The following is a 434,539-nucleotide window of genomic DNA, read 5'->3' as shown; positions in this document are numbered from 1 at the left end:
GTGAATCTGGAAAGAATATCAAAACATAAATGATTTTTCTTTTTGGTCAAAGAATTAGACAAGACCCAAAATGTTTGAACAGACTCTTGTCCACAAGAGGACTTCTTGGTTTCTGTGGTTAATGTGTCAGCGAGTTAGTTATCTAGTCTACACGCTACAACGCTTTCAAATGCATAACCTATAGGAGTATAAAGAATGAAACTAATAAAGATATGTGTATGATTTGATACTCTGCATATGTATCCTGTGACTCAGATGTACTTTTATCATACTGTTCTCTGTACGTACAGCTGCATCATCTTCTTAAAAGTAAAGCAAATGAAAGAAATCTTTTAAACTAATAACTTCTAGGATGACAGTCCTGTATGCTATTAGAAATCACTGTTTGGAACAGATTGCACTGTCACACATGGTATTCACTGAATTTAACTGCTTTTATAGAAGTGGGGAGCCTGAAGGTCAACTGACTTGAAAAATCAGCTATTCTATGCAGTAGCCTCGTCTCAGCATAGCAATGGCAGACAATAGCAACAAAGTAATTAGAGTTTTAATACAGTAAATACAAAAAAGCCGTGGTATGAACAAAAATTTTATTTTTATCTTCCAATGGTGAAATGCTGCTCAGTGTGAAATTCACATTGAGTTGAATGATGCACAACTATTGGGACTTCCCTAACTTATTTACACACAAGTCTTCTTTTTGTTGTTTTATACATGTAGATTTGGCAGCCCTTGAATTCTTTAGAGCAAAAAAAAGATACATACATTTTAGTTTCAAAAGTGTTTACATTTTGTGAAACCATGACTGAGCGAGAAATTACTTAAATGGTTGGAAAATATTTCTTTCTAACACCAAACTGTAACATTGTGGTTTAGGTGCCAAGGTCCTGAATTTTTAAGAAGTACATGACTCAGAAATAAGCAAACTATATACCAAGCAAAAAGGGTATTTCCATTGTTAGTCTAGAAACTACTTTTGTTTTAGAAAGGACAATTTTGAAATAGGAAAATACAGTGGTACAGAACTTGTAATAGAATGCAAAAAAATTAAATTAATGTATTTGATAGTTTTTAATATTCCCTCTTCCCATGTAGCTTGCTTTTTCTTGTATCTTTTTTTTTTCCTTAACCTGGATACTTTCTTTCTAAAAATGAAGGTTGTGAAACCCATATTCTCAGGGAGTATAATCATCAAATATCCATGCATAACTTATATATGTTATGCAGATAAATAACAAGACATACATCCCAAAGCTGCTAGCTGCTCTCTTTTTAGATAAACAAAATATTAAGCAGAGTTCTAAAATATATTGATTCAGCATAAAGAATCTTCAAAGTAAAATTCATCTTGAAATTGTATTTTATACTTATAACCCTTAAACTGTTGAGTTTAACAGGAATATTTTCTCAAATTTATCATCAACCCTGGTGTCTGGAGAGCACAGATTGTTGGTTTTATTTATATTTGAGTACTGGTGACCTTAATAATCTTATAACCAATGTTTTTTTTCACATATACATTCATCTGCTGAATCAGAGTGTAAACGATGAAAGATACAAAGTTTTCCTTGGTTTCCTTCTGTTTGTATTTCGCATTGTAATAAGAAAATACTAGATAATCAAAACTCTTATCTAGGTTCAGTAGATACTTTTGCTTGTTTCATGACATGATAAGTAGATTAATATATACTACAGATAGGCCGTGGTATTTCAGGTGCTCATAGTCATGAACAAAAGAACAGTTCTTCTGAGGGTTGCAATGTCTTATTTGAAGCATTTTACTTTGTAATTTGCTTTCATTTTAAATTTACGTACTTAAGGAGTGTAAGATGATTCTGAGTTCTAGTTAGATTTTTTTATAAAACACCAATCAACTCCAACATTTTGGCTACAGGATGGATTATATAGCCATAGTATTTCAAAAACAGTTACCCAAGTTTTCTGTTAAGGTATGTATTAAAAAATACTAGAATCTTCTAAGAGAGCTACTGTCAGTGGTTCATGAAAATTTAAATTCAAACAAAATGGCACTATCACTCTAAACCTTAAAATATTAAGACTAAGACTACTAAAAATATAAATTCCTTTCCAATTTTTATTTTGTTTCTCATAATGTTGCTTGAACATTCCCTCTGCTCTTCATGCTGAGGTAACTGGTGATGTAATTCCCAGCAGATCTGTTGTGTGGCTCATTTCCTCACTAGAAAAACGAGATTGGAAGGAATAAGGTTGTTATTCCATGTATGTCAAAATAATAGGTCTATTAAAAAACTGTGATTTTACATCTCATTCTCTGTGACGGGAATTCCAGATACATAAACTGTAAAAGCAGGAAGAAGCACGAGGGAGTGAAACACACACTGCTCAATTCTTCATATCTAGTGATTATAAAAACTCGTTTCTAGGTCCATGGCAAAAGCCAGTTCTAGATGGCAAAAATAAATTGGATAAATGGGGATTTCTTACTGGATAGATTGATAGAAAGTACAATAGCCTTGTTTTTTTTTTCTTATGAGAGAAAGAAGAAAGTTCAGAAGTGTGCCAAATGCTTCCACCAATGTCTATGTCTGCCAAACGTCTATTGCATATAACCTATCTGCAATATCACCTATGAAACAGCCATGGATTGATTTGCTTTCATAAATGATTTACCTACTTGTCATCTTTTTTTCCCCTGCCCTTACTCTCTTATAGAAACATGTAGATGAACATGATATTTCTGATGTGTTGCCCTTGCGCCTTTACAGAATGGCATCTCACTTTGCAGCTAAATGATACATCTAAATGATACTGGGATGAAGAAAGCTAAGTTGGATATTTCTGTGGCTAAGTAATAGAACAAAAATGTTATTACATCTTTAAAAATAAGTCATAGCATTTGCATTAGTCATCACAAAAAATCCCCTATTATTAGACAGTTTAAAATGCATTGCACAGGATATATCTACAGGGACATTTAAAAGAAAGATAACCTCTTCACTTAGTTTAATTTTATTTGCATTCCCATTTGAATGGAGTGGAATAGTTTCTTTTTTATACCAATAAACAGATGGATCAGCAAGACATACTTTTAATGCACGGACCAAGCCGTCTGCTTTCATACCGAATTGCTTACAGTGGCTTTAAACCAAGAGAGAAATTTACCCTATGTATATATAGAAGATCTGAGACCTTAATGTTGTTTCAGGTATATACCATAGCCAAAGTGAATTGCTTTATTTTATATCTGGGGGAGAGGGAGTTTGTTAAGAACCAACATGACTCTACACAAATTAAAGTTAATGAAAATGACAGCATATTAAAAAATTGTTTGAGATTGGCTAAAATCCACAGCAAATTAAGCAAAAGCTGTGCTATGTGAACTACAAAGCACTTAAAAGCTATAGAGACCTTTCTATAGGCTTTACCATGTAAGCAATCTCATACGGATTCTTGTGTATTTATAAAATTTTTGAAGAAAAACAGTATGGTGCTTTGTTGAAATAGTTCATATCTACTTAAAATTGGATTTCAAAAACTGTGCAGATGTGACTGATTTTGCCAAATAGAACTGTAGCTGAAATACAGAATTAAAAAAAAAAAAAAAAGGGAAAGATTATGGCCACGTGCATTGTTAACATTTGAAATGGTACAATGAGGTTGGATTGCTGTGCAAACAGTCTCTCAGAGATTAAATAAAACTCAGAAGAACAAAATAGAAAACAAACATGCAGAAGATCTGGTTGGCTGCAGATTCACAGACAGCTGGACATGTAAGTACAAAACCCCAATCTGCTAATACAAATTGATTCCATCAGGTTTACTATACAGTACTTTAGTAGTAACAGACAGTTGAAAACAGCTTTTACTTAATAGTGAAATTAATTTTAGAGGGAAGAAAATGGTGAAGTCTCATCCTAGAGAACAGCAAGAGAGGTATCATATTAAGGAGCTAAAATATTCTTTGGCATGGTAAAAGGGGAGAACTGAGTTTGCCAACCTATTTACATAAAGTTTCACCATCCTGTGGCCAGTTGCAAAGATGTTTTGCACAATCTACTTCTTACATAAACTTTTTTGTTGTTTTCTCGTATGCCTTCATAAAAATGTTTTATTCATCATGTTGAATCTGTGTATACAACAAATAAGAATAAACACAAACTGTACAATGCAGACAAACCCTTTGCATATATGTATGTAAATTTACTAATACAGATCAACAGTTCTTTGACAGACACAACCTACTACATGCAGTTCCTCCTTGCCATTCTCTTCCCATGCAACAGATGAGACAAGAGATAAAATTAAAAGGAGGAAACAAAGAATGAAGACCTCTTTACTACGTTTAGACAGACTGTACAAAAAAAAAATTTTTAGGACATCTATTCATTGGATTAAACACATGTATGGATTTAGCCCACAGAAACAAAATCAGGAAAAAAAAAATGCTGTGTTCCCAGAATTTACTAACTGCTTACAAAAATTAAACCTGGCCTTAATCATAGCCTCCCAAACTGGTTTGCAGATCAGAATTACCCAGGATCAAGATTTTAATGTTGAAAACAATACTTAAGTAGCATAAAGCCATGAACTAGAACCTTCTTGCATGGCTCAGCCAGCTCTCCAGCCCTGTGTCTCCCCAAGCTCTTACACCAGGAAAGTAAAAAGATGGCTGGATGAGGCATGAGCACATTTATTTCCTCCTCATGAACTCTCTTATGAGATAATTCTTACTCAAAATATTGTGAAGTTCTCCTGTTATAATTGTAGGAAAGCCTAGGGCCTCCGCTGGGACCCAGCAGATAATATAAAATCAAGGCTGCTGCTCCCAGGAGTCCTCCAGATGCAAAGCAAGCCCCCAGTTCACCATGTGAGTTGCTTTGGTTGGTTTTTTTTTCAGGGATGGTGCATATGTCCCATTGGACCAGATGGGATAAGAAGGATGCACCAAAGTTTGTAATAAAGGATTGTTTTTCCCATGCACACATATTTAGTGCTAGCAGGCAAGGGCACAGTCCAAGTCAAAGTTTCTTTGCATCCTTATCACAGTATTAGAGTAGGTTTGTATTTCATTTTTCTCTACAGGGATAGTGGGCTTCACAGTTAACTCATTCCCTCCCTAGAAAGACCCTACAGCAAGTGTTTGCTGTTCTCCCATTACGTATATAAACAAGGAAGTCTGGCCTCAAAAAAAAAAAGTTCATCTAGAATTTAGCAGCTTTACAGTGGCCTCCTTGAAGAGTGCACTAAATGTTGCTTTATGAAAACAGAACACATTTGAAAACTAGCATGAAGATTTTTATTCAGACTGAATCAGTTGTTCAGCTGAGCAGAGAGTTTGAAGTAACCAGCAGCCTCTGTTAGCGAGTTCAGCAAAAAGATGTGATAAAACAAATGGCCAGAAATACAATGCTAAAAAAAGGAATGGGTTATTTCCTTTTATTTTTATTTTTTTTAAATATGAAGGTTACAGCAAGAGGCCAAGAGAGCACTGCCACACAGTTTTCCAGACTGAGGTACAGTTTGGTCCTTGTTGCCCTTTTTGAGAAAAAAAATACTTTCTTAAGCATACAGATAGTACCCTTATTTTTAATTTTCTGAAAGTCTGTGACTAAGTGTACAGCACTTCAGTGGCATCTCTGTAGCATTCTCTAAACCTCCTCCCACCCTCCACCATTGCTTTCATCATTCACAAGTGACAAACTCAAAGTGTTGATAGTGTTTCTGGTAATATGATCCAAGGCTTCAATTTTATAATGTTTCTGATTTCTTCTAGGTTCATGTAGGAGAAAGTACAGTATACAGAGATCAAGGCAAGGCACCTTCAATCTAGCAATTTGGTGGGCATATTATCCTAGGAAGCTGGGTGGAGGTACGTACTGGGATATCAGTGAGATACATAGGACCAGATTTCGCATGCTTACCTAAAAATAAAAATAAAGTTTCATAATATGTCCAGTTTTAAAACCTTTTTTTTTTTTTGTTTTAAAATACCAGAAATATTAAACTATAATTTGTAACTACCCTTTGCATTGGTGCTGCAAAAAAGAACACAATAACATCCTTGCCCATGCTTTGCTAAGTAGGTGTGAGATTCAGCCAAAAACAACAATGGCACTGAGTTCAGTTCCTTAAAAACAGGAAGGATTATATTTGAAATGGATTTAGGTAGCACAATTCTGGTTAGTCTTTTTTTTTTTATCGGTAGTGGTTGTTTTTCAAACAATGAAGATTTAGTAGATGAAAAATGAGCCTTAATTCAGGCCTACAAGGCCTACAAAATTCTTTGGACCCACTTTCCCAAAAATGAGTGGGTCTTGCTCGCTGGGCAAGGCAAATGTTACCATTACCAGTAAGCCTGTGATATGTATAAAACACACACACAAAAAGAAACTATAGGGGGATGCCAAACACTCGTCTCAGAAAACTTCCTGTTGGTTGTGTTTGACACTCTTCCCTCCACTATAATACCAACCTCAGAAGCACAGTATCTGTTTCTAAAGAGTATTCACATTTAGTCAATATTGTAAGCCAGAGACAACAATCCTATTCTTTATAGATATAATTTGTAATAATAGATTTTTGAAGGCTTCCTGTTTCCCTGATTGCTTTCAAAACTAAGCCACCAGCAACACTTAAGTTTTAGAGAAACACAATCCCTGCAAAAGGTCACAGACAGTGGAGCGAGCAGCCTTATAAAAAAGGGAAGAAGAGAAATCCATAATAGCACAGGTCTACAGCATCTAACTAGAAATTACTTGATTATTTGTGTGCTACAAAATAGAACTTAAACACATGGATTTTGCTGAAACTGGACTCAAAAAGGGATTATGGGCAATTGTCAGCAGGCAAGGTATCAAGTGTACTTGTGAAGTATGTCATTCACATGAAGTGTCACAGTCACAGAAAAGATATTAAAAAGGCATTCCAATATCTGGTAGGGCATTCCATGGTCTGAGTTTAGCTGGTTCATCCAGGTGTCTTCTTGTTGTGGATGGAGCTACATGTTGAGCTTTATCCGCTTGCAACAACTCAGTTCAGAGACAGCAACGGGCAAGTCTGTGACTTGCCGCAAGCTGATCCACAGACACTGCAGAAGGGAAGTCTGGCAAGGATAAATCACTCAACTGTACTCAGAACTCAGTAAGTCACAACACCTGTGAGGATCTGGCTATGTCGTCTTACTCTTGTTAACAACTGGTTTGCCGCCATTCATTATTGCAGATGCACTTGTGCTTTTACTTGGAGTTACCCCAGCCTTTGGCACTGTTTCTCCAATATCATGCAAAGATGGTTCTCGATACATGGCAACTGCAGGGAGAAAAGAGAAAAAGAGAGATGCTTTTAAGAATGTATCTCATTTAAGAGCTCGTGTCTAATGGATTTAATTTTCTACAATAACTGATATTGTAATATAATCCATGTTCCCCTTGCATGCAAGGGAAACTGTGTCGACAGACACTAGTTTTGCACAACTGATAGCTTTGCTTGAAACTCCAAATTCCTCATTTCTGTGTCTGACTTAAAAATAGATTAGGAAACTGTATTCTTGCTTGTCTAATGGAAACTATAGAAACCTCAGAAGTGGAAAAACTATTGTTCTGTCTTTGCATGAGGCAGGCACACAAAAATGTATATATATGTACACACACACGTGTGTATATATATACCACTTAAAAATATTCTATAAGTTTTTGGAAGTAAAATATGACAAGACAGATGGTGTTTAACAAATAGGATCGTACAATACAGTTGTCTAGACTCAAAAGTGTTCTTTTTTAGTCCTACTTTGTAAAACTAGGACTGTGTCCAGTTCTAAAATATTATTTCATAGAACCATAGAATCACTGGGTTGGAAGGGACCCACTGGCTCATCGAGTCCAACCATTCCTAACACTCCCTAAACCATGCCCCTCAGCACCTCGTCCACCTGTCCCTTAAACACCTCCAGGGAAGGTGACTCAATTTGTACATCTGTCTCCCAAATCTGAGGAGCTTGCCCATGTTCTCTTCAGCAGTGTACTGAAGGAATGTGCAGAACAGTGCTGCAGAGAGTACACACACAAGAGGTTTGGCTTTTTTTCTTCCTCTTTTCCAATAATGCATGCTGTAACCACTGATCTTCACTGTATGTTGAAGTGTGGAAAACTCCAAATTGAGCTATTAACTGAATTCTTAGAGGAATTAAAATTTTGCCCCTGGGCTTCGGTCCCTATCTAACCACTTTAAATCCTTGGAGGAAAATACATGTGTTCAATTACACAGTTCCAGCGTTAAGCTGCCTTAATGATTAATGTTCTTGGATAATTCAATTTCATTTTCCATTCCACTGAATCAGGTAATATTTCCACTTTTACCTAACTTCAGTAGCATTTATTTATATCAGAGCAACGTTAAAAGACATGTCAAAGCAGTGAAAGGAAAAAACCATCACATGATGATTTTGGGACTGGCTGTGTGCTGCCGTAGAGAGCAAAATCCCTTCATCCCTTGTCTAATTAGAGCAGGAGGCAGCAGTATCAAGGTACTGACCTTGATCTTCAATGGTGTGAAGTTTCATAATAAACATACAGGGCCCCATAGCATCATTAACTAATCAGATACTTGTTCTAACATTTCTAATAACATAATCTAAATCCTTTTTATGGCTTCTGAAAGTAAATGTCTTCTCCAGAGTATGTAAGGCTTGTTATTATCTAGGTATTCAGAGCTCCTCCCTGTAACTGTGTTTCAGACTTTATTCTGATTAATTAAAAGACTTCAATGAAATAATACCGTAACCTACAAAAATATTAGGTTGAATAGCATGAGATGAACCTATAATGTAAGGAATTATATGGCAGAGCTGTCATATTTAACAATTCTCATGGCCAGTGTAAAACAAATTATTTCTAAGCCTGTCTGAGCTATTCTGACGGAGTCTGACCATCTAAATGTTAATGAAAAAAGTAACTTATTTCCAAATCTATATGAATTGATGTTGTTTTTAAAAATACACTGGCTTTCACTCCCTACAATTCATACAGTTTAATATAAAGGGTTTGCCATATAAAGTGTCAATATTGTTAAGAATTAATGAAATTACTGTAAGCTTTTGCAAGACACAGGAAGCACAAAGGCGTCAACCTGAATTCAAATACAAAGTTAAAATGTAGGATTATTCAGATCCTTTCCTTATGATGAAACTGTAAAAAAAATAACAAACTGATTGTTTAATCAAAAATTTTAAGTTAAAATGTTAAAAGAAACGGGACTGCTAGCTACAACTTTATTCAGGTATGGGTTTCAGATTTCATGTAATGAGGTAATTTTCAGAATGACTGAGGCTATGTGTAGCAATAATACCAGTGACACTTTGAGTGCCATCAGGACAAGAAGCAAAAAGAAGCACAGGTTTATAAAAGGCCTGCAGAATACATAGGATAACCCAAAAGTTCTAGGATATAAATGAATGTATTTTTCAGTGAAAGTGTGACATCATTTAAGTATGTAAGGCTAATATGACTTTTATTTGCTCCTATCTTGGATAAAAGGCCAACTAACACAAGTTATGTGCTTTACATCAACTGGCTAAGTAATACAGTATGATTTATTTTACAGAGACCTTTGTGTTTTCTATTAGAAAGCTTTTACTTTGAAATGCTGACATTTCATCCATTTCCTTTATAACTTCCAATTATCCTACAACACCCATTATTTCATTCTGCTTAATGAAAGGACTATTTTCTCACTGCAAGAATTGTAACATCTTTTGTCCCTAGCAAGACAATATTTTAAAAACAGTGCAATGCAATTTGACAAAAGATTTCTTTTCTTTCAAAATGACCTCTTAATCCATAGAAATTTTTTTTTACATATGCCCTTTTAGCATCATTATGCTGAAGCTAAAAACTGCTTCATGAATCCTGGAGACTGTCATTTGGAATGCCCCTGTGCGGGGCATGCACATCCACAAAGGGTATTTTAGAAACCATTTCCTCTTCTTCTGAGATTTATAAGATGGTCTGCCAGCGATGTCCTGAACCTCACCTTCCAATGGCTTGGGTAGAAAATGAGCTGCTGGTTTTGTTTTCTTCACTCTGTTCCCTTTCATGACCTGCCCTTCTTTGTTCAGCCCCAAGAACCAGGCCCTCCCCGACTCCTGTTGTCTGTAGAGCATGGATGAGTAGATTACATAATAATTTTCAAAAACAGACTCCTTGAATTTGCACTCCGGTGTAAAAAGTTCCTGTGGGAGGAAAAGTAAATGTTAAATGATATCTCTAAAGAGCGGCTTCTGTTTTGTTAACTTACAAAACCCTCTTGATAACTTTAATATATGACTTATTATAAGGTTCTGCTTAGAGACCAGGATATCTGTCTTCCTCTAGAAGATCTCCAGATGAAGCTATTTCACTTCCCACAGATGCCTCTTTTTCTTGTCTGTGCAACACGGGAAGTGTATTTTCAAAATACAGAGGAAGCAACATGGGCATAAAACCAATATTTTAAATACAGGCATAAATGTTATTGTGCTTATTTTTTTAATAGGAAAATCTATGCAATAATAGCATTGATGAGAAAACAGTTGTTCCATTTAATACACTAAATGCAACAAACTCCCTCTATTGTTTCTAACTAATATTTGATGCTTAAAATTTGTTGCTGCTAACATATTAAAATATATGTAATTTCCTGGAGTACACAGACCCTTAAACACCTCTGGAAAACACTGGTTTGAAGTACAAATTTTCGTACAAAGAAATGTAATTCCCATTGACAGCCTTGGTGTTAATCCCAATACTAGTAATGCTTTCAGGAGTCACATTCAGTAACAGAGCAGTTTTACTAAACTCTTTACTAAGGTTAACCTAAGCGCAAACTTCTGGAGCCCAGTAGTCAAACAAATTTTTTTTTTTTTAAATAACACAATTACCAGCAAATAAAATAAACAGTGTGAACATATATTGAGACAGAGTGTACCAAAATCCTTTGGAAAAGAAAACCAGGCAAGTTAGCAAGCAAATAAATCACATTTAAAATATAATGAAAAAAAAACAAGATTCTGTGTTAATGTGATTTTTAGTCTTTGGACCTGTCTGCTGAAACCTATGGAAGATAGTCTCATCATAAAAATAGGCGATAGATATTGGAAAGTTTGAGATGGTTTGCTAAATTTCCATAGCACAAAGTTCTCAGCCCAGAATAATTTTTTTTGCATTTATATTTCTTCCAATTATCTTTCCTAAGAAGTAAGAATCTGGAAATGTAATACATTTTTACTTCTCCATTCACAGTTATTTTTTTCCCCATTACTTTTTGCTCAGGGCCCCATGCAGTACTGCGTTAACACTCAGCAGGTAATGTTCTTTCAAGGTCTCTATGCCATCCTCAGCTGCCTATATATTGTAAGAATTTCACAGCTGTTTCTGTCACAGATTTCCATCCTGGAAATCAAAGTCCTTAAAGACACAGTTCCTCATGCCAGAAAGCATAGATGAAATACTTCTCTGCACTAGATGTCACTTAGTACACAACCAAGCAGTCCTAATGTCATGGGATACACAGTATTTGCATTGTGGTGGCTGAAGTTACCACCGGTAAGCAAAGCTGCCTTGACATACCAAGCATACTGTTTGCTTTCTCAATTATGAAGCAACCTTTAATCTCAAATAACAAGAATCAGGTTATTTTATCCAGCAACAGACTAAAAGCAGTTACTGCAGCAGCTGGGAAGTGATGTGTGAACCTGCCCTGAAGTAGGTCACTTTGTTTCTGTAGGTATGTTAGTGCTATAGGTCATGCTCATTTACAGGATGCAAAAAACCATCCTCTGATGTGTGCAGCAGCCATCTTCTTGCATTACTACTTCTTTACCACCTATGGACTCAGCTGTACTTGTATACCCATACAGGAATGAAAATACAGTCAGAACTAGAGACACCAAAACTACCAAGAGGAAATACTTTAACTGCACCTTCTCCTTTGCTATGGTGCTTTTTCTGTCTCTGTTCTAGGACTTTAAGACGTCTGTTGTTTGTGTTACTCTCCTTTCTCCTCCACTGATTTTAAATCACAGTAGGGCTCAAGGAGACTCAAAATAAAATCAGAAGGCAGAGTGGCATGCTAAAGGGATTGTCTGTTAAAGCCTAGCACAAGCATTTACATGCGAATCGTGTTCCTTGGCTGTTGAAACAGCAGACGCTAATCAGGAAATACCTACAGAACTCTCCTTATTACCTGCTTCGCTGCTAGTGCTACCCCCTGTGTTTCCCACTAAGTTATACTTCCTTGTAAAGCTCAATTACTATAAACACTGTTTCTTAGCCAGTACTCACTTTTTGCTATAAACAAAAGCTGTTTGTCATTCCATGCTCCTCCGTACTAGAGATGATTGGCTGCCTGTAAATGCTATTTTTGTGTTTTCACAAACAACATCCACTAGGACACTGAAACAAGATCCCTTCAAGTCATAACCCACATTTGAATTAAACCTGGCTCTTTCCTTTCTCATTTCTTTGGCATGTACGGTAGTGTTTCTGAGAGTACACAGCATATGAAGCTGTACGTATTTACTGTACTAAGTCAAAAAAATGGATGCTGTCAACACAATTACTTGGCTTCTCCTGGATGCAGACTGATAGACTGGAAACTGTCATCATTCCTATTTCTTAGTTATAAAAAATATAGCAATAGTCTGCTATTTTTTCTTTTTTTTGGCATATGAGGAAGAACCAAACCTGAATGCTGTATTCTGCCCAAAAGTACTGCAGCTATTCCACTCTAGACAGGAGAGGATAGGGTAGTGTAACAGCTTTGCATAGCTCTGTCATCTGCCTCATATAAACTCTCAGTCCAAAAGTCATTTAAGCAGGCCAATAATTCAACTGATGTGGAGAGAATTAGTGAATGAAAATTAGGTATCTCACAATGACTATGCTGAACTGCAACCACCAATTCCTCTGAGGAAAGAATTACCTGAAAAGAGACATGAGGAATAGCCACCTTCCCTGGGACTCAGGTGGAAACGGAATATTTCTAAGGTAAAAGCGACATCTAAAGCTTTGTCTCAGACACCATCTTAGCTGGCTGAAAAGCTGTAAGCACCTATATTTTCTCCAGTAAAGCAGCCGTGACACCTAAAATGCTGTTTCTGCATGTACCTAGGCCAAACCTAGATCTGTATATCTAAGGCTTAACCCAGTAAGAACTCTCAGAAAATGACTAATGTGCTAACAGCACCAACTTCAAAAAACCTCATTCACAGCTGACCTTATTCAAAATCATTGCTGGAAGGAAAGGCAGTACAATGGCTTTTTATAACAGAAATTCAGTGGTAAGGGCACTTCCCTAAGCTACCTGCCTACCTTTATCCAGCTTGAAGGAATCCAAATCTGCATCTAGCTGACATGAACTATTTAGGTCTTCCCTGCAAGAATGACTTTTTGGGGTTTGATGCCAGGACAGTCTTTACATTTTGTACTAGGAAGTGAAAGAATAAATTGCAAAATCAGACATGACTTGCAAGAAGAACTTGTGCTCAGTGTTTCTCTTCCAAGGTCAGTGCCCATATTTAACCCGTCTTATATAAAAGGTGGTTTTCTCCTGTCAAAGAAACACTTGAAAAATAAAGTATATACCAGCTGCCAATTTCCAAAACCCCAGGAGTGGGTTTTGGCTGTAAAGTGCAATCTGATACAGCTTCCTGGGTCCAGGAGAAGTGAAGGATTTATTAAATTGTACCTTGCTGAGAAGAATTTTCACTTGGATATTTTTGTCAGCTTCCCATCCAGCTTTTGCTTGATGCGAGTCCTATTTGGAGATATTTTAATTCTCCCTGTTGCTGTAGCATTTGTAAGTATCACAACACACAGGCTGTGGATTCAACCACTTGGAATAAGAAAGCTCTGTCATGGGGAAATTCTTAGTTTTGGGGTATCAACCAGTGTTGCCAAAACTCAGCATTGTAGTATTACAACATAACAGTGGAGCCTTAGCTCATGGAGTCATGTGGTGAAATCTAGTTTCATCTAAGAACAGAACACAAAGTAAAGAAAAAATAAACACTATCCACCTCTCAAACTTAGTAGTGAAGTGAATGAAGGCACTCAGGTTTACCTGTGTGGTCAATATGGAGATGGAAGGATTGTTAGAAAGCAACTCAGATGACAACTAAGATGAATTCCCTACCAAGTAATATATTTCTGTCCATCAGAAGCTTAAGTCTGACATGATTTATGGTTGGACTTGCTGACCTTAAAGGTCTTTTTCAACCTAGATGATTCCATCATTCTAAAGGTTTCTATGACAAAGCTAGGCCCACATGCCAATCAATAATATGGCAGACTAGGAAAAGTTTACAGTTCAAAACCAAAGTACAGCAAATGTTACTGTCCTGCAAGTCATGGAATAAATGAAAATATTTGAATGCTTTACAGCATAACTTCCAGTTGCTGGGCTTTCACAACTTAGTCTGTTCAATTTAGCTAGCTTTAATGAAGTTGCACATATCTATTTGTAGCCATGGTCATTCACTTAAAACAGATCCCATAAAACATGAAGTTTTTCTACTACAACTCTCAGAAAGAAATAATTGCACAGCTATGGATAAAACACCTACGCTGTCAACCACAGAGCTGCATATTAAAACTAGCATGACAACACAGCTAGCCATATAGGCTAGATATTATTTAAAGATTACACGAACATCTGCAATTTTATACTATACCTCTGTTCAGTAAGTCAATGAAGAATGAATTGTTGGGGCTGAACAGAGAGTAATCTTCCACCACACATGATAAGGGCGGCATAAGACCACAAGTCTACTACAGTCATCTAAACAGGCAGAACCTGGGCTCCTACAAAAGTTGCCTACCTACTCCTGACCCTTCAAGCCTCTATAAATTTGCTTTTTTATACTGAAATATAGGAAAGAAGAGTATCGTTCTAGTTCCAGCTCACAGAAGTGATATAGCCAGCAGTCAGCCTCTTGAACTGTAGCCAGCAGCAAGTAAGGAGACAGTGGATTTCCCTGGAGATGGGCGCAACAGGACTCATTCCTCACAGTAGGCAGCAAAAACACAGCTGCAGGCTGAACTAGCTGCATCTTCTCCTTGGTGCCAGACAGAAAACACAACCACAAGAGAAACTCAAAGAGATTGCCAGACGAGGAACAGGCAGTCTAAGCAAGCACTGTAAAAAAAAAAATCAACCCAATATCATTAATGACGAGTACTTAGAACTCCAGGTCACGGAAAAGGAGCTCAGTGCTTTGGAAGTACAGACCGAGTGGAGTCTGCCTTGGATACCTTTCAATCCAAATGGCAATTGATACAGGACAAAAAAAAGCTCCCAAACATCCAAATAATAGTAGCAGCATACTAGTAGCTGGTTATCAAACTTTATTGATAGGAATGTTGACAAAAGATTTTTCAAGGAGAGACTGGAGAAAGGATAACACTACCTCTGTGGAATTTTATAGGAAACTTCTACAGAGTGAAAGAGAGAGCACAGAATCAACACAAAGGTATTCTGGGGGTTAGAGGCTACAACACTGGAATCAAAAGAAAGAAGTGACATTTTAATAGTGGATAGAAAGGTTGGAAATGACTCATGAAGATTGGCCTTAAAATTGAAAAGAAGGAGTGTAAATTTAATGAGTAGAAGTCACTCAAGAGAGAAGGGAAATGCAGTTAAAATAACGAAGCTGGGAAATGGAAGTCTTTGTGGCAGACTTCTGAACTGAGATGGTGGGGGTGGCACCGTATTTCTCAGTGCAGGAGGGGATGACGCTGGAGTAATTGAGGTGTGAAATGATGAGATACCAGAAAACAGCTGCAGTGCTGTAGAAGGGCAAAAGGCCCTATCATGGATGTATTTATGCAGCAAGACCTGTAAAATCTGGAGGCTTCACCTGCACATAAGAACTGGAAAATACCTAAATATTTCCCCGGCTTGCTGCACGTTGAATTAGGTGAGTTTGACTACCTTCTTACAGTATACCTTTTTTTTTTTTTTTTTGACAAATGCTGGTGTAAGAGAACAAAAAAGAGTTACTCAAGATTCCCCATCCATACCACCAAACTTTTCTAACTCCTAAGCTGGCCAAAAAACATTGTAGAAAAGTTCATATTCAAATGGCAGAAAACCCAGCAACACATGGTTAGATACTCTATGAATTAAAGAGAAATTGCTAATACATCCCCAGTATGTTCAGAATACGTTTAGTTATTTGGGCCTAACTCCCCCCCCCCAATAAAACCACAATTTTTAAACATTAAATAAGAAGAGGAAAAGTTGGCAGAATTTTCTGTGTGCAAACTGGCCAAGTAAGATACTGAGGAACAGGAGGCTTTAGCTGTTACACTACAAACTTGCAGCGACTTTACTAACAAAGCTTCAAAATAAAACACAGCAATAGCTAAGCCTGCCAGTGCTATAGATTCTCTATGAAAGCAGCAAATGCTCAGAAGTCCATTCAAATACTTCCCAAAGTCTTCAGACAAAAAATTTCCTTAATAGTCTACAACAGTCAGACAACACCATTATTGATTCTTCGGAGCTAGGGTCTGTTCTCTGGAAGATATCTAAACACATGTACTTTAAAAAATATTTTTTTTTTTAAATAGGACTTGATGTCATGCAGGTAAAAACCAGGTATGATTCTTGCTGATTGAAGAATCACTGAGAGTGCAGTAAGGATGTCAGGGTGTAAAAGCAAAACTTTTAGCTATAGTTCCTGCCTCATTTTTTCTTTTTAAAAGATATGAAGATGTGAATATCACTTTGTAAATAAGGGAAACACAACTTTTGAATAAATTGAGGCAAAAGTAAATGTAAATCAATGCTCTTTCAAATATTAGCACTTAACCAGTAATTAGCAGTGATACAATGGGAAATATTAATAATGTAGCAAGTCTTTTATTCATGTACATTCATAAGCACCTAAAATAGGGTCATGAATAAAAGCCACATGGCATACATAAAGACAATCTAACAAAAAATATCTTGGACAGATTTCTGTGTCTCTAAGACGGTATTAATCGCAGCCTGAATTTGGCTTCATTTTCTGTCCAGACTGAAACAGAGCATAAACCAGCTTGGATTATAAAAAATTCCTTGTTTCATAACAGAAAGTTTGCTTTGCTAACAACTAGCAGCTACAGTCATATTGGACTATAATTGATTAAGGGCAATAACATTTTGTATGGAAGCCAGTGCACATACTAATCACTTCTATAACCTTACCATTTGCAAGATTAAACAATGATGGTAGCTAAAAGTATATTTTAAATAATAATTTGAAGAATGATCCCAAATTGCTACTTAAATACACTTGCCAGGAGAAGTCTTATGTATCTCCCCATCCACATCAAGTTAGTATTTTATCACAAGCAGTACTTAGGTATTTATGTTCTTTTGATGAATACCTACAATTCAGAGTTATCAGCTCAGTGGGACATGGCTGAAATAGAACAAAATTCCCTTGATATAAGCATTTCTGATATATGTTATTTAAGGGTATACAGTTTGACTGCAAAAGTGAACTAATGTTTTTGAAAGGAAGGCCATCATGCAGATCTGAACCATGATTCTCACATTAGGAATGACTGAATCAAAATCATGTTTAAATTAAAAAACGTGAAAAAAGGCTTGGGGGAGCAGCTTGGAAAACATTACTAATTTTAAAAACTCTCGGTAGGGCATTTATGTGCCAAAACAAGAACACTTCAACAAAAGTTCAAGAGACCTGCTAAAAACCTATTGCCTCGCTGAATAAAAGAAGGAAGATCAATTTTATAAGTATTAGTGATAAACCCAATTCCTAACTATGGGTTTAGGATGGGCTGCAGCCCCCAACAGCCATCATGTTTTACAGCATGTGGTCAAATATAATATCCTCCTTTAATCCCAAAGACATATAAAGGAGGGTGGGGTTATTTTTCTGTTTCAGTCCAGCTCTGAACTTTAACACAGAAACATGCATTTATTTGCTTGAGTACTTGCTTGGCTTTAAAGGAAATGCAGCCAGAATCCTTGTAGCTGTGAAATGAGATACTTTTTTCTTCCCAAGAACACAATCTCCACTCCACTTAATCCTTAGCACCTAGCTTTCCTTAACATTTAAATTTGCAGTAAAAATCTGCTTTAAGACTTCATCTTGAACACCAGCTCCTTGCTGTATCAACACAGAAAGACATCTTTTATCTACTTTATACCATCTGTGATTAAAGAAATCCAGTATCAATAAGCAAAACACATACCCCAAGGCATGACTAGGAGAAATCATGTACATTGTAGGGAATATTTTCTTGTGCTACTGGTATGGGATGTTTTGGAGAAGAACATGAGTAAACCAGCCTATCTTTCCCGGTCAGTCCTACTCAGAACAACAATATTCCTTAGCTTCTAAACAACACCAGCTTCTCAGCTAGAAAAGGTGAGTGCCAAGGGGAAAATGGGGCAGTATTAAATTAAGAGACTGAACGTAAGGTTTTAAAACATAGCTTTAGAAATAAATCTCGATGGGCTGGAGGAGAAATTCTCATCCAGTTGTCCGTTAATCCGTCATTCCATCCCTGGATGAATAATGCAGGAGAAATATAGAGTACTCTCAGGTACAGACTGAAGCTTTCCAAAAGGCAGTCAAATTTTCACATACAATTTTATGCAGACATTTGCAATCATTACTGTAGACAACCTTCTGTAATCCAAATGTCTCAAATAATATAAACTATAATAAAAAGAAGAAAAATAATTATTAAAATGACTGAGTAACTGAAAAGAATCAAGAAGGATGACTTTTTCTTACCATCTACCACTAACAAAATCTCTGCTCTTCTGCAATACACTGAAATGCTTGGTAAAGAAAACTGATTCCAGTTTTTTGCCACAACATGAGTGATGTATTAGAATTAATTAGCTACTATTGAGCAAAGTGAGATGGGATGGTATATTTTCATATAGGTGGTGGTGTTACACAGTATTTGCAGACCTCCTTCAGAATGATAGTATGATGCGTTTGTAACTATCTGCAAATGCAAGAGTAAACAAAAATACATGCAAATTCGGAGGTATTTTGTAAGGTATGCTTTAGACTCTTTTGGTTCTACATGTTCCTTCCAAAAGATGTGTGAATTTATGAAAGTTTTAAATGGGTGTCATTTACAAGCTGAGAGGCTAGAAAAAGTTGCAAGAACATTCAAGTTACAAGAGAAGTGGCCTACTTTAGTGTACTCTTTTTTTATTTCTTTTTTCTTTACAGGGGTGAGATTGTTTTTCCACTTGCAGCCTTCTATGACCTCCCAATGCAGAAATTATGCTGCCTAAAGAATCAACTGTTATAAAAGACAAGGTCTGGAATGAATAAAAGTCAATTAGAGTAGATAAACTATATGAACTTCTTGCTAATGTCTCCGTCATTCTTTTGCTGTTCTATGCTGGGTATCCATAAGAAAAACATGAGAAGAAATTCAGTCTGAGGAGACAAATGCAATCAATTCTATGATAAAATACATTAGCTAAGTCTTCTCTTCGTTTCAGGAGTCAAATAATCTGTAGTTGACCACTGAAGGCTGGGAAGCAAAGAGAACAAAGACTACTGTCAGATATTTCTTACTGAAATCTTGTTATACAGGAAATACATATTTTTGGAGAAAAACAGCATCTTCTTATCTAGCTTTGGCTTTTATCCATGGAGGCACTGTTCTAAGTATTCAGCGGGTTTTCCCCATTTCTTCCCAATGCAGATTTTACATACAAAGACAAAGGCACATAAATCCATTCCCTGTTCTCCTTCCTCTTTCATTTTCAAAAGAGAAGGTAAAAAATGACACATGTCAAGTCTGAAAGATGGCCAAAACCTGACAGGTTGACATGCTCTTAACTATTCTGTACTGTTTTCTGTAGTGCATTTTCATTCTTCGATAAAGGTGGATGTCTACAGCACTTTTTCGCTTAAACATAAAAAGTTAATGCATATGTGATGGGACACCCAACAGAGTGCTCCTCAGCACATAATGTCTGTCCAAACATTATGCAAGAGCAAAGTCGACTGTCCTGAACTTATTCCACTCATGTATTTAAACAAAAATCCTAGATTTCTAAGTAATATTTTTAAATGTAAGTGCAGAAAATATTTTTATATACACATGCCTCATGCAAGTAGTAATTTTCACTTACAGACCTCTTTTCACATTGCAGTTCATCCAGTGATCTAAAAATATTTTTCTGTTATTATTTAATTTTCACAGCATTTACATAAGAATACTTCAAGAACCTTAAAGTACAGAGATTCACACCCAGACATTCAAAAGCTGAATAGTGAATCAATACCAAAGAGAAAAGAGAATCCATTCTGTCTCTTTTAACTAAACAATTAATGGGAAATAAAATGTCAGCCACTAAAAGGTATATTTGGAATGGCATCACACTGTTAACCAGTTAGAAGTGGTGAAAGGAAACAAATTAGACACTTCTATGTATGTCATTATATCTTAAAAAAGCAGAAACTTAATGTATCTAATTAAACAGGAGGTGATTAAATGCAGCTCCTAACATACACTCAGCAGTGATGCTCGTTGTTGTTATGGATGGGTAACAGCAGGATGATTATAGGTACATCCTGATGCTCAGAAAGAATTCCTCTTTTAGCAACAAGCTTATATATGCTGATTATGAAAAATGTGGATATGTAGATGTCTGGCAAAACCCATAAAGGCATAAAAATTAGAGTGGCAGCAAACTATTAGGGATTTTTATTTGTCTTGGTATTACAATATGTATTTCAGTACTAAAAAAAAAAAGTTTTGTCTAATGGCATACATTACCTAACAACAATAAACAAATCAAGACTTTTATCTGTAGCTGCTTGCAACTGAACCATAATCAATGTCACTACTTACTCACGGTGTTAGAAATCTAACAATTTCCCATAAAATCAGTTATCTCCTTCCTCTCGAGCCTCTGCCTAACTTGTTCGTGGTTATAGCACATTTCTATAGCTGTCCTGTGGAAAGTCAAAGCTTAATATTGCATGGATAACAACATACTGATCCTAGAGTAACTTCAATCTATCAATGATCCTGATGAATAATGAGATGTAAAAATATCCAACTTTTAACCTTTTTAATCTGCACCTGAGGAGTGCAGACTGAAAAAAAAAAAAAAAAGAAAATAATAATAATCTTTTTTTCTTATCATCTGTAGTACCTTAATGGGAGTACTAACTCCTCTACATCCTATTGCTTTCCAGCAGAATGCACTATACCATAGCACACACACAACAGTTTTTGTAAAGAGGTTCAGCTGTGGTGAACATGTTTCCAAGAAAGCAATGAGGTTTTACTCAAGATTATGGTTGCTTTTACTGCTGCTTGGAAGTGAGTTTACTTCACCTATGTAGCTGAGAAATGGAGGATCTTCCTCTTTGTAAACATTGCATTAAAATTGCATTATCTATTGATTTGAGTGGCTAATTGCAAAAATAAACAGAGCTAGAAAAATATATCACTATTGAACCGTTTATAAAAGTAATCTGAAGCATAGGACTGGGGTCAGAACTATAGCCTACTCAAACGAGTAAGTCGATCTGTAATACACATTTGACTGACAAAGGAAACACGATCAATACACATATTAAGGTGTTCCCTACTACACCACCTGTAAAGAAGTAAAAGAATGAAAAGACTGTTTTAAGGTCTTACAAACACCCTATTGATTTCTAAAGCAAAAAGCATGGAGGTGAAAACAGCAAGTATTCTTATTTCCAAGTCCATTGGAAACACAACTCTTCCCTGGTTCAGCAAAGCCAAGAACAGTTTTTCAGATCTTTCTTTTGCAAGACAAATAAGCATCAAGCCATACTACACGCAAATGCTGAACTGCAAGGGATAATTCAGAAAGGCTGAAAACAGGCTGAACATCAACCAGTGACTTGGTTACCCCCAGCTGATGCCTGGTGATGCCTCTGAAGTTACTTTGATTGAGATCAAGTTGTATTTTCAAAGAGCAATTATTTTACCTCTGGGTTAGAAGCACTAATTTAGCACTAAGTCATTTGCTCTGTAGACCCCAGTGGTCCTCGATCACTTATGTAACTCTCCTCTTACACCTTTTGTCATTGTTTATAATTTACCTGAAGAGCTTTAGGGTTCTTTGCTATATTAAAACTCCTGTTTTCTCCTCAGCCATGACAGTACGCCTGTGCTCAAGTCTGCGCCTGTGCTGCGGTGCTATTTCTTATGGCTTGAACATCCTCCTCGCTCTTTGTGCTCACCTACTGGTCCAGCTCCAGGCAGGGAGGTTTCCCCAGAAGGGAACTTCAAAGAAGAGGACATGCACACTTACACTCGCATCCTCTCACCCTACAAACTTAATTCTAAACTTCAGCATCATGGCTAAAGGCAAAAGAGGTACATAAGAGAGAATTGCTGCCAACAGATAAAGTTCACTAAATTTTCTGTACTTGGATTTCAGATGATACCCTGTCATTCCTCCTCACTGTTTCTTTTATATTCTTTTGTTGATAACATGTATTTAAATGGCTGGAGGCTATCTTCTCTTCTGACTGTGCCTTTGCCTCAAAGACATTAGAAGAACATACCAAAGCAAAGCAAAGCAAAAAAATAATAATAGAATAAAAAATGGTCTAGCAAGTTTATTTTGAAAGAAGCTTCAAGAAGAAATAATAATTAAAAACTGAATGATTTTTTCAGCAACTAAAAGAAAAATGTCTCCCACCTTTCAATCATGCCTTAATTCCTCCAGCATAAAGTTAACTGTAATTAATTTTCCTAGATATGCAAACTAATTTATTGACTTCTGACATACTGTGAAGCACTGGCCACGCTCTTGTAAGATTGTGCTTCCTTGCTTACAAGATTGTGGAATTTTTATCTCTTTCTATTTATTGATCTACATTCCATTTTTCTTGACAGTTTCCTTCAAGTCTTTCAAGAACTTTTTGAACTCTATTTTTTCTTTTTTTCTCCCACAATAATGAAACCATCAGCATATTAAAAGTGTTGCTGCAGGCCACATGAACTCCTTTTTCCTGAGAGTGTCAGAATGGGTGCATGCTTGTTTCCATGCCAACATACACTGAAGAATTAATCTGTTTACCTTGACCTTAAACTGATACCAAACAGGGCGAAGATTTGACTTCCTGCCTATACTTTCATGTTTTAAGCTACAAACACACAACTCTCTTATTGTCATCTTTATCTGGATTTTGAGTTTTCTTCCACTATGTCCCAAAGGCATTACCTGGCGCGCATTCATAAAACTGCATATATGTTTTGTTCATATCCCTACTGAATTAGTTCACCAAGTTCTTAAAATTAAGGAGAGATGCACACAAATCACCTATGCTTAGACTTAAATTCCTGTGCCTTTTTTACATTTCTTTTAGCTTCTACCTTTTACATTGCTCTAGATAGATATAAGCAGTCCCATGTAAGCCTATGTATGAGTCTATGTTTCAGTACTTTACTCATCACAACTGACTTTGGTCCTCATGCTTGTATAAATAAATAGACATGGATGCTTTTTTTTTTTTTCCCCAAAATTCCCAGTGCTTCTACCTTTGTATTAACAGGTGTTTTTTTCTTGCTGCTCATAACTCCTTACAGAACATGATTTTCAGCTATATCCTTATCAAAAGGAAAGTTAAAACAAGCAGACTTGAAACAGGCAGCCAAAAAAAGAGGCATGAAATTTGCTGGGTTTTTTTAATTTTCCTATTTTTTCTTTTTTTTTCACAAAAGCATTTGCTCCTGTTTAGGGCACAAGGGGCGAAAGTTAAACTGCACACATATGATTCACAGATATATTTCAGCATATGGAAAGAAGGAAGGACCAGAGGAAAGGGGACTTATTTTTCCTGTCCTGCAGTATTTTTTACTTTTTTTTTTCAGTAGAGTAGAAATACATTTCTCATTTGAAAATACACCACCACCACAAGATGGCATTCAATACATACCTTCAATACATACCTTTAATACCTAAACAAAATGTCATACCGGGTAATCAGAATGAAAAAAATCAATTGTGTATATCTGTATAACAAAAAAATACATTTCTTCCATATGGAAACAGAATGCATTAAGTACTGCGCTAGCCTTTAACTTGGAACTTTAGATACACAAGCTCCCCTGAAAAGGCAAGCAAATACAACCTTTCTACAGGGACTCAAGCAACGTCACGGCTGATATCACTTGTGGTATCTTCAATGGTCCAGAGGGATGGCTGGAATTACATATCTCTAACCATGTTCTTTGCTGCACTGACACATCCCTTACAAAAAGGGACAAGCCAAGTTGTTTTTTTTTCCAAGTGGAATAAAGTGTAAATGAGAAACATGCTTCTCTGTACATGATCTCCAAGAGCCAAGGTAAGGACAGAACATAGACACATTTTAAAATGCATAAACCCAATGATTTGTGGAAGAACAAATGAAAGAATGGACAAAGAAAGAGAGTTTCTACTGCACTAAATGGAAGACTTCCAAGATAATTCCCAAGTTATGCTTTCTTTTCCTTTTTTTATTTTTTTTTTCTTTTTAAGAGAAATGTCGCTGTGAGTTTCAGTCTATCACCAGTGATATTTCCTTAGGACTTTGTTCATAGTACTTCCACTCCTTTGCAAGGACTTCAGATAGCTACTGACAAAAGCAGTGAGTTTAGGGACCCATTCTCTTTTTCAACTATATGATTTCTATAACAGGTTAAGCATAGAGATTTGGGAAAGTAACAGTAAGGAGAGAAAGTCTGCTCACAGAATCACAGAATCAGAATCACAGAATCACAGAATCACACAAGGTTGGAAAGGACCCATTGGATCATCGAGTCCAACCGTTCCTAACACTCCCTAAACCATGTCCCTAAGTACTTCATCCACCCGTTCCTTAAACACCTCCAGGGAAGGCGACTCGACCACCTCCCTGGGCAGCCTGTTCCAGTACCCAATGACTCTTACTGTGAAGAATTTTTTTCTGATATCCAACCTGAACCTCCCCTGACGGAGCTTCAGGCCATTCCCTCTAGTCCTGTCCCCTGTCACTTGGGAGAAGAGGCCAGCTCCCTCCTCTCCACAACCTCCTTTCAGGTAGTTGTAGAGAGTAATAAGGTCTCCCCTCAGCCTCCTCTTCTCAAGGCTAAACAACCCCAGCTCTCTCAGCCGCTCCTCATAAGACTTGTTCTCCAGCCCCCTCACCAGCTTTGTTGCTCTTCTCTGGACACGCTCCAGAGCCTCAACATCCTTCTTGTGGTGAGGGGCCCAGAACTGAACACAGTATTCGAGGTGCGGTCTCACCAGTGCCGAGTACAGAGGGAGAATAACCTCCCTGGACCTGCTGGTGACCCCATTTCTGATACAAGCCAAGATGCCATTGGCCTTCTTGGCCACCTGGGCACACTGCTGGCTCATGTTCAGTCGGCTGTCAACCATTACCCCCAGGTCCTTCTCTTCCGTGCAGCTCTCCAGCCATTCTTCCCCCAGTCTGTAGCGCTGCATAGGGTTGTTGTGCCCCAAGTGCAGGACCCGGCATTTGGCCTTGTTAAACCTCATCCCATTGGTCTCGGCCCAGCAGTCCAGCCTGTTCAGATCCCTTTGCAGAGCCTCCCTACCCTCCAGCAGGTCGACACTTCCTCCCAGCTTAGTGTCATCTGCAAACTTGCTGAGGGTGCACTCAATGCCTTCATCCAGGTCATTGATAAAGACATTGAACAGAGCTGGACCCAGTACTGAGCCCTGAGGAACTCCACTTGTGACTGGCCTCCAGCTGGAGTTAACTCCATTGACCACCACTCTCTGGGCCCGGCCATCCAACCAGTTTTCAACCCAGGAGAGTGTGCTCCTGTCCAGGCCAGAGGCTGACAGTTTCTGAAGCAGAATGCTGTGAGAAACTGTGTCAAAGGCTTTACTGAAGTCCAAGAAGACTACATCCACAGCCTTTCCCCCATCCAGTAGTTGAGTGATTTTGTCATAGAAGGTGATCAGGTTAGTTTGGCAAGATCTGCCTTTTGTAAACCCATGTTGACTGGGCCTGATCACCCGGTTCTCTTGCATGTGCTTCATGATAGCACTCAAGATTACCTGTTCCATGACTTTCCCTGGCACTGAGGTGAGACTGACAGGCCTGTAGTTCCCCGGATCCTCTCTGCAACCCTTCTTGTATATGGGCACAACATCAGCCAGCCTCCAGTCTAGTGGAACTTCCCCAGTCAGCCAGGACCTCTGGAAGATGATGGATAGGGGTTTGGAAAGGACATCCGCCAGTTCCTTCAATACTCTTGGGTGGATCCCATCCGGCCCCATAGACTTGTGGACGTCTAGCTGGGCAAGCAAGTCTCTAACCGCCTCCTCTTGGATCACGGGAGCCTCAATCTGCCCCTCTAACTCTTGGATTTGTAAACAGAAGGAACAACTTTCTTTGCTATTAAAGACTGAGGCGAAGAAGGCATTAAGTACCTCAGCCTTGTCCTTATCCCCTGTCACTGTTATTCCTTCTGCATCCACTAGAGACTGGATATTCTCCCTCGTCCTCCTTTTCCTGTTAATGTACTTGTAGAAAGACTTTTTGTTGTCTTTCACAGACTTAGCGAGTTTTAATTCTAGTTGGACCTTGGCCCTCCTGATTTTTTCCCTGCACGATCTCACTTCGTCCCTGTAGTCCACCCAAGATGCCTGTCCTTTCCTCCAGAGCACATAGAGCTTCTTTTTCTTATTGACGCATCTTGAGATCACCCTGCTCCACCAAGCTGGCTTTTCCCCCCGCCGGCTCCTTTTCCGGAACACAGGGATGGCCTGCTCTTGAGCTGATAGGATTTCATTTTTCAAGAGCGCCCAACCCTCATGGGCTCCCTTGCCCTGAAGGACTGTTTCCCACGGGACTTTGCTAATCAACCTTCTGAACAGGCCAAAGTCTGCCCTCTGGAAGTTTAATGTGACTGCTTTGCTAACCCCCTTCTTAATCCCACCTAGAACTGAAAACCCTATCATCTCATGATCACTTAATCCCAGGCGTCCTCCAACCGTCAAATCCCCAACAAGACCTTCTCTATTTGCAAACAGCAGGTCTAGGAAGGCACCCTCCCTTGTTGGTTCGCTAACCAGTTGTGCAAGGAAGTTGTCTTCGATGCACTCCAGGAACCTCCTAGACTGTTTCCTTTCTGCTGTATTGTACTCCCAGCAGACATCTGGAAAGTTAAAGTCTCCCACAAGGACAAGAGGCAGAGATTTAGAGACTGTCCCCAGCTGTTTATAGAAGAGTTCATCAGCAGCTTCTTCTTGGCTGGGTGGTCTGTAACAGACTCCTATCACAAAGTCCCCTTTCTTGTGGGCTCCTCTGATTTTAACCCATAGGCACTCGATCCCGTCCTCACCGTAATCCAGTTCGAGAGTTTCAAAGCACTCTTTGACATAGAGGGCTACCCCGCCTCCTTTCCTACCCTTCCTGTCCCGCCTGAACGGAGGGTTGGAGCTGCTGTGTTTCATCAATTAAAATTGAGATTTGCAGAAACATTATAGAAGAAACCAACCAACAGAACACGCAGCTGAGAGTATCAAACTTACAGCAGGTGACACCCCCTCTTCTGCTTCTTCACTTGACCCATTATTTTTAATTGTTAGGCAAAAAGTGCGAAGTAAAACAAAATAAGCAAAAAAAAAAAAACCCAAACATTTTCTTATTTTGGAAATATGAGTAACTTTCTTTTTCTACTACATAATCTACAATATTTTAATACAGGTGTATCACTTAGCTAGTCCAGGGCTAATTTCTTTGTACACTGAAGGTCTGAAATAGCTGGAAAAAAAAATATTCTTACATGTCCTTGTTGACTACTTAACAATCATCTATCAGAACTATTAGTGCCTAAAACACTATGACAGCACCAATTGTATTGGGGTTTTTTTCCAATCAATCACATATGCTCTTAATATGAAGTAAAAAGTAATCATTCATTTTTAAATCCACATTTGAAAGGATCTTGCTTTGTGCCACAGTTTGTTTGGATTCTTGACAACGTAACATCTCTTTAGCATTTAAGACCCAGTCATCTTTACTGATACATCACCTTGCAGATTCAGTACCTCACCAAGCGTTCAGAGGTGCCATCAGGAAGCACCAAGATATTTAGGGAATCCCAGGGTACAGAGCAGGTAGTTTGGCTGGCAGTAAAAGCCAAGAAATTCCAAATGAGACTGCTTAGAGAAGGAAGAAACCCTCACCTTCAGGCCGTGCACTAATAAGATGCTCTGTCAGTGATTAAAAGACAAGTGCTGCTGCTGGGAGCTGCCTGTGTGCATATGGGTTTATCACTTCTGCTGCTTCTGGAAAACCATAAACGTGTGAATTGAACTCTCCCACGGAAAAAAAGAAAGAAAAAAAAAAGCAGCAGTTAAAACAAGGCTTCCAGCAAATCTAAAATCGGAGGCATTGGACATACCTTCTCACATCACTCACTAATTTTAGAGAATAAGCTTTAATTTGCTTATTTCCCTGCATGAGATAGTAGTTAGAAAACAAGGAGGCATTTTGAATTGCTTTCATGGTTTCTGCCAAGATGCTTAGTCCCCAGCAGTCAGAAGAATAAGCTGTTTACATTGTGCATGATTTACATCGATAACAAAAATATGTCCCTCAGGGTCACATCTTGGGACCTGTGCTGTTTAATGTCTTCATCAATGGCATAGGCAGTGGGATTGAGTGCACTCTCAGCAAATTTGCAGATGATAGTAAGATGAGTGGTGCAGCGACACATCTGGGGGACACGATGACATCTGAGAGACCTGGACAGGCTTGAGAAGAGGGGCCATGTGAGCCTCATGAATTTCAAAAAGGCCAAGTGCAAGATCCTGCACATAGGTTGGGGTAACTCCCAGCATCAATACAGGCTGGGGGACGAAATGGTTGAGAGATGCTGTGCTGAGAAGAACTTGGGGTTACTGGTGGATAAAAAGCTGGACATAAGCCAGTAATGTGCACTTGAAGGCCAGAAAGACAATCATATCCTGGGCTGCATCAAAGGAAGCATGGCCAGCAAGTCGAGGGAGGTGATTCTGCCCTTCTACTCCACTCTGGTAAGAGTCCACCTGGAGTGCTGTGTCCGGTTCTGGAGTCCTCAGCACAGACATGGACCTGTCAGAGCAGGTCCGGAAGAGCGCCACAAAAATGATCAGAGGGATAGAAGAAAGACAGAGAGTTGGAGTTTTCAGCATGTAGAAGAGAAGGGTTCAGGGAGACTTTATAGCAGCCTTGCAGTACTTAGATGGTTTATAAGCATGACGACAACAAACTTTTTAGCAGGGTCTGTTGTGACAGAAAGAGGGTAGATTAAGACTAGGTATAAGGCAGAAATTTTTTACGAAGAAGGTGATGAAAGGAACGGGTCCCCTGGAAGGCTGTAGATGTCTCATCCCTGGAAACATCCAAGGTCAGGTCGGACAGGTTTCCAAGTAACCTGGTCTAGTTGAAGCTATCTTAGCTGATTGCAGTGAGGGCTGGACTAGATCACCTTTAAAAGACACTTCCAAATGAAACAATTCTGTGATTCTATGATTCTTCCAAAGTCCTCCCCCCATATAATCAGTGAAATGCTATGGTTTATTTGCAGAACTTCTTATAAATTCTATCAGTGCAGGATGACGTTCTTCCATATTAAAAAAATCCCTGTGATCAGCTAAACATATAGGGCTGATGGGCCTGAAGGCATCCCGATTCTCACATCTGGACACATTTCTGCCTTATTTCTACAGCAGAAGGGGAATATTTTAGATGCTGAATATACCTGCCGCTCCTCCCTTTTTCAAAATCACTCTCCTGCATGTGCTCTTGGTGATGCCAGCAGAGACACTGACCCTGGAAATATCCCCCAGGATGATATAAATCCCCCGGTTTTGCCTGCCCTCTTCCCAAACTGTGGGCTTTCTGACCCATGCAGGACATGTAGCTAGATCTGGGAAGCCACAGGGTATCTTCATAGGGCAACTAAGTTACCAGAGTTGTTTTGCAACTTGTGATTATGAAAGTAAACAGAATTGTGTATAAAACACTTATTCAGAGCTCCGAAGTGAGCAGCGTATTTGCTCACGATGATATCCAGGGGAGTACCATCCGCACCCGGCCTCAGCTGATCAATTTGTGTTAGCAAAGCTATTTTAGAAACTGAAATTAAGTAAATAGTCATACATACAAAGAAAAGGGAGGGAAAAAAAAATCCTTTTCTCTATTTTTCTAACCTATCCCTGCCTCCAGAACAGTATAGCAGGTATTTCATTATTTGCTGCAATCAATAATAATAAAGAGGGGCAATATTTAAGAAAAAAAATAAAAATCTCTTTGCCACCCACACAGTGTCTGTCTCTTGCCTTACCTTTCTCAGGCTCATGACTTGTACAACACCTACAGTCTGCGTACCTTTTATGGAAGAGTTATCTAGTGCCTCAGATTGTATTATCTATTGAACATAAGACTGACTCAAACTTAATTTACGGTGGGTTGAAAAGTAGCGGTAGAATTCTGAAATTTTAAGAGTGAAGACCTACAGTGTGACACAGGTAGTGAAAATATAAAACTGACTTAAGTCACTTACACTCACCTTCCTGTATTTCAAGGGGTCTCAGAGCAAGGGCTTCAAAGGCCCTTAAGTCAATTAAAGCCCTAAGTTTAAGCAGAAACAGATCATACCATGAGGACTCTACAGGGATGTAATTAAAGATAATTTCTCTGGGACAAGCCTGGCTCCTCCTGGAGATGCAGGTGCCCAGCATGGGGGAAGCAGGGGTCCAGTGCCTGGTACCAGCCCTGGGGGTGCAGAGCCAGACCGCAGCTTTTGGGGGACGCACAGTCAGACCCTGGGTTTCAAGGTCCACTTGGAAGTTGCCACACAGTGTGCCAGCTGTAAGTCATGACCTGAGCCTCTGGGGACATTAAACACAATTTGCTTTTGTATTCTTCCTAGTAACCCACCAGCCAGGGTGGGCGGGCAAAGGAAGCTGCTCCTGACCAGGTCAAACCTCGGTTTATGAATATTAAAATAGACTCTTTCTCCCTTTACTGAAACTCTGTGGAAACTCTGGCTTTCATTATCTTGGCCATTTCTTTATTATGTTTTTATTAGATTCCACTTGTAAAAGCAAGTCAGTGAGCAAGTAATTGTTACATTTTTAACTTATGAGGAATATTTTATATCATGACTTCTAAGGAAAACAGAAATAGTAGAAGGACAAAAAGGGGGAAGATGTTCTTTAATAATATTCTGGTTTGTGTGCTTTTAAATTAAAAAAACTAAACACCACGGAAACACTAAAATATTGGCATAATATTCTCTCTTTTAAGGACATGAAAATATTTCTGACTTGCTGAAATCTCTACGAGGAGTCAATCCTCAGGGCCAACGAGCAGAATGGCAAATAGAGCATATTTCAAAGCTGAGTAAAAGTACCGTTGAATAATTTATCATCATCAATGTTTTATTTGTCTAAATATAATATTTATGACTCTCATTTATGAAATTACTAAATGAAACATAAAATGTTATGAGCTATAATTTATATTATTAAAATGAAAATCAGGAAAATTCAATTACTGGTATGGATAATATCTGAATTGAAACCCTGTTGCTGGGCACTCTCTAATTCTTCCTAAGGCTCAGAAGCTGCAGATACATTACTTACAGAGCAGCTCTTCTCTGTGAATAATAGAGTGGTCCTACAGCACCCACGAGAGCTCTTGTTATATTTATTTTACATGGAATTAAAACAGTAGTCTTAAATACTCTCAGCTGCCTTGGATAGCAAAGACACAACCTGCAAACACACTTCCAAATATTAATAGCCTTACTAAGTATACCTGAAATTAGGAGGACACTCATATATTTAAACTAAAATATATAAATAACTCTAATTAATAACATCATTACTTGAAAATAGGTACTCTGTGAAGCATTCCAGGTATTCATCAATGCAAGTTACTCTAAGCAAATATGGAGATGACCTTATCTATACCTGCCGCTGATAAATTAACAGTTGAAAACTGTCAAAATGTATAAATGTACTATGCAGAAATTTGAAACCTAATCTAAAACAAAATACCTGGATTGGGATACCTTTCTTTCCTATGCTTTCATAGCTGAGATATTGACTCCAAAATGATAACTGCTTTCACAAAAGGCTCCTCTGCATGAGAAATTTAGCTTCATGTAATATGTGTGACAGTGAAGGGAACTAGGTCAGCTGTGTTGTTAAAAAGAAATAGAGATTACAGCAGCTATTCTAAAACCAGAACAAAAAAAAATAAAGGTTAAAAAGGTCTTGGGTTGTTTTACAATTTCAAAAGCCCCTTCCTATTGTTCCATTAAAATTGTATTTTATTTTGTGTTTCTGTCTGCCTCATACTACAAGTTGATGAAACTTTTTTCTCATGAAAAGCCAGACCCCCATTTCCTCAAATTTGTTACAGAGCACGTGTTATAATCTGAGTCAGTAAGTGAATATATTTAAACATCTGTTCTGGCAAAGTAAAGAGCGCTTTTTTTACGCTAAAAGATACACGTCTCTTCAAATACAATCCCTTGCGGAGCATTCCCTTCTACTGCCTCTCCCTCCTCTAAATATCACTGACAGTGGGTTCAGCATCACTGCTCTGACTTTCTGAGCTCATCTGAGATCTGAATCACACAAGATTCTTCCAACAGCGATGTTAACATACTTTGCTTGTTGTGCATCTTCCTTACAAACCCATTGATAGATAATTTGGGTTAGAACACAGCTTATTATGATACAAATCTAAATACACAAGATACTGCATGAGACCAAAACTGCAGGGTACCAGTCAGTAATCTTAAGAAATCATTGATTTTAAGTTCCAGTTCATGGAACTGATTTACAAGCACTCATCCAAAGATCTATAAACCTTCTGAAGTGGAACAGGCAATAACTAACCCACTCAGTCCACAAAACACTTTGCTGTTCCAGCATTCAGTGTTTCCGATCCCTCAAGCGATGCTCTCTTTGGATTTTGAACGTGTCACTGCTTAAACATACAAGTGATATAAAAAAAGACAGTCAAAGATAACATTTTAATGGGAGACAGAGATGCTATTACTTCTAGCTCAGAACATGGCTCTCAACTGTAAAAAGTAAGTCCAGGTTTCACTGAGAAAACTGTAAGCACCTCTCTTATTCGGTCATTTGGTACACCTTCTTCTAAGTGTGAACATTCAAACTCACCTCTGCCTCCAGATGAGGATGAAATAACATTAAAATATCTATTAAAAACATTTGAGATATTTTATATTTTCCCTTTTTGTTTGGTTGTTTTTCTTTTTTTTTAATTTCATTATTAGTTTATAACAGGTTTCAAGTATCTCTCTACAAGTAAAGGGAGAAAATTACAAAATGGATTTATTTATATATATTTTTTTTAATGACAAGGTGTAAAGACAGCATACTAGCCATGCATTCACTCACAGGGTCATTGATTTTTATTTACCCAAATCCTTCATTTATAGTGTCAGGCTGAGCCAGACTGTTGAATTATCCTACATAATTTCCCACAAGAGAGGAACTGGCCTAAGTCTTGCAGCAGAGCAGTTTCATGAACCATTCTGAATCACTTACGGCAGGAATTGTGGAGCAGGAAGAAAGAGGTTGAAGGTATGCCATTAACCCTTCATGCTTACTACAGACACAAGAGTAAGAGTAAAGTAGTAGGTTTCCCCTTCTCTGGACAGGAAGGAGACTCAGCTGTGATGTCCGGAAGTGGAGGCAGTTAAGGGTGGTTTTGTTGCCTGCATCAGGCCACCGTCTGTGTGCTGGGACAGTTCACTGAACCTCGAAGTTGTCAGGCTCTGCGTGGGCTTGTGCTGGTCTGCCTGTGGCTTGTTTAGCTGCAGCAGCAGCCATGAGACACTGACAGAATAACTCCCATTAAAGAGAACTTGGAAGGTCCAACCTCCCGCTCGAAGCAGAGATGGCTATGAGAGGAGGCTGCTCAGAGCTTTTTTGTTTTCTACATTAGCAAAAAGCAATCACTGGAGAATTTTAGCTCTCCTCTAATTAAAAGTTTGAGTTTCCACAGCTGTTAAAAAGACTCTGAAAAGGTGGACACATAGTGCTTGGAAGGCAAGAGAAAATTAAATTAAATTTGATATTTGCTATCTGTTTTCAGCTCTCATAATTTTTAAATCAATGTTTTCCAATGAATTGGAAGAAACAGTGCATTACTGTACCAGCAACAAAGTGATTATGCATTAACAATTACTAAGCCATTTCCAACTCCAGCCATATTTAAATCAGATGATAATTACTGTACGGCCAACTCAAAGTCTTTAAATTCCAAACATTCCCTTTAAAGCATCTGAAATTTCCTCTGAATTCATAAGAATCCCCTCTTAATTGGCTTACCAAGAAAAAAAGAAAAAGCTAGAAAGACCGTCAAGCACAATCTAACAATCACATACTAAATAACATATAATAAAATAATAAATCACATCATTTTAAATAGTAATGAAAGGTAATGATGCTGAGTGAAACCAATGCCAAACAATATGAAAGTTAATTAAGAAATTAAAAATTACTTATTTTAGTGGCAATTCATACACTATATGTCTGTACACCTGTCCTCAGTCTACTGCTAAAAAAAATCAGAAGCCAAATTCTCAGCCAAAAGAAGACATGCCACCACTTTTTGTTCACACTGTTGTCCAGATCAATTTTATAACCTCAGAAAGAAAATATTTTTTTTAAATAATTATCGGAAAGAATAGTAAATAATTAATTGTCTGTACATTGCACTTACTTTTGATTTGCAACAAACTTTTGCAGTATACCAGCCTTAAAACTCCTACTCAACATATTGTTAATACCCTTTATAGTACCATAAGAAATAGAGACAGAATTAACCTACTGTTCCACTTCTAATCACTTTCCACTTTTAAAACAACATATGGCTGAGGTTGAATACATTTTTGAGAACTCTGTTTAGAAAAAAATAATAGCAGCTTAAATTAATCTTTCCTTTAAATTCTATTGAGATTACTCTTAAATATATCAGTAGTAATCTAATGTATTTCAATCAGAAATGCAGAAGACCAAGGTAGATTTTGGTGTTATATGTTATCAGCTGCTCTGCAGAACTGAGCAAATGCCACTGGAACACAAGTACAGGCAGATACCAAGATTAACAATCCCATGACAAGTGAAAGCAAAGGCATATTTGCACCTTCCAAAATACCCGCTCATAAAAAGCTCTCTACGTCTACTCAACACTCCCTGCTCACCTTCTTTTATTTACTCTTTTCCCTACACCACTCTTGCTGCTTTTAAGTGCCTGCACTACTTCCCCTCCTGCACTCATCCAGCTCCTTAAAGTCACTTCCAGCGTTCTGCACTTCTCCAGGTCTGGGTGAGGGCATCAGCTGCTCTGGGGCTAGGGAGAGGCAGGCAGCCTCTAAAAGTGCCTACGCCTGGTGGGTCCTGGTTTCTCCAGCCACCTGCAAACCCTCTTTGCCTCATGGAGGGAGGATTAGCCTTTGCCCACGTTTAGTTAGCGGCATAAACAGAGCCCGAGCCACATTGCAAATCGTACTTCTATTGATCTCAGAAGAAAAAAAATCCTTATTATTAAATAACAGGTTTTTACCCATAGCAATGGGAAAGCACAGACTTCTTCCCAATTCATCTCTTTGTCCAGATGGCAACAAATAAATGGGAACAACAGGACAGAAAGGTGCGTGATCCTTCCTAACATCTGTTCCACAGCCAAACCCCAAAATGTTTACTGTGATAGATTTTGAGCCTGGGATATGAAGCCTGTCAAGGATTTTGCAGCATATGTGCAGCATTTCCAGTACATAGAGAAAGACGGGTTGTAATGACATGCAGTCAGAGACTAGGACTGTTGCCAATCTTTATTATAATTTTTCAGTGCAGAAAAACGGCTGTTTCAGAGACAATCAGCCCACAATGCTTGAGAGCAGTTTTAGCTACCCAAAAAAAACCCCAAAAAACAAAAAAAAACCTCAACAAACCCAAAACAGGATGAAGTGGTAAAGTTGTTTTTCAGTAAGTGTGGGAGGGAGCAAATGAGCATCTTTTTGTGGAGCACATAAGGAGAAAATTCTCATGTCAGAAGCAAACTAGAGTGCAGATGTATACAATTTACAGCTAAGGAAATAAAATAACAGTGGGCTATTGTAGAAACAGAGCCACTCTTCACTGAAGTACATAAACAGCACAGTGAGAATTTTGTCCTGAAAATTTTTGAGCTCTTCCTCTCTAACCTAGAATGAATGTAAGTGGATAATAGGCTGCTAACTCCCTGAAGACATAAAATTGGTCTCTTTCTGGGGCTTTTGAAGAGTTTCAATGTGTGTTCTGCAAGAATAACAATCCTGTGTCTGGTTCACCACGCTAAAGATCACTCAGAGCTCTCTTGGAAGACTAGGCTAAATAACTGAAGTGAAAATTATTGCTCAGACCCTAAGAGCTGCAAACAAACCACTGCACTACCCAGCAGCCTTCCTGCTGGGTTTAGTCTAAACAATTTTAAAGATTCAAAATTTGTACTTTGGAAAGGATCAGCATCTTCTCCCTGCAACTTCCATCACGGTGCAGATGAGCCTGGCCTTCAGACAAAACTTCAGCCTGGCGTCTCTGCCGCTGTGTGCCAAGCATTACTTTCGTGGAACTCCTGGAGCAAAGCATCACACACTACATATTTTACAAGCTGCCCTATATTCTCAACAGCAATGACAAAATAAAAACATCTCGTTGTTTGACTTTTCCCCCTGCTAATCCACACTGCGTGGCCAACTGATGCGAAACAGAATAGCTGATGGCATTTTTTATATGAAAAAAATCCCAAATCTAGAGGTTTGCAGGACTGCAGAATGGCTCCAAGAGGCTTTCTGATGAGTCATTATCCAGCTGTCTGAGGCTTCTGGCAGCAAAGACATCAAAAACACATTACAACTGCACAGCTTTTGCTCTGGGTCTTTGCTCCAAATGATTTTTTTGCCTCTGCGTACTGCTAAATACATTCTTTGCAGGATATTTATTCATGTACTGCTAACTACAATCGTTGCAAGATATTTATTCACTTAGTATTCTACTTATACTACAACGTTAGACTGCTGTTGGGTGGCCTTAGATGGTGCTATTCAACTACAGTGGTTGTAAATGTCAGATTGCCTCAGACTACATCTCCATCAGCCAAATTTTCCTGCTTCTCGCATTTTTCCCCCAATGCCCCGAGGAAGAGTTTCATTCCAGGCAGTGACCTACATTAGGGCAGCTGCGGGGAGCACCTTTTATTGCCGTTTCTGACTCCTGCTGCTGAGCCACAACTCTGAACTCTGTTTCTCATGCAAAGCCTCTCTCACCCTTCCAGTCTTCCAGGAAATAACCCAAGCCTTTAAAAAAGTCCCAAATTCTTGGGAATTATTCAGAAAGGAATTAGTTACATTATATTAGTTGTACCTGAAAAATGCTCTGTTCGTGCCAGAGAGATAAAAAACCAAGCTAGGGTATGCACACTAATATATGTCCATCTGCTTAGGGTGTAACTACTACAAGCACACACTCCTGGAATGCAGGACTCTATGCAACAGCGTGTATATTATATGCTATATATATGCTAGATATATATGCTATGTATGTAGCATATAGCATATATATTATATGCTAGAATACACATACATATATACGTATATATACACACACATATATGCTGGTGTTTACTACCCGGCTTCACTGAGCGCACAGTGCAATGGAGTTAAAAACAGAAGACTGTTTCATGTTTGAATCCTTTTGTTTCCTCATTTTACAAGAAAAAAACCCCATGCAGGAGATTAAAAGTTGGTACTGCCCTGATGTCCCAGAAGGTGCAACGGGACTCACCTCCAGTTTAAATTATGTGGAATAGGAGAACAGGAAGAGTGTTTTTACTTACAAAACAAACTTAAAAGTAACTAAAACCAGCCAAAACCTTACAGATATTCCAACTTGCTTGAACAAGCTGAGGAAAATCTCAGGTAAAATGTGAATTACATGCTGTTCAGAAATTTCAGTGATGTTTACATACTTATTACTAAATCTGATTCTTTAATCATAACTTTCAAGGACATTTTTTAAACTGATATGTCTTATCAAAATGGCATATGCATTTGAGAAAAACTTCTATATGTTGGAATAATATAGTTATAAAAAAAAGTATATTTAACTAACAATCATTGGCTCATGCTCCAAATTGTGTTCCTATAGAAGGACTGTGGTGTCCAGAACTGTAGAGTTTGTGCTCAGACTTCATGGACACAGCCTATGTGACTTCACTTATAGGATCAGGGCTAATACAGTTCGCAAAAGAAACCCAAAAAAACCCCCAAAAACCAAAACAAAATGCAAAGAAACCCAACAAATGACAGGTTTTTTGTTTGTAAAAAAGTGATGTTTAAAAGATGATTGGCTAGTATTACTCAGGCAATCTCTCTACATCTCTATATTACATCTATCACCATAGCAACTGGAGCCTGGGAGATGTTTCCAAGACTGTAAGATCAATTAATTTTCCACAAGATGTAAAACAGTATCCTTTTTCTTTTGTAAAGGATTTAGATGGAGTGCACTAAGTACTCCAAGAGTTAAAATATGATAGCTAATGTGATTTATTTCCTCGGTTTTTACCTCGGTATTTACTCACAGTTAAGATCATTATTCTATAACATGTTACATGCATGCAGTGTTAAATTCAGGAAGGTAAAGAAGTATGTGCTCAGTCCACAGAGAGTGGAAACTTGTGAGCTGATCCAAGGCAAATAAGAAGAGCTGAGCAGCAGCCTGGTCACGGCTTGCAGATGACAGGGAAACCAGACAGTGCCTGCTCCCAATGGGACATGCGGAGGTTCACGAACTGGAAGAAGTCCATGCTAACAAGTCTCTCCTTGCCTTCTGAATATGCAGCAACAGGATATCTAAAGAAGCCACTATCAACATAACCAAAAGCTTGTTCCACTACTGTATGGCATTGTTTTCGCATATGAGCAGCAAACAAACAGGAATTGACACCAGTCTTTCTGCTCTGATAGCTGAAGATTCCTCTTTTGTGTTATGGGTTTAATAATAAAAACTAGGAGCATCCCTGGAAAAAAATCATATTAATAGCACAAAGCTTCCTGTTAATCATTGCCCTCAAGGAAGGATGTTGGGAGAGCTGTAGGATTCTGTGATTCTATTGGAAGAGAGTTTCTTTCCAGATAGAGTTTATCTTCCACATAGAAAGATGAATAACACAATGGACATTAGTGAATTTTAGTAAGTACATTTTAAAGTAAATGTAGTTTTCTAGAGAATGAGATTTAGTGACCAGTCCAAACATTTCATGAAAATCCAAGTGCTAAGGAAACTTACTCCTCAGCAGTTCCCCAGCACTCTAACACTATTGATGCTCTCCATGCCACACCTGAATGTATTTTATGTATTTTATCAAAGAAAAAAAGCGCATGCTCTTCATCTCCACCTTGCTCCTGGCTAACAGCTGGATAACTCAGAAACTAGTGCTATCAGTGAAACTTTAAGCAGAAACAGTACTTCCAGAAACATCCATTTCCTGCAGCAAAATACAGAGAGAAATGGCAACTAACAAGAAGCCAACTCAGGCAACTCCTAAAGGCCATGGCACTGCTCAGTCTTAGTAACATCTGAGCTGGCATCAACACAAAAAACTGCTGCTTTTTCCTCAAACTGCTTAATCCATCTGCAATCTTCCTGCAAGCACTATTACACATGGCATCTCATCATCATTACTAACCTTACTTCACTGCTTTCATTACTTCCCTTCTCCCTTCCTGGCTTGTAGCTTTCAGATCCAACCACTTGAGGAACTTCTGATTATCATCATTTCCTCTTCACAGATCATGGTAATCTGCTCCTAAATTTATCACAGTGTTTTGCTAATGCTAGTCCCTCAGCTGGTATTCACGTATCCTAGTATTCTCTCTGGGCAGGCAATCACCACATTCTTACTACTTTACCACTATTGCAAATCTTTTCTTAAATGTTACTTATAAATGTGAAAATATTGAAAAGGTCACTGTAAGAGCACGCATAAGAAGTAGACTGGTGAGACTACACTGAAGCAGCAATCAAGAAGCCCACTTTAACTGATTACTTATATCAGAAGAATATTCCTGTCCACCTCAACTTTTCATTAAGAAAGCACGAGGTTGGATAAAGTTTTTGAACCTAAACCTATAAAAAAGCATCTGACTCCTGATCCTCCTTCTCAGACTCCTGGTCAGGGCAGCCCAGATGCAATATTCTTTTTGGTCATAGTATAGAACAGTCATAGCTTCACCTGAAATATTCCATGCTAATGTCAGTGTGGGTTTAGCTGGAAACTGCATCTCCCCTCTGAAAATTTAAGGAATGCATCCTCAATTAATCCATTGTAACATATTTGCAAAGGAGCTAAGAACATCCCAGTACACCGGGTGCACTTTACATTGATACTAGACAAATAACATCTGGTTTAGGTTGCTCCCACATCTACTTTCCACGCATCCTAACAATCAGGGGAGAAGAGCCACTTGATGCAGTGGTGGAACATCAATTTACAAAGCCATTTGCCTGAATTTGAACAATTTACAGATTTGGCATATTGGATTTTCTACAGCCAAAATCTTTTCTGCTTCAGAGTGGGCATGCTGGGGCAACACTCCTCAGTCACGTAAACCAAGTGACCTCCAACTGGTTAAGGAGTGGACACAACAGGGAACTTGAGACCCCATTTGCTTTCAGCTTATTCCTATAGCTTAAAGCAAAATCTGAGCAAAAGCTAGGGAAATGTAGATGCAGGGGAGAGGAACTAAATCAACCTGTTTCATCTGTGGGTTATGCATAGGAGGAGGACTGGCAACATTTGCACAAATAGTTACACACATAAATCCATACTGACTCTCTGCCTGCTTACACTGCAAGCCAAACATTTTTTTTGGAACAGTGGAATAAATAACCTACTTCATTTTTAGCCAGCTTTAGCCTAATTGAATGTGAACATTTTTCTCTGTGAAGCTGTTAAGAATCCCTTGATCTAATGTGTTGTTTGGGCATGTTTGATCTAGTTTGATCATGCAATTCCTAGCAAGTCCAAACGTGACCCAATGCTTCCTCTGTTGAAGCAATCTCTCAATCTGTAAAACAGAGTGGACACTAGTAGTTACAAAAGAAGACAGGCTGTGTTAATGCAATCTATTTCTACCTGATAACAATTTTCTTCTTTGAATGATTCACAGACAATACCCCATTTAACTGCCTAAGAAGGATTAATCCATACCAAACAAAGACACCTCGGCTTTCTCTTGACAGAGAAGTAAACTAGCAGATTCCCAAATTACAGTGCCAAAAAGCTCCTTTATCACTCTTTCTGGTGATTTGGGCAGTCAGCAAAGTATGTTCCAGTGATGGAGCTGAAGAACATTGCTTAAAATATATTAGGCATGTACTTCTTGAAGGCATGAATTATAATAAGGATTATTATAAATGCTGGTGAATAATAAAATGATGTATTTAGTGCCATTATAGTGAAGTATTTGAAAAGTAGCCAAGCCACATAGAATTTCAAGCATTTCGTAATTATTTTCCAATGACACTGTTTCTGCATTACACATTATAGTTTATCTGATAGCTAATTGTGTAAAAATAGTCCGTATTTTCACATAGAAAACAGGAAAAAAAGAAAAGGGGGCAATATAATTTTAGGAAATTGTTACAGTGTAAGAGTATATCATTACTGACCTGAACCCTGACCCCTGTATATAGCAATCATTGTGCAGATTGTTTTGGGTAACATGACAGGTTTGGTATCTACCTTTAGCCTGTAGCAGCTCTTGGGCTTCTTCATGGTAGCTTCTTCCAAAATCATTATGGCCTGGTGACAAAAATAAGTGGCAGGTAGCTGACTCCCGGCATGGTGCCAGTAAGGATTGCTCTTTAGGTGAGAAACACCTAGTTAAACATGGATAAACTTCATTTGCAAACGCTGTCTGTCATTAGAGCAGGGCAAAAGAGCTTAAATAGTAGCAAATAATACTTTTTCTATAAGTGAAATATTCTGTAACTATTTGGAATAAATTACATCATAGCAGTGAGAGGTCTAGGATATGTAGTCACTTCCATTCCTTTCATCAGAGGAAGGACTTTGCCCCTGGTCTTATCTTCATTTCTCTTGCAAATTCAATGTAACCCAATTAACACTATAACTAACCCTTATCAGCACCTCCTTCAAATGAGTTCTGAAAAGGAAATGAGAAAATATGTTCAGCTGTGTATAATGAGGAAGTACAAGCAGTACTTACTTTTCAGTTATTAGTGGGAAATAAATAATGCTTTTAGTCTATCAATTATCTCCAGAAACATGCAGGTTTATTCGTTGATGAGAAATATTTGTGTAAACATATATCTGATATCTGCTTATCTGTGCACAAACAGAAAAATGGTTCACATGGCTACTCTGTTAAAAAACATACTATATTTTTAAACATAAGTACTTCCCTCAATATACAGGTGCACTAAAAACATGTCTAGGAAAAAAAATTAGCTTTATATTAGAATTATCAAAAGTATGCTGTCAGAAATGGGGCATTTGAGAGAAAGTTTGATCCCTAGTATCCAAATTTCTGCTGTGCTAAGCCTTAGAAATGAACGAAGTATGCATTGCAGGGGAATAAGAATACCAGTATTTTAACAAAACTATAAATTTTGTGCTTAAGAAATCTCTTAATCATCAGAAATGAAATCCATTGCAGCTACTTCTCAGTACTCTTCTTTGTGCAAACTAAAATTCACCAGGAGCCTACCCACCTCCTTGAAAACTTTCTGTAGACATCTACAAATATTGAGAAGCACCTGTCCTGTAGATTCAGATGTACCCCTCTCTTCCAAACCCTCTGTGCTACAAGGAAACAGGTGGTTCAAAACGCAAGAGACCAAAATGCCATACTCATTCTCGCAGGCAAGCCTTCCAGCCACCTCCCTATATTCAAATGGTGTGGGATACTGGTGACTCTGCCAATGCACTTGTAAAGAAAGAACCGGACTCTGCTAGGCTCCTGTCCTCATACAGGAGACAGAAAAGATCTCAAGAAGATGCAGATATTAAATTTTTAATTATATTTTTGATTTAGTATTAGTGGAGAGAGATGTTTTACTAAAGTGCACTGCATCAGTACTCCAAAGGATTTTTTTTTTTCCTTTCTGAACTAACAGAAACTACTTTAAATCTAGATTTACTCCTTGCCATCCCAGGGTTCACTATCAAGAGTTTAAGCTCATTTACAGTTCTGACAGGCACTACGTATCTCACCCTGTGAATCAAAACCCCTTAACAACAATCAGTTTTAAGTTCTGCTTCATTTCATGAAAATTACTTCTACCCTAATCCTTCCAATGCTTTTTCTTCAAGGGAGATCCTTTTTCATTTTCCACCGTAATGAAAATTTCTAGGCATTTTTCAGGGTCCTTGACTGCCATGTTTGATTGCTTGGGTTTCATCATTTGTTTAGAACGACATCATATTTTTTTAAGGAGTTTTGATTACTTGAACGTATTTGACTGTCAAGAAAATGAGCAGAAACAGGGTCTGACTTGCTTTCTGGGTAAAGAGGAATGCTCCAGGCACCTTGGGTCATCCAGGCTACTACTCAGCCAATACACTCTACAGGGCATCTGCTTACAGTGACAAAAGACGCTGGTAGCAAATATGGTCTGTTGGGAAGGGCTTGAGAAGACTTCAATGCCTTTGTGTAAGTTAGGAAAAAAACATCTTCAGATATTTCCTGAGGCAGAGCTCTAGATGTTATGTAGCTAAACACCTTTCACTTTAAAGTCTCCGTCAACTCACTTTGTATTTTGCAATAACATTTCATAGCTCCCCTTGTTTCCAAGGGTACATTTTCAGGGTAGCATGTCAATTTTACTCTATGCTTTCAGCCATTGTTTTGCTTCAGCAATGGTGGGGTTTAAATATTTAAGATGCATTGCTGTTGTGATCCCAGAACTGCAGCAAGAATTCAAAGGAGGAATTATTTTTTTTCATGGACAAGCGAAGGGGACAAATCTGTAAAACATCTCATTGCCTCCTGGCTGTGCATAAAAAATTGAAAATTGCTGTTATGGGAAATTACAGATTTCTATCTCTAACTTTATGCTGAATGATAACTTTTCTTCTGCTTTGCAAAGTAAAAGCAAAACTGTCAGGTACTGAGAATACTGTTAAAGGAAGCACATATCACTAAGCTAACTGAGTGGTGTGCTGCTATGATGCTTGCTAACAGGAAGAGTGAACACAACACCCAATAAGGAAGAAAGGAAAGACACTTCTTTGTACTTGGAAAAATGCTATCTCCAACTGAATTGAATTGTGAACTGCCTGCCATTCTTTTATTTTATTTGAACTATTCAAACAATTAATTTCTGGAGAATTCTGCTACACCATATTAATGCTAACCTGACAATGTTTTCATCATTACCTGGAAACCATGATGGTTCTCCTTACTTTCAACACTGATTCAAAAGTATCTCAAAAACATTAGAAGAAATCTGAGACACATTTGTCTTGATGAAGTGAGGGGATCTATAGATAAAACTGAAATCTGTGAATAGATGGGATGTGAATTACAAAAATAATTTTAGAAAGGTACAAGCAAACATTAACACGTTCTCCAAAATGACTGCCCAGAGGGCCAGCTTCCAGTCTTGAGTAGGATACACAGAGGTTACAGCTGGAGGAGCTGTAAGACCTCTTAGGTAATTTTACCCTATGCTTACCCTCTCCAGAACACCATGTTCATCATTTGAAGATATGGTGAAGAGAGCAGAAGTCTTCTTCACTTTCAGATACCATGGGCTACTGAAGTGAAGGTGAAATCTCCAGCACGCTTCAAATAGGTCAGTAATTAAAGCCATGGTTGACATCTGAATTTAACTGACACCCATATATATGGCTTCAGGCCAGTCTCCACTGTTTTTGTGGTTTGTATAACATTAATTGAAATGCTTCCCTTGAAGGGAAACTTTCTGACAGTTAAGTGAGTAAACAGCTTGGATTCCAGTTCCCTTCAATCAGTTTACCAATCTGATACAGTAGAAAGTGATTTTAAATCTGAACTGTCACTAAAGATCAAACCTCAAGGTTAAAAATAAGAAAGAAGCAGATATCTGAAGTTCCTCACATGCCAAAAAAAAAAAAAAAAAAGGTTTATGAAGAGCTGTGTTTTAGTTACACCAACTTTGAAACAGTTTGAACCAATAACAGTCTGAACACTGTAGACATGCAAAGAAGTCAGGAAAACCCAGTTACATAGACTGAACAGCCCAAAAAATACCCCTGAAAAATGCTTTTACCACCAAACATGTTTATTAAATTATGACTTTTGCTAGGAATGCTGGTTGAATCTGATGTAGATTTGGACAAGGGAAATCTGATATGACACAGGTTAGCAACAGCTCTTGCTTACCAAATCAGAATTGTATAAACTTATTGAAACCCACTGACTGTTTTCACAATCATTATTAAGTAAGGATCATTCACAAGACAATTTCTTGGCGTATCAACAGCCTTTGCATTTCACTGCTTTCACTTTTTACTAAACAAATAGAGGAAAGAACTGGGTTAAATGTCTGGCTGCATAAAAAAAAATCAGATAAAGTCCCTAGGTTAGGTCACACAAAGCCCCACAGTTCCCTTTCTACCCACAGTAGCCCTAAACTTCCTCAACAGTCAGGGTGCAGTCCTGATTCCACCTGGGAATCCAGTGTCTCTCCAGTCCCTGGAGAAGAGATTATGGACAGGTTTATGTGGACCAGAAAAGAGCTTTTAGGGGTGCTAAGGTTGTACGTTTCAGAAATGTTACAATAGATATCAGCTTGCTCAGTATGTTTTGATGCAATATAACAAGCCATTTTGTACAACATCTCTAAAATGATCACCTTCTTGTGTAAGAACACTGGATGAAATTATTTCCCCGCGTAGTAATTTGTGTTACGCTTTGCCATGTGTAGATCATCGTTCTGGCTTTTGCAAAACTAGAACCATTCTAGCCTTTTGTTAACAAATTGTTCATGGAAAAACTTTATCTAAGACTCCTGTGTTTCAAAATACAAAGCCTTCATTTTACAGATTTGAGGGAAATATGTGACTGTGTCTGCTACAGTAAAGTTATCAGAAACCAGATTATTTCTAGTCAGTTTTTACCTTGTACGTCAGTTTTATTTTATTGGTAAACACACGGCAATTTTTCATTTTTCAAGTATCTAGATGGATTTTCTTTCTACATTACCTAAATAAAATCTTTTTGAAGGAAATACTAGCATTGATCTGTGGCAACTGATTTGCAAATCAGAAGAAAATTAATGATAGTATTTTCAGCAGAAGATAATCTTAACTAGCAGAACATGAAATGCAAGTGGAAAGTGTCTTTTATTCGAAGTACTACTATAACTGTAATTGAGAAAAGTGCTTTTCCAGAATATAACTTTTATGCATTATATGCTTTAGTTTTTAAAGAAACATACATACTTAACGTAAAAAGAATTTAATTAGACAGATCCATCTACAGTACCATAGCAAGCTAACCACCTCTCTTTTTTTTTTCACACATCAGAAATCGGTGCTGAAGTGTATCTCCCTGGAAGCTCACCTGCCTGACTGCACTGAAGGATTTACATCCTAATGACAACCAAAGCCAAGAACAGTGAACACTCTTTTTTTACTTAAATTTTTAATTAAAAGATAGAAACAAAATCAAATTGCAGAAATCGGAGGGCTAAAATAAACTTTCTTTCCTTTTATTTTTATTTTTTAAATCAGCTTGCACACGTACAAAGGCTTAGACACACACAAGATTTGCCCCAAAACAACTCTTGACATGTCTTCTCAGACACTTCCATAGTAAATGCTTCACTGCACACACAGCTGAAACCACTATTCCCAGCCTAGGGGAACTTCAAGTAAATCTTGAAGCTCTCAGCCTTTAACTGAAAATTATTGTTCATATTAACCCTAGAACAGATTGGTGACAAATCACCAGATTTTCAAAGGTTAACAAGAGCTTTCTATATTCAAAGCTTTTCTCCCTGACCTATAATGAGAAATTTCCTCAAGAACCACTAGTACCAGGTTACACTGAGATGCAGGAAAATACACAAAAGAAGAGAGAACAGAACTGTAATGCTGCTTTCTCAAATTGAAATCAATGTTTCATACTTCTTTAACTGGTAATAAAATCCACTGTCTTCTCAGTATTTGGCTTCAAATTATAGGGAAATTGCTTGTTTTGATTTGCAATGTGCTGACATCATCAGTTACATCTCCAAGGGAGACCATAGAGCAACACTTACTTATTACTCTGTAGGCATTGTCATCTATCTTAACTATTTTGAGCACTGTTTCAGGAATGACCACTGCCAATAACTCAGAAGCCATGCACCTGCACTTTGACCTTTCAAAGCTTAGATTCTATCTCAAATTCATTTGCATTTCAGAACAACGATTCGTTGCTGTGTGGACCAAAACTGTTTACTATTCACCAAGGTAGGTGCAGAAAGGTACCTCCACTGTTCTTTCTCCTTACTGACCAGGGAAATCATTATTATTGAAATCTTATGAAAAGGTTACAGAACTTGAGATAAAACTGAAAATAAATGAAAATAAAAGCTATTTAGTTTTACATTGCTAGCTGACCGATCATCTGTTGAGAGTGGACTCTGATAAGCCTATGAGAAAAATTGCACGGTAATATATATACATAATAACAGATCCTTTAGTTTAACAATAATAGAATAAACATATGTCATACCAACAAGAAAAGAAATGAAAACTTCTTCCCATTATCTTTACCCTCTCCCCTATGCAGCTACAAGAATATTAATTGCAGATGGCAAAGGAAAATCCCCTATTCCCTCTCAGCTCTCCTATTCAGCTATAAGAATATTAATTGCAGATGGCAAAGGAAAATGTCTTATTTTATGTGCACAGCTGCATAGTTAAGTGATGAACTTCAGATACAAAGTAAAACTCAAAAAGTCATGATTCAGTAACAACCTTCCACTGCTGCACAAGCAGATTCAAAACCACAGAAAAGAACACAAAATAAAATGGGTTTTGTGCTTAAAAGCATAAAGAATGTTCTTCTATTTCAGCATAACACTTGCTCAAAGTCCCAGAGCAAACCTCTTTTGCTATGAAGTTCATTTGTGTTTCCCCTCACCTCCCACCCAAGAGAACCTTGGGAAGGGCTTTAACCAAAGCACTGGCAGTAGTACCTTCACTGAAATACGGCTTGGTACAGAGAATTATGCATCTGGTTGAAATATCCAACCACTGGATGTCACTGTTACTCCACACAAAGTAAGCAAATATAGCCAAGAGACCACCACTAGCCTAGAGTAGTTGACCACTGCTAACTCCTTCAGAAAAAAAAAGTGAAACTTTGAAAAGTACAGGGAATTTTAAATTTAGGAGGAATGTAAGGGAAAACCATGATTGGAAAACAAAGTTTTAGAGAATCTACAGTGCAAAGGATGGTCAGTCTATGTTACTATGCCAAATTTTGGCTTCAAAAGAAACTAAAGAAAAAGTTGGCTTTTCCTTCAGAATGGGAGAATGGGAGAATAGGTCCTTCTCCAAGCCCTCTACGTTTCTGAGCTTTGGGGCTGCAGATTTTTTTCCAGCTGATGCTCATTGCATATAATGATTGTTTTGCAGGTACTTTTCCAGTTGGAAGAAGGCTGACTGACATTTAGGTAGCACCACAAAGACACACATGCACACACTCAAAAAATTCCCATCAGTCCTCAGCTGCGTATCCTAATAGTGAACAGCTTTCAGTTCTGTTAAATTCTCATTAGTAAATTAGTTATCTAGTGTAAAAGGTTGTAAGCTGCTTTAAGCTTCTTCACATTGCATTTTAAGTGGAAATTTCAACATATGGAAAAAAAAAAGACAGAAAAAAACTTCCAAACAGGAGCCCATCTTCTCCCTAGAACACAATAAATTCCTTCTTGATCCCAAGTGATTTTGTCTGTACCAGCCATGAATATGAAACTTCTTCGATCTACTGGATAAGGCAAAGATCTACTTCCTTTTCCTTTGTGTATCATGCTTCACCAACCGTTTTATCCTTATTTTAAACTCCTCACCTGATTGTCTACTATTTCCAGTGGCCCTTGAAAATATAGAAATCATTCAGCTTCTTAGCTCCAACATCACCTCCAAGAAGCAACATGAGCATTTCCATAAAATCTGAAAAAAGTTATTATTTCAGTGTAATGTATAGCTATCCTTAAATAAAAATGTATGCTCCTGGTAAATGCTAAGACTGTACCTTAAAAGCAAAAGTAGTCCTCATTTGTGAATGATTATGGTTTATTCTCAATAGATTCACCCTACTTCTTTATAATCATTCCAACTCCTGTTTCAAACTTCAGCTGATGATTTCTGAGACTCTCATTTCTTTCAAATTAAAAGTAAGTGTTAGGAATTAAAATAAAACCAGAAGTTCATAATTAGAGCTTGAAAGTTTTCTAAAATACGCAAGCATAAATAACAAAATTCTGTCCCTAATTGTCCTTAATTATAGTGCCTAATTTCACTTTGTTTATGCTGTATAACACAGCATAAAAATAATTTTTTAAAAGGCTTCTACACATTTTTCACTTTTCCTTTGCTGCTAAATATATACAATATTACAGAATTTGTTTACTCTTATTAAAATAGGAGCTCTATTTTATCAACATAAACTACATGGAAACTCTTAACTCTACTGAGATACACATTCAAATTCAGCACAGGGCCTGTAATTCCAGGCAATATGTGAATTTGTTACTATAGTTACATGTTATGTGATGTTATGGTCTTGCTGCTCCTGTGCAATAATTGCTATACTTCTAATTAAACTTAAATCTGTAGAAAAGCTTAGAAATATATTGGTGCTATAATCAGGAAGACAAGAATGCCTGGGACTTATAGATAGCAAAAGCATACAGAATGCCTTAAAGAAGTTCTGTTAATTTATTAAAATGCAATGGAAAATGTCTTTTAAATGATACAACTAGAAGGGTTTCCAGAGAACTATAAAAGCAGAGTCCATACAGATTTTTCACCATAAAATGCAGCACTGATTTCAATTCTTTACATAACTTTAAAAAAAAATAAAATAACAAAGAGGTGTAGGTCGAGAGTCAAATGAGGTTGAAGAATCATGTAAATTCCTTAAAAGTCAGAGATGGGAGAAATAAACAGCTACAGTGAAAATACTTCAACCAAAAAATGGCTTTTCAACCATCTTGCGAACTCCAGATGAGAGGAGATGAAAAATATTCACAGGGTTGACCTTTACTGAATGGCTCATCAAACCTGGCTTGCCCTTGAAACCAGCAGGATGCACAGACACAGCGTTTTATGAGGTTTACATGGAGCCTAACATCCCATGGCCACAAATTCCGCCAGACCGTTTTTGTGACCATGAGAGTTTACAGTTTACTAATGAAATTTAATTGGGTGGAAGCATTCGTAACAATGAAAATCATCCACTGGAATAACAGATCATAAAAGGAAGGCAACAATATGGCACGTCAAATGTACCCTGGCCATTTGATGTTAGATTTTTGTCTAGAGCTTACGCTTATTTGACTTGCCTTTGCACGTATCGACTAGCCAAATAAAATGTGGGTCATTCAAAACTGCAGTCTGCAATACCGATCCTGCCACTGCCAGCACATTTAACTTCAACAGAAAGGCAGAAATCGGTCAAAGTAGTTTCATGAAAGCAAAAATATCACTGAAAAATGTCTTTCTATTGTCTTTAGACTGTTATGATGATGAAGCCTGGGCAGTAAGTAGAGGGGGGCGAGGGTGTTGGCAGAGGAAAAGCCCTGATTACTGGAAGACCTCATACAGTGTATTACCAGACAGTGAAAAACACTGAAATTCTGCAGATGGTACCTCGAGGCGTTTCCTGGGCTTAGATAAGTCCTAGTTTGAAATTTTCTCATTTTAATCTTTTTTGCACTGACTTTAAATGATTCCTTTTTCCACGGTGGGTTGTTAAACAGCTCCTGGTGCTGCCTGCCACAGAGGAGCTCTGACATTGCAAGGATATTTCCTTTGATGAACTGTAACGAAACCCGAGTGAGAGGCTGCATTGTCTTCAGCTTTCATAATGGGATTGCTCATTATATGGAAGGTAAACATATTAAGAATGACAATTTCCATCCAATCATTCAATTTAGAAAAGGACAGACATTCCTTGCAAAGTCAAATAGCACAGCAAGGTTATCTGTAATAGGGATTTTACAGTACAGCTGTCAGCAGTCGCAGATCATCTGTTTACCAACAGGTATTGCTGTCACTGTTGTTGGGCTTCGCCTGAAGCAAAGGAGAAAACTGAGATCATGTACAGTATAGCCAGGTACATTCAACAAATGTTGATACTGCAGAGATGACCACTGTTTTTAGACATACATTTGCAGCTGCATCATTTGTTTACACAAGGGAAAAAAAGAGATAAATTCAGTGGCAAACGTGTTAGAACTACGCAATCATTCAAATACTATAGGGGCTGATCTTGCAAATGTTTCTGAACTAGGTGCTTATTACCATGAATACACTTACTAAAATTAATGGAAGCACTCAAGCAAATAAAGCACTTAATGTCTTAAATTGCCCATCTTGAGGTCCACAGGTGCATAAACATAGAATATTACACCCACATGGAGTCCCCTGACTTCCCCCCAAAACCCTCTATTTAGGTGAAATCATCTGCCCACACTGTTCTTTTCTTTAAAAGATTAGAGATGCAGTTTGTGGAATAACATACCTGATAATTTCTCTGAACTTCAACAAGAAATAATTTGCTTCTTGTTCAAACAGATAAGGAGAAACTGACATAAAGATACAATGTCAGTGCCAAAATATAATTGATTAAGTTTGACAGTAATGTGAATACAGCTGCCTTCCAGAAAAGTTTTTTTGTGACCGTAATGAAACACTATTTTTATGCAGTCATAAGATCCTCAATTACAACGAGCAAATATTTAATTTTCTAAGTGTTTTTCTGTTTCTCTTTTGGAACCTGCACAATCTTTTAGATTTGTTGATGGTCCTTCTCACCAAATATTTCCCTCCCACCTTCAACTTTACACAGAGACCGAGGATACAAAGACTAAAGACCACAAAATTCAAACTGGTGCCTCAGCATGACACTGTTTCACGCACACACCCCTGCCCTTCCTCCAGCTCCCTCTTCCTTCAGGGTTAATACAAAACTTGCAGAAGTTTCCAAATAACTAAACACACAAAAACCCAGAGAGATGGTAAGTTGCTAGATCCAATCTGGCTGTTCTCAGACTTACTAGAAGAAATGCAAGTAAAGATGACCTCAGACATGGTTTCTAAGATTCAGTTACATTATTAAATCATCCCTTAAAATTGACCATATGATACTGTTCTGATTGATTTCAATTAGTATGGATACTGTATTTTGTTCATGGCTTTGTATACATCTATTTTAAGAAATTTTCATTTTATCAATTAGAACTGCTTTGAAGACAGCATGCAATATTGAATCTGGTAACAGTTCTCCACCTGCAAAGCTAATTAACATGTCTATTCCTAGTTGGATATTGAATTCTGCTCTTATATTACACACAATATATGGGTATATCTTAAAAATGATACCGGATTAATTTTGGATTCAAATTTTCCACTGGTTTCCGTAATGTATGCCACACCAATCCTTGTATGAAGTACCCATACTAAATTCCACATAGTACGATTGAAACATATAATTACTGGCAATTACTGAAAGAACTCCTTTTCTCAAAAATCACAACTGAATGAATGGAACCTGTCACACCAAATTAAGCGCATAATAAATGTGTAAGGAGCTTCATTTCATCTAGGCATGAAATATATATGCTCCCAAAGGGCTGCTGACTCTCTGTTGACTTGCAGCTAGGAAGAAAGTGTGTGCCCATCTCAGTCCCAACTCCAGTGGCCCAGAAACCAGCTAACAACTCTGGAAACTAAGCTATACAGTAGATTAAAAAATACAAAAACCCAGGTCAAAGTTCTCAGGCCACTAAGACATGGAGAACATTCCAGGTTTGCTGAAATAGTGCTTATCATACCATTTATTTTAGGGACAGGAAACTCCTGTCATTGGTCCTCTTTTTGTCTCTTGTGAGGGCAAACATAACTACACGGATGACAAAAGTTGTATTTGTTGGTATGACATACAGAGCATGTGTGAATATGCATGACGGACAAGTAATGAATATTCCAAAATCTTTGAGTCCTGAACCACATCTTCTATGTCTGGCATTATTTTACAATACCAAAGTTCTGTAGGCAACAACAATCATGAAAATCTCAACAAACAACTGACCATTTTTTGGTACTGCAGAAAAGAACAGAACACGTATTCTTTTTCTCAAAAGTGAAAAAGCTGCCTAAGAGGAACCTCTAACCACCGTGTCAATTTTCAATACAAAATGGAATTAGTAGGGAAATTCTGGTTCTAACACTGCCAGTGTTTGAAGAGGGCAAATGGACTGACTAAGCATCAATCCCAGGCAACAAACCAACTAACCAGAAAACAAAAGAAAATCTTAAAAGTTTATATTGGATTTAATTAGCAGAGAAATAAAAGTTAGAAATTTAATTAGGCAACTCAACATGATGTTATGGAAAATATATTTTGTCAGAAAAATTCTGTTTGATTCTCTGAGATTGCTTTAAATTTGGTAGCTGACAAAGGAAACTGTTTCTGACAAAGAAAACTGTTTTTATATGCACCATATTTCAACTTGGTAAAGCATCTTACTCGATACTTTACAGCCTGTTGACTGAAAAAAGATAAGACATATCTCAATCACAATCCTTTAACAACTTGTCCTGGACTAGTGCTCTGTCATGTTCATTAATGTTTCCATGAAGTGATAGCTGATGAGAAAGACAGGTACAAGTTGGACTTCTTGATAAAAGGGACAAATTCAAGACAAAAGTCATGTTAAAATGGCCACTTGGAGATTCAGGTTTCTATGTACAAGACAAAAGTAATACTCCTGAAACAAGGAGGAAGAATTATGGAAAATGCTAACTTGAAAAAGGTCAGAACTTAGCATGACTTCTCAGTGCTTGAAGCTTTGGCAAGCAGGGCTTAAAGTAGCCTGGACTCGATTTACCAAAGAGTGGCTGATACTCAGAGAAGGTGGCTTTACCTGTCTTACACATGATCAGGTCAGTGATGGAATAATGGCATTTCTCATGCCAATTCTTTTAAATTTGGACGCATGGGAATAAACAGCAGTGAAGCTGTCCGGTGTTGCGTTTATCTGTTCTTTCATCACAGTTCTTCTTGGAAGATGTATATTATGTATTTTTGAGGACTGATGCAAGTCTCACTGTTCAAAATGATGAGATGCCTGGTCTTAACATGTATAAACCATAAAAGCTGGTAAGCAAACTGGTCATCTTAAACTGGCTACTTTGGTATCTTAGTGTCTACTGGACTGCCTCTGCAAAAATTTCTTTCTGAAATATCTCCTGGTGTATGCATCATTTAAATTACAGAAAGGCTTCCAAGGGAGACTGGAATGAAAATTGAGGTGCATCAAAATGTAGTTTGCATGAATAACATACCAGCACCATATCTGCTGAAGATAGCTGTACAAAAATTCCTTCCTTTGGGAGACTTTGGAATGTCTTCTAATGCAAAGACAAGTAAAGAGACATAATCAAGGCAACTTCTAGCACCAAGTATGCCTCTTCGCTACAGAACAGTCATGCAGGGATAGCTGGCTTTGAAAAGGAGAAAAGCCACATGAGTGTACTCATTCTAATTACCCTCATGAGAAATTAACTAGAATGGTCATAGTGCTAAAATGATGCAGCTACAATGCCGCTAGTTTTGCTAGAGCCAGTTCCTTTGCATAAAGCTTGGGTTTCTGAATGGTTTTATATTACGTGTTGCAGACTGTGCTTACAGCAAATGTTACTGAATTTCCCTTCATCCCTCTGCCAGTATCCATAGTGATTACAGGAGTGTTATCACATTATTACAACATGAGGAACTAATACAAAATTAAACACGATAACTGATGAATGTTAAGGGGATGTCTACATGACAGACTGACTAATTTTGAGCTAGTTTTGCCTTGTCATAAGCTTTGTGATAAAACAGTTGTGAGCTCAGGCTAAAAGGTTTGTTGATGAACACATTATATTGGTTGTACATGTCATAGTGCTAACGCAGATACATTAATTTCACTAGATACAGATCATAATCTAATTTGCCAAGATACAGGTCAAATTTGACTGCTTACCTTCTACCATACAGGCAACACACAGCATACCAGTAGTAACATCAGGAGAAGACATGTATTGTTTGGCATTACATACCCAGATAAAACTAATACTGATTGTACAGAAGAGCTTAGGATTCATTTAGTGCCTCTTTTGGTGAGGATATCTTAGAAAAAAGTATCATCCTTTCAAAGTAAGCTATATAAAATGCAACTTATTGTATGTGGAGAGGGAAATAAACATTCCCAGCAAAGCTTTGACTTAGTGCAAGTGCTACTTAGCAACAACTAAAACATCAGTGTGTTATCAACATTATTCTTATGCTAAATCACAAACACAGCATTATATCAGATACTAAGAAGAAAATTAACTCTATCCAAGTTGAAACCAGGGCAAATATTAATAATAAAAATTATATATTATATTCCATTGTTGTTAAATCTCTGATGCATAGTTATGAAGCCATAAATGTTAACCTCTGGCTTTCAGTGTAAGCCTGTAAAACATTTAGATGTCAAAAAAATATTTTTTGCAACTTAGAGTAACATGACTTATTATATGTTAATGATGAAGTCAAGATACATTTCCACAATTGACTGTATGCCCACTAAAAAATACTCTCTGAATAAAACTCGGCTCAAGCAGGCATGCAGTATCTACAGAAGCAGGAAACCAGTGCACATCATAGCTTTGCAAGAAGTAACCTGATATGACAGAGTATGCTATAACTCTGCAAAAATTCAACAAAATGCTTTAATTTTACTAAATCCTGAAAAGTCACAAAACCACCAGAAATGGGCCATTATTTCTGGCTATCTTATGAGAGGAAAGAGCAAACCACAACTGGGATACAGCCACTGCACTCTGTCAAACAGAGAGAAGCTTTTCAAGACAGGAGACTTTATGCTCCAGAAGGTACAGAAGTCTGAGAGGTGAAAAGAAGGAATGCTATCACAGATCATTTCTAAAGCAAACTGAATTCAGGGGAATAAAACCACCCAAACTTGACAAAGTGAAAAACTTATGCTCCCCAATCTGTTTGCAACCATCGAACTCATCAAATAGTACAATGCCGTTATCATTTGTATTTATCTCCTTTACATTTTTCTATAACTTTTTCATGAATTTTATAGTATTTCAAAATTTGTATCATCATAATTCTAGGTTTTCCCTTACCCTAAGGCCACAAACAAATATTCAATGTAAAAAATGTAAAAAATATTTTGCATATCATTGCTCAAAAGTTTTAAATGAAAAAGCGGTAGTCTAGGACATTTACATAGATTATTCAGGATAGCAAAAATATAACAATATATTTGTTTTTAGTGCTGAGTGATTTCACGTGGTCCTAGTTAGCATTAGTTTTTCAGGGAAGTATAGACAACAGAGCTAATTCCAATTTTAATTAACAATTTCATAAGTAATCTGATGGGATAACAACATTAATTAAATTCACAGAAAATTGAAAGCTGGTGTAAGCACTAATGGGATTGAGGCTATAATAAAAGTGAATGATAACTTACTAAGAGGAACTCTTTCCCGGACCAGAGGATCATCCTGTATCAGTATGCTCTATTAATAGCTACACAAAAGTTGAGGTTTTATGTTCTTGACATCACCCACTATATTTATTAAAATATGCTTATTCTGATGTAAAAAGTGATAAAAATGATAACGCACAAGCATAGAAAGTCTGTCTTATATACAGTAAATGTGAAGGATTTAGAGAAAGCACATTGGAATACACAGTCAAGAGTAGGAGACTTTGATGACACTCTTCCCAATGTAAGTCCCAAAGAGACTTAGCATGTTGAAAGTTAGGTCTTAGAGAGGTGTGTGTAGTGCAACTTTTTATTAAGAATCTAAGATTTTGGTTATATGTTTCTGTATTCACAGAATTGCTTTTTAATTCATATGATTTTGTTGCTACTACACTTGGAATATTGCATGCAGTTTGAAGCTCCTCCATGCTGCTGAATGGGAGCAATTTTGGAGGAAATGCACAGAAGTCGTTGAAAACCTTTATCAATTCATTCATTAAAAAAAAGAATCAGAAAGGTTGTCGAGGAGAGGACAAAAAACCAGAAGTCCATATCCAAATGTGCACGTAGAAACAAGGGTACTTAAGGAGGTAGAACAGACACGATCGAAAATAACAAGGTTCACATTTCTAAAAGTAAAAACAGATTGCTAAACTAGCCAGACTACTGTTCACTCAGACAAGTCTTTTCAATCATTAAATTCCTCTGTATCATGCTACATTTACTTGCACCCATTGTCTAAGAATTAATGTTTGCTAATAGACTTGTTATCTCTTTATTAGTGCTCATTATGCTAAGCTACACTGCTGTATTGGACAGCTGCCATTCCTATTATATTCAAATTTTGTATACTAAATATATTTAATCCATTCACTGCTGCCAAACCCCAACAAAAGGAAATAACTCCAGGAAGGAAAAGTAAGTTTAAATATCTAAATGAACACAATCCATTTAACAAAGTGTTATCAAATAACAAAGAGTAATCCTACTTTGACAAAGGAGAAGACCAGGTGGGATAGATTTTTTTTTATATCATAAATATCTATCAAACTGAGATTATGCTAAATCCATTATTCAAGGATTTATCCTTTAAAGGGCTTTATAGCATAGAGTTTAAAATATGCCTTGTATTTCAGAAGACACTTATATGTTTATGTCAAGAAAGTGTTGTTGCAAAGATGGCAATAGTTATTATAAGGAAGAATTTTGAAATGGGACTATGACAACCTGTACAATGTAGATCTTGCTATTTTAACATAAATTTCCTTGTAAAGCTTTTATTAGTTTCTCAGAAGTCTGCATTGTTAAGCATCACCATATGAGAAACTGAGCAGCACTCCTGAGGAGCTGTATCATCAGCTGGTGGGTACCACTACAATGGGAGGTACTGGAGAGACAGCAACCCATGGCTTCAGGTATTCAGGCGCTTTTGACCCTGTCAAACCAAATGGCACACAAAGGACTGACTGCATTTTTTTCCAGTGCACAAAGAGGAACAAGAATGTCAAAGATGAAGCACTAGAAGCCAAGAGTGTATGTGCTTTGTGTGTAACTAACCGAAACTGAATGACTGAAAAAACCGAAATCGATGTATTAGAAACTTAATGTGATTTTTAAATTATTTTTTTGAAAATAAGTATAATTAATGTGAAATATTTTGTAAAATAAATTGGGTTTTCTGTCAAAATTTTTTTTTTTTAATTTTCGCTAAACAAATCACAGTTTTAGTTTAAAATTAGCAAATGAATCAATAACCATTTCAAGAACATTATTATCCAAACGGATAGTGAAACAGACAAGCTGGTTAAATGTGGACATCTCAACATCCTGGCACTGACAATTTGCTTCAGAAACCAAACTCGGCCTAAGTAAGTGACTTTCTGGTAACTCCTCTATCCCACTGTCTACTAAGGGTTATACGATAGGAGAACTCAACTCATGAGTTAAGCATGTCAACTAGATACCTGAAGTCTGGAACAAACCTGAGCATTATCCTAGCTGTTTCTTGGTGTGCAAGACGCAACAACCATGCTTTGCATAATCACACAAAAGAATAACACTCTTTGCTCCCTACTGGCTTTTATCTGAAATCAGAAGTGATGATAACCAAGCAATCTGGGGCGATAGACTTGAGTTCAGATGATGCTCTACAGAGTATGATCACACAACTAACTCTTCCCTGTCTTTCTCTCCAGTTCCCCCACAAAGGTTTTCGTGTTTTGCTCTTTCACAGTAAGTACATTGCTTTAACATCTTAGCAAATAAACTGATGAAGAGATGTAGATGATTGGCAGTGCCTCTCTACTGCTTTTAGACTGCTGTGTTGGTAAATACAGCTGCTGGTCCTTTCTCAACTGCAAGCTTGTAGAAATGCTTCAGTTTTTCTCTTTAAAGCCACTGTCCGTCCATTGCTCCAGGCTCAAGTAAACTGAACAGTAACACTTTCATAGAACTATGATCAGGAAGCTCATTTAAAGCTCTCCTCAAAAGAACAAGAAATGCAGTCTCCATTTTCCTCCAAGAAGCACAAAAAGACAATCAGAAATGGAGGTAAAGATTCCCTAATTTCATCTGCAGGGTTGGTAAGGAATCAACAAAATGGTAGGGGAAGTTTTTTTAGCAACTTTTTTTTTTTAGTTATTAGAAAATTACTTAAACAGTAAAATGGAAATAATTTGCCTATCATTCCATACTGAGTCATGAGTAACAGCTGAGGACGCTAGGATATTAGACTCTGAATACTCCTGAACAGGCTGCGTTGATTAAACTGTCCAGTTCTTTCACAATCAGTTATGTTTACTTTTAATACTAGCAAAATCATTCACTGATGAAATTCCTGAGACTCCTTCTTCCTAATTTCATCTGCAGTTTTGAAAACCACTGAAGAACCTCCAAATCATAACAACTTTTACTTCCCCTCCAGTGGTGTGAGGGCAGACCTGTCTAGCAGAAATAGCAAAGAAAGAAGGCAGAAGGGGAAAGGAGACCTTTCTGAAATTAATATGTTTGCTTGCTGCTGTTCTCTAATACTTCTTGGATGTACGATAGCCAAATCCCCTCAAATCACCTTCTTTTCGCAGAATTTGCTATTGCTCGAGTAAGCTGAGTTACTCTGAAATATCTCCACTCCCTTCTCAGCTCTGCTGCAAGACCCGTCACAGTAAGAAGCATTCAAGTAAGTAAAACATGACTTCCCAACTGTTTAAATTACGTAAAATGCTAACAATATTCTAAATACAGAAAAACTGTTTCTTTAATGCTCCTCTCTGACAGTTTACCAGAACTGCATTCATTTCAAAGGCTTCTGCTCCCCACACAGAATTAAATAGCTGCTACAAATGTCCTTTGAACAAGAGCTGCCGTCAGTGGGACAGGAACACAAGCAGCCTGGGGGATGGTATCAAACAGTCCCCCAAAAGAAAGATCATAAAGCAACCAAGGACATCTAAAGAGAGAAATCTAGGCTGAGAATTATTTGAGGAATTATCTTGAGAGAGATTTCTTCCCCAAAATATATCAGACATCGTTTACACTATAAAGCATCTTCCACCAGCATGGTCTAGGGCTTAAACGTATTCTAGTCTTGTTTCAGTCTCAAAACCCAAACCTTGACCTTCTGCAAGTAAAGTAATAGCAATCCTTGGAGCTACGTGAGCCTTTGATTGACAATTTTCCACTGTGGCAGTCTGTGTAGGTGCCTGTCAGCACAAACAGCTCTAACGTCAATATGACAGTGCCATTATCTCTGCAACACTGGCTCTGCTGGCCAGATTTTCTACCTCTGCTGCCCAAGAATTACACGACTATACATTCAGAAGCTTTAAGATGTCACTGTGTCTTGAAAATGTCCCTTCTTTGCCAAGTTTATCAGCACAAGTGGACACTAGTGCCTCAGATAAGGAAAAGGATCCTGGATTTTTTTTCAGCCTGAGGGTGAAAAAAAAATAGCACAGAACTCCAGCTGCCAGAAATCAGAGCAAATATAGATATTCCTTTGGACATTTAAAACAAGACACAAAACCCAATGGGTGATGATTTGCAGCACAGCTCTGAAGCAAGAAGACAAAGGACATAAACAAAACACAATGGTGCCACATGTGGACACCGTGTAGAGCTTAATGCCACTTTGCACAGGGACTCAGTACCATTCCAGGAATACAAAAGACACTTGTGATGCTCAGAGGAAAGCTCGCAAATACTACATGGCATAGGGTAGTTCATAGGGAAAGGCAACACAGAGCCCAGAAGACAGAGATGCTCCTTCAGACTCAGCAAAACCGTGGAGAAAGATGGAAAAGGAAACCAGAGATTTGCATCTTTCCGTACCTCAAGCATTCAAAAACAACAGAAGTAAAACCATAATTTTTTATTGTCTCGGCATTTTGCTCCCTATGTCCCATCATAACCTCCAGGCATTTTTCTCCCCTCCGGTGCCACAGAACAAAGACACTATTTCAAGGTAACCAGTTTGTTTCTGGGGTATGTACGTGATAAAAGAAAGTACACAGTGTGACAAATCGTTAATCAATCACAACCTACCATGAGGAGCATGCTGAAAACATTTTGTCTCAGCAAATCTGTCTTCGAAATCTAGTGTGTGTTAGTGTTTGCAGTAGCTATTTTTTTAAAAAATAAAGCAATAAAGTCAACCAAAAAGTCTGGATTCCCAAAGAAAACACTTTACCAGAGGCATCTAATGTAGTTAAAAGTAAAAAACGCTCATAAACAAAGGAAAAAAATGAAAATGTGTATGGAACAGTTCCAATTCAAGTTAATTTAAATGTGAAAATATCAAAGCACACCTGGAAAGAACTCAGCAACTGAATACTTGGACTATGCCACACTGCAAACATACTAATGAGAACTCATCAAAAGCAGTGGTTCTACTCAAAAATACATTTTTTTGTATTCAAGATCAAAAATTCAAGTAAAAAGGAAACTGCTTGCATGCTGCACCTCAGTTCAAAAATCAGGTGGAAATTACTGAATGTCACAAGAAAAAAACAGCAGCAACTGTTCCTCTATTTAGGGACTGGGATTAATTTTAGCTTTTGTATACCAGTGCACATTTATTTAACTTTCCATTAATGACTGTTTAGTTCTCTCAGTTTGTTTGAGGGTTTTTTTAAGAAATTAACTTTTGTCTTAACATTCTGAGGAAGCAAAGCAAAGACCTTCCTCTTGTTCAGATGGCGATAGAGTCGGTGGTGCTGCAAACTTTTGTGCCATGCAATATGCATAGGCTCTAATAATGAGAGACATGTGCCAAAGTCAGTATGTATCTGCCTCGCTTTGTTACTGCTCTCCAGCAGGTCACCTCTGTGAAGAAGCAAGTGGCACAGCTGAACATTGGCAGCTTGCAACAACAGTAGCAATATTTGGTGAGTAAGGATTTGGCTTAGCTTTGTAATATTTCTGCTGCCTGTATAGTTTTATTCAGTGTCTCCAAATCAACTTGTGCATGCTGAAATATTAAATAATTCTTTGTTGTTTCTTTTTCAGTTTTATGAGACAAAGATCAGTTTGGGCCCAAAAGAGTTTCCATTAGCATCATAATGGCATTGAATCCTCCTGATCGTCTTTGCAAGTTGTTGTCGGTGAATGATAAATCTGCTTAGTCTGGATTTTCTCATGCCAAACTGATTATTATTGGCCAGTCCCAGGCAGGACAGCAAATTATATTCCCATGGTCAAACCAGCTCCTGCAGGTCTCACAGCTGACTATATCGCAGGGATAGAAAAAGCACGATGCACTATTGGAGGAATTATATTCCCCCATATGAAAGTTCTGCAACAGCCAACAAGTAACTGCACTTTTCATTGCAGTCTGCTTCCCACACCCACCACCAAATGTTTAATGGGTTCACAATGACTACTCCACTGGTTTGTAAATGTTTGTATCATCTGGTGACTTCCATTTGCTGTCTTCATCATGCATCCCTCACATGATCTCATTTCCAGAGTAGCACATTTGGCTGCTCTGATAGTTTCTTTGAATGAATGAATAGAAAAGGATTGGTTACACATACTCTAAAAAAAAAAGTAGCTCAGCTTATTTTTCCGAAACAGAAGCTTCTGCTGAGGAAATGGTGAAGAGTCTGAAAGTCAGTTTGAGAAACAGTGGTTAGGAAACAAGTTGGAGATAGTGGCTGGATGCTTAAACAAAATACATAACGGAGAAGATGGAACAATCAAATTTTATTGACTTTGATCCTAATCACCTATCACACCCTGAGAGCAGCTCTGTTACAGCATAGCAAAATGCTGTATGCCTGAAGGTAATACTAGGACCATAGGGTGCTACAATTAGTTTCCAGCACTTAAAAATGCTGTTGTGAGAACAGATTGCCTTAGAGAAAGATTAAAATATGAACGAAATCAAGCCTCATAACAAAATTAGAAGTTGTGCACTACCAGAATTTTTACTAGTGCAATACTGTTGTACATTGGTGGGTACTGGCAGGAGGGGGGGGGCTTGGACTTTGTATTCACACTGGATTAAAAATAAATAAGGCAGGATGCATCTTGTGAGATCCTAGAAAAATAAATGTGAGGTATCTAGATATTATGTAACATGATGCAATATATAACCTGAAGTAGCATAAAAAATAGTTATCACAAAATAAAATACTCTTAAAAGGTACATTAACATGTTTGACTCCTACTGATTTCAAAGTCTACTGACTTATTGACTGTTCAGAAATACAACTCGGGACTTTAATATAGCATAATTACTAGGGAATACTATACTATATTCTACTGAGTGCATTAAGATATCACAGTGCCAGTAACACATGAAGGGAAATCCTAGATTTGCAATGGCAGTTAAAGAACACATTCTTGTAATTGTCACTCAAGAGACTGCACTATCCTCAAATTTAAAGCAATCGAGAAATAATTCTGGATAACAGATTTTACCCAGTTATTTCGTGTACAGGGAGCTCACTGGGGTTACAAGATTCCTGTTATAAACATGCATAATAAATAGCACTATATTAAGATGTAGTACAAATATTTGGCTCATCACTTCATAGTTCATGGATAATTTAATGATGGAAAACATACTCCTTTTGTGTTTCATTAACCTCATTGCCCTGGGCGTAAGTCAACTCTACTTGTCTAAAAATTAAGGAATAGAAAACTGTGAGGTAGAAAAATGGAATTTAACAATCACTACAACTTAGACCTATACCTGTATCAAATTCAGAACTGATGAGCAAATGCCGATTATATATGTCACTTTACACAAGTACTAATCAAAATATTTATGCCTTGCAATTTTGTGAGCTGGCATGCATAAATCGTGCTGTGAGGAAAAATATGTACTAGGGATTTTAAATCCAAAATAGTAGAAGTGTGCTGCTTATCCTTCTGATAGGTGCCTAAATTATCATTAGTAAAATGTCTCTAAGCAGGAACTCAAACACTCTTTATCTTTTTTAAAAAAATGATATTGAATGCATTTAAGGGCTAAATTCAGTGCTGCGATCCAGTGAGTACCCGGAAACCCTCAGATTCCACTCCTCAAAGGTAGTGAGATACAATACTTAGCAACGATGACATTTTAACACACAGAAAAGTTGCTATTGACCCTAAAGTGATTGCTGCTTGCCTTAGGGCACAGGCAAACATATCATATTTTGGGATATGAGCAGAAAATACTTCTCTGACAGAATCAAAAAGCAAAATAAAAATGTGCTTGTTCTGCAGCCTCTCAGGGATTCCGAGTAAATCCGCCCAGATCATGGGAACTGAAAATAAGTAATGTGTATCTCTCTAGTCTGCCACAGTTTTGTTCCAGATGGATGGAGAGAGGAAAGAGAAGAGGAGACTCTATTAATCATCATTCCCTACATAGCTTTAGTATCTATGCTATCTTCTTACAGAGTTCATTTCAGAGAGATTTGATGCTAGGAGATCTGTGTATGAGAAAAGTTACGTAAGAAAAATTCATCAAAACTAGGCAACCACACCCAAATCAGCTTACTTTTTTTTGGGTGTTTTTCTTAAAATCTGGATATATTTATGTGTGTTAAAATAATTCTTTCCCAAACTGACCTTAAATTTTTACTTATTTAATCAGCCAAAACTGGCTTCCTAAAAGGAGCATTTCTATATTGCTCGGTCGGTGAAAATACATAGCAAAGTCTGATGACTTAACTACGAAATGATAAGCATCAAGGAACCGTCAAAGAATGATTTGGATGAAACTTCACAGCTGAGAATTTGGATGAGTTTGGAGTAAGCCACATCGTAGCCAGTATCTGTGCATAAGCTGCCACCAAACAGATGCAGCTCTTCTTTGGGGTGACAGAACCAGGAGGCAAGGAAATTCACCGCCTGGCCTCCAACACCACTGACAGGCAGTCCTGCAATAGTGCTGTGGGTCCATGATAGCAAAAAGCAAGACGTGCAGAGAGGTTAAGGAATAAAGATAGAAAGCAGATGGTAGCGTGGAGTATTTCAAGTATTGTTTATGTTTAACTATTAATCTTTTCTTTTTCTTTCCACTTTTGTATTATAAGACTAGATTTTGTCCTACATTACATCTATATACATTTTATAGTGGAGAGTGGGCTTGGCTGCACAGGAGATGGTAAAAGGCATCTGCACTAGGATGCCACAGCACATCCTAGGGAATCTCCCTTCTCACCCTTAAGATCTTGTCACACAGATACAAATCACCTGCGCAGGGGATTTAAGATAGAGCTCACAGGACTTTTCCATTGTAGCAGAGAGGTTGGTTACTGCTGGTTTCAGGGAATTGCTGGGTCCGCTTGACTGCGTGTTACTTCAGGGCATGTCCTGTTCTTGACAGCAATGCTCACAATTAAATACAACTAGAAACAAAGCTATATTTTACACCTTGACCTATTCACTCATCACTTTGCCTTCAAGATATCACTTAGCCCTTTGGCACACCTGCTCCATCTAGCTACTTCTGTACAGAGCAGCATGCGAAGGGATTGAAGTTGGGAATTAATTATGCTGATAAGAAGCTACCAGGGAATATGCGAGTGCAGATTGCTCATTTGTCTCATGGGATAATATGTCAAAAAGAAAGTAGGAACAATATGTCAGGCAAACTAATGTTTCTGAAGCTTGATACAACACATTATGGGAATGAAAGGTATTAAGGTTTAATACAATCACAAAGCAAAGGTAAAATCACGTTGCTTTACAAAGAGAGTTATGTGAAAGTGCAGCTTCATAATGAGCTACTCCTGAAGCTTTATCTTCTGTATCGATTTCTCCTGCACATTTAAAAATCTGTACAGAAGACAGACATGTTTAAACAGCTTTAAGACTGTAAACATCACCTGTGCTGAGCAGGAAAAGTGTAGGTTAGTGGTGACAATCTCAACTTCAAATTGTCTGTTTTGGCCTAAATCTCAACAGAAAAATCTATTTGAAGCTTCTTCAGCACACAGAGAATAGCAGAAACAAGGACCATTTTTAACTTCTTTTTAATTTTGCTCACTTGCCTACTTTGCCTCAGCTTTTTGCCTCTAGTCTTCATTACTGGGTTGTGATAACAGCTTCCAGCCCACCACTTCCCAAACCTATAAAAAGAGCAGTACTTGAAATTATTACAAATGTAAAAGAAGTTTTAAACTGCCAATTAAGCAAACAGACGTGTAACCAGTTTTCCTTTGATACATGTTGTTAGGACAAAATGTGTGTTGGACTGCCCCAGGCTGAGGGACTAAAGAACAGGAAAACTATAAAATTACCTCTCTTTTTTCCCAGCATGAATAAAACGTTCTCTCCTTTGCATTTAGATCATTTACAGGAATTGCTAAGAAAATCAGTTTTAATGGTTTAGTTGCTAAGAAATTGCCAGGTTTTGTTTTTCATAAAAGATCCAAATGTGTTTTCTTTAATCCATGTCATTTATGTGGTCTGTAAAGCAGGAGTTTTTTAAAAAACATAATATCAAAACCAAACTAGAAACCTTAGGGAAGTATCAAAAAGGAAGAAAAATACATGAGAAAAGCACTTTATGCTTTCATATCTCAGAATCATTTCTGGTGATGCTTTTCATTAATGTGTCTGCTGGTATGAAAATGATATAATCAGACATATGGGCTTGAACTGTGTATGCTGACCACCAGATCTGGATGTAGGGGGGAGTGCCTCAGTAAAAAGGGGACAACTGAGAAATGCCAAGACTAAAACAGGTCTGGGGGCTCCTCATAGTCCCAGTAACAAGGGAGTGGAAGAGGCGCACAGCAGCTATGTGTGGTAAACACATCTGCTGATAACCTGAGGCTCTAAATGCCAACAAGCCCATTCTTCTACAAAGGCTATTTTTATACTACCTAGCACCAAAACACCAAGGGTGCAGCATGATAATCAAAAAAAAGGCTACAAAAAAATGTTTTGTGCCAAGAGGTCCCACACCACACCTAGCCTACCACAGCCCCCTCACCACCATGGCTAGACTTTTGCTGCTCATGTTAGTCATGTTGATGTTTCACAGCAGTGTAGTACACTCAACCAGCAGAGCAGCAGCCTGATAGACTCAAGAGATCTGTTATTCTGAAGGGTAAAACCACCAACTAAGACACACATTACAATGTTCCTTAGTGGCAAATTCTAAAAAGATTTATTGATTTTTTTTAGTAGTTGATTACATCTACTGAAGCAAATTGTGTTTTGACATGTACAGTACTGTATGGCATGGGAGATTTTAACCAAACACACGGCAAAAATATATAATTACATTAAGTTCTTGACAGAAAGTTATTTGGTCTCTCCTCATTTCCATTCCTTGAAATTCTTACAGTTTTAAACTTTCTAGTTTACAGGAATGTCATAAGACATGGCTTAAAAACCAGGTTTGAACACATCTGAAGAAGATACAGAAAAGGTAAGGTGAGCTGAGCATTAAATATGAGCAAAGGACACTGTGAGGGAATGATAAATGTGATGTAGGGAAGAAATTTTTCTAATCAGGTATGGCTCTGCTATAAGATGATGTCTGATACCTTTTGCTCTGACTAGGCAATGACTAGGTGAGGCCAACTGGTTTAGGCTTTGGAAGTGCAATCTGCCTATTGTAGCTGCTATGCATTTAAATGCATGAGACCAACTAAACAGAAATTCAAGTCACAAGGTTATAGTTTAACTGATCACTGGGAAAACGTATTTTTTTTCTATTCATATTTCTCTACTCACATTCCATCCTTTCACAAACTATGCAGTGGGCTTAATTCCATGAGCAAGGAGATGAACTGAAGCTTATCCATATCCATGTTTAGCTACAGTGCCCTGAACACTGGTCTCAGTTGAAGTCCTAAGGATGACCACTAGACTACCGATTTGGTGACCTAAAATATCTCAGTGCTGCATTGAACTACCTGAGGCAAAATGTGTCCTTAGGAGCTAAGAAGAAGAATGTTTAAATTAGATTTGAAATACTTATCATGCACAAAAAAGCAATTGTGAAATTCAGTGTACGCTTATACAGACATCTCCAGAATGCAACTGTGCTATGAAGTCTCAGCATATCAGATTCCTTTCCAAATACAGTTCTCTAGAAGGCTTTTCTTGATAAAAAGATGAACAGATGCCCAAATTACTAATAAATAACACACTTAAATATACTACAGAAACTTGCACACCATTAAGTTAATAAAATACTGCCTTATTTACTCCTTGAAGGTGGTGCATGTATAATCTGAACTATTACACACTATCTTCTTATTGCATTGAAGAGACCCCCACACAAAAATACATAGGAAACTTCACTCTAGCTACGACCAAAACTACATAAACTATTAAGGAACATAGTGGTGCAACCATTCCTTGTTTCATCTATTTCTAATTCTTAATTAAAAATGCAACCGTTCTTAGTAGTACGTTAAATTGGGAAGTAAGGCTGAGCTAGGATTATATTTGGCATGGAATAGAGAAGGAGTAAAACTATTAGAGAAATTGTATCTGTTCTACTTTGCCAAGGAGTGGATTAAGATCAAATAGAAAGTCAGAGGTGAAAACTGTAAAACCACACAGGCTGAGACATGTGGAGGCGAAATGCCATGATGTCCGCAGTATTACAAATTACTTAAATTTGGGTCAACTTTAACCACATGAATGAGAACCAACCCCCTTTCTCCTTCAGCCTAAAAGCATCTCCCAGATGAATTTCTTCTGCAGTCTGTTCACAAAGAGGTAATGCCATATTTTGGCCAAATTGAATTTTTTTGAAGAAGCTTGTACAGCTGTGCAATATAGAAGAGCATAGGGCTCTTCTGAGGGCTGTGTGGAGACCTCCGCTTTCTCCAGTGGCTCCAGCGTGACAGCTGTATAATCAAGTGTCTCACCAGCTCTGGAATGTCACACTACAGGGATAATATTTACAGTACTTGTTAAATGATGAAAGCAGTAATACCACTGCTAGAACTGACCAGTTCACGTTTGCAAAGCACTCTGGAGAAGTAAAGAATTAGTTTCATTTTGGATTCTAAAGGATATCCAGTTCACTAAAAGCCATAGTCGATGACAAAACCCGGTTCTTTGAAAACCCATGGATCTGTACATTTATACATTTATAGAGGTCTGAATAATAAGCCAAACCAAAAGAAAAGAACTGCTTTGAACTGTTGGTTTTTTTTTTTTATTTTAAAAGAAGTGTTTCTTCTTGCTTCTTCAAACCTTTAAATTTAGTCGTTTGTAATAAACAAACCATTACAAATGGAATTTGATTTAAATGTCAGTCTGATGCTTTTCAAGAACAAAAGCAAACACTGAAACTTTCTCCTATGTAGACAGAAGTGAAAAAGATCCTATCTGGCAGCTTAGTAAAGCCAAATCTGAACCATCACACAGTCTGTAAAATCAAAAGCTGAAACTTTATCAAAATCGCCAGTCTTCCTTCTGAAAAGGCTATTGGTTATTCATTGCAATGAAAACTCAAGAGGAGAAAAGGAAAAGAAAAAAGGTATCTAACCTTACCATATGTGAAAACAGGATTTTTGATCTAAATCAAAATCCAGGGCAAGGTATGAACATAATGCAAAACAATTGAGTTTGGTGTCCTCGAACACATAAAATAATTCAGGGCATCAATTTTACAGCTACATTCACTTCCAAAACATGTAAAATTTGTTATGTCACTATTGTCTAATAGTAATTGTTATGGAAGTGTCACTTTAATCTGTTGCTTTAGCTTGAGTTAAATCTGTTCTGTCTGAAATAGCAAATCATTAATAAAATCATACCCTCAAAAGCACAGTCTTTCATACATAAAACACAGATGCATCTTTGATGGGTGCTGAAAAGAAATACAGACAAGAAGCGAATAGTAACAACTATCTGTACTTACTATATATCCACTTACATATCATTGCACTATTTGCTATACCTCAGTTTTATAGGCAACAGACACATCAGCTGTTCAACTCAAGCACAACAAATCATTTTTATAGCATTGATTTGCAAATTTTGCTCAATGAATTGCATTGCTTCAGCCATTTGAAATGAATGTGATCACTATCAGTAATAATGATTTCCTTCACAAACACAGCACTCTCATTAAACCACAAGCAAATCAGAAAACCATTCCAGATTCTATAAAATAAACTTGGTTTTTTTTATCAGAAATAATGTATTCCTCAGTCCCATCAAAGTTCAATATATCAGCTTAATAATCAACTTTATCATGGAAATCCCAGACTAAGAACCAGAAGGACTTTTCCTTATCCAGAGGATTCATGTATATTGATATCTGTATGTACAAAAAATCATTTTTTGTAAGTACAAAAGGCAAACATTGATTTCTACTAGTTCCATAATAATAACTGTGCTGTTGCTTGTTCTGTGAGCTAATTACTTCCTTTTATTATTGCTTAAGCCACGTCATCATACATTGTTATATGTAATATACACCTACGGTTTTTCTATTGTGTTTGCCAGTTTAAGATAGAATATTTCATATTAATGAAAGAGAATATATTTTAGGATTATACATTTTACTGCACAGAATTTGCTTCTATTTCTGTATGTAGGGACCAAAAAGTAATGATAATCAAAATTCCACCTTAGTAATTTTATCCCTGTTTTATGTTTTTAGCCAAAGATCCGTGTCAGAAAGCATTACATGAATCAGTGGTTAAGAACTGAACAGAGTTTAACAATACATATTTCACATTTCTCTAGTCTCCTTTATGGTCCAAGTTTTAATAAGTAGCTCTAGTTAAAAAGAAATAAACCCAAAAATCACAGCCACATCTGTAGCACTCTTCAGTCGTATTTTGAGCTAAACCCACCACACTCTTAGAACTAAATTACTGTGTTTCTGTTGCATAAGTGCATGTATAAAACCAGTTACGTCACTCTTAAAATCATGCTAATTAAAATATACACACAAAAACTTGATAATACTAATAGAATTTCCTAAAGCTAGTGCACAGAACTACCATGAAGTATACAACGTGCTTCATCTATGTTAAGGTAGCACCATCAGGCCTAGCATCAGCATAATGACTCTTCCAAAGGGGAGAAGGAAAAAGCAAGATGAGTTGCTTGTAGCTTCTTGTGACTCATGCACCTGTGACCTCAAGGTCCAGCTTTGCAATCCTTGTCTAGGAACCACTGTACCCCACAGGCACACCAAAGGACAGTGCAGAGGCAGCGGTAACCTGCCGACATGATACCCTATGTCTCCTTTCTCGCATTACTTTCTTGGCCCACAATATCAGTAAAATAAATGCTCAACAGAAGTAAGCACAGCTTCTTTGCAGGCTGATTACGTTAACCTTTGTCCCACAGCCAGGCCCCCACACTAACTGTTTTGCAAGAATAATGAGTTTTGGCAAATCCTAATAAGAGGCAGAAATCTCCCAGGTATCCAGCCTCGTCTCCTGGGACCACACTCTGACCAGGAATGATGCCAGGTTCAGAAAGCTCAGGAAACACCCGAGACTGCATCACCGTGACACAGGTGCTCTCAAAATATACACCAATACAATTCTCAGCTAATTATGTAAAATAAATGAATAACAGCAATAATATTTCCCTCCGAGAAGAAAAAGCACAGGCAGCTGCTACATAGTATAGAAACTGAATATTTAAAAACCCTCCTCTTGAAGTTACAGTTTAAGTCTTCATATTGAATTCTGTACCTATAAAATCCGATAATTATCTTTGCACCATCAAGGAGTAATATGTAGCATGATGCCAGCTGCTGGCTGTTACCAAAGATTTATCATCACAAATCTGGAGAAATGCTGCTGTTGCTGAGGATAACAAGTATATGATTGGGAGGAACATAAAAACAGGGAAAAAAAAGTTCTTTGACACAAATCAAAGGGAATGCAGAGAGGTACAGCAGATTCAGACGTGATGTTCAAAAATACTTAAACATTGCCTTTGCCTGCTTCACACTGTGTAGTTAGTAATAGTACAGTACACAGGAGAATTGCAGCAGTAGAAACCCAACGGCAATCCCACTGACTATAAGGCTCCACAGAGATGCGCCACATCAGAACAAAGCCCATCTAGCCCTGTAACCTAGGACAGAGGCCAAAAATAGATTCATACATAAAAAGCAAAAATGAAATAAATAAACATAGAAAGCATCTGATACACGGAGAATCAGAATGACTACTTTTGTTAAAAAAAGGAAAAAATAAAAACCAAACTGCATAAGCCTTATTCAGGTGTGTTCCTAGCGTGCCGGTGGCCTGTATAAAATGCAAGCTGTTACATACACTGTGTCTTTTCCTATCTTAGAAGAGGTACAGCAACAGTCTGCATGGAGAATGTACAAGTGAGATGGAATAGGATGAAGGCCGATGTCTTTCAGTGAGATGAACAATGTCTGAACATGAACATGTTTCTTTACAGATGATTTAAAGGCACCAGGCTCCATGCATATTTGTGACTTGCATAATCTAGAGGAAAAAATCTGTATAAAGGATACAGTGCCATTATAATTTGGTTTTAGACTTTTAATTGTGGAATTCTCATGTTTTCAATTAAACATTTAAATCAATCTGCTATACACCAATGAAGAAGGAGGTTTAGGAATTTAGCATGCTGAACTACATTTAGACAACTACAATCTGAAAATCCAATAATTTCCTTTGTCATTATGGCCGTTTCTGCCAAAAAAAAAATACAACTTCAAAAACTGTAGCTATTGCTATACTATATGGCTTTATTAAAACCTTATCATTATCACTTAATACACTGAATATGCTGACCTCATGAACTGACTTTACAAGCCAATCAAGAAAGCAAGGCCACCATGACACTGCATAATTTCGTGTGCCAAACTTTGTAATATAAGAAGAATTTCTATTCTAAATAGATTTAAAAGATTGCACTAGGTGTATCTACCAATGAAAAATTCAGTTATACTGCAGTAAGAACTATCTGCCCTAGGAGATTTCTTTCAAGCTTAGTGTATTTCAAAGAGTTTGATTATCTGGATGATAGCCTCTGGTGAATTCAGCACTAATTCAGCTTATTTATTTTCAGTAACATATCTCCTAATCTATGTCTGCATCAAAGAACAATCAGGTCAGTAGCCATTTTGCACCCCAAAAATGCAGGGATTCAGAATTTTTCCTTAAGCAAACTGAATTCAGGGAATCTTGTGCTCTGTAATTAAATTGTGTGGGAGCCACACTCATTTATATACTCTTTCAGTCATAAATTCTTGGACCTGTTCCACAAAAAATACTGAAGAATATTCTTATAATTCAAAGGAAGTAAGGTTATTGAAACAAAGGAGGCTGCAGTCTCCTCTTCACTATGGTAGTAGTTACATTTCATGCCAATGCCTACATAATTCTACTTCTTGAATATTTTATACCTATGTTCTACTAAATCAATCTAAAAAATCGAGAGGAATCTAGCAACATTTACTGATCTACTTGTAGCAACTGAGGAAAATGAACAGATTGGTGCAGTAGGTTTATGTGCCTCCAAAACTGAAATGAACACGAAACTTTGATATTTACCTTTTATTACATACATACAGAATTCAAGTACTTTCTTGACACACTAGTATTTTGTTCTGAAACATTTTAGCCAACTTTAAAAAAGGGTAGAAAAATCAAGGTTTTATTTATTGTGTTGTGGAGGCTTTTTAAGTCTTGAATCAATCCGGCAGATTGCTTCACAGTCTCTGTAATAGTTCTAAAGTGTACTTTACCCGTAGAGCAAGCTCAAAGGCTGTGCCCTACTGCACATCCATGTCATGTTAAACTGCCTTCAAGAAGAATTTATTGGCATAAAAACTATTTCTAGTTTTGCTGGAAAGTAAGTAAGAGGAACGGAGAAGTGGTACACGCTAAAAGGTTGAACAGAAGCTTCTTATGAAGGAACATTGTAGAACGCAACAGAAAGTAACATGAAAGTTTACAGAAGAAGTTCCTCAAAGAACATAAACTTCAGTTATTAGTTACATGGAAAGCTAATAGAATCTGCTTAGCTTACTTTTTACTTGTGATAAAATTTCATTACTGACAATTTATGTATGCATCTGGTTTTTGAAGAAGTGGACAAATGAAAGGATATTCAGCATTTATATTTCATCCATGACTTAAGCGAAACATTTCTCTACTCCTAACACAGCTTATCAAAATTGTTTTCCTGTAGTTTCCTAACGTTTCTGCTCTCTCAGTAGCATGAAATACTCTATTAGCAACAGGATTATTATGCCATTTCTGAACTGTCATCTGGTCATCACGTCATTCCCTTCCTAAACAGATTTGCTCCTTACAGTTAAGTGTGCTACTTACAACACAACACAGAGCAAAGGTATCGAAAATCTTGAATAAATATGAACTATCTCTAAACACAGAAGAGTAAATTAAAATATAACTTCTTTTTTGGGGGAAGGGATCCTATCAATCACTTCATTTCAAGACCTCTGGGCAACCTGTTCCAGTGCCTCACCAACCTCACAGTAAAAAATTTCTTCCTAATATCTAATCTAAATCTACTCTTTTTCACCTTAAAACTGTTACCCCTCACCCTATCACTACACTCCCTGATTAAGAGTTCCTCCACAGTTTTCCTGCAGGCTCCCTTCAAGTACCGGTAGGCTACTATAAGGTCTCCCTGAAGCCTTCTTTTCTCTAGGCTAAACAACCCCATCTCTCTTAGCCTGTCATAGCGGAGGTGCTCCAACCCTCTGATCACCTTCACGGCCCTCCTCTGGACTTGCTCCAACAGATCCACGTCCCTCCTGTGCTGAGGACTCTAGAACTGAATGCAGTACTCCTGGTGAGGTCTCACAAGAGCAGAGAATCACTTCCCTTGACCTGCTGGTCTCACTTCTTTTGATGCATCCCAGGATACAGTTGGCTTTCTGGGCTGCAAGCAAACATTGCCAGTTCACGCTGAGCTCCTCATCCACCAGCACACCCAAGTCCTTTATTCTTAAACAACTTGATAAACTAATTAAGAGTTGTTATTATTGTCACTTACATCATAAAAGTATCACCTCTCAAGAATACATCAAAGCTGCTCAGACCTCAAAACGAAACTAATATCAGGAAAACAAATGTAAATCACAGTAATAAATGTATTTTTTTCCAAAGTGGTAGCAGTTCAACTATTTGTGTGTCCTTTTTACATGGTACCTATATTTTCTATAATAATATCATTATATCAGAAAACAGGCAATTGTTTCAACATTCTGTTTAATGAAACAGTGGTGTTTTCAAAAGTATTCAGTCCTATCTAGGTTTTGCTCCAACTGAATTTAGTGTGAGTTTTATGCTAAAATGAACATTTTTATGCTTGGATCATTGGAGCTGCTGAAGAATGTTAGGTGCCAGCTCTGTTATAGCTACAAAACTGTGCTGCTGTTACATAAGATTTCAACTAGGGACAGAGGCCACACATTACTTCTCTAAGCTCTGCTGCAGATCAAATGTAGACTGTTGCGTTGTTTTCTGACCAATAATTTATACTAGATCTTTTTGTTTCACTTTGCTCCCTCAAAAATAAAAATGAAGTTTTAGACTTCAATGCAAAAAAGGACAATGCATTCAATGTCAAATATAAAACACTTGAGAATAAAGATTTGTCCGAGTTCATTTTTAGCTTTTCACACATAAAAACAAACCTCTACTACAACATTAATATTGCACAAGAAACTGGCAAAACAACCAGTAGGAAAAAAACCCCAAATCAAACAAGAAAGGAGTTGGACAAAATACTAATGGAAGGATTTTCTACGCTCGGTGCTGCTAACTGGATTTAATTTCTATTTTGAATCATTCCTAGTTCCCTTCTATATTCTTCTTTTTCTGTATTACCATTCAAAATAAATCTCTAGCTGCGTTTTGTAAGGAAGGATCAGGATATGAAATTTGGGGATTTATATTAGTGCTGTAACTATCTCACTGAATATCTCCAGAGCACTAGGTTTTGTTTATTGACTGCCACTGAATTCAACAGCTTCCCTGTCACGTAACAAAAGACTTCTTTTAAAAAGGAGTGCATAAATATTGGCTTTAAATTATATACGTTAAATCCATATTGTATGTGATGACAGCTACCAATTACAGTGACTGACAATTTTTTCCTGATATAATATCACACAAAGCGACTTCACCTTTCTATCTTAGAGTAAATTTAGCCTCCTAAATATTAATATATGCAGACTATTCCTTAAGGTTGGTTTAAAATGCAAATGAAGAGAACAGATTTAAATTCACAGCTTTCAGAATTCAGGAAAAACACTTCTCTTATTCTACTGGTTAATAAAAAACTTTGTTACATGTCAAACATGAAAAACACACGCAGAAAAGGATATAACCAATAACTTACACAAAGACAGGCTTACAATAAAAAATAACAACATTGCCACATACTTTCTATTTTTTTTGCTAAATGCTAAGGGGACATTACAAATATCCTCTTTCAAGGGAGACTAGATGCAGTGCAGTCCTTGCTCTAACAATTAGCTGAGATTCCCTCAGTACAGAATAGAAATTTCAAAATGGAATAAAGTAAGCTGTTTGCATTTAGAACATGGTTATGAAAACCCAGGGACAGCAGAAGAAGCAAACCCATAACAGTACCTTGTTTTGTGATGACAGTACTTTACAACACTAAAAGTGGTGGAGAGACAGGGAGATAAAAATGAAAGGGGGTAGGGAGGGAGATGGGACTTGCAGATCAGGAGGCCAAGAAGAGTACAGTGGTGGGTTGAGCTACTTTTAAGAGTGTGAGTTAACTTTCCCTTCTGACACATCAGTCCACCAGTAGCCCACGTGTAAAAGTAAGAGAGAAAGTTGTATTATACTCAAAATTGACAACAATCTGCTATTACACTGTACAAGACAGTGCTGTGTAATTACAGCATCACTTCTTTACATTCAGACACAAACACTTTTTCTCTAAAAGCTCTGTCTAGTGAGTCACACACACAGAACTGAGCAGCCCCAGAAATTATCTTAGCTTCTGAAGCACCCCCAGTTAGAAAATTCAACGGTATCCTTTAAGCCTCCTAGAACAAATTTGACATCCATGGGAAATTCTCAAACAAAACCAAATTTCCATGGCACTGCAAGATGTTTCTGACCCTGGAAAAACCATCCCTCGCTAAAAAACCAGGGAATTCTCAATTTTAGTCTTTTCAGTCTGAATCCCATGGTGCTGTCACAGTTTTCAGTTAATCAGGCTTAATTTACTGTAAAGTAAACACTCAAAGCATACTTTTTGATTGCTATTTCTTTATATTTCTAAGTGGCAATTATCCAAGGGACTCCAAAAGAATGATTTAGAACCTGTATCAACCGTACTGAACTAGTCTGAGCATGCATGCCAACTGCAGAAATCTTCTGTAAGATACACACCAAATATTGACTGAAAATCATCAAGCTTGTGAAATTAAACCTAACACTCAGAAGTGTACAGCTCTTAGTGGAACTAAAGGTATACAATTACTACTTTTTCAGATTGAGGCTGGCACGTTTACTAAATGACAATACATTTCTTACATTTAGAATTAACTATGTTTACTAGAAAGGAAAATTGAACTTCAAATCTTCTAATTATTTACCACATTACTGAAATGGGCAGTCCCCTAAGTATTTCTTTTCCAATTCTGACAGCTTGATTAAGTGTTACAATCCAAATGACAATACATACAAGGTGAAGAAGATTGCACTTAGTAATTAATTGCATTATCTCTCAATGGCCATAAACTATGTAAATCAGAGTAATCATGCAAGCATTGGACTGGAAACAGTTTTGGTTAAAGAGTTTACAGACCTTGCCTGCTCCAACTAGAAGCAAGTCTGTCTAGAACATGCTGATAAGGTATCATGGTTTAGGTCCAGCCAGCAGCTAAGTATCACACTGCCACTAGCTCATTCCCTACCTCTGCCGCGGTGGGATGTGCAGGAGAATGGGAAGTGAAGTAAAATACATGGGGTGAGATAAATATAGTTTCATAAGACAACAAAATTATATTATTATTATTATACTAGTGATGCACAATTTAATGCAATTCCTCACCAGCAGATGACTTGCTGGCCAACTGCTCAGCCTTGTTTGAGCAGTTGTTGTGGACCAGCAAGCTCTGCCCCACCCAGCAACTTCCTGTTTATATACTGGGCATGATGTTTTGTGGTATTGAATATCTCTTTGGCCAGCCTGGGTCAGTTACCTGGCTATGCTCCTCCCAGCTTCTTGTGCACCAGTATACTTGCAAAACATGGGAAACTGAAAAACTCCTCAACTTCTTAGCAACAACTGAAAACATCAATATATCATCAACATTCCTCTCCCATTAAATCTAAAAGCCAGCAGCTGTTGGGAAGAAAATTAACTTTATCCCAGCTGAGTATAAACATTATCTGGCAAGAACTAAAACAATACGTGTTATTAACATTATTCTCATACTAAATCCAAAACACAGATCTACTGGGAAGAAAATTAACTGTACCTCAATTGAAAGCAGGACACAAGAGTTTGTCTAACTCATAGTTAGAAACCTGCAGTGAGATGTTTCATAGGTTATTAGACTTTTCCACTACCTCACATAGTTGAAGATATTTTCCTGACATTGCCTTCTCTGACGATTAAACTAACTGCCTCTTATCCTATCCTAGATGAATATAAAATAAATGATTGCTTTCCTCGCTCTACAGTAGAGGTTAATGTAATCCAGTTCCCTCAACATTAAAACCCTACTAAATTGAAGACACAGCATACACAAACCTTTCTACTTGCCACTAGGCAATCTAAACTACCAAAATAAGCAATTAGATCAATTTAATACAGTAGCCTCCCAACAGATACATATCGGCTGCTTCTTACTATTTAGTATTTGTGTATTTGTAAAATGAATACTTTTTTAAAGAATTTATCTATGATATCCAAAAAGATGCTGTTTGCTAGATTCTACCTCTTCCTCCCACTCCATCCCTCCAAGCTAAATACAATGCTTGCCTTGCTTTGGGGTTTTCACTCCTACTTTTTTCTTGCAGCTTTGAGATCCTTTGGCTATTAGAGGTCAGTCACAGCAGGCACTGCTAATCAACTACATCTAATGAGTCCAAAAATCCTCTAGCTTTGAGTGAGTCTTGTTTTGATTCACTCTTCAGTGGGTCCAAGTAGGTTCAGATTAGTTCTGGACTCTTTGGCCTTCTCAGTGCCATATACTGCTCTTCATCCTGTTAAAGATGTACCTACAGGCTTATTTTATCTTCTCTTACTTTTGTCGTGTTTATTCAGGCTCTTCTTATCACCTTTTATGTTTCTCAATATGACTTTTAGAGCTTTATCTTTACCAAATTAAATGTTTCAGTTATTCCTCCATATACATCCTCAGTCCCATATTCTTGTTTCCATTTCTTCTACAATTTGTATGACTAATAGTCAAAGAAGTTTCTTGTTTTCTTTAGTCTTACGATAGTTCAGCTGGTTTTTTTTCCCCCTTAACCTTATCACTTTTAATAGTGGTCTGCTCTCCTGAATACAACAGCCCATTTTTTTTCACTCCATTTTTTGTGACCATTTTTCTCTTGAAAACAGCCTCCAAGTTCAGGTTTTCTCTAAATCCATCAAACTACAATTCCAGCTCACATACTGAAAGAATAGGCCTGAAATATTGGTTTGTTTGGGCATATTTTTACTCCTTTGCAGATTTTTATTGATGCATGATTCTAGACAAAGCACCAACAAAATTAAGGTGGCTCTGCTTATGGTGTGGCAGGACATCTTTATGGATCCATTTATAGGTCTGTCTAAAACAATGACAAAAGGCAACAATTGTTTCAGACAAGGAGGAGAGAAGGAGGGGAGGAAAGCAGAATGACTGCAGTACCAATGACAGGTATATGTTATTACTATCAGCACTAGCAGCTTTCACTCCAGGGGAGGATAATGTGCTCTACCCCACGTATCATATGAAAATAAGCAGTGAATTAACAAAACATGTGGTTTAGCTTCTATCGTAAATATTAATCACCTCTAAAAATGTCTTCCATGCTGTTTGAAAACACTTGTTTCTTTCTATTTCACATATATTTTCTATGTTGAAAATAATTGTACTTTTAAAAGAGAAACACGCTGTAGTCAATATTGACACCTTTGTTGAGAGGTATTTGTGATGAAAAAAATTAAAGAAACAATCCTCTTCCTTGGACTTACCCTATCTTGCCTTTTGGCATAATTAGGAATATTGCAGTTTCTTACTTACTTTATTGGCTCGTGTCACATGAAATGGAACTACTAACAGAAATGAACCCAAACTTTATGCTCCCAGAAATTCTTAAAAATTTTACTAGTTTTTTAGTAGAAAGAAATACAATATGCAAGAGGTTTCAAATATTGATAGTTATATTAATCTTTAAGAATTACTTATCTTCTACTTATTCATTCCTTAATTAACAAAAGAGAATTATTGTTTAATGAAATAAGGTAAGTTATATCCATGTTTTTGAGATTAAAAAGCACATTTTGACCAATTTAGAAGAACCAACGGCAGACAGGAGACAAACACAAATAATATAAATGATGGATGTCATGTCAATGTATCACCTAATACTTAGATAACGACTAATGGGAGACCAAGTAACACATTTTTCCATGTAAAAAGAACCCAAACACTAGAAAAAAATCACAAAACCATACATTCCAAAACCTTCCATCAACAAAAAGATCTCAAAAAATATTTTCTATTTTTGGTAAGAGAAAACTAACACAGCCTCCTGAATGTAATAAATCATAGCAACAGTGTATAAAGGGGAAGGTAGAAACAAAGGAAAAGCTTCATTATATATTAATAAGACTTCTATTTATACTATAGATACCATTCAAGTTTACATCATAAACCTCTATTCTGTAGTTTAAAATCTCAAATTACTTTTATGGTTTCAGTGGTAAAAAGTATGATATATTTCTTCACAGATTTTCACATCATTTACCTCCAGTAACAATTTTGATTCAGTAACCTTTTACCTATGTGGATCTTTCTCATTTCAAAGCAATTTCTGCAATAATTTCTAGTTCATATATATATAGGGTTTCAGGTGCGCTTGTCTGCTTCCTACCTCCTCCTGGTAATAGCCCTCTTGAGCCACTCAGAGATGGGGATTAGAAAACTGCATTCAAATTACCATCTTACATTTCCAAGTTAACTGGAAATTTTTATTACAGTATTTTTTCTTATCATCCCATTCATCATCCTATTCACTACTGGCTATAAGTTAGGGTACATCCTGATGCATTTCCTTTGAAAAGCCTTTTGGTTTTCCTTGACAATTGATACCAAAGACTTCCTCTGAAAAGCAATGCAAATGTTTACATGTGATTGAAAAGAGCAAAAACTTATCAAAATACCTTTCCTTAACAGTTTGCCAAATCCATGTATATACATGGATTTATCTATCTAATTCTATTATAGAAGGATGCATTTATCTTTAGCTCTGCCATTCTTAAGTTTATGTAGAAAAGTATAGCCAACCTTCACATACTCTCCATATCCTTCAGGAAAGGAAGAAGCAGTCTTAATGAAAAAAAATAGAAAATTTGATGCTAGAACCTGTTACACGTGCACTTTTGTGGAAAATCATTCGTAGCTGGGTTTTGTATAAGCTACTTGCATAATACTTATCAATTTTGACCCCTCAGTGATAATGCTTGCAGCCTAATATTCCATTGCACTGAGCACCTGTAATTTTAACCTCAGTAAAACTACAGGGTAGATTTATTCCCATGTCTTCTTCACAGTAAAGGGTGCTGTTAATTAGGCTCTACTGTTGACCTTTTCTGACAAATGCAGGTGATGTTTCTGATGCTTCATTACCTTTTCAGTAATTTTTGAAGCGAAGTAGGGAAGGGAAAATAAAACATAAATGTAAGCAAGGTCCTATACACTCCTTTGAAGGGTTGTTGGGTTTTTTGGCAACAGGCATAACTTGTCATTGAAGTTCTTAGTACTAGTATGAATAGCAGGCCATTTTTAGGACAAATGTTTATCTTGCCTTCTAGACCACTGCATTTCAACATACAATCTACCAAACATCTGAATCTGCTCTTCAAAGTGAAAGGGGTAACAGATGCAAAGTATATTTTCATTTATTCTGTTCTCTGGCATGCAGTGCTCAAAAATATAGAAAGAAGGAAAAATAACCCAAAGAGGTTATATAGGCTTCAAGTAAATAATGCTGAGAAGCATTGTTTAAGCCAAAACTAAATGTAAACATATAATACCATCTGTACATAGTGAGCGACACTTAAGAAAAAAATTGAAGGAGTTGCATTAAGCTCCTTAGGGCTAGAAGCTCTGACAAGTAGGAAGACAGATCTCTTGTGATGTCATGCTACCATCTAGCTTTAGATATGGCTTAATTTTATTTATCAGCACCTTAAAAAATAGTAGCTAATGCTCAGGTAATTTTTTGGCGTCAGATTTATTTTACAGATTGGGTATAAAGCCATTTTAATATAAAGAAATGGAAACAAAGGAGTACTAACAGTTTCAGCCTAAATTTTTTCCTTGTTGTGGTACTTTTAAGGTGAAAGAGAAACTACTAAGTACGTCTCATCAAAAAGAAAGAACCTTTTCCAATTTTATTGACATAACTTTTCAAGCACAAAAACTTTACAAGTGATATAATTTAGGTAGAGAAGTATCTATAAAAATATAGCTATTTTTCTAAGTGATATTTACATTTCAAATCACCTATGATACTATTAAAAAGTAGGGGCCCAATCTAATAGCAGCATTAAAGGGACCATGGATTGCAGTGCTTATCATTTCACTGCATTTCCCTTAATTATTAACTAATAAACACGGATTTCATATTTTCAAATGATGGGATTTTGAAATAAATGGATCATTTAATTTATATGCTCAGTCTGACGACTGTAATGATTATTTACGTTTAATCTGATCAATATTGCTTTTCTTTCACCATTCTCGTCTGCAGAAGTTTAACCCAGAGGACAACGGAGTCACATTTAGCAAAACATTTCCAAGAAATGGTAAAACATACTAAAAGTTGTATCTTGCTTCCTGGTCCTTCTGCTTTGTCTGACTCTAGCACAGCTAGATTTCCACTCTTAGGGCCAAATTAGCCAGATCAGGTTGTGAACGTAAAGTTTTATCTCAGTAGTGATAAGGTGGCTGTATATAAAATTCCCTTGGGAGAAATTACATCTTGGTACCAGTATGCAGGTAATCCAGTTAGCTAACAAAACAAGCTTGAGGCAAGAAACAGTCACCAGAAATAGGAAAAATAAAGAGAAGCTAAAAGGCTCATTTTAGACAGCTACTTTGAACATGAGATTTTAGCCCATAGCAAACAAAGTACATGAAAAAAACATAACTGTTTTCTCCACTGTTCTGCCACTGTGTTCATGATTTTGTTAAAATGATAGAGAGACAGGACTGTTAAAGAATGTACTTAAGATAGATTTCTGGAGACAGTATGTCAATGAACAATGCAATTTTGCCATGGTTTAGTGTCAGAAAATAGGATATTCCACACTGCAATCTACATACAGGCTTCTGGCAAAAATAATTTGAATTCATTCTATCATAAAGTTATCTCAAATCATTTGAACCTAGGGCGATCATTTTAGTAGAGGTTTCCAGGTGACAGACAGCTTTGTGACTACATTCAAAACACACACCATGGCGCTATGATGAATTTATCGTGACTTTTAAATTCATAAAACGCTGAGAAATTCAGCTGCCTTTTTTCTTACCCTGTGAGAGCCTGGCTTAAAAAGAGTGCAGAGAAAGAGATAGGGGCTCTGTGCAGATTGGCTTCTACTGTTAAACCTTCACGTATCTCAAATCTTTGCTAAATACTCAATACTTGACACATACTTCTGTTACCATAGTGAATTAAACTCTAAACAACTTCCTAAATTGGAGGGGGGTTTTAGATTTTTTAAAAGAAGACAAGAATGCTTACTGGCATTTTTGCACAGTACAAATGGGAGTTATAAAGTTACATTCATTCCTGCACATCAAGTTCTTTGAGTTCCCCAGGTGGAGGAAGTTAACAAAATATGAAGTTTCTGTCACCGTATTGGGGGTATTTGTTGGCACTTTGGCTCTGGTTTCACAAAGCTTTTTTCATGGAAGTAGCACACTTCCCACCTCACTGAAAATAACCAAAAGAATGAAACTGCAGATGTGTGTGAGAAATCCTCGGCATATTCTTTTATTAGCATAATATAAGATTATCATTTTAACAACTTGTCCTAGAAAAACCTGCCTTCCTGTTAATGTTTCAACACTGATGTTTGGAATGCATATGGCAAAGAAAACCCTGTTAACAAATTTTTTTGCTTATTTTTGTTTACTTGTTTTACCTATTCATACTATAGAATAAACAAATGAGTCAACTGACGGGTTTTTTTTTTTTAAATTGAAAAATATTTACTTCAGAAAAGGAACAATATGTCACCTTAATAAGGACTTATCCAGCAGAGCTTGCTTTCCAGGTCACTCCAATCACAGAGCAATATCTATTTGACATTAAAAGAAAGATGCTACTAACAATCTTAAGCATGAGCTAGAGAACCCCCCGCTGCCTACCAGTGAGGGGAATTGAGTTGGAAACCTTTAGAAAAAGCAGCAGGCCATGAAATGCCAAGTAAAATTCCTTCCTCCATCCAGAGATAAAGAAAAAGAGTACAGCACTACTTTAACAAATAGGACTTGACAAAAGGGAGAGAAAATAGATGCAGGCATTTTTCTACATTTGTTGCTTTGCTGAATGGTAAAATGTGAAGAAAAAAGGTTTCTCATCTTTTTGCAGAAAAAAAAACATCACATACACACAAACATATTTACTGAACTTCTGAAGACCTTTTCTTTTACAAAAATACCACCCAGTCTGATTAGGAATTACCAACAGATGGTAATAACTAAGAAGGCAAAACAATTTTTCTAATTTTCTCTGATTATTTATAAAGTTACTGTTACATACCTTCAAATGAAATGCTGCCTGATTTGACTACCAACACTTCCCATGCACTCATAGAAGCATAAAAGAAATTCTCTGAATCTGCAAAGTACATTTGTTTACAAGGTTCAGTCCTTGTAAACTGGCTAATAATCTGGATTATTCAGGCTGTATTAAAAGGGAATAAATTTATTCTCAAAACAGTTTTGTGGGTTTTCTTTTACATTAATTTTGGTGATTAAATTATATACTAACATTAGTCATGCAAGGAGGGATACATACTAACACATCTCTTTACATATATAAGCAATACACGCATTACTGAATGAGTTCGTATTTATGTTGTTATTTTCTTGTGATTTTCTAGAATTTTGACAAAAAGTTCCAGGAATATTTCAGCATTCTCCCCAAGCCTAAGTAAGAACACAGTTCGCAATCTTGAAAATTTTTATCGAGTAATTATTTTGGGAAATAAAGTAAACTTCTTACCTAGATGATTTCAAAGTGTCTATTTAAAAATAAATTTAATTCTCAGTTAACATCTTAAATAAAAGTATTTTAATTTTGACTAGTTATAATTTTTACTTTTTGCCCTGCAAAGTCATTAAGCAAGCAACAAGATTTTCATGTATTTATTAATATTTTGCTATATTCTGGTTAAATTCTTTTAATGTAGACAACAGACAATATTTATTAACATAAGTAATGCCTTTCATTTTACCTTGTACTAAGTCCAAAGAGATGTTTTAAAGAAAAACACTTCTATTGTTGATTCATGTGATGTTTGAGCACAATCAACTGTCTCTGCTCCTATTAACACTCAGGAATTCGTGTTGTGAATTGCTGCAGTATCACAACTATTATTCACCATTCCTTTATTGAACAATATCATAAACTAATAGTTACATTTATAGACTTCTTTTGTGACTTTCCAATTAAACTACCCACAAATGTTTTCTTCACATTTCCATGACTAATGTTTCATTTCACAAACCTGTCCAAGAAACTTCTGCCACTGTAGACTCATACAAAAGTATGTCTACTGGCGTCATGAGGATAACAAGGTTATAGTGTATTTTTTAAGACCAGGACCACAGAACTCCATGCCATATTTCCAAGTCTGGTGTTTCTAGAGATGAATGAAAATGAGCACACCTCTTCACAGCTAACAAAATCTTTGATCTACCAGAATAAAAGGACACTTTGCATAAACTTTCATCTTGCCCGCATTTGACACGGTCAGTGAGTGCCTTCACATTTCCCATCAGAGTAATTCCAACAATTTCAAGTGAAGCTATTTTTATCTTGAGCAGTTTCAGGCAAAATTTACTAGTGATACTCTTTTCCTATGATTGGCAGAATTTGAAGTGAGCCTCCCATGATCTACCTGTCAATCACCTAATCCTAATCTTTTCTTCTGCCTCCTTCTTTCACAATGCCTTAGTTACACATCCAAAACTGAGAGTTGGACACAGTAGTTTATCTCACTATTCCTTTATATGCCATCTATAGAGCAGTCACCTCCATACAGTAATCTTTGAAAATCAAAACATGAAATGATCTATCTTCTATTCTAATCATGTCAGTTGAGGAAAAGTGGCTTTCACAGTTCTGAGAAGGATAGCACAGGGCAGGATGTTGTCAAGTGTCAAAAATGTAGTGAAATTTCTATCAGTATTAAGGGAAATATAAATTGTATCTCTTATTGTCTTTTCAAAGGCTATTCTTCAGCCACCTTCAATGCTCAAATGAATGTTAAATGGGTGATAGAATTGCCTCAGCTGATGCTTCTGAAGTTGTCACTTCCAATGCCTGAAAGGCCGATTCCTTCAACTCCTTTGCTTTTGGTGCCAATAGAGACTCAAAAATGAAGAGACAAGGGCACACTCCTGATCTCTGAATGTCAAGAAAAAAATAGTCAACTTAGTCCTTCTCATGAGCAACATAAGTGTTGAAAAAGAATATTAAATGCTGCAGCTTGCCTTCTTACCCTAAGCCTTAAAAAGAAGTTCTCCAGAAAACAGAAAGGGAAAAAAAAAGCAGAAGGTATGCAGGTTAAAATTAAGCACACTTGGTACTAACAGCATTCAGAATTTGAATTAAACAGAGGGATTCTCCCTGCTATATTTTTTTCAAGAAGAAGCTGAATGAAAATGATGCTTAGAATTATCCACATCTTTCTGGTACCTACTGAAGTTTAGCCCAATACATCCAGATCCCACTGGAATGAAAAAATCCTACCAAACCTAAAAAATTATTCTATGCCATTATAAAAGGAAAAGTAATTCTTGTGAAAGTATGAAATTACAACTGTGACTGAGTTCTGAGAAAATACATTTTTCAGTTCTTATCTCCCTAAGAACATCAATAATTTACAGAGATAGTGCTTCCAGAACATTTTTGATTAATTATACTTTACTTTTTTTGTCTGACCAGTCTATTCTCGCATTATCACAGTGACATGCCTCTTGCTCTTCTCTTGGCAGGGAACATTCAAATACCTTCTAGAATAAATTAAAAAAATACCAACAAGGATTGCAGAGTGTGGTTAATCACAGGCCAGTCTACTTATTAATTAGAATTTTATGAAAATGAAAAGTTTAGATTTTTAAAATAAAGCCATACTTAGCCAATAATGTAAAACATTGGTAAAAGATATAGTGGTAATACTTGGCAAATAGATTAAAAAATACATTAAACTTCTACTTATTCTTAACATCTACTAAGCTACTTCTATGAGTAGATCTTTTCATAATATTATTCTCTTTCCTGATGCTCTGGACTGTGCTCAGTTTTGGCCTGTAGCCTGAATGGCAATGTGATAGGTTATAACTGCTTAGGGGACATCAGTCACAACACAGAAGTCAGATGCTGGCCAAGAGGGACATGAAAAAGAGAACATATTATGCTTTTGAAAGATTGGCTATATTTTGGTTTGTGCCTGTGGTATAAAACCCTTCACCTATTTTTTTTTTTAAATTCACCAGCTGTTGGGCAATTCTGCAATAAGTAAACAATTCCATGGTGAATTAGGCAATCACATATCTTTTGTGGAAAACTCTAGATTTTTAGGTGTGTATATCCATGGAACTGCTAAGTATCGGTATTTCATTTTCATGTTGAAACATTTTGTTTTCAGCTTTGCAGCCACTATCACACTAAAGATTAAGTAACATAATGCAAATGCCTGACAGTGCTAATAAGTTTTATAATCCTATTAATAAGACAAAGTTATCTGCAAGGTGAAGTGCTGTTGGAAAAAGAAAACCACAGGTGCACAGAAGGAATTAAGTCTTCAGCTTCTCATTTCACTTACTCAAAGTCCACGGTTTTCCAGCAGAACCTGTATATTAAGTCCAAGGATTCATGTTTTGCCAGGTAGTGGCACTATGTCACTTCTTATTACCAAATGTTTAGTGACAAATATATATAAGAATTAAATGTAGAGGTCACAATTGCATTCAAACATGATGGGTGAGCCTACTCACCCCTATTCCAGTGCTTTTAGTGTAGGATTCAGGTTTGACTGCTGATTTTCTACAGATTTTCTATTACTTTTGAGACACGCTCGGGGAGAGACAGCATGTCCCTAAGGCTGCATTTGTAGTCTGCTAAAAAACAAGAATCCTTGTCAAGTCAACAGGAATCAGTCAAGAGAGCTTCTCATCTGACAGTGGATAGAATATATTCAATAAACATTGCACAATAAACTTTGCAAGTTTAACCCTTGCAAGAGGGACTTTTGCAAGTGCTCAATTATGCCAACCTTGCTACCTATAAGATCAGCAATTGTTACTAGCATCAGAATCAGGCCAACGCTTGGTACTTCTGAAAATTTTAGAGCCCTCCAATAACCAGAAAGTATTTCACAAATTTGAAACTGGAACTTTTATTTGATTGAAAATGCACGCAACTACACTAAAGTGTGGGGCAGAAAAGACCTCACTACTGCTCGATGTTGTTCTGATGCCACACTACAGCTAGTACCTGGGTCAAGTAACAAGACAGGCGAATGTCATACATTACTCCAGTAGGCCTGTATCTGCCCGTCTCCATCTAAAACTGCTTCTCTGGTAACTGGATAGTGTCTCAAATGAAGGAAAGAAGAGAAAGCAGGAAAAAAATTCACACTCTACAAAGAAAAATATCACAAGTAAGTTGTAAGGTCTATTGTGTTTGTCTAAATGAGCACACATGATCATGGACTATCCATGGACATATCCCAGGGATCACTCTTAGGGAAGGTTGCCAGCAGCGTAAGTGGAAGATTAAGGAATTTGACATCAGAAACAAAGAGGGAGACGAAGACAAAGGAGATGCTCACAGAGGCTTATAGTGATAGGATGAGGGGCAAAGGGTATAAGCTGGAGAGGAGCAAATATAGGCTAGACATAAGGAAGAATTTCTTCACCATTAGAGTGGTGAGGCCCTGGCACAGGTTGCCCAGGGAGGTTGTGGATGCCCCATCCCTGGAGGTGTTCAAGGCCAGTTTGGATGGGGCCTTGGGCAGCCTGGTCTAGTGGGATGTCACTGCCCATGGCATGGGGTTTGGAACTGGATGATCTTTAAGGTCCCTTCCAACTCAAAACATTCTATGATTCTAGGGTTCTATGACTCGATTGCTACAACTACGTACAAGAAGTTACTGGATGCTTACTTTCATAGCTAGTTTTGTATAGACACCTAAAAATCAGTCCTAGCACATTCATTTACATTGCAAGTAAATTCTAATCAGCAAATAGTTAACTATAAACTTAGCTAAAGAGGGTAAAAAGAAGTCTCAAGTTCTTCTTTCAGAAAGGTTTATTCCCACAGAAACAAGAAAGCTTCAGAGATGATTCCAGTTGTTTACGTGGACATATTCACGCACAGACTCCCACAATTCTGCAAAGACACACATTGTATCTAGTCCCTGGCCACAGAAAATCCACAGGGAAAAGCTGTTGGAAGCAGCTCTCTGTCCCCTCAACATGCACCGGTAATGCAGGGGGCCATGAACACCCTAGAGGACATCCCAGACTAATAGGCTCCACAGACAAGCGAGAGAACAAGGTAAGGGGGTCATTAGTCAGGACATGCAGAATCAGCAGTTCTATGGGCCTGCCCAGATGGTCGGGTTTCCGTGAAGGATCCACCCCACGGCTAAAGCAGCCTCACCAAGGAGGAAGAAACTGAAACATCCCAAGTTTTTCCACAGGGGTACTTGGCATATGGGAAGATTACAGTGGAAATAAATTTATCACTAATTATCATTCACTAACCTTAGCTACACATGTGCCTATTCAAGTGAAAACATGAATATGCTACAAAAAAAAATCTCAAATGTATATAATAGCAAGGTAAGAAAAAAAAGCATAAAAAATTCAAGAATAACATGAAACCTGTTTTATTCAAAAAATATAATGGATATTATGTATAAATCAGTTACTAACATATGCAACACTAATACAGAAGACATCTATGTCTATTATATTGCAAACAGCACTTTCATTTTACAACAGCGAAGACTGCTGTGGCTTTTTTTCAACATATGGTATTTATAGAAACGTATCTTTTATACAAAACCCTATTGTGTAGGGTTGCACATTCCAATAACATGCTAAATATACTATACTCGTTTTGGAACTGAATCTTAAGGACTACACGTTATACAGAATTGTGTTTTAAAGATACAGTAATAAATTATACTCATATATATGAGCCCACACCATCTTATTATAGGATATGTAGTGTGCCAAGCTCCCTGAAGTTACGGGATGCTTGCATAATTTTCTTTAATTGCACAGGTCAACATTTTCCTGCTTTATGTTAATGTTATGGGATATAAATTGAATACTCTTACCCAGCTAGTTAAATGTTTTAGAAAAAATATTAAAAATTAAAAAAAATATGTATTTGACTATTTCATTTCAGCAAGATAATGCTGAACTTTTCTTGCATAATGAAAGCACATTTTTGCCTTACTAAAGGCATTCTTCAGCCCACCACAATTTTTTTTTAAAATATACTTTATATTTAAAAGCTCATAGTTCATTTCTGTTCATCTGTCTTTGTATCTAACCATATATCTTTTGGAAATAATCCTGAACAAGAGACCATACATTAACTATGCAGCTACATCAATGGTAGACATCCTACCCATAAATCTTGAGGATGCAGTAAGAACTCTTCTTTACATCATACAAACCAAATTTATTCTATTATGAAAGGGATTTAAGTATACTATAAAATCCATCTACAATTTTCTGCAATGTTTTGAATATTCATTAACCAATAATGGAAATAAGTAGTAGACTTTGTTAACAGAAACAGGGGTTTGGTAATTGCCTAAAATTTTAGGTATTTCAAATCTTTTTTTAGCTACTTTTTAGCTACTTTTCATTCTTTGATGCAATGAATAAGATTAAATAGTAATAAATAGAAAATGACAAATTTCGAATTAGAATTTTCCTCCAGCAAATCGACACTTCTACCCAGTTTAGTGTTGTCCGCAAAGTTGCTAAGGGCACACTCAATCCCCTCACCCAGGTCATTGATAAAGATATTGAACAGGACCGCACCCAGCACTGAGCCCTGGGGAACACCACTTCTGACCGGATCACCTTACTTCCTGAAACATGAGATTACATTACCTAATCTCATCATACCTACCTACAGTACTATTCCTTGTCATGCAATTATTAGTCAAAAAATATCCATCTGCAACTGCTGAGTCTGTGATCTTACATGCTTTGACAAGAAATATGAAAAAGCACCTATTTAACCATGATGCATTTATGAACATTTATGTAGTCTTGGGGAAAGAGAACACATATATCAAGAGATTTTTTTTGCATGTGCATGTAAGAGAAAAAATGTGAGAAAATTAAAGAAATGTTTTAATCAAATATGAAAGGTTTTCTTAAAAATAAAAATTTCAGCTAAGCCCTGTCAAGGGTACAGTGGATGTTAATGAACCAAACAGGACCCATATATTTGGTTTAAGTGTCAAGAAACACCACTGCAAGTTTTGAGTCAAATCACGTCATTACCTCCCATATAGCGTAAGTGGCAGGAAGGTGAAACAGTGAAACAGCTGCCACAGATGAAGCCACACTAAAATACTGTATCATTATAGTATGAATTATATTTTTCTATATTCAAAGAAGCATATTTTTTAACCAGTACTGTTTATGAACTGTATTTCAAATACTAGTCATTTCTGCATTTGAAAGACTCAGAGAGGTAGTAATAAATGCAAGCATCGTGATACCATCACAAACATTTCTACAATGTTGATATCATCACAAGGTTTTTTATAATTCTATTCTGCTCAGCTATGCTTTTTCTCTATTTTCTTAAATCCCTCCTTATCACAGTCCCCTCATGTCAGCCTCTTTCCATTCACATCTTTCCTCCTCACTTTTCTCCTTACCTATCAAGCTCTCATGTGTATGTGCATGCCTCCTTTTTCCCTTATCTTGTGTATGAAAACACTGGTTTCAGCACATTCAATCTAAAAAGGTACTGAAACCGTGACCCACTGAAAAAAGTCATGGACTTAGTATTTATTTTATACCCCTTTTCTGCTATAGCAGAACTCTGTAGCAGGGACACCTGGTACTATTTTGTACAATACGGAAGGGCTATGTTATCAGTTGGTTCTTAAGTGTCACCATAGAATAAATAAATACATTAGCAATTTTCTGTATTTATTTTTGGCAGGCAGTTTGAGAGACAAATTATGTACCTCCAAACATAGATATGAATAAGCATAAACCATGCAGATGTTTTCCTCCTCCCTGTCAGTGTATTTCAACTGCTTCTGGAAGATGCTGAACTTGTTTACCTTTTGAGCTACGCAGCTTAACTTAAAGAATATAGCCATGAAATGTGCCGTTTACTCTCCTCTCAAACAAACTTTTGTTTTATGAAGCAAATATAGGACGACTTTCAACTGATATCAATTGAATAAAAGATAACGGGCTATGCAAAGGAAGTATTCATACACAAGAAAACATTTTTGTCGTAAGTCCTTAAAATTAGCTGACGGAGCTTGCATAAGGTCTATACATCTACATTCTTAACAAAAACACTGTTAACATAATTAGTTTTCAAAAGTTTTTATCAGAAGCCTTGATTTTCAGATCATTAAATTCACCCATTTTCTTATCTCCAAACTGTGCCATAGTAGTTTCAAGACACAGATTATGATGAGCGAACTAAAAAGCCTAGTCTTTAAATCACAGACCAAGCTCATATTTGTCCACATCTCTCAAAACAGATATATTCCTAACTATTTCTACAGTACCTTGCAAACTGGAGAACCATCTGCCAAAACCTAGTTCAACTGCTCTTATACTGTGACAACACAAAATCAACAGAAAAATGCTGTCTCAATGTCACGTTAACCTCTTTTTGATTATTCCTGTAAAAAAAAAAAGCAAAAAAAGAATTTGAAAAAATCACACTTCCTCTTTGGTTTTGTCTAGTTTAACAGTCCTTCTGTTCTGTTTATTATAAAGTTTAATGCACCTTTGAACCTTCAAAGTGCTGCATACATGAAATGTTGTTATTCCAAAGCACAAAGAGAGGCTCTATGAAAAGTTACTAGAAACTTATTTTTCATTTGACTTTGATTTAGATTCTAGAAATATAGATTACTTCAGTTCTCTATCTTTTGCAGGTTGCACTGTCTGTGCTCCTACATTCTTTCTTGAGGCTGAATTCTGTTCTCCTCGGATGGATCAATTATGTGAGCTTAAAGAAGCAATGGAAATATCAGCACTGGGAAGTTGCTGAAATGTCAGAAGAAACCCTCCAAGGCTTTTGTTTCAAGTGAGAGTTGCCAAAGTGATATAACAAATACACCTCTCAGTGTACACAGATATTGATGTTTTCTCTCATTCATAAAGGCTATAACACAGACAGACACATTACTGCTGCAGAAACACTATCCAGACAACACCGTTCCAACACCCTCAACATCACGTACTGTAGCAGATCAAACACAAATCCCCATTGTACAGGAAGATTTTACATATTCTGTAAAGTGAGTTGTACGTCATCCGTAATTCTGAAACGCCTTACAAAAAGTTGGTAATACCTCCCAGAAATATGAAATGCAGCCATGACTCTCCATTACTCTCTCTACTCTCCCAGTGGGGTTCCCACTGCACCATACCCAGAAGAGGAGCTCTGGAGCCACGGCACACAAATCTGGCCAAGCACCACACTAGAAGTGGTGACCAGGCAGCTTAGACCTGGTCCTGCAGGCTCAGTCATCTTTTAAAACATCTCCATAGTTAATCAGCCTTACTAAGAAATCACGCAGTGGATTGCTCTGACTTAATACCTTCTGCTGACAATATCACAGATGTACTTTACCCTTTCTGCTTTCATACACATCTCAGGTCTCAGTGAAAACTGGCAGAAGAAATAGTTTAAAAGGAAACACGAAGATGAAAGCACAAGCAGGTAAAGGTGGTTTAGAGTTAGGAATTTTTTCCTTTCTATATTTTAGGTTTTTTCTTTTGTCTCACTCTGGCAACTACCAACCAACACCCTGATAAACTGTCTCTAGGATGAAAAAACACCCCACAGCAGTCCTTCCAAACCCTCCCAGATACATCAAGTAAGACTTGAGAGAAATTAATTTATATAATCCAAGAGGACTTTCACATCATTTCCTTAGGAAAAGTTATCATAACATGGACTAACATATAATTTTTACTTCTGAGTTCATCCTGTTACAATAGCAGAAAATCCTAGAAGCAAAACAAGCTGCGGCCCCCATGAAAATTGAACCAATGAACCTTTTGCAAAGTTAGCTGACCAAAATTAGGTTCAAAATCAACAAAAGCTTCTGCCATGTACTGCACTGCCGTCTTCCTGCTCAGGCAATACCTGGTCCCCACAAAGAATCCCTGTGGCTGTGCTTATTTTTTTCTGTGCATGAAGCCAGTTTCACTTCTTTTGATTTTGACAGGATCAACCATGGAAATAAAACCTTATCTTTCCCCCTTTTTCCAAAGGTGAGATAGCAGTAGGGCATATTTTTGGACTTTAACATATGAAGTCCATAACTATTATAATAAAAATCTTGCTAGAGATCTAGTTGACTCTGCAGAAAAATCCAGCTATCCAATGCTTCGAGAATCTCTCACAGTGATAAAGTCAGTCATAAATACTGAATTAATCACAATTCACGAATGCATCTAAAATAAATTTCAACTCAGTTTTATAATTGCCATTGCTCACTAACACTTACCTAGAATTTGGAAGCTGTAACTAAGGAAATATATCCAGTTATGAGTGGTTATAAATGGATATACATATACAAGTACAGGTATACCTACACATGCAAGGAAATAAAAGTTGGACGCAATAACCAAAACTTAAAAAACAGTGAGCTTAATGGACCTTCTTTAAGTGGGTTAACCCTTAGAAGCGCAAGGAAAAAACCTGAACATGAAAAGGCTTTTGTTCTCATATTTTATATGATATAAAATAATGAATCGTGGTATTACAATAATTACTTTTAAAAGCATTGAAAAATAAGGTTATAATTTTGGAAAAGTATTTTCTCTCAGGAATTCTACAAAGCCATTTCAAACTCCAAAGATTTTGCTTCTCCTTTACTTGACAAGGCTTTGGTGGTGTGTGTTAGGGACAATGACTCGATCAATCCCCAAAGAATAGAACACAAATCTCAACTTCTGCAGTAAGCAAAATAGGTATGAAAAGCTCTTGAGACTGACTACACAATTTGTTGTCCTTCTGTTTCTGTTCAAAGAAAGAAACAATGCCATAACACTCTTCTATGATATTTCTGCATATTTTTCTAGTTCTAATCCTTTGAATTAGTTGAAAAAAATCTTAAATATTGCAGAATAAAATAAGAAAGAAATTAGACTCCCAAAGTGACTCCAACAACCATTAAAAAAGAGGTTTTTTTTTTAAAAAAAAAAGCAAAGCACAGAAACAGTGCAAATCTGCATTTGATAATCTTGTATGTGAAACTGGTCTGCCACTCTAACTTCCATTTTCCTTTTACGCAATACTTCACATCAGAGAAAGCAGGGTGACACATAATAGCTTTCCTGTCACTGCTGTTGCTTAATTAGTCGACATCATGTGAAGATTATGATAAAAATAATTGAGTTGAGGCCTTCAGTCTCTGAAGAGAGGCATCAACATACAGGATACTCTCACAAGCTGTTGGCTTCATATACTGTGAATGGAGAAAGGGACACTGAGGAATTGGGCAGAGAAGGACTATACAAGACTTTGATCTCAGACTATAAATGCTACTTTGTCGATAGTACGTGGTTTTAAAAGAATTTATAAAAAATTGCTAACATATCTAAATATATGTAAATTTTAAATGGCATTCCCATAATGTGGCTCTTTTTTTCAGTTATGTCAGTTGGCACACTAAACTTGGAACACTTTTTTTCTGCCATCTTCCCCTGAATATCCAAAGGGAAAAACATGTATGACATGTAATACACAGCTTTGGCATTTAGGAGCAACAGACACACAATTGTGACAAAAAGTCAAAAAAAATCCACCAACAAGACAGTGATAGAAAGTCATTGGTTAAAAATATCTTTCTACAAATGACAATATTCAAAAAATTCCGCAGGCAGTACTTCTTCATCTTGATCCCCAGGGAGAAGGCAGGCTTCTCTCTGATGCTTTATCTTCTTATTTTCAAATACATTAGTTTCTAAGCTGAAAGCAGGCAATTGCTAGGACAAAAATGTATTGTTAATGTTTTCAATACATGAATATGAAACAATCAAACCTCTATTTGAGCACTGATGTTTTCAAATCACTACCTTTAAATTTGCATTAAATTACCAAATATTACTACTTTTCAACCTGGCAAAAGTGTAAGTTGAGAATCATTTTGCAGACATATCAAAACTAAAGGCTTCCACTGAGTTTTCAGATGTGTCACATCTCTGTGTCACTTAATGGGCCACTCATCTTTCATTCTCCACAAGAGGAAGAGTAAGCAGCTGTGGGAAGATAACAGGAGATTGTGAGGAGGAATTGTAAAATATGCTCAAGTGACCTTGCAGCTGGGATGTAGAAAAACACACAAATCATGTTAATCATCGCCTAGTCTTGTGCGCTTAACAAGTAGAAACCTTTATGCTTAGGTAACACAGACTCGTCATAAGCTCAGGGCCATCCCAAAAAAACTTGCTTGAGATTTCTCCCCTGCTGTGAGAAAGATCAAAGCACAGTGGAAACCTACTCAATTTTTCTCTGATAAATACAGGCAAAGTGGCAGATTTGGCACCCACACACTTTTTAGCAAAGACCTAGCTCTGCAGTGTCGGTGTTCCTGTTCACATTTCCTCTGTCCGGGTGCTTTTTCAGAGTTGTCCCAGATAGTGAGGTAACAAATAAATTTATTCTTTTCATTACATCTGTGTCTTTGTGGCTGTTTCTGCATTCTGCCTGCATTTGGCTCACACATTCCAAAAAGAACACCTTTCCTTACCTCACACAAACTAAAGCGACAGATAGAGACACTCTCCCAATAAATTTTTAAGTGAAATACACTTAAAACATAACAACATTCACAAAGTGAAATTCAGAAGTACTTAACAAGTTGCCAGTATCTACAGGACTATATGAAGTCATCAAGTCCAAAAATCTTGCCTTTAGTGGCAATGAAGAATATGCAATCCTGCCAAACATTAAACACTTGGATTACATTTTCCTTTTACATAATCTTTTATCTATATGCATGAGACTGATCAGAACCTAAGTAATCTCTGTTGTTCAAAAAGAAGACACAGGAACCAAGCAATTCAGATTCTCACTGGCGTGACAGAAATATCTTGTTAGACCTGAGGATGTTCTAAGGGTTGGGTTCACATCTATGTGAAGTTTGGATCCAGAAGAGGATCTCGTCTTCTCTTGCCTTGTACTTTCCACTCCTTTCACTTCCCCAGATGACACCACTGATTGAACTTGGTCCGTTTCCAGAATCATGCATAAACACAGTGGCTGCCAGAATCTGTTCATGTAGAGTCCCTCCTTGTGCAGAATTACCCATCAAAAACCTAGTACATTTTCTGAAACTTACATTTTGTCTGAAGGACTGAAAACTCACTTCAGAAACAGTTCTGGGCAACAATGTACTCTTAACTGTACCGATACATTAAAAAGCACTGTTCATGCCATCACACTGAAATGAATTCCCCAAGTGAAGTGAAGGAACTGGGAAGTCAACAATGTATTTTCTCTGATAGCTCTAAGTTTTTCTTCTAATTAACTTCCATCTAAAAGCAGTTTTTTTATTTTGAACAGAAGAAAATAAATGTTCTGGATCATACTGATGGAGTTTCTAGCAGACATTTTATGAAGAGGAATTTTCTTTGTCTTTACGTTGACATTCAAGATTAGTTCCATTTTTCTTACTAATTAGCTTTTCCAAGACATTTGTGTATTCATAACAAACAGAATACTTTCTCTCAGGGCATCAGAAACTTAATCTGTCCAATTTACTTTCAACAGACATTGAAAACAAAGCAGTGTATTTTAACTCAGTGAGAAATTAAGAACTATGTGATGTAAAAATGGAAAAAAGCACAGTGTAAATAAATTCAAAACAGATGGCAATATTAATGAAAAAATCCTTTAAGCCACCTTGTTAATACCTGACAGAACTGTCTGTTCCTATTAAAGTCTGTCTTTCAAAGGAGGTTAAGACATCACATTTATACTAAACTGATTTCTGTATTTACAATACACCACTGACTGATTAGCATTAAATCATTCAGGATATCCTAAACAATCTGAAGGACTTTCCAATCACTTTAACCAGCAGTCTCGTTTGTCACTCAAAAGATTTTTTTATAAACTTTGATCATTCTACAAAGACACAGTCCCTCACAGAACTCTTTATCTTCCTTTTATCTGAAATAAAAAAAAAATCAGTAATGCTAAGCATACAATTACAACACTATGATGATAAACTGTAAGGCCACTAATAACTTTTTAGACTCAAGTTACGCTTGTAACTCTCATCAATAAAATTAACTGTTGAAGCATCTTTTGGATTCTGATCAAAAAGTCCTTAAGAAAAAAATTTAGGTGTTTATTTAAAAATTTCTGGAGAATGTAATTAAAAATAATAATTGTTGTGGTGTATTGCACACTACCAATATAGCCAATGAGAAAAAGAACTCTACAGAATGCTTTTTTAGGACTGGTAACACACAGACTGTCATACATAGTACACAATCATTTCTACCGTATTCCATTTATAGATATGCTGCATGCATATATGGGTACACATGTGTGTAGTATATGTATAAACACATATAGGCATTATAGAACTTGTTAAAAGTGAATATGCATCTCATTCCCACGTAGATTTCAACTTCAGATGTACCTCTAAAGCAGAGTTCAGAAAGGTACTTACTGATGTGTAGAGGAAACCTTCTCCATTTAGGGCTATATACAAGCCAGTCTTTACACCCTGGATAGCAACAACTCGAAGTCCCACTGGTATAAGGTTGAATAATGCTGTGAAGAAAAAGCAGGACCAGATATGAATATGCTATGGTTATTACAATATTCTAAGAAACATAATTAGTAAAAAAAAAAAAAAAGAAAAACATTCCCCGTATAATTTTTCATGATTTTAAAATTAGACTAATACAAGAAAATTTGACTCTAGTAAAGTTAATCCTTAAAATTAAGGTCTAAATATCTCTCTAGCAATACATCCTGCAATGGTTCAGTATTTGGTACAAATGCTAACTAGCAAATATAAAGCACAGCAGACTGTACTGCAATTATTTATGCAACTCTGCAGACACGGGTATCTCAGCCAATCTGAAAAGAGTTGGAGCCCAAAAGTTCCTTTATCACTGTAGACTTGTCATAAGGGTAATACTTGTGAGATAACCTGAAGAAAATGTCTCTCATTCTAGCAAGTAGCTTTTTATCTTCTTAGATATTGTAATGGTTTTGGATAGGACGTACTCTTATTAAGAATGCTTTCAAGGGATCTGTGATTTGAAAACAAGATTTTTTTTGCTTTTGTGAATTATATACTTGATGCAAGCATGGATGGATTTGATGGATGGATGGTACAGTGGATAGGAAATTGGTTGGATGGTCATATTCAGAGAGCAGTGGTCAATGGCTTGATGTCTAGATGGCAATCAGTGACAGGTGGTGTCACTCAGGGGTCTATACTGGGACCAGTGCTGTTTAATATCTTCATCAACGATATAGACAGTGAGATTGAGTGCACTCTCAGCAAGTTTGCAGATGACACCAAGCTGGGTGGTGCACTTGCCATACTGAAAAGACAGGATGTCATCCAGAGGGACCTGGACAAGCTGGAGAAGTGGGTCTGTGGGAATCTCATGAAGTTCAACAAGGCCAAGTGCAAGGTCCTATACCTAGGTCAGGGCAATCCACAGTTTCAATACAGGATGGAGGATGATGTGAGTAAGACCAGCCCTGCAGAGAAAGACTTGTGAGTGCTGACTGAAGAGAAGTTGGACATGTACCAATAATGTGTGCTTACAGCTCAGAAGACCAACTGCATCCTGGGCTGCATCAAAAGAAGCTTGGCCAGCAGGTCAAGGGAGGTGATTCTGCCCCTCTGTTCGGCTCTTGTGAGACCCTACCTGGAGTATTGTGTCCAGTTCTGGAATCATCAACATAAGAAGGGTATGGGACTGTTGGAATGGGTCCAGAGGAGGGCTACAAGGATGATCAGAGGGCTGGAGCACCTCCCATACGAGGACAGGCTGAGAGAGTTTGGCTTGTTCAGCCTTGAGAAGAGAGGGCTCCGAAAAGACCTTCCAGAAACTGAACGGGTTAAACAAGAAAGCTGGGGAGGGACTTTTTACAAAGGCATGTAGATATAGGACTAAGGGGAATGGCTATAAATTGGAGAGAGGAAGATTTAAACTAGACATCAGGAGGAAATTCTTCACAATGAGGGTAGCGAGGCACTGGCACAGGTTGCCCAGGGAAGTTGTGGATGTCCCATCCCTGGAGGTGTTCAAGGCCAGGTTGGATGTGGCCTTGAGCAGCCTGATCTAGCGGGAGGTGTCTCTGCCCATGGCAGGGGGGCTTGGAGTTAGATGATCTTTAAGATGCCTTTCAAATCAAAACATTTACGATTCTGTCAAAAACCCAGCTAGTAGCACATACCCTAGCGATGGTATACACCTCTGTAACAACAAAAACAGCCACGGTATACACTTCTGTAACAATAACACCAGCCACAGCTTTCATTACTGTCTGAAAAAAGACCAGTGTGAAGAGCAGAAGTTTACCAACCTCACCATAGAACAACAAAAGAAAAAGTGATAGAAGTAGGAGACACAGACCAGTTCTTCTAAAAATTATGCCAGCACACCCCTATGCTAAGTTTACTGACTCATACTAGGAAATCAGATGCAAAGCACACATCAAACAGTCTCAGAAGAAAAGATGTGGATGAGCCAGAGCTCAAGCTAAGCGGTTTTCCACTGTGAATGAGTCACAGATTCACAAGTACCTGGAAGAAAACCAAAAGCTCAACCTGTGTGTTCAACATAGGCAGCGAGAATCATGGTTCCAGGAGCCAGTTTCCAGGAACACAGTAACGCCTTCAGTGAGTTCCTCAAAATTTAGGAAGGGCATCCATAGGTGTGACCAGAAAATGTACCCTATGAGGCTGTCTGCAATCACAGTGCCAGGGTTAAAGCCCAAATCAAGAGAAGAAGGATCATGTAGTTGCAGTGGACAAGCACATTTTCTCAAGGTATGAAAAATCCTGGTTGGTCAAAGGACACAAAACTACAGATGGTTTATGATGAAAATGATCAAATCTTTAAAATGAGAAAAAGCAAAGGCTGACTATTAGAATTTAAAGATAGAATTGGATAGAAAAAAAAAAAGTGGGTTTCCTTCAACATTTTCATGCAGGAAAAGAATATGTAACATATGATCTTTTTAGCACAAAGCTCATATAAAGCTGGGAATTGTAGCAGAGCACTTTCTAGATCTGTAGAAAGAAAAATATATTCAAAGGAGCTCTGGAAGAACAGAAAATAAATTGATGGATTTACCAATAAGGATAAAAGTTATGACATTAGACAAGAATTAGCACAAATATATAGCGTTTTCTTTTATGCCGTGTTCAAAAGTCTTCATCACAATAGGATCTTACTAGGTTGTGAACTAGAAATATGTGTACAGACAAGTTTCCCTCTCTATTCTACAAAAGATAAATTTAAACCAGTGAAATATGGCACTCATGGACAAGACATGCTAAGAGTATAAAAGGTAAACACTGCATGACTTGAGGGCTTTCAAATGTTCGATATAATTTGGAAGTTAAGAAAGCAACCAGCCATTACTCTCAAATGAAACAATGAAAAACCAGCAAAATCACTATTGTGGGTGAGGGAGAGGGAGTCTGTCACAGCAAAGTTAGGTTTCAGATGGCAGCTGTTTGCTTTTTTTCTAAAAGAAAAGAAATTCCAAGTGGAAACCTGAGTATGAACACCATGCTAGATGGAGGATAGCAACAACCAAAGGGACACCAGGAAGGAAAAATAAAAAATACTTGTGAAAAGAAAAGAGGTGAACACAGAAGACAAGTCAGTCATGGAAAACTGTTAATGAAAATAAACTTCAAATCGTAGTGGTTCAGTCAAACTTCTGGAATGCAGCTATAATTTGCTTTACTACTAACAAAAATAAAGCAACAAAGCTAGAAAAAACCAGTCACCACTGAAGGAGAATTAGACGCCTCTAACGTGGTGGTGTTTTATAGGACCTATAAAATTACTAGAGTGCTTTATAGTTGCTGGTACATTTAGAAAGCACTGAGAAGAAGATATAATGTATCTTTTACTGCCACCAAGTTTTAATCAGAGATTGCCAGAGCTTCTGTAATTAGTCTAAGACCATAAAATTTTAGAGTGTGATTTGAAATGTTGTAATTCTGCACATATCGAATATTCAGTAACTTCCACAAAATTGTTCAAGTGAAACTAGGGAGGCCAGTTTACATTCAATTATTGATTGATAAATGTTCAGCGATGTGCTTGATATTGAGATCTGCAAAACACGCACCAGTAAGGCACAGCACATTTTTTTTTTTAACATACTCTGAAGCTGGCCAAAGGAAATTTTATTTTCTCCAGAACCTGGCTGTGCAGAACTCTTCACTGAGCAGGACTTCTGTGCCCAATTACATATTTACAAGCTTTCTAGGATTCACCTGTGCTATCCCCAACTCTAATAAGAACCTGCCTTGAGAAAAGCAGAAAGTACCCCAGAGATTTCTGGCATTTCAGGTCTGCACAAAACTATCCCATATTTGAGGGGGATGTGAAAAAAACCCACAAAACATGCCTCCAACTTCCCTCTGTCTTTAAGATAATTATCAAATTAAAGAAAAAACTAAGTGGGGAGTTAGGTCCCTGAAAATCTTTAGGTACCTAAACCCAGCCCATTGAGTCCATAGATGAGTTGAGACAGGGAGAACTCTGGAATCAGTTAGAAACACACAGGTCTGTGGGGCCAGATGAGATCCACCTGGGTGTACTGCAGGAACTGGCAGAAGTGCTCACCAAGCCATTTTCCGACATTTATCAGCAGTGTTGGTTAACCAGGGAAGTTCAGTAGACTGGAGGTTACTAAATGTGATGCCCATCTACATGAAAGGCCAGAAGGAGGATCTGGGGAAACACAGGTCTGTCAATCTGACCTCTGTGCCGGAGAAGGTGAGGGAGCAGATTATCTGGAGTGCCACCATACAGCAGGCACGGGACAATCAGGTGATCAGGCCCAGTTAGCATTTGTTTAGAAAAGTCAGGTCCTGCTTGACTAATCTAACCTCCTTCTATAATAAGGTGACCTTCCTAGTGAATTACAGAAAGGATGTGGATGTTGCCTACCTACACCTTTTCCTACAGCATTCGTCTAGAGAAAGTGGCTGCTCATGGCTTGGATAGATGTAATCTTCACTGGGTAAAAACTGGATTGGATGGCCAGGCCCAAAGAGTTGTACTGAACAGAATTAAATCCAGTTGGCAGCCAGTCACAAGTGGTGTTCCCCAGGGCTCAGTTCTGGGGCTGGTTCTGTTCAATATCTTTATCAATGCTGTGCAATGATCTGAGGGGATCAAGTGCACCCTCAGTAAACTTGCAGACAACACCATGTTCAGCAGGAGTGATGATCTGCTTTAGGGAAGAAAGGATCTACAGAGGCTGGATAGATGGGTTGAGGTCAGTTGTATGAGGTTCAACAAAGCCAAGTGTCGAGTCCTACACTTGGGTCACAACAACCCCTTGCAATGCTGAAGGTTTGGGGAAGAGTGTCTGGAAAGTTGTCTGCTGGTAAAGGACCTCGGGATCTTTGTTGATAGCTGGCTGAATATAACCCAGCAGTATGCCCAGGTGGCCAAGAAGGCCAATAGGATCCTGGTTTGGATCAGAAATAGTCTGGCCAGTGGGACTACAGTAGTGATTGCTGCCATGTACACAGCACTGGTGAGGCTGCACCTTGAATACTGTGTTCAGTGGTGGGCTCCTTGCTAAATGAAAGACATTGAGGTGCTGGAGCATGTCCAAAGAAGGGCAATGACATCAGTTAAATATTTAGAGTGCAAGGCTTATGAGAAGCCGCTGAGAGAACTGTAGATGTTTAGGCTGATAAAGGGAGGCTCAGGGGAGACCTTATTGCTCTCTACAACTATCTGAAACAAGGCTATATTAAGGTGAGTCTTGTTTTCTTCACCCAAGCAACAGGTGACAGGACAAGAGGAAATGGCCTCAAGTTGCACCAGGGAAGGTTTAGACTGCATATTTCTTCACAAAAAAGTGTTGTCAAGAATTGGAACAGGCTGCCCAGGGGTACCTAGAGGTATGTAAAAGACATGTAGACATGGTGCTTAGGGACATGGCATAGTAGTGGACTTGGCAGTTTTAGGTTAATGATTGGACTGGATGATCTTAAAGGCCTTTTCCAAGCTAAATGATTCTATGATTCTATGAACAGCCCAAGAAATAGAATTCTACCCGAAGCTCAGTACTTTTATGCTGCACGCTCAAGTATAAATCCTCGCAAATCTAACTGCAAATAAAATGTGAGAACATCAGGGAAATAAAGTGAAGCAATCAGCAAAATTATGTGAGTAAAACACTTTCTCCTTTTCAGTGCTGAGCCTGTGTGTGTTCCCTTAGCTCTGCTTTGTATTCTGTCTAAATCACAACTGTAAAGCACACAGTTTCTCTTTCTTCTCCTATGCCTGCAAGCCTACTCCTACTACACACAAGAACAGAAAATGAAGGTGGGCAGTTAACAGCAACTACTGGCATGAAAATAGCTTTTCGTTTAGGTGTTACAGAGGGGATTTGTAGAAATAAATTTGAGTTGGACTCTAATCCTAAGTTTTAGCCAAAGTTATAGTCCACATTTTACTAAGCAATAACTCTTTCCTTAAGTAAAACACAAAACTACAACATTTATTTTTCCTTTTTTTTTCTTGTAATACCATCACAGTATATTAACTGGAAATCTGAAATGCCTGAAATCAGATATTTCCATATCCTTGTGAAAGTCTGTTTAGGTACAATTGACCTGTAGCTACAAGAAAACTGCCATTACAGATCACTGTCTTTCTCAAGAAGCTTGCTAGAGACCAGTTGCTCAAGGCTTATAAACTTGCTGTAAGCTTTGCATGTGCACTGCCCTGGTGTCACCTCACAAAACTTCCCACAAAATCTGCAATCAGACCAAGGCAACAATTTATTTACCTCCACCCATAGGCCTACAGGCAAAAATAATGACTCCATCAGAACATCTTTTAGATTGGCAATGACTGCAGGGAGGTTGTTTCAGGGATCAGTCCATCCATTTCTTATGGAGCAAACCCACCCTACTTGCCTCATCTTACAGAAAACATAATTAAACATACTTTTTAGTGTGGCTGAATGTGGCCTCCATTAATACTGTCACACTAACTAAGATTATACTGATGGGAGAAACAGGCTTACTTAACTCCCAAAGGTGACGTAAGTAGGTGACTGTGTAATTCTTTGAAGACAAACTGCAGTAAAAAAGTGTAAAAATCAGACTACAAATTTCAGTTCAGTAATCCAATTTTAACAGCGCAGGTGTTGTTTTTTAATCTTCATGTGCTTTATTTCAGTCTAATTACCTCCTTTACATTACAAGGGTGCTGTGAAGATTATCTTATTAATATCTTCAAATCAAAATGTGATAGTGGTAGATACTTTAGAAAGACGTTAAAAGTTAATACTTCCGTATTTAACTTGGAAGATATAAATAGAGCACTAGGAACATGTACTAAAAGATGAGAATAAATGACTGTTAAATGGTTACATGATTTTTTGAACACGAGCTCTTTCAGGTATCAAGTGCCATGAAGGAAGTAAAACATGTTGCTGCATAATTAAGCAAGAGATGTGCACAGCACAGACAAACCAATGTTGCTTGGGTAATCTTAACTTTGGCATTTACCAGTTTATAAAACAGGGCTACAAATGAGCAATGCTCTTTTAATCTGTTTTAAACATAATTCTAATTTCACAAGGGGCACAGATAGCAACATTTAAGCATTAAAAATCATGTTTATCACCAGTTAAGGAAAGTATAATTTATGTTGAATTTTATTTCAGTGTTTGTTGGCTGAGATACACTTTTCAGGTGAATCAAAGTCATAGGGCTAAGACATTCTGGATTCCAGTTTCAGAAAGTAAAGAATCAGAATCTCCTGCTTCCCAAATCAGGCTAGTCTTCCAACTAAACCTACCCTTCATTTAAGAGGCAAAATTTTGAAGATAGATCAAAGCCTGAAAATTAGCCATTTCAGGTGGGGAAGGGGACAGAAGTGGAATGTAATGCTTTGTTGCCATGAGTTGAACATAGAAATCTCTTCTGTTTCTTGAATGTTTCTTTGTAGTACCTTGTGTTTCCTAAGCAATAATGGTGAGGTCCATGGAGAACGCTAAATCAAGTTCCATTCACACTAATGCCGAGAACTACTGTAAATTCCAGGAAAATCAGAGCTAGAGGGACAACTATGCTGAGTAGGGCCTCAGTTACTCAGTCTACAGCTTTAACCACAGTCACTCCTGCTTTCACTACAAGCAAGCTGCAAAAATAAACCAGAAACTGTAAAGTATTAAAGGAAGTAAAAAAGAGAGAAACAGCTAAAAAAAGAGAAGCAATTTAATAGAGCCATTTTCCACATGCCACTGAGAGTTTGGCAAAAATACAGACTGTACACAGAAGATGTATTAAGCTATCAGCCTTGGTCTGGTGATGTGACTTAAGGAAACTCAGCACCATTAACCAACAGGTGCATCAATTCATACTCTGTCACAAAACATCACTAACTCAGAAAAGATATAAAAAGAATTACCGTAATGAACTGAAACCCATTACAATATTTAGGCTGGGTCCTAATAGCATGTCCATCAACACAAGCAGCCAAAAGTACATTCAGGGATGCAATTACAAGCAGTCGTATCTTTCTTCCTCTTTCATGCAAGGGTTTGTGCACAGCAATAAACTAAAAATCTTGCCATCTGTCTCTGCAGATCCTAGCCTTTAGTCAAACTGAAGGCAAGTTGGGACAATGGCTTACACTACAGCAGCTGACCAAAACCACTGATAAAACTCATTTTGATTTCAGTTAGAAGCAAAAAGCCACATTAAAGAGACTACCAAGAAGCTTTAAAGACAACAAAAAAATGGATGTGAACAGAAGATCTCAATTTGAAAAGGCTACCTCTTAATCTTACTTTGTGCTACTTCTCTATAACATTGTGACTCCAAGTGTCTAACTTGTGTTTACTGACATACGTATAAAATAAGTAGAAAATTATAGATGCACTTGAGAAAATTTTAACTTCAAGGAGTCCTCTAACTGCTTGATAGAGAATAAATTGCAACAGCACAAAAAGTTCCAGCATGACTAAGCTTCAAAGAGCTTTCCTACTGAAAACACTTCTCTGTCCCTCGCTATTCACTAGTTCCACGACACTCAGCCACTCGGGTGTTCCATTGTGAGGAGGACTGTTTTAAGAGTGACAGTGAATAGTGCAGAAGATGGGTGGAAGGCTGGCAGAGATGCACATCCTTCTTCCTTATTTCCTCCACTTTTATGAAACAAACTTTAAATTTAAGTCATACTCACTATCAAAGTAAATGTACCATCTGTCCTATTGATAGCTAATACATATCCATCTTTTTGCCCACAGGGTGCATTAAATAGGCAGCTTGCAAGCTTCATGGTCAGAAGCAGGATTTTCCCCCTCCCAAGCAGACCCTGGCAGGATGGGACCATGCCTCTTCCTCTGGCAGCTGCCAAAACCTTCTTAACAGACACAAATTATCCTGATAAGGAGCTCACAAAATAAAAGATCAAAGACTAGGACTTCTATCCATGAGATTATTTTTTTTCTAAAGGAAAAAGGAAACCCCAGATATATTACAATTAAGAAAAGCGATAAGAAACACAGAGTTCATCAGGAAATGGAAGGAAACAGGATGGAAAGGGAAAAGAAATGAGGAAAAAGACTGAAAGCACAAAAGAAACAGACACATACTCATATATTCATGAATATACCAAATGGGTCAATCTTCTCAGCTCTCCATACAGTGATGATAGATATGCACTAGCAAAATATAAACTGGTGATTGTATATTTTTCTGGCAATCACATTAATTTTACATTCATGTGTTCTAACCTGTCTTTACTAAACAATATTGTAAGATGGGACTAGTGATGAAACAGTGCATAACTCCAGCTAAAGAGAGGAAAAAAAGAAAGGGAAAATGACATGATAGACAAAAAGAAAAGATGATTTGTAAAGCTGACAAGAGCAAAAAGAAGAAAGGCGCTCTGGTCTAGCTTTGCAAAGATTCAAAATCCATCAAGTTCTAAGATGTTAAAAAAAACAGATTTAGCATTAAAATATTCCAAAGTTGTTGTAGTCATACACACCTCCTCACTGAAGCTGAAAATAAGAGAGAGATTGGCAGAGAGGGAAGGAGAGGGAGAAAGAGATATATGTTCGCACTTTTAAGACACATTTCTCGGACCTCATATAGGCAAACCTTCAATAAAAAGCAATAATGATTTTGTCTGTAGAAAGTCTTAATATCTAGCCTAGTACAGAAGTGGGCATGAGAGATGGACACACTAAGGGAAGAACAAAAGTAAGGAACAGCAGAAAAAAAACACTGGGAAAACAGGCAGGGAGATAAATATACATCAAAATATATTAATCCTTTATTAATCTGAATTCTAAAAAAATCAGACAATAAAAGATGATCATGCTACCTACTGATGAAATGTGTTAAAAATTACAGCCATGCATTAACAGATAAAACAAGGACCTAACCAGGGAAAAGTAGAAACCTCAAATCACTTAATTTCTATAGCCTAATTCCATTATTTCTGAGGAGTCTAAAGGCTTATTTATATATACATAGCAAACAGATCAATCTTTTGTATTAAAAATCCTTAAAATAGACCTCAAGATCACATAGAAATATGTTACTTAAATATTCCATTATCATTAAACTAACAAAATACAAATGTTCTCTGCTAAATTGAAAATCAACTGTTTCTAGAGTAATAATAAGTTTACTTAATTATCATTTGCTGCTGAAGTTATCAAACTTATATATGTTCATTGAATGAAAATATATGGCAGTGTCATAGGAAAAGAGCATGAAAACAGTGACACACGGCCTTTCAAGATAACTTTTGTTTGGAATATTTTTGAAAACTGCCACTGTCACAGTCCATACACTGGCAGAAATTCTCTTTAAACCACTGGAACTCTTGCCAGTTTAAGGACTATAGAATCTTTAGCCCCAGATCAGCAAGCTTTTTCAGTATATGCTTTAAGCAGGACTTTGACAATTAGAGATACACTTATTTGCTTTGCTGAATCAGGGTCTAGATAATCAAATTTTCCAAAGATTTTTTGGTTCCTTTTTTTGTTATTATTTATTTGAAGATAAGAAATGTATGTTAAATATACAGTTAAATATATTTATTAAATATTTTAATATATTTTTACCATTTTTATAAATTACCAGAAGACAACCATTGGCCTATATACCTCACTTCTGAGGTTCATTGGCACTTACACCTTTCCCTTCAGCGGGAATACATTTAGGCCAATGTCCTGCACAAGACGTGCTGGCAGTCATTAGGCTTCAAATGGACAGAACCCTCCTCCTTTTGACAAAACACATTCAGAAACCCTCCAAAGGCATTAACACTGTGTCTCCGCATACACACTCAAGCGATGCAATTTGTGTGTGTAATTAAGACATTCCCTTGGGGCAGTCACTTACTAGAATTACTGCTGTCATCCTTGGTTCCATCGAGACTTCCATCGGGGTGCATTTGCAAGTAGTAGCCTTGCCTGCAATATAACCTGGTCACTATACCCTTGAGCTGGGGATCTGAAAGACAAACATATTTTGTCACTAGCCTCAAAACTTTTTCCAAGAGTTATCCCTACTTCTCTAACTGTAGGAGGAAGTTTGGTGAAGCAGCATTGCCGTCTTAAAAGTACTACAACAAGATGATCTTGATGGAGATGGAGAAAAATCTCACCACAGAGCATTATATTAGGCCAGTTGCATGTCCAGTTCCCTGCCTCCAACATCTTTCATTATAATTAATAGAGGTTAAACACAGAAAAAAAGATCACCTCCCAAACACCCACAGATGAAGTCTTAAACTAGATTAAGCCCTGTAAAAAATTTTAGATGTCAGCAACAAGTGTAGAGCCTTACAGAAACTAACAAATCATTAAAAAAAGCCTACTCATTTCATACACGTAACTTACTATACTACACGTAAGTTTTAAGGGCATCTGCACAAAACTATATGTCTCCTTTCACTTTGTACCAAAATTATAAATGTATCTGGTATGATATTTCATAAAAGTTCCATCTGAAGAGGTCCCAAAATATTTTAACAATCTAAAAGTGGATGCAATTCACCTGCCCTCTCCCAGCCCCCAGGGAATAACACCCACAATACGGGCAAGGCATAACCCTCCTTCATGAGAGGAAAAAAACCTTGGTAAACTAAAGACAAATCGAAAATTCAGGTAGTGGGACAGTTAAGCTACCCTGTTTAATACTCTGCATTTATGAAAATTGCCAAGAATTGGGTAGGGTCTGCCAAGCTACAACTTTATGATTCATCTCAAGGATGGTGCCTTGCCAAAGCATAAATAAAGCTGCTCTAGAACGGGTTCAGGGCTAAGGAAAAGGATATTGCATCTTAAAAAATTCAACAGCACTACCTCTGTGTGATATTGGTATTAATAATGTTAAACACAAACTGTTAGGCCTAACTCCAGGCAGTCAATGTGTAAACTTGTGGGGACATTGAATTAAAAGCCTCTATGTCATGTCATGCTCAGATCCGCAATAATACACTAAAATGATAAAGACTTTGAGAGAGGTATGTAATAAAATACACAGCTGAACTTCTAAGGAAGACATAAATTATTCCTATGTAACCCTGTGGCCAAAATATAAAATCCTCCTTGAATTTGTGTATAATTGCTTTCACAATCGATCATGCTGGGTTAGTGACAGTATCCTAAGGGGAGGTGAAAATAAACACTGATAAACAAACCCATCTCTTAGTGCAATGCTCTGAAGTTTTCTATAAAAGCTCAGTTCCATTAAATGATTATGAAAATGGTAAGTTTTTCTTGTATATCCAAATTAAACAGTCATATTAAATAAACCCATCTAAACTAAAAATAAACTAAATAAATATGCAAATATCATAGCAACTGTTAGTATAATTATTAACACTCTAAGACGTTTGAGACATGGAAATAAATAATATAAACATTTAATGAACAACATGTAAGCACATTACAAGGTCTTCTTCATTTTTACTTCGCACTGCAAAATTTGCTTTCCATGAATTTTTACATGAGCAGAAGTTTCTCTGCCTTCATATAAAAATATTCAGAAACAAAGGTTTTTAAATTTATAAACAGAGTAAACTACTTTCTTTGAATGTATTGCCTCAATCAACTTTATCAGGCCACTCAAAAATATTTTCATAATTTAAAACCAAAAAGTGAGTTCCTCTTACACAGGTACTATTCCTTTCAATGTATCTTTCAGTGTGCACTTCCAAACTGATGATTTTTAACATAATTGTTTTATACATATTAAAAAAGCATCTTAAAAGACTAAAGAAAAATATTAAAACAAAATTATTAAAATTAAAGCTTTAAAAAGCATTTAGAAGAAAAATATCAGTATTTTGACAATTTTGACACCAAAAGAATAATGAAAAAAATTATTCTTTTTCATCACTTCTAGCTCAAAGAAGTATCTCATAGGAAGGCAAAAGTAGCATCGACTTGCTTTCACCAGCTGTTTACACCTATTGCTTGAAGGGAAAAATGCAAAACTTAGAAGTGACTTTTAAAGTTGTTCTTTATCTTCATTCTTTTCATTTTTCTAAATTCACAAATAAAATCTAGTTTCTAAGAAGAAATTGCACAATCATTTGTCTATGTTTTCACCAAAAGTATTATTTAAAGTTAACTCTCCTTTACCAGCTATCCAAAATTATATCTGAATGAAAATAATGTGGTGAATACCTATACATTTCAGCTAGCATTTCAGGCTATGTGTGATGCAACAGGGTACGAATCTCCCATTTATTAGTTCATTCAATTCCAAACACAGCAAAATAATAACTATTATAGCATGAGTCCGAAGGATCCTAGTTTTATATTTTATCTTACTTGTATACATTGTTAATGGTTTCATTTGTCAAAGAACTGAACAAAACTGTCCCAAACATGGCTCTTTCTCTTGAATGTTTCATTGAAAACTGGAATTTACTACAAATAATGTGATACTAATTAATATTTTTATTGGGCAAAGTAGTTCTCTGTAGATTAATATTGGCAAAAAAAAAAATTCTTCTCTCCCACCCCAAAATTGGAATTTTATTTCCAATTTTTCTCTGTGGATTATTAGAATCTTTTTCATTCACTCTCCTAACATCTTTTCTACCTTAAAATCCTACATGTCTTTAGCTAGATTAAAACTTTTATTCCTGACAAGTAATTTTTCATGCATTTTTTATTAGTTCTTGATCATAATATTTAGTAAATATATATCACAACACTTTGGATCTATAAATCAAACAACAACTAAATGCTTTAGCTCAGCGGTGCTCGAAAAACTGAGGGAACTGGACAACAAGACATGGTATTTCTTTGATCTTAGCCAGACAGCAACCCAGATTTAGCGATGGAGTTGTATGAAATGATTCATTAATCTCAATGCACGTCACAATAAGCAATAACAAAAAAAAAAAATCTACTCCATATAACCTCAAGGTAAATATCTCCAACATGAAGCAGACAATCCTGTCAGGCAAGGAATTTATCTCTTCTCCTTACAGAAAGATAAATGATTTCCCAGGTCCCCTTTGAGACACCCAGGCAGCAAGCAGAGAAGAGAAATCCACTACTTCCTGTATTTCTATAGCATTTTATCTACCCATTGTCACTTAATAATATTACAGGAGCAGTCTCAGCTTCAGATGCTTTGCAAACATGTTTCTCGCATCCTTCCAGACCACACTTTTGTTTTAAACTGCATGATAGAAAGCAGAAGTGACCCATAATGTCCAGAAACACCAGCAGAAGACTGATGCTGCCTGTCTGTAGGTGCATTGGACATGTTACATCTTTTTAACTCCCACTGCAGCGATACAGGTAGACAGACCAGCAACTACCCTTATCCTTTACAACCCATGTAGGCCTGTTTCTTCCCACATGAAAGAGAAAGGAAATGGCAAGAAAATACAGGGGGGAAAAAAAAAAAACAAACCAAAAATCCAACAAAAATCAAAACCCCACAAACAAATAGGATGAGAGTAAATGACCTCACCAAAGAGTTCCCAGCTCTCATGATTTTATTACATATTTTTTACTACTAGTTCTCCTAAAGTCCTAGCCACCACGGGCAGATACAATATCTATTTCATTTTAAACACCCTTACTTTGGGGGGCGGAACAAACCAGCAAACTTCAACATGGATTAAAATGAAGGGACAGTTCAAGATCTCTAATGATTTCTATTGATCTCATTTTGCACCTTGACTTCTGATGACAAACAGTTTAGCATGACAAACCTGCAATGACCCACTGTTGAAAGAATTATTCTGACTTGTAGTTACTGGAGGTTGTCACTAACATTTCAAAGATTTTGTACTGAAGGACAAAGCAACAGCTTCTCAAGTCTGTCTTCCAAGCCACCTGCATGGCAGCAGCCACTGGCAGCCCACTTTTATTGCTTTTTTCCCCTTGTCAGTGGCCATGGCAGGATGCATGATTACAGTTAGCATGCACACTCTGTCAGGAATTTTTCTGATGTCCTCAACAAATACAGAGTTTAATTAAGATGTCTCCTCTTCTCCCTAGGATAGCAGCTACAAAAATGGCTTTGACATTAACTCATGACAAGCTGAGTGCAGCTGTTGTTTTGGAACAATTATGACACCTAATGTTTTGAATTAAGAATATTTTATGTTGACAAACAGAATGGTTTTAGCATCTCCTTCCCTACCTTGACAGGCTGCCAGGACAGATATCTTTGAAATTTTATGGGTTTAAAATAAACAAGGGGACAAAACTCATTGAATACAGGTATTAAGGATTTTATATTTGTGTTTAGAGATCGATGAACATACAATGCTAAAAGAACAATGGTGAATATGGCCATTGTATTTTAACACCATGAAAAATGAATCCCTTAGCATCCACTGGAGATTTAATTTTTAGCTTTTACCACAGGAGAGCTTTTTTTGCCTGTTATTGTTTACTTACTCCCTCTTTTCAGAAAGGATGCTAAATAAAAGGCTGTATGAGCTGACAAGAAAATGCTTAATGGTGGGTTAGTCTCATATCAACTCACATTCCGATGGAGAATAAAGTGTTCTATGCAGTCAATTACCAGTCTGTCACAAAACAAGTTGCTCAGTGAGTCAAATGGAAGCCAGTATTTACAGGTACATTCTGCTCGGTTAACGTAGCATGAAACTCATGTTAACAACTGGTACTCCAGGTCCTTCATGTTTTACTTGCCCTTTATTCTTTGCATTTGCCTCCTGTCATTTTTCCTTTTGGATATTTCAATACTCAAAATAGCACTCGTGCCAGTCCAGAATAAATCAGTCACCTTTTTAATACTTTTCGTGCACCGGTAGTTGCCATTACTTGACTGTCATTTCTTGGTCACTCACATTAAAATCAGCATCTGTTAGGAATCTTCTCCCATATCTATTAAACTTGATTTTAAATATCAAACCCAACTATATTCTGTATTTGAATTAACAACACATCAAACCCCTAAAACGCTGCAATGCCCAGATTTCTAGTGAAGCTGGGAAGCAAAATGCCCATCAAAGGCACAGTGTCTCACCCATTCCAGGCCCGTCTTCCAGTTAGTTCATAAGACCTGGGACATGTAAAAGGACATTTTTCCTGACTCCACACAAGAGAGTGCCCTGACAATAGCGTGATGTGGACTTGGACTGGGATTCTTGCAGTCTCTCTAGCTGAAGCCACTCTACTTTTTATAATAATTAACTACTCACCACAGGCAGGATTAGAGCTCGTGCACAAGACCACAGTTCAAGGCAGACTCCAGCCCTTCACTGACTTCTGTACAGAAACTTATTGATGCTTCAGATTAACATTTGAATACTATCCAAAACTTTAAACATGTGTCAGTACTAACTAATATCTTAGAAACATTTTTCACTAAGTGATTCCGATCCAGAAGAAGGTACCAAATCTCATGTAAAAGGACATTCTCTTTTTGCATTCTCATTCCAGTATTTCAGTTCCTGCAGTAATGCTTTACCTAGTTTCCAAAAGCTGTCCTCTTCTCAAGTACACTGTTTACATTTAATTGCAACAGTACTCTAACAGGTACAGTCAGCAGTGATGACTGCATCACACTCCATTTGCCTTGGTTTTGGCAACTTTTGCATCATCATTCCAGCACATAAAAGTGCAGGATTCTCTGGTATGCATTTTAGACAATCACAAAAGCAAGCTTCCTAAAGCAAGTACATAGCCACTGGGGAGTTAAAAATGCAGAATTTTGCAGTCATTTAAAGGTGATAAAATCCTTAATATGCATCTGAAACCATAACATTCCTTTATTACTAAACTCTTCAGCTGTTCTTATGATACAGCTCTTGCATTTGAAAGCTTTATATACTCCTAACTTCTTTATTATTTTGACCATCCTGTCACCTGGTGTCTCAATGTTTTGAAGTTTCTCATCATGTTGTTTTTACTTTCTCTCATTGCTAATAGGAAGTGCTAAAATATAGAAATTTATGTAGTGGTGCACTCTGATTTTAATAATTTTTAATAACATTTCTAATATCTTATAATACACACCAGAAAACTAAAATTTAATTAAAAACTTGAAAGAAAAAATATTGAAAAGAAAGTTTTGCTCTATTCAGGACAGAGGGGAAAAGGCTATAATGTGAACTCTGAAAAGCAATAGCTTCCATTATTCCCTGTTCCCATAAGTAATAATAGTACTTATTCTGAAACACGGTGGCTTTGTGAGCCTGTTTCTCTGTGCTCACTTATTTTTCTGTCCTCACGATGATTACAGGGCACTCAAATTCAGTGTTTATTTTTAACTCTACTTTTTGTCTGTTCATGCCTCACATCATAAGCTTGTCTCCCACAGAACCTCGCTTTGAGAGTACATTTAAGAGAGACAGAGAGTGCTCCTATGTTCCTGCACTGTCATTGTCATCGGCACTTCCACAGCATTTATGAAATTTCTTGGTAAACTATGAAAGTGGGTTGGAGTTCTGCAAAATGGTTGCTTTTCTTGAAAGCACAGCATCGTTCCCTTTGTGCCGGTGTCCTTGCCTTTCTACTGCAAATGCTTTTATGTTAACTGCAAAATGTGCTCCCTTCCGTTTGTGTGTGTTGACATTTTGTCTCTAGGCCTTACAATGCATTTCAAACTACATGAGACTTGCTTCTTGATATGTGGTTTTCCTTGAACTAATTTGATTGTCAATAAAATTACAGCAACTTGGTTTCTAGCTGGGATAATTTATATCTGTTCAGATTCACAAGATGATTGGATTTAATAGACTTGTTTACAGCATAATTGTTAACAGTCTCTTCGACCAGCCATATTATTCCTGGAGGGTATTGGAAGGCAAAGAGGTTTAGGATGATAAGAAAATATGTTGTTCCAAAATCACAACTTTACATGGGTATGGTAGTTTGATTTTAGTAACTTCATTTAATAATTAGTATTTCTCTTCCTACTGGACTATATTGTACATTTCTGATGTTTCTTATCTTGCAACACATGGATTTGTTGGGAGATTTCTCCCTAGATATTGCCTTCCACTGTTGACCCATATTCCTTCTAATGCACGAAAATTTAATAATCTCTAATTTCTCATTATCTAAAATAGCTGGTGTTACACACAGGAATACTGAGAAGTAGCTAAAATCTACTCTCAGGCTTACTTATATAGCTCTAGCTACAGTTTAATGCATTTAACTGTTAACTGACAAGCATCACCTTCTGCTAATATTAAAAAAAAAAACACCTTTGCAACTATATTCACTTTCTCAAAGTTTACCTCAAAATGCTAAAAAAATCTATTGTCTAAAATTGCCTGTTATAGCAGTCTTGCTATTACAGTTTTTATTTGGTTTTTGTCTTACTGGATCTTCTTGACTTAGATAAAATAATTCTCTAGTATTTACTTTAGGACTCCTTCCTATACCTGTACATCTCAGTTCTACCTGGTATTTTCTTGCTTCTGAATTTTGAGAGTAAAACATTAACACCACACAAAATATTGCTTAACATTTCACTTTAAAATAAATACAATAAGAAACAGATCCCAGATTTAAGTCATTCCTGGGTCTTCATTTTTGCAATAGTCTCCACTTTGTTGCCTTCCCATAAAAAGACTCTGTAAAAGACCAAACTTTATTTCAGTCACATTCAAAAAATACAAAGGCACCATAATGTGACAGCTTCTATTGCCATTTAACTTGTGTATAGAATTTGACTAATGCATTGCCCTTTGAATCAGTAAATACATGAGTTTTAAGAATGAGATTTCTCTGAAGATGCCACTGAATGTTGAAAGCACAACATGATGGGTACATAGACGACCTCTCCAAATATAACTGAATATATTTTACATAACATCTAAATTATTGAAGAATAACATTATGTTTATTTTTAGTTTTGACTATTTGTCTTCTTGCACGCTGCATCATAAAGCAATGAAATATTTGAAGTCAGCTTCTATTTCTTTCACAAACTGACTTAGAATTAAATTTAGAAAGCATCTAAAAATATATATAATAATATATATTAATAATATTTATATAGTAATATCTATATTACCATCATGGTAATAGTCAATGGAGAGAGGATAACAGGATAATTTGCAATGCTAAGTATTAAATCTTAAACTACGCTCCATTCTCTATTTTTACTTACAAAAACTTTACATAATACTGAGTCGCAGGGGTCCTTAATCTGTTATTACTTCCCTTAATTCTTGCCAGAATACATAAAAGCTCACAAAATGAAGTAGTATATTCCCTCTGTTTAGATACGCAACAGCATAACTTCTGAAATCTGCACCTCAAGAACATAGTGTATTTGACTTACTTTTACTTTCTTGCCAATGACACAAATAACGGAGGAAACCATTTGTATTACTTTCTAGAAACCTTACATTTTCATTTACTGACTAGCCTCAAAAGTAGAGGTAAACATACTAACTGCACTGCCAATGAACTGGGACAAAGAAGTTTTGACCTAGTTAAGAAATGATAACTAGGAACTGCAATATCATAAAAATCATAGAATCATTTAGGTTGGAAAAGACCTTTAAGATCATTAAGTCCAGCCCATAACCTATCACTGCCAAGTCCATCACTAAACCACGTCCCTAAGCACCATGACCACACATCTTTCAAACGCCTCCAGAGATGGTGACTCAACCACTTACCCGGGCAGCCTATTCCAATCCTCGACAATCCTACCACGAAAAAATTGTTCCTAATATCTAGTCTAAACCTCCCCTGGTGTAACTCAAGGCCATTTCCTTTCATCCTATCGCTTGTTGCTTGGAAAAAGAGACCAACATTGACCTTGCTACAACCTCCTTTCAGGTAGTTGTAGTGAGCAAAAAGCTCTTCCCTCAGGCTCCTCTTTTCCAGATTAAAAAACTCCAGTTCCCTTAACCATTTGTCATAAGACCTGTTCTCATATGGTATGTCACAGACTCATTTCAGGACAAACACTCTTGATTTTCTTTCATAGCTGAACAACATAAAGGCTTTCCTGGTTTCAGGTGCAGCAGATTCCAAGTATCTCCTAATGTAGCAGTCTCAATTTTTACTGCCACCACTACAAACAGATATATTACTACATTTTACAAAATTAAAAAAATAAAATCACAAATTGTCATTTCCACATTAGCTGGGTTGAGCAGACAGATCTGTGATTCCTGCAGGTTTAAGCACATAAATCAGAAAGTCAACAGAAACATGACTTGTTCTTTTTCATCAGTACTGACAATTTAGTCCACAAAATAAAACAATAAAAGCATTAAGTTGTGACCAAAGACACATAAGCCTGCTGATACTTAAAAAAAATCACTCACAAAGAAGTAAAGAAGTACCAAGGATGTTGATCAAATAATCACATTTTAATGTTCGGTGTTGTTCAAAACATTGCATGAACATTATTGCTCCTTTTCTTCATATCTGACAGAAAGCATTTACTATGAAAAATATGGATCAATAAATAGACTTACAAACTTCAAAAAAGTGGAAAAGTCAAATATTTCCTTAGTAGAACATTATGCATTTTTACATATTATTTAATTCTTATGCTTTAACATAAATCCTGTCAAATTGCGTCATTCATCAATATTGTCTGAATAGATTTATTTTCAAAGATATAAAGTCCGAGCAAAATGTGAACTGTAAAATGCAAACCACTTTTCAGTCCTCTTCATGAACACGTAATATTATTGCAGACATAGGACTCCAAAGATATGTGGCCAGGATGAAAGCAAAAATGATTGTGAAATGGATAATCCTATTTTGAAAAGGAAATAAGTGTATTTCCATATTTGTTATTAGTTAGGAACAATCTTTATTGTTTCTGTATAAAGCAAGATTACAGAGGTCCCATCAGACAAGTTGAAGCTTGCACTGTTAATATGAATAAAATTATTTATTTATAAAAATATTTATTTATGTAGCAAAACGTGAATCCACTGGCATTAATTCATACGGAAGATCTACAAAAGATTTTTTAATATCATTATTCATAGCGTACCATTAATAATTATTTAACATTTTCACAAAGGGTTGCTATTTTCAGTTTAATGTGTAAAATCTCTAACATCAACTGAAATAAAAGCAAGGCAATATCACCAAAAAAAAGTATAATTGAGGATATTGTCCAGAGAAGAGCAACGAAGCTGGTGAAGGGGCTGGAGAACAAGTCATACGAGGAGTGGCTGAGAGAGCTGGGTTTGTTTAGCCTGGAGAAGAGGAGGCTGAGGGGAGACCTTATTGCTCTCTACAACTATCTGAAAGGAGGTTGTGGAGAGGAGGGAGCTGGCCTCTTCTCCCAAGTGACAGGGGACAGGACAAGAGGGAATGGCCTGAAGCTCCGTCAGGGGAGGTTCAGGTTGGATATCAGAAAAAAATTCTTCACAGAAAGAGTCATTGGGTACTGGAACAGGCTGCCCAGGGAGGTGGTCGAGTCGCCTTCCCTGGAGGTGTTTAAGGAATGGGTGGATGAAGTGCTGAGGGACGTGGTTTAGGGAGTATTAGGAATGGTTGGACTCGATGATCCAGTGGGTCCTTTCCAACCTTGTGATTCTGTGATTCTGTGATATTTTTTTTTTTTAATCAAATGATACACCCAAGAAATGTCATGAGTTATTGGAAGCAGATTATTAAGAACTACATGAACCAGAAAATAGCAAGACATACTAAGTATTTCCATTGTTCTTCCATTTTCACAGTGTAACTAAGTGCTACTCCACAATGCAATTTAACCAGGGACCCACTGGAGAAATAGCAGACATTTTCCTACACTTCATGCTACCACACGCACAATTTATTTACAAGAATGCAGTGAGATGGAGAGACAGAAAGAAAAGAAAAGCACGGCTGTTTTGGTTGTCTGAGATCACGTTTTCCCTAAATCCTCCTTGTGAGAAAGATGAGAGTTCAGCCTACAGATTGCAAGGCCACATAATCTGTGCTATTAAACACAGTACATAAACCTTAAGAGAAGCAGCTTGGAAAACTGATCTTCAGCCAGTGCAACAAGAAAATAATCCCCCGTACTTGAAGAATACAGTCTGCACCATTTCTTATTCAGAAGTAGAGATTTGATTTTTCTATCATCAGTATGACAAAGCCATGCCTCTTCACTGGTGGTGCTCCCTGCTTTATTTGGAGTTCGAGGTTAACTTGGGCCACAACGTTTTTTTGTTGTCTCCCCTTTGCTGCTGTCCAAGAAAACTTGGAATACATAGAAAATAAGCAAACTCTTATGAAGTTATATGACCCCAGGAACTTTAAGGAAAGCAGTAGACTTTGACATTGACAACATAGGACAGATCACAGAAAACTGTGACAGACAGTCACTCAACAAATTCATTCTGAGGGACCTCAGCACAAACAGCCTTACTTCTCTGGAACTGCTCTTGCTTTGAGACTGAAGCTAGCAAGAAGAAAAAGGCAATAAGTGGCAGATTATTTATCCCACCTAGATTATTCTGGCTCTCTTGGAAAAGCTATTTAGTCCAGATATTTAGTTGCTAAAGAGAAACTAAAGAGAATTATACTCATAGCATCTATGAGAAAACGAGCAGAACCAGTTCAGATCGACTTGATTATTCAGTAAGGAGTGAGTCGAGTCTTTCATGATATAGTGGAGACACAGTCAGTAGACACTACCCCAGCTTCTCATTGGTGCCATGAACTAAACCTACTGTTCACCTACAAAAATCAATCTATTCTGTAAAGTCTCAAAAGATTGCAAATGTCTGCTAGGTATTGGAGGAGTTGAAAGCTGGTTCATCCTTTGGCAGACACCTGCCTGAAAATACATCAAGAAACGCTGACAGGGATTTTAATCTCTAAACCTAAATTTTATTACAACACAAACCAGAACAAATAGCTTTTAAATATGCAACCTGAAAGTGAAGTAAAAACGAGCAAGATTTTTATAAGGAATCTCCGATCCTATCTAATACTTTCTTGCAGTGACTTCATGACCTGTTTTTTCATCCAGCATTGCCTTCCATCCAGCTCACTTACCATGAACCATACATCCACCACCCCTACTTTTTTTAACCTGTTCAAGTGGCAGGCTCTCCTTGCCCTGTTTCTCAAACTCTGTCTTTCACTCACTACCTGCTTTACTCTTCTGTACAGCATTGTTTCCCAGTTGTGTGCTTCTAACTATGCTGAGCAGTCCAGAAGACACAAAAGGACAGCCCTCCTCCCTGCAGCCCAATCACATCTTAACTTTAATAACAAAACATATTTGTAATCTTAAACAAATAAAATAAACATGCCATCAGCCAGACATATCCTCCTTGGCAAATTTATAGAAACACTCAGATTCTCTTCAGGGTAACTATGTGCTTAGCAGAAAATATGAACTCTAACTTGTAGCTAGCAGGAAATAATATACAGTCTGTAATTTCTGGTTCTATACACGGAAGTCTAACAGCACATTGAGCCAAAGCCACCAGCAGCATCATATGCTTTTTGCAGAGTTCTGAGTCATATTGAAGATCAATGGCAGTTCTGAATGTGTATTTTCTTCCAAGACGTGTAACACAAAACTGGTAAAAAAAAAAAAAACCCTAACTAAAACATATTCCTTAAGTCTCTTGAGCTGCACCACTTCCATGATGATGGCTCCTCCTTTCAATGTCAACTTGGCCAAAAACAGTTATATCAGCATCATTCCTTGTGAAGTTTGGTATCATCTCTTAATTTATTACAGACGCCCAATTATGTGTGTGAAGATACTAAATGAAGCCAATCCCAGACCTGTCATCGGAGATCTGCCAATAACATAACAAGTGATATTCCTCTGACCAGGTACGGATATTTGCCCCTGAGCTAGTGATCTTGAACTCCTTCAAGAAGGAGCAGGGAGAAACAGGCAGCTCCGAGTCTGATTTCCTTCATTCTGAAGGACATTGTCAAAAATCCACCTACTGAATTACACCCAAGACAGCTTATCCACTCAAAACATCTAGCATGTGCTCTTCAGACCTGTTCACCCCCTGGAGTCACTAATGCTCTTAACCCTCTGCATAAGACTTTCTTTCCAAGGACTCAGGTCTAGTCCTTGTCAGACTACCCTGTTATATCTAGACTTAGAGTCTGACCCAGGCAGACTCTCATTCACTCTTATATCGTGTTAGGAGACCCACCTATCCTATAAAAATGCATTTATATGGACACAACTAAATTTAAACTGATTTGCTTAGCATCCCGCTGACTTTTCTCACACCAGGGTTTCCACTCTGCCCTTTCATTCAAGGCTTGTGCCAAACACTGCATTACAAAAGATACATGTTCAACTAGTATGTTTTAAACAGAAATCAAAACCAATTTCATACTACAGATCTGTTTGCTTGTACTGCAGCAGTATCTGGTTAGCCCCAGTGAAGAATGAGGTGCTTCTGTGCAAGCCAGAATTCAGAAGAGCCAGCAGGTACGCTCCTAAGGAACAAATTACAACATTTTCTAAGTATTAATATTAAACTCTCTTTAAATCTCTTACATTTCCTGCACATTTATTATACCGACAAGTTAAATGTTATTTCAAGCTGAAAGATTAGAGATTGAAAAGCAGGAAATTTGTCCCCAGGATTTCCACAGCAACTTTTGCTTGCATCTGGTGATGCTGCAGTGAGAGCACTACTATTAGCCCATATTGCCAGGCAACTGCAACTAGTGGCACAACTTCTACTCTGTAATAATGTCCTAATGACAGCCTTTGGCTGAATGTTTCAGCTTTCTTTAGCTTCACAACCCCAGACATGAGCTTTCCACAGCCAGGGCAAGGCTTGTAGTTCAGGGGGGCCCTTTGGCTGCAGGATGGTCAGCAGGCTGGCACACTAATTTCAATTACATTTACATTTACTCAATGTAAAGAAATTGCTGCCTGTCCTGTTTTCCATTTCAACACTCAAGTGCTCTTACTCGGGATGTCCTATGCACAGTCCAAGGGCTGTTCCTCTACACCTTAACCAGAGGTGTTTCTAGTGCTTCATGAGTAATATTGCAGGTGCAATGCTGCACAATTCAGAATCATAATACATCTCCTGAGCATGGTTACATACACTTCAAAAATGACACGGCATAGCAAGAAATACCTAACACTTTTACATTTTATCAGGACATAAATTCAAGCCTAAGTAAAGAGAGGGAAAAAAAAAAAATCCAACCAAAAAAACAAAAAGGACCAAAAGGGATATTACTAATTCAGAAAGTTGTCCAAAATTAATCTACTTCCTTTTCAGCCAAGCTCATATTACAGCGGAAGTCCTTGTTTATTTTTCAGAGGCTTTTGATGTACTTCTCTGTTTCTACATTCAAACATAGCAGAAATCTCTGACATAAATCTTGTTCCAATTTGACACACAAGCCAAACTCCCTTTTCTGCACACAGAGGGGAGGGGTATGTATGGGGCTTGATTAGGCTTTATTAGGTTCTTCAGTAAAATCGGTGTCAGTGTCCTCATCAACCGGGCCTCACTTGATTTTTCTAAGAAATTATTTTTAGCTGAATGCAAAATGTGGGTTTAACAGGGAAGGGAGAGGAGGAAAGTGGGAAGAGAAGTTAAAAGCTCCCATCACCTTGACCAATGCACTGTCAGCTGCGTACTGCCATAAAACTCACCTGCTATCTTTTTTAGCATTTACTTTGCAGACAAACCAGCAATCTGCCACTTTATAATCAAAGTGTCGCTTCAGCTGCTTCTAGAGAACACACACAACAGAGAAGGAAACCCAAGACACTGGAAAGCAGCTGGGCAACATCTTTTCTTTCAATGCAGATCCTGAAGATGCTGGGCCCTTCCCTACCTATGGAAACCATACAGCCCTTGCCACTGTATTGTCAAAGCAACACAGAAGTTTTTCATCAGGTTCTTCCTTGTTGCAACAGGAAGGAGAGGAGTAGTGGCAACTCATGTTACTGAGAACGACTGACAGACATAGCTCAGAATCTATTTACACTGTATGACTTCAGGTTTCTAAGATGAGCAACCTCATTCGCGCTCTGAAAGGTCACAAACTACTCAGGGTGCCTGATGCTGAGGACAGAAGTCTGAAGTTTGATGATGAGACAAAGGAACTATGGTGTCACCCAGGATGTTTGCAACTGAAAAAGGACTTGGATCTGAGTGTTCATAGCACCAGTAACTGCCTGGAAGTAGGAAAGCTGGCCTTTACTTTTACCACCAAAACCAAAACTAGATTAATTAAAAGCTTTTCTGTTCTTTGCCAGTGTACCAAAGGGAGCAATAGTGTATTGCTGGCAGTTGAAGAAAATACTGGGTCACACGAAACCAAACAAAATAATCAACAACGTAGAGTTTAAATACTTAATCACCTGACAAACTAAATACTTAATTCAGCCAAAGAGTAAATAGCTCAAAGATGAGTGCAGTTTTATGATTTTAAAATTAAATTGCCTCACACTTGAAATAAAGACTTGCTTCAAAACTGGAAAAATAACAGTAATAAAAACTGTGAAATTCCTAGCTGAAAATAAAAGGCTTACTCCAGACTGCTTCCATGTTCACCCTTTTCCCCTACAAAGGGCAACATGATTAAACTAACATGTCTGTGAATACTCTTTTGTTGCTTTGAGTTCTACATTTTAGAATCAACAAGCTTACACAGAAAAGTACCTTTAAAAAATAGCCTTGTCCTACCAAATATCCCATCTAAATCAGATGCACACAAATCTTTTCTAATGGGAGCTAATAATGAACTAATAATCTTTCCTAATGAACTAATTGGATCAATATTGTGGCTTCTGGTTTCTACTACCAGAGTAGTTCTGATGTATGTGAAAGGACCGAAAACCTAAAGCCCTTGTCATAGATGTATGTCCTGTTTGGAAATACAGAGACACCAAGGAAGCAGAGTGTTACTACCAGATTCAAATTCTCCCAAGAGCAGAATCTACACCCTTCCCATTGGCAAAGTGTCATGCAATCAGAGAGAACAAATGCGCTCTACTGAATTTTCTTGGCTGCTTCCCGACTCCAGAAATACAGCTCTAATATAAAGACCCCTAAAGTTAGTTTTTAATTTCTGCCTAAAACTGCATCACAAGTTGCTACTGTATTTCTACTTTGCATTTCTTATTTTCAGAACATGGCTACTTTTGAATATTTTGACATATTTTTAAGGCCATACAGTTATCCAATGAAATAATTATTCAAGTTCAAACTAAAGCCAAGCTGCTTCCATTACATCTAGGTTAAAAAACTGCGATATCTACAAGATTTCGTGTGCATCCCGTTGATTACAACATTCTGTAGACTAATGAATAGAATGTTAAGCCAGGACTACAGCAGCACAAAGAAGGTAAGGATAACCCCATGGGCAAAGCCCAGAGGTCTCAGTCAGGAATAGAGTGTGAGTCAGGCTCCACTTCAGAGGGGCTGCGCTAGTCCAGAGCACTGGGGCACATTCCTGGAAGAGCAGTAGCACTGGCCTCATATTGCAGTCAGAGTAAAAAGACCCTCCTGCCAGCAGATCGCCAGGCAGAGTCTAAACACATCATCAACCTCACTTTATAGACAGCAAAACAGAAGCACAAAGTGACAATAAAAATGAGGTTTGCTGCATCCTAGCCAGGATGTAGATGCCCCTACCAGGCTAAACAAAAGAACTTAATATTACTGGAAAAGACAATTAACAACTGGATAGACAGAAACTGCTATTTACAAGCTTGTCAGAAGCCAATTAGTACCTTGAGTTTTACATTAAATTAAGTGTGTTTATTTGTGTAAAACAGTATTAATCCCACTGTTGAGATACATGGAAGGATTTTAATAGAGGAATTTGTGAGGGAAGTGAATGCAAGGGGAAAAGGCTTGCCACTCTTAATAAAATAAACAGATGTCAGTGCAAATAGACATCATTTATTAGAAGCTTTCTGTCCGTGTGGCAGAATGACAGCTTATAAAATCTTTCCCTAGCACTTTAATATGTAGTGATTAATGCAACTGGAAGGGTGGGGGGGGAAAGAAAGCCTTGTCAACACTTTATAAACAATTTAAAATAAAATAATCTGCTTTAAAATTCTGTGTTGGACTATTCATGCTAACTACTGGCTACGTGTTGCTCAGAATAAATAATTTCTCAGTGGAATTACCTCCTTTGAAAACTCACAAAACATTTTAATGGCAATGTTTGTACACTATAAATGGCTCTAAGACTTTTCTTAAACTCCTGAGACATTTAAAGCTGAGTAAACTGGAAATTAGTATGAAGATTACCTTATATAGTGTTGGGACGCCAGCAAAAATCTAAAGTGGTAAATATCTCCTAAATAACTGAACATTAGTAAATGCTTCAGGTTTCTTCCACAGAGATGTCTGTACTCCAGTGTTGTTAAAAGAAGATAAATGTTAGTGACGAGAGCTATAATTAAGATAATCAGAATTGTGGAATGGAGGAAACCACAGGTAAGCATTGGGGAATGCTAGACTTCAAAATCTACTCATCCCACCATAAAATGCTCCTCGTTCTTTAGAAATCCAGTTTCTCTGTGAGAGAAGAACCCGGTTTTCTCCACAGGTCTGCTGAGAACTGGAGACTCTGGGAAGCTGAGCTGCAACTGCAGTGCAATGGAGGGTCTCCGAAGGCTCAGGTACACAGCTCCACCAGGCAGCCTGCTGCCTGTCCAGGCACTGAAGACTGAGAGGCTTTCAAGAGGCAGAAGGTTTTGATTTGGGACCTATAGTACTATGCTGGGTCTCAGCTCTACTCATGCAGCATCTCAGGAACCAGAAGAAACCTACTTCTAGAGTAGACCCTATGACTAAAGTCATTAAGACTTCTAGAGCGTATATCTGATGTAGCCCTCCTAGGCTCCCTTCACAGCTAGGGGAGCCATCTATTTCAGAATGCCATAAATTACCCCCTAGAAATAAATATTTTTCATTAAGTGCATGACAGCCAAAATATGGACCCACAGGTTGCTCAAGCTTTGGCATCTACATAGCAAGAATCTGCATTCGGTCAGGTCAATCCCATCCAAAGAGTCTAGAGAAATGCCATGGCCATGGTCAATTGGTTGGAAAACACACTTTGTTTTTCATGGAGCTTCAGTGGAATGAAAATATCCTAGAAAAATATTCTGATGCAATCGTAAAGAACCACAACAAATAATCAATGATGTAATATGCGATTGCAATGAAGCACCTCTGAGAAATGCTGCAAGTCATCTGAATCCAATCAATATCAAAACCCTTTGACATGCCATCCCGAAGGCAGAATTTTTTCAAAGCTAGCCTTAAAGAGCATTACTTCATACTAAGGAGAATGGGAAAATGCCTGTGCTCAGTAACTCTGGTTCTCTCCAAAGAGCTTACGATTACTACTTTAAAGTTAGAAGTCTAAAGAAACTCATAGTACTAGTTAAAACTTTCCTGAAAGACACATTTGAAGGGAAATACATATGTGATATTCATATTTTAGTGGTTTTGAGCCCCAGCTGGCAATAGAGCCACATGGTACCTAGCCCCAGTGGGTAACAAAGAATCACAGCCACCTCCTCACATCTCCCCCTTCTGACTCCTGCTGGGGAGGCAAATTGAAAGAAACAAAGGCAACATTTGTGGGTTGAGATAAAGACAGGGAGAGATCATTCACCAATTACCACCACGGGCAAAACAGACTGACTTGGGGAAAGAAAACAACAATCTATTCAAACCCAAATACCAGAAAGAATAACTCCTCCCACTTCTCCCTTCTTCTAGAGCTTGAAATCTACTCCCAGTATTCTCTACCTCTTCCCACACTGTGGCACAAGGGGATTTGGAATAGGGTTTGAGGTCAGTTCATCATATATTGTCTCTGCTGCTCTTTCTTTCTTAGTGGAAAGACTTCTCACCCTCTTCCTCTGCTCTACTGCAGGGTGCCTTCCATGAGAGACAGCCCTCCATGAACTTCTCCAACGTGTGAGTCCTTCCTGCAGGCTGCAGTCCTTCTTGACCTGCTCCAGCGTGATTTCCACGGAGTCATAGCCTCCTTTAAGTGCCTCCACCTGAACCAGCATGGGGTCCTCCAAAGGTTGCAGGTGGACGTCCAGCAGGACTACTCATGGGCTGCAAAGGGACACCCTGCTCAACCATGGTCTCCTCCACAGGCTGTAGGGGAAACTCTGCTCATGTGTCTGAAGCACCTTCTCCCTCTCCTTCTTCTCTGACCTTAGTGTTCTCTGCAATACTATTTTTCTCCAGTCTGATGTCTGCATAGTTATTTTTCTTGCATCTGTCTGTAGGGCTGTTTCTCCCACATCTCACTTTGCCCTCTCTGCTGCACTGGGCTGGGCTGTACAGGGCTGACCAACCCAATGGTCCCTTGTTGCCCAGCCACAGGTGGTGGTAGGACAATGCCTCCCACCTTTCTCAGCTGCTGCTGCCCCCTTACTATTTTTTTTCTGCTCTTAAATATGTTATCACAGAGGTGTTACCATCTGCTTTGCCTTGGCCAGAGGTGGGTCCACCCCAGAGCCAGCTAGCCCTGGCTTCTGGCAGCTGCCTACAGAAGCCACCCCTGTGCTACCAAAACCATGTCACACAAACCAAACACATAGCAGAAAATGCTTCTAAGAGACTGAAGTGATCCCTTTTGGTCTGGGTATTTACCTAGCAAATATTCAAAGAACAACTGATGAAATTCAGATTCTTCCGTGCTCTGCACTGATCCTCTCTTAACCTCATCAATAAAGAATGAGCTTGAACCTCTGCAACTGTCCTACAGCTACCATCTCTCCACACTAGCAAACACCCTCTGATAATGTCCTGACATTGTTAACAAACACCAGTCACCTCCTAACTGTCTATGGCTATATATCTTGAAAAAGCTTTCCAGCTAAGATTAAGCAGAAAATAATGTTCCTGTCATGAAATACATTTTCAGGATAAAGCCCAGAGCAAAGCTTCCTTCAAGAAAAAATTAAGAAGAAGGGGAAAACAATACCTGAGATGCTCACACAGGAATAACTAGCAGGCTGACAATCAGTACTCACTGAAGATTCAGGTTAAAAACTTTTTGTCTGAATGAAGGTAAGCAGGAACTCAGACCTGAAATGTCCACATGGTAGGAGAGTGCTTGATCCACAGAGCTGCTTTAGGGAAGAGTATCACTACTGCTACAACAGCAACTGACTACCTCTAATTTAGCATACACAACCATGTGTGCACCATTCCACCCTCTCCAGCGAGGTGAAGCCTACTTATTGCTGTCATCACTCCTTATGTGAAAACACAAAATGGAACAAACCCTTCAAAATGTATATTCAGTAGAGCTACTAAAAATAAACCCTACATAAATGAAGCTATTTAATTTGTTAAAGCATACTCTTAAATAATTTTGCTAAACCATGCACCATATTCATCTCTGCTTCCTTATAACGATGACTAGAACTTTCTAACCCAACCCCTCTTGATGTTAAACCTAATACGTCTGCACCTCCCTATCTGAAGTTCGACGTTTGCTTATATTTGATAGTACAATTCCTCTAAGACTGTAAGCTAGAAGACCAGTTCAATGTACTGAAATCTGTCTGAATGCCAAACATGGCTCATTTCAGTAAGCATCCTATAAAACTTCCATCAACAGAACGATTTTAGTTAAATTTTAAATCAAGTCTGATTCTTTATGAGACAAATAATAACTTGATCATGGTTGTGGGTTTCATTAAAAGCTTCCATTCAAACAAAACCTTTCTGCATTTATTTCTAGTAGGCCAGTTTAATGATTCCATAGGTAACTTTCCTTATATTCAATGTGAATATGAATGTAAAGGCAGCTGTATTTTAGATACAACATTAACGTATAGAAAGAAAAATATTTGCAGAGAGTTTCATCTTTTGGAAAGACAAAATTACCTCTGTCTTTAATTACTGCAGAAAATATTTCTGTTCTTCTTTCAAAACTATGAACTAAGTAGCCTTGTATCTGCAAGATTACTTGGATGGAGGCATTTGTAATAATCTTTTTTCTCTAAAAGTTCATAAAATTAGTATGGGGTTGTTTAGCATGGAGGAGAGGAGGTTGAGGGGAGACCTTATTACTCTCTACAACTACCTGAAAGGAGGTTGTGGAGAGGAGGGAGCTGGCCTCTTCTCCCAAGTGACAGAGGACAGAACAAGAGGGAATGGCCTGAAGCTCCGTCAGGGGAGGTTCAGGTTGGATATCAGAAAAAAATTCTTCACAGTAAGAGTCATAGGGCACTGGAACAGACTGCCCAGGGAGGTGGTCGAGTCACCTTCCCTGGAGGTGTTTAAGGAACGGGTGGATGAAGTGCTTAGGGACATGGTTTAGGGAGTGTTAGGAATGGTTGGACTCGATGATCCAATGGGTCCTTTCCAACCTTGTGATTCTGTGATTCTATGATTCTGTGATTAAGGGCACCTTGCTTTCTCAAACTGAAGTACACAAACATTCTTACAAATAATTTTATTTCCCTTTAAATCTCCTAAGTACAAAGAACATAACCTTTCCTTTAAAATATATGAATTACAGGAAATACATAATACAGCATACAGGTTTCACTGTCCCTCACTACATCTTGCATAGCTTGTGTGGGTCTATCCATCCTTCCTCCATTTCCCCTCCCCTGCAATATCTGATCTCCATGCACCTGGAATGAAATTCCATCAGGAATGAAGTGCAGTATTATTTCATTATCAGTCAGGGATGTTTGGAAAGAAGAAATCAGGGATCAAAAACATCTGGCAAAGGAATGGTGTGATGGAAAAACTAAGGCACCCCATTACAGGTGACTAGGGGATTTTAGGTGGTGTCATGTATCATACCTTATCTAAGATTTCACTTTATATGGCTTAGGCAAACTAAACCCAAATTAACAGCATGGACCATGCTGCAGTTTTTACCCGTTCATTCCTCACTGGTCCATTTCAGCAGCAGTGTAGAAAAGGGTCAGGTGCAAGTATAAAGGACAGGATCATAAAAGCTCTCTGAAGTTTCCATAGTCAAAGCTATGCCATTAAAATTACAAGTGTAAACAAGGCCAGAGGGACATCAGAATCCTCAGTAATTAATGCACAGAAATGTGCTTTTGCATAGCACAAAATGTACTTTTCCCTTATCAAAAGTCTGTTCATATATCTACTGCTGACTTCTAATGTGCTGTAAAGGCTGTTCTCACAGCCTTGCTTGCCAGTGCCAATGGTGAACTCAGAATGAGGAGAAAGTTCTGCAGCTTCATGTGCTAATATTAAATTTCAGTCTTGAAAGACACACGTAACTTCTGGATATACAGAAATTGGCTAAATGCAATCAGTGTCTTTGATTTTGGTTACCAAAACCTGTACAAAAGTTGGTTATGGTTGTCAGCAAGTTCCAAACTTGCAGTCTCAGAACTAATTGGCTATATTTTATTTTCCCTTTGCAGAACTAAAACTAATCCCAACTGTCAGTTTTAGTAGCATAAAGTTGTAAGAAATATAAACTCAGTGAAATACAGTGGGGATGCAGAGACAGACTTGAAGCTCATTTTCTGCTGCATTTCTATATTGTTTATCTTTAAATGTCTCTCTACCCATAGCAAAGCCCGACCGAAATTACACAATTGCTGTCAGGTAGTTGGCTGTCACAAACCAACAGTTATTCCCCTTGGTTGTGTTTTAATGCATGAAACTGCAGGATCATACCAGATAAGAAGCATAACTAACAAAATAAAAGTTAAAGCCTGAATAATTCATATTATAGTACTTCCGGAATAAGTCTTGTATACTTACCATACATTTTTTTAGATGGAAAAAATTATGTATAGCTCATTTGTTTGTTTGAGTTTTTTTCCCCTCGCGTAATGAGGTGTCTTACCAATGTGGCTATACAGTACTGCCCAGGCAGGGTGTGTCTGTCAAAACAGGCTTTGCCTGGAAATGCCGTTCTGACAAAACAGAAAATACAGCACACTTTGCAGTGAAAAACTCCACAAACCTAACAGTCTGTTTGTTTCTCCAGATGCCAGCACAGTCATTTTCTGAACAGCTTTGTTTAATAACTTGTTGGTATTACTACTACTCTGATTTCCAAGCCAAAGCTTTTAAGCACTTCCCATGCACTGCTATGCCCTTCTCTCAGAAGCTCCTTATGAAGACCACAAACCACTTCTGATCTTTGGGTTTTGAGTGGTGTCAAGGTGGAGGCCTTAGGCACCATGCCTTCCACCAGTCTAAGCTTTGTCACAGCATCACCAAGTATAACTATTAGCCTCACCTGCATCAGAGTCATATCCTTCTCCTCAAGAGTCCAGGTGCTTATATAAGCAACATTGCCATCATACATACTTGCCACGGCAGTTACATAAATATCCAGAGCAACTTTAACATCTAATATCATAACTGATCTACACGTGTTATGTATCAATTACTGCATCCCCTTGCTAGGTTAGTCAAAACAATTTCTTCCCTTCATTCTACTGTTTTTTCTAATTTGATTTGCAGGCACACAGTCACCTAAGTGGCATATAAGCACTACGGCATCTGTTTAACCGCTCTCACTGGAGCAAGAGGTAAGATCCAGTTGGATCCTGGTTGATCTTACTGTAACGGCTGAGCAACAGCCTCATGGCCAGCTGTCCTTCAGCCTCACATTCCCAGTGCAGAAGGATGGCAGCATAGATGCCTGTGACTTCAAACAGCAAGACTGAACAACTGCATGTCGGGATAGCTGGAAAACAGTCATGCTTCCTTTCAAAAGCATCTCTGCTGAAGTTTTCAGGCAAAAGTGGTGGCAAAGGGCTTTCAGAGCTACAGAAATTCATATTTCTCCTTCCCCTGTGAGAATGCAAATATGAAAATTTCTGTCTGGCTCCAAATATAAAGTCTGAGCAATCCCAATAAAGAAAATCTATTAAATTTTCTCATCTTTTCCTGAAACAGGAGCTTAGATACAAGGAAATAGACAAAGTAACAATATTCAGAATTAACTCACTGATCAATTGCCTCACAATTGTTTAAAAGACACTGATCCTGTGCCTCCCTACAAAGAGAGAAGAATAAACATAACTAGCCACACACTCAAATTGTGGAAAGCCCACTTGTATCCAGTATCCAGAAAGACCATGGTCCAATTAATCACAAAAATGTTCTTCCAAAGCTCAACAAGGGATACAACACCAAAAATAAATAAAACTGGTATTTCAACAGTTGTCCCCCAAAGACATTTTTCTGTTTCCATGGCAGTACATTGTGGCATCCAAAACTGTAATTTTCATGTTACTGACAAAAGTAAATAAATAAAAAGCCTTCACAGGGATAAAAATTCAAACTGATAACCAAATGGAGGCACTCAGGACTCACTGAGCTGTCAACATATTAGAGCCACTGTGCGAGACATTGCTGATACTATGGCGCAAGTGAAGAAAGATTTTTTCACCTCCTACAGGCTATGACATATCCTTAAAAAAGAACTTGGCATGCCACAATCTATTGGACTCAGGATGAAAGTTGTGTCATTAGTCCTCTGGTGTCACATCTGAACTGCTTTGGGAAATAACTAGCATACACCCCAATTGTTCTTACGTAATAACACACATCTATCTAGAAATCAACTGGAACTAATCCCATTATACATAAACTATTAAACAACCAAAAACTAGCTGCATCTCAACTAAACAGAATAAAACCAAATATCAAATAATTAAAGACTGTTTCTATGTCAGGTCTTATCTGTAGCAGTCTTTGTCATCCTTGATATGGTTAAAAGCAATAAAATATCTAAAAAGAAGCAAAACCATTTTGCTGCTTCAGGTTCCAAATGTGTCTGGTTTCCCTACTGTAATTAGGCACTGAAGTCAACCACACTACTGACACAGGTAAGAAGCCTAAATTCAAAGATGCTGCTCCAAACAACCTCAATTATATCCTAGGTGGACACTCCTATGAGGATAGAAATAATTAAAATATTAAAAACTACGTTGTCTTTACAAATCCATTTAATCTAGAAGTACTTACATCTCTAGTCGGGTTGCTCAGGTGCATTCAACCTATCCTTTTCCACATCTTAACATAAATGAATTTTCTTAAAGTTTAGCCAAAATTTGCAGTGAATGCTTTTTAAATAAGGAATTTACTAGCAATGCATTCCACATTTTACTTATAATCCATACTTATACTGTTTATACCTAATCGCTTGTTAAGCAGACAGTAGAAAACAGGCTTATCTTCCTTACATCCCTCACCATATTTAAAACATATGTCAACAGTGAAAACCAAAATATCAATACTATGTGAAGCTGGTAAAGAGCTGACAAAATTACAGTTAAGAAACCCTAAGCACAAATTCTAAGATTCACCATGTTCCTCATAGTTGTGCCACTCAGGCTTCTTAAACCATGGAAGTTTACATGCTATCACTGAGGCCCTGCAAGTGAAGTTCTACTAAGTCAGATCCTGAATTTTTGCCTGTTTATCCATGATAAATTTCGAATAGGATCTGCCCACTGACATGCAATGACCGAGAAAGCTACCCCAGTATTCATCTGAAATGTTTACTTATGCACCAATTCATTTCAACCACTATGTCTGCAACATAAAACCCTAGTAATCAGGGTGATGGTTGATTGATTGATTGATTGACTTGTACTGAAATTATCATAAGTGGCCCAGAGACAGTTATTAGCTTGATGCAGCCGCTTTGTCATCACGAGATACAACTGTGTGTTCATACCTTAGTTTAACTACAACCAGATTATTCAGGCTTAACCTACATCGATTTTAGTAGCTTTTAACTGCATGGAAGACATGATGAGTTTTTGTTTCTCTGTTGTTAACATGGAAACTCTTTTGAGACAAAAAAACTCCAAGAGTGCTGGTATACCTGTCTGTAAGTAAAGAACTAGTAGCTATGAGTAATGGGAATGGCTTAGTTTTTCTTTCTTTCTTTGGTTTGGAGTCAATTATCTTATTTCTACACTGATATTCACTGTTTCCAAAGAAAGATATCTGCTTACTAGTATCATTAATAGTTTTCTAAATGCCATAATTCGTATAAATCAGAGCCATCTACTAATTTTGATTTTACATGCATAATGGAGGTTTTGCTCATTTTACATAGATGTTATAACAAAATACTGTTTATACAGAGCACTACATAACAGGTCTACAAAGATTTCCAGAATCATGCACATTACATCAAAAGATCTGGTTTTTAGGGTGGTAACATCACAACTTTTCTATTGTTTATCACATATAAGCTACTTAGACAACAAAATGTAATGAATACGTTTATATCTACAAAATGACTAAAATGCTGGATTTCTTTTACACAAATTGCAAATTTGGGGATATCTGACATCTACAGTCAGAATAAAAAAAATTGTCTCTTTTTCCTTACATATTGCCACAAAAATTCATTACTGAGTTTCGGTAGAAGCAAGTCTCTCATTAGCTTTAGCAAAAGTTTATGGATGTGTTAACTAGACTGACAAATATTTCTACTTGCCAGAAAATTAAAATACAACTAGAAGCAATAATGAAGTTGGATTTACCAACCTGATGCTTGGGAGAGTTCAGCCATAAACGAATCTCTGAACAAAACTGGGGGAGGGAAGGGGGGTGAAGGTAAATAAAAAACAAAAATTGGCTCTCAGAATCCAGACTCTTATTTTAACTGACGGTTGGACTGGATGATCTTAGAGGTCTTTTCCAACCATAACAATTCTATGATCCTATGATTTAAGCAAGCCAAAGCTGGTAATGAAGTTAAGACTATGGTCTTGATTTTTAATATCCATTAAAAAGGTATAAATAATCTGTGCACTAGACTCCATTTGGAGTTTGTGATTACTGAAATAAAGCTATTCAGACAAAAAAATAACGTGCTTGGTAGGGAGAAGTGATGAGGATGAATTATATTGTTCACTATAAATAATTTTCCAATGAGTTCCTTAGGAGGAACATGCATATTTTCAAATCCTTAAAACATACATAAATTATGTTCAATAATATTTGCGAGAAACAACAAAGGTTTTCATTTCTTTAGACTACTTGCATCAGCAGGGATCAAACTCTCTCAACTTTTCAACCCCAGGAATAGTTTTCTATTAAAAAATTCTGAAGTATCCTGTGCTATTCTATAATTAGTCCTACTTCTTGGCACAGTCATGACTCAAGATAATTGATAAGATAATGAAAAAGAACAGCAGGGAGAACCCATTACTACTTTTTTGTGGGTCTCTACACAAGAAAAAAGGAAGATTTAGGTCTTCATCCTGTAATCACACCTCTACCTGCTTGAGGGCAAGGATAGGTAATCTTCAGGACTTCAGTGGCAACAGTGTACCTCCAGGTACAAGCGTGACCAGAGTTCTTGTAAGACAAGACTTGCAGTGGACACAAGGAGAGCTCTGCTGAAATCCAAAAGGCTGTGGTAATGCCATCCTGCCATGCAAGTCTCCTTCTAGTGTTGTAGAAAGAGATTTCACAGTTGGTGGAATCTTTCTCTTTGTTGGCTTAAATAACACAGTTTAAAATGGTTTTGGAACAAAACATTTCACATTTCTACAAAGAAGGAACTACTCTGATTAAACAGCAAGAAAAGTGGAGGAAAAAAGAGCAATGAAGTTTAAGAGTTCATTTATTTCATAGTCACTGGTATACACATTACAGTGGCAAATTTTCAACTCATCAAATTTTTATATGAGGATACGAGATACAAACTACTAATTAAGGTCGGAGAATTCAAGTCTCAGTTATACGTTTACTACATAGATGAAAATGAGAGAAGCATCTGTTTAAACTGGGATATTCACAATGCATAAAGCAGTAAGTGTGGAAACAAATAAATACTTAGTAAATGTTGCAAGATTTTGGAATGGTTATGAACTAGAATCCATGAACTACAGAGTTTAGGTTACAAGGGAGAGTGATTGGTGAAAAACTTTACTTTATAAACATTTATAAACATACCAACTTTTTACAAGACCGTTCTTAAAAACAGAATAAAGATGAAATGATCATGGATTAAAATAAAAATTAACAAAATCAAATATCTATTTTATTTATACTCTAGCAAACAGCTTGTTCTTTATGAATTACCAATGAATTTCACACACATTGTTCTAATCACAAAAATTAAATCTACTGTTATATGAAAATTTCTGTTACAGATTTTGAAATAAAATTTAAGTATCATACTGAAATAGGCTTCTTGTTGGTGAAGTATTGTTTCATTAAAATATACTTCATAAAGAAGAGCACTAACATAATCTACACATTATCGATAAATAATGTTTTCGCATAAGAAGGTATATACAAACCATAAATTTAGTACTTATGATCACAGAATTCTGATGTAAATAGTTGCCTTTCAAGGACGTTTCATTCATACTACAGAAACTACTACAATAAAAGCATAATAATTTTAGTAAATAAAACCCATTGCTCCAGTTTTATACGGTAAGCAAAGAAGCAATTCTCTCTATAACACTTAGGGAGTACAAATTATCATCAAAATCAAACTAGAAATACCTATAATGCATCACTTCATTAAGGGAGACCCAGGTTCCAGCTCCCTTCTCTAGGTTCACAAGAATCTCCGCTGTAAAGAAACCTGCTGACCTTTTCTTAAGTCTGACATATCTGTTGTTTGCAGAGTGACTTTGAAATTCAGTAACAAAAATGCCCTGAGGCTTGAAAAGTCCTTTTTCACTGGGACATGAAATTCCACTCAGATTTACCTGTACAATGAACCATTGAAAATAGAGACTAATTTAAAAAATCATTACTTCCTTTCTCTCATTTGCATTTTTTCAAAACACTCTGGAAATAGTCTAGCAACCAAAACTAGATACTTTCTGGAGCTGGGCTTCACAGTACCGAAGCAGGAGCAGCAGCAGCTACAGTTAGTGTATTGGATACATCTTGGAGATTGCAAATTAAAGCCAAAAGGGTAGGCTTTGCAATGGAAATGGTAGTTAACTACGAAGGACTTTTTTACTTTTTTACTTGTTTTAAAAAATTAAATTCTACAGAGAGAAATAAAAAACCAACCCGTGTGCTTGTGTTTCATAACACTGAATTATTCTTACATGAAATGAAATCCTTGATTTACTATTTTAAACAAATGTTGAGTTCCATTATTTATCTATGCTGTTTACTGCCAATCAGCAGGCCAATCTTTGTTCAATTTACAGCAGTTTTATGGCATAGTAACTCCAACGCCTTTCAAAAGTTCTACAACTGGGCAAGGGATTGAAATCAAGACCACAGATTTCATTAAATTGTTTAATTTAGTTACATCCTAAACACATTCCTGTTTCAGTCAACTTCCTTTAGGTTCATTTATGAAAATCTTACTGAACAACAACAATCGTTTATTAGCTAGTATTCACCATTTTACAAAATAGAAACAAAACCAACCTGGGATCCTGAAAACCGTGAGAGGACAAGTTTTCTGTACTTTTTTCCAACATAGTCCTTGTATTTAAATTTGATATCAACCTTTTACTATTTACTTCTTTCAATCTTGTATTAGCTTCCCTTTGAAATACCAGAATTCTCCATCTTCTTTGTTTAACTATTTATTTAGTTACAGAAATGTGAATTTAAGTAATGCCGCCTATTTAAGGACATGCTGAAATCTCCTCTAGTTTGTGGCATTGAATCAGAATGTAAAAGTCCTGCACTCGACTCCTGCCCATTTCTAACTTAATTCAATTTTATACTCCTAAATCCTGGATCCAAAAGCAGCTGGTTTCTTTCTTGGTTCCAGAAAAGGGTATGCTCCCTCATTTTCAGTTCTAAATCTAAATTTGATCAGTCCAGATCTAAATTTGATCTCATCAAGTTATCTGATTTAAATAATTGAAAAGAAAAAAAATCCCTAATGTACAGAAATGTTATGGCCTACAGCACAATGAAAGCAGGTTGCTGATTTTAGATGAGAGCTTTACTAATTTTCTCATTGTCTTTTACCATGGAATGTAGTATCATATATTCTTTCTATTTTCACTCCACTCAGTGCACGGCAGAAAGATCTGAATTAGCACTGATAACCCTTGAGAACAAAAATGTACCAGTGTAAAAGGTTTTCAAGAAAAAGCTGGTGGCACAGTAAGAGTACGTGCCATTGGAGTACATTTTCCTGTCTACTGCTAACTCTAATACTTGCCCAAGGGAGAAAAAAGCTTACATATGACCGAGCAAAATAGGTCTGTGTTTACTCATTACAAAATATGGGTATACAGTCTCATAGTTCTGTGTATCTTCACATTTCTAAATTATTGATGGAATCTAAGTCAAAAGACTTTAATGGTAAGTTGTTCTGTAATAAATTTTTTGAGCAGTAGCTCTTTATTAAAAATAATTACTCCTGTTTATAAGCCAATGACTTGAAAATTCATTATTCAAATTATTTTTAGCACTTTAGTATAATTCAAATTCACAGACTGAAATACCCTGAAAAAATGACATCCACTAATATATTAGATATTGTTAAAAGATAGAATTCTGTCTTTAAATACAGTATAGAAACCTGACCTCACCCATAACATTTCCATTTCTACATCACCATAAGTAATTGTCTATACTGAAATCTCCCTTAATATATCCGTTAACCAGATAATTTTGTTCTATAATGCACTTAATAGTTACAGTACCTGAAATACCTTTAAAAAAAGATCACTGTAAGTGTACAGAAACTGCCTGAACTTTGGAGATCCAGCAAGATCGCTCAATAACAAAAAGTTCATTTGCTATTGAACAGTTAAATCACCACCTACCAAGTGAAGACAGTGAAAAGCAATGTTTGCATATAGGAGAAGTAAAATTTGGATTCCTCTAATTTTGCATATGTTTCCTCCGGATACGCAAATTTCCTGAGGCAAATAAATGTAAACCAATACTTACCAGGAAGAAAGTATTGAGAAAAAAAAATGCAACACCACAGCACTTTATTGACAGGACAAGCAAGGAATTCAAGCCAAAACAACTATGAAGCCTTTGAGAAGTTTCAAAGAAGTCCTACCTACTACCCAACTTAGACAATTTTGAAGACGTAAGTTTAAATATTGAATACTCTCTAAAGTTATCTGATTTCTACTGTTAGCATATTTTTTTAAGATATACAATGGGTATGTTTAAGTTTTTCTACTTGTTTTACATTAAAACAGGAGATATTCTGAAATAACTTTGGTACGGCGTTACATTTACGTTAAATGCCCACTATTCTATCACCCATGTTTAAGAACCAATAGCCTAACATTATATTGCCATTTTAAAGTTATTTTTCCTCATTTCCTCTCAAAAGCATTTCATTCATCACTGTTAGAGACACTAAGACCAGTTCAGAATACAATTACATTCCAGCCATTATTACATTTCTTTTTAAAGCCTCCCTTAGCAGAAAAGCAAGCAAAACTTGAGGTTAAGTCTAGCAAACCACACGTTCAAAAAATATTTTCAATATGTATATGAGGAATTATCTTACATCTGAGATTATGGGCCACTCCCACGTCTGAAACAAAGCATTCGCTGATCTAATGAGCAATTTTCAAAAGAAGTTTTCTTTGGAGAATTAAATTACCTTTGTAGATGCACTAAAATCTAATCAGTCCATTTTCTGAACAAGTTCCCTAGGTCTCTCTTTCTCATAAATATTAATGTACAAAATCAGAGGCCAAGTAATTCAAAAACTCATACATTCTATGTATAAATTTAGAAGTCCTAATGTGGTATTAGCACACGGGAACAGTAAACATCATACTTTGGTTTTAATACATTTAAATGTTGAGTATTTTCCAGTGAATACTCCCAAGGGACCTAATTAACCAAATGACAATTTTTCAGATTAGCAAAGAATCTAGATATGGAGATGAAAATACAGGCTAAGAAGTTTGTATTCGCAACAGTGAAAAGAGTACATTTTTAATCTCTGTGCACTGTAGTTGCACAAGGTTAACAACTGACATTTATATGCTTCTTTTTACTGGGTAGCCCCAAGTTATATAAGGTTATTTCACATCAAGACTCAAAATCTCGTCTGTCGATTCTCCCACTTGTGATTATATTAACATAAATGAAACCATCATAACTGAACAAACTCTAATCCAGGAGAGGATGATTTATAATTGATTGATGTCTGGCATTAGTGTCAGGCAAGATCTTGGCTTCATGGCTATCCAGAATTAATGACAATAATTTCTTCATCAGACAACAGGTGGAATAAAATAAAGATTAAATAAATTTGAAATATGATATTAAAACAACATGAATGAAAGCTGTGCAGTAAATGAAAATGGTTTCGTCCTCTCAGTAGATGATCAGAGAAGTCTCCCACAGAAATTCCTTTGCCAGTTCAATTAATTCATCAAAATTTTAGAAAAGCTGTTTAAAACTACTGTTGCTTCTATTATTTGAGCCAGTATATAAACAAATACAAATACTATTCTTCACCCCAAGTGAGCTCCTGGATGTATCTTTAATGCTATCCTTCCTAAATGTTAGTCTCCCAGAACACACTTCTGTTAATATTTTAGTATTCACCTAAAGGAAGGATTGTGAACAGAAAATTATTCACAATGACAGAAAAAAAATATATTCAATTGGGAATACATATGATTTTATCATGTTATGTATTCATAATAGCTTGCTTGGTTGGATGGGGCTTTGAGCAACCTGATCCAGTGGAAGGTGTCCCTGCTCATGGCAGGAGAGAAGGATGGGTGTGGAACTAGATGATATTTAAGACTCCTTCCAACCCAACCATTCTGTGATTCTATGATATGTTCACAAATAAATCCCACTGAACAAGATCAGTACTAACAGGTATTTCTTAAGAAGAGTTTAAAAATAAAGAATATTTTCAAAAGTTTGACAACATGTTGATAAGTGTGCACATATTGTGTATTTACCCGCATGTGTATGTACAAATATACAAATATATATTTTAATTTAAAAAAATAGGATCACTAGTTTTTGCTGCCTGACTATTTCAAAGATGGGAAGACACTTATTTTTCATATGCAAGTACAAAATGGAGCACTGTTTTATTCTATCAGAAATACAGTCTAGCTTTTACTGCTCTCTATATAACAAATATTTTACATATACTTCTACTGTTCCACGGAATTGTATGAGAATGCTATGGATGATCTGTCACATCTTGATTAGCTCGTTTTTCACAATGTTCTCATGACATTTTGTATATCATTTGCATAAGGCTTATTTGCTAAAATCCCACAGCACCTTTCTGGCAACAGGTGTTTGAAATGCATCCTATTTTGCTTGGCAAAGACTTATTTTAATGGGTTTGACAGTATGATTTCAGTGGAGAATTCAGTGGTCATTTAACTCAGTTTAGGAAAACTAAAATTAGAGACTCTTGTAAATGTTCATTTTGTAATCAGGTACTTTTAAAGCAATCATCAGCCTTATAAAACGCAATTATTTTTTTCCAAATGGTTTTTCATTCTAAATTATTCTGCATAAGATGTTTAAGTAATGACTTCTGCTTGATTGTTTCTTCAGATTCTCTCCAAATACATTGTAACTTTGAATCCACAGGTACTCCATGTATCACTTTATGCATCGTGATCATATACAGTAGAAGGTACAATAGTATTTTTTTCAGCAGGAATTCATACGGATTAGCAGTAATCCTGAGACCTTAACATAAATCAGTGGATAAATATCATCTCGTCTCTATTACAGTTTTTGTAGAGAAAATAAACTTGGAGGTCTGACACTGCAGCCTTTGTTGCAGTTATTCTTACTGACCTCACCTATACCAGTGGTATGGGTGAACGGTTGAGTTATATTCTAATCCAGTTCTCTTTTTCAGGAACGTCACAAAGTGCTTATGAAGCATGAATGAATGAATGAAAAAGGATGAGTTCAGAAGTCTCTTCAAAGCCCCTTCCTACCTAAGAAAATGCTCGACATCTCGGTACCGCGAGACACTTGTCTCTTCCTCAAACCATAATACAGTCAAATACACAGTTTTCCCCCAAATATAACTGCACAGGTGGTTGAGAACAACTGCTCAGCTAGCAAATCCTCCTAAACTCGTTTTCATGAACAAGAACCACATGTACGAATTCACCATCACAAACCAAGTGCTCCAGTCTTCTTTTCAAACACATATGCAGACTGCTGAAAATAAGCCACCACAGACCTTGCCACTGACATTTTCTCACTCATTTTCCCTATATCACTGTACTATCTAAAAACGTCAAGACTCAGCTTTCATTAGGAGTCACAAGAAATAATCCTGAGAGTAATAATGCCGTAAAAAGTATATGCATTTTGTCAATTCATGCTATTTCAAGTATGAAGCACAGAAAAAAAAAAAGCAGGAAGGATCAATCAAGAGAGATGACTGATTATGCTTCTTAAAATTATCTTCTGACCCAACTGTAGTATACATACCAAAATGTAGGAGCTGTAGTATACATACCAAACTACAACACAGGGTGGCATTCTCTAGTGTAACAGAGGGTGTCTTGTATTATATTTTACCATTGATGGGTAGGTATTGGCCACATTTCGAGCGACACTGAACACTTTCGATCTTCCTTTTGTTCTAGCATTACTTGTTTACTGAAGACAAGTACAAAATAAGTCATCACCATTTCTGAACGCTGATGAATATTGAGTTGAATATCACAAGATTTAAAAAAAAAATAGGAAAGCCATCGCAATATCATTTAACTCCTTTTATTTCTAGGGTTCTAATACAAAGAACTGATAAAACGTTATTAGCGTGGTACTAGGATTAGTCATCTTGGTCTCAGTTGACTACCGGCCATCCAATCTAAAGAAGAACTGCCTGCACAACTTGTTGGTCATTGTGAAGTGTCCCTGACCTGGGATGGGCGGCGGGCAGGCAGAGCTGCACTGGGGCACCCACAGGGATACGGAGCATCACTCCCGACTATGCCATGTTCCTCACTTTGGTACCCGGGCAACAGGATGCAGGACCCCTGCCCTGCAGCAGGCATCTCAAGGAAGGGACGAGGGTTCCCAGACACTTCAAAAACGTTCTGCGCTGCGTGCTCTTTGACCTTTAAGCACAGGCGAGGTGAGGACACTCCGTTCTCACGCCACCCCAGCGCAGGCAGCAGGGAGAGGGTCCCGAGAGAGCCGGGAGCATCCCTCGGGCAGGAGCGGCACGGGGCGCTCCGGGCTTCAGGTTTCCCCCTCCCGCTGCCCCCCTCGGGGCATCCCGACCCCCCGGACGCACCTTGGCGCCGCAACCTCCGCTTCTTGAGCCCGAAGATGCGGACCTTGGAGAAAATGTCCACCAGGTTGCCGTTGCAGAGCCCTCGGTTCTTGCTGGGGCTGTTTCGCCTCCTGCTGGCCGAGGGCCGGTCCCAGTGCTGCTCCCTCGCCTGTCGCTTCTGCCGGATCAAGCCGCTGGCGATGGCCGCTGCCATGGCTGTGGGATGGGGCGGTGGGGAGGGCGGCGGCGGGGCTCTCACTCAGCCCCGGCGGGGACCCATGGCCGGGGAACCCGTCCCTCCGCCCCGCGGGTCACCGCATGGGTGCGCGGCGCTCGGGTGCGTGCGGAGCGCCCCGCGGGTCGGGTCCAGCCCGGCGGGGTCCCGCAGCCCCGCTACCGCCGCCTCCTCCAGGCTCCCGCCCGGTGATTGCCGAGTGCTTGAGAAATCAGCATCTGGAGAGAGAGAGAGCAATCTTCTTCTCCGGGGAGAGCTGTAATCACCGCTTCTTCGGTCCCACCCCGCTCCAGCCTCCCCTACACACGCACGCGTGCACACACGCACACACACACACACACACGCACAGAGGCGCGCACCGCTGGAGCTTTTTTTTCTTGTCCTCCCTGAGCCGAGGGGGCGGAGGAGGGACGGAGACGAGGCAGGAGAATAAAGCCAAGGGGACGAGGGGCGGAGGGAAGGGGTGTCGCTGATGCGGTTTTAGGTGGAAGCAGCGGATCCGCCGCCTCTGCTCCCCTTAGCTTTCCGATGGCTTCGTGCAGGGGGAGGAAGGACTCTCCCCACCCTCCTCGGCTCTCCGGTGACAACGGGACCCGGTCCCCCTCCCAGCCCCGGCGGGGAAGCTGCGGGGGCAAAGGAAGGCGGGGAGAGGATACGGGGCACCCGCTTCCCCCTCCCGCATCCCGGGAACGGAGAACAGAGAGGGGTTTGTGTTGCTTGTGAAGGATTTAGGAAGAAAAACGCCCACGAGGGGACCTTCCACCGAAGACGACACGCGTTCTTTGGGAGAAAAGACGATAGCACCACTAGAGTTTTGATTTGGAACACAAAGCGATTTCTCGGTTTTCAGAAATACCAAAGGAATTCCATAGGGCACCCACAAACAGCATCAATAGGTAGATTTGTTGATCACTAGCAACATGTAAATTCATTTTCTATGACCTGAATCATTTGAGCAAGCACCTGCCCAGCTCGCTAGACACAGGGTGCCTAGGAAGTTTCTGCCCCAAGGAGTTCACAGTATGCTGGAGATAATTAATAAATGCCATGTAAAATACAACATCTCATTTCCTTCCTTTCATCTTTCTGTGTTGGGTCTGCTCCCTTTTCAAAGAAAGGCTCAATGGTTTTTGGATTTACTTTCTGCCAGCCTACTGGTGGAACTTCCTGAAGTTGTAACTAACCAGAAGAGAGCAGGAAAAAAAAAAATAAGAAATCCAGTAGCTACACAGAAAAATATGCAGACTTATCCAGTAAGGAAGGGCAGATGCTCACACAGGGAAATATCATGTAATAAGTATCTAATTTTTACACTGGTTTTAGATTACTCTAATTCCTATTAGATGGATCTTCATATAAATAGTCTTTGAAGTGTAAATATCCATCCAGAATAACTCACTGCTTTGCAATACAGAACCACATAGGTGAGAATAGGGTCTTGCTTCAGCAGATGCTTCAGCATCTCAGATATTGACCATTATTTCCCTAAATCCTTTAATCTACAAAATGCTATTTTTATACAGAGGGCAGAAGTGTATGGTGGGAACTCCCTCATATAAAGATTTTATATTATTACTAGACCAACTAGGAGCAGAACATGCACAATCGGATCTGGATAATACATTTTAATTCTATTTAAAAGTGTCTCTAAATAGATTCAGCTAAAACAGTCGCATTGGATTTTCTGTCTGGCAGTTTTTAGAGAGCAGCAATTTCCTTACAACGCTTACAATTACCTTAACTAATGCAATTAGGCAGAGAGGGCTTTTCTGGTTTTGTTTTGTTGTTGGTTTGTCCGGTTTTTTTTAGTTTTAAATTTCACTGTAGTAGTTTTGAAAGCTGCTTTCCATACTTCCCAGCAGCGGACAAGACACGATGTTGCCTTCTGTCTCAGGACAGAATTGCTCCTCGCAATCCCACCCCAATGGGTTTCCCCGTGGCTCGCCCCCTGCCCGGGCTCCGTCCCCGTCCTGGGCGTTCAGTGCTTTCAGCACCATGGACAGCAGACCAGAGACGGGATGCGTGGAGCATCCTCTGCCGCCGGCGGCGGAGGTGACAGGACACGGCCAGACGTCTCCTGCTCGACCTGGCTCCTGACTTCAAACAAAGGAATGAAAGAGAGGGAGCAGAGTGAAATAAAGGCCAAACCTCCACTATCTATGTATTTAACGTACAAATCTAACTTTTGCATAAAAAACTTTCTCCAAAATGATGCCGTTTCCATGTTTCCTTTTGCTGAAAAGATGTCTTTATATTATCCAATGATGCTATTCACTATATGCTATCTACTACTATTGTTCCTTTTCCACAGTTTCCTTCAACCATTGGGCCTTTGCCAAAACACACTGACATTTCTCAATTATATGATGCTTGAGGTGACGGCAAAGAAAGGAAGGAACTAATGTGAAAATGGGCAGCGTGCCTGTAGACAAGAAAAAATGTGTTTCTTACTCCAGAGATCAAAAACAATAGATTTCTACTTGCATGTCAGAAACGCAGAGCAGTTGTTTACAGCTTGAGGTTTTGCAATGAAAACTCAAGAGAGCCATCTGCTGTCTTAACCTGTGATAAAATGTGTGCAATTCTAGTCAAAGTGAAGGTTTTGCTAGCAGACGGATTGTAGAAGTATGAACATACTGGATACCTTAAAGACTAGCAACTGCATAAGATTATGCATTTAGGACAAAAGGAAAAATCTTAGCTATTACATTTGATACATTAATATAGAATTTTATTTCTGATTATCGAAACAATGGGTATGAAAATAAATGATTAAAAGCAAAAAAGGGGAAGAAGGGATTTTTCAATACTTTCTATTTTCCCATCTGTTAATTTCTAGCTACTAATTTATCATGGATTTAAGGAATTGCTGAAACAAAAACATTTTAGAACGTTTAGAAAATTACTTGCTGAATGAATTTTAGAGGAAAGCATTCAACAGAGATAAATTATGCATAAAATACTTGCTTTATTATGTACTAGGTTATGAAGCATTATTATTCTTTTTTTCTGTATTAGTTGGAATAAACTATGTTCTTTTTCATCTAATTTGAAGTGTAAATTATGATGTGCTATTTTCAGACATCGAAGTTCATATATTAAAATATACACAATTATTATTTGTGTACATACATTTACTAGTGACACATAAAATGTTTTTATAAGGGCTTCCATTTGGAAAAATGAGATTTTGTACTTTATATTCTATCCTAGCCTACATCCACAGGCTACTGAATTTAAAAAAATCAAAATTTCATCCTTATGTTTTAAGGGCTGTAATATATTTTTTCTTTTTTTCTTTTTTTCTTTTTCTTTTTTCTTTTTTTCACTTGTACGTTTTGCTTTAAGTTGGATACAGTTGCAAGCTATAGTAATTCTATGCCAGTGCAGACATGAAGACTCTACAGATTTCTTACTTTCATAAACTATTTTAATATAAACAAACATGGTGAAGCTGGTGAAGGGACTGGAGAAAAAGTCTTATGAGAGGCAGCTAAGGGGACTGGGTCTTTTAGCCTAGAGAAAAAGAGGCTGAAGGAAAACCTTATCACTGTCTACAGCTACCTGAAAGGAGGTAGTAGCGAGATGGATGTTGGTCTCTTCTCCTAAGTAACAAGTGATAGGATAAGAAGAACTGGCCTAAAGTTGCACCAGGGGAAGTTCAGATTAGATATCACGAAATATTTCTTCGCTGAAAGGGTTATCAGGTGCTCGCACAGGCTGCTCAGGGAAGTTATGGAGTCACCATCCCTGGAGGAATTTAAAAGATGGGTAGATGAGGTGCTCAGGGATATGGTTTAGTAGTGGACAGGTATGGTTGGACTCAATGATCTCAAAGGTGATTCCCAATCAAGCAATTCTATGAAAAATATCTTTCATAGATCTGTTCCCACATACACACACTTCACCCATATTTTCACTTCCTAGTTATCCTGAAACCATTCCTCATATCAAAACTAAACGAAATCAAATTAAAACCTAGGCAAAATACCTTAAAGTCCTTACAAGCATATGTTTTCTATAAGTGTAAAATGCCAGACTATTACATAGCTACTAAATATGTTTTAGTTCCATGAGCTCTAGTAAAATTTTTATTGCACTTCCTTGCCAACAGTAGGCACAGACACAGCTCACTAGTCCAGTTACATAGTCCAGAATATGATTCTGTAAAGTCATCCTATCTTATATTCTAGAGATCGTTAGTTCAGTATTGTGAATTTAGAAGTTCTTCATTGCAGATCATTTTGTATCACAGAAAAGGGTGTTTTTTTGGTTTTGGGTTTTTTTGGTTTTTTTTAGATGGTGGGTGTTATAGTTGCAAAAAAAAAAAAAAAAAGATTAATACTTTACTCCTTAAACTTCAAACTGGAAAGGATACTGTATTGATAAGACTACCAATTTAGGCACAACAATTTCTAGGTGTGCATGACAGTACATCTGGGCCATTGGGAAAATTTAATGTCATCCCAAGAAAAGATGTCTCAGTACTGAAAAATTACTTGTTTATAAATTCTGATGGAATAATTTAATCAACATTCTAGTGCTTTTGCCAAGACAGCAGACTGATTGCCAGAGTGCTGTTTCCAGCTAACGTTATGATTCTAAACATTTTTTGATATGGATCAAAAATTCAATGAAGGTTGCTGGCAATTTTGGTGGACTGTAATTCGAGCGTCTAAATTCAATTTACATACTACGATCCCTCCCCTCCCATAAAATGATCTCATAAGAAAACATGACACAGTTCTACAAATAGGATTATTCATATAGTTACAAACTGATACCTGCCCAAAGAACACAAAGTGTGTGTCTCTGGTGGGGTGGGTGTTGGTAAGAAATACTAACTTCCAATTCTTGATTTAATTTTCTTGGGGGACAAAGACAGAGCAAGAGATATGGCCTAATGAGTTGAACAAGATGAAAGAAACGTGGTCTCTGGCTTACTCTGTAGTTTGGTAAGTGTTTAATTTTTTTAAAAATTAACAAACTTGAACAATGTTTGTCAACATAGAAGATCATATTTTTCATGAACATACTAAATCATAGACAAGAAATCCCATTTCAGATAGCTTAAGACCATCCCATGCTTATAAGAAGACTGATATAGATGTACAGTGAGCTTTATACAGTTTAAGTTAGACAAGTTGTACATGTTGTTGTATCTTAATCTGGATATATTTTTTTCTTATAAGTTATTGTTAGTTTCTAAGAAGACAATGCACTGTGAAGCATTGCAATTTAAAATCCTTAACACCCTAAACACTTCGAGCTGGTGGATTAGACTTTGAAGATCATTAAGAACAAAGTTTATTAAACATGCTAATATACTTCACAGACTTTGGATACCTATGCTTTTACACTGTTCTATATCAAAAGCACTCAGCATTCGGTCTCAACATTCACAATGCACTCAAGGAACTAAACTCATACCCATTAAAATTTACTGAATACATCGGGTGCAGTATGTAGTAAATTATTTAAATACATTAGATGAATGCTTTCAAATAAGACAGAAGTGAGCTTCCAGTACAGTGGTACAGTGTTTAAAGAACTGCACATATTTCAGCCAGCTTCCTCACAGGCTTTAGACTTACTCAACTTCATGTATCCAAGTTGTTAGAAGAACCGTTAGTACATAATTAATGTGTATTTGTGCAATATTTGTTCTACACTGACTAGTGACTAATTTCTTTCACGCATTATCTGGGATATGACTGCAAGACAAAGGACTGATTACCTTTCTGCTAGTGTGGATTCAAGCTCATTTAGGGGACCGAAAAAAATTGTCTTGGAGATGACCAATATGACAGTGCTGAATAGATATTTTCTTATTCTTTAGAAATTACATAATTCTCAATTTGCTTGCTTGTTTTTTTTTTTCTTTTTTTGACTTTGCTTTCCTCCTTTCTTTAAATTTAGCATTGATTATACTGTAGTAATGGATCTCATGAATAGTGCTGTGTCAAGGAATATACCTACTTTGATTACTGAGAGTTTAATTTTCAATTCTACTGGCTAATTCTTTATTCTTCAACAGGAAAAAGAAAAGTGAATGGAGATTCTTACACCATTCTTAGACAACAGATCTTTCAGCAAAACAAGATATATGATTACAGCTCCTAACTAGCAGCACATCTGTGCTGATCTTTCTTGACTCTTCATAGTTTTCACTCTATCTTCTACTTCCGATACCACTTCTTTTAAGACTAGGTGAACAAAAGAAATCAGCTGGATTGATGGGAAAATCTGAACTGTACACAGATATCTCTCCAGGATAGCTCACTCAAGACCCAAACTTATCTTCAACTAATCTTTTTTAAACAACAGTAAACAACAAATATGACCAAAAAATAATCGAGATCTCTTTCCACAACAAATCCATAAAAATAATTAAATGCATTGTGGCTTCTGCAGAGAAGCATATATATATATATATGTATATGATTTTAACTTTAAATATTAAATAGTACCCTTAAAGAGAGATTCTTAATTAGCAACAACAGAAACACATTGCCATTTATTTTGTTCCCACTGAAGCTACTAGCAGATCTGCCACCAGAGTGCTTCAGACAAGGCACTGGTGACACAAGCCAGAACAACAACTTTCATTGAAGAAAAACACCATCCTCCTCCCCCTCCTCTCTAGTCCACGCAGACGCACAGAGCAGTTTAAGATTTAGAGACCTAAGACCAGCATGGAGAGCTGCTTCATTAATTCCTCATACGCACAGCTTAAAACAACATCTGTTGCATATGCTTATCTAGCCACAGCAGGACTTTTCTGTTTGGCCTGGCTTCTGATACATGCAACAGACTTTGATGTTATTCTTTCAAGTAACTGGAAGTCCCTGTAACATCAGTCTGCTAAATTTTGTTCTCTAGAAGCAAAAGGAACATCGTTCCTGAGAAATTTGGTCTCTACAGTGAACTGACTCTGGAGTCAGTACAGCTGGCAGTGCATGGCAATTTGTAAGCTCTTATACCCGCTTGATAATACTCTCCTGTGAAGGTTTCCTACTACTAAAACAGAGGGAAAAAAGTGGCAATGAGCTTACTTGAAGTCTCTGATTGTAATCATCACAAATATTGTCCTAAACAAACATTGAGTTTTGCTGTGCAGATTCTAGAAAAAAAAGCAAGGCCTATAGAAAACTAGACATCAATATGAAACTTTCTAATTGTAAGGAAAAAAATCAGCTCTGTGGGTAACAGTGATTACCAGCATACACATAGGGGATTGATACTTTCATAGAATTTGACATTACATCACGGTATTTACTGGTTCATTAGATGTTTGCTTTCCAGCTGTTAACTTCATAGAGTCCTTTTGTTAATGAAATAAATAATATCAGAGCATGCACACAACACACAATATATACAATTATATAATGTATGCATATGTAAAACTTTACAAAATTTTTTTACACATATGTACATGAGAGTATTTTCATATTTATGAGAATTTGGGATGATTAGTAAGGACATAGTTTTGTCTTGTCTGAATACCATTTAAAAGTGAATAACTTATTCGCACAAGATCTGACATGTAAATCCCAACTTAGATACTTAATCTATATCTTTGTCTTAAATTATTAAGAAAACCCCAATACAATAAATATATATAGATAAATAGATAAATAAAAAAACCCTATATAGTCCAAGCTAACTGACAGTGTTTTGCTGAAGTCCTCCAAAATATTAATTTTAAATCTTTACATAAGGATTTCTTGCTTTCCTCAGAAAACATATGACAAAGTGAGAAAAAATGTGTTCTATTTCTGGACTTCAAGAACAAGAAAAAGTGTTGGACAGAGACCCAGGAGAAAAAGCAACTTTTATCCGTTATAACAAATAGTGAATGGAAAAGATAGGATGAACCGGGACATATATAAACTGCTATTTTGAGAAGCAGAAGGATGAATTCCCTCCAAAATATATCCAATAACCCTATACGTATAGAAAGTTATTTTCACCAGTGACAGGAAGGATTGGAATGCAGCTGTCTGCGTACTTGCATGCATACATACACACATACACACACAATATCACTTTGTGGTGCAAGAAGGACACTCCCTGGCAAATAGTTCAGAAAAAAAAAAAAAGGTCATCTTTTCTGCTATTGAAACTAAAACTGGCAATGTAATTAGGAAAAGAACTTATTGATAGTCAGCTGTCTTTGTTTACAATTCTTCTACCATTTATTTTCCAATAACTTTTGGTTTGCAACCCATTTGATACTGTTCTGAAGACATTTGCAAGGAAAGTAACAGCCCTGAAACCTAAAACCTGTTCTTTTCTTGGTCCAGAGGCAAAGGAGTGAAGTGTTTTTTCTGAGTACTGCTAACAAGGAGAAGGTAAGTCTCTGATGGGAGACAAAGTAGGTGCAGAACAATGTTGGCTAATGCAGCATTCATCCTTGATCTCTTCTGAGATCTCTTCACACAAGAATGCCCCTTCCTTTGTGGTTCAGACACAACTAATGTTGTCTAAAAAAAGCCACATGCACTGTCTCCCTTTTGCCAAACAAACAAAAAATTCAGTACATCTTTCCATTATTTCTGTTGAATGACGGACATAAATCTCTGAAAGTAAGTATGCCTTGGCTTCCTTTTAGTTAATCTAGATATGCAGAAGTATCTGACATGACAATACAGTTTATGTTAGCAGTGAATGCACCTTAGCTTTTTTCTCCTTAATGATATTTTGACTCTGTATTATTTTCCCTGACTGATTTTCTTTTAATTGACATGCTATCATTAAGCCACAGATGCAAACAAATATGATCTACTACAAAACAATACCAGAAGAATAACTTTTTAGATACCAACTTTTTCTCTTCCTCTCTTTAATAATCAATCTACTTCAGCTCTAGCTTCATCATTGCCAATGGTAATTGCTATATCAAGCTGCATGTTTCCATCTTACTTCTTGCAAAATAGAAACATTATCTATCCTATACTTCATTTATAAATTTAAGAAAAATCTAGAAAAATCAGCAATGAATGATTTGGCCTAAAAAACACCCGCATTTAAGGATTTCTGCTTGCCTTACTTACATAAATTAGTATACCAAGACAAAGTTCTCAGTGTTGGTATCTTTTTCCTTACTTTGAAGATGTGACAACTAGAATATAATGAATACTAGAATTATTTTTAAGTCCTGGAAAAGATATTCCAACATGTGCTCATTTTAGCATGCTGATATTCCTGGCTATTAGTTCTAATATCATAGCGTTTATTATTAACAGTAACAGAATGAATACTCGAACTGATTTTACAACACAGCCCTACAAACCTAAATTACAAAATATCTCACAGTCAAAACTTAACTCATCTAAACCTTTCAACAGAATATTGCTCTAATGTGCAATGCAATTATCTGATTTGCCAGCAGTGGACACTGTTACTCTAGTTATCCACAGATGTATTGCCTGGGGAATAACTTGCAACACATACTGGTAAATTTTTCTTTTATTACTTGCACTGTACTAATAACTTGGAGTTATTTGTACCCAACAAAATCTGGAATAAAAACAGTGTGGTAGGAGTATTTTTTGACATATGTGCGATAGCAGATGGATCATCCCTTTGTTTAAAAAAACTTTTCAGTTACTTTAAGAGAAATAAACATAGACATTCACAGGGGTGTGCTTTTTTATCACAATCATTTAAAGTTGTAGAACGTGTTCTGATGTAAAAATGAAAATTTCTTCATTTGTCTTTTTCACAGAATAATAGTTATAACAATGAAACTGTGCACCTTTTGCATTACTTCTATAAAATTATTGCAAATAATGAAATCAGTAAGCTAAAAATTTCCATGCAGCATGTTTCCTTCAGTATCCTGTAACATTTTTTTAATAATATAATTGTTCAAAACCTGCAAAGAACATGTTTTACCCACTGACATTTTACAGGCACTTTGAAGTTAAGCTGAAGTGTACATTTTTGCTTAGAAAGAAAAAAATAGATATCTATGAGATCAACGCAGAGAGTTGCAGAGGGATTAGCTAGGAATCAGCCTAACTAGTTGGAAGAGACAACCTTAGAGGCAGAAAGAAAATGTAAGCAATTATGGAAAGCAATGCAGAGGTTTAATGACAGATAATAAATATTATCTTCTTAGGCACAGTTACAGGAGTTACACCAATCATCTTTTAATCTCAATATTCAAATGACTTATTAAGTTCCCCCTAAGATTCCCATCAGTCTAACACTATTGTTTAAATATATTTTTCATGTAAGAATACGGATGACCTTAAGAGCATAATGCTTATTGTCTGTCTGATAAAACTTACAAATAGGACGTAATAGTCTGCTGCCAGTATGTATACAGAGGGCATCCAGAAAGTCTAGAAGAACTAGGCTTTTTGTCATATGAAAAGGCAGTTGCAGATCCAGTACTTTTTTGGGTTTTTTTTTTTCACCATTCACACCTCCGTTAGTAAATTGCTATGTCTTACCATGCAGTTTGGTTATGTGGAGCTGGCAAGTATGCATGTGAAGCTAGGAGGGGCATGCCTTTATTAGTGGTAGGATAGTCTCAGATCAGCCTAAGGCTATTGTGAAATTGCCTTCCAGGAAGTCTGGAAGTTCAGAAAAATTGATGTGAGGTCTAGCCTCTAGCTGGATGTATTTCAGTAGTTGAGAACCTTGAGCATCGACTAGGTCAATGACGCTTGTTCACAGCCTCTTATTATCTGGGTAAAAGTCACTTAGAAGCCATTGGTCAGTTCATAAATCCAGTCAAAACAGAATAGCTGAACTAGACTGAGAGACCACAGAAAATTCCCTCCAGTCACGGCAACTCTTAAACCTGCTTAGCCTTGAATGCAGGTAGCAGAGCACCACCTCTTCCCAAAGCCCAGTTTTCCCAATGCATCCACCTTGAAACTGAACTTGCTAAAGGTATACAAAGTTGCTTTTCAGACTCAATCCTTTGGGACTAATTTTATCAGACTTCTCCAAGTATCCCTTGCATTGCCTTCAGTTTTCAGGTAAGCTTCGTTTCAAATAAAAGAAAAGAAAAAATTTTTCACTAAGTCTCAAAGCTTTTTGACTTATATCCAGCCTTACTTTAAGCACTACGGAAACTTGCTTTCACTGCAGATGTAGAGAGGAAGAGCTAAATTAATATCAGGAAACAGCTTGATGAGTGGAAGCTTTCTTTGATGCAATCCCAACTGTGCTCTGTAAATAATAAGTGAGGGGTTCTGGCTATGGTAGGCTGATAAGGAAGAACAGAAATCATTAGAAATGGAACATACTGGCAGCCAAATTGCTGCAAATCATAGCTCCTTGACTAATATTCTCTCCCCAGAGAAAAAGCAATCCTTTTGAGGCCTTAAAGATTCAACTATAAACAATCTAAACATCATAATTCATTGTGAAAGTATTTGCTTACCATTACTGTTTTACACATGTGGAATAGGGTACTATACCATGCTGTAAACGTCACTCATATAAGTAATGTTTTAATGATTTTGTTTATAATTGTGTTATACAAAATAATGTGCATTGATGCCACTCACTTATTTTTTAAATTGACCGCTATACCTTGGATACAGGTAGGACAACTTTCCAGATCAATCATTTTTTATTGTTTTAAATCTCCTAATTTAATGCAAATAGACAAACAAACAGCTGTCTCTCAGCATGTTGTGCAAGTACAATCAATCTTGCATATAATTTCCTTTGAAAAATATCAGCCCCTTGCAGACCAGCTTCCTCATTATTTCAAGATTTGCCCCATACCTAAAGAAATTTGAGTGCTTAACATTGCTTGAAGGCTTAAAGGAAAAAAAAAAAGAAAGAGCATAATGATCTAAAATAATGATGTTTTGTGATAACCATTATCTGTTATCATCATCTGTAAAACACTTTACAGATTTATGCACGGTTTTGAAAAAACTATAAAAAATATAAGCTTAAACGTGTCAAGTGATCAAACCTCTATTTATTGAAAACATAAATTTTCTTAATTAAAAGCATGTAAATTACCAATAAATTTACTGGCTTTCATTTACTATGGAATAGTTTAGGTTAAATCTCTGAAGTTCCTTTAGAAAAGGCTTTGTAAATGAAAAAAAACCTGTCCATGTAGACCCAGATCTGAACAGCATATAGGTATAGATATTTGTTTCCCAAGACAAAATAACAGTTCTGTTTTACATCTTTTAATTGAAAATGTATGCAAAAAAAGATTAAAAATAATTTATTTAATAAGTTCATAGAGCACAATTTATTTATTATCAGACAACAGCATATTTAAACGTGTAGTTGTTGGCAGTTTAAGCCTTGATTGTACCTCAAATGCTTCACATGACACAGGATTTTCTGAAGCACATACAAACTTTACTTCCAGTTGACTTTCAGAAAAATGTTTTCTGATGGCCTTGATTTATTAACAACAAGACTTGAAATTTTACTCTATATGAAAGGAATCGATCAGTGGTCTATATAGGTTTAAATACGAATCTTACTGGTTCCCTGAGAAAGCTTAAGTGAATTCTCCTAAGATTATCATGGGACATAATTTCTTGCACTTTTGCTTAAAAATTATTTATTTAATAATTATGCTTTTTTAAAGGCAGAGATTTATACATGCAACAAATAATTGCATACAGTTTTTCCACTGCTAAAAATGAAATGCAAAACTGGACTCTAGAAAACAAAACTTCATAGTTTATCAAGAGTGGATAAAAAGGAAAAGATAGTTACAAGACAGATAAGCATAAGATAAAATATATCTTTAAAAGCCCTCAGATTTTTTTTTTGTTTTGCTACAAGGATAAAGAAATTACAAGGATATTATATGTATACTCAGACTGAAAACACGCAGACACTAGAAAAATTGAGCAATAATGTAACTGAAGGTGAAGAAAGCAGTGACCAATTTAGAGATCCAACCAAATCTGAAAAGTAGTCAATACCTGAAGAGTCTTGTTTTTTTTCATTCCAAGCATTCATTAAAACAATGAGGCTATATAAAAAAAAAACCTGTTTGAAATGAAAGAGTGAATCTCTTGCAGACTGAAAAATAACTTGCATTTTTTTTTTGTCTATAGAAATAAAAGTATATGGAGAAAAATGCCAGCAAAATCATATTTATCTATTTTTAGAAGGAAAAACATTTTCTAGTAAGCATATCATACTGTTACCAATCAGCAGATTTGAAATGGAACTCTAGATCATAACAGAAGCATATAGTAGAGTTAGAGCAATTATTTAGTGATTTCAGTCATCACTAACAACTTTAAGACTAAACCAGAAGGAATGGTGTCATTTCTAATGAAAAATATGGAAATTGTTCAAGGGGAAGCCTGGCTCTGTGCCTTATTTCACCTGCCCCAAACAAAAATTCAAAGCTTTTGTTTTCAAAAGATCAGTGCATGTGATGGGCAAATCCCATTCATGATGAAGTTGCCTTAACATGAATTATCACACTGTTTGAGCTAACAGGGACCTTCATGGTGGTATGCAACACCCTGAATGTGGAGGCATTTGGCCAACAGGTATTCTAAGTTAAAAAGGAAATGTTCAAACATACTTTTAAAATTTATTAATTCTCAGGAGTTAATAAATCATTGTTAGAACTAGGCTTTCCATCTTGCAGCATCAGCTGAAATATCCTGGATTTTCTTTTTTTCATGTTTATAATGCGCACACTCATCAGAAATCTTTACGCTATTTAAATTTTCTCATGAAAGCCAACAAGGGTACTAATTAAAAGATTATGTAAAACAGTTTTAGTGCGAGGCATTGAAACATTACAAATTATCAAGGATTAGTGACTTTTACACAGCCAGTTATATCTGCTGAAGCTTGAATAATTTTGTGTCGTAGCTCTAATCATTTTTCCTGGTTATTCAGTAGTGTCTGAACACATCCCAGGACAGATTTCCCTCACTCTTCTCACTACAGTTAATCAATACTCTGACATATCATCAAAACCCAGTGTGTTTACTTTGTTACATACAAAGGCTCCCATTGTGGCCTCATCTTTGAAATTGAAAAAAATAAGAGCTTTATTATCTAGCTAACATAAATTAACAGTAGTGTCGGCATCTATTTTCTCCATGCTAATAGCTGGCTATCTCTTCCACTGCAGTTAAGTGGCAAGATATTGTGTTATTGGGGGTGGTGAGGGGGGATGTGGGAGTGAGACAGTTCGATGAAGATCTGAGATTTTTTTTGTTGTAAAGCATTCCTAGATTGCAAAACACTTTCTGAAATGGAAGAAAAACATCAGTTTCCCTCACGTATTCTGAATATAAAGGAAAAGAAGTCTATTTTAAAACTTATTTTCTAGTTAAGATAAATATTTGTATTAAATTGCCATATAGTTCATTGGTCTTTTACATGTGCTTAATGCTAACTTTTTTTGACTGAACTAAGTCAACCACTAATGAAAAAAAACCTACTTGACGCAGTTCTGTCATAAAATTAAACATTATACGATATTTCGTTGAGGCAGAAGACACAAGTTCATTCCTTCTAACCATCAGCACATTTTGTTATTTCCTTGGGAAAATAAATTTTAATTTCATTTGAAGGCAAGCCAAAGCTACTGCCCTGCTGTGGGTTTCTTTGCTCCAGATGAACACTGAAATGCAAGCAAAATAATCCCTCTCTGTTTTTCCAAGACCTTTCTGTGGATACTCAGCTTTCAAATGGATATTAATAACGATAAACTGGCTTTTCCTTTTTGTGTTCTATGTCCCTTTTTTCTGTTTGGTGGACAGTACTATTAATCCTCCTGCTATTCTCTCCATCATTTTGGCTTCATTAACTTTGCTATGCTACTGAAAAAAAAACTCCTGCACATTGTCAAGATCCAGACTGCATTATTTTTGAGTTCTTAATTAATTCTTTTTGGATTCATCACAACCACATCCTATGCTCTGTTTTGTGGCAGGGCTTTCCCTTGTTTACCACTGAAGTCCCACCTCAGCGTTATAATCTATCTGGTGGCTGCGAAGGGAGCTTTTTGGAGGAAGGACTCACACTTTTCTGTGTCTGGTATCTAGTGCTGGGACTGAACCTCTGTGACAGCTATGCCAAGACAAAATGCACTGATAATCCCTGCGTTAAACATTTCTGATTTTATCGCCTATCCATCCCAGTAATAGCTTCCTCCATAATACAAAACAGCAGGAGGAAATCAGGGTTGTTGCCAGCATCAGAGCAATTGGAATGCTCTGACGTGTAGCACAAAACTGTGCTTCCTTTAATATTAATTGGACTGTATAGGCCAGCTAACTTTTATATAAAGAGAGTTCTATTCTCAGTGGTGTCTATGTGTTTTTTTAGTATAGTGGTAACTACAATTCCTAATATAGGAAAGGAAGAGAAATCTGAAGAACAGTAGGTATATTTTAGGAGACAAAATACAGCTTAAACTCATTGAAAACATCTGTACTACAGTTTTCTCATGACACGATAAACAATAGATCCTTTATGCTCTCTGTACCACTGATTCAACTTACGGGCCAAAAAATGTTAATAATACTCACATTTTTAAAAAACCCATAATGTTTATTATAGCCTCTCAAGAAATCTTCAGCTAATCAAAGAAACATGACTAACAAAACACTGCACCAATGTGAAGGGGGAGATCATGCAGGAATGCAAATGTACTATACACAAGTCATGAGAGCTCTATAGGCAAGAGATACAAAGAACTAAATTAAGCTCATCTAAATTTCTTCAACTATGAGTTTGGAATTTTGGCTCCTTCTGTCATGGAGCAACCTGTCCCAAGGAGACTAACACTCACACAGCTTTTGGAAAATGCTTACTATCCTCAATTGATTCCATGCTCTGAAGAATTAGGTGAAACATGAGGAAAGCATTCAATATCTCTGGTACAACAGAAACCTTTTGCACCCAGCTATGTAAATGGCATTCTTACCTGCCCTCCTAGTTTATGGTCAATAGCTGTCTCTTCTTCATAAGTCAGGTCAAGATTTTACAAGCTTATTTTGTAAAACCTGCTGATAGGTCACCATCCTTCTTTCTATCCTGTATTTTGCTGACTATTCCTTGTCTTCATTTTTTTCTTTTTTTTTTTTTTTTTTTTCTCTCTTTCCCTCTGGGTGCAAGAAAGGTACCACAGAAGCTATTCTTGCTCTGCTGAGGGCACATGAAGGCACGTGAAGGCTGAAGGCACAAGGCCATGTGAAGTCACTTTGCCTCTAACTGCCCATGTTGTGCCAAACTGCATTTGGCATAATTGCCATTATTGTGTTGAGGTGAAATGGGAAAGGGAACATCAGTATGTTTAGTACAGTCAACTTGTCTTTATGTTTAAATGGTCACAAATATCATACACTTCCATAGATACATTATTCAAATGAAAAGTGAAGAGAACAATTGAGATTCATTAGCTCCTTCTATTTTAGCTAAATAATTCCTCATGGAAACAATGGCATTCAAGTCTCGTAGGAGTTACTTCCAGTAGAACATCTAGAGATGCTAGATTCATTATAAGAATATCTTGAGGATCAAGGGACAATTCTAATAATTTATTTTTATCTCTTTTTGGTATCCTGAGCAGTAAGAATGATGCATAAACTTTGAGGATTATTATGTACTTGTTTGATTAGGTAACACTTCATTAATCTCCTGAGCTATTAACCTTTGTGACTCACCACATGCCATCAGACATGCTTCCAGTACTTATCTAATGTACTTTCTGTCTCATTACATTTTGCTTCCAACTTTTTGCTCTCTCTTACATCTCCTCTACTCTCAATTCTTGCCTTTTCCTCCAACTTTCTAAATCCTGTAATTATTCACCCATCCTGTAAGATATTTTACTCTAAACAGTCACTGAGCAGGATAAAGAATACCCCCAGTAATAGGACCTGAAAGCCAGGAAATCTCTTTTTTCATAGGAAATTTTTTTGCTACGAGGGAACCAACATGCTTGCTACTCCCTTCTTATTATTTGCTGCACAGGGCTACAACCTGAACAGAAGGAATAGGGTGTCCTCTCTCATTGCCTGTTCTGTAAACTGCAGTTCCCAAATCCCTCCTGTCTGCAAAGGATGTGTTGCTAAGATCTCTCATTATATCTATAGTCCCAAGCAAGTAACTGTGCAACTATGGAAGCTATATAAAAAAATGACCGTCATTTTCTGCTCTGTCAGCTGTGCATTGTGGCAGGAGAAATTATCTAAGCTCTAGTATTTAACATAACAAAGAGTGTTCTGGGCCTAACCTCAGGAAAAGGTTTTGGCTCTAAGTATCAGTTGGACAAAGACAAACAATTGCAGAGTACTTTATAGCACAACTGCTGAAAAGAACTAAAATATCTTTTTGTTAGTAAAGACAAGGAACTAAAGATTAAACAAATTTTATTCACAAAATGCGTGCTACTTCTTGACAAGGAAACTGTCTTTGCAATCATAAAACCTGATAATATGCACTTTCAGAAGTCACGTGAGAAAAACATGAATATTTTCATTCTTGTGAAGAAACAATCACAAGCATTAAGGGGGAAAAAAGAAAAGACTAATGTTTGTGGTTGGCAACAATGGAACATTTTAGTGGTGTAGTCAACACTGCTTGAAAACCCATTTTAAAGTAGTTAAAAATCAACTCATCACATTTGCTGGTCATTTCTGAAAACGTCAACTCTCCATGCTGCATATAAGGGGTTAGCAATACCAGCCATTGTTTTGCATATCATAAAATAACTATCAACAAGATTTTTGGACACAGAAGAAACTGACTTCCAGCATTATTTTGTTGTTGTTAAAAGATGATATTTCTTAGGTTCAAATAAAACTTTGCCTGAATGCAGGATTTAATGTGTTAGCATACAAAAGCCAAGTTATTCTAGTTATCAGAAAAAAAAAGCAAATCTTTTTTTCTGACATAGTCTTAAATTGAAAGGTGTAAATTTAAGTAGTACTGTCAGCTACTTGTGTTACAAGCCATTTCACAGCAAGTTTCTCAGCCATTAACAAACTCAATATCTACAAATTAAACAGTTGACAAGCAATTTGGAAATGTCTAGCCATTGTCTACTTCTTATATATAATGGTGCAGTAGAATGAATAGTAGAAGGAAAATGAATTGCCATGTTGATTTCAGTACGATGCACAAAAGAAATGTCAATAATTACTCAATGAATGCTCCCACCATGACATTTGATATGTGCAGAGAGCATCTCCCCTTTTGTGCAATTTTTCCTGAAATTTGGAAATCTCAGAGGGGTAATAATTACGACCTCGTAGCAAAGGCCAGGAATAGGAATCCACCTGTTTTTTCGAAAGTCATTATAGGTATAGCAATGCAATTTCCTGGTCACAGAAGGCACGATTTCACTTTTTTGCAGACATGAAAAGGCTTCGCTAAGAGAACATTTCTATTTACATTTGGTCTGTGTCTGTTTAGATAGAAGTTCAGGTGCTGAACAAGATGCAGTTTCATTTTATGCTGATCTAACCACTAGTCTCCAGCTCCCTTATTTGAACATCACACCCCTCCTCTAATGAACAGCGGCTTTAGCAGGAGTCAGAGCATCTCACTGATTCAACAGAAAAGATGGTGTTAGTTTTAGCAGATTAATTTGCTGGATTATCATGATGGTCCTGTTTGCCCTGTAGCCACAGTGATAGAAGGCAGAGAAGAATGTGAGCCCACAAAGAACACAATTCGTCCCAGATGAATGGCTTTATAAATGCTTAACATATTTTATTAAAATGTCTGGTGCTCTGTAAAAGATGGTTGTCTTGCATATTTGAACTTTTGAAGTCTGCATAGTAGTCTGGGATCTGTTAACACAGAAGGTGTTGTTGCTACTAGAAGTCTATGACTGCCATATTCTATCATAAGGACTTCATAAATATTCTAAAAAATTAAGTTACCTTTTTTTTTTTTAAATCAAAGGAAACTCACTTTAATGAATGTTCCAGAGCCCCTTTGTGAAATGATAGTATCACATGCAAATAGTGAGGCTATTTCAAAGGCAATGCCATAGGCATGGGATAATTTAAAGACTTTTGCACCGAGAAAGAAGATCCTATGGACTTAGGGAATTTTCAGACTATTGTAAAATGCTAGCAAATGTTTGTCTGTTGTTCAGCACTGTGTACGTTTCTAGTTCAGCTACTATGCTCCCTTCAGAAATCAAAGCTGAAAATCACAAGCTAAATCAAATGATATTGATTCACCCAGTACTTGCTCTCACATTTCTGAGAAGACATAGACTAGTCTCACTCCAGTCTCAGAAGCACAGTCTTCTGAAGCACAAGGTTTGTAACAGTATGACCTTTGCTCTGGAGTTCAGTGATCATCACACCATGAGACAAATCCTATGAAGATCTGTGATACTGTGGTGCTATCTCGGCTCTGCTGTGTTGCAACTATGTGACTTTAATAGCCTAGTAATGCATTCAGACCATTTACAGTTTCCTACATAATGCTTCATAGAATCATAGAATCACCAGGTTGGAAAGGACCCACTGGATCATCGAGTCCAACCATTCCTGACACTCCCTTAATCCCTGTCCCTAAGCACTTCATCAACCCGTTCCTTAAACACCTCCAGGGAAGGTGACTCGACCACCTCCCTGGGCAGCCTGTTCCAGTGCCCAGTGACCCTTTCCGTGAAAAATTTTTTCTGATATCCAGCCTGAACCTCCCCTGGTGGAGCTTCAGGCCATTCCCCCTCATCCTGTCCTCTGTCACTTGGGAGAAGAGGCCAGCTCCCTCCACTCCACAACCTCCTTTCAGGGAGTTGTAGAGAGCAATAAGGTCTCCTCTCAGCCTCCTCTTCTCCAGACTAAACAACCTCAGCTCTCTCAGCCGCTCCTCATAAGACTTGTTCTCCAGCCCCTTCAACATCTTCATTGCTCTTCTCTGGACACGCTCCAGAGCCTCAACATCCTTCTTGTTGTGAGGGGCCCAGAACTGAACACAGTACTCAAGGTGTGGTCTCACCAGTGCTGAGTACAGAGGGAGAATCACCTCCCTGGACCTGCTGGTCACACAGTTTCTGATATAAGCCAAGATGCCATTGGCCTTCTTGGCCACCTGGGCACACTGCTGGCTCATGTTCAGTCGGCTGTCAACCATTACCCCCAGGTCCTTCTCCTCCATGCAGCTCTCCAGCCACTATTCCCCCAGTCTGTAGCACTGCATAGGGTTGTTGTGCCCCAAGTGCAGGACTCAGCATTTGGCCTTGTTGAACCTCATGCCATTGGCCTCAGCCCAGTGGTCCAGCCTGTTCAGATCCCTTTGCAGAGTCTCCCTACTCTCCAGCAGAGCCACACTTCCACACAGCTTAGTGTCATCCGCAAATCTTCTTTTCAGATTATTTTATGACTACTAGTAGCAGGCACCTGTGAAGACCTATCACCTTCTGGAAAGGGAAAAAGACTATGAGCAGTGAATTAAAGTCAGGAAGAACTACAGGGACCATTGATTTCTAGTTCTGATTAGAATAAAAGTCTTCTCCCACTGCCAAAAAGTAATGTCTAGAAGAAGCCACAAAGTACTCAAGAGCTAATTAGTCTTGGAAGCAGAAGCAATAATCAGAACAAGTTATCTTTACACTGTTTCTTAAAAGAAGATGCTATTGGACAGGTATGAATGACAGTCAGTGAAGCCATCTAAACAACTAAGAAGAGAAATTTGTTCATTAATTAGAAAGAATGCTTGCACATGGATATTGTTTTGAGTTGTTCACTGACCTGTTTTACCAATTATTACAAACATATAAATTTAATTATTAGATTGCGGGAGACAAAATAGAAACTGTATATTTATATTTGTTATGTTGAAAACCTCTCTTATGCCAGCCCACTTCACAACAAGTACTTGGCAATGGCACTAATTAAGTGACTTCTCATGGAAAACAATGGCAAAATGTCAATGATTTTGATAGCTCAGACCTCAAATAGCTGCCAATTACAGTACTCCAAATTTATTTTGGATATATGTAAAAATGTTTATCTGTTGGGGCAGTGTGGAGAGAGATGCTTATTATTTCAGCCTGCAAATATATTCGTGCAACAAGATGTATGAGAAAAGCACAATGAAATACTTTATTATACGTAGTTTCTGCTTTTCTGTTGTGACTGGTCAAAGCACACTATATAGCAAGTTTAATGAAAACTGTTAGAAATTTATGTTGAAAAATTACCTATACTGAAATAACTGTCCTGTTTTAGAAACAGCTTCAGTGATGTCACATCTTCCTCCAAAAGAGGGTGTGTATAAACCCTTGGACCCCCAGCCCCAGCTTGGTATGAAGTAATAATACTGACTTTTTCTTAAGTAATATGGAAAAAAGTAGTGGGAAAAGGGAAGGAAGGGGGGGAAGCCTAAGGAAGAACAAAGAGATAAGTAATAGCTACACAAAACCACGAAGAAAATAGTTTCCCAGTGATGGACAAGAAGTATATGTTTGAAAGCTGATGGGTAAAAATTAAAGATGGAAGAATCAACGGCAACCTTGTGGTTGGTGTACACTACAGGCCACCTGATCAAGGAGAGCCAACTGATGAAGCCTTCTTCCTCCAGCTACACGAGGCTTCACGCTCGCAAGCTCTCATCCTACTTGGGGATTTCAACCACCCTGACATACGCTTGAGAAGCAGCACGGCAAGCTGTAGGCAATCCAGGAGACTCATAAAGTCACAGAATCATAGAATGGTTTGGGTTGGAAGGGACCTTAAAGATCATCCAGTTCTACCCCCTGCCATGGGCATGGACACCTCCCACCAGGCCAGGCTGCCCAAGGCTCCATCTAACCTGGCCTTGAACACTTCCAGGGATGGGGCAAACACAGTTTCCCTGGGCAACCTGTGCCAGTGCCTCACCACCCTCATAGTGAAGAAATTCTTCCTTATGTCCAGTCTATCCTTTACTACGAACTGAAAGAAATGTCAGAGACTTTCATTAAACAGTTACATCAAGATTTTATGTTGCACAGGACATAGGCATACACACAGAACATGTGGTTTATTACTTATTGAGAATAACACAAAATAAAGCATAGCAGAAAGATTTTCTTTAAAGCTGTGTGGAGATGGTGTGGAAATAAATTAGGTGATAAGGAGATTAACCCTAAAGATAGCATTTATTATTTCCATGGTGAACCAAAGAGAAATACAGTCACAGTTATACATGTAAAAATTGAGCTTGTAAGAAACGCATTGGTCTTCAAAAGTTTGGCATTAGTGAAAAAGCAATTAGCTAGTACTAGCTATTTCCTATTTTACATGCTGGGTTTTTTTTTTCAATCATTAGAAGTTGAATAGGAGGGTTTAAAATTTTATAATACATCTTTTCAGAACATTTTTAAATGTCTGATAGTTTGATCTTATTATTAGTGGATCGTTCCTATTACACATTGCTTACAAAATAACTGTATTCATGTAAGTTAGTATATTTGTGAGACCATTGCCTAAAGCACACCACAGCGAAATAAAAGTTAGAAGTTGTACAGAGGAAAAAATATTTCATTCTGTAAGAAATGGTAACTAAGAATGCTTTATAACAAGCGTAACATTTAAACATATATAGTAGAAACACAATATTCTGTATTCTATAAGAAATCAGAGAAGGGAAAATAATCTACTCCACTTAATATGCAGAAAACAAATATGCTGGAAAGCTAAATTTTCCTGAAACCTAAAAGCAAATATAATTTAATCCCAAAAAGTAGGAGGAGAAACCTGCATCTACTTGGCAAAAGTCAGTCAGTCAGTATATTCAGTCATCGCATAACACCACTTCATTATTTTGTGAAGCCTTGCATTTGATGGTAACATGCAAAACAACTACACTAGCCCAAACTCCCCTTCCAAGGAAGGACAGTCAAAGAAATCAGAAACAGAAGTAGTTGTATTAAAATTAGTTTGTTTAAGAAGGGGCATAAAACCCAGAAAGTATTGTTTCTTAAAGAAATTTAACCGGCCTGGTGTTTTGCTGAGATGCATTATTTTGGTACACCAAGAAAGTTATGAAAACAGTTATGCCTCATCACAGGAGATGTCATGCCCTTAAAGGAATATCCTACAAGAAGTTTTGTTGCTAGGTCAGTTGTAACAATTCTCATTGACAGAAAAACCAACATATTCTTGCAGCTCAAATACCCTCAGAACTGGCAGCTCCAGTCACTGATGTGTCATAGAAGTTGTACAATGGCAGACACACAGGACCTCATGAAAAGCACTGTTATTTTACATTTAGAGCCAAAGGAAACGGATTATTTGTCTCCTGATCAGCTATAAGAACATCTTGTTCTTACACCGGATGCTTGCAGTTGAATTTCTTCTTAAAAATAATCTGTTGGACAGAAATCATATGCAGCTTGCTCTGGCCAATAGTTTCTAAAGGAAATTTCCAAAGAAGTCCTTTTACTCATCAATTATATGAACAAGAAGCTCACTTTGCTAGCAAATGGTCATCACCCCAAATTTCAGCCTCTTGGACTAGGCTTCCATATGCAGGCTCTTAATTCTAGAGGCAACGCTTTTAGGATTTAAACTTACCCACCCCAAACACTTGCAAAGCCTGATAATCTTCATTTTTGGAACATCAAACCAAAATCCTTGCCCAAGGTTATAATGTCAGGCATGTTACAAGACAGTAAAATCCCTGAACCTTTTTCCATGTGTTGTATCCATATAAATTCCCAATGCTTACTTCAATAAAACATATATTAGTATATTAGTAGTTAGCAGCTTATACATAATTTCTAAAATAACCTTATGTTTTGAAAAGAAAACAAAGAATGGCAAGACATGTATATTGGAACAAGTTTTGAGGAACACCTGATATTGAAAGTATCAGGAACACCTGGTATTGAAAGGAACAGCTGCCTACATAAATCGTCTCAAAAAGCAAGATGTAAACATACCTTTCGAATAACCTAAGCTCAGTAAAAATGTAATGCAATAATATTGAAAACAGCTGTCTTTAAAGAAATACCTCCTCACTCTTCATTGTCCAGCTACTGTACCATAATGCTAGTGCTTGAGAAATGGGAAGTGAAAGAACAAAAAAACTGAAGCAAAAGAGGAAAAAAAAGACAATTTAAATTATTTTTTTGACAGTGGAATACATATGGTGAAAACTAAATTTAGATTGGCTGTGATCCCATACATCCCATTAATTTTGGCTTTCAAACCTAGAAAGGCTGTTTAAAACAGCCTCAGCACAGTAGGGTCCTGGCCCAAGACACTGAGGTATTAGAAAAGAAGAGTAACCATGCGTAAATATTCACACATATACATAAAGCAGACAGAAATGATACAGTAATTCATAGAAAATTCCACATATCTATTCTCCCCTGTCACTCATTTACCTCTCTGAATTATATCAGCATGAAGATCAGATACTAGCCCTTAAACACAATCTACTAGCGTCAAACCAAGCACTAACAAAACTTACACAATCTGCTCTTAACAGAGCAGAGATCTGTAAGACAAGTATTAAGGATAGTATGAATGAAATGAATGGAAATGTGTGTTTGTAGGTAAGAGAGGGAGGGAAAGAGAATGCACAATATGTGAGGCAGCAAGCTTTGATTTACAGGATATAGAATTTAGCTTTGCAGAAAGAATAACTTAAGAGCATCCCTTAATTATAAAGAGCTGCTGGCAGAGAAACAAATCTAAGGGAAGCTACCTGCAAATGGACAGAAATTTGAACTTTTTGAGTCCAGTGGTTGATCAGAAGGCTCTGCCCACAATGCACCTCTTCCTACCTTGCACCATTTCTCTTTGGATCAAAATCATGAGTTTCATGTGATGAACTTTCCATCTAAAAAGAATAAAACGAGCTATTTTCTATTTTCATCCGACACTCCACAATTGTGTCCCCAGTTACTTCTGTAGCCTAATTGGCTACATAGGTGCTGGAGATCCATAGACTGGACAATCCCTGTAAAGAGAAAAGTTCTCAAATAAAGGGAATCTCAGAAACCCAGCACTGCAAGATCCTGCCAGATCCAAAATCCGCTGTCAAAGAGAAACTACTGCACCCCATTCACTTGCTCTGGCATTAGAAAAATGCCTGTACTTCACTGGCTACTAAATACATCCAGATTAAACTCGTAATCCTTCCCAATTTTCTTGTTTGTTCCTAAAAAGTTTGCTAGATGAAGACTGTTACTAGAAGGTGTGTTTATCATTTTCATGAACTTTGGAAAGAGATTCTACCTGGGCAGCTGACAGAAATGAGGAAAGGAGGAATAAAGAAACACAAAAACAGCAGCTAAACTGATTTTATTTATCCCACTCTAGTTGCTTTCTATTTTGAGCTGTTGTGTCCAACAGCTTGATAAATGGTTAAATTAAGGATGGTACTTTAAATTAAACTGTGAATGAATCACTGTGTTAGTGATTGCAGGCTCCATTATAGAGTAAAATTATACAACTGAGGTTGGACATAAAAGTAAACTGCGTTTAGGGTACACTAAGAACCACACTAATATTTCAAGTATAATCTTGCAAACTAATACAAGTCAGCTGAAACACATTAGCTGTTTCTGTCTGTCAGAGTAAAATATTTAGAGAGGTATTTCTCTGGCTAAATTTCAGACATGAGATTGCCATTTTTACGGCTAAAATTCTGCAATTTGCCCTAAGTTACAGGTGATGGCACTATAAGCAAGAATAAAACCTTAGGACAGGCTAAATGCAGATACTTTTGAAGCGAAATATCTTTAGAACGCACAACAAAAATGTGCTTACTGTGAAAAAAATTCCCTAAAAATAAAAATCATGTAAACAAACAGGATTGCATGTGAAAAGTTCAATCTGCTGCCCAGAGCTCTTGAATCAGGGTACAGTCTTAATTATAGCTATAAAACAAGAAGAACTAGCTCAGACTCAGACTTTTTCCTCTATGATTATCAAACCTCACTTGATGTTGATGAGACCTGGTGTTCTAAGGTAGCTCCATTTTTTCTAAGGAAATGCAGCTGTACTTGTTTTCAAATAGGCTTCTGATATAGTAATATACATCACAAACTCAATAAGATTTTACTTTAAGAATTAGAATTACTTTAAGAATTAAAGAAATTAAGAATTAATTACTTCAAGAACTAATTACTTTAAGAATTATAATCAGAATTACTTTAAGCCTAAATAGTTTTCTCTTTTCTCAGTTGTTAAGGTTGCTTAACATTAGAAATTAGTAAATTTTTAATCTTACTTTTATTTTACTAATTTAAAAGTTATTTCAAAAGAGCGCTACCTTGATTTTTCCATAAAATACATCATTCCAGTTCAAAATACTTAATTGAATTGAGCAGGAAAAAAGACAATGTTTAGAGACTGATGTAAGTGAGATGATTTTAAAGAACACTCAGCACCAAACTGCTTCATAATATATTTTTACAGTTTAAGATATGGAATAACAGAATTCTAATGCATTTTTCTAGAGTGACTGTTAGAAAAAAGCCCCAGACTGTTCTCTGAAAACTGTTGTGAGACAATTGAAGATGCTGGCATGGTACATGAACAAGAGAAACATCTTCAGTCTTTTATTTGGCTTCGTCAGACTAAAATTCTTAAAAATAAGCAAATTCAAAATCCTTCCAAACATACAAAGGAAGGAGAAAGAAAAAGAAAAGAACCAAAACAAAACAAAACTACAGTCTATGGGACATAAAAACTCAAGAGATTTCCAACAGTTTGCAACCTTGAGCTGTTACTGCATTACATGACAACTACATTGACTTTAATGAAACTATGCAAGTGGAAAACTGCTGTACTGGAGAACTCCATGCATAGAAGACAACTGGAAATATCTGACTCAGTTACCAGAGGAAGCCTGTCATCCTTCATAAAGCACTACACATTAGGTTCAAAACCCCAGCTATTAAAATTTGCAACTAATCCAAGTCTGCAGGCTTTGTGACACATGCCTAAATATTTGGATCTTGCCTTATACTGAAACCTATCAGAGACAAATCTAAACAAAGTCAGCTTGGCAAACAGAGTGATCCATAGCGGCACTTGCTTCTGAAACTTGTCATATCAGGCCAATATTTTTCCTGGATCCTTCTGCACCCAAACTCAAAGGATAGTAATTCAAAGTCTAGTAGGTCAAAGTCATCTATGAGTAGGGCCAAAGCAATAAAAGAGTTGTCTGAGTAGTTCACTCAATGTCTTATTGCTTCACAGTAAGACTGGGAGACCTGTCTAACCCCAGGAGACCCCCCGGGATGCAAAGACAGGGAGCAAGGGTGTCCGTAAAACACATGGTGAGGTTGAAGAACCAGGAGGATGATGATGATGAAGTCACTTATCCCCAGAATGTCATGAAGATGCATCTTTTCAGGGTATCTGATGATTACCAAAACTCTCCTGAAAGGTCCAAAGCCTACCCCTGTCTTCTAAAAGCAGACAGCTTGCACATCTTTGAAAAAAAGTGGTGGTCCTTTTTCAATTAACAGCTTTCACCGTCAGAGGTAATTCACCTTTGGAGTCACCCAAGCCTACTGCAAGCACGATGCCTCAGAATCGCTCCCCATGGTTTTGGGGCTCATATCTGCCCAGAAGAATTAAAATGGTTTAAAATCGGTTATGCAGTTAACAAAGCTCAGTCTGATTCTTCTCTACCCTTCTTTTTAAGAGAAATCTTTAGGTGCATTTTGGACCGAAGCTCTTCTTGTATGGATCCTATACAGCAAGTCGCTGGTGCAGGAGGTGCTGTCACCCCATGTGCCACCTGCCCTTAGCCATGAGCATGCTACCAGATTGTCTCAAACTATCAAAAAGACAGTGCTTCCTGAAATGTAATTTCAGGTGTTTTGGGTAAGAAAAGGGCCCCTAGAGAATTTAAGTCCCTTCAATGTTAGGTGAAAGCTGGGAACTTCTTTGGACTTCAACTTGGACCCGGTTTCCAAGGAGATAGTTCTAATGAGGCAGTTCTCTCTATGCGTTGCTCTTTCTATGCACTTTCTCTCAGTGAATGAGAATGCACTTTTATAACATTTTGGAAGCATAAGTACATATAATGAGCTTGATGACACAAAAAATATATAACAATGTCAAAGTGAGGCAAATGCAAGTTTTCTTTCAACTCAGCAGCTGGCTATCACCCTACATTTAATGTTTTGAGAGCAAGCAAGTCCTACTTTCCTACATAAACCTTTCAGGTTAAAACTCTAACACTTAGCAAGACTTTGTTTATGTTAAGTGAGAGGTTTGAACAGCTACAGTTACAGCACAACTACAAAACAAACAAACAAACAAACAAACAAAGCAATGGTTTATTTTTACAATAACAAAAAAGAAGGGAATAAAAAAGTCACAAGTTGTCACATAAATTTCCACATTTAACAAAAATATTTTTCTTTCATACTTATTTTGCAATAGAAACAGCTCATCACAAATGTAGACATTTATCTGATCTCTTATGTCTTCCACAAAAGTGGGGGTTTTAATACAAACATGTAAGTTTCACTGAACCTTCCTTGCAAATGAAGATTATATATTTAGCATTTTTCACACCAATGATGAGAATGCTGTCTGGTAAAACACAAAATCTATAGCCTGAATTAAGAATTATTGATAAAAATTATTTTTGGTAACACGTACTTGTATTATTTAAGAATCTAAGTTCCCAGAAAAAAAAGAAAAGAAATATAAGCCTATTTTCCCACCTTCTCTCTTCCTCCACTACCCCTCTTGCTGCCACCAAAGGAGCAAAGTACCTCAAAGATATAGATGCAAGTACCATGCAGATCATATACTTTCAAGGTTACTCAAATATATCCATATATTTCCTATCATTCATATTCCAGTTTCGACATCCCTTTACTCCAAAGTGGTAAAAGTGGGGTTTTTAAGAAACAGTTTTAGATAACGCAATTTAACTCTGACAATTTATAATGGATGAAACTTCATTTTCATTGCAAACTAGTTTAAACATGCATAGAACATCAAAAAGGTCAGTTTCCATCAGAGCAGAACTAATGAAACTCCCTCCAAGTAGATTCACAAATAAGAAGTCTCAGACACTAGATACTGAGCTCTGTGATGAGTAACTCATTTCACAAAGGACACAAAAACATTGTCAGAGGCTTGCTAGCAATGCCTTGCCAACACTGCCTGCAACAAAAGGAGAACCTCAAGGCAGAAGGTTGAGTTCACCTCTGTCAAGAAACCACAGATTTTTGGAGATTATGAGCACACGGAAGGAAGTAATTGGCCTAAGAGCTGACACTGCTTGTGACGTGGATGCCTAAATACCTCATGGTGGACATCTCCTCTACTTCAAGGCTTCAGACAGTAGGAATATTTACTTAACACTAGCACAGATTCACTACCATTGATGAAAAAGAAAATACTATTGTCATTTTCTAGCATGCATTACCAAATTACCAAATATTTTGTTTGGTTCACTCATATTTACTTTACTTAATTTGGGTTTGCAGGCCTGCATGACAAAAAATGCAGAATTAGTTTATTGCCTCTTGCAGTGAAGTAAGTTATACATGTGTAAGGAAAGAATAAACTAAAGCGTTATCTTAGCAGACAGATGACAAATTGTTCCTTCAAGACAACTATGTGGTATAATCACTAAATGCTAACACAATTATAACAGTCAAATACCACATTCTCTCAAGATATGATGCTAATATTCCACAAATGCAAAACAATTAGTAAATTTAATACATATAATTCTATAAAGAAGGCTAGAGGTTGTTTCTAAGACTACCTAATATAATCAAATTAAATTAAATAACAACAAGCTCTTAATAGATGAAATTTATTACATTGAAAGAAAAAGGAAAAGACACATCCAAGAAGATGTAAAAAATTTTCAGATTACTGAGTGAAGAAGTTTCACTGGAATATTCTTTGGTGCTTTTATACTGAAATTTGTGTTTCCTGTTTAATGTGATGCTGGTCTTAACAAGTGATGTCAGCTTTAAAGTATGCCTGAAGAGCAGAATGAAGCATGGTGGTAAAACAATTTATGAAATGATGCATAAATAGCCTGTGCAGTTTCCCTGTGAGACTTGACAAAACATACTGGCTTCTATCCAGACATCAAAATGTAATTAAGTATGATTTGTTATGTATATTCATGGATTATTCACATCTGAATACTTTGCTTGCTTGAACCGCATTAGCGCATTTGGCCCCGATCTACAAAATATTTTAAGTGAAAAATCAAATTAGAGCTACTTTTCCTGGAGGAAATCAGTTTCTCTTTGTCTCTCCTTCTACAGATCTAGAGCAATTAATAGTTTGAGACACTGGATTAGTGTTAGACCATTAATCTAAATATTTAAAATAGTGACAGATGGTTCCAATGCAACACACAGTGTGATCCTGCAGGAAGGAGAGCCCGGCTACGGGAGCAATACCAATATTCCATATGTTCAGGTTGGTAGCGAACACTTTAAAGAGAAAATTATTTGGTTGCAACAGCCACAGAATCACCAAAATACCTACATAAACCAACAAGTTTTCAAACTAGTTCAAGAACCACCTTGTGCCAAATCTCTGCATTTTCAGGCCTGTGTCAGGACACTATTTTCAAACACACAGAAAAGTGACTCCACTGAAGCTCAATTTTCTCTTATTTGCAAAGATGAGAAATCACTCACCTTTAAACTCCTACCAGATTGGCCTTAACCTTTTCTGTGTTGATTTAAGTAAGTGGTAACTGCTGATTACTTCTAGTGAAAGAAGAGAGAAATACCCAAGCAGTAGCATTCTCCCTTGCACGGCTTTTCCCTCTCTTTCCCTGGTCCACGTATGTGTTGGTTTGTAAACGTCAGTATGGGTCAAATAACTTTTACAAGGTGTTAAGAAAAAACACAACCTCCATTGCACAGCCCAAACAATACAGATGTTCTCTTTGATTATATGGCTAACAAACACATTCCTACTGCTTCCTGTATCAAAGTATGCTTGCTTTAACATTTCCATGTACCGCAAACTCCCCCCCTCCTCTAAAACTTCATTTGTCACTTTATGGTGACTAATACCAAATTTGAGACACTTCTAGGCACATTTCCATGAAACTCCCTCTGTGTGGTAACTAACACAGTGGGAGGCCACTCAAGAGCAACACCAACATTAATTTTGCTGCTTGTCATATTCTGCTATCAAAGCATGAAGGATGTTTACAAATCTTATGAACCGTACACTCTGTTCAGTGGTACAGATATGGGGGAAGAATAGAGAAAGAAAAGGAAGAAAGCAGTAGGATTCAATCTAAAATAACAATAAATACAACTGATAAGGGTATTTATGTAGAAAGAAATGCATTTAGTCAGCGAGAGTGTTGTAACAAAATTTTAAGCAAATATAGAAAAAACTCATCCATTTCCAAAACGAGAAGTCATTCAAAATTACTTTCTTTTCGCCACTGAACTATCAAAATAATACAATCTAATTTTATTTATTTACTTATTTGAAAATGCTTAGCATCTTGTAACTATGGTAACATGCCTTGCTAAGTGCATCTTTGTTAACATCCCCTTGCTATGGCAATGCTTCCATCACCATCTGGCAGTGACAATTTTCTTGCTTGAGTGAAAATTCCTCCAAAGTATAAAAATCAGGCCATTTATATTTAGAGGGCTGACCGCCCCAGCTCCTATTGACTTGCAGAGTGCAAGTCACAACCTTCATAAATTCAGTCATGTGATTTTGATATTTTAATGAAAGGGATAAGCAGCAGTGTGGAAAATTGTAAAGTTATAAAGCTAATCAGTTGTCCTCTTGCCTTGGATAAAGAGGGTTATTTTTCAAACTTTTTCAAGGAGTGGTGTCTTAAAAACCACATACTCCATCTCACCTCCTTTGCTTCACATGAAATCAGTGGTATCAAGCAGATGGCAAAATGAACTTCGTTATTAATAAGGCAGTTTCCAAGAATATCACATGAAGACTGGGAAGCCTTTGGTTTCCATGGTAAATCATTTGACTCTGATACACTTAATAAATATGTTTAACATTCGAGACTCAGTGGGTCAAACAGAAATAATGTAATCACAGTTATCATGTCAAATAAATAGGTAAGGACTCAGAAGAAGAGTAAAATACCAAATACATACTAACAATTAATCAGGCTAGACAGATATAGAAGCAAGAGTCCTTTCAATCATGGGCCTCCCTTGTGTCTACATTTTGACAATTCAATAACTCTTCAGAATTCTTATCTAAAGCAGAAAATATAATTGCATCACAAGTATAAAATAAGCATTATTTTTCGGTTAGAAATAATATAGGTGCTGATAAAAATGTAATGAAACTTCTTCACCTATGGTTCTCTTTCACATATCTGGTTATTAAAAGTCAGATGATTGAGAAATTATTTATGTACTAGAAATGTTCTTCAAAATTACAAAAAAAACCCAGTCAAATAATCCTTCTGGTTTTGGGGGAGAATACAGGTAATCTTGTAAGTGATGACAAAGCTTAGAATACATTTTATACATGCTTATATATTTCTTGGGTGTACCTAAAGACTACAGGCCAGACATAATCATAGAACCGCTTTTTTCCAGATTACTCATCCAAACATTGCCCCTATTGATTTTTTCCTTTAGAGGTTCAGAGTATGCGACCCGAGTGTGCTGTTCTGCTCTGTGCCGCAAACATATCACAGGACCTTTTATATGCAAGAATTTACTTTCAATGTGTGTTCATACACAGGCAAATCACTACCTCAGAGTGATTTTGGTTTTTTTTCCTGAAAGTAAATGTTTGTAGAAGAAAAAAAAAGGAATTGAGAGTAGCAGCTTAGGTTGGCATTTGGAAATCATGGAGAGAACAGCACATAGATTGAAAAGAAACATTGTTGGGAAAAATGTATTGATGGTCACAATGGGAGAGCTGAGAAACTGCAGTAACTTAAATTCTAGGATGATTCTGTAGGGTTTGAATGCTTCATAGAACAGATATGTTTAACATATTTAACACACACATTTGACAAAAAATCTGAACATCCCCCTCCCCCCCCCAAATAATGAGTCCTATTCCGTATGGTATCAGATAAGTTATATTTCTCAAAGAGAGCTCCTTAAATTACCTTAGAGAAACAACTAAACATCTGGTTACCTTTAATGATTCAACATCTCTAAGGCCTGATGTCTCAATTCACCTCCTAAACAGCAATTTTCTAATTTATTGTGTGTGTGTGTTTGTTTGTATATTTGTTTAATATTACTGCAAGCTTTCTCTCCTTCACAACAGACTTTTCTTCACATTTTTTTCAAGCTGGTTGAAGAAATATGCTAGAATTTATTAAATATGAGACACATCCTTTTATGAAAGGATTGAAGAGAAGAATGTCCATTAAATACCTAGTATTATTTATTTAAAGGAGGTTAACATGTGTAAAACAACTCTGGAAAGGTTAGATTTTCTCTAAGGAAGACCATTATCAATTTCTGACCAGAAAATACAATGATAACGTGGAGTTCTTTAGGCAAAAGTATAAAGCCCAATGTTTCTGTTTTCTTCTTTACAAGGATAAAAACAATTTAACTTTTATTGAGATAATTAATCCTTCTTTGTGCTATGAACTTTTATAGAGTGCATAGTTCTTTTCACTGGGTAAAAACGTCATCTGTAAAAATGAGAAATGTTGCTTCTTCCAGTCTCTTTTATAGAGAAAATTTCATACATGTGTTTACTGTGTAGAAGGAATTTTCAAAAAGTCACATGAACAAAATCAGCAGAACTCTTAGAGATACAAATTTCTTGAACTGAGATGCGAAAGTAACAATTTACCACACTCCACCATAAGCACAGTATGAAGACAGGTATTGAGCTCTTCTGATGGCAGGGCCAGCCTCTCTACTGACCCTCGATAAATAGTCCATAGTCATTGCCTGTATCTTAGTGAGACAAAAGGGAGATGGGCTGTATCACCCTTAACACTCATCTCCAGCAATGCTGTGGAAGTCAGATATAGGTTCACAAAAGTCAGCAGTACTGTAACACAAAGGACGAAATGGCATGAAGACATGCGTCTTTTTGAGCAGCATTAGACTGGAATTCATTCTATAGATTGAAAGAATCATAGAATGTTTTGCGTATCACTGCATATGCACTACAGGCTTGCCTCACCTCAGCCTCGAGAAAGCTAATATTCTGGTAATTCTCCTTCCCTAGGAAGCAGAGGCATAAGAAGGCTGCTGCTGTTGTTTGGCTGGTGTCTATTTTTTCATACATCAAGTCCACAACTAACAGTTTTCTCTTCACAATACTTCCAGAATCTCCTCTCAGTGTTTAACAAAAGAAATCTCCTCTTTTACTGCTGCTAGTGAGAATTGTAAATAACTCAAAACAGGCAGAGAAAAATGGATGAATATATTTATAAACTTATTATAATAATTATAGGCTAAAAGATCAAAACCAGACGACACCAGAAATTATTTTAAAGGCAACAATCATTCTATTCATGGTAAAATAAACATAATATATTTGTCATAAAACAAGAAAATTATAAGCTATGGGTCAAAGAGAAGCCAACCAAAAGTATAGTGCAGCTGTGCCACAAACAGGCACGAATATAGAGCTGGTCTTAATCTGATTTGTTACACATGAATAGCAGTTTTCAGGTACTGAAACAATTCTAGCCATGACGTCTTTCTAATTTACATTGTAAAAATTCGGTATGACTGAAGAAGCAGAATGTTATTTTTTAAAATATATTAAACTTCATACTCTAAGTATCCATTCTCAAAATCTACCCTGCAGTATTCTGAAGCACTGCCTTTCATTATTTATAACAGAAAAATTACAAAAAATCTAGCAAATGGCAGAAAATATGCCCACATGCCTGCTACTAAGTATCTACTTATGTCCATAGGAAAGCTTTGCTTAAAAAGGTTGATTGTATTGTTAGCAAATTGCCGTACCTATTTCATCACATTAGGAAGGTTGTTGCCAGCTTCTTAGGAAATTGCCATATCTACTTCATCAGATTAAGAGGGTTATTGCCAACTTTGTTTTCAGGAAACCCAGCAAACACAAGACTGACATACTGCAACATATATTTTACATTCACAATTCAGCCAACACAGTTACTGAGGTCTTTGCTGCTAATCAGGATTTCTAGCTGCCGCAGGGATATCAAGGGCTCCCCAGGAGACCCCAGGTTCTACTATTCCTTTCCACTCCAGCTTGTAAGAGTCACTATCCCACACCCATTCCCACTGCATCCACAGCACCGAGACAAAGATAGTATGTACCAGTATGACATGGAGGTGATGGCCACTCCAATATAGGTCAAGAACACCTCTTGCAACCTTCTAGGCTGCATGGGGAGAAGGTGGCTATCACAGCCATAGCTTTTGTGATGGCTATGCAGACAAATCATGATAACATATAAAGAAAATAAAAAAAAAAAAAAAAGGAAAGCAGTCCCCCTCTACACCCATCTCAAGTAAAATTTGTAGTTACATATCACTTGGAAGCATTAAAGTGCCATTTTTCTTAACACCTTAGTAGCCCATGCACTTTCTATCAAATGGACAGCTCAGTTCAATGTGTCATGTCTATGCAACAAAGTTATCATGAAAATGAATGGTAATGTTATAAACCTAAGAATAAAAGCAATTAACTTGTTTTTCCAAATGCCAACAGTACAAAATCTTGACATCTTAATTAGTTCTCTATTATTTTACTCCTTATTTTTCTATAACATGTAGTCATTATCTAAATAAAATACACTTTGGGAACTCGTTTTCCAGCATGATGGAGTAGTTTGCCTCTATGTTGACAATGTGAGTTTACATTTTACTCTAGCCTGGGGAGAGAGGCTGAACTTCCTTTGAAATGGACCAAGCACAGATAGATTATTCAAATCCCTTTTGTTTCTAGTTTCACAGTAGAAAGAAAAGAATTATCCTGACCACAGGCATTGTGTCAGTCCATAAAAAACAAAAGCATACTGAGGATTAAAGTAATGTTATAATGGGTTCTTCTCTTCACAGGAAAAGAAAAAAAAGATTCTATTTTAGCGAGTATCAAATGGAGAAAGTTTGTTCTACATTTTCCATTTACTTTCTTGACACACAATCTGTACAGATCAGTTAATGTACTGGATCTGATTCATAATGTGCTCTTACCAAGAGAAGCGCAGATTCCCTACTCCTCTATTGAGGATTTACTAGGTTTTGTTCTTGTTTTCAGCTGAAATGGAAAAGCTCTCCCATCATCACGGCAAATATAAATGCAGTTTTTGTTTCATAATTATCACAGCTATTCAGAACTTGAATATATGACTTGTTTTTTGCTGTAGCTGTACTATGCAGATCTTAGAGGTGTCATAGAAACTAGCAATGATTCACTGGGCAGACATGTTCCTTCTCAGACAATAGTGAACCAACAACCCAGAACAACACTGAGAAAAAATGGTGTAATGAAGATGGTATCTTTCTTGAAATAAGTTTTTGACACATCATTCATTTTTCTCTGTTGCTCTTGACAATTTATATCCATAATCCTTGTGCTGCTGCTATCGTATTTTATATATCTGCCTAATAAAGACTGCTAATTTGTACCATTTTAATAAGGGAGCAGAATGGCGCCTTACAACAGGAAAAGAAACTCAAACCAAAACTAAATGATGTCTTCCAAATAACGTCTGTGCTTTTGGGTGAAATGTTCAAACACTACACCACATGGTACTTTTTAAAGTGCTGTCCTGGTCTTAGAAATAATACAATTCCTCTATCAGCAATCTTCCCCTTTATTTTATGAGAAAAATCCCTCTACCCTCCAAACAATGCATTTTACACAAGGCTGAGTACCGCCTCCCTATGCCACTTAAACTAATTAAGATTCTGCAACTAGAATTTAAGTTTACATTATTTTGATGAAACGACTCCAAAAAAAACAGGCACTTCTCTATGAGCTCTACAGTATTAGCTTCTCAAAAAGATAGTGTACTTTGTGCATGCAGCCAATTTTATTTTAAATAGAAGGATGATTACCCTTTCCCCATCACAGCTCTTTTCTCCAAAATAACAAATACAGTAAGTAGCCTGTTAAATATTTTAAAGGATAATGGATGACTAGGGGACTTAAGATGTCACAGTGGGATATAGAACTTGCTCAGTTAAAGTTCAGTCACACTGTGGCCAAGAGTGACCCACTACCTATGTGTCATACATCATATTTCATTTGTATTCTCTCTTAAAATGCTTCAGGCAATTAACTAACAAAAAAATGGGAAGATGTGTTTTTATAAAAAGCAGCAAATAGCAGTACAAGGCATCATCATATGATTGAGCATTCTGTGTCAAGACTGGTAAGTAGGGAGAGACAAAGGAGAAAGGGAAAATTACATACCACTATTAGTGTTTGTTGTAGTCGTCCCTCTTCTTCCACCCTACAAAACAAGATCCCATACAGCAAGCGTTATCTACCTACTAGGAAGCAGGAAGCAAAAAGACTGTCAATCACAGGGGCATTACATATAGTAAACTTCCACCCTTTCTCCCCCTTGTAGTCATTAAAAAATAGGAATCAATTTTGTAGAATTAGGACATACACTATTATAGAGAAAGTGAGTAAAATGTAAGATAAGGAAAGAGGGAGGAAGGTAGGATGGGAGAAAACAAGACTGTGACAAACACAATTACTAGCACGTAATTTTACAGTTTTGTATATCCTGTCTCCTCCCACCCTACAAAACAAGATTCCATACAACAAGCAGAAGTGGTAAGAAATTAAATCAGGAGATAGGCTCCTCTTAACTGTCAGTCAAAGGAACTCTTCAACCAAAATCATCCAGATTAAGCAATAATTCATGTTGATAAAGACAGTGGCAAGAACTGTATCAAGGATCAAATCTCAGCTTTGTATGTAGCAGACGTTGCTGCCTCAGTCGTTTGGTCTAGAAGATTAAAATGCTTCCAATGCACTGCTTATGAACAGGGAGCCATCTAAGGTTTTTCTGTACCCAATGGAGTATCTTCACAGCACTAAGCCATGTTTATTTTAAGTATAAATAAAAACTTTCACGGAATAAAACAGACATCTTCTTTATATGAGTGTGGTCTAGGTCAGGGAAGATGCAGGGCAGATCTGATGGCTCTTAAGAAAACCAAGAGGTATAGCAATTCGTATATAACACTGAAAAGTAAAGGAAAGAGACACATGCTACGCAAACAACTTCATCTGGAAGTAGCTGGTTCAGAAAAATAACGAAGTCTGACTTCAGCGAGGGGTTGTGTAAAAGCAAATAAGAGGGCTTAAAGAGACAGAAAATTTTGGAATATCCCGGTTTTGTAATACAGACTATCCTTTCCTTATTGACTGGCAGGTTGTATCTTGAATACACCAGGTACAGAAAGTTCTTGAGAAGAGTTTTTTTGATGATCTTAATGGAATGAGGAATTAACATCAAATACCTTCAGAGGTCACTTGATAACAAAACTATCCTAAAATAAGAAAGCTCAACAGATGTAAACCAGCTTCAATACTTAAAAATATAAAGAGAACTGATGCTGTAGTTATAAGACAAATATGATGAAATTACTACTGAACACGATGAGGTAGATGGGTCAATGCTGGTTGTCAATAAGCTGAAGAAGATTGAAAGAATATCTGCTGAAATACATAACTTGCTGCAAAAGGTTATTTCACTTTTTCTACACACACTTAAATCTAGAAGGCAACTAAGCCAAAAGGAGAGGAAAGGGAGAGTTAGATACTTATGTATGAACTGGTCAAATGTTACAACAGGTTAAGCTTTAGAAATGCAGTTTCCTGATACCTTAAACACATTTCTTGTAACTGGTAGTTCTGGATTATAAAAGAGCCATTCCTGAGAAAAACATAAATCAGTCCTCTATATCAGGTCATACAGGAGATACAGTTTATTCACTAAGTTATAGTAACAGAAATGTAATTAAGCTGTACATTTTGGAATAATTATTGCAGTATCGGGAAGCTTGCAAATTAGAGCGTGGTAATTTTTTTTAAAGAAAATATTTATAAAAAAAAATATCTACACCAGATGCAAAGGTTTGAACACGTGAAGGTTAAAATTCTTTAATTCCTTTGGAACTCTCCTTTAGAACAATATAATCAAGTTACAGAGAGTAGACAGAACAAGAGGGAACATCAGTATGATGGAAGAAGCAAAATCCAAGTAAAGACTGAAAATATTCATCTTCTATAGCCCATTTTTTTTTCAAGAGTAAACCCAACAGAAGTAAACTTTGAAGGCAAGTTGAAGACCAAATAAAAACAATAGATAAAAAAATAAACTCAGAGAAAGACAGTCTGTAAGAAAACAGAGACATTCTGTGAGTCCCAGAACAATTGTAATAGATTAAAAGCAAGATAAATTACCTATTTTCCTTGTTGCAGCTATGAAATAGTATAAAGTTCTGTTCTCAGGTAGCAAAGAAAATATATTTGCAGACAATGACATGTGAAGACAGCTAAGAAAAGCCACAAACCACAAGAGGACGAGAGAATCCATCATCACCAGATGACCCACTAGATAGGTTGGACAAGACAAATTGAATCCGATAGCTACTGTACACAGGCAATTGGTAGAGCTACCACACGCAGTAACCTCTGGCTTCCTAAATATGGCATTCATGGCTAGGTTATCTGAACCAGAGCATCAAACCATCTTAAGGTCAGTAAACACCTCTGCTCTTGTACCTACAGAAATGCTTTCCAGAGGAAAAAAAGATCTCAGGGAGAAATTCCAACAAGGAACATAACCAGGAACTGTGACACAAAGCTGTGTTTCTGGCTTTTTGGCAGTGGAGGTTGTTTTGACCCTATAGACACCTGGAGCTGCAGTCAAGTCTTGCTTACACACATCAGTCACTGAAGAGAGAGGATAGCAGGCTTGGAATTCCCATACACGTTCACACTTCCCTCCATCATGCACATTTGATTCAGTGGGAATATCCTAATATACCTAGAAGTCAGATTACAACATTGTTAAATGCAATTTGCTGTCAGATACTCAGTGCCCGCCCAGATTAATCACAGTAAAGCCTGATAGCACGCATAGTAGAGAATACTAAAGATGCCCAAATCTCACTGCACAGTGCAGGTATACAAGCATAATACTCTTAGGCCCATAAACTCTGCATTCAGTCATCTTCACTTCAAATAATTCATACCATTTTCTTGCCAAAACCGCTCTCATGGCCATGAAACCCAAAGAGAGCACAGTAAGAGATTTCTTTCAATTGTGGTGCCTGGAAGATCCTTTAGAATTAAAAGTTTGCCAAAAATTTATAGAAGCAATTCCTACAGTGCAAAATTTGTTCTTTGGCAAAAGTCACCAAAGCATTGATTTTAGTTAAATCTATTTTTACTGAAAAGAAATACAGAAATTTTTATCATTCATTCTCCTACAGAACAAAAATGTTTGATCCCAATGAGGTCTACTGAAGCTGCAGAAGTTTTCTGGGGAGTGATGAATTCCTTATACAGAAGATATAACGTGTTAGAAATATCTGGTGAAACACTGTACTCAATCAAAACCTAAATTGGCCAGTTTTTGGTGGAAAGTATCATATTTTAAAGGTTCTTGAGAGCTAATCTCAAAATCACTTGAAATATATATTTTTTTTTTCAGAAGAAAGCTCTCTCACTTGGGAGTTATCCTACAGCTCTGCAAAACAATTGTTTTATTGGCAAAGTTTTGTATCCATATAAATGTAATTATTTGAACAATATGTCCCACTGGTCTGAGTGGAAGACAGCCATAACACTGGATCAGAAGCAGGCAGTGCATAAAAAAAAAAAAAAAAAAAAGAAAAGCAACTATTTCTGCAAAAAGGGTCAGCCTTTTCAAGCTGGGACATGTTCTGTTTAGGAAATGGTGAATGTATTCAGAAAAAAAGACTAGGGAGTGAATGAGTATTTTAAAAGGGAATGACTAAATAATAAGACCAGCTACAAGAAGACCAGCTACAAAACCACCAGCTATTTGCAGTGGAGATTAAGGGCAGCTTTATCTATTGTAGAGAACACATCAGCTGCCAGAATACTTGGGCAGAGGTGAGAAGGATTTAAAAAAATGAGCTACCAAGGAATGATTTCATGATTTAACAAGACAAAAGCAGAAGTGAATTTCTTTTGCAGAGTTCAAAAAGAGATATACCCAACTATGTATGCAGTCTGTATTTTAGCATGGGCTGTAGCAGAAGACACCCGCCTAAAAATAACATTCAAATACTAGAACTCCTGGTTTCTCCTTAAGAAAAAATAAAGAGGAAAGAGAACAAAAAAAAGACACCCACTGAACCCTGGGGCACTAAGAAATATTATAAAGTGAGCAAATGAGACAGATACAACTAACTGCTTGTGGTCTTCCAGGATATCAGTGGTACTGGATACTTCTATGACAACACGCAGAGCTCAGAGCTGGTACAATGTAATTTTTCCGCTTCTCCAAGAGACAGAGGCAGTCTGTGACATGTGCGAACAATAACACTGACAAAGGTTTGCATATGTTTCTTTTTTCCCCTCAGCTGCCATTAAGCAATGTACAAAAGCGGATATACCTCATGCCTGAAGAGCCTATTGCCCTTTGGAAACAAAAGGGTTGGGCTCAGAAGCGTTAAGAGCCAGTGAGCTACGGTAGCACACAACAGGATTGTTTATACCTTCCCTTATTACATTTTCTTTGTGGTTCCTCCTTTCAGGTTGGTGGCGCTATATTGCTTATTGTATAGAAAGTTATTTTTGTGGGAGAGGAAGGCATATATGAAAGGAAAATTAAGGTGAAACCTGAAAAATAGCACTGACAATTTATTTGGGTGAGACTCACCTATCTCTGAAACATGAGTGTAAACAGCAGTATTCCAATCACCACACAACAATATCTTAGATGTTGGAGGTGGAAGAAAAGAAGAAAGGAAAGAATAAACTACTATCTATCTACTCTATCTACTCTATCATCATGATACTACTCTATCATCATGAGAGTATAGAGTTCAGTTTTCAGATTTTTTCCTCCTGTACAGATACTGCTCAAAGAAATGAAAAAGTACAAATCTACAATAAAGGTAAAATTCATTACATGAAGTAGACCAGACATTTTTCACACATTTCAGGTACGTATACAAATAACCTTCACAAGGCCACATAATTTTGTTTTTCTGGTCCTATTTTTAACTGTTTCCCTCATAGTGAAATAATGGTGAAAAGATTCCAGGTCAGGGATTTATTGTAATTAGGCTTACATACTAGCTAGCTCACTATAATGCATATACCAGAGCTTACATTGCTCTGAAGATATTTCATAATTGTTTAAGAAAGGTAACTAACCTACTCTGGCCCAACAGCCTTCATAGAATAACTAAAGTTATTAAATACACACTTAACAGCTCACAAATTGCAATATAATTAATAATTACTCTCCAGTCACAACAGTTAATCATTCACTGTACTGTAGACAGGCAACATATCAAGTAAATACCAGTATAAAGATGCAGCAGTAAAATTAAATGAGTTTATTTTCTTTATAAATCAGCACCTTTTGCTATCCCAAGTTTGCTTCATAAACAATTAGAGTTTGACAATAGTATGTTTATTATTTTAAGTCATCAGCATATAAAGAATATTACCTTCAGGGTGCCTTGGGGAAGGGAAGAAGATAACATGTATTCCCTGGGATATAAACACTGTAGTTAAGTGCAGGTCTGATGGGATATGATTATAAGCAACACCAGAAACCCAGGAAAAAAATGTTATTTATATTACTCTACCAGGCTGATTCAAGACCTACTAGAATAATATCATATCAACAACTGACTTCTTTTATATTTGTCTACTTAAAATACTGCTGCATTGACACCTTTGAGAGAGATGTTTCCTTAAGGAAGGATGTCATTCCTCAGTTGTGCGAAAGCTAAAGCATGCAAATCAACTCAGCTCTCAGTTTTTACAACACACAGTGTCTTTCTGGACTATAACGAAGCCTCTGAGGCAGTACTGCAGCATAATTAACAGGTGTAACTATACAATCTGAGCAAAGCTATTCAGTTGTGGCTGATTATCCATCATATCTTTGAAAAGCCTGCTCTCTTCTTTAATTCTCCTCATAATAAAGATAGTTCTTTGTAATATTTTGTGTTGCTGGCCATACAAATATACTTTTTTTTTTTGTTTGAGAATACACAATGAATGATACATTTTCTAATGTAAAGCAGTAATCTGAGTGTGAATTTGATACTAAAAACATCCCAAACCTTAGGGAATAGAATACAATGGCCATCAGGAAAGACACAAGAGAAAATCCCATAGAAAACATATATGCAAATGCTTTTATAAAAGAAAAGAGCAGGAACATGTGATGAGAAGAAAAAGCTCTATATGTAGGTTTTACATAAAAGTCAAGAGTGGCAATGAGAAGATATCTAACCTGGAGGAAGAAGCATAATGCCCTACCGCAAAAGTTGAAGTCCCTATGAACGGAGTGAGGAAATATACTTGGGGGAGAGAGAAAGAACTTTATGAAGGGGTGGAAAAGAATTTGAAGCAGATTGGACAACAGAATAAAAGACAGTGTGTGAGTGTCAGGGAAAGATTGGCATTAAAAGAAATCAAAATAGAAAATAATTAACAGAGGAGGGAAGTAGACATTAAAAAGAGCTGAAAATAGATTTTAAGTGAGTATAATTAGGCTTTAAAAATACATGAAAGAAACATTTACTTACGAAGTAGAGCACAGGTAGATAAATGATATTTCAACAACTTTCTAGAAATCTTGGCATTCCTGTAGGTCTCAACAGCACACTATTCTGGCTGCCTAAAGTAGTTTTTAGAACCTATAAAAATTATACAATACATCTATGTGTTTAGACACAGCATTTAAATGCCTAAGGCTGTACAACCGCGTTTGAGTACTGAGGTCATTTTATGTGCTATGATGATCCCCTCTAAGATGTGACAACTGGGCTGTTTTTACAACTTGTACCCCTCCAAGCATTAGAATAGGAGCCTGAACTAAGTGACTGACATCAGTTGTAGAAGTGTTGATTATATCCCCTCAGTGCATTGCTTTTAACTTTTTCTTTAAAAAATATTATGTGCTACAGCAATAAGAACACATTATGCTGGGCTTTAACAGCTTGAATCCAAGGCTGGCATTTTGTCCAGTCTGCATGTTAGGCAGCTGTCGAGTGGTACCTAACTTGCATCAGCAGTTATTATGGGTCCAGCACATTGTATTGAATGACATATGTCTTGTTTATTTCGTAATCTATTTATTTTTTTAAGTCTTGGTTCTTTTGCTGAAAAAATCTCAAAATAGGCTCAAAAGGTGGAAAAATAAACTGCATGTTCTATGGAAAATGAAGTACCTACCAGTCTCCTATACATTTTAAAGCCCCTTCTTTTTACAGCGAGTGTGACTCACCCTTTGTAAGTTGGAACTTGCTATGTAGGGTCAGTGATTACAGACTACATTTTGTGCATATACACTTGCTCCTACCATAGTACTTCCAATGAGTTAATAAATGAATACTAAGCTATCTCCTCTATATGCTAGCCTCAGAAAGGGCCATTAAGGAATGACTTTAGATAATTTTTCTAATTGCCTGGCTTCAATTCAGGTACCTATGAAAGGCTTTCCAAAATGCTCAGCAACTGACATATTCAGCGTATTCAAAAAAGCTGATGTCTTATTTTGACAGCTAGATAAGACTGGAGTATCTTGCTGGTGGTTTAGAACAAGAAAAAGTCTGATTCAGGAAACCAAATCTTCTTCCACACGAAGTGAAGAATACCTTAATGGTACTGGAGTCAGTTTGAACCTTAAATATACTTTCCAGCAGGATGTCCAGGTCTGCAAACATGTTAAGTGGAAAAAGATAAAGCTTGTCACATGCCTTCTTGACTTTTGTGAAATAATAAGGAAGACCAGTATAAAACATAATAAAATTAAGATACAAGTCAAGAATCTGCTCGCTTCGATGTCCTCTGAGCTATTAACAAAGAAAGTATATTTACAAAGGGAATAAAACACGATAGTTCTTCCTATGTACAACAGAAGGCTCGTCTGGGTTAAACACTTTATTAGCCTAGGCTGACTGAAGATTTTAATTTCCTAACCAGCTGTCTTTCAGAATGAAATAATTTAATCCGGCTTCTCATTCCACTACTGAACTTTTAACAGTTTTCAGGTCCAGTGTTCACAAAAGAATTTGAATGGATTTCCACCTCAAAGAGTCTCAGAGTTTTTATACAGGTAAAGCAAACACAACAAGATTTGATTTCACATCAGTCAACACAGTAATCCTATATATCACAGACTTGCTGCAGCAAAGGTAGGCTATCCATATTCCCACAAATGAACCCCTGCTCTGTAACACTGTTCCCTCAAAACCTGCCCATCATTACACAACAGGTGGTATCTGTAAGCACCCAAGAATAAAAGAGCTCAGCACGTCCACATGTGTGAGTAGGAGACTTCTCTCCTACTTTTCACATATTAACATTGTTTATATACTAGGGAATACTAACAGAGAAACAGAGGACAGGCATTTTTTAGGTATTACAATGAGATTCATTTCTGATGTCTTCAGCGGCTGACAGACAGGGAAATCCCAGGCTATATAACCCATAGCCTCCTTCAGATTTCTGCAGGTGACTGATAGTCAATCAGTCAGGGAAAAATCCACTACTCTGCTCGAAAGTTCAGGTTTCTGATGTTATACCAATAACATTTTGGAATATTCTGACTGTGGCAAGAACTCAAAATTGGATTTAATCTAGCATTATGCAATCACCAGAGGGGAAAATTAACCCCTGAACAATGACAATATCATGCAGTTCAAGAGGAGCAGCACTGGGCACAGCCTGGAGGGAGATACGTGGTTCTTAGTTCAGGGAGTCATATCCTGCAAACTGAAGAGCTCCATGCAAAGATTGAAGGACTCTCATAATTTCCCAAGATAACATGAGTTGTTTAAGTACAATTTAATGAAACCTCTGAGAGCGTTAACTGGTTTAGAATGTAACATCACAAGTTCTGTTTTAACATTTGCATCCAAAACGATGGAAAGTAACCTGGAAAAAAAACTATACCACTCAAAAGGGGAAATGCTTAATTTAATAACATTGACATGTCAGTCACATGAGCTGAAATGTTTTAGCTAAAAAATCAGAAGACAAATGTCTTCCAGTTTATAGGTAATCAAAAACAAAAGATAAGTATTGTGCAAATAAATACAAATGAACACTTTTCTTTGACTGATTTTATTGTAGTCAACCAATTACACACACACCTATAGGAACTAAGGATTTATTTTCGTAGCATGAAGGCACATGACAATCAACACTTCCACTTAGGAGAAGAGTAACATAATCACTGAAGAACAGCTGAGAATTTTAGCTAACATCTTACATGCCAAATCTCACCACCACTCCTGATGATTCAAAGGAACTTCTGTACTTAGACATATGCAAGGATTTATACTAGGATATAGGTTGCTGTAGGTTCACATTACAAATCACTGCATGGATGGATATTCAGTATGTATCATCACGGTTAACATGTAATTATTAAGAAAATCAAAAGGCACAGTTATGAAAAAGACTGCATCCAAATTTTAGGGATTTAATTATACTCAATAGCAAATTTAAGATGATAATTGAACTAGATTTTTTTCCAGCAGCATTTCAGCTTAATCACAACAAGCCACAGCTTCAGCATGTTCTCTTGATTTAAGCGCTTTTCATAAAGTAGTGTAAAATTTTATTAAATTATTCTGTTATAAACAATTATCCTTGGCTCTGGAAAACAGAAAGCTTCCAAATCTTCTACCCAGTTAGTAATTTCTCAGTATGTTCTGTATGAAATTAAAGTTTCCAAATTTGATTGACACTTTCTCACACTGCTGAGAAATTCTTTGATAACTATTAAGGATAAAGAGGCTCACTTAAAAAAAAAATAAAAAAAAGAAAGCAATAAGATATTCCTCTTCCCACAGAAAATGCCCTTTTTATCTGGCAGCAGGAAGACTGACAAATCAGCTGTTTGTGAATTGAGACGAGGAAATCAGCTGTTATTGACATAGATGGACTATGCTGCCACACTTCAAGGAGGCTGTGTCCAAGAACTCCAAACCTTCCGGACACAGTGTCCTCACTTGGGATCAACTCAGCCCACTGTGAAACTACCATGTTAAGTCACTTGAAGCATGTGGATACAACTTCTTCAGCCTTATAAAGCCTCTTGCATGGTATTTCTTATATGGAAGCCAGTAGGATTTCAACAGCTTGTCAGATAGTATTTCTTTTTTTTATATACAATTAGGAGAACTTGTATATGAAGAATTTGACTACTGGCAATGTTTTTCACTGTGATAAGCATTCTTTACAGAGCAATACCAAGAAGTATTCGCAAAATGTTTTCTTCTGTATATACAGCTTAAGCTTTAATAATTGCCTTCTCCATTACTTTTTGGGTTTGAGTTCCTCCTAGCAGGATATTCTCCTTAAGAAAATCTCCTAAAATGAAAACTGGGATCGATACCTGCTTATGTTTTCATTTAAAGTACCTTTCAATCCCACCAGCAAAAAATCCCCACTAAACAAAATCCAAGAGAGTAGCTTACTTTTTTATATAATTATGGAAAGCAAAAATACAAGGTCTCTAATGAAGGTATAAAAATACATATTTTTGCAATAGAATGAAGACTCCAAACCTTGGCACGAACCCACTTCCTTGCAGCTGGGGTGACCACTGTCTAGAACCACCTTCACAGTAAAAAGCACCTGTGTGGGCTGTGTCCCTGTGTCCTCCAGAGCTTCAGTAGTTGCTTGACCATATGTCTAGGGTTTAGCCTACCCTGCATTTTGCCCTGACGCTGCTTAAGGTCATGCAGTGAACCAGCAAATGGCACTTGGACACCAGAAATGGACTCACCAAATCTGGGGACTTGGCCACAGCTGTCCTGCACATCATTATCAGATTTCCCCACTCTACGGGGATGAAGAGTTACCAGAGATGCAGGAATCGTATCTTTGTTAACAAGTATTTGTTGATTGCCAACAAATACAAGACAAAGAACTCATTAAAGCTCTGTACTCAGTTTTCACAGAACTTTTTGTGATAGGGTGAGGATATGACTGTTGTCCTTCTTGCCATTTTCATAATCCCCTTGTCTTTCATCCTTCTGCCTTCTTATAACTTTTCCATCTTATTTTTAAGCTCTAAAACCTACTTCTTGTTCCCCCTTCCCCCCTCTCACAGTTGTGTTTTTTTCAGTCTCTAAATCTCTCACAGAGACTAGAGACGAGAAGGCAAATCTGAAGATGCCCAGCAACCTCAGTCAAAACTGCAGCACTACATTGCCACCTTTTCCAAAGAAAAAAAAAGACTTTGCAGAGGATATACATGTTTAAGCAAAATATGTAAGATACATACCACTGCAGAGACAGCACAAATATTTCAAAACTATAAGATCTTTTAAAGTTTCTTTCAGCATAAAATTAAAACAGAATTTTCTAAAGAAAGTATGAATGCAAATTATAGAGGAGAAAATGAATTGTGGCAGGAAAAAAAAACAGCCTTCAAATATCAGACTAGTGATATTGCATAACATTTTGCTCAGAAGAGCAGTGGTGCAGAAGAAAATATACCAGTTTCTGATGTGGAACAATTTAAAAAATGGATAGCTATGCTGTCTGTAATAATAAGGTCCCTCAGACATTGTATTCTCAAATTCCTTACAGCTATATCCAAACAAAATGATTCTCCATGGTTCTGGTAAAGTCGACATAAAATTACAATTTTGCAAATAATATAGGAAAAATAAAAATGTGAAAGTCGTTCTAAAATTTTTAAGAGGAGTGAGAGGGAAGAGAGTGCAGGAAGATAATTGTAACAAAGCTATTTGTTCCAGTTACTGGTATGCAGCAGGAACATGAAAAGGCAGGAGGTTAATTATACTCTGTAAATAATGTTTTCAAGAGAACAGCTTTGGAAAGTGTAATAGGTTCTCTGGAACTGCAGCCATTATTTATTGCTACCACCTGTCCAGAACTACATTTTAGCTGAAATATCTATGGAGAAAGTGATACGCGCCATATTTAAAACAGGATTCTCAATTCCTAGATAATATCAACAATTCCCATGTGCAATTTTATCTATATTCCAAGTTTCTCCACCTCCAGTTTTGTGACTCAATATTATTATTACTCTTAACATTACAATCTGAAACATTTCAAATGCATTTCAGTATTTCAGAAAACCACCACGACATCCAGCTACTCCCCACAATGAGTGAAAGCACCATCGCGCTGAGCAGTAAATCACCGTTTGTCTTCCACAGTAACCACATAATTTATATGCCATTTATTTGGGGGTTTGTAATATCATTCAGAAGAGCACTATAAGCAATATTATAACTTCAGCATTGGCAGCGTGATGCTTACATTTTCACTTTAACTGATGTTTTTGCCTCTGAGAAGTGGAGATACGGTAACTGATATCAGATAAACTTGGAAACACCAAAATAAAAGCGCTGCTGATAACACAGTTTGGAATAGCTCATTCTTATCTGGACAGGGAAATACCAATGATAAATTCAAGAGAAAAGAAATGATGACAGGCTGCACAACTGCAGAGGTTGTTCTGTGTACTCCTTCAGCCTCTTCTTCAGCTGCAGCTACCCAACTCCGTATGCCCCCCTCATCTGGTGTCTTTGCTCAGGAAATGGGGAAAAGACCACACGCAAGTAACAGAAGACTTGCATGCTATGAGAGTGGAGAAATGCAAACCATACCACAAGTCAAATTTATATATCTAAATATACTCACCTTTTTCCGCTAATCTATGGAATTTAGTGCTTCAGGCTTCTGCCTTGCTGCATATATGGTACAAATTTACATGGAACAGTTTTGATTCATCTAGTTTAACACTGGAACAAAAATTGAGAGATGATGCTCTATTTATTTAAGAGGATTAATCGTCATAAATAAAACTTTGGAACAACCTCAGGGCAAGTTATTAAATAGAAATGATTGAGAAATATAGAAAAACTACAAAAAAAGCTTGTTAAAAATGCGTACATTCTTGTTTTCTTTCATATCACTGAAGAGTTAGCTTGTTAAAAATGTGTATGTTCTTGTTTTCTTTCATGTCACTGAAGTATTATAGAGTTAAACAGATTATTTAAATGCATCTAACGCTGAATGAAGAAAATGTACAGTAATTCCAACTTGCATTTACTCATCTGTGTACAATGATCTGTGAAGTAAATATAAGGAAAAGAAAAATCAGAGGTCAATCTATATGTGGTATAATCATGCAGCTAGTGTGAGAAGGCACAGGAAGACCTTTATCCATTGATCTATGGAATAAAGTCAATTTACTTTTGTGAAAATACGATACTGAATATAAAAACATTCTGAGCAGTTCTATCTGTGAAAAAAATATATCTTTTTAGGTATAAGGAGAACACAGTAAAGGAATGAATGAGATGCTAAGAAAGAACAGTGCTGAAAACCATTAAGGACAAAAACACCAGAAACCAACTGATTAACAAAAAACCCCTCCTTTTTTTAAGCTAGTGGTAAAATGATATTATCTTTATATGTTCTATAAATACATATATACACATATTTTTGTATTCTCTATAAATCCATATATATAAACACCGCAATGAGGAATTGTTCAACAAACTACTCTGTTTTTTCTAAATGCACTAGTAGAACAACAAAATCCAAAAAATACACTAAGGCAATGAATGGCTGCACCTTTCCAATTACATTTACAGAATGTTATGACACACAAGATGACAGCTCAGAGAGAGATTCAATAACCTCGGACACAAGACAAATTATTAATATTATCATAAAGTTGAAGAAATCCTGATCAATACATACCAGGGCTGTTAAAAGAAAGAAATAAAACTTGCTAACACTGTTTTATTTAGTTACAGATGAAGATTAGTCTTCTATGACAACTCTCCATTCCTCATTATTATTTTATTTGAACAATTTTGTCTCCCAATAAGAAATATTAATTGAAATTAGGGATTTTCCCCCAGTTCTTGCATATTTCTTGATGAAATAATATTGCAGTGCAGGGTGAAAGAGTCTTCTTTCAAAAAAAAAAAAAAAAGAGAAGAAGCAGATGTGAAAAGATGTCAAATAATTATTTACTAAATCTAAACACTTGGCTGGAACGCATTTGTCACTTCTGACAAGAATGTATTTTTATTATTATTCTTTTTCAGAGGTGGGAAAAAGGAAAGAAAAAAGGATGGGTAAAAAAAAGCCCAGGAAAGTAATATTTAAATAACATCCCCAGCAAGGACAACACTTGGAATAAGGAGAATCCATTTAAGATCCTAAGATGCACTTGCTGCAAAACTTAACAGGAGGTAATTTTTAACCTTGCTGTCCATACTGCAGTGAACATTGACTTTTTGTCTCTTTTTGGTCCAATGCCTAAATATGTAAAAGAGAAAAAAATTGCAGTTATGTTTTAACTGGAAGATGGATGCACATGCCCATCAGCTCATCTCCAAACGCTCAATCTCACTGCAGAACAGAATGCATTTAAATTGAGACATGTCCTATGGACAAGGAAACTACTTCTCCCAACTCTTCCTACATACCACTTTTACTACCAAGAATTTTCTGTCTTTTCTTTCATTGAGTCACATTAAAAATGCCACATATTGTCCAATAAACTACAAAAATCATCACATTTAAAGTGTATTCAGACTCCACTTAAGCATGCATGCCACTTCTTATCATTTTAATTTGCAACAAATATTTGTAATTAAAATTCCTGTAAAATAAGCAGAATGACGTTACTCAACAAAAGTCAGATTTACCACACAACATTGTTTTCCGTAGCAACTTCTAAACAAAAAAATTATACATGCATAAGCATACATATGTGTACACTGATAAACAGAAAACTAATACTCTATTGTTTCCTAATGGTGTAGCCAAAAATCTAGGCCACATGTGGGGAAAATTAAATTTAAGAAGATCTGCTTAGAATTGATAGCTTATTTTCATTTTTTAATAGAGGTAGTGTTTGTGGGGTTTTTTTTTAAAGAAAATAAAGAAAATCATCCAGCAAACAGCTGACATAAGAAAGGAAAAGGAAAAAAAAAATATCCCCAAACTCAGCTATTGATTGCTTCCATTCCTATAATACATTTCAGATTTTTGGTAAAAGTTCAACTTAAATTCTGTTGAAGTATACTGGAAAGTACTGGGAAATTTTCAGCATTTTAATTAAGATCTACTTCAAGTATTACATAAATTAGGATTCTTCAGCTTTGACAACAATACTACAGTGGCTGGGGAGTATAAGCTTTTTCTGTAAACTCGGAAGTGCCATAGAGAATGTAAAAAGACTGTCAGTGTAAAAGAACTACAGTAGCAAATGAAACAGGGAGAAGGCAGGTATGAAATAAATGAAATTCAGTTTTCAAGCTCTTTGACACCAGATACTGTATATGAATCCAGAGGTCAGCAGGCTGCAAAACTGATTTGACCAGATCTCATGCAGAAATCTTGAGTCATATCGAATCCAAATATACTGCCTCTGACTCTGGAAGACTCTCAAATATCTAACTTTCTGGAAAAAAAGTATCTCTTGCTGCCCACTCTGTTTTTACTGTTCCCCAAATACCTGTTATTGAATGATGGCAAACAGAGCTAGGTGGACCTCTGGTTTGCACAAGCAGAGTAATTTTAAGTTATATATGACTGTCTCCATATCTGCCTTGAGATAACCATAATCAGTCTGAAAGAAGCAAACAGCCAACATACCACCTAAGAATAAAAGTGAATACAGCCTTGGCCTGAGCAGAAGTCACTACTGTGCCGCAAAATATGAGCCTGGGTGCCACATGTAGCAGCAGAGACACAGGGAGGACCACAGCCTGCCTCTCCCTCCTCCTCTCAGCATGATTCTGGACCAGGAAGCCTACAGAGCCCCCATGAAGGACAGAGCTCTCCCAAAGAGTGTCAGTGATAACTGTCCTTCAGTTGTTCATATCTCGATATATTTTTAAGGTCCATTGCAAACCTGTTCACAAGAGCTATTTGCTTCAGAATAGCAAAAGTTAGTATTGCTTTTAGCAATAGAGACAGTCACCTTGATAAAAATAATCAGATACAAATGAACCCGTGACAAAACATATAACTCTATTAAAACATGAGCGGTACTTTGCCATACGCACATACTGTTGGCCAGCACACTGAACCAAAACCTGCCACCTTAGACCTGCCACCTTTAGAACCTTAGAAGGATCTAAACAGCCTGAAATGAGCTTTGGAAGAAGATCTGCATGCAAAGAACTTTGCGGCTTTTCATGAACGATCTGCTGCAGATTTTTCTCTTCTTTCCGAGAACAGCATAACAAACAAACAAAAAAAACCCAACAAAATCATACTAATGATAAAAACTGATCAAAATACTGTAAAACGAGATGCTTGAAATACAGTTTTGTTTAACAAGATTTGATTTGAGTTTGCACACCTGTATAGTAGTAGAAATTCTGATAATCAATATGGCTTGGAAATAATACTCAAAGCACTAAATATGCTCTACATCGATTTGGTTTAAAAAGATGTACAAGTTCCAGGAGGTGAGAGTGCAAACTGTGGAGCACAGCCTAAAATAAAGTAAACAGCAGAAGGAAGAAGAAAATGCCTTCTAACAAAATCACCCTATTTTTAAACCAGTTCCATTTGGGGGTCTTCTACATATTTAATTTTCCTCATTTGGTAAAGAAAATACAACAGTTTCTTATCAATCATTCACATTTCTAGGCTCAATTTCTCTATGGCATATAGCTCATTAGGAAATGTATTAATATTAAATTACCTTTCTTTACAAGTGTATCCTGCCAATAAGTAGGGAGTTATTACTGCCTTATAAATACATACTGCATTATCACCAGAAAGCCTAGAACTGGGGGGTAGGGAGGACACGACGGGACAACCTTACTCATAAAGGAAAACTCTCTTTTTTTCAACAGTCAGTTTACAGTAGAAGCCTTACTGCTGGCAGTCGAACATTTATCCTCATTGCTTACAAATACGCACTCTCCGCTTTTTAAATAAACAGCATGACTGTTCTGTGTCACCACGAGGAAGAGAAATTGGTAGTATTGAAAGCTACAACTTTTGCTATAGTGACCCACATATCAAATGTACCTAGCCAGGTACCCCAGCAGGATTCAACGCTGGTATTTCCTCTCTTTGGCGGAGGTGGTGACCAGTGATGAATACAGTGACCCAAGACCTTTTTCTTAAAGTAAGGGTATTAACTCTGGGAATAAATTGTGTCAAAGAGAAATACTAAACAAGAAAGAGGTCTATATAGATGTCTATTTACAGGATGCCAGCAGTGCAATTGAAGACAGGAGTGTAATAGACAGATTTATTCAGGCCAGTTCCAATGGGGTCATCCGGACAACCAGAACAGTGACATGGGGGAGAGGGGGTTTCAGTGCTGAGCAGATTTTATCATTACCAGTTAAAAAAAAAAACAAGGAAAAAAAAAAACCAAAAAACAAAAAAAACCCTTAACCCTATGCCTTCTTGCTAGAAAAGAGAAAACAACTACATTCTGCTTTTAATTTATTAACAAGCAAGAAAAAAACTCTCTCCCCTTATTCTCCTCTCAAGGAAAAGAAGCTGTGATGCATTGTTTGTCTGTGCTTCAGCTTTGCAATCAAAATAGCTAACTGCCACAGGTATTGGAGAAATTAGCTAATTTATTGTGAAACTTATACAAAACAATGCATAAAGGGCAGTGAAATGCTGTTAATTGTTCTCCGAAGCACTTTCCTATGGGCAGCAGGAGGGAAATAGAAACAGCCTATTAAGAGGAATCTATTAATAGTGTACACAGGAAAGAAGAACCTTCATTTTCTTTCCCCTGTCCTAATTCCTCATTAAGATTACATTAATCATATGGTAACCTCCAATAATTACACATCAGCTAGTATTCAAATTCATAACTTTCAAATACGTTTACTACCAGTTTTATCCCCCCTTAAGATACTTATACTCCTTGAAGCCCATTTTACAGATTGTTACAAATTTAAAATAATTCAGAATATTAAAGCAACTCCCTGTTCCCCTCACACCCTGATCCAAATCTCTGTTTTGAATAGAAGAACAGCATAATTTACAACAGGAACTTCACCATCTATTCAACTCTGATACCAGCAGCAGTGTGCTTTCAGATAGCCTGTCTGGGCAATCACATGTCAAATGCTGCTTTTTCGCTTTTTAAGTGCAACACAGAATGACAAAGTCTTTGGAAGCAACAGAACAGGATTAGACTGTGCACTGCCTCTTAGTACAGTTTAAAATTTTGAATTAAAACCAAGCCTTGCCTCAATAAAGAGGCATCAATACAGCCTTGGAGCCTGCCCTGCTCCAGACATCTCTGGAAACAACCTCCAGTGATTCACTCAGAGCTTTACATGGTTGATGTCGGCATTGCAGAACAACATTGTCAGCAAGACAAAACTGAAAAGCACTTGGCCAAAATACGAGAGCTGCTGGCCCCTCCAGTCAGGCAGGACATTGTCCCCTTGGCCAGTGAAAAAGCAAGAGCAGAAGGAGCAGAGGCTCGGTCTGGCGAAGGCTGCTTTGTGCTGAGGACTGTGAGCAGATTTAATCCTGAACAGTTCAATCACAGAAATTAGCAAAAGCCTGCAGGAGCCAGAGACATCTGTTCACCCTGGTCTTTTCATGATCCCTCCAAAAGAAGGTACTGCGGATGCATTTTCTTCTGACGCTCTCCATATGCCCATGAAACACTTATTAGGCTTCTCCTCTCACCAGCGATTTATTACAGAGCTTTCCTGGCTCTCCAAGGCTGATACCCATCATTCCTCTTCCTTAAATAAAGAAATGGATCACCACACACACAACCCTATGCAGTTGTTTGAGCAAGCAGGCAAAGGTATTATATCTTGCAGAACACAGGTACAAGCGCTGGCTGCTGTAGGGACACAGGAGCTAGCACGGGTCATCCTCACTTCAGATCATCGAACTCTGGATGCTGCAGTGCCAGCCCCACCAAATCACTGAACTTGTGGTCTTGACCCTAGCAAACATCACCTTTTGGAAGAAGCCTTGACATAACAGCATTTTACCACCTGTAATCCACACATGCTACAGCCCAACCTAAAGTAGCTGAGGGATTTTTGGCAATGTGCTGCACTAGAATTAGCTAAAACTCCTTCCAGCTGAGAAAAAAACCTATTTGGTAAGTAACTTTGCCTTTCAGATAGAAAAAATAAAATCGGAATTTCAGAGGACAGATATTGAAATGCAATTACAGAATAAGATGTCTGATCCTTGTTTCTAACAAACATCTAGCATCACTTTAAAAAATAGGCAATGACTGCAAAATACAAAACAGGTACTTAATTTTTTTAAATCCCCTGCATGTGTCTGGGAAAATTAACACACAATTAACTCTTGAGTGGAGAAGAAAGAGGAAAAAAAGCTTAAAAGATGCATTGAAAGATTTCCAGGAGAGAAGCAAGAGAGTGAGAAGCACCTCTGTACTGAATAGAAAACCTGAATTTAGTTAGTATCCCACTGTGACAATAAGCATCATTTAAATGCTGTGATACAGCCACGGCTGCTTTGATCTGTTCCAGTTCTTGTACTTAGAAACTCTGGAGAAGTACAGCACTGTGAAAGAAGGTGAGCTGGGGATGACCCTGTAGAACATTGTGCTCAAAATCATATATATATATATATTTTTATATATGTTCTCATAGCTCGTTTTCAGGGGTGTTGGGGAGACAATATCTTAATACTAGGGACAAATAAACAATAGGGAGATCATTTCAAGTTACAGCAAGCACCTTTCACAGCATACAGAAAAAAACAGTGGAAAAAATAGCACTGCTTGTAGGTTTGTTATTTAAAGATTGAGTAATTGTGGTGAACCATCATATTAGCCCCATCCTCTCTTGCTTGGAGGGGCAGACTTGTATCATTCTGAGTTCATTGGGAAGCTACTGGTCGCAGGTTTTGAATGTCCTCCAAGGGACTTTTGAACATTAAACTAATTTAATGCAGGCATCTCCATTTCATTCCTTCATCATTCTCTTATCATTAACTTTCCATAATGATTGTATAAACTCCCTTAAGTATTGTCCCTGTATCAGAAAGTAACTATGACTCTGACAACTATACCGGTTTTATTTGCCTTATTCAGCTGTTCTGTAGTGAAAATAAGTTAGTCTCTGTGAGACTTAGTGGTCAGCAAATATTATAATTCTTTTTTTTACCAATATTTTTAGCTTTGTACTATTTTTATTTCTGATTACTTACATATTTGTCTCTTGTTTCAAAGCAATTCTGCCTAAATAATTTTGTCTCTAGGTTTTGGAATGAATAAACTTAAAAAAAACCTGATGATCTCATGCAGTGGGGAGAGGGAAGTAGTAAGATTTTCTCCCTGTAATGTAACAAAAGCAGTCAGAGCAACGGGCAGGACAAGGAAGAGCAGGCCAGCAAGCTTTGAAACCCTATGTTTTCAGAATAGATGAATATGTGTAAATAATACATTTGTAAAAACTTAATTCCAAACAGAACCAAACACTGGAGGGGAAACCAAAAGCATCTCATAAAGGTACTGGCAGCTTTGTAAATGATGAACAATCTTTTTAATGTTTTTATGATGTGATTTAAAGAGTTCTTATTACTTTATAAGAAATCCAGGCAACAATGTTCCTGTCTGCAACCACATGATTATTAAACTGAGATATATACACAGTTTCAAAAGCACTGGAAAGCAGACTCCTTCTCTCTCTCAAAAATACGGGCAAACAACAAGAACCCACAATATCTTTTAATCTACAAGCTTTTGTAAAACAGAGAATCAGATAAGAGCTTCAGTGAAGCAGCCAGTTTTGAGGGTAGGCTTTCAGTATGGTATTAATTGGGGTGATCACCAGAGTTCTCCAAAAACATCTGAATTCGCTTTAACTTCACCCAAATGAACAGTTCCACTGAAATCCAAACTTTATGAGAAAGACTCAAATTCCAGTGCATTCATATATGGAGATTATTAGCAGGAGACATGGTATGGGAGAGAAGTGTTTAAAACACATCTACATAAATAAAATTCAAGAATAGCAGCCCTGCTTCTAGCAGCATTCATTACAGCCTGCTGAAAATGAGTCTGTTACCACAGTAACGAAGCTAATATTGGCTTTCCAGCTTGCAGGCATTAAATGCCTTAAACGCAGGTGCAAAGGATGAATTCACAGTTTTGAAGCAGGTGAATTTTCTCTGCCAAAAATGTCAGAAGTGGAAGAAAGAAGGTGCTCTAAATTTTTAAGAAAAAGATGTTGTAAATCAGTTACCCAAGGAAAGCAGTGGAGGAGCTTGTGGTAGTAGTGAAATTCGCACTGGATGGAGCACAAGCTAAAGTACACAATCCCAGTGGTTTTCCTTGAAAATAACAGGCATTATTTGAAGAGTTATTCTGATGATGCCTGATGTGAGCTAGAATTTATTTCATTCCCTTTCAAGTTTAGGAATCATAGGCAAAATATAGATTTTTTTTTTGGTCAAGTGAGCAGCTGAGTTCCTGAATAGAAATATTCCCATGGAAATATTCTAGTTGTTTTCCAAAGGGAAAAAACTTCAGACTTGGAAACACCTGTAATACTATGAGGTAACAGTGCTGTGCTAGCCTGTCCTACCAAACAGGTGGTACAAAAAGGTTATATCAAGGTACAGGTCATAGACATCTAATTTTTCCTAACAATGAATTCCAGGAGAATATTCACAGTTCTTCCTAGAATTATTTTCAAGGTACTTGTTTTAACAGGTTGTTGGTTGGTTGGTTTTTTTTTTTCATTTATGCATATATTCTTTTGTCTTCCGCGTTAATTGCAGCCTACAAAAAAACCAAAAAACCCTTACAAATGAGAAGTTTTGCAAATCATACAAAGAACATACATATTACAAAGAATTTCTAGATTTTATGTTCAATATTTCATGTTCCAAAATGGAATTGAGTTCTGGAATGAAATGGTCGTTACATCATACTTTTAAAATAGATAAATATATGCATGCTCATACAGCTTCTGAGTCTACTAGCAGTACAAGTTCTAGCATGATCCTCTGAGAAATCTTTGCCAATCTAAGAACATGAACTTCTGGGGAACAGAAGTCAAAAGCTGCTTGTCTCAGTCTCAGGGGCTGTGGATGACACCAGGATGCCCTAACCTCTCAAAGGGGCTGCGCTTAAGGTGAGGTTCATGAGTCGCTTTTTTTCTCTCACCCTCTGACTGACTCAAGCATTTTACAAAAGCACGACTGAGGTAGGCAGCCAGCTGGGAGCACTCACCCTCAGAGCAGCTGGGGCAGCCTGGGTCAGCTTAGCAGAGTTCTCTGCCTCTTTCAATGTAAAAATTCACTCAACAAGCTCCATATTGCAAGGCCCACACTTCAGGGCAGCCAAGGTGACATTTCCCAACTAATCTGCAATTTTTTTCAAAATAATGTCATCTAAGTTTGCTAAAAGTAAGAAATAAATAAGAAAATAATGTACGAGGAGGTAAATAACTGTGCTTTCCTTGCCATGAGAATAATCAGAGATTTTACTTAGCAATTCAACGAAATGATTTTAATAAATCTTTCCTCTCTGAAGTTTGACTGTCACAGATGACATTTCAGATTCAAGAAATGTCTGAAGTATTAGATAGTGGTTGAGTATTTTTTTTAACAAGCAAAGGATAAACACAACAGATTCTTATAAAATAAACATTAGTTCAATGCTCTTGCTCAGTTTTAATAACAGGTAGCGTCTTTGCCAATATTTTCCTAGTATTCCTCTTCAGGACCATGATATTTCAAGTGTCAGTGCTGGTCTATGGGGAGTTTCTGAAGTAACTTACATTTTTTTCATTACAAGGGCTATTTAGAATACCAAACATTTAAACAACAGGCATATTACTGAAGGATGACACTACCCTGAAATCTATTTTTTTCTTTCTCATATGATAGTAACACCTTGAAGACTAAGCAGCATGACAGAGTAAAGTAACTGTCTTACAAATCAACACAGAACAGACAGACCTTTTTAAATACTGCCAGCTGGTGTACTACAAACAAGAATTTATAGTAATGGTTTATTATGAAGTACCTAAACATATATAGCATGGATATTTAATAAAAATATTCTAAGATGCTTGATGCATGAGAAAAAGGAATGTAACTTACTAGCATTCAGCAGGAAATGCTCAGAAAAATTGCACTAATCTAAGTTTTACTGATTTTCAGAAAAAATTTACACAGCAGCAGCCTGGAAAATGAACGTCTTAACCTGCTGCTAAGTCTCATGAACTATGTTTCCATTTTATTACCTTTCTTTCAATCTTATACCAGGAAACTTGCAAAGTTTTTGTGAACAGTTCATCATCCTGGTACGGAAGCAGCGGTTCAGTGTGTGGGAAAATGCCAAGATTCAAGCGTTCACTTAAGATTCAAGTATCACTTAATGGACCCTGTGTTTGCTACTAAATAACAGAAAGGCATTTTTTGTAATGCTTTCCCTCCATTCACAGACAAACCATTTCTGGCAACACACCACAGATGTTAAGTGTGTCCCTTTGACAAAGCACATCCAAATATCAATTCCTGCAGTTTGTAATGAAAGATAAGTCAATGTAACAAGTATTTTGGCCAAAAGAAGAAAGTTCCAAATAATTCTTCACTTAAGATATCTGTTTTACATCTTATCTAATAGGATATTTTGGCCAGAATGCAAATAAATATAAAGAGAAACTTTAAAAAAGTTATTCGAGATTCCCATAAAATCTCGAATAACAACTATTATCATTAGATAATATCAATATTATCTGAAATAATGTTGAATTATTTTGCCTTTAGGTAAAAAAGTCCGCATTTTTTCCTTTAATTTTTAATCATTGATTGATTCAAAATATAATACAGCAACTTCAGGCTTTCAAAAATGTTGATTAAATGCAGAAGACTTGGAGTTTTTGAAACTTCAATTTATCTGGACAGAGGCTTCAGTGTCAAACCCTGTTATTAAAGGAAAACTAGCTGAAGTTATAATAATGAGTTTCAGAAAAGTAGAAAATACCCATAGTATATTTAAGAATGCCTGTTAAATTAGAAGTCTTAATAAGGGGATGAAACCGATGAAGCATGGGAATCTTTAGGATCCGAAAGCTAAGCACAGATAATACTGAATTGAGTGCTGTACAGAAATTCAGAAATAGTTGGTAGTCAGAGTTGTCATCTCTGCATGACATGGCATCACTGATGTTTTTGTGACAGGTCCTATTCTTCATAAAATTATACCGACTGACTCAAGTACATGTTCATTATCTGCTATCTTAATGACTGCATCTCCTGTGGTATCTTCAAGCTCTGATGATGAGTTATCCAGGTTGCGTTGTTCTCAATCAGCCTGTATTAACATTTAAAGCAAACAAAAAATACTGACCCTCTATATTTTCCAGCTCTCCTAAATGCATCACTAATATCAGATTTGTTGAACTTTGTCAGTGACTTAGAGATTTATGGTCAATTCTTCCAAACATCTTCAGTATAAGTTATCAAACCTGCAGTTATCTGTCTTCTGCTTAAATAGATAATGTTGCACTAGTGCTTTGACACTTTCCCAGCTTTCCTTAAAGACAAACAATTAATTATTTCTGTTTTTTCTCCGTCATGCTTGATAACTTAATAACACAAACTGATGTCAGTGCACAAATTCTGATATATCAGAGCTTAGATGTTAATTGAACTACTTGCTAAGCACATAATCTTTACTGCATCTAACATAATCTTTACAGTGTCTAACTGCTTCAGTCACTCACTCTTTCCTTCCTAAAGTGATTTATTCTCATGATTTAACTTTCTCTAAGAATCTAGGTAATGCCATTCACCACAACTATCACTTGTATGTAGGATATTTTCCATTAAATTAATGGAACCTGTACTCAAAACTGCATATAAATAAGCACTTTACATTTTAGAACGTTGGCAATTTTCATTTACTTGTAGGAAAATAAAACAGCCTTTCAGCACTTCAGTGCAGTTATGATTTTTTAAAAACTCTAAACCTTAAATATTCTGGAATATTTCACAGTTATATGCTGGTTTAACACTTGTAAGATAAATAAATAGTCTGAACCAGACACTAATTCCTGACTCGCAACTTTATCATTTGAGAAACAGTCACGTAGTATATCAACACAGCATAAAGAGCTAAATCTCGCCATTTTGCAAACTGTCATGCAAGACAGCTAAGGATCCCAACACTGCTTCAACTAAATGTGGTATATTCTTGGTATGAAGAAATAACAAAATAGTAACCTTTGAGTAACACAACAGTTGTTTACCAACAATACCCAAACACAGGCTTAGTTTATCTTCCCGTTTCCTTCATCTGCCTCAAAAAGCCCTGCCTGTTTTGAAGGCTTCCTGCAACATTTCTCCATGGTTATAAATTCCTTCAGCTTCAACAGTCATACAGCATTATGACATATAACGGCATATAAGCTGCATCCATTACAAATGCAATCACACTTTCCTTATTACCTTCACATTTGATTTAATTTCTGCTAATATGGAAAGTCACAGATTCCTTTTTGATGTTATAGGTCGTGATGTTGTGTTATGGAATTAATTTCTTAATCAACAGAAAGCTTGAAAATCCTGTTTGTTTTAAAGGAAAACCTATATTAAAAAATTTCTAGCTAAACTACTTTTATCAGATAGGCTCTTAGCAGGCAAGAATTATAAATTTTATTTTTTTTTTTTGGCAAGAGATTAAGTAAATATACAGCATGGAAGGAAAATATTAAAATGCAAGAATAAACAACATGAAGAGATGAAGCAAAATAAAAAATATTCTCATTTCTACAAAAGTAAGAAGCTTCTTTTCCTGAGGGGGTTGTCACTTAACTGAGCTAAAAACAGACGTGAGGACAGCAGCATGCAGCCTGCAAGCACTACGCCCTCCAAAGCTTGTGTCATATTTGTCTAACCTCCTCCTTCCCATTGAAAAATGTGTGCCAGTCATCTTTCATGCATATTCAGGCCCAGCTGAAGTTAGCAGTTCCCCAATTTCAAGAAGTAAGGTAACAGAAGTGCGAAAACCCACGGACTGCTGTTCCGGGTAGCCGTAATCTGTAAGTAGCTTGAGACATGGTACAGCCCGGAGGAGAAAGATGCTGAATAAATAGGCTATTTGGGCAGGCAAAACCCTCCTCTGTAAGCTATCAAAATATTTTTTTCCCTCCAAGTTTATTATCCTTTCAAAGAGGAGTAATAATTTGTTTGTTTTGGAAGGACTGTTTTATTAGGTATCTAAACACTTTTGGTATAAGCTAAGCAGAAACATATGCTTTTTTATTTATTTACTTTTTGACTAGAAGATAACTGTAGTCAGCACTTTGAATTTTTAATCTAAGTTGTACTGCTCCAACATTATGACCAGACTGCAGCACATCACACATTTACATCATCATTTTAAGGCACAGAGACTTTGTTGCACAAGAAAAGCACTAATGGAGGCTTCCACAAATTGATTTTGGTCTCCACAGTAAAGCAAAGTGAATACTTAAATCCAGTTCCCCAGTGAGACCCCACAAATAATCTTATAAGAGACAAATATTGCAGCGAAATTCTGGTATCATTTGAAATAGCACAGGATTCAGCAGAATACTTTACCACTTCACTATGTAGCTTTCTTTGGGCTGAGGAGTTTGTGAGTAGTTTCATAGTCCCATAATACCAGACAAATCTATAATTTCTATACATTCCCAATGAAAATATTCTCCAGATAGATAGGAATCAAGTAGCAGAGATTATGAATTGCTCAAGAAAAATACCCAAAGATGCAGTTTTCTACTTGCCAAATTAATAAGGGGGATGTCCTGTAGGTTTAGGTCAGGAGTTTATCTTTGGTGCTAATGAGAAAAGAAAAGCCAATACCATCACAGAAAGCTTTGCCCAGGTGATACCAAGTCCCTTCTTGCTGTAGCCTTCTGCACAAGGTGCTCCTTAGGTGCGCACACTCATAGCATTCCTGAAATGTTGCTGTGGGTGTTGTAAACTGCCCTCTGACAACATGCGCAGTGGAAACAGGTATTTCTGCAGATGACACTAAGCTGGGAGGAAGTGTCGATCTGCTGGAGGGTAGGGAGGCTCTGCAAAGGGATCTGAACAGGCTGGACTGCTGGGCCGAGACCAATGGGATGAGGTTTAACAAGGCCAAATGCCGGGTCCTGCACTTGGGGCACAACAACCCTATGCAGCGCTACAGACTGGGGGAAGAATGGCTGGAGAGCTGCACAGAAGAGAAGGACCTGGGGGTGCTGGTTGACAGCCGACTGAATATGAGCCAGCAGTGTGCCCAGGTGGCCAAGAAGGCCAACGGCATCTTGGCTTGTATCAGAAATGGGGTCACCAGCAGGTCCAGGGAGGTGATTCTCCCTCTGTACTCAGCACTGGTGAGACCGCACCTTGAATACTGTGTTCAGTTCTGGGCCCCTCACCACAAGAAGGATGTTGAGGCTCTGGAGCGTGTCCAGAGAAGAGCAACAAAGCTGGTGAGGGGGCTGGAGAACAAGTCTTACGAGGAGCGGCTGAGAGAGCTGGGGTTGTTTAGCCTGGAGAAGAGGAGGCTGAGGGGAGACCTTATTACTCTCTACAACTACCTGAAAGGAGGTTGTGGAGAGGAGGGAGCTGGCCTCTTCTCCCAGGTGACAGGGGACAGGACAAGAGGGAATGGCCTGAAGCTCCGTCAGGGGAGGTTCAGGTTGGATATCAGAAAAAAATTCTTCACAGTAAGAGTCATTGGCTACTGGCACAGGCTGCCCAGGGAGGTGGTCGAGTCGCCTTCCCTGGAGGTGTTTAAGGAACGGGTGGATGAAGTGCTTAGGGACATGGTTTAGGGAGTGTTAGGAATGGTTGGACTCGATGATCCAATGGGTCCTTTCCAACCTTGTTATTCTGTGATTCTGTGATTCTTTTGGCAGATGTCTGTCACCAAACACCCAGATGGATTTTTTCACATGCAATAAAAGCACAATTAAAACTGACACTTTTGTAGTAAATCTGATGATACCGTATTCACTGTACTGATCAGTGTCCATGGCAGAGAGAAATAAAGGCCCTCCAAAACTGTGACATGATAAAATTTCAGCTGTGCTTTGATCTGTTTGCTAAATATTTCCCCCTCCTCTGCTGAGACCCTGTCAGTGAAAGAAACCTTGGGGAAACAAAAGTAGCAATATTGGCAGATCTAGCTGTAGAACCAGAGCACAGTGAAGTGGTTTGTTAATTTAGACTTTTGCAGTTCAGCTAAACATAGTAAACCTGATGTCATCGATCCCAGAAACATGTCTAGAAATACTCACACCACTCCTTTTCAGAGAATGAAATCATCCGAAGGACACAGGCAGAGCTGGATGGAAAAACAAAATTCACAAAAATGTTCTCAAAGTTGTTTTCCTTCTTAAATGTTTTAGAGAGTTTTGACATTTCTTGAAAGAGGAACAATTACCTCTCCACCAAAAGCATGTGAGCCAGAAAGGCACTACGCCAGTGTAGACACAACACAGATATATGCATCTAGGCCTCTCATCTTTCAAAGAAATAACCTAAGGTCTAAAATATCATTTATTCCAAGACAGATATGCCTCATTTTAAAACAGAAATTAAGTCTTAGAAAGCCCTGTCAAAAGTAACATTTGGAGGCATACTTCAGTTTGATAAAATTGGATGATTTTTGCCAGAGGCAAGTGAAATATTGAAAAGCAAGAGCTAATTAACAATAATTCCTATCTCAAATACTTGATCTCAGTACAAGTGTTAGGATAAATATCTGGGGTTTAAACAGTAAGAATGCAGCAAGACTTGGCTGTTTGTGAATAAAACTGCAAACGCACCACAAGCTGTGCTCAGGCAAACTGGCTTCTCTAGGTTTCTGAGTAGGATAGCAGAGAATCTATGCAAATTTTATTGAGGAAAAAAAAAAGAGAGAGGAAAAAAAAAAGAAAAAAAGCCCAGAAGAATTTGGTGTCTGCCTTCTGATTTTTGTAGCAATATTCTTTGGGATTATAATTCACCTCCCACTGAAGGCTCCCAACGTGAACATCAAGCAGTAAACCTGTCTGAAGTAGTGCTGACATACTGAATTATTTAAGCAAGAAAATCTTCATAATAAGGTTTTTTCAAAAGCAGAAGAGAATTATTTTGCTTTAGCTCTGTTGCACGTCTCAGAAGTCAGAAAATAAAAGTGTTCTCAAAGCATGCTGTAGGTGATATCAGCACTGGAGGCCATCAGTGGGAGGTGAACAACTCCTTCCTACCCTCAGAAAATGCTTTTGCAACTTTTAAAAGGAAGAATAGATGCAGAGGGTGGAAAATCACTTTCTCAGTTGCCCTCTCTAAGTTTGGAGTTTACTGTTAATCAGTTTCAGCTCACTGACTAATATCCTCGAAGTTTTCTGTCACCATCCCACTAAACTAGAAGTGTAGAGGTAAGGAGGCACAACATACAACCTAGTGACACAGACCCTATCGCTGCTGGGAAATGCAGTGCCTAATGAACAGTAAATATGCCAAATGCCGATTTATATCAATGCCACCAACCCTATTATCCCTGTCAAATCTCCTTTCTGGTCTTCTCCTTTTAGCCTCACCTCTGAAGCATAGTTGCTGAAACAGCTCTCAGCGTGATGGCTGATGCCCAAGGGAGCAGCAGCAACTGGAGTGTAACCTCCACTGCCAGGATGGAGGCAGCTGGGGCCAGCTGATCTGAGGCTCGGTATGGAAAGCACATGGAAGAAGTCTTTACGCACTGTTAAGTCACCCTTTAACACGTGCAGTCAAGCAAGAGACTCTACCAGCCACCCTCTTGCTGGGATGCAGTACGATTTTCGGCATGGTATCTTTTTCATGTTTAGCTAAGTTTTTTTCCCTAGAGAGGAATAACTCATCTATGCAGTGGGGTACATTATTCTGTGCAGTTCTGCACCCTCCCCTAAGAAGGATGGTACAGAAACACTGCAAGTCACTATGTCCCAAGAGAGAAAAATCTAGTTCCAAGCTTCAGATTCAGCATCTCCCTGTGCAGCTTGGCATCTGCCATCAATACGATAGTTTTCTCTCTAGCTCAGAACATATGCCTCTTTGTGCATGAGACAAGATTGGACAATGAATGACATCATCTTTATCTTTGTTAAACCATTTTCAGGAAACTGAAGTCCCTTGACAGTTGAATTTAGAAAGATAACTAGTTTTTCCATGTGCTAAACCAAGATAATCTCCTGTGTTTTGTTTCTTCTGGCATCTTGCTTAGCACTTATGCAAATAATATAATTTATTTGAGCCATTTGCAACATTAAACATGGAATTCAGCAGACAGCATGCACAACCAAATTGCACAACCATATGAGAATGAGATGGTTTCCAAAGATAGTTACACTAAGCTTACATTTGCAGAATAAATAATTCAATCCTCATGCTCCACATTTAAATATTTATACAAATACACTGCTTGTCACAATTAGTTTGATTAAACTGTTAAGAAAAAGGAACTGTTCCAGAAATGAGACTTCATCCAGGAGGAAAAGCTATTTATGTTGAAGGTAATTATGTGAAATTACAGAAGCAGTAGCAGGTCAGGAAGTGGTCCTCCAAATCCACACAAAGATGTGACCCCCAGCTCATTCAAGGAAGGTTTTCTACTCAGTTTTATTCCATTTAGCAAACAAGACACTGACCTTACTTTCCTTTATGTCTCACAGAAACAAAAGATATGTTTTCATCTTTCTCCTATGAAAAGTCTTATTTATAGACTGAAAGCACACTGTAGTTTACAGACTATTTTCTGTATAATTTTCTTTCACAATATGCTCAGGACAAAATATTTGCTTTCACAGCACACTCAACACAATTTCCTGAAGCAGGAAGAGAATCATTAACGGAAAACCTTTTCCCTTTAATCTCAGAGATATTTTTCTGGACATTTCAAAAATCTCAAACAGCCTCAGAGAAAAGTCTGGATTTGTGATCCTGTTTATAGATCAGAATAGGGTTTATTTCTGATCTAGGCGAGGTTTAGTGCTACAAATTATATGGGAAGAAACTGACACTCCCACTCTTACCCCATCTCACTGGCACTAATTTTCATATGACTCCCAGAGCTCCACACATGACATTTTGTAGTATTACTAGGAATTCATGCTCTGACTGTATGTGCAATATTGGAGCACTAATGTAACAAGACATGAATAGGCAAGTGGGTCACCTTAATGTATGGCATTTTATTGTGTTTTTCAGTAACTGAAGGGGAAAAAAAGGTGTGACAGGGCTCTACTCCATCACTGACCAAGTTCAAACTGAACAGCATGTGTAAGAGCATTTACTGCATCAAACAACTGACCAGTGGGAGGGATTCCGCAGGAAAACCCAGGCTGCCAAACTTGCCTATTATTCAAGCTTGTGAGGGATCTACCCTTGCATCAAAGGGCATTGAGTAGAGACTTTGTCCAGAGGACAAATAAAAATTTTGTCTTGTTATTTTAATATCATTTCTGCGATAAACCTTTGAGAGCCAGATTAGGAATGCTGCAAAATTTCACTAATGCCTATTGTACCTTTCAGTAGTGGCTGGTGATGCAGGAGGACAAAGAGCGTGTAGGAAAGAGTGGGATACTGCCTTTAAGTGTCATGGACCTGCCAAAGAAACCTGCCAAAGAGTTTCGTTTATTGTATGATTCAAATGACTCGAGGAGACCAAAGAATTTAGTTATTGTATCTATGAGTCAAGCTAGATTTCTGAATGTAAGTGAAATTTTTCTAGTTTTATCATATATTTGGTTGACATATTTCCTTATATTCCACTTTCTCTTACCTTCCCCTCGCAAATAAGTGTTTCCCATTTTTTCCTGTTTCTGAGCATGAATACATAATTACATGTGAATGAAAGTGAGACCAAGAACACACTCAAAGAGGTGGTGTTTTCGTTTTCCAATACCAAAAGTGAACACAGGCAGCTTTGTGCAAACTCTCCTTTCACCTGGGTTTATGTTTAGAAGAGCTCTAGTGAGACTGAACCTGGTCTTCTTTATTGCTGGCATTTGGGAGAAGGTTAAACATAATTACAAACATATAAATAAATAAATAAAGGACAGAACTGGTACATGCTTAGAATGAAAAAATAAGTTTGACTATTTCTCCATAGTTTGTAAAGCAAGGGGGAAAAGCAGGTGGATAGTTACAGAAAACCGCTGCTTCCCTCCCATGTAGACAGAAGTTAGATATGCAGCTACAGTCTCTAGGAAATAAAAAATGGATAGTCAGGTAAATTTATACAAGGAATTGATACAGAGTTTATGCTACTGATAAAAGCTTCCACTGCACCACAGACCTTCTCTTCTTCAGTAAAGAAACCAAAAGGAAAGAAATAAAGAGGCATCAAAGGCATGTGGAACAAGTAAAGGGGGAAAAGTAAATACGCATAATACGGGTATTTGTCAGCTTGACCTTTCCAGGAAATTAATTACTAAGACCTTTCATTTCCTCCGCTTTTATTTCTCTGTCACTAAAACAGAGTAAAGAGCAATATTTCTGTGTCAAAGAGGGAAGCCATTAGTAGCTTTATTATTATATTTATTACTATCCAAAGAAAATTCCTCCTCGACAATCCTCAATGCTGGGAATCTGCTGAGAGAAATAAAAGTAGAGTGTACGAGCTGTTCACTGTATTTGCCAACCTGTTCATGACATTGTTACGGGGGCTGGGAAAATACTTCATTTTCACAACAATCATGTAGCAAATCAGTGAAGACAAATTCCAGTTAGGATGTGTAAAAAGGCTCCTATAAACCAGGACTTGTCATAAGACTTGTGTATCAAAAACATTCTTGCATACTTTCTTCTTGACTATTTTAACTCATATTGGTAGCTTAATGAAGTAACTGTAGTAGAGAACACTTTACACTAGCTTAACCTGGACCTGTCACTGAAAGAATATTACTAGGTTGGATTTAAACTGGAGAAACTCTCCAGCATCTTTTACTGCATAAAGGTTTGTGCCAGTCCAAGACTCTGGTTGGCACAGATGTAGGAACAAGGGGTGGGGATGGACCATGCACTGGACTTTTCTTTCAGAAGTAGAGCTGACGTTAAACCTTCAGGGAACTATGACCAAAGATTTGGGGTATGAGAAAGTTTTACAATTATTTTCCAATTATTTCCCACCTAATATAAACTGGTAAAGTTATAAAAACATTACTTCACTCTTCCCTCGTATCCTACATATTTGCAATGTCTCATAAGATTTCAAGTTACAAAAACATACAGACTATTAGGGAGTGTTTGACATATTAACAATGAAAAGCTATTCTTCAAAGAACATGCAGTATCAGAATCTGAGGGACAGTCCTTCCCTTACTTTTCTACTGGTTTTTCCTTTATTTTGGTACTTAGCCACGATCATGCCACTTCCCAACAGTCATGCAGTCAAGGCATAATTTGTTCCATCAGTAGTGCAAGAAATCATTTAGAAAAACATTATTCACTGTCAGGTGAGTTTGACTCAGGGGAAAAAATGTCCAGAGTGTGTAAAAGAAATTGAACTTTCAATATTTTCTCTGATTTCACAATGTGCTACTCTCTAGTCATTGTCCATTGAATATAAGGTTTCAGAAAAAGAAGTTAAAAGAAAATCCACTATAAAGAGAGGAAAGAATGATAATGCTAACCAATATTCCCTTCTCTGCAGCAAAGAAGGAAAAGTAATTGCAATGATAAAACATTTTAGTTTTAACTCTCAAAGTGGCAGTACATCTGTGATATAAATAACTACATCTTATAAATGAATTATAGATAGAATAGATATTTTGCTACATATGCTCAACATCACATGTAAACATAAGTATATGTATATGCTAAGTATAAGAAATATTTGCTTGCTTGTAGATAAGCTATGTGGATTTAAATATTTGCCTTAACAAAAGTGAAAGCAAAATCGGGGCCCATTCCTTTCTCTTTTTTTCTCTTTCTTTCTTTCTTTCTTTCTTTCTTTCTTTCTTTCTTTCTTTCTTTCTTTTGTTCCTTCCTTCCTTCCTTCCTTCCTTCCTTCCTTCCTTCCTTCCTTCCTTCCTTCTTGAAAAAAGAGAAGTGGACTAGAAAGTTGGCAGTGTTTCAAAGTAAATTTCTGTATTATGTGTGTTAGGAAACAATTGCTATTAGGGAATATGTCCATTTTACCTTTCTATGTCATTAGCAATGTAAAGAATTGAAGTTCATGGAACTAATTTGATATATCCTGGAATGATGCAGAATTTTTTCATTTACCATGATCCATTAAAGCAACTCTTCCATGTATCTCACTGGTTGTTTTGACATATCCCATAGGAAGTCAGAACAACAAACCTTGGTTAGAATAATGTACCCCCGAGAGGTTTTATCAAGAAACTTGTCAAAAATATTTTGTTATCTGCAACCATAAAACCTAAGATTAGAAGGGACAAAAAGAACAAGCCATGGCTGTCTCTTATCTTTCTGCTGACTGGTTTTGAAAGTTCTTTCAAATAGTAACTAGGATAAAGACTGTGCTGGAAACATTAGCTTCAGTTAAGATTAAGGACATTACTAATGTGTATTCCATAACTAGTTGAATATTGTCTTGCATAATTGTATCTTGCCGGCATTGAAACCATCTTTAAGATGGAAAAAGAATCAAGTTAAGGCAAATTAAAGTATTATCATGCAAAACATACAGAACTAATTCAGCTGAAGGTGAGAAAACAAGGTGTTCTTATCAGAAGCTGTTCAGTTCTAGGCACTCAGTGAAATCCACATGGTTTTTCAAACCTGGAAACAGGCATAACACAGTAGACTGCAGAGAGCAGTTCTTTCACAGCTGTATGCCATGGGCTCCTACCTATCAGTCAGTGGCTGCTTATGGCTCCTTTGAAAAGCAACACCTCGTGACTCTGTACTGATAGCCTCAAACACAAAACACGTTCTTCAGTCTTCAGAAACTCTTATGCTTCTAATATTAGAATTATTTATTCTGTCAACTTGTTCTGGATGAATAAAGATTTATTATATGAAAGATGTAAATAGGCTTGTTTCTTTTTGACATTCTTAGAATATGCACTAGAAGAAGAGTACTTGGCCTTCACACTTCAGAGAAAACAATTTCAGTACCCACACGGTTAAGGTGTCTGGCTTTCTGCTTTTAGAGAGCAAAATTTTTTGATTTGTATCCTGAACAAAGTTTGTCTCTGATCATTCTGACTCTGATCATTCTAACAAAAAGCAGCTTTCTTCATGTTGCAGTGAAGGAGCCGAATTACTTTTTAATACAGTACAATATGCTTAATTATTCATTGAAACCTTTTCCCTTGATCATCCAATTGGCCTTAGAACACCTTTATTGGATTCAATTACATTTTCTTAGGAAGAAAGTGTTACCCATTTAATATACGTGCTTCCCAGTATTTTAAAGATACTGGCTGGAAGAGGGAAGATCTGAAGGAAGAAATCCTACTGGTTAGAAAGCTCCATTAGTTGCTTCAAAAATAGGTTTGTTACCAGCTTCAAGTTGTTAGCATCAAAGATTAATTTTTGATAGACCATTTGCTAACATTCACAGAAGCATGAGGTAACTCCTGGGTCAAACCATTAGCATAAATTACACATGTAATTCTGCTGTTTTATCAAACTGTCTTAGAAAGCTCCGGCATGACTATGCATAGGAATTCAACATCCATGTTATTTTTGGCTTATGATCTCAACATTAACACTAAATATACACTTTGCAAATCATATAAGACATGGTTCTAAAATTAAAAAAATAAACCAAAGTTAATTCTTAAGGTGTTCAGACATGCAGCGGTTCAGCTGATACACCTTACCTGACAGACACCTGAACAGTCAGCCAGTGAAGCTTTTGTGTTTTTTCCTGTTGCATAATGTTTCCAATCTACACTGTGTTCTGTGGGTAAACTTTGGTACAGAGGAATGCACTTAAAATACTCTGTAAGTCTAAAAAGTACATTGTAGCTTCTGGAAGTATTGCTATACTTCAGCAAATAGGCCATGTAGATCACTTTCTTGCACATTGCAGAAGCTGTCACACTGGAACTGAATCTTGTATTTCAATTTCTTTTATTTTTTATTGGATGATAATAATAAAATTAATCAAAGTCCATGTTTTCAAATGACTTAATAGAAAGCAAAAGGAGAAAAAAAATATCCAGTTGCAACCTCACAAGATACTGAAGGCAAGATATCTGGTGTAAAAACAGAGAAGCTCAACTTCACATTACCAGCACATTGTATGAATAAGAGCCAAGAAGAGCATGTAAAAGAAGGAAGCCAAACTCAAACACGATGTTGAAAACTTATATTTTGTGTTTCTCAAAGAGCTCAAGGAGAAGTTTTACAGATGCATAAAGAATTCATAAAGAAGTGCAAATCAAGTATATGTAGGCTTCTAAGTCTCTGACAGCAGTTTTCAAAAACTCCACCATTACCCATACTTGTAAATAATGATATATCCACTGTACCTGTTTGGGAAATAACAACAGGTATTTTAGGAAATAAGATTAAAGAAAGATAAGTAACTCCTAGTTGAAAACAATGGCTATATGAGGATGCGTTTATTTTTCTGAGAGCAACGTCCAGCTATGTGAATTCTGCAGTGTGATTCCTTTTGGATTTTCTTTCTTAGTTTGTACTCCATACTATACCAGAAATACTACAAATGATTTTGTCCCTGAGCCCTATGTTCAGCTTTGGCTGATGTCTAAGCATTCAAACGCATACAGCAAGCATGCTGGATACTTGACCACATAACTTCAGTTTCTCAGTAGCTATGGTTCACTAAGTACAAGCTTAGCTCTGAGTTATTCAGGATGACACACTTTCTAAGTAGACTTTCTGCTAAAAGTGCCATGAAGGCATACAAGGAAACCTCATATTTTAGAACAAAACCAGTTAGATTTATAGTAGTAAGGCATCCAAGCATTTGGGAAAAAAAAAAAAAAAAAAAAAAAAAAAAAAAAAAAACCAAAACAACCAACCCTGTTTATTTTGATTCAGTAAGAGATTTATATATCATAGAATCATAGAATTGTAGAATCATAGAATGGTTTGGGTTGGAAAGGACCTTAAACATCATCCAGTTCCAACCCCCCTGTGATGGGCAGGGACACCTCCCACTAGCTCAGGCTGCCCAAGGCCCCATCCAACCTGGCCTTGAACACTTCAGGAAGTTGTGGGGCATCCACAACTTCCCTTGGCAACCTGTGCCAGTGCCTCACCAGTCTGATCATGAAGAAATTCCTCCTTATGCCTAGTCTAAATCTGCCCCTCTCCAGTTTATACTCATTGCTCCTAGTCCTATCACTATATGCCTTTGTAAAAAGTCCCTCCCCAGCTCTCTTGAAGGCCCCCTTGAGGTATTGGAAGGTTACTATAAGGTATTCTTGTCTCCAGGCTGAACAACCCCAACTCTCTCAGCCTGTCCACGTATGAGGGTGCTCCAGCCCTCTGATCATCTTTGCAGCCCTCCTCTGGACCCATTCCAACAGTCCCATATCCTTCTTACGTTGAGGATTCCAGAACTTGACACAATACTCTAGATGAGGTCTCACAAGAGAGGAGTAGAGGGGCAGAATCACCTCCCTTGACCTGCTGCCTACACTTCTTTTGATGCATCCCAGGATACAGTTGGCCCTCTGGGCTGTGAGTGCACATTGTCGGCTCACGTCAAGCTTCTCATCAATCAGCACCCCTAAGTCCTTCTCTGCAGGGCTGCTCTCAATCACATCATCCTCCATCCTGTAATGAAACCACTGATTGCTCTGACCCAGGTGTATTTTGCCTCTCTTATGTAAGAAGGTAGGTAGAAAATATAAGCCTCTATCTTGAGATGAAAAATATTGTGTTGTATAAACCCCAATACATGTTCAGGGCCATCTGCTTCATAGCAAGGAGTGGTATCAGCAGGTCAAGAGAGGTCATCCTCCCCTTCTATTTAGCACTGGAGAGACACACATGAGGAGCTGGGTCCAAGTCTGGACTCCCCACTACAAGGGAAACAGGGACATGCTGCAGTCAATCCAGCAAGTATCCATGAAAATGATGAAGGAACACGAGCATCTGTCATATGAGGAGAGACTGAGAGAGCTGGGCCTGTTCAGTCTGGAAAACAGAAGGCTCAGTGGGATCCTATCAATGTGTATAAATTCCTGATGGGGTAATAAAGAAGACGGAGCCAGACTCTTTTCAGTGGTGCCTAGTGACAGCACAAGAGGCAGTGGGCACAAACTGAAATGTGGAAAATTCTCTTTGTCCACAAGAAGACTTTTTTGCTGTGAGAGCGGTCAAACACAGGAACAGGTTGTACAGGTAGGTAGTGGAGATATTCAAAACCTGACTGGATATGGTCCTTGACAACTTGGTCTAGGTGACTCTGCTTCGGGAAGAGGCACTGAACTTGATGATCTCCTGGGGACCCGTCCAACCTCATCCATTCTATGAGTCTGTGATTGTTTCAGCATATGTTACATTATCCCGAGTTGTGTAATTCATAATTTTACTTCAAAATGTTTAAATTATACCATTAGAAATTTTGAACCCATAAAAAATTAAGCATTGTAAAACCCATTTTAACGTGTACTCCAGTCTTAACTCTAAAGGTTTCAGATTGTTCAGAGTATTATGTTCCTTCCTAAATATACAGCACTTGATGTACTGAAACAAGTTAAAGATCAAGATCTTAATTATATTCACTGTTCTGTGCATCTGTCAAAGCCAATCATTATCTAATAAAGATGCCACTAGTCTATAAAAGTTGCCCTAAGTTTACATGGCTAACCAATACATTTTGTTTTCTTATTTAGTTAGAAAGTAATGGCCATCCTTCACTAGCAACCATAAAAAGAAATAATGTTTGAGAGTTGAAAATGATTTAGGATCTTTCTGTAATGACTTAATTTTCCTTCTTCCAAAACAAGGCAGTATATTACAACAGCCAAATCTGCAAGGAAGGTTAGTCAGAAGAGTCTACCAGACGCCATCAGTCACAAATTGTACTCAAATGACAAAATGCCAAGAACGTGTGGAAAAATAATGCCACAAAAGCAAAGGCAGTCCAAAATAATTACAGAAATCATCTAAGATTTATAAAATCTTAGGTAAGTCAGGCTAAAACTCTGTTTTAACTACTTACTCAGGTGTTATTCTCTTTTCTCTCAGCAATCTAACTTTAACAGACAGCTCATGCGGTTATCAACAGTGAATGAAAGACATTTATATTCACTGCTGGCGAATCTTCCTGCTTGTTTCCTCCCAGACTTCTCTAGCACCGGTTATGATCTGTACTCAGCATCATAACACTGCTATGGTGCATGGATCATCTTTCTCTCAGGTGTTTGTGCTATGCTTGCCCTGGTGGGGTAGCACTCTATGAGTGGAGTCTCTAAACGTTACCCTAAAAGTAACACCTAATTTGACTTGATATTATCTGAAAGCAACAATATTACTCAATATTACCTTAACATAAATATTAAATCACTGCCTCCTCTAGCAAAAGATGTAATATGTTACACCCGCCCTAGTCTAATCACATGCTGCTGCCAAAAGCACATTTCCTTTCTGTCTCCTGCCACATCTCATGAACACATGGCTGTAGGGCAAATGGGATAAGCTTGATGAAACCCTGGATCCCATAACTAAACTTTGCTAATTAATTCTCCACAAAAGAAATCAATGTGAGTTATATGCATAATGCAAAAGTGCAAAGGCAGGCTGAATCTGCAGGTCTCTGGAGGTTCAGGTGGGGATTAGACCCTCAGTTAGATTTGAACAGCTTCAAAAAGAAACTACACCCCGAAAGAGCTGAAAATGACTTTGTAAAGGCACTGGTTTATCATTACAAGCATGAAAATAAACTGGGTGATCTTGTACATAAACACTGTAATGTATCTGTTGATTTTTATTTTATCTTAATAGTCACACTACCGATGGAACCAAATTAGCTGTATCAATATCCACAAGTTTCAGAAACATGACAGTAGGAATCATGCTTAATTGCAAAGCAACGTGCTGACACCCATCAGTCAAACAAGCAGAACAACTCAGGAAAACATATGTCACAGGAAAGAGTCTTTGATTAGAGTCCTCGCCTTGTATGCATATTCAATTTCTTGCTCTCCCATAAACCTCTCAAGATAATTTAATGCTACTAAATCTACAGAGTGACTACAGAGTATTATAACATCAAACATCAGAAGTCTGAAGCTTAAAATGTGTTTAGGCTTCTCTGGGCCTAAACACTAGAAGGACTTTAAAACAACATAATATTCACTTTGTCGTTCACTTAGGGATCCATCTTGAGTTAAAATAGGGATCTTCACTAATTTTGCAGGAGATCGTCCATGCTAATTACAAGCATGTGTCTGTACTTGCAAGGAAGCAATGCTGCAGGATCCCAAGGACCAATTGCCTTCACATGGGACTCAAAAGAATTTCTGTGACAAACTTATTTCTATCAGAAAAAAAAGAAGAAATGAATCCACACTCTGGTCTTGTCATAAAGTTTTTCTAAGTGCAAATAATGCAAGTTGGTTAGTTCCTCCATCCTAGATTAAAACCAAACCAAAACAAAACAAAACAAAACCAATAGGTCTTCACTCTAACTGGAGAACTTAGGAAACCTTTTCTTCCAAAGCATTTCTTCACTGCATTTCGTGATACCCTGATAATTTTATTTTTTAAATTCTTCACCAACCTTATATAGGAAAGCTAACTTTTAAAATATGAATTTGCTTCATAGAGTTTGCTTCATTTCCCTTTCACTCTGTTCAGGAGCTAACTAGTTTATTTCACTTCTAAATCCAGCGCAACAGCAGAACAAGAAAATAAGGAAATGCCTTCTCTAACCCCAGACTAGTTTATCATTATCTTTTAAATCCATGTTTAGAGGAGATGCAAAATGAGATGTTCAATGCATTAACAGCATCCCTTTTGAAACAGAAAGCTTTGGTTCTGGGGGAAATACCATCCCCTGGCAGTGCAAAAGCTTTATGCTACAACATTCTCTCTAGAGAAAGGAACACTTCAGGCACAATGACAGTGAGATCTTAAGAGGAAGAACATTACACTTCCATTGGGTATTTTACGTACAAGGATTTTCCTGTGTTTGAAGATAATACAATTTTACCAATTCTTCTAGGTTACCTTCAGACATGTTCATTGTTTACTACCAGAATGGTAAATTCTGTCATATGAACATCATTAATCCTTAGAGTTCTGTCTTTTGTATACATTCCTTTTAGGCATGTTCATAGTAGGCAGAGTTCTGACAGGATGAAATATTTGTTCATTAAAAACAGCTAAATTCAAGCAGTATTATAGTTTGCAACAGTTAATTTTCTTGAAGTATTTTCAATAGCATTACAGAAAGCAGCAGACTTAAGAATTCATAGTATATTGATAGGGAAAGCTCTAATAGAAATTTCAATTAGGCTGTCACCTTAGAAGAATTTCTCTTTATGTATTTTACTTTTTTCCCAGTCTGAATCCTTGGCAACTTTATTATTAATATACACAAAAAACATTGGACTTAACTAATTCCCTTGTTTATAGAATCTGTGGTCTTTATTCATACCCACGTGGATCACAGGAACCAAGAGGCTGTAAGACAAAAAAAAACTACCCACTGAAAAAGGGCGTGGGAAGACCCAACTACCCTGTACACACAGACACACAGCAAAGTCCAGTACTTTCCTTTTCTCTAACTGCAAGATTTAGCTGATTACATGACTGGATTTACAGCACTGATTTTACTTGCCACAAAGAGATTCATTTAGCTGTAACAAATTACAAGAATCCCTGGAAACAGGTTGTTGGTGCTAGTCCTGTGAGATTGTTGAACTTCACTGGCAGGCTGGCTGAGATGAGGGCCTCTGGTCTGCATTCTTACTGTAGCTGCCAGCAGAAACATACTACAGATCTAACACATCAAAGCTGTATGTGTCAGCAAATAACAGTTTCAATCCCAAACTCTCACCCTTCCAAACAATCCCCTTGCCAATTCTGCAAAAGTGCTAGATTATTCTGATTATCCGTGACAATAATGCAAATATGCTCATTACTCAGAAAAATAACACAGATTAGAGCACAAACATTAAATGAAAATGGAGATATAAACCAATTCTACATCAGCCGCTTTAAGACTTCATGAAGGAGTTATGACCATTCAACAGACTTGCTGGTGAAATGCCAAGGAAGAAACATCACAATCCTCCATTTCCAGGACCAGTTAGTTTTGATTCCAAATCAAAACACTGTTCTTTTAATGACTCTCTTCAAAGACAAAATTTCAGCCAATATCAAGTTAATAAAAGCAGTCTAGAATCAGCACACACTGCATAAGGACTGAATTAGCAGCAGTAAGTCCTATCCTTCTGATAGGACTTCTTCCTATTCAAATCAGACTCTGCATTCCTCCTCTATCCCAACAATCTCCAACACAAAGCCCTCAAAACAGCAGCAGGGAGAAAGTTAAGTTCAAATCTAATGAAATTTCCATCAAGAAAAAGAATGCTGTTTTTCAAACTCTGCAGTATAACCAACATTATTTGATATTAACAATCTCATTATTTCCTTTATTCTTTATATTATCTCATGGTCAAACAATATCCACAGTTAATCTATAAAGATACACTTTTAAATAGATTTACACATAAGTGGTTTTTTTCCCTTTAGAATTACTTACCAAGTGTTTGTCAAGACAGGAAGAAGAAATTTTAAAAGGCTGTGGTTTGCTGTACATGCTTTGTATGATCACAGTTATTAGGTCCAATGTGAATACAGTGGTGGTCCCATGTGTCTTGTATTTCCAGTAACAAGTCATTGAGGGAACGTATTCCTGTACGCAAATACTACTTCAACAGTGGTAGTTGTCCAGCATCTTATTAACAATGTTGTATGAGGACAGACTATTAAGGGACCTGAAGCTGTGATCCTGGGGTACCAGATCATCACTCAGACAGGGCCTGGGAATATATAGTTTGCCTTACTGCAAGCGAGACTATGATGGATTTAGAAAAGAGTTTAAAAAGAGGGATTTTTAATGAACATTGATGAGAAAAAAAAATCAGTATGCACAGGGAGAAAGAACAAACTTTTTTATCCCTCATACTGGGCTAAACAAGGGAATGAACCATCCTGCAGGATGCCAGAGAAGAGGAAATCATCTGTGCTTAATGCTGCAGCATCACCTCCTCATAAAAGAGCTTACTATAACCCATCATATCTGGGGGGCAAAAAGCAGTCATCTCAGAAAATGTGCAATAGAGTATCACAGGAGCTACTATATCTTTCTAAAAGTTGTTAGTGTATTCAGTAGAACTGAGAGGAAAAAAAAGCTGAAAGCATTACACAACAGCACTTGTTAGGCCCCACATGGAATACTGTGTTTAGTTTTGATCCCTGTTATACAAAAAAAGGTGTGGAGCGAGTCCAGAGAAGGATTCAAAGATGATCAAAGGACTGAGACGCCTGCCATGTGAGGAAAGGCTGAAGAACTGTGTTTGTTCAGCCTTGAGAACAGAAAGTTTAGGGGAGACCTAATAACCATGTTCCAGTATTAAAGAGGTGGCTACAAAGAAGATGGAGACTCCCTTTTAACCAGGAGTCACATGGAAGAGATGAGGGGTAATTGGTACAAGTTACTTCTGGGAAGATTCTGGTTGGACACAAGAGGAAAATTTTTCACAATGAGAACAACCAACCATCGGAATAATCTCCTCAGAAAAGTGATGGATACTCCAACAATGGGCACTTCAGATTCAGCTGGACAGGGTGCCAGGTAATCTTGTCAAGACCGTGCTTTTACCAAGAAAGGTTGGACCAGGTGATTCTTGAGGTCTCTTCGAACTTGGTATTCTATAATTCTATGAAAATAGCAGGGAAGGAAGTACCCTTTAAAGCAGTTACAGGAACTGGTAAACCAAATGGCTTGTGGAAAATATATTTCACCAGCACAACTAACACAGTTGCTACAGCCAAAATGCAATTTGTTAAAATCAGCTTTCCTTTATTAAACATATATCTAATAATATAGGAGGCAGAGAGACTCAATTCTGCCTAAAACCACACAGCTTCATTCCCAAAGCAAATAAGCCACTGCTACCACAAAAAAAAAGCATGATCTCACCACTCACCACTTGCTTCATTCAGTGTGTTTTGACATTTTACTGAAGAACTCCATTTCTTCAGTACTGCATCTATTCAAGAATATTTATAGGCCCCCCTCTCCTCCTTTTCACTAAAAAGACACATCTCCAAGGATGACTAACTGGAAAGGGGAACACAAGAGTCCTTATGGGTAATTGCAGCTGTGGTATACTGCCAGCTTTGTAGGCTTGCATCATCCTCCAGGGCTCCAGGAATCACAAGTGAGATGATGAAATTGAAGAAAAATACTGAGGGACAATTACCATTTTACCTCAGGTTCCAACATATTATCCAAGGGATTGATGACTAATTTTATTGTGAAAGTAAAAGCTGACACACCCTGGAAGGTTAGAATGGGAGGTAGTTAGACCTGTGTGTAAGATCTCCTCGTCAAAAAGCTGAGAGAGGGTTCTGAGTCTTACACCAAGTTAAAGGCCACCTAACAAGTTTTAAAATACCCAAGAGGAAAACAAGATTACAACTTCTAAGGACACGCTGTTTCCACAGGGAAAATAATTTGTTCCCTTGCTTATCTAAGACAACAACTCATTGACCAATGGAAGACTTTCTGAATTAAAACTAAAGCTAAAACATGTCTTTAAGTATCCTACCATAAATACAGTCTTTGGTGTATACTTAACACACCTCTGTGTATTAGAACCAAGTAAAAACAGAAATGAGCTTTCAGTGATGTGAGACATCCAACTATGCTTCTCTACTCCATGGAGTGTGCACCTTCTATTAAACATTACATTATAGAAATCATTGAACCAGGGATGCAAATAAAAAATAATATATTATTGATTGTGTAGCTTCATATTTCTCAGCTGATTTCTGTTAAGAAGAATTTCCATGTAAAAAAATCATGCAAAAAAAACCCACAGCAAAGATTCAACAACCGCACTTTTTTTTTTTGTTAGTGATAACAATTCAAATGATGAATCGTTTCTCTGTGAGTGTCTCATCTCTGAAGACCTCCTTTGATTTGATTGTCCTCCATACCAGATCAAGAAAATTAAAGCCTACTATAAACCGAGTGGAAGAAAATAAAAGAACTGAAGGCCAACGTTACAAACATTGTATGATTAAACATACAATGAAATCAGAGGATGTGCTGCTTACTTAGAGACAATGCAGAAGCATGATAAATGCCTGTACCAGCAGTTGTATGGGAGCAGCAGGGCCTGCAAAAGCAGCCAGTGGTTATGCCTGTGGTAGCATCCCTGAACACAAATGCAGGGCAAAGCTCTTCAAGAGTTTTCTTTCCTCCCTTCTATTAAGTTCATCTATTGATTCTCTGCCTGGTATGAGATGTTGATAGACATCTGTAGGCAAAGCAGACAGACATCTGTAGTCACAGAGCATCTCTTTCTTGGTTGTTACTTGTAAGTGAATGTTTTGGGGATGAGGGGAGAATCCTCAAAAGCCTCAATGTGTTAAGCTAGAAAAAGATTAATTAAAATACTTGTAATTAGTTGTATACAGACTGAAGAAAAGCTCCAAAGGTGGTATACAACCATGAAAAGATAAGCCTTTCCACTTGAGTTAAAGTACATCTTCAGAAGTGAAACTGTTGACATGGTAAGTTTTTTACAAATAATGCTCTTGACATCCAGTAGAGCACAAATAAGCATAAAAAAAAAAAAACACCAAAATAAAATAAAAGAAAAACTTAAATCCCAACAAAATCTCAGCAAACTTTTAAAACATAAATTTAACCTGACAGCAATCTTGTAAAAAGGTCGGTAATTTCACAGTTCCTTACCAAGACCCAAACAGAAATAAAACCAAATTGGGAATAGAAGCAATGATGCATAGGTAAGCAGGGAGATTTCTGAAGGTTTTTAAAAAATTATTTTGTACACACACAAATGCATTTTATCTGTATAAGAACTTGAGAAAAGTAACTGAAAGCTTAATAAATTATAACTTTTTTAAAGGCAGGGCTGTTCATTCACCTTCTTTTCTTTAAGGCTGAATTACTGACAAATGGATTTCTTAAAAGAAAGGAAGAAAAATATCCAAATTATTTATATTAGTCAAATGATAGAATATGATGGTTCATTAATTCAAACAAATTAGAACTCCTTAATATGAATATCAATACATTAGACAGATCATACGAATTCAGTGTGCTAACTTCTATCTACTTTTGATTCACTATAAGCATTTAGCTAATTTTTTTCTTCTAACAGCCTCGTCTTGCAAAGATTTATAGCTCTTTAATTTTTACGCTGTAATACACTCCCAGATCTCAGTGGAGTTATTCATGTCATTAAATGTACAGAATACGCATACATATTTGCAGAAGTAGGAGCCAATTCTCAAACTAAGCTCCAAATTCAATAAGTCAATATTTAAGTAGGGAGGGAAAGGATCCAATTGTCTTTATCATTAATTCAGTTTTCAGAATGTATGTTCAGGAGGAAACAGGGAAAAAAAACACTCTCCTTTAGCAGAGTATCTAGGCAAACCGCTCAAGGGAAGACGTATTCTGGGTAAAGACTGATAAGTTGCAAGTCTGTGGAAAAATTAAAAATGAATATGTAAAAGGATGTCTGACTTTTTATAGGTAATTCATGTTTTCATCTCAACATCTGAAAATACAGACCTTGTTCTGCTACTATTTTTTCCCTTTTATAGTTATAGGCACATTTTTAATGGAATGAAAGTACAGAGGAACATTAAAAGCAAATATAGTAAAAGCAGAGAAATGAGGGGACCTATATCTTTGAGAAACAAAATCCTGAGCTAGGATAAAAGAAAAAGATAGGCTGTTATTGTTCTTGCAGACCTAAATTCCTTTCATTTGGCCTCAGTAATTTAGAAGTTAGGCATTTGTGCTGGGATGCGGTTCCCGATTCAAGCACCTAACCTTGGGTGACTGCAATCCCTTTGTAATCACTTGAGATCTAGTCAGTATTTTCAAGGGGGCAGAAGGAGTCACCTCACCACAGGTGCTGGTCACCTGAGCAGCAGTCTTTGCTCCACTGGGCATATTAACTGCACCTGTATTGAACCTAAGAGATGCCCAGGCACCTGCTCCAGACACGTTGGCACCTCGGATGTCTCGGTTTGGATCTGAATCGCATGCCTCATCAATGTCAGTATTTCAAACTTCTTTTCTAAGGCCAGGGAGAAAAATAAACATTTCTGAAGGCATGTTTACCCCTTCCAAAATAGGTAAACAATAAATAGGATGAACTATCTTCCAGGGGTACCTGCCCAGCTCCCAGCAACAAAAGGCAAAGTTCACTTGCTGCCTATGGAATAGACACACTGAAGGAGACTCATCACACTTTAGAGATCTAAAGTGCCAGCATTTAAGGATCAGACCAGTGAAATAAATCCCACTACTGGACTGTCTGGAATGGACAGTCCTCGAAAGGAGTTTGCTCTCCTGAGGTGTTACTTCACTTGAACTGGAAATCATTCAGGCTCTAGTGAGCCTGACTGAATGGCAATATGAACAGTGGATATGCCGGCTTGGCTCACTTTGGTAATCCTCAGGAGTCCATTTGTTCTTAGGGAAGCTCAACATTTTTTGCCCACACTCCCATATAAAAGGGATGAGCTCCCTTTCCATTTTCTGGAACTTTTGTTTTACTCCCATTACTATTAATCCCCGCTACTATTTCACCTCTGCAAAACAAAGCTCATTACTGCAATTCAGTTTTGCAAATGCTTTCTCCCCTTGGGTTCACTGTACCCCTGGGTTCCCCATCCTACTCTGGGTCTATGACTAACCTCTCTTTCACCAAATCTGGGTGTTCACCATTCCTTCTTTTATGGGCTTTGATAATAGCTGGTAAACTACTTTTCTTCCCACTGCTAACAGCTGCCCTACCTATACTCTTTTCCTACCCCCCTAGATGTGCTGTCCATATAATAATTCTGTCTGCATGGCCATTTTTCTACCTTCTCTGAAATCTTTTCCCCTGCTCTACCTTTTCATTGGTTTTACAGTTTCACAGGTATGCTCTTTTTTGGTTTTTGTTTTTGGTTTTTTTTTTTAATGTCTCAAATCCCACAGCAATGCTTCACATTACATATCTAGAAACTAGAACCGAATACTGGCTGCAGTCTCCAAGCCACAAAACTAACACACTCTGGGGATCAAAGGTCTTAAAAGCTGAAGTAAAAAACTAATGGAAGCAAACAGCTAGAACTGGTTTTGCTTCTTAGACAAGAAGGCATGCTGAAGACAGGAGGGAGTGATCTGTTTTCTCTGCCTATAAGTCACTTTTTCATCAAATGTATTTACTCTGAAGGGCAGAATAAGGCCCATTGCATTTACAGCCCTTTGATAACTGCACGACATAAACATCCCCTAGGAGGTACTAAGCAGTGCTCATTGCATATTTGAACAGTCAGTAAACCTAGATCTCATCCAACACAACTCACCAAGCTAATCATGCTGGTTTTTTCAATTGTCATGTCACTCTCTCAGTACGTGTGTGTTATATTTTTAGTCGCTGGCCTCTTTCCTGGACCTGCTGTCTCTCGCCCAATGGCACGGATGTGGTCAGTCTCTGAGGGGTGCATGGGTAACCTGTTGGTGACTTCAAAAATGCACTTCTGCAAATTTACACACATGTACTGATCTACAGCGGAAATGCTGCCACCTCCAAAAAAGAGCAATGAAGTTACAGCAGCTCAGAACCAAATTCTTAGCAACTTAGGCAAAGCTGACACTTCCATAGGTATTTTGGTAGTGGATTAAATCTGGTATGTAGTATGCTGTTCCTGAAGCTAAAGAACTTGACAAAACTTGACCCAAACCACAAAGTTAAAGCTCTTAGTCTTACAAAGAGTCCTGCAGGACTGCTGCAACATTGCTAGGAGAAAGACTGTTGGCCTCAGGGTGAGTCGCCAAGGGAGGCTGAGCAAGGCCAGGAACCCCCTTCATGACCTGATGGTGAATTTTCATGGAGGGGTTTCATCACATTTTGGAATGATGAAGCCCTATTTCCAATTACTAAAATCTGAGCAGATTGCAGTTTGAGAGGACACTGCTGTGTTGTGAATCAAGCTGTGCAGAATATCGCATATTCTCATATATTCTCATCTCCACATCTGTGCTTGAAAAGAGAGACTTTGTAATGAACTGTGTACAAAAGGGCACACATCGTCAAATTGAATGGGTGTAGACAGATCCTGCAGTTAAGCCAGCTTAGATATTTATGGCAATACCACTTAAAACATGGCAATCCCCCTTCAAAAAAAAAAAGAGAAAATCTTTCCAAGCAAGCAGCATTTGCAGCTCTTCCACAGCTATCAGTGCTGAAGGCATATTTCAACAGCCTGAAACCCTGCACTGCTGGCAAAGCTGCTGTGATACTGTAAGAGAGAGCTGAAACAAAGCAAATGTTTTTGAAGTTCCAAAGTTAAAAAGAAGCTTTCAAGTTTTGAAAGTCTTCACAGTTTATTATCACTCCTTGATTAATGAACTAACAGTTCTATAAATGATCAGCCAGTGAAGTAGATAAGGTGTTATACATTTAGGAAAGATGAAGATATATCTGTTCTCTGTATATAATCTCTGTGGTTTAAGGTAAAGTCCTGGATCCACTGAGCTCCCAGAAGTTTTATAGCTGATCCCTGTAGTGCAAAATTTCACCAGATATTTCATTTGTTCATACACTATACACATTTGTTCATACACTATATATATTGTGCCTGCCACATCAGGTATCCACAATACTGTGAATTTTAGTAGTGCACATCTGTAATTTCTAGCAATATCGGTAGTTATATCTCATTTCAAACTTGAACAAACAAATAATAAAATGCGCACTTCTGATATAGCTAGAGCACACCCCTGTGTCCTGAAATCTGCTTCCAAGCACAGAAATGTCAGGGGTTTTGTTCTTATTCTTATGATATCTGGCTGTCCCGGTTTAGTTCCAGCCCACCTGATTTCAGCAGCTAAAGCTGAGCAGTTGGACTCCCAATTCCCTTCCCCCTCACTCCCAGGGTAAGGGGAGAGAGAAATGAGAGGAAAACACTTGTGGGCTGGAAACTAAAATTACAGTTTTAATGAAATAATAAAAATAATATAATAATAATAATCTATTATATGAAATTGTGCCCCCACCCCTCAAATGGCTATACGGCACCACAAATGCTGCAGAGTAAGTCAGTGAACTGGACTAAGGAATTGGGTTCAGGGAGCAGGGCCAGACAGATGAGTTCCTCATTGGACTTCAGCCTTCAAAGCAGAGAGAGAGATACTCATGATCTCCCAGGTTTATTCTGAGTATGACATATATGGGAGGGAATACTCTGTTGATCAGTTTGGGGTCACCTGTCCTGTCTATCCCTTCTTGCAGGCACAACTCTTCTTTGTCTTTGAGTTACGGCACTCCAATGGGTCGAGGACGGCCTTGGTTACAATAGGAATAAGTATAAGCATCGGCCTTTTTGCATACCGATGCCTCATGTTAACAGAGAAATACTGTCTGAAAAACACGCAATTAACTTTCAGAAAATGAAGTTATTTAGATGAGACTTAGCTTAATTTAGAAAACTGATTCTACCTTAGGTCAAATCAGAACACTGACAAATACAATATCCCTACAACTGCCACAGTCAAAAGGTAGAAACCCACGTTACAATAACAAGCAGCAGAATCTGCCGGTTTGCAATATCAGACACAGCAAGAATTGATTTAAAAACAAAGGACAAACTGGTATTGTAGATTTATGCATAGCCGTCTTGTAGTGTCTTAATAGTTCAAGTATATATAGCATCCAGAAAAGTTGCTTATAAAAGTAGTTATTTTATTGAATGTCCCATGGATTATTTTAATAAAATTTACACTAACTATAATAAAATTACGCTTGTAACTTTTACCTGGTAAGCTACTGCTGCTTAGTTGGCAGGCAGTAATTTGTTAATCCAAAGTGGTCAAACTATCATGATTTATCATGATGTACTCTTTTCATGTAACCACTGCTGAATACCAATGCTTCACACAAGATACTTAACTTGGGAGAATCAGCCTTTCCCACGTGGAACAATTATAGTCCAAAATGCTTTGATCACTTATTTTTTTACTGATTCCCCGTCTCTTAACTGGGGGCAATCACCATTTCATACAATTTTTATTAAGCAATGTTTGCAACTGTTAGGTGCTTTGAACCTGACGGTGCTAAGTGCTACTAGCACACTGGAACTGCGGCTAAGACAAAGATCTTTCATAAATCTTCATAAATACACTCCTCCTTATCTCACTTAAGATAAAAGTGGTGACTACTTGGATGCAGAAGAGGTTCCATCTACGTTGCTATATAAAAAATAATAAAGGCAGGTATTTGTTGGATGCTTTTTACTACATCCTTGAAAAATTACTGTCATTGTCAAAGATTTACCTCTTCTGCATGGATGAAGACCACCACCTGTAACAAATTCAAAGAATTTTGAAATAGTATTGTGAAAGTAGAGCTGGATTCAGGACGCCAAACCTTAAAATACTTAGTGAGACTTTTGACAGTTTGAGAGGGATTAGCGTATCAATATCCAAAATATCTAATTTGGGCTACAAATAGTCCTATTTAGGAACAATGTTTCTCCTCTGTACATATGCAGCAAAGCAGCAGTTCTGATTCTTTTTTAGCCTACCTTTCCAGTGCTGCCAGCCATGAAAACACAAGTCGGCAAAAGCCGGTTCCTGTTAGTTGCACGCAAACTGCAATGCTGGCTCAGGGACCAGCCAGTGCTCCCCACACTTCCACCTCCCCTTGTCCAAACACCCAGCCTGCTTCCCAGGAGCAGGAAGAGAGGGTCAGCAGCAAAAAAAAAAAAGGACATAAAAGAAGAAGGTAGCTATCCTCTTTGCACCCTGGGGTGCAGCTAGGAGTCCCCCCAGAAGCTTGGAGTTCCCATAGCTTTGATGTACACCACAGTTCAAACATCAGATGCCACATGATCTGTGATAAGCACATCCATTCAAACATGCAGTTTCTGTAAAACTCCACATACTGATGAGGACATAGTTTTGCATGCGACAAGGTTACAGAATTGAGCCCTACAGGGAACTTGGTGCTATTCTCATTATCACTATGAATATTGCAGCAGTGTTACTGGCAGTGACCAGATCAGATCCCTTGCACAGAACTGCATGCAGATACATAAGATGGCAGTTTTCCACCTAGAAAGGTTTTGTGTTCTAAATTTAAATGAGATGCCATTTATAAATAGCAACAGAACAATGTGGTTAAATAGTCTCCTTTGCCAGCATCATAGTGATTCCAAATTGCATCAATGGAAGCAGAGAAAATTAACAGCTTTGCCCTAATCCTTTGTATGTTATGTTGAGGAACTTTTCAATATGACTTCAACCCCAGCATTTCTATTTCTGTAACTTCCTGTAAAGAAAACAAAGTAGAATGTCCCTGAAGACAAATTATTTAAACCAGAAAGGGGGCGAGGATAAAGGTAGAAAGTCTCTGCCCATTTTTCTTCAAAGAAAAGAAAATAAAAAAAAGAAAAGCAAGAACCACTAAGCAAAAGCAAAAATTGACTTTCCGGTTTTCTAGTGGAATTCCCTTACAGATTAATATAGATTCCTTTTCTTTAACAATTGGATCCAGCATGCTGTATAAGTTGGATTCAGTGCGCAATTCAGTAGGAAGTTTTGGTCTCCATTATATTATTGAAGCTTACAGAGGCATAGTTAAACGCCATGTAAATAACAAGCCATAGCACACGTCACCAGAAGGCTATTCAAAGGCTTGTGTAGGCATCCAGAAAACCTACAAAGACAGCATTCATAGTGGAAGAAGTTACTAAGAACACCTCTAGAAGCAGTACAAATATGAACAGTAATGCAGGAAAACAGCTGAAAAAAAAGGAATAGGTCTTATTTATCACCACACTACCTTAGTCTCGCACGATTCTAATTCCAGCAGTTTTCCCAGGAATTAGTTCAATCCAGTTTTGGTGGACAAAGTTAGAGTGGCTTTAACAGAGTAACACAACAATGAATTGGATTTTCTACCAACTGTAACTATAGATTTCTCCCTGTCTAAACTCAGGAGGAAATACGAGATATCTTTGAAAATAACAGCAAAATAATAACTTCATAGTGATAATCACGCATTAAGAAAGAAGCATAAAATATCTACCAAGGCCGACAGAAAGTGGAAAAAGTTACTTTCACTACCAAAGTTCTGACATGTAGTACAAACTTGAGGAGATAAAGCATGGCCTTGCAAAAGAACTATGCGCATGTACTCTGAAAGCCTGATAGCTTAGATGCAGAAGTGGACATATTTTAAATAAAGGAATAATCTGTCCCATTTTAAAAGTAAGTCTTAGTTTTCAGAACAAAACCCCTGCTAGCACCCTTTTCAGTATTTGGGTTTTAGGTAGATGCATAATGAAGGTCATCATTTGTTCTCAGATCAAACAGGAGTACCAGGTATAAACTAATCCAAGCTAGACTTCTTAGTGTCAGTGCTCATTTCTGCATCATGTTTAAAATATCTAGGCTGGGGAGAGGGTGAAAACTATTTCAGTCATGCTGCTAGAAACATGTATGAATGTGTATGTGATAAATCCTAAAAATCTTCAAAGCCACCTTCAAAAATAATCCATGAATGCGAACCATACAATCCACATGATACCCCCTCAAAAATACCATAGAGGATGAATGAAGATAATAATGTAATTTCTCATATTTGTTGTTGTATCTTTGCCTAGTCACAAGGCCCCTTATAACCTTGCAACTTTAACATTTATAAGGAAGTAGAAAGAGGCATTCTGTCTTGAGTAGGCACAGAAAGGAGCACAGGGAACTCACAAGGAATGAGTTATGCTAGTCATTTCTGTCTCTAGTCTTTCTCTCCTCTCTCAAAAGAAAGAGAGAGATTCCAGGTCAATCTACCAAAAGTGCAAGGGAGGTCAGAGAATGTCGACCATTCCAGTTACAGCCTTCTCCAATAGCAATGCTATGTCATTCCTGATCCCAGGAATTTTAAATGGCCAGCCTCACAGATTATCCAGTACTAAACAGTTAAAGAATAAACCATACTCATTTCAATATGTACTATTATTTCACACTGATTTTAACACAATCTCTTTTATCCAAAGAAATTTTTTTTAAACTCTATAGGTGTTGAAGATGATTGACTTATCTGATTTGTACCACTTTCCCTATCCCTTTGGAAGTCCTAAATCAAATGACTGGTAGACTTTGGCTACTGTTAATAAGAAAGCTCTGGTAAACTGGGACATGAATTGCAGTTTCTTCCTCCCACAAAAACCAGTAAGATTCCTGGTGATCCTACAAACCAAACCTGCGAGGAATAATATCTGGTGGGTTATAACCAATCTTTCAGTTGCAAGTGGGAAAGGGGTGTTGAATTAGCATAAGACTATCAGGATTGCACATTTTTCATGAACAGAAAAAAACGAGTGAGACAATGCCAGTTTAGCTGACCAAGCATATGTAAAATACAAAAGAAATGCGGTAAATCCAGTATATATTCCTTGTCAAAACTGACAGTTCTGACAAGAGAACAGGAAACGCTGCCTTAATAATTTTAGGTCTATTAGGAACATCTGAAACCCAGCACATTGCAAAGGATATTTCCTAAGAATAAACCAAGACATTTGTGATGGCAAGTAATAAAAAAACAACACAGATTCCACACATGGTAAATTACGTACACTTCATTCAGTCTGTAGGTTTTCTTGATCTTGATGAAACTGAGTGGGAAACAGAACACGTACAAGAAAAAAACTCAATGACATTTAATTTTGTGTGGCAAGCACTCACAAACAGTCCCCCTGTAAGGACTGGTTGTATCAATCAATAGACAACCTCCCTCTAGATTCACTAAAGAAAACCTCACTGTAAAAGTAAACCCAACTCTTTGCATCTTACTTTGAGCCTTTTTTACTTGTAGTTTCCATACCATGCTTTTCTCTGCTAGAGAAAGAATCTCCTCTCTAATAATTTTAGTGACTTGACAGGTTTGCTCCTCTCTGAAAGATTTAAATGAGGAATGCAATTGTAATTCTCATGATACAGCTGATAAACCCCACTAGCCACTTCAGTTCCATTTAACTTTCCCTACAAGTAGACAATATCCTTTACAGAAAATCCGAGCCATTGCTGCTGATCATGACTATTTCCACCACAGAATGTACCTGCCATGGACTCTCAGAAGCTTAGCAGATTCCTGGAATAAAATATGTTGCAATATGAGTAGGTTGCAAAGTTGCTGCAAATCTACAGATACCTCACAAAAAACCATTTCACTGATACATAATGTAGTTGTGTATGCATGACTATCTGCAAAGTAAATTGCACAAAACCCTCCTTGTTCAGACTACATAAAGAGTATTTGCCTGAAATTGCACTATATAAAGAACAAATAGTACACAGACAAAACAACGACCACCTACCATGCGAGTTTCCAGGCATGGACTCCTTCCCCTTTAATAGGGTCCTCCCTCTGACTTTGTGCATAGTGACACAGATGTAAGTGACCTCAAAAACTGTCTAGCACAACAGAAATTCTAGCAATTATTTGTCTTCTTAAATTTTGTTTAGTAAAACTAGTAAAAAAACGCAAACAGTCCAATTCTCTTTAGTTCACACTGCACCAGGTGGGTCCTGCAAGCAGCAAAAGGCATTGTTTCTCTTGTAACAGGTTGGAGAATGCAGGGAACTCAACAACCAAGGCTATAAGAGCAAGAATGTCAGAGCCTGAGTGAAGCAGAAATAGATATTGTATCATTGTCACGTACAGCAAACAGGAACACTTGAATACCAGGTTGGTGAAAAGGTCATAACCCATGTATGCCAAAGCAGGACAGCGAAGGAGTTTTCAAATCAACGAGCAAGTATAATCATGGTCTTTGAAAGAGAGAGACTACTATGGTTTCTATGGCAAAAACACAGGCAGGAAGGTCAGGTGCTGACCCTTGGACATCTGATGCTTTTAAAGGTCTTTAAGTAAAGTTGCATGAGTTTTTGAGGGCCTTAGGAAGAGTAGATTGTTTATGGAAAAGGAGGTGTTAATAGGGAGGGCAGTCTAGGCTGGAGGAATGTTGGGCAGTAGGCAGCAGCTCCAGAGAGCTGAGAGTGAAGATAAAAGCAGGGCATTAGGAGACAAAAACAAGTGTTGTAGGGATCACACTGGGGATTAGAAAGCTAGGGAATGTTCCTTTGCAGCAGAAGGGCTTAAACAGCTGCTGCTAGGAGACAATGGTGAGGCTGGGAAGAAAGACTGAAGAAAATAATTTCAGATATTAAAAAAACAGAAGGGGGCAAAAAGCAGACTGTGAGTCGGCTTGGACTAAGGCAGCTGTTACAGCAGTGTTGGTGAAAATACAGCAGGGGAGATGGGAAGGTGAGGACCACAACTCTTGCAAGAAGATAACTGATAAGCTTAAACAGAAGTGACTGGGTACAATGGGTAGAGTGGCTGTGGTACAAACCAGAAGACAGATAGAAAAATGGGGTCCTGAGGACTGGCAAAGAGATATTTAGGATTATCTCAGTCCACATGGGACTACACCTTGTGAAAGTAAATTACCCCCATGACCCTGGTGTCCATATGGCCTTTTGCACAATGAGGGACAAGCATATAAATAAATAAGGACAAGCTCTAGTGGTAAAAATAGCAGGGCAGGTAAAACTACAGGAGAGAAGGACCACTGAGAATGGACCATGAAACACAAGCATCTACTACTCAAATTTAAGCTTCGACTAAAGAATTGGGACTTTTGAAGAGCTATGTGAGATGGCTGGTGGCTTAAGCTTAGTTTGGTTTGGCCAAGGTTGCCTGAAATCACCTGGCTTAGACAGCCTGTGTAGCCACTGAATGGGCCATGTGCAATGTGCAATGCTGAACACCAAGAAAAACCAGCTTTGGCAAATTATATGGTTGCAGACAGTGCTGAAGTGTGTTAAGGCAGCTTGCTTGGTGTCTGTAAGGCTTCATTTGAAAGAATAAACTCAAATGGATCCAGAGCCACATACTGTTAAAAGCCGTTACTGCCCGTAGCTGTTAAACTGGTGCTGGAGAGAGGTGGAGTCCAGATATGGTGAGCTGATATTCAAAACCATGGCACTGGAGGATTCACTCATCCATTGCACATGATTATGAGCCTGTGAACCCCTCTAACATAAACCCGGTGAATTTGGAAGAGCACGTTGGCAGGGCTGGGAAACGTCTCCAGGAAGGAGAAGAGCCTAAGGAACCTAATCAAAAAGTAGAAGGCAAATAAATACAATAGTAAAAGAAATATAAGCTGTTGTTATGCTTCCTAAACACAGGCTCTGAGGGCAAACAAGCCAGGCCTCTAGAAGGGAAGGAGAAGTTGAATGCCTATGGCACGGGACTTCCCTGCAGGATGGCACAGTAGGTTTATTTATTTATTATTCTTATTTTTGCAGAATTGCTGGATAAGTGACGAAGATGGCATTTGAAATAGATCAATTATAGGTCCTGGAACAAAAACTGGAGTGTGTGTGAGAAGATACAGCCAAGTGGATTAAGAAACTGCCTACCACCTTCATGCACAGGTGGGCAGAACTGTGTCCTAGAAATGAAAGAGAAGATCCAAGAATTAGGTAGTGAAACCAGTGCAGGTGATCTCTGGTGACAGGAAAGCAACACTTTCAGCCCCACTAGTAGTCAGATTTTAAGACTGGGCAGGTCCCCTTTCTTGAGCCTTTGGGACACGTTACTAGATTAAAATATAATGAGCTGGGAGAAACTTATAAGACCAACCACACAAGGGTAGGTGGAGGGTGTAATGAATGGCCCTACCTTGTCGACAGTCTGATGCTGCTATTGATGTTTTGACATACACTGAGTGCTTGGGAGACACAACATACCAACAACTCCTCAGGGATGAGTGGTCGTATCATATTCAGAAAGACAGGAGAAAAATGGCACTTTAGGAAATGGTCTCGGGTCAGGAAATGGATGCCTCTGGATCCAGGTAATTGTTTGTGTGGGGGTAATACAAAAACAAAGTCTTATAGTAATCTTGATTACACAGTGGTGAACTGCAGTGAAGGCCCAGAAACACTTGAAGCACAGCAAGGGTGAGCTGCAAGCCAAATTTCTACACACGCGTGCTCAAGAGAAGTTAGAGCACGGAAAGACTAATACACTTATATTAATAACAAGATCTGATCCAAAACCAAAGGAAACCATAAGAATGCCTAAGTGAGACTGAGGAATTATTGTGGCCCACTATTATTAGCCCCTTGCATTATGAAGTGGTGGTACAATGACCTGCTTTATATAGTTTACCAATGTATGATAGACTGATGGAAAGATATGGTATCTGGATTTAGGGGCAATAAACACAATAACTTCACAAGCAGCACCTAGAGATCTCAAATTGACAAAACACATGGTCACAGGAATACAAGGACCAAAGCAGTTTTCAGTTATGGACATAGAAAGGTCTTTTTTTGTTGTTGGTTGTGGTTTGTTACGGTTTCTTTTACACATCCACCTCCTCCCCCTCCCACTCCCCTAAGGGAAATGATTGCTGGTACAAGTTTGTTTCTCTGTTTCAAGGGAAATATATATTACTTCACATGAATTCCTCATGAGTTTCACAATGATCCTGCAGTCTGCAAGCACACATCACCTGAATGTGCAATAAGTTAATACATGAGTGAAAGAAAAATAAAATTTCCTAGATGCAGAAGTAAATTACAGTTTTGACCAAAAAAATTACATTTTTTGATAACTAGGGAATTTCATATATCATTCATACACGGAAAATTATGTGTTAGGCTAGAAAGAAATAAGTGATACAGCATTCAGCACTGTCCATAACTCCTTTGAATACTAAAAGAGTTTATCGTATGATATAAACTAGGAATAAAACCTTAACAACATTTGAAAACAAAAAACAGCTGAAATACCATTCAAAATTACTTGTTTGTATGAAAGAACAGAGACAGGTTAAGCTTTTATATATTGAATTGTTTAAAACTCCCTTTCTTAAAGTACATACATCATGAAAAAAATCCATTTTCCAGATCTTTTTGCAGTATAACAGACATCAGCCTTAGATCATTTTTTATCAATAGACGTTGACACCAGCAGACGTATTGTGCAGCAGCCGGTTTTTGAAAATAACAGTTTGGGTTTTTTGTAAAGCAATTGGCACTGCAATTATCTGAATGGTTTGCTCGACAGGAACTGCTTGAAACCTACCCTGGTTTCTGCTTCCCCAGAACTGATTCCTGTGGAGTTCCAACCCAAACTTCCTCTCAGTGGTAAAATTAGATAGGAATATTTTAAGAATAGTAATGTTATTGTAACCGTACAGCTTAAAAATCAGTAATAGCAGCTGTATTTTAGGATTTGGCGTTACTAAGCATTTTAAAAAGGCAGAACAAATACCTGCTTAAATGAAACAAGCTAGAATTATAGTAATATTAGAGTGAAGGTTGAACTGAAATTGCTGATTTACTTCTGTATTTTCATTAAAGTTGACAATCTTTTTCAAAGGCTTTGTAAATTGCTGGCTCACAGAAGGGCAAGGACAGCAGTAAACATCCGAGCCTGCCTGTGGAAAGATGATCCTGCACTGGGCTAATTGTAATCAGTAAGATGTAAAGTGCAGTTTGTCTTCCAGGTCTATCCTGGCCCAGCATTTATGGTTTCTTTTCTTTGACGCTTGCTTCTTCGAGTGAGCAATAGTAGTGCAAAGAATACATCACTGCAGTGAGATGGCATTATGGCATCCCTCTAGCTGTGCCAAGGAAGATGTTTACCAGGTCTAGGGTGGGGAAAGGAGGAGAGGTGGAAGCATTTATGAAAAACATTTGCAGGCAGCCCGGCACTGGCCTTGAGCAGAGAATTTGCCCTTAGCACAGAAGACCTGTATGGGCTGTGTGCAGCTTTCTGAAGCCACCCGTGATATATTAGATTTGCCTCACTTTTCCCTGTCTAGGGGAGCCAGTGATAAAGGAGGCTGACAGATGACTGGCTAAAAAGTTGCTGCTTCACTTCTTTCAAAATCCATATATGAATTTAAGTCAAGCTTTAATGAATGATGTTTCCTTTTTTGCCATTTTTCTTTCTATACTAAGCTGATAGAAAAGGGGGTCTTTGGTAAGAAGTGAATGAAGGTGGGCATGGCTGGGGGGAGAGGAAAGCCAGCCTCAGAACTTCCCAGCATAAGCAGGTAAGAGGATTTTCAAATGTCAGTATTCGCAACAATGATGGCCTCTTTGAAAGAGTAGAAAAGCCTCAGCAACAGCTAATAGTCATAAATCAAAACAACTGCTCGACACAAAGTAAGGGTTAGTTCTTATTCATCCAACACTTTACAGTGTCTCACTTTGTGAAAGCAGAAAATAGTTTTCAGTTATAAAATTATCTTCCTTCCATAGTTTTCCACGACAGTGATAAAGTAACTTCATAAGCTGCATCCATCGCTTTCCTTATTATACAAAGCAAAAAAAAAAAAGACATTGCAATGCAAAGACCATTGCTGATTTCAAGAGTCGATCTAGGGACACGTACAGAATGTTCAGTTTGTGTTTTTTCACCCCTTTTAAATGGAAGTCCTGGTGTAATTTTAAAGCAGTGGCATAATTGTTATTGTTTAATGTTGTCTGGCTAATGACTGAAAGGAGATGCCAGCACCATCAATGCTAGGGACACTTTGTTTCTTCAGTGGTTTTAAGACTCAAAATCAACATGCATTAAGTTTAATCAAATCTGTAAGCCAGAACTTCCAAGAGCAGCATTTGTATTGGAAAACAAAGTGGCGTTTTTTTTTTTCTAAAGACATTAAACTCAAATTATTCTGAAATATTATAACCTAAATAATCTCCCTGCCCAATAAATTTTCTCAAAGACTACCATGCAGAAATTTTCTGGTTGTTACATCTCATTCAAAATACCACTTTAATGTACAAAAGGAGAAAGAACGTTTTAAGTGCATTGAATGTCTATTAAGGCTTATGTTGACACCACCTTCATTTCAATCTTAATTGTTTAAAGTACACTTTATTTTCATTTATTTTGTCTGTTAACCATCATGCATTTTATTATTTAATTTTGTTTCATTTTCTTATTTTGTTTTACGTGTGTATTACTGATTAATTCATACAGATTTTCTTGTGGTGGGCATAGGCTTAGGTGAGCACAAGCTCCACCACAGGATCAGTATCTTACTTGATTCCAGATGTGGTGCTGCTCAACAGGCACCATTTTAACTCTTGCAGGTTGTAATGCTTAGCTATTTAAGCTGTCATAATATCATTTAATTAAATGGTCTCTGAGGCTGCAGTCTTGATTAATAAGCTCTAAAATAATCTCGATTCTTGCATGCACTGTAGACTTGCAACGTAACAGTAGCTTGACTACCAATATCTTCATTCACAAAGAAGAAAGCATTTGATGAACTCAAGATACTTCTACCTGCTCTGCGATCTTGAGCCTTTGCATTGTATGTGTACACAGTGCAGGATTTTATGCCAGAAAATGATAAAGATGTCCTGTTTTAATACAGCTGCAAGTCCTACCTCAGCAGCGGAAGTATAAAGGCTGGTATAATGTTACTGCAAAATCCATTATTTAACCTTAGGATTTCATATACTGCACCACTTGAGCTTTACCCTTGCTGTCTATAAGGTAATAATAGTCATTTCAGTGAAACTGCAGCCTTGCAAAGCTCTGCTGCATACACAGCCTTCTTCACTGTAATACAAGATTTACAAGGCAATACTGGAACATTTTAAAACCTGTTGCAGATATTTGAAGTCACAAAGCACTTTACAAAAGCTAACAGCAGTGGATGGATGTCAAAAAAAGAGTACTATTTTTTTTGTAGAGGTGTGAGCAACACAGATGTTAAGGCTCCTTTTTCTTGATGCTCAAAGAGATCTTTTTTCCCAGTACCTTCTTTAACCTAAGTCATAACTCTTTTCATTATAAATTCCCTTGCTCTTGTAGCTCTCTGCACAGAAGGGCATATGCCAGTCCCTTATTCCCAGCCCACTTGCCACTAAGCAGGCTGGGTTTCTCAGGGTCTTGCAACAGCCTACGGAGTTGGCCAAAACCACATGGCACACTTCTGTGTCCTTTCCTGTTGTCACAGCCTGAACATACAATAGGGGAAAGAAAAGCACTGCCCGGGCCTGCCCAGGAGCCAAGGCCCAAATGGTCAGTGGTGTCACAAGCTCTCACTAGTATCTCGCTCACCATCTCTTTCAGATGCCTTATCTGTCAAACAAGGTCTACTTTCCTTAATCTATAATGTATTCTGCATATTAATACTCACAAGGCACATTTAGATTAGCAACAAAAGGAAACAACTTAAGAATGAAGAAATGGCTGACCCAAATTGTTACACTCTCCATGAGAACAGTGGGTTTTGTTCCCTTAAGGATCATTGTTTTGCCTTGGGAAGCAAAATCTCTGAAATCTGTATTCCGCACGTCTGAAGTGAATAACAGAAACTTGATATGAAGGACATCTTGAAATATTCTGCCTTTGTGAATATGAATGTAGGAATCTGCAGAAACTGTGAATGAACATTTACAACAAACTGTGAGCCTCCTACTGATGCACTCACATACAAAACAGGAGGCGAGAGAGAGAAGGAAAAAGAGACGAATTTGTTTTCCTAGCTAACAGCTGTCTTCTTTAACAGAAGAAACTAAAAAGAAAACAGTGTGCGAAGCTGCATTAATTACAGTATTTTTAGATGCTACAAGCACAATTTTGATAAACACTCTAAACTGTGAAAAAACTGTACTGTCAATGCAATTAAGCCTTTTCTCTTGGTGCAGCCTCATCAATGCATGTGCCTGCTGAGAATATATTGTGGGCTGTGCAGTGCAGTTACCCTTTGATTAATGATTCAAGGCAATCAGTAGGGACCGCACAAACTCCTTGGGGATGCAACAATAAGCAGCACAATGTCATCATTTAATTTATTCTCTTGACCTACATTACAAAGAGTGAAGACACAGTCACTATTAAGGGCCAAATTCCAGCCGCAGTTATAGAAAAAGAACTCCTCCAGAGTTAAAAATAATAGGTACATAGCTTAGAAGCAAAATTTGGGATGGAGAGATTGCTTCTTGGATGTTTGGAGGGATATTATTTGTTTATTTAGGTCGACTGGAGGATGTGGAAGGTGTCAAACTAATTCTTACGTTTAATGGCTGGGCTGCTGTTAGATGTCCATAACAGAAAATACAATCCCTCTAGCTAGAAAAAGCTAGATCTTGCTTCCTAGCCGGTTAGTATTTCTATTTAGCCAGAGGATGGAATTAGAGCTGGTATTTTACCAGGACAGACCTAAAAGTGAGTCTGAAATAATCTTTTTGCTACAGGCACCAACCACTAGTGACATCAGACTGTCAGTTGGATTGCTTTTCTTCACTGACATGAAGTCCTCCATTTCATGCCAATGGGCAGCGAACATATTATCTCATGAAGTATTTAGAGCTGAGTAAGGTAACACAGCATATTTGGTTTTGTAGCCTTCAGCACTTAGAAAACACTAACAAGTTCAAAATACTGTAGCTCCTCCTTCAAACTATGTTGTCTACTGTTCTGATAGCAAATCCGTCCTTTGCTTCCTGAACCAGCTCTCTGTAAGGTATTTATTCTTGCCCAAGGCCTCAGTTATTATCTTTAAGTACGTCATTGTTTCAGCCAAGGTTAACTGAAAGGCCAACATAAGTAATGTTGCCAAAAGCAGTTTCTCTGACATGCTGAAATTTTCTATGGTAAGCATGAAGCTCATCTGCACTAGAGACATCATTTTCTCTGGGGCTAAGTGTTTGGAATGTATTTCCTGAATAATCAAAGGGCATCTATGTGCAAAAGTTATTTTCAGCTTTGACTTCATTTATAAACCCAAAGCATCTCCACTATTCTCATTCTTCCCATGGGGAACAGATGCAAGAATAGATATGATGGATGCTAGTCACGTTGCTTTCTGCACTTCAGAAAGCTGCTCAGACACTGAAGTATGAAAATTTACAGGATATGAAATGGAACAAAAGAATATAAATGCTTATATATATATGAGACTGCTGATAAGGAATAATTCCTGCTGTAGAGGGAGTTGTCAGTTTAAGCAGCTTCACTGGGAACACATATATCAGTGGAAGATTAATATTTTTTCTAAGTAAAGTACTATAAAAGCTTCTACTTATCTTTTTTTCTTATTAAAAAAAAAGGTAATCATTAAACTCGCTATGATGTTGCTCATGAAATATAGTCCACAGGGTCATATACACTAAAAACTGACTTCAAATTTGTGAATTGTCACCCATTAAATACTTCTTCTGAGTATGGTCATAAAAATAATCCAGAACAAAACAGCACACTCTGTGCTTAGGATGACTGCAAGGAGTTGCTTCTAGTCTAGTATAAAAGAATTCCGGTAGTAATACTGCAACCCCTTTGACTGTCTACTAAATTTGAAATTGACTAAAACTTGTAAAGACATTAATTATTTGGGGAATTCACTGAGAATTTGTGGTTTTGCCTTGTAATGCATAAGAAAGTTGTTTTTTAAATTTGGTAAGTCATCACAGCTGCTGAAACCATCCTGTATGTATTTATAGGCAGTTCAGCAGCAGTCATGACCTACCAAACTTTTCCTCACTTTCACACCAAAGATGGTTTAGTGCCTACACCTTTACAACTGGAATGGCACATAAAGCTTGCAGTCTCACATAAATAGTCACAGATTAATCATTTATTAAGCCTTTTATGTTACGCAAAACCAGTTATTTCTATGGCTGAATCAATATAACTGGTATGTACCTCTTAAATTAATAATGTATCTCTTCTGAGCTACTTATGGGGGATTAGGTTCTTTTATATGCATCAGGCATGAAAGCGCAACTTTCATCCTTTTCCAACCCATCTTTGTGTATACCCATCTCTCTTTATGTAAAGAAGTGATCCATTATCCCTGAAAAGAGTAACATTTTTAACCCTTAAAACACAGACTTCAAAATCCTCCAGGTACCTGGAACTATGCTTCCATGCTTAAATACAACTGGCCTAAGACTGAGGGAGTTGAACAGTAAAGTTACTTTATTGACAGACAGTCTCTATTCCAAGGATTTCACTTACCCATTATCTATTTAATATTAAAATAGGTCCTTAGAAGAAGCATGAGAACCAATGTATCCTATTTCTTCTGTCCTCCCCTTGTGAGCCCTACCAGCTAAGGAACTCTGTCCTTAACATTTAAAAGATTTAATTAGACCAATTTCAGCAGGAGGAAGGAGAGTAAATCAATCAGTGTACATCACAGACTTATATTTCCCTGAAGGCACTTAAAACCTTCATCAGCGAGACCCAAAATGTGTGTTTTGTAATTGGAAAAATAGCCTAGAAGCAGCCAATTTAACTTTAAGAATATACTGGCTTGTCTCATTCCAAAGGAGGTAGTATTAATTGCTCTTTAGAGGAGTTCCCCTCAGTCCTTTGACCATGATGAAAACCTGGGTGAACTCCTGGAGCAAGAACCCCTTTCCTGAGCTGTGTTTCTGGTCCCTTCTTGCCTCATGTTCTCATGTCTACACTCATCCTCTCAAAATTCATTAGACCAGAGAAGCCCAATTTGATATGAATCAAAACTGACAAACTACCTACCTGATCAAATACCTCAGTTTCCTTATGGCACCAAAACTCAAGGCCTAAATATGAATGTATTTAAGATATTATCCACCACTCAGATAGGATGGCAGCACCGACTGCTATGCCACAAGATATTAGAGGCAGAAAGGACAGGAAAGAAAAGAATAGCAAGAGCCTTCAATTATCCTTATGAATACTCACACTGGTACAAAACGCAGAAATCATATATTTACAAGGCCATCAGTAACCACATCTTGAAGCAGTTGTGAAGCAGTGCACAATGTGGGACACCTCTCTCAGCTTTGTCCTCACTATCACATAAGGTTTGGCTCAAAAGTGCATATGTGAACCTAAATAAACTCTGTGTTCCTACAGGAGCAACAAAAGCCAAAATGACACAACACAATTTCACTCTATTTCTTGAGGTACTCTAGAGCCACTCAATGGTGAAGAAACTTGTTTAAAATGAGCGGCTAAGAGAATGATAACCTTACAGACAGCATGGAGATTATTGAAAGACCAGTATTGATGAATGCATACAACAAATATTTTTAAAGAGATTTTTAGAAAGGGTGGAAAAGTCATGAGGACTGAGCAGCAAGTAAGGGGGTGGGGGTTTAATTAGAAACAAGAAGGCATCCCTCAGATGGTTGAGGCTGTGTCAAATCTAAGAAAAGGAAATGATCACGAACTCTGGCAGATTAAATGTAGAAACACAATGAGGAGGGTCGAAAAGAGGGCTTGAAGAGTAACTGGCAAAAGGAATTAAAGCTAAATACAAAATATTTCTTCAAACACAACAGTAGCAAGAAGCTTGGCAAAGTCTGTAAGGCCAACTGATGATCAAAGTACACAAGAGAAACTTGAGAGGACAAGATTGCAAAGAATAAAATAAATTCTTTTTGTTAGCATTCTCTGTAAAAGAAACTAGGCAGATTTCCACACTGAAATCCTTATTTTGAGGGGACTCAGTAAAGGAAACCTGACTTACTGTACCATATCTTACAGTTACTTAAAATGACTGTTAATAAACTGGAAAAAAAAATCTGTCATTCAGTAAGGATTTCTAAGAGAAATAATGGATGAAATCAGTAGTTACAAGCAGTGATGAGTAACCTTTCCCTACAAGCTGTCAAAATAGCTGGAAATGATAAATGCAAGCTGAGTTTTTCAAAATTGCTTAGATGATAAGTAGATGTGCAAGTCCAAAGGAGAACAATGAAGCTGGTGAATGGCCTAGAGAAAAAAGACATGTGAGGACCATCTGAGGGAACCGGAGTTGTTTATTCTAGAGAAAGGGAGGCTGAAGCGAGACCGTGTCCTCTACAACTACCTGAAAGAGGGTTGTAGCGTGTTGGGTGTCAGTCTCTTTTCTCAGGTAACAAGCGATAGAACAAGAGGAAAAGGCCTCAAGTTGCACCATGGGAGACTTAGAATGAATATTTGGAAAAAATTCTTCACTGAAAGGGTCATCAAGCACTGGAACAGGTGGCCCAGGGAAGTGGTTGAGTCACCATCGCTGAAAGTATTTTAAAGATGCGTAGACACGATTAGGGAAATAGTTTAGTGTTGGACTTGCAAGGTTAAGTTAACGATTGGACTCTTATCATCTTAAGGGTTTATTCCAACCTACATGATTCTATGGTTTTAGATAAGAAGTATTCATAACGTTTGATGCAAGTACTCTTATAAGTAAAACATAATATAAGATATTTTTTTTTTTTTATCTTCATCAATGAGAAGATGATTGAAATAATAGTTAGGACATGGTGTAAGAACCTCAGCCCCCCATTTTTTTCACAGTACAGTCAGAAGATTGAATACAACAGTTGTGGGGGTTTTTTTTTAAAAAAAGATGCTTTTTGCTTTGGATGAACTATTTTTCAGAGTAAAAATATGTTATTTCTCAAAGACACAAAATAAAAATTGTGTAATATACAACCCAAAAATACCTGCCTGAAAATTGATTACTCACTGTCTTTGAGGCAATTTTAATGTTCTCTTTCATATATCAAAGTGCCCTCCTCTAAACTGCTTGCTTCTTTCATTGGTGTAGATTTACCTAAATGACTTGGTCTTCGAAGAAAATTTACTAGAAAAGACCTAGCAAAGACGATAATTTTATTTTGTGTTATACATTGTTCTTGTTCTCAATGTGTTCAAAGATCTTATTTGTCAATGTTTATATAACATTTTCAAAGCAGTACTTTCAATGTAATCATGTTTTTCACCATTTGTACACAGATATCTGCTTGTATGGACAAAAGTGATGTCAGAGCTGGTGATTTTCCAGAAGGAATATTTGTCCTCTTTCCTCCCCCTGAAAAATGCACTTTGAACTATTTTTCCTACATTTCAGATCTGAGCAAGATCCATCTTATTTAACTCTAGTTATATGTTACATTCTTGTATTTCCTCATTAAAATATCAGTACTGGGCAAGCCCAAGGGTTCATTTGATCTGGTATTCTGTTTCTAACAATGGCTATATTCTCACCTCTGTGCCCAGCAAGATCACGGAGTAGATACTCCTAGAAACTATTCTTAGGCACGTGGAAAATAACGAGGTGATTGGTGACAGCCGACATAGCTTTACTAAGGGCAAATAATGCCTGACAAATCTGTTGGTCTTCTACAGAGGGGCTACAGCACTGGTGGATGAGAGGAGAACTGATGCCATCTATCTGGACCTGTACAAAATGTCATGCACGACATCACTATCTCTAAATTGGTGACAGGAATTTGATGGATGGACCACTAAGTGGATAAGGAATTGTCAGCAGGGTTACACTCAAAGAGTTGCCGTCAACACCTCAGTGTCCAAGTGGAGACCGGTTACAAGTGGCATTCCTCAGAGTTCAGTATCGGGATCGGTGCTATTTAACATCTTTGCGGCTGACATTGATGGTGGGATGGAAAGGATAAGAACAGTACAGTGTTGTAGATACAGGTGAGCCATAGTCTTATAAATGTTCAGCCTGTTCTTTGTTTAGTTTTCTGTGCTTTTCCTAGAAATTCCCAGTACTTGTCATTTTCTGATTATTACTGAGATGGTAGTTCTATGAAAATAACTGTCATAATCAACAATGTCTCTGTGAAATTATTGGTTCCCCAAAATGAAAGGGTTTTCTTCCAGGCTCCTTTGCCAAAATCTCCCATCCTCTAACTTATTCTATCTTTCATTTTGTTTAAAAATATATTTTCTGAATGTGTGGGGAGAAAATGAGTAGTAAAAAAAAGTTGAAAAGAACAAGAATGTTAAAGTCATTTGCATGGTCTTGCTTGAGTAAACAAGCTCTACAAGTAAAGCATTACTTTTTCCTCATGTATTGATTCAGCTTCTGTCTTACATAGTAAAAGGGAGCAAAGGGAGAAATTCTCACAAAGAACGAAAAAACATTGATCTGCCAATGACCAAACTGAATACTTCCCTAACATCCTGATTAGGATGCATTTACTGCTGCCCTAAATGCAGAAGAGGCTCTCGGCAAGCCATGTGATGCTTGGTGTGCCAACCAACAGGGTGTGGGGATGAGTCTCAAGTTTTACTTTTCCCTAGGGAAACATAAATCCTGCATGCACTCAACTGTTGTATTTCAGATACACGTGTTTGCATAAAGATAATGAGATATTTATAAGTGGCATGATACATTACCCCATAAAACTGATGAGCAATCCATGCATCATGCTCTAAGAGAATCAAGAAATTAATCAGTCACAAAGTAACCTTTCTGGCTTCAGAATTTTAATTTTTTAGAGGAATGGTGAAAACAGTAAACTATCAAGAATTCCAAAGTTAACATTCCGCAGTAACATGATTTCTGGATTTGATTTGAAAACTACCTAATAGAAAGATTTAAGTGCTTATTTCTTTCATTAAATAACGTAGGAGGATAATGCAGTGAGTGATGCTGTTGATCTACCAGAAAACAGACAAAGGGAAAGAAAAAATCCACAAAAACAGCATTTTCAGGAGGTTTTGGCAGGGAGAAGTGTTAGCCAAAACCAGGAGAATATACAGCTTCGGGCAGGAAGCCTTTCATAGTGAAGTATATAGGCTACAGGATTATCTTTCAGTGGCTTTCAATAGGTTATAAAGAACTGTTCAAGGGCTGGAATGGATGGATGATTGGAGAGAGCATACTTCCACTGTTACAATATAATAGCCAAAAAGTTGGCACAACTCTTTGGACCTGAGAGTGACTTTCACTTTTAGGCTGCTCAACGGGCCATGTAAGTATTACCTGTTCCTTGCCTTGAGCTGGCTATAATTCAGTCTTAGACAAGATGTACCAGAAATATTTTCAGAACCCTGCAAAGCCCAGAAATATTCATGTCAGAGAGCTACTCCACATTAAGGCAATGTCTTCTTTAAGCTAATCTACAGTTTATCAGCTAAAAATACCTTTGGATAGTTTTTAGCAAGAGCCATGATATTGAAGCAATTGTTCTTCGATTAATTGATTCCACTAGACTTCAGGTTGATGTTTAACCTTTCAACACTAGACTGATATCTCAGATGAAAGAATTAATTCCATCAGGTAAGACTGCTAGTCACTTGTTGTGAAAGAAATGGGACAAAGTAAACGCAAGCCAAACAACATTCAACTGAAACTGCCAAATTAATCTTTTTCTTTTACACCTCTTAGAAAGGCACCTGCTTCCTGTTAATTTAATATCAACCTCTACTTCATACTTTCTTTTGGACTTCACCTAAATGACAGTTTAAAACCATAGCAAATGCCTTTTAAGATTTTTTTAAATGTTTTTTTCCAACTAGGACTTGACCAGTTTATATCAGCTTGAAAAATAAGACTCCTTCAACCTTGTCAAAGCGGGAAATAAAAAATTAAACATTACTTGGAAGTAATGCATGAGCTTTATTAAGGACAAACAGATGATAAAAAATTGAGCAAATTACCGTCTCAACAAAAAGCACAGTGTTAATGTAATTAATGGTAGGCTTTAATCCCTTTAAAGACATTTATTTTTCCCTCCTTACCCCTGAAGTGGAGAAGAAAAAAACAGCACAATACAATTTCCTTCAAACTGCTGAAATCCCCAGCGAATAAAAGAATGGGTTTGATGGAGAAATTCAGAGGCAGAACAAAAAATTAACAAACGGAAAATTAAATTCCTACATATAGCAATCGTTCTATTGCAAGAGTATACCTGTATTCTGCAGCATGTGTTTTCGAACACCTGATGTAGAACACATTTAATTAGCCTTATAAGACTCAAACGGATATGATAGTGATTTTTAAACAATGTTCCTTTTTCCATCTTGAGAGAATCGCTAATCAATGTGCTTCTATATTAATGGTATTAGAAAAGGATGCCTTACATGAATAGGGTTAAATTTGAAGTAATTCTCAATCAGAAATCAGGTGACTGGAAAACAATGAATGATTTGTGGTGGAAACAAGAGAAAGAAAATTAAGCCCATGCATATAGACTACAGGGTAGAAAAAAATAAAATAAGCCAGCTGGGTGACTTTTTAGACATCGTATTTTTAAATCTAAAAATAAATTACAATAGTAATTAATAAGTTGAAGGACTTTTCTGGGAAGTACAAAAATTATATGCTAAAAAACTGAAACAACAAATCTCAGTGCCTTTCTGACCTATCCATTCAAAATTCCTTCTAATTTGCAACAACTATGGCAATGAATAGATTCCTTTCTTTTAATATAAGCTGATTTAATTACCTGCATATTTATGTATACAGCTCAGCAGCTCCTAGGATAGTTCCCCTCAGTTCCAACCTGTCCCCGCATCCCTCATTCATTTCTTATCAGCATTTTTTCCTATTAACTCCCATCATCTCTAACTTGATTGTTACATTTTCCATGTGACGTTATCAAAAACTTCAAAAATAATACTACAAGCTTCTTATTAAAATGGCTCATCTTTTCATAACTAATAATCTGGGGTTGCCTACTAGAAGATGATGTTCAAAGTCATCAATACCACTACTTTTTTCTTAGGAATCTTGGAGTTTCTCAAACTTACCTTCAACTCCATTTCTTTATTGGCAAAGGGTTACAATTCCCTCCCTCAACAAGGTCAAAACTTCACCTTCATTCTCAAAATTGTCTTTTAGTGGACCTCTCCACTGACATTATTGATACATTTGAAGATAGATGCTTTGCAGTATGCTTTTCCAGAGAGGAAAGACTGCCTGTGAAATTTGAATGTCATCACTACTGGCAATGAGAAAGAAACAAATAAGAAAGGTTAACAACAAAATTTCACGTTCAACAAGCATCATCATCTCCTCTTCACCCTGGCCTTTTCAAAAGCAAGATAAAGACTGCTTTAAATGAGGTGTACAAAATTACAAACATCAGCTAGTTACCAAAGTAGTTTCCTTTGGGGAAAGACTCTATTTGAAATAAGTGACTCATTGGTTTCTGTGCTTTCCAAATGACAAAATGCCTTCATTGCACTTCCCTCAAGCACTCCACTTGCCTTCTGCAAGGTTGAAGAGATATTGGCAACAGTAGCTGGTTTTGCTTCAGGTTTGGATTGCCTGGTAAGACCGCTGCTCTCACTGAAAACAGAAATCGGGTTCCATGGAGTAAATACAACACAAATAAACTCATTTCTATAAACCAGAGCAGAATTGCATATTTCCAGGAAGTTCTAAAAGAAGATAACAAAATGAATAAATTAAATTCAGAATCAGTTCTGGTCTTCGTGAAACAACTGTGCATAGCTATGCTCTCTCCTGAAGCTGTAGATGTGCTTAATGTGCACAATGCTTGCTCCTGGGCACACTATCAGATGCTGCGTTCCCTAAACCAACCAGCCCAGACAGGAACAAGTAACTGATATGTTTAGCCTCCCACAGTTAGAGACGGCATAGTGGAGCCCGAAAGGGACTGTAGAGATCAGGAAACCTGAGTTTGGATTCTGGCTCTGAAACGGTACCAGCTCTCACTGAAGCCAACAAAACAGTCCAAGTTTAGGAGTTCAGTGTGAAAACTGGTAAAATTAACAGAAAAAAAGAGCAATAGAGTATACATAACAAGATACACCTCATAGAAATGTAAAAAAGAAAAAAAAATCTTAAAGATTAATTTTAAGGCAGGGAAAAAGAGAAAGAGGCAAAATCTTTGTATTCCCTCTTACACACACTGTTCACACTGTTTTAAGTGCTCTGTAGTTAAATAGGGTGTTTTGGAGTCTGCAGCAAACAGTTGCTACAGTCATGCAGTGCTCAGATACAAAACTCTCAACAACATCAATAGCTCTGTGAATATATATTTAGAGGAGCATTCAAAGACTAAATCTGAGTTGGTGAAGGAGAAGTCAGCAGGAATATAGATTCAGCTTTCTTCAAACAACATTACTTTCAGTGTAGTTCTACTCTGGCCCTTCATCTTGCTCTCTGCAGTTTGCACATGGCTTGTCAGGTACAGCACAAAGGACTGCTGTGTAGTTACTGTATCTGCTCCAACGGTCAGCTACGCTGGTGTTCAACCCAACCTACAGCTACTAACTCAACACCCACGCCTTTATTAGCACAGCAGGTTGGGGGTTTCCTGCACACCAGGAATGATGGCTGCCCACAACTAGACTATCTGTCAAATCAGACACTTTGACAGACTCCCATGGAGTTCTTCCTGCATGAACAGTCCACTTCCCAGGCTACTCATAGGACAGCATGGTAATTCACTGCACCCTTGCCTAAGAACTCAGGATACTGCCATGAAAACAGACACTAAGCCATCTTCATGCCAGGCTGCCCCTAACATTTTTTCCCTTTGAATATTTGTCACAGACTTTGTTCTTTGTTCTGAAGAAACTTCTTTCCAACACTTTCATGCCCTGAATAGAGAATACACAAAGCAGCCTCCTAATGTGTTTCCGCAATGCTTGCACTCAGGTCCTACTTAGAATGTGAGAACAGGGTGCCCTGAGAAAACAACTCCACATCCTGAGACCAAGTGTGGAGTCTGCCACCATAGCTGTTCTGATTAAAATAGAAAGCATTACTGAAGGCAGACAAAAAAAGGCCATGAAGTACAGATTGCTAAGCTCACAGGGATTCTCCAAATGGGTCATCAAGATTTACATTTACAGTAGAGATGCTAAAACCAATGCTCTAACTGAAATATCAGTATGTTTTTCAAAAATTTTTAAAGTTTTCTTCTAAAATGCTCACAAGAAGGCTAATTCTCGGCATTCTCATCTTCAGAAATCTCACTGAAAGGCTTTCTAAACACACAAAGTAATACTTGGTGGCACAGACCTAGTGGAATTTGATGTTGTCCTTGTAATCACAGAATCACAGAATCATAGGATCATAGAATGGTTTGCGTTGGAAAGGATCTTAAAGATCATTCAGTTCCAACCCATCTGCCATGAGTAGGGACACCTTCCACTAGATCAGGTTGCTCAAAGCCCCATCCAACCTGATCTTGAACACCTCCAGGCATGGGGCAGCCACAACTTCTCTGGGCAACCTGTTCCAGCGCCTCACCACCCTCATGGTAAAATTCTTCCTAATATCTAATCTACATCTATCTTCTTTCAGCTTAAATTGTTACCCCTCATTCTATCACTGCACTCCCTAATAACAAGCCCCTCCCCAAGCTTTCCTGTAGAGGGGCTCTTTATCAAGGAGTGCAGTGATGGTTAATAATACATAATTATTCTCATAACTACAGCTTAAATTTCTTTTCAAATTAAAATGAAGAATTTTAATATGAACTGCTTCATGAATACAAAACTTCATTTCATGAATGAAAACCTTGGACTCTTAACTCAGGATTTTCTCAATTTACTTAGAGCATCTACAGTCTTTTGCCCCTGTCCCCTGTGTAAATGTCAGGCTTCTCTGGGGTTTCATAGTGCTTTGCATGAATCCTCCAAACAGGCTTCTCAGTTAAGAAATAATGTATTGCAACAGTTATATCAGTTATATATATATTTTTTTTTTCAAAAGCAGAAGCCTACAAAAATGGACTAAACTTCTAAAGCAATTCATGAAGACAGTAGCTTGACTGATTAGTTTTGCTAGCTGAGAGTAACCTGTTGCCATAAATATGAGAAAGCAGTCTTCCAAGTTCCCAGCATATTTGCACATCACCTAACTTGACATATGGAAATACACAAGCTGCTTCATCTGCTTGCCTTTTAGTAATAGGGTAATTTATTTACAATGCTAAAGTACGTGTGGGAATTTTCTTCCTTAAGTTAACAGCTGTACCTGTAAATGGTGGGATACTGCCTACTGCCTACAAGGTAACACTTCAATGTTTCATCTGACCTATCAATTTTCCTTCAGGATGTGTACTTTCTATCATTACCATTTTCAGAGAGCCCAGGACACTTTTGTCTCAAAGTGAGCAAATGAATAAATATTTTGTACGTATTTAGTTCTTTAAGAAATGCCTACTACATTTGTCCAAATAAAAAGTAATATTATGCACGGACATGCTAACATTAATCTTGATTCCCATATATGAGTTCTATACAAGTACCTCCTAAATTACTAAAATGTATTTGTCATCTTGAAATGAAAACCTGGTTAGCAACAATTTCACATTAATAAAACAGAATACAAATTAGTACCACTAGGGCAGGGCTAGGAACATGGCCAGACAAATATATTTTGACCCAGGAAATGAAATCCAGGCTCAACCCTTATCAGCACTCCTTGGACTCTGTCAGCATCACGAGGGTAATCACAGAGCAGTGCCACAGTGTCAGCACGCTGTCAGCCAGGGCCTTGCCAATGCAGAATAGAACACTTGTCGGTTGGAGGGTAATACATAGAATAGGCTTAGCAAAGTACAAATGAAGGGTTAATAATCACTGTCCTAGAGAGCACACCCTTTGACAGTTTGATGCTGCACTGAAATTCACAAGCACAGCTCTTTAGTTCATGCCAAAACCCTTAAAGAGCCATAAAACTCTGCATAGTCTGTTGTTTCTGCGCATGAAATTGAGAAAGACTCAGTGTTTTAAAAGAAAAGCTACTGACAAAAAGGTAGCAGTGTTGGAGGAATGCAAGTGAACAAGTGCAAGTGTTTTTTTATTATTATCAGTGGAAAATTTCCCATTTCTTCTTTTTTATTTCCCAGTCACCTATTTTTTTTTTTTTTTTAAGATGTTGAAAAGACCTTCATGTCTGTGTTTTGTTTCTTCACCTAATTCGTCCCACTCAGGAACAATGAAGCTGGCAGCATGCTATATAATTTCTGTCTTTTTTCTCCTCCGAGTCCCATAGACTTCCCAATGGTGAATTTTCTGCACCAGAGAAAACATCGTTCATATCAGATTTTGAAAAATAATTCAATATACTTTTAATAAGGCAATTTATTATTTTAATTTGTAGGTTTCTTACGAGGTTTGGATCAATCCATTATCTACCAAACAAAGGAAATCACAGAAAGAAATGTCCTAATGCACTAAGGAACACATTTTTATTACAACACTTGGATGTTTTGGTATAAAGAACCATGATTGGCTCAAAAAATGTTATTCCAATGGGACACATTGGAATAATTTTTGAAATGTTACACACTAACTCATTCTCCAAGCACCCTTGCTTGTTGCTCTCTTCCTGTCCTCTCTGTTCAGGAGGTTCATTGAATCACAGGTTTTTTGCCTGCCAGAGTTTCACCCACTCATTATCAGGAATGAATCACATCTCTGTAGCATCTCCTCTCCACCCAGCCAGAGTCTCCAAACAGAAGAAGCAGCCCACAGATCAGCTCCTGACTTCAGTCAGGCGAGCAGTTCTCCCACCCCAGTAGATGTGGGCGACCACCTGTGGTGTTCGTACAGCTCAGGCACTGGCCGGGTACTGCAGGGCAACGGGGCTGTGTTGCATCAGGGATGCCAGGGGAAATCATTCACTACCAGTGGGAAGTTTATAAACTGACAAAAGCTACCACTGTACCTGTTGCAAAGCCCCTTTCCCCCCCATGCTGTCTTCCCTCACCTATAAAATGCACCTACTACCCCCTTTTCTTCCAGCAGTGTGGCTTTAAGTCAAAGCTTCAAATCCAGACCGTATTGGCACCACCCAGCAGCAGCTCTATTCACCCACGCTGGGATATGCTTTACCCCATTTCTGCAAGTGACTTGGATTATTGACTGATAAATGGTACAGAAAGTAGTTGTTCTACCTTTTTTTTTAATTCCTTTCTTTCTTTCTTTCTCTCTCTCTCTCTTCCTTTCTTTCTTTCTTTTCACAAAACTCTTGTGAGAGGAGCTGGGAATCTGGGGTTCAGATTGTCCAATATTTTAAAAGATAAATAGGTATTATACTTGTATAAGTTACTGATTATTGTAGCTCTGGAATGCTGGAAATGATTCAAGCTTTTACACTGATGATAAAATAAATACATTCACACTAACGGCTTCTTTGACAGTTTGTTTTATATTTTTACTTTAAGTGCATGTTTTTAAAAAGAGGCTTTTTGGCCAGAATTTTCTTTCCAGAGTCTTTTATAATAACTTTCCAGAGGATTTTATAATATCATGTCACATAAAGTAACAGAAAGAACACAGTGGGACAAAAGATGGGAGGGGAAAGAGCAAGTAGAAAGAAAAAAAAAAAAGAGGCTTATGAATGCATTGAAGGCTTCATGTTCAAATCATGGCAATACTGATGGATGCACTTACCCTGAGAAGAGAGGCAGGCACGAGAGCTGTTCACAGATCTGAGCTTAGAAAGAGATGTTAGTGGCAACTAGCTTTAGGGGTTTAACCATCTCCATATGAATATGGCATTTTGGAAGATAATTTTCTTAGGCTTTTTATAGAATCAAAGATAATGCTGAAATCCTCCAGATTCAGAGTACATCTCTCTTGGCCAGAAGGCCAGCCTATGTAAGATGCCTATAACTAGGTAGTATTGCTGTCCCAGCTGAGATAGAACTTTACGATACACCTAGATAATATAAGCATCACCACATTACTGTTTGTAAGAGTATATTCGTATATATAAGAGTGAAGATTCCTAATGTTAATGCATTAAGGCACAAAACGGGAGCAGGATGGCAGATCTAATTTGAAAAAAAAAGACTTAATACGTTTGATGGAATAAAAATTGTGGCAGGTGAACAAAGAAACAATAATAAATTATCCAAAAGAATGAGAAATAAATCTCACCTTATTGTAGATTATTTTATCCCTGTTTTGGGATTAAGAGGAAGGGTAAGAGAGGAGAAGACTTTGGGTGGGAAGAAAAGCAGTGGAAGCAAGGAGTCTCAGAGGATGAACAACCTCGGCTGCTACCCCTGTCACCTTTCCCCAGAGTCACAGACCCATTAGGACAGTGAGGAACCTTTTAGCTTTTTTAATGTTGTCCCAACAAGACCCAGCAGAGTCAGACAGACTTTACTATCACGCCTATTACCTCTGGCTATACCTTGAGCAAGTCCTAAGAGACATCTGTTTTCTACTGTTCCCTATTTCTCTCCTCTCTAAGAGTACTGCTTTGACGTGCAAGGCCATCTTTTTCACAAAGCAATATTTCTGTGAACTTGTGACAAATGAAGTAACTCAATAATATTCTCAGCAGCCTAATCCTGCTACAGGTTTGCCACATCGCAGAGCAGCTGATGAGGCCATGTGTTCTGCCTACGTCTTTCCAGCACCTGAGTCAAGAATGGCTTTTTCTATTTTTGCTACTTTTTTCTAGTACATTTTGTCTTAAGAAAAAAAACGTCAAAGCAGCAGTCCATCTCAACTGACTTTTTCTCCTCCATCCCTTCCCTACCTAGGAGTATCATCATTAGTTCAAAATATAGTAAAAGGCAGTCAAGCAGATTTTTCCCCATTAAAAAACACACACTGCGTCCCCCCCTGAAGAAACAAACCTAGAGCCAAACGAAATAAATCCACACATTTTCTAGAAAAAAATGGAAGTTTAAAATTAAAAAGAAAAATAATAAATTCTGCCAAAAGTCTTCTTCTGGAAGTGTCAGTTTCTTTTTAATATTCACATTGCTTCTGCTTACCTGTTCTCCTCTTTCTCATCCATCCTGCCCAAATAGAGATTTGCTAAAATGAACAGAGTGGCCCACAGTACACATTGGCATCTATATTAGCATGTGGTCTACTGCAACAGGAACAGATCTGTAGAGCAAAGCATCTGATGCTAGGGACCTGGCATCCACTAAGATGCTGATACAGATACACTCCCTGTTACTCGAAACTGTGAATGATCTCTGAATCCATCACCCACAGTGAGAAAGGCACATTAAGCATCTTTCTTTCCCTAGGTTTATTAATAGAAACACAATGCAATTTTGCTCTTCCTTCTTTGAAAAAAAAAAAGATGTTGCACTAATATTAGCAACAACAAACAGATATGATATAGAATTTAGAATCACCTGTTCTAACAGGTGAAAGTACCAGGGTAGTGAAGCAACATTTATGACACTATATAAGCCTTGCCACCAATGCAGGAAATTCAGAGAAGACGCTCTCCTAATACTTCTCCGCTAGAAAGGAAGATCAGCTTAGCCAAAGCTCACATATCCACTCTTTCATTGGGATCAGGGTCAAAATCTCACTACAATTGCTCCTTAGAAATATCTTTGACTAGCACTTGTTGCTAGCTTTGCATTTCACTCCCAAGTTTGCTAGATAAATACCTTTTGTTCAGTCCTCCTTAGGTCCACTAGAAAATATTCATATATTTAAAAAAATCCACATCCTTTAATATACACAGTGAACAACTGAAGAGGAATTCTAATTAAGGTGCCTGTACTGATGTCACTTTGCAACCAGTAAAATCAGCTACTGTAACTAGCATTCCTTTCTGAATGTGCCATACCCTGTTTGGTTTGGAGCTCCATACACAAGCGGTATTGAAGATTCAGGCTTCAAAATGGACTTTAACATTCAGCAGAAAAGAGCAGAGGTTAAAACAAATCTCCTTTCCAAAGGATTTAGATAAGAAAGAAAAAAAACGCAGTCAAGTTAAACGTTTGTGACCAGTCCTTAAATGGACGGAGCTCATGGAAATCGCCTGTCTCTGAGCTTGCTATCACTGGTATGGAACTGTTCTTACAGAAGGAGGTTATGTTTTCTCCAAGCTTTCATGTTGTTTCGCTTAAAGTTCAAGAAGGAAACAAAACAAAGCTGTCTCTAGAGGGAGATCTAGTTTTATTTGCCTTCAATCTGCACTACACATTCATGACCAGCCTACTGGGATGAACAAATGATCAGCCCAAACCACTTACATAAAATTAACACTGCAAATCATTATATCAGAATGTGCTAAAATTGCAAATAAATGTTTCAAAGTCAGAGTGTTCAAAAAGGAAACTTATCTATAAAATCTTATTTCAGTATAGGCAAAATGTATCAGCCATTAATTGCATTTTGATTTCCACACATGAGGGCTGCTGTGTACTATTAGCAAAGTTACAGAGAGGAAAAAAAAAAGAAAAAAAAAAAAAGAAAAATATATGCTGTGCTTATCCATTTCAGATCTAAGATGAGTCACATTTATCTATGGATCATCACAAACCCACCAGAGTACATATGAATTGAAATTCCTCAGAATTGCATGACTTCTGTTTCTCTTCAACATTCCTTGAGGTTTTTTTTTTTAAAAAAAACCCAAAAATCACTAAGCAACCCAAAAACGTTCTGAGTCAAAACCACAGCACCAAAAATTTCACTCCTATGTTTAAATTTAGCAGTTGTAAATCACTCAAAATAGGATCATTCGAAGCAAAGCAAAACAAACAAAAAAATCCCTAGTTTCTTTAAAAAAAAAGAAAAAGTATCATTTACATGATACAACCCATCCTAACTGCTCCAAGAGAAAAATAAATTGAAATGTGCTCTGCAATGCTCTGTTTTAACTTCTTTTACAAGTGCCTGACTGCATTCATAGAACGGTTTGGGTTGGAAGGGAATATAAACATCATCTAGTTCCAATCGCCCTGCCATGGGCAGGGACATTACTCACTAGACTACTCAAGGAACCATCCAACCTGGCCTGTGCACAAAGATTCCACCTAAAACACTTGTGGAGCTGGGGAGTATTCTTGAAGTTCCTAGCAGGTGCCTGTGGGGCTCTGGATGCCTCCTTGAGGCTGCCTTCAAAGTACAGAAGCATCTTCTGTGTGGTAGTATGGAAACCTCATCAGTCCACTCCAGCCCTGATTCCAGAAAAGACTTCCAGGAATATTTAAGCTACTGCAGCTCAAATGGATCTTTTCACTTCTGAAGGAAGAACAATTGGCACACATTGCTAATTTTCCATTTCTTCTCTCCTAGAGGTGAGGTGTGCTACATGATTAATCATAACAAATGCAGGGAAGAAAATAATGAAATAAACCCACTTTACTGTGTATAATGAGTGGTTTATTCATATGGTTATGGAAAACATTTTGAAACAGTTAAGATTAAACACCACAGGAGGCTGCTGAGGCACATTATTTATCAATATGATCTGTACAAGTATGTGGCTCCCTCATCCTGCAAATAATTTCCGCTATGCAGTATGTTACCAGACACTAATTGGTAGCCCCGTAGGTAATCTTACAGTATATTTTTCCTTGCGTTCAGAAGTCAAAGAGTGAAGAATAATGTTCTTAAGCTGATATTTTTGTGCATTTTTATTCCTTAAGGAAAGACTACAGGAACAACTGTTAAAATTTGAAGTATGGCACATGTGGTCCTCACTACTAATTTCAGATTTTACTTCATATTTTTAAAAAAATGGATTTTCACATGAACAAAGACACTCATAGCTTTTGCAAGTATAGCAGAAAATTTGGTTTAGCATTTCACAGAATCATAGAATGGTTTGGAAGGGACCTTTAAAGGTTATCTAGTCCAACCTGTCTGCAGTCAGCAGGGACATCATCATCAACTGGATCAGGTTGCTCAGAGCCCCATCCAACATGAACTTGAATGTTTCCAGGGACGGGACACCTGCCACCTCTCTGGGCTACCTGTTCCAGTCTTTCACCACCCTCACTTTCTTCCTTATATCTAGTCTAAATGTATCGTCTTTAAGTTCAAAGCCACTACACCTTGTTCTGTTGCAACAGGCCCTGCCAAAAAGTCCGTCTCCATCTTTCTTCTAAGCCCCCTTTAAGTACTGAAAGGCCACAATAACGTCTCCCCAGAGCCTTCTCTTCTCCAGGCTGAACAACATCAACTCTCTCAGTCTGTCTTCATAGAACTAGCACTGCATCCCTCTGACCATTTTTGTGGCCTGCCTCTGGATGTGTTCCAACAGGTCATTGTCCTTCTGGTGCTGAAGGCTCCAGAGCTGGATGCAGTACTGCAGGTGGGGTCTCAGCAGACTGCAGCAGAGGGGCAGAAGCACCTCCCTTGACCTGCTGGCCATGCTCCTTTTGATGCAGCCCAGGATACATTTAGCCCTCTGGGCTGTGAGCATACATTGTCAGCTCATATCGAGTTTCTCATCCACCAGTTCTCCAAGTCCTTCACTGCAGGGCTGCTCTCAATTCCTTCATTCCCTCAGACTGTATTGAATCTGAGAGTTGCTCTGACCCATGTGCAGGATCTCGAACTTGGCTTTGTTGAACTTCATGAGGTTCACATGGGCCCACTTCTTAAGCTTGACCAGTGAATATGTTTTTAATTTGATTTTGCGAACACTTTAGTATTCCAGTAACTTCAGGCACATAATGGCACTTGCCTATCAAATTACTCATGCATTTTAATTGTGATTCAGAACCGACAAGTAAAACTCCTTTGTGACACAGTATCTTCTGACAACATTCATTTTCAGATCCAAATTTGCTACTATTCAAACGTAATGGACAATACTAGTGTCATATAAGTGACTACGCTAATAATTTCCATAGCATGAAGGAAGTAAATTTAGTAAAACTCCTTTTAGATTTGCTCAGGTTTCTTTTTCGATCAGATGCATGATCTGTTGCTTACCTGAAGTCTCGGAAACAAAGTAGTATTTAATGACTAAACAATTTAGAAAATGATCATGGGATAATGTCCAGTGATACAAGCATCCAAAGTTATTGCTTTGCTTTGGTGTTTTACTTCTTTTCCAACAGCTCGAGGTCAGTCAAACTATGCAGCTGCCTAAGCATTTGTATAACGTTATATATAGTAGTTTTGTAGTTAGGACTTTAAGTAACTATGACAGAAGGCAGCCGGAAAAAAAAGGAGAAAAGAGCAAGTGAGGCAGAAGTTTGCATACGTGGGAGGGATGCCAACATCACTTCAGACCACAGTATTATACTACAGTTTGGGTAGAGTTCCCCCGAGTCCCATGGACCTGGGTATCCCTCCACCTCATCAAAATCCACGTTGAATGTGATGCTACGCTTTGAAGATGCAAAGCACAGATGTATACACCAGTCACATACACTTCTAGACTTGATGGATCATATTCTGTAGTTACCACTAAGAACTTGATCCTTACGTTTCAAAATCAGATTCATTTCTTCACAAATGACCAAAATCTAAAAGAACTGATAATACAGGATATAGGAAACTACTAACATATACATATAATATAACTAACTCCATATTTTCCAGTTTATCTTGAAACACAATTTCTAGAAGAACAAATTGCAAATACTGATCTGAATCTATTTTCTGCCCATTCATCTGTAAAGAAGTTTTAAGTAGTTGTCCGAGTGCAATTATTTCATAAGATATCACACCCCTCAGCCTTGTTACAACAAAAAGTTTATTTTGATGACATATCCTCCACAAACAAGGCATCAAAGAGCATCTCTTCTACACAAAAGCCTTTTACTTTGCTGAAGAGCTGCCTTCATGACTCATACCTTTCTGCTTACCAGCTGTAAGCAAGGGCAGAGATGGGGACAGAGGAGGTACAGCAGACTGCTTTCTAACTGCCACAAGCTAGCATTTACTTTGAGTGTCAACTCAACATTAATGGCTTTGCCAAATTTTCCTCCTCCCTGTCCAGAGTCTTGTGATATGGTGAGGAACCTGCAGACTGAAGGTATCTTGTTTTCTTACAGTGCGCACCTACATAATTTCTGTTCACTTTTCTATTCAGTCAGTGCTGTAAATGTGCATGCTAATGCCAGCCGTGCTGAGGGTATTTGAAAAGGCGATTCAGCCCCCTGCCCTCATTCCAGAAGATGAGATTCTTGTGCAGGTACGTTGAAGCACAATGCAGTCCTACGCCTGCAGACTGCTGCTATGCTTTAAAATCTCTGTACTTTGCAATGTTTGTAGCAAAACGTTCCCTTCAAGCATTAGCCATCTGGCAAGGTTTGCTTATCAAATCTTTCTGCATGCCTCAAGGGAGAGCTGTGGGCAGATCTAAGGCAGTAACAAATACACCAGATTAGGCCTTTGGTCTTTTTATCTATTTTAATGGAAAGTAGAGAGAAAAGGAATATTCAACATAATACCTTATATTCCCCATAAAATTGTCTTGTATTTTGGTAGCACATACTTTCCCTAGACAAAGAACAGTCTGTGCTTTCAAAGCACTTACATAAATTTAGATTGGTAACTCTAACCAGAAAGGGAACACACAGCCAGGCTAGGCATAATTACCACTCTAATATTCAGATCAACTTGAAATATCTTACATTGTTCATTATATCATAGCGAGTTATAAAACCTTGACACCTGAGAATAAGGTGCTGGTTTACTTGAGGAATATTTGTATGACTAACCAACGATGTGCTTGAATTCAGGTTTCAGAAAAAAGTCAATATTTGATAATTTATTCTATTTCACAGACTCTCATATTTGGAAAACACAGTTGAAATCATCTTTTTGTCACTCTTCAGAAGATACAAATTCAATCAGAACAAAACAATGTCAGGCTTAAGGAAAGACAAAGTAACCCAATTGTGGATTTATGATTTTGTTGTTTAGAAGGCTGCAAATTCAAACTCACTCCCTCCTCTTTTATTTTTATATGAATACATAAGACATTTCTGTCAGAACAATCAGTCAAAGAAGCATTAAACACTGTTCTTGATGGAATATATCCAGTAAATGATCATACTGAAACCAGTTTATCGCCAAGAAATTGAAGGATATGGGCTCCAGCTCTTATATAACATACTTTCTTTTCACTGAAACCAAGTGAAGACACCACCAATTCAGAAGATAAATCTCCTCCTATTCACTATTCTACCCCTGCATACCCAGTTACTTATTAATACTGATATTCAAAATCTGGAAAGAACACACATTACTAATTAGGATACCTCAATCCCTTACTTCCGAATTTAAAAACCTGCCTGAACACACACAAAATTGTATACTACCTGCCATTCTGTGAAAATGAAATATATTTTTATTTCTGTTTAATCACAGAATCCCTCAGGTTGGAAAGGACCTCAGAAGGTACAGAGTCTGACTTCCCGCTCACAAGAGAGTCAGCTCTGAGATAAGACTAGATTGCTCAGGGCTTTCATCTGTTGCATCTTGAAACTCTTCAAGGATGAAACCTGCTCAACCTTCACAGACAACCTGTCCCACAGCCGAAGTGCCCTCCTGAGGTGAGAAATTTCTGCTTTATAAAAGGTTGCAAATCCCCCCAAACACACCTTTTTCAACCCATGACTACTTTCTCTCTTTCAATTGTTCACCTCAGACCCTGCCTCAGACTTCTCAGTTCCTTCCCTGCAGGCTCCATGGGCCCGTTGTTAGGTACTCTGTAGCCACCTCTGTCTCAGACAGAACAAGGTCTTCTTCCTCAGCCTACCCCACTGATTTTGTGGGTCCCTGCTGACCTTGAATTTTTCAGCTTCTTGTCTTCGAGTGCGTTAGAGCCATAGGCAGAACTTCAGATTCTGCATGGAGCAGAGAGGAACAACTACTGGCCCAACGTCTTGGTTGTGTTCCTGCTGATGCAACCATGGATACTGTCGGCCACTTCTGTGACCGCTTCTTGCTGCTCACCCTGTCTGGCTTGCTGTCTGTCAAGAGCTCCAGCTCCTCTCTACAGACCTGGTCCCCAGCCTGCATCATTACCAAGGGATGGTCCATCCCAGCTGCACAATTTCACATTTGCCCTTTTCGGATTTCATGGCTGTTGTGTTGAATCATAGAATCATAGAATCACTAGGTTGGAAGATACCCACTGGGTCATCGAGTCAAACCATTACTAAACCATGCCCCTCAGCACCTCGTCCACCTGTCCTTTAAACTCCAGGGAAGGTGACTCAACTACCTCCCTGGGCAGCCTGTTCCAGTGCCCAATGACCCTTTCCGTGAATTTTTTTTTTTCTGATGTCAAGCCTGAACCTCCCCTGGTGGAGCTTGAGGCCATTTCCCATTGTCCTCTCCCCTGTCACTTGGGAGGAAAGGCCAGCTCCTTCCTCTCCACAACCTCCTTTCAGGTAGTTGTAGAGACCAGTAAGGTCTCCCATCAGCCTCCTCTTCTCCAGGCTAAACAACCCCAGCTCTCTCAGCCGCTCCTCATAAGAGGGTCTCCAGCCCCCTTCACCACCTTTTGTTGCTCTTCTCTGGACACGCTCCAGAGCCTCAACATCCTTCTTGTGGTGAGGGGCCCAGAACTGAACACAGTACTCAAGGTGTGGTCTCACCAGTGCCGAGTACAGAGGGAGAATCACCTCCCTGGACCTGCTGGTCACACGGTTTCTGATACAAGCCAAGATGCCATTGGCCTTCTTGGCCACCTGGGCACACTGCTGGCTCATGTTCAGTAGGCTGTCAATCAGTGTTGTCTCAGTCCTATTGATTGTCTTGGTGCCTCCAATTCAAGCATATTGAGGGTCTCTTTTGAGGTCTTTCCTCCTCCAAGTCATTGATAAAGACACTAAACAGGATAGGAGAAAGGCCTGCAATACTGCACTTGTAACTGACCTCCGGGTAGGGTACAATCAGTGAACTTTAGCCTGACTATCCAACTGGTTTTGTCACCCATCTGGTAGGTCACTGATCATGTCTGCAATATCCTGTCTTGGACAGAAGAATACTGTGGCAGATGGTGTGGAATACTCTGCTAAAGTTGAGGTAAATGACATTCACTGCTTTCTCCTTGTCTACCAATCCAGTAATTTTATAAAAAAAAAATGCAGTCAGGTTTGTCAGACACGATCTATGCTTAGTAAATTAATGCTGGCTGCTCCCAGTCACCTTTTTTATTTCCCCAGAAATATGCTCCTAGAGCACAATACCCCCTGGGGCCACAGTGAGGCTGACTACCTCTAGTTCTCCAGATCATCCTTTTTGTCTTTTACAAAGATGAGTGCAACATTTGCCTTTCTCCACTCATTGGGGACTGACCATAATCTCACTGACTTTCAAAGATGACAAAGAGCGGCCTTGCAAGCATTCCAGCCAGCTCTCTAGGCAGCCTTGAATAAAGTCAATCTGATCCCATGGACTTGTATGGCTTGTGCTCTCAAAACTAATCCCTGGCTTAGTCTTAATCCACTGCTGATCATTCTCCTCCTCCAAACCTTCCATTAAGCACAGAGGCCTGGGAGACCAATGCAAAGAAGATATTGAGTCTATCAGTCTTACCAGTGCCTCTTGTTACTGAATCACCCACCCTACTCACCAATGGGCTCACATTTTCCTTGTTTAGCCTTTACTATTAATGTAGCACTAGAAACTTTCCTTTCCCTGGGTATTCCTTACCACTGTCAATTCCAGTTGAGTTTTGGCTTTCCCAACACCATCTATACAAGGCTGGGCAGCATTTCCATATCTGTCCTTTGTAAGGCATCCTTGTTTCCATGTGCTGTGTACAACCTTTGTGTGCTAGACCTCTTTCATTAGTTCCCTTTTGAGCCCAGCTGGTCTCCTGATACAGTTATCATCTTTCCCAAATATCAAGATGCAGTGTTTTTCGCTTGGAGGATGCTGTCCTTAAGGACCTTTAGAAGCTGTCCTTAAAGACCTGTCAGCAATATTGAGCTACTTTCCCCTTCAGAGCTTCCTCCCTTGGGCTCCCACCTGTTTGTTCCCTGCAGAAGCCTAGGGCTTCCTGAAGCTCAGGATCTGTGCTCTGCTACCCACCTTCCTCACTCCCCTGTGATTTTGAACTCCAGTATTTCATGGCCCCTACACCTAGGGCTGTCACAGATTAATTATCACATTCAGTTAAACAAAATGCTTTTTTGTTTGGCATAGCAGATCCAGCAGACTATCCCCCTTGGCCAGCCAACCTAGCATCCATGTGATATAGCAATATCCAGCATTGGTTCCAAGCCTCCTGGATTGCTAGTATCCCACCTTGTTGCATTTCTAATAGTGCAACTTATAATGGTAACATTTTTTCCCCGGGAAGATTTCTAAGCAAATCAGGTAAATCCTTTTACATTGTTTTTTGTTTTTTTTTTTTTAAATTTCAGCATCACAGTTCAGCATCATTTGAGCCCTCATCGATCTTGCAATAGTCCACTCTGATTTTCATCCTACACACGCCTTCAAGGGTTGCTCAATCTTTTTCACACTAGAATGAAAATTTTATACAGATTTGTGCTTGAATCCACAGAATCATCATTACTTCCTCAAAGTGACCTCTGCTTCACTCTATAATTTATGTAACTCTCTTCAAATGATCCATATGAATAGTTTTCCTTTGGTATATACACTGTTGAAGTTAGTGCTACAAAATACTCAGTATCGTGAACATACATGGACATAAGAAGCACTTTCAAGATTTAAGGATGTCATAGGACCCCTCAGCACCTTAGAAAATAAATGTGGGAAAAATACTGATTCAAACAAAAGTGTTTGCAGAAAAGAGTCATCAGAGAAAATACTGTTTACAGACAAACAAGGCAAGGCACTTATTACTTCAAAAATAAATAAAATTTTGGCTAAGACAAAGAAATGGGGCAAGTACAGAGTATATTTTTTTTTCACTGCTGAGTAATATTCTGATCAACCATGTGCTTTGCCTGAATGTCAGGTCAGATGAATCAGTCACATCTGCGTTTCTTCTTCAAATACCATTATTTTTCCTTCTAGACAATGAAAAACCCTCTTAGAGGTGACTCATATACATGCCTGTAGCTGAGTTTCTGTGATGTGAAACTTACTCATTCCAGGACAACTTGTAGCTTGGTAAGAAATAGCTACAGCGCTCCACTCTGTGAACAGTTTATACCCAGTCCATTTGAGTACAGTACTGAGACAGTCGTCAGTATAAACCAACTCATACAGTGTACAATCACATTAATGCAAGGGTAAGTCTTGAGCCAGCCTTGCCAAGGTATTCAGACCTTAGGGGAGCTGTGGGTGAAGCACTCTAAGAGACCTCCTCAAGCAGAATGGCCTCGATTCAGGCCCTAACATCAGGTAATGCTTTGAAGACCTGCTTGCTTCTCTTATTTAGATGGGTAAGCAAAGAAAACTAAGAGCTACACACACACACACACACACACACACACATAAATATCAGAGTAACCATATTTGTTCCTTCCTGGTCACCACTACATTAAGCTATTCTTGGCTGTTAGGCTTTTAATATTATCATTACTTTGTGTCGTGAACTCAATCCATATATAAATTACTATAAACATTAATTGTATGTTTAGATAGGCTGAAATCTCCAGCTAATTAATTTAATGCTTTGTTGGCTAACAGCAAGAAGGAAGCACCTAAACTCAAACCCAGTCAAAACAGGCTAAACCCCTAAGTAACTTGTTGAAAAAGATATAAAGCACACTTCTAAATAACATCAGTCAGACTGAATTTCAACAACCTTTTTGTCTGCTCACTCTTGGTAGGCACAGAAGGGTCACAGAGCAGGTCTGACCCCCTTCTCCTGCTCCCCAAGGAAATTACTCTTCACACAATTATTTTGGGTGCAGCTGTCTCTCACATAAAGTCCAAAACAGATGTTCCAGCACAGATTGCAAGCACTATAGCACTTTGGCCCGGAGCACAAGGGATGCTGAGGCTGTGTTGGCAGAAGAAATGTGGTCCCGCCTCTCAGCAATTTTGCATCCTTGAGCAACGAGGTAAGGAGGCACTTTAGGCAAGAGAAATGCCAGCACATAAAGTGGCCTGCTTCATCATCCATCACAGGTCGATTATACACATGTTGTTTGGTTGCTCTGGGAATCTTGCAACCTCTAAGGAAAAGAATCTCTTTCTGGATATAAAAGTCCACATCAACATAGCATCCTAAAAAGGTCTTTTTACCCATATCTTGCCTGGGCACAGATTTTCACAATGCTGCAAATCTGAGCCTTCTGCTTCCAGCCATTCTTTGCGTACCTTCCCATCATCCCTTTATTATGGCACTTTCTCTAACCACCTATATTTCAAAAATTTATCTTATTTGCACCTCAAAAGTTTTGATCCATCTCTGATTTTTCCATTACAGGTTTGCTCAAATTTTCCTGGCTGAAAACTCAAATAAAAGGACCCCAAATACCTGAATAGTTCTCAGAATCTGAAGACTCAAAGACTAGTCCAAACTTCAAAGTCAGAAGTGTTAAAAACTTTGTAGTTGTGTGCAGTATTAATTCAGTCAAAATGCAGAAGCCAGTGTTCAGCCCGATTGTTGATTCTGTTTATGTGGAAAAGCAAACCAATTCAAAACACACTCAATTATTTCACTGATTTATTCACATGTACAATTTCACCAATATTAGCTAGAAGCATAGAAGTTCATTAACAAGAGATTAAGCCTCAAAATCCTCTTCCTGAAAAATCTGAAAAGACATCAGTCTCAGAGTGCATCTCCTTGGTACTACAGTTGAATAAAAGAATTGTACACCTATTCAAGTGCCCAGTAATTCAAAAGGGAATCACTAAGCTGCCTTGTTACCTGAACCACTGTCCTTCAAAAGTGTTAGCCACTGCAATATTTTATTTCTGTCTGGAGTTGAGGCAATTAATCTTTCACAGGAATTAAAAGGCCATTTTCCCAAGCACTGGCACCAAAAAGAAGTTTTTAAAAAACAAGCAACCAAACCAAACCAAAAAAACAGAAACAACTGGTGAATGAATGTTTGCGGTTCTTACCGAAGAGAAATAATTGTTTTTCAGTCTCCTAACTGGCCTACTATGTTTTAATGAAAAATTATATGTTTGCTGCATTTTCCATTCCAGAACATTCAAAGCAAATATTCAGAATTATTGGAATGTGGCAAATCATGGGAATTTTCTATCAAAATTCCAGGTTATTGAAGAACAGGTGAAAAAAACATACGAATGTACATGTCTACATCCACTTCCCATTCATTGCAGAACTAATTACATCAATACACATTTAATGAACCTATTTCCAGCAAAAGCAAGAAATGCATGTTTTATAAGGCAGTACCTTATGAGATATTTGGGGCAGATTTGGTAAGCATACCACCATTCTAAAACTCAATTCACTAAAATATCAATACCTCCCCAGCTTGTTAAAAAAAATATATTATAATACAAATTAGATCCTTTTATCTATAGAGAATGTCTATAACAGCAACTTTATTTCATGTTTCACTCAAAAATAAGAATTTAAGCATGATTATTCAATAGATCCACATAAAACAAAAAAAACTTTCTTCAGCTTGGTCCAATATGAAAATATTACTTGGAACCAAAATTCAGTTCTTTAAGGGTATTTCCTTTCCTACTAAAGAAACTGAGAGGTGATACTCCATCCCTTCAAGGCTTCTTCACTGCCGGATCTTCCTTTGCGACATCTGCGCTATGCAAACCCCATTAGTTACAGCTCAGAGATCCTCTGGGAATGCATTGTTTGTGCCTTAGCCGCTTACCAAACCCCATTCAATCCCTTTAGTGAAAAATCACCACCAGGCACAGGCAACCACTCACCAGTCACAGTCCAGTCATTGGACAAACATGATAAAAACACATTTCTCTCAGCCTTGTCACTATTTCATGGACAGTTCACTCTCATTTCCCTAGATCTGTATTCAACACCTTCAAATGTGTAAGGCTGGTCTTTGTTGACCTTCCCTTGATCACAGCCTCTCTCAGACATAACCACAGTCTGATCTGCCGCACTGAGGATCGCAGATCAGTCGTGGGTGACTGCCTACCCACCAGCTATCCTTGAGTTTAATCTTTTTTTCATCTATTCTTTTTTTCATATGATATTTTTCAAATTTGTTTCAGTTTTATATGGGTTCATCAGCACTCACTGTACTTAGGAATCAGTAAAAGTTACCTTTGAGGATTTTCATCTGGCAAAAAAAGATTGATTACACCAAAAACTCACTAAGCTGCCATCCTATTCCTGCGAGTAAAATTTAAATACATCAAATACATCAGAAAAAAATATTCAGGAGAAACATATTACCTTGTTTTGTATTCATCTGTCATCAAAAATACTTGTGATGCAAATATCAAATTAGCAGGCAAAACATTAATAATGCAGGATTAAGAAAGAAGAAAACAACAGTCAAAGGGGAAAAAAAAAGAATACAATTGTGTTTAAAGCAATTATTAGGTGCACAGCAGGATAAAACATCAGCTTGCAGCAATCCTAAAGAAAAGAGATATTCCCAGGTTGGAGTATCTATATTTTATGCTGCTTTATGTCTCATCCTAACAAAGAACCTTGAATTGTGCAACCCCACACCCAGCAAAGACCCATGGGTTCACAAGAAGAAAAGGGCAGCATTTTCAGATTATTGTTGGGTACTTTTAGATATTGTTACAACTGCCACTTTTTAAAATATTAAACACTCTGGAAGAAATGTTGACAAAGCTCAAGTTCTGAAAGAAAGAGCACCTAGGTGGCCCACTAAGGAAGCAATTTATGGCTACAGCTTGCATTCAACTCACCTGCTTGGCAATTTAAAGATCATGTACACTTAATGAAGCCAGCTACCTAGGGGAATTATGGCATTACCCTTTACAAATAACAAATATTAATAAGGATTTCACTTCTTACCCATTAAAAATCTGTAGGTTGTAATAACTCCAATTAGAATAATAGTCAACTCTTACACTAATTCATACCTTGCGTGAATTTTATAGTCAATAAGATTTTCATGGATTTAAAATTTACTTTTCATCTAAGAGCCAAGTTCTTTCAAATGTAAACTCACCACTGAAGCACACATTGTTCTCCCTGCTCTCAAAAAAGGTGCTGTAATAAGCTTGAAGGCTTTTCTACTAAAGAGAGGTGATGAGGCTGATGTGAATTTACAGCTTCCCAGCTACTTCAAGGCAACTCATATGCCCACATTCTGAGGATGCAGTAAGCACAATCACCTCACAGCATATTGAACCAGGAACAGCTGTCAAAAAGCCCTGGTGCAGATGCATCTGCAGGGCAACACGGCTACTAGCAACCAATGTCCACCTCCATCCTTCTGAGCATTTTCAGTTGCATCATTGGTGTTTGTTCAACTGGGTGCAGGCTATGTGCCCAGGTAGAGAGGTGCCTGAGGGCTGGTTGGCTATGTAAATACACTTCCTTTAGTGTTAGTGTCATCTTAAGTCTATTTAAGCTACAAGGGGAATTATCCCTCACTCCATTTTAACATACTTCACAGTACCATCTCAGTGTTACAGGCCCTGTTCAACTTGCCTAAACCCAAGAGGAAAGGTATATTTATATAGGTTCTGCAAAAGAAGCAGAATAAGGCAAAGCCAAATACTAACAGAAATGGAGGCAAATGAGTAAAATCAAGGTTTGATTAGATGACAGCTCAAATTAACCTATGATGGAGCTGCCAGCCCCTTCCTTCAGCCCAGAATGTAACCTTAACAAATAATAAAAAAAAAAGCATGCTTGCAGAAAGCAGCCCCCCCCCCAACTCCAGCTAACAATACTTTATTTCATCACTAATATTGCAGCTGCAGGTTATTTGCAATTAGTAGCCAAATGACAGATCTTCCCGTACTTCATTTCAGCACAAACACAAACCACTTGTTTCTCCCCGACACTAAATTATAGCTCAGTTAATCCTAATATAACATGTGACCAGCAGAAGACACACTGCCTGCACTTGGCTCTAGAGTTGTAGGCATATACATGTGAACTAAAACCAAGGACGCTTACAGCTTTGAAGGATATGGCAGGTAACAAACAAAAAAAAGAAAAACTTAAAAACTTTAATAAAGTGGTAAGGATCTGCACTTAATCCTGGTGTTTCTTTACTGACTCAATATTTTCTGCCTGCATATGATCACTCTTGTAATCCTGATGCTTATCCATCAAAAGAAACTGCTCTGCTAGGAGGGAGACAGAGCAAATTACCTAAAAACTTGCTTTGTATTCTTCAAAAACTCTTATACCCAGGTTTGAAATTAAGCTCCTCTATCACAGTTTTGCAAACACAATGGTAGATATTCAGAAACTACTCCAGTATCTAATTTCTTGTAGGAAAAATAATTTACTGATTTTGCATTAGGTGGTTTGGTCTTTTTTTTTTCCCTACCTACACTGAAGCACACTTCCAAACATGACAGCAGATAGTTGTTCCATCTGGCTTCACATTAATTGGTGAAACACCAGCTGATCCTGTCATTTCCCACCAAATTTTCCCTCCAACCGCAAAACTACAGGTCTGACAGTCGCCCTCTAAATTTCCCTCTATTGAGTCTATTCAACTTAAAATTAACTGCAGCCTTCTCATTGCCTTCCATTCCACTCCAAAACACTAAAAATTACTAAATGTTTAATTAGATTATAAAAGTGATACATATCTAATAACTAAAAATTTTTATTTTTCTTGTATTTACTTCAGCTTTTACTTCAGCAGTTTAGCAGAAGTACAATCTTTTAGCATTCCCATAAATTAAAATATTTTTGAATAGTCAGCATACATTTGCATGAAAGCAGTATATCAGCTTTCATGCAAATTATTCTCAAACTATTTACAAGAGAAGATTCAGGTAAGCAAGCCATTTGAAAAGGACAAGTTGTCAAATATTCAGCTCAAATAAATCTTTTTCTTCTAATTTTGTATATGGTAACTCCATTTTTTGCTATCTTATATTAGGCAAATTTACTTCTCAGCCTCTACATAGTGCTACTTACCCCACTCTTGTCTTAAACTCTCTACAGTGACTATGATTATGTCTGACATTTAGAAAATAAAAGGTATTATTAAATTACATTTTGAATGGATATGATTTATGTTATCAGTTAGGATCTATATCTCTACTTAGAATCATAGGTCTTTAAGATCATCAAGTCTGACCATAAACCTAGCACTGCCGAGTCATATCATTGTTATACACAAATCTTGAAATTACTCACAAACAAAATCATATGCACAAGTACTAACAAGTTTAGACCTCATATTAGACTCTCCACACTTCTCTACAAAATAAATTTGAAGGTGAAAGTTGAGCTTCAGGTAAAGGCTATGAGCCTGCACTTGAAACACCTCTGTCAGGATGAAAACAATCTTATAATTTTCCTGTGTCTTGTAACCCCTAGCAAAATACAAATAGTAATTATATGACTATACAGGTCAGTGATACATAATACAACTACAAATAAAGACAATACGGAAAGCTTGAGTTAGCTTTGAACTAGCCACTTGTAGCTTCTGTGAGCCATATAACCTTGACCATACCAGGTGGCAGATCAGGCACTATTTGTATTCCTGTTTTGCAGGTACCTACCTGCAGAAGCCCATCATCCCCAGCCACCCGCCCAACCACTCCCCACAAGCAGTGAAGAGAAGATGCCCAGAGAGCCACAACTGCTGACTACGTGCCACCCAGCACAGAGATCGGGACCAATGGTGTGCCATACAAAAATTATTGCCTCAGATGAATTCAACAGTGAAACTTATCTTAGAAAAAATATGTTTATGCTTTGCATAAGAAAATTATCTAATCATTATACATTTTTCATAGAATCATAGAATCACGGGGTTGGAAAAGACCTCTTGGATCATCGAGTCCAACCATTCCTATCTGCCACTAAACCATGTCCCTGTGCACCTCATCTACCCATCTTTCAAATACCTCCAGGAATGGTGACAAATTTTTAATACCTGTAAAAGCCTGAGGTAGAATGTTTTTACATGAAAAGGAAAATACAGTAAAGCATTTACAGGTAGAATTTCTATCTATATTCCATGAGAATGCAACAGGCATTCCAGTACACTGTGGTTGTTGAAACTCTGGTCGTACATATTTAATCTTTCCACTCTAAATACCAAATATGCTTTATACTGATCACTGCAATGAAAAGTGAAACATTTTAAAACTGTAGCAATTGTATTGAATTAGTATTACGCAGCTGACGTCCTTCCACAACTGAAGATGTTTCTGTACGTATAAGTCTAAACGCTGATGACACAAACTAGAGGGAAGGCATACGAAAACATGGGAAAACACCACTCAGTTTGTACAGTCATTATATTCCAATGTCTATCAACAATCTCTTGTCTGGAGATTATGAACCTGATATAGCGCTGGGTTATGAAGTGCTGTGCAGTTTCAGCTTGTGAAACTATATTAAGATTAGGTTTAAGATTAACCTGTTGCAGATACGCACAGGGATAGGCAAAAATAATTTGGTTTTTTTTCAAAAATAATAAGGAGGATGTGCCCTTTGGGAATGATCCCTACCCTTACTGGGCTCATACCTGAATATGGCCCCAAAATTAATTTAGAAGTATAAAAAGTGTGACTGCAACAACTGATTCAAGGGAAATCCTAAGCAGGCAGAGGTTAGGGTGTGCAGACGGCAGGCAGAAGTCAACAGCCATTTAGCCTGCATTTCAAATTCACCCAAAACATCTGTCCCCTTCTTATTGTGACAGTACTGTTGAAGAAAGGTGAAACAGCTCAGTTAAATGAAGCTCTTTCAAGAGTACTTATCTGCTTTCTGGTAAAAACCTGTTCTGAAAGCAAGCTGGAGGCCCTCTGGATGCCTTTATATAAAAACACTCCCTTTCAAAATAGACAAGTTTACCTTTGCTTACTAACAATTATCTGTTGACCTCAGTGGCTGTTTTCCTCTCCTGCCCTGGGCTTTATGGGCGACATTTAATGCTAGCTGGAAATTAGAGAAAAAGAAAGAAAAAGCCCACTGCTATTGTGCATTAACATCCTAAGTAATGCATACTTTCTCTGCGTGATTTAGGAAAAAACCTTAAAAATGTACATTTATATAGAATAAATTAATTAAATATAATGGGAAAAGGTCACCATGTGTCATATGTAGGTCTTCATGTAACAAAATCAAGAAAACACAATTTATCAAAGGAAAACGTATAGCCCCGAGAGCACAGAAATAAAATTGAAAATAGTATCTAATCCTAATCTTTCTAGGACATAAGAAAAATCATCTATTTATCATTTTAGGAAAAGAATTATAGAAAAAAAATAAGCTATTATTTTAAAGACATTGTAACAACACATTGAGGTTAGTATAATACTAGTCTCCAGGTCTGTTTTATTCCTGGGTGTTGAGAAGTATGGAATGTTAAGAAACAGCTGAAGTTGCCTAGGGGAAGATATTCATATCTATTTCACTTGAAGTTTTCAGGATATGTTCCCTCCTGACCCTTAGCAAGTGTTTTGTCACCATGTAAGCATGAAAGGAAAGCCTCCCAAATTTTGACTACTGAAATATGGGATAACTAGCGATGTATTCTTGTCCTGTCTCCAGTAACTGCTACAGTTAACTACTGTGCTAGATGGCATGCTGAATGGATTTCTTATATTACCAAATTGATCTTTCTCTGAGAATGCCTTCCTCTCCTAAAAATAAAAATATGAAAACTTGGATCTGAGCATCACACATACTGAATGTTGCAAGCCACAAGTATGGTACATTATCAAAGACAAGAAATCACATTTGTTAAAATAGGAGAAATACTGTGAACTGTAATCCAGCAAAAAAGAGTAAGTCATCAAAACAAGCTGAAATTAAAAAATAAAACAAAGACCACGGAGTTTAAAAATGATATTGTGTCACCAGCTTTATAATTCAATCTGTATACGCAAAAAAAGAAATTCCTAACGACTAGCAAACTTCCTCTGGAATTTGTAGCTCAGTCTTGCTCTCAAAGTAATGAATGTTTATGAAACTTTTACAGAAATGAATGCTTATAAGTCTTTAAATTTTATTGGAAGACATAGGGATCTTCCACTCAAGTAAGGTTATTGCTGAGTCATAGTAATATTTTTTTTCAACAGTATAGTATTATTACTTTCTAAGCTTTCCAGATATTTCATTTTGGCACTGATTTCCAGTACCCATTAATGAACATACTGCTTCTATTTCCTGGAACCTGTATAGTTGTGCAGGGGCAACATCCATTGTTCAAGGTACTTCAATGATGACACTGCACATGCATTTAATTGAGTCTCCAGTAGTTAATCTCTCCTACAGCTTATCCTGTCTGGACCAATGTAAAGTCTAATCTGGTCCAAACAGGAGTATTTTTAGATTTTTCACAGCTAGGTAATACCTGTTTCCGCTCAATCTTAATTTATAGGTTGTTGCAGTTCACTGAGTGCTGAAAACCATTAAAATACTGTCCTACAAGTACCCGTTAGAAACACAAACATCCCCACAGTTCTTTTAAAAAATAAATAATCAAAGCTGGTCACTTTTAAAATATATGAATTAGCTTCTTTACATGGGATTAATTTCTGCAGACTTTATCACAATAAGGTTTTGGTCTCTGGTTATTAAAGACAGAAACAGCTTCTATTTCTCTCTGCTCCTTAATAAACACAAAATTCCTTTCTGATTTCAGTAATTAACAGTTCTGACATCTTTAAGAAGTACTGTTCTAGCTACTGGTGTACTTAAATCTGTATATTTCAAAGAAAGAGAGAAAACTATAAAAATGAGACATATTTTGTAGAAGTGCATGAGAAAAATCCCACTATTGGGAAGAAAGGGAATGTCTGGAGAAATTCCACCATTATAGAAGACTTTGGCAATAAGTAGAAAAGAAGTACAATTTTTTAGCAATATTACCGTTACACAAGTTCCTGATCCAAGATGCAGAACTAAAATCTGTCTTTCCAGCTTTTGACTTCTGAAAGGTCAGATCAGGGTTCTGATTTGAGTTTGGATCATTGGTAGTTGACTGGTAGTTTGGATCATTGATTTGGATCATTACATGACCCTGTGTAACTCCTACTGATTACAACCTAAAACAATAGAAAGAGCTTATTTAGTTCCATGATGAAACTAAAAAGCCCAGTCTCAAAGCTTCATCTTTGAAAGCCACAAAACCTAAAACCCAACTACAGCTGCCGTTCCCATGTACTGCAAAGCCTCACACTACCATAGCTACCACAGCAAGACTTGAATACCAACACAGAGAATCCCACAAATAGGTATGGCAAGACCTTTGAGGAAAGAAATGCCACAGTGGTCTGGAAATTTCTCATTACCAATGCAGAGATGTTTGGTTTGGGTATCAGATAGAGAGAGGAGGACCTGTTCCACAACAGCCATCACAGTATAAAATACCTCTCACAGGAACATCTAAAGATATTTTACAAATAACAATGAAGTCTCCAGAGACCCTGACAATTTTAGAAATAACGTGCTTGTATTGTGGAAAGTTACTGTACTGTCTGGAGTTATTGAATTGCACAAGACCATAAACGTGTAAGAAAGTTCTCAGTACATGTAGGTTATTGCAGAGGAACTGTAAGAAAATATTGTGGCAGAAAGATGGGTTGGGAAGGAGAGAAGCTGATTTCTCCTGGCAGTAATGCTCTGTGTTTCACCTCCAGATGTTTATAGCTAATGCTTGTCACCAGCCTGCCACCGAGGACATGCAGCACCTCTTGCAGTACAGGGTTGGTCAACAGGGTTCAGCCTTCCCTTCCTCCTATTTAAACTGTCTTTCAGTCTAAACCTTACCTCCTCCTTGCCACATCTCAGTGCCATGCCAGACTGCAGCAGCAATGGCAAAGAGATACTTACCTTGCTTATCTTTCTGTGTGGTAAATCTATGGGTCAAAAGACGTTCAGCTGAAAGAGGCTTTGTTTTTCAAGCACAAAATTTCACCCCACAAATACATTCATCTTAATATGCCTTTAATCTCATTAGTAGGCAAGTACTTGGAAGCAAACTGCAAAAAGTCTATTAAATGTCATGAACACTCTCAGCTTAGGAGCAATTTTAATTTAACTAATGTTATTTAATAACACGGCATCTGATGGGTAAAACTATTTCCATTCAAAAAAGAAAATGCATGGGAAATATCAATGACTGTTAAATTTGTGAATATGTAACATTAAATAAATTATATTATTAAAATGGGATTATTCCACACAAGATCCAGTTGCCAAAACAATATTGCTCATCACTAATAATATTTTGACATTTATACCTATAAAGTTTTTATTATGCACCCATTGCAACACAGTGATCATAGTGACTGCTGTCATAAACAAATATGGAAACACTTTTGACCAATTGAAAAAAAAAGGAAAAGCAAAAAGAATAGATACGTCTCAACACACCACAAAAAAGGCAAATAAAACTTATGCTTCCTTTTGCTGAAGTTATTGATATTTTTAAATGACCTCTCAGTTTGGCCATTTACACGAGAACGGAAAAAGCGAAATGGCCATCTATCTGTGCCAAGTCAGAGTAGTAACTGAAATCCGCATAATCGTTAGTATTTGTTTTCACAGATTTTCCTCCTGGGTCACTAAGACAAGTGATGGCCACAGATGCTGACTTCCAGAGACACTTATGTCCTGAAGTGCCTCCCTACTCCTAAACTTACCACAGTAAATTTGTGAGCATGATTGGTTTCAAGCACCTTGAAGTTTAAAAAGTACACATTTTTCTGGCTGCATTGTGTGTGGATTTTTTACCATAAACAGATACAAAAATTCTCTCTTATTGTATATTTAATTGACATTGAAACCACTCAAAAATGAGTTGTGATTGGACCTCTTCAGGTGAACACCCAGGTGGACAGTGACTGATTTAACCTGTTTTACTTGTCCTTAGCAATAACAACTGCCACTCTAAAAAAGGTGCCACAGGAGAGTTTCACCAGACAGGCCATGCACTTCCCAGAATACAAATTATTAGAACTTAGCTCCAAATCTTCAGAAGTATTAGTTATTACCGTTTTTTTGTTTCCTTGGTGTTTTCTTACTCCCTCCGCTTAGTGACTTTTACACTGGTTCTGCTGTTGTTATTGAATAATGCAAGAATATATCTCTTGAGTGAGTTTTTAGAGTACATGTCAGAACTGTTTATCAAATACAGGGCAGAATTATGCTACTGCATCGTTCTGAAAAAAATCAGTAACTGCAAAAAAATCCATCCATGTGGACTAAATCCACTAGACACCAAAGACCCCTTTCAGATACACTATGGAAAAATCCTAGCAAAGGGAAATATAAATATTATATCGAAAATGAAAGAAGTCTTAATCGTGACCAGAAGTTCCATAAGAAAAATAATACATACGTAAATCCAAAATCCTAGATATAAGGTTTATTTAACATCTACATGTCTCATAACTTCATTCAAGAATAGTTCACAGAAATTAGGATGATACTGAGTTACAACTATTTGTTCAAACAAAGACAAGGGAAATACTCATTTTCCATATTAATTTCACATATTCAAATCACATCCTAATGCAATGAGAGTAACAAATTAGTCTGCCTCAGAAACTTCCTTAGACTTCAGAGACAGTATTGTGTCTTATTATGAGTTGTATTCAATAATAGTACAAACACACAAATACAATATGCACAGCCACACTAAGTCAGAAGCATCTATGAACAAAGAATAAATTGACAGGCTTCTTATAAACCTCTGCTTCACATAATTTGTTTTAACCAAAGTATCAAATGCGATTAACAGCTCGAAGCAGATTAAAAAAGTAGATACTTTTAAAAAGCAGTGTTAGCTTTATTAACAGCACCTCTGGCTTTGCATCTTATACATACAAAAGGAAAAGAAAGTAAAATATTTTTTAACTGTAGCTCTAGACAGCCTTGTTAAGCTGTTTGGATTTGCCTGGATGTGAGAGTACTCTTCCTTAACTCTTGCATCAACAAACTTCATCTGTTTTACCTGACTTCTGTAGTGAGGCATGACTTCTGTCGTAATTTGAGAAGGTTCATATTTTATCTCTAATAATCAGATAATATCAGGTAAACACTGCCTGTCTTTTAATCCAAGCCTCAGGTCCTTTCATTGAACTTTGGAATGTAAAGAGACCATGGCATATGTGGTAGATACAATAAGTAATGAATACAATCATGGATCATCCTGAAATTTTCTCCTAATGAAGCTTTCCCCTCATCCCGTTACTAGAACAGGAGGTTGGATCATTCTGTTTAAGCCATAAGAGGGCTTCAGTGTCCATACGAGTATAGCACAAGAGCCAACCTCATTTGTGCCACTTCAGTGGTCTTCTCCCTTTATGTGGGAGTATCATGAAAACAGGGCTAGAAGGAACATTAACTTCCCGTACCAAAACAAAATAAAATATACACAAATAGATGTAGGTAAGAATACTCTAAATCTGCCCAGAAGGCCAGTTTTCTCTTAAATTCCATATGAATGTATAGTTAGTTGATGAAAATAGTTCTTGATTTTAATTCACTTTTTACAGCCAGTTCTGCAAACGTGCCTGTGTATTTGTCATTAAAAAAAGACTTGAGTAATTTGAATTGCATGCAAAAGAAAAGCACAGTATCTGAATATTTGCAAAACAGAGACTGAGATCTAAACAATATGCTAACGTTGAAGGCACTTGCTTCTTTGAGCTTTGGTTTGTTAAAGGGGAGTTTAAATTTGTTAAAAATTTTTTAATGGAAAACGGTGGTATTGAAAAATCATCTTTTCTGTACTTTGAGTATGAACTACTTCGAAAATTATTATGAAAAATATGCAGACAATTTTCCAAAGTATAAAAGAATTCCATCAATTTTGAAATTCAAATATTGCCGTCTTCAAAAAGTCACTGATGGTATCTGTTTACTGTGCGCATAAAGAATAAATACATAATACAGATCTGTATTCTGAGCTAAATTTGTTCACTTCCTCTAGCGAACTCCATTGTGTTGACACATATCCAAGCTCCTACAGTAGAAAAAGGAGATATGCCAAACTTGGCTTGTGCTGAGCTTACAGAGAAATTACAAGGATTTTAAGCTTATGCTTGGGAATCAGAAAAAGCATGTCTTAGCACAAATATTATAAACAGAAAAATAACAGGCTCAAACTTGTATTTGTGAAGACCATATACATAGTTATAACCACAGTGAACCGTAAAACCCCTATTTTTAAAATACTGTTATGTTGCACAAAAATGTTCATTTAGAGAACATTATAAGAGTTGCAGAATTAATTTGCTTATATTCAGCCTTTAGGAAATGCCCAAACTAGGAGTGCCTATTTATTTCAAATGTTTTTTTTCCCAACACTTGGGTCTTATTCAGTATATCAGCTTGCCAGTGCTCATTTGACGAGCAGCTATTCAACATTTCATTGCTGTTGGATGCTTAGCCCAATATCTTAGTTATTACAAATGATTCAAATCCTAGTCTGAAAGAACAATCATTAATTTCCTCAAAGGGTTTTTGAAGGCTGTCATCATTTATGCTAGCCAAAGGCCTCAGGAAAATTCATCCACTTTGCAGGTGAGGGTTATAACAGCAACTCTGATTTCACAATGATGTCATTTTAGAGGTGTCCACAAACACGAAGTGAAAACTGACAGTTTCCCACTCAGCTTATGTGAAATGAAGTACACAGTGGGTCAACACTCAGGCAGACTGAGCCCATTTCCACGGAACAGACAAACAGCCAATATGAGGATAACCTTATGTGTCCCACAACAAAATTTCACAATCTTCTTCCTTAATCACTGAAGTGCTACAGAGCTCCTTTACAAATGGGGTGTAGGACAGTTTAGCACACAGAGAAACTTGGTAGGGTTGCTGAATTTCATGCTTACGAAGGATCTGGGGTGGGGTTTTTTCCCTTCTCTCTCCTTCGTGAAATTTCCCCCTGAAGCTCAGAGGGAAGCAACTCCTGAAAACCTGCAGGGCTGCAGGATGGTTGGGAGAGCCATAGGTTTCTGTAGCAGCCACCAGACCTCAGCACATACCCAGCGGCAGGAGGTGGCTGTGCTTGGGCCACCACCTCCCACTGACCCTAACCTATACAGAAACAAAGAAGCAGCATAAAAGGTAAATACAGAGAAAGAGCTATAGTACTGATGCCCTAGAGCTGTCACAACGATGACATTCAAACTTCAGAGCTTACGTGGTATTCTTTGGGACCATTTATATCTGGCCAAGCCAAGATATCTATCATATAGGCATTTAAAGCTGAGCTAATCACCCTAGGCTCTCTTTACAGTCAATGGAGAGAAAGAAACAGTTCTAGGGCATGATTCATCTCCTTGTAAGGCAGGTGTCCAAAATAGGTCAGATGAATCATGCCCTAAAAGCATCTGTTTCTTTCCATTGACAGCAAAGGGGCCAACATCAACGAGCTCGAACACAAACTGCTACCACGTAGAACTTTTGAAGTCTGGGGAGCTGAACCTCACCCATGCCCTACAAACAAGTTGAGGTTCCAGAACTTGAGATTGCCAGGTGCAGCTTGCTAGGAAAAGACGACTTTTTTACTTGTCCTCAAACCCATTCCCAAAAGTGCATCCTTATCCTTTCCTCTTCACTTCGGAGCTGTTTTCCTACTGCCTATTTTTCAGAGGCTCATGCTCATGTCACCTTGAGCTTCACAGCATGCCCTTCTAGCAGCGCTCCTCTAAGTGCTCTCGCAACTTCCTTAAGCACTTCCCCTCCCCTGCAGCCTTCTGAGTGCATTTATTCCTTGCAGCTGCATTTCATAATCCCATCTGCTGTCTTGACAGTGCCTGTGTTAACCATTTCTCTGCTTGAAATAGCTTTTAAACCTACCCCACACCATGACTTCAGATACATTTATTAGCATTCATGCAAGCTGTGTGCACTGAAGAGCGTGTATGTATGTTATCTTTTTGGATTTGAAGGAAACAATCTGGAGAAGCAATAAAATAATGTAAAAAATTAAGACTTCTGGCCCTTTTGAAATAAGGGGAAATTTGTGGGTTTCCCCTCAAAAAGTATTCTACAGGATCCAAGCATCTCACCCTCTAATAATTAAAATATTGCAGCACCATAGAAATGGCGGTGCTATAATTCAAGCACCGTGAAAATAAAACATGCAAATATACAGAAGCAAATTGCATGAATGAAGAAACCACATCTTTTTTACTTCCAAGTGGAACCACAGTCTATAAACTTCAGGGAAAAAAATCCCAATATTAGCTGTGTTTCACACAATTTAGAAGTTACATCACCATGCAACAACACAAAATAGCAGCAGCACAGACAACTCCACAAAAAGGGAGATGAAGACAGTGTTTCATGAATTCTTAATTCATTAAAGAATGAATACACTCCTACAATTTATAAAGGAATAAACCTGTTCTGAAGAACAAGGCAATTTGGGGTAAGGAGGAATGTGCTTTCCAAACCCCTTTCCATCATCTCCCAGCAGTCCTGGCTGACTGGTGGAGTTCCACTAGACTGGAGGCTGGCTAATGTTGTGCTCATCTACAAGAAGGGTTGCAGGGAGGATCCAGGGAACTACAGGCCTGTCAGTCTGACCTCAGTGCCGGGGAAGGTCATGGAACAGTTGATCTTGAGTGCTATCATGAAGCACATGCAAGAGAACCAGGTGATCAGGCCCAGTCAACATGGGTTTGGGTTCATGAAAGGCAGGTCTTGCCAAATTAACCTGATTGCCTTCTATGACAAAGTGACTCGACTACTGTATGAGGGAAAGGCTGTGGGTGTAGTCTTCTTGGACTTCAGTAAAACCTTTGACACAGTTTCTCAAAAACTTTCTTCTGCTTCAGAAAGCGTCAGCCTCTGGCCTGGACAGGCGCACACTCTCCTGGGTTGAAAACTGGTTGGATGGCTGAGCCCAGAGAGTGGTGGTAACTGGAGTTAACTCCAGCTGGAGGCCAGTCACAAGTGGAGTTCCTCAGGGCTCAGTACTGGGTCCAGCTCTGTTCAATGTCTTTATCAATGACCTGGATGAAGGCATTGAGTGCACCCTCAGCAAGTTTGCAGATGACACTAAGCTGGGTGGAAGTGTGGATCTGCTGGAGGGCAGGGAGGCTCTGCAAAGGGATCTGAACAGGCTGGACCGCTGCGCTGAGGCCAATGGCATGAGGTTCAACAAGGCCAAATGCCGGGTCCTGCAATTGGGGCACAGCAACCCTATGCTAGAGGAGAAGTCCAGCTAGAAAGCTGCCTAGAGGAGAAGGACCTGGGGGTGTTGGTTGACAGCCAACTGAACGTGAGCCATCAATGTGCCCAGGTGGCCAAGAAGGGCAATGGCATCTTGGCCTGTATCAGAAACGGTGTGACCAGCAGGTTCAGGGAGGTTATTCTCCCTCTGTACTCAGTACTGGTGAGACCGCACCTCGAATACTGTGTTCAGTTCTGGGCCCCTCACCACAAGAAGGATGCTTTGAGAAGAGGGGGCTGAGGGGAGACCTTATTGCTCTCTACAACTACCTGAAAGGAGGTTGTGGAGAGGAGGGAGCTGGCCTCTTCTCCCAAGCGACAGGGGACAGAACAAGAGGGAATGGCCTCAAGCTCTGCCAGGGGAGGTTCAGGCTTGACATCAGGAAAAAATTTTTCACGGAAAGGGTCACTGGGCACTGGCAGAGGCTGCCCAGGGAGGTGGTTGAGTCACTTTCCCTGGACATGTTTAAAGGACGAGTGGATGAGGTGCTGAGGGGCATGGTTTAGGGATTGATATAAATGATTGGACTCGATGATCCAGTAGGTCCTTCCCAACCTAGTGATTCTATGATTCTATGAGTCTATGATTTTCCTTTTGATCTGAAAACACATCTTTTAAGCATCACTATGTGCAGCTGAAAGAACAAGGAATGAAGGTAAAATTGAAACTATAAATATTAAAGTCTCAGTAAAAAAACAATCTCTGTGAAGACTGCCGAGTTCCTGAATGGTAGCTATCACATGAAATAGGGAAATGCAGACAATAAACAGGACAACTTCCGTCTCTATTACATATGATTTTTTCTGTGATTCTATGCCTTACTTGTCCAATCCTGAAGTCATCAACTCACTCAGCTGTGAGGAAACCAAAAGCATTGTGTAGCCTTAGGTTTAAATAGCACAAAATAAATATGTAAGTTTAATTTTACGTGCCTGAAAAGTATTACTGAATGAAATTGAACTATTCACTTACATTCAGCTAGGTGTACGTTTGTAGGATTAAAATCTATATCATGACTAAGTATATTTCAAAACCTGCAACTCCAATGAATTTTTCATATCTAGCAATTTCTCTTTCTTAATGTGGTTCAAAGAAGATTTGCAAGTATGACTATAAGGGAGCAAAAATGACTGTCATTTAGATTCAGCATTCTTTTCTCCTCTTAAAGAGGGAGAAGAAAGTGTCTGATATATGAATGGAAGAACAATTTCAGTAGCGAAAGAATGCATGAGGGTGGCTCCATGAAGAAACTACTTTTTAAACTTAACTGTCTCTATATAGTTTAGAACGCTAAAACTGTCTCTATATAGTTTTAGTGTTCATCACCAAGGAGCACTAATGCTGCCAGCCATTTGCATGATTAATAAAAAAATCATGCCAAAACCAAACATATGACTTCGTTAAAACCCTGTAACTGGCACACAAGAAGCTGTGAGCTGGCAAGCTGTGCTCCAGTGGATGTGGGGGAATCACCACGCCCACCTCCAGATCCACTATGGAAAATAGTAGTGACCCCAGGAGCAGCAGTCTCCCCCTGCAACCCAGCTGCAAGAATTGAAGCGCCCTCTCTTGTCCTGACTTTATCACAGTGCACTTAGCCTTTGGCTTTAAGAAATACAGAAATCTTCATTCTAAGTTTTATGGTAGCTTTAGCCTGGAAGATAGAAAGGCAATTTTTTTGACTGAGTAGGGTATTTATTAGATGCAGTTACTGTCCCTAACTTTTAAAAAAAACTTTTCAAAATTTTTAAATTTTAATAGCTCATTTTTCTCCAACAACCTTATATATTGTCCTACTACTGTGTATATAGATACTAATTTCACTGATGACACCACTAATATCTTCTGAATGGGTCAGAGATTCAAAAGGATGTTGTAAACTTGAATATCAGATTTTCAGTGGCGTCTTACTGCTCTTTATTCTTTACTTTCTTATTACAAAAGAGAAGATAGCAACTTAGAAATAGAAAAACATAGACAAAACTTTTCTAAAGGTATGTATATAAAATATTCTAAAGCCTTCTGAAGCCAAGAATCTCAAATTAGCCTTCATAAAATCTCTTTAAAAATTGTTCCTATCCATTCATTTTATTTCCAATTCCCCTGTTAAACATTGCTGTACTATTAATCAAATCAAGCAGAACAGATATGCACTAACAGGACAGACATTAATATATGAAGCGAAAACAGTCATCCAAGCTTTTAACGTCATTTCTGTGAACTAGTTTTGTTTTAGTCCCTTGAAAACGAGACATATACATCAAACAGGTTAATTTTATTGAATTAAATCATGCTGTTTGCCTGTATTTTCCATTACATAATATTTGTAATTCTAACATTACTAGTATTTGCTAAAGGTCCATACTAACATAGAGGAAAGTGCAAAATGGCACTTTCTTCTCTAAGTTGCTCAGTCATGCAAGCTTGAAAATTAATCATATTGAAAGTTAACTGAAATAAGTTCACAGACCTACACACTTCATATCAGTCTTAATCCTGCCGTTAATACCCATGGAAGCAACCCTCTGCATTGTTATGTCCTTGTGCATTTTTACATCAGCTTATGAGGTGCTGTCTTTCAGCTTAATGTCCTTTGCAGAAGGCTGTTCATTTACATTCCAAATTAATTTTAGTTGCTTCTGTATTGCATCAGCTGCCTTCCCATACACACGGGGGTATCACAGTCCAAGTGTCTCCCAGGCCTTGGTGAGGCATGAGAGTCCCAGGTGAGGCTGGGCCATCAGGGCTCATTGGTGTATTCACGGCACAAGTACAAAATAGTAAATGTATTTCTGGAAGAAGAACATACTCCTTTAAAAAGCAGCAGCTGGTTACATAATGGGGAAAATAAATTATTTTCAAGGATAATATCTCAGATGCATAATGGTACTGGAAAAAATTAGTTTTACCTTCATTACACTTTGTCACTGAAATGATTACTAGTAATGGTTGCATTGTCTCCTTCTTCTTCTACATTTGTAGGTTTAACAAGAGATATTAACTCTACCAACTTACTTTTGTTTGGCCTTAGACCATCAGGACTAGAAAAATGCTACCCACAAAGTGTTAGGGATGACAATCATCTTAAAAGTTATCATCATTGATTCTATACCACTCCTCCTACATGTTTTTAGCCAGTGTAGCTCATGGACTCTTAATTCACATGAAAAAAAAAAAAAAAAAAAAAAAAAAAGAGTTCCAGCAGACATTTTATCTAAATTAAGTTTATCCATCAGAAGTACCATAATGCCAAAACACCATAAATCTGTGTCACAGTCAGTATCTTCTCTTGCCATGTGACAAAACAGGATCAGTTTGCAGATCCGTTCAATAAACCATGAGGAAAGAAAAGGTGCAGCTTGCCCAAAATTTTTGAGGAGTTAATTAATTTCTTCCAGATTTCTGAGTTTCCAGGACAACCTCATGTTTTATGAAGTGGGAAATTGAAAAAAGAATTAACTGGAAGGATATTACTTTGTAAGAGATTGCTTAGACAAGATTTGTTAGGAGATTGACATTTACAACAATAAAATTTCTTTATGGTGCAAGCAGCCACCAGACAAAGTAGATCAGATTGCAATTGATTTAGTTTGGCCAAATGCATTCTTGGGAAATGAAACAAACAGCGTCTCCATATCAGCATCCCGACAAGTCTTTTAGCAAACTGATATTGTTAAGTGCCCTCCAATGGCCATGTGCCAATAATGTCATCCTGCCTCTAAGGAGCAATCTGTCTATTAAAGTTATCTGACCAGAGGGAATATCAGCAATGATATTCTGAGTCTGTTTTGATTGTCTTTTTAAGTAATGTCTTGGTACTACCAGCACCTTCCCAGGGAAGTCAAGATACCTTTCTTCAACCTTTTTAGCCAGTGCTTTTTGTTAATATTCTTTGCTTGTGAATGCCAGGAATAAAAACATAAACCAGATATGTATATTGCTGTCAATTAGCATCTCTCTCAGTTTTCTCCATCAGTTCCTCAAGTCTGTTTGTGCACTGTGCAAACCCCTACATAACTAAATAACTATTTTGGTGTTTCATCTCCCCATTCACTTGCCTCTCGGAAGCTGCGCTGAGGCTGTGCAACATTCAGTGCTTAAAATCACAACCAATACAGCCCCAGTAAAAGCATTCAATAGTTAATAATTCTTTTTAATTCTCCATATTGATTATGAATTATATAGGGAATTGAGGCTGGTGTGTATTTCCAGCCAACACACACCTCTTCAAGTGCCAGTATGAAACCTCTCTGCAGAAAGTCCCAGGAGCAGGGACATTTCCTCCAGTACTAATTATTTCTCTTTCTCCTTCATTTATTTTATTCTCTGGAGCAAAAAGTAACGTTTTCTTACTCTTTCTACAGCAGTATGGTCTCAGATTCCTACTCACTATCAGCAACTCCTCAGCTCCTGTGATATAGTCTTCTTTATTTCTGAACAGGAAATTTATCAATATATTGGGGAGCAGGGAAGAGAGAATGCTGAGGCATTTTCCACAGCCTCCACATTATCGCTAGTGTCAGATGTTCACAATTCTTAAACCAGGTCCCCACGAACTACAAGGCAGCATCTAGGGTGGGTGGGAGAAGAACAATATTTGTGTGCCTTTATTTTGCTTTTTGAGCATTTAAACAATATTTGTAATCATTTTGTGACTTTTTATTCTTGCAGTCCCTAGAAGTAAGAACACACTGAAAACTATAAATGGGTTTCTGATACTTATACAGCTTAGCCAAGCTATAAAGGGCTTTGAAATTCAAATGAAAACAGACTGTCCCAACTCCTCTGTGACTAGGAGATTTAATTTTTTTCCCATTTACTTCCTAGATAGGGCAGTCTGCTTAGTGTTTTTTTTTAACAAAGGTGTTTGAGCCATGTATAATTCCCAAAGCATATAAAAGCTAGTATACAAAGGGATGACATGGAGCTAAGCAGAAATCTTGAGCAGTCCACATCGCAACTACATGCTCATTTTGTCATGCAAATTATGCTTTTTGTTGTCTCAATCTGCCTGACTCTGGCAGCTAATTTGCGCTGAAATTTAACACAATGAAGCAGTTATCTAAGGAAATAATCCAGTTCCTCATATTGCAAATGGAGAAGGTGAAATGCCTGTAGAGAAATAGCTTGTCCATCTAACATAAATATACAGATTCAGGCAGAATGACTCTTCCCTTGGACACCTCTGAGGTATATAACTCTTTTCATTTCTACTTCTACAAAATAGAGAATAAATTAATTTAGGTGATAAGGAGACTAAAATTGAAGCTCATATTAGGTAAAGGTCTTCACTAGTCAGCTGTATTTGACATCAACCTGCAACAGATTCCGACCTCTCAGCCTCACGTATTGGTATTAATTAAATATTTATTCACTTCTGTGGTGCTAATGCATTCGGTTATGGATGCATAGTTGAGCAGAAAATTTAGACAGAGATATTCTGGTATTCATGAGAAACCTGGTGATGAGAGTCTCCTGCTAACGGGTCAGTAAACCTGAGTGAAAATCAGCAAATAAAAAGGAAAAAACAAGAAGAAACACATGGCCGATGATCTATGCTTTAGATTTTTTTTTTTTTTTTGTTATTCCACAGAGGTTAAGAGTAATAGGAGTTTTTATAAACGCCAGACCCAAGAGCTACAAGAAAAATAAACCATATTAATACATGAAAAGAGAGATTAAATTAGTGATGTTTCAGAAATGAATGTGATACCGAAAACTCGTTTCAAATCTGTCTTTAGAAAGATAAAGAAAAGGAGTCTGAATAATTAGAAAGCGGTGAAGATACTGTAAAATAAACCATTGAGAAAATGAAGATGAAAGAATGAATGCCACGTTGGATGAAGCCTATCATACTGTGCAGCTGTCTGGAAAAGCCACAGGCAAGTAGGTGCTGGAAAACTGGAAGATCACACTATTGTATCATGTAGGGGAAAGAAGGGCAATATTTTTCAAATACATTATTCATTGTCTTTTATTACTCATGGTCTTTTATTAGACCAAGTAAAAAGGGCAAAACAGGCCCAGATGTAGCAGTAAAATGTATGTGTGGGCATAAAAATGAAGGCAGTGTCCTGCAAACATTTTATTAAAATTTTAAAAATGCCAAAACACAAGAGATTTTGCAACTGAATGCTTCTACTACATATATGTCTTGGATGATACAAAGGATGTTATTATGTATTTAAGCTTTGCCATTTGTTCTTTTCATTTTTCTTTCTACTTAGAGAAATTTTGATTTTTATCTATTCCCTGTTCACAGAAAAGATATCTGAAGCTCTTTAAATGAGAAAGCAATGACTCTACTGAAAAAGTATGTTCCTAATGCGTTAAGAAAAGCCCTATTTCTTCTCCAGGCAAAATCCAGCAGAAAAAGAATACAGGGGCAAGTCAAAATACCAACACAAGATCCCTAAGCATCTTATCGCTATTAAATTACACGAGAATAAGCCAAAAATGGTTTTAATTTACCTATGATAGCAACTGTAAGCACAAATGAATGCTAAAAAGAAATGGTCAATATTCCTTGTGAAATAAAGGGAAGAATTAAGGTTAGACCCTGTCATTCACAACTATATAAGCTTTGGATATTATTGAATGCCTTTAAATTTCAGGGCAAATAAGAGCACAATTATTGTGTCCGTATTTATGTATTTCCCTGCATATTTCCATGCACACATAGAGAACAATGTTCTTACACTTCTGCATCCAAGAAAATACTCTCACTAGTGAGGTTAGAACTCAACCCACATTGTAAACTGTGGAATCACTTAAAGCTTTGCTCTAATACAGTACATACTCATATAATACAGTTGCAATACAGCTGTGCACAGAGATTTTTGCATGTCAATAAGGGGATATCTTCAGCAGTGGAGATGTACAGGTTAAAGTCAGAATTTCAGAGAAAGGGATGACATAAAGATGACTTAATTTTCTTCTTGAAGTTTTCAGAAGACAGTCCTTTCTACTTCCATCATGATTTTAGTCTTTTTTTATGTAGATCCAATACAACAAGCCAATACCATAGTTTGGGGAAAAACAGAACTTCAAAATGAAAACTAGTTTCAGCTTCAGGCTGCAGTTCAGTAAATGTAATTCTAGCTAAATATAGCTTTTCTTTTTTTATAAAAACAAACCTGAAACACGTGCAACTCTCTTTATCAAAGTAGTTGGACCACTTTTTTTTTTTACTCGATGGCAAATAATGCTGGTGCCCAGGTAAAAGAAATTTAATGCTTCACTATTGAGTAAAAGAGATGTTTTTAATGGAGTTGATAAGGAGTGAGACAGTGTAATGGTTGTGAAAAAGGAGACGGAAAAGTTGTATATTGCAAGAGTGTAATGGGTAGCTGTTTAAAGGCATAGGATATTCTAAAAATAAAGAAAAATTAGGAGATTCTACAGTCAGGAGAGAGAAAAATAACTTTTTGTCATCATTTGGAATGCATGGGGTTTTTTTAATTAAAATTCAGTTGGATTAAGCTTTGGGCTCCAGGTAAATTAACCAAAATTCTTAGATGAGAAAGTTTATATTACCTGAATTACAGGCATATTTCTAAAATTAAGTAGGTTTTAGAGACTTCTAATATGGTTGGGAGGAAAAAAATCAAAAGAAATAGCATTTCCTTCATATAAAGAACTATTATTAAATTATGCTCAATTAAACCTGGTTCATTATTTCTCTCTATTAAAAAAAAGCTACTTGAAACTTAAATGTTCCATAAGTTTGGTTTGTTTTTTTTTTTTAAAACTCAGATACTACTGTCATCAACAAGACCTTGTAAAAGTACTCCTCGTATTGACAGAAGCAGTTTGTTAATAGCACGACATTCAAAATATTGCAGTAAATGATGCAGAAAATACAAGATTACAAGGTGTGGAGATTGCCATTAATAAGAGATAGAACAGCAAGAATACTATTTTTGGAGTACACTACTATTATTTTGGATTGTTTGGTTTTGCCAGTACTTTTGAATGTAGAAAAAAAAATTATTTTGACTGCCTAAAATTAAACTCCTGAGGATGATCTGATGTAATGCATGTGCTTTCATATGTTCATGACTTCAAAGGTGGTGAACATTCAGAAGCTCCTGCTGTGTCAGTGCTAAATTCTGGATTCAGTTATCTCATATAAGGCACTCAGCATCACTTTAAGCACCATGAAGTATTCTGCCTAACCTTTGCTACCACTCCATAAGGCAGAAAGTTTCCTAAAAGTCTTGTGTTATACTAGTCAGCACTATCTTAAACAGCACTTCACACCTATGTTCTCTCAATTGAGCCCTGCCTCGAAGTATTTAACTTTTGAAATGAAAGATTTAAATTAGCCTACAGATATTTATGATCCATACTAATAGCACATATTATGCATCTGATAAAATCTCCTTATTCAGATGTCTGAAAACTAAATTATGGCATAATTCTAAGTAAAGCTCTTTTCCTAGTGTTTTGGGAATTATTTTTTTTTGACAAAGGCTCTGATTCGGCATGGGTCCCACACAAAAAGACATTTTTGCAAAACTGGAGCCTGATTAAGTTTATCCTTGTGTTTCTCCTTTTCAGTGTGATTGTGATTAGAGCCCAAATTTGCGCAGGACAATACACAGCCAAACTTCACGAATGCCTGTCACACTATACTAGGATGAATTTTTTTAATATACACAATAATCAGCAGGAAGGAGGTTGACACATTCTTCAAAAGTTTTCCTTTAAAAAAAAAATAAGTTAATTGCTTTACATTTTGACCTCCTGAAGTTGATATTGTAACTGCAATCCATTGTCATCAGCACATTCAGCTAGTTTGCATCAGCTAGTTTGCAAGCAAAATAATTGAAAGCAAAGGGTGATGTTAAGAAAGTGGGAAGAAATTAAATTAAACTACTCACAGAAATTTTAGCACCATCTGCTAAGGTAGGTAAAGACTCAAAAACCAATATAAACTAGCCAAAAATCAATAATGAAACATCAGACTCATAACTATGTTGTATTTTATGTTGAATGCTATATATGAATGCCTTCATTTTATGTTGAAGGCAATTATAGGAGCTAAGTACTAACCAGATGAAAAATAACAGGTTTTAACATGTTGAATACCATAAGTGCAACACTTTTCAAATACTTTGAACATCTAAGCAGCTGGTTTTGAAGGAGAAATCCAACTTCCCTAACCCTACATCCAGCACTCAGCAATTCCTCAAAGAAGAGGTACTAGGGCACGTGTTTCTAGTCTGATTTCACTGAAGGTGGATTTATAGGAAGTCCAGATAGGATGCAGATATATATGAGGGGTCAAAAAACTGGGTTTTGGTTTCACCAGTTTTTATGGCAAGAATAGTAGAGCCTTTTACACCATTTCCTACAGTATTCTGCTTGAGAAACTGTCTGCCACTGGCCTGGGCAGGCATACTCACTGCTGGGTAAAAGAAATGGTTGTATGGCCAGGCCCAAAGAGTGGTCATAAATGGAGTTAAATACAGTTGGAGGACATTCAGAAGTGGTGTTCCCCAAGGCTCGTTATTGGGTCCAGTTCTGTTCAATATCTTTATTGATATTCTGGATGAAGGGATTGAATGCACCCTTGTTAAGTTTGCAGATAACACTAAGTTGGGCAGAAGTATTGATCTGCTTGAGGGTGGGAAGGCTTTACAGAGGGATCTGAACAGGCTGGACCAATGGGCTGAGACCAATGGTAAGGAGTTCAACAAGGCCAAGTGCCGGGTCCTGCGCTTGGCTCACAACAACCCTATGAAACGCTACAAGCTTAGGGAAGAATGACTGGAACTCTGCCTGGCAGAGTTGAATACAAGCAAGTAGTGTCCACAGGTGGCCAAGAAGGCCAACAGCATCCTGACCTGTATTAGAAACAGCGTGGTCAACAGGCCTAAGGAAGCCATCCTTCCCCTGTACTCAGCATCAGCGAGGCCACACCTTGAATACTGCGTTCAGTTTTGCAGTCCTCACTACAAGAAAGACGTCGAGGCACGGGAAGGTGTCCAGAGAAGGGCAACAACAGCTGCTGAAAGTTCTGGAGCACAAGTCTTATGAAGAGCAGCTGAGAGAACTGGGGTTGTTTAGCCTAGAGAAAAAGAGTCTGAGGGAAGACATTATCACTGTCTACAAACTACCTCAAAGCAGGTTGTAGTGAGGTGGGTGTTGGTCTCTTCTCCCAAGTAACAAGTGATAGGGCAATATGAAATGGCCTCAAGTTGCATGGGGGGAGGGTCAGATTAGATATCAGGAAATATTTCTTCACTGAAAGGGTTATCAGACACTGGAACAGGCTGCCCAGGGAAGTTGTGGAGTCACTGTCCCTGGAGATATTTAAAAGATAGGTAGATGAGGTGCTCAGGGATATGATTTAGTAGTGGACAGGTACAGCTAGAACTCATGATCTCAAAGGCCTTTTTCCAGCCGAAAAATTCTATGATTCTAATTTGAAGAATTGCACAAAAGTATTGACCACTTACCTTACTCAGTAACTAAAGCATATTTTGGCAATATAAATGGGTATCCAAGAAACCTACACAAGTCATATGGACTAAAAAGTGGTTTTGAAGAAACTTGAGCAATACTTACTGCCATACAAGCTTTATGGTGCTAGGCAACCATGTAATCCATGGGAAACATTAGCTTTGTATTTTCGCAGAAGATAGACAAAAGGTCTAGAAGAAGTTGTGTCATGGGCATACTTCCTAACACTTCAGGCTGTAGAATAGATCTTCAGCGTGAGAATAAAGCCACTACAGAAAATACTATTTCTCTGGAAACTAAAGGTATTTAATACTATTCGTCTGGAAACTTTAAGACAGACATGACTGTCACTCTGTGCAGTGTGAAGCTTCTTAGCAGTCAGACCAAAGCTAAGTATTATCTGAGTTTGAAAGGAGTGAGGCAAGCAGAGAAAATCATTGTATGCTTATTCATATTCTCCCATGGCAATGAACAAAACTAATTATTCGAAGCTCAGACCTGTCCCCAAAGCAGGGGACAAGCAGGGCTAGTTCTCCTACTGAACTGGAGAGGGACACAGCTGAGACACAAAAGAAGTGTGATGAGCTGTATGCAAACCTGGTGGAAGGAGGGTGTTCTGCAAGAGGACACATTAACTTCCCCTCTCCAAGTCCAGCACTTTTCCATTTTTCCACTCTTCAGAACAGAGGACAAATGCTCCTGGTGCTGTGATTACCTAAGCACTATCATTTTCATATAACTGCATTTAATTATGCATAACAGTAATAAGAAAACTTTGACAGCACACCTGCATGAAGCACTCGTATCAGCTTATACATGTTACAGCGTCACACAAAACTTGCATTCCCTCTGTCAAATTAAACATTTTAATATATACATTAGACCTTAATTCTTTTTCTATCAGCTATCTCACATTCACTAAACACTCCAAATACAGAAAATGTAAAGTCCATTAAGTATATTTATTAAGTTTAGATCTCTTCCATCACCAATAGGGTTCCCTTCAAACTTGCCCCAAGTATGTGTCCAGCTTGCTATCACTTTGCCGTTCACCTCACAGGAACGTTTGTGAAGAATCAAGTTTTCTTGTGAAGTATTTCAGTGAAAGAAAGTGCTACTGCATCTCTTAAATTTCTCTGTGGTTTATGCAGTAGACTGTACTGTTCTATGTGATCCTGACTTTTCAAGGTTAAAGAGAGAAGGATTTGGCATGGCAGTATTTGGTACAAAGCACAGTAATGAGTATCTGTTCCACAGTGTAAACAGGCAGAAACAGCAATGTGGCATCACCAGACATTCAGCAACTTGCTGCAACTGGAATTGCAGATGACAGTATCAAAGAGGGGGGCAACTGGCATCCCTTCTAGCGAATACCTGCAGTACAACAAAATAGTTGTGCTAATGGAAAGCTCTAAAAACTCACTGTGGCATCTCCCCAGTCATAAATCTAAAAGCTTTTAATAGCCAGAAAGACATTTCAGTCTTCTATAATCTTGCTACTTGCAGAGCCAGGAGCCTTTAGAGAGAAAATTGGAATACAGGTAGGGAGGAACTTAATTCAGGCGATTAGTTTGGTGACAGATATTTTAGTAGGGCCTGCTGCAATAGAACAGGGGATAATGGTTTTCAACTAAAAGAAGGTAGATTCAGCTAGATATAAGGAAGAAATTTTTTATGATAAGGGTTGTGAAACACTAGAACAGGTTGCATAGAGAAGTGGTACATACCCATCCCTGGAAATATTCAAGGTCAGATTAGACAGGGCTCTGAGCAACTTGGTCGAGTTGAAGATGTCCTCACCCATTGCACAGCGGGACTGAGCTAGATGACCTTTAAAGGTCCCTTCTAACCCAAACTATTAAATGATTCTATGATTTTGATTAATTCCAGGCATGGTTAAGTAATGCTCACTTTTTCTTCAAAAACCTTCTGTTCCTATTCCACGGTCCTTAGCAAATTGTTTCCCATCCTTCCCAAGGTTTTGAGAAAAAAAGGATCAGTTTAAAAGAAATTCCTAACTGACCTCCAAATCTGATCAATTGATCCAAATTTGCCTCACAAGATTGATCACCGAGCTCTGCTCCAAATATTAGCTCTTCAAATCTCAAAAATGAGAAGTGACCCAAACCTATTAAAAAATGTTTATGTTACAGAAATAGCAGCTAGTTTAGGGCATTCTTCTGGGCAAGGCCTCATACATTTGTAACAACTGTTCTGTAATAGCACAGTCATAGTGATTTACCAGAGTAAGCAGAATAAATTCTTAAACCCAACGATCAGCACAAATTCATCAGCTTTTTTTACCAATCTAGCTATGAAGTCACAAAAGCCTCCCAGAATCTGAAAAATTCAGCACTGCCTCATCTAGCTAAGCCATATGCTTTTAGGAAGAAAACTGGCGTCACTGAGATGTGTATCTTCCAAGGTTAGAATTAAGGATGAAAGCTAAAGTTAGTTGGTGCAGTGACAAAAGCTGTTGTGCAAGATTAGGTGATATTATCTCATGGATTTGGAGAAAGACCACATCACCCTTGTGAGTTACAGTAAATTATGGATTTCTGAGTCCTCTGCTCCAATCATAGCATGTTGGTGTGGAGTCGTGCCCCCATCGCCATAAGAGGAGTGGGAATCACTGTCAAACATACAAAGGTTGTATGAGGATACAAAGTGGTACTGTTATTCCAGGTCAGACCAAAAGGAGTTCAGAGTCAAATTATGAGTGGCCAGAAATAACATAAAGAGGCTTGGTTCTATTTGTAGTCACCTCAGGTAAAGGGCTGGCTGCTTCAGCACACAAATTCCAGCAGTTCTTGCACTCTGATGGCAGAGCAGAGCTCACAACAGTAAGAGATACATTGCCCAGAATGCTGCATGAAGTGATTTGGTATCTAAGAGCCAAATGTCTTCCTAAGGCATCAGCCGATACGTGTGTCTGGTAGAGATTAGGTAGGCTTCACAACAAATTTTCCCCTACTACCACAGCTGCCTATCTTGTGCTGATGCAAAGAAAATATTCCTGGCCTTGACCCAGTTGATTACCCTCAGTACTCTTTTGCACTGAGTGAATCAAGAAAGCTGATGAGAAGGCCTGCTGCCTGAATCACGAGGAAACACATAAAAAGCATATAGTGTCTGTGTGTGCTCTGGAGAAGGCAGTCCAGTATTTGATACTATGCTTTGCCACAAGAGTTCCAGGCATGAGGGCTGGAGGGACAGGCACGCTGCTGCCCATTCTCCCTCAGGGGACCACCTCTGAGGGGATGGTCAAGTCTCCTGATGTTATTCTGCAGGGGGACTCTGTTCTCTGCCAGGTGAAGAGACACAGGTCATCTATGAAAGTCCCGTGGCTGCTGCTCCAGGGCACTCATATGAGTCACCCTGTGTTTAATACTCACACCTCCCGCACACGCTTCTGGGGAAGAAAGCCTTGACTGCAGGTCTGCCACCCCACCTCCCAGCAGCTCTGAACAGCCAGGTCTTTGTTGCGAAAACAAAAGAGTGTAAAATCTCTTACATAAAGCACAAGAGATGAGAGTTGGAGGAGGGAGAGAAGTGTCTTCCAATAATATCCTGTCTCGGTGAGTCTGCCAGAAGACAAAGCAAGTGCTCTGGAAGCGGTTCAGCTTCCTGCATTGTTGAATAGGTCTGAACCTACTGTGTTCCTACTGTCTCTCTTTAGACTTGAGAATTATTGCATATAAAACAATGAAATTTTGCCCAAACGTGCTCTGCTGCACAGGTCTGCAGGAGGAAGTGCACCTTTCTCCACTGTCATAAGAAAAGAGGATCAAATAATCTAGTCAAATGAGTTCACAAATACCAGCGTACCTTCAAAGGGTGCACGCAATACTGGAAGCCACTGCTGAGAACCAATGAAGGGAACTTTTGAAAGGTTTTACCCTTTGCTCCCCTTCTACAACAGAGCCCAGGTCCTTTAAGGCAGGCAAGTGCCCAGCTGTCATCGAAGCCAACAGCAAGGGTTCCACTCAAAAGCAGTCTGTTGGGGGTGCAGACTGTCTCTCAGCACCAAACACAACAGTCAGCTGGTCACTGAATATTTTTAAGTTATTCTGAATTCACAAAGAATCCATTTTTAGCACTGCCTTTGGTTAGACAACTTCCCTTTAAGAAATGGATGGGTTTAGTTGATGAAGAAGAAAGTCCCAGAAAGATCCTCCAGTCCCAGACTAGCTACTGAGAGTAAAGTAGACATATCCTGAAAGAACCATGCCACACAACTGTTTACAGGGAAAGAAAATGAACAACCTAAACCTGGACTGCTTAATTATACTCATTGTAACAGAACAGTTGTCTTGGATACTCACAGCAAGTTCATCGGACCTTTTAAATGTCCTTGACAGAATTATAGTGTCTTTTATTGCCATTAGGTTTAGTAACCAGCATGCCAAGAGCCAAACACTTCCCAGAATTGAAGGGGCACTCACAGCACACATGCTTTTTTCTTACAGCCTTAATCTTTTGGCCATGCAATCACTATCAAAACACACAGAATCTTCTTTAAATAATTGTAGTAAATTAAGGATGAAAAACAAAGTAGTTCACTACTTGATCTTTTTTTCTAATTGCATGTTTACTTTACATTTATTGTTCTTTTGTAGGAAATGGTAGGATAGTGAATCTTTCTGAGCTTCAAAATATCTTACTGATTCTTCACTTATGCTCTTCAGGCCTGGGTCCTCTTACACGGCACAAACACTTAATGAAACATATTTCTTGTCATGAAGAATTATTTCCAGAAGAAAAGCTACTACGAGAATCTGTCGAACAATATGAGCAATGTGAGACACAGTGACACTGTTCCTTTGAGTCTTTTTTTCTGTATTATTGGCTTTCCCAACTGCTTTTTAACAGCGTGATGAACCACTTACTGATTATGAGTGATCTCATCAGCACTAACAGTGTCCTCGAGACTCAGCACTATGTCTCCTTTGAAACACTTCTATCAATAGCCAAGGATCACATGTTATTTATCAGAGACACCAGAGGTAATTCAAACTATTGTGTAGCTTATTACAAGTACTTTTGATATATTACATCCTCTCCTGGGTGAAGACGACCCAGATGTGTTCTAAATAGCTTCAAATTTAACCTCTGACCTACATAAGGCTTGTTCACAATGCAGAGTAGAATATCTCTTGCTTTTGTATAGCTTACATTTTCCTAGAGAGAATTTATACCAACACCAACAATAGCTCAAATTAGAGAAGTAAATAGCCTTTTGTTACATTTCTATGTAAGGAACCTGTTTGCAAGCCGAGTTATTTGTATGTTGGGTTGATACTCAAACTAAGTTATTTCAGTTTCTCTGAGACACAACCACACACTTGACAAAAGGACTGTAATGTTCTCTGTAACAGTATGGCCATAGATAGATGACTTTAACAGTAGCCCACCAACAAGTTATAGTCATGACTACTGTTAGGACACAGATTCATTCTTTAGAAGAGACTAGATCATTACCTGTTAATTAATGAAAAATTAAGTAGACATCTTTCTAGTGAAAGGTGCATGGAAACCAAGGCAGTACCAGCAACACATTGGATAAATTGTGCACGTTTTTGGACAGCATCAAACAGGCTGAATTTTAAGCATTAACTACAAGGAGAAATTTCCAAACATCATTCATCATTCCTGCTAAACTACCAAATCTCAAAAAAAAAAAAAAAAAAAAAGACTGAACTTGCATACTGTATGCTTTATTTGAAAAAAAAAGCATCTTTCAAATTACATGGGGTTTGTTATTTCAGTTGTCAGAAATTACTTTAACTCTACAGAGAGCTCACCATCAGAAGGTAATATGTAATGGGATCACCTTTCTCTGTTTTTCAGTGACTTCTTTGCGTTCACCAAAAAAATTGCTTGTCTAGGCTGTACGATTGTCTCTCAACAGCAAAACAGTCTTCTCTTCTAACAAAATCCAGGTGCTAGCTTTCAAGCAGAAGAGATGGAGCTTAAGCTCTTATCAACCTCCATCCTCCAAGTTCCTCACATCATCTCTTACTCAGCATCTTCTCATCTCTTCACTGCCATAGTTCTGGCAGATCTCCTCTTCTGAGCTGCTTTGTTGCCATCAGGGAGATACTGTAAAGTCACAGCACAGGCGCATGTGCTCACCTACCCTGTCCCAAAATCTTTAGCACGTCACACTGTGTGACCAGACATGATAGTGGGGGCCAGACAGGTCCATCATGTGACAATTACACCTGTCCCTGTTCACAGAGATTATAAAAAGATGAAATCTCTTCCAAAGTAAGCCCTACACACATGCTGCTTGCTATCCACATCTTCATTAACGATGCGACACATTTGTTGCACAGTTCAAGGTGAAGAAGCTGAACCATATGCTCTGTGACCATTAGTGAACTCATAGCACTTGTCCAAAGGAAAAAAATGCTATGTGTGTACTGCCAAAATCTAACACATTTCTCCCAAGTAGCTTCATTTACATTCCCGCACTGTGTATGGGCAAAAACACTTGACAAATAAAACATCTTTCTATGAGCCCAGACCCATTTTTGAACTGATGTTCCTCAGCCGGCTCTGGTTGCAAGGGGGACACACAGGAAGGCTGTTGCAGAAAGACACACTACAGCAAACCATTTGGAATAATTTAATAACTTCCAGCCCAACACATGCCTTTTCTCACACACAGATACATCTATTTCTGTGTCCTCAGATCGATGCCTTTACAGACTGAGAGACCTCTGCACTGTCATCAGGCACTGCTTTAAGCAGACAAGATGTTTAAAGCAGAGGCAAACATTGCAGAACAGCTATGCTGCACCATCCTGTTACTATTATTTGTTTTCTCAACATGCTTCCCAAGGGATAGAAGTACACTCCACAGTGTACAAACAACATCACACCATTATCTTCAAAGCATGAAAAGATACCAAAGTGAAACACATTTCAAAGGATGACCTTTATGTGCTATTATCTGGAGTGCAGTAATTAATTTTATCTCCTATGCACAACTGAAATGAATAGCGGTTTCACAAATACATGAATGAATGAATGAACGAATAAATAAATACATACATACATAAATAAACAGAAACCACCAGAAGCGTCTTCCAATACATCCCTTTTTGTTCTTCCACTTAGTCAAGCCGTACGCATTTGGCAGAAATAAAAGCCAATGGCTAGAAACCCTATGCCTGTGCTTTAAAGTGCTAACTTGTTCACTCTGAAGTGTTACAAAGAATATTGTGGCTTCAGATACAAAGAAAACCTCCCAGCAAATAGGACTTGATTCCACCTGTCATCTAATATCAGGGAGATAAAAGAACTCTCCTGATGTCATTCATGTTTTCACACACAAGCGAAAACTTGGGGCAACCACAGCTGTACAGCCTGGGTAAGGGTAGGCTTGGTCTACCTGTGGGTGACAGGTCTGGGTTGTAATGGGATAAACTAGGAAGTCAAGGGAAGAAACTTCTGCAAAAATATTGTAAGGTTTCAAACAAAGACAGCTGAGGAAGATCAAACAACTGCTTTACTGTTAAACAAGCCAAACCACACTGCTATGTTCAACACAGCCTATTCATTCTTAAAATAGATCGTTACAGGCAGATGTCTCAGAGCAAACCCAAACTGGCATTCTTGTATGTATTTTAAAGACAGTTTTCATATCTGCCATCCCTAAATTTTAGCAACAAACATGCTGCTGACCTTAATCCAATGGTATCAGGACTTGTATTTCTGAACACAAGTTGCAGAGAGGAGTTCAGCAGAGTGAAGATATACATCTGGCTTTGGTTTTGAAAATACCCTTTGCTCTGCCCCCTGATTAGTACAAGCTATCAACGCTGGAGAGTAATTTTAAGGTAATTTTCCATGAAATAATTTCAGAAACTCAGAGATACTTTTTCCATCAGAAATATACATATATTTTCATTTGTTAGAAATGGGCAAACTCAGTGTTACCCTCCCTTTCAACTTTCCAGTAAAACGAGTATCATATGGAGACCAAGCTTTCCCAAAGAAAGGGGTGGTTAGCTTCAAAATGTCATTTTCAAGGCCAGGTTGGATGGGGCCTTGGGCAGCCTGATTTAGTGGGATGTCCCCGCCCATGGCAGGGGCGTTGGAACTAGATGATCTTTAAGGTCTCTTCCAACCCTAACTATTCTATGATTCTATGATTCTAACTTCTGTGATGACATATCAATTCTAACTGGGGTCACTTTTCAACTTCCTTCTGCTGCTCCATGATTTGATAGAAGTGGTATGGGCACACTCAAGTGCAGAACAGCAAGAGAATTATTTTCATTCCAAGAGATCAGCCATATAGTGTATGTGCTACTAGCTCCACATTCTGAATTCACTGCAAAACTTTGGGGATCCGCTTTCTTTGATTGTCTGCACATTAAGTTAAAGGCCCCTGTTGATATCTAATTTGCATTGATCACTCAGTCATGGAAAGCTGTATGTTAATTAGGCCAATAATTGAAACATATTGTAGGGAGATTTAAGCTTTGCAAAGCTGACAAAGATTACTCAAGTATCAAACAAAAGAAGAACGAAGGAGCACATTTCATTGCGATAATTAATTATATGAAGAATTTATTTTTAAATTATCATGAATGTTTTTTTCATGCTTAATTGAAAAAAAATAAGATAAATGCAATAAGAGAGAAAGCTCTTTACTCCTCCACTGTCATGAACAGTGACAATTCCTAAAGTCAGAAGTGCCATAGCAAATCTCTAATAGAACAACACAATCACTCATTACTTTATAAAATTCTTTCAGTACTCTGGAGCTGTTTTCCTCTAAATTTGAGAGTCATGAAAGTCCATTACAATTTGAGGTTGTCTTAAAAAAATATAATAAATGTTTAATCGTCATTTCATGATGAAAAGCTTGAAAATGCCACAAAAAGAAGAGAGGTAGAAAGAAGTTGCAAAGAAACACACACTCCCAAACTGTAAACATATTATTTTTGCTACAAAGTATTATTTTTATATGTTTGAAATTTATTTTGTATTTTTTTAAAAAGCATATAAGTCCAGAGTTTGGCTATTTTTTCATTGTAGGCATTGTATAGTTATGACTCCCCTTTCTTTGCAGGTGGAGACACAGACTAATAAAACTATTTGAGACCCAGAGTTCAGAAATGTTCACTAACTTTGATTTCTTGCACATTGTGTAATTCAACCTGAGCTAGTCAATACTCTGTTTTGATAATTTGAATATCATTTATTTTCCTGGAGATTTCTCAATACAGAAAAAATAAAGATGCTACCAGGACATTTTTATTTTAGGAGAGGCCCATAACTTTGAAATTTACTCCATATGTTGTCCCAGAAATGTCTGAATTGTCAAAGCGTGCTGCAGATATGTTTCAAAGCTCATCTCCTTTGAAGGAACTCGCTGATCTTAGGTGTTACACCTTCCAAAGGACGTTGTGTGCAGGTGTATCTGTAGCCTAATTCACCTATTACTCTCAATGTTAGAATCTATTGGGAATTCTCGCATTCTTGGGAGAATAAACAGAGCTTTATCCTGCAAGTGATCTCATGGGTTACAGTAAGAATTTTAAAGGATAAGAGGCATCATTACTCAATTCTAGTAAAGAATGAAAAATCTGGTCAAACTTAAAAATGAGTTTTTCAAGGAGTTCATGACTCTTAGAAGGATTAACAGGTTAAATAATGCTGTGTTTGGGAAATTTCTGTTATACTTTGCATGGAATAACACGGATTATACCCCAACAGTGGGATGTGCTAACATGAAGGGTCTTGCTATTAATATGCCTCAGCTATATTTTAACCCCATTTTGTTTTGTTAGTTCAAGTTTCTATTTTGCGCTGATTTTAATGAACTCTCTGTGTAACGATGTCACTTTTTGTTTTCTATCAGCATGTAGATGCAAAGGTGATTGCCTAACTGAACAGTACTGCTACAAAAAGAAAATCGGCATGAAACAGCTTTAAAAGAAAATTCCATAAATAAATAAATAATCTGTTATCAACACAGTAGAAGTCAAATAAATCAGCTTACAAAGAGAGCTGTTTCAACACAATGTCATCCCAAGGATTATTTCAAAAAAGGGTTATATTTGTTGAAACATCTTTTATAATATCTGTTTTTAAAATGCTATGAAGCAAATGAGGATTTATCTTTTAAAAAAGAGATTATTTACTTCTTTTTGTCATCAACAATGTGCTTCATATTAGCTGGTTTCCATTAATTCAGAGACAGGTTTCATTTGTACCAGAACAAGAAAACACTTAATGTATTTTGCATTTAAATGTCAGTTTATGTCATTTCTAGTAGATGTCCATTGTGGCTGGTCAGCACCGAGGGAGATTTACCCAGTGAGTATCAGATTTTACCCAGCATAATAACTTAACATTAGTTCTTATTTTGATAATAAGGTAAAACTGAAGGCGTAATATTTCTTGGATGGAAAAAAGACAGTGAGATGAAACAGGATCTTTTCAAGAAATACCATATAATGTGTACGTTTCCTGCAATGTACACTTCTACTGCCTCTAAATCTATTGTTCAATTATTAACAAGTTTAATTTGTTATTTAAAGAAGGTCTTATCAGTTTTAGTCGATTTGAATACATCTTTCTTCGTTCTCAGAACTCGGGATACGAAAAACTGAACTTTATTTTAATTGGGAGCTCAGGGTTAACAGAATCGATATGCAGTAGGTTTTGCAATAAGGCAGGACTGAATGTCATAATTTCAGAATGACTAAGAAATTGAGGGAAAAGCAAATGTCTAAATCAAGTTAAGGTAAATTTTCACATTGAAATTGAAGTGTGAAGGCAGGTTCTGCTTATACACCGCAGAATTAAAGCCTTTTTGTCTTTCTGCTTTATAATGATATATTTCTACAGAAATACTTTATTTACCATAATGTTTTTTTCCTGGAATGGCTCGCTATAATTCACCATTCAGGTAACTATATTATGTCATAAATTTTATCATGTATAAAATATTTTTTTCTAGCTTTCAAACTGCTTCATAAAAACTTCGAACATACTGTGACAGAAATACAAATTAGTATGTCACTGACAGCATCTCTTCATCTTTGTCTTCCCTAAGAGGACTTTAAAATTGCTATTTTCATACAAAGTAGAAAGCAACTTAAACCACTCTGAAAATATTTTTATACACTTTTGGCTGCAGGCTGAAGAGAGAGAGTGTCAGAGGTGAGAAGAAATTTTGTTGCATATAAACAATTCTGAATTCTATGGAGTTGATAACTAGAAGGAAACACAAATTTGTACTACACAGCTTTGAAATCATGGTTAATGTTCGGCTTTTCTGAACAATACAGTACAAGAGATGGAAAATATCTGGAAACAAGCACTTATATTTCATGTATCTCTAGACAAGATGGTGTCTACAAATAGTCTCTACAAGCCAGCAACAGCATTAGCTGCAGATGAAGATATCGCGTTAAAACTGAAATGAGCTTCTTCATTATGCATTCTTATATCTTAAAACATTTCTAATGCATTGGCTTTTCAGCTCTTAAAAATAACCAAGGAAACAACAGATTAGTTTCACCGAGGTTATATGATAACAAGTAATTTCTTTTGAAACATTTTGGTGTTTGACTTGAAGCATCAATGGCCTCAGAGGAAAATCCTTTCAAACAAGTCATTAATTTTAAGAAGAACTGATATATTATGGACTACGCATAATGATTCTACCCTACTGCGTGACAAACAGCAGTACTTAATTTTCCACCACAGTTAAGTGATCAATGTGGATAATTATACATAATATGTAGTAAACTAACATATTTTCTCCAGAATCCTCCTTATAATTTATTGTACTTTCTTATTTTACAATCTTACTACTGCAAAAGTTTCAAGAATTCTGTTCTTGAGCTACACTAGAGTTGCATCTGTGATCTGCTCCATCTGCATGCTGTCCTACATCTGACAGTCATTTCTAAACGACTGAGAAATTTCTTCTGCATAAACTCCAGTAAGCCTTGTGACAATTACTGCTGTCTCTGCAGATGCATGAAAACTGCTCTCCTACTCTTTTTTTTTAAATGTAAAGCCTCTCTTTTTGTACTTTGACTCACCAATGTGATGTTACCACCATGGTAGCACTGAATACAAATACGAACAGATTGACTAAAAATATACTTCTAATATCAAAATGTAGACTTAAATAAGTTTAAATATTCTTTCTTCCAACTCTCACATCCAACGAGACCCTGGGATTCTGTACTCTATCCAGCTATGCAACTGCCTACAGTTATTCTGGGGTTATTTTTTTTTACTTATTATTTCATATCTAAGTAATCTGTTCATAAAACTGAAGAAGAAATTTAAGCTCTTTTAAGGTTTTAAGTTACTACATAGATCTAATTATGCAATACCTAGCTTTGTATTTACTCCAAATTGGATGTTCAACTCCAAACAGCAGGGTGATTTAGGGAAGAGAAAGAACTGCCAGCCAAATTTAAAAAAAAAACAAAAAAAAAAACAAAAAAACAAGAAAACCCAGAAAATAAAAATCAGAATTCCAACTTGGGGCAAAACGTTTACATTTTCTTCAGAATTTACTGTCTCTTTTTTTTGTTAGGTCATTCAGCCTTCAAACTGTAGTCCCAGTTTTGGAAATGAGGGAATTGTTTAGCAGCAGTCTTTCATCTCCATTCTCCTCTAAAACTTACATTTAGTCTTTACCCTTCGGGGTGCCCATTTCACTTACTGTCTCGGTTCTTCTTTTCAGCATCTTCTTAGTGACTCAGAACAAATCAGCACCAGAGTGCAAATTGTCTCCCCATACTCCTGTATATGGCCTGTTGAAATTGGATGAAAACCTCTCGAGAGTGCTGGTGAACGAAAAAACATCCAGATTTTGCTAGAAAGCGTTTTCTTGCCCCTTTGTTTCACAGTCCTATCACAGTTCTGGTCAAATTACTCACTGCAACTTTTCAATAAAACTTAATAGCACAGATTTACTGTTTGCACAGTCACTAGTGACCCTCTCCAGGAGTTCATTCCCTTGCTCTCCATTGCCCTTCTGGCATCGTTAGTGGAAGTTTCCTGTGTAAAGCCACATTTCTGTGTCAGGTGTACAATTCAACCTTGGGAAAACGCAGAAGGAGAGCTTCTCTTCTTTAAAGCTTATTTTTATTAGAAACATTCTTCTCAGGCTGCATTTTACCCTGGAGAGGAAGTTTAATCAACACTTACATTGCTTCAGGTTATTCTACAAAGGTTTGATAGATTGAGCCCTCTAGTCGTTCACAGGACAAATGAATGAGAAAATCTCTGTCCCTTATAATTGAAGGATATTTTTCTCTCAGAAAGAAATTCAGGAATGGATATCATAAAATATTGGCGGTATAGTCACCCGAAGTCCCAAAACCTCTAGGTATATTTTGCTTAGCACTGGGCAGAAGTAAAGATGATCTGTATTTCAGAGACCTAAAGCCTTATTTGCAAGAAAACATTATCAGCAAGTTTGATGAAGAGGAGGACAAGAAGGAGAGTAAGAATAAGGTCATACAGTCGTCTAGTTTTTCTACCAGACATCTCGATGTCTTAGATCATATCACAGCCTTTATTCTTAAAAATCATCTCACTCTGTCTGCCATGAACTAGCTATCTTGGACTGTTTAGTCTTTTCTGTGTACTACAAAAAGAGATAACCACAAAAAAGAGAAGCAGCAGCAAAGACATAAACCTTAAAACCCTAAAGGTGAAGGAACAAAGAAGATATTTATCAGTGCAGAAGCCTTCCTAAAGACAAAAAAATGCTCTTCCTTCAGAGGACAATAAAATTTCTTGAGCGAGTTTGAGGAGAATATAAATGTAATACTATTACTACTGAGAAGTGGATAGGCTGAGAAACAGGAGAATTCAGGATCTGGTGATCATAATTAATTAGCAAGAGATCTGATGGCATTTTTAAAGCTTTTTAATGTTACCTTTAATGTCATATTTCTGAACTACAATGTGATGTAGCTTGCAATCAGTTCATATTTTGGAGGGTTGCAACTACATTAGTTAGAGCCTTCCTTTTAAACAAACAAGCAAAATGCCCTGAAAATTGACATTCTGAGGAGCAGGCCATGAGAATGGTCACCAGGTCTTCCCTTGGGTCCCAGTGCGCTAATATTTCAAAGTTTTCTGAACATCAAACTGATTTCATTTCTTTCCTACAGCCTTTTTCTCAGCAGAAAACTACTCAGTATTTTTGAGACAACTACCTCTGAGATGAAGTCTTGGTGAAGACAAGGCACGGGTAGTTTTTAAAGCATTTTAGGACTTCCAGGCTCCACCCTAATCTATCCTTTGATCTGTTATTGTATGTAACAGATATAAGAAAACTCACTTCCACTGCGATTTTGCATCATCTTAACTAAAGCAAGAGTGCAGATTTCTTCCTATGGTGAACATGCTCAGGAAAAGTCAAGAAAAAAGTGTCTTTGTTAACAGAACCGAGAGACCATCTGGGCAGTGGCTGTCCTTAAATTCATCATCCTTTACACTCCGTGTTAAAAATACTAGGAGGATAAGGTCTCTCAGCAGAAAAAAAAAAAAAAAAGAAAAAAAAAAGAAAAAAATTAAAACTTTGAGAATAAGAAGATATCAAAAATAGGGACTAGGGGTTTGAATGGAATTTCAATGGATTTTTTTCTTCCTTACCACTGTATGCCAAGAGAAATGCTAACCTAGACTCCCTGGCCTGGAAAGTCAAAGCAGTGAATGAACCTTTACTATGAATGCAACATGAATATAACTGGTCTCCAATTACAGTTTTTAGACATTTATTGAGGGAGAAAACCAAAGATTAATGGAGTAGGAAAGTGAGAAATATACTGGGAGGGACAGAAGATAAATTGTATATGTATGCATATGTGTGGGAGAACAGATGAGTTTAGAAGAAAAAAGTCAGCTTTAAATCTCCTTTCTGCTTTATCCCAGATTTCTTTGCATTATCAGATCTTTGTTCAGCATCCAACACTAAGAATCATTTTCTGTTGGAAAGCTAATTTATAAGCCTCATTTAAGAATGAACTTCCTTTAGCAGAAACTATGTAACACAGAACTGATTCAGAAATCACTTCTTTTGCAGGTAGTAGTTAGGTTCAGGAGGCTGAAAGAAGGAGATTAGGATTTGAAAACCAAAACCACCTGAGAAAATGGAATAAAAAGAAGGGAGGAAGCTGACACAGTAACTGAAAATGTGTAACAGCATATGTAAAAATATCACATAACAATATATTCAATGTACCAGAAAGAACCTGCCTGAGCCATTTCTCCTTTTCCTTCTGTGCTTTTGCCATTAGGAAATGTTAAAGGAAAGATGCATTGCAAGGAAATCACTAAAATTTTATTATTGAAAGGCATCTGAATCTTATGATTGATAGCTCATATTTTATGAAATTATGAATTACTGCACCACTGTTACCCTTCCTAAGGGTTACAGCATAATCAAAGTGTGCACAAATGGCCTAGCAATAACAACCACAAGAGTTATGGTCATAAAGCACTTTTACTTTATTGCAATATATTTACGTTTCAAAGATACAGTTTAAGTAATGACCATGACAAGAAACTGAGGAAAATGAGAAAAGTGACTGCTGAATATGTTTTACATGCACTAATCTTGAAAGAAGTCCGTTTAAAAAAAAAAAAAAGTGTATTTTTCTACCTGGATGAATAAATGAAATAATTCATCATTTTCAGTCCTCCATTGCAAAAAAAGATGACTTCACTCCAAAAAAAAAAAAAAAAAAGTCTAAAATTGGCAGATAAAAAAGATTATTTTCCAGGAGAAGCAGCCCTCTAAATTAGATTGCCCATTTATGAGTAAGCAGAAAAAATTACTATGAGACTAAGCAGATCTATAGAAAAAGGCCTGGAAAAACACAACTTCCCTGAATGAAGAATCTTAAAGACAGTAGATAATGACTCCTGTTTCTTTAAGCAGGAGTTCTCGAACTCAAGGAAGTGATTGTGGAGTCCTACTACACTGAAACAAATGCAAGTGAAATAGCAAACCTGGTAACAAAAGGAAAAGTTATTGCAGGGATGTTTCCAAAGACTTCAGAGAAAGGAAAGTGAAAAATATTAGTGCTGCAGCATCTGCCAGCTTGGGGGCTTTTGTTAATATTTGACAATGAATGAATCTAACCTTAAAATAGATTTTTAAGAACAGCATCAAACTGAGAGAAGCATAGAAGCGCCTTACTGTCTATTCCCTACCTATATTTGGGTAAAATAAAGGGCTTAGACTCATGACTTCCCAGGGTTAGCAGAAAGTTTCCTTTAACTCAATAATCTACAACCATCTACACAAATCAAACCTCAACAAATGGTGGGCTTACTGGTAGCAACACTGTACTGGAACTCATTTGTTGAGCTACAATTTAATTTAAAAAAAAATATGACAAGGGGAAGAGACACAGAAAAGGAAGACAAAACACTGGATGCTTTCCATTTCTCGATGTTAAGATCCAAATGTAACATCAAGATGATGCTAATATTATACAAGCTTGCTGCACTGCACCAAACTTGCAGAACATACTGCACTACTTAAAACACTGCCACACTCTACAAGCAGGCTGACATAAAAGAGCCTCCTAAGTTATTTCTAGCATTAAGCTGTTCATCAGAGAAGGCATTCATTTAATCATCTTAAAAGGCTGTAATATATAGCTGTGTTATCCATTCATTGATACGTATTCAACATTACAGTGGTATGTAAAACTAAAATCCAAAATAACTGTGCTTTTCCTCTGTACAGAAGCTTCCTTCTGCGAACAAAAAGACAGTGATTCTTCACCTGCATCAATAATGTGAGGCCCACAAGGACTTTCTGTTATAGAGGATCATGCCGTTTTAAAGCAAGACACAGGATCAGCTGGGCAATAAATAGGATAAATGTCACATTGTACTGCAGGAACAGGAAAAAAAAAGTTTTAGACATTTATAATACATATATCAACTTATGTACAGTTAAAACATTGAATATTGCCTAATTCTAGATTATAGCATTAGTAACAGAACTCAAGAAGAAGCTTCTTCAGGAGAAACATATGATATTTGCTTCCCCCACCAGTGTGAATTTTATCAGCCATGATAATCCTGGAGTCTAGTTTTCAAATCTTAATCAAACATAGTAGCAGAGGATGCAGGACATCAAGCAGGTCTAGTCCCACTCCACATAAACGCCCTACATTGCATCGCTGAATCGTTGCAGCTTGGTTCTGCCTATTTGCTCTCCTGTTTAGATTACACTGACATCCTCCATATCCCTAACATAGCACTTACTCAGCTTATCCAGCAGATTTTATGTGTTAGCTGGCTAATTAACACTGCTAGAAAAGGCCAAGAAACTTTGTTCGGATTAACATCTACCTGTTAGGCACCAACACACGTCTGAGATTGGTAGAGTATTAAAATGTTACAGCTGTTTCTTACAAGGTTTTAGCTGGGTGTGTATACCCTTGCTTTAGGAAGGAAGGGCATCACCCGAACAATGCCAGCCAAGCTGCAGGAGCTGGTTTCAGGGGCAGAGGCTGGCTCCTGGCTCATTTTATTTACAAGTAAACACATAATCAAGCAAGTCAACCTGCAAAGACACTGAGTAGTCATTTTAGGATATTTTGACATGTAGACATCTAAGACTCTTACAATGGCAAGAAGCCAGTCAGCTAGGAATACCAAGATTATTTCATCTGGTGATCTGTAGTCCATGCTGCAGACAAAACATGAAAAAATCCATGAGATCCATGTCTGTCAGAGGTGGGGTACCTAGCTTATGTACCCTGAGTCTTCATAGGCACATATCTTGTCATAGTGTTCTGCTTAACGTATCCCTGTAAGATTGCTTTCCTTCAAACAAAATCTTTCCAGTTTCCCGTTTTCCTTACTAACAACCAAGAGTCTGTCAAGAATCACAGACAGCCTCAGGGAAGGTAATGCAGACCACGGCAGATCTGCTTGAAGTGCTGTTTTTCCACAGACTACCATAACTCTCCATTTTAAGATTTAAAACTGATGACAGATGTCGGGCCAGATTGCTCTCCCTCAGGTGCACTGGGGCAAATGCCAGGGTCACAAAATTCTGTGCTAGAAACTGGACAAGGAACATGACCTAATTCTAGCACATGTATACTTCTTGTGCCAGAACTACCTCCAGTGGTATTACTAGCTGTGTACCATATGGCCTATTTCTGTTCACATTTTGATACAAAACCACTGCTCATTACCAATATACCACCTTAAAGAACAACCCAGTGGTTTTACTGGTTCAATGACTTCTATCAGACACATCTCAGTTAGGAAGACTAAACCACAAATAAAATGGAATAACCTGCATCGTACTAATGAGATTATGTCAAAGCCTAATTTGTTAGTGATCTTCCATAACCAAAGAAAATAAATGCCTTTCTTCTTTTGATGGTACACTGAATTTTTCTGCTTATAAATCTTTGGCACAGAGTGTACATGGACATTTGAAGTATTCCACAGACTCTTCTATGGCGATGAACTTGCACTGATAAAAGCCCTTTGGTCATTTAGGGAAAGGGAGGTGTGCCAAACATCTAAACAACAGTAAAAAAGAATAGGGTGGATGGCAAACCATAGAAAAGTAAGACAATGAGAATGCCATGCTGTAGTTGTAGTGAGGAATCTGCAAGCCTTAAAGACTTGTCATTCACTTAGGAGAGGAGAAATAAGTCAAAAATATATAATGTATCTACAGGCGGGGTATTTATATATATAAAACCATCTGTCTTACAAAAGTTCAGGTCGCATCATTCAGTTAGATAATTATAAGCCCTTCCAAAGACCTAGTTTTAGTAGAAAATGCTAACTTGATATGAGTTCCCAGTCTGAAATAGCTGTAGAGTTTGCTAAGGCATGATGAAGGGAAAACGGATGTGGTCAAAAATCCTTCCAGCTTCAGAAATTCCTGCTCCCTAAGGGAAGGTGAAGATGCATTTGTGAGGCTGTTGTAAGTCACTGGGAACCCAAACAGCCCTGGGATCAATGAATCAGAGTGCCAGAGGCAAGAGAGAGTGAATGGCATCCCACAGTCAATCTGGATACAGGGGTTCATTTAACAACCAGTAAGACAAGAGTTTTACTCTACTTGATTATGAAACATTCACTTCCTTACTGTCCCCAGTGCTATGGTCACTTGATCTTGCCATTTCTTTCCAGCAGGGAAGTCGCTGCTGGCTTAGGACACCTAGGCAGAAAGCCAGGTCAGCTCCTGCTATGTTACTGGTAACCATGATCTGTCTTGGTTGTTATAGGCCAAGTTCTCTGGGCACCCCCCGGCACTGATCCCCATTGGGGTCTTTGGTGAGATCTTTGGTCTCCAGGATCAGTTCCAGGATCTTTCTTCTAATCATGGTCTTAACTTTCTTCTCTCCATGCTCTTTTCTTTCTCGTGAGACTCTTTTGTCTTTTCAGACACCCTTCTTATTGGCATCATCTCTTCTTTCCAGCACCTCAGGCTCCTAGCTTTCCTGATCTAAATTGTCCACATGCAGAAGCATAATATATGATCAGCTTCTCAAATGCTATTTCTGGCTCATGTCTCTCTTAACTGGAGAACAGAGAACATGATACATGTTTAATCAAGAGTTTACAAGGAACTCATATTGGTTGCTGCTAGTAAGCAGCAGTCTTCTGCTCGAGATTTCAGTAGTGCAGCTTGGGACACACACACATACATGCATCGAGTTACCTGGCACCTCATGGCAGGCACAATTCAATCAATTTTTCCACCTGCAACAGTTAGTCTACCTCATACCAGGTAATGTCACCTAAAGACTAGAAACACTGTATTATGTAGCTACAATACACATCTGAGAGTATTCAAATAACTGTACCTGCTCCAAAACCTCATTTCAATAATATTAGACGAGCATTTCTCAGCTAAGTCAGGGACCACAGTAGTTCCTTCTTATGTGGTCACGAGCTTGCTTTACATGCAGATCTGAAAAGAGAAAGCAGAGAAGCTTCCCTCCTCCTCACTGAGCCATGCCTACCAAGTGGTACTGGGTGCTTTCCTGAGTGCTGGAAGATTTGGCTAACTAGGGAACTAAACCAACATTTCCTACCTGCTGCCTGAGCAGTTCACCTTCAAGCCTCATTCCAAAGTGTTCTTCTCCTGTCTCCTACACTCACACACTCCCACAAGCTGCCTCTTCTTCAAGATGTCTTGCTGTGGTCCCTAACCTTCTCCAGAGAATCTCATGTTGTCTGTCCTATACCAGTTTCCTCCTTCTTCTCTTCCCTGTGATCAGTTTCAGAGTGTAAGCTAGTACTATGAGCAGAGCTTGGCTCTCCTCTTGATATCTAATTCTGGTACACTCCAGCCATCAAGATTTTGGAGCTTTGGCCCCAGAGGCATCAATAAACTGGTTTTTTGTCCAGGCTTCTCCAACTCTGCTTTGAAAAGCAGCAGCAAGAATGAACATGCTGTGCTCAGGGTGTTCAATCTATGCTAGCAGTGCCTCGGGGGTTTCAGGAGAGGAAGCTCATCTCTGGACAAAAATGGGGCTTAAGTGGCAGCTTTTCAACCACATCAAGAATGAAAGAGCATCTATATTCACAGAAGTCAGATTCCAGGTGTCTTAGAAATTTTACAGTCAAAGAAAGCAGCACTCATGCTGTTTTTCCAGAGTTAGGGAGCAGATGAACAGCAGTTTCTGCATTACAACTTTATGTACTGGCTTCTGAATTCTGCTTGATACACATTGAGATCTTGATTCCCTCCTTTTTGGGTCCTGCCCTTTCTCTTTCAGTTGGATTCCTTGAATGTGCTTGGTACTATCATTCAAAAGTCTCAGCCTTCCCAAACCAAAACAACCTCAACAGGCTACCAAGAACCTGTCAAATCTTCTCATGGAGGCCAGTCATTTAAATATCATCCTGAACATTGTCGGAGTATGTCGGGATGCAACAAGTAAGGCTTAGGCCCACTTGGAATTAAATCTAACACAGGACATCAAGGACAGAAGGACTTCTTCAAGTACAATAGAAGCAAAAGGAAGACAAGGGAAAACGTGTGCCCATTGCTGAATAAGATGGGTATCCTTGTGACAAAGATTGCAGAGAAGGAGAAGTTGCTGAACGCCTTCTTTGTTTCAGTCTTTACTGCTAAGACTTTACCTCAGAAATCCCAGACCCTAGAGGAAGGAGACCAAGTCTAGGGAAACTTGATTAAGAAGGATCACGTTAGAAATCACTGAGGCAAACTGGACACTCAAAAATCCATGTGCCCTGATGGGTGCACTCATGAGTGCTGAGAGATTTGACAGATGTTACTGCTAAGCCACCTTCCATCATCTTTGAATGGTCACAGAGAACCTGAGTGGTGCCTGAGGGCTGGAGAAAAACAATGTCACTCCAGTCTTCAAAAGGGCAAGAAGGAGGACCCAGGAAACTACAGGCCAGTCAGCCTCACCTCCATCCTTGGAACAGCTAATCCCGATTGTCATTTCCAAGCATCCAGAAGAAAATAAAATTATCCAGAGTGGTCAACACGGGTTCACCAAGGGGAAATCATGCTTGACCAATCTGATTGCCTTCTACAATGTCATGACTGGCTGGGTAAATGAGGGGAGAGCGGTGGATATTGTTTACCTCAACTTCAGCAAGACTCATGACACTGTCTCTCATAACACAGGTGAAAATAAGAAATGTGTGTTAGATGAGTGGACAGTGAGATGAATTAAGAACTAGGTGGATGGCGGAGCTCAGGAGGTTGTCCTTTGTGGTGAAAAGTCTAGTTGGAAGCCCGTGACCAGTGGTGTTCCCCAGGGGTCAGTACTCAGCCCAATCTTGTTCAACATATTCACCGATGACCTGGATGAGGGGGCAAGTTTGCTAATGATACCAAACTAGGAGTGGCTGATACATCAGAAGACTGTACTGATGTTCAGCGAGACCTGGACAGGTTGGAAAGTTGAGCAGAGAGGAACCTAATGAGATTCAACAAAGGCAAGCATAGGGTTCTGCACCTCAGGAGGAATAACTTCCTATATCAGTACAGGTTAGGGGTTGACGAGCTGGAAAGCAGCTCTGTAGAGAAGGACCTGGGAGTCTCATAGAAAATAAGCTGGTGATGAGCCAGCAATGTACCCTCGTGGCCAAAAGGCCATTGGTATCTTCAAGTGCATCAAGAAGAGTGTAGGAAGCTGGTTGAGAGAGCTCATGTTCCCCTTCTACTCTGCCCTAGCGAGGCCGCATCTGGAGTACCTTTTCCAGTTCTGGGCTTCCCAGTTCAGGAAAGACAAAGAACTATGGAAGAGAGTCCAGTGGAGGGCCACAAAGATGATTAGGAGACTGGAGCATCTCTTTTGTCAGGAGAGGCTGAGTGAGCTTGGTCTGTTTAACTGAAAGGCCACCTTATCGATGCTTAAAAGTATCTAATAGGTAGGTGTTGAGAGAATGGGGAAAGACTCTCCTCAAAGTTGCCCAGTGACAGGACAAAGTAACGGACACAAACTGGAACACAGGAAGTTCCGCCTTACCATGGTGAAAAACTTCTCTACTGTGAGAGTGATGAAGCACTGGAACAGGCTGCCCAGGGAGGTTGTGGAGTCTCCTTCTCTGGAGATATTCAAAACCCACCTGGACACGTTCCTGTGCAACCTGCTGTAGGTGAACCTGCTTTAGCAGAGGGGGTGGAGCAGGTGATCTCCAAAGGTTCCTTCCAACACTGACTATTCTGTGACTCTATAATAATTATAAAAATGGGTGGTCAGGTCAGTGAGTGCCATCAACTTTCTCAGTGAACAAAGAGTACTAATTAGATGCTTACACTTCATTGTGCAGCTCAAAGTCTGCCCAAATGTGCCCTGCCTCAAAATGCTCTGTCACGGAGCAAGAAAATACACCAGACTATTTTTGGATGTGGACTGACATCATGAAATGTTCCATCAAGGTTAATGACATGATCTTCTAAGATGCCAACGCAAATCAAACACAAGAGTTAAATTTCCTTTTACCTTTAGGTTGAGGACTAGAATTTTTGTTGTTTGAAATGACAGAGAGCAACACAGCCCCCAGATTCCACTATAATCATCCACTTTTGAGACAGACATGTAAAGGAATAAAAATCTGTGCCACATACATATTACAAAGCCTCAGTGCATACCTTCTATACATAGTTCAGACACCTTATGCTGCTTTATCATAAATGCTTAAGACATTGCACTATTCTGGACTAAAAAACCAATGTCTTGGGAGTGTAGCAGAAATAATAAGCTAGCTATTACACTGAAATTTTGTATCTATTTTGTATATTTTATAATTAAAGGCAGAAAATTAGAAAGCTCTAAGTCAAGAGCCTTTTGAATGACAAATTGCCCTAAATATGAAACAGCAAATGCATTGCGTTTAGTTATTATTACCCTCTCTACTCATGTATGTAGTCATATTCTTTTTATAGCTTTTTAGTATCACAGCCTCTGTGTTCTACTTCAGCAAATATTGTGCAAAGGGGCTGCAGAGTGGATCTACTCTGGACTTGGGGGCAATTGTGAGGACTGTTCATTGTTCTGTATTATATCTCTTATATTTCCAGCATCTGCTGAAGACTCCCACCAAAGGAAAGACTCAAAGTAACATAAATCACAAACTAGCCAAGTCCTCAAAATTAAGCAGATCCTTGTGATATGACAGAACAAAGGACAAGGTGGTTTTCCACCACAGATAATGCTCTGTGTTGATATAGGAGAACATTGATTATTGATGCTCTGGTGAGTACTAATGCTTATATTACCACAACAGCCTCAAAGTCAACATCAAGACTATGACATCACGACTATCAGGTCCCTATCTTACCACATTTAGTGCAAGGATCTCTATTATGAAGTTCAAGCTCTCAAGATTTCAAGGCACCACAACAGACTAAGCAACGAAAATTATAATCTGATCATACCCTCTACATAACAGCCCTCTGACTTTGCTCAGTGTTGCAAGATAGGCATCAGCTATCACTTTGCTGCTGTGACTGCATACTACACAGTAACAACTATACAATATTTGTGTTATCACTAGGTGTAATCCACATAACACAAATCTAAGCAAATAATTTTCCTTTCCTTGTAAGAGATTTCAAAGGGCATCTTCTCTGCCTGAAGGTCAGGTGAAATGATGGATACAAAAAACTTTTCCATTCCTGACACAATAGCTGTGAAGAGGAGGTATGGAGTTATGAACATGACTTTATGGCTTTTGAGCCCCCTAAAGCAGGCAGTTTACAGCGGAGATGTAAAAGGACATAGCGGAGGAAAGGGAAAAAAATTAATTTTAAAAAAAATCTCAAAATTGTTATAGTTCCATCATCTTGTCATCTCTTATGTATGAGTTCATAGAATCATAGAATTGTTAGGTTGGAACAGACCTCTGAGATCATCAGCTCCAACCATACCAGTCTACTACTAAATCATGTCCCCAAGCACCTCATCCACCCATCCTTTAAACACCTCCAGGAATGGTGACTCTGCCACCTCCCTGGGCAGCCTGTGCCAGCGCCCAATAACCTTCTCCGTGAAAATTTTTTTTCTGACGTCCAGCCTGAACCTCCCCTGGTGGAGCTTGAGGCCATTCCTTCTTGTCCTATCAATCACCTACCACTTGGGAGAAGAAACCAACACTCACCTCTCTTCAGCCTCCTTTCAGGCAGTTGTAGAGCGCAATAAGGTCTCCCCTCAGCCTCCTTTTCTCAAAGCTAAATAACCCCAGTTCCCTCAGCCGCTCCTCGTAAGACTCATTCTTCAGACCCTTCACCAGCTTCGTCGCTCTTCTCTGAACACGCTCCAGGACCTCAGTGTCTTTCTTGTAGCAAGGGGCCCAGAATCGAACACGGTATTTGTGGTCTCACCAGTGCAGAGTACAGGGGGAGAATCACTTCGCTGGTGCTGCTGGCCACACTGTTTCTGATTCAAACCAAGATGCCATTGGCCTTCTTGCCCCCTGGGCACACTGCTGACTCACGTTCAGCTGGCTGTCGACCAACACCCCCGGCACTTTCTCTTCCAGGCAGCTTTCCAGCCACTTTTTGCGCTGCATGGGGTTGCTGTGTCCCAAACTTGAAGTTCTCTTGTTTCTAACTGGCAAGTTAGTGCACTGACTTAGCTGAAAACAGCATGAAAATTTCTCACACAGGAGACAGAGTCTATTCTGCTGACCCAGAACAGACAGATCTGCGTGTTCGCACTATGGTTCACGAGGATGAACTGCACAAATCGTGGTAATCCATTCAGTCAATAATGGCTGTTATCAAGGAGAGTTTAAGTATTTGTATATTACACTTTTCCTGGACAAATTTGTATGGTGCAGGCAGAAGCCTAGCTGAATGCACTACTTTGCTCAGGTGCTGATAATACTAAAGTGCGATAAAGAGATTGTAGTTGGTAATAAGGTTGCTGTTAACTTGTGGTTGTGTAGCCTACAGTGAAATCTGTGCTTCTGTATCCCCTTGTCAGATTGAGGTAATGCTAGTTTGGGAATGTCTGTACCTGCACTGCTCATATCTTCCATCTGTAACAAAAAGGAACTAAACCTGGATGTATCTTATGAAAAATGATCAGGTAGCAGGAATCCAGTCTCTCTGACTTGCACATATGCTTTAAAGCATCGCTTAAGCATCATAACTGAAGTACCAAAGCTGCTGATACAATCAGTTGAGCAGTTGCCTTTAAAAGCCCCTGAGAAGAGCCAGGTTTGGCCCCTTGTTAGAGAAGCAAATCAAACACCAACTATTGACCAAGTGTCTCACCAACTATTGCCTTTTTAACATGCAACTTAAAAGTTTTTTTGGAAAACAACTAAAATATATCAATCAAAACCAATGTATTTTTATTAACAGCACATAGGAACAAGTTTTCATTTTCCTTCCATTTTATCCATGATTAATTCAACAACCTCCTAACACTAGCATCCTGTGATCCTGAATCAGACACTCAACATGAGAATGCAAAGGTTACATCAAAAGGCCAAATATTTATTGCTGTACACTGATAATTGTATAGTATTCCTGCACTGTCTGGGGCTTCTTTTTAGCAGTGTACAAAATGATTTGCAACAAAAAAAAGAAGTAAAAATTATGTCCAATCACCTATAGCAAAGACATAAAGACAAGAAGAAGCCCACAGCAGAAGTGCATTTATAACTTCTTTCATATTTCTCAGTGTTTCTTTTTTTTCCTGCTTTTCTTTGAGGGCAAGCAGTGGAATAATTAACATATTGCCTAAGTTAACATTTTTTGCTATATAGTTCATATTTTTATCTCCATACAAGAATCTATACCCTTATGTCCTCTAAAAAAAGTACATTTACGTAAAAGTGCAGCTCCCAATCACTAATATTTGAGCATAAAATTTTGAGACGTCATTGACAGTAAATTCAAATTTTACTTGCCTCTGGTTATGTTTGAAATATGTTTGATGAAAATAGTTTGCATATGTGTTTATGTACTTGTGCAGACACATATTTAGAATAAAAAAGCTTAAAACAAGTGATTCAGGCATTACTCTCCTATTTTACCTAGCACTGGATTTTGCTTCAGTTGGGCTAAGTATAATCTGCTGTTGTTTCAGCTTCAGTGACATACATCATCTGGTGCTGGGAAGAAAAGACATTATTTGAATTAGTGGGATGAAATTCAATTGGAAGAAAAGTCAGTCCTACCGCAGCACACAGTCGCTTCACCCATCCATCCAAGGGTTACTCTGGTGCAGGCAACCCGCGGGTTCAAACTGGCAAAAAAATCCGGCAAAAAAAAAAGAGCTAAAATTGATGATTGCTTACAGTTACAAAGGCCACTAGAAGCAAAGGGCAAAACTTTTAGTGACAGCCTAGGTACTTGTGGAGCCTGCATTTCATCCTCATGTAGCATTTAAGAAGACAGAGCCAGACTGCTACACGCTGAGGTGCCTGAGGCAGCCGGTAGCCTGCATATGAATTTCAGCTGTATCCAGCAACTGAAATCCCATTAATCTCAGCTAGTTCAGACCTGTCATTGGACTGGTCATCATCCCCAGTAACCAGTTACTGGACAATGGCTGAACCCCAGGCGATTCCCAGCTCTCCCTCAGGTTATTGGTAAAAGTATTTCACTAGAATTTTTGTACACTTGTAATGAAAGACATCAGTTCCACAGTTGCCTACTTTTTATTACTGCCTGAATCCCTATGCTGATAATGTATTAGGTTTCTCTGTTTGAAAAACCGCAGGTGGTAATAGTATCTGTAGAAATTTAAGACATTCACAGTTTGATGTGATGGAGTTCATAAAATATAATTACCGTGTGACCATATGAACACTGTATTATGAAGGTGTGGATCCTAGTCTGACTTTATGAACTCCTTGCACACATCTTTGTTAAATTACAGCTTATATTTTAATTGTGAGCATAGCCTGACTTATCTATTATTAATGTCACCTCCATTTTAATATGAAATCTAAAGCAGTGGTGACAACACTAACTAATGGAGATTTCAAATCCTGAAAATTTTATGTTTAAATGGAAACAACATCAATGAAGGTGGTTAGATCGGGCGAGTGAAGCCAGGCAAATTAAAAACAAAAAGTAACTCAGTACCAGACAAGGAACATCAGTCCATCTATCAAGATTCTTCAGTGAAACAAACTAGAAAAGGATGCTGAATTTTTTAAAGATACTGTCCTTTCTATCTAGGTGAGAGAAAGGAGGGGATTTAAGCATACAGAGCAGTAAATTGGATCCTGAACATTTTGTTGTACCAAGTGAGAGTTTGGACCTCCTGCAAGGTGGGTGCTCAGTGTCTCTGGTGTCTCAGGAAGGCACAGGAAAGACTGAGCCCCTGAGTGGTGCCGCTTCTGGCTGACAGTGTGCTCACAAGACCCCAGTTCACACTGCTTGTCATGCAGCTGAAACTACAGTCTCACTTTGAAGCATTAAGAGACCACAAACCCTTTTTTTGATCAAGGAGAAGACAACAAAGAAGCCCAAACTAGAACATGCCCAAATTAAAGGAAGCTCAAGAGAAAATGTGGTTTAATTTACAGTGCACCATAGGGCAGGAGAGCATCCCTTCAGAACACAAATCCTGGTAGCCAAATGAACTAAGGCTGTGCTGGAATGGGATGCAATCTGACATGTACCTCCTTTTGTTATTTACAGCTGTCGGTTTGGAATACAATGTCCAAAAAGCGACCTCAGAATATCTCCTGGTTATTTACTTATTTTTATCTAGCTGTTCATTGAGGGATTGACACAAAACACATGCAAGTAAATAAGACACAGGAGTAATGGTCACTTCTGTATTCTTTTGAAAAGAAATACCTTTTATTATTCAGCATATCTGTTATACTCATCTCCTGTATTAGTTTCAGAAGTTTCAGATTAAGTAGCTACTGTAAATCATGTGTATAAGCTGATATTCCCAGCATCTCAGGGTACAAATTTTCTATATATCTCAGCACATCCTGCATCGTTTGGTGTATGAAATCAATTTCTCTTTTTATTGAATCAAGCCCTTAAAAACAAAAAAAAACTCTTGAGGCCTGAGGTGAAAGGGCCTATAAAAATCCCAGCAAAAAGTAAAGATTAAGCGATTAATAAATTCATTTCAATCAACCGTGCCTGCAGAGACCAAGACAAATTAACTGTTTTCTCAAAAGCAGTAGTAAATTCTCGTATTCCATTTATGTAATATTTTCTACTGATTCTTCTATGCATTTGAGGCAGACACTTGACAGAGTGTCAACATAGTATTAGGAAAAATGAAAACACACAACTCTACAGATTAGCAAGATATGACAACCAGCTTCAGTACCGCAGCTCTGTCTATTCACCTTTTTGTTCTAATATACTTTTTGTATGTCTAGTTCTGTTGTTAATTGAATGCACAGTTCTCATTTGGGCAAGCATATGGTAAGCACAATGTTATTCATGATGAAAGAGAAACCCAACACATTGGAAAGTCTCAAGCTCTGATAAATGAAATACAAAATCTAAATAAATTGAGCATCTGTACTCTGGACGTCCCTCTTCCTGACCCTGCCTTGGCAGGTCAAGTTCACCAATGTGGATGGAATAATTTATGTCAAAGAGAAAAGGTTAGATTAGATGATCTAACAGTCATTTTGAGCCTGCCCTGCAACTTCCATTAGGAGTACAAAAAAAAAAATGGGTATGCTACCAAGTCAATTCACTGCTAGGAGCTATAGTTTCATTATCTAACAGGATTTGGCTGAAGAATTGAAGAGTCTGTTCAAAGCAGTGGTTTAACTCAATGATTGCAAAAATACTTTCCCATAGACTGTAAAAGACACCCTTTGATACTAGCTGCACCATTGACTTTGAAAGCAATGGATGACAATCCTGAAAAATATCCTTAAATCCAAACCTCTGAGCAAAGCCATCCAACTAGGAGCCATATTCACAACCTGGAAGAGTAGGCAGAGTCATGTTAGAGAGCAGGAGCATCTGTAAGGACTCACCAGTGACTACTGAGCTACTCAGGAGAAGAGCAGGGAGGGACTATTCAACTGCAGCAGCACTGGTTAGAAAGAGTTAAAGCCTGCTAGCTTGCTAGTGAAATCCTTGCTGGTTTTCAGATGATCCAGAGAGAAAGGCAGAGGTGGGAAAAACTACCCAAGAAAGACTGCTTTTGGAGAGAAAACTGCTTAGAAAATCTGGTCTTATCAGAGCAGACAAGAGATCAAGGTAGTTTAGCCACAAACTGTCTTAAAATTTTGCGATTACCAGAGCATAAGGAATTTTTTCTGGAGAATAAAGGTGGTTTGTGGACTTGCAGAATGTTATAAACAAACAAACAAACAAACAAAACCACATGCACAAAACAAACTCATTCCACAGCAGCTCCAGACTGATTAGAAACTCCTGTTGTAGTGAAGGACGATGTATTATCACATTAATTTGAAAATATATTCTCTAATCCCATTCTTCAATCGAGCTGGACAAGCATGTTCATATTTCGATTTTGCTCCATATTCATCTAAAGTTGAATATTGCAAGATCCTGATTAAGCACACAGAACAAACTACAGTTCAAGATGAGAGCAATGTAGGGACACTCCTTACATTGACTTCCCTGCAGCAGCTCTTTTTGTGTTCATGGTAATATGATAATTTAATAGGAAAGCTCAAATGAATTCTTGAAGCTTTATATTTTATATCACAAAGTTTGTTTGCAAATTATCCAATATTTATTCCTCTACTGTACTGTTCCTTACAGACAAAATAGTAAGTGGCTGTATTTTAAAGACTATTGCTCATGCTACAGCATTTGACACATCTTAAGAGGGAAAGAAACATTGGGGAAGTGGTCATATGTCAGCTGAAGCCTTTTCTTTAAAATGCCTCTAAGATGCCTCGGTGATTGGATCCAAGAGTACCACTCTTCACTGTTGACTGTTGCGCCCCTGGTTCCTTTAAAAGGGTTACTGCCTTAGGGATTTTTAATCTACATGCAAAATAAAGGTTTATATTTCACCTGCTATCAATTCCAGGAGTTGAGAATGGGCAACAAAAATCAAGAACCTTAGGAAATCATCTCCCACCCTTGGGAGAAAAGAAGAGACTGTCCATTAAGAGCAAGGTATGTCTTCACGTATAAATCCTGAATTTTTCATGCATGAATTAAATGAACTGGTTAATCAATGTATCAAATACATAAATCAAAGACATTCATATTGATCATTTCTGGACAGGATCGTGTTACCAAAAGTACTACTTCATATACATGCAGACATCAACCCTGTATTTCCGCAGGGCTCTGTAGGAGCACAGAGATCCATCTCCTCGCAGATTTTGCCATACAAGGGCCCACTGATACCCCTCACTAAACCCCAGCAGGGAAACTGAGGTGATGGTGAGGAACTGGATAACACAGCTTCAATGAGATGCCAAATACTTGCAGAGGGATAGCAATTTTTTAACAAATACAACTTTGTTTTTCCATTTCACTTTCTACATATATTATGGCAGAAAGCATAAGAAAATCTGTGCCAGCAGAAAGATTTTAATGACTGTTTTGCAAGTCTCTCTTAAAGGTCAGCAGAAGTCAAAGACTGTAGTGCAGCAAGGCTCAAACCTCGTTGTAATTTTAAACATCAGAATTCATCATACATGTACAGCCCTTGGCTGTAACTATTACATATTTTCTACTTATCCTTACCAAGAGGTTTACATAGGAACCAGAATCTAGAGAGAGAAGTGAAAGATAAAATAAACCTCTTTCAGGTTGTGTGGGCTTCCTGAATATACTATGAATTTATTGGGTCTCCCCGAATGGAGATACAATATGTACAGGAGGACTATAGAAAGAGGCGGGCTGTTTAAAAGGCTAGATTTGAATTCCTAGAGGAGGAAATCTATTTCAGACAGTCAAAAGGAGATCCAACTATGAATGCTACAGGTCATGACCTGCAGAAGGATATGATGATGTTTAAGGTAGCAAGAAGGTGTCTTGTTACCTTAGCTAGCCACATCCAAGAGCTATAAGACAAAGACTACCCTGGCTATACCAGATAAACAGATATGCCTGTGCGCCGCCATTCTGATATCAGAAGAAGCAGCGCAGTCATGTTAATGTTTCCCCAGATACCTTGCTTGAAGAAAAATAAAATATCTCAAGAACTCACGTCGTCACCTCAGCCACACAGCTCAAAGGCAATCTTTGAACATTGCACCACAACTTGCCAGATTCTTATGGTACACCTACGCTGCTAAATCACAGAAGTTTTCCCACTGCTTATTTGATATTTCCTCACACAGCTGAAGCCTGCATTTACTACTCACTCTAAAAAAAAAATCCTAGTCAATTTTTCTGTGGTCTCTTCACACCACAAAGTATTAACTGTGTCAAAAGGCAGTAGAAACAACCATCATGTGGTGTGCTCCAACTGTGTCCTCGGTTTTGCAGGGTTAAGCACTTGTTCCTTACCCAGGGATTGCAACTGCCTGGGTACCATGCATGGATATACTGCTCTGAAGGGCAGCAATATGTTCCCCACACAGAGCCCAGAGAAGAACCAGGGTTGGGTACCACATTGTTTCTGGACAGCCAGTCTGCTCAAAGTATATTAAGGTCCTTGGTTTTCTTTTCTTTAGCAGGAGATGTACCCTTAGAGTCTAAAAAAGTGTCTAAAAAGTCTTGGAGACAATATTTTGAGGATTCAGATCCTTGATGGAAAAGGAAGAACAGGGAAAGAGGGTAGGGGTTTGCCATATAACCTTGGCAGGAAGATTAAAATCAGCTCTGCAACATGAAAAAAAAGAATCCAGACTCTTTAATTCTGCTGCGAAATTATGTAGGAGGATTGAGAAACTTGTAGGCAAATGAATTTGTCTTACAATAAGATGATATTTTCTTGAAAAGGTTTTTCTTTCATTGGTTCTCATTTTGCTGATTCTTTTGTAACAAATCTGGGCAGGACGTGACAGAAGTTATTTAGGGGTCCAGCTGAGATAGCTGCTTGAAGGCCTAACTATGCTACAATAATCTTGATAAGCCTGAGTAGGAGTGGATGTAAAACCCTTAGAAGTGTGCAATATCCCCAGTGGGATGCTCAGAAGTTGGTGACTACCATCCTGTAAGCTATGTAACTTCCATGGACATTCTTCATGACGTCTCCTTTGCCTCAGCTTTCATATCAAGGGACCTACATTTGCAGCCTTCAGGCCATTAAGCTAATTAAAATATATAGTCCTCAAGATTGAAAGGCTACTGATCCGGCTTCTGTAGAGATGTCAAAAAAAAAAAAATCACCTTTCCTCTGAGTCAGAATAAAATCAAGTTATACACAGAGTAGATTAGATTAGAGAAGGTCTGTTTTTTAAAGTACCTTATCTGTTCTCATTCTATTCAAAGCTGGCAGATTCACTGAATGCTGTTTGTATCTGTGAGCCTCATGCTAGCATAGGGATCAAATTTTGATCCGGTAAACGTTTAACTTATTCCAACAATGGTATGTATAATCTTCATCTGACTCCAAAGCAGAGGATTTTAGCAAAAAGAGCAAGTAAACTGCAATGGGTGTATAAGTGCATTAATGGCTCCTGCTAAGCCTCAGTGATCCTCTTACAGGCTACAATGGATCCATGGTAGACAAGAGGCAATGCATAGGTGTTTGTTCATAGCTCATCCTGATGGCAAAACAGAAACAGTGATCAAGGAACTGAAATTCTTTCAAAAATGGCTTAGCTTTTCAGGGACTATCATGGAGGTCTGGTGAGTGTAACTGGCATGAAACCTCACGTTCAAAGGAGCCCAGTGCTAGAGGAGTTCCCCAGCAGGGAACTTGAGAAGGTATCTAGTCCCGTCCTAGCGTGAAGGCAGCACCAGCTACCCCTCCATGCTACCTGGAAACCACTCGGTTTTCAGGGAGATGTAGTATATTTCATCTTATTACCTGAGAGAGTGAGAAGCCATAGGTGAGCTTTCAGCCTCACACAACAGGGTGAAGGGTGCACAAGAGGGTTCATGCTTTGCCTGACCATATCAGTTGATACTATGAAAGATAATGCCTCTCCTTGCAGACTGAGAATCCCTCATACCATTAAACAGTCACTGCTGTAAGAGCAGCAGTTCTGTGCATGTCATTGGCTTTCTCACAATTCTCTTCCATTACATGGGTGGAGTTAATGCTCCAAGATGTTTTATAGTCTGGTGGAAACACAGCATGGGAAGTTGTGAAACTCAAAAACAACATTCTCATGCCACCGGAAAGAATAAACTCAAGAATTTTCAACAAAAAGGAGTTCTTTGCCCTTTTGATAGGCAAAATCACCCTGTCACGAAATGAAAATTTAGAAAAATATTACTATATTATCTCCTAGTTAATATGGCTTGCAAGCCACCTCAAAGAGCCTATAAACTGAAAATTTCACAACAGTTGCATCACTTTTCCATATAACCACTTACCACTTTCATCTTTGTCAATTCCATTATTCCTGTGTTTCCCTGGGTACGGTTAGTTCTTTCAAACTTTCTGATTAACTGGACAGGGATTTAAGTAATGCACAAAATAGAAATAGTAAATATTGAATAACTGGGAAACAGTTCTTTTAGTTCCTTTAACTATTGTTATCTTGTCTTACCTTTATAAGCTGTATTTTTATCATACTAAGCATGTTTGGTTGAAGATAGCTATTGTAATTGAGGTTTTTTTTCATTACTTGAATGAAACTAAATATATTTAATGTTTTATGTAAGCATTTCTAAAAATATAAACTATGTTTAGGACGTGTTTTTTTAATGCTCTTTCAGTCAAAATAAGTTCAAATGCATAACATTAAAACTTCTTTACATATAAAAATGTCACAGTGTTTAAATATACTATCTTTCCGATATTAGACATCTGATTAGATTATATTTGCTTTTCATATATCTAAAACATTTCAGAACTATAAACAAAATCTTTACCACAATGGAAAACTTTCCGGAATACGCGATACCAAACTTTTCATTCTCACTCACCTGATTTGAACACCAGTTGAAAATACAGTGGTTGGTTGCATATTTTGTGCCAAAGAGGACAGAGTACCATAAATCCAGTCACAAGTCATGTCCCCCAGGTCTCGGTCCAGCCCTGTTCAATGTCTTTATCAATGACCTGGATGAAGGGATCGAATGCACCCTAAGTAAGTTTGCAGATGAAACTAAGCTGGGTGGAAGTGTCAATCTGATGGAGGGTAGAGAGGCTCTGCAAAGGGATCTGAACAGGCTGAACCGCTGGGCTGAGGCCAATGGGATGAGGTTTAACAAGGCCAAATGCCGGGTGCTGCACTTGGGGCACAATAACCCTATGCAGTGCTACAGACTAGGAGAAATCTGGCTAGAAAGCCGCCTAGAGGAGAAGAATCTGGGGGTGTTGGTTGACAGCCGACTGAACGTGAGCCAGCACTGTGCCCAGGTGGCCAAGAAGGCCAATGGCAACTTGGCTTGTATCAGAAACGGTGTGACCAGCAGGTTCAGGGAGGTTATTCTCCCTCTGTACTCGGCACTGGTGAGACCGCACCTCGAATACCGTGTTCAGTTCTGGTCCCCTCACCACAAGAAGGATGTTGAGGCTCTGGAGCGTGTCCAGAGAAGAGCAACAAAGCTGGTGAGGGGGCTGGAGAACAAGTCTTATGAGGAGCGGCTGAGAGAGCTGAGGTTGTTTAGCCTGGAGAAGAGGAGGCTGAGGGGAGACCTTATTGCTCTCTGCAACTACCTGAAAGGAGATTCTGGAGAGGAGGGAGCTGGCCTCTTCTCCCAAGTGACAGAGGACAGGACAAGGGGGAATGGCCTGAAGCTCCGCCAGGGGAGGTTCAGGCTGGACATCAGAAAAAATTTTTCACGGAAAGGGTCATTGGGCATTGGCAGAGGCTGCCCAGGGAGGTGGTTGAGTCACCTTCCCTGGAGGTGTTTAAGGACGGGTGGATGAGGTGCTGAGGGGCATGGTTTAGGGATTGATAGGAATGGTTGGACTCAATGATCCAGTCGGTCCTTTCCAACCTGGTGATTCAATGATTCTATGATTCTAAATTGCCAGAAGAAAGAAAATTATTTGTAGTAGTGCATATTTATTAAAGGTCAACCATCTGAAGCAGATGAGACTCGAAATATTGGTTTCTCTGACAGGGACAAATTAGTGAATGGTGAGCTGTGTTTAAGTATAATTCATCTTCTGCTTCAGAATGCTGCCACGTGATTATCAGCTTCACATCTGCTGGATGCTCACATACCACTCACCTCATTTATACATAAACAGTGCACACAACTGCTGCTTGTGCTTGTGTTTATATTTTGGAATGTTTTCCTCTGTAATAGGGAAAAAGGAACTTTAATAATAGGAACTTTTATAATAGGTACTTCCTTCCTCTATAATAAGAAAAGGAAGAGAGAAAATGTGCAGGAAAAGACAAAAAATTCAACACACGAAGGTCAGAAAGATGGGAGAAAAAGATAAATGTTAGAAATGCCATTTTGTTGTATTCTGAGAAATCACGAAGATCTGATATTGCCTCAGAGATAAATGACATCACCTCAAGGCTACCTTTTTCTTCAGCAATAGCTAGCAACTTACATAGGCCTTGTTTTAAGAACAATGAAAATCAGATAATCATAAGATACATCTGAGGAGTGAGAAAAAGATAAATCTTCGGTCATATCAGGTGCCACCTTATTAACGTGAATTTATCTGGCAGGTATGTGTATACCCTAACACCACAGATTAATGAGACCACTTCTCCTTAGCCCCATACTTCAGTTTAAAATTTATTTGAATACCAGAGCAAAACTTGTTCGGATTCTGAAAATGGGAGAAGGGTAGGGAGGCAGTTCAAAGCCATGTAACTATAATAGCAAACATCTCAAAACACTCAAAGAGCTGTGCAGTGTGATTCATCAATCTGAATCCAAGAAATTACTCAAAAGGAAACCTCAGCCCTTTAGAAGTGGCATCACAGTAACTTTTAGAGACCTCAGCAATGGTATTCAATAGTAATGGGCTCCTATGAAAGTTGAAGAAATAAAATACAATTTCAACCATCATAGCAGTCCATTCTAACCCACCTCAAAGCTCAAAATCATTTCATAAAATAGCATTAACATTTTTCCAGACAAACCAGGCAGGCAACTTAGATAAACATTGTCACTGGCATAAAAACATTTTCTGCAAATAGCTACACGTTCCTCAAAACAGTTTGTTCATTAGAAGGCAGAGAAATTGGAGCATTTTTCTCTTGAAGAAAATTATCCATATAACTCTACTTGCAAGTCTCTCTAAATACTGCCTGGGGGGTGGAAGCCTGCAGCACTAAGGAGTCACATCAGATGTCCACTGTCATGCAGTGTATGCTTAAATAAATCCAGTCTTGGAAGAACTTAAAACTACAGAGCAGCAGATGCAATGAGAAAAATGCTGAATTATTCTGACTGCAAGGCAGGAATAAATTAACCTATGACAGAGAGTGATATTTGACCCTTCTTAGTTTCCTTTGGAGCACCCTCTAATGTCTAGATGCCAACTATGATCACCTCTATTAGTATGAACAAATTTCAGTATCTACAGACAGAAACCCTGATAAGCAGACCAGAAGACTTCTCACTGTATTTCTTATTTTTTTAAAAAGCTTTTCTTATAAAATATATCTTAAAAGCAACAGACAGCAAGGCGCACACTCCTTCTGTAAAAGCTATGGTCAGATACTATCATAAAAGTGGTGTTCTCTTGCAGCATCCAGGTGAGCAAATACATTAATAAAGAAAACTCATGTAGCCCAAGGTAACAATTAAGTAATCTCATTTTACTGGCCAGATCATTCATTTGTACTGTGATTACACACTGAAGCTCTTAAGCTGCAGATATGCTTCCCAGCTGATGCTTCCTAAGGTGCTCCAAGCCATGGTCTTCTGGGCTCTGGAAGGCAGATCACTTCAGGGCCTGCCATGGACACAGCTCCTACAGTAGACCCAATTATCTGCTAGCCCAAAGGGACAGAAAATGGGCAACAAACTCTGTTGGGTATGCAGTCATATAAACACAGCCTTGTCTACAGAGCTGTACAGGCAATGTGGTGGGTGGTGCTGCTGCTGCCTTCTTCTTCTCTCACTGTCATCCAGGGATGCCTACATCTTTTCCTTCTTCCCTCCCCACTCCTGCTGTAGTACTGCTTTATAATATGCATAGCACCAGTGTGATCTTAGCAGAGGTCACCTGAAGTCAGCAGTCTTTTGCACTGCCCTCCTGCATGACGCAGAGGCATCAAAGCTGGTGGAGGTCAGGAGCAAGCAAAGCACTGCCTGCTCTAGACTTCCTACACAGAGAAACACAGCTGATGAACAAAGACCTTCATATTAAATACTGAGTTATATTGCAGTAGTAATAAAGGGCTAATTTAGATGAGCTCTCACTTCCTTTATCATACCACTACTTCCTTTTGCAGGCATACATTGCTTTCTCTTTGGCTCTGCAAAGCGAGTCAGACCTGCACTGGTGAAGAGCTGACTTGTCTTGTACACCATGATCTTTCTGGGACTGTGCAACCTGGAAAAACAGAATTTTCTCTAGCTGCATTTAACTTTATTTATAAGCTCTGCTTTTTGTTTTCTACGAATAAAGACTCTGTGGAATGAGTTAAAACTATTTTACCATTTTATTGACATCATTTTTATGAGAAAATAGGTGATAATCAAATGCCCAAACTATCATAGGGAAGAAATTTAAAAAGAATACTACAGAAGAGTTCTCTTTATCCACGCAAGAGATTAATACTTTATGAAGAATAGATTAAATTGGTATATTAGACTCTATGTAAAGATCCAAAACCTATCCTTGCCAAATACTAGTTTTTCTTAGGTTTATGTTTGACTTTGGCAGACATAGATTTGATAGAGAATATTTCTTGAAAATTATATGTTTGTTGTAGCATGCAGAATTTCCATTTGGATTTCCTTAAAGCTGTTTTCTGTTTCTTCTGTAACAAAGACCAAATACAACTAGGCTACTGCCTAAGCAATAAACTGTACAAAGCTAAACACATTTTACCACCTTAAGAGTAATTTTTTAACTTTGCCCACTGAAAGTAAAGTGCTATCTGAACTCCTCATCTAAGTGATATTGAAGTAGAAGAACAGTTTCCTGACTTAGGCTGGTTCCATCTAACTTAGCTTAGGTGTTTAAAAATAAGGTGTTTACATTTCTGGGTCAGACATTTGGTATGAATCTGATTACACACAGATGGCTGTTTTAATATAAGAAGTATCACCTTCTTGAGTTGCCTTTTCCTCTTTACTGACTGTTAACAGGGCCTCGGATAAATAGCTCACATTCTATTTAAGTCTGTTAAATTCTATTTAACAGTCTTTAAGATGTTAAAAATTAAACAGAATGGATTCCGGTCATAGTTCTTACATTCTCTTGAAGCTGTAGAGCAAACCCATACAACAAAATGTTTCTTCTTTGTTTCACTGAGATTTCAGCTTTTCTATACTGGAATTTAAGGGTGTTGCAAGGCACAAGCACAAAGGTCTGAAGAGGCTCCCTTACTATTGCTACACACAACAGAAAAAAATATTTTTTGAAGTTTCAGAAGCACTCAGCTTGCATGTTTTAGCTATTCTGCACAATGTCCATCTGTGCACAGATTACTTTAGGAAATCAATAAGAACTCATTTTTCTGAGAATTTTGGAAAAACAAAGCTCAAGTTTTAGTCTCTCTATGACCTCTTACGTAGCTCCTGATATATTTCAGTTCTGCTGTCTGCATAAGCTTGTTTCAAGTCACTTCTTGGAAACATTCTGATCATTAAGCTTTCTGATTTTAAAATCACACATGCAAAACAAGAAATATTTTACACCTCATGAGACCAGAACTGTTATATGCATGTTTAATCACAAGTACTGATTTAGTGTTCTAATGTACATGTGAATCTTAAGCACCTGGCTGAATTAGGACCCAAGGACATGAAAACCTAAGATACCTGCCCAGGTATTTGCTGTTGAAAAAAGATACAAACAGGCTTTGAACAAGTCATAGAACAACAGCTGAAAATCTTTCTCTTAGACTTGGAGTAATAATCATCTGCTATTTTAGAAAAAAAATCTTTAGAAAAATCATAGACACATATCACATCACAAGAATAATAATAGCATCTTAGAACAGTTTGGGTTGGAAGGGACCTTGAAGATCATCTAGTTCCAAACCCCTTGCCATGGGCAGGGACACCTCCCACTAGACCAGGATGCTCAAGGCCCCATCCAACTTGGCCTTGAACACCTCCAGGGATGAGGCAGCCACAACTTATCTGGAGAAAGTGACAGCAGTGCTGTTGACTACAGCAAGAACCATCAATGCAGGTGATACATCATAGGTAGGTATGCAAAAACCTCCCCAGCAGCCATGAGGAGGCTAATCTATCTCAGCCATGCATCAGATAAAACACTTCTGAGAACAGTGATTAACACATTCACCAGATCAGTGTTATCCTCAATCTGAGCATGTGACAAAAAAAGCATTGTTTTATACATACACAACCAAAGCATACCAATTACAGTCTGAGCTTAAAATTTCTGGAATGTCTAACTGAAGAAATGAGATAAAACCCCTCTACTGCAATGGAGTTCTTTGAAACATTAGGTTTTCAGCGTGAATAAGATGATTTTAAAGTTGTGATATCATCAAAACAGAGCTGCAGCCAAAACCGAATTCTTCTATTTATTTGCAGTAAACTGTACATTTCCTGACCTATCATATGAATTATTATTTCAATGGTGTTACTGTCTGTCCAGATCCTGTGTAAAATAGCCAATTTTCTGTCCAACTTGACGTGCCAAGCACTAGGCTGCAAAACACAAGACAAATACCATAGAGCGCGCCTCCTCTGCAAACATCTCTGTCTCCACCTTAAAATTATACTAATGCAATACCTGAAAGAGTTTATGACAGGAGTTTGAGTGTTTACCACATTGGTCAGTACAGTAGCAGGAGCCCTGTCTATGTTGCCACATGTTCAGAAAACCATAGGCAGATGTCCACAGCATAAACATAGATTAGCTCCAAAGTGCACATGCATAAAGTCTTCCGTTCTTGCAATGCTTGCCTATGCACTGAGCAGACGGTGAACATTTGGATGCAGTAACTCTGATACATTTTTTGTGTGTCAGACTTTCTGCTGATGGCCAGATCAACTCAACGGCACATGCACAGTTACTGCTACCCCAGATAAAACAGACTCATTCTGCAAAGGACTAGCATATGCTCTTGTATTTATGGCACCTCTATATTTTCAGTTCTCTGAAGTGCTAAAATGGACGTCAACATAATGCTGTTTAAAGTTACAGTATAACTTATGCTGGTTATAACTGCTGAGGATCTAATCCTTTCCATCCAGGAAGACCATAGAGTTTTTTCTTTATGAATTCCATACCGTAAGTACTCTTTGCAATCTGTTTCTGGTGATAATATCTGCTGTGGAACTGGTGAAGTTACAAGGCAAAATTTCTCTTTAAAGATTCCGCTCCAAAATATGCATTTTGTAATTTCAATCACATTCATCCACACTAAATATCAACTAAAGAAAATACATTGTCAATTTGCATTACACGTATGCAGTGCAAATGAGCTTGTGAATCAATAGGAAGAAACAAGAAAGTGTTTATTCCAAAAGAGAAAGTTTTTGTTAAGAAAATAAAAAATAATAAATAATTTGGGATTTTTGCCTTATCTTCAGTGTCGTTGCCCTTCATCAGAGAGTGACAATCTATAGGTTGCCAAATAGACAAATAGACAGCATCTACAGATCTCCTATAGGAAGGATAGGTTCTATAATGTTTGGATTTTTAGAAAGCATGTTTAAAAGAAGGGAGATGTATGCAGTCTTGTACCCTTACTGAAGGAAAAGGCGGCGCTCTCAACTTTTAACTCAGCCAATCCTGGATTTTGGAGGAAATAAAAAAATACAGCTTGAGTAAATTGACTAATATCAGTGATCACATCACTTGTATTTGTGGCAGTCAAGCCTTGCCAGTGCCAAACTACATGTCCCATGTTTGAAAATTAAGTACACAAGGTCCTGGACACTTAAAGTGGAAAATAATCCCCACTGAATGGAAAGATTTATTAGTGAAAAATAACATTCAGAATGTAGGCAAAATCGCTGTATTTGTTTTAGTAGATTGACAGTCTTTTAAGCCAGAAAGCTGTTTACTGATATTGAACTTCAATTTAATAAAGTCAAAGATGATGTCTTTCAGTTTTTTTGATGATTGAATCATTTCCTACCCTTTTAAAACACCTTTTTTTAGCACTTGGTGCATGCCTTTCTTCAGCGCTTGAGTGAGGCTACATTTGAATCACCAGATTCAATTAGTGGCACTATGTTACCTAAACAGCAATGCTAAATCAGATAAAGAGGATAAGAGGGAGCACAATGTGGTTTAGTGTGAAAAAGGATTAGATACATTTACTATAAAATAGTTGCTTCTTTACAGGAGTAAGGCAGTGTCCCACAAGTATTTGAAGACTACTAAAGCTATTTGGGGGAAGTGATATTTTAACGTGCAAAAAAATAATAATTTTAGGATTAAATCAGGAAGAAACACGTTTATGCATATTTCTAGGAAAAGTGCCCTGTATTCATCAATACAATAATCTGGGAAGAGAAGAAATATAAATCTCATTATCTAGGGCTTTTAAAATAGAAGTCAGAAGTTCAATAATACAGTAATAATGCAATAATTCCTTACTGAAATACAGAGAATGATCTTGTGTTTACAGGAGACGGGAATGATAGATCCTCCTACTCTCGCAACCACAATAACAGCATTGTGTACGATGGGACTATCTTCTTCTACCAATGCTGTCTGTGCAAGGTAGGAATACCAGAGATTCATGTAAATCATACTTATCTGCCCTTTACGCTTCTTTAAGTGATACTGATGCCCAAAATGACAGTACTTACTGCTTCCTTCTATGCCAGACCCACTTGGGGATGCCTTAATGCACTGCTTTTGTAAAGAATGAGAGGAAAGGATCTTTATTTACACCCTTGCTCTGGTTTGCATATCAACACATCACAAGGCAGAGCATAATGCTCACATCATGCTAGGTAATGGCCTACTTTAGTGTTCAAATCAGAGCTAAACATGCCATTTTACAAACATCTTATAAAATGATGCAATTAGTACTGCACGGTTGGCCTAGATACAGTCTCCCATAACTTTATGATATGCAAGGCAGACAGATGAGTGATCAAGACTGTTACTTGTCCTTTAATCTCCTGTCAGTCATCCCAAAATTACAATATCTGAAGCAACAGTTCCTTCAAACTTCATATATATGCCTTAGTTATTTCAGAAGATAATAAATGTTGTGGTAGCAATTCGACAATCTACTTGACAAAAGCTTTTAACAGTTTCAATAGTTGAAATTAATGTGACAAATTTTAATATTTTTGAAAAGTTGCTTTGTTCAAGACCGTAATCTTAGTTTTAACTGCAGACCACAGCAGCAGCAAAGGCTAGTAAAATATTATTTACTGAGTTTCTTATTTCTGTGTGAGTGCAAAGTGTTTTGGTATAAAGAACATTCAGCTCAATGGACTTTTTCCATAACTGCAAGATGAAATGCATTAGAATTTATGTTAGGTAACCTTGTGGCAAACACTTTTATCTTATAATCCTTATATTTTTATAGAAGTTGACAGATGGAAATTATTGCACTGGTTCTCTTGTTTTGCTTTTGAGCTTTTGAGCGCATGAATAAATCGGTGTGCTGCTTCCCTACAAAACAGAAGTAGGAATTTGGCTGTTGGACTCATCGCCCATGATCAAGTTGAGCAGATGTGCTGAGCACTGAAGTCACCAACCCATCAGGACTTTCCCAGTGCTTGGGATGCAGAACCAGAAAGAAACTAAACTTGTAGGTGCACTGAGATAGCACTGCAGCCATCAGCTGCAACAACTTGCTTGCTGAACTTGGCCACAGTGCTAAACTTCCAGCTTACATTGTGGTTTCTAATAATGTTTTTCTAAGTTATCTCTCCAGAAGTATTTGAGACCATCCATTGCCACAGAATTACTCTTTTGATTGCTGTCAGTACTGCTAACAGCCTTGTTTCATGACTAGATTTCGGATCTTTCAAAATATCCTCTGAGATGATGAAAATCATGTGCAAGAACGATTTGAGAAATGCTATCTGAATAGATAGGTAGGTGTTTTCTCAGAATCAATTTATTTCTGAACTGCTTGGAACTGCTTCCAGACCTGGCATAAATGCCCAGTGTTGCCAGAGATAACTGAGTCCTTCCAGTATCATGTATGAGGAAAATGAATGAGCGCAGAAGGATTTGGAAATGGACAGAAACGCTTTCACATTACAAATGGATACTTCTCCTCTTTTTGATGTCTCCTATCAAGCCATCACAAAATTATGATTTTAAATCCCTTGTCTTTCACCTTTCTCCATGCCACTTACACATCACATACACAGACCTGTGTAGCGCACCTAGTCTCCAATGATTATTCTCCAAGGCTGATCTTTGAAAAGCTAGTAGAGTCCACTGTATTTAATTTTTTGTTTCTTCAACACGTATTTTTGGCACAAATGAAATATTATTTTTGTTAAAAAGTCATTGAGGTATTGTGGAAAGCATAAAAGGACCTTAAGAGGTTAAAACATCCTGTAAAGAAAGAAAAATGAAATTCAATTTTGAAAATCCAGAGAAAAATAGAATGGCTCATAGAAAATAACCCGACAGAAGGGTTCAGCAATACAGCGCTGACACTTTGTACTTAACCAGCTCCTTTCATGGAAGGAGCTAATGTGCTTTAACAGGTGTTGGGAATAATTCTTTTGTCCTACGTCTGAGGTAGCCAATGTCTCAAAATGTTGCGTGACTTGCTTAAGATGAAACAAAGAGTAAGAAAAACGCATGTAGTGGAAGAAATATAGCTTATCTGTGGTGTTACAGACTCGGTCACAGGATGAAGGTCAGGGTCAGAGGAAGGTAAGAGACTGCTTTAGCTGTGGTGGCATTCTTCTGCCTACATGTTTTAAAATTGTTCCATCTTTGGGTCAGCTACTGATGCACTCTATTCCCATGCAAGAGAATAAAAGCAGAAATCTTCCATTAACACCTTAATGCCAATCTCTGCTCCCTGCATTTAACTTCTTCAAGGTCCAGAGAGGAAAACTAGTGAAGCAAACACATCTTCATCATCCCTGGAGATGACAAGAAAACTCTGGATTTAGGGTATAAAAGGGTTTTTTTCTACTCTGAAATTGTGTTTGCTCAAAGAAAACGCCCCAGCCCACATCTTTTGAAATACCTCTTTTCTTTGTTGTGTTTTTTTTTTTTTTTTCAGCGAGTTTGGGGTCCAACTTTTTATGGACTCATCCCTTTTCTTCTTTTTGAGCTTTTTCTGACATGGATTCTAAATGCTGTTCCATTTAAAGAGAACCTAGGTAGGTGTAAATGTTATCTATATAAAAGACCTTCAGTAAGACAGAGGGTAAGCATAAGCTTCCTTAGTATTTTGCTGAGCCAATAATCAGTTGCAGGCTAAAAAACAACCCAAATGTCCTGTGGGCTATGTGTTTACTGAAGCCATCACTGTTTAAGTCAAAGCTCCATTTTAGGAAGCACTAAGCCCTAGTGTATGGAGAAAAGAGGTTTTATTTACTACTCTGCTTAGCTGTTAACAATTATTACTATTCTAAGCAAGTTCCCTATTAGTATGAGCTAAATGTTCAACCTTTCTCCTCACAAAGAATCTCTGAGCCTAAATAAACATAATATTTCGTTTCATTTAAATACAGAAGGGATTCAGTGCTTACTTTTAAAAATATTCCTAGAGCTACTCTTCAAATAATTCATGCCTGATCTTTATCTGGGTGTTACAATCATCTAGAACTGCTAATTTTTTTTAAAAAAGGAAAAGATCTCTATCTCTCGTGTTCTTGCTTTAATTTTTTTTAATAAATTGTCACAGCTAGCATGTACAGAGCTTTTAAATTAGTTATATAACTCACAGAGATTCATTCGCTCCTTAGTCATCACTAGCACTATCAAGCAAGCAGCTGCAATCCACACATCCTTTTTTGCTTTTATCATGAAAACAGAACGAAATTTATCAGTTATCAAATACAATGCCTTCCCTGTATGAATAAATTATCTTGTGGTTATAACCTACAAAATGTTCCCATCTCTATCCGTACCAAATGCATCAAGTCATTTGGATGACAGAACACTACAAAAACTATCTGAATTGTCAGGAAGCTGCAGTGATTTATTGTATAAAAATTATTCCAATTTTTACCAACTCAAAACAGTAGCAAAGAGGGATAGAGGAGAAGTCTTTCCAGAATCTTGGTCATATATAGTTCAGAGTGAATCATTGTTGAAGAAATCCTATTTGTTCTTTCTAAGGAATCAATGATTTACATTTTAATGCCACTTGACAGGGAAGTCATGATCCTTTCTTTCAAACATATCTCTCTCCCCAAAAAGCACTGAATGAAATTTTGAGAGTATCAATAACTTTATTTTAATGCAAATGAATTTACAGTACACATATCTTCTTATGTTTCCCACTCAGATACTGTCATCCACCACAAAATGATGTAGAGCTTGAATCATTAAAGTCACACCTGACTTCTGAATTTTTTTTGCTTGACTCTGACAAACTGCGCTGCAGCTGAAAGGAGTTCCATGGATGAGGGAGCAATACAGAGCTTACTGACAGAGCTTGAGACTAGAAGAGGTCTTTAAGCTGTTTTTTATGATTCTTCTGGTTGAAGTGTTCAATAAATATTTGCATAACCATGAAGAATGTCTCAGTCTATTAAAAAAAATACATACACTTTTTTCTGTCCATTTTAGTGACTATATAGCCAGTTCAAGCTTTAGGTTTTTAGAATACGTCACAAGTCTTTTCAAGAAGCTTTTTCATAAAATAAAATTGTAGCTCCTTAAATCAGAATATTTTTTTTTTCTGGAGACAGCAACTGCTCCCTCAACTGCAAAAACTTCAAGCAGTTTTCACTTGAGCTGAGTCAACACAGATTGAGCTGAAGCATCTGGTCCTATGAAAGCTGCTGTGAGAGTTTGCAGAATTTTAAATCCTATTTCAGGACCATTGTGGTGACACTGTAATTATCACACTGCACTACTAAATAGGCTTGAGCTCCCTTTTAAACACACTGAGCTTATGCTCCAACATAGCCCAGAAACAGTAAGCTAGGCTTAGCCAGTGGCCTGACTCATCCAAAAATGTCTCCTACAGCAGCATCCTTGGATCTCTTCAGAGGGAGACAAAAGAAATACTGAAATAGACAATTATTAAATGACTCTTTGGGCGGAAACAGCCTTCCAAATCCCCCAGTAATCATTAAAGTTTGGGTTATGACTCAAAGTGTTGAAATACTGAATTTTTCAAGGTCCCAAAGGGTGGATCCTCACCATGCAGGCTGGTGTCACAGCGCTGAAGGCAATGCAATGGCCATGGCTGGGGCACCAGCTCAATTACAGCTGTATTTTCTTAATCCCTGCTGTATGTCTGAACACTCCATATAAGCATTTGGTCATCCTTTCAATCCTCTTTTCTTTACTGATATTCACTGATATTGTAGATTTACAGACATTTATTCCAGTATAGGTTAATAGAATCATAGAATTGTTAAGGTTGGAAAAGCTTCTAAGACCATCATGCCTACCAAACCTGAAGTGCAACACGTACATGTTTTTTTTTTTAACACATCCAGGGATAGTGACTCCACCACTTCCCTGGGAAGCCTATTCCAATGCTTGATCACTCTTTTGGTAAAGAAATTTTTTCTAATATCCAATCTAAACCTCCCCTGTTAATCTGTTTTTCATCTAGCTGCACTTTAGTTTGCTTGCTCCTGCATCTCTAAGTAATTAGAGCTTTTAATTTCTGGTTTTAATCCCTTTGCATTCCTTACTATTCATTTCCCTCCTAAACTGAGTGATCACAGTCTCTCAGATATTTTTCTCCTTTCAAGACTTTCCTCCTTCTACTACTCCAGTCTGGTTAAAAAATGTCCTTATCATTGATCTTCAGTCATATTTTAACAGTGGAGAAAAAAACACACCACATCAGTAGAATAATATTAATCAACACAGAGTACAGAGTCCCACAGATTGTCCCAGCAAAAGATGCCTTTACTGATCGACCTCACATGCAACAAAGTCCCATGAATTTCCTCTTTCAAGCTCCACTTAGGGAAGATGGCACTGAAAAGAGAGTGCTACCGTGGAGGAAGTAAATGACTTTCACAGTCTTCTGTGGGACAAGATGATTGAAAAGCAAGTTCCAGCCTTGTTGCACTCACTCAACACAAACCACAGTCTTTGCATTTTATTCATAAATGTTAAAAATAGAAATACTAGCAAAATGTGTTTAGGTTGGAACAAATGCACTCCAATGCCTTTGACCCTGTGATCTACAACTCACATCACCAGTAATCAAAGTATAAGATGTGCTCATTCTGCCTATAATTTCCTAAGTAATATCTTGAAGCAGACAGCATTACATTTTTTGCATGAACCTACAACATGACCTTCACTCCCTTAACACAGGCCCTGGGAATTTTCTAGGGAGGGCAGCAGACAGAACATAGAGCTGATAGCACAGGCAACAGCATTTGACCTTTCTGTCATTCTGGGGTTGGAACTAGATGATCTTTAAGGTCTCTTCTAACCCAAACTATTCTATGATTCTATGATTAATAAAAAAACATGCTGCAATATCCTTAGCATAACACACTGACAAAAAGACCTTTCTTTGTTATATATTACCCTTTCCAAAGTCAGAATCCTCCTTCCTCCCTTCCTCCCTTCCTTCCTTTCTCCCTTCTTTTCCTCCCTCCCTCCCTTCCTTCCTTTCTCCCTTCCTTTCCTCCCTTCCTTCCTTCCTTCCTTCCTTCCTTCCTTCCTTCCTTCCTTCCTTCCTTCCTTCCTTCCTTCCTTCCTTCCTTCCTTCCTTCCTTCCTTCCTTCCTTCCTTTCCTTCCAGAAAGTGACTTGTAACTTCATAATTGCGTTTTGTATCTGTATAATTCTACCTTAGTTTATTCCAGGGCATGATCAAAAATATCTGTGGTTGTGCTGCTGTTTCACCAATTATTATAAAACTCCTTGATTTGCCAGGCACACCTTATTTTTCCTTTTACTCTAGCATTTTTCTTAAGTGATGCTCTCCTGAGTAATCACGGAATTAAGTTAAGAAGTGTTTCTTCTGCATCAACCTTAACCCTGTCTCCTTTGATCAGACATTATCCAAATTAAAAATAAGACAGCTGAAAATCCTTCCAAATGATAACAGAAAATATACAATATCAGGTCTTACAAAATGACAGACAAAACTATAATGGATCTGGTCTCCCTGTGTATAAATGACTCAGTTAACAGGAAGGAGGTAAAGTGAGGCATCATCTGGACTTCTGCTACTCTGTAAAAGTTGACCCATGAGTAAACAGGAACAAAGTCTACATTTGTCTGCTAATATGCAGAAGGAGTTCAAATGTTGAACCAGGTCACCCAGAGAAGTTATTGGCATCCTTGGAAATAGTCACACTTAACCCTGAGTAATATCGTTTGGTTGGGTCTACACAGAGTTGAACCAAATGAACTCCAGAGGTCTCTCCTAACCTCTTCTAACCTTCTAACCTAAATTACCCCATGACTCTATAATACATATCTTAAATGCTTCATTTGGGATGTACTGAAATGGAAGGTAGGTTTTTGAGCAACCCTGCCTTAAGTTTTCTTCCTAGAAAGATGCAGGTATCAGACCTATATATAGTGCTTGTGGAAAAGAAGGCACATGATTAAAGGCACAAAATCTACAGACCATCCTGGGCTACTGTGAAAATAAAATATTCAAATGCAAGGGTTTTTGTTCCTCGAACCTACCCCTTGCTCAAGGGAAAATGGGAGACACATAAATTTACTACAAGTCATAACAAGATATGTCCATGAAAAACTACCCCTTGTTTTCAGGTTTTGACAATCGCAATCTTTCTTAGATTTCAGAATAATATCTTCTTATTGGCCATATGAGCTTGTTTGTAGTTCTCATTGGAAGTATCTAACTATATGACCAACTTTCATGTTATATCAACTTAATATGCCTTGAACTCACAAAAGCCTTTGTTAAACTGGGACATGTCCTGAGTATGGAGGCAAAAAAGACAACAATTTCTTGAGGGCTGAAAGGAAAGATTGCTTGAAAGAAGGAAAAGTCTGTTACTTGTTCATAAATGAGAATGCAGAAGAAACTGTTCTGTGTTTTTAAAATGTAAGACTAAATAAGGCTAATTCTGAATTGTGAACTTCATATTGAAAGGAAAGCTAAAATACAATGTCAAGATTCAAATCTGAAGGGAGGAAGGCATCAAATAAAGTGACTGGGTTTTAATGTGACCAGGCCTGTCTAAACATTCATTGGTGACTGCTAGACAATAGTCACAAAATCTGTTGCAACATGAGCCTGCATGTATAACAAAATGTGAATAGTATGAGTTGTCATTAATTACTCTTCATGCAAGTGCGAGGTCATTTAAACACAGGCTACATCTATGGCAAACACTATCACTATGGAGCTTTAAAGAAGTAGAGTGAAGAGGCTTTTACTAAAGCAAATACCACCCCCTAAATCTGTCTATAACAAGGACTGATTTTCTCCTCTACGTTTCTCATCAGAGTGAACATTAGTGGGAAGAAATTACAGTACCGTGCAGATGCTTCCTCCCTGCCAAAATGAAGGCATTTAGTTGAGAAGAAAATAGAAGTTGCCTACTAAGGCATTTGTTTCCTTTTAACATTGGGTAAAAGTAAGAAAAATAATTACATAACACTGAATCTACCAAAAAGTAACAGGTAAATCCTCGCTTACGTACTCTAAGGAATCAAAGACCTTAAAAAAAAGCGCGCATGCATGCACACTTCCCTGTTACCACAAGTTAAATGTTGTGTTTTTAATTAGACGCGATAACATAGTCAAAACTGATTTTAACAATTAAGACAAATATCTTCCTGGATATAAGTGTTGTAGTCTAAAGTGATGAATAGGTTCATTTACCCAGCTGATAAACATGAAAGAAGCCTAGATGGGCTTGTTTTACCTAGAAAAGGCAGCAGAAAAATGGCTATCTGAGAAATCCTTTATCAACTTCCTATGGTATGAAATCTCGAAGATTCCTTATGAAATAAGGATATCTTCTAAGGAGTGAGGTCAGAAGAAATGTGATAAACTGTTGAAGTGCTCATAGGAAAATACTACTTTAAGACTCTGTATCATGTAAGACATATCAAACAAGACGAAAGACAAAAAATGTGTTTAATTTAATAAAGTATGCATCTTTCAGGCCAAAAAACCTATTTTCACTTCTAGGCTGGCTTTCGAGTTATGACTGTGGGAAGACATATCAGCCAAAAATATAGGACTTCATCAATACTTGGGGGGGAGGGGGAAAGAAAAAAAAATTAGCAACTATCAAATCACTTAGAATGTTCTTAAAAATTCCCTCTTAGCTTCTTAATTAGGAATGCTAATTTGAGGCAAAAACTTACATTTTAAAAAAAAAAAAAAAAAAGCAAATCAGGTTTGTTTTATGGGGTTTCTGTGAAAGGCCTCCAGGGAAGTCTGTATTTGCAAAGCAGAGTGTAGCGTAAGCACTGAGGTTAATGGTGTCCAAAAGGAATAGGGGAGTGGCAGAAAAGGTAACAAGCTACAGGCAGAGTATTCAAGAGGAAAATGTCTATGGTACTAGCATAATCTCCTTACTTTAAATACTTTAAAACTATGGCAAACCATCAATTTTTATGGCAGGGTACTCTTCTGGCAAATAAAAAAATAAATTACTTAGGGAGAGGCTATTGTCAGCATTAGCTACAGAGACAGCATGCAGACACCTCGCCTAGAATGGAAAAAGATAAAGCAATCCCCCCGTGCCTTAAGCAGCGTCTGGTGACTCAAGGAGAATTTCAATTTAGAAGAGCTACTAAACCAAATAATTTGCTTTTAATTTAAGCATGTTTTCAGAAAGGTATCCTGTCTATATCTGAAGACCTTAGGAAACAGAGAACATAATCCTCAATAATCTGTTCCATCTATCATTCACTTTCACCACCAAAACTTGATGTCCCCTTTCAAGTTTGATTTTGTCCAGTTTCAAATATCAGCCATTAGTTTTGTTGTGCCTTCCCCAAATAAAGTAAACAATAACTTCATTCCTGACATTATCTTCTAGGTCTTGTAGATTGTAATCGAGGCACATTACTAAAGACTGGGATGCCCAAGTCCCTTTCTAAAAGGTATTTTCTTGAACTTTAAAATATTTTTTTTCTCCTGCATCTTCTCCTTTTCCTACAGTCTCTTGAGAAAACAGTGGTATCAGAACTGCACACACTCTACTATGTATTTTAGCATTCACAACAATGTTGTAATCATTTGCTTTTACCCACAATATTTACACTAACATACTCGAAAGGCCAAATGCAGACTTTCTGCCAAAGTATTACCCTGGTACCCATGTTGAGGTGTTCACCTACCATAATTCTCAAGTATTTCTGAATACTTCAGTCACTGCTTCCCTGCACGCAGCCTTCCTTTCCATAAACATGGTATCTGTACCTTGTCCCAGCTTTAGCTTTATCAGACAGACCTTCCGAAACAATCCAAGTCACACCCAATAATCGCCCTTCCTAGAAGGTGCAGTTCTCCATTCATTATATCAGTCTTTTTGTTTTAAATCAGCAGTGACTTTCCAATTTCAATTTGAAACTTCATGAAAAAGACAAGCAACTTCTCAGACCCTAAAAGTCTAGAACGATATGTAGAATTAAACGAGTAGCTTCATGAAACTGGATTTTGCTTATACAGTTTTCTGTGTCATTCAATCTACAATCTAATTTATAGTCTCTCCAAAACAAAAGAAGGGTTGTTTGATGAGACTTATTTTTCCACAAAACCATGTTGACTGGCATTAATTAATTTCCTGTCCTTTAAGATGTTAAGAACTACCATCCAGTATCAATTTTTCCATTAGCCCAGAACTGATGTCAACTGGTGGTTACCTGTGTCAGACAAACTATCCTTTTCTAATGTTGGAACAATGTTGTCCTGTGATAGGTCTGTCAAATTGCAATATTTTTCTGATATTTATTAAAAATTTACAATAAGGCAGCAGATATCTTCCCAATCAGATTCTTACAAGATCTGCTGATTTAAAACTGCTCTTATCTCTGGCAGATGTTATTTAACATCCTAATTGTTTATGAACCAGGATCAGAATGACTAAATTATTTTCATGTAATAAGAATACATCATCCTATTTCTTCTCAAATACAGAAATGAACAGTTTTGTTTCTCCTGAATCATACTAACAATTTCATAATTTCCACCCCATATTGAACTGACACCTTTGCCAACATTTCTTTTGTTCTTAATCTATTAAATCATAAAAAAGTTCCTACTGTTGTTAGCTCTGCCAGACACAGATTTTTCCTGACAACGTCTTATGGAGATTTTCTGCTTTTATTTACAATGAACATATTTAAGTTATGATCCCTTGTCCCTGTTCTCCAAACACCCATCATGTTCAAGTATTATGGCTAATTCATCTTTACCCATCATATCAATGACAATTTACTTCATACTGGAGGCAGTATTCCCTAGCTCAGACGTTAATTGCTATCTTTTTCAAAAACATAGATGTTTTATTATTTGTGAAAGTGAGCACATGCCATCCAAATTCAGCATCTCTTTCCCCACATTACACACAGCTCAGTATTCTGGATCAGGACAGGTGACAAATCATAATGCGCACTGAAAGTATGACACCAGAACATCTAAGGCAAAATCTGAAAAGTAACACACTGTGAGACAGCAGGGGTTTTATTCAAATAGTTTCACCATCCCTAATAAAAAAAGATAAATGTCAGCAAGCAGCGGGAGAATCTGAGAAACAAAACTAGGTGATTTAGTCTGCCTAGTAATGATAGAAGACATCAAAGAAACACAGAATATTACTGTAAGTGAAAATAAACATACGCTCTGACCCTAAAACACACAGAAAAGACAGAGTTTTTGTAGTGGAGGGAAGCAGCATTATATCTGAAAAACATGATAAGAAATCAGTGATACCCTCAAAAGAGTATAAATAAATACATATCTTGAGTTATAAATACTTAACATAGTGCTGGTATTTCAAAAAAACAGTTGACTGAGGAAAGGAAGTCAGTTTCATAAACTTAAGAAATAAATCCATATGTCAAGTGTTTATAAGATATTTCATCACCATGTGCAAAATATATCACATGTACTTAGTGCCTAAAATTATGGCTTCTCAGGACAACTTTTTTCACAGCATGCAGGACTCAAAACAGTTCTCAGGTTTCTTCTCTCAAACGTGCTGGAATTGGTTTAAGAAGTAACTACAGCAGAGCCACTAATTAACAGTGACACAATACAATTAAGTTCAACTTCCTCCACAGAGTAATCATACCATAAAATAATACTGTCACACTTATCTTCTGAGGTGTATTTAAAAAAGGTGAAGAAGCTTATCAAAAAGACACAGAAGTAGAGTGAGCACACTGCAATTTTTAACCACAGCATGAGAAAACCTAAGGATTTTTAAACAGTTTAGGTGGTGAAATACCAATACTTATATCCCTAAATAGCACAGAAGGAGAAAGAAAATGGAAAGGGGCAGGAGTGAGTACTTCTATGCTTCAGAGAATAGAAACTTAATTTTAGGGAAGTCAACAGGAAGAAATGATGGCAAATAAAATGATTCCTGGGAAAAGACCATGGGCACTCTGCAGAACAGTTCAGTGAAGACTTCTGCTTACTCTGCAAATCAATAAAACAAACAATGCTGGGATGTATAAGGTACTGAAGAGAAAATAATCATAGAATGATAATAAGGCTGGTACATGAATCATTACAGCCTTAACTGGAACACAGTGTTTAGTTCTCTGAAAGTGAAGAGGAGCAACAGAGAGTGTAGAAAATGCCCCCTGCAAAGACCAGAAAATGTAGAAAATGAAGATATTACGGTTTAAACAGGAGAGGCATCAGTGAAGCAGACAAAAAAAAATAACAAAAAGAAAATATAAAACGAAAAAAAAGAGAGAAGGTACACGGGAAGGTGAATTTTATATGCACTTTCATATTCATAGTGATACATGGTTGATCAAGTAGACTGAATAGTCATAAAATTTAAAAGAAAATTTTGAACGAAGTGTTGAACAAATCCATACAGTTTGCTCTTCTGATGTAGAGGCAGGAACTTAATATCTCACAAAGAAAGAGCACTTTTTACAGATAATGCTTTCATTGTACATGTAAAGTTTCAGAAAGAGTTTTGAAGAATTTTATGTAGAAGCCTTTCCCAGCTTAAGGGGCAAAGCCAAAAATGCTTGTTTGATAATTAACAAATGGAATATATACTTGAACATCCTGCGCCAATTGGATCTTAACACTGAATGACAGATAATATCATTACCAATAGGTAATGAAAGACCTTGAGAGGGAAGGTAGAGTGCCAGGGAGAGATGGAGAGTCAGAAAAACAACCAAGTAGGAATTTAGAAAAAACAACTTTATATCACATGTGTGCACATACTCTGCAAGGTCTACCTCTACTCTTTCCCCTATTTCCCAGAGAGTGCTACAAATGTAAGTGAATGAGAAGGAGAAAGCCCAAAGAGACAACCTGGCAAGCAAGATCATAAAGATCATATTGTGCCCCGATATTTTTAATATACAAGCAGGAAACCTTCATATCATTGTGTGGCAGGACAATATAACCTCGCAGTCTGCATACGATTTATTCAACTTGTTTAAAACTCAGAAGAAAGAAAAGCTCACGCTGGAATTTGAGAACTACTTTATATAGATGACGGAAGATTCTCCTGCAACATTCACAGAGAAAAATTATGTTAAGATTTAAGTTTTGTGCAGCTGTAACATTGAATACTACGTAACATTCCCTGGATGCCCCTCTGGGTTAGATACCTTAGTATCCCATGAAAGTCTTATTCCCAAGGGCTAAGACTCCAGGTATAAATTTAATTACAGTTTGTAAGAAACAAGCCATGGTGCCACACAGTGTGCTCATAAAACAGTGTTTAGGGAACAGGAATGTGGGACAGTGTGGCACTTTAAAGCTCTTTTCAGCCTCCATAGCCTAGCCCTATGTGGCAGCCTATCACAATGCTGCACGTGGACTAAAATAATTCAGTAATTTAGTACCATTCTGCCTCAATTCCTTAAAGAGGATCTCTTGAGAAATAGCTGCTTTAGATAATAAAGTCTCATCAAATGGCCTACTTGATTATTACAGAACATTTTTCCCTATAAGTTTTTCGATGAATTGGATGGAAAAAGTATATTTCTTTATTAGACTCTTCCTTTCTTTGCCTTCCAAAGCTAACTTTTTTTTATGAGAAAACAGTCTGACTGAGAATGAGGCAGGTAAATATTGACTGATCCTCATATCGAGTCATACAGTCACTGCAGATGGAGTAGAACAACAATATCATGATAAAACACACTTCTTGATCAAGTCTGGTGCAACATTTCCTGTCTCCTACAATTCAGGTGAAATTCATCTGGTATAACACAGGAATACAATGTTAGACATCCAGATCCAAGTGAATCAGCCTGAGAACTCCGTGTTCAACGGAAGGAAGCTAGAATTTCCAAAACTAGCATCCACCTCAATCCAAACAACACATCAAAAAAAAAAAAAAAAGAAAGGCAGATGAAGATCTTTCTGGAATTGTCTCCAACAGCTATAAAATGAGATCAGAATTACCAGATCAGTGTAGAGGCTTAATTCTATGGTATCTATAGCACGATAAAAGTCAAAACCTCCTTCTCATCCCTATATGTCTATCCGGAATACCTCCTAACATACGCTTAACCTTCTTCTTTCCCTCCAGCTTTTTAAGGCTTGTTAATTCCGGGTGCATGCTAATTGTCACAAAACTGGTCCAAGTTCAACAAGGGAGTGGGAAAGGGAACACACTGAACATCCATCTGCTTACCCCTTGTGGATCTTTGTACGATGTCCTGACTGAATAAAATTCTTGGCTCCAAAACCTTCGAAATTTCCCAAAACAAATATCAAGACCTGGATCCTACTTTCTTATGCCCATACCCTGATACACAATTTTCCTAAGAAAATGCATACTGTATTTGTTTATTCTTTTCTTTGCAGTCCAATGATATACAGGAAGTCTCATTTCAGTTACTTTCAGGTCAGCTTCTACAATATATTTTTTTAAACACTCTACAATTTTCTGAAAGACAACTCATTTGCATCACTTCATTTGACATTCGAGTGGTGTATGTCCTCGGATGAGTCAGCTCACAGAGCCCAGAGCACAGAGCTTCTCTAATCAAGGCCTGAGCTGCACCACATTTTTGGAAGTGCAGAGTAAGACACGACAACTCTGAATTGTGGATTCACTTCAGACCAATTTGTGCCACTGGTGTACCAGCCCATCTCCCACAACAGACCAGTGCCACAGCTCAAGTAGCAAAATGTCCCTTCACTTTGCTGGTATGAAGTACATTTCCCTTTTTAATGTATTTACACCAATTATTTTTAGGACTTCCTGCAGAATGGCTTTTCTTCCAGACATAAGTCAGAAGGGGTAGAACCCGTTTTATTGTCCCCACTCCCCTGCCTCCATGAAAAAAAAAAAAAGGGGAGAAAAACCACAGTGTAGTAACAAATTACAAAAAATTGCAGTGGAAGCAGAACAAGCTGAATGGCTACAAGGCCAATCCACAGCGTAGCGCTGGTGGCTCAGCTGAAGTTCTGTTGTAGAAAAGTCAGCATCCCCACATTGTTCCTTCATTATTTTAGAGCCTGAACCAGGAAAATCCTCCCTAATAGATAGAGAGTCCTTCTTTCTCCTCCATGTTTGTCATGTACCTCTTGAAGCACTATGAGTAAAAGAAGCAAAGGCAATCTGGATCATCCCCATAAGTAATTCACAACCCTTCAACTGGTTACCAGAAGCCAGAGAAGTTTTTCTCAGATGGGGGTCAGATGGCTGCGGTAATTCATCTGCTTTCCCACACCAGTGTCACACAGCTCCACGCAGTGAAGACAAAGGAAGGGCAGATTTTCTCCAGTCTTTCCTAGAGACTAGCCATCAACAAGCAGTCAACAGCTGGCTGCTGGTAAAATGATGGAAAGTGGAAAGCTGAGCTTGCAAATGTACCATGATCAACTACATCAATGCCTCAGACTCCTATTCTCACTTCCAGAAGATTGCTGTATCATTTGGCCTGCCCTATCTCTACTGGCCTTTGCTTTTCATCAGTGAACAGCTGTTTTCTCCTTACCTCCCTGTTGAAAAGCAAAACTTAGAAAATACCACTAAAAAAATACCTTTTTGTATTCATTTGAGCTCATCTCTAATATCTCTTCTGAATGAAAAATAGCTGTGTACACTAGAAAAAATCAGCTTTTCGACTACTTAATTTTAACACTACATCAGTTTTTAAAATAATTTCAATTTTTAACATTAAGAACAGTCTTCCCTGCACCATTATATGTCTGTGTTTTGGAGAAAAACACCTTATTTGCTTTATTATGTACAGAAACTCCCAGTAGTATTAGCCTAACCAAGGGGCAGGAGCCATCATTTGGCTTTGTTTGCCTTTAACAGACCTCAATACCTGTAGGCAATGATAATGCTGACAACCAACAACTTTCTCTCAATGAAGGAAAGGGTTACATCCCATCTGGATCAAAAGTGGGATGTAGAAGTTAAACCCTGGAAAGAAATTATAGGGATCAGACAGTGCTTGAGAAAATGCCTGGAGTAGCCACGCCAGACTTCAATGTCCTTTTTCATTTATTTGTCTTTTAAAGAACCAAAATCCTGCTATGGGATTTCTGTAGCAATTGCATAAGAACAGCTTTTCTTCACATAACTTACATTTGATTAAAAAAAAAAAAAAGTATATCTCTCCTCTTCCTTTTCAGGTAAGTGCACTGGAAAATCATCAATTATCTGGCAGATTTTTTTTTCTTATGATTAAATTTAGGCTTCTTTATAAACCAGCTTAATGACAATATCTTTACTGCTTACAGAACAAAATTTTCAATTGCTTCCAGTAAACTTTATGAATTACATCCTTCTAGCAGTAAAACTGTTGATTTTATGTAAAATTATAACAGGTTTGGTATCTTATTACAACAGTTAGAGAATGTCCATAACTGCAATTTTAATTTATTTTATTGCTTATACCTCTGAAAAACAAACAAACAAAAAAAAAATGGGGAAGAAAGATGATTTTCAGTATAAAGCCAAGATGGACAGGGCTTTGGGCAACTTGATTCTGCCCATGGTAAAGGGCTTGGAACTAGATAATCTTTACGGTCCCTTCCAATCCAAGTCATCCTATGATAACTACCAGTTCACCAATGATTAAATAGTTGAATAGCAGAGTCACGTTTAGCTATTCCCATTTAAACCACCAAACAAAGATTTTTAGTCAGATAACATAAGATCAGTCTCTACTGGATCTTAGTATGAACATTCCTTCCCCAGAGACAACATGGAAAAATTTGGGTGAGAGAGAGCTCAACTATGCATAAATGGACTGATAAAAGACTTTTGGAACTTTATTTCAAAAAGTGATGAAATTATAAAACATGTTTATATGAAACAAACACATGCATTTCAAGGCACTGAGTCCAGTGACTTCTTGATTATAAAGTTGCTTACATGATCACATTGATAGCATTTTGGGGGGAGAAAACTGTCCACCATTAGCACACCAACCAAATTATTCAAAATACAGCTTTACTGGAAACAGCCTCATGAATTTTTGTACTAATGGTAATGCGCTACTTCAGGACTAGTAAAGATGTGTTTTTTCTGGAAAATCTTTTCCTACTCATGACTGTTTTTTCTACCATCCATTTAGCTCCCGTCACCCAAGTTATTCCATTTCCAAAGATACATGGATACAGTCACTGCATTTTATAATAACATGACACTTCCTCCTTTTGAAACGATTAAAGCACATGATGCACAGTGCAATAAATATACTAAAATACTTCTGAACCTCTTCTGGAATTAAGTATTCCTAGTAGACTTACTCATCTCTGACAAGATAAAAACCAACTCCCAGTGATGTAAGGACAGAGCCATAGATAACAGGGAAGAAGTGGAGATCTCTTTTTCTCTTAAGCTATTTGTACATGTGTTTAAGTTCACGCACATATGTGTGCACTGTACGTAGTCGGTCAATGCTGTCACACACTAGAAACTGCTCTCAGAAGTGGTTTTAATTTTGCAGATAACAAACAATTGTGAAGTTAAAGCTCTGGAGAGAGCACTAATGAAAGGCCATATTAAAAGTCCTGCTTTTTGGCTATCTGACATCATAATTTGATTTTAAAAATATTTACTTGGCTTAAAAATTGCTAGATACAGAAAACAGAATATTCTCTGAAAACCTCAATAATATTTAAACTTAATTTCACATTACAAAGAAATTACTTACATGCACAATGCTAATCAGAGAGTCATAATATTAAATCTTGTATATAATGTCTGTCTCTTGGTAAATGCAAGGCGGTTTGCTGTTACCCCTTCAAATTTACCAGATTTTAATCTTTCTGAAAAGTCAAGCATTACTTATAATTAATCAAGGTTAATGGTATGCACTGTGGGCAGCATTGGGTTTCAATCCTACTGCCAGTTATTTTGGTGCTTTTTAACCCAAATAGCCACTAACATCTACCAGGATTTTTCTGATGGTGACTTCGGCACGGTAAGAACTCTGCAGAGAATCCCATGTATGATTGTGCTCTGTCAATTATCTAGCTACATCATGTGAAGAATTTTGGACCCTGTTTCTGCAGGGTAACCAAGGGAGCTCCTCTTTAATGTGCCATCAAGGTCCTGCTGCTCTGAAATGCATGGCCAGGATCTGTGGTTCCAAATTTTTGATCACACAGATTTGGTACAAATTGGGGAAGTTAACATTTAAAACTTAACAGTTAAAATTAACAGTTAAAATTGCAAAAGTAGTACTATTCTAAGACTGTTTTTTCTTTATACTCTCTTTGATCACCATCATACCTTTAAAAAATCACATCTTCAGTAATTCATAATTTGGGAATTTAAGTCCCACTGATCAGTAAAATTTGTATGTATAAACATGAGTATCTTTTGATATCAGAAATAATTCCTTTCTAATTTGTTTCTCAAGTGACTAACATTTGTGATTCTCAGTCAATCTCATGAAATCATGCTCTCTTACAGTATTCTAAAGCACCATTGTCACTTTCCAGGAGCCAAGGAGTCTTAGTTATTTTTCTAATCAAGGTTCAATATCTAGATATGACAGTGAGAATTACTTTAAAAATCCACTTTATCAACTGCTGAGATAGAGTTTTCTTTTATAACAAGAAGGCAGTTTTCAAGGCACAAATTTAAGAAACCATGAGGATTTCAAATGAGACATGATTTTTTATCAAGGAAGCTTGATGAAAAGAAAATGGAAGGGAAGAAAAACCAGAAAGGGGAATACATTTTACAATTGTCCCTATCAACACATGCTTCAAGTGACCAAACCAAAACACAAAGGTAATATTTTACTTCTGCATAGTGATCTCTTGTCCTCAGCCTGCACAGATATCTGCTACAAGCCTGCATCTGATCCGAGAACACATGGAAGCTTACTGAAAGAAGACATTGCCTGCAAACTGAGTGTCTTTGCTGCTCTTCTCCCTGCACACAGCTTTATGGAGGAATACAGATACTGGGTTCTTGTCATTATTATCACTGCCACAAATATAACTTAATCTGGTGTTATTTTCTGAGATGTTCTATTAATTTCCTTCTTTAAAAAAAATCAGTGAAAGGTTTAATTCTAAACATGAAGAAACTATTTTAGAAACCAGATTACCCTGCTAAGTGTAAAAATATTTTCAATGATCACCAGGGGAACAGCAAACAAACAAACAAACAAACAGCAGTAACAGAAAAGGTCATCTCAGCTCTTTTACCTGCCTCATATAGGAAACTATTCTTAGGAAACTGCACATTTGTCAGAGCAACAGTATCTGGTAAGATGATATTTTGATACTAGTAGCTTTAGAATATAAAGTCCTAGTTTAAAGGAGACAATGAATGAAAAACTCTAAAGGATACACATTAAAGTGCAACTCCACATAGAAAAAAAATGTCATAGCTCAAAACAATCATTATAAAGTGAATGGTTCACATTCTTATTAAAAAAAATACTAGGAATGCTTTGCTAAAGTTTTTCTTTCCCCTCATAACTATAGTAAGTCTTTCTTCTGATCGCCCCACAGTCTGTTTTAAAACACTAGTTTCTAAAGTGGAAATCTTTGATGCTTACTAGAACATTCAAAGCAGAACAGATAGGAAAATAAGTATCCCGTGCAGGTATGCTCTTGGCTGGCATTCTGAGCCCCACGTGGTCATTGTTTGGAGCCTATCATATCCCTCACTTCCTGCTGTCATTCCGCACTGCCAGACCATACTGCTCATCTGCCCGCAGCTTGGATGTGCAGACCAGAAGGGCTGGTCCTATCTGCCAAAGGGAGGTCCTGTCAAGCAACCGATTTGCAAAGCATAGTAGAAGGGATGGTAGAGGACTGAGCAGTTCCTGGGTGACTGCATGAGGCAGATGTGTGCGTGCTTGTGTGTGTGTTTCTCTATGTCATTCTCTATGTCAGAATGTAACTGCACAAATACTTCTTCTCCGAGGCAAAGCCAGTTTAAGAGGCTCTTAATTTAGCTTCAGGGCCCTATGCATCTGCCTCAGCTCTCAGATGCATCAGTTGTGCACTTCTTGAGAAAAGTTATTTTTAACCCAGATATTTCCCAGTCTTGGTGTGCACAACAGATCCACAGACCGCTTGTACCAGTACAAACACAAAATGGGAGAGCTGAGATGGTAAGTCAGGAATAAGCAGCCAAGACCAGAGTTATCCTCAGCTGACTTCACATGTGCAAATAGGTCCTCAAAGTGCACACATGTGCCCTCGTCAAACACTTCTAAGCATTTTTTACTCACACTATAAAAGAATTATCAAGAAATGAGGTCAAGCCTACCAGTGACGCACTGCTCATTTCTTCAACTTCTCACCTTCCAGCAACACCATTAGATCAACAGCTACTGTGTAAAAATAAGTGCAGTCATGTCTATACAATAAAAGAAAAAAGGTTAGAACAAGGAGAGAACAAGAGAATGCAGAGAGGGGGTGAAAAGAAGGACACTGGAAGATGCAACCTTTGGGAAAAAAAAGAAAATAAATTGAAGCCAGTCTCAAGGTCCTGTTTTAAATCTGTTTGCTTTCTTCGTGCCATAAACACATAAGCATGCTATAAGCATAGTGTGCACAACCACAAAAATATTTTTAATAAGGATAACACATATCACTATAAAAAAAAAAAGGTGGTTGTCTTCAATACCGTCTTTCCTCCACAAGTTGTTGAGTGCTTATGTTTGCCCCTTTGCCTTTTTTAACCACTAGACTAATCTTTCCTCTACATCACACACAGATTTTCCCAACAAATCAATTCAATATTCAGCAGAAAATGATTGGGAGGTGACAGAGAGAGACATACCATATTATGCAGACAACATCTCTAGAGCAGCACTAGGTGTAGAGCAGACATGATAATTTCTTTGAATGCATCTGTTCTGCCCAGATGCTAACATGCATAGTGCTGCATACAGAGACATTACTGACCTGATAAGGGCATTTGCAGAGTTATATCTAAGAGAAACACTGGTGTTTGGAATGATAAGATTGAATGAATTATGATCAAGTGCTTTAACCGCTATATTTTTATTCATTCTGGGGAAGGAAGCTCTAAGGACCACCAGTGTTCACTGTCTGCTTTTCGGGTCAACAGTATTTCCATTAACACCCTAACAAACTCAGAGTCTTTATTTTCGTCAGTTAGTGTGCAATCTGCATGACAACATGTAACACTGTAAATGACTGGCAGTCACACAGGAGGAAAACACATCCCAGTAAAAGATTACTGTTCCTTCAGCTAATGGGCACCATTCCCTGATAGACCTCTGCATGCCAAAAGTCAGGGTTCTGTCAACCCTGTTTGATTTAACAGAGGGTGTGGGAAGCCCTGGATCTTCCCTCTCCCGCAGCCCAGCTCTACTTGCTCAGTAGTCAGCTGGCAGCAGCGACTCATGGCCCTGAAAATTACACTGATTATTTTGTTGCCTCATGCGCTGAGCACAACATTAAGGCTGACTGATATGAAGACACATCTCTTGCCTTTCATGTATGTTCACAGAGGTGGACAGATCATTCAGGGGATCTGTAACTCCACAGCGGCTCTGGTACTAGAGGCAGAGCACAAGGCAGCCTTACAGACACCTCCAAATCATGCAATCAGGCAAGCTTGGTGCTATTTTCCTGCTCACTTCTGCTTAAGAACTGACATGTCCTCCTATAAAGGCTATGAAGGAGAATTTGCTTCTGGGTGGACAAGCATTAGTTTACCATACATCACATAAAGAGCTGGCTGAAGGGCAGGACTCAAAGATATGTAGTCAATAGGGCTACATCCGGCTGGTGACTGGTCACCAATGTTGTTCCTCAGGATTCAACTCTAGGGCCAACTCTATTCAATAAATTTACCAACAATTTGGATGCAGGAGTCGAATGTACCATTATGTATGCATGCATGTTTGCTGCTAATGCCAAACTGGGAGGTGCTGTTAACTCTCTTGAGGGACAGGCAGACTTGCAGAGGGATGTAGATAGATTGGAGCATTGGGTTATGATTAATAAAATAAAATTTAACAAGTCCAAATGCTAGATTTTGCACCATAAATGGAGTAACACCAGGCACAATCATAAACTGGGAGAGGAGTGGCTGGAGAGCAGCCCTGCAGAAAGAGATCTGAGGGTGCTGGGCAACAGCAGGCTCAATATGAGCCAGCTGTGTGCCCTGCCAGCCAAGAGGGCAAACTGCATCCTGGGATGCATCGAAACCAGTATAACCAGCCAGTCAAAAGAGGAGACTATCCCACTGTACTCAGTGTTGGTCCGGCCTCACCTTGAGTACTGCATGCAGTTCTGGGCTCCGTGATTTAAGACAGAATGTGAGCAGAAGAGAGCAACAAAGCTGGTGAAAAGCCTGGAAGGGATGTCCTGTGATGAGCAGTTGAGGATTTTAGGCTTGTCTAGTTTGCAGAACAGGAGGCTGAGGGGTCACTTCATTGCTCTTTATACCTTCCTGGGGAGGAGATGCAGAGAGGCAGGTACTGATCTCTTCTCCCTGGCATCCAGTGATAGGACACATGGGAATGGTTCAAAGTCATGCCAGGGAAGATTTAGACTGGATATTAAGAAACATTCTTTTCCCAGAGTGTAGTCAAACACTGGGACGGACTTCCTAGAGAGGTGGTTAATGGCCCAAGCCTGTCAGTGTTTAAGAGGCATTTGGACAATGCCTTTAACAACATGCTTAAACTTTTGGTCAGTCCTGAAGTGGTCAGGCACTTGGACTAGATGATCACTGTAGGTCTCTTGCAACTGAAATAGTCTGTTCTGTTCTTTTCTTTTCACCCTGTCTATTCTATTCTATAAATTACAGAGGAGAAATCACGTGACATATATTTTGCTTTTCCTACATTCATGTGCCATATGCACACTTGGTAAAGTATGGCTGTGTGATTAAGCAATCCCAGCTGCTAAACTGATAACACAAGGAAATCATCCAAGGATTTCTCTTTTTCTCCTAATGAAAAGGGTGGGCAAACCAACATAATGTGACATAATTGTTCCATTTGACTGACACTTCATTTTGCTCATCCAAATGAAAAACAAAGGGCTACATTAATAGCAACTACAGCAACTAGCATTTTATCCCCAAGAACTGACTGCCTTGAGCCCTGGAGGAGTTCCCTCACCATCCAGGCATGTGGTAGAAGAGCAATTGCACATCTTCCCCCAGCAGGTTTCTAGCCTCTCAGCCTTTTCTTTATTTCCCCAGCAGGAAGCACACAGAGAATTTGGCCTCATTTGCGAATATTTTCAGGAGTGCCCACACTGCAGTTTACAGAACCTTTATTCCCAGTTCCAGCACAGCACACGTAACACAGCTATGACAGCCTTTCTCTTTTGAAAATCACTAGCCCCTGCAGTTTCACTCCAAGCTGTGCTATAGCCCAAAGAGGAGAATATGTAGTAGCAGTTACACAGACACATATTTTGCACCTTGCTTCGTGCCCAATGCAGTGATTTTGATGATTAATGAGAAATCTGTCTTGCAGTTTAAGGAGATTAGATAGACCTAATAAGCTGGCATTCATTAGAGGAGAGTCCACCCAGCACTCTCCATGGCATCTTACATGGCAAGTCAAGCCCTAATGCATACAATTCTTTAAATATGGCCCAGTCTCCCTTTATTAAAATTAGAACGAACATAAGCAAGACAAATACTACAACAGCATGCTCCACCAGTTTACTTTACTTCTCAAAATGCTTGTACTGGATGACTTTCTGTTTTTTACTTTCTTGAGGTAGAAATAATCAAAGTCTTTAAAGACACAAACTGTTTCTTACACAAAGTAATTATATCCTGCCCCTCTCCTCAGCCTACTGACGTAACCACTGATGTGCTGAGTGGGCTAATTTCCTCAGCAACAGCAAACAAATCCAGCAGTCACACTGAACAGGCATACTGTTTGTTGCAGGCTACCTTGCCTTTACCTCTGGCATACTCTGGCAGCTCTAACTACTCAATCTGACTCAGTATTTCAAAAGCATTGTTCCCACACCTTCCTACATATACTTGGCATGGCCCTTTGACCTGCTTCAGCGCTTGGAACTACATCATTAGCACCTAGTGAGAAGGAGCTTAAGAAGGCTACAAAAAACATTTTTTAGTCTAACTAGTGGTTCTCAGGCAGTCTGGACCAACAGATTGCTGTCAGACCTTGACATTTTTCCTGAACCAGTAAGTACTGTGCCACTAAGCAACGTGCCTATCACCAGCCAAGGGACACGTTGAGTTACAGGCAGAAGAGAAGTGATGACTCCCAAATAAGAAGGAAAGTAGAAGTATTCACTAAATGACTTACAGACTGAAATGAAGTAATCCACAGGACTTCTTATACTAAAAGACCATTACCTAAAATATAGGGGCAAATAAATCAAAGCCATGTGATGTAAACATTGCAGGAAAGAAAGGTGTGAGAGACATAAATCTATTAACTTATCAGAAAGAAGAGTTTTACAGCTACATTTATGTAAGCTGAAAGATGTAAATGAACTTTAACAAGAGGTCAGCCTTTTTTGTGCTGAATCTTCCCTAAGCTTTCCTAAAGATGTCACTTCTGGGATGAAGAGGGTGTCCCTTTGCGCTTTCAGCTGGGAACTGAGCATGAATATGAGTCATTGCCAGGAGAACATTGCTGCAGGGCAAAGTCCATGTTTTATTACCTAATCACTAAAATTAAGATGCTTTATTATAAATAGGATAAGTTGCTGCCATTACAGTATCACCCTGTTTCCAGGCAGATTCAGTTTAAGCTTAAGCCCGATTTTTATAGCCCGCGGTTCCCTAAATCGTAAACTTGTTTGGTAGCCTGTGTGACTTGTGCAGACAAAAAGTTTATTTCTTCTACCATTTTTTATCCGTGACTATTTCGTTTGACTTTTCTTTCCTTGATACCTCTTTTTGGTTTGTTCTAGATGAGATGCAAAAGGCAATAACTTTCACAGAGCGCTATAAAAAAGGACTCAAAAGTCATTGTTACATCCTCTTCAGCATATTAGGAACTTAGTCTGTGTCTCTCTTACCTCTACGTCTTACTCCATGCTTTTTTCATTTCAGCCACTGGTATGAGAGGTTTTGAGGCTCTGAGGTACTGTTTAAGCCCTAAAGACTCTGCTATACTCTATTAGAGCAAGAGAAGGTGTCAGCAAAGACTGTCAGGTGTTTGCTTCCACAGGACAGCTTTGTCCCACTTTCTGTAGCCTCAAAGACTTCCAGGGATCTGTTGACAACTTAAAGACTACTAGATCCAAGCCAACCAGCACGCATCAATTAACAGCTAGAAAGTCAATGAGTAACTTCCTCATCTTTTCCTTGAGCCCAACTCAGAATTATATATTACCTAAATCCCTCAATCTCTCCCTGGCTTCTTTGTCACCAGATAGCATTACTTGCACTGCCAATCTGCATTCAGCTGCTGAGACTTCCCACTTTAAAACTGTGTCAAGACACTGATGATATTTTGACAGTGCAGGCTGTAATGTAGAATATTTGACACAGCTTAGAAAGAGGTAGGAAAAAAAAAATTGTATTTCAAATACGGAAGCAACCAGTTTTAAAATGTTTCATCAAGAAGAGCAAAACCATCATGGAAGCAAACCATCCATAGTCATAGAAATGCTGGCTGGTAGAGTAGATTACTTTAAAATAGTGTCTTCTTGATACCAAAACTCTGCAGGATATTTTATTATGCGCTAAGACTCAAATTTTTAAAATATTATTGTCTAGAGTCAGCTTCCTAAATCAAATTTAAGTGCCATATTTCCAGAAGTGCTGAACACCAGCAAGTCCTGCTACAATGCTTCCCCCTTCTGTGGCATGTTGACTTTAGTATGATGAATACTTTGATAAAACCAATCCATTTATTTAGATGTCTAAATAAGGTCTGAGCTAGCATATAAATTTCAGGCTCGTGAAAATTATTTTCCATCAAAACAGGAAATGTCTCTGCAGTGAAAATGCTGACACATTCTTAACAGTGGCAGTAAAACAAAATCCCAGAATAGAGCGCACATTTACTTGTTCTCAGAAAAAACAGTTAATTTCATTAAACTCATTACAACTGTGTTTGAATCCCCTACTACATGAGTACTCAATATGACTTCACAAACAGGGTTTTTTAAATGCATGTGTACACTTCCTAAGCAAATGAGTAGATAATGGACTTTTTTTTCTAGAAGTAAAGCCATGGATAGAGAGTGCCCTTAGAGCAGCAGAAATCACAGAACTTTAAGTGTCCGAGAGAAAAGTCAGAATTTCTGACATTTGTTCAAATCATCCACATCTCCAACATATGACTGCCAACAGGGGTCTAGAAGGCAGAGGGGCAAGGAAGTGGAACTGAGCACTTGCGAGAGCCAGAAAGTCCTGTGTTAGTAGATCCGCAATCAGCCAGGGCCTAGCAAATCTCTGCTTCTTTTATTTTAAGAAACAAACAGAAGATACAAACCCTGTATTTTCACAAAACAAAGTATGGTGTGGAATATGGATATATTTTGAGGCATAAGCAATATGGGCATGTTTTTGACTGATGCCTCAAGTTTAACTCATTGCTTCCCAAGCTCAGCCCTTGATTTTTTTCCTTCTGTCAATGATGGCTACTTGAACCTTTCCCATTTAAGTTGTCCTTTGTTTTTATTTCAATCAGACACTGGACTGCAATAACCAACATTTAAGAATGGATTCTTAGCAAACAACAAAGACTTCTATTTCATAGTAAAATGGTATTATACCACCTGTGCTATCTACAAAATGTTGCATCACATTGTCATGAATTAACCATAGCATGTTGCTGTGACTCAGCTGAGCTCTTAGTTGCAACATACTCTCTGAGCCAATGGCACAGAAATAACAAGAAGAGGAAAAGAATCTGATTTTTTTTTTTCCTCACTAGACACAATGGATAGAAGACGTAGCAGTAAATCTGTGGCAGCTAGAGTTATTTGTTGTGATAAAGCAAGCATTTCAAGGCCATAAGAGGAATCAAACAAATGATAAAGTAAATCAGAATTCTTAATTTGGCAAAATTTTCACATTTGTGACCATTTCATGTATGCCCTTAGTGTATATGAAACTCATCCTCAGCATTGCTTAAATTCTTTAATCTGCATGCAAGATTTTCATGGTTCTTTGGCAGTACACAGAACGTATCAAGCAACCTTTAACTTGGGAGTGAAACAGTAGCCACAAAGTTGGTGCAACTAGCTTCTGCACTACTGAGAGACCTGACAGAAGGGCTCACCAAACCACCTTCCATCATTTATCAGCAGTCCTGGCTAACTGGGGAAGTCCCAGCTGACTGGAAGTTAACAAATCAGATGCCCATCTATTAGAAGGGCAGGAAGGAGGTTCTGGGGAACTACAGGCCCGTCAGTCTGACTTCAGTGCCTGGGAAGGTTATGGAGCAGATCATCTCTCATCTCATCATCTCATTTGGACTTCAGTAAAGCCTTTGACACAGTTTCTCACAGCATTCTGCTGCAGAAACTGTCAGCCTCTGGCATGGACAGGCACACACTCTCCTGGGTTGAAAACTGGTTGGATGGCCGGGCCCAGAGAGTGGTGGTCAATGGAGTTAACTCCAGCTGGAGGCCAGTCACAAGTGGAGTTCCTCAGGGCTCAGTACTGGGTCCAGCTCTGTTCAATGTCTTTATCAATGACCTGGATGAAGGCATCGAGTGCACCCTTAGCAAGTTTGCAGATGACACTAAGCTGGGAGGAAGTGTCGATCTGCTGGAGGGTAGGGAGGCTCTGCAAAGGGATCTGAACAGGCTGGACTGCTGGGCCGAGACCAATGGGATGAGGTTTAACAAGGCCAAATGCCGGGTCCTGCACTTGGGGCACAACAACCCTATGCAGCGCTACAGACTGGGGGAAGAACGGCTGGAGAGCTGCATGGAAGAGAAGGACCTGGGGGTGCTGGTTGACAGCCGACTGAACATGAGCCAGCAGTGTGCCCAGGTGGCCAAGAAGGCCAACGGCATCTTGGCTTGTATCAGAAATGGGGTCACCAGCAGGTCCAAGGAGGTTATTCTCCCTCTGTACTCAGCACTGGTGAGACCGCACCTTGAATACTGTGTTCAGTTCTGGACCCCTCACCACAAGAAGGATGTTGAGGCTCTGGAGCATGTCCAGAGAAGAGCAACAAAGCTGGTGAGGGGCTGGAGAACAAGTCTTATGAGGAGCGGCTGAGAGAGCTGGGGTTGTTTAGCCTGGAGAAGAGGAGGCTGAGGGGAGACCTTATTACTCTCTATAACTACCTGAAAGGAGGTTGTGGAGAGGAGGGAGCTGGCCTCTTCTCCCAAGCGACAGGGGACAGGACTAGAGGGAATGGCCTGAAGCTCCGTCAGGGGAGGTTCAGGTTGGATATCAGAAAAAAATTCTTCACAGTAAGAGTCATTGGGTACTGGCACAGGCTGCCCAGGGAGGTGGTCGAGTCGCCTTCCCTGGAGGTGTTGAAGGAACGGGTGGATGAAGTGCTTAGGGACATGGTTTAGGGAGTGTTAGGAATGGTTGGACTCGATGATCCAATGGGTCCTTTCCAACCTTGTGATTCTGTGATTCTGTGATTCTGTGATCTCGAGTGTCATCACATGGCACATGCAGGACAACCAGGTGATCAGGCCCAGATCATGGAAAGGCAGGTCCTGCTTCATTAACCTGATCTCCTTTTATAGCCAGGTGACTCACTTAGTGGATGAGCAAAAGGCTGTGGATGTTGTTTACCTGGGCTCTAGTAAAACTTTTGACCGAGTTTCCCACAGCATTCTCCTGGAGAAACTCGCTGCTCATGGCTTGAATGGGTGAACTCTTCGCTGGCCAAAAAAAAAGATCGGATGTCTGGTCCCAAAGACTTCTGGCAAATGGAATTAAATCCAGTTGTTGGCCAGTCACAAGTGTTTTTCTCCAGGGCTCACTGTTGGGGCTGGTTCTGGTTTTATATTTTATCAATGATGTGGATGAGGGAATCAAGTGCACCCCCAGTAAGTTTGTAGATGACATCAAGTTGGGCAGGTCTGTTATCTCCTTGCGGGAAGGCTCTACAAAGTGATCTGGGCAGGCTGGATCAATGAACTGAGGCCAGTTGTATGAGGTTCAACAAGGCTAAGGAGGTATTTAAAAGACATGTAAATGTGGCACCTAGGACATGGTGTAGTAGTGGACTTATTAGCGTCATGTTAACTGTTGGATGCAATGATCTTAAGAGTGGTTTTGAACTCAAATAATTCAATCATTCTTCAAACATATTCTGATTCTATGCTTCCAGTCTGCCCTGAAGCCCTCAGTGCAGAAATGGCATGCCAGAAGCTTGCTAGAGTAAGGCATCTATGATACATGCTGCACTGATGCTCAAAAGCTATCACTAATTGACCAGGAGAGGCAAAAGACCACTTACTAAACCAAAATGCATTCTATGGTCCAGAAAAATAAATAATTATGACACCTAATAAATTATTATTTTCCTCTCTTTCAGCTCATCCATATGAAGCCCCAGAAAGAAGATATCATACTGCAGAGTTGTCTGGGATTTTGGTGTTCCCATTCCTACCAAAAGCTCTTGCATTTGCAAGGTAGATCATAGCAGCTGTATCTTTAAGTTATGAAACTCTGCCTCCAACATGTACACGTGCATAAAGCATAGCATGATCCAACCAGTATTAAAACAATGACTGTCATAGTAACTAAGGATAACTTGCTCAGTAAATTTGCTGTGCATTGCTCAAGTCTTCTGTGGAGTCCAGCAGGTTCTTCTTCATCCTCCCGGGTGTCTGTGGAATAATGAGGACCAGATAGACACATACCTATGGCAGTGATGGCCATTCTATTAGTTGTGTTAGGCACAACAGATTGTGACTAAGTGTCTAGTGACTAAGTGTCAGTGACTAAGGCAAAAACCTCGCTGAAGAACTGAATTCTCAGAGGCTAAAAGTGATGCTGGTGAGGAGAAAAGCAGATGGAAATACATAAATTCTTCCATAATGGCATTCCTCATGACGAATGTCTGCCTTGAGATCACCAAGACCTTCAGTAACTAGGTTGTTCACTGGGATCTATGAGTGTTTCAGAATATCTAACTGTAGCTACTGCTGTTAAAACACCTTCCTCCTTCTAGGGCTTAAAGAAAGTTGAACTTCATCTTGTCAATTGAAAGCTGAACTGTAATTACCTCATATGTAAAGCCTCCTTATTATTTACATAGATGTATTTCTGAGTACTCTTTACAATTTACCTCTCTTTTTATGACACTGCTAATCTTTAAAGGAACTAATTCAGTCAGAACAGAAAAATCAATAGTATGATTAAGTGCATCACTACCTGCCTGCCCTGTTAAATGACAAGTCAAATTCAATAATATCAAGACGTCCTCTTTAAAAAGCAATTGTCATGCAACCATCTTCACGTGATCCTCCAGAAAGCCTATATTCTACTACAGCAACAGGACTGCCATTTTCAACAGCAAAAATCATAAAAGCATTAGACGTTTGTCTTGATGCCACAGTCAGAGCTAAAATTAACTCTGAGAAAACAGATTCTCAGCTTTCATAGAAAATTGCAAAAGTTAATATCCCTCAGGTAAGCTAAAGAATAATATAGTTCTGTTACTATTTTGAAAGTGGAAAAGAGGGAGTAATTGTCCCTGACATGCACTTTTTAGGTTTTGTAATGTACCTGAGTAATAAAGAAATGAACCCACATGCAAAGAGAGATCCGCCTTTGCTCTTCTTTGTGCAGACCAAAGCATAACTGCAAGTTACTGGAACTGACTACCTATAAGTGAAGAGGGAAATGCATGAAATGATGGATATATGTTGAGATGGACAAAAAGCAGAAAGTCAGAAAAAAATCCTGTTGCCTTTGTTGATCCTTACTGACAAATATAGCCAAGCCAAAACCAGTTATTTAGCTCAAGAAACTTTTGTGATTTCATTGGCTGTCTTCTCCCTTCTCTGCAAGGTGCAAATCACATCTGTCATCACATTTCTCATGTCTTGTCAGAGGCTGAACTAGGAAAATAGTTCTGAGTTTTCTCTCTTTTTCATAAATTACAGCTGTAGGAATGAAGCTGTTACACGCCACAAAAGCAGCATTTCCCTAAAGCCATGAAAAAAGCCCTTTAGTGTAGAATTGTTTTGAACTAAAGAAATCATTGCTATTGCACTTACAGACTCCAAAATTCTCTTTTTAATCTTTAACACAGATTTAGGGCCTTACTGTTCTATAACTTTCTGTGAAGAAATCACAATCTTTAGTCTTGTTACTATCAAGGTTTCCATGGAAAATTCTTTTCTTCTTTGTAAATCAGTGACAGATTAAAGATTATATATACACCCACATGCACATAAACACTTTTTTTTTTTTTTTTTTTTTTTTGGTTTACTGGATATATTCACATCCTCTCTGGGAGAAACATAAAAAAATCCTGAGTGTGGAAAACTATACATGAAAGGAGAAGGCAACTTAGAGACTGTCTAGTAAACCAAGTATTATGCTACCTTTGCAGCTTCAAAGTCTCTTTGGCACTACTGTCATGCTTTGGAGCATTGCAACCAGGTGCCCACAGGCAGGGTTTTATAGAACACAGCCTGAGCTGTGCTAACTTTGAGCCCTCTTACTAGCTTCAGCGCTAAGTTGCATATGTGTAGCCCCAACAAAATCAATGCTTGTGCACCTGGCTAATTGCTGGTCATTTCCTCAACAGCAAGCAGTATTGACTCGACAGCAGCTACATGCTTGATCTTTCTCTCCGATGGGGAAGATGGAAACACATCTGGTCTTCAGCCCTTTTCAAAAAGATAGGAATGAATGACGGGCACAGCCACTTGCATGTGGATAAAGAAAAGGGGCTGCAGTTTTTCATGAATAATAAGATATTGAATAACTGAGGGATACTATTTATAGCATACAGGTACAAGCAATCGCTAGTGACAAAGCCCAGCTTTAACCAGACGGTACAATAAAAATGATAATATTGAAAAAAACAGCAGCAGTAGCTACACCAATAGGAAAGATGAAAATCAGAAATACATTGTTTTCCATAAAGGAAACTGGGACTGAAATGAAGTAAGAAGCAAGATAATATACAATGTTTGCTTAGGAGCCTGCTGTGTAATACAGTGCTTTAGCAACATGTAATTGTCAACTTAAAGAGTTGCTTTCACATTGTTTATCTGTGTGTAAGAATACAATACTTAGCAGTATGTCAAATGCTAGCAATGTAATTGAAAGGAATGAACTGAAGTATTCAAAATAGTATGAGTGTTTAAATAGATATACATTGATAAGAAACAAAAACTTCATACTAATTGCAAAGTGTTTGTTACTGAATACATAGGTTTGATAGACATCAGTAATAGCGAATGTATTTAATGTTGACAACCCCTAAATAACTGTGAAAAAAGATTAAAAAATAATAGAATGTACTAAGCGTTTTGCCACACTTATAAAACAGTAGGTATTATGTCCTTTACCAGTTCTGAATATGCCATAAAATGTGTGGAATTACACACTTAGAATTATAAGCATGTGCCTACTGCCATTACAATAAACAGATTACTGCTATGAATATTTAAAATACAAGCAGTATATATGTAATGAAAGTAAATTTGACTTTTACAGCACTGCACGACCTGAAGACAATGCAGGCAAAGTACCTGCAATGCACCCAAAGGCTGCTGTACCTGTCAATAAATTGTGAGATTGCATGAGCTCTGAAAAGAAACAGATATCCAGTATTAAACAACTACAAGACAGTACTAAAAAACATTTTTCAGACTTTTTTCTTATCCCTATGAAGACTGTTGGCAATGCTGACTTCTATTATGTGCTTTAAATTAGAGAGAATGATGGACATAACACTAATAAATTACAATACATGCAATGCTTTGACTGTGAGTCTACCCTGTATAAACAAAGTTTATACAAAGCAATTTCATTTCTTCAGAGATCATGACATTTATAAATTACTCTCTTACAAATGAGATTAAGGTTGCTAAATGACCCGCATAGGCACATTTTACTCCAAAATGACATCCATAACTCATAACGCGATGTTGGTGTATGGATACCAATACAATACACCGATCCTTTATACTACAATGGGTTTCCAATAACAGTGCTGACCTCTGTTATTTTTTCTTCATACCTTTCTTTAGTCATGGAAATATAGCATAGCATCATTTCCAGAAAAAAGATTTCACAAAACACACAAGTGATGTACAGAAATCCCTGAGGTATTATTCCTTCTCAAGCAACGAATGTGGCTTCCAGCCACAAGTTATTTCACAGCTGTGGCAAAAAAAAATATATGCTCATGTAGTGCACAGGCAAGAATATGAAGTCCTCAAAATAATGTATCCAAAACCGCATACGTTAATGAATGATTAGCATCTGTCTGTATTAGAATGTCTCTCTTCTGCCCAAATCAAAAGCAACAGGCTTTGCTAAAGTCGTGTTATAAATACAGAGAAAGATTTTATCCCTTCTGAGCACATCATCCAGCACATATTTATCCTTTCAATACCACTGTGAGGTAGAGAAGTGTCCTCCCCATGCTGTAGATGGGAATCTGAAAGAGGTGATTTGGTTTGCCCAACCTTCCTAGGATGAAGAAAAGGAACAAACTTGGTTTCTGGAGCACCAGCTAGCATCCTTCCTACTACATCCAGCATAATTTCTGACATTTAAAGTTGAAAATTCAGTGCAAATCATATGACAATCTGTATTAACAGTAATATATTGTCACTTCTTTTTTCTGCTTTCTGAAGGAATTTTTGATCAGCTGGATTTACTTTAATCTTGAGACACAGAAGATGCTGTGTTCACTAAATCTCTGAATTTCTTTTCGCTGCACATGGAAGTTAGACCTCAGAGTTATCAGAAAGTTGTTTGCTGGGGACAGGTTGTGGTTTGCATTTGTTGTTATGTAATTTTGAATCTAAAGCATAATCCAATGTGATAGCAAAACTTTATAAATTCTAAGCACCAAAATAACACATTCTGCAATGTGAAGTATTTTGGTGTTTGACCTGGGAGAAAGATACAGTATCTCCCACAATTCAGATAAAGGCATTTACTTAGAGTAGAACATATGCAGAGACCTACTTTTCTAATAAAATATAAGTTCTATTAGTTGACATGTTAAAGAAATATTCTGCTATTACTTACTTTGGGAAATATCCAGTACCCACAGACTTCATAGAGCCAGTAAATAAGTATCCCAAAAGAGTACTGTAAATATTGTCTATATATAAAGTATGCCATATATCAGTTGCAGTACACAATATATCACACAGGAATTATACATAACTAAAACTATAATCTTCTCCTGCATTTTGGTCTCAACACTGATTTTCTATTCCTGAGTAACTTTTGTGACAACATCATAGTAGTATTTCAAATTTCTGTCCTTGTTTCTGTGAGGGGAAACAGACATGATTTATTCAGCAATGATCCTGAAATCAACAGTCTAAAATTTTTCAGCCTGATTATGAAGATTGCTAGATAATTTACTCACTAGCAATAAGTCTCTGATAACAGGCAGTATTTGCTGGTAAGAATTACCATTCTTTGGAAAGCTTTATCATCAGAACTACAAAAAGCTGTTATCAAAACCAAGCTTTGGCTTCACTGTGTGATAAATAATTTAGACTTAAGCAGGATTCCAATCAAAGTCCACAATTTATTAAATAAGTAGAGGCAAGCAAACAGCACTGGGTGCAACGGGAGTCTATGCTCAACCAAGACGCACCCCATGCAAAACAAGGCAACTTCTATTATAGATCAGCTTTAGTTACATATTCATAATGGGTGTGTTTCCTCCACAAACTCTCCACCTCTGGGTTGCGCAGGCGTAGTAGTTCTTCTAGAAACTTCTCCGGTGATCGAGAGGTCTTCTAGATAATGATTAAGTCCCTTACTACCCATGCGCAGTAACAGTCATTTTATGCAACACAAACAGGTTCAACAGAAAAACACAGCAGACCCTTTTTGCCCAAAATAGGAATTATATATATACCATCCTGCTTCCCCTAAGCCTGCGGTTATACAAGAACAAAGAGAATGGCTAAAGATTACATGTCATCCTGTGGCCCCAGCATTGCTCCACACTGACACGAATCAGGTGAACACATTTCACAACTGCATTAAGATTTGCTTTCCATTCCTCTTTCCAACACAAGAACTCATAAGGGCACACACTGTTTAAATGCCTTCAATTTATCCTGACATATTTTATTTTAACAGCATGAACTGTTATATTGCAAGATACTGTGTTATAACGTACTGTGTGACTTTTACTCCCATGAATGTCAGCTAAACTTCAGTTTCTTACAAAACTGGGATGATATTACCTATCTTCCATGAACAAAAAATCCAGGGAAAAAAAACAAACAAACCCAGAACAAAACAAAAACTAACACACTGCATTAAGTATACAGCAAAATAGCAAAGTCTTCTTGTGAACGTTGGCAAATTGAAAATATTTTGCCAACAATAAAGTTAAAGCTGTTAGTAGGTTACATATCTGCTATTTAGCATGTAGATCCACAAATCTAGTGTCTTTCTTACAATCCACAAGCTTGAAGTGAAAACTGCAGATATTTTAAGACTCTGTTATGAACTTTGGCAGATTTGTACAAAGTGCTGCACAGGATGAACCTTCTTCTGATCACGTTCTTCTAATGTTAACTTTTTGAACATTTTACTTGGAAGACATCAGCAAGTTTGCAAATGGCCTTCATCCTTTATGACTTCTACCATTATTCTTAAGCTATACTGAAGTGGACATAGATGCAAATGTGTTGTTACCTATACATTCCAATACTTTGTGATGTTTAACCTTATAAAGGTAGAGGTACTGCACTGCCATTCCCCTTTGAATGTTTAGAATGAGTATCCAGCAAATCTGAGGAGGTTTTGCAATTAGTTGTCCTCTTTGTATTCAGTCTATATTTTGGAACAATTTCCTGTCGTATTTTCAAATATAATTGAGTCTCCAGTGAGCACATGATCAGTACACAAAGTCACTTAAACTGTTGCCTTCTGCATCAACATTACCTAAATACTGGCCTAAAGGATTTCTGCTTACAGCTATGCATTGGATACAGGCTATACTAAAGGTTGGATATTCCACTTATCCAAGATAAGCAGTTATGCTGAGAAATAAAAAGGAAAACAGTATTTTAAACAATTTTAACACTGAAGGACATATTATGTGATGAGAAAAGGAGGGTTTTCATACCAAATTTCTGGCATTCAAGTACACGTAAGTAAAACTTGTAATCAATTACATCATCATATATTATCAAGAAAAATACATAAATCAGCTATAATGGAGATATGGCTACTTCATAGACTTTGATATATTTATGACGCTTTTAAGCTAGTCAAGGGAAAGCACTTCTTGCACAATTTGACTGAACTTAAGAACTCTTTGCAAAGTGGAATTCCTACATTTAGAAGTGTTTTATTCTAATAAAGAAACAATTTTATTTTCTTTGTGCTTGATGGACAAAGCTATCAGCCCTTGGTGCTATGCTTACTCATTGAATGATTTAAATTAGTACAATATCATAAAAAGAGGGCCACAAACAAATAATTCTTTGGAATGGGACCACATTTGTATTTATCTGAAAGCCAGGAGGGGAAACCACTCTTGACTACCTGTTTCTAACAAAATACAATTTAAATGAACTGAACGGGGAACAATACCTATGCCTGATATTTTTTTTTAAAAAGTCCTAAATGCAACCAGTTAGCTGGCCTACCTAATGTAGTGATTGCCAATACGTAAGAATTTTCTACTTGAAATATAGAGCAAATTGTGACCTATTGCATTCAATTGCTAAGAATGGGATCAGAAAATGGAAGAAATACTATTCCAGCAATGTCTGTTGGCAAAACTGACCTGCCAGGTCTCTGAGAGTCTGACAACATTTTGAATAATCCTGAGATTTTTCCAAGTCATGCTAAGATCCAGTTCATCTTTTAGCACCAACACAGCACGCACCTATGCCAGCCATGTACTATAAAGGAGAGGCTCTATTTAGGTTGAGATTTCTGCTGCACTGCTGACATGCTCCACACTCCTAGTGGTCCCATGGATGATGTTGTATGACAGGGTGCCCTTGGAGCACCCCTCCTGCTGCATGGACACAGCTCGCACCAGCAGCTGGTGCTGCCCACACATAGGCGATTCTGCTAAGCAACAGCAAGACAGCCTTGGGTTGATGAATGTGCTACTGATCGCCTATTAGGATCATAGGGTAATTGAGGTTGGAAGGGACCTCAGGAGTTTTCTAGTCCAACATCCTGCTCATAGCAGAGTTGACTCCAAGAACAGACCAGGTTGTTCAGGGCATTGTCCAGTTCAGTCTAAAACCTCCAAGGATGGAGCCTGTAGTACCTCTTGGAGTAGCCTGTAAATTTAGGTACACAGTGGGTTCCTACAGTTGGCAACTAGCCTGAGCTTCATTGCCAGTATACACATCACTTGCACTTTGAGATCTCAAAAAAAATGGATCTGCTTCATTCTTCCCCCTTCATACTGCACCCATCAATAATGGAGGTGCACACACTGTGTGACAGATGAATCACAGTGTATGAATCCCTCCACCCCCTCAGAAGTAGTAAATGCATCTCTGTAGCAGCACCGAAACTGCGTGCTGACAAAAGTACCTTATTAACTGTAACTTCAGGAGTAAGGGAAAACTTGAACTCACCCAAATTACATGTTCATATACTAAAAAAATCAATATTAACCATGCCCTTGGAACCTGTCCTCTAGAGAACACTTTTTAAAGCAGCTTCCATGGATGATTTCACGTGTGCAGGAGTAATTCTCTTGGTATCACTCTTAGGAATTGATTATTTTCACTGTCTCTTACAGAATTAGACCAGGAAGAGACAAAGACAATCAGGTCATTATTTAGAAAATAACCCATAAAGGCTTTGGTTAATATAAAAGAAAATCAGACCTTTTGTGATCTTAACTTGGCTATTTAACAATAATAAACCGAAAGAAATATACAATATTTTCATAACACAGGTAAAATGTTAATATACTACCAGTTTCTATAAGATGGGCACGTAAGGGGCACAAGGTTAAAGCATTAACAGAGAAATCGTTTTGCCTGTGGTTACGAACTCCAACATACAGGCTGAAAAGTCTCTGCTTATTTCAGCTGCACATGACTATAATGCCAGTGACTCTCCTGTGATTTAGACTAGTTATTCCAGATTACGTTATATCAAACTCAAATCCTTGGGACACCACCTAACATGACACCCTCACTTAAGAAAAATGTAGGCATTTGAAACTCAAAATTAGAGCTTCAGCCTTTTTGATGGCTACTTGCTGTAATCCTATTCATTCGTTTTGCAGTATTGTCTCAGCTATGGATGCTTCACTGTCCTACGACTTTTCATCTACTATAGAAAGAAAACATCTTTCTCAACAATTGCTGCAAAAAAATAAAGGCAGACAAAAAGGAAAGGTTTGCCACGCAGGCTACATCTAATAGCAATTAAGCCTGGGAGTAAAAATAGGGATTTCAGTTTCTTCCTAATGAAAACATTCTTGAACAAAGCCACATGCAAAGATTACTCTTCTTCTAATTGCATGAATAGGAAATATTATAGAAAGACCATTTTAATTATAACTACATCCATATCTATCCATACTGCAGATGAGCACACTAAGAAATGTGAATTCAATAAGGCTCACCCTACTTCTTCAATTCTTACCAGATAAGAATAGCTTATCTGAAAACTCATTTTTTAATTGCACCGCTTGACATGTCAAACCGCATTCAGGTATTGTGTTCAAAGGCAGTAGTGCATAATCAAGCTGTATATAACCATAAAAACTACCTCCTGGCATAAAAACTCTACATACACACGTGGGATGGCACATACAGTAATAGAAAGTACTTTCTATTGCCTTCCAGATTGGATTTGAAAAGATAATGCATATATATATACACATATATGTGTGTGTTCGTGCGTGTATATCTACACAGAGGCCAGCAACACAAAAGACCAGTGGATATTTATCTGTCTAGAGAAATGATGTTGGAGTTTACTTGTTTTTCCTTATTAAAGTGCAACTCTTATCTTAAGGACTTGTTAGGTGGCGAGTCCTGCGCTTCCCTAGGGTCCCTATACTTTCAGCACCACTCAGCTGCATATCAGCAACTTAATCTATATAGAAGAGTGAGTATCAAGTGAGAGAACCTAACAGACTATATCTCCATATCCATTTTTATTATCACACCTCGTTTTGGATTGCATGCATTTTCCATGCAATATCAGGTTGAAGACCCTAATCCCTTTTTTTCCAAGTTATCAATGGCTGATCAGTGAGCTGTCTAGTCATTCAAAAGCACTGAGGATCAGGCAAATAATTTCACTCTTCTGGCACAATGGAACTCGCTACAATAAAGTTTTTCTCAGTAAAATGCATCAATATCAGAGATGGGGCTCACTTTACACTACAAATGGAAATTGCATTTCTTTGAATCTTCACTAACAAACATATGCATTTTTCCAAAAATCCAGAACAGTTTCAGAATATACAATCCTTATCTTACAAAAAGGATGACATAGCTAATATGATATTACATATTGTATATTACATGCTATTATATTAATTATATTATAAATAGATATCTATTAATATGTTACACTAAACATTTAATTTAACATTTAATGTATTTCTGAAAGGAGCAACAACGAAAGACGAAATTATTCCCTTACATAATAAGTGTCAAGCGCAAGACAAGGTCATGGTCAGTCACCTTTCTTTACTCCACAAATGCTTTGCTTTGCTCAGGTACAATAACTGATAAATATCATTATCCTGTGGCAAGAACACAGTAAATTAGCTAATGTATTGCATGCAATACTACAGGCTTTCTGTAGCTTGTACATGCCTATCCACATGTGCCCATGTGTACAGCCGCAAGATCTAGTAAAGCAGTTAGAGATGTATTCACCACTTAAATACAGTCGAATTTTTTTACCATACCAGTCTAAGCTGACTAGTCTTGTTAAGGTATACCGTTTTCTGCAGCCAAGAGAGCAATTCAGGGCAGCAATGGAGCTCCTGCAGCACCTGATTCATGTTGTTTCCCAAGTCCTAATGATCCACTGCCCAGCTAGAACTGGATTAAATGAGGTGTCTTTGGCACAAACTCAAAAGACTCATACTCTCACCACTGGTTTCACGTGCTGACTGCACTGCTCCATCTGACCTTAAGCGATTACGATTACTAGATTCTCTGTTTTTCAGAGAAGTTTTATCAAGATGTTTTGGACTCACATTTTTATATAGTGTATTAGAAAGCACTTCACAGGACACAATGGAATAAATCATCCTTGCTATCTCACTTTCTTTTCACTTAATCCTCAATTCACAAAATTGGGTCATTTTCAGTGTGTTTACCCCGTGAAACAGTGAGAAAAATAATAGTCAGCAATTAAGTCAAATTTAGCACTGATTACTCAACAAGAATTGCCTAGGAAGAGAACATGTTTTCCATAAATGCATTCATTGTTCAAAATTCTTTTCAGCATGCTTTAACGCACGCGCCTCATCTCCTATAGACTTCTAATAAACTGGTCATTCTGAGAATATATCATAAGTTGGATACTCACAATTCAAAATTGAAGTTAATTTGACATGTCTCTAGTTAAATGCCTCTTTTTCTGATTACACAAGGATAACTCGTCTGATCTGCAGTATGTCCATCCAAGAGCCTGAATCCCATATTTATTTTTCATGACTATTCTCCAATAATAAATAAACCCACTGTTTTTCTAACTACTCCTATGAATAATCATGTTCTCCAGAGCAGAGCCAAACTACATACAGATGGAAATCAGACAGAAACAGCCTCGTTCAGCTCTGTTCCTGCTTTGAGCACAAATCCAAGAAGTAAATATATTTGAAATATGACTAGTAAGTTCTAAAGAGGAAAAATATGGTGTCTTTGCCATGAAATTAAGATCGTTCTGCTTCTACTCTTGTTTGTATACAAGAAAAATATGAGCTATTGTCTAGTTGTAAGTGCCATGCACTTAGTGTCAATCATAATAATTTCATAGCAAATACTTAAGTGATCAATTAGGTATTCATCAGCTTTTTCTCACAAAGTAAGTGTCTGCCCTCAAAGACCTTTTTAAAATACACACAAAGTCTGCAGTACCAGACATGGCTTTCTGGACCATTTTCTTTTTCAAGCCGTAATACAACTGTATGAACACCTACTACAAAGCTACAGTTCAACACCTCTCTCTTTTATATTTCATTTATAACTTCCAAAAAAGTCAACATCCCCTTACAATAGGAATCATTCAGGTTGAATTCTCATTACATGATCAAAATAGAAAGTGAAGAGTTGGAACAGGCACACTGTATTTATAACATCCTTTGACTATATCCCAGCTTCAGTTTCCCAGCACAGAGAATTGAGTCTTTAAGTTAAAAATACCCTTCAAGCTTTTTGTCTTTAGGTTAAAATTAGCACTCCAAAACATTCATACCAAAGGAGTCATAGCTTGAGAAGAAAATCTTACCATTTCAGTTACAATATGTGATAACACTCTTCTGTAACACCTGAAAAGCTAACATAATGGGATGCTCCTTATTAGGTAAAGACTTGGGAGGCATAGCAGCTCCAGGCTGGGCATGAAGGGGTCTTTGAGTCTAAAACTAAAGCATGGTGCCACAGACGGTATATTATACTTCCAGCCTCCGTTCCACAACCTTGAGGGAACAGTGTCAGGTTGATGATGACAGTGCCACAAAGCAATGAAGTCGATCTGCTTCAGGTCCATGTAGCACATCTTTGGCCCATACACTGTTTCAGTCTCCAGCCTTCATCCCGTAACTCATGCAATTCACAGCCATAAAATGAGACTGCAATAGGCAGACAGATCGGTTTTGGTATTTACGCTTTGCACAAATACAGTGGGCCTCATACCATACACAGCAGTAAAGAAGTTAGCCCAACATTTCTCCAAGTTGTTTATCAGCTAGCTCTCACTCCCACATATTTGCAGGCTGCTAAAAATGACAACTTTTCTTCATTTCAGCTAGCTGTCTACCATGGTTTGAAACTTCCAATCTGACCACTGAACAAAGTAGGTGCCTCTAATGAGACAACTGAGCCACTGAAAATCTCTTTTCCAGACACTGTTTGGCAGAAACCAAAACACCTGTATTGGTGAAATGTCTGTGCATATTTATTTGCCTGGGTTGGCTTGGATATCCATTCACCAGAATTCGTTACAGGTAATAATATTGGCTAACTAAGCCTTACTATTGTCTTCAAATAAACATCACAATATATAAGAGTACATAAAAAAAAAATCTGTATCATACTTGTCTTCTAAATGCAATAAACTTGTGAATAGGATTGTTGATATCAAAAGACTACTGCCTCGCAGGAGTGGTTATGTACGCTGTCGAAAAGCCAAATATACAAGGCATCAGATTAATAAAGGCATAGCTACCTCTTTGGAACTTAAAAACACAGTAACGGTGAAATACTCTCCATTTTTTATATCCTGGTTTTTGTACTGCAAATTTTCCCTGACTTTATAAGTATACATATATATATATACACACACATAGTATCGCTAACCTCACAGTCACAATCCTGAATAGAGTAATTTCATCCTGGCTTTGGCCATTCTTTGGAAGGGCTGATCTGATTTCATTTTGGAGTGCTTTCAGGAAGCCTTTCACAAGGATCCCTACCTTTCTACTTCTGCAAAAAGGCAGAGGTACTTTCCGCGGTCCCTTCCTCCCTGTGCCATTCCCTGTGGCCCTCCACAGCTGTGGACATGCCCCTGACCTTGTTTCTTCACAAACTCCTGTCATCCCTTCCAAAAGTGCTGCTTTCTTTTTTCTCCACACAGTGTGTCTAATTAGAGGACCAAACAACCAGCTCTTTTACATCCCACCTTGTGGATACTATTTCCAAACAACTCCTGTGCCTTTCCTCATCTCACCTTTTCCCTCTGGGCTGTGACAGGGGTAAGATGAGGAAATACACAGACTCTGGGCATCTGCTACACATTCTCCATTGCTTATCTCTCTCCCACTTCTCCCCAAGGAGATACAGCAGACTTCTTGGTTTGCTCCACGTGTTGCCATTCGTGGGACAGCAGAAACCAGTTTAGGCTGTGCAACAGCTGCCTCAGCTGGAAGTATCCTGCACCTCAGTCCAAAGCCATCTTCCACCCTCCAGCTCTGGCAGCCATCCCACCCTCTGCAGCCAACACTGAAGCAGAACTGCTGAGCTGTCAGCAACTTCTCACAAGAGGCCAATTTTTACGCCGCATAATTGTAGCAAAAAAAAAAGAGAAAAAAATCATGAGAATTGGCAACCCGTGTTAAATTTGCATGCATATCTGATTAGATGCATCTTTAGAACATACAGTCTTACAAAATATTGCAAAATTATTCATTTTATTTTTTTAAAAGTCTGGACTGAGTTCTGTCAAAATATAAAGCCTGTTTTCTTCTTCCTTCCCTCCCTCCAAGTGAATATAATCCAATTTTCCTTTGAAACTGTAACATCTTATTTCGCATTGCTTGGGAGTTATGAACAAAAAGAGAAAAACAGTAATAGGAATGAAAAAATGGAATTTGCCAGCTTCATCTTTATTTAAGCAGCCAGAGAATGAAATAGGACACCTTCCTACAGTTATTCCTCTCCTTCCACCCACTTCCCCAGAAGATATTTAGAAGACAAGACTCCAAACTGGTTAATCAAAGCTTACAGAAACCAGTCTCAGGGGCAGTTTTATACATCTCCTACATGTCCTTAGCCTGAGAGTTCGGACTACTGAGATCACCGTACAGGAAAGGAGCCAAGATGTTACAGATGTAGGCGCTGATGGAAGACCTGCTCAGGCTCACCCAGACAGCCAATGTCAGAAGGCCAAAAACATAGTTGTCATTCAGGCTTGAGTGTAAAAGTTGTAGTGCATCAGCAACAGAGACGATTGTCATCAGTTTGCCAGACTGACTGGGACATATTTTGTGAGACTGGAAACGAGGGCATTGCAGGAAGATTCAGGCAGGAGAGCTGGGGTCACATTTTCTGACCTTGTGGAAGAATCTGGTCCTGAGATACTGCTGTTCCACCTTTGCTTGTGAAGGCTCAGATGACAAATGCTGCATTTCAGGCTGTGGCCAGGGCCACCAAACATCCACTTCATTTGGCAGTTTCAGCTCACAGCTTGACCTCTTGCATCCAGTAGAGCTGCCTGAGAAGGCAGCTGACAGCTTTGTCATTGCTTATCATGTAACACGGGACCACCTCAACCCATCCCATCTCTTCAGTGTATTTGGGATGTCAAAGTAAGGAAGAACAAACACTTTCATGCCAAGAGGAAGGACCCAGTCTTATTTCCTACCTCTACATCCACTAAGCTACTGCATGTGACAGTCCCCTTTAAACCTCCCCATCTCAAATCTGACTCAAAACTTTCTTCCCAGTCAAGCAGGAGTAATTCCGTGTGAGCCATTTTCTCAATCAATGGGTCTTCACAACAACCAGAAGCCTCTAGCAAGACAACCACCTACCTTCATCCCACCTTCATCCTGCTTTCACCCTGCCTTCCTCAGTGCCTTCCCAGCACCCACAGCCCTATAAGCAGACTCTCCATTGCCTACTTAAAGTTGTGAAAGGTATTATTATACGCAAACAACCAAATACACAAATTGCCATGATCAGTGATAGTACATGCCACACAAACTGAACCACAAAGTCTGTAATAATCAAAAAACAAATTATGTAGTCCTGTGTGTTAAAACTAAAACCTCTCCTTTTCCTTCTCTCATGGTTCCAAAGGTGCAAATTCTTCATTCCATAAATATGCATTATGTAAAATGCCAAATAATACGATGAGAAAGGTTGTATCAAATTGTTTCATTTTTCTTTACAATATTTCAGGCAGCATTTTGAATGCTGTATTTTGCTCAGTGTGAATATCTGAGCACTGAAAGTACTTTCTCAAAATAACATTTTAAAAAAATTTAGACATCATTGCAAGACTTCCATACAATGCCCTAGATGTGTTTGTATAACACTTTCTGAAAAGAGCCACAATGCAAAACCCAGGCTGCTGTTCAGAAAGTGCACAAACAAAAATGTTGCAGTAGCAACACTAATTTTCTTCAGTACTTCGATATGTGGGTGCTCACACACATTTGACAAAAATAAGCCTTCCATAAAGACTTCTTATTAGGAGGTTAGAAAGCCCAAAGCAATAAACCATCCCCAGTGTCATAAATAAAATTCATCCACTTCTGTGGTGAAACACAACCTTTAATTTTTCATTATCCTCTCATAACTTTGAATAATGTGGTCACCATAGTTCATTTTCTTTGTATCAAAACTTTATGCCTTAGTTCATAAAAATAGAGCATAATGTTTAGCCACAAAGAAAATACATAGTCACTGCCTGGTCATGTGTAAAACCAAAAAATCAGGAAGCAAGAACAAAAAAAAGAAGATCTGGGAACAAATAAACTATGAATCCTGTATACTTCTGTTGATTCACACACGGCAGCTGTCAGCTCAAAGAGTAACAGCAACCATTTCTCTTGTCAAAGTCCACAGAGTCTCTGTAGTTAACCAGGTGGTAGTCCTTAACCCTGAAAGGTGTTTGGACACTGAAAACCTAGTAAGGAACTGGCACCTAAATTAACTACTTTCTGCATGTGGAGGACAGACGTTCTCTCCCCAGTAAGGCTCATACCAGTAACAAGATGGCATGAGGTACCTGGCATCAGTGTCTGCATCCATCAAGGCTTTTTATCTCCAATGAGAACCAGTTTCAGGTGAGTCTAAACAGCTTTGCTTGGAGCTATTGGGATGTCTCTGCGTTGCACTCTTCAGCACACCACGTTATAGGAAAGATTATTCACTTGGGCGCGATGCAGCACGAGTACACACAGACAGCTTGGTTTCTAATCACACCTGAGCTAATAAGCCCTCCTGAGACTTATTAGTATCAGCAGCATGAGCTGTCTGGAAACATTTTGCCCATATTTAAAAAAACTACCAATCGTTTCTCTGAAAAAGTCTAGTGCTTTCATGAAGTAAGCAGACACCTGAAAAATCACCACAGAAAACCCCAGACTGTGTATTTATAAAAGACTTAACAGAATTTAGCAGCTAAAGTCTCTGGTTGCACTGTGCATGCTTCAGCCCAGGATTCTGATTGGTGAGCAGGGAGGATTTTCTCTCTGGTTGCTCCTAACACCTTTCTCAAGCTGTCTGAGAGGTACTCCCTCCAGTGCTTCTGCAGTGCTTGGGTGATGCTCAGTGCTCAGTCAGTGAAGATGAAGAATAAAAATCAACAGGCAATTAAGTCATTAAAACCCAAACCTACCATAATTAATGCATATAATGGAGATCAGTTAAGAAGAAAATTAACCCTTCTGCCAACGGGAGGTTGCTTTCTACCACGGCTTCTCATTGCATCCTGGTACAATGGCCTACAAACTAGTTTAAGTAATACATTTTTCTAAAGTCACCTAGACCTAACATTTGAATGCTTGATATTGTAGTTCCTTTTAATGAATTTTAATTTATTTTGGGATTTTTAATAATGCATTGACAAATATTGTCAAGCAGCAACAAAAACAATTTGAAAACAAGCACTATGATTACATGCAGCAGGTTTAACTGCCTCACATCCTCGAGAGCTATCAACTTTTTTTTAGATATCTGGATGCCACACTATGAAGGATAGTGTGGAAAGAATAGTTAAGGCATTGAAAAATAAGATTGCGTTCTTAGAAAAAGTATTACAGAAAAATATTGTTTATTTTCTATTCCTCCTTTCCCTATCTCCAATTAGAGGTTAGTAAGACTCCCTTAGCCTGTAGAAATTTTTGAAGTCCTAATTAACATCTGCAGAACAATTTATGATCATGGATGGATACAATTCCTTTAAATCAATTAGTTTTTATTGGCTATCTTTTCCATAGTGCATCTGAAAAAAAGCCTGCATGTTGCAAACTGGAATTTCTATACAGCACACAGAAAACAAAGGAATACAGAGCTCCTGGTTATGCCCTGTTCTCTCAGAGCCTTCAGCACACTACTGAACGAATGAATGCAAATGGACCTGATTTTAAAGGAAAAAAAACTACCACAAACCTGATAGTTTCCACTAATTATTCTTTACACTCTTTTACCTGAAAAAAAAAAAAATCAAAATGCTTGGCATTATCAATAAAACCAGGCAAAAATCACTACAGTGGCAAAATATTCTGGAACACTTTTCATTACTTCTATTCATACAGAAATAAAGGTAATGCACTTGTTTCAGATACTATATTATGCAGCAGTCCTTCTAGGAGGTAAGTGCTGTTGTGACAGAAGCACATTTCCGCAGCATCACTGATGTGAAAGAAACCCTCTCAGTTTTCATCATGTTCTACGGTGAGGGGGTTGCTATTTTTTCTCCTGAGGCTGTTGATATCTTACTGCAGATCCAGGAGCTGAAACATAGGAGAATTGTCAACATCATCCCCACATCATACAGACAAATGCCTATGATTCTTAGGCAATTTTCTTTCACGTGTTCATAGAGGGAAGATTGTGGTCAGAGGAACTGGGGCATGACTTCTTATCTTTGTTCTCCCACTGTCATCTCAGTCCCCTGAGGTCAATTTTGAACAGCATTTCTAACCTGATCCAGGAACCTAGAAAGCCGGCCAATGAATGCATATCCGCTGTGAAAATGTTTACTTACATCATATGCCCATGCACTAGCTTCATGTCATAGCCATAGTAAAGGAACTCATCTTCATAGAAAACACCAGAAATACTAGAAAAAGAAGTCATCTCAAGCCTGCAACAAGCAGGAGGTAGTTCTTGATTCTCCCATCTTGTCGATTGCTAAAGCCACCTTCTCTCAAGCATGAACACCTGAAAATATATCCTGGTCTTCCTGCCTGCATTGCGTGTGCTGCGATCAAGTCATCTGGATATCAAACACATCCTGCTTTGAATAGACGCTCAAAGTCAGTAGAACAGGCAATGTTTCCACTCGTGTAAATATTGTATGCTAGCAACTCTATGTGAGTCACATCTCAAATTCTGAGAAGAAAGATGTTAAAAGACGTCTTCATTCTTCTGACTGCTTACAGCTAGAAGTAGCAGCCATTAAAAGTCACTATTTGTCAAAGATTTGAAATAATTTTAATTTCTGCAACATATGACAGTAGTGTACACTGTTAACTGATCGGAGGAAATGAGGTAAGAGGAGACGTGAATTGCAGTTTAAGTTAAACTACCCATTACGCCACAGAGAGAAATGAGTGAGGAGCAGGAAGCACCTAACAACACATTGAAAAAATACTGTGAACAACTGAGGTGGAGTTGTCAATTTTAATTGCTATTCATATGAAAGTAGAGTACTGGCTTTGCGGTTGTCCCACATGTCATTGGGAATCTGGGAACCAGCAGAATCGCACCACTCCATGTGACGTCAGAGCCAGATTTGTTCTAACTAGAAGAGCCATTTCTTTATACCCCACGCTATTATTCTATGTCTTGCAGCCCACGGGGCTGCCTCTAGCCTTCTGGCTACTGCACGATAAGCAGAGACATAGCTTGTCCCACCTTGTCAAGGATCAACCTCCTGGACATCCCTCTGTGCCTAGAATAGAAGAAATCAGTTTGTGCCAGCCACTCTGCAGGAAAACAAGGGAGAGAAAGAGCCAGGTACGATAAGTGCAGAACTAAGTATAATCTCACCCTTACCATATGAATAGCACCATTTAAATGAGTGCACATTATTGTATGGGGATTTTCTTGAGGTTCATCTGGCACCATCAGCACATATTTTTAGTGCTTTTTTTCATGACCACAGCAATGCTATGCATATAAAGCAGAGGCACTCAATAATAAAATCCTGTCCTTTGACGCTGCCCAGTGAGATGCTGAATTTGGACAGAGAGCAGTAAGTACTGTGGGGTCTTGGGATGAAGAACAGTGACCATCCAAAACTCTGTTTTAACTGTATGATGACATTATTCTTAATAATTTTTGTCCCTGAAAAGATATTTCAAGCAAGATGGGTTTCCAGTCTCAGTTCTAAAAGTGAAGATGTATATGACCGTGAGTCCAGTGCCTCCACTCCTGTAGCTGCTGTGACCTATTAAGTTTGTAAGAGAGAATAAGCCACTGATAAGACAAAGGAAGCATTACCTTCCTTCCACATCTGGAACATTTTCAAAGACCAAAGAAGAATAACAAAGAAATTTACTTAGGATCAAGACTAGCTAGTGTAAACAGTGAGTAGTTGCTATCTTTTAAAAGACATTGTTAAGATACAAATACCTTTTTTATTTCCTGGTTGTGTTTTCCTATTAGTGTAAGTAAAATAATCTTGAGATAAAATTGTAATCAAAAAAAATTTAAATAGAAATCACTTTTCATCTATTTTCAGGCTGCTTATTAAATGTGAATATTTTTCTTAGTTTGGGTAGTAAAAATACCCTAACATCTTTAATTTTGTCTTAACTGGTTTGCTCTCTCTTTGACATGAATGTTTGCTGCCTCTATTAATAAGACTCTGTTTATGGCTGTATTTTATTATTTAAATATTACATTAGGTCACTGGGTCACCCCCTAACTGAGTCTTTTGGAAAAAAATACAGAGTATTTAGTGCCAGTTTATAAAAAGAGAATTTTTAACAAGACAATACAATTTCATCTGTTTACACAAGTGACAACTTTAGCCTAGCCGTCTCAGTTGTTCTTATATCTCCTCACAGTTGCGTGTAGGCAATATATTTCTGCTGTGTTTATAATACAGTATGTGAATGAAAAATACCAGTTCAGACATGAGCTTGTGAATTATTGGAATTGTCATCTTTGCATTACAGTTCTTCAAAGTTGCAGCCTGATACCAAGGTGGCACAGATTGTGCAGTGTCCAGCTTGGTATGAACATGCTGTATTGTGAGTCACTTGATACAGTAAAATCAGTCCTTATCTCGGCATCCTGAAGTACAATAACAGCTAGCAAGAGTCTGAACCTGCAGAGAGGGAGGAAAGGCAATATGCAACATTTTTGTTCCAGTTCCCAGGAGCAGAGGTAAAAAAGACAGGAAGGAAAATACTCAGAAATAAGAATTTCTTAGTTTCTGAAGGATAAATAGAACAACTGGATTGTTTGCAGGAACAAATAATCTTAAAGACAGAAAATTTGTACTTGCTTTTTGCTACTAACCCTTGTAATACAATCAATGGTTAGCATCTTCACTTGGGTAAAGACTAAGACAGGGAGAGAGCTTTGAATCTGCTACTACTGAACTGATATAATTGTTGAATGATTGAACTCTTCGTTAACCTTATCAAAACACTGAAAGGCACTGGTAAAGCTATGCAATTGGAAAAAGTTAGTTAAGAAACTGAATGTTAATATTACCCTTAAAAATCACACAAGACAGTTGCACCTTCCATTTTACATCGTTAACTGAATAGATCCCGTTTATTAAATAAGTATAGGGAAATTTTCTCTACAACACTCACCCAAGCTGAAGGCAGTGCTTCCGCTTACGGAAAAGACCTCTGGGCTGGGATTGAATACTCAAACAAAAAGGGGAGGGCTTGCAACAGACCTGATATTCCAAGACATGACAATGAAAGCATAAGCCTGACCCCAGAATTAACATTACATTCTGCTTTTAAAAACATGTTGTGACCTGTTAAGAGGAGAATGGGAATTTGAATAATGTGTATTAACCTATTTATCTCTCAAATTATCACTAGATCTTTTAAACTAGAAATTGTCTACAAAGAACCAAAGTCTAATAGAACTAGCATCCAATGAAAAATCCATCACGCTTCTTTGTATATGACAAACTATGAGATATCTTGGGCAGTAATACCAAAATTGACCTGTAAGTGTTCTTTCAGATCCTTGTACATCCATCATAAATATTACTATTTGGCTCCCATTTAGACATTATCTTCTTAAATCCTCATTACAGTAGTGCCAAAAATGGAGCACAGTCGAGTGGACAGAGCTGAAATGGCTGATGCCTGATGAAGAAGAATCAAAATAAAAGTCATTTTATAAGTATTAACAGACTCATGGTACCCATGAGCCTGGAAGAGCAGGAAGGCAGAGAAGTACACAACGAATACTGTCAGTATAGTACATTGGAAGTGCTGGAAGGCTCTCTCTAATTAAATTAAAACTACCTTTCTTTTATCACCCTCTGGAAAACAGAACACTTTTTAGTAAGAAGACCCCAAAATTTTGATATCTCAACCACAAAACCCAAAGATCATTTGTAGGACATCTGGCTATCTGTGTATTTACCAGCTTTCTTCTTTCCTCCCTCTACTCAGACAAATCCCTCTGCACACAGGCTGGATGCTACAGTGAGCAGAGCTTGTCCTCTCTCTAGAGAAATTTTAGGAACCTTTTAGAAACCTTTTCCCTTCCCATCTGTTATTCAAGTCTACCTTGACTTGTTCTGAGCAGAGCTTGTTCTCAGAAGGGCAGTATTTGCCCCGCGGTACCACGAACTCAAAGTTCAAAAATCTCTTCCCTCCTAAAGCAAAGGTTTCTTCCATTACAAAACCACTTTGTAGTCCGAACCTCATCAAGTGACGGGGCCATGCTGAATCTCATTAGGTGGCAGGGCTATGTGCTGCGCTCCAAGGATGACAGTCATTGTCATCACGGCACTGATAGCAGGCACTGGATATATCCTCTCATCATTGAAGGGATCTATTGGAGAAAGACCATGAGATCTCTTATGGAGCACAGGTGTCCTAGCTCTCAGGCTTCTTAAAATCCATCAGGATTTAAAATATACGGAAACATACAGTGCTGACAAGACCCCACACTGCAGGGAAGGATGTGAACTGACAGGAGCTTTGTATTTTACCCACAGAAGTGGAGAGAATGATGAGAAACCCTTGCTCTGCATCCCATCCCCAGGTGGAAAAATATCCCTGCTGGTTACTGTAAAGCCAGATTTTCACACTTTCTCTAACAAATTTATCTGAAAGGAAGATAGGGAGAAAGAAAGCTGAAGGAGGAAGGAGACAAGTAAACAGATGGAGCGTAGTAGAAGCCATGGCACTGGTAAAAGTACCTTTCCCATGTCCATATCCTCTGTGGGTTAAGAAAACAAAATACAGGTTAAAGAGCTCTATAACCGCATAATGTTGAATTAGGCAACTACAAATCCAGGGGCAAAAGCAGTTCACGGAGTTATCAGCTGTGGAATATTAGGACAGAAATGATGTCTTTTAACAGGGCTATTACAGGAAATGTAGGAGCAACAGGTAATTTATGACCTTGAAGTTAATGTGGTAATAGTTTGGCCAGTTATGAACAAAAGAGAAAAAAGAAGGCAGGAATGTAAAGGCACAGTGACGTAAAATGATTTTGTAAAAATATCTGAGTGAAAAACTTCCAGCTCCATCCTTTCATTATGAAAGGACTGGGTATGATGAAAGATCTGACTCCTCGTGAAGCACAGGTATGACTTGAGCACGCAAAGTACCACATTCCAGACACTCCTACTTATTAGCACTCAGACAATTGTTAATGTAGAACTGCTTACCACTAATTTAAACAAATTACTTATAATTAGTTCCTATAAATCCTCCAGAAAACACTGTTTCACTACCTTGGCCATCTGATTGTCTCACTATATTCACAGTTCAAAAGATTTAGGCACTCACAGAGGGTACCATAAGCTCTGGGTTTAGTATCACGCAGCTTGTCACTTAACTGCCCTACTCAGTCAAACGGCACTGAACTTAAAGCAAGAATTTTTACATTTTGTTTTGGTGATGGACCTTTATTTCACAATTAGTTGAATGTACTGCAGTCCACTGGGCAGCACACTGCATACTGGCCATACCACCAGTGCCCTTTCCAAAGCTATATAAACTCACCATTATATCTAACTTTAAAAGAACTAATATTTTTAGCACTATCCTTTGTAAAGTACTGCTAGTATCTGCTGATGACACATATTTCTGCACTAGCCAGATCTTTCTGTTCTGGATTAAAAACAAAGTAATAATAAAAAAAAATGACAGTACTCTGTCAGGGACTTCGGATACTGTTGTTGCACATCCCCCTCAGAGAGAAAACATTAGTGCCATGTATCAGGAGCAAGGAGACTACCAGGTGACCTGCTTACTAATTTGTATACTGCAATGTTTGCTGTTTGAACTTACATGCTCTGATATTCCTTTTTTAGAAGGCTTTTTCAAAAGGATTATAAATTCCTGCCAACTCAGCCTTTCATTTTATAAATTTGCTCTGAGGTCCTTCATTAAAGACAGATTGAGACTTACGAAATGTATGTGTATAGCCTCTAGTTTGTTCTGGTTTCCACAGTTGCCTGTACCTAATGGAGCAAAGAAAGAAACAAGGACTTCGGGATTCTGAGAAGAAAGCTCAATTCTCTTTAGAGGGAAAACCCAAGAGGACTGTGTGCACATGGGGAGGAATTGTTGTTCTGTCTCAACCGTTCATTTGCTGCTTGTTCAATTTGGTTTCTGTAGACCTCGATTAGTTTCATTATACGTTAATGCCCTTGAATGCAAACTGAGGAAGACACACTTGTTCTGCAAATTAGTCACTGTAAGTTAAAATAGATGAGAAGATGGAGTAGACTGAGGCTGATGCTGTAAGAATTATTCAAGTAATAGTAGATTAAGCACAGAACCATTTAAACTGTACAAGAAAATTATTGTCTTCCACAAAAAACGGGAGCCTCCCGTTACAGAGACCAAAGAGTGATGGATTAGCAAGAAAGGATTTGAGTATTTAAATTCAGCTAGATTTTTAAAACCCAAAGCAATGTGCCAAGACTTAAAAAGAAAAATCTCCTTTCTTCTTCTCTAAGGTCAAAGATCATTTCCACCACAAGAATGGTCCCATGCTCTGGCCATGGAGAGCACACTCCTTTTATCCTCCTGTAATACCTTTCTTTGGAGGTCTTTGCTGACCTAATCTAACAATGGAGCACTCTCAGCATAAAGCAAATAGCAAGGAATTTCCAAAAAAAAAAAAGTCATTTCTCCAGTCTGGAAGAGGGAACAAAGAAAAGATATTTGCACTCATAGAAAGAATCTCAGTGCAGTTATCCTGGCGCAAGCTGACTTAATTGCCATACCCTATGGAAAGTCTTAGACAAGTTACATCAATGTGTTACTAACCGAAGAAACAGTTATCTAATAAACAGTTACCTAATAAACTGAGAAATATTTCTATCAAAAGCCTTTTACTTTTCTACTGCTACAAGGACTTTACTGGCTTAGAAATATTTAACTTGACTTCCAGATTTACAAAGTGGTTAGAGTGCTTTCAGAAATCCCGACTCTTCATAACAAGCCCACATGCTGAACACAGTCCCCCACTGTGTTTTACTCTAAGGAAACAAAAAACTATGTCCCATCAGAGGTTTTCACAATTGGCTTTATTGTAGGCAATGAAAACATAAAAATCTCTTTTCTTATTAAATATAACATCTTTCTTAGCCCCAAATTAAGTAATGATACTTGCATTTTTTCAGATTTTTAATTTGTAAAGGAACCTTAAGGATTTTGGGGGGAAGTCATGAAAATAGAAGTCACTAAAACAATACAACATTTTCATATTTAGCATTAAAAGCAAGAGTAAATAAACCCTTTGCATCCTCAGAGGAAAGAATCAAAAGATCCCAAGTGCTGTAAACTGATTTTCCCTAAAAATATTGAAAAAAAGAAACCCACAAACCAATAAAAATGGTTTATTATATATCATTTTCAATAATGTAGGCAAAATACACAGAAATATACTAGCATATACTGTCAGACAATAAGCCCAACCCTTTCAATTCACAGACCATGACCAGACTTAACCTGTCAAAATATTTAACGCATCAATAATCAGTAAAAATGTTTCTTTACCTGTGCTCCTCACAACTATATAAGGAAAGAGAGGGACTGGTGGTCATGTGGGGAGAAACATACACTCTTTAATTAAAGGAAGATCAAGAAGCATGTGCAGCAGCAGCTCCGGTCAGTTTCCATATAGCTCAGGAAACAAAAGATAGGTGTGCAGTAAAACAACAGGTTACTTGGGTGACCGACCGATAGTGTTGACCAGCTTCATTGCATATGCTCACACAAATGAAGGGGTAATCCCTAGTAAAATCAGCAAAAAGGAAAGCAAGTACAAGTCAGTGAGATGGAAGAAAAAGGTTTTATTTAGAGACAGAGGAAACCTCCTGTCCTTCAGCTCTCCCTCACCCTGCAGCTACATCTTCTTCTTGTCAGAGAGAGGAGAAAGGGGAAATCTGTTGCTTCCCCAGCAAGACAGAGCCTCCTTTCCTGTCTGTTTTGCCCTCCTCTGAAATTCATTCTAACTCCTTTCTTGCAGACTCTGCTGCTCAGCTGCCAGACTTGCTCCAAAGCAGGGTACTCTACTCTCTTATCTCCACCAACTTCTAAACAGGGATAATCAAGACCCCATAACAAGGAAAGCCCCCTTCTAGGCATTCTTCCCTCAAAGGATGAAGCTAGGATTCACCCCTTCTACTGAAGTTCTGATATCCCATTTGCTTGGCTGGGATGGTGTCACACGCTGTGATCAGTCCAGGTGCATTCCCACACTGAAGTTGGGGGCACAAGTAAATCACCCTACAAGCAGGGCTTGCCCTAACTTTCCTTACTGGAGGTGAAAGGGGTTTTCTGATCCTCTTTGGCTGTGCTCATACTGCTAAATAAAAGAACTGCTAGACCCCCTGGCCACCCACACCTATTCCTAAGCTCCCAGGAGGTTTTCGACCACTTCAGCTGACTCTCTCCAAGTCAAATCTGCTAGGGAGGGTGCTAACTGTAAGCAATGTGGACATGAGCCACCCAGAGCCATTTGGACTTGGATCAATCCTTAGCCCTTTTTAATTAAGCAATATAAATTCAGTCTTAAGTTTCTGAGAAACTAGAAGGATTTTAAGGTGGAGGAAGGATATCAATGCCAAATTGAAGGTGGACAGTCATAGTCACAATTCTTTCTTGCCATCTGTTAATGAGAAGAAGAGATTGTCTCTCTCTTCAAAGTTACTTTAAGATTTCTAGTATAAGCTTCTTGATACAGTTTTATGATGATCTACTAGGTCTGAATGGCACCTGACATTCTTGGCCTAGTTGATGCGGTATTTAATAAGCTATTGGAAGAAAAACGCAAATTAATATTGTACCTATGCTACCCTCCTTCACAGTGCCTAGTGCTTGGAAGTGTGCAAAGATGCCTTTGAAACCTCTCAACAGAGACAAAAGCTACTTAAATGCTTCCAGTGTCAGATACCTCTACAATTTATCCTGTCCAGTGCATGGTGTCTGATACAAAGATTCACAAAGCTTAAGGTCCATAGCAGCACGCACATCACATTTTAAAAGTTTTGTCTTAAATCAGTTTTGGGGAGTAATGCATTTCCTCTCACTAGCAGTTACTGTGGCAACTATACTGACTGTTTCAGTTTAGCTTGAGGGCCATCCTCGAGAACAGACTCAGTGCCATCTCTCCTGCAGGTGAGACTGCAGGTGTTAGCCCGGGCAGCTGGAGCACATGTAGGACTCTACACACCCATGGAGGTGCAAACCAGCAAGGGCTGCCAGGCATGCTCACGCAGACCACCCCTGTGACAGCAAGCAGGCAGACAGGAGGCATCAGGCACCCAGTCTAAGGACACTCTGGAGGCCAATCCTTTGGAGCTGCGCAATGACAGCAGAGTGTAGAGGCACCTTCATTTATAAAACCAAAGCAACATTTACAGGGATAGCTCACCTATAGCAATATAGCTATAAATGGAATACATTGAGACAAGCTAGACTTTCAAATGTAACTCTCTTGGATGTCCTTGGGAAAAAAAACACTTCTAGAAATAGAACTTTTCCATGAAAATGTCCTTAAATTTCAGATATATTTGCTCTTTGATTGATAACTAGTTTAAACAATTTGTAAATTGGGCTTGCCTGTAGGATTCTCTATCACGAACCTTTCTAAATGACTACAGATTCCTTTAATCCCTTTATTATTTACTTTATAATTTCTTTTGTGGTTCTGGTTTTTCATCTCCCTCTGAGAATAAGTGGGAGAGAGAGCATCCCACACTATTCATGTATCATCCACACAGCACTTGAAAAAAATCTCACCTAATGTACTAACATTGCATTCTGACTTAGTTTGGTTCGAACTTCAAGTTCCACCCCCAAATTCTTAACCTAAATATATGACTACAAGGGCTTAGCATTTATCTTTTCCTCATCTTCCATCTTAAATCTATTTAATCTATTCTTTTTGACATCCAATTTAGACCACAGTTACTCCAGCTAGCCACTGAAAGCCAAGGAAAATAGGCCTCGGCAAACATAATGTACCTTTGTGTTGCTGTTTCCCTTTACGTTTTATTAAAATGATTTTAACATAGCCTGCACAACTTACAGCTCACTTCTTTTTTTGGTTATAAGGTCCTAAACTGCTGCCTCCGCTTTCATCCTGATGGCACCTTGCATAACTGGAAGAAAATCATTCTCATCCAGCATCAAAGAGGCCTTGAAACTAAGCTATACAGTTAAAATACCGTGATACTCAACAGCATATCCTTAGATTCAACTACTTTTTCTCATTGTGCTCAAAGACTTTTTTCCTTTCAATCAAGAGTACCACATTTACTTAGATATCTTGAGGAACCCCTTAGATTGTCTTTTCCTCAATGGAGTATGACAGTGGTCAAAATTAACATGTGACATCAAAGTGCTAAGAAAGCCAATGTCTTCTAAGATACACTTTCACTGAAAACCTTCAATGAGGAGAGAATATCTTCTGTGGCCCACAAATCACAGGACTCATCTCCAATTCATGTCAGGAATAACCTAGATAAACCATCTCTTATGAACTGCAAAGACGACTTGAAACGAACAAAGACACTAAAACACAAAATCACAATGACTCCATTCCCACTACCTTGGCACACACTGCTCCTACCATGAGTAAACTAATTGATTTTACCCAGATATCTATCATCTAAGAAACTACAACAGCCTTATTATTTTTTCTCTTACACTTTTACAACTCCACAAAATTTATAAGGGTTTAAAGTCCAGATCTAAAACAACATAAGTCCACCTTCAAAAAAAAGTGAGTCTTCAATATAAACACCACCTAACGACGTAGTTGATGTAAAACAACCTCATGCTGCTTTTAGGTGCCCTGTTCCACGGAATAAGAGTCCACGTTACAAGCTTTAAAGGCAAGAGAATTAATCTCTGATGTGTTTCAAAACTTTGTGCAACCAGGCAGAGTTCAACACTTTAGAACACAGGTATTAATAAGCCATACAGTCACTGGTTTTGCCACAAATGTCCCTGGACAGCAGGAACGCTAGAGCATGTTGCACCTAAGTGGCATGTTACAATCCTCTCATAAAACAATGTCTCAAAACTAGATTATCAAAAGTGAAAACCTCAATCAAAAGTCAACAGAGTAAAACAAAGCTCAGCAAAATCCAGACCACATGCCTGTATTCTGCAGAACATATGGGCATAAGGGGCATGCCTTCCGTGTACACTGGTTTCGCAGTTCTCTGGGAAGTCTTCAGCAGAGCACCACGACCACAAGCTTCAAGGAGGCAGCCCACATAAGCAGGCACTACCAGGACCGGGAGCCAGTTCCCTACCAGGTTAAGTAAGAATTGCTCAGCAATATTACCCAGAAAACATTCCTCAAAACCAAAGAGTCCTGCTTAAACAGCAGAATGACACGTGAAGCATTTTATCCTCAAGCCGGTAACATTCTCAAACAATCCTCAAAACAAATGAAAGTGATAACTTTTGTTCTTAGGTCTTCTGAATTCTCTTGTTGATTTTATTGTCTTTTCCTCATCAATCACAGTTGCTTTATTGCCTTTGAATTTATGCACTTCTGCTACCATTCTGCTACTGTAAATTAGCAGAAAGTGGGAAACATTTATACAGACCGTGCCCAATAAAACAAATAATAGTCCATCAACCTACCCTTCATCCATCATCAATACATATTACATCAGTAATAACCTGTACAGTCATTCTGTTCACTGCCACTAGCTAATTATTCAAAGTGGCGAACAGAACTTAAAAATATCTGAAAGAAATATAATTAAGGGCTAATTTTCCCCAGAGACCCTAACCCAAAGTGAAAATGTGAGATGCCTGTACGAACAGCAGGTGAAAGAACTGAAAGAGATGTGAGTGGCAGTAATGGAGGCGACAGTGTCTGGGACAGGTCGAGGTCATATTCACAGAGATAAAACAAGTCTGAGTAAAGCCTGGAAGCTAACAAATGCTGGTACTGAAAGCTTGTATATCCCTGTTTTTTGAGGCAGAGTCTCCTTCACATGAGGGCAAACATAAAAAAACCATTTATACCGACAAGGGGCTAGGAGGGAATCTCTGGGGGGTACAAGGCTTTAGACATTTTAATCCACCTGTTAATGCCATTTAAAGACATGGATTTCAGCGAAAGCTGAAAGAGCCCAAGCCACAAAATTGCACCTAGGTCTTAGACTGCCTGAAGTTAATTCACATGTGAGATCTTGGGTTGATCTCCTAGTGGGATAATCTGCCTAAATCACATTCAGGTCTGGTTTCTCAGGGACCATTAGCGGTCTGGGTATTGACTTGCAATTTATAGTTGCAAGAAAATCAAAACTGTAAAATGTTTTTTCATATCATAAGCACTTTGAATTAAGAAGCACTACTATTAATTTAACCTTCATTAAGATATTCCTGATAGGATGCTCTATGTTATACAATACTGCTATACTAATGATTTCACAGATTTTTTTTAAGCATTTCCCTACTGTATTTTTTTTCCACATCTTTTTCTGTATTTTCCACTATGTTTTGCACTGGCAGTTCCTGTTCATCTCATTCATTGTCAGTAAATGTATCTATATTAGCTATGAGAGTTATCTGAAGAAACTACTGGGCAACAGTGATGCTCCATAATGAACTTCTTTAATGAGAAGCATAAACTGGTAACTGTTTTATCTGGACATTTTGTTTAAATGTAGCAGAACATGCTTAGGAATACATTTACTGAAAGAGCAACAAGTCTGGCAAACTTCTGGTCTTTAAATTAACATTTGCAGCTCAAGCCTCATTAAAGGGCAATGAAATTCCTGTATATTTCCTTTGCTAGCATTAGTGAGAACCAAGAGATTTATATGTAAACAGAAGTCTTTGCTTTTATATGCAAGCTCTCTCTCCTATTCAAACCATTCAACACTGGTATAAAATTTTAGATTTTGGTCACACTCAAGATTAATTTTTTAAAAGCTTGTTCAACAGAGCAATATCCTGCTTCTTCCCTCAAGAGAAAGGACTCTGTGAAAACATGCCCTTTACAGAAGATACTTCCTTATCCCATAGGCCTAGAAAATCCATAGGAATGAACTCCTTTTAGCTGGATGAAAATAGAGCGTGCAAAGGGATGTCAGATGCTGCCTCATCTTTGTCCTCCAAAGCCAGAGCCATCCTACATCCTCAGTTAAGGCAAGTTATACTGCACAGGAACTGCAATGAGAAATATGCCAAAGATTTTCTGTCAGTTCAAGGAAAGAGAAGGCACTATGAAGGAAGCAGTCTTCACCCTATAGATGAGATTAGTTTTCATAATCACAGACCTGGAGCAGGGATAACAAGTGTTAGCCTATGTTTTTCAACAGGAAAAGAACCAAAGAGTACTCACTGAAAGTACAGTCCCCTTCATATCCTTTCCCCACAGCATGAGGTTACAAGGAGCTCACTGCCGTACAAAGTTTTTGATGCCCAAAATAGAAATGCTGTTTGACAAGCAAAGGTGTGTAGCTCCTTCAGAGGTTGCTACATGCAGTGGCCTGAATAACAGTTCCGATTTAAGACATTGCAGTGACAGCTGAAAACTGAGAGGACAGATTATAGAAAGGATCAAACCCAGATTTGCCCTGTGCCTTGTATTTTTCTTACATCACGTAATGCCCAGACCTGGAGACAGAACATGTTCAAGAGCTAAGGCACGAGTCCCACACATTCTATATCCTCACTATGTTCTTATCTTTCCAAATGACAAAGCTGTATGGGGAGAAAAAAAATAAAAAAAGACATGGATGACACAATGAATTTTCAGGGAACAGCAAAGTCTGTTCCCCTATCAGCTCAATGAAATGCAGACCTTTCTGGAATCTCCTTAAAACAAATTTTTCATAGAGAGGATTACAGTTTATTTCTATCACTGCCTAAAAGCAACAGCCAAAACAATTCCAATGGAAATAAATGTTTAACCTTGGTTTGATTCCACTGTCTGATGGGACCAGGTTAATTTCAGTGCCACAAAATGATTATGCCAAGTAATTTCCAAGACACTGCCTTCTGTATGCAAGCATTAAACTTTTCATTTGCAATTCCTCATGCTGTTTCCAGCTAAAAGTAAAATAAGCAGGTGTCAGAGTGAAAACATGAAATACGGCCATTAAAATTACACCATCAGTTTCTGCCATCAACTCTGTCATTTGTTTTTATTTGCCCCATACAACCATCTAATATTAACTATCAAACTATTAAAGTGTTGATTATGTACAACACAGTATGTAACCTAAACTAGTGAATTGAATTTGACTGCAGAAACTATTGTTCTGATTTTTGTATTGAATTTTACTACTGATATTATTATTATGACTTCTCAATGCTGTCTCATCTGTAACCGTTACTTCCCTTGCTACTATTTAATGTGAACATTTTTAACAGACTTGCCACAGATTCACCAAACATGCATTCCATGTATTCATTTAAGCCTTTCACTTAATGATTTTGAGGTTTTGGCCTCAAAAAGATCCTCTTCAAAGATAGCGTGCACCTGATTCTAGCCAACGCTTTGTTAGTTATTCACATGCTATATACCTTTGCCGTAGAGTATATTGAAAAGAACACGCCATTACATACATTTTACTTGCTCTGAGTCCAGTCCATTATGGTGCCAAACACTATCCATTTGCCTTACAATTATAATTCTCAGGATACACTCCGAGAACACAATAAATAATTTTTTAATAGCCAGTCTGAAGATGAATAGCTCTTTATCACACTATCTCCAATAAAAAGGTTTTCTTCCCAGTTGCTTTTTTTCTGACAGTAGAAACATGCTCTGTGCAAAAAGCTGGCTCTTTCTGAACTAAACATGACCACCGTCTTGCAAAGTTTATTTCCAGGTACACTGTTTCTCTACTGTATACACTCTTCCTGTACAATGGCAAGTAGCTCTTAGGTATATTAATTGTAAATCAATTGTAGTCTTGCGCTACATCACAGCAATTTTTTCACAACGCAGATTGCAAAATTTTAAGATCATTCATTCTTTTGGGGCTCTGTAAGTTATTCAGTAAACTTGTAATTTGTCTTTGAAAATATACAATTCACTGAAATGTGAGAAGCAAACAAAATGACCAACGGCACACTTGTGCATTGTTCAGACATTGCCTGCGATTTTTAGCAAGCAGGAAAGCAAGGCATAGGGAAGTAACGGTGTGCCCAAAATCACAAAAGTCATCTGACACAGAAATAGGTATAGAAACAAATTACTGCTCCCAAAGTAACAAGATCATCCTCAAGTGAACGAAACTCATTCCAGTCGGACTCATGCTCACAGACACATTTGGCAAACGTCTGTAAATATTCAGCAGAGTTTAATTTTCACACGACAACTTCATTTATCCAACCACATTCTAGACCTGAAGCATTTCATGCTCCATGTTGAGTGATTATACAGAAACTTCAGACTACTCCCAATAATTATATACCACCCCAGAATCCATGTAGTACCCTGATTCCTGTTTCTTTAGTTTTATCAAGTCCTCTTGAAAAACTGGTTTACTATTTCAAACAACTCTATCCTTTGCAGATTATATTTTTACAGGCATTTACTGGACAGAAAATGTTTGCAAAGGGACAAGTACTGAATGTCTAAATCACTCCTTATCTAAGTTTGAAGTCAATAGGAATTTTAGCTCAAAATTAATATACTTAACATAATCAAAGCAGATAGGTAGAATAAACATTGTACCCGAATGAAAACTGCTTACACATAAATATTTAAGACAATGATATCTGTGAATGCATTTTTTGTATTTTCCCTAAGCCTAAGTGATCCTTTGTATATTTGAATTAATTTATAAACGGCCTGTTCATTAGCAGACATTGAACTAGATGCAAGCATTTTATCACTGTAGCGAGATGCATGAGCAGGCATAAATTTCACCCCTTAACAAGTGGAATATGCAATGTAATTTGATCAAGAATAATTAAATTTGTATAAATTCAGGAAATGCATTCCATAGAGGACAAAACTTCAGTAGGTGAGATAAATGCCAACGTAAATTGGCAGTTTCACATTTGAGCAAGAGAAACACACCACAGTTTGATTAGCAGTACAGGAATTATGGTATTTAGGCAGTCACAGCTGCTTTTCAGACCTACATGAAAGCAACTTTAATGACGTGATCCTGCAGCTCTTACTGAAGCAAAATATCCTTTGTTTTTTGGTGGGAAATTTGATTTCTATGAGTAAGGAAGGCAGCAGGAAGCCTCAATTTACTTATAATTCAGATAAAGACACACATTATGTATTTTATGGTCAGGATCCAAGCTTCTACTTCAAACACATCCTTGTATGGCTGGGCTTAAAAACTTTTTCAAAATTATACGCATCTATGAAAGAATAGTCTATTTTACAGAGGAGTTCAACAAGGAACAACACAGGAATCCCAGTTCAGCCACAGCCTTCATTTCAAATACTCTTTTTAAATAAGTTGTGTTTGTGATTGATATGGTTTTGATACTAACGAAATCAAACTTCCTCTATCAGCAGCATATTTATAGTAATGCCAATTTCCATCTACTCTCCTGTCAACTCCCTTGACTGATTTGGAGGGATGCCTTTCCTTGGAGGTAAGCGGAAAGGAAACCTGATCCTCTGTTTGCCGGGCTGCCACCAAGAGGGAAATGTGATAACAATTCCTGCCATGGGGGCATCTAGTACTCCAGCCAAGTAACTCATCTCCCATAGGAACCACAATAGCCACCACTCAATTAAAAAAACTTATTCATTTGCTGTATTTGCTTCAAAAACTAACCAGAGATACTCTCCTTCCCCTCAATCCCCAAATACTCCCCATGGTTTAGCCATGCCCCAACTGAACTAGTTTAGAACCTCAAAGGAGGAATCTTTACCATTACAAGCCCTGGCTGAGTCCTCAAGATCTCACACAATTTTTAACTCACACTTTGTGAAGTCCTCTCCATGTGCTGGAAGGGCAGCATTAGATGGGACAGGATGGATGCTGCATGTATGTGGGGCTTCATTACTTTTTGTACTATTAAGCTCAGGAAAACTCAAAAAATACAGTTGGTGCAAGCAAAGCCACACCTACTGATTCTGTATGTTTTTTCTCCTTATGAAGAAATGTAAACAGGTAAAGGCAGCTTCTCTTTCCAGGATCTCAAATTTGAAACAAAGGGATTTCAGCCAGCTGTGACAGATAAAGCAAAGCCTCCTGATGCAGCCCTGCCAGTGACTTGCATGTACCCCAGCAGACACCCCACAGTCCCTGTCACTCAACCCACACTCCAGAGCTCTGCTTGGTGCTGGTGAACCCGGTGAGGCCAGAAGAGGCCCCAGGGAAGGCAGCAGAGCCCCAGGAGGAGGTCATCCCACGGAGAGGAGGGCTGCAGCCAGCAGCGCAGAGGAAACGTAAAGCGGAGAACATCTGGAAAAGAGTTACCCAGTCCCGTTTCTGGAAAAAGGCCAGCTGTTGAAAGGGACAAAAAAAAAAGAGCAGCATGTCGAAAATAGCTAAATAACCTGAAATTAGAGCCGCGTTAGCTGCCTAACCTGCTTGATTTTCCGCCCGGCTGGAGAAGCAGCAGCTGCTCGCTCGTGTGGTGCCTTTTGAGACCGAAAAGCCCAGTCGTTCCTGAAAAGTTTGGCGTACAAAGGGAGCCGGGAGAGGGCCGGGGGGGACGGAGGGGATGGCAGAGCCCCGTGCCGCAGCGGGGACGGATCTCCAGGTCCCGCAGAGGAGCAGCGCTGCTGCCCGGGGCACCGGGAAAGGCAGCGCATCTTGGCACTAGCTCCTGCCCTCCCGCGGGCAGCCGAGATGGAGAGGATCTGCCCCCAGAGCAACAGCGCTTGTCACCGAGCTACCGGCTAAAACGGCCCAGGGGGTTATTAGCTTTCCCCAGACAGACAGCCGCAGTTTAGCGGGCACGGGATGTCGGGATGGGGCGTGCGGCTCGGAGTTGGTCCCGCCGTCCCGGCTCCCCCGCAGGGAACAGAGCAGAGCGGGGCGGAGAGAGAGAGCACGGACCCGGCTGGCGGGATGCAGTGTCACTCCTGCCACCCAAAGCCACTCGTCCCGTGCAGAGTGCGGCAAAGTCCTCGGGGAGGGGGAAGGGTGCGCTGCAGCCCCCCGGCACTCCGAGGGACGTTTCCCTTTCCTCTGCAAGGAAAGGACACGGGCCTTTGGGGAAGGGGGGGGGGGGTGGAGGGGGGTGGAGGGGTGTTATACGCCTCTTCTTCCCAGAGGTATGTAAACTGAAAGGTCTAGAAACCACCACTCCACGATGCTCCTTCTGGAGCGTCTCGTGTCTCCCGGAGCATCCTCTGGAGCATCACCGCGGCGGGGGCGGGTGGAGGGCAGGGCAGGGCAGGTTCTGCTCTCCTCCCACGGCCCCGGGCAGGGAAAGAGAGGGTGTCCCCAGGGGCTGCGAGGAGGCAGGCGGCTGCCCCGTCCTGCCCCGGGGAGGCTCCCTGCAGGGCCGAGGGACGAGTGAAGCAAAAGGGCACCGTGCGGGAGGCTGAGCGCAGCCTCCGGCGGGGCATTTCGGCCTCTTTGGTATGCTGAGAAGTGGCTGCTCTTTGCTGCAGAGGCAGCGGCAGGGAGGAGAGGGGCGAGACGAACTGGCAAAAGGGAGCGATGGAGGGGGAGAGAAAAAAAACCTGCCGAGGTGCCCACCGCGGCTCTCCATAAACTGGGAGAAGCAGGAGCCGGCACCCCGGCTGCCGGGGAGGAGAGGGGTGCGGGCTGCCAGGGCTGCTGCTTGTTGATGTTGGGGTGTCAGAGTGGCAACGAGAGCCTATGATCTACTACACTGCAGTGACAGCGTCAGGAGCCTCCTGCTCGGGAGCTACCACTGCAGGGCAGCCGGCACACACACACACACCATCGCGCATCCCTCCCCTCCCAGCCCAGCTCTCGCCTCCCCAGGTGCTTCGAGACAACCTGCCGGCCGGGGGGAGCAAGCACGACGGGGCCGGGGGGGACCAGAGCCCGATATGAAAGTGGCGGAGAGGGCTGGTATTTCCCCTGAAAAGCTCTTGGGTCCCTCGCCCGCCGAGCATCCCTTCTCTCCCACCTCGCTCGCCAAGCCGCCCCGAGCGAAAGGGATGCAACAGCATCAGCGTGACCCCTCGGGACCGGCCGGCCCAGAGCACCTGCATTTGCCTTTCTTATGTAATGCACCGCAAGTTTCCCCCTCGGAGCCGGGCTGAACCGAAGCGCATGATCCTGGCTGCCAAGCAGACATGGAGACGCAGGCAGAGACACCGGCGTGTGGACAGAGGGGTCATCCCGGCAGGGAGAGGCAGGGGAGACGCAGCCACCCCGGCGGTGCCGCTGCTGCTGCCACTTGGCATAGCCGGGCACAAGCCCCAAGAAAGTGTCCACCCCCTTTCTCGCCCCCTCTCAATCATCTTCCCGGCCTAGAGTCCCGGGGGAGTAAGTGATAACGGGGAGCCCCCAAGCCGGGGGGGGGGGGGATGTCGGGCTTGACTTCTGAAAGCCGAGCGAGGCGGGTGTGCGTGGAGGGGGGTGACACCCTGCCAGCTCATCGGAAAGTGCTGTGCAGGACCTGACACAGCCACCCACCGCAGCCAGGGCCGGGGCACCTCTTCCCAAACTGGCTGGGGGCGTGCACGGAGGGTGGGGGTCGTATCGGTGGGGAGGGTTGGGGGCTCTACCGGCTTCCCATCCAAAAGGGCACCGATACAAAAGTTTCCTCCTTGCAAATACACAGAAACTAGGAGATGCAAGCTGGGCTAGGGTCACCTGGGATTATTTTTTCTTTTTTTCTTTTCCGTGGTGACAGTGGCCGAAGCCAATCCAAACCGTTCCTTGCTTATTCATACACGTATGCACATGCATGTCCGCGCTGGCCTCCTTCTATTTCCCCCTTCTCCCCTCGGTAGGATTGCAGATCTACCTCGGCGAGCAACAGACAGTGTAGCATAAAAGGAAAACAGCGCAGTGCAATGGATTGCTTACCAGTTTGGTTCTTGTTTTTCTTAAGACTCTTGCCACAAAGACACTGCAGCATATGCGATCCTTTGCTGAAAATGTTCCAAAGAAACCACATTGATTTGGGCGAAAAGCAATCCAGCAGCTTATACACCCTGAGAAAGAAGAGATCCTTGTGGTTGCATAATAATAAATTGAGACCAGTTCTCCTGAAGAGGGGCACCAGTTTTATCATAGAAAAAAATGATTATATTCCGATCTTCTCCCAGTTTTTTTTTCTCACGTGGTATATTTCTTTGAGACTTTTCAACGGATGCTTTTTTTTCAGCCAGGCTGAACGCTTATTCCCCCTAGACCAACATTGGATTATAACCAAAAGCGTGGAGAGAAAATAAAAGAAAGAAATCCCTTTTTTTTTTTTTTTTTCCTTTTTTTCAGCTCGAAGCCAAACGAAAAGTAAGGTAGTGAAATCCCAGCCGAGGCCAAAACCTCCTCGGAGACACCGGCAAAAGGCGGAAGAGAGATCCCCAGAGAGGAAAAACCATAGCCCGGTGCTTGACTGCTAAGAGGATGGGTGGATCTGCAGAACAAAAGCCACGGCAGGATCCATCCTAGCGCCCGCCTGCCATTGTGCAGCCCCCGCGGCGGGAGAGCGCCCCGCCAGCCGCCGGCCAAGAGGCGCCGAGCCCGCTGCCGCCCGCGGGCTGCCCCGCAGTGCCCGGCCCCGGCCGCCGCCGCACCGCCGCGCAGGAGGCAGCACCCGCGCCGCAGCCTCGGCGCCCAGTCGCCGCCGGGCGCCGGGGGAGGAGGAGGAGCCGGCGGAGCCTCGCCGGCCCCGAGCGCCGTCACCGACCCACGTGCGGACGCGGCGCCGCCCGCGGGGGCGACGGGCGGGATGGCCCCGCGCTGCCCCGGCAGCCCGCGGGAGACCCGGGGAACGGCCCTGAAATCCGGCCCTCCCCGAGGCGGCGTTTGCCCCGTCTCGTGGTATCGAAGGATCTGAAGGGCCAACGTAGCCGCAGGCTCCGTAAATCATAGTCATGGAATGGTTCGGGTTGGAAGGGACCTTAAAGATCATCTAGTTCCAACCCCGCTGCCACAGGCAGGGACATCCCACGAAATCAGACTGCCCAAGGCCCCATTCAACCTGGTCTTCAACACCTCCAGGGATGGAGCATCCACAACTTCCCTGGGCAACCTGTGCCAGTGCCTCAACATCCTCACCGTAAAGAAATTCTTCTTTATGTCTAGTCTAAATCTGTCCCTCTCCATTGCCCCTCATCCTGTCACCACAAGGCTTTGTAAACAGTCCCTCCTCAGCTTTCTTGTAGCCCCTTTCAGGTACTGGAAGGTCGCTATAAGGTCTCCTCAGAGCCTTCTCCAGGTTGAACAACCCCAACTCTCTCAGCTTGTGCTCGTATGGGAGGTGCTCCAGCCCTCCAACCATCTTTGTAGCCCTCCTCTGGACCCATTCCAACAGCTCCATATCCTTCTTACGTTGAGGATTCCAGAACTGGACACAGTATTCCAGATGGGGTCTCACAAGAGAGGAATACAGCGGCAGAATCACCTCCCCCAACCTGCTGGCCGCGCTTCTTTTGATACAGCCTTGAACACCTCCAGGGATGGGGCATCCACAACTTGCCTGGGCAACCTATTCCAGCGCCTCACCACCTTAATTGTGGAGAATTTCTTTCTCATGTCTAGTCTGAATCTTCCCCCCTCCAATTTAAAGCTATCAATCTGAAAACGCTGTTTCTGGATGCTGTCCCTGCTGGCATTGTACCTAAAAAGTGTTCTAGTGAGGTCTGGGGGGTTTTCCCAGCAGAGGCAAGTGCCATCTATCTCATGTTAGGGTGGTGCCATCTATAGTGGAATCTTGGGCCATATGACAGGGTCTTCCAAGAACTGCAAATATCTACAGAGGCATTGCTAAAATAACCCTGCAAAGCACCTGCTGCGCACACAAATTGAGAAGTCCACAGGCAGATGAACCAGCTCCAGAGTGGTGCAGCTCACTGCTGTCCATAGTTCCAGTCCCACCCTGGAGCACTGCCCTTTCACAAGTCCTCTCTGGCCTGTGAGAGAGGCCTGTGACCGCCAAACCCACAACAGCTGCATCTGTGCATGGCAGCAGTGGCACTAGAGGTGCTGGAAACTGATTCCCATGGTCTCCCTCTCCCCTTTAGATGTTATGTGGGACTGTGTGACCACAGGAAGGTGTTAGAAGTGATGGGACAGAGAGCATGAATAAATGAGGGAAAAGACAATGAGAGAGCAATAGAAAGGAACTGCTGAGAAGAAGGTGGAAGGAGAAAATAGAGGTGACAGAAGTGGGACAGTGAATAGTTCTCTCTCCTCTCTTGCTCTGTCACTTATTGCCTAAATTTTCTATATCCACCTTCTTGGTCATCTTAACCTCTTTGTACAAAGGTCCACTCTTTGACCATTAACTTTTTTTCCAGTAAGAAAGTAAAAAATAGAAGTACCAGCACACTGTTTTCGCCTATGACATTTCTATTTATATTGATCCAGCCATGGTCAGATGTTGGTGTTTTCTCCTGAAGCCAAGGTAGCTGCTATTGCTACAGGAAGCGTAAGACTAAAGTATGAAAAATGGAAGGATTTGAATGTGTTCTTTTCCTCTACTGCAAGGATCCCTGTCTAGTTTCTAACATTTGGGAAACTCTTAGAGTAAGCATTTGGTCAGCACACCAACAAAAAACACTGGGAACTGAAAATTTTCCAATGGTTTTAATTTCAGTGAGATTCTAGATTTATACACATAGGTGAACTGCTTGGTTGCCAGATCCTCATTTACATGATGTTTAAATATCATTACCCTGCTTTTACAGAGATGACGAATGACGCACAGGAATGAAGGGCTGTGTTGTGAGAAGTGGTCCATGAGTTTGTAAACACTGGAGGGGGTGAGTTGCTTACCTTTCAGCACACAAGTTTGCAAAAATAAAAATAAGCAAAAATTGACTGTTAAAATTTAAGAAAAGATAAAAAGAGAGTGAGTTAAAGGTCACAGAAGTTAACGCTAAGAAGTGGCTTGGTCCCGTCCCACTGCCTTGGCTGTGCTGCCTATTAAGCTAACAAATTGTCCTTCCTGGTGCGCAGACATTACACAGGCTGTTGGGAAGATGAGCTGGCTCAGCCACCTTGCAACCAGCTGGCTGGGAGTTTGCAGCAGCCCTAGTGCTATTCATGGTAGCTCGTATGTCATGGCTCCCTACAAACGTAAAATTGATCTAGAGTCTTCCCAAAATATCTGAGGTCTGCACCTATCTTCCCTGGACCACAAGAGCCAACATTATATAGCTGGGAACAGCCTGTGATCTGTAAAAAATAAAAAGTCATTGACAAGCTTTCCACCCAAGTAATTGGTTTATGTATCTCTTTCGGGCTAGCATGTAACTGCTTACTTTCTAAGTAAAAAGTAAAACCTCTCTTTAACATCCCCTTATCATTCAGATGTCAGGAATTGTGGCTACAGAACCAGACGGGGCTGGTTCTGATGGTGATATATGATTTAAGGTTTACTGGAATTAGAACAGAAGCAGAAACTTCATATCTCAACTGAGAAAACTAACATTCACCTTCCCTGTCTGGTAACTTAATGCCCTTGAGGAGGTCCTCAAAACACGGCAGGACTGCAGCGGGACACCTGAGCAAGAATTTATTCAGAATTCCTCCTTACGAAAATCAAACTCATGGAAAGATTAGCCTTCGGAAAGAAGAATTGACTTGATGTCAAAAAAAAAAAACCCAGAGGAAGTGTTTTCTTCCCAGGCATAATATGTATAACAACCTTAAAAACTCTAGAACATACACTTAGACGTATTTGGCCTAAGTATAAATTATCCTTTTCAACACTTTAATTAATTTTAGGTGGCCTATCATTAACTGACACTGAACTGGGTGTAAGCATTTTGTCACAGCAGCAAAATTCATGAACAAAATAAATTTCATACTGCATACAGTGTGCAAGCAACCAAATCAAAAAGCAACCCGGGAAAAGAGAACAAAACATTCCCTGTAGGATCCTTATCTGTTTTAGGACCGTGGAATAATAACACTATTTTTGAAAAATTATATACATTTAAAGAGGCCACAGGGCCATGGAAGAAAATGTCATCTCCATGGTCTTTGCTAGGCAAGAGCAGTGGAAAACCAACAGGTAGTAGTTTGTCAGCTCCTCTCCAAGAACTTCAGGTTCCTATTTGGTGGAAAAGGAGAAAACAGTAGCAAATATTCTAGTCACTCAGACCATACCAAAAAGACCTCTGCTGGTAGAGACTATTGCAAGTTTGAGACAGAGTAAGAACATAACAAAATGAAAGGCTCCCTGCTTTTACGGCATACCACCAAGAGGCCCTGCCTCCATGTGGGGAGCTAACGTGATGGCGATGGAGGACCCAAATTCCTGGTAACCCATCCTCAAGGGATGGTGGCATCAGAGGACCCATCTTTATGTGAGGAAAATTAAGCAAAATCATGTTCTGGGAGTCCTTTGAGAACAAAGGCAGTTTTCCCAAGATGTCAGAGCACGTACCATATAAACAGCCTGTTTATTATTCAGTAAGACTATGGACTGAATAACCCTGGGCAGCCCAAAGTTTAATGTATATATTGTTTGCAAGAGTAAATTAGACAAGTTTAGCTGTTTGCTCATCAGCCATAAACTCCTTTGTCTTCTGAAATACAGAGACTGCATAATTCCCATATACTCTAGAAAACCCAAAGAACGGTAGCTATTGTTTAGTGAAACTGAGCCTGCAGAACAACACGTCTAGGTGCCTGCCTGCACACTAGATGGTTATATACCAGTATAATCCATGAAGATCTGGAACTTGATTTGGCTGCTGGAACTTAGACATATAGTAATATCTGAGACTTTCTAGGATATCTTGCAACCTCAGGCATGGCAGATACGGTTTTGGATCTGTGGGAGACCCAGGCCCTTCTGCAGCTGCAGGTGGAGGCCACACACCACATCCTACAGCGTCACGAATGGCCAGTGATGGTTGTCCATCTGTAAGTAACTTTACAGAGCTCCTAAATCCCTATTGATTGCAATGGAGCTTAGATACTCAGTCCGTGAGTTTACACATACAGAGGTAATTCAGTTTAGGTGTCTTACAAGTTGTATCCCAAACTAAATGTTTGTAACTGTGGACTGTTGCCATCCTTGGAGACAGTCAGTTTTGAACTCTTTATCATACTTCATGGTAGATTTTTTGACTCTTCCACCGAGTTAATGTCAGAAAAAAGTATCCAGGAACCAAGAGCAAAGGAAATAAAGGGATCCAGCCTTTTTGTACATGTCACGTTATTCCTGGTGGGAAAGGGGAGAAGGAGGGATTGTCATTCACCCGCAATTCAGCATACGAGTGTGCTTGCACTGAAGGAATGAAGAGGATGAGTTTTAACAGTGGATGATCTTACAAATTAGAACATGCTGATCCATGAGTTCCAGCCCGGTGCCAATTTCTGTAGGAGTATAAGGATGGCATTTCTTATGTGAGAAAGGGAGACAATGGGGAATCAGGCACATTCTTACAAGCAGATGTAAACCAAATTCATAACTGTGTATATACAAAAATAAGTACCAAATACCAGGATTTCCCTGTTGTTCTGTGGTAGTGAAAAAGTTGCAGGGAGTTCCTGGGGCAACTGAGGTGAATGCTGTGCTAAACCAGCAGTGCCCTGGTGTCCTGTACTGGTCATGCTTGATTGGGTAGCCTGGGTGACGGTGAACATACACTGAGGTCCTGTAAGGCAAATAGGTAATTTTATGTGCGTGAGTGGTGTCACCCTATTATCTGTCTCTATTCCACCAGCCTGGTATCTCATGATGGCATTGCCTGTGTGGAAAAGGAGCTAACTGAGTGGGAGAAAAAGGGTCTTGAGTTGTCTGCTCAGCAGGAGTCTAAGGTCCTGATAGTCAGGAGGAGCAGTTACACGAGGAATCCTACCGTCTCTGTACAGTGTAGTAAGATTTCACAGTGGAGTAACTGGGAAGTGGATGGGGTGTGAGTGTGATGCAAACTGTTACATGACATGGTTTGATGCTCAGAAAACCATAGCAGAAACCCTGTTATGTTACCCTGTTTTGGACTGAAGCACAGTGAAATGCTTTGCAAGGAGGTGACAGGATCAGTTTACTGAACAATTTGTTGTTATTAGTGTAGTAATGCCAAAGAGCTTTAGTCAAGGATCAAGAGCTCACTGTGCTGGGCCCAGTAAAAACATTCAAAGACTATGTCTGGACTAAATCTGTCTTTACAGGAATGAGTAAAAGACCTCACTTGACAGAAACAGCTAGATTGGAACAGCTTAATTATTGTCCCACATTAGACAAAATTTAATTCATCCATCAATCTGTAAAAAACATGAGGTCTTTTCACAGCAGCAGAAATGCTCCTGCATGTCTTAACTGTGTAGACAAGTGTGAGATCCAGTGGGCATAAACGTGTATCAGTCCATTGGGGGATATGTCACTCCTTCTTTTTCCAAGTGAGAAGCTAAATATAGATGGTCTGGCCAAGCAGACAGTCCAGCAAAAGGGGTGACATACAATGCACAAGAGACCTGTGCAGGATTTGTCTTTGGTAAGTCTATTAAAATTTCCTCCATCAGACTTGAGTGCCAGAGCAGGTTGTGATGGCCGTACTTACCTCTGCCTAACCTGAGGCAACCAGATGGCTGTGACTGCTTTTAAGGCACTTGGCAGGGGTTGGAGACAAGTGAGGGATTTGCAGATTGAGCTTTTCTGCCTGAAGCCATGCTCTGGCTGTGCTGTTGGGGGCTGCTCCTGTACCCACTCCAGTTGGCTTCAGCACAGAGCCTGGCTCAACTAACCGAAACTTTGGAGAGCAGAGCCTTAGTCACTCCACAATGTCCAGGCAGCTGGAAAGCACTCTGGTTATGGCAGGGGACTGGGCAATATCGCTGTTTAAATTGTGAGGCGAATACTGCAGTGTTTTGTTCTGTGGAAACGCAAGTCAGTCGTTGCAGAGACAATAATCTGTAGATCTGTAGCAAATCTGAGATGGCTGTTGTCAAATAAGCAAAATGCAGCTATGGGTACTAAAGCAGAAGGCATTAATTTTTAAACAAACCTTGTCTCGGCACCACTTTCAAATGTGTATTGTGCCTTTTTTCTTTCCCTTCAATAATAGAATTTTCATAAAGTGCAAGAGCATGTTCTACAGGGCACAGAATAGTAATTTGAGAAATATAAAAACACTGAAGAAGCAGTTACAGTTAAGATAAAACAAATACATGGTAAGAAATGTCTCAAGGACTTAAGGGCAATGGCATTGAAGAAGCAATTAACTGTGAATCTAAGCAAATATTGCAGATTTTAGGACAGAGGAAAGACTTAAAATAGCTTAGTCTAAGTTGTTTAGGTTATACAATGGTTTGGTATCTGTACTTGCTTGATTTAATTTCAGATATGTGTAATTGCTATGAAGATTGACTAGTGAAACTTTTGTAGTTCTTAAAGGACAAAACATTTGTGTTACAGCTCTGTAGCTAAATTAAAAATTGTGTCAGTGAAGGGCAGCAAAATGCTTCGAGTGGTTTAAGTGGAACAAAATAATTCTGCTTCAGCAGAATTTTTGTGTCTCAGTTTATGTTTATTGTATTTGAAAGATGGGAAGAAATCAAACTGTTAGGGAAAGAAGAAGATATTGTAGGTTTTTTTCACTAACCTGAGTAATAGATGTAACCAAGCCTCTGAAAGATCCTTAGAACAGAAAACTAGCAAACACTGGTGAAAGCACAGGTAAAGCATGATACCTTAACTTCATGCTATGATCCGACAAGGAAGCATAAAATATGTGTTGATCCAAATAAGAGTATAATTGGTACAGAAAACAGAGACTCAGTTCCTGATGAAGGAAAGAGAAAGTACAGTGGTGACAAGCTGGAACATGTGTTTGCAGACTGTATTTGCCTTGGCGCCATTTAGTAGAACACCCTAAGGCAGCAGCTGCATCAATTAAAGCAATGGGCACAAAAGGTGATGCAGTGGGCTGCCACGCTATTTAAACAAATCTCAGTGAAGTGTGTAGAAAATGCAGCACCATGAACATGAGGACAGATCACAGGAAAACAGCACAAATCTGTTTGTTATCAAAGCAGGGCAGGAGAATTTGCGAACTCGTACCTGCTGGACACAGAGGACTTTCTTCCTCAGTGAAGTATTTTTATCTGTGGTGTATTCATATCAACACATACGTTCTCTGAAACAATAATCATCATCCACAGGAGGAAATCAGAGTTCCCCGAAGGAAGATAATGCAAACCATTAGAAACCTAAATCAAGTACATGTGTTTTCCCTTAGAACAAATTATAATATTTTCCAGGCTTGGCTTGTTATGTGGTGCATTGAACTCAGCCAGCAATATCAAACTGTCATAAAACAAACATTACCTTTCAAATAGGTGAGTAAGAAATAGTTGGAGATAGAATTCAACTCACCTATCTAGTTGCCTGACATAGGAACTGATATCTCTGAAATCGTGAACACTCACCCATGGGAGACAAGAAGGGAAATTCAGTCTGCCCTACCGGAGTGTCTCTGTCTTTCAATTGCTTAGGCAGAGAACTAAATCCAGCCCACCGCAAAATTAGCCAGTGGCCAAATTTGTAGACCTGGAAGCAAGAGACTCTCTTCAGCCTAAAGAGTGTGATTATCTAATTACTAGGTCCTATCATTGCCATTATCTCTAACAACAGTCCAATATAGCAAAGCGTTCATGGGCCAGGCATTAGATTCCTCCACTTATCTGAATGAAGGTCTTTAAGCCCTACAGTAGATTCAGGTTTTCTCTTCTCTGGCATATCCAGAAACATGTCAAGCTCAGGAGGGTGCTGAGGCAGATTTCTAGTTCTTCCTTTGGTTTTCTGGAACACTGCAGGGATGTGTAGATTATATCAAGTTTGGTATAAATGAGAAGCAGGTTTAAGTAGCGTGATGGAGATCCATGTGGCTGTATTTCTCAATATGAACTTAAAAAGGGTGCAGCTTCCACAGCACTGACTCTCCAGATGTGAGGGAAGGAAGAGCTGAGTGCATCACAGGCAAGTGGATGAAAGATGAATGGGCAAAGGAAAACATAGCATTAAATCTAACTAAGGAAGAAGGTAAGGAGCCTTACCTTTCATTTCTAGATCATGACAAAGACTGATACCTTCAGCAGGAGGGCATACAGACAAATGGAGGACTCTACTGAAGAGCTGATGGAGCTCCCTCATCATTATAGGAGAGAAACACAGACATTGTGAAGGCTCTGTAAAACGTTGTGATTGTACAAAAAAAAAGGAGTTCTTTTTGTCCTGTTCCAAGCACAGTCTCTGACTCTGTACTTCCTGGCATTGGCATAGTGAACAATGAGAAGTTTCTGTGCATGTGTTTTCATGAATGTTAGGACAAAAAGTAAAAGAATCATTCACTAAATTGCTTGCTGGAAGGAGTTTTTAACACTACTGTTCTCTACTCTTTTCATGTCTAACCTTAGGAGCTGCAGCTATACCGTTACAGATATTCAGATATTTCCCGCTGAAAGCAACACTTTGAGGACTTGACCCAATGTCATAATGCTAAGGTCGTTGACTGAAGCTTTTTCATTGCTGTGTATTATGTATATGTGAGATACTAGAAAAAAAACCCAACAATTTGTGAATAGCTCAGGTAAATAAGACAATAAAGACAGTTAACAGCATTGAAGAGCCTAGTGAGCAGAGACAGTGCCAAGAGTGGTTGGAGGTTTTTTTCATTAAGAGCTCTCTACATGCCAGATTTCATTATCACTAACCATTTCCGCAGCAGAAGTGATAAAGGAGAACAAAGATCCATATTTTCCTTTTTTTTCCCCTGACCTTAAAAGTAGCCAAGGCTTACCCAAGACAGAAATAATTCAGATCAGTACTTTGATAGGCAATTTTGTTGTGCCATTGAGACACAACTGAGATTTGGAAATCTGTCTCTCAGGTGACCCACTTTTGCTTTTTCTTCCTGTATAAATAAAGAAAAATCTTTTCTAGGTGAAGACTACACCAGAAAAACTATCCATTGTTTAGCTCCAAAGCTCTGCTTTCTACCTCAGAAAACTGTACAAGTTTTCTATATGCTTGGGTTCTTAGAGTGTATTAATGTATTAATGAGTATTGCTGAAAATAGCTGTAGGACTTACATTGTTTATATCTAGGAATGCAATTATTCTACAGTGGATGTATAAAGTGACTATTCAACACTGAGTTCAAATTTTGTTGCCTGATGAGAGTCATAGCAAGTGGATTTCAGCTTCCAGTTTAAAAGATCTAAATGTAAGATGCCTAGATGCATTTATACATAATCTATACGTGCCTATGTGTGAGACAGCTATCTCCATTCTCAAGGCAGTCAATGAGATTTCCTCAGCACAGTGATTGGACTCTAAAGAAGAGTAGATTCTAGTCCAGATTTTTTCCGCTCACCTCAAAACAGACACCAGGTCAGCTTTGTGTCCAGTCAGATGAAAATCACTCTTGATCCTACTGTCTCTACTGACTAGACATCCCTAATAGAGATTACGTTTAAGAGCCTTAATCTGCAAGATTAATTCAATCCTTTATTATATGTAGGTGATATGACAACAAACAATGTGGAAAGTGGTTGGGTTAATTTAAAAAAAAAGCCTATTGGCAATAGAGTCAATAAAATAGTAGGTATTTAAAACATCTACTGATGACGTCCAGTGTGTGGACATACTGGTGTCTGCACGTGCAAGTTAAGCTACATTGGTTTAACTTTCTACTGTGATCACAGCACACATAAACAGCTTGATCTTCTGAGGTGCTGAGGAGTCATACTTCCTGAAGCCAAGAAAAGCTGCAACAGTACATCCAATCTGAAAATTGGGACATTTATTTAGATTGCAATGTGTCAATGTTGATTTAAATACCCAGCTTGAAAACGTTGGCCACAACTTCTTCAGTGAGGAAAGCAAGTAGTACCTTAGTATAGCCAGTGAAAGCCAGACTCTTTATTTGGTCCTACGATTATTATTCTTTGTTCTTCCAGTTAACTTATTCTTTCAGTTAGCATCTTTGATTCTTTTTCTATTTTTTTCCCCTACAGGTTCTGGCATGGTGTTCTGCTGATTGATATCCATGATGGCCCTTCTTTGACACTTATTTTCTCAATACTGTCATTGTTGAAGGTAGAGATTTGCCCCACACAGAAGTCATGTTCTCCCTTGCCTCTCTCCTTGTGCTGTCATGTATACAAAGAGTCAGAAATAATTAGATAAGTCCAGACCTCTCATTTATCATTGTTACATTGATTATGCTTAGATGTGACCATACAAGCAGCATTAAGTAACCACAAAGTAATGGAAAGCAAGGCTTTTCCAAAGGCATTTTCTGCCCTCATTTACACTCAATCTTCCTTGCTTGTTACTCTAGTGTATGAAGGGTTTTAATCTGGAAGGAATTTACAGTTCCATTCACTCTAACATCTTGTATACTGCAACAGTAAAGTAGCAAGGCCTGTTTATAAATGAGAAGTATGCCTCAAGTCCTTTTCTGGCAATATGCTTTTATAAAAAAAAAATCTGGAATGGATTCTTTTTTGATATAACAATAAAAAATTAGCAACTCCAATAAAGAACACTGAAGGCAAAATAAACATAATCTTGCCTTAGGATGAAAGGTGTTAAATAAAACACATATCACTTCTTTTTTCGGGTCTTTCTCTTCATATCAGTATTTAGTGGATGTTTGTGCTGAACAAGCTGTTAATCTAGAATATCTTTCAAAACAACTTTTTAGATTTTTTACAAAGAAAAAATATTCACTATGTTTTTTCACATATTTTTCCCCAGCCAAATTGTTTGTTTCAGGTCTCATCTGGGCAACTCACCAGCTCTGCATCTACATTAACACATTAATTTTTGAGTAGTCACTTGTACTGCACAGAGTTTGCATAAAGATCACCAAAAATATTTCAGTTAAAGGCTTTACTTTGTACTTGGAGTATGGGCCCTAGATGTAACAATCTACTCTTTAAGAAATTAAAACACACAGTGATGTACTTTTTTACTGCAAATGAATGAGAATATGTTGTAAATAATAAATTACAAGAGAGACTGACAAAGTATCCACCGCACATCGTGGATTTTACGTTTATATTACACTAAATGACTAGTCTGTGGCTTGTGTCATGGAAGTGTAGAACAAGGTACATTAAAATGAGGTGTTTTAGTATGAGAGTGCTGTTGGAAAACAAAGCCCAACTTTGTTTCCCATACGTATTCTTTTTAATCTGGAGTAACTGTCAAATCACCGGAGTTGCTATTTGTTATCAGAGATACAGGTAAGAGCAGAGGATGGCTTATAATAATGCTCTAACCATCCTTTATGGAGACATCTGAGCCATTCTGCTATTTTTTTTTTAAATAAAAAAATGTCTGCTCAGGGGCAGCATTTTGTTAATCTTTATTTAAGAGAGAAAACAAGAAAGCATTAAAAAACAGAATTAAAGCTCTTTGGTTTAACCTCATTTACTCATCTGCAGTCAGATCTAGAGCAGCAAAATCAAGAAATCTGAAAATCAGCTTAATCAAAATTAATATTTCAAATGTTGCAGGAGCTGCAGAAATTCTGCTATTAGTTCTTCAGCTAAGGCTCATTTTCACATTGAGTGATGGCAAGACAAGGTTTGCAGAAGTCATTTAAGAGTGAGTTGCTGAATATGTTAATTAATCCTGCTGCCGATATGTATTAGGTTTCAATGGAGTTCTAGAGGGAATCCAACACAGGTGGCAACTGGCAAGGGTGAAAATATTGCTGTGAAAAACTAGGGAAAGCAGAAAACTGTTGTGGTCTTCACCAAATAAGCTAGGGTCCAGTATTTTTTTAATATATTCCTAATATATTCTGAATCCCATTCCAGGTGCTGAATCTGAGCAGGAGGGAACATTTTCCATGCTTTCCCTTCTGCAGCGATAGTGACTAGAGGAGCATCTGCTGAGAATGGGACCACAGGAAGTAAGAGATTCATCTATTTAACTAGTATGGGAAAATCAGATGTTGCTTTGTTAACAAGTATCTTCATAAACTCACCACTACAAATAAAATGGCAGTAGAACCAATGAGAACAAGTTGAAAAAAACTGGCAGAACCCCCACCGCAGTGTGCCATGCCAGCAAGGAGTGCCCAGAGCTGATACAGGCATATTGCTGTTTCTAAATGTGAAATGTGGCTTAGGAATACGAGTGCCCTATTATTTTCTTGTTGTAGCTCACTTTGTAAAGGAGCTGAGTTAAGCAAAGACAAGAAATACAGTTTGATAACAAGAAGGTTTAGATTAACTCTGATCTGGGCATAGAAAAAAAACTTGTGTCACTCTTGATTTCATGTGGGAGACCCAGGCAGCTAAAAGATATGTTAGCCAGCTGGAGACACCTGAAAATTTTGAACTTAAATAGCTACTAAAAATGTAATTTCTTATTTTTTTAATTTTTTTTTTACTATTTAGGTACCAAATCTAAATCTTATTGTGCTGTTGAGGTTATTTCCAAGTTAGCTGCAACAAGGTACTGCAAAATTGGAAGGCCTTAGGGCTTTTCTGCAATAAGGCTGTTTAGCAGGCATCAGCTGCCAAATAAGGCCAAAATACAGAGGGATGATGGAAAACATAATAAAACTTGAAGTTCCTCCCTCTCACTACACTCAACTCTAGATGCACTGCTTTTTGTCATGGTCCGTGAACAGGAGTAGAATATTCCACACAGTATTAAAAAGGACACTGTCAATGTAGCTTTAATAAATTAAATAAAAATCTAATAAAGCTACTTTCTCAAAAGGCCTCAGAGATCATCTCCTCTATATTCTTTCTCATGACTTAAACTAATTGTATGTAATTTAATTTTTTTATTACTTTTCCATTCTCTGCCGCTGTGAGACCATTTCTTCCCCCCTACACACACGCAAGCAGCCTGAAAAGATTCCCCTGAGAATGCCTGAAAGTAGGACTGAGATCTCAGGGATCCATAATGTACAGCTATGTCACTGAGAGAGCTTTACGCATCTACATGCACCCACCTGTGTCTGTTCATTGCTTCTCCTCTTCCTTAACTTCAAGCAGAATGAGGCAAATTGGGAAAAACACTTAAGTCTGGTGTTGTAATCCCTAACTACCTATCCTTAGTTGCTGCATGACTTTAGGATGCTTAAAGACATTACAAAGGGAGTTTAAAACTCTTAAGGCAGAGGGGAGACTGGAGTATTTACATCCTAAGTAGCTGCTCTGTCTACTACCCCATCCTTCAGAAAGGCACAGCAGCAAGTTTTAGAAGGTTGGTGCAAGCCTGTCCAGCTTCAAAGGGAGACTGAAGGATCCTGCATTAAGCACACGATCCTGTGAGGAGAAGAGGAAAAGCGAGGGGATGTCTCTGTCAAGACAGGACAAATGTATAGTTGAGCATGCAGCATTTCCATCTTGACTCTCACCTTACAATCCCGCACTCAGTAGCCTGATTTCAGGCATGTTTCTGTTCAAGATGATAATTATTTGGATTTCATACACAGATCTGCTTCAATTACCTTCGTCTTTACAACATCTAAGTTTGGTTTTGGTGTGCCCTTAAGATCCTCTTTGCCTTTGTTCTCATTGACACCATTAAGTCTTCAAGACCCTCCCGCTTTCATGAAGAATCCATTGTTTCTGTTACGTGGTGGTTGTGTTTTTAAGTCAGGTATGTCTCAAGAAACCACTAAAAATCTTCCCACACATACATCAGTCAGACCCTAGCACACTAAACAAAGCAAGCAGTTCATTATCCATGGCAGCTTGGCAGTTATTCTGTGTGTTTCCTTTAAGTCTTTTGGGAAGGTAGAAAAGAAAAATTCCTCTGAACATGCATTGCAGTAGTGACTACTCCAGTGTGAGAGCTTCTGTTCCACCTTCTTTCTCAGGTTATCACAAAGGCTGACCACATGCTTCTGAGACAGTGAGCAGCTGCTTAGATAGTCCTTTCCCTAGCATCTGCAGGGGTTCAGTTTAGAACAGTACTGCTCACCAACTGCTGTGTGTACCTACGCATTTTCTGAACACTCTGAAAACCTTTACGGATTAACTAATCTTAGTAAGTAACATTTTCCTACTACCATCTAGCTAAGCTCTGTGTCATCGGCCACAGCTCAGATGCTTTAAATTTAAGCAGCCATATTTACAAGGTCTAGACTTTCATCCTGGGAGAAACATGACTATTGAATTCTCATTTCTCATCCCTTAGACTAGGACATGACACTGACAAAAGGGTCACTCATTACGTGTGCAAAGAAATAAATTGGAAATAATTCCTCTCAAACTGGACAGTTCTGGGAAGACAGGTCATACTTTCTGGAAGTTGTGTTTCAGATAATATAGGCAGTGGTCTGCAGAAAGCTGGTCAGTGCCACTTCTGATAGCAGTGCTTGTCTCTGGATCTAAACTGCATCAAAGAGAGCCAACCACCCCTTTGACGTACTTTTCTAATGATACTGTGTCATTGTCATAAATTGCAAGTGCTTTTGAAAATGACCTACAGTGGCCCAAACCATGATTCAGATAGCTACACCTCTTAGCTCCACCACTTTCCCGTCCCTATCTATTCCTTTCTGCCTGAGGATGGCCAGCTGGCTCAAGTAGGCTACACCACTCCTCATCACCTCTCTCCCAGGGTAGCTGATGCCATTTATATGTACAGGTGCAACTAAGCAGCTGAGCAGGTCGATCTGAGTAACTCAACATGCTCACTCTCACAGACAGACAATATTCAGCTGCTCATTTTGTCTCCTAGGACGAGGGTCAGTTTGCATAGACCTTGTCTATACATTCACCTTTTCTTTGTTGTTTCTACTGCCTTCCTATATGGTCTTGAATCTTGAGTTTTGCAGCTGCTCCTCTTTTCTGCCTGACTTTCTGCTCCATTTCCGCTTTTAAGTAAGTTACCATTGTTTTAAGTGTGGTCTGCTGTTTTTCTGGAATATCTAGTAGGACTTCAGGTTTCCTGCTTTCTCCAAAAAATGAAGTATGAATATTTAAGCTTCCTAGTTCCTTTCTTTCCATCAAAACCAACCTTTTCTTTACCCTGCCACCTTTCTGTTGAGCAACAACTGGCCCCCGCTGCAGTGCTGACGCTTTAGGAAGATGCTGATGCTCTGGTTAGCATGGTTTGCATGGATGGACCTTTCTTCTGTACAATGTCTTGCTGACTTTAGCGTGAGCTTCCTCTGTTTCCCAATTAGCAACACCAAGGCCTCCGTCAGCCAGATTTCTGTTCTCAGTGTCAATTTAGAGTTATGTAAAGCCATCAGATCAAAAGGAAATGCTTATAAGCTTTCTGCTGTTGTTGGCAATGCAGTCCAGATGTGAACACACAGGAACAAGGCTCTGTTAGCAGTTTAAGGCTGTTGGCAGTTTGTAAGACAATTGGACGGCAACATCCAGGAGTATCTAAAGTCAATGAAACTGAAACAAAATTTGTTGCTGATGGTACTTATTTTCCAAGTCGGCATTGTATACCTAAGATACATAGCATATGTTCCACCACTTATATTTGTGTAGCTGGCAATCACAATTTGGTTGTAAAGTGACAGATGTAGAATGAAGCCATTAAAGAACAATAAAAATTAGAATCCCATGAAACCAATTGTACGTGATGATCATTTATCGGAACATGGCTATATTTCAACATATGGCCCATAAAAAACGTTACTCAGTATATTTTAAAATCTAAAAGAATGACCTTTTTAATTGCTGATAAAATTGGCTTGCTCCCCAGGCAGTCCAGTTTTGATGGAGCTATAAAGAAATAAACTGTTTTGTTACAAAAAATGAATAACACATAGATTATATTTCTAGGAAATACCACAGATGGAAAAGGAAACTTAGAAATATGGTGTGACTTCTAATTATCATTTTTTAAAAATTCATAGTGAAAAGAAGCAGAAATTAAAGTTATCATAAGCCACCGTTATAAACATGAATTCAACTAGTTAAAAATTATATAAATAATTTATCCTATTTTAGTAATAGAATAAGAGACTAGATTTGATGAGCTAATAATACAAACGTATATCTACAGACAGAAATACATTATGCACAAGGTACATAATTTTTTATATTCATAAAAGATCCATTTCTCTCATAAAAGGCTGTAAGATTTGATCTGCAGAATAGGATGCCCCAGTGCGGCTGATGTAAACCTATCACGGTAGCTATACCAGACATATTGTTTCATATCTCTATCTTATTTTAACCCTGTTACTTTTCAAATAGTCATTTGTACAGCATGACACAGGGTCCAATGCTGCCTTTTAAGAGCATTTTTTCTTACATTTAATGCCATAAAAGCATTTTCTTGTGAAGAAATCATAGCTCATTTTACATTTCTCTTAACAGCATTTACTTAACGACTTCACCACTTTGGAGTTACAGCTGGGACTGACTCATAAGATATTTATATAAAGGACTATTTTATCTTGTAGCTAAATTCCCATATACAGACAAACTCTAACCATAGATAGAGCAGGACAAGACTGGTACTAAGAAATGTGGATTTATATTTAGGATTGCTGAGGACTCAATTTTACAGAAAGCCACTGAAGTGATCTTAGTATGCATTCATTTTGTAATAGACTAACCTGAGCTTATTTCTAGGCAGAAAGTGCCAGCGAATCTTAAGAAAAGCAGACCGCTGCTTTTACAGTCCATTTGCTACCCTCTTCTACCCAGAACATGTGGTAGTTTACACAGCTGTATTGATTTGTTCCTATCATAGCATGTGCAAGGAGGTATCTCAATTATTTCCTAACAGAGCTAACTGAAAAGTGTTGATTCTTTAGATACACTCTTACATGAATTTAAAATAATATTTAGTTGTTTTTTTCCCAGCCAAACAAAACAAGAGCATGTAATGCTTTGACAAGATGCGTTCTCTTACCACATCTGCAGTTTTGCCAGTAAGATAAACAAAAAAAAAGATGAGAATAATAATAAGTAATTAAAATCCCTAGGCAGTCCAGACAGCCTAAAAAATGGAAGGCTGAGAAAAAACATTTATAATCTGGGTGGGGCAGGGAGAAATGATTTCTACTGAAAAATAGGCTGTTAAATTTGAAAATTCCATTTCCCCCACTGCCATATCAGAGAAGACACAGAGCACAGCCAGTATCTGCTAGGAGACATTTTATTACGGAAGCTGTTACTCTTAACAGAGGCAGGTTGTTACTATGCAATTAGTAGCAGGTAATTATCCATCAACTACTCTGGCTGCACACTCACTCTGGGGGCTGAGAGACATGGAGTGGGCCCGTGCTCACCATCCTCCAAGGGTCCCAGTCCTGTCGGCAGGTGTATGCCTGCCTATGGGCTTTGCAGGGTAGCAGCCTCCTCCTCCGAGACACAAAACCTACTGCTGAGGCCGGTGCCCACTGGCAGCTGCTCTTAAATTCAGCTGTCTCATGCTGTTATGAGGTTATCGGTTCTAATATGCTCATAGGAAAGGTGGTCAACAGAGCTTACCACCTTTCAGGAGACCTTCACCCATTCCTTCTCAGCTCTATCGCCTGCCTCTGGCTGGCTGTTTTCAGTCACCCTTTCTCCATCCATGTCTGTATGTCTCTATAGAACCCATTCACACAAACCGCCACGCAGCAGGCTTTTATGACAAACTGGCTTTTATTTTTGACAGGAGGAGAAGGAAGGGAGGAAGGAACCCCCTAACTTAAAATCTTCAAATAATGGTTATATTTTTCTCTTTTGCAAAAACAACTCTTTGCTCTGGTTCTCTTCTTCATCTTGCTTATAACTGAGTTACCGTGGAAAATGTTGCTTTATAAAAGCCTCAGATAAATGTAATAGATACGTGCTTATGTTCCTAATAGTTAGAAAGACTTGGAGAAAGCCAGTCAATAAACTTGAAGATAACACATCAGTACAAAGGGGAGATCAGCAGTCCCAGCAGGGTAAGTTAGCTAACTCTGTTAGTAGCTAAAACTCAGGGGTTATGTTAAAGCTTTCAGCGTATTACAGGCATTATGCTCTCCTCCACGCCAGTGTCATAACCAGTTCCTACATACTGGTAACTTCTTGATGTGACTGACCGCAAAATTACAGTTATTCACCTATTTCTTGCACCTCACTAAGGGAGGAGTCTCAATCATGTGACATAGTTGTGTTATTTCCAGGAAAAGAAGTGGGAAAGTGTATTAAAATTTTAAAACTCACACTCAAAAATCCCTGGATGACAAGTGTCCATGTCCTCATGCCTATCCTTTTTCACCTGATAGTCTATAACGTTCGCACCTTGGAAGAAAGGATGGAAATGTTCTTCCCTTCTTAGTAGATCAGAACCTGTTTATTACGAGATTTTCCTGGGAAAAATGAAGACAAACTTCCCTGGATCTATGCGGGTGCACAACCAAGGCTGTCCGACTCTGGATTTTCATCACTCTGTTAATATCTACATGACAGGAAAGTGGGACACCATGGTTATCATTTTCTTTTTTAGAAAGATCTGGTCATGGTTTATTAGGTACAATCTTCAAAGAGGACTATGCGGAATGAATTCTGAGTAGATGAAGCCATCTAGCATTTAAGTCTCTGTGCCATTAATGAAGAAAGATAAACATCTGACTTAGGCTGCATTTCTCTTCCACTGTCTTCAGAGACAACTACCAGGCTCCATTAACTTTAAAGGAAGTGTAGGTGCCTTCTTTTCCCCTGCCAGGTCCAAATACCTACAAATGCCTGACGGTTTTTGCACATCACTTAGACACACTGCATTTCTCTTGCACAGGCTCCCCTTCCACATGGACTTCCCTTCCACAGGACTTATTATAATAATTAATTTTAAACCCCCAACATAAAACAACTTTGTGTCACATCACATGGTATATACGCTTGGCACTTTCAGGATACAGTGAAAGCTGACTTCCAAGGGATGAAGGAACCAACCTGACTGCCCACTCCTTGTATATTGTTTGGTCTGCCTGTACAGCACAAAGTGAATGTAAGACCCGTCTGCCAGATGACTTGGCTTTTTTAAGCTAATACTCGAAAAATTATAAGTGTCTGTGACATGGCAGTATTTTATTCTGTATTTGTACCCTGTCTAGCTCAAAGGAGTCTTGGGCTGGAGTCTGGATGCTATGACTAATGTGATTGTATATGAGGGGATTTTTTTAATCTCAAAATGTCTTTTTTTTTTTTCTTTCCCTGGCTGCAAAATTTATTCCAATAGGGTTTTAATAAGAACTAAGAGTCAGATTTTGAAGGTGTGACCAAAAGCAAGTGCTGGTACTTTTTTATTGTGGGAAAAGGGATGGGAGACTATACCCCAGACAAGTGGTAAAGCACGTCTCATTCCAGATGGTTTCATTTTCTGATGCGGACGTGCTAAAGGTGGTGGACACCTCTGTCCTATGTGAGAAGGACTATTCCTCTGTTTGCTTGCACTTTCTCCCTTTATCTTTGCCCTCTGAATTTATTTATAGCTTCTGGGACCTCCTTATCTTGGAGCCAAGAGGGCAGGCACTTGGAGTCTATTAGCTACTGGACTCCTGCTTTTTCTCAGTAAGATGCGACACCTTTTGCTGGTGATAGCTACAAGCCTAAGTCCCTCAGCTGTGGGTGAAGACAGCAGCTCCCAGTTCTGGAGGGAGATCTGGGCTCTTGTTTAAAGTGCTGCTTTCCAAATGTTGCAGAAGTTGCATGTGGCACGGTGCACCAGCTCTCTGCTCCTGGATGAGAGACCCACAGATTCACCTGCAGGCAAGCAGGGAGGAGCTAGGGCAGGAAAAGGCAGACTGCCCATGCACGCTGGCAGGGAATGCACATTGTGGCAGAGACTGAGAGGAGTTGGGGCCAAGAAGGGGCCAAAAGATCCTCAGCAAATAATGAGTTTTGGGGTAACAATTGACATTCGATGGCTGGTTTTGATGCAGTATTCGTGATTCATGAGGGAGATCATTAAGAGATGTGGTGATTTCATCTTTTCATGGAATATGTCATCTTAAGAGGCCAGAGATGACTGTTAAAGTACTTAAACTAACTTCTCACATATTAAAGGCATGTAAATGCCACCCACACATTCCTGTACTGAGCACAATGACTTTAATTAGACTTAAATATTTCAATTCTCTACCATGGAGAGGGAACAGGCAAGATTGAGGCGTTTGTCTGCAGTGAAGGGGATCATAGAATCATAGAATGGTTTGAGTTGGAAAGGACCTTAAAGATCGTCTAGTTCCACCACCCTCTGCCATGGGCAGGGACACCTTCCACTAGATCAGGATATACTACAACACAAAGGACCTGTTTTCTTTCACTTAAATTGCAAAAAGTGTCATGAGCCCTTCCAGTATAGCGATATGTTTCATCTCAGAAACACTTCTTTATCATCCTAAATTTTATGTTCAGCTGGACTTTGAATAAATGTCAGTCATCAGTCTACTGACAGAAGTACCAGTCCGCGTGCTGTCCTATATCCAGTTACAGTCAAAGTCTAATGTTTTAGAATAAGGGAGACAAATGGAGAAAACAAAAATTGGCCAGTTGTTCTTATTCAAATGAGGAGTCTTGGGAACAGATTACAGTAATTTATTATGGAGCTGACGGTTTTGTGGGACTGTGCAGGCAAGACTGTCAAACTTTCCTTCCCCTAGGGATGTGTGGCTGAAAGTGGATGGCAGAATGGTATTTGGAGCCACAAGATCTAAGGCAAAAAGGAACACAATCACCTGGGTTTACTTAGGTACCTACCTGTGCAGCCTTCAAGCTCTCAGAAGCTGGATCAATCCTATTTTTAGGACAGCAACTAACGTCACCTTCCAATTATAGTGACTGTACCACCCTCCAAAATCAGTATTAATTTATCATCCTCCCTATTAGAAAACTGCATCATATGTCAAGGTGAATTTGCCTGACTTCTGCTCATTGGATTTGGTTGTCTCATGTTATATAAGACTGAAAAGACTTTCAGTTCTACTTTCTTTCTAAAAGCCACAATTACACACTTTTAGATCCTTTTTTTCCCTACATGTGTGAGTAGCTACGCAAGATTTTATCTCAGCCTCCTTTTTATAAGCTGAATAGGACCATCTTCTCATCTTAAAAGTTATTTTTAGTAACTTCATTTAATGACTCTTCCTCTTGAAGTGAGGATAGCAGAGCCGCTGTGGTAGTCCAGCATACTACAGTGGCACAGCATTTACTGCAGCTCAGTAGTACATCTATTGCAGAAGTAGAAATGTTACAGTGATGTGTTGTTCCTATGTTTTTGATACTCCTTGTATTTGATATACTCCTATGTATTTGATACATAGGAGTATATTTGATACTCCTTCTTTTTATCTTGATCAAGGAGGAGTATCGTTCTTGATAAAGGGTGATGCTGATACCTCTAAGGACAGCATAACACTGAAAGCAGACAGTAAGATGATGAAGATGGCCTTTGAGTAATCCAAAGAAAAAAAAAAAACCCAGAAAAAAAGCAAATTAATTTCTGAAGTCTGGGAAAAGATTTCTTGAAAATATTTGAGGGGGAGGTGGAAGAAATTCCATTTTCAGTCATCATGAAAGTGGAGAATTAGAATGTTCTAAATAAAAAGAAACAGGAACGCACTACTTGACTGATACATTTTTTTATCATTATGGACCTATTAGCACTTCACCGAAAAGAAATTGCAACATTTTAAGATTCAAGGACAAGACAAGGAGAAAATCAAAACAAAGAAGAAATATCCTGACCACCTCATCCTTCTCAGAGTGAGGCTCAAATCTAAAAGGAAAAAAAAAGCCAAATACATTTGATGGCAAAACATTTGGCCAAGGGTGGTTCTAAAAACACATTTCAAAACTGTAAGGTGCACCTACTTAGAGGAAAAGGTTTTTACTCCCTGATTAAGTAGGTAACTTAAAATTTAGATGCAAGCTTCTGTTGTGTTCAAAATATACCTCTTCAAAATGGTTTGGAGGACATTAAGAAAAGCAGTTTCATGTTGCTAGATATTTGTCAGGAGAACATTTGAAAGTATAGTTTTACTAACAACTAGTTATATCAGAACAGTGTTAAATATTTTTAAATGTACTTATTGACCAAAGCAAACTTATTTGAACCTATCTGATAAAACGGATATATCGTACCCTCAGCAAAAACACAGAAAGTAATTGGAAATTGTTACTCAAGGAAAGAAAAAAATGTCAAAGAGAACCGTTTATGATAGATATCAGAGAACATATTGACTATCACTTAAAGGACACCTTATATGAAATGGAAAGAACATGTCTCTCTTCTTCAATCAGCAGCAGCAGCCAAGTGAAAGGAATATTTCCAGTTTTAAAAAGTGTATTTCACTGGTGGTAGAACAGCCATATAAATAGTTTATGGCCATTTCAGGTTGCAGTACAATATGTTGACCCAAGTAGATAATGAAAGTTGTTCATTTATGCTTGCAAATTGAATAACCAAATATACACTGCAGAGGAAAGTTTCATAAGACACAAATACTACTTAGACACATGATTTTCACCATCTCCCTGTGGACGTTAGGTCTTTAACTGATTTTTGCACATTTAGAAGTCTTTCCTGCAATCACCTCATCTAAAAGCCACAATTATTTTTTTTTTTTCCTTTTAGAAGGAGCCATATTCTTTCTATCAAACCATCAAGTACAGATTTTCAGTTTCTGCTGATGTTTTCAGTCCTGAAGAATGGATCCATCGCAGGAAGCTCTCAGAGAGGTAAGTTAGCATCTTGAAAGGATCTGGTCTCTGAAATCAAATAAAAGCAAACCAAACCGTAGAGTTGCCTCTACCAGCTAAATTGGGATCTGAGGTGTTATTAGTGTATTCTGGTTTTATCTGAGGAGGCACAAGCAGCAGGCATATAATCACACAATGTTTTGGATTGGAAAGGACCTTTAAAGATCATAGAATCATAGAATAGTAACGGTTGGAAGGGACCTTAAAGATCATTTAGTTCCAACCCCTCTGCCATGGGCAGGGACATCCCACAAAATCAGGCTGCCCAAGGCGCCATCCAACCTGGCCTTGAACACCTCCAGGGATGGGGCAGCCACAACCTCCATGGACAACCTGTTCCAGTGTCTCACCACTCTCATGGTGAAGAAATTCTTCCTAACTCTGCCCCTCTCATGTTTATACTCATTCCCCCTCGTCCTATCACTACAAGCCTTTATGAATAGTCCCTCTCCAGCTTTCCTGTAGGCCCCCTTCAGGTACTGGAAGGTCGCTATAAGATCTCCTCTGAGCCTTCTCTTCTCCAGGCTGAACTGGCCCAACTGTCTCAGCCTGTCCTTGTAGGGAAGGTGCTCCAGCCCTCCAATCATCTCTGTAGCCCTCCTCTGGACCCATTCCAACATTTCCATATCCTTTTTACATTGTGGATTCCAGAACTGGACACAGTATTCCAGATGAGGTCTCACAAGAGGAATAGGGGGGCAGAATCACTTCTCTTGACCTGCTGGCCACACTTCTTTTGATGCAGCCCAGGATACGGTTGGCCTTCTGGGCTGCGAGAGCACACTGCCGGCTCATGTCGAGCTTCTTATCAACGAGCACCCCCAAGTTCTTCTCTGCAGGGCTGCTCTCAAGCACGTCCTTCCCCACCATGTACTGAAATCGGGGATTGCCCCTACCCAGGTGCAGGACCTTTCACTTGGCCCTGTTGAACCTCATGAGCTTCTCACAGGCCCACTTCTCCAGTCTGTCCAGGTCCCTCTGGATGACATCCCGTCCTTCCGGTGTGGCAACTAAACCACTCAGCTTGGTGTCATCTGCAAACTTGTCGAAGGTGCACTCAATCTCACTGTCAATACCATTGATAAAGATTTGAACAGCACGGGTCTCAGTACGGATCCCTGAGGGACACCACTTGTCACGAATCTCCATATGGACTTTGAGCCATTGACCACTACTCTTTGAATACAACCATCCAACCAGTTTCTTATCCACCTTACTGTCCACCCATCAAATCCATCTCTCTCCAATTTAGAGAGAAGGATATTGTAGGGGACCGTGTCAAAGGCTTTAGAGAAGTCTGGATAGATCACATCCATCGGTTTACCCATGTCCACTGCTGCAGTTACCCCATCATAGAAAGCCACCAAGTTGGTCAGACAGGACTTGCCCCTGGTGAAGCCATGCTGGCTGCCATTAATCACCTCCCT

At 38.2% G+C, this 434,539-nt stretch overlaps 1 protein-coding gene across 5 annotated transcripts; it reads right to left on the bottom strand.

Moving 5' to 3' along the window:
• Positions 1-7,141: 7,141 nt before the first annotated feature.
• On the bottom strand, positions 7,142-410,030 carry FGF14 (fibroblast growth factor 14). 5 transcript variants are annotated; one of them, XM_054082930.1, is made up of 6 exons: positions 238,749-239,018; positions 183,414-183,453; positions 110,635-110,745; positions 99,694-99,797; positions 10,009-10,207; positions 7,142-7,290 (listed from the first exon to the last, which is right to left on the bottom strand). In XM_054082930.1, the coding sequence occupies exons 1-6, from the start codon at positions 238,749-238,751 to the stop codon at positions 7,151-7,153; spliced, it is 597 nt and encodes a 198-aa protein (XP_053938905.1). In that variant the 5' UTR covers positions 238,752-239,018; the 3' UTR covers positions 7,142-7,150. The 5 variants fall into 5 exon arrangements, with proteins under 5 accessions (XP_053938905.1, XP_009563404.1, XP_053938895.1 ...); XM_009565109.2 differs by lacking the exons at positions 183,414-183,453; positions 238,749-239,018 and adding an exon at positions 409,327-410,029; XM_054082920.1 differs by lacking the exon at positions 183,414-183,453 and having other exon boundaries at positions 238,749-239,017.
• Positions 410,031-434,539: the final 24,509 nt, after the last annotated feature.

The sequence above is a fragment of the Cuculus canorus genome, chromosome 1 (assembly GCF_017976375.1).
Source record: "Cuculus canorus isolate bCucCan1 chromosome 1, bCucCan1.pri, whole genome shotgun sequence".
Classification (NCBI taxonomy): domain Eukaryota; kingdom Metazoa; phylum Chordata; class Aves; order Cuculiformes; family Cuculidae; genus Cuculus; species Cuculus canorus.
The sequence above is the reverse complement of the archived record's forward strand: the minus strand, read 5'-3'. Positions and strand labels throughout refer to the sequence as shown.

Excerpts from the sequence above, each read along its gene's own strand:
- FGF14 (XM_009565109.2), bottom strand. The coding sequence starts at position 409,534 with ATGATAAAACTGGTGCCCCTCTTCAGGAGAACTGGTCTCAATTTATTA. Across the intron at positions 99,798-110,634 it reads GGATGACAGCAGTAATTCTA|CATTATTCAACCTTATACCA; the intron begins GTAAGTGACTGC and ends TTTTCTTCACAG. Across the intron at positions 10,208-99,693 it reads AAGGTTTCCTCTACACATCA|GAACTTTTTACACCGGAGTG; the intron begins GTAAGTACCTTT and ends TTCCTCCCACAG.